This window comes from Ranitomeya variabilis, chromosome 2 (genome assembly GCF_051348905.1).
Source record: "Ranitomeya variabilis isolate aRanVar5 chromosome 2, aRanVar5.hap1, whole genome shotgun sequence".
Taxonomy (NCBI): domain Eukaryota; kingdom Metazoa; phylum Chordata; class Amphibia; order Anura; family Dendrobatidae; genus Ranitomeya; species Ranitomeya variabilis.
The window spans coordinates 780577401-781154116 of NC_135233.1; the positions used below are offsets into that span (position 1 = coordinate 780577401).

Here is a 576716-nt window from a genome sequence, read left to right on the forward strand (position 1 = left end):
GGGGACTGATTTGGGGAGGTTGGTTGCATACTACGTCACTGACACCCCTCCCCAATCTGCTAATAATGGTAACGTTAACCCCGATGATGATGATGGGAGATCGCATGTGTTACCTGACCATGCTTTATCTTGTAATGATGCATCTGATAACCATTTTTTCCCTAGGATTGATGGTGAATATGTTGTACCTGTGCCAACTGAACCTGATAATGATGTTTCTGTGAAAGTTGATGTGTCCATAGGTACAGGAGTGCTCAGCCACGTCGCTCTGCGGAGTGAGACGGCCGAGGAACCCCTAGCAGGGGCAAGTGTCGGTGCTACCGGAAATGGGGAGATACATGGGACCGTGAGGAAGGTGATGCCATGCAATTGACCAGTGCCACCGAGGAAGGTAACTGGCCCATAAGTAGCAATGCTCCTGAGGTAATGGGGGTGGATGGGGAGGTAGAGCCCATAGCAGCGTCGGCTGATGGGTCTGTAGAAACCCCCGGGGAGACAGCCTACGTAGCTGCTGTCACCCGCAGTCAGAGTGCCCGGAATGCAGATAACAGTCTGCCTTTCGGACCCTCCTCAGTCATCACTGTGACTGAACCAGAGGTGGACCCAGAGCAGGTCTATGAGGGTTCCCGTGGGGAAGGGACCCTGACGTCGCTTCTGGCTTCCCCTAGCCAGGAGTTTCAGGCCGCTCTGCACACAGATGCGAGCCTAGAGAGTTTGAGACAACTCGCCGGGTCGCCATTCTCAGAGACTGATAAGGAGAAGGTGTTCTGGGAAGGAGGAAGGTTGTACCGGGAGACAGTACCCGGAGAATCACAAAAGGAGTGGTTGAGGGAAAGACAGCTTGTCGTCCCACAGCAGTTCCGGGGTGAGTTGTTACAGATTGCCCATGAAATCCCGCTAGCTGGACACTTGGGGATCAGCAAAACTAAGGCCCGGCTGTCTCAACACTTCTATTGGCCTAAGATGGGGACAGATGTGTCAAACTACTGCCGCTCCTGTGTCACCTGTCAAAGAGTGGGGAAGGCGGGGCCTGCTATTAAGGCTCCCCTGATCCCTTTGCCAGTGATAGAGGAGCCTTTCCAGAGGATCGCGGTGGACATTGTGGGCCCGCTGGCTGTCCCCAGCAGCTCTGGAAAGCACCCCTAGGTGCAGTACCTAATCTAACCTGCGGGTAAAGGGGGCGCCAGAGAGCTGCAAGTGTTAAGTGGAACTGTAAGCGGGAAACATAAATCCCTGCAATTCATGGTATATTGAAGAGCAGTGGGATACCTAGAATAAGCCCCTGCTGTAAACTAAGAGGTCAATAGCCTTGTGTGTGTTTTTTTTATCACAGTGTGGCAGTGGAGGGATAACTAAGATAAGCCCCCCTGCACATGTGATAGCCGTCTGTTGGCCTAAACTCACCCCGATCCGTGACGTAGGGGTGACGGTCACGGTGTGGATCCCTGACACATTGGTGGAAGCGGCTAAGGGATCGTGAAAGCAGGGTAACAGCGTTATTCCTCCCTGTATCTGCAAGGTAACAGCGTTATTCCACCCTGTATCTGCAGGGTAACAGCGTTATTCCTCCCTGTATCTGCAGGGTAACAGCGTTATTCCTCCCCGTATTTGCAGGGTTACAGCGTTATTCCTCCCCGTAGCTGCAGGGTAACAGCGTTATTCCTCCCCGTATCTGCTGGGAAACAGCGTTATTCCTCCCCGTATCTGCTGGGTAACAGCGTTATTCCTCCCCGTATCTGCAGGGAACAGCGTTATTCCTCCCCGTATCTGCAGGGTAACAGCATTATTCCTCCCCGTATCTGCTGGGTAACAGCGTTATTCCTCCCCGTATCTTCTGGTTAACAGCGTTATTCCTCCCGTGTATCTGCTGGGTAAGAGCGTTATTCCTCCCTGTATCTTCTGGGTAACAGCGTTATTCCTCCCGTATCTGCTGGCTAACAGCGTTATTCCTCCCTGTATCTTCTGGGTAACAGCGTTATTCCTCCCGTATCTGAACGGTAACAGTGTTATTCCTCCCCGTATCTGCAGGGTAACAGCGTTATTCCTCCCCGTATCTGCAGGGTAACAGCGTTATTCCTCCCGTATCTGCAGGGTAACAGCGTTATTCCTCCCCGTATCTGCAGGGTAACAGCGTTATTCCACCCTGTATCTGCAGGGTAACAGCGATATTCCTCCCCGTATCTGCTGGGTAACAGCGTTATTCCTCCCCGTATTTGCAGGGTAACAGCGTTATTCCTCTCCGTATTTGCAGGTTAACAGCGTTATTCCTCCCCGTATCTGCAGGGTAACAGCGTTATTCCTCCCGTATCTGCAGGGTAACAGCGTTATTCCTCCCCGTATCTGCTGGGAAACAGCGTTATTCCTCCCCGTATCTGCTGGGAAACAGCGTTATTCCTCCCCGTATCTGCTGGGTAACAGCGTTATTCCTCCCCGTATCTGCAGGGTAACAGCGTTATTCCTCCCCGTATCTGCAGGGTAACAGCATTATTCCTCCCCGTATCTGCAGGGTAACAGCGTTATTCCTCCCCGTATCTGCAGGGTAACAGCGTTATTCCTCCCCGTATCTTCTGGTTAACAGCGTTATTCCACCCTGTATCTGCTGGGTAACAGCGTTATTCCTCCCCGTATCTGCTGGGTAACAGCGTTATTCCTCCCCGTATTTGCAGGGTAACAGCGTTATTCCTCTCCGTACTTGCAGGGTAACAGCGTTATTCCTCCCCGTATCTGCAGGGTAACAGCGTTATTCCTCCCGTATCTAAAGGGTAACAGCTTTATTCCTCCCCGTATCTGCAGGGTAACAGCGTTATTCCACCCCGTATCTGCAGGGTAACAGCGTTATTCCTCCCCATATCTGCAGGGTAACAGCATTATTTCTTCCCGTATCTGCAGGGTAACAGCGTTATTCCTCCAGTATCTGCAGGGTAACAGCGTTATTCCTCCCCGTATCTGCAGGGTAACAGCGTTATTCCTCCCCGTATCTGCAGGGAAACAACGTTATTCCACCCCGTATCTGCAGGGTAACAGCGTTATTCCTCCCCATATCTGCAGGGTAACAGCATTATTTCTTCCCGTATCTGCAGGGTAACAGCGTTATTCCTCCAGTATCTGCAGGGTAACAGCGTTATTCCTCCCCATATCTGCAGGGTAACAGCGTTATTCCTCCCCGTAGCTGCAGGGAAACAGCGTTATTCCTCCCCGTATCTGCTGGGAAACAGCGTTATTCCTCCCCGTATCTGCTGGGAAACAGCGTTATTCCTCCCCGTATCTGCTGGGTAACAGCGTTATTCCTCCCCGTATCTGCAGGGTAACAGCGTTATTCCTCCCCGTATCTGCAGGGTAACAGCGTTATTCCTCCCCGTATCTGCAGGGTAACAGCGTTATTCCTCCCCGTATCTGCTGGGTAAGAGCGTTATTCCTCCCGTATCTTCTGGGTAACAGCGTTATTCCTCCCGTATCTGCTGGGTAACAGCGTTATTCCTCCCGTATCTGCTGGGTAACAGCGTTATTCCTCCCTGTATCTTCTGGGTAACAGCCTTATTCCTCCCGTATCTGCACGGTAACAGCGTTATTCCTCCCCATATCTACAGGGTAACAGCGTTATTCCTCCCCGTATCTGCAGGGTAACAGCGTTATTCCTCCCGTATCTGCAGGGTAACAGCGTTATTCCTCCCCGTATCTGCAGGGTAACAGCGTTATTCCACCCTGTATCTGCTGGGTAACAGCGTTATTCCTCCCCGTATTTGCAGGTTAACAGCGTTATTCCTCCCCGTATATGCAGGGTAACAGCGTTATTCCTCCCGTATCTGCAGGGTAACAGCGTTATTCCTCCCCGTATCTGCAGGGTAACAGCGTTATTCCTCCCCATATCTGCAGGGTAACAGCATTATTTCTTCCCGTATCTGCAGGGTAACAGCGTTATTCCTCCAGTATCTGCAGGGTAACAGCGTTATTCCTCCCCATATCTGCAGGGTAACAGCGTTATTCCTCCCCGTAGCTGCAGGGAAACAGCGTTATTCCTCCCCGTATCTGCTGGGAAACAGCGTTATTCCTCCCCGTATCTGCTGGGAAACAGCGTTATTCCTCCCCGTATCTGCTGGGTAACAGCGTTATTCCTCCCCGTATCTGCAGGGTAACAGCGTTATTCCTCCCCGTATCTGCAGGGTAACAGCGTTATTCCTCCCCGTATCTGCAGGGTAACAGCGTTATTCCTCCCCGTATCTGCTGGGTAAGAGCGTTATTCCTCCCGTATCTTCTGGGTAACAGCGTTATTCCTCCCGTATCTGCTGGGTAACAGCGTTATTCCTCCCGTATCTGCTGGGTAACAGCGTTATTCCTCCCTGTATCTTCTGGGTAACAGCCTTATTCCTCCCGTATCTGCACGGTAACAGCGTTATTCCTCCCCATATCTACAGGGTAACAGCGTTATTCCTCCCCGTATCTGCAGGGTAACAGCGTTATTCCTCCCGTATCTGCAGGGTAACAGCGTTATTCCTCCCCGTATCTGCAGGGTAACAGCGTTATTCCACCCTGTATCTGCTGGGTAACAGCGTTATTCCTCCCCGTATTTGCAGGTTAACAGCGTTATTCCTCCCCGTATATGCAGGGTAACAGCGTTATTCCTCCCGTATCTGCAGGGTAACAGCGTTATTCCTCCCCGTATCTGCAGGGTAACAGCGTTATTCCTCCCTGTATCTTCTGGGTAACAGCGTTATTCCTCCCGTATCTTCTGGGTAACAGCGTTATTCCTCCCGTATCTGCTGGGTAACAGCGTTATTCCTCCCTGTATCTTCTGGGTAACAGCGTTATTCCTCCCCGTATCTTCTGGGTAACAGCGTTATTCCACCCTGTATCTGCAGGGTAACAGCGTTATTCCTCCCCGTATTTGCAGGGTAACAGCGTTATTCCTCTCCGTATTTGCAGGGTAACAGCGTTATTCCTCCCCGTGTCTGCAGGGTAACAGCGTTATTCCTCCCCGTATCTGCAGGGTAACAGCGTTATTCCTCCCGTATCTGCAGGGTAACAGCGTTATTCCTCCCCGTATTTGCAGGGTAACAGCGTTATTCCTCCCCGTGTCTGCAGGGTAACAGCGTTATTCCTCCCCGGATTCGCAGGGTAACAGCGTTATTCCGCCCTGTATCTGCAGGGTAACAGCGTTATTCCTCCCCGTATCTGCAGGGTAACAGCGTTATTCCTCCCGTATCTGCAGGGTAACAGCGTTATTCCTCCCCGTATCTGCAGGGTAACAGCGTTATTCCGCCCTGTATCTGCAGGGTAACAGCGTTATTCCTCCCCGTATCTGCAGGGTAACAGCGTTATTCCGCCCTGTATCTGCAGGGTAACAGCGTTATTCCTCCCCGTATGTGCAGGGTAACAGCGTTATTCCACCCTGTATCTGCAGGGTAACAGCGTTATTCCTCCCGTATCTGCAGGGTAACAGCGTTATTCCTGGTGAGAGTACACGCTACGGACATTGCAGTGCTATACAGCGGCCGTACTGCTGCACTTGATACCTATACCGCTGTATAACGAGGCACTGGCTTTACAGTCAGGGACTCGAGAAATAACATTAGAAAACAGAACTTTGTGCAAAACCAGAGCCGGCCTGCCCATCACTAGCGTCATCCCCCACTTAGGGAGGTGGGTGACTAGAACCCGGCGTACCTGAGCCGCTCCACCAGGCCACCTCATACCCCACCCACATGCACTGACTGCTGTTTGTACACTGACTGTACAGCGGCACGGGACGGGAGCGCTATTTGTAAGGCCCCGCCTCTTCCCGTGACGTCATGCCGCTCAGGAGAAGCTCCACCCACAAGGCCTACGGCTTCCAGCCAATCACCTCTCCCCGCTCTTCTTCTTGCTTACAGGAAGCCCGTGACTTCCGTGTCCCTATTGGTAGTTACGCGGAGACGAGCGATTGGCTGTTCCTCAACTACAGTGGGCGGGAACGCGAGCGGCAGGGATGTGTTGTCTTGGTTACCTGTCCCGCGCCGGTTATGTTGTGTCGCCCGGTGTTCCTGACGTGAAGTGACGCGGGCCTCAAGTGACGCGGGCCTCTTCTGTGAGGCTTCCCGCTCTACTTCTTCACGGTTGGTCGTATGGTGGAGCTGTTCCTGACCGCAGTGTAATATCTGCACAGAGGAGCCATGTCTCACCGGCTGTCTAAGGAGGAGTTGGATGAGCAGTTTGAACAGTTCTTAAAGGAGGTACCTCACAAGGAGCTGCACTGTCCCGGGGCACTAGGACCCTGGGCACTGGCCGCTGCCTCACCCATCTCACAACGTGACGGCATATGTCAGCTACAACAACTGCCAATGGTGCATGTGGTGCCGGCTTCTGCCCTTCCACAGCTACCTGCCATTATATATTACTAGATTGTGGCCCGATTCTAACGCATCGGGTATTCTAGAATATGCATGTCCCCGTAGTATATGGACAATGATGATTTCAGAATTCGCGGCAGACTGTGCCCGTCGCTGATTGGTCGAGGCAACCTTTATGACATAATTGTCGCCATGGCAACCATTATGACATCTACGTCGATACTGTGCCCGTCGCTGATTGGTCGAGGCGAATTCGCGGCAGAATGTGCCTGTCGCTGATTGGTCGAGGCAACCTTTATGACATCATCGTCGCCATGCTGTGCCCGTCGCTGATTGGTCGAGGCAACCTTTATGACATCATCATCGCCATGCTGTGCCCGTCGCTAGAATATGCATGTCCCCGTAGTATATGGACAATGATGATTCCAGAATTCGCGGCAGACTGTGCCCGTCGCTGATTGGTCGAGGCAACCTTTATGACATCATCGTCGCCATGGCAACCATTATGACATCTACGTCGATACTGTGCCCGGCGCTGATTGGTTGAGGCCTGGCGGCCTCGACCAATCAGAGACGCGGGATTTCCAGGACAGACAGACAGACGGGAAAACCCTTAGACAATTATATATATAGATAGATACTGTTATTACACGGCCACAGGATAGGTCATCAGTGGCATGTTAGTGGGGGCTCCACACCAGGGACCACCACAGATCAGCCCCCAGCTCTGAATACAGTGTAGAGGCCATTATTCTGCTCTGCAGCTCCGCTCCTAATGAAACGAATGGGGCTGATCTGCAGCACCCTGGGACACGGAGCTGTGCCGGATCTGGACGCTGTGGACCACTTACACATGTCCATACCGCTCTGTACTGGATGCCTAATATATCCCCCTGACCTTGCTGGACCAGATATGATCCACTACACTAAATATCACTTAATTTTAAATGTATTTTTTTCTATTATTAATAATATAACAGTATATTTGTACTGACCTACATACCGGGCACTTTGTAAGTTTGCATACATAGGTATGTGTTATATTATGAGCATACATCCGTGCTATACATGTTTGTAAGATGAAACTTGTAGTGTGTATGTATGCTGAAAATCTAGCACATAGACAAACAGTGGTGAAACTAGAGTGCAATACTTGGGGCCCCACCAGCATGTTGTAGCATTTTAGAACCTTTCACGTGCGTATTTGCCGCAATGTCCCCCAGCCTGTCTCTTCCTGGTATAATGTCCCCCATTCTGGGTCCCTTCCTGGTATGTCACCCTTCCTGTTCCCCTACCTAATATAATGTCCCTATCCTGGGCCCCTTTATAGTATAACGTCCTCCATCCTGGGCCCACAATTTGACCCTCCTGGCCTCTTTGTGAATAAATGTCCCTCATGCTGGGCTCCTTTCTGGTATAATGCCCCCTTCATGACCTCTTCCTGTAATAATGCCCCCTCAATCCCGGTCCCAATCCTATAGCAATGTCTCCGATCCAGGTCACCTTCCTGGTTTAATGTTCATTAAAATGTCCTCTTTTTTTTCTCCACTTTTTTTTTTTTTTTAAGGAAACAAATGTTTATTCTTATTCTCTCTCGCTGCCACGATGTATTGGATCTTGTATAGCCGATGCAAAGGCCGACTGATGACCCTGGCATGTCGGCATGGGCAGTGCAAGACGTCACTGCCATGAGCCACCCATGACGGGCCACACGGATGTCATTTTCCAGCCTCTGATTAGCCGGTGCAGGGAACCGGCAGATCTCTGCACCACAGTACGTTTCATCTGAATGTGCATCCAAGGACGCACATCCAGGTGAAATAGGCGTTGCTGGCAGGCCCCCTCCCACACTGGGCCCATTGTAGTCGTACCCTCTGACTGCAATCGTTACGCTTCTTGATATGGAATGTTTTAATCTTTCTAGTTGCTGTGTGCGTCATGTCCTCTTGCATGCAAATATAGTTATAATGCATGTTTGGATTTTTTTTTCTGTTAGCCATTTCATTATTTGCATGTTTTAGTCTCTTTCAGATGACTCGTTTGATAATAACAAAAAATCAATTGTTCTTGAAAATCTTGGAAAGCCGAAAGTTAAAGAAGCAAACAAGAAAAACAAGAAAGATGCTTCTCCATGGTGGTTGACTGAAGATGACTCTGGTGATGGAGGTATGAAAAACAAGCTTGTCTGGAGACCTCTTGCTGGTTGAAGAACCTAGGAAGTTTTCAAAAATGTAACACTATCATTTTGAAAAGGCTGAAAGCATGTTCAATATCTTTAGACTTTAAGGAAAAAGAGTTACCGTATTGTAATACATTTCCTGCATGTAGTTAGTCAGTGAGAACCAGGATTATTAACTGTCTGAGGATAGAATCTGTGCTGGTCACATAGACACAGCTGTATACAAGTACAGCACCAGAGCTGTATGTCATGTCACATAAGAGTTCATTGTTATCCTTGTATGTAAACAATAAGAGTCCACTGTTGGGCAATGTCTGTACAATTTTTTTATATGATAATCTCTCACTGATAGAACAGTGATAATCTGCAGGTTAATAGCGCTCTGAAGCCGTGCCGCCACCACACAGAGAGCTCTGCTGCTGTAGGAAGTAAACTTTATTGCTGCAGGCATCTTTTGGCTTTCAGTCATAGAGGTGTAGCATCCATCACCATTCTGTACATAGTGTACCAATGCATTGCTGAGCCAGCTGTAAGTCAGTGCCCAGGTTTGTGGTTACAGCCGTCTCACTTTGTACTATGACTGAAGCTGCGCCTTTGTGACTGAAAGCTGGAGGCGACCAGAAGGAAAAATGTTGATTTTTCCCTGTGTCCCACGACAGCACCACCTGAGAGGGCATCCGCAAATCAAGGACAGGAAGCCTTCTGAATAAAATAGCAGTACCTCTGCCCCGCATCAGTTTGTTTCCCTGTACTTGAGGGAACCTTAAAGGGAACCTGTCACCCCCCCAGGCGTTTTTAACTAAAAGAGCCACCTTGTGCAGCTGTAATGCTGCATTCTGACAAGGTGGCTCTTTTAGTTCTGGGTACTGTAACTGCCGAAATAATCAGTTTTATAATTTGTCCAAAATACCTTGTCTTCAGTCAAGGAGGCAGGCCTTTCCCCCTTGCTTTAGACGCCACACAGCCGTCACTCACATCTTGGCGCCGGGCGCCGCCTCCTCCTCGCCGCTGTTTTGAAATGATGCGGCGCCTGCGCTCTTTTCTCCTGCCTTATTCAGCTGAGGTGATGAAAACTAAATCTCCGAACACTAACAAATACTCGGAGAACTCCCGAGCGTGCTGGGGAAAACCCGTGCAACAAGTATATTCGCTCATCACCGGTAGAGACTTCTTTTTCAAATGTCTTTGGCCGCCTCGTTGGCCCGGGCATCCGCAGGGCTCCCTGTATTGGTGTGCCCTGCTGTCGAGTGCGCCGGAGACACTGGTCGCCTGTGTCTGTGCGTGCATGGGACACACTGATAACTAGTGGATTTGAATCGGCACACCACGATGATGAGAGCACCGTAAAAAAAATAATGTGGCCACAAAGAGCCAGGTCTGCGCATATGCAGGGCGTGCCTGATTGGGCTCCCTATTGCGAGCGTTCCGGAGGAGTCTGATGCTGAAGTGGGATTAGTCCAGAGGAAGTGCTGGAGTTGTGGCTGTGGCTGGTCCCTCATTTAAGCTGAAGTCTGTCCTTCAAAGAGCTAGTTTGCTCTGGTTCTCCCTCCCCTGGTGTGACAGCAGCAGCATCAAAGAGACTGCAGCTGCTGCATCAGTGGCAAAAGTGGCAGTAAGACCAGCGAGAAGAGCAGATTGTGAATCCATCACCTGCTTGGGAGAAAAATCATGCAGCCTCTGATTCCGGTACCATAGATTGAACGCCAGAGTGGTGAGTGAGCTACGTGAAAGTTCACCATGGTAATTAGGTCATCTTTCTGTGTGTTTATTTACTAGAAAAGGCCTAAGAAGTGTAGCGTCAAACTCAAAAATCAGGAGTGTGCTCTGTGCAGACATAAGTTGCCCGGTTCATACCAGAAATTACTCTGCCCAGAATGTATACAGAAAACCATCTGTAAATTCCCTCAGCTTCTCCATGGATTTAACCCCTTTCTGACATTGGACGTACTATCCCGTCGAGGTGGGGTGGGCCCGTATGACCACCGACGGGATAGTACGTCCAGCGCGATCGGCAGCGCTCACAGGGGGAACGCGGCCGATCGCGGCCGGGTGTCAGCTGACTATCGCAGCTGACATCCGGCACTATGTGCCAGGAGCGGTCACGGACCGCCCCCGGCACATTAACCCCCGGCACACCGCGATCAAACATGATCGCAGTGTGCCGGCGGTACAGGGAAGCATCGCGCAGGGAGGGAGCTCCCTGCGGGCTTCCCTGAGACCGCCGGAGCAACGCGACTCTTACCTCCTCCTCGCTGCAGGTGCCCGGATCCAAGATGGCCGCGGCATCCGGGTCCTGCAGGGATGGAGGTGGCTTACCGAGTGCCTGCTCAGAGCAGGCGCTTGGTAAGCCTGCAGTGCTGTAAGTCAGATCGGTGATCTGACAGAGTGCTATGCAAACTGTCAGATCAGCGATCTGTGATGTCCCCTCCTGGGGCAAAGTAAAAAAAAAAAATTTCCACATGTGTTAAAAAAAAAAAAAAAATATTCCTAAATAAAGAAAAATATATATATATTATTCCCATAAATACATTTCTTTAAATAATAAAAAAATACAATAAAAGTACACATATTTAGTATCGCCGCGTCCGAAACGACCCCACCTATAAAACTATATCACTAGTTAACCCCTTCAGTGAACACCGTAGGAAAAAAAAAAAAGAAACGAGGCAAAAAACGCTTTATTATCATACCGCGGAACAAAAAGTGGAATAACACGCGATCAAACAGACGGATATAAATAACCATGGTACCGCTGAAAACATCATCTTTTCCCGCAAAAAACGAGGCGCTATACTGTGTCATCAAAGAAAAAATAAAAAAGTTATAGTCCTCAGAATAAAGCGATGCCAAAATAATTATTTATTCTATAAAATAGTTTTTATCGTATAAAAGCGCCAAAACATAAAAAAGATATAAATGAGGTATCACTGTAATCGTACTGACCCGAAGAATAAAACTGCTTTATCAATTTTACCAAACGTGTAACGGTATAAACGCCTCCCCCAAAAGAAATTCATAAATAGCTGTTTTTTTGTCATTCTGCCTCACAAAAATCGAAATAAAAAGCGATCAAAAACTGTCACGTGTCCGAAAATGTTACCAATAAAAACGTCAACTCGTCCCGCAAAAAACAAGACCGCACATGACTCTGTGGGCCAAAATATGGAAAAATTATAGGTCTCAAAATGTGGAGACGCAAAAACGTTTTTGCTATAAAAAGCGTCTTTTAGTGTGTGACGGCTGTCAATCATAAAAATCCGCTATAAAAAATGCTATAAAAGTAAATCAAAATCCCCTTCATCACCCCCTTAGTTAGGGAAAAATAATAAAATTTAAAAAATGTATTTATTTCCAATTAGAGTTAGGGCTAGGGTTAGGGCTAGGGTTAGGGTTGGAGCTAAAGTTAGGGTTGGGGCTAAAGTTAGGGTTGGGGCTAAAGTTAGGGTTAGGGTTGGGGCTAAAGTTAGGGTTAGGGTTTGGATTACATTTACGGTTGGGATTAGGGTTGGGATTAGAGTTAGGGGTGTGTCAGGGTTAGGGGTGTGGTTAGGGTTACCATTGGGATTAGGGTTAGGCGTGTGTTTGGATTAGGGTTTCAGTTAGAATTGGGGAGTTTCCACTGTTTAGGCACATCAGGGGCTCTCCAAACGCGACATGGCGTCCGATCTCAATTCCAGCCAATTCTGCATTGAAAATTTAAAACAGTGCTCCTTCCCTTTCGAGCTTTCCCGTGCGCCCAAACAGGGGTTAACCCCAACATATGGGGCATCAGCGTACTCGGGACAAATTGGACAACAACTTTTGGGGTCCAAGTTCTCTTGTTACCCTTGGGAAAATATAAATTTGGGGGGCTAAAAATCATTTTTGTGGGGAAAAAAGATTTTTTATTTTCACGGCTCTGCGTTGTAAACTGTAGTGAAACACTTGGGGGTTCAAAGTTCTCACAACACATCTAGATAAGTTCCTTGGGAGGTCTAGTTTCCAATATGGGGTCACTTTTGGGGGTTTCTACTGTTTGGGTACATCAGGGGCTCTGCAAATGCAATGTGACGCCTGCAGACCAATCCATCTAAGTCTGCATTCCAAATGGCGCTCCTTCCCTTCCGAGCTCTGCCATGCGCCCAAACAGTAGTTCCCCCCCGCATATGGGGTATCAGCATACTCAGAACAAATTGGACAACAACTTTTGGGGTCCAATTTCTCCTGTTACCCTTGGGAAAATACAAAACTGGGGGCGAAAAGATAATTTTTGTGAAAAAATATGATTTTTAATTTTTACGGCTCTGCATTTATAAACTTCTGTGAAGCACTTGGTGGGTCAAAGTGCTCACCACACATCTAGATAAGTTCCTTAGGGGGTCTGCTTTCCAAAATGGTGTCACTTGTGGGGGTTTCAATGTTTAGGCACATCAGGGGCTCTCCAAACGCGACATGGCATCCAGTCAATTTTGCATTGAAAAGTCAAATGGCGCTCCTTTCCTTCCGAGCTCTGCCATGCGCCCAAACAGTGGTTTACCCCCACATATGGGGTATCAGCGTACTCAGCACAAATTGTACAACAACTTTTGGGGTCCATTTTCTCCTTTTACCCTTGGTAAAATAAAACACATTGGAGCTGAAATAAATTTTGTGTAAAAAAAAAAAAAAAAAAAAAAAAAAAAAATTAAATGTTAATTTTTATTTAACCATTCCAAAAATTCCTGTGAAACACCTGAAGGGTTAATAAATTTCTTGAATGTGGTTTTGAGCACCTTGAGGGGTTCAGTTTTTAGAATGGTGTCACACTTGGGTATTTTCTATCATATAGACTCCTCAAAATGACTTCAAATGAGATGTGGTCCCTAAAAAAAAAATGGTGTTGTAAAAATGAGAAATTGCTGGTCAACTTTTAACCCTTATAACTCCCTAACAAAAAAAAATTTTGGTTCCCAAATTGTGCTGATGTAAAGTAGACTTGTGGGAAATTTTACCTATTAAGTATTTTGTGTGACAAATCTCTGTGATTTAAGGCATAAAAATTCAAAGTTGGAAAATTGCGAAATTTTCAAAATTTTCGCCAAATTTCCATTTTTTTCACAAATAAACGCAAGTTATATCGAAGAAATTTTACCACTATCATGAAGTACAATATGTCACGAGAAAACAGTGTCAGAATCGCCAAGATCCGTTGAAGCGTTCCAGAGTTATAACCTCACAAAGGGACAGTGGTCAGAATTGTAAAAATTGGCCCGGTCATTAACGTGCAAACAACCCTTGGGGGTAAAGGGGTTAAAATCCGTAATCGGGGCAGAAGTTAAGGATTCCGTTAAGTCCCTTATTCAGAAGGAAGTTGGTAAAAGGAAGAAAGTCTATGCGACAATTGACTGATTCAGATGAACCTATAAGATCAGAAGATAAAATTAGATCTAACTCTTCTTCCTCATCCTCCAATGGTTGTACAGGTGATAGACCGTGTTTTCCCATAGAAAACACTGATAAGTTAGTTAAAGCATTGAGAGTTACCATGGGCGTCTTGGATACTAAAACCCTTTGATCAATTCAAGATGGCGTGTTTGGCAGATCAGAGCAGAAGATGCATGTGTCCCATTAATTACAAGATCCAGATGCTCATTAACCCTTTGATTAAGCAAAATCAGCCATATCAAAGAAAATCCCTAAAATAGATGTAGCTGTGGCCAAATCATCCAGAAAGTCTATTTTGCCGATTTGGGCATTCTAAAGGACCCCCTGGATAGGAAGGCAGATGGATATTTGAAGCAGACCTGGAAGTCCTCGGCGGGGGCACTAAAGCCAACTTGTACGGCTAGATCTATGATGGTCTGGTTGCACCAACTAGCGGATCAGATTTAAGATAATGTCCCTAGAGAAAAGATGCTGGCTAATTTCCTGTTGATGCAAGAAGCAGCTATTTTTCTTGCAGAGGCTTTAGCAGACTCAGCGAGGCTGGCAGCTTTAGCAGGACTCTGTAATGCTGCCCGTAGAGCACTGTGGCTCAAAAGCTGAAAAGGAGACGTTCAATCCCTTGTGATGGGGAATTTCTCTTTGGATGATCTCATGATCTCTTAGACAAGGCCAGGGATAAAATAAAGGTTTCATGTTTGGAGGCCCCTCCTCAGAACCAAGAAAATCTTCCCAGTGACTGGTTTTCCCAGGTAGGAGGCAGGCTTTCTCTCTTTCTTCCTACATGTGAGAAAATTTCATCCAGTGACTAGATCCTTGAGATTGTGGAAGCAGGCTTAAGATGGGAATTCAGGACTGTTCCCCTGCAGACCCTCAGAGTAACATCTCTTGGAAGTTCTCGTGAGGAACAGATAGCCCTGGAGGCAGAAGTTCTCAACAGAGAAATGAGTCCTCACAGAAGAGCCAGTGTAAAGGCCCCGTCTCACATAGCGAGATCGCTAGCGAGATCGCTGCTGAGTCACAAGTTTTGTGACGCAACAGCGACCTCAGTAGCGATCTCGCTATGTGTGACACGTACCAACGAACAGGCCCCTGCTGCGAGATCGCTGGTCGTGTCGGAATGGCCTGGACCGTTTTTTGGTCGTTGAGGTCCCGCTGACATCGCTGAATCGGTGTGTGTGACACGGATCCAGCGATGTCTTCACTGGTAACCAGGGTAAACATCGGGTTACTAAGTGCAGGGCCGCGCTTAGTAACCCGATGTTTACCCTGGTTACCAAAAAAAACAAACAGTACATACTCACCATCTGATGTCCGTCAGGTCCCTTGCCGTCTGCTTCCTGCTCTGACTGAGATCCGGCCGTACAGTGAGAGCACAGCACAGCAGTGACGTCACCGCTGCGCTCTGCTCTCACTGTACGGCGGCACTCAGTCAGAGCAGGAAGTAGACGGCAAGGGACCTGACGGACACCGAAAGGCGAGTATGTACTGTTTTGTTTTTTTTGGTAACCAGGGTAAACATCGGGTTACTAAGCGCGGCCCTGCACTTAGTAACCCGATGTTTACCCTGGTTACCCGGGTGCTGCAGGGGGACTTCGGCATCGTTGAAGACAGTTTCAACGATGCCGAAGTCGTTCCCCTGATCGTTGGTCGCTGGAGAGAGCTGTCTGTGTGACAGCTCCCCAGCGACCACACAACGACTTACCAACGATCACGGCCAGGTCGTATCGCTGGTCGTGATCGTTGGTAAATCGCTATGTGAGACGGGGCCTTAACATCAAGGAAGGGGGTTTTATTCCCCCCTCTTGATAAAGAAACCAGATGGCACCTTCTGGACTATAGTGAATCTGAAGGTTAAACAAATACAGACCCTTCAAGATGGAGTCCATAAAATCAGCTATAAAGAATATGCTATTTTCCGGTTGCTGCATGAGTGTGTTAGACCTTAAAGACGCTTATTGCAATATTCCAATCCATATGGAAGATCAAACCTTTCTGAGAGTGGCCTTGCCTCTTATCAAGGAAGTCGGGCATTTCCAGTTCAGAGCCTAAGCCTTCGGTCTGTCCATGGCTCCGAGGGTATTTATGAAAATCTTAGTGGAACTGACGGCGCATCCGTACCCCTAGCTAGATTGATTAGGGAAGCCATTAGGTTAGCCTATTCCTCTAGTAATTTGTCAGGTCCAGAGAACTTGAAAGCTCATTCCACTTGGGCTGTCACTTCTTGGACAGAGGAACGCAGAGGTGTTTATCGACCACATAAGTTAGGCAGCGACACAGTTCTCTGCTTCGACCTTCTATAAACATGAAATTCTAGATCTATCCTCCTCTGCTGATCTACTCTTTGGGAGAATGGTTTTACAAGCTGTGATCCCTCCCTAAGTTGGATTTTGTTTTATAAAAATCTCTTAAGTGATGCTGTCATGGGAGAAAGGGAAAAATCTTACCGGTAATGGGATTTTTCAGAGCCCATGATGGCACCCTTATATTCCCCACCTTCTATCATTGGTTGTTGTGCACTTTTTTGTTTGGGTGTGTAGTTTGGAAGTTGTGGTGTTTGTTTGGTTTTGGTTTGTACATATAAGTGTCCAGAGGTCCTCCTTCTCTGTAACCCAACTAATACGGGGGAGAGGTACTGCCCTTTTATTCAGTAAGTTTCCTGTTCTTGATGGGTGGATACCCTCTCTTAGGTGGTGCTGTCATGGGCTCTGGAAAAATCCTATTATCAGTAAGATTTTCAGCCCTTTAGCCCAGCTTTCATTGCAGCCGCACAGCTTCAGAATGTATTAACCTGCAGATTAACCAGGAATTAGCACTTCAATAAAGTTTTTTGACATCACCGATTCCTTTTAATGCCCCATGACGGATATATTCTTCAAGGAGCTGGTCAGGATGTATGGAGCAGGCTCAGAAAGCTGCATTAAATAGCCAACGTTGGTCTCTAACACAGTGGCTGGAACTGATCTCTGTCTGCTGCAGTTAACCATTTTAATGGCGCTGTCAATTTTTATAGCATCACCTATATGGTGCACCTTTTTTAAGTGAGATTTTAATAAAGGGGTTTTTAACACATATGTTGTTTTTAATGTATATATATGTATTATTTAGGGGGTTAGTCAATTTTTCCATAAGGTATGCTCTAGGTATGAAACTTTTCTGTTGTTCTTATGCAAAGGCTCCTGTATAGAACTTCAAATAGGTTAGCAAAAAAATCCTATTAAATAAAGGTGAGTGAAGGAGCCCTAAAACTTGCTTAAACATAAAAGCCCCACGACCCCTCATTCCCCACCACCAGTCAGGTATGGCTTAGCAAAAATACTTCTAATAGCATTTCTGCCTTTTGTGTGTGGGAGCTGAACTCGTTCTATTTTTCTTTATTTTCAGTCCTTTGTTTCTGTTCATCTTTCTGTTTATCTTTGTATTTACCTGACTGTTGTGCTTGTTCTCTTTCCTTGTTTCTTTTTCTGTTGTGTCTTTTTTTTTTTCTTTAAGTACAACAATCCAGATCATATTTAAAACAGAGGAAGCAAAAGAGCCAGGGGATATCAGACAAACATAATTCTGAATTGGATCATAGTAAGAAACCTGTCTCAACCTTCCATACCGGTATTGCTTTTGTCGTGCTAGTTCAGTTGAATATTCTATTTGTATTGTACAGTTTTTCTGTTTGACACATTTTTATATAACCACGTCTCGCCATGCATGGCAATATTTTCTTGTTGGTTGCCATGTTCTATCCTTATAATGCTTACTGTCAGTGCACTCTCTTACTGGCTCATCACTCCTCATTAGAGTCAGATAGGGAGCGCACTGCCACTGTTAGTTGAAAAGAATATCGCACAGTGACAAGGGAGCTTGTGCTGAGCATATGTTGGAATTGACAACCGATGCACGTTCATTAGAGCAGACACTAGCCCCGCCCCTGAAATTGACGTCAGTGAGTCAGTAGAGCAGCCTCTGCCCCTTGTTGATGTCCTGTTTGGCTATCCCAGCATGCACTAGGGATTCTCAAAGAAGATGTCATAAAAACAGAAGTAGGTTAAAAAAACAGAATAGAGAGGGGAATGGTACGTACGTTTTAATAAATTTAATAGCTTTTCTAATATACTTTATTACATTAAATAGACATTTGGAATTTAAATCAGTGTTAGTTTTCGGACTATTCCTCCAACCTGGCCACATCAAGGAATAGTGGCTGCAGAGCTGATTATAATATAGTTTTTATTTTTTCATTTCTGCTTTCCATTGTGAAGTTATTAGCTTGTAAAGTTTAGGGTATAATTTGTGTAAAAGAGCCATTCTCAATTTATTAAATTGCTTTAGTTAGGCAACTTTCACACTAGTCCGTTGGTACGGGCCGTCGCAAACCGTCGGCCTGACGTACCGACGGACAGTGTGTTACTAGTGTAGCTCAACGTGGGCAGCGGATGCAGTTTTACAACGCCCATTGTGAGTTCCGGGGAGGAGGGGGCGGAATTTCTGGCGCGCATGCGCGGTCGAAAATGGCTCGACGCACAAAAAAAGTTACATGGAATGTTTTTTTGTGCCGACGGTCCGCCAAAACACGACGCATCCGTTGCACGACGGATGCGACGTGTGGCAATCTGTCGCAATGCGTCGCTAATGAAAGACTATGGGGGCAACTTTGCCAAAACGACGCATTGCGACGTGCGTCGAACGATGCTAGTGTGAAAGTAGCCTTAGCTAGATATCGTGAAAATGAGCAAGTTTGCAATTACGTTGCTTTCGCTTCTTCTATCTGCGAGCATTTTCCTGCAATATGAGCTTCTATCTGTCATAGTGCACAGCTCACTTCCATGGAGCTCGGCCATGAGTGCACAGAAGGTACATTCTAGGAGAAAGGTTAACGGCTAACATCACAATAAACTCTCTTCAGCCCATTTATTGCTGTACAGCAGTTATCTGCTTACGCCAATTTCCCTCCATTTCAGCTTCTGAGCCTGCAGCTTTCAGAGCAGGTCTTCAAGTCAACGTTGCTGTCCTCAGCTTTGTTCTTGTTCAAATGCCATGTTATTTCTATATGTAAATATTGTGATTAGAGTGTATACTCCAGAACAAACCAGAATTTCTGCTGAGCTTTATAGTTCTATTTATACTACAGCTCAGCTCACCAAAACTATCACTCAAGGAGGAGTGCCCACCCTGCCATAAACCTGGAAGTAAGGAGACTGCATCACTCTGAGTTACTCAAGAGGCAACTTGAGAATTTCCCTTTAAGTCCAAGGGTCTGTTACCAGAAATCTTTCACTGGGTGTGCACTGCTTTCCTTGCATGAGATTGACCAAACATAAGCAGGTAGCAATAGACGGGGGTGGGGAGGGAGATCATGCAGCTACAATAGCTTAGAGCAGATTTTTCAGTATGACACTTTTAATGACAGACTATGTGGTCTCACTGCATTGTTGTATGTGATTACAGAGTACTGTGATTAGAGCTGCGTGTAGTATGATTGCATACACTTTAAAGCTTTCACGTCATGGTTGCCAGTGTGGGGGAGGAGTGTACACCTGAGCTGACTGCACTGTCACATGAGAGCTGCATAGGTGTTTGTAATGTGGCATAGCTCAGCTCTGCTGTACTGCTCTTTCTACCACAGTGACTGCTATGAGAAGAAAGTTTTTATGTGTATGTAATCACACCTCTTCTGGCACTTTGTAATGACACACAGCTCTGCCCCAAGATCAGTGAGATCAGACTGTCATTACATGCCTCACAAAGGAGAAAACCTGCTCTATGGTACTATGGGGACATGTCCCCCCCCCCCCCCCTCCCCCAGTATGTTGCTGCCTGCTTTTGATCGGTCAAACTCATGAAGAAGTAGACTCGCCCATAGAAAAATCTCTGGTAATGCCCCCTTGGACTTCACATGACTTTTCTCGGTCCCCCATGACAGCACTACGGAGAGAGGGGATCTGCCCTTCAGGGACAGGAAACCTACAGATAAAAGGGCGGTACCTCTCCCTCGCATCAGTTGGTTTCCTGTCCCTGACGGGGAACCTCTTTTCGGCAGTACCTGACACGAAGACGCCGTTTCCAAAGGACCGGACAGTCGGGTTCCGGCAGCGAGGAGGCTCCTGCCGCGGCTCGTCCGGCACCCGAAGCCGCCACCGCTGGAACCGACGGGTTCTTCAGGGTGTGCGGGGCAGAGGCCGCCGCCAGACTCCGAGGGAGGAAGGGGCGCTGGTCACCCGGAGCTCCGGTGCCGGCTGCTGCACGCTCCGGGTGAAGAAAGATGGCCGCCGCTCCGGAAATGCGGCGTTAACTTCCGGGTCATCTCCGCGCGCATGCGCGGTACTCTCTCCTCTCCCTGGGATGTGCGCAGGACCGGAAGTGAGGCAGAACGCCGGGGGTGGCGCCGAATTCAAAAAGGGAGATGGTGCACACATAGTTGTCGCACTATCTCCGTTTAACCATGGAGGACAGCGATCCACAGCAGCTGCAGCCCAGACAGCAGCACCATAAGAAAGGGGACCCAAAGAGCTCCAGAAGAAGTGAATCAAGCAGTCGGTCCACACAGCGCAGCAGATCTGCTGCAGGGACTAACTCTCCTCCTCAAGAAGCTCCACTGCCAGACCCGGGCCCGCCTCCAGAATCGGTACCTGCCTCCACATCCGGATGGTGAGTGATCTCCGTGAAAGTGTACATTTTTTTATAATAGGGCTCCCTCTTCTCCCTTACTAGGGTAAAAAGAGCCTGGAGAAAAAGAAAAATAGGGTCTGTCCCACCTGTAACAAAGCTTTGGAGAAAAAAGCTTTGTAAATCTTGCATTCAGCGATTATTATGTGAAGAGACCCCTGACTTCGCATCTGAACTAAAAACTATAATTAGATCTGAAGTTCAGAGTGCCCTGTTATCTTCCAAAAAAGGGAAGGAAAAGGTGAAGGAGACGGTATATTCTCACTCTGTCTGATCCTCGTCTGAGGACGCGGACTCTGACGATTCCAAATCCTCCCTATCTTCCTCCGATGAAGATTCGGGCCATCATTGCTTCCCACTAGAGGAAGTGGACGCTTTAGTTAAAACCGTCAGAGCCACTATGGGGGGTTGAGGATCCCAGACCCGATAAAACGGCTCAAGATATTATGTTCGGAGGTCTGGGACAAAAAAAGCGGAGAACTTTTCCGTTAAATCCCAATGTCCAGACACTGATCAAAAAAGAATGGGAAAAACCGGACAGTTGGAACTCTTCAGTACCCTCGCTTAAAAGAAAGTATCCCTTCGATGATGAGGCGTCCACTTCTTGGGACAAGGCACCCAAATTGGATGTGGCAGTGGCCAAAGCCTCGAAAAAATTCGCGCTCCCGTTTGAGGATATGGGTACCCTCAAAGACCCCTTAGACAAGAAAGCGGATACCTTTCTTAAAGGGGCTTGGGAATCGGCTGGGGGTAGCTTGAGACCTGCAGTTGCAGCGACCTGCACCTCCAGATCTTTGATGGTGTGGGTTGACCCGCTGGAAAGCCAGATCAAGGACGGGTCACCCAGAAGTAAATTGCTGGACTCAATCCCTGCAATTAGGGCAGCAGCAGCAGCATTCCTAGCGGACTCCTCAGCGGACTCAGTACGTTTAACATCCAAGGCCGCTGCCCTCTCCAACGCAGCCAGAAGGACCCTATGGCTTAAGAGCTGGCCAGGGGATCTCCAAACAAAGTTGAAATTGTGTTCTATCCCATGTGAGGGAAATTTCTTGTTTGGGGAAACCCTGGATGACATCCTCCAGAAAGCAGCAGACAAAAAGAAGGGGTTTCCAAACCTGGGGCCAGCCCCATTTAAACAGTCCTTTCGGAACCGTAAATTTTTTCGTCGGAGACCTCCCAGAGAACAGAATAAATGGGAAGAAGGGAGAAGACGAGATAGAGGTTACCTCTTTGGCAACACCTCCCGTGATAAAAAACCCTCCAAATGACATTTTCCCTACGGTGGGGGGAAGGCTCACCTCATTTCTTCCTGCCTGGGAAAAAATATCCAACAACACCTGGATTTTAAGACTAATACAATCTGGTCTAAAAATAGATTTCTTTTCTTCCCCCCCCCCCCCCCCCCCCCCCCCGAAATTATGTAGTGACAAAGACGAGGTCTTCGGCAGCAGAACAAGCGGCATTAGAGAAAGAAATTATTTCCCTACTGCAGAAAGCTGTAATTCAGGAGATCCCTCCTCAAGAAATGGAGGAAGGGTTCTTTTCCCCTCTCTTTCTAGTACCGAAACCCGACGGGTCTTTTCGGACGATTATAAACTTGAAAAATCTAAACAACTATGTAAGAAATCACAAGTTCAAAATGGAAACAATAAAAACTACAATAAAAATTCTCTTCCCAAATTGCTACATGGTTGTGATAGACCTAACCGACGCATATTACCATGTGCCCATCCACGAACATTCTCAAAAATTTCTCAGGATGGCGGTGTCCATAAAGGGAAAAATAAGAAACTTCCAGTACAGGGCCCTCCCGTTCGGGATTTCTATTGCTCCGCGGATATTCACAAAAATAGTAGCGGAGATGATGGCCCACATAAGGGAACAAAACATTATCATAGTCCCTTACTTGGACGATTTTCTTATTGCCAGCGACTCGGCTCAAAGTTGCAGAGAACAGAGAGACCGAGTAATGACTATTCTAACGGACTTGGGTTGGCTCATAAATATAAAAAAATCAAAATTGGAACCCTCTCAAGTGCAGGAGTTCCTAGGGCTGACGTTAGACTCCCAGGTTCAAGAATGCCGACTCCCGGGCCCCAAAAAAGACAAAATATTAACCATGATAGCACAAACACTGCAAAACCCCTCCATGACTCTAAGGAGGGCAATGTCACTGCTGGGGTCCATATCTTCATGCCTGCCGGCGATACCCTTTGCACAATTCCACACAAGGGAGCTTCAGTGGCACATACTAGAATGGCAGGTAATATTAAAAAACAATTTGGAAAGCAGGGTCATTCTAAATTCCTCCGTTATTCATTCCCTTCTCTGGTGGGGAAAGAACCAGAATATCTCAAAAGGGATTCCTTGGGTACCAAAAATATCTCGGGTGATAACAACCGATGCAAGTCCCAAGGGGTGGGGGGCCCACATGGCAGACAAAGTGGCTCAGGGCAACTGGTCAATTCAGGAACTGTCAGCATCCTCAAATCAAAAAGTACTCTGGGCGGTACATCATGCGCTTCTATCATTCCTTACCTACATTCGGGGACATCATGTCCGAATTCTCTCGGACAATATAGTGACAGTAGCCTACATAAATCACCAGGGAGGAACAAGGTCTCGGTCACTGATGAATTCCTCCGCCAAAATTTTCAGCCTTGCAGAAACAAATCTACTATTCCTTTCTGCACTGCATATTCAAGGTTCAAAAAACGAGAAAGCAGATTACTTGAGTCGAACCCAGTTGAAACAAGGCGAATGGTCCCTGAATCAGTCTGTCTACAACCAGATCACGAGGATGTGGGGAACCCCAACAATAGATTTGTTCGCCAATTACAAAAACAAAAAAGTAAGCAAACTTTGTTCTCTAAGCCCGGAAGGGAATCCTCAGGCTCTGGATGCCTTTCTGATTCCATGGACACACAAACTGACATACGCTTTTCCACCAACCATTCTGATTACGGCAGTCATTCGGAAAGTCAGAGAGGACAAAACAAAAATGATCCTTATTGCCCCATTCTGGCCCAAAAGGACATGGTTTTCTTGGCTAAGGATGCTATCGGTCTCAGACCATGGGTTCTACCGAATTTGCCAGACCTACTACAGCAAGGACCGATCTTCCACCCACAGGAGACGAACTTGCATTTGACAGCCTGGTTTTTGAACGGGAACTATTAAAAAAAAGAGGCTTCTCAGACAACTTGGTCACAACATTATTAAAATGTAGAAAACCTATTACTACTAAGATATATGGGAAAACATGGAAAAAATTCTTGTCTGTATCCAAAGTTAAAATCCAGGAGGGACCCTCAATTAATAAAATACTTGAGTTCCTACAAAAAGGTCTGGAACAGGGGTTAGCGGTTAGTACTCTTAAAGTACAGATAGCAGCCCTGGGTGCACTCTATAACTAGAATATTGCAGCCAACCCATGGATAATAAGATTCATTAAAGCGGTAACAAGAGCAAAACCTGTAGTTACCCAAAAAATGGCCCCATGGGACTGAAATCTAGTACTCTCGGCATTATCTGGTCGTCCGTTTGAACCAATAGACATGATTCCCATTAAAATACTATCTCTTAAGACCATTCTTCTAGTAGCCTTAACATCTGCGCGCAGGATAAGCGACATTCAAGCCCTGTCCTCTAACCCCCCCTTTACAAAAATCATGGATGATAGAGTCACTCTAAGACCTGACCCGGCCTATTTGCCAAAAGTGGCGACAAAATTCCATAGGTCACAGGAAATATCCCTGCCGTCCTTCTGCCCGAACCCTAGAAATGAGAAAGAGCAGAACTTCCATAATCTAGACGTCAGAAGATGCCTAGTCCAATACCTAGATTCCACCAGGGAGTATAGGAAGGAAGGCTCTCTGTTTGTCTGTTTTCAGGGTCCCAGAAAAGGATTCCGGGCATCTAAAGGTACCTTGGCAAGGTGGATAAAAGAGGCAATAGCGTTGGCATATTCATCCACGGGGAATGCGATCCCGGACGGTATAAGAGCGCATTCCACAAGAGCAGTAGCTACCTCATGGGCTGAGAGGTCAGAGGTATCAATAGAACAGATCTGTAAGGCGGCCACCTGGTCATCACCGTCAACCTTTTTTAGGCACTATAGATTAAATCTAGCCTCTGTGTCTGACCTGACCTTCGGTCGAAGGGTTCTTGAGGCGGTGGTCCCTCCCTAAGCTTAGTCTCTGCAATTCTTTCCGTAGTGCTGTCATGGGGGACCGAGAAAGTCATACTTACTCACCGATAACGGTGTTTCTCGGAGCCCATGACAGCACTCGCTTATTCCCTCCCATCACGAGTGCGGTGAGCACCTTTAATTACATATGATTTATATAGTTATATATTATAATTTAGGCACGGGGTTCCTTTTTTTAAGAAATGTTATAATATGGTATTTTCTCTGTTGTAAACTAACCTGGAGGTCCTCCGATGCTCTGTAAACCAACTGATGCGAGGGAGAGGTACCGCCCTTTTATCTGTAGGTTTCCTGTCTCTGAAGGGCGGATCCCCTCTCTCCATAGTGCTGTCATGGGCTCCGAGAAACACCGTTATCGGTGAGTAACTATGACTTTTACCTAAACTTTATAAGCTAATATCTCTGCAAAAGAGATGAGAAATAAAAAAACAAACATTTTTCTCAGTGCTGCATCTGCTTTTCCATGATGTGGCAACCTTAACATGTTCAGACTGGTGAAAGGTCCTCTTTGAAGAACACTTCCATCAAAGTTTTTATCCTCTTAAAAGCGATCTTGTCAGCAGGATTTTGCTAAGTACGGTAAACTACAGACACTGCCAGGTTGGCACCAGTTATGCTGATTACACTGATACTTGTATCCTTTAATATGTATTGGGTAAACTAGCGATTATGTAATACTATTCCTACCTCGTTCCTGGTCTGTCTGCAGACAGTTTGGAATAATGCTATTATAGCTTTACTGAAAATTTCTGATCTATCTGGTCTGCAGTATATAGCTGGGACAGGTTCCAGCATGTTATTTTATATCAATCACATAGTACATTTCAGTATGGTTTGCACCTTGAATATTAATCTTCACACTCTGAAGTATTAATCATGATGTGCGTTGCATTGTTGTATTTGTTGAGGCTATAGGAATTATTCACACTATAATTAATAGGTGACCTCCAATATATTCATATGTTCCTCGTATAGCCTCATAATATTTATTTTTTTATAACCCTTCTCCAGCCAAACTCTTAGGCTATGTGCACACGTTGCAGATTTGCCTGCGGATTTTTCTGCACTAAATCTGCAGCTCTTTGCAGAAAATGCAGATGCGGTTTTGATGCGTTTTTTGTATGCGTTTTTGAAAAAAAAAAGATGTATTATTGAGCAAAAAAAAGATTTGTGATGTCATGTCTTGTCCAACCTTCTCATTTACATTTGTCCAACCCACACTCCATTACACACATAGACAGACAGATAGACAGACAGATGGAATGAGATAGATAGATGTAGATAGATATATGGATAGTTAGGCTACTTTCACACATCAGGTTTTTGCCGTCAGGCATAATCCGTTGAGTTTTTTAAAAAAACGGATCCGTTTTTTTTTTCTCGCCGGATCCGTTTTTTTCTCATAGAGTTGTATTCGTGCCGGATTGCGCCTGATGGCCACACGTTTCATCTGTTTTTTGCCGGATCTGTCAAAAGAAACTGTTTCCGGCGGACGGAGAAAATGTACAGAGGAAAGTTTTTTTCTGGTCGGTGAAAAAACGCGCAGCGACGGATCCGGCGAAAAACGTATGAAACTGAGATGTGAAATGTTGAATCCGGCCTCCGAATCCGGTTTCTCATGCATTTTTTCCATTGAAATCATGCACATTTTCCGTTCTCTCTCTCGCTCTCTAAAAAAACAGCCGGATCAGTTGCATCAGTTATTCACTATTTGCAACGTATCCGGTTTTTCAAAAATTTGCTCAATCCTGCCTGACGGAAACAAACTGATGTGTGAATGTAGCCTAACTATCCATATATCTATCTACATCTATCCATCAGGCACGATCCGGCGAATTTTTGAAAAAACGGATCTGTTGCAAATAGTGAAAAACTGATGCAGCTGATCCCTTTTTTTTTTTTAGAGAGAGAGAATGGAAAATGTACATGATTTCAATGGAAAAATGCATGAAAAACTGGATTTGGAGGCAGCGCGTTATGCCGCGGTGTAACGTAGTCTGTTTAACGGACTGCCATAGCGCAATGTGAACCCAGCATTACTAAAAGAGCCACCTTGTCCAAATGCAGCATTAGTGCTGCACAAGGTGGCTCTTTTACTTACAAATGCCTGGGGGGCTGACAGGTTCCCTTTAATCAGTATAACACTGCCAACCTGACAGTGAATGTAGTTTAGTTTGCAAAATCCTGCTGACAGGTTCACTTTAATATATTGCAATCATCATATTTCCTTTTTCTCCTACGCCTCATTGGGGGACACAGGACCATGGGGTGTATGCTTGCTGCCACTAGGAGGACACTAAGTAGACAGAAAAATTAACTCCTCCTCTGCAGTATACACCCCTTCACTGGATACAATTTCAACCAGTTCTTGCTTAGTGTCTTAGGAGGCACTTGGGTCTTTTTTCCCAGACCCCAACTTTATTTATTTTGATTTTTGATTTTTTAATTTTATGTAAATTTTTAATTTTTTATTTAACGGAGTGAAGGGGGCGACGGGTCCTTTTTTCATAGGGTCCGCTCTCCCCCGAACCAACAACAGGCGAGCACGGCGAGTATACCTCCCCGTCCCTCTCCTGCGACGTATGGCGCACATAAAGTTTACGCCAGGGCAACGGTTCCTATACGGTCCCGCTTTCCCCCAATCCCCTCCAGGACCCTGCATTACAGCAATGTAATTTGGAGAAGAATGCAGTCCGGAGGGGATGTTGTGCCGCAGCCCCCTCTGCTACTGCAGTGTGATGCATCAGGGGCCTCTCCATCCCCATCCAGGGTGCATGGATTGAGTGCACATCCTCACAGGAGCGTCCGCAGGCCTGTGAGAACCGGGACAAGGGGCTGTAAGTACCTTCAGGGGACCCCCCCCTGCTCCTCCTTAGCGGTAGCGTTGCGGTCCGGGTCCCCAGGGAGAGGCACCGCCGACCGGGGGTCGGTGGTGCTCGGCGGCGCTACGTCGCGGCCGCCGCCGCACATCGTCGGCAGGCCTTAAAATTTAGTCCCCGGCTTCTTCAGCCGGAGTAGGCCGCAGGGGAAAAATCTCCTCCCACGGCCGTAGCTCCGCCCCCTACACCGGCGCTTCTCGTCTGGGACGAGAAGCGCTCTCCAAATCTCGGAGGACATATTCTCACTCTCTCTCTGTACGGAGCCCACGCTTCTGCAGCGCTCCAAGGAGAATTACTGGAAAAGAACCGCCAATCTTTCTCTGGGGACACAGAAAGGACCGTGGGTAAGCTGCTTCAAGAAAGCTTAACCCCTTCTCTGCGCATACTGCCCGCTCTGTCCCCAAGGCACTATGTCTCAATCCAAGGAGACAAAAAAGGGTAACAAGAAGCACACAGTGTTTTTCACTGTATGTGCCACTTGCAATGCGGCCCTGCCCCGAGCCCACACTAGCCCTTTGTGTGTAGACTGCGTCTCACCCTCTGTGCAGCCGCCCCTTGCCGACGCCGGTACCGTCGCCGACGCCGCTCCCGTCGACCCGGTAGAGCCTAGCCCCCCTGAGTGGGCAACCTCTCTGTCACGATCTGTGGCTTCCCTAGCCAGGGCAATTGACTCCCTCCGGGGCCCCCCTCCAGGTCGGACCATGGAGGATTCAGACGACGATATGGATTCGTCTACCAGCAGGGGGCGTAACCGGTCACTTTCCACCCGGGGCTCTAGAAAACGTGTTCACGTTTCATCCCCTGACCATCAGCTAGCGGGCCCTTCAGTACCCGCAAGCTCTGCTTCCCGGTCCCCTTCTCCTAAATCGGATGACTCTGAATATGAGTCCGACATTTCCTACGTTCAGGACCCCCCCTCCTCCCAGGAGTCTCTCGACTCTCTCATTGAGGCGGTAAATCAGACCCTGAAGGTGACTGAGGACTCCGCATCGGAACCCGAACACGCGGTGTCTTTCAAAAAAACTAAACGGGTTAAAAAGGTTTTTGTCACTCACCCTCACTTCAAGGAGGTTGTACAAAAACATAGGGATCGCCCAGATAAACGCTTCATAGGACAAAAATTCATAGAGGCCAAATACCCCTTTTCTCGGGAATTAGTCAAAGACTGGCTACAGTCTCCCTCGGTGGACCCTGCTGTGTCACACCTTGCGTCCAAGACCATCCTGTCTCTTTCGGACGGTTCCTCCGTTAAGAACCCCTCCGATCGCCAGATTGATTATCTGGCTCGTTCCGCCTTCGAGGCCACAGGAGCGTCTCTCTTCCCATCCTTCGCCGCTTCCTGGGTGGCTAAGGCTATGGTCTCTTGGACTGAGACTCTTTCCTCTAACATCCAAGCCAGTGATTTACCTCCAGAAGCCAGCATCCTGGTTAACCAGATAGCGCAGGCCGGAGACTTCATAGTCAACGCCTCTATGGACGCAGCTAATTGCGCTGCACAGGCAGCCGCCAATGCAATCTCCATCAGGAGAGCCCTATGGCTCAGGGATTGGCGAGCAGATTCGGCTTCTAAACGTTCTCTAACTGCCCTGCCTTACCAGGCTGGTCGGTTATTTGGAGAAAAATTGGACCAAATGATCTCGGATGCTACCGGAGGGAAAAGTAAATTTCTCCCCCAGCAAAAGCCTACCCGGCCCTTTCGGTACCAGCAGCAACCTCCATTTCGGCCGTTTCGGCCCAATACCAACTGGTCTTCCTCATCTCCTACCCCCGCATCAGGACGAGGTTCGCGCGGTGGCCGAGGCACCCAGGTCTCTTACAGACCTAATCGTAACTGGAGACCCAGGCCTAAACCTCCCGGATCTAAGGGATCCGCATCCCAGGGATCCTCCGCCCAATGACTCCTTGCACCATCCGGTGGACTCCGACAAAGTAGGCGGACGTCTACTTTTGTTCCATCAAACCTGGCTCTCAGTCGTTTCCGACGAGTGGGTCAGAGATCTGGTGTCCACCGGATACAAAATAGAATTTTCCTCCCTCCCCCCTACACGCTTCTTCCAATCTTGCCCTCAAAGGTCAAAGACTACAGCGTTTCTCCAGGCAATACGGGCACTACAAAGGGACGGAGTCATCATTCCGGTCCCCCTAGAACAAAGATTCAAGGGTTTCTATTCGAATCTGTTCGTGGTCCCAAAGAAGGACGGATCACTTCGTCCGATCCTAGACCTGAAGCTACTAAACAGATTCATAAAAATCAGACACTTCAGGATGGAATCCCTCCGTTCTGTGGTCGCGTCTATGGAAAAGGGAGAATTCCTGGCATCCATAGACATCAAGGATGCCTACTTGCACATACCAATTTTCCCTCCGCATCAGCAGTTCCTTCGCTTCGCCTTTTGCGGGGAACACTTCCAATTTGTGGCCTTGCCCTTCGGTCTCGCCACCGCCCCCAGAGTTTTCACGAAGGTCATGGCGGCTGCCATGGCCATTCTTCATTCCAGGGGAGTGGTGGTAATTCCGTACTTGGACGACCTACTGATAAAGGGTCCTTCCTACCCGGCGTGCGAAGAGTCCGTCGTTCTCACGGTGGATACTCTTTCTCGTCTGGGATGGAAGATAAATTTCGGAAAATCTTCTCCAATTCCGGCTCAACAAATCTCCTTCCTGGGGATGATACTAGACACTTCCCGCGGTCTGGTCATACTCCCTCAAGACAAGGTTTTGGCCTTGCAGCAGGGAGCCCAGCGTCTTTCTCGCCCAGTATCCCACTCCATTCGCGCCAGCATGCGAGTTCTCGGGCAGATGGTAGCGGCCATGGAAGCGGTCCCATTTGCGCAGTTTCACCTCCGTCCCCTGCAACATGCACTATTGTCGGCTTGGGACGGCAACCCGTCCTCCCTCGATCGCCGATTCATCCTGTCCCCTCGGGTCAGGAAGACCCTAAGGTGGTGGACGCTGAAGTTCTCCCTAACTCAGGGAAGGTCCTTTCTCCCAGTACGGTGGCTGGTGGTGACCACCGATGCCAGTCTCATAGGCTGGGGAGCGGTCTTCAACCATCACACAGCCCAGGGGCGGTGGTCCGCTCAAGAGTCTCGCCTTGCCATCAATATCCTCGAGATTCGAGCTATCAGGCTAGCATTGTACCAGTTTCACCGTCTTCTGGCAGGTCATCCAGTCAGAATCCAGTCCGACAACGCCACGGCCGTGGCGTATATCAACCGTCAGGGCGGAACCCGCAGCAGGACGGCCATGCTCGAGGTGTCTCACATCCTCCATTGGGCGGAGTCGAACCATTCGACCATCTCGGCGATCCACATTCCAGGTGTGGAAAATTGGGCGGCGGACTTCCTCAGCCGCCAGGGCATCGCCTCCGGAGAGTGGTCCCTCCACCCGGAGGTCTTCCAGCAGATTTGCCATCGCTGGGGGACCCCGGATGTGGATCTCATGGCTTCCAGGATGAACAACAAGGTTCCTCAGTTCCTTGCTCGGTCCCTCGACCCACGGGCCCTCGGAGTAGACGCCCTGGTCCTGCCTTGGCGCCAATTCCGACTCCCGTACATTTTTCCTCCTCTTCCCCTACTACCGAGGGTCATCAAAAAGATCAGGACAGAGGGGGTACCAGTGATTCTCGTCGCGCCAGACTGGCCGCGTCGGGCATGGTACGCCGAAATGGTTCAGCTGGTAATCGACGTCCCTTGGCGTCTTCCAGATCGCGCGGATCTTCTTTCACAGGGCCCAATTTACCATCAGAACTCAAGGGCCCTGTCTTTGACGGCCTGGCTGTTGAGTCCTGGATTCTAGGCCAAGCGGGTTTCTCTCCCAGGGTGTCCTCCACCATGATCAGAGCTAGGAAACCTGTTTCCATGCGTAGTTATCACCGTACCTGGCGAATTTTTTTCTCATGGTGCGAGGCACAGGGACGGTCTCCTCTAGTATTTTCTGTTCCTTCCATACTGGAGTTTCTTCAGTCCGGACTAGAGTCGGGACTTGCCCTTAGCTCCCTAAAGGGTCAGGTTTCGGCATTGTCAGTTCTTTTCCAGCGGAAGATTGCCAATAGGTTGCCGGTGAAAACTTTTTTCCAGGGAGTCTCCCGTGTGGCGCCTCCCTACAAGTCACCCTTAGATCCGTGGGATCTCAACTTAGTTCTCGGAGCTCTTCAGGAGGCTCCCTTCGAACCGCTGCAGGACGTTTCCTTAACCTTCCTTTCTTGGAAGGTAGTCTTCCTGGTAGCCGTCACGTCCATCAGACGGGTCTCGGAGTTGGCTGCGCTCTCCTGCCGCCCTCCCTTTCTAATTTTTCATCCGGACAAGGCGGTATTGAGGACCTCTCCCACCTTTTTGCCCAAGGTCGTCTCCTCTTTCCACCTCAATGAGGAGATTGTTTTACCTTCGTTCTGCCCGACACCTGTCCATCGCATCGAAAAGGCTCTACACACTCTTGATGTGGTGAGAGCTCTTCGTCGGAACGTCTCGAGGACGGCTCCCTTTCGTACGTCAGACGTCCTGTTCGTACTTCCAGAGGGGCCCAGGAGGGGTTCTCCTGCTTCAAAAGCCACTCTGGCAAAATGGATTCGGTCAGCCATTCAAGAATCCTATCGTGTCAAGGGTGTGCCTATCCCAGCTGGGATCAAGGCTCATTCTACTCGGTCGGTGGGCGCCTCGTGGGCCATTCGGCATCAGGCGTCGGCACAGCAGGTCTGCAAGGCTGCGACGTGGTCCAGTTTGCACACTTTTACCAAGCATTACCACATTCATTCTATTTCTTCTGCAGACGCCGCCCTTGGCAGGCGCATTCTGCAAGCGGCAGTTCCTTAAGCCGTAAGCCAGTGGTACATGGGGTATTAGCATATTGCTCCCCACCCAGGGACTGCTTTTGTACGTCCCATGGTCCTGTGTCCCCCAATGAGGCGTAGGAGAAAAGGAGATTTTTGTTTACTTACCGTAAAATCTTTTTCTCCGAGCCATTCATTGGGGGACACAGCACCCACCCTGTTAGCCTGTTTTGGCTTGTTGTTACTTCTTTGGTTTTGACATAGTTGTCTTTGTTCATGCTCCTACTGCTTTACTACCGAACTGGTTGAAATTGTATCCAGTGAAGGGGTGTATACTGCAGAGGAGGAGTTAATTTTTCTGTCTACTTAGTGTCCTCCTAGTGGCAGCAAGCATACACCCCATGGTCCTGTGTCCCCCAATGAATGGCTCGGAGAAAAAGATTTTACGGTAAGTAAACAAAAATCTCCTTTTCACGGTAAATTCATATTCCTGCCATCATAGCTTAGTTGACTTGGTCTCCTAGAACCCAGCAGCTCGTTCTCCTTCTTTACACCTAGTGTTCACGTGATCACTGGGCCCGGAAGAGGAAGCACTGTCAGTGCTTCCTATTCTGCATGCACATCACATGTTCAGCATTGTGTTTACAGCATTCAGTAAGAGAAATATGGCAATAAACTCTCTGATGTCTGTTTGGGGATTCCAGCTGTGTCTGACATATAGTTGAAATTCCATGCAGCAATATTTTAGAATGGTCTGTCTGCATGTAGTTACACCGCAGCTTTATGCCAGTGATTATTGTACATTTCAGTCAGTTTGCGACCACAACAGCATCAAAATCACCTTTATTAGAAAATGGCTATCTATTAAAGGGAATCTGTCACCCCAAAAATCGTATGGAATAAGGCCACCGGCATCAGGGGCTTATCTACAGCATTCTGGAATGCTGTAGATAATCCCCCGATGTAACCGGAAAGGTAAGAAAAACAAGTTAGATTATACTAACCCGGGGGCGGTCTCGCTGCGGTCCAGTCCGATGGGCGTCGTGGTCCGGTCCGGGGCCTCCCATCTTCTTACGATGACGTCCTCTTCTTGTCTTCCTGCTGCGGCTCCGGCGCAGGCGTACTTTGTCTGTCCTGTTGAGGGAAGAGCAAAGTACTGCAGTGCGCTGGGCCTCTCTGACCTTTCCCGGCGCCTGCGCACTGCAGTACTTTGCTGTGCCCTCAACAGGACAGATAAAGTACACCTGCGCCGGAGCCGCAGCAGGAAGACAAGAAGAGGACGTGATCGTATGAAGATACGAGGCGCCGGACCTGGACCGCGACGCAGCAGGACCGCCCCTGGATGAGTATAATATAACCTCTTTTATTCATCTTTCAGGATACATCGGGGGCTTATCTACAGCATTAGAGAATGCTGTAGATAAGCCCGTGATGCCGGTGGCCTTATCTAATATACGATTTTTGGGGTGACAGATTCCCTTTAAATGTGAGTTGCAGACTTAATTTTTTTTCCGTTTAATAACTTATCCCGTAATCCTATTTTCTCCCACCTTTTTCCTAATGTCTCCAAACGCCCCTTTCTTAACCATACAATAGAACAGAATCCCTGTAGACCATCTCTTAACAGGACACTGGATAAATGCATGAAATTGGATCAATATTACAAATCTAAGCAGACATGTTGTTTTGATGAACAAGATGAATCCCTGTCTTCTGACAGTCCAGAAAGTCCTGATGGTAAAATATCAGTTTATGTATGCTGTTTGGTCATGAGGTCTTGTGATGAAATGCCTTGATCAAATGTTTCCATCTACCCTAAAGGAGTATTGTTGTAGATGTACAGTATATTTGTGATACGTATTGCCATGTGGTGTAAAATTGAGTCACGAACAGTAATTCTGACAAGGAGTATTACAATTGTTTTTCTCCTTTTGAAGTCCAGCCATCTGAGCAGTTTTGACTGGAGTGAACAATTTGGTTTTCAAAGGTTGAAAAACATTGAGCTGTATCCCCATTGTTCTCTGGGTTTTTGCTACCTTGTCTGAGAGTCACATGATGTAGGCACAGAGACCATGATTCCTGCAATGTATCACTTACTTTACTTGTTGCTACAGTTTGGATACAATATTTGTTGTATCTGCTGCAGCTATGCCAGCATGCAGCCCAGCACTGCCATCAGGCTCTTTGCCTCAACATCATATTGCTGTCAGATTACATAACAAAAACCTGGTGACAGATTCCCTTTAACCCCTTACCGATAACCACCATACATACATGGTGCAAGTCGGAAGCAGCTGTATGGAGTGGGCTCGGGTCATGGCTGCCCCATACACAGCAGATAATGGGTGTAACACAGCCATTACCTGTTTCTAACAGATGAGCTTGGAGCGGAGCTCTGCCCACAACTGCTACCTTGTTAAATGCCGATGTCAAGCTGTTACAGTGGCATTAAGTGTGATGGCATGGGTGCACGTCATTCTATGCGCCCATCAGCCCCAAGCCCCGTGACCCGATTGGGGGATACTGATAAGTTGGTATGACAGCCAGAGGTCTTTTAAAGATCTCCATACCGGTCATCGTGGAGCTTCTGTGAAGCACAGTATCTGGCTGGGTTTCAAACGAGAGTGTGATTTTTCTTTATACAGTAATACTGTGGTATCACTGTATAGTACAAGTGATCAAATGATCACCGATTCAAGTCCCTTTAGGGAACTAATACATACAGAAAAATATAATGTTAGTAAAATGAAAATGCATACATGTTGTTTGGCCATTTCCAGAAAGGATTAATAATATTCAATTGATGGAAAAATAGAAAACAAGTTTTATAAACATCTGGATTTATTCAGTATAGTGTATGAGCACTACACGCAAAAATTCCCACACTTGCATGATTTGGCATGTTATCAGAAAGCTTATTAGCCCCTTTCTGACATTGGACGTACTATCCCGTCGAGGTGGGGTGGGCCCATATGACCACCGACGGGATAGTACGTCCAGCGCGATCGGCCGCGCTCACAGGGCTCGCAGCTGACATCCGGCACTATGTGGCAGGAGCAGTCACGGACCGCCCCCTGCACATTAACCCCCGACACACTGCGATCAAACATGATCGCAGTGTACCGGCGGTACAGGGAAGCATCGCGCAGGGAGGGGGCTCCCTGCGTGCTTCCCTGAGACCCCCGGAGCAACGCGATGTGATCAGTCTCTTACCTCTTCCTCCCTGCAGCAGGCCCGGATCCAAGATGGCCGCGGCATCTGGGTCCTGCAGGGAGGTGGCTTCACTGCGCCTGCTCAGAGCAGGCGCCCGGAAGCCTCCAGGAGCTGTGCATGTCAGATCGCCGATCTGACACAGTGCACAGCAAAGTGTCAGATCGGCGATCTTACACTATAACATGATGCCCCCCTGGGGCAATGTTGTAGTGTAAAAAAAAAAAAAATTCACATGTGTAAAAAAAAAAATAAAAAAAAATTCCAAAAACAAATTCCCCCCAAAAAATATATTGTTCCTATAAATACATTTCTTTATCTAAATTTAAAAAAAGCGATAAAAGTACACATCTTTAGTATCGCCGCGTCCGTAACGACCCGACCTATAAAACTGTCCCACTAGTTAACCCCTTCAGTGAACACCGCAAAAAAAAAAAAAAAAAAAAACGAGGCAAAAAACAACGCTTTATTATCATACCGCCAAACAAAAAGTGGAATAACACACAATCAAAAAGACGGATATAAATAACCATGGTACCGCTGAAAACGTCATCTTGTCCCGCAAAAAACGAGCCACCATACAGCATCATGAAAGAAAAAAGAAAAAAATTATAGTCCTCAGAATAAAGCGATGCAAAAATAATTCTTTTTTCTATAAAATAGTTTTTATCGTATAAAAGCACCAAAACATAAAAAAATGATATAAATGAGGTATCACTGTAATCGTACTGACCCGAAGAATAAAACTGCTTTATCAATTTTACCAAACGTGGAATGGTATAAACGCCTCCCCCAAAAGAAATTCATGAATAGCTGGTTTTTGGTCATTCTACATCACAAAAATCGAAATAAAAAGCGATCAAAAAATGTCACGTGCCCGAAAATGTTACCAATAAAAATGTCAACTCGTCCTGCAAAAAACAAGATTTCACATGACTCTGTGGACCAAAATATGGAAAAATTATAGCTCTCAAAATGTGGTAACGCAAAAAATATTTTTTGCAATAAAAAGCGTCTTTCAGTGTGTGACGGCTGGCAATCATAAAAATCCGCTAAAAAACCCGCTATAAAAGTAAATCAAACCCCCCTTCATCACCCCCTTAGTTAGCAAAAAATAAAAAAATAAAAAAAAATTATTTATTTCTATTTTCCCATTAGGGCTAGTGTTAGGGCTAAGGTTAGGGTTAGGGCTAGGATTAGGGTTAAGGCTACAGTTAGGGTTGGGGCTAAATTTAGGGTTAGGGTTGGGGCTAAAGTTAGGGTTAGGGTTTGGATTACATTTACGGTTGGGATTAGGGTTAGGGGTGTGTCAGGGTTAGGGGTGTGGTTAGGGTTACCGTTGGGATTAGGGTTAGGATGTGTTTGGATTAGGGTTTCAGTTATAATTGGGGGGTTTCCACTGTTTAGGCACATCAGGGGCTCTCCAAACGCGACATGGCGTCCGATCTCAATTCCAGCCAATTCTGCGTTGAAAAAGTAAAACAGTGCTCCTTCCCTTCCGAGCTCTCCCGTGCGCCCAAACAGGGGTTTACCCCAACATATGGGGTATCAACGTACTCAGGACAAATTGGACAACAACTTTTGGAGTCCAATTTCTTCTGTTACCCTTGGGAAAATACAAAACTGGGGGCTAAAAAATAATTTTTGTGGAAACAAATTTTTTTTATTTTCACGGCTCTGCGTTATAAACTGTAGTGAAACACTTGGGGGTTCAAAGTTCTCAAAACACATCTAGAGAAGTTCCTTGGGGGGTGTAGTTTGCAATATGGGGTCACTTGTGGGGGGTTTCTACTGTTTAGGTACATTAGGGGCTCTGCAAACGCAATGTGACGCCTGCAGACCAATCCATCTAAGTCTGCATTCCAAATGACGCTCCTTCCCTTCCGAGCTCTGCCATGCGCTCAAACGGTGGTTCCCCCCCACATATGGGGTATCAGCGTACTCAGGAGAAATTGGACAACAACTTTTGGGGTCCAATTTCAACTGTTACCCTTGGAAAAATACAAAACTGGGGGCTAAAAAATAATTTTTGTGGAAAAAAAAAGGATTTTTTATTTTCACGGCTCTGCGTTATAAACTGTAGTGAAACACTTGAGGGTTCACAGCTCTCACAACACATCAAGATGAGTTCCTTAGGGGGTCTACTTTCCAAAATGGTGTCACTTGTGGGGGTTTCAATGTTTAGGCACATCAGTGGCTCTCCAAACGCAACATGGCGTCCCATCTCAATTCCAGTCAATTTTGCATTGAAAAGTCAAATGGCGCTCCTTCGCTTCCGAGCTCTGCCATGCGCCCAAACAGTGGTTTACCCCCACATATGGGGTATCGGCGTACTCAGGACAAATTGTACAACAAGTTTTGGGGTCCATTTTCTCCTGTTACCCTTGATAAAATAAAACAAATTGGAGCTGAAGTAAATTTTTTGTGAAAAAAAGTTAAATGTTCATTTTTATTTAAACATTCCAAAAATTCCTGTGAAACACCTGAAGGGTTAATAAACTTCTTGAATGTGGTTTTGAGAACCTTGAGGGGTGCAGTTTTTAGAATGGTGTCACACTTGGTTATTTTCTATCATATAGACCCCTCAAAATGACTTCAAATGAGATATGGTCCCTAAAAAAAATGGTGTTGTAAAAATGAGAAATTGCTGGTCAAATTTAACCCTTATAACTCCCTAACAAAAAAAAATTTTGGTTCCAAAATTGTGCTGATGTAAAGTAAACATGTGGTAAATGTTACTTATTAAGTATTTTGTGTGACATATCTCTGTGATTTAATTGCATAAAAATTCAAAGTTGGAAAATGGCGAAATTTTCATTTTTTTCACCAAATTTCTGTTTTTTTCACAAATAAATGCAGGTAATATCAAACAAATTTTACCACTATCATGAAGTACAATATGTCACGAGAAAACAATTTAAGAATCATCAGGATCCGTTGAAGCGTTCCAGAGTTATAACCTCATAAAGGGACAGTGGTCAGAATTGTGAAAATTGGCCTGGTCATTAACGTGCAAACCACCCTTGGGTGTAAAGGGGTTAATGGTTGTCTGAAGAATGGGCTAAATCAATATAAGTGCGTTCCGGATGCGCTGCAGGCCATGGTAACATGTTTAGGGCACGCGGGCTGCTCATAGTGGCATGATCAACATGTGACATGGCATTGTTGTGTTGTAAAATGTCCACTGGGACATTATGGAGAACTGGCCATACTACTGGTTCCACCACCAAATCAATGTAACGCCGATGTATTGTTCAATATGCCAGCCCACACCTAATCCGGGGAGTAGTACAGTTGTGACATTTCCTCTTCATGGTGTTGCCCACGTGGTTTTCAAATCAATTTCTGGCTATCATTGCCTCCAAGATAAAAGTGGGGCTCATTGCTGAAAGGAAATAGACCTCCATTCCCATCTTGCCCTGCACCACTATATTGTTTCAAAGGGTTGACCTCAGATCAATGGAACACCTGTAACTGAACTTCTGGCTTGTAGCCCAATGTTGTGTAATCTCCTCCGGATGATTTGTGTAGTCTAATTTCTCTTGCGGTACAGAATTAATCTTGTAGTCGTGGGTACGGCCATTTCTCCAAAGAGTCACAAGTAATATGGCAATACCAGGCTGCTTATTGCTCTTGTTACTGTGAACAGCCTGCAAGGCCTAAATGGGCTTTTTTTTGTCTGCAGCGTCTCCAGACTTTTCTCCAATCTAGCGCGTCTGGGCCATCATTAGTCGGCTATTGCAAATGGAGCTGCCATTAGCAGATCTTCCTGATTTTCCTACCCAATGGCATTTAGCTTGGCAGAGCATTCCTCAGACAACAATTATTAACCTTACTGATAACATGCCAAGGTGTATAAGTGCATGTATGTGTGCAGATGGCGCTCATACTTGATACTGCATAATCTGAGATGTTTTTAAAATTTTATTTCCATTTTTTTCATCATTCATATGTTGCTATCATGTCTGTTGATCCTGTGATTTCTATATATCCATGACTTTTCCTTCTTGGTGTTGCAATTTCAATATTAAGGAGTGTAAATTTGATATAAAATGATGCCAACATAAAGTACGGTAGACATATGGGAAAATGATGTCCTTTTGGTCACTGTGCTGTTTGTTTTTAGGACGGTGCAGCAGACCGTGCAGAGAGTCACAGACAAAAAAAAAACCACCCTACTTATACTATGAGATCTAGATTTATCTGCAATCTGTCGCAATGGAGGATTGATGCCAAAGCATCCATTCATACAGTGGCCACAAACTTTGTGAGCAGCTTGCCTTAAATGGTTTGAATCCATGCTCTCTACTCTTCTGAGATTCCCTGTATAACCTCTGAGAAGATTCACAATGTTCTCTTAAATGAAGCCCCACATTGATATGTCCCTCCAATATATAATAATAGTTGAGGTCCAGCAAAAAATGGTGCCCTTCCTTATGCGTGTATTGAGGCGGTATGAAGCCCTGGTGGCCCCAACGACAAGAAGGGTGAGATGCAACTGCTTTTCACTGCCACTGAAGCACAATCTCAGGACTTGTTTGTGCAATAACCAGAGCATTTAAGTTAAATGCATACATCTAAATTGTACATTATTTGCCCTTCTTTAGACCTTGTGAGGACAAGCCGCAGTTTTTTAAAGTCTCAAAGTACATCACAGCCCATTGAGGAAGTAGAAGAAGAGGAGCATGTTGAGGAGATGCAGAAATCCATTGATCCTCTGATCACATCAATAGAAAAGGACAGTTTGGAGATTGACGGTGAGTACACAGGAGGTTCCCCTGTGGATTTAGCAGGTTTCTTAACATACTTTCAGCAAATGTAGAATAGGCAAAGAATAGGAAATTCATTTTAGCCATAACTATTGGAACCCCCTCAATACCTCTAATCTTGCTATATAAGTGATATTTACTGTCATACTGTGAAATGAATGAGAACTTGAGAAGGTAGAATTTATTCATCTACTATATGCTCCTTAGATGTCAAGTATCTGATAAGTCTTCTCAGGCTCTCGCCTAAACTCTCAGGCAGCTGCCTTGTTCCTTTTTTTCTTGAGTATTTTCTCTCAGTCCATGATGTTCGGGACAACTCGGGTTCTGCTTGAATCCTGCAGCGGAGTAGTCTTTGTCCTATTTTGTGTTGCTGTTAGAGTATGTTTTTATACCGACTCTGCAGTTACTCAGGATGTCACGGCTCTGCTGTAATGGAGGCAGACGCATCACCTGCTACCTAGTAGAGGATCACAGGCCTTCTATGGAATAGCAATTTCAAGTAAAAGTTACTGGGGTAAAATATCTATGACTTCGGACAGGACTGGTGTTTTCATTTTGTTTGACTATATCAGTTATTTGTTTCCATATTTCATCACTACTGCTTTGTATTTCTGCTCTGAGATTTATTAAAAGGATTGTCCACTATCGAGAAATGGGGGAGTGGCAGTGATAAAACAAACAAGCCAAGGATATTAGTCTACTGAGCCAGGACTGCTTCGTCCAGATCAGATGGTATATGATAACTGCAGTGGTCTCATAAGACCCCTCCACTGTAAGGGGAAGCCAGGAAATCCGCATGAGATAGCGGTATTAATATGGAGAAGCTGCAGGGATTCAGTAGTTTGAGTGTGTTTTATTATTTTATTTTAGCAACCAGATGGGCCTATTTGTTAGCGAGCATGTATTGTAATGTGTCATTAGAAAATAACCTATTATTTGAATCAAGTTTTTTTATTAAACTTATTGTTAAATGTAATTTTCTTTTAATTTGGCATTGTTTGGTTTTTTTTTGTGCCATATTTTCTTTATTAACAATAAATATTAAAAATTTTGAGAGTTTTCACTTTGGCCAATGGCGCTTTTTTTAGATGCAAACTTCATGTTTCAAGAAATGCACATGTACATTAGCACCAATGTCCAGACTCTGACCCTATTTGTATCTAGTGATTGTGTGCAAATGTCCTTATGAAGGGAGAAGGAGCAGGGTGAGCTGTCACATCAGCTGTGTATAAGGAAACTGCTGTCAAATCTTCCTGAAAAGACAGGACTTACTAGTCTAAAGGCCCCGTCTCACTAAGCGATTTACCAACGATCACGACCAGCGATATGACCTGGCCGTGATCGTTGGTAAGTCGCTGTGTGGTCGCTGGGGAGCTGTCACACAGACAGCTCTCCCCAGCGACCAACGATCAGGGGAACGACTTCGGCATCGTTGAAACTGTCTTCAACGATGCCGAAGTACCCCTGCAGCACCCGGGTAACCAGGGTAAACATCGGGTTACTAAGCGCAGGGCCGCGCTTAGTAACCCGATGTTTACCCTGGTTACCAAAAAAAACAAACACTACATACTCGCCTTTCGGTGTCCAGGTCCCTTGCCGTCTGCTTCCTGCTCTGACTGAGCCGCCGTACACTGAGAGCAGAGCGCAGCGGTGACGTCACTGCTGTGCTCTCACTTCTCACTGTACGGCCGGCAGTCAGTGAGAGCAGGAAGCAGACGGCAAGGGACCTGACGGACATCAGAAGGCGAGTATGTACTGTTTGTTTTTTTTTACATTTACGCTGGTAACCAGGGTAAACATCGGGTTACTAAGCGCGGCCCTGCGCTTAGTAACCCGATGTTTACCCTGGTTACCAGTGAAGACATCGCTGGATCGGTGTCACACACACCGATTCAGCAATGTCAGCGGGGCCTCAACGACCAAAAAAAGGTCCAGGCCATTCCGACACGACCAGCGATCTCGCAGCAGGGGCCTGATCGCTGGTACGTGTCACACATAGCGAGATCGCTATGGAGGTCGCTGTTGCGTCACAAAACTTGTGACTCAGCAGCGATCTCGCTAGCGATCTCGCTATGTGAGACGGGGCCTTTAAGAAAACCCAATGGCCACTATGAGAATTACAAGATAACTATTGTTTTCATAAAGATCTTGATAAGCCAAAATGAAAACGTATATTCTAGGCCGCCTTAAGATGTCTTTGCATGCAAAAGGAAAAAAAATCCCAATACGAGTGTCGTCAGTGTTTGGTTAGTATATTTTTTTTTTTACCATCAGTGTTTTTCACATTTGGATAAATAAATAACTTACAAAGCTTCTCCTATCCTTTGCAATGTTAATCACGGACTGCACATTGAAGCCATCTATTTGCAGTCTGTGATTTTCGTAGATTTGTATTCATACTTTTCATCTGTGATGATGGTAAAAAAAAAAGGAACTTGTCACCCCGAATTTTGCACAGTTACATGGTCTGCAAAAAAGCACAGTCATGTTAACAGTCCCGTAAACTATAATAGGTAAATGCTCTATACGTAAAAATCCTGGAAAGAACATGAACGTGAAACACGGTAGTCAGGACTTAAGCAATAGGTCATTTTCTGAGGATACATTCCCTTTAAAATAATCAGGCTGAAGACGTTCAGTTTTACAGTATGCTGGAGTAAGTTTGTCTTTCCATGACAATGTCCTCCTTAAAGGATCGTTGTTTGCCTTTGATCAGGCTCTTTGTAACAAAGTATCAGGACATGCATCAATGTTTTTAGCCCAATGTCTGATGAAAGCTTAAGGTACCTTCACACTAAACGATATCGCTAGCGATCCGTGACGTTGCAGCGATCGTTGAGTTTGACACGCAGCAGCGATCAGGATCCTGCTGTGATATCACTGGTCGTTGAACAAAGTCCAGAACTTTATTTGGTCGTCAGATCGCCGTGTATCGTCGTGTTTGACACCAAAAGCAACGATACCAGCGATGTTTTACACTGGTAACCAGGGTAAACATCGGGTTACTAAGCGCAGGGCCGCGCTTAGTAACCCGATGTTTACCCTGGTTACCAGTGTAAAATGTAAAAAAAACAAACAGTACATATTCATCCTTCGCGTCCCCCGGCGTCCGCTTCCCACACTGACTGAGCGCCGTAAAGTGAAAGTGAAAGTACAGCACAGCGGTGACGTCACCGCTCTGCTGTTAGGGCCGGCGCTCAGTAAGTGCAGGAAGCGGACGCCGGGGGACGCGAATGTAAGTATGTACTGTTTGTTTTTTTTACATTTTACGCTGGTAACCAGGGTAAACATCGGGTTACTAAGCGCGGCCCTGCGCTTAGTAACCCGATGTTTGCCCAGGTTACCTGGGGACTTCGGCATCTTTGGTCGCTGGAGAGCTGTCTGTGTGACAGCTCTCCAGCGATCAAACAGCGACGCTGCAGCGATCGGCATCGTTGTCGCTATCGCTGCAGCGTCGCTTAATGTGAAGGTACCTTTACTTTAGCTGGTCCTTCAACGCACACCAGCTATAGAAACCGAAGCGGCAGCATGCAGCGGAGAGGCGGGAAGACATCAAAGGTGAGTATAGGACTATTTTTTATTTTAATTCTTATTTTTGGACCAATTATATGGTGCCCAGTCCGTGGAGGAGAGTCTCCTCTCCTCCACCCTGGGTACCAACCGCACATAATCTGCTTACTTCCCGCATGGTGTGCACAGCCCCGTGCGAGAAGTAAGCAGATCAATGCACTCCTAGGTGTGCGGAATCCCCTGCAATTCCGCATTTTAATGAACATGTTGCTTTTTTTTCCGCGATGCGATTTTTTCGCGGAAAAAAAGGCTACATTTGCACAAAAAATGCGGAATACACTGAAAATAATGGGAGGCATATGTTAGCGTTTTTTCGCGTTTTTATCACGTTTTTATAGCGAAAAAAACGCGAAAAATACTGAACGTGTGCACATGGCCTCAGTATCCTCTTCTGCAGCCAGGCCTTATTGCCGGACATCAGCCCTGCCCACCAGGTTTTACCCTCGGCTGTTCAGAGGCACTTTCCAGCGTGGCGTCCGAGCAGTTCCCACTGCACCACCACTATTTAAAGCGGATGGTACATGGAGGCGGACGGTTCCTCTCCTCCTCCCTGCTAAAGGGACGATGGATTGAGGTTTTCTCTATCTCTGCACCGTCCAAACAGCAGCGACAGCAGTGGATCCCTTCTTCATGACCTGAACAGAGCTGCATACTCTGCCTTGCGGCAGATTGCTAGGTAAGTGCTGGGTTGAGCGGCTGGAGGGCTCTGCGTAACCGGCGGTTTTTTGTTTTTTTTTCGCCCTCTTTCCCTTTTTTTCCAAGCGGCGGGTCTTTTACCCTTCTTTCTCACTCGGCGCTGGCCGGCACCTAAAATTTAGCCCCCGGCTTCAGCTTCGCAACCCGGAGTCTCCGCCCATGCTAGGCCGCGCGTCAAGGCTCCGCCCCCCCTATTCAGGCGCTTCTCGCTCAGGACGAGAACACCCCATATTCTCGGGGGCCATGTTCATCTCCCTGCCGCTTCCAGACACGAGCTGTGTACATCCGGAAGCGGCTGCTGCTCGGTCCCGGCGGTGTTTTCAGCGCTGGAGAATCTAATCCAACGCTGACGGGATTCAGGAACCAGGTAAGGAGACGCCACTCCATCCCTCCCCCCGCTCTCCTTTCCCCACACCCCCCTCCGACAGCAGAGGTGGATAATGATTAAAAAAACTTCAACCATTATACAGGCTACCTAAGGCACACGACCGGCATAAACGCATTTAGTATTCCCTGGTCCTAGAGCTAGTCTTAAAGGCTCCCGACCAGCCACCCCGGTCTTAGTTTCACGACCAGCATCCCCTGGTCTTAAGGGTACATGACAAGCATTCTCTGCTTCTTAAGTCTCTGACCAACCAGAAGCCGGTCACCTTTCCCAGAATACTTCGTTCAAGTGAGCTCAGGAGCCCGCCGCCGATCCCGGCTCTTCCCACAGTACCTAGTTCCCCACAAGGGGCTTCACCTCTGGAGTAATCCTTGAAAAATGCCATATGACCAGCATGCCCTGGTCTTAAAGGCACGTGACCGGTATGCCCTGGTCTTACGCACATGGCCAGTATGCCCTGGTCTTAAAGGCACGTGACCAGTATGCCCTGGTCTTAAAGGCACGTGACCAGTATGCCCTGGTCTTAAAGGCATGTGACCAGTATACGTTGATCTTACGTACATGACCAGTATGCCCTGGTCTTAAAGGCACATGTCCAGTATGCCCTGGTCTTAAAGGTACATGACCAGTATGCCCTGGTCTTAAAGGTACATGACCAGTATGCCCTGGTCTTAAAGGTACATGACCAGTATGCCCTGGTCTTAAAGGTACATGACCAGTATGCCCTGGTCTTAAAGGCACATGTCCAGTATGCCCTGGTCTTAAAGGTACATGACCAGTATGCCCTGGTCTTAAAGGTACATGACCAGTATGCCCTGGTCTTAAAGGCACATGTCCAGTATGCCCTGGTCTTAAAGGTACATGACCAGTATGCCCTGGTCTTAAAGGTACATGACCAGTATGCCCTGGTCTTAAAGGCCCATGACCAGTATTCCCTGGTCTTAAAGGCCCATGACCAGTATGCCCTGGTTCTTAAAGGCACACGACCATTTAAAGGCACATAAAGAGTATGCCCCCCTAAAGGCACAAGACCAGTATTCCCTGGTCTTAAAGGTGCACGACCAGTTTTCCCTAGTCTTAAGGGCGCATGACCAGTATTCACTGGTCTTAAGGGCACATGTTCAATCCGAAGCTGGTCACTCTAACTGAGCTCTGGAGCCTTCCGCCGCTGATCTCAGTTGTCTCAGAATACCTAGTCCCCCTCAGTGGACTTTGTCACTAACCGCAACCCATGGTTTCTCTGACCAAGAGATTGAATCCCTCTGCGAACCCTCTGTGGCTCGGAGTGTTCACAGGACCGATATGCATGGCCCCTCTCCTACAATGGGAGCCATCGGCTAATAGGGGCCGCAAGTATTCTAGAGAAATGTACAGGCGTCTAGAAAACGGAAGTTTTCATTTCCTGATCTCTCCCCTATGCTTTGTTGAGAACGCTCTGAATATGGATCAGATATTGCCTTGGATTGCCAGAGCTTCAGAAAGAGAGGGACTCGCCTTTTTATATCATCAACAAATTGACGAGCGATTCCCTGGACAGAAGTCTCTGCGTGGGATGCCATACCTGTTCTGATTTTTTAAGGGCGACGGGTCCTTTAAAGGGCACCGATCCCTCCCACACACATTCACCATCAACAGACAAGCACATGCAGTGTCGCCTCCATATATCCTCTTCCGCATCCAGCCTATCGCCAGACAACCTGCCCTGGCGTCCGAGCACCCCCCTTTGTATCACCACTATTTAGCGGCTGATGCACGTAAGCGGACGATTCCTCCCTGTTAAGGGGATGGTGGATTGAGGTTTCCTAATTTTCTACTCTGCACGACGACGGCAAGAGACAGTTTTTTTCCTGACCTGCTGGATGCAGCCCCGCATTCTGCCACTTGGCAGACTAACCGGGTTGAATTTCTTGTGGTATACCTACCAGTGTCCCTGCCCGATGTATCATCATTTAAAATTCCACAGACGGTCGGATAGCAAATCTGGTTCGTCCCGTCTTGTGTTTTCGGGTTCAGCGCTCTACCCTTCCTTAGCCGCCACATGGATTACTGGACCAATAGCCGCCTGGTCAGAGACCTTGCCCACTTCGATTCACACAAGTAACCTTTCCCCGAAGACAGTACAGCTGGCCAATCAAATCCTCTGAGAGGGAGACTAACAAGGGTTCGTATCTTTTATACAGACCCAACCAGCAGTGGAAGCGTTGTCCAGGTCAGTATAGATCTAAGGGATCTTGGTTCCAAAAAGGGGGAATGAAAAGTAAAACTGATCCTGGACCTCAAACTTCTAACAGCCTTTGACAAGGTCCTCCTTTTTCAAATGCAGTTCCTCCGCTCAGCCATTACTTCAACAGAAAAATGTGGCGTTTTCTGGCATCCATCGACATTCGGGATTTTTACCCTTTTTTCAAGTCACGACCTTGCCCTTCGGCCTGGCTACCGCACCAGAGTGGTCGCAAGGGTCATGGCGGTTGTCACGTGCCTCTTGCACCCTAGCAGCATGGTCGTCCTGCCCTATTTGGTCGCCTTTCTAGCCACTCTTCCAGGACTACGCTGAGTCTTCTATATCACTTGCAATACCCTCTCACTTGGGCTAGCTGCTAAACTTAGACAAGTTTTTCCTCATTCCCAGCCCAGCAGATCCCTTTTGAGGATGATCCTGCACAAGAAGGATGGTAATCCTCTCTCGAGTCAAGGTCGTGGCCCTTCAACAGGGAGCTCATGCACTTGGTCACTCATTCCCTTGGTTCATTCAATTCGCTAGGAGGGTTCTGGGGAAAAAGACGACAATGGAAGCAGTTTTCTTTCGCTCCGCTTGTTTTCAGCAAGTCAATCAGGCTTTCAACGGGCAGTCTCTGAGCTCCTTCCTCATCCAGAGCCTTCTCCTGGTCCAACGGTTATTAGGGAATACCAATGCCAGTCTTCCTCTCCCGATCATTGCTCTGGGGATCCGAACGGAACTGCTAATCCTACAGCAGGTCCACTGCCTTCGGGCGGGTCAACCATCTGTCTTCAATTGAATAATGCCACAGCTGGGCCATACGTCAACCATCTAGCAGGTACTCACAGTCAAGCGCCTTGGCCGAGGTACCTCGCTCTCTCTGATGGGCCGAGATCTATCACTCGGTGATCTCAACAGTACATATCCCTGGAGTAGAACACTGGGTGGCAGACATATACAGCCGTCGGGGTTTCTCCTCAAGTGAGTGGGAACTTCACTCGGAAGTCTTCCATCAGATCTGCCTTCACTGGAGTACTCCAGATGCAGGCCGGACGGCGTCCTAATGGAACACCAATGTACTCCAGTTCATGGTTTGTCCTCGAGATCCAAGACCATCGCAGTGATTCTCTGTTCTTCCATGGTACCAATTTCCATATCCCCTCTTTCACTGCTTCTGAGATCTTGTTGGATACAGGAAGAGCCCCAGTGTTCCTGGGAGACCCGCACTGACAATGTCAGGTTCTCTCGCTTGCCATACTAGTATTTTTCCATCTTATTGCGACAAAACTGCAAATATGGAATTTCTAGCAGGGAGTCCTCACCTGTAGTTCTTCCCTACCGCGTACTGTTAGATCTGTGGGACCTTAATGGTCCTGGGGATCTTACAGTAGACTCCTTTTTTGATCCAGTCAGACTTTACTATCAGGGAAGGTCGCCCCCTTTTTTCCTCTGCGTTCCTGTCTTCCTGATGAGTCTTCAGAGCTCGCCGCTCCGTTCTTTCAGACTTTTTTTCCTTATTACCATCAAGGCAATTTCGCCCTCAGGCCATCTCCTTCCCTTGTTAGCAAGGTGGTATTGTATTCCCACTGTCGCAGTGGCATCGTCCTTCTCTCATCTCTTTCGGCTCCAGTCCACAAAACGGAATGGGTTCTCCATAATCTGGAAGAAGTGAGTGCTTCGAGTGCGTACATATCGTGGACGACGTCCTCCCGAAGGTTGGACACTTTACTTGGACTTCTCCATGGTAAGACGGCTTCCGGACAGTCACAGGAAGGGTTTAGCCGTTTTCATCAGCCGTGTTAGCCTGGTGGATTCTTTTCATCATCCCGGAGTCCTTCCATGCTAGATGTCAGCCTATCTCCCTGTCTGAGGGCTCTAGACACCAGACGTCGGCAAACACGGCCGCAAGCTTGCTAATTCCTCCAGTCCGCATGCATTCTTGAAGCACTATAATTCCCACACTTCCACAGATGACAGTCTTGGCAGGCGGACTCTGCAGGCCGCGGTGACGCACTTGTAAGTTGCAGTTACACCGGCCTGATCTGATGTTGTCCCCACCCAGGGACTGCTTTGGGACGTCCCACGGTCTATGTCCCCCAATGAGGCGAAGGAGAAATAGGGATTTTTGTGTACTCACCGTAAAATCCTTTTCTCCGAGCCATTCATTGGGAGACACAGCTCCCTCCCTATTATTAGTTTGTGCTTGTTTTATAATTTTACATGCTATACTCTCATATGTAATGTGGCATGTTATACGCTCATATGTTATTAATCTCCTACTGCTTTTGCACCGAACTGGTTAGCTGTGAGTCAGCAGGAGGGTGTATACTGCAGGGGAGGAGCTAACTTTCTTTGTTTTCACTTAGTGTCAGCCTCCTAGTGGCAGCAGCATACACCCAGGGTCTGTGTCCCCCAATGAATGGCTCGGAGAAAAGGATTTTACGGTGAGTACACAAAAATCCCTATTTTTTATACTATGATTGCTATGGTTTGGTCTTTTACTAGGTAGAATCGCCTAGCAAACTGCTTTATTCTCCCCGTAGGGATTTATGCCTAAATAAAGCACATGGAATTTACCTTTCCAAAAATAGACACTTTCACTGAAACCTTTCCCTATGTCTTTCTTTAAAAATGAGACTAACATAAAAAAGAAAAGTAAAATGCGAATATAACATAAACTATGTGTTTTAGAATCCGTTGTGGCTTCTGGACCAAATCAGATATTTCATGGAGTGGGACTTGATACTTTGGAAGAACAAGAGGAAAAGGAAAGATTTTTTGCAAGACTTGAAAAAGGGGCTTCATCTACCATTGACTATTCTAAATTAATTAAGGAACTGGATTCTACTGATTCCACACAACGTACAGCCTATATGCGGTGAGGTCTTTATTTCTTGTCCACTTTCATCCTGTTGTGTATTGCAAGCGTAAAAAAGGTTCCATCTAGGTCAGAGTTTCCCAGACTCCTGTCCTCATGCCTCCAACAGGTTATGATTCCAGAATTTCCATAAGGTTGCACAGATGAGAGAATTCCGGATGTCTAGATGATGCTGCCACCACTTATACATTTGTAAGGAATTCCTGAAAACATAACATGCCGGGGGCCGTGATGACGAGAGTTTGGGAAACAGTGATCTTGATAGCCCCCTCTCTACATGCAGCATGTCATGTACTGCTACTACCGATCACAAATGTATGGCACAACCACTAAAATTCCATCCACACATATTTGTACATGGTCCTCAACCAAGAACTGACGGGACTGAAGTCCAGCTCTACAGCATTCTTATTTGTATGATTTGATTTGTTAGCAGTGCATTTATAATGGTAGCGGTTTATTGATTTCACATGTGTTTTTAGATTTCTTTTTACTTTTGTAACTCTTTAGTTGCTCACTACTCTTAGATGACCCAGTAAAATAATTAAAGAAGTGAATATTCTGAGGGTGTCATGTGGCAAATGCTTGTAGGCTAGCCCTGTCCCGATGTGTGTAAATTACAATAAAATAGTTTTTTATATTATGTATTATATTTTCTTTTCTTTTGTAGTGATAACGATCGTGTTCCAGAAGATGAGGACGAGCATAAAGATGAAAGTAAAGATTTGTCAGGTAAATTCGGTAGTAATGTGGTGTTATGGGCACATTTTTCCTTCTGAAGTTGGCCCAACTCCGTAGACATGCCTAAACACCATACACATGTGCACTCAGCATATGTCGCTGTCTAGATCCTTTTTTGTAAAACACGTACAGAAACATTTGATAACCACTCAACAGTACAGTACATAATGAATGTATTTTTTACAAATTGCCAGTAAATTATAGTGAAGACTTTGAAGATGAACTCGAAGCCAACTCTCATTTGGTCAGAAAATCAGAAGAAGAAAATGATAATCCTATGGAGTCTCCAAATCAGGTGAGATTATCGCTTTTATTTTTTCAGTTGTATGCTTCTACATAGATATACATCATAATGTGTAAATGTGACGATTACAATCCAGCCCACATACTTGTGACATAAAACCAATTTGCTGCTTCCACTTGTCAGTTTTCTTGTCCATAGAGAAAACTAAAGGCGCAAAATGTAAAGTATATTTTAGCAACATTTGCAGGGATTTTTTTTTATTTTCATACAACTCTTCTCAATTGCTACTGTGTAGTTTTTTAATAACAAAAAATGTCTTTACTCGCCCATCCCAGGTCCAGCTGTGCTCTCTGTCTGTTTATTTTGTCTGCAGTGTTGACCTCATTTTGAAAGTGCCGCAGCCAATAAGTGGGCTCGGAGGCTCTGTCTGAGCAGATGTCAAACGCTGCTCAGAGCCGCGCACTGATTGATTGCAGCATTGTCAATGTGATATCAGAGCTGTAATCAATAATAGACACCGAGAGAAGCGGCGGAGACTCAACACTGGAGTCAGAGTGAGCAAAGCAATGTTTGGGTTTTTTAAGGCCACGTTCATTATTTGGTCATGCAGACTATTCCTTGCCCTGCAACAAACAGACAGACTTCTCATCTTGAAGAAGCTTACAAATCTGAGGTCCAATAAAGACTCCTTCCTTTATCTTTGCTTCACTCAACCTTGGAAATGTATTAATGAGATACTTGAATGCTTTTGTATTTTTATCCATTGCCTTTATAAAGTTCTCCATTAGGCATAATTTGATATGCAATGGTTGTAACAAAATCTTATGTGGGTTAACAAGTTCTGGATGGCCATTTTTTCTTTAATCACTGACTGAAGTGAATGTTGGAGAGGCCAGTCTCTTTTATTGTAGTGATATTCTCGTGCGTGACTATCCTACTTACACAGAAAGCATGGAAATCATTAAAAAGGGGATTTTAATCACAATTACAAAGTAAATAGTCAAGTGACCCTGTTTAGAAAATGAGGGTAAGGTAGAGGTTTAGTGCAAAAACATAAGCCAGAACATATACAGGAAAACATGCACCTGAAAACCAATTAGATAGGATAAAAAGTAATTTTTATTATGGCAAAAAATAAGTTAAAAATAGAACACAGTGTATAGAGGGTGATAACAGAGATCGGTCATAAAACAAGAGGCACCACAGCTATAAACAGGTAATACTCAGAGCAGACATGATAGACAGGTATTTGAAGAAGGGACAATTGTGGATAAGGTGTAACTGAATATTCACATTAGTAAAAAGCTGGTAAGTAAATCTCAAGGAGTTAAAAAAAAACAGCACACCTAATAGTAAAGATTGTAAAGGAATCCTAAATAAGACCCGTTCAGAGCACGGTTTACCTGCAGCTGTGGCGCGCGTTTCGGCTGCAGTGCCGTCTCCTGGGGGAGTCATAATATGCTAAAAAAGTATAAAGACTTTATTCATATTACAAAAAATTACAAAGAAATGTACAATATAAAATGTTCTTTTTATGGGTACAATGTGAATAAATCCATAGGTGATATAAGAGGCCGGAAAATTGGTCAGGTAAAAAAATTGGAAAAGGATCCCTGTTCGGCATCTGTGTCAAATGATACTCTTAGATTCAGTAATGCTTCGTACATAGTAAAAAAAAAAAAAAGGCAATGGTCTACAGGAGGTGCACTGGACACCTGATTATCATATGGTGCCAATAGGTATATGCTGCATATCACACGTAGTGTTCCTTTTTTTTTTTTTTTTTCCCTGACCAATTCTCTGACCAACTTTTTTGGTTAATGCAAGATATATAAAAGCACCTTTAAAGGGAATCTGTCAGTAGGATTAATCCTTCTAGGACTTCAATATAGGCACACAGATCCTAGGAAGCTGAATAAAATGATGCCTTAATATCTGTGATCTGATGTCTTATTCCAGAGATATCTACCGTTTTCTCACTTATGTAACTGACCAGGCTATGGGCCGGACACTGATCTACATGAGAACCTGCCTCCAGAGCTTATTGTACATAAAATGGGGCATTGTGAACCAAGCAATGACTGACTCTTTGCTCCCGTAACCACACACAGCTATGCAGTGAGATCAGAGTTAACAGCAGAAATTAGCCAAAAAAACAGAACAAAATTAGAATTAAAACTGACAGTATTTGACCTCTTGGCAGGTTCTATTTAAGGTAGTAAAAAAATGTGAATTTCCATTATTGCATTCTCCATACTTTGTACTCTGCATTTACTGTAATTCACTATAGAAGTGAAAGCCATAAAATTATTCTTTCTAAATCTCATATTGCTATATAATGAAAATATTTCTTTATTTTAAGAACAATGAAGAACAAAACCATGGAATGCTTGCTAAAGGTGAGTCAAAAACCATGAATAAGATAATAAGTATATAAGTCTGAGTTTATCATATGTCTTAAAAGCATATCGCGCATGCGTATCGCATAGACTGACATTCTCCCACACCCGCCCAGTCACCCCAATAATGGCCATAATAACCCCCAAGACAGTTGTTTTAATCTCAAAAATAAATATTCAATTTTTGGGATATGCAAATTATGTTGACTGGTTGAGGGGGTGTATCTCCAGTAAGAGCTATCTTGCCTTACTTGCTGTAAATGTTCATTGAGGGTGTTATTGATGTCTTTTTGACTCCGTGTCTTCTCTTCTGCGCATGAAACATTGCGCATGTGAAACAAGATGTGCTTGATGGGAGAAAAATCTGGAGACTCTACAGGCCAGATATGCTGCTCACATTAGCACCAGAAACATGCAACATAGTGGAAAATTGCTTCTGGAACATTCCCTCTTGAAAGCTTCTTCATTCTATTTCCCACATGGACCAATCTCTGGTATCATTGCATCCAAGACAAATACTTGACTCCTCACTGAAGAAGATATACTTCCTTTCCAGCTTCCATTGCTATCTTGCTCTGCACCATGATAGCCGTTGAGTGCATTGGCGTGAGTTCAATGTGGAAAAATTATAAGACATTTGAAGAATATGGGAGATTGTTGTCATTGTCACATGAAGTACACAACCAGTACTTGGCAGAAATTCTTGCAGGTCCTTAAATGTTGCTTTAGGCCTCTCAGCAGCCTCCCAGACCAATTATCATCTTTTCTCACCAATTTTTGAGTGATGTCCAGTTATAGGTAATTTTACTCGTGTCAAATTAAAGCTATTTTTTTATACTCTTCTGACTGACAACTGTGAACCACGAGATCCCTTTGCTGTGTTGTAAGCTGTTTACAGAGCATGACTGTTGCTGTAAAATGCAACTAAGGAAGTTACAGGAAAATACAACTAGAACAGCTAACATTTATATAGTGTTTATCTGAATCACTATAAATGATGGTAGCAGTGTGCTGACTAATATTTTATAAGAGTTTAAATGTAACTGGCTAATTCTGAACACAACCACATCTTCTAAGAGGGTGTTCACGCTTATGTAAACTTATTTTACTCTTGTTATTCTCCCCTCTCAAAAGGATTTAAGTTTGCTTCCAAATTGATTTATACAGATTATGGGTGACATTAAGGGGGGAATAAGTTCTGAAAGGATTCGTCTCGATGTAATTTTTTTACATGACAAAATCGTGGCATTGTGTGTAGGCTTTTTATATCGTGTGTGTGTGTGTGTGTGTGTGTGTGTGTGTGTGTGTGTGTGTGTGGATATATACAGGTCCTTCTCAAAAAATTAGCATATAGTGTTAAATTTCATTATTTACCATAATGTAATGATTACAATTAAACTTTCATATACTATAGATTCATTATCCACCAACTGAAATTTGTCAGGTCTTTTATTGTTTTAATACTGATGATTTTGGCATACAACTCCTGATAACCCAAAAAACCTGTCTCAATAAATTAGCATATTTCACCCGACCAATCAAATAAAAGTGTTTTTTAATACCAAACAAAAAACCATCAAATAATAATGTTCAGTTATGCACTCAATACTTGGTCGGGAATCCTTTGGCAGAAATGACTGCTTCAATGTGGCGTGGCATGGAGGCAATCAGCCTGTGACACTGCTGAGATGTTATGGAGGCCCAGGATGCTTCAATAGCGGCCTTAAGCTCATCCAGAGTGTTGGGTCTTGCGTCTCTCAACTTTCTCTTCACAATATCCCACAGATTCTCTATGGGGTTCAGGTCAGGAGAGTTGGCAGGCCAATTGAGCACAGTAATACCATGGTCAGTAAACCATTTACCAGTGGTTTTGGCACTGTGAGCAGGTGCCAGGTCGTGCTGAAAAATGAAATCTTCATCTCCATAAAGCATTTCAGCCGATGGAAGCATGAAGTGCTCCAAAATCTCCTGATAGCTAGCTGCATTGACCCTGCCCTTGATGAAACACAGTGGACCAACACCAGCAGCTGACATGGCACCCCACACCATCACTGACTGTGGGTACTTGACACTGGACTTCAGGCATTTTGGCATTTCCTTCTCCCCAGTCTTCCTCCAGACTCTGGCACCTTGATTTCCGAATGACATGCAAAATTTGCTTTCATCAGAAAAAAGTACTTGGGACCACTTAGCAACAGTCCAGTGCTGCTTCTCTGTAGCCCAGGTCAGGCGCTTCTGCCGCTGTTTATGGTTCAAAAGTGGCTTTACCTGGGGAATGCGGCACCTGTAGCCCATTTCCTGCACACGCCTGTGCACGGTGGCTCTGGATGTTTCCACACCAGACTCAGTCCACTGCTTCCTCAGGTTCCGGTCACCTCTTCTCGTTGTACAGCGTTTTCTGCCACATTTTTTCCTTCCAACAGACTTACCATTGAGGTGCCTTGATACAGCACTCTGGGAACAGCCTATTTGTTGAGAAATTTCTTTCTGGGTCTTACCCTCTTGCTTGAGGGTGTCAATGATGGCCTTCTTGACATCTGTCAGGTCGCTAGTCTTACCCATGATGGGGGTTTTGAGTAATGAACCAGGCAGGGAGTTTTTAAAAGCCTCAGGTATCTTTTGCATGTGTTTAGAGTTAATTAGTTGATTCAGAAGATTAGGGTAATAGGTCATTTAGAGAACCTTTTCTTGATATGCTAATTTATTGAGACAGGTTTTTTGGGTTATCAGGAGTTGTATGCCAAAATCATCAGTATTAAAACAATAAAAGACCTGACAAATTTCAGTTGGTGGATAATGAATCTATAGTATATGAAAGTTTAATTGTAATCATTACATTATGGTAAATAATGACATTTAACACTATATGCTAATTTTTTGAGAAGGACCTGTATAGCATGTATATACAGTACATATCAGTTTTCAACTTCCTGTTGATTAGTCTTGGAAACAGAGACTGTTCCATAGTCCTAAAATGTTGGCTCAAGCATTTCAGCAGAAAGTTAGATGCATAAATGTAGCAAGAGGAAAAGAAACATCAAGGTAATAGTGTTAAAAAAGACGGACATTTTTCTTTTGCTGTAAGATTCATAGGTTTTACAACAAAGCAATCTTCAAACTAATCTTTATTTCCTCTAGTTTTGCTGATTGATTCAATGGATTCAACAATTGACACTCAAAAGATTTTGCAGCAAACTCAAGATGATGCTGAATCCGCTTTGCCTCAAGGAACCAATGAAGCTATAGGCACGGGTGGGTACTATCCTTTTTAAATGAGAGATTTATGGTCCTTCTTGGCTACAAACTGCATTGATTTTCTCATCTTGTTTTAATTGATATTGTTAAGTCACCATTTCCATTTTGGAAATCCATGAAACAGATAAATATGTAAGTGCATTTCTATGATTTATTTCATAGTTGTTCTCACATCTGTGGAAGCAATGCTGTTTCTTGTTCTGCTATGAGAACAGAGAAATAGAATTCATACAGATGATGGATCTGTCACCTGGCTACACAAGACTCCTGACCATCCCCAATTTTTCACTGTCTCTATGTCTTCTAGTAAAAAGAATGGAATATATAATAGAGGTTTAACTCCAATGCATAATTGTGTAAACTAAAAAAGTAGTTATTTGTTCAGTAAATGAAAAGACAAAAATGTAAAAAAAAACAAAAAACCTCTACACAGTAGCTGGGTTGTATTTTTTTGCTCACGGCACCATCGACGTAGCCAGTTGTTCACCTGTAGAATCCTGTTCAGTTTCCTTGGTCCATGTCCATCCACTGGGAGGATAGATGAGAAGATGGCCCAGTTCCTTCACTTTCCGGCCTAGCAAAGTCTCTGCATGTACACTTTGAAGACCTAGGCCGGAAAGTGAAAGAACTGGGAGTGCAGGTCGTCTTCTCATCCATCCTCCCAGTGGATGGACATGAACCAAGGAGATTGAACAGGATTCTACAGGTGAACAACTGGCTACGTCGATGGTGCCGTGAGCAACGTTTTGGATTTCTTGACCATGGAGTGAATTACCTATATTATGGCCTACTTGCAAAAACTGGAAAAAAACATATTTGGTAGAATAGGAAAAAATACGCAGCTAATGAATTCTTTTGAGAACCTTGCTAATAGAAGTGGAAATGCAGACCATAAAAAAAACTCTGAATGAAAATAGAGGAGCAAGAGAAACCGACTACAAACTAAAACGTGTCAGTACAAATGTACAGTTCATGGGAAACAAAAAGAATTGGAGCTGCTAACACAGGAAGAGGTATGATGTTATAGGCATAACTGAAACTTGGTGGGATGATGCACAGGAATGGAATACAAACCTTGAAGGCTACAACTTATTAATTAGAAACAGGTTTAACAAGAAGGGAGGAGGTGTTTTATTGTAAAAAACATATCTACAAGGAGATTCTAGCTTCAGAGACTGGTAGCTCTGTAGAATCTGTTTGGGTAAGAATACAAGGAGAGAAGAATAGAAAGGACACTATTGTAAGTGTGTTCTATAGGGCACCTGGACAGACTGAAAATATGGGTTCTCAAAAAACGTACAACACTATGTTGTACGTTTTTGAGAACCCATATCTTCATTCCTATATATTTTTTTTTTTAAGTGAGGAAAATGTCTTAAGTTTGGAAATAAGAAAATTTTGTTTGTGTTGCCATTTTCCGAGACATAACCTTTTTATTTTACCTTCAATAGAGCTGTTTATGGGCTTGATTTTTTTTGTATGGCAAACTGACATTTTCATGGATCAGCTGAATAAATTTTATATTATGAAAGATCAGAATTTGAGTAATGTGTCAATACTAAATATGTTTAATTTATTTATTTTTTTTAATTCTTTGTTTTGTTATGGGGGGAAATCGGTTGATTTGAGTTTGAATATTTGTTTAACTTTTTAAAAAACTTTTTATTTCTTTTTATTTATCACTTTTATTTTTTATACTCCCTGTGCGAATTGAACCTGGGATCATCAGATTGATTATGCTATATACGGCAAAAAACAGTTTTACACTACATATTGAAAATTGCCCTCATCCAACAGCTGAACTGAAAAGGCAACGATGGAGGCCTTCAGCAAGTCCTCGGCTGTCAAGTCATTTAAAGGGACTCTGTAAGGACAGAATGACTGTTCACATCAAGTACATGCACTAGGTGCTTCACAGCGGGGCCAATCGTTTATGTACACCTTCTCACCTGCTAGGTTTCCATCTATCTTCGCCTTTTTGTATTAAGCCAGAGGTGGCAATCAAAGAAGGGTGGGTTGTAGATAGATGGAAATCAAGCAGGTGGGAAGGTGTATTTAAATGTTTGGCTTAAGCTGTGAAGCACAGATCGCCAGGACTTAGTTTGAACAGTCATTCTGTGCTGATGGGGTCCTTTTAAATGCTACTTTCTGAAACTGACAGCGGCATCTACGTGGTTAACAGCTGTGGTCTAAACTTTGCTGCCACCTTGGCTGTTAGACACAGATACTGACTTTGTAATATAACTGGTAGTGATAAGCGAATATACTCGTTACTTGAGATTTCCCTAGCATGCTCAGGGGTCCTCCGAGTATTTTTTAGTGCTCGCAGATTTAGTTTTTCTTGCCGCAGCTGAATGATTTACATCTGTTAGCCAGCATAAGTACATGTGGGGGTTGCCTGGTTGCTAGGGCATCCCCACATGTACTTCTGCTGGCTAACAGATGTAAATCATTCAGCTGCGGCGATGAAAACCAAATCTCCAAGCACTAAAAAATTCTCGGAGGACACCCGAGCGTGCTTGGAAAATCTCGAGTTACGAGTATATTCGCTCATCACTAATAGCTGGTCATCGGCTGCATGTGGAGGGCGCTCAGCTCCTGAGCCCCCTCGATGTGCATTCAGTGCAGCAAAGACATGCAAAGAGGTTAAGTAACAAGAGCAGCCCCTCTTGAATTTATTCTTTAAGGCCAAATTAGACTTGGTCTTTGAAAATAGGTTGGCCAAGAAGTGGACAACCCCTTTAGGCTAGTTTCACATTTGCGTTTAAAAACGCAGCGTTTAAAACGCAAACGCAGGTGGTGAAAAAAACGCATGTAAACGCGTGCAAACGCTGCGTTTTTTAGACGCATGCTTTTTCTCATGCGTCATGTCTCATGCGTTGAAACACATGCTGAGAAGTGTGTGACAGCTGCCAATCATCAAAATCATCTAGAAAACCCTCTATAAATAGAAATAGCTAGGGTTAGGGGTAGGGTTAGGGTTAGGATCCCTAGGGTTAGGGATAGGGTTAGGGTTAGGATTAGGGTTGAGCGAAACAGATCGGCCAATTTCAAAAGTCGCCGATTTTTGGCAAAGTCGGGTTTCATGAAACCCAACCCGATCTCACTGTGGGATCAGGTCGGCGGTCGGCGATCTTCGCTCCAAAGTCGGGTTTCATTTTATATATATATATATATATATATATATATATATATATATATATATATATATATATATATATATATACAGTATAATCATCGAGAGAGATAGATATATAGATATATATATATATATATATATATATATTTTTTTTTTACTTCAGCTCGATATAGCAGAAAAGCCGGTACTTCAATTGCCGGCTTTTCATTTCTCCTGCCTAAACCCGACATGATATGAGACATGGTTTACATACAGTACCATGTCATATCCCCCTTTTTTTTGCATATTCCACACTATTAATGTTAGTAGTGTGTATGTGCAACATTTTGGCTGTATCTATTAAATTTAAGGGTTAAAGCGCACCTATTGTAAGGAGACATTAAGCCAGATTAATAATGGAGAGGCGTCAATTATGACACCTATCCATTATTAATCCAATTGTATGAAATGGTTAAAAAAAACACACACACAATATTGCAAAGTATTTTAATGAAATAAACACACAGGTTGTTGTAATATTTTATTCTCTTAATCCAGCTGAAGACCCTCGTTCTGTAACAAATTAAAAATAATAAACCAACAATATACATACCTTCCGTAGATCTGTAACGTCCCACGATGTAAATCCATCTGAAGGGGTTAAAATATTTTACAGGCAGGAGCTCTGCTATAATGCAGCTGTGCTCGTGCCTGTAAAACCCCGGGGAATGAAGGTAATGTAGGTCAATGACCTGTAGTTATCTTCATTCGCGGTGATGCGCCCTCTGCTGGATGTCCTCATATGACCTCGAGCCTTACAGGCAGGATCCCTAGGGTTAGGGTTAGGATCCTTAGGGTTAGGGTTAGGATCCCTAGGGTTAGGGGTAGGGTTAGGGTTAGGGTTTGGATCCCTTTATCACCTTGATGGTGGGGGGTGGCTTATGGGTTAGGGTTAGGATCCCTTTATCACCTTGATGGTGGGGGGTGGCTTATGGGTTAGGGGTAGGGTTAGGGTTTGGATCCCTTTATCACCTTGATGGTGGGGGGTGGCTTATGGGTTAGGGTTAGGGTTTGGATCCCTTTATCACCTTGATGGTGGGGGGTGGCTTATGGGTTAGGGGTAGGGTTAGGGTTTGGATCCCTTTATCACCTTGATGGTGGGGGGTGGCTTATGGGTTAGGGGTAGGGTTAGGGTTTGGATCCCTTTATCACCTTGATGGTGGGGGGTGGCTTATGGGTTAGGGGTAGGGTTAGGGTTTGGATCCCTTTATCACCTTGATGGTGGGGGGTGGCTTATGGGTTAGGGGTAGGGTTTGGATCCCTTTATCACCTTGATGGTGGGGGGTGGCTTATGGGTTAGGGGTAGGGTTAGGGTTTGGATCCCTTTATCACCTTGATGGTGGGGGGTGGCTTATGGGTTAGGGGTAGGGTTAGGGTTTGGATCCCTTTATCACCTTGATGGTGGGGGGTGGCTTATGGGTTAGGGGTAGGGTTAAGGTTTGGATCCCTTTATCACCTGGATGGTGGGGGGTGGCTTATCAGTGTGTATTCTTGTTTTTTTTCTATTGAAACGCATGCGTTTAAAACGCAACCAAACGCATGTGCTTAAAAACGCATGCGTTTACATAGACAGCAATACTTTTTATGCCGCAAAAAAAGCATGCGTTTTTTTGCGGCAAAAAAACGCCTCTAGAAATTACTACATGTTGCATTTCTGCAACCAAACGCAAGCATAGAAACGACGCATGCGTCGTCAAACGCGGCAAAACGCATACAAAAAAAAGCATGCGTTTTTAATGTTCAATATAGGAAAAAAACGCATGTGTTTTTTGGCGCTAAAACGCAGCGGCAAAAAACCCAAATGTGAAACCAGCCTTAGTCACCCCACAAGTAAAATAATAACAGCTGCACTCTAGGGACACATTCAGGATGGAGTATAGAAGTCCATGACAACTCTCTCTCTCTCTCTCTCTCGCTCTCTCTCTCTCTCTCTCGCTCTTCTCTCTCTCTCTCTCGCTCTTCTCTCTCTCTCTCGCTCTTCTCTCTCTCGTTCTTCTCTCTCTCTCGCTCTTCTCTCTCTCTCGCTCTTCTCTCTCTCTCGCTCTTCTCTCTCTCGCTCTTCTCTCTCTCTCGCTCTTCTCTCTCTCTCGCTCTTCTCTCTCTCTCGCTCTTCTCTCTCTCTCGCTCTTCTCTCTCTCTCGCTCTTCTCTCTCTCTCTCGCTCTTCTCTCTCTCTCTCGCTCTTCTCTCTCTCTCTCGCTCTTCTCTCTCTCTCTCTTCTCTCTCTCTCTCGCTCTTCTCTCTCTCTCTCGCTCTTCTCTCTCTCTCGCTCTTCTCTCTCTCTCGCTCTTCTCTCTCTCTCGCTCTTCTCTCTCTCTCGCTCTTCTCTCTCTCTCGCTCTTCTCTCTCTCTCGCTCTTCTCTCTCTCTCTCGCTCTTCTCTCTCTCTCTCGCTCTTCTCTCTCTCTCTCGCTCTTCTCTCTCTCTCTCTTCTCTCTCTCTCTCGCTCTTCTCTCTCTCTCTCGCTCTTCTCTCTCTCTCTCGCTCTTCTCTCTCTCTCGCTCTTCTCTCTCTCTCGCTCTTCTCTCTCTCTCGCTCTTCTCTCTCTCTCGCTCTTCTCTCTCTCTCGCTCTTCTCTCTCTCTCGCTCTTCTCTCTCTCTCGCTCTTCTCTCTCTCGCTCTTTTACTCTCTCTCTCTCTCTCTCTCTCTTTTACTCTCGCTCTTCTCCCGGAACTCTGAACACTAAAATGGACTTCCAGGAGAAGTCCATGTTCGGAGTTCAACACCGGACACTAAAGTTCGGCTTCACTCATCATTAGCTCTAAAAACAGGATTGGATCCCAATGGAAGAAAGGTTCCAAAACCTATTTTTGGAGCTAAATCTGCAATACCAAAAAAGAATCATAAAAGTAGTTTCACACAGATTTTTTTTTTTTTCCTAAAGAAAAAGAGAGAAAAAATAATTAACTCTCAAATATATTTACATCATTGTTTTTTGTTTTTTTTTAATCTAAAGCCAGAAGTGGAACATCAAGAAGAATAACTTTTATGTAACCAGGCATTGGGGCCACTATTTATCACAATGTGTCTTCTCATCCACTTGTTTTGCCTTGATACGTCAATGCAAAAGCCGATTTAAAAGCAGCAAGCTTTTTTATTCTATAATTGATTTTAATTTGGTTTTTCTTCTTTTCTTTATTTTGAAGGTATTTCCAACCAGTACACAAACAGTGACATGGAAGCTCTGCATCAAGCATACCAAAACCTTGACATTTCAAATAAAGGCACAGATGACCAGATTAATTATCTTAAAGTTACAGACAACACAATTCCACCCTATGAGCATGGTATGGAGTCAAAGGAAAATAGCATGAGCAGAGGGCCTGCTGGTGATTCAGGTGACAATCATTTTTAATGTATCATTTAAAATCAATAGTTTTATTTGTATCAAAGCAGGAAGGGTTCACACAGGACTTTCTTCACAGCAGCCACATACACGTTCTCTTAGGCTACTTTCACACTGGCGTCGTGCACTGCACGTCGCAATGCGTAGTTGTGGAGAAAAAACGCATCCTGCAAAGTTGTCTGCAGGATGCGTTTTTCCCCATAGACTAACATTACCGACGCAGTGCCACACGTTGCAACCGTCATGCGACGGTTGCGTCATGTTTTGGCGCACCGCCGCCACAAAAAAAGTAACTTTTTTTGTGCGTCGGGACCGCCATTTTCAACCGCGCATGCGTGGCCGAAACTCCTCCCCCTCCTCCCCGTACCTTACAAAGAAGCAGCGAAAGCGTCTTAAGACTGCTTCCGCTGCCAACGTCAGGCATTTTCTTCACAGTATGCGTCGGTACGTCGGGCCGACGCAGCGAGACGGCCCTGTACCGACGCTAGTGTGAAAGCAGCCTTTCATGCTTTGATGCTTTCAATAGAGAGCGTGCAATGCTTTATTTCTCCTGAGATGGCACTGCAGGCAACATGAACACTTGCCACATACTTTGCTGGACACAAAAGCAGTAACATTTATAGTACCGGCATGACTTTTACAGGGGCTATAAAAATCTAGTTGTTTAATTGGAGACCCTTTTAAAATGGAATTGTTCCACTAAATACAGTGCAATAGATCAGCTAAGGCTACTTTCACACATCAGTTTTTTGCCGTCAGGCACAGTCTGGCAAATTGTGAAAAAAACGGATCCGTCGCAAATTGTGAAAAACTGATGTGATGGAACCTTTTTTGCCTGATCCGGGGAGGAGAGAGATAGAGATGTATGATTTGTTAAAAAAAAAAAAAAACCCGGAATCCGTCACCGGATTCCATCATTTGACGGAACTGGCACCATAGGATTCCATTATAGCAAACAACGGACAGCGACGGATCCATCTCTGTCTGTCTGTCTTTTTTCGTCGGACACAAAAAACATTCCTATGTCCGTTTTCTCCGGCCACCGGAAAACAAATTTTCGACGGATCTGGCGAAAAACTGATGAGGCCATCCATCGCTAATACAAGTCTATGAGAAAAAAACGGATCCGTTGGCAACTCTTGACGGATTCGTTTTTTTTTCAAAATTCACCAGATTGTGCCTGACGGCAAAAAACTGATGTGTGAAAGCAGCCTTAGCTGATAGTAAAGCAACCTGTTTCTAAAGCTATGTTAACAAGAGTTTTCATTCAAAGACCGACCATTTTTTTCAATTGGAAAAGCTTTTTATGCACCGTATAAAGAATTACATGTTTTCATCCAAATCCAATGGGAAAAAAAAAAACAACAAAACATTTCGAATGAATAATGTAACAGAATGAATAGCATTATGTAATAAATAACCCAAACAAGACCTATGTTATATATGCACTACAAAGAGTGACCTAGTATAGAACACACTAAATGGTATGCCTCGGGGTGATCCTCGACTCTGCCCTCTCTTTCAAGCCACACATCCAAACCCTTGCCTCCTCCTGCAGTCTCAAACTCAAAAATATTTCCCGGATCCGCGCATTCCTTGACCTTGACACCACAAAAACACTAGTGTATGCCCTTATCTCCCGCCTTGACTACTGCAGCCTCCTACTCTGGCCTCCCCTCTAGCAGTCTGGCACCACTCCAACCCATCCTACACTCTGCTGCCTGACTAATCTACCTGTCTCCCTGCTATTCCCCAGCCTCTACCCTATGCCAAGCACTTCACTGGCTTCCTATCATCCAGATACTCCAGTTCAAAACCCTTACAACAACATACAAAGCCATCCACAACCAGTCTCCTCCATACATCTGTGACATGATCTCCCGTTATCTACCTACACGCAACCTCCAATCCTCTCAATGATCTCCTTCTCTACTCCCCTCTTATCTCTTCCTCCCATAACCGCATCCAAGACTTCTCCCGTGCTTCCTCCATACTCTGGAACTCTCTACCCCAACACATCAGACTCTCACCTACCATAGAAACCTTCAAAAAGAACCTGAAGACCCACCTCTTCCGACAAGCCTACAACCTGCAGTGATCCTCAACCTACTGAACCACCATACGGCCAGCTCTACCCTCTCCTAGTGTATCCTCAACCATCCCCTGCAGACTGTGAGCCCTCGCGGGCAGGGTCCTCCCTCCTTCTGTACCTGTGTGCCTTGTTTTTTGCTCATGTTTAATGTATTTGTCTATATTTGCCCACTTTTCACATGTAAAGAGCCATGGAATAAATGGCGCTATAAAAATGCATAATAATAATAATAGTATGGTATCAGCATTTAGGTAAAGCAAAAAATAGAGTAGCTCACTGTCATCGGACAGGTCATCATTGTCTGATCAGCTGTTATCAGTGTTGTCGTCGGCCGGATGTACTCACTTGCGGAGCTTGGTACAGCATATCTGCCTCCTATTCAAATCAATAAGAAGCGGATATGTAGTTCCCTGCGGCGACCACTACCAGAAAACAGCCAGCTCCACAAGTGAGTACTGGTGGCCAAAGTTGACAATAATAAAAGCTGATCGTCGGGTGTGCAGGGTGTCGGACCCCGGCTGATCAGATATTGTAGGTCAAAAAGTAGTGGACAACCTCTTTCAGGAAAGGAAAAAGGGAGAAGCACTATGTCATCTAGAACTTGTGCATAGCAGTAGTCATAATAGCAATGTAGACAGTATTAGGGTATGTGCCCACGTTGCGGATTCTGCTGCGGATTTTTCCGCAGCAGAATCGAAAAATCCGCAGTGCAAAACCACTGCGGATTTTCCTGCGGTTTCTTCTGCGGATTCCTCTGCGGGTTTTCAACAGCACTTTCCTATTGGTGCAGGTTGAAAACCGCTGCGGATTCTGCAGAAAGAAGTGACATGCTGCGGAAAATAATCCGCTGCGTTTCCACGTGGAATTTTCCGCAGCATGTGCACAGCGGGTTTTTTTTCCCATAGGTTTACATGCTACTGTAAACTTTGGGAAAACTGCTGCGGATCCGCAGCGTCAAATCCGCTGCGGATCCGCAGCAGAATCCGCAGCGTGTGCACGTAGCCTCAAGGTAAATAACACACTTGATACAGCAGTGAGAGAGCAAAGAAATAGACAACTATATAGCATAATAGTTATCTATAGACATTGAAGGCAGTAGTGTAAGACACTGGGGAGAGACAGACTAGGAGGAGGGCGCTCAAGTGCCTTTTTAAAAATGTATTCAGGGAAAAAATAAAACTCCACAACATGGAAGATTTCCCTTAGAAATTAATATGAAGCGTTTTTGAGGAGGATTTTGGAGTAGATCGGCTGCAGAAAACATTGTTGAGCATAGTTTGATAGTAACCATCAGCACAGAAGATAAGTAATGCATCGTTTGATATAGTTACATAGTTACCTTTTTATGTAGATTAGTTATTTCCACTGTAAAATGTGTTATAAAGCAATGACAGCTGATCTTGTTGTGCCGCAGAAATGTCTACAGTGGACGAGTTAATGCAGCGTATTCGAGAAGAAGACCGCTTTAATGCGTCAAGGTATGCCATGATTAATTTGCCATTGAAAACATATTGGATCCCTTTTTATTAGTTTTTCTACCAATTGATTGATTTGCTTTTTAATATGCTCCTTAGCGTAATCATGAACACGGACAAGGGGATGCTTCCACTAACACCACAGCTGCCAGGACATGATCCACAAGAGTCATTCCAATTAGATGAAGCTTCACAGAACTTGCATGATTGGAATGGTGAAAAACCAAAACCGAGTAATGTTTTTCCCGCTCTTACATTTAACAAGAAAAATATAATAAACACGGATCAAAAGGATCAGAAAAAGCAAGAACAGCCTAAAATCGCCATGGAGAAAAGTAATTCAGAAATGTTTGCAGTGTATTCCAGCGACCGAAGTGGCCATGTAAGATTGATGCTACAGGCTTTAAATATTGCTCATATTTTTCGTATTCAGTGTTGTAAAGAAATGTTAGAATAAAGCAAAGGGTTGTAGCTACTAGGACATGTCATGACGCCTTCAACCTTGGCTCAAAGCGCTTATATGTGAAATCTGCATTTGGATTACAGATATTGTCCAGGTTGAAATGAAAAGTCGAATTGTGTCATTGTGATGCCCCTGTATTGCCTGTTTGGGTGGGTGGTCATGTGACTGCATATATGCAATTTGCATGCTTTCTGTCTCCCTTTGAGTAGACTCATGCCGCTTCTCTCAATGCTTTTGTACTTGAATAAGCCAAGTGAGCCTACTCAGCACGTGTCCGCAAGTGGGCATATCGCATACATCAAATAGGTTCCCAGATAAATACACCTCCATTAAAGCATAGTAGTTATTAGATGTGCTTTAGAAAGTTTTTCAGACATGTGCTGCTCAGATGGAACCATGCCACTCAATGCAGAGACCATGTGTGAGTCTGCTGGGAGCAGCTGGTCAGGGCGCTTTCTGGATCTTTTTTATAAAGAGGGTTTTTTTTCCTTGAGTTGCAGAGGGATTTTCTGTGGCCCATGGACAAGTGTTTTGCGAGTTATCGTTATTATAACTCGACAAATGGACCTCACATTTCATCAGCGAACCATGTGATGTCCAATATCCTTTTGTTGTCCTTCTCAAACGACTGGAACCAATAACCGAATCTGACTCTCTTTTTCATATCACTTACTTTGAGTTCTTGAATGACGTTGACACGATATGCATGTTAAATAAGATCTTCCAGTCTCCTGTGCTAGGAATCTCGGTTGTTTAGTAGGCGACTGCCCCCAATGATGATGCATCCACTTCAATTGCATCCTATGACCTTTTTCGGACAGCCTCCGCCATGAGAAGGGATCAATGATTCCCTTGTTTTCATTCCATGCTCTAAATAACTTTCTTTGAACGCCATATTGTTTCCTAAATTCACTCTGACATCACTTAAACAAACTCGTGACCCAATATCTTCACACCATGAAAATGTAGCTCTTGATACTATATGCCATCATCCTTATGGGAACTAAAGTGACTGAGTAAAGGGATATGGGGGTATACATCCAGATGTCTGGTATATCTGCCTCTTACCTCTGATGTGGGGGTATTCTGGTTTGTTCAAAGCTCCATATACTAAGGAACTCCTTGTACATTGTTCTGTTCAGATTGCTTTGTCCTAGTGAGAGTTAATACGGGATATTCAGGGGTCTCTTTTGAGTTAATCTCCTTGTATATATGTTTATTGAGCCCAGATGTTGTCATAAAGACTAGTGATGAGCGAATATACTCGTTACTCGAGATTTCCCGAGCACCCTCTGGTGTCCTCTGAGTATTTTTTTAGTGCTCGGAGCTTTAGTTTTTAGCGCCGCAGCTGAATGATTTACATCTGTTAGCCAGCATAAGTACATGTGGGGGTTGCCTGGTTGCTAGGGGATCCCCACATGTACTTATGCTGGCTAACAGATGTAAATCATTCAGCTGCAGCGCTAAAAACTAAAACTCCAAGCACTAAAAAATACTCGGAGGACACCCGAGCGTGCTCGGGAAATCTCGAGTAACGAGTATATTCGCTCATCACTAATAAAGACCCCTTCTACTTTGCTGACCTTCTGATCCTCCATTGTAAGGAACATGTTTATAGTGAGTGTGTGTTTACAGTGGGTGAAATAAGTTTTGTACAAGTCAGCGATTTTCTAAGTAAATATATTTCTAGCCTTTGTTGGTGATAACCTCTTCAGTGCACCTCCTGTATGGAGAAACTAGCCGCATACATTGCTCAGGTGTGATTTTAGCCCATTCTTCCACACAAATGATCTTCAAATCCTGAAGGCTCTGTGGGCTCCTTCTAAGAACTCTGAGCTTTAGTTCCTTCCATAAATTTGCTATTGGATTCAGGTCATGTGATTGTCTGGGCCATTCTAGCAGCTTTATTTTCTTTCTCTGTAACCAGTTGAGTTTCTTTGGCTGTCTGTTTGGGATTTTTCTCTTGCTGAAATGTGCACCCTCGTTTCATCTTAAACATTCTGATAGATGGCAGCAGATGGCAGTCTCTGTACATTGTTCATACTTTCTTCAATTACCGTATATACTCGAGTATAAGCCAACCCGAGTATAAGCCGACCCCCCTAATTTTGCCACAAAAAACTGGGAAAACTTAATGACTCGAGTATAAGCCTAGGGTGGAAAATGCAGCAGCTACTTGTAAATGTCAAAAATAAAAAGATACCAATAAAAGTAAAATTAATTGAGACATCAGTAGGTTAAGTGTTTTTGAATATCCATATTGAATCAGGAGCCCCATATAATGCTCCATACAGTTCATGATGGGCCCCATATAATGCTCCATACAAAATATGCCCCATATAATTCTCCATACAGTTTGGTGGGCCCCATAAGATGCCCCATAGAATGCTGCTCAAATGCTGATTATGGCCCCATAAGATGCTCCATAGAGACATTTGCCCCATATAATGCTGCACAAATGCTGATTATGGCCCCATGAGATGCTCCATACAGATATTTGCCCCATACAATGCTGCACATGGCCCCATAAGATGCTCCATAGAGATATTTGCCCCATATAATGCTGCACAAACGTTGATTATGGCCCCATAAGATGCTCCATAGAAACATTTGCCCCATATAACGCTGCACATGGCCCCATAAGATGCTCCATAGAGATATTTGCCCCATATGCTGTTGCTGCGATAAAAACATCACATACTCACCTCGTCGCTCAGGCACCCGGCACTTGCTATACTTACCTTTCCCGTTCCACCGCTGGGCGCCGCTGTGTCTTCTTAGTCTTCTGTGTATTATTAGACAGCTGCCGCTCCCCCTCCCCTGCCGACCCCTGGGAATGACTCGAGTATAAGCCGAGAGGGGCAATTTCAGCCTAAAAAAATGCGCTGAAATTCTCGGCTTATACTCGAGGATATACGGTATATAAAGTTTGCCGGTATCATATGCTGAAAAACATCCCCACACAATTTCCCCCTTCCAAATTTCACTGTTGGTATGGTGTTTTTTGGGTGATATGCAGTGCCTTTTGGCATCCAAACAGTTCTATTTTGGTCTCATCTGACCAGACTATATTGTCCCAGTATTTCCAATGCTTGTCTAAATGTTACTTCAACTTAAACTTCAACTTAGAGTCAACTTTAAATGCGTTTGAACTTGCTATTTGTTCAGCAATGAAGTCTTGCTTGGTGAGCTTGCATACAGGCCATGGAAGTCTTTTTGTAGCACTCCACAAGTGGTCTTTGGCTCTTGGACAACTCTTCTGATAATTCTTTTAACTCCTCTGTCTGAAATTTTGCAGGGAGCTCCTGGTTGTGGCTGGTTTCTAGTGAAATAATTTTCTTTCCACTTCTGCATCATGGCCCCAACAGTGCTCACTGGACCCTTCAGTAGCTTATAATTCTTCTGTAACCAATGCCATCAGTATGTTTTGCAACAATAAGGTTGTGAAGGTCTTCAGACAGCTTACTGGTCTTACCCATCATGAGATGTTTCTTGTGTGGCACCTTGGTAATGAGATACCTTTTTATAGGCCAGCAGTTGAACCAGCTGGTATTACTTTTCACTTAGGCTACTTTCACACTGGCGTTAACTGCATTACGTCGCAATGCGTCGTTTTGCCGAAAAAACGCATCCTGCAAAAGTGCTTGCAGGATGTGTTTTTTCTGCATTGACTAACATTAGCGACGCATTTGCGACGCAATGACACACGTCGCAACCGTCGTGCGACGGTTGCGCCGTGCTGTGGCGGACCGTCGGGAGCAAAAAACGTTACATGTAACTTTTTTGTTCCCGACGGTCCGCTTTTTCCAACCGCGCATGCGCGGCCGGAACTCCGCCCCCACCTCCCCGCACTTCCCCGCACCTCACAATGGGGCAGCGGATGCGCTGGAAAAATGCATCCGCTGCCCCCGTTGTGCGGCGGAGACAACGCTAGCGTCGGGAACCTCGGCCCGACGCACCGCGACGGGCCGAGCCCGACGCTAGTGTGAAAGTAGCCTAAGTGGCAGGATTGCCTTCTAAATACTGATACATTTTAGCTGTTGTCATCACTTGCAATTGCTTTCTTCATTTGTTCCATATTTTTTCCTGTGTGATTTCTCATTATTACACATAACTTAATTTAGGGACATCTATGGTTTAATTTCTTTGCGTGGATTGGATGGGCTATTTCCGACATCGGTGAGAATTTCATGTCATAAGCACTTTGAGAATTATATTTATTTAGATAATTGGTGGCGTGATCACTAATAATTTCACCCGCCGTATATGTGTATGTATATATTAGTGCAAGCTATGGACAGTAGGGAGCGAAAAAAGAAACCAACAGATTTGGAACAGTTGCTTCAGAATAACATCTTTAAAGGGAAGGTGCCTTGAGTTTTATTTTTGTAATAATAATTATTGATTGTTTAGTCAATTTTTCATGCAAAATTAAATGCACTGGTTTAATTTTTTTTTTTTTCACTTGTTTTTTTTTTTTTCATGGCTGAGATTTCTATTTGCTGGTGTGTAAGTGTCAGAGCACGACATTTGCACACCTCAATTATGGCTGCCTCTGTACATAGGAAATGCTGTGGGCGACTGACCACATCTTAGGCTACTTTCACACTGGCGTCGTTTGGCCTCCGTCGCAATGCGTCGTTTTGGGAAAAAAGCGCATCCTGCAAATGTGCCTATAGACTTGTATTGCCGACGGATCGCGACGTATGGCCATACGTCGCGTCCGTCGTGCACTGGATGCGTCGTGTTTTGGCGGACCGTTGTATTGAAAAAACGTTTAAGGGAACGTTTTTTCGTACCTCGGATCCTGCATTTCCTACCGCGCATGCGCAGCCGGAACTCCGCCCCCTCCTCTCCTGGACTTTACAATGAGCAGTGGATGCGTTGAAAAACTGCATCCGCTGCCCACGTTGTGCTGAATTTTCACAACGTCCGTCGGTACGTCGCGCCGACGCTTAGCGACGGCCCCGTACCGACGGAAGTGTGAAAAGCCTTACTCTGTGGCTGCCTCCTGCTGTGACCTGGGCTGTAGCATTTGTATCTAACCCCAGCGTTCGATACAGTGAGCAGCACCAACTGACTGTCCTCGCTGACATTGTCCACATCAAAGTAGCACTTTGTAGTCACCAAAAAAAATCGCTCTGCACTGTGATCTTAAAGTTCATCCTCTCTCTTCCCATTTAAAAATGCCAGAGAGGAAGAGTGACATCACACATATGAGCAGATCCCACCTAACTTAACTGCAGTCGTAATGCAAGTTATAGTTGTACACTAGTTTTCATGGGAAATTTCAGCAGCTGCTCCCCTAGAGTATAAAATTGGACAATATCAAAACTTTAACTATTTTTCATTTTTTACTCTATTAAGAATAAATGTTAATAATTTTTTTTAAATAAAAATTTCCATTTTAGTTTGGTCTATCACACATTCTTTTCTATCAATACCTGCAAGTAAAACACACCTTTTGCTCTCAAAATATACTATCACCTATAATAATTTGTGGTCACTCAGTCAAGGGACGCTATCGCCTCTTCAAACTTTAGTAAAGGGCTAATTACATGTATCTATAAATAACCATTATTGATTCAGACCCAGACAAATACAATGGAGGTTACATGTAAATGGAAGCAGAGCTGGGAGATGTTTCCTTGGAACAAGGGAGAGAGATCCTTGAACTACTCCCAAGGTTTTCTCCTTGTCAGGGTATGTGCACACGTCCGGATTTCTTGCAGAAATTTCCTGAAGAAAACCGGAAATTTTCTGCAAGAAATCCGCATTTTTTTTTTTGCGTTTTTTTTTCCGGTAATTAGCTTGCAGAATGCTAAAGTTTTCCAAGCGATCTGTAGCATCGCTTGGAAAACTGACTGACAAGTTGGTCACACTTACTGTTACATACTGTTTGACAAGTGTGACCAACTTTTTACTATAGATGGTGCTTATGCAGCATCTATAGTAAAAGATAGAATGTTTAAAAATAATAAAAAATAAAAAAATGGTTATACTCACCCTCTGCAGACAGCCGATCTCAGCGGCGTCCGTTCCTATAGATGCCGGTGTGGTTCAGGACCTTCGATGACGTCGCGGCTTGTGATTGGTCGCGTGAGTCACATGAGCGGTCACGCGACCAATCACAAGACAGCGACGTCATCGAAGGTCCTGAACCACACCGGCATCTATAGGAACGGAAGAGAAAGCATGCACCGGAGAGGCTGGAACACTTCGGGGGCCATCAGAGGGTGAGTATATCACTATTTTTTATTTTAATTTTTTTTTTTTTTACCAATTATATGGTGCCCAGTCCGTGGAGGAGAGTCTCCTCTCCTCCACCCTGGGTACCAACCGCACATAATCTGCTTACTTCCCGCATGGTGTGCACAGCCCTGTGCGGGAAGTAAGCAGATCAATGCACTCCTAGGTGTGCGGAATCCCCGCAATTCCGCATTTTTAATGAACATGTTGCTTTTTTTTCCGCGATGCGATTTTTTCGCGGAGAAAAATGCAACATTTGCACAAAAAATGCGGAATACCCTGTAAATAATAGGAGGCATATGTTAGCGTTTTTTTCGTGTTTTTATCACGTTTTTATAGCGCAAAAACGCGAAAAATCCTGAACGTGTGCACATGGCCTCAATCCCATACATTTGTGATAGTTTATCTTATCCACAGGGTGTACAGAGCCCCTAGTTTCCTTTTCAAAATAGGTGTCCACCTAAACGCAAATTGCCATAAGACTGGTCACCTAATGTACATGTGTGAGTGCTTTTCCATAAAAGCCTTTTTAAGGGAAGTATTGGGTCTTGTGGGGAGAGTATTTGAGGTGATACTGGAACCAGAGCCCTGAAATATACTGGGTCTTTAGGAGGAAAATATAGACGTACATTCTCCAATGGCTCTGGGCATCGAGGATTCTTTTTCAGGCAGGTAAACTGCTGGCATGTCATTGGCTAGATCCGATCCTTCCAACCTTCCCAGAATTAAAGAATGCAATGAATAATATTATATTTATGGTGAAGAGAGTGTATTCATAGAGAAACGCGATGCATAAATATGAGTCAATGTGGAGACCCTTGTAGGATACTCCCGATTTGGCTTCCTAAATACTAATAGTTCTAGGATGTAATAAGAGAAGCATAGAGTCTAGATCATGTGAAGTAATTATCCCCCTCTACTGCTCCTTGGTCAGATCTCATCTGGAATACTGTGTACAATTCTGGGCACCACATTTTTTAAAAGACATCGAAAAAAAGGAGCAAGTTCAGAGAAGAGCTACCAGGATGGTGAGCGAGTATGCTCGTTTTTCGAGATTTCCGTTCACGAAGATTTAGTTTGTGTCACCTCAGCTGCATGATTTGCGGCTGCTAGACAGCCTGAATACATGTGGGGGTTGCCTGTTTGTTAGGGAATCCCCACATGTATTCAGGCTGTCTAGCAACCGCAAATCATTCAGCTGCGGCGAGACAAACTAAATCTCCGAGCACGTCAAAATGCTCGGAAATCTTGAGTAATGAGCATACTCGCTCATAACTAGTAATAACTCAAGAACCCTTCAACAAAGCTCATTGATTTTTAGACTGTATTTTCATGACACATTGTAGGTTGTTAATAATAAATTTCAATGTCAATATTTTCTGAGTTCTGATATTTTTATAAATAAAATGTCAAAAATTTCTTAACATTAGCAATTTTCAAACTTTGAATGATTATCCCTTTAATCCAGACAGTCATACCACATAAAATACCGTATATACTCGAGTATAAGCCGACCCGAGTATAATCCGACCACCCTAATTTTGCCACAAAAAAACTGGGAAAACTTAATGACTCGAGTATAAGCCTAGGGTGGGAAATGCAGCAGCTACCGGTAAATGTAAAAAGTAAAAATAGATACCAATAAAAGTAAAATTAATTGAGACATCAGTAGGTTAAGTGTTTTTGAATATCCATATTGAATCAGGAGCCCCATATAATGCTCCATAAAGTTTATGATGGCCCCATAAGATGCTCCATATTAAAATATGCCCCATATAATCCTGCATAAAGGTTAATAATGGCCCCAATATGATGCTCCATAGACACATTTGCCCAATATAATGCTGCACAAATGTTGATTATGGCCCCATAAGATGCTCCATAAAGATATTTGCCCCATATAGTGCTGCACAAACGTTATGGCGCATAAGATACAGCATACAGACATTTGCCTCATATAATGCTGCACAAACGTTAATTATGGCCCCATAAGATGCTCCATAAAGATATTTGCCCTATATAGTGCTGCACAAACGTTAATTATGGCCCCATAAGATACTCCATATAGACACTTGCCCCATACAGTGCTGCACAAACGTTATGGCCCCATAAGATGCTCCATACAGACACTTGCCCCATATAGTGCTGCACAAACGTTATGGCCCCATAAGATGCTCCATACAGACACTTGCCCCATTTGCTGTTACTGCGATAAAAAAAAAGAAATCACATACTCACCTCTCCGTCGCTCAGGCCCCCGGCACTTTCAATATTCACCTGACTTCGTTCCGGCGCCGCTCCATCTTCAGCGTCTTCTGCACTGACGTTCAGGCAGAGGGCGCGCACTAACCATGTCATCGCGCCCTCTGACCTAAGCGTCACTGCAGAAGACACTGAAGACGGAGCAGTGCCGGAACGGGGAGCAGGTGAATATCGCACAGCGCTCCCCCTCCCCATTATACTCACCTGCTCCTGGCGCGGTCCCTGCAGGTCCCTAGTTCCCTGGCACCGCAGCTTCCTGCACTGAGCGGTCACCGTTACCGCTCATTACAGTGATGAATATGCGGCTCCATCCCTATGGGAGGTGGAGCCGCATATTCATTACTGTAAGGAGCGGTACCATGTGACCGCTCAGTACAGGAAGAAGCTGCCGGCGCCGGGGAAGCAGGGACCTGCAGGGACCGCGCCAGGAGTAGGTGAGTATAATTAGACAGCCCCCGCTCCCCCTCCCCTGCCGACCCCTGGGTATGACTCGAGTATAAGCCGAGAGGGGGACTTTCAGCCCCAAAAAATGGGCTGAAAATCTCGGCTTATACTCGAGTATATATACGGTAGTCATTAAATAACATTTCCCTCATGTCCGCTTTACATCAGCACCATTTTTAAAATATCTTTTTATTTTGTTAGGATCCTAGAAAGTTTAAAACTGTAGCAGCAATTTTTCATTTTTTTTCAGGGAAGTTTACAAAACTTACGTTTTACCACCGAAATTTTTACAACATTTGAACATGACGCTATAGCCGGCAGACTCTAAAGCCGTTATTTGGCTGTGAATTGCCATGACAAACACCAGGACCACACAATCATGATTTCAGGATGCCGATAGGGTTAAAGAGGAAGCCTTCACACTCTGTTAGCCATTTAGATGCCATTGTCACTTTTGACAGGAGCATCTAAGGGGTTAAAAAGCCATGGTTGGTGCCAACACCAATCAATGCTGATACAGCAAGGTGACAGCTATAGTATACAGCCGACAGCTGCTGCATTTTCACTAGTTGGGATGCTATTGTCTGTTGTTGTTGATTGTTTTGTGAGTCTCTTTCCTTATTGTGGCTACCTCCATGAATCATTTGGCGAATCCGTCGAAAATTGTTTGTCCGGCGGCCGGAAACAACGGACAAAGTAACATTTTTTTGTGTACATCGAAAAAACGTTTGCTCGAATGGAAGCCTATGGGCACCGTATCCGTCAAATGATGGAATCCGGCGACGGATTCCGTTTTTTTCAACTGAGCATGCTCCTATTTCGCCAGATCCGCTAGTATATCAGTCGAAAAAACTAATCCGTCGTATCAGTTTTTCACAATCTGCGACGGATCCTTCGAGCAAACTGATTGTGACTGACTGCAAAAAACTGATGTGTGAAAGGGGCCTTAGTTTACTGGGTGAAGCAGTTGTGATGGGATCATGAGTTTTCTGTTTCAGATTTAGCTGTTCTCAGAAAGCCAACTCTTCCTACACCACTGATTAGCAGCTTTCTACGTACATTGTATATTGATAGTAATGCGTGGTGGTGGCTGAGTTGGACCATGGGACATGTAGGCAGCTAGTCCAGCAGTGATTATCTCCTGAAGATGAAACACTGTATTGAAACAGCACACAGCCTAATAAGTGACACATTGCTGAAATTAGAGTCTCAGCCCCTACATCATGCTGTTCTCAGGTTACACACCATTACCTGCTGACCGCTTCCCTTTAGGCCTTAAGTCAAGACTCTAAAGCTAATATCTGATATGTATATACTGGTTTAAGCCAAGCATTTATTGACATTCTGTGCTATGATGTACATACTAATTATTGTCAACATAAACATAATTTAGGATCATAATATACAGCTACAGTGGGGAAAAAAAGTATTTAGTCAGCCACCATTTGTGCAAGTTCTCACACTTAAAAAGATGAGAGAGGCCTGTCATTGACATCATAGGTAGACCACAACTATGCAAGTCAAAATGAGAAAACAAGTCCAGTTATCCACTTATAGCGTCTGCACAGTATCAGCAGCAGTCGGGGGCTTCCAGCAGCTGCCGTGCGGTTATGTGTGCACCTTCATTAAGGTAATGAATATTCACCTCTCTCCACTCCCATAGGCTTGGAGAGAGATGAATATTCATTCCCCTAATGAGCGGGGACACTTGATCGATTTTTTTTTTTTTTTTTTTTTTTTAATTTTATGCCTTTCTCATGGGGGCCATATATACAAGGATAGGGATAAGGAACCATGCATACAAGGATGGGAATAAGGAGCCATGCATACAACGATGGGAATAAGGAGCCATGCATACTAGGACAGGGATAAGGAGCCATGCAGACAAGGATGGGAATAAGGAGCCATGCATACAAGGATGGGGATAACGAACCATGCGTACCAGGATGGGGATGAGTAACCATGCATACCTGAATCGGGATTAGGGGACCCGGCTTATACTCGAGTCAATAAGTTTTCCCAGTTTTTCAAGGCAAAATTAGGTGCCTCGGCTTATACACGGGTCGGCCTATACACGAGTATATACAGTACTTCCTCCGGGAATGTTGTCTGTCGTGCTGTGATTTGTTTGGTATCTTTTATTCATGATAATTGTGAATGCATTCGTTTCTTGAAATTGCAAGTAAAATGTTTTTTCACATAGGCTGACACTCCTAGAAGTTATCCTGCTGTAAGTACAGCTACTTCAGGCCTGATTCATAACAAGCACTCAAACAAGATGGTCAGCAGTCCTCAGTCTTATCTAAAAAGAGTACAAAACCCACATTTTTCTCATGTGAAGAGCTCTGGCTACGGAAAGCTTAGCATACAAATGAAGCGGACTTCTGATGATGACAGCTTAAAGTCCAAAGAATTGCATACGGACATGAAATGGAAGTCACCTACATCTCAGAAATCAAAAGGTATTGATAATTTCATTAAATGTAACTATACATTAGACTCCTGTTTTTACTACTCCAATAGAAATTATTCAGAGCTGCATTGTGTATGCAAATCAAAGTCCTTGCCCCACTTGTGTAGGTAAGGGCTCATACTCAATTGCGCGAAACTCGGATGAGTCTTGCATGTTAATACCAGGCGCTGCTGCCGGCACTCTGATCGGAGCGTGCGGCCGCATAGCAATACATGCAGCCGAACGCTCCGCTCCTCTGTGCCAGGTGTAGTGCCGGGTATTGCTGTGCGAGACTCATCCGAGTTTCGCCCAAGTGAGTATGAGCCCTAAGGAGGAGTTCGGGACTCGGGACCCTAGAACAAATAATCGGTGGGGAGCCCAGCAATATAATGAATTTCATCTAATTTGTGAAGAATCCATAATTTTCTCTAATCCCCTCCACGACAGCACACAGGAGGTTGCCTCCCCATCCTAATTAGGGACAGGAAACAAGAGGTTTAAATAGCCCTTCCCCTAATCCCCAGTGTTTTCCTTTCCCTAAAAGGATGAAGAGGTTTTTCGTATGTGCTCCTGGATGGGCCGGCGACATCCTAGAGGGTTACCTTTAGCCTGGCAGCCTGGGTCGATCGTCCCGGACCTTCCTCCTTGAAGCTGCTCCTGCCGCTGGCAGGACCGCACCATCCTCCAGCGCCCCTGGCAATACTGGATGGATAGTCGGAAGCTGGGGGCCTCCCGTAGCCCCCCAGCTTCATGACTCGCTCTCCCCCTCGCGCCTGTGTGCCGGCGGTGGCTCCTGCTTTCCCCGGCATTCCGGGGCATACAGAGGAAATTACATACATCGCAAGGACTGAGAGCGCGACGTCACTTCCGCCCTGCGTTTCACAGTGGAACGCACTGCCATTTTGGCATGAAATTTTTTTTTTTTTTTTTTGCTTCTCAACCCGGAAGGCGCCAGGAAACATCCTATCACAGAGGGGAAGAGATCTCATCCTATTGGGTGAGGGAAAAGTGCTGAATCTCGGTTCCTATAAGGCCGGGATCACACATGCGAGAAATCCGTCCGAGTCTCGCATGGTAATATCCGGCATTGCCGCCATCACTCAGGAGCGGAGAGTGCGGCTGCATAGCAATACATGCGGCCGCACGCTCCGCTCCTGAGTGACAGCGGCAATGCCGGGTATTACCATGCGAGACTCAGACGTATTTCTCGCATGTGTGATCCCGGCCTAAAAGACTCCATAATGTAGGACTGAGGTCTGAATGATGGATGTGTCTTCCCTGAGAGCTGTATCTGCAGAGCCCAGTGCAAACCCAAAAACTCTCTTCCTGTTACAAGAAAGTCTTGTGTCAGCTATGCACAGAAAAAATTGTCCGGGAGGAACAACCATCCCTGATGGATGAAGTAAGATGGATGGTGCGACTGGAGATTCAGTCTTCCCTGGCTACCTTTTCCCAGTCATTTTCGGGGGTGTCCCACAGTCTCAAAAGAGAGGAAATATACCCCTGCAGACATCTCGGACTCAGAAGCTGAATCATCAGTCTCTGGGGATTGGAGAGAAGAAAGCGAATTTACTCCAAGTCAGACAGAGGACGATAAGAAACAGTTTTTTTCCTCAGAAGATATGGAGGAACTGCTGTCAGTGGTCAGGAAGACGATGGGGGTTGAGGAGGAGAAACAATCCCGCTCAGTCCAAGACTATTTATTTGGTAGTCTGAAGTCAAAAAGAAAGATGGTCCTATCCATGACAACATCCAAAATTTAATCCTAGATGAATGAGAATTTCCAGAAAGAAAGTTAAACATTCCAAACGAGATGAGCGATCACTTCCCATTGGATGAAGACACCTCAAAGTGTTGGACTGAAGTTCCCAAGGTAGATATCCAGGTGGCGAGGGTTGCCAAAATAACTGTTACCCTTTGAAGACTCCTCACAACTCGAAGACCCTCTTGACCGCAAGATGGACAGCTTACTGAGGAAGTCCTGGGAGGCATCAGCAGCTTCCTTAAAAACAAACGTTGCATCTGCCTGTGTCACGAGAACCCTGTTTCTCTGGCTCCCAACAACTGGAGGACCATATTAGGAATAGTAATTCCCAAGGGAAGATCTTCTAACATCTTTACCTCTCCTTCAGGAGGCGGCGGGCTTTCTGGCAGACGCCTCTGCTGAGTCAGTTTGCATTACAGCAAGGACAGCGGTACTCTCCAGCACTACCCGGAGAGCCCTGTGATTAAAGATGTGGAGCGGAGATATTCTATCCAAATCCAAGCTATGCTCTATTCCGTTCAAGGGAGAATATGTGTTTGGCTCTGCACTGGACGAATTACTAGAGAAACTAACCGAAAAGAAGAAAAATCTTCTGGAACCAAAACCGCCCATGAAAAAGCCTTTTCCAGTTCACCACCTGACAGCACCATTGGAGGATGTCCTTCTTACCCTCAGTGGGACAGGAACAATAAGCGGTTAAAAGGACCCTCCCCACTCCACCCACCAGTGTTTTTCCTGTCCCACTGCGGATAGGAACGGCAAGCGTCTCCTCCGACGGTGCTGTGCAGATGGTTGGGATCGGGGAGCCCAGCCTTTCCCTTCCCTGCCACAAGACATCTGCGGCTGATACCTGCTATGGGGGGGTCCCTCAGCCTCCCCAGTGTAGGTCGGGTCCGCTTCCTCCGTATAGAGGGCTCTCAGTCCGGGTGCCTGCCTGCCGGGGAGTCAGGGCGGTGGTCGCTTCCAGCACGCGACAAGCTCCAGCGTGCGGCCACAGCTTCACCAGGGACTGCTTCCAAGCGTCCACTTCTGGGTCCAGCGGCCACATCACTTCCGGCCGCAACGGCCGCGTCACTTCCGGTCGCGGCCAGCGTGGGAGAATGGCGCCGGCCTCAGTGAGGAGTACGGCGTGGTCAACCGCAGCGGCGGTAAGGAGGGCAGGATCAACCAGGTAAAATCTATATAAACTTACTAAGGGGGTCTTTATGCCGCCGGCCATCCTGACAAAGGAGCACCCGGCTATACGGCTGAAATTGTCCTTACTATGGAGGAGACAGCCAGACCTGAGGGGACTGACCAGCTTCAGGGGCACGTGAGTGGGCTATATTAAGCCATACCACAAAGCTCACCCCTCCCCCTGCTCCCCTACCTACGTAGTATTCCATATGTATTTCTATCCTAGGCAGAGCCTCCCATTCCCACATCCGAAAGGAAAAAATCTGGGAAAAGTAAATGCCCAATATGTGCCACTAAGTTTCCGGAAAATTGGCGGAAGCCATTATGCAAATCATGCACATCCAAGATTGTGGGGGATGAACAAACTGCGTTGCTATCCAGTATGAGGACAATGATTCGGCAAGAGGTTCAGGCATCCATCTCAAGCTTGAATCTTCCCCAAACAAGTCAGTCAGAACCACAAACCTCACGGAAGAGGCCAAGGGAGTCTAGCCCCTCTTCCGAAGGAGAGGTTTCGGAAGATTCTGACCAGGAAGAAAGAGACGGATCATTGGGCAGAGGGAAGAGATATCTCTTCTCTGCGGCAGACACAGATGAGCTTCTGTATGCTGTACGTAACACCATGCAGTTACAGGACACGCCAGAGGAGACCTCGATCCAGGATGAGATGTTTGGCGGATTACATGCCCAGGTCACAAAGGTTTTTCCCGTCAACAACCACATCCGTTCCATGATTCTGGAGGAATGGCAGGAAGCGGAGAAGAGACTAGTGGTACCCAGAGACTTCAGACTCCATTTTCCTTATAATCCAGAGGACATTAAAGTGTGGGATGAAGTTCCCAAGATTGATGTTCCATTAGCAAAAGTGGCGAAGAAGACCTCAATCCCATTTGAGGACTCCTCCGCATTGAAGGATCCTATGGATCGCAAAGCAGATGGTCTGCTCAGGAGAACTTGGGAGTCCTCCGCAGCAATAATACGGGCCAATATAGCTGCAACATCGGTAGCCCGGTCAATGCATCTATGGATAGACGATTTGGAGGAACATCTCAAAGCTAAGACTTCCAGAGATGTTATTCTCAAATCCCTGCCGTTGCTTAAACTGGCTACAGGCTTTATGGCAGATGCTTCTGCTGAATCTGTACGCTTCGCTGCCAGAAGCGAGTCTTTATCCAACACGGCCAGAAGAGCCATCTGGCTAAAGACCTGGTCGGGGGATATCCAGTCAAAAAATAAGTTGTGCGGAATCCCATTCTCGGAATAAAGTATTTGGGCCTATTCTGGATGACATTCTAGAAAAGGCCTCAGATAAAAAGAAAGGCTTCCCTGAGGAAAATACAAAAAAGTACCAGCCCTTTCGTAGATCCCGACCTAGTCAGAAGACAGACTACAGGGGGAAAGGGAAGACTGGGAGGTGGTCTTATCCCAAGGGTGGAAAGGGTAGAGACTCCATCTTCCCAAGTGCAGGTACAGGAAAGCCAAATAAATGACATCAAGGTGGGTGGTCGGTTACAAAAATTTCTAGGGGGTTGGCAGAAAGTATCCCAAAATCCTTGGATTCTGCAGGTAATTGCTAAGGGGTACAAACTAGAGTTCTCCAGCAGTCCCCCAGAAAGATTTGTTGTAACCCGACCCTGTCCGCTCTCAGACTCCTCTATGTGGACAAACATCCAGGAGTTGATAGAATTAGAGGCGATAACTCCAGTACCCATCTCAGAATGAGGCAAGGGCCATTACTCCCATTTATTTTCAATAAAAAAAAACCGTCGGGAGACTCCCGGACGATCATAAATTTAAAACCACTAAACAGATGGGTCCGGTACAAAAGATTCAGGATGGAATCTATAAGGTCCGCAACGCCTCTCATAGACAAGGACATGGTGATGTGCACCCTAGACCTAAGCAATGCATACTATCATGTCCCGATACATGCTTCCTATCAAAAATTCCTGAGATTTGCCCTAATGAACAGGGGAGTATTATATCACTTCCAGTTCAGATGTCTCCCCTTCGGGCTTGCTTCGGCGCCCAGGATATTCACCAAACTGATGTCAGAAGTTGTGGCCTATCTAAGAAACCAGAATGTGACCATAGTACCATATCTGAACGACTTTCTGATAATGGCGAGATCAGAGAAACTTCTCATAATAGACTGCAGCTTCACACTTTCCATCCTACAGGATCTAGGGTGGATTGTGAATTGGAAGAAATCATGCCTGGTCCCAGACTCCAGAATGAAATTTTTGGGGGTCATACTCAACTCCAATGTCAGAACATCTTTTTTACCAGAAGACAGACAGGAGGCCTTAATCAGGCACATACACCAATTCAGGAGAAGTACACCCTCCATAAGAGAGGCAATGAGGATTCTCGGCTTTATGACAGCATGCATACCCTGTGTGAAATGGAGTCAATTCCACTTGCGGGAGTTACAGAGGCAGGTCTTGGAACAGGAAACAGAGTTCCCTAGACAAAAAGATGATTGTGTCTCTGTCAGTGAAGAGATCCCTAACCTGGTGGACCACACTTGAGAGAGGGAGTTCCATGGATACTCGATCCCTGTGTTACGGTTACCACAGATGCCAGTCAATACGGATGGGGCGGTCATATAGAAAGGACATACTATCAGGGAGAATGGACTCCTCAAGATTGCCGCAAGATCATCAAATTTCAGGGAGCTGTATGCGATCTGGAAGGTGTTGTACCAGGCCCAGTCGCAAGTCAGGGGCAGACATGTAAGGATACTGTCCGACAATGTCACAGCAGTGGCATTTCTAAGACACCAAGGAGGTCCGAAGCATCCACCGCTGCAACACCTAGCAGACCAGATTTTCAGATGGGCAGAGAAATCTGTCAAATCCATCTCGGCAGTTCACCTGGAAGGCGCCAAGAATCAAGTAGCAGATTTCTTGAGCAGAACGTCTGTACATCCCGGAGAATGGGAACTGAACCCAGAAGTATTCAGCAGTCTGTGCCAGAAATGGGGAACACCTCAGGTGGATCTTTTTGCCACAAGGTCAAATACAAAGACCAGATCATTTTTCTCGCTCAATCCTTTAGACGGAGCCACTGCAGTAGACGCCTTGTCTCAGTATTGGGGAGAAGGTCTCCTGTACGCATTTCCGCCTCTTCCTCTGATACCGAAGACACTCAGGAAGATACGAGACGAGAGAGCAACCGTAATCCTGGTGGTTCCTTTTTGGCCAAAAAGGAGCTGGTTCTCTCTACTATCCCGAATGTCAACAGAAAGACCAATCCTATTACCGAACAGGCAGGACCTTCTACTTCAGGGTCCGGTGTTCCACAAGAACCCAGATTCTCTTCACCTATCTGCTTGGATCTAGCAGACCATCGATGGATAAAGAGATTCATGTCAGCTGCGTCCAGAATCCGTCCAAAGAAATCCAACATGGTCCCATCTTGGGATTTGAACATAGTGCTGAAAGGTCTAACTATAGCACCATTTGAACCGATAGACCAGATCCAGATAGACAAATTATCCTGGAAAGCGGCACTCCTCGTAGCCATTACAACTGCAAGAAGGGTGGGCAAGATTCAAGCTCTATCCATCAGAGAGCCTTATCTAAGAATCATGGACAATAGATAATATTCCGTCTAGACCCATCTTTTTTGTGCCAAAAGTATCGTCTGACTTCCACAGGCCCCAAGAAATAATTCTACCCTCTTTCTATGACAATCCAAAAGACGAGAGAGAAACAGGATTCCACTCTCTAGACTTTCGGCGGACAGTTCTCTCCTCCTTGGAGGAAAGATCAGAATCTCTTCATTCAGTATGGTGGACCAAACGAAAGAAACAAGGCCTCCAAGAGCTCACTAGCAAACAGGATCAAAAAAACAATCAGGGACACTTACAGAAATCAGGATCTATCTCCTCCTGAATCTTTGAAAGCCCACTCCACTAGAGCTGTCTCCGTCTCCTGGGCAGAAAGGGCCAATGCGTCCATCGAGCAGATTTGCAAAGCGGCTACCTGGTCCTGGGTCCATACCATCACTAGACACTGTAGATTAGATCTAATGTCAATAAGAGATCTTTGGCAGGAAAGTCCTGCAAGCTGTTGTCCCCCCCCAACCATTAATCTTTGGTATTTTCCTGTGTGCTGTCGTGGAGGGGATTAGAGAAAATAGAATTACACTTACCGGTAATTGGTTTTTAAGACCCTCTACGACAGCACGGGTAATTACCCCCAATAAATTATGTTCATTTGGTTCTTTCGTGTAAATAAATTAATCAATCATTTACTCCTTGTGGTCCTTGGAAAACACTGGGGATTAGGGGAAGGGGAGGGCTATTTAAACCTCTTGTTTCCTGTCCCTAATTAGGATGGGGAGGCAACCTCCTGTGTGCTGTCGTGGAGGGTCTTAGAAACCCAATTACAGGTAAGTGTAATTCTATTTTTTTTATTGTGGAAAACACCATTAAAAAGGATCAGTCACTAGATTCATGCTCCTGTGAAGTTTGGCTGCCATGTTTGCCTCTGCAATGCCGCTGCATTTCAGAGAAAATATCGATTGGAAACTATAGGGATAGACATGACTAGTCCACACAGCCCCTGGCACATTTCTACATCCCCTAGTCCAGTTGATTAACAGGTCTCTCCCTATTTACAGACATGGGAGAGACCTGTCAATCAACTGGAGCAGGGCAGGGACTAATCAGGTTTCTCCCCCTAGTCTATGGCTAGCTTTACAAATGTTTTTCTCTGATACAAACATACCCAGTCGCAATCACCCAGCCAGACCGAGAGTCATGCTGCCTGTAATTCGGGCAGCATGTTTCTAGTCACAGGTTGCCTTTAATTATTGGTGAGCTACTTTTTTGTTTTCGTTTAGCAAATTAGTTTTTCTCTCTCTTAGGTGTGTTGTCTGCTACGTCTGCTACTAAATCTATACGGTTTGCAGAAAATGCAAGCAGCTTTCCAAAGGACAAAATGGAGCATCAAGAGACTGCTGCTGAAGTCAATATTGGAGACGCTAAAGACTATGAAAAGGTGTGGTTAATCATTAGTTTTGAAATTTGCAAAGTCTGCTCGTACTTAACTGGGTTGCTGCATCAGGACCCAACGAATTGATGTCCTACAGAGGGTATTTGGTAACCTCCTGTCTCACTGCTTTCACTTGAAGACATAACCATGAAATAGCTTAAATACAGTGGGGGAAATAAGTATTTGATCCCTTGCTGATGTTGTAAGTTTGCCCACTGACAAAGACATGAACAGTCTATAATTTTAACATTGAGAGAGAGAATATCAAAAATAAAATCCAGAAAATCACATTGTATAAATTTATATTAATTTATTTGCATTTTGCAGAGAGAAATAAGTATTTGATCCCCTACCAGCCATTAAGAGTTCTGGCTCCTACAGACCAGTTAGACGCTCCTAGTCAACTCGTTACCTGCATTAAAGACAGCTGTTTTACATAGTCACCTTTATAAAAGATTCCTGTCCACAGACTCAATTAGTCAGACTTTAACCTATACAACATGGGCAAGACCAAAGAGCTTTATAAGGATGTCGGGGACAAGATCATAGACCTGCACAAAGCTGGAATGGGCTACAAAACCATAAGTAAGACACTGGGTGAGAAGGAGACAACTGTTGGTGCAATAGTAAGAAAATGGAAGAAATTCAAAATGTCTGTCAGTCGATATCAATCTGGGGCACCATTCAAAATCTCACCTCATGGGTTATCCTTGATCATGAGGAAGGTGAGAGATCAGCCTAAAACTACACGGCGGGAACTTGTTAATGATCTCAAGGCAGCTGGGACCACAGTGACCAAGAAAACCATTGGTAACACATTACGCCATAAAGGTTTAAAATCCCGAAGTGCCCGTAAGGTCCCCCTGCTCAAGAAGGCACATGTGCAGGCCCGTCTGACGTTTTCCATTGAACACCTGGATGATTCTGTGGGTGATTGGGAGAAGGTGCTGTGGTCAGATGAGACAAAAATTGGGGTCTTTGGCATTAACTCAACTCACTGTGTTTGGAGGAAGAGAAATGATGCCTATGACCCAAAGAACACTGTCCCCACTGTCAAGCATGGAGATGGAAAGACTATGTTTTGGAGTTGTTTCTGTGCTAAGGACACAGGACTACTTCACCGCATCAATGGTAGAATGGCTGGAGCCATGTACCATAAAATACTGAGTGACAACCTCTGCGAGGACATTAAAAATGGGTCGTGGCTGGGTCTTCCAGCAAGACAATGACCCAAAACATACAGCCAAGGCAACAAAGGAGTGGCTCAAAAAGAAGTACATTAGGCTTCTTTCACCCTTCCGTTTTCAGCTAACCGTCACAATGCGTTGTTTTGTGAAAAAAACGCATCCTGCAAAGTTGCCCGCAGGATGCGTTTTCTTCACATAGACTTGTATTTCCGACGCATCGCGACGTATGGACATACTTCGTGCACTGGATGCGTCGGTATTTGGCTGGCCGTCGTATTGAAAAACCGTTCAAGGGAATGTTTTTTCGTACGTCCTATCCTGCATTTTTAATGCGCATGCCCGGCCGGAAATACCCCCACCCCCCCCTTCTCCTCCTTGGGAGTCACGTCACTCACTATTTCACACACTTCCGTCGGTACGTCGCGCTGACGCTTCGTGACGGCCCATTACCGACGGAAGTGTGAAAGAAGCCTTAAGGTTATGAAGTGGCCTAGCCAGTCTCCAGACTTTAATCCCGTAGAAAACTTATGGAGGGAGATGAACCTCCAAGTTGCCAAGCGACAACCTCAAAATCTTAATGATTTAGAGATGATCTGCAAAGAGGAGTGGAACAAAATTCCTCCTACCTCATCATCAACTATAAAAAAACATCTGAATGCTGTGCTTGCCAACAAGGGTTTTGCCACCACGTATTAAGTCTTGTTTGCCAGAGGGATCAAATACTTATTTCTCACTGCAAAATGTAATTACATTAATATAATTTACACAATGTGCTTTTCTGGATTTTATTTTTGATATTCTGTCTCTCAATGTTAATATAAACCTACCCTTAAAATTATAGACTGTTCATGTCTTTGTCAGTGGGCAAACTTACAAAATCAGCAAGGGATCAAATACTTATTTCCCCCACTGTATATGTAGATATAGCCGTAATTTACTTCAATACTTTAACACATAAATTAAGTTAAAAGGTTTCTATGATTTAAAGGGAACCTGTCACCCCCAAAATCGAAGGTGAGCTAAGCCCACTGGCATAAGCCCCCGATGTATCCTGAAAGATGAGAAAAAGAGGTTAGATTATACTCACCCAGGAGCGTTCCCCGCTGCGGTCCGGTCCGATGGGCGTCGCGGTCCGGTCCAGCACCTCCCATCTTCTTACGATGACGTCCTCTTCTTGTCTTCACGCTGCTGCTCCGGCGCAGGCGTACTTTGTCTGCCCTGTTGAGGGCAGAGCAAAGTACTGCAGTGCGCAGGCGTCGGGAAAGGTCAGAGAGGCCCAGCGCCTGCGCACTGCAGTACTTTGCTCTGCCCTCAACAGGGCAGACAAAGTACGCCTGCGCCGGAGCCGCAGCGTGAAGACAAGAAGAGGACGTCATCGTAAGAAGAAGGGAGGCCCCGGACCGCGATACCCATTGGATCGGACCGCCCGCCCAGGTGAGTATAATCTAACCTCTTTTTCTCATCTTTCAGGATACATCAGGGGCTTATCTACAGCATTCCAGAATGCTGCAGATAAGCCCCTGATGGCGGTGGGCTTAGCTCACCTTCGATTTTGGGGGTGACAGGTTCACTTTAAAGGGAATCTGTCAGCAGGTTTTTGCTACCTCATCCGAGAGCAGCAAAGAGAAGCTAAATCAAACAATGGATCACTTAGATTACTGGGAGCAGCCGTTCTCACACAATCACAGCTTTTAGATTTATAAATGCAGAGCTGAGAAAGCTGCCCCCTCGCACACCATGCTCTACGTTTACAATGTCTATAGACAGTAAGGTGCTCATCAGGGCTGTGGAGTCGGTAAGCCAAACCTCCGACGACTCAATTTCCCTGACTCTGACCCCACAGCACTGCCTCACTACTGAGCATGTACATAAAGTGCAGCACAAATTCATCTCAACCAAAAGCCGAGAGCCTTAGATCAGGAACAGAAATTTCTAGGACATTTCATAACTTTCCCAAATTCTTCTAAAAACATTTACAGCACATCCTGTATTGTACCCAATTTATTATAAAATTTAGGTGTTGGTGTTGGCCCATATTATTCCAACACTGACTCAAACTCCATGACTCCTGACTCCACAACCCTGGTGCTCATTACATGAGGGGGCATTGCTGGACCAGAAGGCATGTGCTGTTGTGTCCAGCAATGATAAGCTCCTGGTGCTAAAACAATCTTTTGCAAACCAACAGCAACAGGGAGCTTGATAAGAGAGGCATTGCTGAAATCTGTGTTTTAACCCCTACAGTATGCTCTCTTCAGATTACATAGGTAAATCTTCTTACAGATTCCCTTTAAGCCCCCATACCCATTAAATAGCTGTAGACAGAATGCTCATTTAGTCGACCGCTATCTTTCCTGAGTCCAGCATACACACGAATACTCGGCTCTGACGAGTTCTGCTTTTTCCTCCTATGAGAGACCTGCTGCCAGACATCTAGCAGTGGTGAGAAAACTTGGGCCAGCATCTTCCTGGAGTCTGCTTGACACATTTTCATTAAAATGGTAAAACCTTTTTATTTTCTTAAAAGTACATGCTTGAGAAAATACTTCTTATTTTTTTTTAGTCTGTCAAGTGAGATTTTAAATATTGAAGACCTGTTTTTAGAATGGATAGGCCATGAATATTTAATTGTTGGGAGTCTGACCCATATTAACCCCCACCGATTTATGGAACTGTAAAACCCATTGCATGCCCTTCATTGATTATACGCCAGAGTGCTCAGTCCTTGCAGTTGGCTATGCCTAGTATTCCCCTTATTCAAGTCCCAGGTACAGCTGCCTCATCATATTGGACCGCTGTGCCCGTGTAGACAATGAAAGAGACATGTCACTTAAATCTGTGGCTAGGTGATGGGCCGTAGAATCTCTTATGAGCCCATCTTGGTGTGGGTCACGTAATACGTTGACACTTTATTTTATTTATTTTACTCATTTATATACAATTAGGTCCATATATATTTGGACAGAGACCACATTTTTCTAATTTTGGTTATAGACATTACCACAATGAATTTTAACCAAAACAATTCAGATGCAGTTGAAGTTCAGACTTTCAGCTTTCATTTGAGGGTATCCACATTAAAATTGGATGAAGGGTTTAGGAGTTTCAGCTCCTTAACATGTGCCACCCTGTTTTTAAAGGGACCAAAAGTAATTGGACAGATTCAATAATTTTAAATGAAATGTTCATTTTTAATACTTGGTTGAAAACCCTTTGTTGGCAATGACTGCCTGAAGTCTTGAACTCATGGCCATCACCAGACGCTGTGTTTCCTCCTTTTTGATGCTCTGCCAGGCCTTCACTGCGGTGGTTTTCAGTTGCTGTTTGTTTATGGGCCTTTCTGTCTGAAGTTTAGTCTTTAACAAGTGAAATGCTGCTCAATTGGGTTGGGATCAGGTGACTGACTTGGCCATTCAAGAATATTCCACTTCTTTGCTTTAATTAACTCCTGGGTTGCTTTGGCTTTATGTTTTGGGTCATTGTCCATCTGTAGTATGAAATGACGACCAATCAGTTTGGCTGCATTTGGCTGGATCTGAGCACACAGTATGTCTCTGAATACCTCAGAATTCATTCGGCTGCTTCTGTCCTGTGTCACATCATCAATAAACACTAGTGACCCAGTGCCACTGGCAGCCATGCATGCCCAAGCCATCACACTGCCTCCGCCGTGTTTTACAGGTGATGTGGTATGCTTTGGATCATGAGCTGTACCACGCCTTCGCCATACTTTTCTCTTGCCATCATTCTGGTAGAGGTTGATCTTTGTTTCATCTGTCCAAAGAATGTTCTTCCAGAACTGTGCTGGCTTTTTTTAGATGTTTTTTTAGCAAAGTCCAGTCTAGCCTTTTTATTCTTGATGCTTATGAGTGTCTTGCACCGTGCAGTGAGCCCTCTGTATTTACTTTCATGCAGTCTTCTCTTTATGGTAGATTTGGATATTGATACGCCTGTCTTCTGGAGAGTGTTCTTCACTTGGTTGGCTGTTGTGAAGGGGTTTCTCTTCACCATGGAGATTATTCTGCGATCATCCACCACTGTTGTCTTCTGTGGGCGCCCAGGTCTTTTTGCATTGTTGAGTTCACCAGTGCTTTCTTTCTTTCTCAGGATGTACCAAACTGTAGATTTTGCCACTCCTAATATTGTAGCAATTTCTCGGATGGGTTTTTTCTGTTTTCGCAGCTTAAGGATAGTTTGCTTCACCTGCATGGAGAGCTCCTTTGACCGCATGTTTACTTCACAGCAAAACCTTCCAAATGCAAGCACCACACCTCAAATCACCTCCAGGCCTTTTATCTGCTTAATTAAGAATGACATAACGAAGGGATTGCCCACACCTGTCCATGAAATAGCCTTGGAGTCAATTGTCCAATTACTTTTGGTCCCTTTAAAAACAGGGTGGCACATGTTAAGTAGCTGAAACTCCTTAACCCTTCATCCAATTTTAATGTGGATACCCTCAAATGAAAGCTGAAAGTCTGAACTTCAACTGCATCTGAATTGTTTTGTTTAAAATTCATTGTGGTAATGTCCATAACCAAAATTAGAAAAATGTTGTCTCTGTCCAAATATATATGGACCTAACTGTAGCTCCATTCCACAGCGATTTACAAACATTATTCGGACTTCACTGTCCTCTGCACTGACTGTTGATGCTTTATAGCACCTTTGTAGTGCAGTGATGTGCATTTGTGCTAGAAAGCATCAGTAGAGTTGGGAGAAGGCAAGCACAAATTTGGTCTTATCCAGTAAATTATAATATAATGTAGGATGTCAGGGAAATGCTCACATTCTGGTGTTTTGAATCCCACAACTGCGGTAACCGGCAAATTCAGCTGCTGCAGCACTCCCAGGAAAGAGACGGCTGTCGTAGAGAAGAAGGTTAGGAGGATGGGAGTGTTGATCTGCACTAGCTGTGGGATTCCAAATAGATCCAACAGGAGTAAATCAAAAGAAATTTTAAAAGTGGTTTATTCTCAAAAATTCCTCTGGCTTTATGTCTGTTGGATCCCTTTGGCATCTCCCATCTAGTGCATATCACCACTCTCATCCTCTTAACCTCCTTAACTAGAAAGCATCAGTCAATGGGCATAGGACGTCCCACTGAGTGGGCATAGGACGTCCCACTGAGTGGGCATAGGACGTCCCACTGAGTGGGCAGAGGACGGTGAAGTCTATCATCTCGGCTTGCATGCTCAGACACCATGTCAATCATTTAAGAGCAACTCCACCCCATCAGGAGCTAAGTGATGTGCTCTTTTCATTCCGTCTGTATCAGGTGCCCAGGTGAGGGGTGGATTGGACATAAAAGACAGGAGATAGTGCCTGCATGTCAACAAAATATTACATGACTCACACCAAAATGCACACTCATAGCAGAAGCGTAGGTAATTTTGTGTATAACTGTGGCTGCGTCCGTCGCATGCACACTACTATGTTGGTGGTGAAGTACATTACTTCAATGAAATGGCGCCCGAGTCAGTGCGTGTGCATACCGCGTAGAATGAGTTCAATAACTAGTGACCATATATTAGACAAGCGATTTGTTATGAACAGTTAAGACATATGAAAGGGGGTCAAATATTAGTGGAAAACTCATTTGAACTAATAGCGTTAACATTTCTTATTATGCAGTTGAATGTTCCTGGTGGTCCTAAGAAAAGAACTTCAGAATTCCATGAAGCAGATGTTGGTGTCAGTGATCTGACCATTCTTCAGAGACTCCAGAATGTTGAAGACAAGTTAAATGCAGGACATGGGCAGACAGTGACTTTCCTAGAAGGCTCTTTAAAAAAGGATCATAAACATGCACATGAAATAGAAGAGATGAAAATAAATTATGAAAAGGAAATTGAAGAGCTAAAACGAGACAACTTCATTCTTCAAACAAAGGTTGGTTGTAGAGCATTGGAAAAGTGGCTGGTCATTCTATTCAGTTTAGACTTTGTTCACATCGTGATCAGAGGTTATATTCGAGCTAAGCACCTCACATAGCCACATTCCAACACCTCGCTGACTTTACACATCATATCGAACATGCCACGTTCCATCAGCTTGTGAAAAGCAAGTGTATTTTCACCAAAGGATCAACCACTGCATAACCATGTTCAATTCCGCCTGCTAGCAGAGTTATAGCATAGGTAATTGAGCGCAGTCAGTATTTAAGGTGGCGCAATTAACTTCTTATATGCATAGTCAAAAGCAACCACTGTAGTTAGGGATATTAGCAGAGGGAGGTGGCTCCCGCTCACTCCATGGGCTTCCAATACGATCACAGGGTGCTGGTTGCTGATTTGGTTTTAGGTATTTAAAGGGAATTTGTCATGTAAAAAAGTTATTTACCTTTAGAAATAGGGATAATCTGCAGGTAAGTAGCGTTAAAATGCTGCCTGCTACTGAAAGCACAGCTACTGATACAAAATGAACTATCCTTCTTGGAGCTGCTTGCTTTCAGTCATGGTGATGTGCTTGGATCTGTTACGGTACAGTTACTATCCTGTGAACGGTGGCTGTAATTGCTGTTCGGCGCTTTAATTGACAGCTTGCGCTGCCCATGTGTGCATTTGACAGGTTCTCTTTAAAAAAGGAAATACAAAAAAAGAAGAAAAATTAAATTTTTAAATACAATAGAGTTTAATATAAAAAAGCACGTCCAAAAAAGACACACATCATATCAGAGTCTCCGTAATAACAAGTAAAAAAATAATCTATCATTTATACTGCCAGGTGAATATCGCATAAAAACAAAAAACTACAACAGAATTACCATTTTTATATTCATCTCTCCTCCTATAAAATGAAGCAAAAACATTCGGATATATCAAAGTGGTTCCACTAAAAACTACAGCTTGTTACATAACAAAAAACAACCCTCGTAAAACTCCGTAGGCAGAAAAATAAAGTTATTGCTCTCAGAATATGATGCAAAAAATAACAGTTGTGTTTTTCTTCCTCTCAAAACGTGATATTCTTCTACAAAAGTAGTAGAACAGAAACATTATAAATTGAGTATCACTATAATCATACCTACCCGTACTATAAAGTGGGTGCAAACACCTTCTGATGGTTTGGGTGGACAATTTGACGCCTTAGTCTTGGCCATTTCTCTAATCTGTCTGTACAGATGTTCACCTCTGTGCACCTCTTGCTGTCATTTCAGTACTTTGTATGATATGAAGTACCACGGCACAAATGTGCAGCAAAAATGTCTGTGCAGGATCAGGCCAACGTTTCGGGCCTCAGACCTTGCTTACATCCCACAAAATATATAGGTAATATTAGGTATATGTGCTATATACCTTAGGCTCGGTGAACCCTATGTGCTGTATGGAGAAAGCAGAAAAATCCAGCTCACAGATGAAATCCAAAAGTCTTGACAAAGAGCGAATTGCGTCAAAAGATGCCTGTATTCTCTCTTTTTATGAACACACAATTTTAATCTTTGCCTCATGTACAGTACCTTGGATAATAAAATGTACTTTTTTGGATTTCATCTGTGAGCTGGATTTTTCTGCTTTCTCCATTGGATGTTGCACCCTGCTCAGGTGCTATCCATGCTCCAAAAGTGTGGAATTGCAGGTGGTGAGCTGGATTTTCTTCTGTGACTATGTGCTGTATACCTCAGGCTTGGTATACCCTATGTCCTTTATAACTCAGGCTCAGTATCTCCTATGTGATGTATAGCTCAGGCTCAGTGTCTCCAGCAGTCAGAGTGTCACGACTCTGTTGTCGGGTGTCCCTGGACCAACGGCTCCTTCCCTGTCCCTAACGTTAGGGGCGTCCTAGCTCGCCCTGTTCCCCGGATTACTTATTATGGTGAAGATGCCAGGGCCATATACCTTGCTTTAGCTATTAAACTCATGAATCCGCCCTCAGTCTGTACCCTTCCCTCACCCTGGGAAGAGGGGAGCAGTAGTGTACTGTAATACACCAACCAGACTAACAAGGTAATATGAACAGGGGTAATGAAAAGTACCAAACATACAAATACAGTCACACATGCAACAGAGGAATGCATCGGGGTGTGCAGGATGAGGTTGAACCAAAGTAGGAGAAGAAAGAGAATTATCATACACTCAAAACCTAACAACAGTCACAGATATATCCACCCAAAGCCTTCTCCTATAACAACTAACAACAACCTCCAGCCATTCAGCAAAAGCTACTCTGACAATGAGTGCTAGCCAGGGCCCAGATTATATAGGAGATGGGAGTGGCTAACGACATGCAGCTGAGAGCCTTAATGTAATAATTATAGGGGATAACTCAGGAGACTGTTTGCGTGGAACAAGACAACTACAGGACACAGTTTTATAAGTGGTAAAGTATATTATCACACGGTGATTCAAACAGGTGCAGAGAGAAACTCAAGTCCACAACACTTGGTGCAAATATCAAATGCAGCTCAGCAGTCTATAGGAAACTTTAGAGGAAAATGCAATCACGCAGAAAGTCTATGAAGCACAGTTATTCTTGAGGATACTTGACACGAATAAATCCTTGTCTTAGTCCAAACACAGATAGATAAGCTTATAAGGCAGTTCAAATAATATCTTAGCTCAACCAGGGAGGCCTGGTTAATAGTCTCAGGTTTTTGCAGAGGAGCAAACAGCTTACATGTCCAGCAAATACAGATGGAAGTAAACATGAGCAGCAGATGAAGGAGGATTACTGGAACTGGTGCATGCAGCAGGAACTCAGAGCAGAGTAGCAGGATCACCACACAGGTTCACAGGAGCAGGTATATAGCCAGGGAGTCACCAGAGTCAGGAGCTGGATGCAAGGCAGAATACTCTAGCACAGACTGAAGGCTGGGGTGGAGTTTTATAGCAGGAAGACAGTGCACATGAGACCAAAGACGCCATCTTGGAAAAGGGCAGTAATGTACAAAAGGTAAAAAATGTTCAGAGTCCTGACACTTAACTCAGGAAAGCTTCTAGAAGATTTCAACTGAGCAGATTAACCCCTGCACTGCTAAAAGAAACTTGCACCATTTAATATAAAGGTGAAGTGCTTCTAATCAGTGCAGAGGTAGGAGAAATCAGATGCTGTGGTCTTCTGGCTCTTTTCTGTCGCTGTACACCTGTGACACAAGGTGTATCATGTGTTTTACCCAATTACTTCTTCCTGCTGCATGTTTTATTTAGGGGAAGATGCTATTTCTAATTACTGAGCTGGATCTTTCCGATCTCCTATGTATCTTTTAGGTATTATTATTTTCCTCTTTTGACATTTTTAGTTGCCATGTTTTGCATAATAATTTCACTGTTTTGATGCTGAAATTATTTTGCTCAGTCATGCTTTTGATTTTTAGGCCATGTTCACACTTTGCGGTTTTTACCGCGGAACCGTGGCGATTTTGATGCTGCGGGTCCGCAGCAGTTTCCATAGCGTTTCCATTTACATGTAAACCCTATGGAAACCGCAAACCGCTGTGCACATGCTGCGGGAAAAACCGCGCAGAAACGCAGCGGTTTAAAACCCGCAGCATGTCACTTCTTTGTGCAGAATCGCTGCGATTCTGCACCCATAGGAATGCATTGAACCGCTTACTTCCCGCATGGCGCTGTGCCCACGTTGCGGGAAGTAAGCGGTTAATGTGCGGGTGGTACCCGGGGTGGAGGAGAGGAGACTCTCCTCCGGGCCCTGGGAACCATATTTGGGGTAAAAAAAAAGAATAAAAATAAAAAATCATGTTATACTCACCTCTCAGCACTGCACGCGGCCGTCCGGTCTCAGTTGCTGTGCGAACAGGACCTGCGGTGACGTCGCGGTCACATGACCGTGATGACGCCCGGGTCACATGACCGTGACGTCACGAAGGTCCTTCTCGGCACAGCATCTATGGAACCGGAGCGCCGCGTGCAGCGCCGAGGAGATCCGGACATCGGAGGGTGAGTATAACCAATTTTTATTATTTTTAACATTACTATTGATGCTGTATATTGCTGCATATGCAGCATCAATAGTATAGGAGTAATCCCGCAGCGGAAACAGCGGAACAAACCGCGATAAATCTGCAGGGATAACCGCAGCGGTTTTGCCCTGCAGATTTATCAATTCCGCTGCGGGAGAACCCGCAGAGGGACGCCGCAAAGTGTGAACGTGGCCTTAGTCACTTTTCTATAGGTAGTCTTGCGACATCCTACAAATGGCCAATAAAAAGAAAAGTTGAGGCAGAGTGTCAATCTTTTCAAGATAAAACCATTATTTTCTCAAACAAGTCCTCTTGTACTGCCAGGCATGGCTTCGAGTCACAGCAGTTCTTCTCACGTATCAAACTCGGCAGTGGTTGCACAAACGAAAATGGCAAGTTGCGCTGTATTTGTTACGTCTGTTGTCTCATCACAAGCCAGAGAAAAAAATTGGATATCTCCTGCTGAATCTGAGTATTTTTTCAATGTCTTTAGGACCATCCACAATTTGCATAGTTTTAGGCTCTCCCTCAAAACACATTTGTTCAGAGCGGCCTATCATGTTCCCTAATCAGTTATTTTGTTTATGTGTAGCCCATTCACTACTTCCATCTATCCCCCATCCCCTGAAGATGGCTGGACCATCATTGTAAATACATCATTGTAAATACACACCTGTACTTTGTATCTCCCCCACCTCATTGTAGATTGTAAGCTCTCACGAGCAGGGTCGTCTTATTGTGCTTTAATTATTGTGTTGTTAACGTTGTTACTTATGACTGTTGTGTTTGAATCTGTTAAACTGTAAAGAGCTGCGGAATATGTTGCTGCTATATAAAGATTATTATTATTATTATTAATGTCTTGGGGTAAGTCAGTAATGCTGTCTGAGATGGTACTCCGAGACAAACTAACACTCTGAAACAAATTTATTTTGTCTGGCGCCAACAATCTCCACAGCAGCCACCTTTCCCTCTTTTGCAAACTCTCCGTCTACATAAGGTCTCAGCTTCTTTGCAATTAGCTCGCTCACTACATAGCTTGTCTCAATAACGTTGTCTGTTACTACGAGGCCAAGTAAACAGGCTTGTTGTGATTCCAAACTCCGCTTTAGCGCATTGATTTTATCCAGACGCATGTGACCTTGCAATGCATTGAGTTTTACATGTTTAGTACTGTAATGACGCTCAAGGCTGGCTTTTTTCATTACTGCTAATGCATCACCACAAACCAGGCACACAGGTTTGCCTTTGACTTCAACAGAAAACTTGTTTTATCGCCCTAGCATTTACCGTAGTGGCCAAACAGTTCAATTTTAGCCTCAACTGACCATAGAACTTTCCTCCATACATTTGCGGAGTCCCCCTCAAGTCTATTGGAAAACCCAAAGCAAGCCTTACAATTTTTGTGTGTAAGTAAAGTTTTTACTCTGTCGCCTCATTGGGGGACACAGGACCATGGGTGTTATGCTGCTGTCCACTAGGAGGCGACACTATGCATAATCTGAAAAAGATTAACTGTGGCTCCTCCTGTGCAGTATACACCCCTGGACGGCATCAGCCTTCTCCAGTTTTTGCTTAGTGTCGCAAAGGAGGCACACCTAAAGATTTTTACTCCGTTTCCCGTTTTCCGCCGGGATTACAGATGAAGAAAAGAGGGTCTCCTGTGAGACTCCCGGCATGGCTCCTTCCTCGGCCCTCTATTATGGGGTGCCCAGTTGAAGTTGAGATGGCTATTCCCCATGCTGCTCCTTCCCCAGCCCCTCGGGTGTTGGTTCGAAGTCGAGACCCCCCTCCTTCCCCAATTCCTTTTGGTTTCTGGGTTGAGGTCGAGGCGAGGATAAAGGCCCCTGAAGGTGTGACAAAAGCACCCTCCCTATCCCCCTCTGGGGGTATTAGGTTGAAACACCTCAGGTAGGGCCTGTACAGGCAGCATCCTACAGCTCCCAGCAATGGGCCAGCATACTGCGCCTGCATCCAGGGACCCCAGCCCAGCTGCGGGCTCCTGTTGAGGCCGGGGGGAGTGCAGGCAGGCATGGCACATACAGACACAGGGCTCCCTGCGTCCCTGTCTCTGCGGCAGCACCAGCTCTATACTGCCTCAGGGGGACCCCAGCCGGGCTCCCCCTTCCGCTTATAGCCCCACCGCCATCCTGCCTTCAAATCCGGAGGGGTCCGGTTCAGATCCGACCCCCTCCCAGACTTTCGAGCCGGCCTGGAGCCCTTCTGGGCCTCAGGCATCTAATTTAGGCCCCGGCTTCGGCCTAGCTGAAGCAGCAGCCTCCTCTCCGCCCCCCGGCCCGCCACCCGGATGACAAATATGACACTCTACAGTGTCATACAAGGGGCGGATCGAGACAGAAAGGGCGGGTTTTTTATAGCCTTGCCGCCTTTTTCCAGCTCTCCGCCCCCTTCTCCTCCTCTCTCCTCTGTCTCTGCAGCCATTTTCGGCTGCAGATTAACCCTGCATCTCCCGGTCTGCAGGACCAGGACCAGGCAGCCAGTCTCCGGGGGGCACAGGACTGTGGATTTTCGGCGCTGGACCTCGGGGCACACTGGTGGGGTAAGATCACAGCTGGGTTATCTTTACTCAGCTGTGAATCCATATTACCTATAAGGCTCCCCTGTAGGTTCTCTACCCCTGTAAGGTCCATCTGCTGGCAGCACTTCTGCACTCTGTGCACTATGCCGGGCTCAAGGTCTAAGAGAACCAGGCAGAACTGCTATTATGCATTCTGCACAGCCTGCGGGACCGCTCTCCCCAGTAGTAGCACGTACCCGCATTGTCAGAACTGTATACAAACTACTGTGTCACAGCCTCAAGAAGCCCCTGCCAATGCCTCGGTGTCTAATGCCACACCGGAATGGGCTACTCAGATATCGCAATCTATGACGCAGTCTATAGATAACCTAACTTCCACATTTCTTCAGGCTCTGCAGGGTCATGCCCCGGCTATGACCGTTACCCAGCAAAGGGAGAGCTTGACTCAGGAACAAGATGACCCTGGCACATCCCACGTCTAGGTCACGACGCAAGCGGATCCATAGATCAAGTCCATCTGCGTCATCCCATAGCACACGGTCATCCCCCTCTAGGGAGAGACACCGTTGCTCCAGGTGATCTAGACCGTCCCATTCCAGGGACAGACAATGCAGATCTCCGCAATCCCCAACCAGAGAAGGCCTCCTCCCCAGCTCACCCAGCAGGGGACGCCTCAGTGATACACAGGATTCGGAAGGCATCTGTGACGCTGACTCAGACAGAGAAACGAGGGGTCCCTGATCCCAATCCCTCCTAGCAATACAGCGCTAGTTGAGGACATAATATCGTCCATCCATCGGGTGCTGGACATTTCTGATCCGCCACCAGAGGCCCCAGAACATCAGATTTCCTTTGAAGGACCTCTGAAGCCGCCTAAGGTTTTCTCTAACCATCCAGAGTTTAAGGCGATCCTTAAAAAAACAGCTCTCACAGCCTGAGAAAAAATTCGCTAATCGCAAATATCTGGAGGCGAGGTACCCCTTCCCACAGAAGGACACCAAGGAATGGACAGATCCACCTGAAGTGGATCCCCCAGTCTCCAGGCTAGCAGCACAGAAAGGGGAGTCCCCTCCTTTCACTGCCAGATAGCTCAACCCTAAGGGACGCAGCAGACCGGCAGGTAGAACGCATGGCTCGTTCAATTTTCGAGGCAGCAGGGGCATCCCTGGCTCCCGCGTTCGCCTCAGTTTGGGCTGCCAAGGCCATCCTGGCCTGGGCAAACAATTTACAAGCCTTCCAAGCATCCGCTCCTGAACTGTCGGACCAAGCGGTTCAAATTGCTGTTGTAGCAGATTACATGCTCCATGCAGCTCTGGATTCAGCAAGGGGAGTCGCGGGGATAGCATCAAACGCCATCAGGTTTCGGCGTATCCTCTGGCTACGGGAATGGAAAGCGGACGCAGCCTCAAAGAAGTCCCTCACGCACCTCCCCTACCTCAGTGGGAGATTTTTCGGTGAACAGTTGGACACTATGATATCCAACGCCACAGGGGGTAAGAGTACTTCTCTTCCCCAACTGAAACCTAAACGCACTTACAAGAAGCGTAACCAAACTCGATTCCGATCCTTTCGGAATTCCTCCGGCTGGCCCGTCTCACGTCCAGTACAAAATCGTAACCGTTCCCCACGCAGGGACAACTGACGATCGACGCAAAGGTCGGACAAGACCTGGCAGTCAAAAGCAGGCCAGTCTAAGCCCAGAGGAGGAAAATCTCAGACTTTCTCCTCCTCATGACTCACGGACTCCGGAAGACACCACACCAGTAGGCGGCCGACTTTTGCTCTTTCATTAAGTCTGGCTGCCTATTACAGAAGACAGGTGGGTCACGGAACTAGTGTCTTCCGGATACAAAATAGACTTCACCTCCAACCCACCGGACCGGTTCTTCCTCTCTGTCCCCCCAAAACCGCCAGCCAAGGCTCGAGCCTACCACCAAGCGGTCTCCTCGCTTTGTCAATCAGGAGTCATAGTACCGGTACCCACGACCGACCGCTTCCGAGGGTTCTACTCCAATCTGTTCGTAGTTCCCAAGAAAGGAGGCAGCGTAGGCCCATACTAGTACGGGTCCGTCATTTCCGCATGGAGTCCCTTCGGTCCATCATTGCGTCCATGGAGAAGGGAGAATATCTCGCCTCCATAGACATACAAGACGCATACCTGCATATACCCATTGCACCTGCCCATCAGAGGTTTCTCAGGTTCGCAATAGGCCAGGACCACTACCAATTCGTGGCTCTCCCCTTTGGACTCGCCACGGCTCCCAGAGTGTTCACCAAGGTCATGGCAGCCACCATGGACGTCCTGCACTCCAGAGGCATAGTAGTCGTTCCATACCTGGACGATCTACTCATCAAGGCTCCCACCTTCAAGGACTGCGAGCTCAGCGTCTCAATCACAACCGATACTCTCAGTCGCATGGGCTGGTTAATCAACCTACAAAAGTCATCACCAACCCCGAGTCAGTCCCTGACCTTCCTGGGAATGTTATTCAACACCTCCAGGGGTCTAGTGCTCCTTCCCAAGGACAAGGCACTGGCTCTCCGACTTGTAGTTCGCACCCTCCTCCACAAACCCCCTCGATCTCTCCGGTTTGCCATGAGAGTCCTCGGCAAGATGGCAGCGGCAATAGAAGCTGTCCCATTTGCCGAGTTTCACCTCAGACCTCTCCAACTAGCCATTCTCAAGTCCTGGGACAGGAATCCCTTTTCTCTCGACAGGGAGTTCCAGCTAACGTCGTCAACCAGGAGGTCCCTGCACTGGTGGCTCAAGCCAACCTCGCTAGCAAAGGGGAAATCCTTTCTCTCAGGTCAATGGAAGGTCCTGACCACCGACGCGAGCCTGACGGGTTGGGGTGCGGTGCACCTACACCACAGGGCAAGTGGTCCCCAGCGGAAGCGACCATGCCCATCAACATCCTGGAAATTCGTGCCATCCTACTGGCATTGAGGGCCTTCCATCACTTACTGGCAGCCTCTCACATCAGGATACAGTCGGACAATGCCACGGCTGTGGCATATGTGAATCATCAAGGGGGGACCCACAGTACCCAGGCGATGCGGGAAGTGTCACATATCCTCCGCTGGGCGGAGGACACAGGGTCGGTTCTTTCGGCGGTCCACATTCCGGTTGTGGACAACTGGGAAGCAGACTTCCTCAGCTGACAAGGAATAGACTCGGGAGAGTGGTCTCTCCATCCCGAAATTTTTCAACAGGTCTGTCTCCGCTGGGGGACCCCGGATGTGGACCTAATGGCATCCCATTTCAATGCCAAGGTCTCCAACTTCATTGCCAGAACACACGATCCGCGGTCGCTCGGAGCAGACGCTCTGGTTCAGGACTGGACCCAGTTCCAGCTTCTGTACATTTTTCCACCTCTCCCCCTGATATCCAGAGTGGTGAGGAAGATCAAACAAGAGGGAGTTCCAACCATCCTCATTGCACCGGACTGGCCCAGACGCACATGGTACGCCGACATCGTACAACTCACAGCAGACGCCCCTTGGCGTCTCCCCGACCGCCACGATCTTCTATCACAAGGGCCGTTCTACCACCAGAACTCAGGGGCTCTCAATTTGACGGCGTGGCCCTTGAGACCTGGGTTCTAACCCAGGCAGGGCTCTCGGCAGATGTCATTGGAACCATGATCAGAGCACGGAAACCAGCCTCTGCCAAGATTTATTACCATACCTGGAAAGCTTTCTTTACCTGGTGCGAATCTCATGGCTAGATCCCACTCCCTTATTCCATACCCAAAGTACTTGGTTTTCTCCAATCGGGTCTGGAGGCCAGGCTGTCATTGGGCTCGCTTAAGAGCCAGGTGTCAGCCCTCTCAGTGCTTTTCCAAAAGCGCATTGCTACCAAGCCGCAAGTAAGGACTTTCCTTCAGGGGGTTTCCCGATTGGTTCCCCCCTACAGACGACCACTAGAAGCGTGGGACCTCAACCTAGTCCTGACAGCATTGCAGGAACCACCCTTCGAACCTCTTAAGGAGGTCCCGCTCCGCCTTCTTTCCCAGAAGGTGGTTTTCCTGGTGCAATCACCTCGCTACGCAGGGTGTCTGAACTGACAGCACTCTCCGGCAGACGGCCTTTCCTGGCATTTCACCAGGACAAGGTAGTTCTTCGTACGGTCCCATCCTTCCTCCCGAAGGTTGTGTCCGACTTCCACCTCAATGAGGAAATTTCACTACCATCCCTTTGTCCGGTTCCGGTTCATAGAGTGGAGAAGGTTCTGCATACGCTTGACCTTGTCAGGGCTTTGCGTATATACGTGTCTAGGACTGCGTCCTTCCGGAGGTCTGATTCCCTTTTCCTCCTTCCGGAAGGCGGCCACAAGGGTATGCCAGCTTCCAAAGCTACTCTTGCCAGGTGGATCAAATCCACCATACAAGAGGCGTACCGCCTTAAGAATTCTCCTCTTCCAGCCGGTATTACGGCACACTCTACACGGGCGGTAGGGGCCTCCTGGGCCATTCGGCACCAGGCTTCGGCACAACAAGTGTGTAAGGCGGCCACTTGGACTAGCTTACACACGTTTACTAAACACTACAGGGTTCATACCCAGTCCTCAGCGGACGCGAGCCTGGGTAGACGTGTCCTGCAGGCGGCGGTGCCCTAAGTGTACGGGCCTGTCTGCACAATATTCGTCCATTGCTTCCCACCCAGGGACTGCTTTAGGACGTCCCATGGTCCTGTGTCCCCCAATGAGGCGACAGAGTAAAGGAGATTTTTGTGTACTCACCGTAAAATCTCTTTCTCTTAGCCTCTAATTGGGGGACACAGCTCCCACCCTGTTGCCCTTTCCGGGCTGTTGTAACTGTTGTTCTCATATTGTTTCTTGAGCCCGTACATAGTTGCCTTCTTACAGGCATAATTATGTTATTCATGTTACGTTCCTCCTACTGCTTTTGCACAAAACTGGAGAAGGCTGATGCCGTCCAGGGGTGTATACTGCACAGGAGGAGCCACAGTTAATCTTTTTCAGATTATGCATAGTGTCGCCTCCTAGTGGACAGCAGCATAACACCCATGGTCCTGTGTCCCCCAATTAGAGGCTAAGAGAAAGATTTTACGGTGAGTACACAAAAATCTCCTTTTTTCTGTCCACTCCTCTATAAAAGTCGCCTATTTGGAGTGTACAGCTTATTGTGGTCGTATGGACAGATTGTCAGTGTCTGCTTGGGAACTCTGCACCTTGCCTTTGGTCTCTGTGCTATCTCTTTGATTAACCCCTTTTTGACCTCGGGCGGGATAATACGTCCAAGGTCAGAACCCCCGCTTTGATGTGGGCTCTGGCGGTGAACCGCGTCAAAGCCGGGACATGTCAGCTGTTTTGTACAGCTGACATGTGCCCGCAATAGCGGTGGGTGGAATCGCGATCCACCCGCCGCTATTAACTAGTTAAATGGCGCTGTCAAACGCTGACAGCGGCATTTAACTAGCGCTTTCAGCCGACCGGAAATGCGCGCATCGCTGACCCCATCACGTGATCGGGGGTCAGCGATGCATTGGCATGACAGCCAGAGGTCTATTGTGGTCAGCGCTCATAGCAATGCTACATCTATGCATCGCTCCTATGTAGCAGAGCCGATCGGGCTATGCCAGCTTCTAGCCTCCTATGGAGGCAAAAGTAAAAAAAAAAATGTTTAAAAAATTTAAAAAAAATATAAAAGTTTAAATCACCCCCCCTTTCGCCCCATTCAAAATAAAACAATAAAAAAAAATCAAATATACACATATTTGGTATCGCAGCGTTCAAAATCGCCCGATCAATAAAAAAAGGATTAACCTGATCGCTGAACGACGTAGCAAGAAAAATTTGAAACTCCAGAACTATGTTTTTTTTTGTCGCCGCGACATTGCATTAAAATGCAATAACGGGCGATCAAAAGAACGTATTCGCACCAAAATGGTATCATTAAGAACATCAGCTCAGCACGCAAAAAATAAGCCCTCACCCAACCCCAAATCACTAAAAGTGGATACGCTATGGGTAACTGAAAATTTAGCTTTTTTATTATTTTTTTTTACCACTTGGACAAAAAATAACCTGGACATGTTTGGTGTCTATGAACTCGTAATGACCTGAGGAATCACAATGGCAGGTCAGGTTTAGCATTTAGTGAACCTATCAAAAAAGCCAAACAAAAAACAAGTGTGGGATTGCACTTTTTTTGCAATTTCACCGCACTTGGACTTTTTTCCCGTTTTCTAGTACACGACATGCTAAAACCAATGATGTCGTTCAAAAGTACAGTTTGTCCCGCAAAAAGTCCTCACCTGGCCATATTGACGGAAAAATAAAAAAGTTATGGCTCTGGGAAGGAGGGGAGCGAAACCGCAAAACAAAAAAAAGCTGGGGTCATGAAGGGGTTAATGCCCTCCTTGCACAGGTTGAAAATTTTGGTGGGAGTCCCTCTGTTGGCAGGTTTGTTGTGGTGGCATCTTCTTTCCATTTTATGGTAATGGATTTGATGGACCTTCTGGGGTAATCGGCGATTGGCATATTTTTTTTATTTACTTCCCAACAACTTTATCCCTGACTTGTTTGAAGAATCTCCTTGGTCTTCATGGTGTCGTTTGGTTAGTGATAACTCTTGCTTGATGGTGTTGCAGCCTCTGTGGCCTTTCAGAAAAGGTGTGTATATACTGACAGCCCATGTGACACTTAGAGTGCACACAGGGAGACTTTCTTTCACTAAGCATGTTACTTATGAAGGTAAATGTTTGCACCAGAAATGTTTAGGGGCTTCATAGCAAAAGGGGTGAGTTTATAGGCACATGCCAATTTTTCGTTTTTTTGATCCCATAAATTTAGTTTATGGCAATATTTTTCTCACTATAGTCACCATCTTAGACTGTTTGGTGCTGATGCATCACACACATCGGTTTACAAAAATATTTAAACACAGGTTGTAATATAACAAAATAGGTAAAAAGTTTAAATAGTTTCGCTAGTCACTGAGGCATCCATAATCTATTCCAGTCAAAATTGGTCTTCAGAAGTTAAAGGGAACCTGTCACCGGGTTTGGCCGATACGAGTTACGGCCACTGATCCGACCTGCAAGAGACGAAAAATACATTTTATTCCGGTCCGGTCCGATGAGTGTCGCAGTTCCTGGTCCGGCACCACCCATCTTCTTACGATGTCGCCTTCCTGCTTGCTTCACGGGCTCCTGCGCAGGCGTACTTATCTGCCCTCAAATTTTTGCAGTGCGTAGGCGCTGGGCCTCTCTGACCTTTCTCGGTGCCTCAACAGTCTAGTATGCCTGCGCAGGAGCGTGATGCCGGGAACCCGTGTGGATGACGCAGGGAAGCGTCATCCACATGAAGCAAGCAGGAGGGCGGCATCGCAAGAAGATGGGAGGTGCCGGACCAGGACCTGCGACACCCATCGGACCGCCCCGCAGGTGAGTACGATAAAAGTTATTTTTCTTCTCTTGCAGGTCGGATCGGGGTTTATATACAGCATTATACAAAAGGTCCTGAAAGGTGGTGGACGTAACTCATATCGGCCAAACCTGGTGACAGGTTCCTTTTAACCCCTTAGTGACAGAGCCAATTTGGTACTTAATGACCGAGCCAATTTTTACAATTCTGACCACTGTCACTTTAAGAGGTTATAACTCTGGAACGCTTTATCGGATCCCGCTGATTCTGAGATAGTTTTTTTGTGACATATTGTACTTCAAGTTAGTGGTAACATTTCTTCGATATTACTTGCGATTATTTATGAAAAAAACGGAAATATGGCGAAAATTTTTAACATTTTGCAATTTTCAAACTTTGTATTTTTATGCCCTTAAATCAGAGAGATATGTCACGAAAAATAGTTAATAAATAACATTTTCCACATGTCTACTTTACATCAGCACAATTTTGGAAACAAAATTTTTTTTTGTTAGGGAGTTATAAGGGTTAAAAGTTGACCAGCAATTTCTCATTTTTACAACACCATGTTTTTTTTAGGGACCACATCACCTTTGAAGTCATTTTGAGGGGTCTATATGATAGAAAATAACCAAGTGTGACACCATTCTAAAAACTGCACCCCTCAAGCTGCTCAAAACCACATTCAAGAAGTTTATTAACCCTTTACGTACTTCACAGGAACTGAAACAAAGTGGAAGAAAAAAATGAACATTTAACTTTTTTTTGCAAACATTTTAATTCAGAACCATTTTTTTTAATTTTCAGAAGTGTAAAAACAAAAATTTAACCACAAATTTTGTTGTGCAATTTCTCCTGAGTACGCCGAAACCCCATATGTGGAGGTAAACCGCTGTTTGGGCGCACCACAGAGCTTGGAAGAGAAGGAGTGCCGTTTGACTGTTTCAATGCAGAATTGGCTGGAATTGAGATCGGACGCCATGTCGCGTTTGGAGAGCCCCTGATGTGCCTAAACAGTGGAAACCCCCCACAAGTGACACCATTTTGGAAACTAGACCCCTTAAGGAACTTATCTAGATGTGTGGTGAGCACTTTGAACCCCCAAGTGCTTCACAGAAGTTTATAACGTAGAGCCGTGAAAATAAAAAATCGCATTTGTTTTCACAAAAATGATTTTTTCACCCACAAATTCTTATTTTCACAAGGGTAACAGGAGAAATTACACCACAAAAGTTGTTGTGCAATTTCTCCTGAGTATGTCGATACCCCATATGTGGGGGTAAACCACTGTTTGGGCGCACCGCAGAGCTTGGAAGAGAAGGAGTGTCGTTTTACTTTTTCAATGTAGAATTGGCTGGAATTGAGATCGGACGCCATGTCACGTTTGGAGAGCCCCTGTTGTGCCTAAACAGTGGAAACCCCCCACAAGTGACACCATTTTGGAAACTAGACCCCTTAAGGAACTTATCTAGATGTGTGGTGAGCACTTTAAACCCCCAGGTGCTTCACAGAAGTTTATAACGTAGAGCCGTGAAAATAAAAAAATCGCATTTTTTCTACAAAAATGATTTTTTGCCTCCAAATTTTTATTTTACCAAGGGTAACAGGAGAAAATGGACCCCAGAAGTTGTTGTACAATTTGTCCTGAGTACGCCGACACCCCATATGTGGGGGTAAACCACTGTTTGGGCGCATGGCTGAGCTCGGAAGCAAAGGAGCGCCATTTGACTTTTCAATGCAAAATTGACTGGAATTGAGATCGGACGCCATGTCGCGTTTGGAGAGCCCCTGATGTGCCTAAACAGTAGAAACCCCCCAAAAGCGACCCTATTTTGGAAACTAGACCCCCCATGGAACTTATCTAGATGTGTAGTGAGAACTTCGAATGCCCAAGTGCATCACAGAAGTTTATAAAGCAGAGTCGTGAAAATAAAAAAAAATTTTTTTTTAACAAAAAAGATTTTTTAGCCCCCAAGTTTTTATTTTCACAAGGGTAACAAGAGAAATTGGACCCCAAAAGTTGTTGTCCAATTTGTCCTGAATATGCTGGTACCCCATATGTGGGGGTAAACCACTGTTTGGGCGCATGGCTGAGCTTGGAAGGGAAGGAGCGCCGTTTTGGAATGCAGACTTTGATAGAATTGTCTGTGGGTGTTATGTTGCGTTTGCAGAGCCCCTGATGTACCTAAACAGTGGAAACCCCCCACAAGTGACCAAATTTTGGAAACTGGACCCCCTAAGGAACTTATCTAGATATGTGGTGGGAACTTTGAATGCTCAAGTGCTTCACAGAAGTTTATTATGCAGAGTAGTGAAAATAAAAAAATATTTATTTTTCCCACAAAAAAGATTTTTAGCCCCAAGTTTTTATTTTCACAAGGGTAACAGGAGAAATTGGACCCCAAAAGTTGTTGTCCAATTTATCCCGAGTACGCTGATGCCCCATATGTGGGGGTAAACCACTGTTTGGGCGCACGGCAGAGTTCAGAAGGGAGGGAGCACCATTTGACTTTTTTAGCACAAAATTGGCTGTCGTATTTGGAGACCCCCTGATGTACCTAAACAGTGGAAACCCCCCAATTCTAACGCCAACCCTAACTCCAACACACCCCTAACCCTAATCTCAACACGATCCATAATCCTAATCACAACCCTAACGATAATCACAACCCTAACCCCAAAACAGCCCTAATCTCAACCCTAACCATAACCCTAAATCCAACACACCCCTAACCCTAATCTCAAACCTAACCTCAAACCTAACCCTAATCCCAATACACCCCTAACCCTAATCCCAACCTTAACCCTAATCCCAACCTTAACCCTAATCCCAACCCTAACCCTAATCCCAACCCTAATCCCAAACGTAACCCTAATCCCAACCCTAATCCCAAACGTAACCCTAATACCAACCCTAATCCAAACCCTAACCTTAATCCCAACTCTAACCCTAACTTTAGCCCCAACCCTAACCATAACTTTAGCCCCAACCCTAACCCTAATTTTAGCCCTAACCCTAACTTTAGCCCCAACCCTAACCCTAAGGCTATTTTCACACTTGCGTCGTGTGGCATCCGTCGCAATCCGTCGTTTTGGACAAAAAACGGATCCTGCAAATGTGCCCACAGGATGCCTTTTTTGCCCATAGACTTGTATTACCGACGGATGGCCACACGTCGCGTCCATCGTGCACTGGATCCGTTGTGTTTTGGTGGACCGTCGTCACAAAAAAAGTTCAATGTAACCTTTTTTTTGTACGTCGCGTCCACCATTTCCACGCATGCGTGGCCGTAACTCTGCCCCCTCCTCCCCAGGACATAGACTGGACAGCGGATGCGTTGAAAAACTGCATCCGCTGCCCACGTTGTGCACAATTTTCACAACGTGTGTCGGTACGTCGGGCCAACGCATTGCGACCGCCCCATACCGACGCAAGTGTTAAAGAAGCCTAAGGCTACTTTCACACTAGCGTCGTACTCGGCCCATCGCAGTGTGTCTGGCCGACGTACCGACGCTAGCGTTGTAAGCGCCGCACAACGGTTGCAGCGGATGCTGTTTTTTCAACGCATCCGCTGCCTCATTGTGAGGTGCGGGGAGGCGGGGGCGGAGTTCCGGCCGCGCATGCGCGGTCGGAAATGGCAGACACGTCGCACAAAAAAAGTTACATGTAGCGTTTTTTTGTGCTGACGGTCCGCCAAAGCACGACGCATCCGTCGCACGACGGATGCGACGTGTGGCAATCCATCGCAATGTGTCGCATGCGCCCGCCATTTTCTTTCCCGAGGAAGAAGCCGGCCGGCAAGAGGAGACGCAGGAGGACCCAGGGACATCGGGTGAATATGATAGGGTCCCCGAATCCCCCTATTTCTCTGTCCTCTGATGTGCGATCACATCAGAGGACGGAGAATTAGAGATCGCTTTTTTTTTTTTTTTTTTTTTGCGGTCGCCGGTTAACAGTCAATTACCGGCGATCGCAAAACAGGGGTCGGTAAAAACCGACCCCGATCATGTTCTTTGGGGTCTCGGCTACCCCCGGCAGCTGAGACCCCAAAGATCTTCCGGGCGGCGGGCGCACTGCGCATGCACCCGCCATTTTTTCCCGGAAAAAAGATGGCGGCGCCCATCGGGAGCCACGAGGAGCACCAGGGGAGATAGGTGAGTATTAGGGGGCTATTGGGTGCCATCGGGGACACTATTTCTCTGTCCTCCGATGTGCGATCACATCGGAGGACAGAGAAATTAAATGGCAAATCGTGTTTGTTTTTTGTTGTGACCGCCGGTAAACGGTTAATTACCGGCGATCGCAACTCGGGGGTCGGTAAAACCCCCCCGAATCATGTTCTCTGGGGTCTCGGCTACCCTCGGCAACCGAGACCCCAGAGAAAATCCGACTCTGGGGGGCGCTATTCACTTTTTCCACAGCGCCGTTAATCATTAATCCAATACTAAAAAAGGGTTAATAAAACACGCACACATTAGGAAAAAGTATTTTAATATTCTTCATTTCACCATACTTACCATACTTCAGCGCCTGCAAAAAACTTAAAATAATAAACCGTATACTCCTTGTCCACCGTAGTCCAATTAATAACGAGTGTCCCACGACAATCTCCCCTATAGAACAGTGACATCGAGTGATGTCACTGCTCTATAGGACCCTCAGTGACACACTGACAGGAGACAATGGCTCCTGCAGTGCATCACTGAGAGGTTACTATAGTTCACTGGTCTCACTTTATGGCAAAAAGCTGCGTGGGAACTTTCTCATATAGCAATGCCATAAAGTGAGACTAGGGACTATTTTCTCACGGGCGTAGGAATACATTGTGGGGAATACATTGTGGAAGGATACCTTCCTCCCCTCATTGTGTTCCTGGAGCCCCTGGAGAGTGGTTGCATCAGCTGATGCTCCTGCTCTCCACGGGAGATCGTCGAGGGACACTCATTTTAATTGGATTTCTGCGGATCAGGGAGTATAGTGTTTGTTTATTATTTTAATATTTTTTACAGATGACAATGGCTTCGGGATCAAAGTGACAAGTGATGGTGAGTATGTACTCTGTTACATGTACTGTATGTATGTATGTATGTACTGTATGTAGTATGTATGTACTGTATGCCACATGTCGCATGATGTCACATGTTGCATGTTGTCGCATGCTGCATGTCTTCGCATGGCGCATGTCGTCGCATGCTGCATGTCGGCGCATTCTGCATGTTGTCGCATGGCGCATGTCGTCGCATGCTGCATGTCGTCACATGGCGCATGTTGTCGCATGCTGCATGTCATCGCATGGCACATGTCGCATGCTGCATGTCGTCGCATGCTGCATGTCGTCGCATGGCGCATGTTGTCGCATGCTGCATGTCGTCGCATGGCGCATGCTGCATGTCATTGCATGCTGCATGTCGTTGCATGCTGCATGTCGTTGCATGCTGCATGTCGTCGCATGCTGCATGGCGCATGTTGTCGCATTCTGCATGTCGTCGCATGGCGCATGTTGTAGCATGTTCTGTATGTGTTCTATGTATGTATGTACTGTATATGTGTGTTTTTTGTTTTTTTTTACATTCAACACATTAGCCGGATGATGGGACTACTACTGTCCCATCATTGGCTAATTGTCACTCACTGTCACTGTAGCAGGCAGAGCCCGATGGGACTTGTAGTCCCATCGGACATGCCTGCACACAGAGACAACGCCACCACCACCGCACAGCCACACTCCAGCACCTTCGGCGGCACCTTCAGCACCACGCAGACCCCCGCCGTCGCAGCGGCTGCCGCCCCGCGGGGCTGGCCGCCGACGCACCGGCCGCCACGGCACCGGCCGCCGCCGCCGCACATCTCGGCCAGCAGATCCCAGCACCACAGACACCAGCACAGCCCCGCCCGCCCCCAGCACAGCCCCGCAGGCAGCCCACAGTCCCGCCCACAGCCCAGTCACTCTTGAGTGACTGCTGACTGTGCGGCTGGAACACGCCTGTTACTGACGTCACGTCAATTTCCAGAGTCTGGAAATTGACGTGACGTCGGCGGAAATAAGCGGTGGCTGCAGCCTGGGGGTCACGTGACCCGGACTCAGCCACCAGCATAGCGCCGCTCACAGGCGAAAAAGGCAACGCAAGGTATTTACACAATTCATCAGGGGCCCCGGGGGGATACATTGGGGGGATAATTGAAAGTAGTGGACAACCCCTTTAAATACATGGAAAGCCCCCAGTAGAGCAGATGCATTGCTCCAAAGGCGGGATTTGCCTTTCCTATTTTTCTTTGATTCTTGTAGAACAGAGTTATCTTTTTGTGACTATTACCTTTATCGGGCGATTGTCAGAATTGGCAGCCTTGTCCTCTAAATCCCCTTTCACATTTTTCCCACCAGGACAAGGTAATTCTCTCTTAAAAACACTCATCTTTGCCTAAAGTAGTATCTGGATTACACCAAAATGAGGCTATTGTGATACCCTCCTTTTGGTATTTTCCTTTGCATCCCAGGAAAATATCCCTTCATAAATTGGGCACAGTCCACTCATGGCAAATCTGCCTGATTCAAACTGCCTCATGCTGGTGGTCAGACTCCTTTTATATTCTTCCAAAGGGGTTCAGACAGGGTCTGTCAAGATCTTAAGCTACAACAGCCCATCAGATGCAGTCAGCTGTAAAATAGGCCTACCCCTTGAGGGTCAAAGTGGCAACGTACCATGCGACAGCTTATTCTACATAGACAGTGGGGATGTCCACTGTGCAAAGCCACTATGTGGTTAACACTTTTGCCACATTACAGGGTGCATGCTTATGCATCTGCTTACACAGCTCTAGGATACAAGATTGCATTGTTCACTAGACTTATTCCAACCCTGTGTCCCCCAAAGGCACAGACAAGTACCGGTACATTTAGCTTTTTATTACTTAGAATCAAGTGTCTTTTGTCAGACCGCTCGTTGCCAACGCAATGGCTTTGATATTTTTCCTACAACTTTGAGCATTTTTATAGTCATTGTTTATTGCCGTGCTTCTGTAACTGTGAGGCAATCTCTATTGATGAAGCACGGAAGGAGAAATGGTTTTCAAAGATGTGATCATATTCTGCACAATGGATGAAGCAGTCAATTCTATTTTGTATATTTTAATATTATACCAGACTCATGAGACAAAAAAAGGAAAATTGCTAGAGCTTTTTATTTTTATGAAGGGCAACAAATGGCAAGGCTTTTAGGTATTATTATTATGTCTGGTGAGGCCCCAGTATAAAAAGTTTGTTTTAACTGTGTTCCTTAATGACCTATAACGAAAATCTACATTATTGTTGGGTGCTAGTCAAACCGTCACCACGATATTGGGAGACATATTGAGCTGTATGTTTTTAAGTACCTTTTTTTTAGAAGACCTGTAGAATTTATTGGATGTACAAATCAGTTTGTTCACCCATTAATTTATCTCTAGCTACCCTGATTAAGTTTATGCTGTAGAAAATAACTACCATCTTATCAACCAGTCAAGATCTTATAATTTTAAGGGCTTCTTTTGAACATAGAGCTTCATAAAAAGCCCACAATAAGATCTTACTGGCCAATGGATGTCCTGTATGACACCCCCAATTTATACAGATGTAATGGAGCTCCAGAGGTTTGAGGACATAATGCACTTTATTCATTACAGCGATAATTAGTTACTTCATTAAAACAGAAACACATGAGCCGTGCACACGGTGAACAAGCCTGTAGGGACATTGTTCACACCACCAAGAAACTGAAACACAAAAAAAGCACAGTAAAACCAAAAATACTCTGTTGCAAAAAATATCAGTAAACATCAAGTGCTAGTAAAAAGATGGGAAAACACAGGGTATTTGGTTACTTCATTAGTAGCTCTAGCCATGATTTGCTCCATAAAATAAAGCCTCTAATTACCCACTTGAAAATGTTCTCTGTTCCAATCTCTAGTCATATTCAGATGAAGATTACATTTTCATTTTCTCAATGTCTTCCAAGCAAATTGGCTAGGTTCAGCATGAAGGTTTCTAAAATACGTGAAAGTGGTATCGGCTATGCCTTTAGGGCAGTGTTCCCCAACTCCGGTCCTCAAGAGCCACCAACAGGTCATGTTTTCAGGATTTCCTTAGTATTGCACAGGTGATAATTGCATCACCTGGACATGCAAGCATTCAATGACCTGGGCAATACTAAGGAAATCCTCAAAACATGACCTGTTGGTGGCTCTTGAGGACCGGAGTTGGGGAACACTGCTTTAGGGTATAGAAACCTCCAGTATCACCCTACCCCATGCCTAAAACTAGTGACTCGAGAGTTTGGAACTTTATGTACCCATTACTAGAAAAGGGGTATGGCTTGTATAAAAGCTGTCAGTATATACCCCATTGCAAGTGCCTTGCAAAAATTCTTTTTCATTATAAATCAAAGCTAACAAGTCCTCCCAAAGCTCCTTTAGAATTAAATTGTGTTAAAGGGGTTGTTCAGGTTCGGGTCAAAAATGTGCAGTCACTTTATGAGACTGCAGAATGCCGAATCGTGACAGCTTGCCCTGTCCCAATATCCCGATGCCAGCAGGCGGTCACATTGCTGCCCGTGTGCAATCTGCATATATACAGTCACATTCCTTTTTAGTCTAATCCAGGATCTCTCAATTCACTTCTATAGAAAGAAGCTGAAGGTGTCCAGTCAGTACATGACTGCAGTTATGCATGTCACGTACATGTGGTTGCGTTACCGCTCGTTCGCATTTGGAATATTGGGAAATCATGATCGCATTACCATTGCATGCTGTCACAATTGGCAGTCTGGAGTAACATAAAGTGAGTGCATACTTTTGCCCCGAGTCTAGACAGCCCCTTTAACCTCGATCCTGGGAGATGAGAGTAACTCTGTGGGACAAATGCCATCATATCCAAGCCATACTGTGTACAGCAGTACAACAATAAGGCTACGTTCACATTTGCGTTGTGCGCCGCAGCGTCAGCGCCGCAGCGCACAACGCAAACAAAAACGCGGCAAAACGCACGCTAAAACTCTGCGTTTTGCGCCGCATGCGTCCTTTTTGGCCGAAAGTTGGACGCAAAAAAAATGCAACTTGAAGCGTTTCTTGCGTCCAACGCTTGCGGCCATGCGGCGCAAAACGCAGCACAATGCATGTCCATGCGCCCCCTAAGGGATGCGTTGACTTTGCTGACCACGTGTTGCAATTCTATTTTGTTGCCAAAATACAGTGCAACTTGTGACCAAAAGCAAATAAACAAAACCTGATCCCAAAATTGCTTGAATGTGCAAAAGATTTCTGGAGTTATTCCCTGAAATTTTCACACACAACAGAATTAAGAAAAGTGTCGGTGTCATTAAGGAGTTAATGGGTTGCTCATTTTCCTGCTGCTAGCTGGCTGACTGGTGGTTATAGGAATGGAAAACACCATGATAAATTAGTGTCCTCTTACAGTGGCCTCCGCTACATCCCAAGTTTGTGTCCCTCCGTATGATAAAAAAGCTTTTAGCAATTAGTAGCAAAAATCCAATTTTTCATGTGCCTTTTCTGTGATCAATTGATCAATCATGTAAAAGTGTAGTTTGTGTTTCACCGTGACCTTTAAGTCTTTCATTTTTATTCAGTTACATGCAGGGGAAGAAAAAATCAAGAAAAGGAGCCATCTGTTCGGAGATCAAAATATCCCTGTATCAGAAGAAAAAATGCAGCAAATAAGACAGGAAATAGTGGAACAAGAGACTCTTCTTCATGGCTACCAGCAGGTACTGTATTTAGCTTCACAGTAAGTCCTCATTCAGACATCTGGGAGTCACTTACGTGTTCTCAGACAGAACACTTACCCATTATAGTCTATGGGGCTGTTCACAGAACTGTATTTTTTGCGGACTGTGTGTCCGCAAAACAATCTGGGAGACCTGTCCGGTTTTTATTGCAGTCACGTATGAAAATTCCCCTTACTAGCCTATGGTGCTGTGAAAGTCACGCACAGTGTATGTGTGGGATCAGTGTGCTGTCTGTGATTCAGGAAAGAAATATATCTTGGTACCGTGTTAGCCAGTAGATAGACTAATATTTAGAATTGAGAGTCCTCAGTGGTTGATACCTTTTAATGGCTAACTGAAAAGATGGTAACAAATCGCAAGCTTTTGAGACTACATACGTCTCTTCATCAGGCAAAGACTAAAACAAATTCTGAAGAATCACATATTTATGCACAACATAGCACAGAAAAAAAAAAAAAAAGAGGGGAAAAAAAACCATGGATAAGCCAGGTGACATGAAGCAGAATTACCATGGGTGATAAACAGTTATGTCCATAAATATTGGGCCAATTCTTAGATAAGGATTGTTTTATTGTCCTGTGATTAGGGTCTCTGTTGTGATGACCCCACATGGTCTGATGGGCAAGTTCCTTAGTTGATGTAAAAAGACATAAATCCGTGTGACACATTCATTCCTGCAGTTAGAGTGTCAAAGGTCGTCATCAGTTTATACTCCCAGACTCTCCTGTCTTTCTGCGAAAGAAGTTGAAGTTACCTTTTAGTACAAGTAATTTCATGTCCATAATGTTATGATTTGGGAGACAGAAATGTATTGCCACAGGTAGATCCATTCTTTTTTCTCTTATTGTATGGCGGTGAGAGTTCATCCTTGTTCTTGCCCCCCCTTGTTTCTTGACCCCCAGTTGGACATTTAGTACAAATAATTAGGTACACCACATTAGAAGTGACGCAGCTGAAAGTACCTGGTATCTTGTAGTCCTGATGTGAATTGGGGATCTTTATCTTGTCCGTGGTCATTATAAATGGACAGGTTTTACATTTTTTCTGGTTGCAAGGAAAGGTACCTGCAGCTGTTGGAGAGGACAGGGAGCTCTTGACAATGATGCTTCTTAGATTTGGGGGCTGCCTAAAACACAGTAGTGGGGGGTCTGGAAAAATGGATTGTAATCGGGCATTTTTTTGTAGTAAAGGTTGTAATTTCCGTGCAGCTCCCCTTAGCACCTCCAGATTTGGATTGTAGGTAACTACTAGAGGTACCCGGTTATTTTCTTCTTTAGTTTTGTAATGTAATGTTGTAACCTGTTCAGAAGTTCGAGGCATTTAGGTGGTAAAAATACACATCTTCATTTCTGTCATGCCACTTTGCATTAATTCCTGAAAAGCACTTGAAGGGTTAATAAACTACCTGACTGCAGTTTTCAATATGTCAGGGGGTGCTGTTTTTAAAATGGATTCACTTTGGGGTTTTTCCCAATATGTGGGACCCCTAAAGGCAGTTCAAGCATGGATAGGTCCCTAAAAAAATACATTTTGTAAATTTCGTTGAAAAAAATGAAAAATTGCTGCTACGTTTTTAAACCTCCTAAAATGCTAACTAAATAAAATAACATTTTATAATTGGTGCTGATGTAAAGCCGACATGTCGGAAATGTTATTTATTAATGGTTTGCTGTGGTATGATTATCTGGATTAAAGGGATAATCATTCAATGTTTGAAAATTGCTAATTTTTTTGACATTTTTCTCAAATTTGTGATATGTTTTATAAATAAACACAATACATATCGACCTAAATTTACCATTATCAAAAAGTATAATGTGTCACGAAAAAACAATCTCAAAATCACTAGGATTTGTTGAAGCATTCCAGAGTTATTGCCACATATAGCGACACTGGTCAGATTTCAAAAACTTGGCTCCGTCTCTAAGGGGTTAAGCTATGTGCACACAGACAAAGGACAAACTTGCTAAAGATTTTCAGTGAAGATTTTGTACCCCCCCCCCCCCAAAAAAAAAAAAAAAAAAAAAGGGCAAACTATTTTTAACGGAAACAAAATGGGCTTTCCAAATATTATTGACATGATGCATAAAACGTGGTGGGAACATTAGAGGTTTCTGCAGATTTTCACATTTTAGCATGCTCTATTTTGCAGTGGGAACGTTGGTGGGTTTCAATCTTGAGCTCTGCTTCACAATCTGCAGTGATTATGTAGCAATTGTTTTTGTTTGCAAATTTACAAAACCATTTTTTGGGGACCACCTCACATTTGAAATTACTTTGATGGTTTTATGTGATACAAAATACTCAAAAGTGACACCGTTCTAAACAATGCACCCATAAAACTGCTCAAAAACACATTCAAGAAGTTTATTAACCCTTCAGGTGCTTCACAGGAATTCAAGCAATGTGAAAGGAAAAAATCACAATTTTACTTTTTCCCTCAAAGATAAGACTTTAGCCCTAAATGTTGCATTTCACAAGGGTAACAGGAGAAAATGCACCTTAATTTGTTGTGCAATTTCTCCTGAGTACGCCGATACCCCCTATGTGGTGGAAAACTACTGTTTGGGCGCAGGGCTCAGAAGGGAAGGAGCACCATTTGACTTTTGGAACGCAAAATTGGCTGGAATCGATAGCGGATGTAAGTGCCCCATTTTGGAAGCTACACCTCTCACGAAACTTATTTAGACATGTGAGCATCTGGACTCCCCAGGTACTTCATTTTTTTAACATTGACCTGTGAAAATAAACCATCACATTTTTACCATAAAAATGTTGCTTTAGCCCCAAACGTTTTATTTTCACAAGGCTAACAGGAGAAAATGGAACCTAAAACTTGTTGTATAGGGAGTACGCCGATACCAAATATGTGGTGGAAAATTATTGTTTGGGTGCACAGAAGGGAAAGAGCATCATTTGACTTTTGGAATGCAAAATTGTCTGGTATCGATAGCATATGCCATGTCGTGTTTGCGGAGCCCCTGATGTGCCTTAACTGTGGAAAGTTGTGCGGAGTACATCATCAGAATATGTCTTAACAGGATAAATGTTGTCTTAAAGGGAATCTGTCACCCCCAAAATGGGAGGTGAGCTAAGCCCACCGGCATCAGGGGCTTATCTACAGCATTCTGTAATGCTGTAGATAAGCCCCCGATGTATCCTGAAAGATGAGAAGAGGTTAGATTATACTCACCCAGGGGCGGTCCCCGCTGCGGTCCGGTCCGATGGGTGACACTGTCCGGTCCGGGGTCTCCCATCTTCATAGGATAACGTCCTCTTCTTGTCTTCACGCTGCGGCAGCGGCGCAGGTGTACTTTGTCTGCCCTGTTGAGGACAGAGCAAAGTACTGCAGTGCGCAGGCGCTGGGCCTCTCTGACCTTTCCCGGCGCCTGCGAACTCTGCAGTACTTTACTCTGCCCTCAACAGGGCAGACAAAGTACGCCTGCACCGGAGCTGTGGCATGAAGACAAGAAGAGGACGTGATCGTAAGAAGATGGGAGGCCCCAGACCGCAACACCCACCGCAGTGGGACCGCCCCTGGGTGAGTATAATCTAACCTCTTTTTCTCATCTTTCAGGATACATCGAGGGCTTATTTACAGCATTCCAGAATGCTGTAGATAAGCCCCTGATGCCGGTGGGCTTAGCTCAACTTCCATTTTGGGGGTGACAGGTTCCCTTTAACATGTTGTCTTAACAGGATAAAAACAATGTTTAACAATTCATGGATGTGTGGTACACTATGAAGCAATCCTTAATGCGAAGGCCATTTCTCAGCAGGTTTCACAATGATATATTGTGTCCACTCGTATTCCTCTTTTGGAGCACACTTTGCACCTTTTTTGTGTTTTTCCCTTCCTCGGTAGTTTGGGTAACCTCACCGGGAAAATGTTGACCTGGCACATTACGGGCGCCATCAGTTTCAGATGTACTGGGACACCCCTTCCTGACTGCCAAACTTGCAGCCTGGATGACTATCTTCTGAAACTGAGGGAAGGTCCCCATATTGCCTGCACATCGAAACGGCACAAAAGCATGGTACAGTGCCCACCTGTACAATGCGCACGGCCAACTTTTTATACTATACTTTTGCTTTTCACATGGCACTGTATGGTTTGAGGAACTGATCTGAGAGATCTACACCCCCATGATCTTATTATAATTCAAGATACAATCTGCCTGTGGGTTTTCTGTTGTGCTTCCTCGGACAGTGAAAAGGGAGATGTTGTAACAGTGTATAGTGGTCAAGATAAGGACTTCTTGTCCTTATACTTGACCACCAGCATGTTGTCGCTGCATTGGGCTCTGCTTTCGCCCTTTCTTAGCAGTTTCCCAATTAACGGCTTAAGGAGGCCTCTCTCATTTTTTTCGCACTGTGCCACATGCAATTGTATCTTTTGCAGAGAATGTCTTAAAGAGTGGGATGCTGGTGTAAAAGTTATCTTATGTAGAGGTGATAATCTTTATCCAACAGTGGGTGCAGCAATTCCCACACAATGTTCCCACTCACCCCCCATGACAGGGTGGTCAATCTGGATGTCCTTCCGTTCATAGACCCTATATCTGTGGGTGTACCCTGCGGTACTTTCGCACAGCTTGTACAGTTTAATTCTGTACCTGGCCCTCTTACTGGGCAAGTATTGTCGAAATTTTAGCCTCCCTTTGAAATGAACCAGAGTTTCATCAGCAGAAAATGTGGGGACATCTGTATTGAAGTGTTCAACTACTGGCCAAATTTTATATACCGTATATACTCGAGTATAAGCCGAGATTTTCATCCCATTTTTTTTAGGCTGAAAGTGCCCCTCGGCTTATACTTGAGTCATTGTCCCAGGGGGTCGGCCGGGGAGCGGCAGCTGTCACATCATACTCGCCCTCCCGGCGTGGTCCCTGGCAGCTTCTCCGATGCAATGATCTCCGGCAGCTTGTCCCGGTGTTCAGCGGTCACTGGTACCGCTCATTAAAGTAATGAATATGTGCTCTGCCCCTATGGGAGTGGAGTCGCATCCATATTCATTACTTTAATGAGCGGTACCACGTGACCGCTGAACACAGGAAGACCTGCTGGCTGCCGGACCGTGCTGGGAGGGTGAGCATTGCGTGATATTCACCTGTCCCCGTTCCACCGCCGTGCGCCGCTCTGTCTTACGCATCCTCTGGCTGTGACGTTCAGGTCAGAGGGCGCGATGACGTGTTTAGTGCGCGCCCTCTGCCTGAACGTCACAGCCAGAGGACCCGGAAGACACGGCGGCGCGCAGCGGTGGAACGGGGACAGGTGAATATTGCAAGTGCCTGGGGCCTGAGTGACGAGAGGAGAGAACGAGAATGCCATAATCCACCTTTATGCAGCATTATATGGGGCACATTTTCTATGGAGCATCTTATGGGGCCATAATCAACCTTTATGCAGCATTATGTGGGGCACATTTTCTATGGAGCATCTTATGGGGCCATAATCAACCTTTGTGCAGCATTATATGGGGCGTATTTTGTATGGAACATCTTATGGGGCCCATCATAAACTTTATGGAGCATTATAGGGGGTGTATTTTGTATGGAGCATTATATGGGGCTCCTGATTCAATATGGATATTCAAAAACACTTAACCTACTGATGTCTCAATTAATTTTAATTTTATTGGTATCTATTTTTATTTTTGAAATTTACCTGTAGCTGCTGCATTTCCCACCCTAGGCTTATACTCGAGTCATTCAGTTTTCCCATTTTTTTTGTGGCAAAATTAGGGTCTTGGCTTATACTCGGGTCGGCTTATACTCGAGTATATACGGTAGATGATCAAAGTTAGAATTGTCATAGGGAGGACACTGCGCATTATCATTGTAATGGAAACATTTTTTTGATGTCTTCAAATCGTGTCCTTGTCATGGTCATACAGAATACCAATGTTCTGTAGAGAATATCAGTACTCCAGTATTGACAAAGCTCTGGTTTTCTGACTATGCCCACATGCAGCACAATTCCCCAAAATGTCATAATTTCTGCTGCATTTAAAGAGGTCCACCTGGCTTATGAAGACGTTGGGATTTTGGATGAAAAATTGATGGGCATATACATTTGTCTGGGCTACGATAACATTTATTATATTCTCACTGAGGAAGACTTTGGAAAAGTAAATTTTAGTGAGCTGACCATGAATTACGGAATAAAAGCCTGATCAGTTTCAGTGGGTGGAGTCCATTTGGGATAAGTTGCTGAAGGGTTTGCCTCAGTCCTAGGGCGCCTTGCTGGGGTCCCTCCTCACTACATGAGGAGGAAGAAAAAAAAAAGGAATGTTGGATCTTCCTCACTGCCTGAATCCATGTCGGAGGGAAGGAAAGTGTATGCCTCCTCTGCTGAATAGCGCCATCTTGACGAATGGGCCATTTTTTGTATTCTTCTAATCAGTGGGGATGTGTGTGTAAGTGGTGCTGTTACACGTTTATTGTGTGAGGTGTGTAAAGGGTATTTATATTAAATTTACTATAGGCAGTAGAGAAAAAAAAGTCTAAAGGAAAAATTGAGAAAAAAAATTAGAAGAGCAGAAAAATCAGTAGACGGGGAAAAAACTTTTGTATGAAAAAATTACTGTGATGTTCACTGCACTAGTTTCTGCAAGAGAAAAACGCACATCACTAACACTTTGACGTACGCTCCCCTAATGCACTAGATAAGGAGTTACTCGGGGCTCACTATTCTTTTTTTCTGCAAATGAAAAACAGACGTCTCTAACACTGCAACATGCAATCCCCTAATGCGCTAACTCAATGCTAACTATTATTTTTCTGCAAATGTAAAACTGACGTCTCTAACTTTGCAACGTCCGCTCCCCTTATGCGTTACCTCCCTACCTATAAAGCCACGTAATACTAACAACTATGATTTTTTTTTTCTATAAAAATATCAGACATCACTTACACATCCGCTATAGACATGACGTATAGAAAAAAGAAGACACTTGACTGATCAGCAGCAATACTGATCAGAGCACTGTGACCTCGGGAAGCATACTCACTAAAAATTGAGCACGAATATTCAGCGCAAAATGAAGTTGGTGTGTGCACGCATGATGCGCACACTTAAAAATGCACCAGAAAAAAATGTGCCAAAAATGCTACTTCGGGGTGGGGGACAAGGGTGATCTGTAACAGGGATTTGGGAACTGCTGGCTCTGCTGCTTGATCACAGATCGGTCACACACATCGCAGGAGGATCGCACTAGCCACCATCGAATTTTCTCTCTTTTAGGCAGCACACAGGGGATATAAAACCACTCTGCATCCCAGATCTGAGGTAAAGATTGCGTGCAGAGCAACAATCGTCATTTTAAATCAGCCCTTTTGGCGCCGATTGATCAGCCAATCGACACAAAAAGGGTTTACAAACAGCGGTGACTTCATGATCACCGTATCCATGTTGACTGCTGTCATTGATGCTGTCTCAGACACCACCAATACCAGCATGTCACGTTGTTTTTTTTGTTTTTACAACTTTATTGTAATACGCTGCGATTGACTGGTCACAATTGATTGGCCAGTCACAGCAATCGCCGACTCGGGAGGGTGTGGAAGACCATATTGCCACCCTTGGAGACATGTAGGCATCAGAGGCAGCAGACCAAAAAGAGCAAATGGGGGCACCACGGTCGGTGGGACTCAAACCTAGGCCCAAAGACCACTATATAACATATAAAGAGAAAAAAAGTAGGCCTAACAAAAACGGGAGTCACCACCATGTAAATAACAGGATAACAGCTTTATTCCACAAATATGCAAAAGACAGAACATTTTTAAAAACATTAAAAACAAAGGGATGTGACATATCCCTGTGCAAACGAAAGGCCCATAATACGGCCACAGCACCGCATCACTCTCAAAGGGGTATTAATTACACATGCCCAAAATGATACATAGCCTGTCCTACAGGATCATGTAATGGCTGAGAAAAATAGCTGAAGATAACCAGCTCCCTAAATGCTTACTGTCACTAAGATGCAGAAATAAAGTGCATACCTAGTGGTGATATGCAATCTGGAGAAAGAAGAAAATGCACACAATTTTAAACATAATTAAATGACCAGACTTGGACAGCATGCTATAGGTTGACATGGATAAAATACCCACCAGAAGAGGGAGAACCATGACCTGGAGCACAAGGGCAAATGCAATAGCCCAAAGATACCGCAAAGTGCTTACACGGGCATGTGTACCCTGAAGGAGGTGTGGGCAGCAGACACCCAACGCGTGTCGCCACACAGCGGTGGCTTCGTCAGGGGTGATGTCTGCATGCCCTGCCTTCAGCTTAAATACAAGTCATAAAATGACTTACCGATATGCAGCTGTGTGGGCGGCCAGATGGGCCGCATGGAGCAGCAGTAATGGCGTTTGTTTACCTGCCGGGCCCGGCATATAGTTACTGCGCATGCGCCGGCGTCCCAGAGCGGAAGTATGAGCTCCGCTCCTGGTTGCCATGGCAACGCATACACAGTGGTAAAGAGCGCTTGCGCTAAGGAACTGAAGTAGAAGACAAATACTAAAAGAGCAGCAGGGGCCTGCTTGGAGTATTAGCGTAATAATTGGCAGCGGAAGAACCTTGCCACTATTGGGCAGACTGATAATCGCCATGAATATACTTATAATGAACATGATAAATGATAGATAAAGAAAGGAGAACAGTATATGAACCCCACCAGTGGACAAAGGGAGTGCCCCAGGATGAAAATACAGACCCTACAACCCCCTATAGGGGAAGAAAAGGGGGGGGGGGAAGGGGGGGAGGAGGAGGAGAGAAAGGGGGGCCACACTGTACACTTAGTGGGCAGGAGGCACAAAAATAACACAATATGCCCTAAAATACAGATATAAGAAAGCACAGACAGGGCTATCAGATGCCCATTAATAACAACCACTAAAGACAATACTAAAGACAAAATTAATTAGAAGGCTAAACTCAGAACAAAAATAAACATATATAAACATGCTGTTAAACAGGGTGAAACAAAATGGGAGCCAAATACATGGATTCAGCCATGCTGAAGATATACTAACAAAACTATACACACAGCTAATAGTCCATTTCATTGTTTATAGAAGCCGGTAAATAGCAGATCTTCATTAATGCCGAGTGGAATGACACAATTCAGGTCAAAAATCCACTTGGATTCCCGTCTTAGAAGTTCAAGGGTAATATTTCCACCCCTCATGTTCATATTTACTAGTTCGAGTCCTAAAATCTTCGTGCCAGCCCACTGTGAGTTGTGTTGAGCCAAATAATGCGCCGCCACTGATGTAAGGGTTTTCCCCTTTGACTTGTCCTTTTGTGCTGTAGAGATATTGGAGAAATGTTGCTGCGTACGTCTCCTAAGTTCCTGTGTGGTTTGGCCCACGTAGACCTTAGGGCAGGGGCACACCAACGCGTAAACCAAATTCCGTGTCCTGCAATTAAAGTAGGTCTTAGTGGGCGTCTGTGAAGACAAAAAAGGCACCATCACTTTTTCATCACGACTGGTGAAGGGGCAGATGCTGCAGTTACCACACGGAAAGGTACCCCTAAGTCTAACCCCTCTACCAAGCCTAGTGACCGGCCGCTGAAAATGACTGTGGCTCAATTGGTCCCTGAGACTTCTGGCCCTCCTGGCCACCAGATTAGGTTGGGGGGCAATATGAGGGAGGAGTTTCGACTCGCTCTGTAAAATACTCCAATACTTGGACAGGATCCCTCGTAGGTCTTGCCACTGGTTATTAAAAGCTGTAATTATACCCAGCGGCTTGTCACTGGTCCTGTACCTGCCCTGTAACAGGTCATCCCTCTTGCTGTTATTGGCAGTCATGTAGGCCCGGGAGATGATCCGCCTGGGGTAACCCCTCTCCCGGAAACGTGCAGTGAGCTCGCGGGAATGTCTGGTAAGCTCCTCGTGCTCACTGCAATTCCTCCTAATCCTTAGGAATTGACCCTTGGGGATACCATTTTTCAAATGCAAGGGGTGGAAGCTATCAAAGTGGAGGAGGCTATTCGTAGCCGTTGGCTTTCGATAAAGGGTTGTCTGGATATGTTGTCCCCTCACCTGTAATTTTAGATCCAAAAAGTCAATTTCCGTCTGGGAGTAGTGTGAAGAGAGATGGATATTCCAAGGGTTATCATTTAGAACGCTCACAAATTCTTTGCATAACTCCAGAGTGCCTGTCCAAATAAACACAACGTCGTCAATATAACGCGACCACTTCATGACATACTCTGAGAAAAGTTCCAAACCATAGACCCTTGTAGCCTCCCACCAACCCAAGGCCAAGTTGGCGTAAGAAGGGGCACACCGAGCTCCCATGGCAGTCCCCCTTACCTGCCTGTAGTAGACACGATCGAACACGAAATAGTTTTGATCCAACACAAAATGCAAAAGGTCCAAAATGAACGAATCATGTCCTCTATCTCCCGTAGTCTTCAGGTCCAGAAAATACGATACAGCACCTATACCCCAATCATGTCCAATACACGTGTACAGAGACTCAACGTCAAGCGTGACAAGCCAAGCCCCTGACGGAATCTCAAGGTCCTGAAGTTGTAAAATAAGAGATGTAGCATCCTTGACATATGACTTGAGGGACAAAACTATAGGCTGAAGAAAAAAATCAATATAAGTACATGGCTTTTCAAGCAACCCACCAATCCCAGAGACTATGGGCCTACCGGGAGGAGCCTGTAGGGACTTGTGCACCTTGGGAAGCATGTACAAGGTGGGAGTCCTGGGATATTGGTTGTTTAAAAAATCCCTTTCACGTTTATTGATGATACTACGTGTAAATGCAGCCTCCAGTAGGCGATTCAGCTTGGCCTGAAAAACACAAGTGGGATCCGAGGGAAGCACTTGATAACAATCTGTGTTGCCCAATTGGCGCCTGGCTTCTTGGATATAAAGATCAACCGGCCAGATGACCAAGTTGCCCCCCTTATCTGGTTCGCGGATAACAAAGTCCCGGTTGGAACCCAATTTAGCCAAAATAACCTGGTCCTGTTGACTAATATTCCTCCCCCTCGTACTATCCAATTTGAGATCGTGTACCTCTTTACACACGGCGTTGAAGAAACTCTGTACCGCCGGGAACAAAGTGAACGGGGGAGTAGCTTGTGAGGGAAGCCTTCCAGTGAACTTTCTTCTGGGCTGGCACTCCTCTCCCTCATCCAGAAGCTCTAAAAGATCCCTCAAGACGAGTCGGTCAGCAATGGGCAGTTCATCTAGAGCAGAGGGACGATGGTACAAAAGTTTAAAGGTGAGCTGCCTGCAGAATAAATACACATCCTTGATAAACATAAATTTATCAAGCCCACTGGTAGGGCAAAAGGAGAGCCCCTTTTCTAACAGACTCCTTTCACGTTCAGAAAGGACATAATCAGATAGATTAATAATGCGCAGCTTACCAGTGGTGCAGGGCGGATCTAATATTAGCGTCTCCTGGTCTGTCGCGTCTCCCTCCTGTGTCTGGGCGACCATACTTTGCGATTCCGGACACGTCTCTGTTGGAATGTGTCTCCTCCTCCGGCCCCTCCTCCTGCGCCTTCGACGTTGCTCGGCTCGGATGATAAAAAACCATCGCTGGAGGGTATGTCCGACTCGCTAGCTATATTACTTTCCGCCTGCTCAGGCCCATTGCCAAACCTCTTATTTCCTTTATGTGACCATTTATAAGCACGGCCATTCCTGAAATCCATCTGGTCCCTTTTAAACTTTTGTCTCTTCTTAGTGGTAATTTCTTTTTCAAAGCTATCTAGGGTGCTCTTTAGCTGACCCTGGAATGGTTCCACCATTGACTTGTGGTCAAAACCATCTAATTTGCCCTCTAGTACCTGTATTTTGTCTTTCAACGACCTCATCCATATTGACTGCTGTCATTGATGCTGTCTCAGACACCACCAATACCAGCATGTCACGTTGTTTTTTTTGTTTTTACAACTTTATTGTAATACGCTGCGATTGGCTGGTCACAATTGATTGGCCAGTCACAGCAATCGCCGACTCGGGAGGGTGTGGAAGACCATATTGCCACCCTTGGAGACTTGTAGGCATCAGAGGCAGCAGGCATCTTAATTTGCTGCATCATGCAGCGTACAAGTATAGCGGTTTGCGGGAACGCACTTCTGGAGGTACATGTATGGCGTAAGTCGTAAAGGGGTCAATATAGATGTTAGAAAACAAATCACACATGGACATAAAAAATGGACACACGGATACACACAGATTAAAATCGTCCAAGTTGTCTGGATGAATCTTAGACTATTTTTTTATACAATCATCTGGAGCTGGCCTGAAATGGAGTAAAAAAATAGCAGCTGTACGTGCAACTCAATCCGAGATATCACAGGTTAAGGCTCGCTCTCACCTGGGTATAAATCAAATTATCATGCTGAGAGTGGTGATGTTAGTAAAGTTACTGCAATTCAGTGGCTGTAACCTTGCTCATGTCACCGCTCATCACAGCAGCCGGGTTCTCGTGCTGCACGGAATGATACCCGGCAATGGCTGCCTCTCCAGTCTATGGAGCTACGTTCTCTGAACAAGGCTGCATAGGCTAGATAAAGCAGATGGGAATTGTCGTAGGACCTCAATATTAAGTATTATTGCTGACCCCTGTGGATTATTTTGGGGGTAATAAATGGGTAAAGGGGTATATGTCAAGGAGTGCTTTTGACTTTTCGGTGTGTGTCTTTTAACTGCAGGGTTAGTATTGGGGATGTCTGATAGACACCTCTCCATTACTTACCCCTGGGCTTGATGTCATCGGATATTAGACATTAACCCCAAAACCATTACCCTGTTTGCCACCATACCAGGGCAATCAAAAAGAGACGAAGCTCTGGGGGTCAGCTGAGGACTGGCCATTTCTGGGGTGGATGAGGACTTGTCTTATTAGGCTGTGAAGGGGCCAATGTCCATGGCCTTTCCCAGCCTATTAATATCAGCCCGCAGCCTTGGTTGGTTATTAAGAATAGGGTGGAACCTCACATCTTTTTTTTTTTTTTTTTTTGGGGGGGGGACCACCTTTTTAATAACTGGTAGAGGCTTAGCAGACAGCTGTGAGGTGATAGTAATAGACTGGGAAGCTCCATGTTTATTGGCCTCTTCCCGGTTTTCCCATATTACCAGTTCTGCCTGTCTCATTTAAAGGAGATTTCCCGTGAAGAAAGTTAATTTTAAAGTTAATTTTAATCAATACATCTTGGAATAATAATTTCTACAACTAGATATGTTTTAATATTTTTTTTCATGTGCTGAAATAATGTTATAAATGTGCCCCTGCTGTGCACTGTGTAATGGCTATGTCTGACGGTACAGGGACGTGGTCTGATCATAGCACATCTCCTGGAGTGGGAGCTGATTGTATTCTGAGCTAAAGCATCTCCCTGCCTGTTTTTTAAAAAATGCTTACTTAAAAAAAGAATTATTTGCGATCCCTTGCTGTAATGTCTGTATACTTTTTTGTATCCTTCCCTTGCAAGGAGATATGATATTATCAGACCATGTTCATGTGTGGTCAGACACAGCCATTACACAGTACACAGCACAGGCACATTTATAAGATTATCTCTGCACAGGAACATTTTATTTAAACACATCCAATTGTGGAAACTATTGTTATTCCAAGATCTATTGGTTAAAATGAATTTGGTTTTTGTGACAATGCCTTCAACCCCAAAGGTGGTTTGCACGTTAATGACCGGGCCAATTTTTACAATTCTGACCACTGTCACTTTATGAGGTAATAACTCTGGAAATCTTCAACAGATCCTGGTGATTCTGAGATTGTTTCTTCGTGACATGTTGTACTTTATGATAGTGATAACATTTCTTTGGTATGACTTGCGTTTATTTGTGAAAAAAACAGAAATTTGATGAAAATGTGAAAAATTTCACAATTTTCCAACGAATTTTCATGCCCTTAAATCACAGAGATATGTCACACAAAATAGTTAATAAATAACATTTCCCACATGTCTACTTTACGTCAGCACAATTTTGGAAGAAATTTTTTTTTGTTAGGAAGTTATAAGGGTTAAAAGTTGACCAGTGATTTTTCATTTTTCCAGGAAAATTTACAAAACCATTTTTTTAGGGACCACATCACATTTGAAGTCACTTTGAGGGGTCTATATGAAAGAAAATACCCAAAAGTGACACCATTCTAAAAACTGCACCCCTCAAGGTTCTCAAGACCACAGTCAAAAAGTTTAATAATTAATAATTCTTTAGGTGCTTCACAGGAAGTTTTTGAAAAAAAATAAACATTTAACTTTTTTTTTCACAAAAAATTGACATCAGGTCCACATTTGTTATTTTGACAAGGGAAACAGGAAAAAAGGACCCTAAAATATGTTGTGTAATTTCTCCTGAGCATGCCGATACCCCGTATGAGGGAGAAAACCATTTTTGGGCACACAGTAGAGCTCAGAAAAGGAGTGACATTTAATTTTTGAATGCAAAATTTGCTGCAACAATTGGCGGACGACATGTCTCGTTTGGAGAGTCCCTGATGTGCCTAAACAACTAAAATCCCCCAAAAGTGACAACATTTTGGAAACTAGACCCCTCAGGGAAGTGATCTAAATGTGTGGTGAGCACATTGCACCCTCACGTGCTTCACAGAAGTTTATAACATTAAGCCGTAAAAATTAAAAAATCAAATTTTCCCCACAAATGTTTTTAGCACAAAATGTAAAATTTAAGGGTAGCAGGAGAAATTGTTACATACAATTTGTTGTGCAATTTCTCCTGAGTACGCCGATGCCCAATATGAGGGAGAAAACTACTGTGTGGGCGCACGGCAGAGCTCAGAAGGAAAGGAGCGTCATTTGACTTTTTGAATGTAAAATTGTCTAGAATCATCTGGGGACATCATGTCACATTTGGGGAACCCCTGATGTGCCTAAACAATGGAAACCCCCCTCAAGTGACCCTTTTTGGAAACTAGACCCCTCAAGGAATGTACTTAGATGTGTGAGGAGCACCTTGAACCCCCCATTGAGCCGTGAAAATAAAAAAAAATCACATTTTCCCCACAAAAATTTTATTTTGCTCCCAAATTTTGCATTTTCATAAGGGTAACAGGAGAAATTTCACCATTCAGTTTGTTGTGCAATTTCACCTGAGTATGCCGATACCCAGAGGCGTAGCTAGGGTTTCAACTTAGGGGGGGCGAAACATCTGAGTGGGCCCCTAACCAGCTAAGGCTACTTTCACACTAGCGTCGCAGTGCGTCTGGCCGACGTACCGACGCATACTGTGAAATAGAAACACAATGGGGGCAGCGGATGCAGTTTTTCAACGCATCCGCTGCCCTATTGTAATGTCTGGGGAGGAAGGAGCGGAGTTCAGGCCGCACATGCGCGGTTGGAAATGGCGGACACGATGCACAAAAAAACGTTACATGTAACGTTTTTTTGTGCCGACGGTCCGCCAAAACACGACGGATCCGTCGCACGACGGATGCGACATGGGGCAATGCGTCGCTAATGCAAGTGTATGGAGAAAATGACGCATTGCGACGTCCGTCGTACGACGCTAGTGTGAAAGTAGCCTAACCCTGATAACAACTACGGTTGCACACTCTAATTGTGAATATAGTGGAACCTCAGAATATGACCGCTCTGTTATTGAAAATAAATCTATATACAAAAATGAACATTGATTTTACCGCCATATTGTGACCATACACAACTTTGATGGTCGCAATACTATGAGTGCCCCTATAACAATACAGTAATGCTTAAGTGCCCACTTTACACTTAATGTCCCCTAAGTTCCCTCATGTACTGCTCCATTGTACACAGTATAGTGAGCTCAAAGGTCCCATATACACAGTATGGTGATTCTATAACTCCCCTGTACACCGTATGATGTTCCCACTGCTCCCCTCTACACAGTATGAGCCCAATGCTCCCCTATACACAGTATAATGCTGACAGAACTCCACTACAGAAAGTGTAATGCCCCCCAGAGCTCCCCTATATACAGTGTAATGTAATGGGTCAACAGCCCCCATGTGCACAACATGCCTTCACAGTTCCCTATACACAGTACGGTGGGTCCACAGCTCCCTTATAAACAATACTGTATAATGGGACTGCAGCTTCCATCAAACAGTATGATGTCCCTCACAGTTCCCCTGTACACAGTATGATGGGGCCACAGCTTATACACAGTGTGATGGGCCCGCAGCTCCCTTATACACAGTATGATGGGCCCACAGCTCCCTTATACACAGTATGATGGGCCCACAGCTCCCTTATACACAGTATGATGGGCCCACAGCTCCCTTATACACAGTATGATGGGCCCGCAGCTCCCTTATACACAGTATGATGGGCCCGCAGCTCCCTTATACACAGTATGATGGGCCCACAGCTCCCTTATACACAGTATGATGGGCCCGCAGCTCCGTTATACACAGTATGATGGGCCCGCAGCTCCCTTATACACAGTATGATGAGCCCGCAGCTCCCCTATACACAGTATGATGGGCCCACAGCTCCCTTATACACAGTATGATGGGCCCACAGCTCCCTTATACACAGTATGATGGGCCCGCAGCTCCCTTATACACAGTATGATGGGCCCGCAGCTCCCTTATACACAGTATGATGGGCCCGCAGCTCCCTTATACACAGTATGATGGACCCGCAGCTCCGTTATACACAGTATGATGGGCCCGCAGCTCCCTTATACACAGTATGATTGGCTCGCAGCTCCCTTATACACAGTATGATGAGCCCGCAGCTCCCTTATACACAGTATGATTGGCCCGCAGCTCCCTTATACACAGTATGATGAGCCCGCAGCTCCCTTATACACAGTATGATGGGCCCGCAGCTCCCTTATACACAGTATGATGGGCCCGCAGCTCCCTTATACACAGTATGATGGGCCCGCAGCTCCCTTATACACAGTATGATGGGCCCGCAGCTCCCTTATACACAGTATGATGGGCCCGCAGCTCCCTGTCATGATTTGGCAGTCTGCAGTCACATAAAGTGACTGCAGACATTTATTCCCAGCCTTTATCAACTTTATAGTACTAAATTGCTTATTATTAAAGCACCACTCTAGCAGGGTTTTTTTTCCACTGATGGAGAAGTGTTTTAAGCGCAAGTCCCCGGTCACTTACTCATCCTCCGGCGTATTCACTATTTTGTGGCACTGCTGCAGTCCCACGGCTCAAACTTGTGAGTGCAGCTTCTGACTGGCCAGAAGTGAGAAGCTATGTCACAAGTGCTCAATGTAAGACTATGAGGCTATGTGCCCACGTTGCGGATTCGTGTGCGGATTATTCCGCACCGTTTTTGCAAAATCCACAGGTAAAACATGCTGCATTTTACCTGTGGATTTACTGAGGATTTCCTGCGTTTTTTGTGAGGATTTCACCTGCGGTTTTACACCTGCGGATTACTATACAGGAGCAGGTGTAAAACACTGCGGAATCCGCACAAAGAATTGACATGCTGTGAAAAATACAAAGCAGCGTTTCCGTGTGGTATTTTCCGCACCATGTGCACTGCGGATTTGGTTTTCCATAGGTTTACATGGTACTGTACACCGCATGGAAAACTGCTGTGAATCCGCAGCGGCTAATCCACAACGTGTGCACATAGCCTGAGTGTGAGAAAGAGGCCAGAACGAGGCTCCCATAGACTCACACTGATTAGTGACCTCTGCGCTGCTCCATGAAACACTGAAGCCTCGGACAGGTCACAAACTGCAGGAGACGGAGCCGATCGGAGACTAAAACAGATGAAGACGCCAGAATGTGAGTATCAGACAGGGGGCAGGGGACTTGGATTTTCAGCACCGCTCCAGCAGTGAAATAAAAAATAATGCTGGAGTGGTGCTGTAAATGTGATGCAGCTCTTGGTTACTGTATGCGGCTCCTTATACTAATACTCAAAGACTTAGGTGGTACGTATCAAAAGCCCCCTACGCCCCATCTCCAGCCTCCCCAGACAGCAAATATTACATGATGGAGCACATATAATATCATAACAAAACATTATAATATTCAGCCCCCAGTGACCTGTCCCCCCTCCCCCACTTCAGCCCCAATACCCCCATCAACTCACATCCACCCCCTCAGTGCCCTGTCCCACCTCACCCACCTTCAGCCCCCACAACACCCCCATGGTCTCACATTTACCCCCTAGTGCCCTGTCTCCCCTCCCCCACAATACCCCAATCGTCTCACATTTACCCCCCAGTGACTTCTCCCCTCCCCCACTTCAGTACCCAATACCCCCATCATCTCACATCCACCCCCTCAGTACCCTGTCCCCCTCACCTGCTTTCAGCGCCCACAATACCCCAATGGTCTCACATTCACATCACAGTGACATACCTGAATTTAATAAACCTAAAATGTTCCATCCCCAGCACTTACTGATAAAGTTTGCAGGCAGGACCAGGAAGTGTCTAAGTGAAATGCAGGGTGGGCACTAGGACCCAGCGTGCCTGAGCCAATCCCAGCGTGCACAGAGTGAAGAAAACTGCAGACGGGGAAAAGCTTCATGATCAGGTCAGGCAGGCGAAACCATTCACTGCAGGAGGGAGACTGCAGCCGGCCACTGTGCTAATAGCCAGGTTGCAGAGTCTCCGTCAGATAGGAGCAGACATTATACTGCTCTCCTCCTATGCGGTGTTCTGACTCCTCACAGAAGTGGCCCTGGCTCCCGGTGGGCCCCTTCATTTGACAGGGCCCGGGGCGATGGCCCCCTCTGCCCCCCCAGTAGCTACGCTACTGCCGATACCCCATATATCAGAGAATACTACTTTTGAGGCACAGTGCAAAGCTCATAAGGGAAGAGGCACCATATTGGACTTCAGATTTTACTGGAATGGTTTGAGGGTGTCATGTCACATTGGCAGAGTCCCGAGGTGCCAGAACAACAGAAACCCCCCCCTATATGTGAACTAATTTTACAAACTACACTCCCCAATGAATTCATCTAGTGGTGCAGTGATCATATTGACAGCACATTTTATACACATTCACAGAATTTTATACCACTGAGCGGTGAAGAAATAATAAATTACATTTTTAACACTAAAATGTTGTATTAGCCCCAAGTTTTTAATATTTCTGAGGGCTAATAGGATTTTTTTTTTTTTTTTTACAACAAACTGATGTCATTTTTTTCCTGAGTGCGCCAATACTCTATATGTAATCGGGAAATATTTTTCAGGCACAGCATAAAGCTCAGAAGGCAAGGAGCGCCAGATTTTACTGTTATGGTTTGCAGGTGCCATGACCCACTGGAAGAGCCCATGAGGTGCCAGAACAGCAGAACCCTACCCCCATAAGTGACCCCATTTTACAAGCTACACCTCTCAATGAATTCATCTAGGGGTGCAGTGATAATATTGACACCACAGGTGTGTCACAGAATTTTATACCATTGGGCAGTGAAGAAAAAATAGCTACATTTTTACCACCAAAATTTAGTTTTAACCCCAGATTCTACATTTTCACACAAGAAGTGGGTAAAAATCGGACCAAAATTTGTCCCACAATTTCTACTGAACGTGGCAATACCCCATATGTGGCTGTATAGTACTCTATAGTACTATATTTGCCTTTTGGAGTGCAGATTTTCCTAGAAAGTTTGCAGACTTAATATACAGCGCCCCAAATTGCTAGAAATGCGGAATCCCCCTCAAGTGACTCCATTTTGGAAACTATACCCCTTTTGAGAATTTATCTACAGGTGTAGTGACAATTTTGACTCCATGGGTATTTTCCAGAAACAAGCAGCAATGAATGTTGCCAAGTGAAAATTGCAAACTGCCGTTGTAGTGAACAGTACTCTGTAGTGACCAGTACTCTATAGTGACCAGTACGTTATGCCCAACCCGTTCTTCTGGAGGCATGCATCCGTAAGTTAGGTGGGCTCTCATCGCTTCAGAAATGCCGAACGTAGACACAATATATGGTTTAGGTACACTATGGGGCTCATAAGGGAGGGGGCATTTGGATTTGAGAGCAGAGAATTTCCTGAAGTTCTTTGGCGGGTGAGGAGCCATTTCGCTTTTCCAGAACCTTTGTACTGCCAGTAACGTGGAAGCCCCCTATATTTATGTTAACAGATGACAGACCTGAGTAAGGACTTGCTTTTTTTTGTGTATTGAGTCCAGGGCTGTGGAGTCTGAGTCGTGGAGTCGGAGTTAGTTTTGGTTGGAGTCTGAGTCAGTAGAATTGTACCGACTCCGACTCCAGCTTTAAAAAAAATGTATTAATATTTCATAATTGAACTTTCATATGAATTTTATAAATGTTACTCAAATATATATGTTCTATAATCAAACTATGAACAACAGTGATAAGCAGTTCTGCTGGGGATAGAGGCATTTCTTACTTCTTGTGTGTCACTGTTCTCCACTGCCCTTATCTAATCTTATACTTGGTTAACCTCATGCTGCCCCAACCCCCCTACTTACAATGTATGAAACTGAAAGTGAAAATGTGTTGCAAATTCTTAGTAGTAAAGCTCCTCCTCTAGAGTAGATGTTTACTAGGTGTGCGTCTTCCAAGCATCTCACAGCTGCTACTCAGAAGAGGAAGACTGTAAGAAGTATTATCCTTTCAACAAACTTTGCATCAGTTAACTGTGAGTACATGAGGAATAACAGCATTACTGACCACTATATCAGTTGTACGACCTGGCAATAATTTTGTACAATTGTTTTTAGGAAAAACAATTGTCATTTGGATTGTGAATGCAGAATTAAAAACCTGAGAATGTCAAAGAAGTGTCACATTAAATCAGCTGTATTTGAACATTTCACCATCACTCAAGATAGAAAACATTATGTCTGTCAGTGTATGACAAATGATCCAGATGAAAACAAATGCTGTGAAGCCAAGATCAGTGCATATTCAGGCAAAGATAAAAATGCTCCTACCAGAGCTTCAAATCTAAAGAGACATTTACAGCGCTTTCATCCAGAAGAACTGAAAGCAGTGGATGAGAAAGACTGCATCCAAACCAATGAACCAGTGCCCAGCTCTTCCAGCCAAACAAAGGAGCAGAGAACTTTGCAGCCATCAGTTGCAAGATATTTTGTCAGTGACAAAGTTACTGTGACAATGACAGTAGATACATTTAAAAAACAGATCATAGAGCTTGTTAAAATTAGTAATTGAAGAAGCTTTTAAAGAAAAGGAAGAACTTAAAAAAACTCTCAAGGGACGCTTTCTGTTTCTTAAAATGGATGCCTGCACACGTCACAGAGTGAACTATTTTGCCATCAATGTCCGATTTGTTTGTGACAAAAATGAAATAGTTACCAAGACATTGGCAGTAAAAGACACCAAAGCTCATCACACCAGTAAGTTTCTCCAGGTCTTGGTGGAAAAGGTTCTGCAAGACTATGAACTTAAAAAAGAGAAAGTTCTTTCTGTCGTAACTGACAATGCTTCAAATATGATAAGTACTATTAAGCTAATGAATGAGAGTAATGATGGTGACCAGCAGCTAGAAGAACATTCTGGGTCCACAGACACAGAAATGTTCGAAATAGAGGAACACAGTATTGTAACTGAGGAGCAAACTGAAGTTCCTTCAGATGAACAGCAACATGATAGTTTAGCTGATCTTGTTGAAACTGTCAATACATTCTTTCTCTATCCCCATGATGGCACCACGGAGAGAGGGGTCCGCCCCCAGGGACAGGAAACCTACAGGTGAAAAAGGGCGTACCTCTCTCCCACATCAGTTGGTTTCCTGTCCCTGACGGGGAACCTACAGCACGTACCTGAAGGATTCTTCGTGGGATTCCAGGGGCTGATGCAGTCGACTTTCTAACAGGGGGCGCCCTGTTACGGCTGGGTCAAGCGGTTTTTTCCCCTTTTTTCTCCCTTTCCTGAAGCACCACCACAGAGGTCGGCGGGCCTCATGGGTGAGTGGAGGAAGGCAGTGAAAGGATCCAGTCTGCCTTCCACGAAAAAAAAAAAAAAAAAGGGGGGAGGAGCGGGTGACGGCGGTCACCGGAGGACTCTTGATAGTAATATGGGGGTAGCGGCGGCTATCTTACCATAAAAGCCCAAGTAAGAACGGGCCAGAGGACGCCGGCGTCATTACCACTAAATCGGTGTGGGCGTCGGGAAAGGAGCGCTGGTGTGCTCACCGGCGCCATCACCGCAAAAACGCAGCGCTAGTGCGCGCGCGCCGGCGTCCCAGTATATTCATTCCCTCATGTGAGGCCGACGAATCAGAGAACCGGAAGTTGGGCGGGCGCATGCGCAAACCGTCACTTCCGGTCTCGCCGGCACAAATGCAATAAAAGAACGCCAGCATATGGAAAAGGGTGGCAAATTCAAACTCCAAGTGCACCAGACAGTGCGGAGGCCACCATGAGCGAAAGCGAGCAGCAGGTTATGCAGGAAGCTGTCCAGCGATCTCCTGAGCAGGCACAAGTGCAGCGGCATCTACACCCACAGCAGCAGCGCAAAGGAAACTCTTCCTCTGTACAGCGCAGCAGCAGCGGACGATCAGAGTCTCAACGCAGTCGGGGGTCTGCAAAAACCACACGGCCGGCGACGATTCCAGCGGATACAGTCCCCAGGCCCGAGACGGTATCTCTGATCCACAGGGGGTGAGTGATCTACGTGAAAGTGCTGAGTTTAATATAGGGCTCTTTTTGTTCTAGGGGAGAAAAAGTACAGCCAAAACTAAGCACAAAGAATGTGCCATATGTTCAGACGGGCTGCCTTCCTCCTGGGAGAAGAGACTATGCAGCGTCTGTATAAAAAAGACAATTCAGGAGGAAACCCCATCATTTGCATCCGAATTAAAGTCATTAATAAAAAGCCAGGTGGAAAGTGCCATTAAAGGCATTAAAGCCACAAAGAAAAAACATAGGAAAACACCTGAGTCCCCTGTGTCTAGTGCGGACGAGTCAGAAAGTGAACTATCTGACTCAAATAATTCGTCAGCCTCTGATACCTCTTCATTATCCTCTGAGGGAGGCCGCAGTTGCTTCCCTATCGAGGAAACAGACGCTTTAGTGAAAGCGGTCAGAGCAACAATGGGGCTAGTGGAGGAGCGACCTAAAAGAACAGCGCAGGACATAATGTTCAGCGGTCTGGAACAAAAAAGAAAAAGAGCATTTCCAGTAAATGAGAAAATTCACTCTCTAATTAAAAGAGAGTGGAAAAAACCAGACAAAAAAGCTCTCCTCACCCCTAAAAGAAAATACCCGTTTGATGACCCAGCCTGCTCGTCCTGGAGTAAGGCACCAAAATTAGATGTGGCCATAGCAAAGGCCTCAAAAAAGTTTGCCCTACCTTTTGAGGACATGGGTACCTTAAAAGATCCGATGGACAAAAAAGCCGAGGTTTTCCTAAAAAACTCCTGGGAAGCGGCAGGAGGTGGGCTTAAACCAGCTGTCGCGGCCACCTGCACGGCTCGCGCGCTAATGGTGTGGCTCGAGCACTTGGATTCCCAATTAAAGGGAAAAATCTCAAGAGACACAATTCAAAAATCGGTGTCCGTAATGAAAGGTGCAGCAGCCTTTTTGGCGGATGCATCTGTAGATTCGGCCAGACTAGCAGCCAGGGCTGCCGCCTTTTCGAACGCCGCAAGACGTGCCCTGTGGCTGAAATGTTGGCCAGGGGACCTTCAGACAAAAACAAAACTGTGTTCAATACCCTGTGAGGGTGAATTCTTGTTCGGCGCAACGCTAGATGACATCCTCGAGAAAGCCGAGGACAAGAAAAAGTCTTTCCCTGGTTTCCCCAACCAATCGTACAGACGTTCCTTTCGGAATAAAAAATTTATGCGGAGAAAACCTCCGAAAGGGAACAAAGAAACATGGGAGGAAAAAAGAAATAAAACCAGAGGGTTCCTATTCAACAAACCCACTCCCGACAACAAGAAAACTCAATGAAGGTGTCCCCCAGGTTGGCGGGAGACTGACAGGGTTTCTCCCAGCCTGGGAAAAAATTTCAAGCAGTCCCTGGATACTAGGCATAGTACGAGAAGGGCTCAAGCTAAAGTTCCGCATTCCCCCCAACAACCTCTTCATGGTGACACCACAGAGACAGTCTCAAGAACAGTCGGCTCTTCAGGAAGAGATTCTAGGCCTAGTCCAGAAGGAAGTCCTACAGGAAGTCCCTCACCAGGAAAGAGGCATGGGCTTCTACTCTCCCCTCTTCCTCCGAAAGAAGCCAGATGGATCATACAGGACAATAATAAATCTCAAAAAGTTAAACAGTTTTCTCGAGATCCCACACTTCAAAATGGAGACAATAAAATCTTGCGTAAAAATACTCTTTCCCAGGTGTTTCATGACTGTTCTAGACCTACGAGATGCATACTATCATGTACCGATCCACAAGGATCATCAGAAGTACCTCCGGCTAGCAGTGAATATCCAGGGGGAGGTGAAACATCAGTTTCGGGCCCTCCCTTTTGGGTTAGCTATCGCACCCCGGGTATTCACGAAACTAATGTCGGAAGTGATGGCTCATATACGAGAACAGAATATCCTGATAGTTCCCTACCTGGACGACCTCCTTGTAGCAGGGACATCATTCCATCACTGCAAACAGCAGTTGGATTTGGTTATGACTTCTCTGTCAAGCCTAGGTTGGCTGTTGAACCTTACCAAATCCAAAATAGTCCCATCACAGGTACAGGAGTACTTGGGGATAGTCCTCGACTCAACCACACAAACGTGTTATCTTCCTCAGGGGAAGATTCAAAAAATGACACAGGCAGCGGTACAGTTGTCAACATCCCCGGTCACCACACTCAGGAAAGCCATGTCCCTGCTGGGCTCCATGACATCCTGTATCCCGGCAGTGCAGTGGGCACAGTGCCATTCCCGGGACTTACAATGGGAGACTTTAAGTTCAAGCCTGTGTCTGGGAGGAAATTTAGACGGGCAGTTAAGCATATCACCAACTACGATACACTCCCTACAGTGGTGGGCGGACCCGATAAATCTTACCAAGGGGGTCCCCTGGTCACTACCAACAGAAAAAATCCTAACGACGGATGCAAGCCCCTGGGGGTGGGGTGCTCATATAGACGGTCAGGTGACACAAGGGAACTGGAGCAAAAATCAAGAGCTAACCTCATCAAATATGAAAGAACTGCTAGCGGTAAAACTCGCCCTAATACACTTTCTAAATATCATCCGCTCCCACCACGTAAAAGTCTTCTCGGACAATCAGGTAGTGGTAGCATACCTAAACCACCAAGGGGGCACCAGGTCACAAACACTGATGGAAGAAACCCGATCCATCTTCTACATTGCAGAACACAATCTGAAGTCCCTGACGGCCCTTTACATAAAGGGTTCAGAAAACCAGACCGCAGACTTCCTCAGCAGAACACGCTTGAAACAGGGGGAGTGGGAGCTGAAACAGTCGGTATTCAACCAAATAGTGAAGCGTTGGGGAGAGCCAGAAATAGACCTATTCGCGGACTATCAGAACCGGAAAGTGAGGAAGTTCTGCTCAATCGACCCCCGGGGAGGGCCAGTAGCTCTGGACGCTCTCACAGTCCCCTGGAACTATCGCCTCTCCTACGCGTTCCCTCCAATATCCCTCATTCCCCTAGTCTTGAGGAAAATTCGGGAGGAGGGGGCAACAGTGATAATCATAGCTCCATTCTGGCCTCGCAGAATATGGTTTTCTTGGCTGAGAAAGATGTCCTTAGACAGTCCGTGGGTTCTACCAGACACGCAAAATCTGTTATCCCAGGGCCCAGTGTGTCACCCCAATGTAAAAAGCCTACATATGACAGCCTGGCTTTTGAAAGGAAGCTATTAAGCAGCAAAGGGTTTTCATCCAATCTGGTGTCCACATTACTACAGAGTAGGAAACCCGTAACCACCAAAATATATGGCAAAGTGTGGAAAAAATTTATGTCTGTATCGGGAGCTGACCCAGGGGGGGAAATCCCAATAGATAAAATTCTCGAATTCCTGCAAAAGGGTTTGGAAAAAGGGCTAGCTACAAGTACTCTAAAGGTTCAGGTAGCAGCCTTGGGAGCGCTGTATAATTATGATCTAGCCAGAAACCGATGGATCGTGAGATTCATCAAAGCCTCGGGTAGATCAAGACCGGTTCCTTTGCATAATGCCCCTCCATGGGATCTAAACCTTGTTCTAAACGCACTAACCAAATCTCCTTTTGAGCCCTTGGCAGACGCACCCCTAAAGATTCTGTCTTTAAAAACAACACTCTTAGTGGCCCTAACCTCAGCCCGTCGCGTTAGTGACATACAAGCATTGTCCGCGGGCCCTCCCTTCACTCAAATTCTCGAGGACAGTCATTCTAAAAACAGACCCGGCTTACCTCCCAAAAGTCGCGTCTCAATTTCACAGGACACAAGAGGTCTCCCTGCCCTCATTCTGTCCCAACCCCAAGAATGAGGGAGAAAAAGCACTACATACCCTTGATGTTAGGAGGTGCCTACTCCAATACTTGTCAGCCACTAGGGAGTGCAGGAAGGATAGGGCTCTGTTTGTCTGCTTCCAGGGTCCACGGAAGGGACAGAAAGCGGCAAAAGCTACGCTAGCGAGGTGGATAAGAGATGCCATCGCCCTATCCTACTCTTCCAGCGGAGCGGGCGCTTCAATACAACAGATATGTAGAGCGGCCACTTGGTCTTCCCAGTCTACATTTTTTAAACACTACCGCTTAGACTTGACCTCCTCTGATCTCACCTTTGGTCGAAGGGTTCTAGAGGCAGTGGTCCCTCCCTAAAAAGGTTACAATCTATGTAAATCTCTCCGTGGTGCCATCATGGGGATAGAGAAAATCGTAGTTACTTACCGATAACGGTATTTCTCTGATCCCATGATGGCACCCGTATATTCCCTCCCTTTTCACACACAGGTGTGCACACTATAATGTATAGTTAGTTACCCTTAGTCACGGTGCCTCTGTTAAGTAAAAATGGTTAAGTTTAATTTGTGTAAATATCAAATTGCAGCTGAAGTTCTGTATAAGGCTCTGTTAACCAACTGATGTGGGAGAGAGGTACGCCCTTTTTCACCTGTAGGTTTCCTGTCCCTGGGGGCGGACCCCTCTCTCCGTGGTGCCATCATGGGATCAGAGAAATACCGTTATCGGTAAGTAACTACGATTTTCATTCATCACATGCGCTGTGTTGTGCATACGCTACAGCTGGCTATAAGAGACAGTTTGCAAGAAAGACATGCTGCTGCACTGATTGGCAAGGTGAGAAAATTGGCTACTGTTGCCAGAACCCCTAAAGTTGACTCAATTTTGAAGAGACGTGCTGGAAAAGGGGCAATTATTGATCAAGCCACAGGCAGTACTTACTTAATGATTCAGCGCTTGGTTGAACTGAAAACCTTTCTTGTAGACATGGCTAACCCTCAACTGACGCTAAATGAAAGTCAGTGGAATCCGGTGACTGAGCTGGAAGAATTGCTAGAGCACCCATTTACAGTGACTAAGAAAATACCTGGAGTTAAGTCCTCTGCTTGTAATTTTTTAACCCCTTCCCGACCCATGACGCCTATGTGGCGTCATGGAATGATCGCGTCCCTGCAGATCGGGTGAAGGGGTTAACTCCTATTTTACCCGATCTGCAGGGAGAGGGGGAGTGGTACTTCAGCCCAGGGGGGGTGGCTTCACCCCCCCGTGGCTACGATCGCTCTGATTGGCTGTTGAAAGTGAAACTGCCAATCAGAGCGATTTGTAATATTTCACCTAAAAAACTGGTGAAATATTACAATCCAGCCATGGCTGATGCTGCAATACCATCGGCCATGGCTGGAAAACCTGAAGTGACCCCCCCCCACCCCACCGATCGCCCCCCCAGTGCTCCGTTATGGGGTCCGGTCCCCTCCGTCCTGTGCTCCGCTCCCCCGTCCTCCTGCCCGCTCCCCCCCTGCTCATATGTCACCCCCCGGTGCTCCGACGCCCCCCCGTGCCCCGATCTACCCCCCCCCCCCCCTTATACTTACCGAGGCTCCCGGTGTCGGTCCGTCTCCTCGCTGGGCGCCGCCATCTTCCAAAATGGCGGGCGCATGCTCAGTGGATCGGCAGCGGATCGGCCGCGGATCCGCAGCGGATCGGCCGCGGATCCGCAGCGGATCGGCCGCGGATCCGCAGCGGATCGGCCACGGATCCGCAGCGGATCGGCCACGGATCCGCAGCGGATCCGCAGCGGATCGGCCGCGGATCCGCAGCGGATCGGCCGCGGATCCGCCGCGGATTGGCCGCGGATCCGCAGCGGATTGGCCGCGGATCCGCAGCGGATTGGCCGCTGCGAATTCAAAGCAGTTTTCCATCAGGTTTACAGTACCATGTACACCTAAGGAAAACCAAATCCGCTGTGCCCATGGTGCGGAAAATTCCGTGCAGAAACGCTGCATTGTATTTTCCGCAGCATGTCAATTCTTTGTGCGGATTCCGCAGCGTTTTACACCTGTTCCTCAATAGGAATCCGCAGGTGAAATCCGCACAAAAAAACACTGGAAATCTGCTGTAAATCCGCAGGCAAAACGCAGTGCCTTTGACCTGCAGATTTTTCAAAAATCGTGCGGAAAAATCTCACACGAATCCGCAACGTGGGCACATAGCCTTAGGGTTAGGGTTGGAATTAGAGTTAGGGTTGGAATTAGGGCTAGGGTTTGAAATAGGGTTAAGATTAGGCTTGTGGTTAGGGTTACGGATAGGGTTAGGGGTGTGTTGGGGTTACAGTTGTGGTTAGGGTTGGGATTAGGGTTACGGTTGGGATTAGGGTTAGGATTAGGGTTGGAATTAGGGTTACGGTTGTGTTGCGGTTAGGGTTGTGGTTAGGGGTGTGTTGGGGTTAGGGTTGTGATTGGGGTTATGGCTACAGTTGGGATTAGGATTAGGGGTGTGTTGGGGTTAGTGTTGAAGTTAGAATTGAGGGGTTTCCACTGTTTAGGCACATCAGGGGTCTCCAAACGCAACATGGCGCCACCATTGATTCCAGTCAATCTTGCGTTCAAAAAGTCAAATGGTGCTCCCGCCCTTCCAAGCCCCGACGTGCGCCCAAACAGTGGTTCACCCCCACATTTGGGGTACCAGCGTACTCAGGACAAACTGGGCAACAACTGTTGGGGTCCAATTTCTCCTGTTACCCTTGCAAAAATAAAAAATTACTTGCTAAAACATAATTTTTGAGGAAAGAACAATTATTTTTTATTTTCACGGCTCTGTGTTATAAACTTCTGTGAAGCACTTGGGGGTTGAAAGTGCTCACCACACATCTAGATAAGTTCCTTCGGGGGTCTAGTTTCCAAAATGGGGTCACTTGTGGGGTGTTTCTACTGTTTAGGCACATCAGGGGCTCTGCAAATGCAATGTGACGCCCGCAGACCATTCCATCAAAGTCTGCATTTCAAATGTCACTACTTCCCTTCCGAGCCCGGACGTGTGCCCAAACAGTGGTTTACCCCCACATATGGGGTATCAGCGTACTCACAACAAACTGGGCAACAAATATTGGGGTCCAAATTCTCCTGTTACCCTTGTGAAAATAAAAAATTGCTTGCTAAAACATCTTTTTTGAGGAAAGAAAAATGATTTTTTATTTTCACGGCTCTGCGTTGTAAACTTCTGTGAAGCACTTGGGGGTTGAACGTGCTCACCACACATCTAGATAAGTTCCTTGGGGGGTCTAGTTTCCAAAATGGGGTCACTTGTGGGGGGTTTCTACTGTTTAGGCATATCAGGGGCTCTGCAAACGTAACATGATGCCCGCAGACCATTCCATCAAAGTCTGCATTCCAAAACGTCACTACTTCCCTTCCGAGCCCCGACATGTGCCCAAACAGTGGTTTACCCCCACATATGGGGTATCAGCGTACTCAGGAGAAACTGGACAACAACTTTTGGGGTCCAATTTCTCCTGTTACTCTTGCAAAAATAAAAAATTCTGGGCTAAAAAAATATTTTTGAGGAAAGGAAAATGATTTTTTATTTTCACGGCTCTGCGTTATAAACTTCTGTGAAGCACTTGGGGGTTCAAAGTGCTCACCACACATCTAGATAAGTTCCTTTGGGGGTCTAGTTTCCAAAATGGAGTCACTTGTGGGGAGTTCCTACTGTTTAGGCACATCAGGGACTCTGCAAACGCAACCTGATGCCCGCAGAGCATTCCATCAAAGTCTGCATTTCAAAACGTCACTACTTCCCTTCCGAACCCCGACGTGTGCCAAAACAGTGGTTTACCCCCACATATGGGGTATCAGCGTACTCAGGAGAAACTGGACAACAACTTTTGGGGTCCAATTTCTCCTGTTACCCTTGGGAAAATAAAAAATTGTGGGCTAAAAAATCATTTTTGAGAAAAATTATTTTTTATTTTCATGGCTCTGCGTTATAAACTTCTGTGAAGCACTTGGGGGTTCAAAGTGCTCACCACACATCTAGATTAGTTCCTTGGGAGGTCTAGTTTCCAAAATGGGGTCACTTGTGCGGGAGCTCCAATGTTTAGGCACACAGGGGCTCTCCAAACGCGACATGGTGTCCGCTAATGATTGGAGCTAATTTTCCATTCAAAAAGTCAAATGGCACGCCTCCCCTTCCGAGCCTTGCCGTGCACCCAAACAGTGGTTTACCCCCACATATGAGGTATCGGCATACTCAGGAGAAATTGCCCAACAAATTTTAGGATCCATTTTATCCTGTTGCCCATGTGAAAATGAAAGAATTGAGGCTAAAAAATTTGTGTGTGAAAAAAAAGTACTTTTTCATTTTTGCGGATCAATTTGTGAAACACCTGGGGGTTTAAAGTGCTCACTATACCTCTAGATGAGTTCCTTGGGGGGTCTAGTTTCCAAAATGGGGTCACTTGTGGAGGAGCTCCAATGTTTAGGCACACAGGGGCTTTCCAAACGCGACATGGTGTCCGCTAACGATGGAGATAATTTTTCATTCAAAAAGTCAAATGGCGCTCCTTCCCTTCCAAGCCTTAACATGTGCCCAAACAGTGGTTTACCCCCACATGTGAGGTATTGGTGTACTCAGGAGAAATTGCCCAACAAAATTTAGGATCCATTTTATCCTGTTGCCCATGTGAAAATGAAAAAATTGAGGCTAAAATAATTTTTTTGTGAAAAAAAAGTACTTTTTCATTTTTACGGATCAATTTGTGAAGCACCTGGGGGTTTAAAGTGCTCACTATACTTCTAGATAAGTTCCTTGGGGGGTCTAGTTTCCAAAATGTGGTCACTTGTGGGGGAGCTCCAATGTTTAGGCACACGGGGGCTCTCCAAACGCGACATGGTGTCCGCTAAAGATTGGAGCCAATTTTTCATTCAAAAAGTCAAATGGCGCTCCTTCCCTTCCGAGCCCTGCCGTGCGCCCAAACAGTGGTTTACCCCCACATATGAGGTATCAGCGTACTCAGGACAAATTGGACAACAACGTTCGTGGTCCAGTTTCTCCTTTTACCCTTGGGAAAATAAAAAATTGTTGCTAAAAGATCATTTTTGTGACTAAAAAGTTAAATGTTCATTTTTTCCTTCCATGTTGCTTCTGCTGCTGTGAAACGCCTGAAGGGTTAATAAACTTCTTGAATGTGGTTTTGAGCACCTTGAGGGGTGCAGTTTTTAGAATGGTGTCACTTTTTGGTATTTTCAGCCATATAGAACCTCAAACTGACTTCAAATGTGAGGTGGTCCCTAAAAAAAATGGTTTTGTAAATTTTGTTGTAAAAATGAGAAATCACTGGTCAAATTTTAACCCTTATAACTTCCTAGCAAAAAAAAAATTTGTTTCCAAAATTGTGCTGATGTAAAGTAGACATGTGGGAAATGTTATTTATTAACTATTTTGTGTCACATAACTCTCTGGTTTAACAGAATAAAAATTCAAAATGTGAAAATTGCAAAATTTTCAAAATTTTTGCCAAATTTCCGTTTTTTTCACAAATAAACTCAGAAATTATCGACCTAAATTTACCACTAACATGAAGCCCAATATGTCACGAAAAAACAATCTCAGAATCGCTAGGATCCGTTGAAGCGTTCCTGAGTTATTACCTCATAAAGGGACACTGGTCAGAATTGCAAAAAACGGCAAGGTCATGAAGGGGTTAAAGGAGTGGAAGAACCTGATGTTTCGCCTGTCCCAAAGAGGAGGGTTAATTGCAAGTGGCATTGCTACATCAATGAAACGGAGAGAGGAGCTACTATTACAAAATAACATTCTTTTGGCAGCTGTTTATGCAGACCCAATGCATCGGATTCTTCTAGATGATCAACAGCTAACTAAAGGAAAAGAAGCTCTGTTTGAAATAGCAGTAAGGATGGAAGGGTTGCAGAACAGTCAGGAGAAACAAGAAAAATTTGGTCGTCCTGCCACATCTTAACCCTCATCAACTAATGAAGAATTTAATTTAGAAAAATATTTGGATCACAAGGACCGTGCAAAACGTTCCCGCATAGAAGAAGAGTCATCCCCATCAAAGAACACAGCCAGTACATTTCAGCAGAATTTTTCATATGCACTAAAAGAAATTGAGAAATTTGACCGTTCATCAAAAATAACAGTGCAACAAGCGATTCCTCTGTATCCTGACATTGTCAGAGATGTTGCCCGAGTGGATACTGCTTTGCCACCAACCCAAGTTAGTGTAGAGAGGTTGTTCTCTGCTCTCAAAATAATTAGATCAGATTTGAGGGCATCCATGAAGGAGGATCTGACAGAGGCAATACTTTTTCTAAGGACAAATTTATAGATTTCTTCTTATTAACTTCATAACAGTGTTTATTGCATATTTACTTACAAGAGTTTAGAAAAGTTTATAAAAGTTATTTGCTATATTTTAATTGTATTCTAATAAATATAGTTTTTGCTCTAAGTGGTCTGATTACTTATATGATGGTGAGAAACTGAATAAGCACGATGTTAATATTTTACAACCGTAAATTTATTGTTACGAATTGGCCATTTATGAAGGAGTCGGAGTCGGATCCTGACAAAATCCAGGAGTCGGAGTCGCAACTGTGGCTTACTGACTCCACAGCCCTGATTGAGTCGAAGCTTTTATTGGGAACATTTTACATAACATTTTGAATCACAGTTACCCAGAGATCTACGCTGACCACTTACTTTGGAGTTTCCATCTAAATCTCTGAGTGACGTGATTCAGATGACGTGATTCAGATGAAATCCCCGAGGGATCCATTCACTATAATGAGGCAGCAGAGTTACTCTGCACTCCATCTGGTATCTGTTCAGTGTTGTCCTTCTTTTCACAAGTGCACATACACTTCCGTTCAAAAGTTTAGGATCACCCAAACAATTTTCTGTTTTTCCATGAAAACTCATACTTTTATTAATCAAATGAGTTGGCAAATGAATTGAAAATCTAGTCCAGACATTGACAAGGTTCGAAAAAAAGATTTTTATTTGAAATAATAATTTTCTCCTTCAAACTTTGCTTTCATCAAAGAATGCTCCCTTTGCAGCAATTACAGCATTGCAGACCTTTGGCATTCTAGCAGTTAATTTGCTAAGGTAATCTGGAGAAATTTCACCCCATGCTTCCAGAAGCCACTCTCACAAGTTGGTTTGACTTGATGGGCACTTTTTGCGTACCATACAGTCAAGCTTCTCCCACAGCAGCTCAATGGGGTTGAGATCTGGTGACTGCTCTGGCCACTCCATTATAGATAGAATACCAGCTGCCTGCTTCTTCCCTAAATAGTTCTTGCATAATTTGGAGGTGTGCTTTGGGTCATTGTCCTGTTGTAGGATGAAATTGGCTCCAATCAAGCTCTGTCCAGAGAGTATGGCATGGCATTGCAAAATGGAGTGATAGCCTTCCTTATTCAAAATCCCTTTTACCTTGTACAAATCTCCCACTTTACCAGCACCAAAGCAACGCCAGACCATCACATTACCTCCACCATGCTTGACAGATGGCGTCAGGCACTCTTCCTGCATCTTTTCAGTTGTTCTTCGTCTCACAAATGTTCTTCTGTGTGATCCAAACACCTCAAATTTGGATTCGTCTGTCTATAACACTTTTTTCCAATCTTCCTCTGTCCAATGTCTGTGTTCTTTTGCCCATATTAATCTTTTCCTTTTATTAGCCAGTCTCAGATATGGCTTTTTCTTTGCCACTCTGCCCTGAAGGTCAGCATCCCGGAGTCGCCTCTTCACTGTAGACGTTGACACTGGCGTTTTGTGTGTACTATTTAATGAAGCTGCCAGTTGAGGACCTGTGAGGCGTCGATTTCTCAAACTACAGACTCTAATGTACTTGTCTTGTTGCTCAGTTGTGCAGCGGGGCCTCCCACTTCTCTTTCTACTCTGGTTAGAGCCTGTTTGTGCTCTCCTCTGAAGGGAGTAGTACAGTTTCTTGGCAATTTCTCGCATGGAATAGCCTTCATTTCTAAGAACGAGAATAGCCTGCCGAGTTTCACATGAAAGTTCTTTTTCTCTGGCCATTTTGAGAGTTTAATGGAACCAACAAATGTAATGCTCCAGATTCTCAACTAGTTCAAAGGAAGGTCAGGTTTATAGGTTCTCTAATCAGCCAAACTGTTTTCAGCTGTGCTAACATACTTGCACAAGTGTTTTCAACGGTATTCAAACCATCCATTAGCCTTCTTACCCAGTTAGCAAACTCACAACGAAAATTATATGTATATAGAGGGAAATTGACCAGTATAACAAAAAGAAAAAAAAACCCTGATAAAATCCAATACTTTATTAAATAACCAACACAAAACAAAAAATGCCCTATCTAATAGGTCAGCTACAATGTACAGGGAGGATTATCAATCCCTAAATAACCCCTGCAACAAGTATATCAGGTTAGAAAGTGTTAATAACACACGTGGTATATAGTGTTGAGCGATACTTTCCGATATCGGAAAGTATCGGAATCGGAAAGTATCGGCCGATACCGTCACAGTATCGGAATCCAATCCGATACCGATACCCGATCCCAATGCAAGTCAATGGGACGAAAATATCGGAATTAAAATAAACCCTTTATACACTTGTAGGTTCATTCTACATGAAGGAAAACAACTAAGAATAATGTAGGATGTATTGGGGGACGTGGCGGAGACATTAAAGGCACAGAGGTTTAGCCCAATCTAATAGAATAGCAGGATTTTTTTTTTTTTTTTATGACGTTCGGCGTTAGAAAGAATTTGACTATGTTATTTTTTTTTTTTATGTCAGATATTGATGTTTCACTACTTCCACGCCCTTCACCTTCTTTTTTACTTCTCCCACGCTTTCTTCTTCATTATCCTCATCATCAGCTTCTTTGACATCAACTTCTTCACCTTCTTCATCTTCTTCTTCATCTTCTACCTATTATTTTTTGGGTTACATTGTTCATATTCTTTTTATTTTACTATTATCTTCATCATATTCTACTTCTTCATCATATTCTTATTTGTGACAGGCATTCCCGTAGTTGTTATCTATAAAAGTTTGAAGATTACACCTTCCGTTCTGCCTGTCACAAAACAGTTACATTTGTCCGCGTTCAGTTTGGCCTGCAGCATCAGGCTTTATCCAGGGGCACCACGAGGAGGAACGGACTCACCCCCATACACTGCTTAGTCTTCTTCTGCTTATAATTTACATAATATTTTTTGCTCTGATATTTTGTGTTATGCTTAATGTCCTTCTGCTCTTTGTTCTGCAGCCTCTTGTTCTTCTGCTTCTCGGTCTTCCAGGTCGTCGTCGTCTCCAGGGTCGTCGTCTCCGGGGTCGTCGTCATCGGGGTCGTCTCCGGGGTCGTCGTCATCGGGGTGGTCTTCAGGGTCATCGTCTCCAGGGTCGTCGTCATCACGGTGGTTGTCGTCTCTGGTGTCGTCGTCATCTTAGGGGTGGTCTTCCGGGTCATCGTGTTTAGTCTCTTGAACTTGGAAATGCAGCAGAAGGTACAAGAAGGCTGAGAGAATGCCGAGAACCAGCTGATGGAACTGGAGCTCAGATGGCTACCCGAAGGTCCAAGAGCCAATGGAACGACCGAGGACCAGCTGACGTTACTGGAACCCGGTTACTAAGCAGGAGGTACCCGTGCTGAAAGCACTACCAAGGACCACCTGACGTTGGTGGAACTCAGATACCCAGAGGGAGGCACCTAAGCCAAAGGCTCTGCCCGGAACCAGCTGACGGTACTGGAACCAGGATGGGGAGCAGAAGGTACAAGAGCAAAAGACACTGCCGAGAACCAGCTGACGGTGCTGGAACCCGGATGGGTAGCCGAAGGTCCAAGAGCCAATGGAACTACCGAGGACCAGCTGACGTTACTGGAACCCGGTTACTAAGCAGGAGGTACCCGTGCCTGAAAGCACTACCAAGGACCACCTGACGTTGGTGGAACTCGGATACCAAAGGGAGGCACCTAAGCCAAAGGCTCTGCCCGGAACCAGCTGACGGTACTGGAACCAGGATGGGGAGCAGAAGGTACAAGAGCAAGTGTCTGCGTGGCTTTTGCAGGACACGATGCCGGCTGCACAGCAGGGGAACAGCTGGCGGTGCTGAACCCCACTGACACATTGGCTGGTGTTTTTCTCTGTGCAGCTAGCACATCTGGGCCCCAACTGGCGGTGTGTTAGAGCCCAGGGACAGCAGGAGAAGGAGGAGGAGCAGGAGCAGGGGGAGGGGAGTGTAGGCCGAAGCCTGCACTGGCGGCAGCTTTGGGTGTGTTGTGTCTGCGTGGCGGTCGCAGGACACGTTGCCGGCTACACAGCAGGGGAACAGCTGGCGGTGCTGGACCCCACTGACACATTGGCGAGGTGTTTGGCTCTGTGCAGCCAGCACTTCCGGACAGCAACGAGCGGTGTTGTAGCCCGGGCTCTGCAGGGGGAGCAGAGTGTAGGCCGAAGCCTACTTGAACCAATTTCAAAGGTAACCTTTAACCCCCCCTCAGGGGTTACAAAGTAGAAGAGCCACAGCTTATGCAGCAGTAGTGCTGCGCAAGTCAAAGGTTGCTCTTGTAATTTTTCTCCTTGCACACGCTGAATGGAACACGTATAACATTTAGCCCTTTATACAGTCAAACTGTGTAATGGAGGCGAGAGTTCCCTTTGTAATGAGACGCAGCACAGATGTCAAGAATCCCACCTTGGTGCTGGGTGCAGCCTCCTGAGCGTTGTTATTTGCTGTACAGGAGTCTGCGCTGTCGTGTTATCCCCTGGCCTAGCGCCGTTAGCGCTGCCCATCTTCTGACATCATTTAATGTCGGCCGTTGCGGTTCGCGATGACCATGAATCCCAGCCCCGCAGTGTCTTAACATTGTTAAAACACTGCGGGGCTGGGATTCAGGGCCTGGCGCAGCACATATGTTCGCCTCTCACACGCGGGTCCTTACACCCGCTTCAGACTGTGCGGCGTCATCTGATCCCTTATCGCATGCCACGGCCATGAAGCCGCACAGTCTGAAGAAGGCGGAAGGAGAGGAGGGACAGGCGAACTGATGCACTGATCCTGCCCATCAATCACACCCTCGCAGTCCCAATAAATAAGACACCGAGGGGCGTTGTGTGGGTCAGGGCGGCCGCAGAGGCGCAGCCAGCCAAACAATGATGCCAGAAGACGGGCAGCGCTACCAAGGGGGTTGCAGCGTGTCATTACAAAGGAAAGTCACACCCCCGGGACGGTTAAATGGTCACACAGAGGACACATTTCAGACGTGTTTTCAGTTCCACATGTGCGAGGAGAATACGTTTATGAGCCACCTTGCACACATGCAGCATTACCGCTGTACAAGGTGGCTGGATAACGTAAAAACGCCTGGGGGAGGGGGGACAGGTTCCCTTCAATTTCAGTTCTTGTGTCTGCGTGGCTTTTGCAGGACACGTTGCCGGCTGCACAGCAGGGGAACAGCTGGCGGTGCTGGACCCCACTGACACATTGGCTGGTGTTTTTCTCTGTGCAGCTAGCACATCTGGGCAAAAACTGGCGGTGTGTTAGAGCCCAGGGACAGCAGGAGGAGGAGCAGGAGGAGGAGGAGCAGGGGGAGGGGAGTGTAGGCCGAAGCCTGCACAGGCGGCAGCTTTGGGTGTGTTGTGTCTGCGTGGCTTTTGCAGGACACGTTGCCGGCTACACAGCAGGGGAACAGCTGGCGGTGCTGGACCCCACTGACACATTGGCGAGGTGTTTGGCTCTGTGCAGCCAGCACTTCCGGACAGCAACTAGCGTTGTTGGAGCCCGGGCTCTGCAGGGGGAGCAGAGTGTAGGCCGAAGCCTAATTGAACCGATTTCAAAAGTCACCTTTAACCCCCCCTCAGGGGTTACAAAGTAGAAGAGCCACAGCTTATGCAGCAGTAGTGCTGCGCAAGTCAAAGGTTGCTCTTGTAATTTTTCTCCTTGCACACGCTGAATGGAACACGTATAACATTTAGCCCTTTATACAGTCAAACTGTGTAATGGAGGCGAGAGTTCCCTTTGTAATGAGACGCAGCACAGATGTCAAGAATCCCACCTTGGTGCTGGGTGCAGCCTCCTGAGCGTTGTTATTTGCTGTACAGGAGTCTGCGCTGTCGTGTTATCCCCTGGCCTAGCGCCGTTAGCGCTGCCCATCTTCTGACATCATTTAATGTCGGCCGTTGCGGTTCGCGATGACCATGAATCCCAGCCCCGCAGTGTCTTAACATTGTTAAAACACTGCGGGGCTGGGATTCAGGGCCTGGCGCAGCACATATGTTCGCCTCTCACACGCGGGTCCTTACACCCGCTTCAGACTGTGCGGCGTCATCTGATCCCTTATCGCATGCCACGGCCATGAAGCCGCACAGTCTGAAGAAGGCGGAAGGAGAGGAGGGACAGGCGAACTGATGCACTGATCCTGCCCATCAATCACACCCTCGCAGTCCCAATAAATAAGACACCGAGGGGCGTTGTGTGGGTCAGGGCGGCCGCAGAGGCGCAGCCAGCCAAACAATGATGCCAGAAGACGGGCAGCGCTACCAAGGGGGTTGCAGCGTGTCATTACAAAGGAAAGTCACACCCCCGGGACGGTTAAATGGTCACACAGAGGACACATTTCAGACGTGTTTTCAGTTCCACATGTGCGAGGAGAATACGTTTATGAGCCACCTTGCACACATGCAGCATTACCGCTGTACAAGGTGGCTGGATAACGTAAAAACGCCTGGGGGAGGGGGGACAGGTTCCCTTCAATTTCAGTTCTTGTGTCTGCGTGGCTTTTGCAGGACACGTTGCCGGCTGCACAGCAGGGGAACAGCTGGCGGTGCTGGACCCCACTGACACATTGGCTGGTGTTTTTCTCTGTGCAGCTAGCACATCTGGGCAAAAACTGGCGGTGTGTTAGAGCCCAGGGACAGCAGGAGGAGGAGCAGGAGGAGGAGGAGCAGGGGGAGGGGAGTGTAGGCCGAAGCCTGCACAGGCGGCAGCTTTGGGTGTGTTGTGTCTGCGTGGCTTTTGCAGGACACGTTGCCGGCTACACAGCAGGGGAACAGCTGGCGGTGCTGGACCCCACTGACACATTGGCGAGGTGTTTGGCTCTGTGCAGCCAGCACTTCCGGACAGCAACTAGCGTTGTTGGAGCCCGGGCTCTGCAGGGGGAGCAGAGTGTAGGCCGAAGCCTAATTGAACCGATTTCAAAAGTCACCTTTAACCCCCCCTCAGGGGTTACAAAGTAGAAGAGCCACAGCTTATGCAGCAGTAGTGCTGCGCAAGTCAAAGGTTGCTCTTGTAATTTTTCTCCTTGCACACGCTGAATGGAACACGTATAACATTTAGCCCTTTATACAGTCAAACTGTGTAATGGAGGCGAGAGTTCCCTTTGTAATGAGACGCAGCACAGATGTCAAGAATCCCACCTTGGTGCTGGGTGCAGCCTCCTGAGCGTTGTTATTTGCTGTACAGGAGTCTGCGCTGTCGTGTTATCCCCTGGCCTAGCGCCGTTAGCGCTGCCCATCTTCTGACATCATTTAATGTCGGCCGTTGCGGTTCGCGATGACCATGAATCCCAGCCCCGCAGTGTCTTAACATTGTTAAAACACTGCGGGGCTGGGATTCAGGGCCTGGCGCAGCACATATGTTCGCCTCTCACACGCGGGTCCTTACACCCGCTTCAGACTGTGCGGCGTCATCTGATCCCTTATCGCATGCCACGGCCATGAAGCCGCACAGTCTGAAGAAGGCGGAAGGAGAGGAGGGACAGGCGAACTGATGCACTGATCCTGCCCATCAATCACACCCTCGCAGTCCCAATAAATAAGACACCGAGGGGCGTTGTGTGGGTCAGGGCGGCCGCAGAGGCGCAGCCAGCCAAACAATGATGCCAGAAGACGGGCAGCGCTACCAAGGGGGTTGCAGCGTGTCATTACAAAGGAAAGTCACACCCCCGGGACGGTTAAATGGTCACACAGAGGACACATTTCAGACGTGTTTTCAGTTCCACATGTGCGAGGAGAATACGTTTATGAGCCACCTTGCACACATGCAGCATTACCGCTGTACAAGGTGGCTGGATAACGTAAAAACGCCTGGGGGAGGGGGGACAGGTTCCCTTCAATTTCAGTTCTTGTGTCTGCGTGGCTTTTGCAGGACACGTTGCCGGCTGCACAGCAGGGGAACAGCTGGCGGTGCTGGACCCCACTGACACATTGGCTGGTGTTTTTCTCTGTGCAGCTAGCACATCTGGGCAAAAACTGGCGGTGTGTTAGAGCCCAGGGACAGCAGGAGGAGGAGCAGGAGGAGGAGGAGCAGGGGGAGGGGAGTGTAGGCCGAAGCCTGCACAGGCGGCAGCTTTGGGTGTGTTGTGTCTGCGTGGCTTTTGCAGGACACGTTGCCGGCTACACAGCAGGGGAACAGCTGGCGGTGCTGGACCCCACTGACACATTGGCGAGGTGTTTGGCTCTGTGCAGCCAGCACTTCCGGACAGCAACTAGCGTTGTTGGAGCCCGGGCTCTGCAGGGGGAGCAGAGTGTAGGCCGAAGCCTAATTGAACCGATTTCAAAAGTCACCTTTAACCCCCCCTCAGGGGTTACAAAGTAGAAGAGCCACAGCTTATGCAGCAGTAGTGCTGCGCAAGTCAAAGGTTGCTCTTGTAATTTTTCTCCTTGCACACGCTGAATGGAACACGTATAACATTTAGCCCTTTATACAGTCAAACTGTGTAATGGAGGCGAGAGTTCCCTTTGTAATGAGACGCAGCACAGATGTCAAGAATCCCACCTTGGTGCTGGGTGCAGCCTCCTGAGCGTTGTTATTTGCTGTACAGGAGTCTGCGCTGTCGTGTTATCCCCTGGCCTAGCGCCGTTAGCGCTGCCCATCTTCTGACATCATTTAATGTCGGCCGTTGCGGTTCGCGATGACCATGAATCCCAGCCCCGCAGTGTCTTAACATTGTTAAAACACTGCGGGGCTGGGATTCAGGGCCTGGCGCAGCACATATGTTCGCCTCTCACACGCGGGTCCTTACACCCGCTTCAGACTGTGCGGCGTCATCTGATCCCTTATCGCATGCCACGGCCATGAAGCCGCACAGTCTGAAGAAGGCGGAAGGAGAGGAGGGACAGGCGAACTGATGCACTGATCCTGCCCATCAATCACACCCTCGCAGTCCCAATAAATAAGACACCGAGGGGCGTTGTGTGGGTCAGGGCGGCCGCAGAGGCGCAGCCAGCCAAACAATGATGCCAGAAGACGGGCAGCGCTACCAAGGGGGTTGCAGCGTGTCATTACAAAGGAAAGTCACACCCCCGGGACGGTTAAATGGTCACACAGAGGACACATTTCAGACGTGTTTTCAGTTCCACATGTGCGAGGAGAATACGTTTATGAGCCACCTTGCACACATGCAGCATTACCGCTGTACAAGGTGGCTGGATAACGTAAAAACGCCTGGGGGAGGGGGGACAGGTTCCCTTCAATTTCAGTTCTTGTGTCTGCGTGGCTTTTGCAGGACACGTTGCCGGCTGCACAGCAGGGGAACAGCTGGCGGTGCTGGACCCCACTGACACATTGGCTGGTGTTTTTCTCTGTGCAGCTAGCACATCTGGGCAAAAACTGGCGGTGTGTTAGAGCCCAGGGACAGCAGGAGGAGGAGCAGGAGGAGGAGGAGCAGGGGGAGGGGAGTGTAGGCCGAAGCCTGCACAGGCGGCAGCTTTGGGTGTGTTGTGTCTGCGTGGCTTTTGCAGGACACGTTGCCGGCTACACAGCAGGGGAACAGCTGGCGGTGCTGGACCCCACTGACACATTGGCGAGGTGTTTGGCTCTGTGCAGCCAGCACTTCCGGACAGCAACTAGCGTTGTTGGAGCCCGGGCTCTGCAGGGGGAGCAGAGTGTAGGCCGAAGCCTAATTGAACCGATTTCAAAAGTCACCTTTAACCCCCCCTCAGGGGTTACAAAGTAGAAGAGCCACAGCTTATGCAGCAGTAGTGCTGCGCAAGTCAAAGGTTGCTCTTGTAATTTTTCTCCTTGCACACGCTGAATGGAACACGTATAACATTTAGCCCTTTATACAGTCAAACTGTGTAATGGAGGCGAGAGTTCCCTTTGTAATGAGACGCAGCACAGATGTCAAGAATCCCACCTTGGTGCTGGGTGCAGCCTCCTGAGCGTTGTTATTTGCTGTACAGGAGTCTGCGCTGTCGTGTTATCCCCTGGCCTAGCGCCGTTAGCGCTGCCCATCTTCTGACATCATTTAATGTCGGCCGTTGCGGTTCGCGATGACCATGAATCCCAGCCCCGCAGTGTCTTAACATTGTTAAAACACTGCGGGGCTGGGATTCAGGGCCTGGCGCAGCACATATGTTCGCCTCTCACACGCGGGTCCTTACACCCGCTTCAGACTGTGCGGCGTCATCTGATCCCTTATCGCATGCCACGGCCATGAAGCCGCACAGTCTGAAGAAGGCGGAAGGAGAGGAGGGACAGGCGAACTGATGCACTGATCCTGCCCATCAATCACACCCTCGCAGTCCCAATAAATAAGACACCGAGGGGCGTTGTGTGGGTCAGGGCGGCCGCAGAGGCGCAGCCAGCCAAACAATGATGCCAGAAGACGGGCAGCGCTACCAAGGGGGTTGCAGCGTGTCATTACAAAGGAAAGTCACACCCCCGGGACGGTTAAATGGTCACACAGAGGACACATTTCAGACGTGTTTTCAGTTCCACATGTGCGAGGAGAATACGTTTATGAGCCACCTTGCACACATGCAGCATTACCGCTGTACAAGGTGGCTGGATAACGTAAAAACGCCTGGGGGAGGGGGGACAGGTTCCCTTCAATTTCAGTTCTTGTGTCTGCGTGGCTTTTGCAGGACACGTTGCCGGCTGCACAGCAGGGGAACAGCTGGCGGTGCTGGACCCCACTGACACATTGGCTGGTGTTTTTCTCTGTGCAGCTAGCACATCTGGGCAAAAACTGGCGGTGTGTTAGAGCCCAGGGACAGCAGGAGGAGGAGGAGGAGGAGCAGGGGGAGGGGAGTGTAGGCCGAAGCCTGCACAGGCGGCAGCTTTGGGTGTGTTGTGTCTGCGTGGCTTTTGCAGGACACGTTGCCGGCTACACAGCAGGGGAACAGCTGGCGGTGCTGGACCCCACTGACACATTGGCGAGGTGTTTGGCTCTGTGCAGCCAGCACTTCCGGACAGCAACTAGCGTTGTTGGAGCCCGGGCTCTGCAGGGGGAGCAGAGTGTAGGCCGAAGCCTAATTGAACCGATTTCAAAAGTCACCTTTAACCCCCCCTCAGGGGTTACAAAGTAGAAGAGCCACAGCTTATGCAGCAGTAGTGCTGCGCAAGTCAAAGGTTGCTCTTGTAATTTTTCTCCTTGCACACGCTGAATGGAACACGTATAACATTTAGCCCTTTATACAGTCAAACTGTGTAATGGAGGCGAGAGTTCCCTTTGTAATGAGACGCAGCACAGATGTCAAGAATCCCACCTTGGTGCTGGGTGCAGCCTCCTGAGCGTTGTTATTTGCTGTACAGGAGTCTGCGCTGTCGTGTTATCCCCTGGCCTAGCGCCGTTAGCGCTGCCCATCTTCTGACATCATTTAATGTCGGCCGTTGCGGTTCGCGATGACCATGAATCCCAGCCCCGCAGTGTCTTAACATTGTTAAAACACTGCGGGGCTGGGATTCAGGGCCTGGCGCAGCACATATGTTCGCCTCTCACACGCGGGTCCTTACACCCGCTTCAGACTGTGCGGCGTCATCTGATCCCTTATCGCATGCCACGGCCATGAAGCCGCACAGTCTGAAGAAGGCGGAAGGAGAGGAGGGACAGGCGAACTGATGCACTGATCCTGCCCATCAATCACACCCTCGCAGTCCCAATAAATAAGACACCGAGGGGCGTTGTGTGGGTCAGGGCGGCCGCAGAGGCGCAGCCAGCCAAACAATGATGCCAGAAGACGGGCAGCGCTACCAAGGAGCTTGTTGCGTGTGTCAATACAAAGTCAAATCACACCTGAGGGACGTTTTAATGGTCACAGAGGACACATTTTAGACGTGTTCACTTCAACATGGGCAAGGAGAATAAGTTTCTGAGCCACCTTGAACACATGCAGCATTACTGCTGTTCAAGGTAGCTGTAAAACATAGAAACACCTGGGGGAGGGGGGACAGGTTCCCTTCAATTTCAGTTCTTGTGTCTGCGTGGCGGTCGCAGGACACGTTGCCGGCTACACAGCAGGGGAACAGCTGGCGGTGCTGAACCCCACTGACACATTGGCTGGTGTTTTTCTCTGTGCAGCTAGCACATCTGGGCAAAAACTGGCGGTGTTAGAGCCCAGGGTCAGCAGGAGGAGCAGGGGGAGCGGAGTGTAGGCCGAAGCCTGCACTCGAGCAAGTTGAAAGGAAACCTTTAACACCCCCCCCCCCAGGCGTTTGTAGCTGAAAGAGCCATTGTGTACAGCACTAATGCTGGAAAAGGTAAACTTAGCTCTTTTAATTATGGTCCTTGTACATGCGGAACCAAACATTTATGAAATGTGTCTCCTCACAGCGTTAAACCGTCCGGTAGGTGGAACTTTCCTTTGTCGTGTGACGCAGCACAGCCATCATTTTTACCCCCTTGGTGCCGTGCGCCCACTCCTCAGCGTTGTTTGAATCTGTCCCGGAGCCTGCGCTGTTAGGTTAGCCCTTGGCCATGCACACATGTTGCGCTGCCCGTCTTCTGACCTCATTTGGTGTCAGGCTGGCTGCGCCTGTGCGGGTGCGCTGGCCGAGATCCCGCCTCGCAGTGTCGTCTAATGTAATCCCACCGCGGGCCTGTGATCCGTGCCCGTGCGCAGTGCATATCCTGTCCTCTCACTCCCCTCCCTACGGCTTTTTCAGACTGTGCGTTGTCACGGCCGTGGCATGCTATTAGGGACCAGCTGACATCGCACAGTCTGAAGAAGCCGTAGGGAGGGGAGTGAGAGGAGAGGATATGCACTGCGCACGGGCACGGATCACAGGCCCGCGGTGGGATTACATTAGACGACATTGCGAGGCGGGATCTCGACCAGCGCACCCGCACAGGCGCAGCCAGCCTGACACCAAATGAGGTCAGAAGACGGGCAGCGCAACATGTGTGCATGGCCAAGGGCTAACCTAACAGCGCAGGCTCCGGGACAGATTCAAACAACGCTGAGGAGTGGGCGCACGGCGCCAAGGGGGTAAAAATGATGGCTGTGCTGCGTCACACGACAAAGGAAAGTTCCACCTACCGGACGGTTTAACGCTGTGTGGGGACACATTTCATAAGTGTTAGGTTCAGCATGTGCAAGGAGCATCACGAAAAGAGGCACTTTTTCCCTTTGCATTATTACTGCTGCACAAGGTGGCTCCTTCAGTAACAAACGCCTGGGGGGGGGGGGGGTCAGGTTCCCTTACATTTAACTTGTTGTGTCTGCGTGGCGGTCGCAGTACACGTTGCCGTATACACAGCAGGGGAACAGCTGGCGGTGCTGAACCCCACTAACACATTGGCGAGGTGTTTGGCTCTGTGCGTACAGCACTTCTGGACGGCAACTAGCGGTGTTGGAGCCCAGGGACAGGTGGAGGAGGAGGAGGTTGGAGGAGGTTGGAGGAGGTAGGAGGGATTGCCACACACACAGCAGGGGAACAGCTGACGTTACTGAACCCCAATAACAGAGGAGGGACTGTTGACTGTGCGTACAGCACTTCTGGACGGCAACTGGCGGTGTTGGAGCCCAGGGACAGGTGGAGGAGGTAGGAGGAGGTAGGAGGGATTGCCACACACACAGCAGGGGAACAGCTGACGTTACTGAACCCCAATAACAGAGGAGGGACTGTTGACTGTGCGTACAGCACTTCTGGACGGCAACTGGCGGTGTTGGAGCCCAGGGACAGGTGGAGGAGGAGGAGGTAGGAGGAGGTTGGAGGAGGTAGGAGGGATTGCCACACACACAGCAGGGGAACAGCTGACGTTACTGAACCCCAATAACAGAGGAGCGACTGTTGACTGTGCGTACAGCACTTCTGGACGGCAACTGGCGGTGTTGGAGCCCAGGGACAGGTGGAGGAGGAGGAGGTTGGAGGAGGTTGGAGGAGGTAGGAGGGATTGCCACACACACAGCAGGGGAACAGCTGACGTTACTGAACCCCAATAACAGAGGAGGGACTGTTGACTGTGCGTACAGCACTTCTGGACGGCAACTGGCGGTGTTGGAGCCCAGGGACAGGTGGAGGAGGAAGGAGGAGGTAGGAGGGATTGCCACACACACAGCAGGGGAACAGCTGACGTTACTGAACCCCAATAACAGAGGAGGGACTGTTGACTGTGCGTACAGCACTTCTGGACGGCAACTAGCGGTGTTGGAGCCCAGGGACAGGTGGAGGAGGAGGAGGTTGGAGGAGGTTGGAGGAGGTAGGAGGGATTGCCACACACACAGCAGGGGAACAGCTGACGTTACTGAACCCCAATAACAGAGGAGGGACTGTTGACTGTGCGTACAGCACTTCTGGACGGCAACTGGCGGTGTTGGAGCCCAGGGACAGGTGGAGGAGGAGGAGGTAGGAGGAGGTTGGAGGAGGTAGGAGGGATTGCCACACACACAGCAGGGGAACAGCTGACGTTACTGAACCCCAATAACAGAGGAGCGACTGTTGACTGTGCGTACAGCACTTCTGGACGGCAACTGGCGGTGTTGGAGCCCAGGGACAGGTGGAGGAGGAAGGAGGAGGTAGGAGGGATTGCCACACACACAGCAGGGGAACAGCTGACGTTACTGAACCCCAATAACAGAGGAGGGACTGTTGACTGTGCGTACAGCACTTCTGGACGGCAACTGGCGGTGTTGGAGCCCAGGGACAGGTGGAGGAGGAGGAGGTAGGAGGAGGTAGGAGGGATTGCCACACACACAGCAGGGGAACAGCTGACGTTACTGAACCCCAATAACAGAGGAGGGACTGTTGACTGTGCGTACAGCACTTCTGGACGGCAACTGGCGGTGTTGGAGCCCAGGGACAGGTGGAGGAGGAGGTAGGAGGAGGTTGGAGGAGGTAGGAGGGATTGCCACACACACAGCAGGGGAACAGCTGACGTTACTGAACCCCAATAACAGAGGAGGGACTGTTGACTGTGCGTACAGCACTTCTGGACGGCAACTGGCGGTGTTGGAGCCCAGGGACAGGTGGAGGAGGAGGAGGTAGGAGGAGGTTGGAGGAGGTAGGAGGGATTGCCACACACACAGCAGGGGAACAGCTGACGTTACTGAACCCCAATAACAGAGGAGCGACTGTTGACTGTGCGTACAGCACTTCTGGACGGCAACTGGCGGTGTTGGAGCCCAGGGACAGGTGGAGGAGGAAGGAGGAGGTAGGAGGGATTGCCACACACACAGCAGGGGAACAGCTGACGTTACTGAACCCCAATAACAGAGGAGGGACTGTTGACTGTGCGTACAGCACTTCTGGACGGCAACTGGCGGTGTTGGAGCCCAGGGACAGGTGGAGGAGGAGGAGGTAGGAGGAGGTAGGAGGGATTGCCACACACACAGCAGGGGAACAGCTGACGTTACTGAACCCCAATAACAGAGGAGGGACTGTTGACTGTGCGTACAGCACTTCTGGACGGCAACTGGCGGTGTTGGAGCCCAGGGACAGGTGGAGGAGGAGGTAGGAGGAGGTTGGAGGAGGTAGGAGGGATTGCCACACACACAGCAGGGGAACAGCTGACGTTACTGAACCCCAATAACAGAGGAGGGACTGTTGACTGTGCGTACAGCACTTCTGGACGGCAACTGGCGGTGTTGGAGCCCAGGGACAGGTGGAGGAGGAGGAGGTAGGAGGAGGTTGGAGGAGGTAGGAGGGATTGCCACACACACAGCAGGGGAACAGCTGACGTTACTGAACCCCAATAACAGAGGAGCGACTGTTGACTGTGCGTACAGCACTTCTGGACGGCAACTAGCGGTGTTGGAGCCCAGGGACAGGTGGAGGAGGAGGAGTTTGGATGAGGTTGGAGGAGGTTGGAGGGATTGCCACACACACAGCAGGGGAACAGCTGACGTTACTGAACCCCAATAACAGAGGAGGGACTGTTGACTGTGCGTACAGCACTTCTGGACGGCAACTGGCGGTGTTGGAGCCCAGGGACAGGTGGAGGAGGAGGTAGGAGGAGGTTGGAGGAGGTAGGAGGGATTGCCACACACACAGCAGGGGAACAGCTGACGTTACTGAACCCCAATAACAGAGGAGGGACTGTTGACTGTGCGTACAGCACTTCTGGACGGCAACTGGCGGTGTTGGAGCCCAGGGACAGGTGGAGGAGGAGGAGGTAGGAGGAGGTTGGAGGAGGTAGGAGGGATTGCCACACACACAGCAGGGGAACAGCTGACGTTACTGAACCCCAATAACAGAGGAGCGACTGTTGACTGTGCGTACAGCACTTCTGGACGGCAACTAGCGGTGTTGGAGCCCAGGGACAGGTGGAGGAGGAGGAGTTTGGATGAGGTTGGAGGAGGTTGGAGGGATTGCCACACACACAGCAGGGGAACAGCTGACGTTACTGAACCCCAATAACAGAGGAGCGACTGTTGACTGTGCGTACAGCACTACCAGGCAACAACTAGCGGTGTTGGAGCCCAGGGACAGCAGTAGAAGCAGAGGAACACAATGTAGGCCGAAGCCTGATTGGAGAAAGGGAACCTTTAACCCCCCCCCCCAAGGCATTTGTAGCTGAAAGAGCCAGCTTGTGCAGCTCAAAAGATGCAAAAGGAAAAGGTGGCTCTTTTAATTATGCTCCTTGCAAGCACAGAACTAAACACTTATAAAATGTGTCCCCTGAAACCGTGAAACTGTCCCGGAGGTGGGACTTTCCTTCGTAATATGACGCAGCACAGCTGTCATTCCTACCCCCTCGGCGCCGTGCCCCGGCTCCTCATCGTTGTTTGATTCCGTCCCGGAGCCTGCGCTGTTAGGTTATCCCTTGGCCAGGCACACTTAGCGCTGCCCATCTTCTGACATCATTTGGTGTCAGGCTGGCTGCGCTTGTGCGGCCGCGCTGTCCGAGAGCCCGCCTCGCAGTGTGGTCTAATGTAATCCCACCGCGGGCCTGGGATCAGTGGCCATGCGCAGTGCATATCCTCGCCTCTCGCTCCCCTCCCTACGGCTTTTTCAGACTGTGCGCTGCCACGGCCGTGGCATGCTATTACGGATCAGCTGGCACCGCACAGTCTGAAGAAGCCGTAGGGAGTGGAGCGAGAGGCGAGGATATGCACTGCGCATGGCCACTGATCCCAGGCCCGCGGTGGGATTACATTAGACCACACTGCGAGGCGGGCTCTCGGACAGCGCGGCCGCACAGGCGCAGCCAGCCTGACACCAAATGATGTCAGAAGATGGGCAGCGCTAAGTGTGCCTGGCCAAGGGATAACATAACAGCGCAGGCTCCGGGACGGAATCAAACAACGATGAGGAGCCGGGGCACGGCGCCGAGGGGGTAGGAATGACAGCTGTGCTGCGTCATATTACGAAGGAAAGTCCCACCTCCGGGACGGTTTTACGGTATCAGTGGACACATTTTATAAGTGTTAAGTTCTGCGTGTGCAAGGAGCATAATGAAAATAGCTACCTTTTCCTTGTGCAGCATTACTGCTGCACAAGGTGGCTCTTTCAGTAACAAACGCCTTGGGGGGGGGGGGGACAGGTTCCCTTACATTTCAGTTGTGTCAGCGTGGCGGTCGCAGGACACATTGCCGGCTACACAGCTGGGGATCAGCTGACGTTACTGAAACCCAATAACACTGGGTCGTATGTTTTGACTGTGCAGATGGCACTTCTGAGCCTCAACTGGCGTTGTTGGAGCCCAGGAATGTAAGTTCAGGTGGTTGAAAGATGAACACAACAGGAGACCTGGATAACGTATACAGTGACCTAATTATTTAATCAGGAGGAGGAGTGGCAAATTCCTGCGAGATCCAGGCCTTGTTCATTTTCAGGAAAGTAAGCCGGTCAACGTTATCGGAGGATAGTCGCATGCGACGGTCAGTTAGTACACCACCTGCAGCACTAAAGACACGTTCCGATAATACACTGGCCGCAGGGCAAGACAGCACCTCCAATGCATACTGGCTTAGCTCTGGCCATGTATCCAGCTTTGAGACCCAAAACTTGAAAGGGGAAGAGCCGTCTGGGAGTACAGCAAGAGGGCAAGACATGTAGTCTGTCACCATCTGACGGAACCGTTGCCTCCTGCTGACTGGAGCCGTCTGTGATGGTGTAGACTTTTGTGGGGGGCACACAAAACTGTGCCACAGTTGGGCCATACTGGTCTTGCCTTGGGCAGAGGCACTGCTTCTGCTCCCTCTTTGTGCAGAGCCTCCACCACTGCCTGGACGCACTGAGCTGCTTTGGAATGCACTAGCAGCACTTCTCTCAGTTGGAATGGAGAAGATGATGGAACTGACCAGTGTGTCTTGGTACTCCCGCATTTTTCGCTCCCGGTTCAACGGTGTGATGAGGCTTTCTACGTTGTCCCGGTAGCGAGGATCGAGGAGGGTGAACACCCAGTAATCAGACATGTTGAGAATGTGGTCGATGCGGCGGTCGTTTCTCAGGCACTGCAGCATGTAATCCACCATGTGCTGCAGACTGCCAACTGCCCAAGAAACGCTGTCCCCAGCTGGAGGCGTGATCTCTGCCCGCTCGTCATCACCCCACCCTCGCTGTACACACTGAGTACTGGACAATTGTGTAACTCCCTCCTCTGGACGGATGTCTTCCTCCTCCATTGACTCCTCCTCATCCTCCTCACAAACTGTCCCCTGCCTACGCGTTTGTGAGGAACCACGTGGCGCTGACTGTCCAGAAGATGATGGAAGTGGTGAATCCTCATCCTCCACCTCTTCCACAACATCATCCCTTAGCGCTTGCAGTGATTTTTCAAGCAGGCAGATAAGGGGGACAGTCATGCTGACTAGTGCATCATCTGCACTCGCCATCCGCGTGGAATAATCGAAGGGACGCAAAACCTGGCAGACATCCTTCATAGTGGCCCACTCTGTGGTTGTGAAGTCTGTACGGCGCTGACTGCGACTTTTGTGCGCCTGATACAGCTGGTACTCCATTACAGCTTGCTGCTGCTCACACAACCGCTCCAACATATGTAACGTGGAATTCCACCTGGTAGGTAGGTCACATATGATGCGATGTTCCGGCAGGCGGTGTCGGCGCTGCAGAGCCGCAATGCGCGCTTTTGCCGTGCTGGAACGCCGCAAGTGAGCACACTCTAGGCGGACCTTGTGCAGCAGTGCATCAAGATCCGGATAGTCCCTCAAAAAACTCTGCACGACCAAATTGAGCACATGTGCCAGACATGGGATGTGAGTGAGGTTGCCGAGGCCCAGGGCTGCCACCAGATTTCGGCCATTATCACACACTACCATGCCTGGCTGGAGATTCGCTGGCTCAAACCACACATCGCTCTCCTGCTTGATGGCATTCCAGAGCTCCTGCGCTGTGTGGCTACGATTCCCCAAAAAAATTAATTTCAAGACGGCCTGTTGACGTTTGGCCACGGCTGTGCTCATGTCGGTCGTAACAGGTACACGTTCATCACGGGTCCATGTGGAGGTGGACTGTGACGGCTCCTGCAGCGATGATTCTGAGGAACTGGTGTAAGAGGAGGAGTCAATGCGTACAGAATGGATTCCTGCAATCCTTGGAGTGGGCAGGACACGTCCTGCGCCACTCGCACGGTCTGTACCCGGCTCAACTACATTAACCCAATGGGCAGTGAGGGAAAGGTATCGCCCCTGTCCATGTTGACTGGTCCACGCATCGGTGGTGAGGTGGACCTTGCTACTGACGGCGTTCAGTAGCGCGTGTTTTATGTGTCCCTCCACATGCTTGTGCAGGGCAGGGACGGCTTGCCTGCTGAAGTAAAAGCGGCTGGGCACACTGTACTGTGGGACTGCCAATGACATCAAGTCACGGAAGCTGTCAGTCTCCACCAGCCTGAATGACAGCATTTCCAGTGACAGAAGTTTGGCAATGCCTGCAGTCAGAGCCTGTGCTCGTGGGTGGTTTGACGAGAAAGGCCGCCTTTTCTCCCATGCCTGTACTACCGATGGCTGTAGACTGGGCTGGGAGTGTGTGGTTGACTGGGAAAGTGGTGCTGCGGGTGGAATTACAGCGGGTCTCTGGACAACAGGGCCAGAGGTTCTTCCACGGCGATCCTGGGAGGAAGCCGAACCAGCTGCGTGTGAGCTAGAGGAAGAGGCAACACGAGCTGAAGAGGTGGTAGCTGCCGCTGTTGGTTGGCCTAGCTCTTCAGTGTGTTTGTCTAACTCCGCCGGGTGCCTGTTGCGCACATGTTTCCACATGTTGGAGGTATTGAGGTTGGCGACTTTTTGACCTCTTTTGATTTTTTGATGACACACCTTGCATCTGACATAGCAAATGTCATCTGCAACTGTGTCAAAAAAGGACCAGGCACTGCAAGTCTTGGGAGCCCCCCTTTTGACTTTTGGAAGAGACATGCTCCTTACGGGTGCCAAAGCGGAGGCTGCAGGATCCGCAGTCTTCCCCCTCCCTCTCCCTCTTTGGACCGTACGGGGAATCTCTTCCTCAGAGCTGCTCCCACCACCTTCCTGTCCCTGACGCCAAGATGGGTCAAGGACCTCGTCATCCACACTACCCTCTGCCCCCAACTGCTCCTCCCGGGTAGTCTCAGCAGCAGAGCACGCACCAGTAAGTGGCACCTGAGTGTCATCATCAGCTGATGCGGCCTGCGATGTGGTGAACGGAGCCACTGGCCCACCCGCCTCTTCAGAGGAAGACAGAAAAAGCTGTTGGGCATCACTGCACCCTGCCTCTTCTTCCATTTCTCCAATGCTGCTTGGCTGGCCCCCTGTTTCCAAGCCAAGAGATTCAGAGAACAGAAGTAGAGACGGCTCCTGTCCTGGGCTCTCTGTCTGCCTGGGCAATTTGGCAGGTGGTGAAGAGACAGATGGCTGCTCTCCAGTGCTCTGTGTCTGAGAGGATGTGGCACTAATGGAAGTTGATGCATTAGCTGCCATCCATCCCACAACGGCTTCAATTTGGTCTTCACGCAGCAGCGGTGTACGGCGCTCGGCGACAAAGCTGCGCATGAACGACTGTTCCCTCGTGAAAGTGGGTGCTGATGAGTCACCGGTGCCCGCAGCGGGCACAGAATCCCCACGTCCCCTCCCTGCTCCGCGCCCACGCCCACGTGCCTTACTCACTGCCTTCTTCATCGTGGTTGACTGATAAAGAAAAGCAGAAAAGTACTAACGGCTTTGTGTGCTTATTCCTGAAAAACTCCTCCTAACAGGTATAAGAAACACTAATTAGCTAAAGTGTGGACTAGACTTTAATATGAGTTAATGTGGCCTACACAAATGTAAAGTGGTGTAACTGGTGTGTTTGGTGAACTTTATTATTTATTTCTTTTTTGGGGGCTGAACTGACAACGGATAGAGCTGCAGTCACACGGAGACCGTGCAGACAGACGTTAACGGCGCTGTAAGGCCCAAAAACCCTCCTCTACTTTATCCTATGTAGTGTTTTTCCACAAATTAGCTGGAGACGGGTGGAAAGACACTAATAGGATTTTTTTAAATTAATTAGCAGCAGACTACAGTACTTGAAAAAAAATTAAAATTGATTTGGCGGTATGACGCAGTTAACAACCCTGAGCTGGAGACAACCAAGCTACGGCTGCTCACAGACTACAGGGCGAGCTGCAGTCACACGGAGACCGTGCAGACAGCCGTAAACGGCGCTGCAAGGCCCAAAAACCCTCCTCTACTTTATCCTATGTAGTGTTTTTCCACAAATTAGCTGGAGACGGGTGGAAAGACACTAATAGGATTTTTTTAAATTAATTAGCAGCAGACTACAGTACTTGAAAAAAAATTAAAATTGATTTGGCGGTATGACGCAGTGAACAACCCTGAGCTGGAGACAACCAGGCTATAGCTGCTCACAGACTACAGGGCGAGCTGCAGTCACACGGAGACCGTGCAGACAGCCGTAAACGGCGCTGCAAGGCCCAAAAACCCTCCTCTACTTTATCCTATGTAGTGTTTTTCCACAAATTAGCTGGAGACGGGTGGAAAGACACTAATAGGATTTTTTTAAATTAATTAACAGCAGACTACAGTACTTGAAAAAAAATTAAAATTGATTTGGCGGTATGACGCAGTGAACAACCCTGAGCTGGAGACAACCAAGCTACGGCTGCTCACAGACTACAGGGCGAGCTGCAGTCACACGGAGACCGTGCAGACAGCCGTAAACGGCGCTGCAAGGCCCAAAAACCCTCCTCTACTTTATCCTATGTAGTGTTTTTCCACAAATTAGATGGAGACGGGTGGAAAGACACTAATAGGAATTATTTGAAAAAATGTGCAGCAGCCTGCACTACTTCAAAAAAAAAAAAAAAAAAGGACAGTATGAGGCAATGAACCACCCTCCCTGAACTGAATACAACCAGCTATGGATGGCCTATGTGGCTGCACTCAGACTAGAGAGTGGGCTGCACTCACACACACACACACAGAGAGACCTTGCAGATCGCTGTGAAAACAGCGCTACAAGGCAAAAGCAAGGTGAATAGTAGGTGAACACAGCGGTTGCTAAATTAGCCTTTGGAAAGCACAAAGAAGCAAATCGCTATCTCTAAACTGTCCCTCAGTCAGCAAACAGCGTCCTGTCACTAACTGAATTCACAGCAGAGTGATCGCAAAATGGCGCCAGCGACTTTTAAACTGCATCATGACATCATTTCAGCAGCCAATCACAGCCTTGCCAGTACTTTCATGCCCTCCATGCTAAACAGGATGTGCCCACACTTGGAATCTTTCTCATTGGCTGAATTTCTGAATTTTGAATCATGGAACTTCCGATTCCGGTATCCGATACGCGCCAAGTATCGGAATCCCGGTATCGGAATTCCGATACCGCTAGTATCGGCCGATACCCGATACTTGCGGTATCGGAATGCTCAACACTAGTGGTATATACTAAAACTAAAAGGGTGTACAGAAAAATATATAAGGTATCCCTACGGGCTAGGAATCAGTCCTAAAGATAAGACTACCTAGATGCGGAGGTTGGCACCCTTAAAGAAAACGAGAAATGGCGCCCCCGCTCGTACGATGACTTTCCCTGGTCTCCTGGCTACTCCCTATAAGGGATAGAATGTGAAACAGAATGCCAGATGGCTGTAGATAACTTGTACAGATAGATATGTGTAGTATCCCTTAAACAGCGTCACAGGCCCTCCCTTCCAATGTGCTGTGAGGCCCAAGAATAGAATTAATTATATACACACACATCCACCATTTGAAATGGAGGGCAACAAAAGGACAAGCCAGAAAAAAAAGAAAAAACCAGGGGAAAAAATACCAACGCTGAGGACACCATCTAGATACAACCTGATTATAACTGACCAACAATAAAAAACATGCAAAGGTACATATGCCACATAATTGCTCAGATGGTACCACACACAGCTGGAACAGATACTTTGCAGACCCTCATAGTGCACAATAGAAGTTCATGTATAAGTACAAAATGAGATAATACTCATCTGCTATAGACCGCAAATAGTCCAGATGTGATAGCTCAGATTGATGATTTAATGGTGAGGGATATCTCACCACTCCTCTCGACGCGTTTCCCCCATGTGTTTGGGTTCATCAGGAGAGATTTAGATAAACATATGGCAGTGTAGATAGTAAGGAAAAAGGGCTGCGATAGTTACCTGAACGTACCTCCCATATATACACGCTCCTTCACACGCACTTCCTGTTTAACGAAGTGCTATGTAGTTACCAAGATGGAGCAGACACATACCTCGAAGAGCACAATGTTGAATTACACTGGCCGCCATATTTATGGAGCGCAAAACTGCCCCCATACTGTGACCAGTGTGCTGGCATGCTCTAGCGGCGCGCCAAGCGATAGCTAAGGACGGCGCATGCGCTAATTCTAAAAGGCTAGTGACGGCAACGGTAACTGGAGCGCACGTACAGCCGAACAGTCCCACAGGGGGGAGGAGCGCAGCAGGATGACCAATTATAACGCTAACCTGACCACATAGCCAGACTAGCGCCGTGAACAGTCACCCAAAACTGGTACGCACGCATATGTGATAATGAAGGTGGCAGAATGTGCCAAAATCACCAAAACTGGGCAAGAACACACATTGCCACCAGTAATAAACGGTGGATAGCATAATATGATACATACACTAAATTATATAATGCTGACACATTTAAAATAAGAGCATTAGCTCATAATAGCACCAACCCCTATGAGACAAGCATGGAGGAAATATAACCCGCACAAAATGTGTATAGGTAGACAAAGAGTGATGAAAAAACTATAAATAGATAATAGAACATGCCAGGCAATAGCCCGGGCTAAGGAGGTCTGGCCAGTGATAATGGGAAACTGACCTACAAAAAACAACAATAATTTTGCTGTTCATTCAGACCATCCGGTACAAGGGTCCACAGCCTGAAGATCCATTGACATTCTTTTTGTAAAAGTAATTTGTCCAAATTACCACCTCGTGGGTTACGTCGCACCACTTCAAGGACGCAGAAGGAGATAGATCTAGTATCATTAGAATGGGTCAATCTGACATGCTTGGCCAGTGGCGTATCACGTTGATGTTTTATATCGCCGAGATGCTCGCCAACGCGTCTCCGTAATTCTCTCTTGGTTTTGCCAATATAATTAAGAGGGCACAGGCATGTAGCCATGTATACCACTCCTTCAGACTTACAATTGGCAAAGTCCCTCATACAATAGATCCTGGCCGACATGGTACTCTTAAAGGTTTTTTCTTTTCTCACCCACGGACAGAATTTACAGTCACCACATTTGAAGGTGCCACAGGGCTTCCGATCTAGCCATGTGCCTGGTGGTTTAGGTCTGTCATAGAAACTATGAACCAATCTATCTTTTAACGATCTGCCCTTCTTGTATGTGATTTTTGGGGTGAGTGGGACAAAATCCTTAAGATCGGGGTCAGCTCTCAGAATCCCCCAGTGTTTTTTTAAAATACTCTGTACCACATTAGACTTATTGTCAAACATGCCAATGATCCTTGGGACCTCAGAGACATCAGTTTTAGGTGATGGATGAAGTAAATCACGACGGGCACAACCAGCCGCATATCTCCATGCCCCATCCAGCACTCTACCCGGGTACCCCCTCTGGCTGAACCTACGTTTAAGGTCATAGGCCTGTGTAGTAAATTCTTGGTTGTCGGAACAATTTCTCCTAATACGCAGAAATTGACCTTTAGGGATACCCTTACGCAGGGATCCTGGATGGAAACTATCCCATCTGAGGAGACCATTGGTGGACGTGGGTTTTCTGAAGGTTCTGGTGGAAATCCCACCCCTATGATTTTTCTGAATATTAAGGTCAAGAAAATTGATAGACTCCTCATGTATTTCTGAAGTGAATCTCATATTGATTTCATTATCATTGATACATAAGATGAACCGATTAAATTCATCCACAGTGCCTGTCCATAAAATGAACACATCGTCGATGAATCTCGACCAAAATAAAATCTTCGGGAACCACCAGGCCTCATCCACAAAAATAATGGTCTCCTCCCACCAGCCCAGGAAGAGGTTAGCATACGATGGGGCACAGGGGCTCCCCATCGCCGTCCCCCTGAGCTGGTGGTAGGTCCTCCCATAAAACAGGAAGTAGTTGTGGTTCAAGATGTATGTCATAAGTTCAACAACCAACTTGTTATGCGGGGTACACTGATTAGCACGGGTATTAAGAAAAAATTCCATCCCCCTGATGCCTGCCTCATGTGGAATATTGCTATATAGTGCTTCCACATCAATGGACGCAAGATAAGTGTCCGTCCCAATGTCCATGTCCTCAAGTTTAGTAAGTAAATCCATAGTATCCCTCAAATATGAGGGTAATGAGGTCACAAATGAACGTAAAATACGATCAACATAGATCCCCACATTTTGACCCAAAGAGTCAACACCGGACACAATGGGGCGCCCTCTGAGTGGAGCAATCCCCTTATGTATTTTGGGAAGACAATAAAAGGCAGGCACCAGGGGAAGAGATGGGGAAAGAAAATCAAATTCATCCTTAGTAAGCAACCCACAGTCTAGACCCTTGGCCAGGATATCCGTGAGAATGTCAGTGTAGAGCAAGGTAGGATCCCTATTGAGGATTTCATATGTTTTTCTGTCATCCAATATCAACTGGCACATAGTCATATATTGGTCATGATTCATCAGGACCATGTTACCCCCCTTATCGGAGGGCTTGATGACAATCTCTTTATTGTTTTCTAATTCAATTAAGGCCAGTGTCTCAGATTCAGTGAGATTGGATGGTGGATCCCACCTAATATCTTTGGGGTTAATCCTCAACAATTCCTCCTCTACCACTTTAAGAAAAATGTCTACAGAGTCCAACCCACCAGCCGGGGGCGCTCTAGTACTCTTCCGTTTAAGTGACGTAAAGGGGCCCAAGCCAACATTATGTTCATTCTCACTAAGCAGGTCAGTCAAGATATTAACAGTCTCAAGGTCTTCAACTGGAATGCCCATAGTCTCACATCTTTCCCTATCTTTCTGAAGATGAAACTTATGCCACTTAAGTTTACGTGCAAAAAGATTAACGTCCTTGACCCAACCAAATGCATCATATCTAGTTGTGGGTACGAAATTAAGGCCCTTAATTAATATATTGTATTCATCGTATGACAATTTATAGTTGCTCAAATTAACAATTTGTCCTGACCCCACAGGATTTAGGTCATTCTGTTTCTTAATGGGTATCCCAGTGGGGTCCTTTGCTCCAAAAAAGAGGAGGCAGATGAGGAGGGTAAAAGAGATGGGGGTATAGGTACTGTTGTCCCTGATGGTATTCCACCTGTTATAGTGGTTAAGGTGTTCACATGAGACCCTGTCTGTAACCGCATATCCCCTGTTGGTCCCATAGGGGCATCCAGATGCGTATTGTAATTCTGCCATCTGCGTCTTTGTCCTCTACCTCGTGTTCTCCCCCTCTGTCTCCACCTCCCTCTAGAGTTGGACCGCTCCCTATCAGAGTTATCCGTTTCTGATGATGAAATGTCAATACGATGTTCTCGTTGAGAGTTCAAAAAATTATACGCCCTATTCTCTTTAAATTCCGTAAAATCTCTCGTAAATTGAAAATGTTTCCTATCCTTAATATTTGTCTGGAATTTCTCAATGGAGGTTTGCAACAGAGATTCCCTCCTTGTAAATTCGGGATCGGATTTAAATACCAGCGTTTTGTCTATAAGTTCTCCCAACACCTTTCTTGTACGTTCAAAATTAATTTTTTCCTCTTCAATTAAAATTGTCATGAACCTACATGAAGATGCTATAGATTCCTTTTCCCAAGCTTGCATAAGCTGAGGGTTAACCAGTCTTGGTGAAGGGGAGAGATTAATTCTTAGACCACTAGGTACAATATTATTTTTCAAATAATTCTCAAGGGCCTTTATTTCCCAGAATGATTTAATATTATTTTTATAACCCACAAATAGTTCATTGAACAAATTCTTAATGGATAACGAGCTGCTATTCCTTGACGGACCACAGTCTGTGGAAAAAGCTAGATTTGCATCCTCCACCCATTGGTCAGTATTAATGGGCCCAGATAAAAAGCCAGCCATATATATACCAAAAACAGAAAAAAAGCTCGCAAGTTAGCAAACACAAAGTATCATAAGAACACTGGAGTGATGGTTATTGGAAATGGGCCTCTATACACCTATGAAGATATTGCATTACAAACCAGACGTTTGCAGCTAGAATAGTCATTTACCACATTAACAATGTATAGGGTGTATTTGTGAATCATTTAATGTTAGCTTCATTGGAAGAAACTGTGCTTTTCATTCAAAAATAAGGAAATTTCTAAGTGATCCTAAGCTTTTGAACGGTAGTGTAACTGTGGCCAACAGCACTTTTATGCAATCCTAAAAAGACGGACACCGCCGGATCACAGGCCAGACTGCTTCCACAGTGCCTCCATCTGCCTCATTATAGGTAATCTTCCACCAGAGGTTCCGTCTGAATCACTTATTTCAGAGATTTACACGGAAACCCTGATGCAAGCCCAGAGCCCAGGATAAATGTGCGCCGAGCCTTACTGTGATCTTTGGGAAGCAGAATGAAAAAAATCAACAGCAGGTGATGAATTGGTTTTTATTTTTTTTATGCCATTCCTCGTGCGGAATAAGTGATTACACAACTTTATTCTTCGGGTCGGTGCGATTATAGCGATACCAGATTTATATCAGGATTTTACATTTGGCTGGTGTCACACACTAAAAGACGCTTTTTATTGCAAAAAATAGTTTTTGTATCACCATATTTTGAGAGCTATAATTTTTCCATATTTGGGCCCACAGAGTCATCTGAGGACTTGTTTTTTGCAGGACGCGTTGACGTTCTTATTGGTACCATGTTCGGGCATATGACATTGTTTGATCGCTTTCTGTTCCAATTTTTGGAAGGCAGAAAGTAAAAAAAAACAAAAAACAATTAACGATTTTTCTTTTTTGGGGGGGCAGGGGCGCTGTTATGGTGTTCCGTTTGTGGTAAAATTGATAAGGTAGTTTCATTCTTCGGGTCAGCACGATTACAGCAATACCTCATTTATATTGTTTTTTAATGTTTTGGCGCTTTTACACAATAAAAAGTATTTTATAGACAAAATAATTATTTTTGCATCTCTTTATTCTGAGAGCTGTAACTTGTTTTTATTTTTTTCACTGATGATGCTGTATGGCAGCTTGTTTTATTGCCGGACAAGATGACTTTTTCAGTGGTACCATGTTTATTTATATCCGTCTTTTTGATTGCGTTTTATTCCACCTTTTGTTCAGCGGTATGATGATAAAGCATTGTTTTTTGCATTGTTTTTTTATTTTTTAATGAAGTTTCATAAAGTGGTTAACTAATGGGACAGTTTTATAGGTTGAGTAGTTGCGGATGCAGCAATACCAAATATGTGTTCTTTTATTGTTTATATGTTTTTTTTCATTCAAACATTTATTTATAGATGCAATATCTTATGATTTTTTTTATTTTTTTGTTTTAAATATTACTAGAATTCTTTAAAAAAAAAAAAGTTTTTTTTAAACTTTTTTACTTAGTCCCACTATGGGACAATCATTTTTTGCAGGCTGATCGTTTCTACAGCATGGGGAAAAATGGGGTCACTTGAGGTGGGGCTCTGTATATGGAGTCCTCAAACTATTCTAGGAAAATCTGTTCTCCAAAAGTCAAATAGCACTCCGTCCCTCCCAAGCTCCGTCGTGTGGGCAAACAGTACTGTACATATGGGATACTGTCACATTCAGAGGAAATTGTAAAACAAATTTTTGGACCATTTTTAACTATTACCTCTTGTAAAAATAGAAATTCTTGGGTTAAAACAATATTTTAGTGGAAAAAAATGTATTTTTTTTTTCTCCATCGCTCAATAGTATATTATTTTGTGAATCACCTGTGATGTCAATTTGCTCATCGCACCCCTACATGAAATAATTGATGGGTGTAGGTTGTAAAGTGGGGTCAATTACGGACATTTCTATTGTTCTTCCTCTGCCAATGTGACATGGCAATCACAAACTATTCCTGCAAAAGCTGCACTCCAATACCGCGCTTCTTTCTTTTGATTTGTTATCTAGAGAAAAAAAACGTGTTATCATGCTAGATTTTCTGTGAATGTAGTAAATATGATAAAACTAAGGCCTCTTTCACACTTCAGTTGTTTGGCGTCAGTCACCTCCGACATCGTGACGGATCGACGGATCCGTCAAAATTGTTGGGAAAACGGTTCCGACGGATCCGTTTTTTTGACGGATCAGTTATACTGATCCGTCACAAAAACGGAACCGTCACGACCGTTTTCCCATCCGTTGGATCCGTTTTTTGACTGATCCGTTTTTTAGAAGGGGAGGATCTCAATGTGATTGGCTACTGGAAACTACTGGAAAACTATATATACTGTGTATTTACATCACATCTTTGAAAGGGTTTATTAGAGAAAGTGGCAGCGATGGAGCAAGTACTGGCAAACATAGCGAAGATATGTGCGGATTTTACTTTTGAGGCAAATCAGTTGGCAGTCATCGTTCGGGACAAGGAGGAGGAAAGACTGCGCATCCTGCGGCAGCGGCGGAAGAGAAGGCTGTGGATCCATCCCATCACAGCCCAACGCATGACCCGTGGTGTTTATTCAACACTTTACCTTGAACTGAGGGAAAACCCTCAGAAGTTCTTCAACTATGTGAGGATGAAGGCTGAAAATTTTGAAATTTTATTGGGCCATGTGGAAGATTCTATACGGAGACGAGACACCCAGTTTCTCCATATCACCAGCGGAGCGTCTCATGGTGACTATTCGGTAAGTTATTTTTTTTTTTAATTATTCTCATTCATCAGACTTATAACTGTAATGATGTTTTTTGAAGTTTTTATTAATTATTGTCTTTTCGTTTTGTTAACAGATTCCTTGCAACTGGAGAGTCGTTCTCATCGCTACATTTTCAATTTAGGCTTGGGATATCCACCATTTCCGGGATCATCAGAGATACCTGCCGGGCACTGTGGGAGTGCCTACAAGCGGAATACATTCCAGAGCCATCACAGGAGAGGTGGCTGGAGATTGCCCAAAATTTTCTACAAATATGCCAGTTCCCAAATTGTGTCGGCGCAGTTGATGGGAAACATATAAGGATCGTCAAACCTTCTGGCTCTGGATCAGAATTCTACAATTATAAGAAATATTTTTCAATTGTTTTGATGGCCATAGCCGACGCACACTGTAAGTTCATCGCTGTGGATATCGGTGCGTATGGACGCGCAAATGACTCACAGATTTTTAAAAGTTCACCAATGGGGCGTCGGTTGTATGGAGAGACATTTGATTTTCCGCCCCCTAGACCTCTCCCTGGAACCACCGGTCCACCTTTACCATTTGTTTGCGTTGGTGATGACGCTTTCCAGCTTTCCCCACATTTGCTTAAACCCTTTGGAAGTAGTGGACTGACCCAGAGGAAGAAAATTTTCAATTACCGTTTAACCAGAGCACGCAGAGTAGTGGAATGTGCTTTTGGCATCCTAACTGCCAAATGGAGAGTGCTACTGACTGCCATTAAACTGCAGACTGAAACTGTCGATGATGTGGTGAAGGCCTGCGTGGTACTTCACAATTTTGTTTTATCAAAAGAACATGTTTCCCTGGAGGATAATGTTTCAGAAAGCACCTTGCCGGACTACCACAACACAACTTTTCGCAGTCCTGTAGCAGTCTCCAGAATGCGGGACAATTTTGCAGACTATTTCATGTCTCCTGCAGGATCAGTTGACTGGCAGTATCAAATGGTTTAAAAAAAATGTTTTTCAAACTTGTAAAAATACCATTTTTTTGTTTGGTTAACCTTGCTGTATTTTGTATGTTTTGTACCAGTACCCTTTAAACATTTTGTAATGTTTACTATTACCATAACCTTGGTGGTTTTAATACAGTTTAAAAAAAAAAAAAAAACGACAATAAAATTGTTTTTAAACCACAAAAAGTTTTATTTATTTACATACAGTTTTTAAAGGTTCTCATAATTTGGGGTGGAGATAGTAGCGGAGGGGCTGACAGGGCAGGCCACGTCGATAGGGGGGGACAGGACATCACGGGGAGGAACAGAAGTGGAATGGCTGGTGAAAACATGAGGTTGGGAAGGGAGTTGAGGTACAGATGTGGTCTGTGGGAGGTATGGTGAAGGTGTTGGTGGGGGTGGGAACGGTGAAGTTAAAGGGGAAGAATGGAAAGGGGAAGGTAGGAACTGGGAAATACTGAGGGGGGAAGAAAGGTATGGCGAAGGAGTAGGATGGACGGGAGGAGGATGGACGGGAGAAGGATGGACGGGAGGAGGACGGACGGGAGGATAGACGGCGACTTGAGAGGGGAAAGGTGTTGAAACATGAAGGGTGGGTGGAGGGGCTTGGGACATCGCCTGCGCTAGAGCAGTGTGGCAGCCTTGCATCACATGCATCTGCAGGTCAGGAGTTAGATTCTCCATGTGCCTGAGGACTGACTGAAAAAAGCAGTGTCTTGGTGACTGGTTTGCATCTGACTGCAGCCTATCCAGACGACTGCCGAGTTCCAATATGCATTTGTGAAGCATATTGTACCCAGCAGACGTTTGCTCACCCAAAAGCTCGATGGCATTCTGGAAGGCTGCATTCAAATGCAAAAATTCAGGCGCATAGCTCCTTTCCTGACCTCTCTGGCGCTGCCGTCCTGACCCCAAAGGTGGTCTAGATGTTGCGGCAGTGTCAGAGGGGTGGGGTAAAGGGAACTCCATCTCATCACCTGCAGCTTCAAGTGACGAAGTCCACCCTGCTGCTCCAGCGCTGGTGGATGGGGCCGAGGGATCACACAAAAGGGAAGGTGCAGACACAGAAGGGTCGACGTGGTCCCCGGTGGCGGACCCCTGAGGGATCGCTCCAGAGGGGTGCAACTCTGATGCAGGCTCCCGAGTGCTGCTGACAGTACTGTTAAAGAAGAAACAAACAAAAAAATTAGTATCTTGATATTACAATTGCCCTTGCTGCCAAAAAAAAATTAGAAGGTTACACATTTTAACAGTTTGACTGAAAACTTGTGGTGTTGAATATTTACCTTCTGCTCAGCAGCGTCGACCGGAGGAACGACAGGGCTCTGGAATGCTTATACCTGCTCCTGCGTCCTCTAGATCCACTCGGGGCCTGCATCTCCTTATTGAACTCCCTCTTAAAGCGATCCCTCAGTGACCGCCACCGCACGATTACCCTGTTACCTGGAAAGAGAAATCAAAAAAAGGTTACTATACAACACATTAAATCATGCTAACACACGTTAATGAACTGTGAATACTTACGTGCTAGATCCTGGGCCCCAGCATTGAGTTCCTCCCAGTTATCAATGACAGCATTGCAGACTTCCTCCCATAGCCGTCGGGTGACGTACTGGTCAGCATGGCGGCGGTCCGACATCTTCCATAGCGGCTCCCGACTTTGGACCGCTTGGATGAGGGTGTCCACGTCTATGCCCTCGTCCTCTTCCTCATCCTGTTCGGGAGCACGCTGTGAAGCCTTTTAACAAAAAAAAAAAAAGAATAAAAAGGGAAAGATTATAACACATGAATTTTACAGTTTGCTAAACACCAAACCAAAAAAGGAACTTACTCTTCGGTGACTGCCGCGCCTAGCATTCCGACGGCTATGGTAGGTGCTCTGAGGAACTCTACGTCGAGCCCCGGATTGTGAAGACTAATAAAAATAAATAAGAAATAAATTATGTGCTTGGATGGAAGCATATGTACTGTGTGTGTGCTGTGCTGAATGTTTGTGTTGAGTGTAGTGTGTTTTATGTGAGGATCTGTATCTGCAAAACTTACACTATGCGCTCCCGCTCCTCTCATTTCTCCACCCTGCCTGTCTCCTTCATGAAGCTGCTCCTCTGCTGCTGCTGCTGCTGCTGCTCCTCCTCCATCTTCTTCCTGTGAAAACAGAATAAATACATATAGGGTTCAAAAACATTACCAGAGATGTACCAAAAAAAATTTAGGAATAAAAAAAAAAAAAAACCTCAGGTGGCTGACGATGTGAGGGGGGGCTCTCAGATGAAGACATTCTGCCTGAGTCTGTCTTGGTCCCTAGAATCTGCAAGTATAAAGAGAGTTCTAAGCTACTATACAAAAGGATAGACGCAGCTTTTCGGGACTTTATACTTACATGTTTTCAAAACTTTGGGGGGTCTGCCTGCGTCGTCTTGGTCCCTAGAATCTGCAAGTATAAAGACAGTTCTAAGCTACTATAAAGTGGCGTAACTACAAAGTTATGGGCCCCAGTGCGAACTTCCAAATGGGGCCCCCCCGCCAAAATATTTTCCACCCAAATCCACATCCTGCCCCATCCATCTCCACATTCTGCCCATCCGACTCCACATTCTGCCCATCCGACTCCGCATTCTGCCCATCCATCTCCACATTCTGCCCCTCTCTCCACATCTCACCAGAACAGCAGGAACCAGAAATCTGCTGCTGGTTGATACCAGATAAACACGAGCTGCACACAACCAGGAATGAGCTGCTGAGAGCTGAAGGACCTGATGTGACCTCATTGTCATGTGATCAGGAGGCGGAGCTGATAAATGCTGAAAGCCCTATGATAGTGATGACGTCACCACAGGATCTTCAGCTCTTTCTTTCAGAGACAGTTTCAACCTTATAAAAAAAATTCCCTCATTCAAAGTTAAAATACCAATACCCAAAAGATAATAATTATTTTTACCCTAGTTATAACCAGATAACATTTTGTATACCAAAGGTTTGCATTCTGCATTTAGATATAGAACCTCAAACACCTTTATTGAATGTAGACCAGTTTTAAATTTATCTTGAAATCATACTACGGACAGTTTTGTGTAATTTTTATTCCAAATTTTTTTTTTATTTTTTTTTTGTTTGGACAGTAGGAGCTACACTGCTCTTTATTTGAAATACCAGTACAGTATGTTAATGTATGAAAAATCACCAAAAAAATGCAGAACACATCACACAGCATTTACAAACACACACACACACACACACGTCACAGCACAGCCATTAAAAATACCAGCACAGTATGAAAAATAAAACACATGTCAGGCAGGCAGGCGGTCTGGCACACATCACACGGCATACACACACACGTCACAGCACAGCCATTAAAAATACCAGCACAGTATGAAAAATAAAACACATGTCAGGCAGGCATACACACACACGCTGGATGGCAGTACTCACATAGCAGTCTCTGGCAGGGTCTCTCTTGCTGGCAGGATGTCTCTTGCTGGCAGGATGTCTCTTGCTGGAGGGATCTCTCTTGCTGGAGGGATCTCTCTTGCTGGAGGGATCTCTCTTGCTGGCAGGATGTCTCTTGCTGGCAGGATCTCTCTTGCTGGCAGGATGTCTCTTGCTGGGATCTCTCTCGCTGGCAGGATGTCTCTTGCTGGCGGGATCTCTCTTGCTGGCGGGATCTGTATTCTCTCTTGCTGGCAGGATCTGTGTTCTCTCTTCATGGCACATTGAAAAATGAGGCTCACCTGTCCTGTTTATATAGTTTTGGGGTTGTCTAGGAAAAGTATCAACTTTTTGGAGCATGCTCAGTTGAAAAAAACGGATTGGGGCGACGGATCCGCCAAAAAACGGATCGTGACGGATCCGTCGTCCTTAGGCGCCCATTCTATAAAATAACGGACGCGACGGATCCGTCGCGGACCGTTAATTAGGCGGCGACAAAAAACGTTACAAAGTCCGTCGATGTCTAGACAACGTCCGCCAAATTTCGACGGATCCGTCGCATGACGGATAGAACGGATGACCATCCGTCACAATCCGTCGTTAATGCAAGTCTATGGGGAAAAAAACGGATCCGTCGAAAATAAAAACGGATCCGTTATTTGAGGAAAATGGCGGTTTTAGACTGACGCCAAAAAACTGAAGTGTGAAAGAGGCCTTAACTGAATAACAGCTTTCTTCTTCCCTGACTTTCCTGTCCATCTTTCCAGGAAAATGAAAGACTCTATAATCAAGTCAAAGACCTCCAAGTTAAGAACAAACAGAATGAGCAGCAAATGTTTCAGGAAAACGAGGCATTAAGAGCCGAGCTTATTTCATTAAGGTGAGTTGACAGAATGTATGTAATAATAAGTGCAGCATAATGAGTAATGCATATTATCCACTGCCAGTTCTACTCCTGTGCCACTCACAAGCAATCTTTAAAAGCTTTTTTCAGCAGATAAATCACAGCATGGTGGATGCAATCAAAGGAAACATTGGCTAATCATATAAACCCCTTGATATACAGCCATTTTTTTTTATTGTTACATTTTTTCCAATAAAATATATTATTTCTTTACAGAGGGAACATTTACATTTCTTTATTTTATATTTACATTTTCCCAGATTATATTTACATGTACAGTTTGGTCCAGAAAAATTTGGACAATGACTGAATCTTTGTGATTTGGGCTCTGCGTGCCACTATTTGTACGGCGCCACTTGGAAGCAGGTGTATGGCCCATTTGTGTGACCTGCCTCTAACAATCACAGGTAGAGCGAAGTTAACCTGTTAAATGCTACTGTCAAACTCTGACAGAGGCATTTACCACGAGCCATGATCATGTTTTGCATTGACTGCAAGAGGACTGCTGAAAATCTACGTGCTTGTCATTAAGGAGCTCCTTTAAAACCCTGCCGAGGTCCAGGATGTAGAGGGGCCCATGATTTTCGCTATATATAGCAATGCCGTGATTTTTGCTTTATATATATATATATATATCAGTGCTCTGGCATAGCTGTACATAGCACAAGAGATCAGATGATCGCAGCTTCTAGTCCCCACTAACAAGAACAGTGAAAAGTTTTAAAAATTAAAAAAATAAACCCATGAGTTCAAATCACCCATTAAAAATAAATCTAATAAAAAAATACACGTGTTATCGCCACGTTCAGAAAATTGTGATCTGTCAAAATATAATTACCCGATATGTAAATATTGTAAAAGAAAAAAAATCAAAAATACAAAATTTATGTTTTTGTTTTTTTGTTGCTGCAACACCGCTGTAACAAGCAATCAAAACATCATATCTATCCCTAATGGTATCAATTAAAATACTGTCATGCCTGCAAAAATTAAGCATGCACACAGCTTCATTGACCAAAAATGAAAAAGTTATGGGTCTCAGAAAATGGTGACACAACCCCCAAAATTTTTCTTTACAAACATCAGATTTATTTTCACCACTAAAATAATTAAAAAAAACCCGAACATGTTTGGTATCGCAGAAATCATACTGACGAGCACAATCAAATTGCAAAGTCATTTTTACCCCAAAAGTACACCGTAAAAACAGTTCCCCAAATAAACAATGTCAGAGTTGCATTTCTTTGTCACAATTTTTTACTTTTTCTTTGAATTTATTCCAGTTTTCCAGTACACTGTGGTAAAATGAATGGTATCATTTAAAAGTCCAACTCGTCCTGCAATATGTCTATGTGGACAAAAAAGTTAAAAAACTAAAAAATAAAGTATGGCGCTGTTAAGGAAAAAAAAAAACGGAAATTGGCTGCGTTGTGAATGGGGTAAAATGAAACAACTGAGCTGCAATTGAAATATAGGCTTTAAGGATTTTTTAGGAATTGCAATTTTTCTACAAAGCCTTCTCATCTCAGGGGCTTAAAAATAATTATAAAAATAATAAAATGTTCATTTTTAATACTTTGTAGAGAATCCTTTGCAGGCTATTACTGCCTGATGTCTGGAAGCCATGGATAATGAGAGAAAGGAAAAGCAATGCAGAAATGAGTGCACACCTCTAAATACAAAAACTATATTTTATTGACACAGTAAAGGTCCAAGATTAAAATTAAAACCATAATCTCCTCAGTAGTATAAGATATTGTAGACTAATATACATATATGAAGGTTTAGGCACTTGAGTAATGAAAATATATAATGCCTCAAATACATATATAAGTTAATACAGCCAGGTTTGAATCTGTGTAGTTTTACAGAGTAATACATCAATGTTAGTGTCCTAAACAAGAGCCCAATCGAGAAAAATGTTAATAAAATAACCACAGTAAATATTATGTAACCAGACAGAAAAACAGTCCCTGTATTACCAGTAGTAGGTATTAAATATCCTTAGGTGTGTCAACCGTGTGCTGAATCCGTGCCATATGTAACGGTGCATGGGAAGCAGCAGTACAGTGGCGCTGTTCCCCCGGCGTCGGGGTTATTCTTCCCTGCTCTGCCGGCAATCAGTGCGAGCAGGAGAGAACATTGAGAGTTATATTCAACTGATAACAGCGAGAGCAGGTGGCGGCTGATAGGACTATTACTCCCATCAGCCTACACCTGCTAACGCTATTAACAGTGAGAGCAGGCGGCAACTGATGGGCATATTTATCAGCCGGCTCTATAAATACATTTAAAAAAAAAAGAGTGGGTTCCCCTGTATTTTTGATAACCAGCCAGGAAACCCACAGCTGTCAGCATGGCTGGTCATCAAGAATATAGGGGTCCCCATGCTTATTTAAATAATTGAAAAAAACTGTGTTGGGTCCCCTGCATTTTTGACCACTAGCCTTGCTAAAGCAGACAGCTGGAAGCTGATATTCTCAGGCTGGTAAGGGTCTATGGATATTGACCCCCAAACCCAGCCTAAAAATAGCAGCCTGCAGCCGCCCAGAAAGGGCATATCTATTAGAAGTGGGGTTCATATTTGTGGGGTTGGTGTCACCTTTGTATTGTCTGGTGACATCAAGCCCACAGAGTAGTAACGGAGAGGCATCTATAAGACACCTATTCATTTCTATTTGAAAAAACTGACCGTCACATCCAAACATAGATCAAGTGTGAACAGGTGCTGAACCTTAGAGTCACCAACTCCTATACAGTCAAGCAAAAAAGGCAGCACACTGCAGCGCTAACACATGCAAAAATGAAACACAGAAATTGAACTGCATTACTGCACTAAAAATATGAAAAATGAGAGCGTTTAGCGCATAAAAAAGGCCAATTTTATGTGTACCTGGTAGCCACTTTACGGCATCTCTCTTATACCAGGTCCTGCGCTATCCTTCCTCGCTGAGAATAAACGTCTCCATGTGAATGGGCACCTATGAAAACCTCTCATGAGACTAACATTCTCTTTCTCTGTGGAGGGGTACTGGACCTGATGCAATTAAGACACTTGTGACTAGGAGGCGGAGTGCTCGGTCAGAAGGCTAGACAATACATTTGAAAAAACTGACCGTCACATCCAAACATAGATCAGGTGTGAACAGGTGCTGAACCTTAGAGTCACCAACTCCTATACAGTCAAGCAAAAAAGGCAGCACACTGCAGCGCTAACACATGCAAAAATGAAACACAGAAATTGAACTGCATTACTGCACTAAAAATATGAAAAATGAGAGCGTTTAGCGCATAAAAAAGGCCAATTTTATGTGTACCTGGTAGCCACTTTACGGCATCTCTCTTATACCAGGTCCTGCGCTATCCTTCCTCGCTGAGAATAAACGTCTCCATGTGAATGGGCACCTATGAAAACCTCTCATGAGACTAACATTCTCTTTCTCTGTGGAGGGGTACTGGACCTGATGCAATTAAGACACTTGTGACTAGGAGGCGGAGTGCTCGGTCAGAAGGCTAGACAATACATTTGAAAAAACTGACCGTCACATCCAAACATAGATCAAGTGTGAACAGGTGCTGAACCTTAGAGTCACCAACTCCTATACAGTCAAGCAAAAAAGGCAGCACACTGCAGCGCTAACACATGCAAAAATGAAACACAGAAATTGAACTGCATTACTGCACTAAAAATATGAAAAATGAGAGCGTTTAGCGCATAAAAAAGGCCAATTTTATGTGTACCTGGTAGCCACTTTACGGCATCTCTCTTATACCAGGTCCTGCGCTATCCTTCCTCGCTGAGAATAAACGTCTCCATGTGAATGGGCACCTATGAAAACCTCTCATGAGACTAACATTCTCTTTCTCTGTGGAGGGGTACTGGACCTGATGCAATTAAGACACTTGTGACTAGGAGGCGGAGTGCTCGGTCAGAAGGCTAGACAATACATTTGAAAAAACTGACCGTCACATCCAAACATAGATCAAGTGTGAACAGGTGCTGAACCTTAGAGTCACCAACTCCTATACAGTCAAGCAAAAAAGGCAGCACACTGCAGCGCTAACACATGCAAAAATGAAACACAGAAATTGAACTGCATTACTGCACTAAAAATATGAAAAATGAGAGCGTTTAGCGCATAAAAAAGGCCAATTTTATGTGTACCTGGTAGCCACTTTACGGCATCTCTCTTATACCAGGTCCTGCGAGTAGTGTAGCGTCGGGACCATTCGTCAAACTCATTTTGACAGGTGGACACGCCCCTATCAAGCTGTATCAAAGTGTGTAACCCCTCCCCCCCCCTGCCAGCTGTCCTCCTTGGCTTCTAACAGCAGCTGTGTGGCAGCTCCCCCTCCCTTTTTATATAGTTTAATTTGTTACAACATGTCTGTTATCTCCGTAATTGTTTTATATTAGAGTTTTATATTTATATGGGTATTTATAATGCGCGCATTATGTATGCGGGCATGTTACAACATGAATATTATCCCCGGGGCATGTTACAACATGCCCCTGGGCATGTTACAACATGAGTGTTACCCCCGTAATTGATTTATATTAGAGTTTTATATTTATATGGGGATTTATAATGGGCGCATTATGTGTGCGACCATATTACAACAAGCGCAGGTATGAATCGTGGTGTTTATACGTTTATAAAAAAAGCAAAAGCCGGGGTATTGTAAAAGTAAAAGATATTTATTGTAAATAAACACATCTCAGTATAAAAGCACTCGCGTTAAATAGCACGTTTGGTTATACAGCAACAAACTCTTACCGAATAATGTGATTATTTATCCACTATAAGTTGTGATTCATTATCACTGAACACATTCTAACTGCAGAAACTCTGGCTGTCTAGTTAATGGCCAGGGCATTTAAGTAAGGAATACTGTCTCCTACTTAATTACCCTAACAGCTGCGATCACGGTGCTTGGAAAATGACTGCGTATGATTCAAACCATTGTTTGTGGGGCTCCCCACAGCTGTTTCTCCGGTACCCCAAATAACGGCGCAAGCAGAGTTTGGCTAAAAATAGTTTACTGTGTGAAGTAAGGTGTGCTAGAATTCTCACTAGCCGAGAAAACACAGAATTTGCTAGCAGCTGTCACACAAAGCATCTGTAACCTTGAACGTCCTCTAAGAATTTAAACAACTAGTTAGATCAGTGAAGACAAGTGCAGGGGGTAGATATACAATACAATGCAATAGACTTTATTAAAGTATGTATCAGACAGGCGTGATATTTACTAAGCCAGCTGAAATGAATTTGCCTCTGTAATCAGAGCAGTGTATTTTATACACAGTGTTCACATATAGTGAATAGTGCTTCTATATGTATTTGTGCTGAGAGTGCATTCTGCAACCAGAGCAATACTGCTAGCTATCAGTATGAAACTTTCAGACAAGTACAGGATATTCTGGACATATTATGTATAATTATTAGTTAATTGTTCACTAAAACGATCATTTCTGACAGAACAATGTCAAATTTTGACAAAGACAATTCAATAATATAAAAATTCTTACAGAATATAAAAAGCAAAAACATTAAATATGTATGTACACATGCATGATTTAGCTTAAAAGACATATTATGTATAATTATTAGTTAATTCTTCACTAAAATGACACAAAATTGTGTTTTATAATACACCATGCTGTTTATTCATTATATGTTGTATTAAATAGAGTCTAACTATCACATTACATGTCTTGCTGTACCAGTATGTATCAGACTGCAATGGCACATCACACTGCTTGCTGTAGTGAATAGAGCTTCTATATGTATTTGTGCTGAGAGTGCATTCTGCAACCAGAGCGATACTGCTAGCTATCACTGTGAAACTTTCAGACAAGCACAGTATATTCTGGACATATTATGTATAATTATTAGTTAATTTTTTCACTAAAATTATAATCTCTGCCCGAACAGCGGATTAAACTTGAAAATTTTGACAAAAACTATCCTATATTAATGTGCGTATTTTTATTACACTCACCCCAGGTCATATTATGTATAATTATTAGTTAATTGTTCACTAAAATGATAATTTCTGCCCGAACAGCGGGTTAAACTTGAAAATTTTGACAAAAACTATCCTATATTATGGCTCGTATTTTTATTACACTCATCCCCAAATGAGCCATTGCTAATTTGATGACACAATTTTTAGCATTTCAACACTATACATTAACTAAATGCTAGAGCTTATGTTACAGTATTTTATCTGTTTATTTTATAGCATTTTATCTGTTTATTTTATAGCATATTAGATTTTCACATTATTTGTAGCTGTTTGTGCGGCTGCCTCTGTAAGCCGCATTTTTCCGCCGACAGGCCATAAAGATGTGACCGCAGCTCGCTGAGCGTTACCACTGCACTCACCTCTCTTTGCTGTTTCTGAATGTACACTATTCTTACCCATAGACAGTTTTCATTTAAAAATATGAATATTATTGAATATAATGTATTACCTATGTTACAGTATTTTATTTTCCCGGTGTTACATTTGTTTTGCTGTCTGTTTTACCACTTCAATGCTATACATTAACTAAATGCTAGAGTTTCTGTAACAGAAACTAGGGACCAGTGTTTTGACAGGGTATAAAGCGGTTGTTTTATACATGACAGGTATATGAATATAAAAAGTAAAAATCATCACATGTACAATTAACATACACCATTACACTTCTTATAAAATAGAGTATATTATGTATATTCTGTGTTTCTGCCCGATTATTTGATTATTTGATTTATACCTCACTGTATGGGATTATTATGTATAGATATGAATATTACTGAATAGCCTCATATCTCCCCGGCCGTAATAGGCTCTAATGCTATAACATCCCACCTCTGCTTGCTGTCTCAGATCTCAACCACAGTAATAGAGTCTGGTGGTATAACCGGTCACCTCAGTTTCTGTAGGGGGAGCGGGGTGTGTTTCTACAGTATTATTCTGTTGTGAGCTTGAAGTCTGGGCACTATAACTGCTAACAGCTGCTAAGATTTTCTGTGGTGCAGATACAAGCACTCAACTTGCTAGCAGCTGTTAAAATGTATCTGTACTGACCACTAACTAGATGTCAGGTTGTGTGATATAGTTTAATTTGTTAATACAGTGAATATTATCCCAGTAATTGTTTTATATTAGATGTTTATATGATATATTAAGATTAGTCTTGCTTGACAAGCCAGTGTTCTGACATTTTCATAAACCTATAGCCCCAATAATATTTATTTGGACTGCAGATAATTAATTAAAAGCGCATAAAGCGTGTTAAATAGACAGTACACCAAAATCACAGCGAATCAAAATGTATTAAATTGATTACTGATACGCTTCCAACAAATTGATAATAATATCAAAAGTGTACCAACAATATTTATTCTCTTTTATTGACATCGGATATCGTAGCGCCTGTGCCGTCTATTTGCACACAATCATTTTGAAACCGTGTTTTGCTGACCTTAAACATTTTGTATAACAGATGTGTTTCTCCGGATTTTTCTAGCGCAGCTCGCTGGGCGTTACCACTGCACTCACCTCTCTTTGCTGTTTCTGAATGTACACTATTCTTACCCATAGACAGCTTTCCTTTAAAAAATACGAATATTATTGAATATAATGTTTTACATATGTCACAGTATTTTATTTTCCTGGTGTTACTTTAATAATAATAATGATAATAATAATAATAATAATCATACACCGCAAAATTGTGTCAATATTGAACGACTATGAAATTTTCCATAAAAATCTTCTTGGTTAGCCCAAGACACGTAAGAAACAAATGCAGGACTTTTACAACCGCCACAGACACGTATATTATTCCATCATTCTTTAATTCAACATTATTTTATCACACATTAATTTCACAGATGTCTGTGCCATCTATTTGCACACAACCATTTTGAAGCCGTGTTTTGCAGACCTTAAACATTTGTATAACAGCTGTGTTTCTCATGATTTTTCTAGCGCAGCTCGCTGAGCGTTACCACTGCACTCATTTCTCTTTGCTGCTTCTGAATGTACACTATTCCCAACCATGGACAGTTTTCCTTTAAAAAATATGCGTATTATTGAATATAATGTTTTACATATGTTACAGTATTTTATTTTATTAATAGTTACTTTTAACTATTCTTTTAGAGTGCCTAGTAGATTTATATTCTTTGCCTGATATATTTCTACACAAAGCTTCAAACTATTTTGTAATTTATAATGTATCACAGTAGTTTCATATGAAGTTACATCTTAGGCCCCATTCAGACTATTGTAATATCTGTAGCTTAAAATAGAGCCAAATAGCTACTTTCAAATCCGGACATACACCACTGATTTTAATGGGGTCTAAGGGGGTTCTATCATGGTTTCCACATAATAGTTATGGAAAGAATAATGCTACAGAATTGGTCGCTCCGGTTATAAAACAAAAATGATGAAAATTATCCATGATGTTAATGTGAAAAAGGCTTATGCCGTGGGTTTATGGATCTCTACAATAAACACCATGTGTAGAAATTTGGCTCTAGAACTTGTTGGATTAGTGAATATAATAACGTTTGTCATATTTTATAACATGCAGCTAATGATTCCTGCTTTCAACTTGTATGTAACTGGATTAAAATAAAGAATAATGACCTAGCTGATTTGGGTGATATTGTAAAACCATTTATTGTTTCTACTACTTGGCAATTGTTACATTCAGTTATTTTTATTTATTTATTTATTTTTATTTTTATTTATTTATTTATTTATTTTTCCATGGAATTTGTTAGTCATTACAATTATTTTTGCTCCCAAGATAGGCTATTAGAGCCACCAAGCTACATAAGTGTGCAGGCTCCTGAATATTACAATTACAAAACATTCAAAGTTTGTTTCTCCACTTTTTGCAGATAATAAATCTTAATTTCTTTATAATCTGACTTTTAGTTATAGTTTGTCGCCGTTCTTTGGCGTTCTATGTATACCGTAAATTTTGCTTCCTTTCAGTGAATGATATAAGACAGATTATTTTTATTCAAAAAACATCTAACTTATGTATACTTTTAAAGCTTTGTTACATTTCTAACCGGTCTTCACCATGCTGTGTAACATAAATACATGCGGCCTTGTAGTGATTTAATATAGTGCACCAAACATGATATGGTTTTTGGTTTCTCTGAACTGACGCAAACAAAACATATAAGGTAGTACGGCACAAGACGTGAGACACAACACATGCAACACACACAACAAACACACACAACAAACACACACAACACATACAGCAAACACACACAACATACAGAACACACACAACACATACAACACAAACAACAAACATACACACACACAACATACAGAACACACACAACACATGCAACACACACACACAACAAACACACACAACACATACAACACACACAACAAACATACACACACACAACATACAGAACACAGGCAACACACACAACAAACACACACAACAAACACACACAACACATACAGCAAACACACACAACATACAGAACACACACAACACATACAACACAAACAACAAACATACACACACACAACATACAGAACACACACAACACATGCAACACACACACACACAACAAACACACACAACACATACAACACACACAACAAACATACACACACAACATACAGAACACATGCAACACACACAAACAAACACACACAACACATACAGCAAACACACACAACATACAGAACACACACAACACATACAACACAAACAACAAACATACACACACACAACATACAGAACACACACAACACATGCAACACACACACACACACACAACAAACACACACAACACATACAACACACACAACAAACATACACACACAACATACAGAACACACACAACACATACAGCAAACACACACAACATACAGAACACACACAACACATACAACACAAACAACAAACATACACACACACAACATACAGAACACACACAACACATACAACACACACACACACAACAAACACACACAACACATACAACACACACACAACAAACATACACACACACACAACATACAGAACACACACAACACATGCAACACACACACAACAAACACACACAACAAAACACACACACAACAAACACACACAACAAAACACACACACAACAAACACACACAACACATACAACACACACAACAAACATACACACACACAACATACAGAACACACACAACACATGCAACACACACACAACATACAGAACACACACAACACATGCAACACACACACAACAAACACACACAACAAACACACACAACACATACAGCACCTTTCGACAATTCTCACCTCTCTTTACAGAGCCACAAACTTATAATGGCAAAATGTTGATGCCTCCATCAGCACAAAGCTGGATTTTTGCATTACTTCACAGTGAATGATGAGTTCAGGAGGTAAAGGTGGAGGAGAAGTGGCCATGAGTGCAGAAGTATTATTTCTATAAAGATTGAGCTGCGGGCACGCTCACGGCTTGTGCCGTACTACCTTATATGTTTTGTTTGCGTCAGTTCAGAGAAACCAAAAACCATATCATGTTTGGTGCACTATATTAAATCACTACAAGGCCGCATGTATTTATGTTACACAGCATGGTGAAGACCGGTTAGAAATGTAACAAAGCTTTAAAAGTATACATAAGTTAGATGTTTTTTGAATAAAAATAATCTGTCTTATATCATTCACTGAAAGGAAGCAAAATTTACGGTATACATAGAACGCCAAAGAACGGCGACAAACTATAACTAAAAGTCAGATTATAAAGAAATTAAGATTTATTATCTGCAAAAAGTGGAGAAACAAACTTTGAATGTTTTGTAATTGTAATATTCAGGAGCCTGCACACTTATGTAGCTTGGTGGCTCTAATAGCCTATCTTGGGAGCAAAAATAATTGTAATGACTAACAAATTCCATGGAAAAATAAATAAATAAATAAATAAAAATAAAAATAAATAAATAAATAAAAATAACTGAATGTAACAATTGCCAAGTAGTAGAAACAATAAATGGTTTTACAATATCACCCAAATCAGCTAGGTCATTATTCTTTATTTTAATCCAGTTACATACAAGTTGAAAGCAGGAATCATTAGCTGCATGTTATAAAATATGACAAACGTTATTATATTCACTAATCCAACAAGTTCTAGAGCCAAATTTCTACACATGGTGTTTATTGTAGAGATCCATAAACCCACGGCATAAGCCTTTTTCACATTAACATCATGGATAATTTTCATCATTTTTGTTTTATAACCGGAGCGACCAATTCTGTAGCATTATTCTTTCCATAACTATTATGTGGAAACCATGATAGAACCCCCTTAGACCCCATTAAAATCAGTGGTGTATGTCCGGATTTGAAAGTAGCTATTTGGCTCTATTTTAAGCTACAGATATTACAATAGTCTGAATGGGGCCTAAGATGTAACTTCATATGAAACTACTGTGATACATTATAAATTACAAAATAGTTTGAAGCTTTGTGTAGAAATATATCAGGCAAAGAATATAAATCTACTAGGCACTCTAAAAGAATAGTTAAAAGTAACTATTAATAAAATAAAATACTGTAACATATGTAAAACATTATATTCAATAATACGCATATTTTTTAAAGGAAAACTGTCCATGGTTGGGAATAGTGTACATTCAGAAGCAGCAAAGAGAAATGAGTGCAGTGGTAACGCTCAGCGAGCTGCGCTAGAAAAATCATGAGAAACACAGCTGTTATACAAATGTTTAAGGTCTGCAAAACACGGCTTCAAAATGGTTGTGTGCAAATAGATGGCACAGACATCTGTGAAATTAATGTGTGATAAAATAATGTTGAATTAAAGAATGATGGAATAATATACGTGTCTGTGGCGGTTGTAAAAGTCCTGCATTTGTTTCTTACGTGTCTTGGGCTAACCAAGAAGATTTTTATGGAAAATTTCATAGTCGTTCAATATTGACACAATTTTGCGGTGTATGATTATTATTATTATTATTATCATTATTATTATTAAAGTAACACCAGGAAAATAAAATACTGTGACATATGTAAAACATTATATTCAATAATATTCGTATTTTTTAAAGGAAAGCTGTCTATGGGTAAGAATAGTGTACATTCAGAAACAGCAAAGAGAGGTGAGTGCAGTGGTAACGCCCAGCGAGCTGCGCTAGAAAAATCCGGAGAAACACATCTGTTATACAAAATGTTTAAGGTCAGCAAAACACGGTTTCAAAATGATTGTGTGCAAATAGACGGCACAGGCGCTACGATATCCGATGTCAATAAAAGAGAATAAATATTGTTGGTACACTTTTGATATTATTATCAATTTGTTGGAAGCGTATCAGTAATCAATTTAATACATTTTGATTCGCTGTGATTTTGGTGTACTGTCTATTTAACACGCTTTATGCGCTTTTAATTAATTATCTGCAGTCCAAATAAATATTATTGGGGCTATAGGTTTATGAAAATGTCAGAACACTGGCTTGTCAAGCAAGACTAATCTTAATATATCATATAAACATCTAATATAAAACAATTACTGGGATAATATTCACTGTATTAACAAATTAAACTATATCACACAACCTGACATCTAGTTAGTGGTCAGTACAGATACATTTTAACAGCTGCTAGCAAGTTGAGTGCTTGTATCTGCACCACAGAAAATCTTAGCAGCTGTTAGCAGTTATAGTGCCCAGACTTCAAGCTCACAACAGAATAATACTGTAGAAACACACCCCGCTCCCCCTACAGAAACTGAGGTGACCGGTTATACCACCAGACTCTATTACTGTGGTTGAGATCTGAGACAGCAAGCAGAGGTGGGATGTTATAGCATTAGAGCCTATTACGGCCGGGGAGATATGAGGCTATTCAGTAATATTCATATCTATACATAATAATCCCATACAGTGAGGTATAAATCAAATAATCAAATAATCGGGCAGAAACACAGAATATACATAATATACTCTATTTTATAAGAAGTGTAATGGTGTATGTTAATTGTACATGTGATGATTTTTACTTTTTATATTCATATACCTGTCATGTATAAAACAACCGCTTTATACCCTGTCAAAACACTGGTCCCTAGTTTCTGTTACAGAAACTCTAGCATTTAGTTAATGTATAGCATTGAAGTGGTAAAACAGACAGCAAAACAAATGTAACACCGGGAAAATAAAATACTGTAACATAGGTAATACATTATATTCAATAATATTCATATTTTTAAATGAAAACTGTCTATGGGTAAGAATAGTGTACATTCAGAAACAGCAAAGAGAGGTGAGTGCAGTGGTAACGCTCAGCGAGCTGCGGCTACGGTCACATCTTTATGGCCTGTCGGCGGAAAAATGCGGCTTACAGAGGCAGCCGCACAAACAGCTACAAATAATGTGAAAATCTAATATGCTATAAAATAAACAGATAAAATGCTATAAAATAAACAGATAAAATACTGTAACATAAGCTCTAGCATTTAGTTAATGTATAGTGTTGAAATGCTAAAAATTGTGTCATCAAATTAGCAATGGCTCATTTGGGGATGAGTGTAATAAAAATACGAGCCATAATATAGGATAGTTTTTGTCAAAATTTTCAAGTTTAACCCGCTGTTCGGGCAGAAATTATCATTTTAGTGAACAATTAACTAATAATTATACATAATATGACCTGGGGTGAGTGTAATAAAAATACGCACATTAATATAGGATAGTTTTTGTCAAAATTTTCAAGTTTAATCCGCTGTTCGGGCAGAGATTATAATTTTAGTGAAAAAATTAACTAATAATTATACATAATATGTCCAGAATATACTGTGCTTGTCTGAAAGTTTCACAGTGATAGCTAGCAGTATCGCTCTGGTTGCAGAATGCACTCTCAGCACAAATACATATAGAAGCTCTATTCACTACAGCAAGCAGTGTGATGTGCCATTGCAGTCTGATACATACTGGTACAGCAAGACATGTAATGTGATAGTTAGACTCTATTTAATACAACATATAATGAATAAACAGCATGGTGTATTATAAAACACAATTTTGTGTCATTTTAGTGAAGAATTAACTAATAATTATACATAATATGTCTTTTAAGCTAAATCATGCATGTGTACATACATATTTAATGTTTTTGCTTTTTATATTCTGTAAGAATTTTTATATTATTGAATTGTCTTTGTCAAAATTTGACATTGTTCTGTCAGAAATGATCGTTTTAGTGAACAATTAACTAATAATTATACATAATATGTCCAGAATATCCTGTACTTGTCTGAAAGTTTCATACTGATAGCTAGCAGTATTGCTCTGGTTGCAGAATGCACTCTCAGCACAAATACATATAGAAGCACTATTCACTATATGTGAACACTGTGTATAAAATACACTGCTCTGATTACAGAGGCAAATTCATTTCAGCTGGCTTAGTAAATATCACGCCTGTCTGATACATACTTTAATAAAGTCTATTGCATTGTATTGTATATCTACCCCCTGCACTTGTCTTCACTGATCTAACTAGTTGTTTAAATTCTTAGAGGACGTTCAAGGTTACAGATGCTTTGTGTGACAGCTGCTAGCAAATTCTGTGTTTTCTCGGCTAGTGAGAATTCTAGCACACCTTACTTCACACAGTAAACTATTTTTAGCCAAACTCTGCTTGCGCCGTTATTTGGGGTACCGGAGAAACAGCTGTGGGGAGCCCCACAAACAATGGTTTGAATCATACGCAGTCATTTTCCAAGCACCGTGATCGCAGCTGTTAGGGTAATTAAGTAGGAGACAGTATTCCTTACTTAAATGCCCTGGCCATTAACTAGACAGCCAGAGTTTCTGCAGTTAGAATGTGTTCAGTGATAATGAATCACAACTTATAGTGGATAAATAATCACATTATTCGGTAAGAGTTTGTTGCTGTATAACCAAACGTGCTATTTAACGCGAGTGCTTTTATACTGAGATGTGTTTATTTACAATAAATATCTTTTACTTTTACAATACCCCGGCTTTTGCTTTTTTTATAAACGTATAAACACCACGATTCATACCTGCGCTTGTTGTAATATGGTCGCACACATAATGCGCCCATTATAAATCCCCATATAAATATAAAACTCTAATATAAATCAATTACGGGGGTAACACTCATGTTGTAACATGCCCAGGGGCATGTTGTAACATGCCCCGGGGATAATATTCATGTTGTAACATGCCCGCATACATAATGCGCGCATTATAAATACCCATATAAATATAAAACTCTAATATAAAACAATTACGGAGATAACAGACATGTTGTAACAAATTAAACTATATAAAAAGGGAGGGGGAGCTGCCACACAGCTGCTGTTAGAAGCCAAGGAGGACAGCTGGCAGGGGGGGGAGGGGTTACACACTTTGATACAGCTTGATAGGGGCGTGTCCACCTGTCAAATTGAGTTTGACGAATGGTCCCGACGCTACACTACTCCTGCGCTATCCTTCCTCGCTGAGAATAAACGTCTCCATGTGAAACTTAACTGAACTGGAATTGTTTTGTAAAGAGGAATGGTCAAAAATACCTTCATCCAGGATCCAGGAACTCATTAAAAGCTACAGGAAGCGACTAGAGGCTGTTATTTTTGCAAAAGGAGGATCTACTAAATATTAATGTCACTTTTCTGGTGAGGTGCCCATACTTATGCACCTGTCAAATTTTGTTTGAATGCAGATTGCACATTTTCTGTTAGTACAATAAACCTCATTTCAAGGCAGAAACATTACTGTGTCCAACAGTTATTAGATATATGAAACTGAAATAGCTGTTGCAAAAAAGCAATTTTTATAAAACATTAAGCTTAAGATTAATAGGGGTGCCCAAACTTTTTCATATAACTGTATATATATAATCATACAGAGCTAGATAGCATAAAAGCCAGTAATTCAATTGCCGGCTTTTGCTATCTCCTTATCAAACCCGACAGGATATGAGACATGGTTTACATACAGTAAACCATTTCATATCCCTTATTTTTTTTTTCCAAGTGTATCTGCAAAATTTGGGAGCTGTAGGTGTTAAAATAAAGGGTTAAATCACAGAAAAAAACTGGAGTGGGCTCCCGCGCAATTTTCTCCGCCAGATTGGGAAAGCCAGTGACTGAGGGCAGATATTAATATATTAATAGCCTAGAGAGGGACCGTGGCTGTTGCCCCCCCCCCCCTCGCTAAAAACATCTGCCCCCAGCCACCCCAGAAAAGGCACATCTGTAAGATGCGCCTATTCTGGCACTTAGTCACTCTCTTCCCACTCGCCTGTAGCGGTGGGACATGGGGTAATAAAGGGTTAATGTCACCTTGCTAATGTAAGGTGACATTAAGCCAGGTTAATAATGGAGAGGTGTCAATAAAACACCTATCCATTATTAATCCAATATTAACCCCTTCCCGACCTTTGACGCCACGTAGGCGTCATGAAAGTCGGTGCCAATCTGACCTGTGACGCCTATGTGGCGTCATGGAATGATCGCGTCCCTGCAGAGCGGGTGAAAGGGTTAACTCCAATTTCACCCGATCTGCAGGGACAGGGGGAGTGGTACTTCAGACCACCCCCCCGTGGCTACGATCGCTCTGATTGGCTGTTGAAAGTGAAACAGCCAATCAGAGCGATTTGTAATATTTCACCTAAAAAACTGGTGAAATATTACAATCCAGCCATGGCCGATGCTGCAATATCATCGGCCATGGCTGGAAACACTTATGTGACCCCCACCCCACCGATCGCCCCCCCAAGCCACCGATCTGTGCTCCGCTCCCACGTCCTCCTGTCCGCTCCCCCCGTGCACCTATGCCACCCCCCCCCCCCCCCGTGCTCCGGCGCCCCCCCCCCCGTGCCCCGATCTCCCCCCCTTATACTTACCGAGGCTCCCGGTGTGCTTCCGTCTTCTCCATGGGCGCCGCCATCTTCCAAAATGGCGGGCGCATGCGCAGTGCGCCCGCCGAATCTGCCGGCCGGCAAATTCGTTGCAAGTACATTTTGATCGCTGTGATAGGTTCTATCACAGCGATCGAAATAAAAAAAATAATAAATAACCCCCCCTTTATCACCCCCATAGGTAGGGACAATAATAAAATAAAGAAAATATTTTTTTTCTTTTTCCACTAGGGTTAGGGTTAGAACTAGGGTTAGAACTAGGGGTAGGGTTAGGGGGTAGGGGTAGGGGTAGGGTTAGGGTTATGGCATGTGCACACAGTGCGGATTTGGCTGCGGATCCACCGTGGATCCGCAGCGGATTGGCCGCGGATCCGCAGCGGATTGGCCACGGATCCACAGCGGATTGGCCACGGATCCGCAGCGGATTGGCCGCTGCGAATTCGTAGCAGTTTTCCATCAGGTTTACAGTACCATGTACACCTATGGAAAACCAAATCCGCTGTGCCCATGGTGCGGAAAATTCCGTGCAGAAACGCTGCGTTGTATTTTCCGCAGCATGTCAATTCTTTGTGCGGATTCCGCAGCGTTTTACACCTGTTCCTCAATAGGAATCCGCAGGTGAAATCCGCACAAAAAAAACCACTGGAAATCCGCTGTAAATCCGCAGGTAAAACGCAGTGCCTTTTACCTGCAGATTTTTCAAAAATCGTGCGGAAAAATCTCACACGAATCTGCAACGTGGGCACATAGCCTTAGGGTTAGGGTTGGAATTAGAGTTAGGGTTGGAATTAGGGCTAGGGTTGGAAATAGTGTTAAGATTAGGCTTGTGGTTAGGGCTACGGATAGGGTTAGGGGTGTGTTGGGGTTACGGTTGTGGTTAGGGTTGGGGTTAGGGTTGGGATTAGGGTTAGGGTTAGGGTTGGAATTAGGGTTACGGGTGTGTTTGGGTTAGCGTTGTGGTTAGGGGTGTGTTGGGGTTAGGGTTGTGATTAGGGTTATGGCTACAGTTGGGATTAGGATTAGGGGTGTGTTGGGGTTAGTGTTGAAGTTAGAATTGAGGGGTTTCCACTGTTTAGGCACATCAGGGGTCTCCAAACGCAACATGGCGCCACCATTGATTCCAGCCAATCTTGCGTTCAAAAAGTCAAATGGTGCTCCCTCCCTTCCAAGCCCCGACGTGCGCCCAAACAGTGGTTTACCCCCACATATGGGGTACCAGCGTACTCAGGACAAACTGGGCAACAACTGTTGGGGTCCAATTTCTCCTGTTACCCTTGCAAAAATAAAAAATTACTTGCTAAAACATAATTTTTTGAGGAAAGAACAATTATTTTTTATTTTCACGGCTCTGCGTTGTAAACTTCTGTGAAGCACTTGGGGGTTGAACGTGCTCACCACACATCTAGATAAGTTCCTTGGGGGGTCTAGTTTCCAAAATGGGGTCACTTGTGGGGGGTTTCTACTGTTTAGGCATATCGGGGGCTCTGCAAACGTAACATGATGCCCGCAGACCATTCCATCAAAGTCTGCATTCCAAAACGTCACTACTTCCCTTCCGAGCCCCGGCATGTGCCCAATCAGTGGTTTACCCCCACATATGGGATATCAGCGTACTCAGGAGAAACTGGACAACAACTTTTGGGGTCCAATTTCTCCTGTTACCCTTGCAAAAATAAAAAATTCTGGGCTAAAAAAATATTTTTGAGGAAAGGAAACACATTTATTATTTTCACGGCTCTGCGTTATAAACTTCTGTGAAGCACTTGGGGGTTCAAAGTGCTCATCACACATCTAGATAAGTTCCCTTGGAGGTCTAGTTTCCAAAATGGAGTCACTTGTGGGGAGTTCCTACTGTTTAGGCACATCAGGGGCTCTGCAAACGCAACCTGACGCCCGCAGAGCATTCCATCAAAGTCTGCATTTCAAAACGTCACTACTTCCCTTCCGAACCCCGGCATGTGCTCAAACAGTGGTTTACCCCCACATATGGGGTATCAGCGTACTCAGGAGAAACTGGACAACAACATTTGGGGTCCAATTTCTCCAATTACCCTTAGGAAAATAAAAAATTCTGGGCTAAAAATCATTTTTGAGGAAAGAAAAATTATTTTTTATTTTCACGGCTCTGCGCTATAAACTTCTGTGAAGCACCTGGGGGTTATAAGTGCTCACTATGCATCTAGATAAGTTCCTTGGGGGGTCTAGTTTCCAAAATGGGGTCACTTGTAGGGGAGCTCCAATGTTTAGGCACACAGGGGCTCTCCAAACGCGACATGGTGTCCGCTAACGATTGGAGCTAATTTTCCATTCAAAAAGTCAAATGGCACGCCTCCCCTTCCGAGCCTTGCCGTGCACCCAAACAGTGGTTTACCCCCACATATGAGGTATCAGCGTACTCAGGAGAAATTGCCCAACAAATTTTAGGATCCATTTTATCCTGTTGCCCATGTGAAAATGAAAAAATTGAGGCTAAAAGAAATTTTGTGTGAAAAAAAAAGTACTTTTTCATTTTTACGGATCAATTTGTGAAGCACCTGAGGGTTTAAAGTGCTCACTATGCTTCTAGATAAGTTCCTTGGGGGGGTCTAGTTTCCAAAATGGGGTCACTTGTGGGGGAGCTCCAATGTTTAGGCACACGGGTGCTCTCCAAACGCGACATGATGTCCGCTAAAGATTGGAGCCAATTTTTCATTCAAAAAGTCAAATGGCGCTCCTTCCCTTCCGAGCCCTGCCGGGCACCCAAACAGTGGTTTACCCCCACATATGAGGTATCGGCGTACTCAGGAGAAACTGGACAACAACTTTTGTGGTCCAATTTCTCCTGTTACCCTTGCAAAAATAAAAAATTCTGGGCTAAAAAAATATTTTTGAGGAAAGGAAACAGATTTATTATTTTCACGGCTCTGCGTTTGAAACCCCAAGTGCTTCACAGAAGTTTATAAGTGCTCATCACACATCTAGATAAGTTCCCTTGGGGGTCTAGTTTCCAAAATGGAGTCATTTGTGGGGAGCTCCTACTGTTTAGGCACATCAGGGGCTCTGCAAACGCAACCTGACGCCCGCAGAGCATTCCATCAAAGTCTGCATTTCAAAACGTCACTACTTCCCTTCCGAACCCCGGCATGTGCCCAAACAGTGGTTTACCCCCACATATGGGGTATCAGCGTACTCAGGAGAAACTGGACAACAACTTTTGGGGTCCAATTTCTCCTGTTACCCTTGGGAAAATAAAAAATTGTGGGCTAAAAAATCATTTTTGAGAAAAGAAAAATTATTTTTTATTTTCATGGCTCTGCGTTATAAACTTCTGTGATTTGTTTGATTATTATGCGGTTTCTCAGTCCATAGTGAGCCCCAATAGTCCTACATTTAGTGGTGCCCTCCGCTCTCCTAAATTCATAAACTTCTGTGAAGCACTTGGGGGTTCAAAGTGCTCACCACACATCTAGATTAGTTCCTTGGGAGGTCTAGTTTCTAAAATGGGGTTACTTGTGCGGGAGCTCCAATGTTTAGGCACACAGGGGCTCTTCAAACGCGACATGGTGTCCGCTAATGATTGGAGCTAATTTTCCATTCAAAAAGCCAGATGGCATGCCTTCCCTTCCGAGCCCTGCCGTGCGCCCAAACAGTGGTTTACCCCCACATATGGGGTATCATCGTACTCAGGACAAACTGGACAACAACATTTGGGGTCCAATTTCTCCTATTACCCTTGGGAAAATAAAAAATTCTGGGCTAAAAATCATTTTTGAGGAAAGAAAAATTATTTTTTATTTTCACGGCTCTGCGTTATAAACTTCTGTGAAGCACCTGGGGGTTATAAGTGCTCACTATGCATCTAGATAAGTTCCTTGGGGGGTCTAGTTTCCAAAATGGGGTCACTTGTAGGGGAGCTCCAATGTTTAGGCACACAGGGGCTCTCCAAACGCGACATGGTGTCCGCTAACGATTGGAGCTAATTTTCCATTCAAAAAGTCAAATGGCACGCCTCCCCTTCCGAGCCTTGCCGTGCACCCAAACAGTGGTTTACCCCCACATATGAGGTATCGGCATACTCAGGAGAAATTGCCCAACAAATTTTATCCATTTTATCCTGTTGCCCATGTGAAAATGAAAAAATTGAGGCTAAAAAAAATTTTGTGTGAAAAAAAAAGTACTTTTTCATTTTTACGGATCAATTTGTGAAGCACCTGAGGGTTTAAAGTGCTCACTATGCTTCTAGATAAGTTCCTTGGGGGGTCTAGTTTCCAAAATGGGGTCACTTGTGGGGGAGCTCCAATGTTTAGGCACACGGGGGCTCTCCAAACGCGACATGGTGTCCGCTAAAGATTGGAGCCAATTTTTCATTCAAAAAGTCAAATGGCGCTCCTTCCCTTCCGAGCCCTGCCGGGCACCCAAACAGTGGTTTACCCCCACATATGAGGTATCAACGTACTCAGGACAAATTGGACAACAACGTCCTCCTTTTACCCTTGGGAAAATAAAAAAATTGTTGCTAAAAGATCATTTTTGTGACTAAAAATTTAAATGTTCATTTTTTACTTCCATGTTGCTTCTGCTGCTGTGAAACACCTGAAGGGTTAATAAACTTCTTGAATGTGGTTTTGAGCAAAATTTTTGCCAAATTTCCGTTTTTTTCACAAATAAACTCAGAAATTATCGACCTAAATTTACCACTAACATGAAGCCCAATATGTCACGAAAAAAAAATCTCAGAATCGCTAGGATCCGTTGAAGCGTTCCTGAGTTATTACCTCATAAAGGGACACTGGTCAGAATTGCAAAAAACGGCAAGGTCATTAAGGCCAAAATAGGCTGGGTCATGAAGGGGTTAATAAAGGGTTAAAAAACACACATTAATAAAAAAGTATTTTAATAAAATAAAGACACATGGGGTTGTAAACACTTTATTATACACTCAATCCAAATGACGACCATTGTCCTCTGAAAAAAAGGTAAAAAAACAAACAACAATATCCTATACCTCTCCACCGGTACAGTCATGTCCCACGATGTAAATCCATCAGAAGGGGTTAAATAATTTTACAACCAGGAGCCTGCTAATGCAGCTGTCGCCACTGGCTGTAAAAACTGGGGAATGAATGGAATGCAGGGGAACGTAGCTACCTAGACTTGCGGTGCTGCGCCCCCTGCTATGCCGGCGAGAAAATCTCGCCGTACGGATGCCATACGGATGATACTCGGATAATTTTTGGAGAAAAAAAATCGCATCCTCGCGTTGAATACGGATCACTGTTAAGGAACTTTTCTGCGTATCTCGGCCATAGAAAACGGACCGTATTTTCCTACGCTAGGTGTGACGCCTGCCTTATACTCACCTAACGCCCATTCCATTGAATTCCTCGTCTCCTGTAATAAAGCAAAAATAAAAAACAATAATATCCCTCCGTTCTGTCCCATGCCATAATGCATGTCTGGGGTTAAATAGCTTTCAATCTGGAAGGTGCCAAGATGCGACTGTCCAGACTGAAAACCACTGATGAATGAGCTGCTGCAAGCACAGCATCAGTGAGCAGCGGTGATCTCATCGAAGTTACCGCTGATCACTGAAGCTGCGTTCCCAGCAGTGCTGAACTGCGGTGACCTCAGCACTGTGAGAAAGTCAGTGAGTTCACTGCAGTTCAACTCAGTGAGTTCACCGCAGATGTCATCCATGTGTGTTCAGTGTGCACAAGTGCAGGACAGTTTTACTTATACATATGTGGTCAAAGTTGTTGGTACCCCTCGTTTAATGACAGAAAAATCCACAATGGTCCATGAAATAACTTTAATCTGACAAAAGTAATAATAAATAAAAGATCCATGAAAATGAACAACTGAAAGTCAGACATTGCTTTTCTTGTATTTAAGAAAACAGCCACACTCAGATCTTGGATTTTTGAATGCATAACAAGAGCAAAAAGTTTATTCAAGTTACCACAGTATTAGGGCAATTTAGAGAAGGTCTCCGTAGTAGGTTTAAGGTAGGTAACGTTTCGACCCCGGGGGGGGTCTTTATCAAACCTCACTTGAGAGGAAATGGAAATATGGAGCTGTAGTAGAGAAGGAATCTAAAAGGTTTCCCAGTATGGGCTATAATGAATACACATAGGGATCCGGTATGGCACGGAGGGGATATGTCCCTGAGAATGCTGGGAAGACTGTCGCGGTGTCTTGTGGTGACATTGTTTTTCAACCATGCTTCCATAGAATTAAAAAAAATAAATAAAATAAAACTCATGAAATAGGCCTGGACAGAAATGATAGTACCCCTAAAAATAATTAGACAAAAGTGACATGTTAAATCAAGGTGTGTCTACTAACAAGCATCACAGGTGTCTACAATCTTGGAATCCGTGAGTGGGCCTGTATATTAGGGCTTCAAATACTCACTGTGCTGTTTGGTGACATGGTGTGTATCACACTCAACATGGACCAGAGGAAGCGAAGGAAAGAGTTGTCTCAGGAGATTTATAAAGAAAATTATAGACAAACATGTTAAAGGTAAAAGTTATAAGACCAACTCCAAGCAGCTTGATGTTCCTGTGACTACAGTTGCACATATTATTCAGAAATTTAAGATTCATGGGACTGTAGCCAACCTCCCTGGACGTGGACGCAGGAGGAAAATTGATGACAAGTCAAAGAGACGGATAATTAGAATGGTAGCAAAAGAGCCCAGAAAAACTTCTAAACAGATTAAAGGTGAAGTTCAAGCTCAAGGAACATCAGTGTCTGATCACACCATCCGTCGTTGTATGAGCCAAAGTTGACTTCATGGGAGACTACCAAGGAGGACACCACTGTTGATCAAAAAAAAATCATAAAAAAGCCAGACTGGAATTTGCCAAACTACATGTTGACAAGCCACAAAGCTTCTGGTAGAATGTCCTATAGACAGATGAGACAAAAATGGAACTTTTTGGCAAGGCACATCAGCTCTATGTTCACAGACGGAAAATTGAAGCATATCAAAAAAAGAACACAGTCCCTCCCTACTGTGAAACATGGAGGAGGCTCTGTTCTGTTCTGGGGCTGCTTTGCTGCATCTGGCACAGGGTGTCTAGAATCTGTGCAAGGTACAATGAAATCTCAAGACTATCAAGAGATTCTAGAGATAAATGTGCTGCCCAGTGTCAAATAGCTTGGTCTCAGTCGCACGTTATCGGTCTTACAACACGATAATGACCCAAAACACACAGCTAAAAACACCCAAGAATGGCTAAGAGGAAAACATTGGACTATTCTGAATTGGCTTTCTATGAGCCCTGACCTAAATCCTATTGAGCATCTTTGGAAGGAGCTGAAACATGCCGTCTGGAAAAGGCAACCTTCAAACACGAGACAACTGAAGCAGTTTGCTCTTGAGAAGTGGGCCAAAATATCTGTCAAGAGGTGCAGAAGTCTCATTGACGGTTGCAGGAATTGTTTGATTGCAGTGATTGCCTCAAAAGGTTGTGCAACAAAATATTAAGTTAAGGGGTACCATCATTTCTGTCCAGACCGATTTCATGAGTTTTATTTTTTTTTTTATTCTGTGGAAGCATGGTTGAAAAGCAATGTCTGGCTTTCATTTGTTCCTTTTCATATATTTTTTATTATTTGTCAGATTCAAGTTATTTCCGTGTCCATTGTGGGTTTTTCTGTCATTAAACGAGGGGTGCCAACAATTTTGACAACGTGTGTATAGTGTAACATCGGCATGTCTATTAAGTAGTGAATGAATAAATGAATGAATATACAATAAGTACCAGATCCATAGAAGCAGGAATCTACCACACAAGACAAGACCCAAGGTGCAAAGAAACCTCAGAAACAGTCCAACACATCTTGGCAGGATGAAAAATGCAAGCAGGAACAGCATATACCGAATGCCACAACCCAGTAGCAGGAATTGTATACAGAAACATCTGCACAGCATATGGGCTAAGTCCCCCTAAGACCAGGTGTGAGACCCCAGAGAAAGTGGTGGAGAATGAAAGGGCTAAAATCATGTGGGACTTCAAGATCCAGATGGATTAGCAGGTGTTGGCTAACCAACCAGACATTGTGATAGTAGACTAGGATCAGAAGACTGCAATGAATAGATGTGGCAGTGCCAAGTGACAGCAACGTTAGAAAGAAGGAATATGAGAAGCTGGAGAAATGCCAGGGCCACAAAGGAGAACTGGAGAAGATGTGGAAGGTGAAGGCAACAGTGATTCCAGTGGTGATAAGAGCTTTTTGAGCAGTGACCCCTAAGTTGGAAAAATGGCTACAACAGATCCCATGAGCAACATCTGAACTCTCGGTCCAGAAAAGCGCAATGCTGGGGACAACTAAGATCCTGCGCAGAACCCTCAGACTCCCAGGCCTCTTGTAGAGGACCCGAGAATGAGAAAGGACAAAAAAAAGTCCACCCTCATTGGAGGTTGAGAAGGAAGGTTTTCTTTATGTATATATGTGGTGAAGAGTCAGACAACATACATGTTTTGGCTTTCAGAGTATTGGAATGTACATAGGATGCAAAGATAACTGAGGCGTGGGATAATAAAATACATTATTAGATTACATCTGCCCTGGATTTCATAGGCTTTCCAGCTTGTGGTGCTGTGGCTTAGTTGGTTAAAGCCCCTGTCTAGTAAACAGGAGATCCTGAGTTCGAATCTCAGCAGTGCCTTGTTTTCATCGTCTCAAAAAGAAACTTAAAAATGGGAATTTCACTTGCGTAAAACCTCAAATTTACCTTGGCTACGTTTCTACTGAGTGCAATTGTGAGATTAAGAATTTCTTCTGTTTAAGTGCCAAAAAGGAAGAAAGATGGCATCAAGCATGACAACTTAAAACCAGTGGATTTTATTTTGAAATTCCTCCTCTTTACGCATCTGACTCTCTAAGCAGGTGTATCACACCTTTTTGTCCTTTGGCTTAGTTGGTCAAAGCGCCTGTTTAGTAAACAGAAAATCTTGATTTTGAACGTCAGCACTGATAGTGCTGCGGCCACCGGCATCAGGGGCTTATCTACAGTATTCTGTAATGCTGTAGATAAGCCCCCGATGTAACCTGAAAGATGAGAAATAAAGCTTACATTATACTCACCCAGGGGCGGTCCCACTACGGTCCGGGTCTGATGGGCGTCGCGGTCCAGTCCGGGGCCTCCCATCTTCTTACGATAACGTCCTCTTCTTGTCTTCACGCCGCGGCTGCTGCTCTGGCGTACTTTATCTGCAGTGCACAGGCGCCGGCTTCTCTGACCTTTCCCTGCACACTGCAGTACTTTGCTCTGCCCTCAACAGGGCAGACAAAGTACGCCTGCGCCGAAGCCGCGGCAAGAAGACAAGAAGAGGACATCATCGTATGAAGATAGGAGGTGCCGGACCGGACCGCGACGCCCATTGGACCCGACCCGCAGTGGGACCGCCCCTGGGTGAGTATAATATAACCTTTATTTCTCATCTTTCAGGTTACATCGGGGGCTTATCTACAGCATTACAGAATGCTGTAGATAAGCCCCTGATGCCGATAGCCGCAGCTCATATACGATTTTTCGGGTGACAGAATCCCTTTAAGTTTTCATCGCCTCAGCATCATGATTTACAGCTATTAGCCTGCTTGATTACATGTGGGGATTACCTAGCAACCAGTCAACCCCCACATGTACTCAGCCTGGCTAATAGCTGTAAATCATTCAGCTGCCGTGATGAAAACTAAATCTCCGAACACTAACAAATACTCGGAGGTCACCCGAGCGTGCTCGGGAAAACCCGAGCAACAAGTACACCCGCTCATCACTAGTCATCATATTAAACATTTTTATTTTTTTCACAAAGTATGTTGCTTAAGCCACAAATTTTCCCTTTTTAAAGAGGTAACATAAAAAAGTGGACCATAAAGTTTGTTCTTCACTTCTGAGCGTGGCAATACCCCACATGTAGTCAAAAAGCTCTGTTTGAACACATGGCAGGGCTCGGAAGGGAAGGAGCACCATTTGAATTTTGTAGCACAAACTTGTCTGAAATAGATTGCGGACACCATGTCACATTTGCAGGGCCCCCAAGGCACCAAAACAGAAAACTTCCACAAGACAGACAAAATACAGTTAGTCCTCGGGTTACAACGGTCTCGAGTTACAGCGTTTCGTGGTTACAACGCTTTATATGAGGCCTCGTTCCGACTTACACGGTTTGCGTCGTAAGTCGAACTACATGCAACTACGTGCAGTGGCAGAAGAATAGAGTCCAGTACTGTACACTGTACCCGGTTACACGAGGAAAATGAGTCTCCTGCACGCCATAACACCCTAATTATGTAGGGTACTGTGTTAGGATAGGTGTTTGGATAGGCTAAGTGTTTGCAGTACTGTACTGTTATTATGGTACAATACTGTATGAATGTATGGTCCGACTTACATCGAAATTCGGTTTACGACGCCGTGTAAGAACGGATCAACGTCGTAAGTCGAGGACTACCTGTATATAGTCATGGCCGAAAGTGTTTCTCACCCTTGAAATTGTTCCAGAAAATGAAGCATTTCCTTTGTGTGTATACAGTGCCTTGCGAAAGTATTCGGCCCCCTGGAACTTTTCAACCTTTTCCCACATATCAAACATCAAACATAAAGATACCAAATGTACATTTTTGGTGAAGAATCAACAACAAGTGAAACACAATTGTGAAGTTGAACGAGATTTATTGGTTATTTTTAGTGATGAACGAGTATACTCGTTGCTCGAGATTTCTCGAGCATGCTCGAGGGGTCTCCGAGTATTTGTAAGTGCTCGGAGATTTAGTTTTTGTTGACGCAGCTGAATGATTTACAGCTGCTAGCCAGCATAAGTACATGTGGGGGTTGCCTGGTTGCTAGGGAATCACCACATGTAATCAAGCTGGCTAAGAGATGTAAATCATTCAGCTGCGGCGATGAAAACTAAATCTCCGAGCACTAAAAAATACTCGGAGGTGACCCGAGCGTGCTCAGGAAATCTCGAGTAACGAGTATACTCGCTCATCACTAGTTATTTTAAATTTTTGTGGAAATTCAAAAACTGAAAAGTGGGGCGTGCAATATTATTCAGCCCCTTTAGCTTAATATTTTGTTGCGCCACCTTTTGCTGCGTGTCTTTTTTTTTTTTTTGTAAGCTAAACAAACCAAACTATTCCAACCTCATCACTTGTAAAAATCTAATTGACTGCCTTTGAACTGTTTAATTGCCCTATATACTTTTTAAAATCTGAATCTCAAAACTGGATCCCATATTCAAGATGTGGCTTTGAGTAATTTGTAGAGGTGTAGTAGTACAGTTGGATTACAGGATGTTGTTTCTCTTTTTTACACACCCTAAAATCTTGTTTGCTTTTGCAGCCGCTGCAGACATTGAGTACTGCTATTTTGCTTATTTGTAACTAGACTACCCATGTCCTTCTCCTGTTCTGTAATTCTTAAAATATTCCCATAACGTTGCACAGTAAAACTAACAACATATTTTTGCTAATTGCACATTGGCACGTATTCCTAAATTTCCTTTGACTAAACTCTTTCTCAGCAGTAAAGGTGTTATATTATAGTATTTATGATAGATCATGACCTATACCTTTTTTGCATTTGTAGGGAAAAGTTGAATAGTATCACACCACGCAATCAATATGCAGACAATGAATTGGACCACAATACCAGGAGTCATAATGATTTGGCTACTGAGCTGCGTGCTGTTCAGGTAATTAAATCTGAAGCAGGCAAACGTGGCTCTATGATAATGCAATGAAAAGTATGTAACAGATTGGGGCCTTACACTTTTTTTGTCTGTAATTTTCCCCCTTTCTCCTACCCCAGCCACTGGTAACGTTTCAAATACTTCTTGTGTACTGGAATATTTTCCGTTACATTAATGCATCTAGCATTGCTTATTAATAGATAATGACCATTTTTATTCTATTTTTATATGAAATATATCCATGTTTATTCAGCCAACATTAGATTTTATAATACTGATGTTATAGTGCCTTGAAAAATGTATTTATACTGTGTGCGTTTTAAATTTTTTTCACGTTACACCCATAAACTTAAATGTATTTTAATGGTATTTTATACGATAAACAAACACAACGTAGCAAGTATTTGTGAAATCTAAAGGAGATGACGCATGGTTTTCTAATTATTTTAAAAATATAAATCTGAAAATTGTAATGTGCATTTGTGTTCAGCCCCCTGTAGTTTGATTCCCCTAAATAAAATCCGGTGTGACCAATTGCTTCCAGAAGTCAAATAATTAGTAAACTGAGTCTATTTGTTTGTAATTTATTCGCAGTATAGCAACAGCTGTTGTATAAAGGCCTCAGAGGGTTCTTTTTTAGAACCTTAGGGATCAAACAGCATCATGAAGACCAAGGAACACACCAGACAGGTCAAGGATAAAGTTGTGGAGAATAAAAAATTAGGATTAGGTTATAAGAAAAAAAAAATTAGCCCATGCTCTGGACATATCCTGGAGCACTGTTCAATCCATCATCCAAAATGGAAGAAGTATGCCACAACTGCAAACCTACGAAGACATGGCCGTCCACTTAAATTTACATCCCAAGCAAGGAGAAAACTAATAGAAGAAGCCAAGAGGCTCATGGTCACTCTTAAGGAGATGCAGATAGCCACAGCTTAGGTGCAATAATCTGTCAACAGGACACAGTCATATTTTCCACAAATCTGGCCTTTATGGAAGAGCGGCAATAAGAAAGCCATTTTTGAAAGCAAGCCATAAGATGTCCCGTTTGCAGTTTTCAAAAAGCCATATAGTGGACTCAGCTAATATATGTGAAAGAAGGTGTTCTGGTCAGATGAGACCAAAGTAAAACTTTTTGAGTTAAATGCCAAATACGGTGTGTAGGGAAAACTAACACTGCACGACACCTTGATGATACAATCCCCACCTACAAACAATAAAAAGTTGTTAGAAGCAGCAAAAGACTTGAGACTGGGGTGTAGGTTCACTTTCCAGCAGGACAGCAACCCTAAACACATTGCCAGAACTAGAATGGAAGGGTTTAGATCAAAGCATATTCATGTGAACATAGAACAACTCAGCACAGACGGCGACAACCATGGCACACGCTGCAAACACGTTTCCTGCAGCGGTGCTCCAGGTGCGCCGAATGTCTGTGGAGAAAATCTAATCTACCCGAAGATTTCATCCATTATAAGTTCATTCTTAAAACATACAACTCTGCCCTTCACCTCTCCAAACAAACCTATTTCAACACCCTCATCACCTCACTGTCAAATAACCCTAAACATCTCTTTGACACTTTTCAGTCCCTACTCAACCCAAGAGAGCACGCTCCAACCACGGATCTCCGCGCTGACGATCTGGCCAATTACTTCAAAGAAAAAATTGACCACATTCGACAGGAAATCATCTCCCAATCTCTTCATACCATGCACTGTCCTCCCTCCCCCACTGCATCTAGTTCACTCTCTGCCTTTGAACCAGTTACAGAAGAAGAAGTAATTAGGCTCCTTGCATCTTCTCGCCCAACCACTTGCACCAGTGCCCATTCCGTCACACCTCCTCCAGTCCCTTTCCCCGGCTGTCACCTCTTACCTAACAAAAATATTCAACCTTTTTCTCACTTCCGGTATTTTTCCCTCCTCATTTAAGCATGCCATCATACATCCATTACTTAAAAAACCCTCCCTCGACCAAAACTGTGCCGCTAATTATAGACCTGTCTCTAACCTTCCCTTCATCTCCAAACTCCTGGAACGCCTGGTCCACTCCCGTCTTACCCGCTATCTCTCAGATAACTCTCTTCTCGACCCTCTTCCATCTGGCTTCCGCTCTTTACACTCTACTGAAACTGCCCTCACTAAAGTCTCTAATGACCAACTAACAGCTAAATCTAATGGTCATTACTCCATGCTAATTCTCTTGGATCTCTCCGCAGCATTCGATACTGTGGATCATCAGCTCCTCCTCACTGTGCTCCGCTCCATCGGCCTCAAGGACACCGTTCTCTCCTGGTTCTCCTATCTCTCTGACCGATCCTTCACTGTATGTTTTGCTGGTTCCTCCTCCTCTCACCTTCCCCTTACTGTTGGGGTTCCTCAAGGATCAGTCCTAGGCCCCCTCCTCTTCTCTTTGTATACTGCCCCTATTGGACAAACAATCAGTAGATTTGGTTTCCAGTACCATCTCTATGCTGACGACACCCAATTATACACCTCTTCTCCTGTTATCACGCTGACCTTTTTAGAAAACACCAGTGATTGTCTTACCGCTGGCTCTAACATCATGTCCTCCCTCTATCTGAAACTGAACCTGTCAAAAACTGATCTCCTCGTGTTCTCTCCCTCTACTAACCTACCTTTGCTTGACATTGCCATCTCCGTGTGCGGTTCCACCATTACTCCAAAGCAACATGCCCGCTGCCTTGGGGTCATCCTTGATTCCGAGCTTTTATTCACCCCCCAGATCCGATCACTGGCTCGCTCTTCTTATCTGCATCTCAAAAACATTTCTAGAATTCGCCCTTTTCTTACTTTCGACTCTGCAAAAACTCTTACTGTTTCACTTATTCATTCTCGTCTGGACTATTGTAACTCTCTACTAATCGGCCTCCCTCTTACCAAACTCTCCCCGCTCCAATCTGTCCTGAATGCTGCAGCCAGGATCATATTCCTCACCAACCGTTAAACCGATGCCTCTACCTTGTGCCAGTCATTACACTGGCTACCCATCCACTCCAGAATCCAGTACAAAACTACTACCCTCATACACAAAACACTCCATGGCTCAGCACCACCCTACATCTCCTCTCTGGTCTCAGTCTACCACCCTACCCGTGCCCTCCGCTCCGCTAATGACCTCAGGTTAGCATCCTCAATACTCAGAACCTCCCACTCCCGTCTCCAAGACTTTACACGTGCTGCGCCGATTCTTTGGAATGCACTACCCAGGTTAATACGATTAATCCCCAATCCCCACAGTTTTAAGCGTGCCCTAAAAACTCATTTGTTCAGATTGGCCTACCGCCTCAACGCATTAACCTAACTATCCCTGTGTGGCCTATTAAAAAAAAATTAAAAAAAACAGGTTCCTCGCATCATGTTCTCATACACTTTATGCAGTTAATAGCACTCTGTGTCGGTACTGCTACACACTTAGGCAGTTAACTGGTTCATGCAGCTTTACGTGAACACCCGAGCCTTACACTGTGGCTGGTCCAAATAATTAAAGCAATTGTTACCATCCACCTCTCGTGTCTCCCCTTTTCCTCATAGTTTGTATACTTGCGAGCAGGGCCCTCATTCCTCCTGGTATCTATTTTGAACTGTGATTTCTGTTATGCTGTAATGTCTATTGTCTGTACAAGTCCCCTCTATAATTTGTAAAGCGCTGCGGAATATGTTGGCGCTATATAAATAAAAATTATTATTATTATTATTATTATTATGTGTGGAATGGCCAGTCACAATACAGACCGAAATCCCAATGAGAATCTGTGGCAAGACGTGAAAATTGCTCCTCCCAGATTCTCTCCACTCAAACTCACTGAGTTTCAGCTAGTTTGCAAAGAAGAATGGACAAAATTTCAGCCTCTAGATGTGCAGAGTTGGTAGAGACGTACCCCAAAAATCTGGCAGCAGTAATTACAGTGAAAGGTGGTCCTACAAAGTATTAACTCGGGGGAGCTGAATACAAATGCACATCACAATTTTCAGATTAATATTTCTCCTTCTCCTCATTGGGGGACACAGCCCGTGGGTGTATGCTGCTGCCACTAGGAGGCTGACGCTAAGTGATACAAAGAAAGTGATCTCCTCCCCTGCAGAATACACCCTCCTGCTGGCTCTCAGCTAACCAGTTCGGGTCTGGTTCAGACCCCAACGTTTTTATTTTTTTTTTACTTTTCTTTAAATTTTTTGTTTTTGAATTAACGGAGCGACGGATCCTTTCAAGGTTCCAGCAGAGTTGGTAGAGACGTACCCCAAAAATCTGGCAGCAGTAATTACAGTGAAAGGTGGTCCTACAAAGTATTAACTCGGGGGAGCTGAATACAAATGCACATCACAATTTTCAGATTAATATTTCTCCTTCTCCTCATTGGGGGACACAGCCCGTGGGTGTATGCTGCTGCCACTAGGAGGCTGACGCTAAGTGATACAAAGAAAGTGATCTCCTCCCCTGCAGAATACACCCTCCTGCTGGCTCTCAGCTAACCAGTTCGGGTCTGGTTCAGACCCCAACGTTTTTATTTTTTTTTTACTTTTCTTTAAATTTTTTGTTTTTGAATTAACGGAGCGACGGATCCTTTCAAGGTTCCAATCTCCCCCGAATCATCAACAGGCGAGAACGCAGAGAGTTCCTCCACGTACCCTCTCCTGCGACGTGGGAAGCCATGCCTGAGCTCACGTCAGGGGCGACGGTTCCTTCACGGTCCCGATCTCCCCACACCAGCAGCAGGCGAGCACATGGAGTGTCACCTCCATGTATCCTCTCCTGGATCCAGGCCTACAGCCAGACAACTGGCCCTGTCCACCCGGCGGCTGAACTCCGTGGATGTACGGAGGCACCCTCTCTATGGTGTCCGAGCAGCCCCCCCCCCCCCCCGTCCCACCACGGTTAAAGCGGATGGCACAAGGAGGCGGACGGTTCCTCTCCACCTCCCTAACAAAGGGATGATGGATTGAGGTTAATCCCTCTATCCCTGCACCGTCCACGCTGCAATACCTGAAGAACAGTAGAGTGTGCGCGTTTTCCTCGGCTCTGAAACTCGGTCATATGCGGCGGCTCCATGTCAGGACACGCATCCATGGTGAGTGGATCCAGTCAGCGATGGGCCTCTGCAACCCTCCGGCCAGCTGCAAAAATTTAGCCCCCGGCTTCGGCCGATGTGTAGGCCGCATCCCAGGAGCTGCGCCCACAGGTGCGCTAAGGTGGGTCTGCCCACTTTTTCTGGCACTTCTTCCCTGGCACGGGAGCGATCGTTTCCCTCGGCAACGCTGGTATTGCTCACGCCGGCTGCACAAATTTAGGCCCCGGCTTGGGCCTATTCATGGAAGTCACGAGGCTCTGCCCACATCACGTCTGTGGCTCCGCCCCCAAATTGGCGCCTCTCGCTCTCTGCGAGACTTTACCACCTCTGCAACTCCCGGTGGCCATCTTGGTCCACCCTGCCAGCACACACACACAGGGGCTATGGTTTTGTATTAAAGGGGCACAACGACTCTCCATCCAGGTAAGGAAGTACTGCTCTCTTCCCCTGCATCTTCCCCCTGTACTTAATGTGACCAGTATCTCCTGCCTTGACCTGTATTCCCTGGTCTTAAAGGCACATGACCAGTATTACCTGGTATTAAAGGCGCATGACCAGTATTCCCTGGTCTTAAAGGCACATGACCAATATTCCTGGTCTTAAAGGCACATGACCAGTATTACCTGGTCTTAACCCCTTTCTGCCAGTGGACGTACTATTCCGTCCATGTGGGGTGGGCTCTACTTCCCAAGGACGGAATAGTACGTCCAGCGCGATCTATCGCAGCTGACATCCAGCACTATGTGCCAGGAGCGGTCACGGACTGCCCCCGGCACATTAACCCCCGGCACACTGCGATCAAACATGATCGCAGTGTTTCGGCGGTACAGGGAAGCATCGCGCAGGGAGGGGGCTCCCTGCGGGCTTCCGTGAGACGATCGGTACAAGGCGATGTGCTCACCTTGTACCGAGTGCCTCCTCCCTGCAAGCCCCGGATCCAAAATGGCCACGGGGCTGCATCCGGGTCCCGCTCAGAGCAGGCGCCGGGAAGCCTCCCTGCTGTGCTGTGTGATCGCCGACCTGCCACAGTGCACAGCAAAGTGTCAGATCGGCGATCTGTCACTTTACTGTGATGCCCCCCCCCCGGGGCAAAGTGAAAATGTAAAAAAAAAAAAAAATACATGTGTAAAAAAAAAAAAAAAAATCCTAAATAAATAATAATGAAAAATATATATTATTTTAATTGTTCCAATAAATACAGTCCTTTAGCTAAATAAAAATAAAAAAATTATAAAAGTACACATATTTAGTATCGCTGCGTCCGTAACGACCCGACCTATAAAACTGTCCCACTAGTTAACCCCTTCAGTGAACACCGTAAAAAAAAAAAGGCACAAAACAACGCTTTATTATCATACCGCCGAACAAAAAATGGAATAACATGCGATCAAAAAGACGGATATAAATAACCATGGTACAGCTGAAAACGTCATCTTGTCCCGCAAAAAGCGGGCCCCCATACAGCATCATCAGCGAAAAAATAAAAAAGTTATAGTCCTCAGAATAAAGCGATGCAAAAATAATTATTTTTTCTATCAAATAGTTTTTATCGTATAAAAGCGCCAAAACATAAAAAAATTATATAAATGAGGTATCGCTGTAATCGTACTGACCCGAAGAATAAAACTGCTTTATCCATTTTACCAAACGCGGAACGGTATAAACGCCCCCCCAAAAAGAAATTCATCAACAGCTGGTTTTTGGTCATTCTGCCTCACAAAAATCGGAATAAAAAGCGATCAAAAAATGTCACGTGCCCAAAAATGTTACCAGTAAAAACGTCAACTCGTTCCGCAAAAAACAAGACCTCACATGACTCTGTGGACCAAAATATGGAAAAATTATAGCACTCAAAATGTGGTAACGCAAAAAACATTTTTTGCAACAAAAAGCGTCTTTTACCGTGTGACGGCTGCCAATCATAAAAATCCGGTAGAAAACTCGCTATACATAGTAAATCAAACCCCCCCACCCCCTTCATCACCCCTTAGTTACGAAAAATTTAAAAAATGTATTTATTTCCATTTTCCCATTAGGGTTAGGGTTAGGGTTGGGGCTAGGGTTAGGGATGGGGCTAGGGTTAGGGCTACAGTTAGGGTTGGGGCTAAAGTTAGGGTTAGGGTTTGGATTACATTTACAGTTGGGAAGAGGGTTGGGATTAGGGTTAGGGGTGTGTCAGGGTTAGGTGTGTGGTTAGGTTTACAGTTGAGATTAGGGTTAGGTGTGTGTTTGGATTAGGGTTTCAGTTAGAATTGGGGGGTTTCCACTGTTTAGGCACATCAGGGGCTCTCCAAATGCGACATTGCGTCCGATCTCAATTCCAGCCAATTCTGCGTTGAAAAAGTAAAACAGTGTTCCTTCCCTTCCGAGCTCTCCCTTGCGCACAAACAGGGGTTTACCCCAACATATGGGGTATCAGCGTACTCAGGACACATTGGACAACAACTTTTGGGGTCCAATTTCTCCTGTTACTCTTGGGAAAATACAAAACTGGGGGCTAAAAAATAATTTTTCTGTAAAAAAAAAAATATATATATATACATATTTTTTATTTTCACAGCTCTGCGTTATAAACTGTAGTGAAACACTTGGGGGTTCAAAGTTCTCAAAACACATCTTGGGGGGTCTAGTTTCCAATATGGGGTCAATTATGGGGGGTTACTACTGTTTAGTTACATCAGGGGCTCTGCAAATGCAAAGTGATGCCTTTTTGTAGTATACCAACACAAAATACATTTAAGTTTATGGGTGTAGTGTGATAAAATGTGGAAAAGGTCAAAGGGTATGAATATTTATTCAAGGTACTTTATGTAAAGCTGGGTTTCATCTGCACTGTCACTTCAGTTTTTCTGTGCCATCATAAGGGCAGAATGCTGAATATGCCAGAAAGCCAGATCAGTTACAAAATAGACACCATTATCTTATAGTAGATCATATCTTGGTTTCTTGGGCTGCAGGCTGTTCTGTTTTTGTTCTTCCTGCTGATGCAATCTGCAACAAAGCATTTAACACAGATATGAACTGAGCCTAATAGCTCTACATTTACTGATTTTCTCACATTATGTAGTTGGTATGGATATTAATGGGTACATTCCTTATTTCTACTTTTCTTTTGTTTTCCAACAGAAGAGAGAGGACAGTTTGCTAGAAGATATAGCTAGATACAAGAAGGATAAACAGGCATTAGAAGTAGACCTGTTACAGATGAAGAAAGAGCGTGATCTCCTGCGAGGCCAGTTAGCCAACATTTCAGGTAAAACATAGAATCATAGAAAGTTAGAGTTGGAAGAGACCTCAATGGACATAGTGTCCAACCACCTGCTCACTGCAGGACTCTCTAAACCATCTCAGAAAGATCTCTGTCCAGCCTGTTTGTAGTCTTCCATTGAAGCCGAACTCACCACTTCTCATGGCAGCCTGTTCCACTCATTGATCACTCACTGTCAAAAAGTTTCTTTCTAATATCTAATCTGTGTCTCCTCCCATTCAGTTTCATTCCACTGCTTCTCGTGTTTCCATGTGCAAATAAGAATAAGGATGATCCCTCTACACTGTGTCATTCCTTCAGATATTTGTAGACAGCTATTAAGTCTCCTCTTAGCCTTCTTTTTTGCAATTTAAACATTCCCAGATCCTTTAACCGTTCCTCGTAGGACATACTTTGCAGTCCGCTCACCATCCTGGTAGCCCTTCTCTGAACCAGTTTTTCAATGTAATTTTTAAAATGTGGTGCCCAGAACATTTTAAATAGACATTTAAGAATTTGTTCACCATCTTTGCTGGACGAAAACTCATATTTCATATATATATACAGCTTACTTCCACATGTACATGAAAAACGAACCTCACTAATCTACTGTTGTGCATTCTGCAGGCCTCTTTACAGGATTCGGAATGCCATGTTCTGAGCTGGTATACCAGTGCAGTTAATGGGGGTTCTACTCTATCTGATCATTGATGAATTAACCCCATTCCTGACATGGATACTTTGTTTTTGCTCTTTTGTTTTTCAAGTTGTACTTTTGAATGACACCATCCATTTTATCATGTGACTCACTGGAAAACAGGAAGAAAATAAAAAGTGCAGCAAAATTGCAGAAAAAAAAAAATTCTGAAATGTGTTTTGTATTTTTTTTTTTACTTACTGTACAGCGTTCATTTTTACTGTAAAAAAAAATTAACGTGTCAGCATTTTCCATACTCATAACATTTTACAATTTCTTGTTTTTTGGCACCCTTAGCTGACATTTGTATTGATACTACCGTATATACTCGAGTATAAGCCGACCCCCCAAATTTTGCCACAAAAAACTGGGAAAACTTATTGACTCGAGTATAAGCCTAGGGTGGAAAATGCAGCAGCTACCGGTAAATTTCAAAAGTAAAAATAAATACCAATAAAAGTAAAATTAATTGAGACATCAGTAGGTTACGGGTTATTGAATATCCATATTGAATCAGGAGCCCCATATAATGTTCCATACAGATCATGAAGGGCCCCATAAGATGCTCCATACAAAATACGCCCCATATAATCCTGCACAAAGGTTAATAATGGCCCCATAAGATGCTCCATAGACACATTTGCCCCATACAATGCTGCATAAAGGTTGATGGCCCCATAAGATGCTCCACACATTATGGCCCCATGAGATGCTCCACACATTAGGGGCCACATGAGATGCTCCACAGATTAGGGGCCACATGAGATGCTCCACACATCATGCCCCATAAGATGCTCCTCATATTATGCCCCATAAGATGCTCCACACATTTGCCCCATTTGCTGGTGCTGCGATTAAAATTAAAAAAAATCACATACTCACCTCTCTTCGCTCAGGCCCCCGACACTTGCGATAGTCACCTTCCACGTTCCATCGCTGCGCGCTGCTCTGTCTTCCATCCTCTGCACTGACTGTTCAGGCAGAGGGCGGCGCGCACACTAATCGCGTCATCGCGCCCTCTGACCTGAGCAGTCACTGCCAGAGGACGGAAGACAGAGCAGCGTGCAGCGATGGAACGGGGGACAGGTGACTATCGCGCAATGCTCCCCCTCCCCTGATATACTCACCTGCTCCCGGCGCGGTCCCTGGCAGCGTCTCACTGTCAGATGGTCTCCGGGAGCCGGCGGCATCAGCGGTCACGTACCGCACATTACAGTCATGAATATGCGTGCATATTCATGACTTTAATGAGCGGTACCACGTGACCACTGAAGACAGGAAGAGCTGCCCGGAGACCATCGGAGATGCAGGGACAGCGCCAGGAACAGGTGAGTATATCACAGCCGCCGCTCCCCCTCACCCGCCGACCCCACACCGACACTGACTCGAGTATAAGCCGAGAGGGTCACTTTCAGCCCAAAAAAGTGGGCTGAAAATCTCGGCTTATACTCGAGTATATACGGTATTTTGGGGTGGCTATAATATTTTGATCGCTTATTGCATTTTTTTCAGAGTGTTATGGATGCTGAAAAATCAAAATTTTTGGCTTTTTAATTTTAGGCCTATTCTGTACTTAATGATTGATATCCACACTCTATTCAGTCTGTGACAATTTGTATTTGCTCATAGATGATAAATCATATGAAATCAAGATCATGGAAGAGACTTACAAGAAGGACATAGCCCGACTGAATAAAAGATTACAGTGGTTTGCAGAAAACCAAGATATACTGGACAAAGATGCTGGGCGACTTAAAGATGCGTATGAACAAATAGAAAATCTGAAGACACAGGTATTTAATGTCATTATATTTTGCCAACAGGGCCGTTCCCAATGAATATTACTATTTGCCAGTTTATTTTCGTTAACACGAACCAACTGGCGGCAGTTAGCAAGTGGCTGTTCAGCGGTCAATACAAAACCTGTTGAGACAGTCAGACCGCTGTACGGATGCTTACTGAGTGACCTGTAATAGATCGCTTAGTATACATAGGCTGCCTGCTTGTTCTTAGTAGCGTGAGTCCTGTTAACACAGGAGAATGCACCGCTGAGAACAGTGATCTTCTGTGCAGCATAAAAGATCATTTCACCCAACGAACCAAAGGCAGCCTGTTTACACTGTAGTGTTATCAGCAAATGAGCGTTTTACAAATGTTCATTCAATCGTTTCAGTCTTGCAATTGTAAATAACACGTGAATAAACAATTCACCTTGTACCGTTGCTGTTCCTAAGAACATTGCTGTCCCTTGTGTTAAGCAGCGATCTAGAATTGGCCATGAATGAAAAGTCAGTCATTAAGCCTGTCATGTCCATTCTAGTAACCTGCAGATATGAGGTTAATCTGCAGTTTAATAGCTTCCTAAAGCCGTATGGTCACTGCACTGAAAGCCCGACTGACGGGAGGAAATGAACTGATGGGCCGTTACAGCCGTTGCTCACTATGTATCGAGCGGTGTGACTGAAAGCCCGAGGCTGCCAAGTGAAATAAACTTAATTTAATCTCGACAGGCGGGCGTTAAGTGCCGCGCCAGCATGGCCTTAGAATGCTGTTGACCTGCAGATTAACCCTATATCTGCAGATCAGTAGGTTTTTGGGTTTTTTTACATTGCAGGTTCCCTTTCGAGAGGAATCTGTCAGCAGAGACCATGATTGCAGTGAAGTATCACTTAGTTTACTTGGTCCAGCAGTTGTGGTAGAATTACACTTTTCTCTACTTCCGATCTAGCAGAGCTGGGAATGCTGAGCTGCATGTAATTTCACCCACACCACTTATTGGCAGCTTTCTGTGTATACTGTATATTGGCAGAAAGCTGCCAATCAACGGTGGGGGTATGGTAGGACTATAAAGGGAGGTCATGGGGCATCACTGCAGATGGATTTGGGATTAACTGAATCATGCAGGGAGAATATGCAAAGAACAAAAGAGAAAGATCATGCTATACAAAATAATTTTATTAATGCAGACTACTAATAACAATTAAAAGTCAAACACATGACTGCACACACAACCACCAAAATATAGCGATGGGCCCTGTCTAACAGTTAGTGCATGGTAAAATGACTTATACACAAGATTTGATTTGAGACCCAGACTATCTAATTGTATTGTATATAGGAAATGAGTAAATGGCAGGTTCTAATGTGATGAACCAAAAAGGTAAGTATACAAGCCGAATTAAATCACCATGCGCAACAAGGCATTAATCTCAATATTGGCGCTGCCCTGTGGCTAGTGACCAAAAGTCTCTGCAGAATAGCAACAGAACCTAAATCACAAAGAGCATCAAAGTATAAATAAGACATGGGCATAAGTAGTAATATTTGTTGCCCAGAATCAAGGTAACAATATAAGCATAAGGTGCAAAGTGAACAAATTATAAGGTGCTGGTAGTGCAATAAAGCCTCTGTAGTAAATGAAGAGCCATTGATACCTATGCCTACAGAGCAGAGATGCCAGTGGTGCTGGACCAACAGTTGTTTAGATTCTTATACTTATTTTCAATTTTTGCAAGGTTGAAAAGCTCCGACATGATGCTGGGTATCAATCTGTCCAACAGCAAAATCGTGTAAAAGACAGAGCTGCAGATGCAAAACGTATTCAGGATCTTGAGCGGCAGGTAGGGTTTCATTACGGCTAACAAGAAGCCGTGCTTTCCTGTGTAACGCAATCATTTTGTTTGTTTGTACAGTTATATAGCCAGAGTTATTGGTTTTTATAAGTGTTTGCTGTTTTAAGAGAGCACTAACTGGCACTTCTGGCAACCCTTTATTGCCACTTATATAGTAATCACAGTGGGCTTTATATCCAAGGTGAATTGGAAAAGAATTTAATTCTAAAAAATAACCTTGAAGTCACTACTTAATGGATAGTTCTTGCTTTCTGTGTATTTCCTTCAATGTCTGATTTTTGTCTACCTTTTGGATATGTCCCCCCGCTAAGAGAGCGCTTTGAGTGCTGATTGCAGACTGGCTAAGTGGTTTTCCAGCTTATCAGCCATTCTTTCCAGCATGGTTCCTGAGCACTGATCAAGGGATTTATAGAACAGAAATATAGAATAAGTTACCCTCCACTACACCAAGCCTCTTTAAAGCACTTATGACATTGTGGGTTCCCTACAAATGGGAATTAATTTTTGGGGGTTGCACTGAAGTAATCAAGTTGGGAATTGCTGATGAGTAAAACTCTTCTGGTGAGATGTACTTATAACAGCCTACAAACAATCCACAGGGTAGCTGATAAGTGTCCACCTCTTGGACCCCCACTGATCACGAGAATGGGGATTCTGTTTGTCCCATTTGAATGGAGCACTGCGATTTCATTTAGGGTACCGTCACACAGTGCCATTTTCATCGCTACGACGGCACGATCCGTGACGTCGCAGCGTCGTATGATTATCGCTCCAGCGTCGTAGACTGCGGTCACACTTTGCAATCACGGCGCTGGAGCGATGCCGAAGTTCCCGGGTAACCAGGGTAAACATCGGGTTACTAAGCGCAGGGCCGCGCTTAGTAACCCGATGTTTACCCTGGTTACCAGCGTAAGCGTAAAAAAAACAAACAGTACATACTCACATTCCGGGGTCTGTCCCCCGGCGTTCTGCTTCTCTGCACTGTGTAAGCACCATAGCCGGAAAGCAGAGCGGTGACGTCACCGCTGTGCTTGCTTTCCGGCCGGCAGGCGCTCACAGTGCAGAGAAGCTGAGACGCCGGAGGACAGACACCGGAATGTGAGTATGTACTGTTTGTTTTTTTTTACGTTTACGCTGGTAACCAGGGTAAACATCGGGTTACTAAGCGCGGCCCTGCACTTAGTTACCCGATGTTTACCCTGGTTACAAGCGAACACATCGCTGGATCGCTGTCACACACAACGATCCAGCGATGTCAGCGGGTGATCAAGCGACGAAAGAAAGTTCCAAACGATCTGCTACGACGTACGATTCTCAGCGTGATGTCTTAGCGTCAACTGGAGTGCAGCGCTCAGCTATCTCCCTCAGACTAATAGACTTTGAATGGCGCAGCAGTGCACACATGCTTCACTATTGTCCCATGAAAATAGACTCTGGAATTATACATTAATCACCGATTCTACGCGGTCTGGAAATTAGGTGTTTTTAATTCTATTGTTTACTGCTTGTTTCCTAGGTTCTCAGCCACTGCTACAGTCTATCAGATGTGACCGGTCTTCAATGCAAGGAGCGCAGTGCTTACAATCACTTTATAGAACTAGGACTTGAAAGAGCTGTCCTGTAGCTGGCCAGATTGTTGGATCAGTGCCCTGCACTCCTCAAATTCTGCAGAGGAAGGGCTTGCAGCATCTGAGAAGTTGCAGTTTGGACGAGCTTCTCAGTAATGCTACTGATCTGAACAGTCAATCGTCAGGAGCGGACCCTACCAGGCAGCAAGTGGAGTAGTGCGCTGCTGAATCGCTATGTTGAGAACAAAGTTTTAACTTCTCATTATACTTACAATTCTTAAATATAAAGAATTTGGAGAACATGGAGTGTTTTAAAGATAGGACAGCAACATCACCAGGAGTCTGTTTTTGTTTTTGCCATCTTACATGTTTTAAAATTCTGTTTAATATCATCTAATTTTGTGATTTGAAACAGGTTAAAGAAATGGAAGCAATTATTAAGAGAAGACACCCCAACTCCATACCTGCACTCATGTTTGCTGCTGCAGCAGTGTCTGAAACTGATGAGCCTTCAAAAAGTAGTACCGTGGCCTACTTTGAGAGAAGGATACAAAAATTAGAAAGTGACATTGAAGGCAAAGATGAAGATGCTAAGAAAACTCTGCGCAGCATGGAGCAGAACTTTCAAAAAGTCAAGGTGACTTTTCATGTCATTACAAATTTCTGTAATCTTTCAGAAATATCGCTTTGCATTTATAAAACAATGTTGTTTTCTCAGTTTCCTCTTTGGGGAACACTGGAACCATGATTGTTCGCTGCTGCAAGAAGCTTCTCCTATGCATGCTACACCCACCTACTAGCACTAGGTTGAACCAATTTAGCTTCCAAATAGATACACATCCTTTGTTCTTCAGATCTATTTTTTGGTTTATACAGTGCTAAAACTGACCATTTTTTATCTCTAGATTTGGAAAAAGAGTGGGTTAGGACACTCTGGCTGTCCATTTGTGTGCAGAGGGAACAGTGCTGAACTAGTCATACTGTCTCCCCTCTCTTCGAATGGCAGGACCAGGACAGCTGTGCCTAAATTGCCTCCAGCTCCACAGGTATATGGTTCCTGCCCCATACTCTTGTTCTGCCACTTCCCAGAGTGTGGTGCGTTGCAGTGAGTGAAGATTTTTATATAGTTGAAGACCAGACTACAGGACAAGGCCAGTATGTTTCTCCCTTGCAACGTACTCACGCAGCACTCCCTCCCTCTGCAGTGGGGCAGGTGTGTTGCAGCAAAATGACCGCAACTTGTGAATGCAGCCATAGAGGTTGGCTTCCTCACATCAATGAAAAGCACGCTTTGTCATAATTGTGACCAGAGTAATGGAAACAACTGGAAAGACTTTTTCAGAGCCCAAACATTCTGCTAATTAATCCTATTCCTACCCTTGTGGATGCAGCAACTTTTAAGGGTCTGACTGACACACATGAGTTCATAGTGAAGTCTGCCCTTGAGTCGGCTGGCTTTGCCTTATGTCCATCTCTCTTTTACCCGTGCCCAGGAGTTTTCCCTTATAGCTGTTCGGTTTGCGCACACTGGTATGTAGCTTTGGTTGAACTTATTAGGCTTTACCAAATGTTTTCTTCTTCAGACTACTGGCAACATAGTCACACTCCTCAGGGTCCTTGACTGTCAGAATGGAATACAGATGCAGCCTCTAAACATACCTGACAGGTTTGCCATCTTGGGAATTTGTCTATTTGTTACCAGACTAGCTGTCTGAGGCAACAATGAACAATAGTCCTATTCTTTTATAATCAGGTACGCCATTTTCCAGCCAGTATCCTCACCGTTCTTTTTCAAACTGAGAATCTTGTGTCTTACAGTAAATGTTTATCAAGGCCATAGAACACACCAGTGTCGGTCTTTTTTTGCTGGAAGGCTTCCATTTTTCGAGCTATGAGAACATCTTCATGAAGCCTCCTGGCATCTATGAAGTCAGTCTGGAGAGATATGCTTCCAATTTGGTATTATCAAGTCCTCCACATGATCAGCTGCCTATTAGGTTGACTTCGCTTCTAGAATGTCTTGCTCGATGTAGCTGAGGTTATCTGGATCAGATAAGCCCCATTCTCTGTATTGTAGATAGCTCAGACATGGAGAATTTTATTACTAATCATATTACTTTCACTGAGGAGTAATTTAGGGGTCCCCAACCTGTGGCTCACTGGCTAATGATATGTGGCTCTTGGCAGCCTGCCAGCTTTGTGCAGTAGCACCAGATCTCTCAGACAATTATGAAGAGAATGTCTCCACATGGTGACTTTTGTATGTAGCTCTGCAAAGAAGAGCAGATTAGGATGGGCGTATACTGATGGGAAACGAGGAATACATTTGATAAACTGGAGTTAGGATGATGATGCTAGTTATAGGAATGCTTGAAGTTGCATGCAATAGTGTGGGGAATGTGCATGATGTGAGAATATTGAAACAGTAAAATGTGAAGTTCTAGATGTAAGAATGCTGCCTATAAGGGAGGATCACAATGTTTCGGTGTGCTTTCTGTGACAAAGCTTTGGCTGTCATTACACTGGCACTGTGGATCCCTTGGTGTCACTATGGTGTGAGTCCTACTAAATGTGGCTCTCGACTATATATCAGAGCGGAATGTGCTACTTAGGTGAGAAAGGTTGGTGACCACTAGAGTAATTGATCATGTTCCTCTTTGGGTGGATTCCCAAGTTTTTATTAAGACTGACCTGTGCTTTCCCCAAAAAAATGGAGCGGTCTTTGGACATTAAACGTCTTCTTAATAGGTTTGTCTGGCTTCATTAATTTTTAAGCATGGACTTTCTCCACTCAGTCATAGCTTCCATAGCCTGGCAATTTCCTGTCCTTATCAGACATCCAGGGTGTCTACCTACATATCATCCTCCACAGAATATTCCTTAGCCTGTGGTTCAGGCGCACATTTTTAGTTCTTGCTCACTCTCTGTGTATTCACAAAGGTCATGACTGTGGTCATGGCCTGTCGCACACAGTGTAGCATAGACGAAGTACAACACGAAGGAACGAGGGGAAAGGGAACCAAACACTAGGGAAGGGTGGAGTGGAGATCTCTAGACAGATCTAACGTCAACCTGTCTGTCCTATTGTCCCTATATAGGATCCGCACCTATCGCTGACCAGGATACCTAATCCCTGCCTGACCCTGGCAATGTGATAAGCTCTGCACAAGGAAGGACAGAATGAGCGCTAGCCAGTCCTCATTACTTCTAAAGACAATTGGGATAGACAAACAAAACAAGGGAACACTTAGCTTTAAAAGACTCAAAAAGAAAAACGGATGTCCTCCAAACACCAGCGAGGACGCTAGCAGACTGCTAAAGCTCCAAGCATCAACAGAGAAGTGCAAATTGAAAATATCACCCGCGCTTGCCTACAGTAAGCAGGAAGTATATCAACACTCAGGTCCAGGTGTGGCCATTAGCACCAGGAGAGGTGGACAGTGGGACCTAGCATCAGAAGGATCAGGCAGAATTCTGCAAAGCAAACTGCTGAGACCTTCTGCAGACAGATGCAGTGCAACGGTCTTCAGCCTCTAACACATCTGTGACAGTACCCCCCTTCTACGAGTGGTCTCCGGACACTCAATACCAGGTTTCTCAGGATAAGAGGTGAGGAATGAATGAACCAGCATGGGGGCGTTCACTTCTGATGCAGAAACCCACATCCATTTCTCTGGACCATAATCCCTCCAATGCACCAAGTATTGTAGGGAACAATGTCGGAATGCGAGAATCTACAATCCTTGAAATTTGAAACTCTAGGTACCGATCAACCATAATTGGAGGAAACGATAGGGGTGAGGGCTCAAGGGGCTCCACATATCTCTTGAGCAAAGACCTGTGAAGAAGGTTGTAGACTTTAAGAACCTGAGGTAGCTCAAGACGAATTGCTGCTGGACCAATGACGGTGGTTATCTTATAGGGACCAATGAATTTAGGTTCCAACTTCCAGGAAGGAACCCTCAACCTGAAATTCCTGCTACACAACCACACAAAGTCATTCACATTTAGGTCCGAACCTGGCATGCATTTACTGATAGTTATACATTTATACCTATGTCCCCTGACCCTGTTAGGAACAGGTAGTGGCGAAACAGGACTAGATGGATAGGTATGCAGTACCTTAGAAAGTGCACAAAAACTACAGGAAGCCACTTGTTCAACCACATCCCGATGCAACTCTGGCACCAAAAACGACTAGAGAAGGTCCGCGGTCGCCTTACAACCTGGGTAGCCAGCAAGTACAGAGTTATGAAATTCTCTAGTTACCTTGCGGCGCAATTTAGACTGCACAAATAACCTCCCAGCCCCCCCCGGTTATTGTACAAGGCCGAGATGCCTACCTTTCTCTGCAAAATTGGGGCAGGGTCCTCAAAGTCGGACAAAAATGCTGGTAAGGACCCTGTAGATACAGCAGAAGGGAAACGTTTAGGTGGTTACCATGACAGTAATCTCCCCACTTTACAATCTCTCTGTATTGCCAATCCACAGTTGGATTATGCTTCACCAACCAGGGCAAGACCCCACCTTCAGTCTTATGTTATGAACAATTTGTGTCAGAGTTCTCTGTGCAAGTGGTGCCAAGTTGATGGCGCAAATAGGAATAGATTTAGCCAAGTAAGAGCAGACAAATACCATGAGTACTAGCAAACTCAGCATCTACCATACTGAAGCCAGCTCCGCTGTCCACAAACACAGAAAATTTTTCAGAACTGCTCTCTAGCATCACCTCTGCTGTCAGGACAAAATGAGAATTGCAGGTTGAAGACGAACACACCCCTTGATTATCAAGTTCAAGGCTCCCAAGGGTTAATCAAGTCTCTTTTTGCTTTTTTAATTGCAGGACATGCCCCCAATAAAATGTCCCGTCTTCCCACAAAAAAAACGAAAAAAAAAAAAAAATCGGGGAAAACATGCTACGTGAATGCACCTCCCAACTGCATGGGTTCCTCTAACTCCTCAAGTATAGGTTCACCCCTGGATCTTTCCTCCAACACCGGGATCTTGTCTCGGAAAGAGGGTTCAGAAGCAGGTGGTCTTACCCACCTGTCCCTCAGGCATCTATCCACCCAAATAGCCAGAGACATGACAGCCTCCAGTGACGCAGGAGTCTTATACACTAATTTAACCTTTCACTGAGGCCCTGTAGGAATTGGCTTCTGACAGCCAGGTCATTCCATTTGGTATCAGTAGACCACCTGCGGAATTCAGAGCTATGCGTCTCTACTGAATTATTCCCTTGCTGAATGCAACGCAGCCTGGACTCAGACAAAGAAATACAGTCAGGATCATCATAGATAAGGGCTAGGGCCCTGAAAAACTCCTACACAGACTACAAACACACGGAGAAAATGCCCAGGACTGAGGTTCTCCCTGCAACAGTGAAATAACAACTCCTACTCATTTCTCCTCATCTCCAAGAGCAGTAAAGACGTAGCTTAAAGTACAATTTGCATGTCTCTTTAAACACTGGGAAGGACAGGATGAGAGCTAGTCATCTGGGATAGACAAACGAAACAAGTCAACACTTAGCTTGAGTAGATGTAGCGCCCCAGGGTCCTGGTCGTTGCAGTAATGTTGTTCTCCTCTAGGGGGGGAGTGATGTTACGTCTAAAGGCAATAAAGGAGATCTCTTTGCCAGGTATCACAAACCATACAACACACTTCACACTCCAGTCCACCAGGGGGAGCTATGCTCCTATTTATTAGGGCACTTTTCACAATTAGGTAAAACTGGTGGTCTGGATAGGAAGTTAGTCAGTCAGAAGCTGGCTGAGCTTCACTCAGTCAGTTCCTGTCAGGCAGACAGAGAGGAAGGAGGAACATCGAGCAGTTGCCGACAGGGTGGTCCCTGACAGGGGTGGGATCCTGTCAGAGGCCTAGACAGAAGGTCACGGAGCTGCGCCTGCCCCACGTGCGGTATCCGGAACACTGAGGGAGCAACAGTCTCTATGCCTTGCTCCAGAGACTGGCAGGACAGCTAATTACACGTTACAATTATAGTTAGAGCTAGATAATTGAAAATTACAAAAAAAAAAAAAAGGTTGCACTCTATCGTGCCAAATCATGTCGAATATGAAATACATGAAATATGAATAGCAAAATGGCTTTTTGAGCATTAGGAAAAATATTTGAGACGCTTTGCACAGAATTTGGCCAAATAGTTTGAGCCCATCAACCATCGTCAAGGTGGTCTCCTTAATCTGATTGGTCCCTGACCTCCCTGTCCAAATGTGAACACTTTCCGAAGGCTAATGTCTGTATACATGGGTGAATGTGGACACCTTTCCCGGTAAAGCCTATATATATGGGTTGGCCGGAACCAAGTGTGATTAGATGTAATTAAAAGCCACATGGTGAAGGGAGGAGTGCTCAGTCAGTAAGCTAACATAGAAATGACAGAAAAACGACTGGCACAACCAAACTAGTGTGAATAGGTGCATAACAGGAGCAGCTACCGCCATATGCAATACACAAAAAAAGGTTGCATTCTATCGTGCAAAGCATGTCAAATATGAAATACATGAAATATGAATAGCAAAATGGCTTTTTGAACATTAGGAAACATATTTGAGACGCTTTGAAAATTAGCCTGGGTTTGATGCACCAGGTGTGACAACAAGTTTAGTATTATTTAGGCTACGTTCACATTTGCGTTGTGCGCCGCAACGCACAACGCAAACAAAAACGCAGCAAACCGTATGCACAACGCTGCGTTTTGCGCCGCATGCGTCCTTTTTTTCATTGATTTTGGACGCAGCAAAAATGCAACTTGCTGCGTCCTCTGCGCCCGGACGCGGGCGCCGCAGGGACGCATGCGGCGCAAAACGCAAGTGCGACGCATGTCCATGCGCCCCCATGTTAAATATGACGCAAATATCACGCAAATGTGAACGTAGCCTTATATAGCCTTCAATATAAGGTAATAATATGTTATGCTATGTATACAGACATCAGAAAAAAAAAGTGACTGATGTATCATATAGCGAAGAGGAAAAAATTTGTTCTCCAAGTTACAGATGTATATGTCCAAAGGTGCTGGGCTACATTATCATCCCTTAGAAGAACAGACCAATGTTTTCTAAGAACATGAAGTATTTCTGTCCATCCGGATTTAAAAGATGTAATGAATCTGACTGGTTGGTCAATACTGGTAGAAAGTTTTTTTCTTTGTCTGGATTAAGAGTTGATTTCGATGAAATAGTTTAGATCTCATAAAACCTGCTTTAATAATTTGATCTCGCTGTTTGACATTATGGGTGAGAATATTGGCTTATTGCTCAAATTTAGAGTTGTCTGAGTATATTCTTTGCAAGCACAGGAATTGACCCAAGGGGGGGATAGATTTTTTTAATATGATGGTTTTGTGATAGGGTGGCATACAGAAGTGTGTTAGTAGCAGTTGACGTACAGAACACATTGATAGGGGCAAAGCCCTCCTCATTTCTTTCAACAAGGACATCAAGAAACGCAACCTGCTCCTTACTATAATTCCAGGTGCATTGAATGTTACGTTGGTTGACTTTCACTCTATTGAATAAATTGTTGGGACATGCAGTTCGTATTCAGACAGACATTGCCACAGCAGTTGCATAATCTACCATATGGATAGAACTCGCATGTGACCAGCCATGGAAGAAGTCACCCGGATACTCCAATGAGCGAAGAACTGAATTTCTGCAATTTCGGCAGTCCACATTCCTTTTATAGATTACTGGGCTAACGACTTCCTCAGTAGAGAGCAGCTGTGCGCAAGAACAGTGGTCCTTTTATCCCCTGATCCTCTCCCAAATACTATATGTGTATGTTGGGGCACCTTGGGTGTCGAACTGTTCACATCCAAGATGATTCAGTTCCTTTCTATCTGTCCAGACTCCTCATCTTCTAGCTAATGCCTCCGATGCTCTGGCGATCTTCATCTTATCCATTCGGCGTGTTCCTTATCCATTCGGTTTAATCTCCTTCCTTTAAGCGGCTTTGGCTCTTGCATTTTTAGAGTCATGTCTCATGCTTGTCAGTTCTATTTTTAAGGTCTCTTTCCTCCAATTCTAAGGTCATTGTATTTGTTTAAGAGGCCTGTTCTTTCTGCCATACTGTGCTTTTTCAGAACCTCAGCGTGGTACCAAACATTGTCTGGTACCATCTGCATTTTATATCCTAAGGTAGACCTAAGCAACATCTGGCCCTCTAGCTGTTCCTGTCCGGCCCGCAGACCGAGACAGTTGACACTCTGGTCACACCATGTCCTACGCCTCCCATTGTCCATTCTGCGCCTCCCGCTGTCACTGCTCTGTGCATCATGTTGTATATAGGAATATAGGAGGCGATTTGAAAGCTCATGCTGTATATAGAATTCTATGTGGGTGCTCATGCTGTATATAGGAGGCTATGTGAGGGCTCACACTGTATAAAGGAAGCTATCTAGAGGCTCACGCTGTGTATAGGAGTCTATGTGGGGGCTCACACTGTATATAGTAGGCTGTGTGGGGGCTATCATGATATGAGGCTAAGTGAGGGATACGCTGTATGTAACAGGCTATGTGGGGTTCACGCTGTACTTGGGAGGTTATGTGGGAGCTCTCAGGATATATAGGGGAATATCCGCATACTTAATTCTGTTCAATATTAAGTTATATAATTAATACTAATATAAATAATTAAATTAATATGTTAGTATTAATATTGAGCAGAATTAGCTCAGTCCATTGGTTAGGCCCTTCACAATAATAACTGTCTCGTGGCCCCTCGGGAAAATTAACTGCCCACCTCTGCGATAAGGGAAACCTCTCTGCAGTTGTTTTCCTTGCCACAGTCACATCCATCAAGGGCAGCTTTTTCAAGTCGCTCTCCATTTTTCATCCTGGTCCTGGACTAAAATCCCTTATTCTTTTCTTCTTATTGTAGAAATTGTCCTTCCTTTTGACCTATCCTATCTCAGAGAATATTCTCTCCTCTGCCAATTGTTTCCAGAGCCTTTTGTTGGTACCTGTCTGTTTCCTGTTCAGGTATTCTGACTTTTCTTCCTTATCTATCCCGCAAGGATCCCTTTTAAAATCCCTGCTCCAATCACCCTTGTGGTAGGTAACCCTGGGTGCAGGGCAAAAGGGTTTAGCTCAAGTTTTTTGAACACTACATAGTGCTAATTTTTGCATATGTAAATGAGGATATTTTTAGGAATTTTATACAGGCTGATGTGGTTAATTCGCCCTCCTTATAGCTTGATCCTTTTTTTGTTATATATATATTTTAAAAATGACATAAAGCGACTGCTTTAGGATGTCCCTTGGTCCCTGTATACTCCATCGAAGCGTACAAGAAATTTTTCTTATATTTTCTTGTAGGTGGGTGTAGCCTGCATGGGAAGAGCCAACTTTTTCTTTGTTTTTAGTATTAACCTCTTGTTGGCAGAAGTCAACAGCCATGGTTCCTGTGTTCCTCAATGAAGGCTACAAGATATTTTACAGTGAGTACAAATAATCCTCTTTTTAATGTGGCAGTGTTCGAAATGGTAATATTCATACATTTCTAACACCAGTTTCTTCAAAAAGTCTTAGGTCTCAGTTGTTTGTAGGTAGTTTTCAGGAATAGGGTGAAGATTAAATCCACAACTTACCTTTTTGGGCATAAGGATGTCAAAGGGGCCCCCAATCTGGAACCAAGTGCTGCTATGGCCAGGTCAGGAATCCGCTCCGAATTATATTGTCTCCATGAATTATCACATTTTTAACTAAAGCAAAGAATAGGTTCCTTCAGCGTTAACAACTAGTTGCTGACCCTTTCAATAAGAAGTAAGTGACTTACCAATAAGTATCATCATTCATGTTTCCTCGTGCACTCATTTGAAAAACCAATTTTTAACCAACCAGGATTTTATAGATAGGAGCAGTGGTGGTCAGAAGAGAAATTTGCAATGTGCAAGGCTTTTATATTTATTAGAAATGCAAGTTTGTGACGTTAACAAAAATGACCATATGCCCCCAAAACAACTACATTCTCCTTATTGTCCTGTTTAAGGAACTAGGAGGATTATAGGATCAGATATTCTCTGAGTTGACCTTCTTGATGCTTTTCTTTCTGAACACTGCCTCCATTTTTAGATTTCAACACATCTGAATCACATCAACTAAATATTTGCTCCAACTGGTTGTACTGAGTTTTTGACCCCATGGACAGCCCTGAAGACTTTGTTATTGTTGTCAAAATACAAAATAGTTTGCAATAGTTTGTAAACTGATACATTACATTTGCCGGCAGGGGTCATTCTTTTAGTCACTCTTACTTCCATTAAGCTTTTGAAATAGAATTTAGGTGCTTCCCACAAAATCAGAATATCATCAAAAAGTTAAAGGGGTTGTCCACTACTTTCAATTAACCCCCCAATGTATCCCCCCGGGGCCCCTGATGAATTGTGTAATTACCTTCCGTTGCCGTTTTCGCCTGTGAGCGGCGCTATTCCGGCGGCTGAGTCCGGGTCACGTGACCCCCAGGCTGCAGCCGCCGCTTATTTCCGCCGACGTCACGTCAATTTCCAGACTCTGGAAATTGACGTGACGTCAGTAGCAGGCGTGACCCGGCCTCACAGTCAGCAGTCACTCATCAAGAGTGACTGGGCTGTGGGCAGGGCTGCTGGCTGCAGGCCTGTGCTGGGGGCGGGCGGGGCTAGGTAGGGATGTGCGGGCGGGGCTAGGCAGGGATTTTATGTGCGGGCGCCGGTGCTGTGCGGTCCGGCGCAGTGCGGGCCTGCGCTGTGCGGTCCGGTGCTGTGCGGGCCGGCGCTCTGCGGTCCGGCGCCGGTGCTCTGCGGTATGTCCTGGGGGGGTGGTCTTTGGGGGGGGGGTGTGTCTCTGTGTGCAGGCATCGTCCGATGGGACTACAAGTCCCATCGGGCTCTCCCTGCTACAGTGACAGTGAGTGACACATTAGCCAATGATGGGACAGTAGTAGTCCCATCATCCGGCTAATGTGTTGAATGTAAGAAAAAATAAATAAATAAATACACATATACAGTACATACATACATACATACATACAACACACACCATGTGACAACATGCACCATGCGATATGCGAAAACATGCAACATACGACATGCACCATGCGACAACATGCACCATGCGACGACATGTACCATGCAATGACATGCACCATGCGACGACATGCACTATGCGACGACATGCAGCAAGCGACGGCATGCATCATGCGACGACATGCACCATGCGACGGCATGCACCGTGCGACGACATGCACCATGCGACGACATGCACAATGCGACAACATGCACCATGCGACGACATGCACCATGCGACGACATGCACCATGCGACGACATGCATCATGCGACGACATGCACCATGCGGGAGACATGCGCCATGCGACGACATGCGCCATGCGTCGACATGCACCATGCGTCGACATGTGACATGCACCATGCTACGACATGCACCATGCGACGACATGCGACATGTACCATGCGACAACATGCACCATGCGGCGACATGCGACATGCACCATCTGGCAGACATGCACCATGCGGCAGACATGCACCATGCGGCGACATGCACCATGGGACGACATGCACCATGCGTCGACATTCACCATGCGACGACATGCACCATGCGACACCATGCACCATGCGATGACATGCAACATGCGACATGAAACATGCCACATACAGTACGTACATACATACAACATACAACAGACATACAGTACATGTAACATACAGTATATACTCACCATCACTTGTCACTTTGTTCCCCGAAGCCATTGTCATCTGTAAAAAATATTAAAATAATAAACAACCAATATACTCCCTGATCCGCAGAAATCCAATTAAAACGAGTGTCCCTCGACGATCTCCCGTGGAGAGCAGGAGCATCTGCTGATGCGACTGCTCTCCAGGGGCTCCAGGAACACAATGAGGGGAGGAAGGTATCCTTCCACAATGTATTCCCCACAATGTATTCCTACGCCCCTGTGAGAAAATAGTCCCTAGTCTCACTTTATGCCAATGCTGTTGAGAAATTTTCACAGGCAGCAATTGCCATAAAGTGAGATTTGTCCTAAGGTAACCTCTCAGTGATGCACTGCAGGAGCCATTGTCTCCTGTCAGTGTGTCACTGAGGGTCCTATAGAGCAGTGACATCACCCGATGTCACTGTTCTATAGGGGAGATCGTCGTGGGACACTCGTTATTAATTGGACTACGGCGGACAGGTAGTATACGGTTTATTATTTTACGTTTTTTGCAGGCTCTGAAATATGGTAAGTATGGTTAAATGAAGAATATTAAAATACTTTTTTCCTAATGTGTGTGTGTTTTATTAACCCTTTATTAATATTGGATTAGTAATGGATAGGCGTCTTATTGACGCCTCTCCATTATTAACCCGGCTTAATGTCACCTTACAATAGCAAGGTGACATTAACCCCTTATTACCCCATATCCCACCGCTACACGGGAGTGAGAAGAGAGGGGCTAAGTGCCGGAATTGGCGCATCTTACAGATGCACCATTTCTGGGGCGGCTGCGGACTGGTATTTGTAGCCGGGGGGGACCAATATCCATGGCCCCTCTCTAGGCTATGAATATCAGCCGGCAGCTGTCTGCGTAGCCTTTCTGGCTATAAAATATAGGGGGACCCCACGTCTTTTTTGGGGGGGGTCCCCCTATTTTAATAGCCAGTAAAGGCTACGCAGACAGCTGCGGGCTGATATTCATAGCAGGCTACAAATATTGGCCCCCGGCCGTCGGCTTTCCCCCTCTGGCACAGAAAATTGCGCGGGAGCCCACGCCTTTTTTTTTTTTTTAAATTACATAAACATATTGATTATTAACCCCTTTCTGCCAGCTGACGGAATAGTACGTCAGCTGGCAGTATCCCCCACTTTGAGGTGGGCTTCGCGGTGAGCCCACTTCAAAGCCGCAACATGTCAGCTGTTTTCAATACAAAAATAAAAAATGTACTTGATCGCTAAACGGCATAGCGAGAAAAAAAAATCAAAAGCCAAAATTATGTTTTTTTGGTCGCCGCGACATTGCATTAAAATGCAATAATGGGCGATCAAAAGAATGTATCTGCACAAATGTGGTATCATTAAAAACGTCAGCTCGGCACGCAAAAAATTAGCCCTCACCCGACACGATATCTCAGAAAATATAGACGCTACAGGTATCAGAAAATGGCGCAATTATTTTATTTCTTTTTAGCAAAGTTTTGAAATTTTTTTTTACCACTTAGATAAAAAATAACCTAGACATGTTTGGTGTCTATGAACTCGTAATGACCTGGAGAATCATAATGGCAGGTCAGTTTTATGCTGTATTCACACGTTGCAGATTTGGGTGCAGAATTGTCTGCACAAAATCTGCATCTCCTTGCAGAAAACGCAGCTGCGTGTTTTGGATGCATTTTTTTCAGGTTTTTTTATGTTTTTGCGCGGTTTTGATGCGGCTTTTTTGTGTGGTTTTGATGCTGTTCTTGGTGCGGTTTTTGGTGTGGTTTTTGTGTGGTTTTGATTCAGGGTTTTGGTGCTTTTTTATGCAGTTTTTGGTGAAGATTTGATGCAGTATTTGGTGCGGTTTTGATGCAGTTTTTGGTGCGGTTATGATCAGGGTGGATTGATTTAAATCACGCCGATTTAAATCATGATTTAAATCACGATTTAAATCAAAAGATTTTTTTCTATTTAAATCGGATCGATTTAAATCATGATTTTAATCATGATTTAAATCACTGATTTAAATCAAAAGGTTTTTTTTAATATAAATCACGATTAAAATGAGAAGTGAGAGCAGTGCGCATGTGCGCCCATAGTTACACGGACGAAACTAGGGGCAACGATCTAACGCCAGGGTGAGGGGGGGACCCCAAAGTAAGTAAAAATCTTTTTTGTTTTACTATATGGCAATAGGTAGGTGTTTAAAAGCAGCATGTCTTAATTGTATAAACTATTAATAGCCTCCACATTTTGTTCATACTGCCCCTTTAATTCCACACTTCTAGCTTGGTTTCACTTTTGGTTTAGTTTCTTTTTCCATTCAGTTGACATGCCCAAACTTGTTGGATAGTCAGCATCCTACAGAAACCTCTGGAAGAGCATGGCATTGTGAATGTTACACATATACAGCCTTTATTCTACTGAGTTAAACAACTCAGCTTTATCTCATGATGGAAGAACCTTTGGATGGTAAAATATTTTCCTCAAAAAGCAGTTTATTGAAAAAAATCCGATTTAAATCAAAAAAATCCGATTTAAATCAAAAAAATCCGATTTTTTTGATTTTTTTAAAAAAACATTGATTTTTATCCACCCTGGTTATGATGCAGTTTTTGGTGCAGTTTTTGCGCGCTTTTGATGCATTTTAAAAAAATTTTGGTGCGGTTTTTGCGTGTTTTTTGTTGATTTCTTTGTATGCGTTTTTGAAAGCTAAAGATGTATTATTGAACATTATTGAGTGATGTCATTTCTGTCCAACCTCCTCTTTTACATTTGTCCAACCCACACTCAATTACACACAGATAGATAGACATATAGATGATAGATGAAATGGATAGACAGAGCTACATATAGATAGATCTATAGATGCATACATCTATCTATTCCTATATCTATCTATAGATATATGTGGATAGATATATCTATTGATAGATGTATGGATAGTGTAGGGTGCGTGTCCACTGTCAGGATTACATCCGAATTAGCTGCAGATTGGATGCTGCGTACTTGTAGTCCCATTGGATGATCCCCGAACAGTCCCACACACACCTGAACAGTCCCGCACAGCGTCACACACACCCGAACAGTCCCGCACACACCCGAACAGTCCCGCACAGCGCCACACACATCCAAACAGTTCCCCACAAACATCCGAACAGCCCGCAGACCCCGCACACACCTGAACAGTCCCGCACAGCGCCGCACACATCCGAACAGCCCGCAGACCCAGCACACACATACACGCACACCGTCACTGCCCACATTCCGCCCGGCGCCCACACACTTCCCTCCTCCCGAACTGCAGCGTTTCTCGGACCCACATCCGCATCTAAACTGCAGCTCTTTTTTACATCTGCGGTTTTGCTGCGGATGTGCCCGACTCCATAAAAGTCTTTGGGTGCAGAAATGCTGCAGTTCGGCACAAAAGAAGTGACATGCTGAATAGAAAAAAAAGCTGCGTTTCGGTGCGGCCTTTTCTGCAGCATGTGCACAACAAGTCTGCGGCTCCCATAGACTTACATTGGTTGTTGTGCTCTACACTGCGGATTTGATGCAATTCTGTGCAGCAAAAAACCCTGCGGATCTGCAATCAAATCCACAACGTGTGCACAGCCTTAGCATTTAGTGAACCTAGCAAAAAAGCCAAGCAAAAAACAAGTGTCGGATTGCACTTTTTTTGCAATTTCATTGCACTTTGCCTTATTTTGCACATTTTCTGTTACACGACATGCTAAAACCAATGGTGTCGTTCAAAAGTAGAACTTGTCCCGCTAAAAATAAGCCCTCGCATGGCCGTATTGATGGAAAAATTATGGCTCTGCAAAGAAGGGGAGCGATAAACGAAAACAAAAAAGCTCCAGGGGTGAAGGAGTTTAGAAACATGGATATGGACATACAGTGCCTACAAGTAGTATTCAACCCCCTGCAGATTTAGCAGGTTTACACATTTGGAATTAACTTGGCATTGTGACATTTGGACTGTAGATCAGCCTGGAAGTGTGAAATGCACTGCAGCAAAAAAGAATGTTATTTCTTTGTTTATTTTTTATTTTTTAAATTGTGAAAAGTCTTTTCAGAGGGTCATTTATTATTCAACCCCTCAACCCACCAGAATTCTGTTTGGTTCCCCTAAAGTATTAAGAAGTAGTTCAGGCACAAAGAACAATGAGCTTCACATGTTGGGATTAATTATCTCTTTTTCCAGCCTTTTCTGACTATTTAAGACCCTCCACAAACTTGTGAACAGCACTCAAACATGGTCAACATGGGAAAGACAAAGGAGCATTCCAAGGCCATCAGACACAAGATCGTGGAGGGTCACAAGGCTGGCAAGGGGTACAAAACCCTTTCCAAGGAGTTGGGCCTACCTGTCTCCACTGTTGGGAGCATCATCCGGAAGTGGAAGGCTTATGGAACTACTGTTAGCCTTCCACGGCCTGGACAGCCTTTGAAAGTTTCCTCCCGTGCCGAGGCCAGGCTTGTCCGAAGAGTCAAGGCTAACCCAAGGACAGCAAGGAAGGAGCTCCGGGAAGATCTCATGGCAGTGGGGACATTGGTTTCAGTCAATACCATAAGTAATGTACTCCACCGCAATGGTCTCCGTTCCAGACGAGCCCGTAAGGTACCTTTACTTTCAAAGCGTCATGTCAAGGCTCGTCTACAGTTTGCTCATGATCACTTGGAAGACTCTGAGACTGACTGGTTCAAGGTTCTCTGGTCTGATGAGACCAAGATCGAGATCTTTGGTGCCAACCACACACGTGACGTTTGGAGACTGGATGGCACTGCATACGACCCCAAGAATACCATCCCTACAGTCAAGCATGGTGGTGGCAGCATCATGCTGTGGGGCTGTTTCTCAGCCAAGGGGCCTGGCCATCTGGTCCGCATCCATGGGAAGATGGATAGCACGGCCTACCTGGAGATTTTGGCCAAGAACCTCCGCTCCTCCATCAAGGATCTTAAGATGGGTCGTCATTTCATCTTCCAACAAGACAACGACCCAAAGCACACAGCCAAGAAAACCAAGGCCTGGTTCAAGAGGCAAAAAATCAAGGTGTTGCAGTGGCCTAGTCAGTCTCCTGACCTTAACCCAATTGAAAACTTGTGGAAGGAGCTCAAGATTAAAGTCCACATGAGACACCCAAAGAACCTAGATAACTTGGAGAAGATCTGCATGGAGGAGTGGGCCAAGATAACTCCAGAGACCTGTGCCGGCCTGATCAGGTCTTATAAAAGACGATTATTAGCTGTAATTGCAAACAAAGGTTATTCCACAAAATATTAAACCTAGGGGTTGAATAATAATTGACCCACACTTTTATGTTTAAAATGTATAAAAATTTAACTGAGCAACAAAACTTTTTGGTTTGTAAGATTTATGCATCTGTTAATAAATCCTGCTCTTGTTTGAAGTTTGAAGGCTCTAACTTATTTGCATCTTATTAAACCTGCTAAATCTGCAGGGGGTTGAATACTACTTTTAGGCACTGTATCTATGGAAATAGACATACACTGTGTTCCAAATTATTATGCAAATAATATTTCTTCATATTTTCTCTAAATTACCTATCTGAATTGCAGTCATTGTTATTTTCCAGTCATCTACTATTCTAGTATAATTGCAATGTTTTGGAAAAAACTGCCTATGAAAACAGTATCTTTAAAAAAAAAAATAAACACTCAAAATGCATGTTCCAAATTATTATGCACAGCAGAGTTTTCAACCTTTTTTTTTTTTATTTTGATCAAAAAAATTGTCATTTGTGAAGTTATAAGCATTATCAGCTTATTACAAAATGAAATCAAACAGTTTTCAAGTGAATACTTTATTCTAGGTGATGTTACATTTGCACATAGGACCTCTTGTTCGGAAGAAGCTTCTGAACTCTCTCGTCCATTGAATTTGTCAGTTTTTGGATGGTTTCTGCTTCAATTGTTTTGCATGTGGACAGAATACCCTCCCAGAGCTGTTGCTTAGATGTGAACTGCCTTCTGCCATCATAGACACTCCTTTTGATGATGCTCCAGAGGTTCTCAATGGGGTTGAGGTCAGGGGGAGATGGTGGCCACACCATAAGTTTGTCCTCTTTCATGCCCATAGCAGCCAGAGATGCAGATGTGTTTTTTGCAGCATGAGACGGTGCATTATCATGCATGAAAATGATCTTGCTGCGGAAAGCATGGTTCTTCCTCTTGAACCATGGCAGGAAGTGTTGTTTTAGAAACTCCACATAGATTATGGAGTTCATCTTTACCCCTTCAGGGATCATAAAGGGGCCGACAATCTCTCTCCCCATGATTCCAGCCCAAAACATTACTCCACCTCCTCCTTGTTGGCGCCTTAGCCGTGTTTTCATGGGGTGTCCATCCTCCACTCCATCCATCTGGACCATCGAGCGTTGCACGGCACTCATCGGTGAACAAAACAGTTTGGAAGTCAGTCTTCATGTATCGTTTGGCCCACTGGAGCCGTTTCTGCTTGTTGCAGTGGATAGAGGTGGTCGACAGGATGGCTTACGCACAGCTGCAAACCTCTGAAGGACCCTGCATCTTGTTGTTGTGGGGACGTTGGAGGCACCAGCAGCTGAAAAACTTGTCTGCTGCTATGACAAGGCATTTTTGCAGCTGCTCTTTTAACCTTACGCAATTGCCTGTTGGAAAGAGTCCTCAATTTTTCCTTATCAGCATGCACACGTGTGTGCTGGGAATCAGCCACATACTTCTTGATTGTGCGATGATCACGATGAAGTGTCTTGGCAATGTTGATTGTAGTCATGCCTTGACCTAAATACTCCACAATTTGTTGCTTCTCAGCAGCCGACATCCTTTTTCTTTCCCATTTTGGCAAAAAATGTAGGCTGCTTAATAATGTGGAACAGCCTTCTTAAGTAGTCTTGCCTTTATTTGGACACACCTGCCAAACTCATTTGCACAGGTATCTGCAATTGCTTTCAGTGATATAAAGAGCCCTGACACACATCACCATCAATGAGTTTAAATGACAAACAAAAAAATACTAACTTTATCACTCCTAAACTCTATGTGCATAATAATTTGGAATACAGTGTATATATATAGATATATCTGTATGTATGTATCTATCTATCTGTCTATCTATCCCATATCTATCTGTCTATCTATATATCCATCTGTCTATCTCATATCTATCTGTGTGTAATGGAATGTGGGTTGGATAAATGTAAAAGAGGAGGTTGGACAGAAATGACATCACAAATCTTTTTGAAGCTAGAGGAGGGAGGGGTTTGGGTGTGTTTTGGAGTGGGTGTGGTAGGTTCGTGCTTAGTAGCAGTGCAATGCATCATGGAACTTGTAGTATTAGAGCACAATAACTCAGGAGAAAGGAAGTTGTCGATTAACCCCATGAGAGCTGGATCCAGCACTGAAAATGTTCAGCTACAGCATGATAAAAGGTAATATTGCTAAAATAAAGACAGTGGATGTTTTCAGTGGCACATAATAGCAAGATTTATGGAAAAAAAAAAAAAAGTTTATTGTAGTGGACAACTTCTTTAATTTATTTCAGTTCAATACAAAAAGTGAAACTCCATATTTTAAAGAGTCATTACAAAGAGAGTGATGTCTTTCAAGTGTTTATTTCAGTTAATGTTGATTATGGCTTACAGCCATTAAAAACCCAAAAGTCACTATCTCAGTAAATTAGAACACTTTGTAACACCAGAAATGTTGGCCTACTGCAACGTCTGTTCAGTAAATACACTCAATACTTGGTCCGGGCTCCTTTTGCATCAATTACTGCATCAGTGCGGCGTGGCATGGAAGCGATCATTCTCTATGGGGTTAGGGTTAGGCGAGTTTGCTGGCCAATCAAGCAAAGTGATACTTCACCCTAAACCTCAAGCAGCTTGGATTGTGTGCCTCTCCACTCTTCCTCCACACTTTGGAACCTTAATTTCCAAATGAAATGCAAAATTTACTTTCATCTGAAAACAACACTATGGACCACTGAGCAACAGTCCAGTTCTTTTTCTCCTTGGCCAAGCTAAGACGCTTCTGGTGTTGTCTATTGGTCATGAGTGACTTGACACAAGGAATGTGAAACTTGTAGCCCATGTCCACTCTTTGTGAATCTAACCCAAATTTTTGAATGGCCTTTTCTTAATAATCCTTTCAAGGCTGCGTTTATCCCGGTTGCTTGTGCACCTTTTTCTACCACACTTTTTCCTTCCACTCAACTTTCCATTAATATGCTTGGATGCAACACTCTGTAAACAGCTAGCTTCTTTAGCAATGACCTTTTGTGGCTTACCCTCCTTGTGAAGTATGTCAATGACTGCCTTCTGGACATCTGTCAAGTCAGCAGTCTTCCTCATGATTGTGGAGCCTATTGAAACAGACTAAGGAAGCCTTTGCAGGTGTTTTTTGTTAATTCTAATTTACTGAGATAATGACTTTTGGGTTTTTCATTGGTTGTAAGCAATAATCATCAACAGTAACAGAAATAAACATTTGAATTAGATCACTCTGTTTGTATTGACTCTATATAATGAGTTTCACTTTTTGTATTGAACAACTGAAATAAATTAACTTTTTGATGATATTCTAATTTTATGAGAAACAGCTGTACATTTCCAATGTCTCAATTTTCTTTCATTTCTGTTTAGATACAGTATGAGAGAAGAATAAATGAACTTGAGGAACTACTTGCTCGAGAACCACTAAATGAACCACAAAAGAATATGAACAACATGGTAAAAGTTAAAGCCCTTGAGCAGGAACTTTCTATATGCAAGGATGCTCATCACTCCACCGTAATGAATTTTCAAAAAGAAATAGACACGCTTAAAGCAAAGAACTTGTTGCTTAAAAATGGAAATATCAAGTCACGTAATAATGAGGAGGAGGAGAATACTGATCAAGCAAGAATAACAAGACTGAACCAGGAACTTGTTTCTAAAAGTAAGGAGATACAAGAACTTTCCAAAACTGTGGAACGGCTTCAAAAGGAAAGGATGGTGATGCTCACTTTGAAACCCCATTCAAGCACAGTCAGCAGCAGAAATAAGCACTCTGGTCCGACTGCTGGTGATTTACCTCCTGCCTGTGAAAGCATAACAGAGAAGGAAGCTTTTCCTCTCGTATTGGATGAAAAATTATATCAGCTAGATACGTTTACAGATTTTAACATTTCTGACCTGCAACAACAAAATAAGAGACTAAAAGCTGAAGTAGTCAGATTATCAGAGCAAATGAACCAACAAGATACACAATATAAAACGTCTCTAGTTAATGCAGAGTATGCCCTAAAAAGGTCAGTACTTTCCATTCTTGGTATTTGAATGGTTGTCTCCACAAAATGTACTTCTGTGCTGTAAAAACAAGGGGATAAAACTTAAAGGCTTTTGTGTGTAAATTGGAAAAGACTATAAAATACATACAACTTGGTCTTATTAGAAAACACTCCTAAATCAGGGGTACCCAACCTTTATTTGATCCAAGGGCCATGTTGTCATTCTTGACCAATCCAGGGGACGCACTAAAAATTAAGTTGATATTACCTTCTGTGACCCTTTTATAGCTTAATGAAAGGATATACCATAAATTTCTATAGGCACAAATTCTCCTTACAGGACTCTTACCTCCACCACTCAGCACTCTACAGCTTTGTTCCCACAATGAGTTTCCGCGGACCTTTTGTCGCTTCATATTTTCGTTGCATCAAAAATGCAGCATCTTCCAGTTCCAGCAAAGTGGATGGGATTTATAGAAATCTCACACCCTCTGTGCTTTTTTTAACCAACATAAACTGACCTGTATTTCAAATCCGCAACATGTCAATTTCGCTTTCAAGGACGCTGTTTTATGTGCAGATTTTTCCTCATAGAATTGCATTAGATGCGAAAGAAAATGCAAGTTACAAACACACATAATACATACACGACTGTATAAATAAGGTTTTGTGAAAGCCAAATTCTAGAAAGTAGCTTTATTTAAAATACAATTAAAGTATGACATACCTAAAAGAGCCAAAAGTGCTATGAAAACACATGTGAAGAATACTACTCAAAAATGCAATAAAAAACACAAGTAACCTAATTCATCTAGTAGATGCAGAAGTGATACAGAAAATATGCAGCACCAAATACTCATTGTGGGAATGTAGCCTCATGCTATGTTCACACTGAGTTTTTTGACAATGATTTTGAAACAGATTCTGCTTCTAAACCCACATCAAAACCTCTGAATAAATTGGAAAAGCTCCTATAGTACATGCGGTGCTGTTTTTTCACATTATTTTGAACATTTCCCAGTTAAACTAATAGGAAGCTTATTCAAAGAGTATTTGAAGAACTTTTTATATGGATTTGCACGGATGGCCACCTGTGTAATTCACATACTTCTTTCTGGAATGTCAAACATGTTAATAGACCCCATTCTACTTACCGTATTTTTCGGACTATAAGACGCACCGGACTATAAGGCGCACCCAGGTTTTAGAGGTGGAAAATAGGGAAAAAAATATTTGAAGCAAAAAAAATGTGGTAAAATATTTAATAACATAAATAACATACTATTATATGTGGTGTTATTATATATAATAGTACGTTATTATGTTGGAAGCTGCGGGACCAGTGTGGTGTCAGTGAAGTACGATATGAAGACGCTGGAGGGTGAGTATAAGGGCTTCTTTCCACATGCGAGGCACACGTCCGTATCTCGCATGTGGAAACCAAGCTCTGGCGCCGGCACTTTGGAGCGGAGCTGTGCAGCTCCATGTGTTCCTATGCGGCCGCACGCTCCGCTCTGGAGTGCCGGCTCCACAGCTTGGTTTCCACATGCGAGATACGGACGTGTGCCTCGCATGTGGAAATGAGCCCTAAGAATGGGGGCACAGGGCTTATAGTGAAAGCACCACTCCAGCACTGCAAAATAACACTGGAGTGCTGCTTTAAAATCCCATGGGAGAACTATAACTCCCAGCATGTCCTGCAGATCCTATGACATGCTGGGAGTTATAGTTCATCAAAGGAGTGGCAGAGTGCTTTATTGTGTTTTGTAAAGACTGACCTCTTAATTGTGGCAGCCAGCCACACTGTTGTGAGGTAAAAGCTGGAGCATCCCATGGCTGCACACACACAGAGCCCTCCCTGTTGTTGATGCCTTTCCACAGCGCAGGACATAAGAGGAAGCTGCAGATTCTAGGTGGGAGTCTGAAGGACCTGTGATGATGTCAGAAGAGGGAGGGCTCTGAGCTGCCATGTGATGCTCCAGCCCGCCCACTTCTGACATCACACAGGTCCTCCCTGTGCACAAGACAGCTCAGCGTCCAGCACAAGCAGGTAGACAGCGATCTCCTGGCCTCTGCTGCTGCCTCCTCCTCCCCCGGACACACAGATTCTCCCCAGAATCAGTGCTGGGGAACTGTGTGTCCCTGCTTAAGTGCAGCATTCATTTGCTGCTCACCGCTCAGCTGATCGGTAGGCGGGGAGCCGCTAATGAATATTCACTGCACTTAATCAGCGGGGCCATGTGGTTTCCCCAGCAGCTGATTCCGGGCAGCGGGGACATCCTGAAGTGGGATAACAGTGCGATCCCACTCGCTGCTGCCCCCCTCCCCACATGCTATATCCGTACTATAAGACGCACCCACACTTTCCTCCCAAATTTGGAGGAAAAAAAGTGCGTCTTATAGTCCGAAAAATACGGTATGTATGAGGCATCCAGAGATGTCCACACCATTAGTACTTGCCAGTCCCTGCTCGCTACTCTTCTGTGTGTGGCTGAACACATATAGTTAACCTGTCAATCATTTTTCTGTCCATATGGTTGGGGGCCACACAGAATGAGATTGAGAGCCGCAGATTTTGCACCACTGCTGTAAATGAATGAATCTGTGCAAATTATTATATACCGTATTTTTCAGACTATAAGACGCACCTAGGTTTTAGAGGAGGAAAATAGAAAAAATGTGGTCAGTTCTGTACTAATGTCCCCAATCTAAGTATACATATACTCATACTGGTATGCATGGCCCCCTCATCTATGCATGGCCCACTTATCCCCATACTGGTATGCATGGCCCCTCATTCCCATCCTGGTATACATTGCATCCTCATCTCTATCCTGGTACGCATGGCCCCCTCATTCCTATCTTGATATGCATGGTTCCCTCATCCCAGTCCTGGTATACATGGTCCCCTCATAACCATCATGGTATTCATGGCCCCTTCAGCCCTATCCTTGTATGCATGCCACCCCTCATCCTTATCCAGGTATACATGGCCCCCTCATCCCTATCCTGGTATGCATGGCCCCCTTCATTCCCTTCCTGGTATACATTGCAGCCTGATCTCTATCCTGGTATGCAGGCCATCCCCATTCTGGTATGCATGACTGCTCATCCCTATCCCGATATACATGACCCCCTCATCCCCATCCTGGTATGCATGGCCCCCTCATCCTTATACTGATATGCATGGCCCCCTCATCCCCATACTAGTATGCATAGCCCCCTCATCCCCATCCTGGTATACGTGGCCACCCTCATTCCCACATGGCCCCCCTCATTCCCATCCTGGTATACATTGCACCCTCATCCCTATCCTGGTATGCAGGCCCTCCCCATCCCTATCCTGGTATGCGTGGCCCCCATCCTCATCGTGGTATACATTACCCCCATCAGAAAAACATAAAAAAAAATAAACCATTCTACTTGCCTTACCTGCACTCCCTTGCAGCGTCCTATTGTGATACCAGCAGCTGAGTTATGCTTGTATTCAGTGCATGTCAGTGACATCATGCCCTGCTTATAAGCCAAGGACAGCTGCCAGAATACTGACTGCTCCCCACGCCCGGGACTATGGGTGTGGGAGCAGTGAATATTAATTTCTCTTTAATGGCAAGTACTCTGTTAGCCGTAACCGCTGGCTTTCTGCAGCTGCTGGGCAATAATGAGTGCCTGCTACTAAAGAAAATTAATATTCACTGCTCTCCACTCCCAAGGTCGGGTTGAGCAGTGAATATTCATTCTCTTCAATAGCGGGTACATGTGATCGCCCAACAGCTGCAGGAGCCTGCAGCTGATAGTGTACCCGCTACTAAACAATGAATATTCACTGCTCTCCACTCCCATAGTCCCTTCCACCTGAAGCACTGGCTTCTGTGCATAGAGGGGTGAGGTACTATGGGCGTGGAAAGCAGTGAATATTCATTTTTCTTTAATGGGGTTAGCCGCTGGAGCTGGCTCCTGCCTTCTGTGACCCGCTATTCCGCTGCTCCCCACCTTCCCATCCAGAGCCACAGCAAGTACATCCGGACTATAAGACTCACCCCCCATTTATCTCCAAATAAAAATGTTAGGCTTGTCTAACCCCTTAGTTGTTGCAGTCAGTAGTAACCATAAGCTACCTTTAGACTGTCACTCATTATGTTGCTAGAATGCTGAAAGCCTGTCTTCCAGTCTTTAAATAACATTGGTGCTAGTTCTTCACTTCCTCCAAATTATATGTGAAGTCCTGCATCTGCATACTTATACCCACCACATGCAATGAACCTTGCCCTCTACTTCTCACTGGCTTCCCAGAGCTGTGTCTACAATGTGAATTTTTTCAGAAGTGGAAGGCAAGGTCCTGCACATGTGCTGGGTAATCGTCAGCTTTCAGGATTTCAGTTAATCGTAATTTGTGGAACAGTCTGTCAGTTAAACCAGAGTAGATATGGTAAGTTCAGAGAAGCTGATGAACATTAAAAGTCAAGCTGACTCTATTTTGCTTATTAATATGCAACAATGAAAATTTGAGGACCAAGAATTGGTCTGGCTGGCAAATTTTAGCCAGAGGTTGAAGAGACTAGCACATGGCACCAGCCCATAAATTGTGGTCTGTGTTTAACCTGTTTAATTCTGGCTGTCACATAAAAGTGACAAGACTACACCAGGAATTGCTTTCTAATTTGCAGTACCTTATACGTGATTTAGCTGTTATTAAAATCTGACTATGTAAATATGTTACTAGAACAAAGCATGCTACAAAGATATGGAACTATAACTGAGCTTACTATGTAGATATGGTATCTGAACCAAACTTGCTGCATAGATATAGCATCTGAACCAAGCTTTCTAAATAGATACGGCATTTGAATCAATATTGCTACATGGATGCAGTAGAAGCATCAAGCTTATTACATAGGTGCAGTACCAAGGTTATTACATACAACAGGTGAAATAAGTATTGAACACATCACTAATTTTCTAAGTAAATCTATTTATAAAGGTGCTATTGACATGAAATTGTCACCAGATGCCACTAACAACCCATCCAATCCACACGGGCAAAGCAAGCTATAGATGTCCATAAATTATGTGTAATAATGACAAATGACACCAGAAAAAGGATTGAACACACTTACATACACTTATTTAATACTTTTAACAAAATTCTTTGTTGGTGATGATAGCTTCAAGATGCCTCTTGTAAGGAGAAACTAGCCACATGCATTGCTCAGTTGTGTTTTTGGCCTATTCTTCCATGGGTTCCTTCTATCAACTCTGAACTTTAGTTCCTTCCATACATTTTTTTATTGCATTCAGGTCAGGTGATTGGCTGCGCCATTCTAACAGATTTATTTTCTTTCTCTGAAAGCAATTGAGAGTTTCCTTGACTGTGTGTTTGGAATCATTGTCTTGTTGAAATGCCCACCCTCGTTTCATCTTCATCCTTGTAGATGGCAGCAGACTTTTATCAAGAATGTCTCAGTACATTTGTCCATTCATCCTTCCTTCGAACATATGAAGTTTGCCAGGGCTGTATGCTGTTTTCAGGCCACATCATGATGTTCCCACCTCCAAACTTCACTGTTGGTATGGTGTTTTTGGGGTGATATATAGTGCCTTTTGAGGCCATGCCTTTTGGCCTCAAAGCATAGTGTGTATTATGGCATCCAAAGAGTTACATTTTGGTCTCATCTGACCAGACTATATTCTCCTAGTATTTAACAGGCTTGTCTAAATGTTGTTGAACAAACTTTACATGCACTTGAACATACTTTTTGTTCAGCAGTGGTGTCTTGCACGGTGAGCGTGCATACACACTATCGAGGTTGAAAGCATTACTTATTGTTTTCTTTGAAACAATTTTACTTGCTGATTCCAAGTCTTTCTGTAGCTTTCCACATGTGGTCCTTGGCTCTGGGACAACTCTACTGATAATTCTTTAAACTCCTCTGTTTGAAATCTTGCAGGAAGCACCTTGTTGTGGCCAGTTTATGGTGAAATTGATGTTCTTTCCACATCTGAATTATGGTCCCGAGTCCCGACAGTGCTCGCTGGAGCCTTCAGTAGTTTAGAATTTCTTCTGTAGCCAATGCTATCAGTATATTTTGCATCAATAAGGTTGCGACGATCTTGATACAGCTTGCTGGTTTTACCCATCATGAGATGTTTCATTTGTGGAACCCTGGTAATGAGACACCTTTTTATAGGCTATCAGTTGAACCGGCTGATATTATTTTTCAGTAAGTGGCAGGATTGCTTTCTTCTAATTACTGATACATTTCAGCCGGTGTCATGACTTTCCATGGCTTCTTGCATCTCTCTTCATGTAGAACAGGGGTGGGGAACCTCAGACCCCAACGCCATTTACGGCCCTCGATGACCTTTTTATCAAGCCCCCCTGGCAGATTCTCATAGACCGCATTCTTGCACAGGGAGGTGTATTTTGGTTACATCTAGCTCATTAATTTCTTCTTGCTCTGTTAGCACACACACCCACAGTGTTCACTACTGAACACTGAAGGGCATGCAATGAAAGATTACGTCCTGAAACCAGTGCCACAGTCATTATGCACTTTGTGGGCGGAATCTTTTCCTCCCCCGAAGGATGGTATAAATATCCAAATGGCCCTTGGCAGAAAAAAACATTCCCCACCCCTGATGTAGAAGAAAGATCCAGCATCAAGTCTTCCATAAAATTTCTAATTTCATATGTGGAAAAACTCCAAAAAGAACAAATCGCAACCGCACACTACCACCACCACCACTTAATATTAAAATACAAGGCAAACTCGTTTTGAATGTGTCCTTAATCATTGCACATTCAAAAGTGAACAGACAGGGTGTTATGTGATATTCTGGAACTGACACATTTTTGCTTGCAACCAATCACAACTCTGCTAAATGAATATTCATGTGAAATTATATATACACTCACCGGCCACTTTATTAGGTACACCTGTCCAACTTCTTGTTAACACTTAATTTCTAATCAGCCAATCACATGGCGGCAACTCAGTGCATTTAGGCATGTAGACATGGTCAAGACAATCTCCTGCAGTTCAAACCGAGCATCAGTATGGGGAAGAAAGGTGATTTGAGTGCCTTTGAACGTGGCATGGTTGTTGGTGCCAGAAGGGCTGGTCTGAGTATTTCAGAAACTGCTGATCTACTGGGATTTTCACGCACAACCATCTCTAGGGTTTACAGAGAATGGTCCGAAAAAGAAAAAAAATCCAGTGAGCGGCAGTTCTGTGGGCGGAAATGCCTTGTTGATGCCAGAGGTCAGAGGAGAATGGGCAGACTGGTTCGAGCTGATAGAAAGGCAACAGTGACTCAAATCGCCACCCGTTACAACCAAGGTAGGCCTAAGAGCATCTCTGAACGCACAGTGCGTCGAACTTTGAGGCAGATGGGCTACAGCAGCAGAAGACCACACCGGGTACCACTCCTTTCAGCTAAGAACAGGAAACTGAGGCTACAATTTGTACAAGCTCATCGAAATTGGACAGTAGAAGATTGGAAAAACGTTGCTTGGTCTGATGAGTCTCGATTTCTGCTGCGACATTCGGATGGTAGGGTCAGAATTTGGCGTAAACAACATGAAAGCATGGATCCATCCTGCCTTGTATGGAGCATCTTTGGGATGTGCAGCCGACAAATCTGCGGCAACTGTGTGATGCCATCATGTCAATATGGACCAAAATCTCTGAGGAATGCTTCCAGCACCTTGTTGAATCTATGCCACGAAGAATTGAGGCAGTTCTGAAGGCAAAAGGGGGTCCAACCCGTTACTAGCATGGTGTACCTAATAAAGTGGCCGGTGAGTGTATATGTGTATATATATATATATATATATATATATATATATATATATATATATATATATATAGTCTTAGTTACTCACCGGTTAACGGTGTTTTTCGGAGTCCATGACAGCACTACAGAGAGAGGGGATCCGCCCTTCAGGAACAGGAAACCTACAGATACATAAGGGCGGCACCTCTCCCACGCATCAGTTGGTTTACAGAGCACAAGAGGACCACCAAGGTTAATAGCATACATAATAAACAATGATACAATAACTAACTATTCACTACCCGTGAATTATATAAATAAAGGAAGAGGTGTACACCCAGAACTTAAGAAGACGGGAGGGTATGTACAGGTGCTGTCATGGACTCCGAAAAACACCGTTAACCGGTGAGTAACTAAGACTTTATCGGTCGTCCATGACAGCACTACGGAGAGAATTACAGAGAGTAACTAACTAGGGAGGGACTACAGCTTGCAGCACCCTTACACCAAAGGAAAGGTCAGAAGAGGCACCCAAGTTCAATCTATAGTGGTTATAGAATGTGTTTGGGGAAGACCAAGTAGCAGCCTTACAAATTTGGTCGATCGACACCTCCAATCTTTCCGCCCACGAAGCCGCCATAGCTCTAGTGGAATGCGCTTTCAGACCTTCAGGCGCCGGCTTGCCCTTTGAGATGTATGCCAGCGAGATAGCCTCCCTGATCCATCTAGCTAAAGTAGATTTTGATGCCCTGTGACCCTTCCTACTACCCTGATAGGACACGAATAGGGCGTTATCTATCTTCCAGGGATCAGTTACTGCCAGATATTCCAGGATACATCTTTTTACATCTAAAGTGTGTAGCTTCCTTTCCTTATCGTTAGTAGGATTGGGGAGGAAAGATGGAAGAACTATTTCCTGTGTTCTGTGGAACCTGGACACTACTTTAGGAAGATATGCTGGATCAGGGGATAGTATCACTCTATCATCTCTAAGCTGCATGTAAGAGGGAACCCTGGATAATGCTTGGATGTCGCCTATCCTACGCGCTGATGTTAGGGCCACCAGGAAGGCTACTTTAACCCCTTAAGCCCGTATGACGTACTATCCCGTCGAGGTGGGGTGGGCCTTAATTCCCGGTGACGGGATAGTACGTCATACGCGATCGGCCGCGCTCACGGGGGGAGCGCGGCCGATCGCGGCCGGGTGTCGGCTGCATATCGCAGCTGACATCCAGCACTATGTGCCAGGAGCGGTCACGGACCGCCCCCGGCACATTAACCCCCGGCACACCGCGATCAAACATGATCGCGGTGTACCGGCGGTACAGGGAAGCATCGCGCAGGGAGGGGGCTCCCTGCGGGCTTCCCTGAGACGATCGGTACAAGGTGATGTACTCACCTCGTACCGAACGTCTTCTCCCTGCAGGCCCCGGATCCAAAATGGCCGAGGGGCTGTATCCGGGTCCTGCAGGGAGCACTTCCGGGTCGGAGCAGGCTGCAGATGAAAGCTGCAGCCTGCTCCGATGAAAGTATGATCGCGGATCTGATAGAGTGCTGTGCACACTATCAGATCTGCGATCTGTGATGTCCCCCCCTGGGACAAAGTAAAAAAGTAAAAAAAAAAATTTCCACATGTGTAAAAAAAAAAAAAAAAAAAAATTCCTAAATAAATAATAATAAAAAAAAAAATATTATTCCCATAAATACATTTCTTTATCTAAAAAAAACAAACAAAAACAATAAAAGTACACATATTTAGTATCGCCGCGTCCGTAACGACCCAACCTATAAAACTGGCCCACTAGTTAACCCCTTCAGTAAACACCGTAAGAAAAAAAAAAAAAAAACGAGGCAAAAAACAACGCTTTATTACCATACCGCCGAACAAAAAGTGGAATAACACGCGATCAAAAAGACGGATATAAATAACCATGGTACCACTGAAAACGTCATCTTGTCCCGCAAAAAACGAGCCGCCATACAGCATCATCAGCAAAAAAATTAAAAAGTTATAGTCCTCAGAATAAAGCGATGCCAAAATAATTATTTTTTCTATAAAATAGTTTTTATCGTATAAAAGCGTCAAAACATAAAAAAATGATATAAATGAGGTATCGCTGTAATCGTACTGACCCGAAGAATAAAACTGCTTTATCAATTTTACCAAACGCGGAACGGTATAAACGCCTCCCCCAAAAGAAATTCATGAATAGCTGGTTTTTGGTCTTTCTGCCTCACAAAAATCGGAATAAAAAGCGATCAAAAACTGTCACGTGTCCGAAAATGTTACCAATAAAAACGTCAACTCGTCCCGCAAAAAACAAGACCTCACATGACTCTGTGGACCAAAATGTGGAAAAATTATAGGTCTCAAAATGTGGAGACGCAAAAACTTTTTTGCTATAAAAAGCGTCTTTTAGTCTGGTTTCACACTTGCGTTTTTATCTGCATGCGTTTTTTAAAAAAAACGCATGTGTGAAAAAATGCATGTAAACGCGGTAAAACGCATGCGTTTTTATAGAAAAACACAAGAAAACAAGAAAAAAACAAAAAACCCTAACCCTACCCCTAACCTGAAATACGTGGCACTGAAATACGTGGCACTGAAATATACGTTTATATACGTATATACGTATATAAGTGCCACGATATTTCAGTGGCCACGTATTTAAGTGCCACGTATTTAAGTGCCACGTATTTAAGTGCCACGTATTTAAGTGCCACGTATTTCAGTGCCACGTATTTCAGTGCCACGTATTTCAGTGCCACGTATTTCAGTGCCACGTATTTCAGTGCCACGTATTTACGTGCCACGTATTTACGTGCCACGTATTTACGTGCCACGTATTTACGTGCCACGTATTTACGTGCCACGTATTTTTCAGTGCCTGAAATACGTGGCACTGAAATTCGTGGCACTGAAATTCGTGGCACTGAAATATCGTGGCACTGAAATATCGTGGCACTGAAGTATTTACGTGCCACGTATTTTTCAGTGCCTGAAATACGTGGCACTGAAATACGTGGCACTGAAATACGTGGCACTGAAATATCGTGGCACTGAAATACGTGGCACTGAAATACGTGGCACTGAAATACGTGGCACTTAAATACGTGGCTCTTAAATACGTGGCACTTATATACGTGGCACTTATGACTGTCAGAAAATGTTCAGTAAACGGTTAGGGGTGAGGTTAGGGGTAGGGTTTCAGGTAGAATTGGGGAGCTTCCACTGTTCAGGCACATCAGGGGCTCTCCAAACGCGACATGGCGTCCAATCTCAATTCCAGCCAATTCTGCGTTGAAAAAGTAAAACAGTGCTCCTTCCCTTCCGAGCTCTCCCGTGCGTCCAAAAAGGGGTTTACCCCAACATATGGGGTATCAGCGTACTAGGGACAAATTGAACAACAACTTCTGGGGTCCAAGTTCTCTTGTTATCCTTGGGAAAATAAAAATTTGGGGGGCTAAAAATCATTTTTGTGGGAAAAAAAATATGTTTTATTTTCACGGCTCTGCGTTGTAAACTGTAGTGAAACACTTGGGGGTTCAAAGTTCTCACAACACATCTAGATAAGTTCCTTGGGAGGTCTACTTTCCAATATGGGGTCACTTGTGGGGGGTTTGTACTGTTTGGGTACATCAGGGGCTCTGCAAATGCAACGTGACGCCTGCAGACCAATCCATTTAAGTCTGCATTCCAAATGGCGCTCCTTCCCTTCCGAGCTCTGTCATGCGCCCAAACAGTGGTTCCCCCCCACATAGGGGGTATCAGCGTACTCAGGACAAATTGGACAACAACTTTTAGGGTCCAATTTATCCTGATACCCTTGTGAAAATACAAAACTGGGGGCTAAATTTCATTTTTGTGAAAAAAAAAATAAATAATATTTTCACGGCTCTGCGTTATAAACTGTAGTGAAACACTTGGGGGTTCAAAGTTCTCACAACACATCTAGATAAGTTCCTTGGGGGGTCTAGTTTCCAATATGGGGTCACTTGTGGGGGGTTTGTACTGTTTGGGTACATCAGGGGCTCTGCAAATGCAACGTGACGCCTGCAGACCAATCCATTTAAGTCTGCATTCCAAATGGCGCTCCTTCACTTCCGAGCTCTGTCATGCGCCCAAACAGTGGTCCCCCCCCACAAATGGGGTATCAGCGTACTCCAGACAAATTGGACAACAACTTTTGGGGTCCAATTTATCCTGATACCCTTGTGAAAATACAAAACTTGGGGGCTAAAAAATCATTTTTGTGAAAAAAAAAAATATTTTTATTTTCACGGCTCTGCGTTATAAACTGTAGTGAAACACTTGGGGGTTCAAAGCTCTCAAAACACATCTAGATAAGTTCCTTAGGGGGTCTACTTTCCAAAATGGTGTCACTTGTGGGGGGGTTTAATGTTTAGGCACATCAGGGGCTCTCCAAACGCAACATGGCATCCCATCTTAATTCCAGTCAATTTTGCATTGAAAAGTAAAATAGCGCTTCTTCCCTTCTGAGCTCTGCTATGCACCCAAACAATGGTTTACACCCACATATTGGGTATCAGCGTACTCAGGACAAATTGTACAACAACTTTTGTGGTCTAATTTCTTCTCTTACCCTTGGGGAAATAAAAAAATGGGGGTGAAAAGATCATTTTTGTGAAAAAATATGATTTTTTATTTTTACGGCTCTGCATTATAAACTTCTGTGAAGCACTTGTTGGGTCAAAGTGCTCAACACACATCTAGATAAGTTCCTTAAGGGGTCTACTTTCCAAAATGGTGTCACTCGTGGGGGGTTTCAATGTTTAGGCACATTAGGGGCTCTCCAAACGCAACATGGCGTCCCATCTCAATTCCAGTCAATTTTGCATTGAAAAGTCAAATGGCGCTCCTTCCCTTCTGAGCTCTGCCCTGCGCCCAAACAATGGTTTACACCCACATATGGGGTATCAGTGTACTCAGGACAAATTGCACAACAATTTTTGGGGTCCAATTTCTTCTCTCACCCTTGGGAAAATAAAAAATTGGGGGTGAAAAGATCATTTTTGTGAAAAAATATGATTTTTTATTTTTACGGCTTTGCATTATAAACTTCTGTAAAGCACTTGTTGGGTCAAAGTGCTCACCACACATCTAGATAAGTTCCTTAGGGGGTCTACTTTCCAAAATGGTGTCACTTGTTAGGGGTTTCAATGTTTAGGCACATCAGGGGCTCTCCAAATGCAACATGGCGTCCCATCTCAATTCCAGTCAATTTTGCATTGAAAAGTCAAATGGCGCTCCTTTGCTTCCAAGCTCTGCCATGCGCCCAAACTGTGGTTTACCCCCACATATGGGGTATCAGCGTACTCAGGACAAATTGTACAACAACTTTTGGGGTCTATTTTCTCCTGTTACCCTTGGTAAAATAAAACAAATTGGAGCTGAAATAAATTTTGTGTGAAAAAAAGTTAAATGTTCATTTTTATTTAAACATTCCAAAAATTCCTGTGAAACACCTGAAGGGTTAATAAACTTCTTGAAAGTGGTTTTGAGTACCTTGAGGGGTGCAGTTTTTAGAATGGTGTCACACTTGGGTATTTTCTATCATATAGACCCGTCAAAATGACTTCAAATGAGATGTGGTCCCTAAAAAAAAATGGTGTTGTAAAAATGAGAAATTGCTGGTCAACTTTTAACCCTTATAACTCCGTCACAAAAAAAAATTTTGGTTCCAAAATTGTGCTGATGTAAAGTAGACATGTGGAAAATGTTATTTATTAAGTATTTTGTGTGACATATGTCTGTGATTTAAGGGCATAAAAATTCAAAGTTGGAAAATTGCGAAATTTTCCAAATTTTCGCCAAATATTCGTTTTTTTCACAAATAAACGCAAGTTATATCGAACAAATTTTACCACTAACATGAAGTACAATATGTCACGAGAAAACAATGTCAGAATCGCCAAGATCCGTTGAAGCGTTCCAGAGTTATAACCTCATAAAGGGACAGTGGTCAGAATTGTAAAAATTGGCCTGGTCATTAACGTGCAAACCACCCTCGGGGCTTAAGGGGTTAAGGGATAATTTTTTAATAGAGGCTGATGCAATTGGCTCAAATGGGGCCTCTGTCATGGCTGAGAGGAGTAGGTTCAGGTCCCATGGCATGACCCTATTCTTCACCATTGGCCTAGACCGTTTTGTCGCTCTGATGAATCTGCTGACCCAGTGATTCTCAGCAATGTTGCAGCCAAAGAGAGCCCCTAAGGCTGATACCTGCACTTTAAGTGTATTTGGGGGATAACCCCATATCCAACCCCTTCTGTAAGAATTCTAAAATCTGGTCTATTGGTATTGACTGACCAGCTATTACCCCCGAGTTTTGAAGGAACTTCTTCCAGATCCTAACATAAATCTTTGTGGTGATTATTTTTCTGCTCTTCAGCAGAGTGTTAATGAGGCCCGGAGAGAACCCCCTATCCTTTAACAGCGCCCGCTCAAAATCCACGCCGTCAGATGAAGGCCAACCGCCCGAGGATGGTAGACTGGGCCCTGGGATAGGAGATCCGGGATGTCTGGCAAGACCCATGGGTCGGATATCGACATAGCCCTCAGGCATGGAAACCACGTCCTTCTGGGCCAGAAGGGGGCAATTATTATTACTGTGGCTTTGTCCTTCCTGATTTTCCTCACCACCAGAGGAAGTAGAGACAGGGGAGGAAAGGCGTAGGCTAGCCTGAAGTTCCAGTCTATGAGGAGGGCGTCTACTGACAGAGGATTTTCTCTGGGGTTGAGAGAGCAGAATTGTGCCACTTTCCTGTTTTCTTTTGTGGCAAACAGGTCTACCTCTGGTTGACCCCATCTTTCCACGATGAGGTTGAAGATGGAGTCGTTCAGGGACCACTCTCCCTGCCTCAATGTGTTGCGGCTTAAGAAATCCGCCGTAGTGTTTTCTGCCCCTCTTATGTGAAGAGCCGTCAATGAGAGAAGATGTTGCTCTGCTAGATGGAATAGACGATCTGCTACGCACATTAGGGATTTGGAACGAGTCCCGCCTTGGTGATTTATGTATGCCACGGCGACCCGATTGTCCGAGAATACCCGCACGTGGTGGCCCTGTAGATAGACAAGGAGTGATTTAACTGCTTGTTCCACAGCCGTTAACTCCTTTAGGTTGGAAGACATTTCTATCTGATCCCGATCCCAAAGCCCCTGGACCAACGTATCCCCCATGTGAGCCCCCCATCCAGAAGGGCTAGCGTCCGAGGTGACTATACGAGTTACATTATATTCCCAGGGGACCCCTGTGGACAGGTTCTCTTGGTCTAGCCACCATCCGAGGGACATAATAGCGTCTTGGGATAGGGTCATCAGGCTCTCCAGACATCCCCCCAACCTTTTTTGTTGTAACAGCACCTCGCCCTGAAGTATCCTCGTATGATACTGGGCCCATCGGACCGCTGGAATACAGGACGAGAGAGAGCCCAACAGAGACATGGCTCTTCTAAGGGACATGGTGGGGTTTTTAGAGGCATTCAGCACCTGAAGGTGCAGGCGATCAATTTTCTCTTCAGGCAAACGGCATTCCTGAACCTGGGAATCCAGGGTCAGGCCTAAAAATCGCTGCACCGTCATGGGCTGTAAGCGTGATTTTTTAACATTTAACATCCACCCCAGACGCTCCAGAGCAGACATCACTTTATGTAACTGTTCCAGACAGTGATCTGCCGTTTTACCTACGATAAGGAGATCGTCCAGGTAGGGGATTATTAGAATGTTGGACTCATGCAGGTGTGCCATAACTTCCGCCATAACTTTGGTAAACACTCGAGGGGCGACCGATATACCAAAGGGGAGGGCCCTATACTGGAAGTGTCTGATTACCCCATCCAACTTTACCGCCACCCTCAGGTATCGTTGGTGACCTGCATAAATAGGGATATGGTAATAGGCATCCTTCAAATCCAATACTACCATAAAGCAGTTTTTAAACAGCAGCTTTATTGCGGTGTTAATAGTTTCCATCTTAAATGATTGGACGGTCAGGAAATTATTAAGAGCCCTAAGGTTAATAATTGTTCTGAAGGAGCCATCAGGTTTACTTATTAGGAATAGAGGAGAGTAGAATCCTCTACCCTGTTCTCCTTCCGGAACCTCTGACAGGACATTCTTATTGAGCAGGTCGTGAACTTCTGCTTCCAGGGCCGCCTGTTCTGCTGGATAGGACCTGAGTGGGGTAACTCTGAAGAAGTTCTGAGGGATGGAAGAGAACTCTAGCCGCAGACCCGTAGCTATTAACCCCAGCTTTCTCCAGCAGTTCGTCTAGGACTGGACCAAACAGGTATTCCCCTTCGCATGGGATAGAGCACAGATGGGATCTGGATTGAAGGTCACCCGGCCAACATTTCAGCCATAGGGCCCTGCGTGCTGCGTTTGATAGTCCGGCCGCCCTAGCCGCCATTCTTGCCGAATCCGCAGATGCGTCCGCGAGAAAGGCAGCGGCATTCTGAATTGTTGGCAGGAATTTCAACATAGAATCTCTGGAAACACCGCCTTCCAACTTAGACCCTAGCTGATCCAGCCAGACCATCATCGATCTGGCTGCACATGTTGCGGCTACAGCAGGTCTCAGGGCACCCGCCGACATCTCCCATGTCCCTTTAAGGAATGAGTCAGCCTTCTTATCGAGAGGATCCTTTAGGGAAGCCATGTCGTCGAAGGGGATAGATGATTTTTTAGACGCCTTAGACACCGCTGCGTCCAATTTCGGCGCCTTATCCCATGTATTCACCATGGGGTCCTCAAAGGGTATCTGCGTTTAAAGGCAGGTGGAAAAGAGCCTTTCTTCTCTGGTTTTTTCCATTCCCTTTTGATGAGGTTCTGGACCTTGTCATTGAGCGGAAAAGACCTATGTTTTTTAGGGTCTAGACCGCCAAACATTAGGTCCTGTGTAGAGAGTTCTGGCCTTTCATCAGCCACACCCATGGTGGATCTAACTGATTTAATTAGTTTGTCCATTTGGTCCAATGGGAAACAGAACCAGTTAGACTCCTCTTCCGAAGAGGACGCTGAGGAGACAGAGGCATCTGACTCATTCTCCCTACTAGGGCCAGCGGACGAATCCGAATCTGAGGCGCTAGGCTCCCTTCTTCTTTTGGAAGGCTCCCGGGACAGGGATTTCAGGGAATCTTTCACCTCCTTCCTGATAATCTCCCTAAGGTTTGATGTGAAATCAGGAGACTCTTCCGCCACCTATGGGAGCGGAGAAAAAGGCTATGTAATTTATCTGGCGCTACCGCTATCAGAGTCCCCATCAATTTATTTCCTACCGTCTGCCGTACACACGACTGACAAAGTCTCTTAGGGTAGGCGTCTGGCAAAGGGCAAGCGCATAGCGCGCACTCCTTGTTTTTTGTTTTACCAGCGCTTTTTTTCCCCTACGGAAATAAACATAGGAAAAGACTGCATCAGGGTACATTCACGAAGATCTCTTACCCAGGCAGTAGCGGTAGGTACCGGATTACTGGGGGGTCGGTCCAGATCCTTCTGTTTATATCTGCGACCGGGCTGGTTACTGCGTCCGCGGGCCTTCGGCTGGGGGTTCGCATGGGACTTCTCCGAGGATCTGTCCTGCTCCTGCTCCAGCAGACCGACGGCAGCTTCCGGCTCATCCATAGCTGCAGATGGGCTCACAAGCAGCCCTGCAGCGTTATGCTCGGCTATATATAGCCCACCCCTGAATATGGAACATGTGCAGGTGTGTGGCCAGAATCTTTTCCTCCACCTGCAAATCCGTGCCCACCCCCGCCTCCGACCGCCCCACCCCCGCCCCCGCCGCATGCAGGACAGTGGTGATTTTGCAAAAAAACCGGCCGGCGTCCAACTTCCGGTTTTAGCCCCGCCCCCTGCGCGTCACTTCCGGTATCGGCCTGAGGGCTCAGGAACGCACCCGGAAGCCGGGGACAGCGTCACCGGACCCCCTAGCCGCCCGCCGCTACACCACCGCCGCCAGTGGCCGCAGCACAGCGGCGGAAGCGGCAGAAGCCGGCGCCCGACCCCCGGCCTGCCGACAAAAAAAGGAGCTCACAGGGCGCCGCACCACACCGCACTGCACCGACGGGGACTAGAGGCGGGGAAGACCGAGGCCCAGGAGGGTGAGCGGACCCCGGGGGGGGGCATACTCACCTCGCTGACCACTGGAGATGGACCTCCTCCGGACGTCGCTCCACCCTGCACCGCTCACTGTCGTGGAGTCCTACCCGGACCCACCGTGGCGCTTCCAGGGACCCGCACTGCCCGAGGTAGGAGACCCCCTCGCTACCTGGGTCGGACAGCCGGCCTGGGTATTGATAGGAGAAACAAAGTCGTATCTGCAGGGAATCCTGTCCTCCAGGAACAGGAAACCAACTGATGCGTGGGAGAGGTGCCGCCCTTATGTATCTGTAGGTTTCCTGTTCCTGAAGGGCGGATCCCCTCTCTCCGTAGTGCTGTCATGGACGACCGATAAATATATATATATACAATTCAAAAAAGCAGGCAGCACCCCATATCCTTTGAATAATGTGCAGGATTTATTCAAACCCACTTGTCTGGGCAACGTTTCGGATCTAAATGAGCCTTTCTCAAGCCTTGAGAAAGGCTCATTTAGATCCGAAATGTTGCCCAGACAAGTGGGTTTGAATAAATCCTGCACATTATTCAAAGGATATGGAGTGCTGCCTGCATTTTTTGAATTGTATGGACTTGGGACAATCAGTGGACAGGTTGTCTGGAGGCTTTGCACCCGAAGATAAGTAAAGGATTTGTGCTGTTCCTATTTTTCTTAATATGTGTGTGTGTATGTGTATATATATATATATATATATATATATATATATATATATATATATATATATATATATATATATATATATACAAAGAATTGAAATATTCATAATGATATATAAGGTTTTGTCTAATCTTAATACCTAAAGGTAATCTAGTTTTCACAGTTTACAGCCACCAAGTTTCACGGTCAATCAGTGTGCCCTTATAATCTTTACCCCTGAATGGTTATTTAGTCTTTTCAAGCGCTTTCTCTTTCTTCATGTGTTCAATACTTTTTCTCTGTGCCCTTTCTCATTACAACACATAACATAATTTATGGAAGTCTATAGTTTGATTTCTGTGTGGATTGGATGGGATGTTACAGACATCTGGTGAGAATTTCATGTCAATACCAGCTTTAGAAAAATGTTTACTTTGAAAATTGGTGACATGTTCAATATGTATTTCATCCACTGTAGATGCAGTGCCAGTACCAAGTATACTACATAGATTCAGTACCAGGAGCAATCTTTTGACATGGATACTGTAACAGAATAAAACTTACTATGCAGATAGAATAACAAAAGCAAGCTCAATGCAAAGATATTTGAAAAATGTTGGAAAAACAAAGTGTGTTGCTTAAAAATGTCATGTTGTCTATATACAGTTATATGAAAAAGTTTGGGCACCCCTATTAATCTTAAGCTTAATGTTTTATAAAAATTGTGTTTTTTTGCAACAGCTATTTCAGTTTCATATATCTAATAACTGTTGGACACAGTAATGTTTCTGCCTTGAAATGAGGTTTATTGTACTAACAGAAAATGTGCAATCTGCATTCAAACAAAATTTGACAGGTGCATAAGTATGGGCACCCTTATCATTTTCTTGTTTTAAATACTCCTACCTACTTTTTACTGACTTACTAAAGCACTTTTTTGGGTTTTCTATCCTCATTGAGCTTTGAACTTCATAGCCAGGTGTATGCAATCATGAGAAAAGCTACTTAAAGTGGCCACTTGCAAGTTGTTCTCCTGTTTGAATCTCCTCTGAAGAGTGGCATCATGGGCTCCTCAAAACAACTGTCAAATGATCTGAAAACAAAGATTATTCAACATAGTTGTTCAGGGGAAGGATACAAAAAGCTGTCTCAGAGATTTAACCTGTCAATTTCCACTGTGAGGAACATAGTAAGGAAATGGAAGAACACAGGTACAGCTCTTGTTAAGGCCAGAAGTGGCAGGCCAAGAAAAACATCAGAAAGGCAGAGAAGAAGAATGGTGAGATCAGTCAAGGACAATCCTCAGACCACCTCCAGAGAGCTGCAGCATCAACTTGCTGCAAATGGTGTCACCGTGCATCGGTCAACTATAACTATATAACTATATAAGTGTTTTCTGACATCTGTATTCATTGAGGCGCCAGAAGCAAAATATTACCGCTTCTCCACATCTATTCATTTTTACAATGTAGTCACTTAATTCATCTTATTCCATAAGCTTGATATTGTATTATTTTCTACTTTATTCCAATTTTTGTTTTCTTATATATATCTGTCTTTTATCTTTAATTCTTAAGCTTTTGAACAAATTAACTCCTTTTCATAGACTGATGATCTAATGAAAACGAATTATGGTAATTTTTCAATTAAATGCAATTATTTACTTTTTCTGCGATATAAAATTAATTCTGTGAAAACGTAGGAAAGGTTAGTTGTAAAATGTGCGTATGTTATTTGTTTTAGTTTTGGACTTTGATAATATCCATTCCTTTTTATGTTGATTTGTAGATCAAAAGAAGAGGCAGCTCAACAGGTGGCTTCACTTAGACAGTCGCACCAGAGAGAGATGGAAAAGCTAATTTGTCAGCAGGCATTAGAACATTCTTCATCTAGGGTGGCTGAGCTAAGTAGTACACTTTCAACTCAAGAGGTAATGTACCGTAGTTTCCTAATGTGCTGTTTTTGTTTAGTTTTTTTGTTTGTTTTTGTCACATCAGGCATTTTTTCTTTTTCTATTGATTTTAGATGTTAAATTTCGAGGGGTTTTTTTTCAGACAAGCATTTTAATAATTGGCAAGTTGATTTTCTGTCCTACTCGCTGAAAAATAACACTTTAATGAACAAAAATACACACACGCGATGTGCAATATAGATGTATTTTTTCATTTAAATCAATATGAAGTTTATTCAAAGAATATTTTAAGCAGGATCGACTCCAAATTCCAAGTTAAAAAAGCTGTGAATATACCTAAAAATTATAATAATAATAATAATAATCTCTTTATTTATATAGAGCCAACATATTCCGCAGCATGTTACAGTTTTTGCACATTATCATCGCTGTCCCCGATGGGGTTCACAATCTAAATTCCCTATCAGCGTGTCTTTGGAATGTGGGAGGAAACCGGAGAACCCGGAGGAAACCCACGCCGACACGGGGAGAACATACAAACTCCTTGCAGATGTTGTCCAAGGTGGGATTAGAACCCAGGACTCCAGCGCTGCAAACTGCCAATATAAGTCCAAAAGAGACTTGGTCCACACATGAGAAACAATTTTCGATGCAGCTGTCATACTTTGCCTTCACGTTACACGTAGTATTTTTCACATATTATGCTGTGGTTTTTACCCTATACATTACATTTAAACAGTTAAATGTGGAGTGATAATCTGTCACCTAGTTCCCTGCATATTTTTACTGCTACTTGAGGATGGGTTTTTAAATACGCAAACATTCACCCTTTGTATAGTACTGTATATTACCAGAAATTTGCAGTTAGCAGTCTGCACCACAAATCCATTACAATTCTTCAAGGTGTGACCTGGACCGAAAGGTTTTAATTATTCCCAAATGCTTTTGTCTCTAGGGGTTAACAAAAAACACCGGGTTAAATATTTGCAGAAAACCTATAAATTTGCCCTTGGAGCTCAAGTCACTAAACACTAAATACTGGAGTAGTAACCTTACATCTTTTCTTTCTCCCTGATTACATATTACCATTTTAAAAAATCATCTAGAGGTGAGCGAATCGAATCAAAAGACCGCATTCCAGCAGCCACCTCTGTGGTTTGTGGCCGCCCGATGGTAGCCTTCTGTCTGGATCTCTGGTGCCGCTTTTTGATTTTTAAGCTTAGCGCTACATCCTCATCATTGCAAGACCAGGATCCTGTGAACTGATTTGCTTATTAACCTGAGCAGTGGTTTTCCCCCTTCACTTTTTTATCGTGGAGTCCGACAAACCATAACTTTTAATGTCTTTGTTGATGTATCCATATGAAGACTTGTTTTTTGGGGGGAGATTTTAATTTGTCAGTTTCAACGTTTTTGAGTATATACCCAGTTGGATCTAATACATTGTAGTATATGGCAGACCCAGAGCCCATATTTAGGCCTCATGTTGCCAAAGCAACCCATTGCCACCCCATAATTGCTTTGCAAAGGTTGCCGATGACCTGTAAAATTGGCTGGATGTTACACCCAACTCTTGTTGTGGTTACTCTTGTGCTTCTGCCTTCTTTGGGATGTAACTGTTCGTCCTGATACAGTAACTGGCAGTTAAGGTAATAGAGTTAGGGTATGTGTCCACGGGCCGGATTACATCCGGAATAGCTGCGGATTGAACGCTGTGCACAACCGCAGCGTTCAACCCGCAGCGTCCAGATGTTACAGCATAGTGAAGGTGATTTTATGAAATCCCTTCTCCATTATGCGTGCGAACACGTATCCGGCAGCCCTGTATTTACGGACATGCTGCGCGTCTTTTTAGAACACAGCATGTCTGTTTACCTTGCGGCAACGCTTCGTCTCCACAAGGTAAATAACGGTCCTATGTATAGGGTGCGGAGATTCCGGATGTGTGCAATGATCACATCCGGAATCACTGCACGTACAGAAGGGGGCGGCACTTTGGGCGGAGAGGGTTTTCCGCTTTGTCCAAAGCGCCAACAGTCTGGACCGTGGACACACACCCTTACTTCCTGTGGCAGGAAGGGTTTCATGCATAAAATGTTTCATTCCATAATATAAAACATTGCTTACATTTTTTCTTAAAGATCCTCACAAAGCACCTCCAAAAGCAAGTTGTTGAGCTACAGAAGGACAGAGAGACCCTGGCTGTTTTACGAATCAGAGAAGATGCTCTACAGAAGGAGGTACCTTTATTAAAATCAGCAGTATTTTAATTTAAAGAAAAAGCAAACATTTTATAGCTGCACAAAAAGAATGTAAAGACCAAAGCCAATTACTACCAGATGAAAATTAAAAAAAAAATACAGATGCTAAGAATGTTGTCCAGCCCTCAATTGGTTTTCTAAAAAATAACCTCTCAGAATGCAATAAAAAAATTTACTAACAAGCCAACACAGCTCCTATACCAGTACTGCCCTGCGCTTTCTGTCCTTTCCAGATGTGCTTGTGATTGCTGTAGCCAGTCACTGGTAACAGTGTCTCATTTGTAATCTTTGTAGTCATTGATTGGTTACAAAGATAAAATGTCTTTCACGACCGAGCAGAAAGTAAAGTGCCAGTGTGTGTACTTTCTGTTTTGTCAAAACTGACATATGACCACTGCAGCCAATCAAAGGCTATAGGTGTGGGGGCCTATATTATGTATTAACATGTCAAGACATAGGCAAGACTCCCAGGCAGTGAACAGCTATATGCATGCATTTTGCATGCTTCTTCTGTATGGTAAAATGTTCTTGCAGTCAGAACCCTGTGCACTAATTTGGCCCAAGGCAATCTTTTTGCAAACCTTCTCATGCAATCCCCACTGTTTAGCTCACACTGGTTCTGAGATTGTTATCCCTCTCAAAGGCATCTAAATCCTGCCACTTCCGTTCCTTCTGATGATGTGGAAGTCACAGCTGCAGGAGGGTCCCATAAACAGCTACGGTCCTACGTTCTAGGCAGATATCCGCATCCCCTGTCTTGTCAAACTCTCTTTCCTCCAGTCCACTCAGACATCTCATATAGAGATGAACACCTCTCATCCTCCATTCAGATTCAGATTTTGATGAGGACCAGTCCAAACTCTCCTCTCTGGTCGACTGCTTTATTGTGGTACTCAAGAATCCTTCATTGTCACCAACAAGGACGTCTTTCTCCCAAAGGGGAGTTTCCTTTCGACACCCTCAACCAAGCCCCCAAAGTGTTTCCCCCACAGTAAGAATTTTAGGAAGAACAAACAAAAGAATAGAATTTAAAAAACAAGAGTTTTGCAAAACATCTAGATGTTTGCCTTTCTGGAGGACTCATTGCAAAAATGGTCTTCCTCGCTGGCATCATCTTCTTCAGGTCTCCAAATCCACTTCGGTAAAGTCCATCTTGGCACAAAGGGCATCCCCCACCCATCATGGGTGAGATGGGACATCTTCTCTTCAGAAAATATCTGGTTGTTCAAGATTCCTGGATATGAAGCTACAAAATGAAATTTTCTTACATGTCCCAAGCCATTTTTTTCACCCTGTTTCATACCATCCCAACTCTTTTGGAGAAGGCGGCAATAGTTTCAGTCAGACTGCTTCTATGGTTTTTATACAAACCTTTTTGTCTGCAAAAACGATGGGTTAGTGTGCTGAGTTTTAGACCTCAGATGGCTCAACTGCTATGTCTGTTGTTAAATATTTCTAGATTTAATCCTTTAGGACAGTTAGTGCACCCCTTTGAACAGAAAGAGCTCTCTTCTCCTTAGATATCAAGGATGCATTCCTACACACACCGTCTGCCAGACTCGTCAACATTTCCCCAACTTTTCTAACAGTCCCAGGTACTACCAATTTATGGTACAAAAAAACAACTTGGCTACAGCCACAATGGCCTTAACAAAGTTCCTTGTGATTTCATGAGCCCAGTTTCACACTCACCCCCTCAGTGAGCAATTCTGATGTTGTAAAACAAGTCTAAATATTATCTAGCTCAGACTACACTCCTTCACCTATCAGTCAGTCACTTTCTTCAGTGGTGGGTCCACTATTGATACCTTCATGAATGGGTAGAACAAGCAATCTGGTTACCTCCAGAGTTCTGACTTCAAATTAGATCTCCTCTGTTGGGGTTCTGTTATCCACTCGAACTTACTTGCACTTCATTTAAAATTATATCTGTTGAAGCTGTTTTTCTCAGCAAATCACGCAGACATGCTTAACCCCTTTCTGACATTAGACGTACTATCCCGTCGAGGTGGGGTGGGCCCGTATGACCACCGACGGGATAGTACGTCATACGCGATCGGCCGCGCTCACGGGGGGAGCGCGACCGATCGCGGCCGGGTGTCAGCTGCATATCGCAGCTGACATCCGGCACTATGTCACGGACCGCCCCCGGCACATTAACCCCCGGCACACCGCGATCAAACATGATCGCGGTGTACCGGCGGTATAGGGAAGCATCGCGCAGGGAGGGGGCTCCCTGCGGGCTTCCCTGAGACCCCCGGAGCAACGCGATGTGATCGCGTTGCTCCGAGGGTCTCCTACCTCCCTCCTCGCCGCAGGTCCCGGATCCAAGATGGCCTCGGCATCCGGGTCCTGCAGGGAGGGAGGTGGCTTACCGAGTGCCTGCTCAGAGCAGGCACTGGTAAGCCTGCAGCCCTGCACAGCAGATCGCAGATCTGACAGAGTGCTGTGCACACTGTCAGATCACGGATCTGTAATGTCCCCCCCTGGGACAAAGTAAAAAAGTAAAAAAAAAATTCTCCACGTGTGTAAAAAAAAAAAAAAAAAATCCTAAATAAATAAAAAAAAAAAATATTTATTATTCCCATAAATACATTTCTTTAGCTAAATAAAAAACAAACAAACAATAAAAGTACACATATTTAGTATCGCCGCGTCCGTAACGACCCAACCTATAAAACTGCCCCACTAGTTAACCCCTTCAGTAAACACCGTAAGAAAAAAAAAATAAAAACGAGGCAAAAAACAACGCTTTATTATCATACCGCCGAACAAAAAGTGGAATAACACGCAATCAAAAAGACTGATATAAATAACCATGGTACCGCTGAAAACGTCATCTTGTCCCGCAAAAAACGAGATGCCATACAGCATCATCAGCAAAAAAATAAAAAAGTTATAGTCCTGAGAATAAAGCGATACCAAAATAATTATTTTTTCTATAAAATAGTTTTTATCGTATAAAAGCGCCAAAACATAAAAAAAAATGATATAAATGAGATATCGCTGTAATCGTACTGACCCGACGAATAAAACTGCTTTATCAATTTTACCAAACGCGGAACGGTATAAACGCCTCCCCCAAAAGAAATTCATGAATAGCTGGTTTTTGATCACTCTGCCTCACAAAAATCGGAATAAAAAGCGATCAAAAAATGTCACGTGTCCGAAAATGTTACCAATAAAAACGTCAACTCGTCCCGCAAAAAACAAGATCTCACATGACTCTGTTGACTCAAATATGGAAAAAGTATAGCTCTCAAAATGTGGTAACGCAAAAAATATTTTTTGCAATGAAAAGCGTCTTTCAGTGTGTGACGCCTGGCAATCATAAAAATCCGCTAAAAAACCTGCTATAAAAGTAAATCAAACCCCCCTTCATCACCCCCTTAGTTAGGGAAAAATAAAAAAATTAAAAAATGTATTTATTTCCATTTTCCCGTTAGGGTTAGGGTTAGGGCTAGAGTTAGGACTAGAGTTAGGGCTAGGGTTAGGGTGAGGGCAAGGGTTAGGGTTAGGGCTAGGGTTGGGGCTAGGGTTAGGGCTAGGGTTAGGGTTGGGGCTAGGGTTAGGGTTAGGGCTAGGGTTGGGGCTAGGGTTAGGGCTAGGGTTGGGGCTAGGGTTAGGGCTAGGGTTAGGGCTAGGGTTAGGGCTAGTGTTACGGCTAGTGTTACGGCTAGTGTTAGGGCTAGTGATAGGGCTAGGGTTATTGCTAGGGTTAGGGCTAGGGTTGGGGCTACAGTTAGGGTTGGGGCTAAAGATAGGGTTAGGGTTTGGATTACATTTACGGTTGGGAATAGGGTTGGGTGTGTCTGGGTTAGAAGAGTGGTTAGGGTTACTGTTGGGATTAGGGTAAGGGGTGTGTTTGGATTAGGGTTTCAGTTATAATTGGGGGGTTTCCACTGGTTAGGCACATCAGGGGCTCTCCAAACGGGACATGGCATCCGATCTGAATTCCAGCCAATTCTGCGTTGAAAAAGGAAAACAGTGCTCCTTCCCTTCAGAGCTCTCCCGTGTGCCCAAACAGGGGTTTACCCCAACATATGGGGTACCAGCGTACTCAGGACAAATTGGACATCATCTTTTGGGGTCCAATTTCTCCTGCTACCCTTGGGAAAATACAAAACTGGGGGCCAAAAAATAAGTTTTGTGGGAAAAAAAAGATTTTTTATTTTCACGGCTCTGCGTTGTAAACTGTAGTGAAACACTTGGGGGTTCAAAGTTCTCACAACACATCTAGATAAGTTCCTTGGGGGGGTCTAGTTTCCGATATGGGGTCACTTGTGGGGGTTTGTACTGTTTGGGTACATCAGGGGCTCTGCAAATGCAACGTGACGTCTGCAGACCAATCCATTTAAGTCTGCATTCCAAATGGCGCTCCTTCCCTTCCGAGCTCTGTCATGCGCCCAAACAGTGGTTCCCCACCACATATGGGGTATCAGCGTACTCAGGACAAATTGGACAACAACTTTTGGGGTCCAATTTATCCTGATCCCTTGTGAAAATACAAAACTGGGCTAAAAAATCATTTTTGTGAAAAAAAAAAAAGAATTTTTATTTTCACAGCTCTGCGTTATAAACTGTAGTGAAACAATTGGGGGTTCAAAGCTCTCAAAACACATCTAGATAAGTTCCTTAGGGGGTCTACTTTCCAAAATGGTGTCACTTGTGGGGGTTTTTAATGTTTAGGCACATCAAGGGCTCTCCAAACGCAACATGGCATCCCATCTTAATTCCAGTCAATTTTGCATTGAAAAGTAAAATAGCGCTCCTTCCCTTCCGAGCTCTGCTATGCGCCCAAACAGTGGTTTACCCCCACATATGGGGTATCAGCGTACTCAGGACAAATTGCACAACAATTTTTGGGGTCCAATTTCTTCTCTTACCCTTGGGAAAATAAAAAATTGGGGGCGAAAAGATCATTTTTGTGAAAAAATATGATTTTTTATTTTTACGGCTCTGCATTATAAACTTCTGTGAAGCACTTGTTGGGTCAAAGTGCTCACCACACATCTAGATAAGTTCCTTAGGGGGTCTATTTTCCAAAATGGTGTCACTTGTGGGGGGTTTCAATGTTTAGGCACATCAGGGGCTCTCCAAATGCAACATGGCGTCCCATCTCAATTCCAGTCAATTTTTTCATTGAAAAGTCAAATGGCGCTCCTTTCCTTCCGAGCTCTGCCATGCGCCCAAACAGTGGTTTACCCCCACATATGGGGTATCAGCGTACTCAGGACAAATTGTACAACAAATTTTGGGGTCTATTTTTTCCTGTTACCCTTGGTAAAATAAAACAAATTGGAGCTGAAATAAATTTTGTGTGAAAAAAAGTTAAATGTTCATTTTTATTTAAACATTCCAAAAATTCCTGTAAAACACCTGAAGGGTTAATAAACTTCTTGAAAGTGGTTTTGAGTACCTTGAGGGGTGCAGTTTTTAGAATGGTGTCACACTTGGGTATTTTCTATCATATAGACCCCTCAAAATGACTTCAAATGAGATGTGGTCCCTAAAAAAAAATGGTGTTGTAAAAATGAGAAATTGCTGGTCAACTTTTAACCCTTATAACTCCGTCACAAAAAAAAATTTTGGTTCCAAAATTGTGCTGATGTAAAGTAGACATGTGGGAAATGTTACTCATTAAGTATTTTGCGTGACATATGTCTGTGATTTAAGGGCATAAAAATTCAAAGTTGGAAAATTGCGAAATTTTCAAAATTTTCGCCAATTATTTGTTTTTTTCACAAATAAACGCAAGTTATATCGAAGAAATTTTACCACTATCATGAAGTACAATATGTCACGAGAAAACAGTGTCAGAATCGCCAAGATCCGTTGAAGCGTTCCAGAGTTATAACCTCATAAAGGGACAGTGGTCAGAATTGTAAAAATTGGCCCGGTCATTAACGTGCAAACCACCCTTGGGGGTGAAGGGGTTAAGGCAAGAAAACTTTCCTGGACTCTGATTTACCACCATATATAAAATAACTTTTTCTGTTGGTATGAAAACCAATATTTGCATTTCAACCTTTTCTGGCTAATTTCCTCCTTTCAGGATGGCCTGGTCTTGGGCCAAAATCTAATCATTAGAGACAGATCTCGACCCCCTCCATTTTATTACATGTCTCTAACTTAGCTTTACACACCTTCTTACAAAGAGATGTTTCTTATCATAAATCCAAAGCACCATAGGATCTCAATTTAAGTACAGCAGTCTTTCTTCCTTTTTTTTTTTTTTTTTTTTTTTTTTTAAGTCTTTTTTTCTAGTTTCGCCTCAGTATCTGTATGCGCCCATTCTTTTCAAAAATCTGTTGTTGGTGGCCATTACATCCACCTGCTGAGTGTCAGAAGAGGCAGCTCTGTTCTGTAAGTCCGCTTTTACATTTTTTTCATCAGGACATGATAGTCCTTCACCCTATATCTTCATTTTTACCCCAAATGGTATCCACATATTGTGCTGTAATTTTTTCCCCTCATCTTCTCATTTCAGTGAAAAGTCACCTCATATTCGGAACGTGTTTCACACATTGCACATTTATTTATCTCAAACCTGCTCCTTCCGACCTCTTTTTTTTTTTTTTTTTTTTTTTCCCCTGTATTTCACTTTTAGAGGGTCACTGGCAGAGTCTTGCGATATCAAAAGTTACCATCGCCTGTCGTATCCAGTCAGTTATAAATGTGGTCTACCTTTCAATGAGTAAAGTGCCACGCCTCCGTATCACGGCGTATTCTACCTCAGCGGATGTGGTGTTTAGGCTTTTCATCACAAAGCCTCGGGCTTCTAAGTGTTTAAAGCAGACATTGATCATGACGTTACACTTTTCTCAAATTTTATAGGATGCACATTTTTGCATCTGCTGACCCATCTCTAGGTGACAGAGGTTTGCAGTACTGTTCACTAGTCTGGACCATCCTCTCATTAATGATCCACGTTTATGGACTGTTTTGGAATGTTCCACAGTCTTATGTCCACCCAAGACATGCATGCAAAAAAATAGCTTTTTGTTACTAACCAGTAAAAATCTTTCTAGTTCTGTCTATTGCAGTACACAGCACCCACCAAATATCATTCTTATTTCTACAGTTGTATCACTTGCTCTATAGGACGTTTCTTGTTTCTGAGGTTCTTTTATGGTTATTGTTCATTGTGTTTCATGCATGTGCTCTTTAATAAGTTGTTGCTTGTCCTACTGAGGAAAAAAGAATTGGATGACACTTAGGCTATTGGCACCTTGGGAAAAAAAAGGAATTTAGTGACCATAATACTTGTTCCCTACTGTCAAGATGTGCTGCTCTGAAGTAAGGGAAAGGGGACCTGCAACTGTCCGAGGGGTACTATTGAAGGTAGAGAGGTCTGGGTCTCCAACCTTACTATGCTTCAGAATGCACGCTGAAGCTATTCCCTCCCCCAATCAGAGAGGTATGGGATTGATATGAAATGGATAACACAAACTGGAAAGACAGGGATAACAGACTGGGATGAAAGGAAACTGCAATCATACAAAAACGCCCATGAAACAGCGAAGTGGAAAACAAGGGAACAACAGTAGGAGCAGCCAACCAAATGGGAGAGGATAAGGAAATACACACACAACCAAAACCATGCAGATAACTCCAAGAGAAAACACAGACTGTCACAAAAAAGAGCTACTCCTTCACAACCAAACTGGGTAGTCACCAGCAGGTAACAGAGAGGTTTAACCCCTTCCCGACCTGTGACGCAGCATATGCGTCATGAAAGTCGGTGCCAATCCGACCTGTGATGCAGCGTATGCGTCATGGCGGAATCGCCTTCCTGCGGGTAAGGTGAATGGGTTAACTGAAATTTCACGTGACCTGCAGGAACAGGGGGACTTGTACTTTAGTCCGGGGGGGTGGCTTTGCCCCCCTCAATGGCTACGATTGCTCTGGTGACCACTTTGTCACCACCATCCATATCCGATTGGAGCTAGCGTCCATGTGACGCTATCTCCATTCAGATGTGGAGGGGCGGAGTAAACCATGGCTACCTCGCTGTCCAGCTTCATGCCGTCCGTGGAAGCTGAACAGAGAGGTGCCTGCTTGCTGCCCTGCCACCTACTCACTGCCCCCATCTTCGCCACCGCCAGCTACTCCCCTCTGCTCCCCTCCGCTCCCCCCGCTGTCCGCTCCCTTCCCCCTACCCGCTGATCTGCCCCCTGCCCTGCTGATCTCCCCGCTGATCTGCCCCACTGATCTACACGCTGATCTTCCCCCTGTCCCTCTGATCTCCCCCTGTCCCTCTGATCTCCCCCCTGCCCCTCTGATCTCCCCCCCTGCCCCGTTGATCGCCCCCTGCCCCAGTGATCACCCCCCCCCTGCCCCTGTGATCACCCCCTCCCGCCCCAGTTTTCCCATTAGGGTTAGAGTTGGGCTAAAGTTAGGGTTGGGGCTAAAATTAAGGTTAGAGTTGGGGCTAAAGTTAGAGCTGGGGCTAAAGTTAGGGTTGGGCTTAGGGTTAGGGGTGTGTTAGGGTTAGGTTTGTGGTTAGGGTTGGGATTAGGGTTAGCGGTGTGTTGGTGTTAGGGTTGGAGTTAGAATTGGGGGGTTTCCACTGTTTAGAAACATTAGAGGCTCTCCAAATGCGACATGACACCCACGGACAATTCCATCAAAGTCTGCATTCTAAAACGTCACTACTTCCCTTCCGAGCCCCGACGTGTGCCCAAACAGTGGTTCCCCCCACATATGGGGTGCCATCGTACTCAGAACAAAGTGGACAACAACTTTTGGGGTCCAATTTCTCCTGTTACCCTTGTGAAAATAAAAAATTGCGGGCTAAAAAATCATTTTTGAGGGAAAAAAATTATTTTTTATTTTCTCGGCTCTGTGTTATAAACTTCTGTGAAGCACTTGGGGGTACAAAGTGCTCACCACACATCTAGATAAGTTCCTTGGGAGGTCTTGTTTCGAAAATGGGGTCATTTGTGGGGGAGCTCCACTGTAAGTACTTTTTTTCATTTTTACCGATCAATTTGTGAAGCACCTTGGGGGTTCAAAGTGCTCACTATGCATCCAGATAAGTTCCTTGGGGGGTCTAGTTTCCAAAATGGGGTCACTTGTGGGGGACCTCCAATGTTTAGGCACACCGGGGCTCTCCAAACACGACATGGTGTCTGCTAACGATTGGAGCTAATTATTCATTAAAAAAGTAAAATGGCGCTCCTTCCCTTCCGAGCCCTGCCGTGCGCCCAAACAGTGGTTCCCCCCCACATATGGGGTATCGGCGTACTCAGGACAAATTGTACAATAACTTTTGGGGTCCACTTTCTTGTTTTACCCTTGGGAAAATAAAGGAATTGTTGCTAAAAGATCAGTTTTGTGACTAAAAAGTTAAATGTTCATTTTTTCCTTCCAAGTTGCTTCTGCAGCTGTGAAACACCTGACAAGTAAATAAACTTCTTGAATTTGGTTTTGAGCACCTTGAGGGGTGCAGTTTCTAGAATCGTATCACTTTTGGGTATTTTCAGCCATATAAACCCCTCAAACTGACTTCAAATGTGAGGTGGTCCCTAAAAAAAATGGTTTTGTAAATTTTGTTGTAAAAATGAGAAATTGCTGGTCAACTTTTAACCCTTATAACTTCCTAACAAAAAAATATTTTGTTTCCAAAATTGTGCTGATGTAAAGTAGACATGTGGGTAATGTTATTTATTAACCATTTTGTGTCACATAACTCTCTGGTGTAACAGAATAAAAATTAAAAATGTTAAAATTGCGGAATTTTCAACATTTTAGCCAAATTTACAATTTTTTCACAAATAAATGCAAAATTATAGACCTAAATTTACCACTAACATGAAGCCCAGTATGTCACAGAAAAACACAGTCTCAGAACCGCTAGGACCCGTTGAAGCGTTCCTGAGTTATTACCTCATAAAGGGACACTGGTCAGAATTGCAAAAAATGGCCAGGTCATTAAGGTCAAAATAGGCTGGGTCATGAATGGGTTAAATAGAGTGATGGGATAGGCGAAATAGCAGATGGAAAGCGCCTGCCATAAGAAAAGACAAAGGGTAATCAGCACTCGGACGGATCTCGAGTGGCTCAGCGGATAGAGATGCCGGCAGACAAACATAAGACTGCCGGATTGAATTTTGAGGCATGGCAGCTAGTGCCTAATTGTTCTGAGCTGCGCTGGTAACGTTCGTCCTTGCATTCAAATTTTAAAAGGGAAAGAAAAACACAAAGCAAATAGATTTGCCACCCGAAAACATTAAGGCTGTGCGCACACGTTCAGGATTTTTGCGGGTTTTTTCACGTGTTTTCGCTATCTAAACGCGAAAAAAACGCATACATTAAGCACCCTATTATTAGAATGCAATCCGCAATTTTTGTGCACATGTTGCATTTTTTCGCGCGGCAGAATCGCATTCCAGAAAAAAATGCATCATGTTCATTCTTTGGGGATTCCGCACACATAGGAATGCATTGATCCGCTTACTGTCCGCATGTGGCTATGCCCACCATGCGGGAAGTAAGTGGATCATGTGTGGTTGGAACCCAGGGTGGAGGAGAGGAGGCTCTCCTCCAGGCCCTGGGAACCATATAATTGTGAAAAAAAAAAAGAATTAAAATAAAAAATCATAATATTCTCACCTTCTGGCGTCCCCGGCAGTCTTCCCGCTCCTTGCGATGCTCCCGTTCCCAATAAAGTATTGCGAAAATGACCTATGATGACGTAGCGGTCTCACGAGACTTCTACTTCATCTGGGGTCATTGTTGCAATGCATTATTGGGAACGGGAGCATCGCAAGGAGCGGGAAAACTGCCGGGGACGCCAGAAGGTGAGAATATTATGATTTATTTTTTTTTTTTATTATTATTATTTTTAATGTTCTATCTTTTTACTATTGATGATGCATAGGCAGCATCAATAGTAAAAAGTTGGTCACACTTGTCAAACACTATGTTTGACAAGTGTGACCAACCTGTCAATCAGTTTTCCAAGCTATGCTACAGATCGCTTGGAAAACGCTAGCATTCTGCAAGCTAAAACGTGTTTTGTGGGACTACGCATGCCAATTCTGCATGCGATATACCCGCGGCAATTCTGCAACGTGTGCACTTAGCCTAAACCAAACTGGTTAAAATATATAACTGCTGGGGAGGTGCAAACACCCAAACTATAGTGTTCCCCAATGGATGCTAGAGAAGTGTTTTATCATAACAAGCCTTTTAAGTAACAAAATACCCTTTTTTTATTTCTAGCATTCTGTGAGTTTTTTTCCGGCTTGGGAACATCTTTAAGATGTTATTGAATGGTTTTCTTTACATTGTACTCCAATGTTTAGATCCGATCTTTTACAGAGGTAATTGTAATAGTACATATCTCTTATGATATGAAAGAAAACTCCTTATCTAAACTGTGTTAAATCACTGTGTGGCAATTGCCATTATTTTCACTGCTGATTTTCACTTGCAGCATCTGAGTCAGTCCTTGCAATACTCTGAAATCAATTCAGCGTACTCTTAACCTCTTTAGAATTTGTCCTTGCACAGCATATATACAAGCCTGTATGAGGTAGTAAAGCATCGAGGAGAGACCGCAGCTATTCCATAATTTTTTGATTATTGAACATACTTTCTCTACTAAAAACTATGAAGTACTGCAAGGTAGTGTGTGAACACTGCAGGTATTGTATATAGAAATGTGTGTGTTTTGCTCATCAGCGTTCAGCTACACTGTGCGATTATCATGAACAATCTTTCCAGAAACACTTGTTTCATGATAATCATAAAATCTAAACAGGCTGCTAATCAGATGTACGAGCAAATGCTTGTTCATCAGGTGTAATGTTCTTTTTGCCTGCATACAAGATTGCTGAGAACAAAGGCAACCTATGCACACTGACTAACATATTAGTGATCACTCATTGGGCACCTGAAGTGCAGTCTGCATGTGTAAGCAGGCTAATAAATGGCTGCCAATCAGCAAAGTAGATGAGCGGGGGTTTAGAGCTGCTTGTCCTTAGGCATACTTGCACCTTTACACAAGGCATTTGCTTGGAAATGTCAGATTTTACAGATAATACAGACATTTGTACACACAGCACAGAAAATCTGTTCCAGTACCTTTAGCCACAATCCCATGCTGTGCATAGAGGATCTCCGCTTCTACATGTTGAGGAGCAGATTCACTACCTGAAAATGATGAGGGACTGCCATTGGCAAAGCAATGTGGCCAGCAAAATGAGGAGGCACTGCTTTCTGAGGTAGCTTTCTGGTTTTAATGTATTGCGCATAGAGTGGAACCATTTTTTAAAGCCTTCAAGTTAGGTCAGGTCCAGTGAGACGTCCGGCCTTATAGTCCAAAAACTCCAATTCTTTTCAGGTGACAGATGGTTATCTGCTTCAATATAAATCATTGTTATAACCATCATTATATATTATCCAGGGGTTATGAGTTGTGTTAATTGAAAAATGAAAGGAGGAATATGTACAATATACAGAGCTCTTGTGCTCCTTTGAAAGACAATCTCCTTTAGCTTTAATGTATTCTTTCTACAAACCTCTCCATAATTACTCTCTTTTCCCCTCTCTCTAAAAGATGGCAAAACTGCTGGGTGAACTAAAGATGGCCAAAGAATGTCACAGTCCAGAAATGAAGCACTTTTTAACACTTGAATGTAAAATCAAACAGATGGAAATCCGGCATTCACAAAGGGAGCAAGAACTCCAACAGGTAGAGTAGCAGCCCCTTTACAATCTGCCAGCCAAGCATCATTAATATTTATGCATCGTCTTTTACAAGACAAGCTCTAATCAGCTCACCTTATCCTATCATTCCCTAAAGGCCATGTAATACATCTTTTACTCAATAGATAATAATAACAAGCCCTGAAAGCTGTTGACGTGTCTCATTTGATGAGTAAGCAGTGAATTCTGGAGTGATTTAACACCTAACAGGAACGGTTTGATTATGCCATTAATCTCAAATTGCCAATTACTTAGAATTCATTGAGCACATTCTGGTGTTACTTAAGCACAGAAACAGTGGGCTTAAATAGAAAGTGCATCTGTCCATGTTGTAAAATATCTGATGTGTGTACATACCCTTAATATGCATTCAGGATGTTTGAAACAGTAATGTTATCCTGCCCCCAAAATGAAAGCTGCATTATATATGCTGATTTTTTGCCACTTAAGAACAGACATTTTCCCATCCAGGTATATAAACAAGTTGGCATCATCACCTACAAGAAGTTCAGATTGGATGCTTTTAGTGCTAAAGTGTCCACCACTTTATCACTGATGACTTTCCTTCGGATAAGTCATGAATGTCTGATCGGTTGGGGTCCGACACCTGGCCACCCCCGCTGATCAGCTGCTCTGAGTCGACGGCTGCCGGAAGGAAGTACTTAATTACGGAGCTGCTCTGTCTTCTGATAGTGGTCGCGCCCGGGTATTGCACATTCGCCTCCTATCAGGAGACATAGTAGCTCCGCAATTGAGCATTTCCAGCCGACCAACACTGAGAACTACTGATCGGCGGGGAATCCAGGTATCAGACCCCGATCAATCAGACATTGATGACCTATCCTAAGGATAGATAATCAATGATAAAGTAGTGGACAACCTCTTTAAATCAACTGATGTAGAATTTAACAGGATATATGCATAAATCTGTGACATTTTGCATTTTTTATATTCCAGACATACACACGAACACACACACACACACACACACACACACATGGTCGTATGTTGTTCTTTCCCTATCTCACTTTTCCTGTAGCCAATATTGCAAGAAATTTAGATGTGTTTTTTTTACACCTATTTGCAGATAATTGATCAAACGCGTCACGTTGCTGAAGCTACACAAGTTAAGGAAATTGAGAAATGGAGGAGGCTTGTGCAACAAAAAAACATGGAACTCGAGAAGTTTAGAACTGAGTTAGATGCAATATTAGATGTTCTCCGAATGTTACAGAAGCAGGGTGTTGTCATACCTACATCAGCATCTGAAGCATCAGAATTATACTGACAAGTATGACTTATTAAAAATGCAATGCATCCTATAATTTATTGTTGAAAGATAACATGTATACATTTGTATTTTGTCTATAAAGATTTTTTTTGCTTAATTTTCCTTTCTTTATATATATTATATGGCACATATAAAGAACAAATTTGCACAAAAAAAGAACAGAGTAACATTAAATAATTATTGCTTTATTACATCATTGGTAAAAACATAACTGTAACAAAAGGGATAATCAGGTGGTGAAAACTGCCAATAGTCGAACCACAGGTCTGGGCAATTAGTTACAAAAAAATGCCATATATCCACCCCAAACATCTAGTCTGTATAAATCCAAAGTGGAAACTATGTTATCATAAGAATCAAATAGAGCCATGGAAACGGCATTCATATGTATAGAAAAGATGGAGGAGCAGAGAAGAAATAACCAGTATAAAGTATTACCTCAAACCTGCGGTGCCATGACCCCTACGTGCGTTTCGGCTAGTGTGCCTTCTTCCAGGGGAGATTATATATAATTATATTATACTAGATGGTGGCCCGATTCTAACGCATTGGGTATTCTAGAATGCACAGCCACGTAGAATATAACACAGCCCACGTAGTCTATAGCACAGCCACGTAGTATATAACACAGCCCAAGCAGTATATAACACATAACCTTCCTCCATACATTTGAGGAATCTCCTACTTTTTTTGGTAAACTCAAAATGAGCATTCCAATTTTTTTGTGTAAGTAAAGACTTTTTATTCGATCACCCATGACAGCACCACGAGAGGTGATCCGCCCTTCAAGGTCATGAAGATTACAGGCTAAAAGGACGGCACTTCTCCCACGCATCAGTTGGTTTCCTGTCCTTGACGGATGAACTTCTTACAGGCGTACCTGAAGATCCGAAGACTGAGTATAATTTTACCGGGCCTGGTCTGTCGATTTAGTCAGCGGTATTTTCCCTGCCTCGGCCGGAGCGGGGTTCCTGGGAGCTCCACTGTGGGTCCAAAGGGACCTTCACAATTGTGTGCTGGCGCATAGAGCAGCATCCCGAATGAAGACGGGTGGCTCATAGGGCACTGGCACGTGCCTTGGAAGCGAGTACAAATGTGCAGTGCTTCATTGGAAGCCCAGAAGAGATACACTGGCTGGCAGGAGTTTGCTGGGAGTCCGTGGCATGCCCAGATGACGAGGCTGTGGCGTGCTTGTATGACTTGCTAGATGAGTCCAGGGACCCCCCTGGATAGATTAGAGACATCCAGCCACCAAAGGAGGGACTGCATTGATGTTGGGGATAGCATCAACCTTCCTTCTAGGTGTGCTTTAAGGGAAATGTCAAACAGAAATCAGTCCCAGGAGCGCTGAAGGAAACATACTGTATGTAGTTTACCACAACGAGTTTCGACGGTAAACACCGTCTTCTTCAGGTGGGAGTTTTTTTGCTTTAAGGGAAATGTCATTTCTTAACACTTCCCACTGCAAGGCTCTAGAATGGAACGGGGCCCACAGGACTGCCAGAATACACAAAGATAGATAACCTAAAAGGGAGATAGTGCTTCTAAGGAACATAATGGGGAATTCCAGGGCCCTTATCACATGGCCTCAAATCTTGTCTATTTTAGAAATAGAGAAATGACACTCCCGCACCTCTGAGTCCAACAGAAGCCCCTTCTTGAATGGAAGCATACTCAAGAATTTATTAAAGCCCTTCAAATTAATTATTATCAGAAAAGAGATGTCTGTTTTTTAATAAGAGAAAAACCCCTTCCTTCTTTCTGACGCGGGAACTTTTAATAGGACAGCCTTCTGTACCAGCTCTGAGACTTCAGCCTCTAGGGCACGTTGATATACTGTTAAATATTAATTATTAAATGAATTATTCTTATTCTCAATTCTGTACTGAGCACATTGCTTCTAGCTGACATTACAAAGCTATTTCTGTGTGTGTAGCTCAGAGTATAAGTCAACACCATATAAAGGGGAACACGTGGTCTGTGGGACACATTTATAAACGTCTTTTAGGAGGGTGTGGGGGCTTTTGTCACGTGGGGGCTGTCACCTCCTGCCTTCATCATCATTCTCCATGGACATCAGACAAGTCACACAAGGAAGAAACAGTTGGTAGCCATAATGATTTCAGATTTCACACAGACCGACGGCTTTTACCATTCAGAACTTTGGGAAAGATGAGTAACAAGCGCTGACATTTACACATGGACAATCTGTTCGTAACTATTTCATCTATTTTTATGTTTTGCTGCAATTTGGTTTTTCTGTGGACAATTCAATAAACCACAACATTTTTATGAGAATATCATGACATTTTTCTTTTAGAATAACGCACCTGGTAAAGTCCTGATTAAATAAATGTGCGAAAATAAGCATATTTAACATATACTGACAAAGACTGGGAGGGCATTACCACAAACCTTCTCTGCGAGTTTGATTGGAACTAAAATTTTAGACCAGATTTTATCAGGCCCGAGAAAACAACTGCTTCCTGATATTTTTTCCCAGGCAGGGAAGAAGGACGAAAGCCTGCCCCCCACCTGGGCTGTCAGCCATTGGCCTGGCTTATTGGAGTACTGGGAGGAGGTTCTGAACATGAAGCCTCTACTTTTCCTTCTCTGGTCTTCCCATTTGTTTTGATCTCTGGAGGCCTTCCTTTGGGCGAACCTTCTTTTTCGAAAGGATCGCTTGTAGGCTTGGATGGAAAAGTTAGGAAATTCCTTTTTAGCGTCGCCAGCCCTTAAACAAGTATTCCCCCTTACATGGAATGGCTCACATCTTTGTTCTAGTCTGGATATCCATTAGCCAGCATTTTTACCATAAGGTCCTACAGGCTGCATTCAATTTTGTCCCTGACTTGTTTGGAAATCTCCTTGGTCTTCATGGTGTTGTTTGGTTACTGGTTCCTCTTGCCTTTGTGGCCTTTCAGAAAAGGTGTGTGTATACTGACAGACCATGTGACATTTAGATTGCACACAGGTGGACTTCCTTTTAGTAAGCATGTGTCTTATGAAGGTAGTTGTTTGCACCAGAAATTTTTAGGGGCTTAAAAGCAAAAGGGGTGAATGCATATGCATATGCCAATTTTTAGTTACTTGATCCCAGAAATTTAATTTATGTCTATTTCCTCACTTCACTTAACCAACTTAGACTATTTAGTGCTTATGCATCACACAAATCGGATTACAAAAATATTTAAATACCGGTTGTAAAGTAACAAAATAGCTAAAACTCAAAGAGGGTGAATACTATTGCAAGCCACTGTATGTGAAAAATGCAGGATACAAGATATATACAGTGCCTTTTGTTAAAGTATTCGGCCCCCTGGAACTTTTCAACCTTTTCCCACATATCATGCTTCAAACATAAAGCAAATGTAAATTTTTGGTGAAGAATCAACAGTAAGTGCAACACAATTGTGAAGTTGAACGAAATTTATTGATTTTAAATTTTTGTGGAAATTCAAAAACTGAAAAGTGGGGCGTGCAATATTATTCGGCTCCTTTAACTTAATACTTTGTTGCACCACCTTTTGCTGTGATTACAGCCAGCTGCAAGTCACTTGGGGTATGTCTCTATCAGTTTTGTACCTCGAGAGACTGAAATTCTTGCCCATTCTTCCTTGGCAAACAGCTCGAGCTCAGTGAGGTTTGATGGAGATCGTTTGTAAACAGCAGTTTTCAGCTCTTTCCACAGATTCTTGATTGGATTGAGGTCTGGACTTTGACATGGCCATTCTAACACCTGGATACGTTTATTTGTGAACCATTCCATTGTAGATTTTGCTTTATGTTTGGGATCATTGTCTTGTTGGAAGACAAATCTCCATCCCAGTCTCAGGTCTTTTGCAGACTCCTACAGGTTTTCTTCAAGAAACGTCCTGTATTTGGCTCATCCATCTTTCCATCAATTTTAACCATCTTCCCTGTCCCTGCTGAAGAAAAGCAGACCCAAACCATGATGCTGTCACAACCATGTTTGACAGTGGGCATGGTGTGTTCAGGGTGATGAGCTGTGTTGCCTTTACGCCAAACATATCGTTTGGCAATGTGGCCAAAAAGTTCGATTTTGGTTTCATCAGACCAGAGCACCTTCTTCCACATGTTTGGTGTGTCTCCCAGGTGGCTTGTTGCAACCTTTAAACAACACTTTTTATGGATATCTTTGAGAAATGGCTTTCTTCTTGCTACTCTTCCATAAAGGCCAGATTTGTGCAGTGTATGACTGATTGTTGTCCTATGGCCAGACTTTCCACCTCAGCTGTAGATCTCTGCAGTTCATTCAGAGTGATCATGGGCCTCTTGGCTGCATCTCTGAGCAGTCTTCTCCTTGTTTGAGATGATAGCTTAGAGGGACGGCCGGGTCTTGGTAGATTTGCAGTGGTATGATACTCTTTCCATTTCAATATGATCACTTGCGCAGTGCTCCTTGGGATGTTTAAAGTTTTGGAAATCATTTTGTATCTTAATCCAGCTTTAAACTTCTTCACAACAGTATCACGGACGTGCCTGTTGTGATCCTTGGTCTTCATGATGCTCTCTGTGCTTCAAACAGAACCCTGAGACTATCGCAGAGCAGGTGCATTTATACGGAGACTTGATTACACACAGGTGGATTATATTTATCATCATTAGGCATTTAGGACAACATTGGATCATTCAGAGATCCACAATGAACTTCTGGAGTGAGTTTGCTGCACTGAAAGTAAAAGGGGCCGAATAATATTGCACGCCCCACTTTTCAGTTTTTGAATTTACACAAAAATTTATAATAACCATTAAATTTCGCTCAACTTCACAATTGTGTTCCACTTGTTGTTGATTCTTCACCAAAAAATTACATTTAGTATCTTTATATTTGAAGCATGATATGTGGAAAAAGGTTGAAAAGTTCCAGGGGGCTGAATACTTTCGCAAGGCACTATAATAGCCAAAAATAGTGTTATTCCTCAGTACAAATGGCAAGCTTATCTGAAAACATACCCAAAATGACATGTACACTTTACGGTTCATTAGCACTCTTAAAAATAAAAATTCAAGGCATTGTCACCTCCAGTGAACAGTTATGGTGAAATATTCTGCCCATTGAGACAAAGGTTTGTTATTTTAAAATTTGGACAGCTGCACGTCTCCTTTGGCATTAGCTTAGTTTAGACAAATGAGTAAATCTCGATTGGAAAGAAATGAGATCTTTGTTTATGACAACATACCTGTATTCGGAGGCCTAAAGGTTGAAGAAGGGAGATCAATGAAGGCACAGAATTATGTAAAAGAAGAATGTCTCAAGAGGTATAACAAGTTCATACTTTATTGAGCGTAATGTCAGCTGGAATGCTACTTGAGCAACCTTGTAGATGAGAAAAATGTTTTTGTTCTAGAGATTCAAGAAGTGGCAGTCATGAGAAGAGTTACTAGTAGAATATCTAAACAGCATTAGATAATTAAAATCTGTCCATTCTACACAGAATATATACTGACAGCTTGGTAATACCATTATTTGAATACCTTCCATTATAGATGGCTGGCTGTTTTTGTAAAACATATTAACCCCTTCATGACCTTGGGATATTCCGTTTTTCCGTGTTCGTTTTTCACTCCCCTCCTTCCCAGAGCCATAACTTTTTTATTTTTCTGTCAATATGGACATGTGAGGGCTTATTTTTTGCAGGACAAGTTGCACTTTTCAACGACATCATTGGTTTTACCATGAAGTGTACTAGAAAACGGGAAAAAAAATTCCAAGTGCGGTGAAATTGCAAAAAAAAGTGCAATCCCATGTGTGTTTTTTGTTTGGCTTTTTTGCTAGGTTCACTAAATGCTAAAACTGACCTGCCATTATGATTCTCCAGGTCATTACGAGTTCATAGACACCAAACATGTCTAGGTTATTTTTTATCTAAGTGGTGAAAAAAATTTCCAGACTTTGCTAAAAAAAAAAAAAAAAAAAATTGCGTTATTTTCCAATACCCATAGCGTCTCCATTTTTTGTGCTCTGGAGTCAGGTGAAGGCTTATTTTTTGCGTGCCGAGCTGATGTTTTTAGTGATACCATTTTGGTGCAGATACATTCTTTTGATGACCCGTTATTGCATTTTAATGCAATGTCGCAGCGACCAAAATGTAATTTTGGCGTTTCAAATTTGTTTCTTGCTACGCCGTTTAGCGATCAGGTTAATCCTTTTTTTATTGATAGATCAGGCGATTCTGAACGCGGCGATACCAAATATGTGTATATTTGATTTTTTTTTTATTGTTTTATTTTGAATGGGGCGAAAGGGGGGTGATTTAAACTTTTATATTTTTTTTATTCCGTTCATATTTTTTTAAACATTTTTTTTTTACTTTTGCCATGCTTCAATAGCCTCCATGGGAGGCTAAAAGCTGACATAACTGGATCGGCTCTGCTACATAGCAGCGATCATCAGATCGCTCCTATGCAGCTGAATTACAGGCTTGCTATGAGTGCCGACCACAGGGTGGCGCTCACAGCAAACCGGCATCAGTAACCATAGAGGTCTCAAGGACTTCTATGGTTACTGTCCTGATGCATCGCTGACCCCCGATCATGTGACGGGGGTCGGCGATACGCGCATTTCCGGCCGTGCAGCCGGAAGCCATAGTTAAATGACACTGTCAGCGTTTGACAGCGGCATTAAACTAGTTAATAGCGGCAGGTGGATCACGATTCCACTCGCCGCTATTGCGCGCACATGTCAGCTGACATGTCGCGGCTTTGATGTGAGCTCAGCGCCGGAGCCCACATCAAAGCAGCGGATCTGACCTCAGGCGTACTATAGTACGTCCGAGGTCAGAAAGGAGTTAAAGGTAATAGTAGTATAAAATAAGTACATGCTCTTGACTCAACCAGAAAACCGTTATTGGGTTGTTGCCACTAAGGCTTTGTTTCCACTGCCCGGATTCCTTCAGTATTTGCTGCAGATTGGGCGCTGCATACATCCGCAGCATCCAGATGTTACAGTATAGCAGAGGGGATTTTATGAAATCCCGTCTCCACTATGCGTGCAGGGCCGCATCCGGCGGCCCTGTGTTACCGGACATGCGTCACGTCTTTCCAGACCGCAGCATGTCTTATTTATCTTGCTGAAGATGCTCCCTCTCTGCAAAATAAATAACACAGTCTATGAATACGATGCGGTGATTCCGCATGTGTTAAATGAACACATCCAGAATCACCGCGTGTACAACAAGGGGAGGCGCTTTGGGCGGAGCAGGGTATCCGCTGCGTTCAAAGTGCAGGGATTCCTAACAGTGAAAACATAGCCTAAAAAAATCATGTGCTTACCTTCACAGTAAAATGAAACCTCAAACCTTATATGCTGCAATGGGCAAAACCTCTGTTTTTAAATGTGTGTTTCATTGTATTCACATATACACAGCACAGCATTTCTCAGACAATCATTAAGAACCTCATTGATAGCATACCAAGGAGTGTAAGTGCATGTTTTTCAGCAAGTAGCCCTCATACTCTATTCTGAATAAATCGAGATGTTTTGAAAATGTGGTGTTTTTTTTTCATCACTTTCATATCAATAATATGTGTTTATCAGTCCTGTGATTTCTATAATTCTATGGCTTTTCATCTTGGTGCTGCAGTTACAATGTTGAGAGTATATTAAGGTATGTTCACATTGCATTTTTATCACACATTAGTGGCTCAGTTGGGACTTCTGTCAGAAGTCCTGAAAAATTGGATTTGGGAGGAACCCCCAATAGAACTGTTGACTTTAATGTAGTGGTAGAATAAGTTATTTTGTGCTCTGCCTGTCCTCCATTTCAGCGGTGTCAGCATTGTGGTGATAAACACAAAGCATGCCGTACTGCTCTTTTGTGCCTACCTTAAGAAGGCAAATACTGACAATGCGAGAGGCCAGAAAGTGACCCCTTCTGCCTCATAAGTCAATGACCCAAACGGGAATTGAGTCCAAATCCTGGTTTTCATGGTAGGAACCAAAGATGTGTGTCAAAAATGCAATTTTAACCTGACGTTAATTGTAAAATGCAAAAGCACAAAACATAAAGTCAAGTAAAATATCAAAAACTACAAATTAGTGCATTTATTTTCATAGAGTACAGAAAGTTTTTTTTTCAGTAGCATTTTAACATAGAATGCAGATTTCCCAGCGCTAAACAAGTACAGAGGATAAAAATAAATCATATCAAGAAGAATCACTTCAGAACTTTTTCCATTTTTAATTTCACCCTTAATCTTTACAAATCCATTGAGAAGCAAAGTAAAATAATTTAGAGGGAAATATTAAAATAACACAACTGAAAAAATGTGGTTGCATAAGTGTGAAACACCCTCTTAGGCCAGTCTCACACGTCCAGATAATTCTGGTACCGGAAAAATCGGTACCGGAATTATCCGTGTCCGTGTGCCCGTGCATTTCTGTGGCACATCAGTGTGGCACACGGGTGCCGCCCGTGTGCCGACTGGGTACCACACGCACCGTGCAGGAGACAGCGCTAGAGATGAGCGCTGTCCTCCCCACGTGGTGCTGAACCCGCCATTCATATCTTCTCTGCAGCAGCGTTTGCTGTAGAGAAGATATGAATAATCCTTTTTTTTTTGTTTCTGGTGTTTAACATAAAGATCCCTGTCCCCACCCCCCTCCCACCCCCTGTGCGCCCGCCCGCTGTAATTAAAATACTCACCCGCCTCCCTCGCAGTGTCCTGTCCTGACCGCACCTTCTACTGTATGAGCGGTCATGTGGGGCCACCGATTACAGTCATGAATATGCGGCTCCACCTCCCATAGGGGTGGAGCCGCATATTCATTTCTGTAATGGGCGGCCCCACGTGACCGCATACAGGAGAAGCTGCGGCCAGGACAGGACACTGCGAGGGAGGCGGGTGAGTATTTTAATATCAGCGGGCGGGCGCACGGGGGGTGGGGACAGGGATCTTTATGTTAAACACGAGAAACAAACAAAAAAAAAAGGATTATTCATATCTTCTCTACAGCAAACGCTGCTGCAGAGAAGATATGAATGGCGGCTTGTAATGTAACATTGTGAAGACTGTTATTAATAAGTGGCTTAAATTTGGCACAACATTATATTACTAAGACCTGGACAAAAAAAATTGATAAAAAGATTAGCGGAAAATTGGTCCAGGAGGCTGCCACGAAGTCTACAGCAACACTAAAAGGGCAGCAGAAATGTCTGGTAAGTACTGGTTGTGTCCTGTATGTGACAACAATCCCCTGTATTCTTCATCTGTCCTGTGCGGTAGGGTGGCAAGAAAGAAGTCTTTTCTTACAGATGAAAAACATCCAAGCAGCAGCGTAATATATTGGAGCTGTTTTTCAGTAAATGGAACTGAGGTTTTAGTTAAGGCAGAAGGAATTATGAACAGTTCCAAAGTCGATGTCTTATCAAAACCTTCAGGAGTCTACTAAAAAGCAAAAAATAAATAAGAATTTTACCTTTCAGCACAACAGCCCTAAGCATATCTCCGAATCAAGAAAAGAATGGCTTTGCCAGAAGACTACGGTTTTGGAATGACCCACCGGAGGCCATACTTGAATCCAATTGAAAGTCTGTTGGTTTACCTAAAGAGGGCGCTGTACACAGGAAATGCCCTTGCAATCTGACAGTTATGGAGTGCTATAATTCTAGATTTGTCATCCTGATAGACTTCTATCCAAAAAGACTGAATGCTCTCATAAATTCAAATGGTATTTCAACAAGGTACTAGTTTAAGGGTGTTCATATGTGGCAACCACATTATTTTAGTTTTTTAAATTCTTTTTGGGCAGAAAAATAAAAATAGTTTTATTTTTCTTTTGAATTTTACAGATTGGGTGAAATTAAAGGTGGAAAAAGTTCTGAAATGATTTTTCTTGATAAGATTTTTTTACATGGCAAAAAACTGGCATTTTAAGACAGGTGTTTAGATTTTTTTTTTTATAACCGCTGTGCTTCAAGATTGATATTGGAATAAATTTGGTCATTTCATAAGGTTATGCTGGTTTGAACAAGCTGGTTTATTTTCTAAAATAATTGGTGGGTCATAAGTGAGGAGATCCTCATCAGCTGAAGATGAGTTTTGGTCTGTGTTCACAAAGTTTGGAATGTTGAATTTCGCTAGAGCATTAGGATCCTCTTCAACTACACAATTTCTGACAGTCTGGTGAATAATAATTCCATTGTCTGTTGATCTGTCAGTTGACTTTGCTCTGTCTGAGTGATCAACCTCATTAATGAAGCAATGAAAAAGCGACTTAGATTCTTCTGCTCCTTGCTGGATGAAGATTCTATCACCTTTTAACCTTCTACCAAAGTCTGCTTCAAAACTTTTCATTTGGAATCTCTTTTCAGATGGATCTATATTTCTAATATTTAACAGGGGACAAAAGTTAAGATATTTGTTAGTTTTGTATATTTGCAAATAATAGTATATTTCAAATTTACAGTACAATGTTCAATTATTTCTAGTCACAGTACTAAACATCCATATTTAAGATTTTTACAGAGACACTAATGCATTGAATGCTGTACACTGACGAGCAAAAGGGTAACAATATTTTGAACTTTGAATTTCAGGCTCCATATCTCACCATCCACTACTGCTTCGAACATGAAACTATCATCGTTTTATAGACAATCATCTTGGCTATCTCATACAGAAATTTGACTTGAAACTATTTAGCATGTGATTAGTTATGCAGATTCTTGTCATGTCACTACATTGCTGCCTGAGTCCTTCTGGACATGCTCGCAATCAGATTCAAGCATGCCTATATCGAATCTAATCTCGGGTCTCTTCTACACATTCCCAAAGTTGGTACTTACTGGTCGACTCACTTATGTATACAGTTTTTCTCTAGTGACCTTCCACGATAGTCACCTTGGAGGATGTCTCCCCGCCCTAAAGGGGGGGGCAGGAGCACAAAGAGGTTAAATAACCCTCCCCTTCCTGCTAACTCCAGTGTTTTTCCTGTCCCCCCAGTGGGGCATGAAGAGGTCCTTCAGGTACTGTCGTGGCCGGTGAACAGAGCACCTGGAATCTCTTACCGCCAGGCAGCCGAGGTCGGGCGGTGATCCTCCTCCATGTGGTGCGCTCCGTCTCCATCCTGGTGGTGGACTCGGGCCCTCCTTCCTGCCCCTCCCGCGCCTCTGCAGCAAAGCGGGGCGGTGACGTGCTGCCGGGGTCCTCCCTGAGCTCCCCGGCGTCCTCCCTCTCCAGCGTCTGTGGAGTTCCGGGTTCACGCGGCCGGATGTGAAGTCATTGTACTTCCGGTTCGCGGCCTGGAGCTCTGCACTGGAACGCACGCTGTGCCAGGCGTTCCACGAGGTCGGGGGCCACCGGGGGGAATCGCCGACCGGATAGGGTCGTTCAAGCCTCCCTATGGACCGAAGGGGGAGGAGCACGCAATATCGCTGGGAGACCACGGTACCTATATATCCTGGTCTGGGCCTCCAGGTAAGCGCTATCCCCCTGTCTCTCTGTGACTATGCAGCTGACCATGGACGGCGACAAACCCTCTGCTTCATCTGCAGATCCCAGCGTTCACCCTCCTGCCGTGAGTAGAAGGGCTGGTCCCTTTACTGTTCTGACATGTTGAAGGGTTATTTAGTATACCTCTCTCTTTTAGGGAGAAAAGGTGTCCTCCCCAAAGAATAAACCTAGCCGCAAGTGTGGTGTTTGTGGCTCCCGGCTACCGTACGCCTATAAGAAGACCCTATGTCAACCCTGTACGGATGACATAATACGTACTGAACAGCCCTCCCTCCTGGACAGCATAGAAAGCCTGATTAAACAGGAGGTACAATCCTCCATGGCGGCCTTCTCCCAACCTCAAGTATCCTATTCTCCCCCCTAAAAAGAGGAAGATGGCCCTAGTTAATACTGGTTCTGACTCGGGTGAGGTCAATTCTTCTGAGTTGGGAGATGATTGGGAGAATGAGGGCTCCACATCCACCCCTAAAGCAGATGGAAAAAAATACTATTTTTCCTCTGAAGATATGGATGAGCTAGTCTCCATAGTAAGGAGCACCATGGGGGTTGAGGAGATAGAGGAAAAACATTCCGTACAGGGTACTCCCAGAGAGGAAATCCTGGATTCCCTTCCCCTTCTACAAAAGGCTTTGGGATTCTTAGCGGATGCTTCGGGAGAGTCCGTTCGTGTGGCCGCACGGTCCCTAGTCCTCTCAAATTCAGCCAGGAGAGCTCTGGCTGAAATCTGGGGGAGGCGATATTACCTCTAAGACAAAACTTTGTGCCATCCCCTTTCAGGGTCACCATGTGTTCGGGCCAATACTGGATGATATCCTGGATAAGGCTTCTGATAGGAAGAAATCGCTTCCTGAACAAAAAGTTACAAGAAAGCGTTTTTTTCGTTTCCCCCCGGGACCAGTCCTCTCAGAAGGATTTCAGGGGAAAAGGAAAAATGGGTCGCTACCCAAAAGGGGGTAGAGGCAGGAACATCCTTGTGCCTCAGCAGCAGCAGACTCAGGACAAACAGTGACTCTTCTGTCGGGGGCCGGCTCTCACGGTTTCTCACCCAATGGCGGTCCATATCCACGAACCAGTGGATCCTGCACACGATACAATTCGGACTCAACCCCGGAACAACCCCCAGACCTTCTCGATTCCTTTCTCCTTCAAATCCAGGAACTTCTGCGAGAGAAAGTGATCTCCCATGTACCCCAGCAGGATGTAGGCAGAGGTCATTATTCTCGCCTTTTCCTCATAAGGAGACCCTCTGGGAAATGCAGGCTTATCATAAATCTGAAACCCTTGAACCAGGTCATCAAATATCGAAGGTTTAAGATGGAGTCAGTCAAAACCGCAATCCCGCTAATTGGACAAGACTGGGTGATGGCAACGATAGACCTGAGGGACGCCTATTATCACGTTCCAATCCTTCCGGATCACAGGAAGTTCCTCAGGTTCGCAATCTCCCACAACCGCAAGATCTCTCACTACCAATTCAAAGTAATTCCCTTCGGAGTATCCTCGGCCCCGAGAGTATTCTCAAAAATCATGAGGGAAACAGTCATCTTCCTTCATCAGGGAATCTGCCTGGTCCCTTACCTAGACAATCTTCTTATCATGGCTCCTTCAATGTCGCAGCTGAATCAGGACGTATTAAAAACTCTGGATATTCTCCAGTCCCTGGGCTGGATCCCGAATCTCCTAAAGTCGGACCTACAGCCTACCACGAGGAAGAAATTCCTGGGGATTCTCCTGGATTCAGAGAAAAGGATGTCCTTCCTTCCCGAAGACCGTCAGCACGACCTTTGCCAGAGAATCTCACGATTCAAGCAACAAAGATCCCCAACTCTGAGGGAATCCATGTCTATTCTAGGGTCCCTAACTTCGTGCATTCAAGCAGTATCCTGCGCCCAGGCACACACTCGGACCCTCCAGACTCACGTTCTCCTACATTCTCGGAGGTATCAGAACACCCTGTCCAGGAGAAACCCTCTTCCCGGACATGTGAAAGCAGCCCTGTCGTGGTGGCTAAAAGGCCGAAACCTTCGGCGAGGGGTAAGCTGGGACCAGCTCCCTCTGAAAGTGCTCCACACAGATGCCAGCCGAAGAGGTTGGGGTGCTGTAGTGGATCAATCCTATTTTCAGGGCCTATGGCCCACAGACATTAGTTCCAGATCTGTTATGATCCGGTGACCTTGGAGCCGCATGAAACTTTCTCTGGAGTGGGTGGAAACTGTACTGACCGTAGATCCTGAACTAACACCGCAACTAGAAGTAGCCCTGGGGTGAGCCTAACAAACCCTAGACACCTCGACACAGCCGGTGGACTAAATACCCCTATAGATGGAAATAGGAATACTACCTTGCTTCAGAGAAGACCCCCAAAGGATAGGCAGCCCCCCACAAATATTGACTGTGAGTAGGAGAAGAAAAGACATACGCAGGCAGAAAACAAGATTTAGCAAAAGAGGCCACTCTAGCTAAACAGGAAAGGATAGGACAGAATACTAGGCGGTCAGTATTAAAACCCTTCACAAAATATCCACAGCAGATAATACAAAAACTTCCACAATCTAACTAAAGACGTGGAGTGACTATCTGCAACCCCAGAGAATCCAACACAGACTGAGAAAATACTGACACAATCTAAGCTGGACAAAAAAACACAAAAGAATAGCACTGAATTATGAAGCACACAGCATGTGTGCCAAAGAAACAAAACCAGACACTTATCTTTGCTGATTTGGCAGAAAGGCAGGAGGAACCAGGCAGAGGTCCAACACCTCCCAACAACAATTGACAACTGGCAAGGACTAATGAATCCTGCACGCCTAAATACCACAGTCAGAACTGCAATCAGCAGATACACCTGACCAGGACTGCAACTCAGGGACAACTGCATTACCACCTACAACCACCGGAGGGAGCCCAAAAGCAGAATTCACAACAGTACCCCCCCCTTGAGGAGGGGTCACCGAACCCTCACCAGAGCCCCCAGGCCGATCAGGACGAGCCAGATGAAAAGCATGAACCAAATCAGCAGCATGGACATCAGAGGCAAAAACCCAAGAATTATCCTCCTGGCCATAACCCTTCCATTTGACAAGATACTGAAGCCTCCGCCTCGAAAAACGAGAATCCAAAATCTTCTCAACCATATACTCCAACTCCCCATCAACCAACACAGGGGCTGGAGGATCAACAGAGGGAACAACGGGTACCACATATTTCCGCAATAAAGATCTATGGAAGACATTATGGATAGCAAAAGAGGCCGGAAGCGCCAATCGAAAAGACACCGGATTAATAATCCCAGAAATTCTATAAGGACCAATAAACCGAGGCTTAAACTTAGGAGAAGAAACCTTCATAGGAACATGACGGGAAGACAACCAGACCAGATCCCCAACCTGAAGCCAGGAACCAACACACCGACGACGGTTAGCAAAACGTTGAGCCTCCTCCTGAGACAACACCAAATTGTCCACCACATGAGCCCAAATCTGCAACCTGTCAACCACCGAATCCACACCAGGATAGTCAGAAGGCTCAACCTGCCCAGAAGAAAAACGAGGATGAAAACCAAAATTACAAAAGAAAGGCGAAACCAAAGTAGCTGAACTAGCCCGATTATTAAGGGCAAACTCGGCCAATGGCAAAAAGGCCACCCAATCATCCTGATCAGCAGACACAAAGCATCTCAAATAGGTCTCCAAAGTCTGATTAGTTCGTTCGGTCTGGCCATTTGTCTGAGGATGAAATGCAGAAGAAAAAGACAAATCAATGCCCAGCTTAGCACAAAAGGCCCGCCAAAACCTAGAAACAAACTGGGAACCTCTGTCGGACACAATATTCTCCGGAATACCATGCAAACGAACCACATGCTGAAAAAACAACGAAACCAAATCAGAAGAAGAAGGCAATTTAGGCAAAGGCACCAAATGAACCATCTTAGAAAACCGGTCACAAACAACCCAGATAACCGACATCCTCTGGGAAACCGGAAGATCAGAAATAAAATCCATAGAAATATGCGTCCATGGCCTCTCAGGGACCGGCAATGGCAAAAGTAACCCACTAGCACGGGAACAACAAGGCTTGGCCCGCGCACAAGTCCCACAGGACTGCACAAAAGAACGCACATCACGTGACAAGGAAGGCCACCAAAAGGACCTACCAACCAAATCTCTGGTACCAAAAATACCAGGATGACCAGCCAACACAGAACAGTGAACCTCAGAAATCACTCTACTAGTCCATCTGTCAGGAACAAACAATTTCCCCACAGGACAGCGGTCAGGTCTGTCAGCCTGAATTTCCTGAAGAACCTGCCGTAAATCAGGGGAAATAGCAGAAAGGACCACCCCTTCTTTCAGAATGCCGACCGGTTCAAGGACCTCAGGAGAATCAGGCAAAAAACTCCTAGAAAGGGCATCAGCCTTAATATTCTTAGAACCCGGAAGATACGAAACCACGAAATCAAAACGGGAAAAAAGCAAGGACCATCGAGCCTGTCTAGGACTCAGCCGTTTGGCAGACTCGAGGTAAATCAGATTCTTTTGATCGGTCAGGATCACAATACGGTGCTTAGCTCCCTCAAGCCAATGTCGCCACTCCTCAAACGCCCACTTCATAGCCAACAACTCCCGATTGCCGACATCATAATTGCGTTCAGCAGGCGAAAACTTGCGGGAGAAGAAGGCACACGGTTTCATCAAGGAACCAACAGAATCCCTCTGAGACAAAACGGCCCCTGCCCCAATCTAAGAGGCGTCAATCTCAACCTGAAACAGAAGAGAAACATCCGGTTGGCGCAACACCGGAGCAGAAGTAAATCGGTGTTTAAACTCCTGAAAGGCAGAGACAGCCGCAGAGGACCAATTTGCCACATCAGCGTCTTTCTTCGTCAAATCGGTCAAGGGTTTAACCACGCTGGAGAAATTAGCAATGAAACGGCGATAAAAATTTGCAAAACCCAAAAATTTCTGAAGTCTCTTCACGGATGTGGGTTGAATCCAATCATAAATGGCCTGAACCTTAACCGGATCCATCTCCATAGATGAGGGAGAAAAAATGAAGCCCAAAAAAGAAACCTTCTGCACCCCAAAGAGGCACTTGGACCCCTTCACAAACAAAGCATTGTCACGAAGGATCTGAAATACCATCCTGACCTGTTCCACATGAGACTCCCAATCATCGGAAAAAATCAAAATATCGTCCAAATATACAATCAAGAATTTATCAATATAAGTCCAGAAGATATCATGCATGAAGGATTGAAAAACCGATGGAGCATTAGTGAGCCCGAATGGCATCACAAGGTATTCAAAATGGCCTTCGGGCGTATTAAATGCAGTTTTCCATTCATCACCCTGTTTAATACGAACAAGATTATATGCCCCCCGAAGGTCAATCTTAGTAAACCAACTAGCCCCCTTAATCCTAGCAAACAAATCAGAAAGCAAAGGTAAAGGGTATTGAAACTTGACCGTGATCTTATTCAAGAGGCGATAATCAATACAAGGTCTCAAGGAGCCATCCTTCTTAGCAACAAAAAAAAATCCCGCTCCCAACGGTGAAGAAGATGGCCGAATATGCCCTTTCTCTAAAGACTCCTTAAAATTACTCCGCATGGCGGTATGTTCAGGCACAGACAGGTTGAAAAGTCGGCCCTTAGGAAACTTACTACCTGGAATCAAGTCAATCGCACAATCACAGTCCCTGTGCGGTGGAAGGGAACTGGACTTGGGCTCATCGAATACATCCTGAAAATCAGACAAAAACTCTGGAATTTCAGAAGAGGAAGAAGAGGAGATTGACATCAAAGGAACATCATTATGAACCCCCTGACAACCCCAACTAGTCACAGACATAGACTTCCAATCCAACACAGGATTATGTACCTGCAACCACGGAAAACCCAGCACGATAACATCATGCAAATTATGCAACACCAGAAATCGACAATCTTCCTGATGGGCTGGCGCCATGTGCATGGTCACCTGTGTCCAAAACTGAGGCTTATTTTTAGCCAAAGGTGTAGCATCAATCCCCCTTAAAGGAATAGGGTTCTGCAAAGGCTGCAAGGGAAAATCACAACGCCTGGCATTCTCAAAATCCATTAAGTTTAACCTTTGTCCGTCTGAGTAGGTACAATTGTAACTAACGTACGTGTAGATAACAGCAACCCGCACTGCCTGCTCGCTCGAGCCGAACTCTGAGTTGTGAACTCCAAATTAACAACTTCTTACTGACTGCTGCCTTGTCAGCCTTAGATCTTGGGTGCCATGGCCAGAAAGCTGCTTTCACAACGATAAAACAGTAGAAATAAAGGCCGCACTCACCAATCTCTTTGCAGATGACTTTATTAAACATCCATCTTCACGGCACGGGGGTGTGTATTACAGGATGTGTGAGAGCCGAACGACGGCCGTTTCGCACCGACCAGGTGCTTCTACGGGTTCATTGAATGGACGGACGTGACGCCCTAAGTAAGGTGCATGTGTCATGCACCTCCCTCTGCGCCGCGCCGTCCATTCACGGCACAGAACATAAAAACATATAAAATCATGTGTTATTAATTAAAAACAAGGTGAAAAAAATTACCCTAGTACTTAAGCATGCATCAATATTTTATGTATATATATATATATGTGTACATTTTGTGCGTATATACCTAACTGCTCACCATAATTTGGCTCTATACTATCCCGTTCTGATTACTATTAACTCAAACTACCACTACCTAAGTTGACAACCTAATTTTCTATGCTTCTCTTAGCCCACTATTGTGAATATGCTCAAAGCTCCTACGGGAATATAGAGAGACATGTCTTAGATACAAAGCCAAGTGGGAGGAGCATAGACCGAATTGAATCCATTCTCAGTCCTCGTTCGGTGTAGCCGTGTAAAATATGTCCCTAATCTGCTCTCTAAAGGGCCACTTGTCCTATCGCACTACGTGTTCTCAGACCTTCGTGGCGGTTATCTACCATCTATAAAAAGACGGACATGTCAACTTTATCGTTGAGTCCAGCCGGACCCATTGCTCCTGTGCGTATAATCCAGGATGCTTCTCGCCTTAATAGCATATTGCCCCGATCCCCCCCTCCTTTGGGTAATCTGACCTGCTCAATACCAGCAAAGGTCAGAATCCCTGTATTACTTTCATGGGTATCACGGACATGATCAATTAACCTTGGCGATCCTTTTCCCGTAATGACCGACCTACAGTGCTCCCTGATGCGTACGTACAGGCATCTAATCGTTTTGCCGATATAATAACGTCCACACGGACACCAGAGGACATAAACTACGTACTTAGTCTGACAAGTGATCAAATCCTGAACTGCATGCTCAACCGGTCCAATGTGTAACAATTTATCTATAGTATGTTGTTTACATAGGGTACAGTGCCCGCATCGATAATTACCTCGAGGTGTACTGTTTTCTAACCAGCTGTTAGGTTTGTCTTCTGTGACCCGATTCTGTACTAGTACATCCCTAATCCTTGTACTCCTTCTGTTGGAGATAAGGGGACCTCTAGCTACCACCTCTGTGAGTTCCCTATCTCTCTCCAATAGATGCCAATTATTTCTAATCGCGGTTCTAATCTGTCTGTCCATTGGACCGTACTGGAAGCAGAAGGTGAATCTTTTACCTTTTGTCTTTCCTTCACGATTCGTGTAACCGGATCGCGTTTCCATCTTTCTCTGTGCGTCTCGCCATACCTGATCCGGGTATCCCCTGCATTTTAATCTCTCCCCTAATTCTTTTGATTGCCGAACAAATCCTTCATTAGTATTATTAGTCCTTTTGGTTCTTACCAGTTGTCCATACGGAAGACTGCGTTTGGTGTGATATGGGTGATAGCTGTCAAAGTGCAACAGTGCATTTGTGGCCACAGATTTTCGATATACCGACGTATTGATCACCCCATCCATTATGTCTATGCTGACATCGAGAAAATCCAGATGGAATCCCCCAAAAGTGGAGGTGAAAGCCATGCCCATGTCATTGTTATTCAATGATACGACAAACTGCCCAAAGCTTTCCTCTGACCCGACCCATACTATGAACATGTCATCAATATAGCGTACATACATTTTTATATTATTAAAAAACTCATTTCTAGTAGAATATATGTACCGCTCCTCAAACAAACCCAGATACAGATTTGCAAAGGTACATGCTGCCGGAGTCCCCATGGCAGTGCCAACCACCTGTAGGTACCAGAGGTCCAAGAACGTAAATGCATTATGAGTCAAAATGAATCTTAGACTATTGCAAATAAAATCAACTACCCCCGTACTTTTATGCGTGGTATTCAAAATTTGGCGTACTGCATCTACCCCTTGCTCTTGCGGGATGCGCGTATACAAGCTTGTCACATCTATTGATGCCAAGCTGAAACTCGATTGCCATGTGAACTGTTTTATTTGTTCCAAAAACGCACCCGTATCCTTAATGTATGCAGGGATATGTATCAACAGTGGTCTAAGTAGCCAATCTATGTACTTTGAGAGTGGCTCTGTGAGGGACCCCACCCCCGACACTATGGGTCGTCCGGGCGGGTCCCTCACAGATCTGGTCGGTACAGAAGAAGATTCAGGAAACGTATCACACATCAGAGGAGGGACTATGTTACTACTGAATCTGATTCGAGTCAAAGCAGCAGCCTCAGTGAGTTCACTAGAAGGCCAAGGAATATTGGAAGTACAAGATGCGGGGTTCCCTTTAGGCGGAGGCGGACGCGCCGAGGAGGCAAGAAGAGGAGGATTTGTCCAGGACCGCAAACGGAAACAAGTCTCGTGGAGGCAGAAGCATTAAGAGAACTTCATGAATCTCATGTGCTGAATTTGACTGACCATACATTAAATAACGCGCATTTATCATTACTGGCAAAGGGTCTCAACTATTGCATTCCTAATGATTTTGATTTCACTGAATTTAGGATAGATTTGTTTAAATCCATACGCAAAATTCATTTGTTTAAACATTTTTTTAAAACACCAGAATCTCAAATTAAATTGGAAGGTGAGCGTCCATGCACAATAGGACCATTGGGATTTATGGCAGGTGCAGGGTTGGAAGTACTAGCAGACATCCAGAATGATGCGGAGTTATTATTGAGCATCACAGATGATACACCATACATCCCACCAGATTCCTCTAGGTCCGAGGGTCCATTTAGAGGGGGGATAGCTTCCAGATACATGCCCCCAATATCACCTGGGAACGCCATCGATTTATTTGAAACGCAGGTACTTAGAGACGTAGAGGCCCTCATTTACCCCAAAGCCCCATCCAATCTCACATCGGAAGAGCACAAGGCGCTAAAACAAATTAAAGAATGGAAGGACACCATAATCCGTCCCGCAGACAAGGGGGGCAAAACGGTACTTATCCCCAAGGAGATTTATATTAAAGAAGCCCTAAGACAGTTGGGGGACAGCACAACTTACGTTAGATTGTCCAAAGACCCTACTAACAAATTCATGAACGAATTACGTTCACTGTTAAGACGGACGGTAGAGACAGGATTCCTTTCATCTAAGGTTGCGGAGAAACTGCTGCCGGAGTCCCCTAGGAAACCACATTGGTACCATGTCCCCAAAATCCACAAATCTGTGAGGGACCCGCCCGGACGACCCATAGTGTCGGGGGTGGGGTCCCTCACAGAGCCACTCTCAAAGTACATAGATTGGCTACTTAGACCACTGTTGATACATATCCCTGCATACATTAAGGATACGGGTGCGTTTTTGGAACAAATAAAACAGTTCACATGGCAATCGAGTTTCAGCTTGGCATCAATAGATGTGACAAGCTTGTATACGCGCATCCCGCAAGAGCAAGGGGTAGATGCAGTACGCCAAATTTTGAATACCACGCATAAAAGTACGGGGGTAGTTGATTTTATTTGCAATAGTCTAAGATTCATTTTGACTCAATGCATTTACGTTCTTGGACCTCTGGTACCTACAGGTGGTTGGCACTGCCATGGGGACTCCGGCAGCATGTACCTTTGCAAATCTGTATCTGGGTTTGTTTGAGGAGCGGTACATATATTCTACTAGAAATGAGTTTTTAAAAAATATAAAAATGTATGTACTCTATATTGATGACATGTTCATAGTATGGGACGGGTCAGAGGAAAGCTTTGGGCAGTTTGTCGTATCATTGAATAACAATGACATGGGCATGGCTTTCACCTCCACTTTTGGGGGATTCCATCTGGATTTTCTCGATGTCAGCATAGACATAATGGATGGGGTGATCAATACGTCGGTATATCGAAAATCTGTGGCCACAAATGCACTGTTGCACTTTGACAGCTATCACCCATATCACACCAAACGCAGTCTTCCGTATGGACAACTGGTAAGAACCAAAAGGACTAATAATACTAATGAAGGATTTGTTCGGCAATCAAAAGAATTAGGGGAGAGATTAAAATGCAGGGGATACCCGGATCAGGTATGGCGAGACGCACAGAGAAAGATGGAAACGCGATCCGGTTACACGAATCGTGAAGGAAAGACAAAAGGTAAAAGATTCACCTTCTGCTTCCAGTACGGTCCAATGGACAGACAGATTAGAACCGCGATTAGAAATAATTGGCATCTATTGGAGAGAGATAGGGAACTCACAGAGGTGGTAGCTAGAGGTCCCCTTATCTCCAACAGAAGGAGTACAAGGATTAGGGATGTACTAGTACAGAATCGGGTCACAGAAGACAAACCTAACAGCTGGTTAGAAAACAGTACACCTCGAGGTAATTATCGATGCGGGCACTGTACCCTATGTAAACAACATACTATAGATAAATTGTTACACATTGGACTGGTTGAGCATGCAGTTCAGGATTTGATCACTTGTCAGACTAAGTACGTAGTTTATGTCCTCTGGTGTCCGTGTGGACGTTATTATATCGGCAAAACGATTAGATGCCTGTACGTACGCATCAGGGAGCACTGTAGGTCGGTCATTACGGGAAAAGGATCGCCAAGGTTAATTGATCATGTCCGTGATACCCATGAAAGTAATACAGGGATTCTGACCTTTGCTGGTATTGAGCAGGTCAGATTACCCAAAGGAGGGGGGGATCGGGGCAATATGCTATTAAGGCGAGAAGCATCCTGGATTATACGCACAGGAGCAATGGGTCCGGCTGGACTCAACGATAAAGTTGACATGTCCGTCTTTTTATAGATGGTAGATAACCGCCACGAAGGTCTGAGAACACGTAGTGCGATAGGACAAGTGGCCCTTTAGAGAGCAGATTAGGGACATATTTTACACGGCTACACCGAACGAGGACTGAGAATGGATTAAATTCGGTCTATGCTCCTCCCACTTGGCTTTGTTTCTAAGACATGTCTCTCTATATTCCCGTAGGAGCTTTGAGCATATTCACAATAGTGGGCTAAGAGAAGCATAGAAAATTAGGTTGTCAACTTAGGTAGTGGTAGTTTGAGTTAATAGTAATCAGAACGGGATAGTATAGAGCCAAATTATGGTGAGCAGTTAGGTATATACGCACAAAATGTACACATATATATATACATAAAATATTGATGCATGCTTAAGTACTAGGGTAATTTTTTTCACCTTGTTTTTAATTAATAACACATGATTTTATATGTTTTTATGTTCTGTGCCGTGAATGGACGGCGCGGCGCAGAGGGAGGTGCATGACACATGCACCTTACTTAGGGCGTCACGTCCGTCCATTCAATGAACCCGTAGAAGCACCTGGTCGGTGCGAAACGGCCGTCGTTCGGCTCTCACACATCCTGTAATACACACCCCCGTGCCGTGAAGATGGATGTTTCATAAAGTCATCTGCAAAGAGATCGGTGAGTGCGGCCTTTATTTCTACTGTTTTACAATTGTAACTATTCCGTTTTAAAATTGCAATAACTTTTTTTTTCGAAAAGCCGTAGAGGGCTGAAATTTCGTGACATCACTGAAGTTTTGGTCCAGAATATATTGGCCAAATTTCAATAAAATATCTCCACCCCCTTCCGAGGTAAGGGGTTGAGATATTTTTACAAAATTATGCAGCCTGACGAAGGTTAAGGCGGCGCCTGAATCCACAAACGCCATGACAGAAAATGATGACAATGAGCAGATCAAGGACACCGATAACAGAAATTTAGGTTGTACAGTACTGATGGTAAATGAACTAGCGATCCTTTGTCCGCTTAGGGCAGACTGAAATGACATGAGAAGCGTCGCCACAATAATAACACAACCTATTCTGACGTCTGAATCCTTGTCGTTCCGTTCTAGACAGAATCCTATCACACTGCATTGGCTCAGGACTCTGCTCTGAGGACAACGCCACAGCGCGCACAGTTCTGCGCTCCCGCAAGCGCCGATCAATCTGAATGGCCAGAGACATAGAATCACTCAGACCGGAAGGCGTGGGAAACCCCACCATAACATCTTTAACGGATTCAGAAAGACCCTTTCTGAAAATTGCCGCCAAAGCATCATCATTCCATTTAGTCAACACAGACCATTTTCTAAATTTCTGACAATACAATTCTGCCGCCTCTTGACCCTCAGACAGGGCCAACAAGGTCTTCTCCGCTTGATCCACAGAATTTGGTTCATCATATAATAATCCTAAAGCCTGAAAAAAGGAGTCTACATTAAGCAAAGCAGGATTCCCAGATTCCAGGGAAAATGCCCAATCCTGTGGATCACCACGCAGCAGGGAGATGACGATTTTAACCTGCTGAATGGAATCACCGGAGGATCGAAGTCTCAGAGCAAAAAACAGTTTACAATTGTTTTTAAAACTCAAAAATTTGGACCTGTCACCAAAAAACAAATCAGGAGTAGGAATCTTCGGCTCTGAAACAGGAGTCTGAACAATATAATCAGAAATACCCTGTATCCTAGCAGCAAGCTGGTCTACACGAGAAGCTAATTCCTGAACATCCATGCTAGCACAAGACTCCTCAGCCACCCATAGATAAAGAGGGAAAAAAAGGCAAAACACTGCAGAAAAAAAAATGGCTCAACACCTTTCTTCCCTTCTGAGATGCATTTAACTCATTATGGGCCAGTTGTACTGTTATGATCCGGTGACCTTGGAGCCGCATGAAACTTTCTCTGGAGTGGGTGGAAACTACTGACCGCAGATCCTGAACTAACACCGCAACTAGAAGTAGCCGTGGGGTGTGCCTAACAAACCCTAGACACCTCGACACAGCCGGAGGACTAAATACCCCTATAGATGGAAATAGGAATACTACCTTGCCTCAGAGAAGACCCCCAAAGGATAGGCAGACCCCCACGAATATTGACTGTGAGTAGGAGAAGAAAAGACATACGCAGGCAGAAAACAAGATTTAGCAAAAGAGGCCACTCTAGCTAAATAGGAAAGGATAGGACAGAATACTAGGCGGTCAGTATTAAAACCCTTCACAAAATATCCACAGCAGATAATACAAAAACTTCCACAATCTAACTAAAGACGTGGAGTGACTATCTGCAACCCCAGAGAATCCAACACAGACTGAGAAAATACTGACATAATCTAAGCTGGACAAGAAAACACAAAAGAATAGCACTGAATTATGAAGCACACAGCATGTGTGCCAAAATAACAAAACCAGACACTTATCTTTGCTGATTTGGCAGAAAGGCAGGAGGAACCAGGCAGAGGTCCAACACCTCCCAACAACAATTGACAACTGGCAAGGACTAATGAATCCTGCACGCCTAAATACCCCAGTCAGAACTGCAATCAGCAGATACACCTGACCAGGACTGCAACTCAGGGACAACTGCATTACCACCTACAACCACCGGAGGGAGCCCAAAAGCAGAATTCACAACACAGATCCTCCAATCTGAGGGAACTAAAGGCAGTAGAGGAAGCGCTGCTAGCTGCCTCACCTCTAATCCAAGGCCATCATATTTGTGTCTACTCCGACAACGTGATGACTGTGGCTTATCTTCGTCACCAGGGGGGCACAAAGTATACCAGTCTGAAACTAGTGGCAGCTCAGCTATTTATCTGGTCGGAGAAACACCTCCTTTCAATCTCTGCGGTTCATCTGATGGGTTCGGACAACACCAAAGCGGATTTCCTCAGCAAGAAAGACGTGCATCCTGGAGAATGGTGCTTGAATCAGGAGGTTTTCCTATCCTTAACCTCGAGATGGGGAACCCCGGAGGTTGACTTGTTTGTGAATTCCCAAAACGCAGTCAGAAACATATTTCTCCCTCAGCCCTGTGCAGGGTGCTCTGGGAATGGATGCTCTCATTCATCCATGGACCTTCAACTTGGCTTACGCCTTTCTGCCAATTCTGATGTTGTCAAAGACACTGCAGAAAATCCGGTCAGACAGAGTCACAACAATCCCCCCATTGTGGCCAGGACGGAGCTGGTACAGCACCTTGAGGGGAATGACCAAGGAAGGTCCCATTCTTCTTCCTCAAAGATCCGATCTCCTCTTCCAAGGTCCCCTCCTTTATCTGGATCTCAAAAAATTGAATCTAGCTGCCTGGCTACTGAAACCAACATTCTAAAAGCCAGAGGTCTCTCATATAGGGTTATCCAAACTCTCCAAAAGAGTGGGAAACCGGTGACTAACGCCATCTATAACAAAGTATGGAAGAAATTCTCTTCCTGGTGTCTTCCCAGTGTCCCGGATCCCTTCCACCCCAACATCTCTCAAATCCTGGACTTCCTCCAGAAGAGTTTAGATCTTGGACTTTCCCGGAGTACTCTGAAAGTTCAGGTATCTGCCCTCAGTTCCTATTTTGACCAGGATCTAACTGGCCACCGCTGGATCAAACGATTCATAACTTCAGCTAGTAGACTACGCCCTAGTCTCCCTAGTCGGATCCCTCCTTGGGATCTAAATTTAGTACTCAATAGTTTAACTCAACCACCCTTTGAGCCCTTGTCTTCTCTACCCCTTAAAATCCTAACACTTAAAACGGTGTTCCTAGTCGCTATTACCACAGCTAGGCGCGTAGGAGAATTGCAGGCCTTGTCAATTCAAGAACCTTTTCTATCCATAAATTCTGACAGCATAATCCTACGTCTAGATCCTGCCTTTATGCCCAAGGTCGTTTCAGATTTTCATAGGGGTCAGGATGTGGTTTTGCCCTCATTTTGTCCAAACCCTTCCATACCCTGGATGTCCGCAGGGTAGTTCTCCATTACCTGGAGCAGTCCAAATCTTGGAGGGTCGACCAGAATCTTTTTATCCAATTCCCAGGACAAAATAAAGGGAAGAAGGCGGCTAAAAGCACGATTGCAAGTTGGATAAAACAAGCCATCTGCCTTGCATATTTGGCCAAAGATCTCCCTCCGCCGATCTCTCTGAAGGCCCATTCTACCCGGTCGGTCTCCACGTCATGGGCAGGAAGAAGAAACACCTCATCAGAGCAGATATGCAGAGCCGCCACATGGTCTTCTGTTCATACCTTCACCAGACATTACAGGCTGAATTTCGACAGGGATCTGACCTTCGGCAGACGTGTTCTACATGCTGTGGTCCCTCCCTAAAGAAATTAACGTTGGTATATCTCCAAGGTGACTGTCGTGGAAGGTGACTAGAGAAAATAGAATTAGTCTTACCGGTAATTCGGTTTCTAGGAACCTACCACGACAGCACTAATTTCCCTCCCTATCTGATATTTCTCTGGATGATTCCTGCACTTTAGTGGTAACTATTCACGCTACTATGTCCAGAAAAAACACTGGAGTTAGCAGGAAGGGGAGGGTTATTTAACCTCTTTGTGTTCCTGACCCCCATTAGGGCGGGGAGACATCCTTCAAGGTGACGGTCGTGGAAGGTTCCTAGAAACCGAATTACCGGTAAGACTAATTCTATTTTTCTTCCACTCTTCCCAAAATTGTTCAATTGGGTTGAGGTCTGGGGACTGTGGGAGACAATCCAGCACCTCCATTTCATTATCATTGAACCATTTCTTTGCCAATCTCAACATATGCTTGGGGTTGTTGTCCTGCTGGAACACTTTTCAAAGTACATGAGTGTACGAAGTTAACTTGTCCTGTAGGATACTCACATATACAGTGGGGGAAATAAGTTTTGCTGATTTTGTAGGTTTGCCCACTGACAAAAAACAGTCTATAATTTTAAGGGTAGGTTAATTTTAACATTGAGAGATAGAATATCAAAATAAAATCCATAAAATCACATTGTATAAATTATATAAATTTATTTGCATTTTGCAGTGAGAAAGAAGTATTTGATCCCTCTGGCAAACAAGACTTAGTACTTGGCAAAACCCTTGTTGGCAATCATAGCAGTCAAACTTTTTTTGTAGTTGGTGATGAAGTTTGAACACATGTCGGGGAATTTTGGTCCTCTTTGCAGATCATCTCTAAATCATAAAGATTTTGAGGCTGTCGCAAGGGATCAAATACTTATTTCCCTCACGGTAGCTCAGCATTGACATCTCTATCGATCTTCATCAAATACCAATGTCTTTGGCTGTGAAATAATCCCATATCATCAGGCTTCCTCCATCGAACTTGACAGTTCCTTTAATTTATCGATCAGTTAACCCCTTTTCCCCTTGTTTCTCCCAAACCCATTTGCACTCATCAGGGCCTAGTCTATTGACTTTCGTCTCATCGCTCCAAATCGCCAGTTTCCAATCTTCTACTGTCCTCTTTTTGTACTTCTTTGCAAACATGAGCTGTTACTTCTTAAGACGATATTGAAATCAAGGCTTCTTCACTTTTTTTCAGGCCACCATTCCAAACTAGTTTAACATGCGTCACACTGTGCTTGCATGGACATCTGTAATCTCGCTATTATGAAACATACGAGCCACTTCCAATGCCTTGTTTGTCACGCCAGAACTGATAGATCTTGTGATGAGCTGTCTTGTTGACATTTATGTATGAGATAGCCAAAATGATATTCTATAAAATGATGATAGTGTCAGTAGTGGATGGTGAGTTATGGATCCTGAAAGTCAAAAGTTCAAAACAGTGTTACCCATTTGCTCATCAGTATATACACTGCTCAAAAAAATAAAGGGAACACTAAAATTCCACATCCTAGATATCACTGAATGAAATATTCCAGTTGCAAATCTTTATTCATTCCATAGTGGAATGCGTTGAGATGCGTACACAGGACGCGGCCACTCAGGTATTTACCTGCAAATCTCTGATGATCCACTTCCTCACTATTTTTACACCGTGTGTGGTATTGAATCGGCTGAATTTAATGCTGTAGCACTCTGCACTTTTTTTGCAAGTTATCTGCACACAAATCCTTTTTGCACATTTTGCACTTTTGAGCTCTACACTGCTGAAATACTAAGGCTTAAAGTAGGGTCTCTTATTATTAATTTTTATTGGGTTTGCTGTTTTATATTTATTTATATCACGCTTGCACTTTGTTCATTTGAGTTTTTATATATAAATCGTGAGGTTTTGGGAATACTTATATGGCCGGTATATTATATGGTATTATCCTCTTGTCCTGTGTCCTATATATTTTATTGATTTTAAATTTTCTTAAATTTATGTAACAAGTATGGAGTTATTGTGATATTGAATAAAGTATTTACTTTTATACACTTTCTTGTCTTGGTGCTCTCTGGTGATCCATATTAAGGTGTCTGGGTTGTTAGTCTCTTTAGTAGCGTGCAGTGTCAGCCGGAGCCTTCCTGCAGCTGTCGGCAGTCATGTGTGTCGCTACTAAAGGGAATGATTATTCACCGCATTCCACGCCCATGGGCGTGGAATGCGGTGAATATTCATTTCTCTTAAGTAGCGGCACACTTGACTGGCTGCTGATACTGTGCGCGCTACTGAAGAGCAATGAATATTCACTGATCTACGCACACACAGTCCTGGTGTGCACAGCAGTGAACATTCCAGCAGCTGCCCTTCTGCTTGCAAGCAGCGCATGACATCCCTGCCATGCACTGCTTACAAGCATAAAGCAGCTGCTGGCAACAGAACAAGATGTTGCGAGGGAGCGCCGGGAAGGTAAGTGTAATGGTTTGGATTTTTTTTAATGTTTTCTAATGGATGTGACCAATCATGCCAGGATTAGGATGGGGCCCCTGCATACCAGGATGGGGATAAAGGGGGACCATTGTTACCAGGCTAGAGGTAAGGGGGACATGCATACCAGGATAGGGATGAGGAAACATGCATACCAGGATAGGGATGAGGGATCCAGCATATCAGGATCGGGATGAGGAGCTATGTATATCAGATAAGGATGTGGAGCCATGTATACCAGGATGGGGATGAGGAGCCATGCATACCAGAATAGGGCTGAGGGGGCCATGCATACCAGGATGGGGCTGAGGGAGCCATGCATACCATGATGGGGATGAGGGAGCCATGCATACCAGGATGGGGATGAGGGAGCCATGCATACCAGGATGGGGATGAGGGAGCCATGCATACCAGGATGGGGATGAGGGAGCCATGCTTACCAGGATAGGGATGTGGAGCCCTGTATACCAGGATGGGGAATGCGGGTCATGCAAACCAGGATAGGGATGAGGGGCCATGCATACCAGAATAAGGATGAGGGGGTCGTGTGTATCAGGATGGGGATGAGGGGACCATGTATACTAGGATAGGGAATATTAAGTACAGAATTTACCACATTTTTTGCTTCAATTTTTTTTCCTAATTTCCTCCTCTAAATCTTAGGTGCATCTTATGGTCCGGTTCGTCTTATGGTCCGAAAAATACAATATCTATGTCCTGTAAATTGCAAAGTGTGACTTCCATGGATTAGTATTGGTTTGTTTAGCACAACTCACAATTGCTTGATCGGATTTAGATCTGGGTAACTTGTTGTTTAAGCCAACATTTTGAACATTTAGTCATGTTCAGCAAACCAATCCTGAAATATTTATGCAGCATGACAGAAGGCATTATCCTTAGGAAAGCAAAGAGGCAGTACCTCTGAGTACGCCTCAGTGTGGTCTACTGTTCCTGGAAGAGACCGACAGACTGCAACAGCCTCCTCCTATACAAAAGTTGCCATCCCAAATCTACCAAAGACAGCCTCCCTAGATAACAGTTTAAAAGGGTGACCAGAATTGTCTCCAACCCCCTAATTAGAGAAACCAGACTACAGGAGATGGCCGACAGATTCAGAGCCCGAAACTATCCAATAGAACTTAATGCGGAATCCGTCAAAGCTTTAAATGAGACTGATGATACCACCTGTTATGGTTCTCAATGGCAAGAGAACATAGCCCAGCAAACATAAGAACTAGCTCTTGGAAGGATGGAAACTAAACTGACCATGAACTAAACCTGCCACACAACTAACAGTAGCCGGGTAGCGTAGCCTGCGTTTAATCCCTAGACGCCCAGCGCCGGCCGGAGGACTAACTAATCCTGGCAGAGGAAAATATAGTCCTGGCTCACCTCTAGAGAAATTTCCCCGAAAGGCAGACAGAGGCCCCCACAAATATTGGCGGTGATTTTAGATGAAATGACAAACGTAATATGAAAATAGGTTTAGCAAAATTGAGGTCCGCTTACTAGATAGCAGGAAGACAGAAAGAGCACTTTCATGGTCAGCTGAAAACCCTATCAAAACACATCCTGAAATTACTTTAAGACTCTAGTATTAACTCATAACATCAGAGTGGCAATTTCAGATCACAAGAGCTTTCCAGACACAGAAACGAAACTACAGCTGTGAACTGGAACAAAATGCAAAAACAAACAAGGACTAAAGTCCAACTTAGCTGGGAGTTGTCTAGCAGCAGGAACATGCACAGAAAGGCTTCTGATTACAATGTTGACCGGCATGGAAGTGACAGAGGAGCAAGGCTAAATAGCGACTCCCACATCCTGATGGAAACAGGTGAACAGAGAGGATGATGCACACCAGTTCAATTCCACCAGTGGCCACCGGGGGAGCCCAAAATCCAATTTCACAACAGTACCCCCCCCTCAAGGAGGGGGCACCGAACCCTCACCAGAACCACCAGGGCGATCAGGATGAGCCCTATGAAAGGCACGGACCAAATCGGAGGCATGAACATCAGAGGCAGTCACCCAAGAATTATCCTCCTGACCGTATCCCTTCCATTTGACCAGATACTGGAGTCTCCGTCTGGAAACACGGGAGTCCAAGATTTTTTCCACAACGTACTCCAACTCGCCCTCAACCAACACCGGAGCAGGAGGCTCAACGGAAGGCACAACCGGTACCTCATACCTGCGCAATAATGACCGATGAAAAACATTATGAATAGAAAAAGATGCAGGGAGGTCCAAACGGAAGGACACAGGGTTAAGAATCTCCAATATCTTGTACGGGCCGATGAACCGAGGCTTAAACTTGGGAGAAGAAACCCTCATAGGGACAAAACGAGAAGACAACCACACCAAGTCCCCAACACAAAGCCGAGGACCAACTCGACGCCGGCGGTTGGCAAAAAGCTGAGTCTTCTCCTGGGACAACTTCAAATTGTCCACTACCTGCCCCCAAATCTGATGCAACCTCTCCACCACAGCATCCACTCCAGGACAATCCGAAGATTCCACCTGACCAGAAGAAAATCGAGGATGAAACCCCGAATTACAGAAAAAGGGAGACACCAAGGTGGCAGAGCTGGCCCGATTATTGAGGGCAAACTCCGCTAAAGGCAAAAAAGCAACCCAATCATCCTGATCTGCAGACACAAAACACCTCAAATATGTCTCCAAGGTCTGATTCGTCCGCTCGGTCTGGCCATTAGTCTGAGGATGGAAAGCAGACGAGAAAGACAAATCTATGCCCATCCTAGCACAGAATGCTCGCCAAAATCTAGACACGAATTGGGTACCTCTGTCAGAAACGATATTCTCCGGAATACCATGCAAACGGACCACATTTTGAAAAAACAGAGGAAGCAACTCGGAAGAAGAAGGCAACTTAGGCAGGGGAACCAAATGGACCATCTTAGAGAAACGATCACACACCACCCAGATGACAGACATCTTCTGAGAAACAGGAAGATCCGAAATAAAATCCATCGAGATGTGCGTCCAGGGCCTCTTCGGGATAGGCAAGGGCAACAACAATCCACTAGCCCGAGAACAACAAGGCTTGGCCCGAGCACAAACGTCACAAGACTGCACGAAGCCTCGCACATCTCGAGACAGGGAAGGCCACCAGAAGGACCTTGCCACCAAATCCCTGGTACCAAAGATTCCAGGATGACCTGCCAACGCAGAAGAATGAACCTCAGAAATGACTTTACTGGTCCAATCATCAGGAACAAACAGTCTACCAGGTGGGCAACGATCAGGTCTATCCGCCTGAAACTCCTGCAAGGCCCGCCGCAGGTCTGGAGAAACGGCAGACAATATCACTCCATCCTTAAGGATACCTGTAGGTTCAGAATTACCAGGGGAGTCAGGCTCAAAACTCCTAGAAAGGGCATCCGCCTTAACATTCTTAGAACCCGGCAGGTAGGACACCACAAAATTAAACCGAGAGAAAAACAACGACCAGCGCGCCTGTCTAGGATTCAGGCGTCTGGCGGACTCAAGATAAATTAGATTTTTGTGGTCAGTCAATACCACCACCTGATGTCTAGCCCCCCCTCAAGCCAATGACGCCACTCCTCAAAAGCCCACTTCATGGCCAAAAGCTCCCGATTCCCAACATCATAATTCCGCTCGGCGGGCGAAAATTTACGCGAGAAAAAAGCACAAGGTCTCATCACGGAGCAATCGGAACTTCTCTGCGACAAAACCGCCCCAGCTCCGATTTCAGAAGCGTCGACCTCAACCTGAAAAGGAAGAGCAACATCAGGCTGACGCAACACAGGGGCGGAAGAAAAGCGGCGCTTAAGCTCCCGAAAGGCCTCCACAGCAGCAGGGGACCAATCAGCAACATCAGCACCCTTCTTAGTCAAATCAGTCAATGGTTTAACAACATCAGAAAAACCAGCAATAAATCGACGATAAAAGTTAGCAAAGCCCAAAAATTTCTGAAGACTCTTAAGAGAAGAGGGTTGCGTCCAATCACAAATAGCCTGAACCTTGACAGGATCCATCTCGATGGAAGAGGGGGAAAAAATATATCCCAAAAAGGAAATCTTTTGAACCCCAAAAACGCACTTAGAACCCTTCACACACAAGGAATTAGACCGCAAAACCTGAAAAACCCTCCTGACCTGCTGGACATGAGAGTCCCAGTCATCCGAAAAAATCAAAATATCATCCAGATACACAATCATAAATTTATCCAAATAATCACGGAAAATGTCATGCATAAAGGACTGAAAGACTGAAGGGGCATTTGAAAGACCAAAAGGCATCACCAAATACTCAAAGTGGCCCTCGGGCGTATTAAATGCGGTTTTCCACTCATCCCCCTGCTTAATTCGCACCAAATTATACGCCCCACGGAGATCTATCTTAGAGAACCACTTGGCCCCCTTTATGCGAGCAAACAAATCAGTCAGCAGTGGCAACGGATATTGATATTTAACCGTGATTTTATTCAAAAGCCGATAATCAATGCACGGCCTTAAAGAGCCATCTTTCTTAGCCACAAAGAAAAAACCGGCTCCTAAGGGAGATGACGAAGGACGAATATGTCCCTTTTCCAAGGACTCCTTTATATATTCTCGCATAGCAGCATGTTCAGGCACAGACAGATTAAATAAACGACCCTTAGGGTATTTACTACCCGGAATCAAATCTATGGCACAATCGCACTCCCGGTGCGGAGGTAATGAACCAAGCTTAGGTTCTTCAAAAACGTCACGATATTCAGTCAAGAATTCAGGAATCTCAGAGGGAATAGATGATGAAATGGAAACCACAGGTACGTCCCCATGCGTCCCCTTACATCCCCAGCTTAACACAGACATAGCTTTCCAGTCAAGGACTGGGTTATGAGATTGCAGCCATGGCAATCCAAGCACCAACACATCATGTAGGTTATACAGCACAAGAAAGCGAATAATCTCCTGGTGATCCGGATTAATCCGCATAGTTACTTGTGTCCAGTATTGTGGTTTATTGCTAGCCAATGGGGTGGAGTCAATCCCCTTCAGGGGTATAGGAGTTTCAAGAGGCTCCAAATCATACCCACAGCGTTTGGCAAAGGACCAATCCATAAGACTCAAAGCGGCGCCAGAGTCGACATAGGCATCCGCGGTAATAGATGATAAAGAACAAATCAGGGTCACAGATAGAATAAACTTAGACTGTAAAGTGCCAATTGAAACAGACTTATCAAGCTTCTTAGTACGCTTAGAGCATGCTGATATAACATGAGTTGAATCACCGCAATAGAAGCACAACCCATTTTTTCGTCTAAAATTCTGCCGTTCACTTCTGGACAGAATTCTATCACATTGCATATTCTCTGGCGTCTTCTCAGTAGACACCGCCAAATGGTGCACAGGTTTGCGCTCCCGCAGACGCCTATCGATCTGGATAGCCATTGTCATGGACTCATTCAGACCCGCAGGCACAGGGAACCCCACCATAACATCCTTAATGGCATCAGAGAGACCCTCTCTGAAATTCGCCGCCAGGGCGCACTCATTCCACTGAGTAAGCACAGCCCATTTACGGAATTTCTGGCAGTATATTTCAGCTTCGTCTTGCCCCTGAGATAGGGACATCAAGGCCTTTTCCGCCTGAAGTTCTAACTGAGGTTCCTCATAAAGCAACCCCAAGGCCAGAAAAAACGCATCCACATTGAGCAACGCAGGATCCCCTGGAGCCAATGCAAAAGCCCAATCCTGAGGGTCGCCCCGGAGCAAGGAAATCACAATCCTGACCTGCTGAGCAGGATCTCCAGCAGAGCGAGATTTCAGGGACAAAAACAACTTGCAATTATTTTTGAAATTTTGAAAGCAAGATCTATTCCCCGAGAAAAATTCAGGCAAAGGAATTCTAGGTTCAGATATAGGAACATGAACAACAAAATCTTGTAAATTTTGAACTTTCGTGGTGAGATTATTCAAACCTGCAGCTAAACTCTGAATATCCATTTTAAACAGGTGAACACAGAGCAATTCCAGGATTAGAAGGAGAGAGAGAGAGAAAGGCTGCAATATAGGCAGACTTGCAAGAGATTCAATTACAAGCACACTCAGAACTGAAGGGAAAAAAAAAAAAAAATCTTCAGCAGACTTCTCTTTTCTCTCCTTTCTCTGTCAATTAATTTAACCCTTTTTGGCCGGTCAAACTGTTATGGTTCTCAATGGCAAGAGAACATAGCCCAGCAAACATAAGAACTAGCTCTTGGAAGGATGGAAACTAAACTGACCATGAACTAAACCTGCCACACAACTAACAGTAGCCGGGTAGCGTAGCCTGCGTTTAATCCCTAGACGCCCAGCGCCGGCCGGAGGACTAACTAATCCTGGCAGAGGAAAATATAGTCCTGGCTCACCTCTAGAGAAATTTCCCCGAAAGGCAGACAGAGGCCCCCACAAATATTGGCGGTGATTTTAGATGAAATGACAAACGTAATATGAAAATAGGTTTAGCAAAATTGAGGTCCGCTTACTAGATAGCAGGAAGACAGAAAGAGCACTTTCATGGTCAGCTGAAAACCCTATCAAAACACATCCTGAAATTACTTTAAGACTCTAGTATTAACTCATAACATCAGAGTGGCAATTTCAGATCACAAGAGCTTTCCAGACACAGAAACGAAACTACAGCTGTGAACTGGAACAAAATGCAAAAACAAACAAGGACTAAAGTCCAACTTAGCTGGGAGTTGTCTAGCAGCAGGAACATGCACAGAAAGGCTTCTGATTACAATGTTGACCGGCATGGAAGTGACAGAGGAGCAAGGCTAAATAGCGACTCCCACATCCTGATGGAAACAGGTGAACAGAGAGGATGATGCACACCAGTTCAATTCCACCAGTGGCCACCGGGGGAGCCCAAAATCCAATTTCACAACAACCACCATAACCACACAAAAAATATCCTAGACTCCCATTTGTCCAAACCCACCATCCCACCATACGCAAGGTCCATAACCTAATTCGGGGACATTGCCCTCTTCTAAGGCCTACCCTAACGTCCAAATTTTTAAAAACCCACCACTGATGTGCATAAGACGACCACAAAACATATATGACAAAATAGTTAGGGCTGACCTAGGATCATAGAAATCAACTTTTCCTAGGCATTGTCTGGGCAAAGGAGGACAAGAACATTCCCATGTTTTAGCTGCATGAGCTGTTCAAACATAATCAAGGGTAACGAGGTAGTATATCCTCGTACCGGTAAAACATACCCCATTAAGGACTACTGTACCTACGAGTCCAATTTTGTAGTCTACATTATTAAGTGCCCATGTGGATTACTATACGTGGGGGAAACAACCCAGGCCATTAGAGACTGCATCTGTAGCCATAAATCCACGATCAGATGCAAAATATGGCTACCCCTACCAGCACACTTTAAAGAAGCAAGACACAACGTAGCCCAACTTAAGTTTCAAGTTATAGAAAGGGTCCACAGACCCAGAAGGGGTGGTAATCACGTCCAACTGTTAAAACTGCGTGGAACATTTTGGATCTTCTCTGGGCAGCACGGTGGCGCAGTGGTTAGCACAGCAGCTTTGCAGCACTGGAGTCCTGGGTTCAAACTCCACCAGGGACAACATCTGCAAAGAGTTTATATGTTCTCTCCGTGTTTGCGTGGGTTTCCTCCGGGTTCTCCGGTTTCCTCCCACATTCCAAAGACATACTGATAGGGAATTTAGATTGTGAACCCCATCGGGGACAGCGATGATAATGTGTGTAAAGCGCTGCGGAATATGTTAGCACTATATAAAAAAAATAATGATAATATAAAAATCTACACCCTCAAAACCCTCCACCCAAGAGGTTTAAACCGAGATATTGATTGGCTTATGTAACCAAATTCCTTTTTTTCCTAGGTAAATTGACTAATTGCACACTTAGTCTGGGCATTTAGCATGCCCGAGATGCTAAGATTAATACACCCCCCTCCCCCCTAAGTTCTCCATAAGTCACACATCCCTACTCATTTTTCATTTCGATTATCCTTTATTTTTATTTTTTTATTTATTTTTTTCATCCCTTTTTTAAATTAGTTTATTAAACATCAAAAAACAGAGAACAATAAGACGTTGCTTGCAACCATGCCAGTACAAATGTATAGCCCAAGTCATATCAGTACATAGCTTTGTACATAGACCTAGTCTCAGAAAACTTAAAATAATACAGTATATCCAAAGGACCTGTAATAAAACTCTAAAACTGTCTTGCTGCCAAAACCAATTCCATTTTGATTGTGTTTAAATGTTGAAACGAGACACGAACCAATGTAGAATTCTACCATTTATTGTAATGAGGCTAGGCTATCTGTCACGTGATGACATGGTGAGGTATGATGAGTTCCATATATCCCAGATCTTGTCAAATTTTCCCATACAGCCCCTATTCTGGTATAATGTATGTTCATAAGGTATAACTGAATTCACCAGATCAATCCAGGCCCTAAGGGATGGGTGATTGTTTCCCATCCAGCGCAAAGCTATTATTTTCTTTGCCAGAAAAAGCGTTTCTCTCAAAAAAATTTGAACATGGTGTCCCCACGTCTTTTCTTCTTCCAGTACCCCGAATAAACATATTAATGGATTCAAAGGAATGGAGCTATGTACAAGGGAGGTTAGTAACGATGTCACCTCACTCCAAAAGGATTGAATAACTGGACATCCCCAGACCATATGTAAAAAGTCTGCTTCCCCTGTATGGCATCTCAGACATTCTGAAGAATTAGTCCAACCCATTTTAAATAGTCGTGAGGAGGTTAAATATGATTGATGTATTATATATAGTTGGATCATTTTATTGTTGGCCGAGGAGGACACCCTAGATGGGGATTCATGAAATGTCTCCCAGTCCTCATCTTGAAGATCAGGAACTAGGAGTTTCCATTTTTCTTTAACCAGCAATGCTGCCGAATCCGCACTCACGGACAGCATATGAGTGTACAATGTGGATATAAGACCCCGGGCCCCTGTGATTTAAGGATCCCTATTAATGGGAAGGATGATATTGTTAGCACGGTATTTACTCTGCGCATGTACGATTGTATTGCTGATCTGAGCTGCAGATAACAAAAGAATTGGGGCCTTGGGATATCATACTTAGTCTGTAACTGTTCGAAAGACATTAAGACGCCCTGCTCATATAAATGGAAACAACACCGCATGAGGTCCAGAATTGAGTAGATGGGTGGTTCAGTAGCTCCGGGAAGTACATATTATTCAATAATGGCATTTTGGCTATAATACCTTCAAAATGAATGGCCCTTTTCACCTGTTTCCAAACCAACCTCGCTAATCGGAGAAGTGGTAATAATTTAGAGGTATTGGGTCTATCAATTTCCAAAAAGCCTAACGGGCAATCAAGCTTCGCAGCGTGGGCCAGATGACTCTCCGAATTTGGTAAATGACCCCCAGGCATCCATTTACCCAGAGCGCTAAGTTGTCCGGCCAATTAATACAGGAAAAAGTCAGGTAACGCTACACCTCCCACTTGCTTGGATCTATGTAAGGTAGATAATTTAAGTTTAGGCCTGGCTTTCCCCCATATAAAGGATGAGATTAAAGAATTTAGATTTGAGAAAAAGGATCTGGGAACAGGAACTGCACTGTGCTGAAGGGAATAATTGAGCTTCGGAAGTAATATCATCTTGATCAAATTTATGAGACCAGAAACAGACAAAGGTAATTTACTTCACACCGCAAATTTATGCTTAACTAGATCCAATAACAGGAGAACATTAAATTGTAGGTCAAATCTACTGTATTTGGGTATAATTATCCCTAAATATTTAAAGTGGGACACCACTGGCAATAAGGATAACTCATTAAGATTATCTCCTGAAACATGGGAGAGAGGCATCAAGGCGGATTTGTACCAATTTATATACAATCCCGAGCATTTACTAAATCTATGGTGGTAATCACATGCGGCAGTGTCTCCTCTACGTCATCCATGAATATTACCATATCATCGGCGTATAAGCCAATAACCTCCACGCGGTCTGCTATCTCAATACCTTTAATGGATGGAGTGGATCTCATACGTATTGCTAGTGCTTCAATCACGAGAGCAAAAAGGGCCAGTGAAAGGGGGCAACCCTGTCTGGTTCCCTTTTTAGGGAAAATGTCTCTGACATGGAGCTATTAATAATTATCTGGGCTTTAGGTTTCATATATATTGCACTAATCCATTTTTGAAATTTGGGGCCAAATCGGTATCTCTGTAAACATGCGGACAGGAAGGGCCATTCAAGGGAATCAAACGCCTTGGCCGCATCCAGCGAGGCCAAAGACCATCTATTCTCCAATACCAGTGAGCTATATTGGGCTACCGACTGGACCCTCCCAATATTAATGGACGTATTTTTACCTGGCATGATTCCGGTCTGGTCTGGGTGTATTATGTCTAGTATTACCGTATTTAACCTAGTGGCTAATATTTTAGTGAAAATTTTATAATCTACATTTACCAATGAGATAGGGTGATATGATCCACATTCCAGGGGGTCCTTACCTCCCTTTTTTAAAACTATAATATTTGCTTCATAATAGGAGTCTTGCAAAGAACCTCCCCTCCAAATCCCTTGAAACACCTTCAAAAGACACGGTGCTAAAATATCCCGGTATTGTCTATACATTTCTATGGGGAACCCGTCTGGGCCTGGTGTCTTCCCAGAAGCCATATCCGCTATAGCCGCATTAATTTCTTCCAGAGTGAAGTCTGCATCTAAAAAAGCTTGTGTAGGACTCAACGTAGGAAACTCAATGTCTGATAAATAGTCTAAACAACCTGGTGTATCGAGGTCCCCCTGAGAGCGATACAGCTCTTTATAATAAAAAAAAGTATATCATTTGTGGAGGTCACTATTGCACCATCTGGTTTCCGGATTTTAAGTATAGTATTAGATGCATTGTGTTGTCGTACCATGAATGCTAGTAGTTTACTCGATTGATTCCCTAACTCAAAATATGCTTGTCGAGTAAAAAAGAGTTTACGTTTAGACTAAGTATCTACATATTGAGTATATAATCTATCGGAAAGCAACCATTCAGCCCTATTCTCACTGGTTTGGCTAGTAATATAGGCCGCTTCTGAGTCTCTCAGTCATCTCTCCATCTCATCATCTTCCCCTGAGGTCATACATTTAATGTAGGAAATTGTAGAGGTCAAGCATCCTCTCAGGTACGCCTTAAGAGCATCCCAAAACATATTTATATTCTGTGGCTCCGGGTCAGATGTTATGAAACAGTCTAGATGGTCTATAGTTCTATCAGCTTTAGCCAGAATGGATTTAGTTTCCAGATCGCATTATGTCTTGTCTGACCAAAGTTGAGCTTAAGTATTACCGGACTATGGTCTGAAATGCCCATTTCCATGTTCTATCTCCCCCACCCACATCGCCAAGTTACTAGAGCCAAAAATATAATCCAAGCGGGATAGAGTGAGTCTAATGGACGAGTGGCAGGTGTATTCTTTTACATCAGGATGACGTATTCTCCACAGATCTATCCACCCACTACCCTCCATGAATGTGGACAAACGAGATAGGGAGGAAGCCACCCCCAAAGCCTCACCATCCAACCTGAGCCTATCAAGGCCCTCGTCCAGAATCAAATTGAAGTCTCCCATGCATAAGATATATGCATCTGGATAATTTAGAGCAAAACTCAGTGCCTTTTTTATAATGGACATATTAGCAGGAGGGGGGGTTGTATATACATATTATAACATAGTCTTTCAAATTTATCCACACATGTACAAAGATAAAACGGCCCTCAGGATCTCCCCAACCTCCCATCTAACATCCTTGTGAATTATTAGAGACCCACCTAGAATAACTAGTATGGAATGTATGTACCGACCATTGTACCCACGGTTTTTGTACATAGCGGGCCGAATCTCTGGTCAAGGGTGTTTTAACTAGGGTTACAATATGAGGATGGTGACGTCTTATTTGAGAAAATACTTTACCTCTTTTTTGGGGTGATCCAAGACCTCACATTCCAGGTCAAACATGTAAGATCATATGCCATACCTCTTCATCCACATATAATATACATTGTCTCGCCAATCACATTTTTGGTATACAATGGAAAAAACATGGCAGCAATTCCTATATAACCAATACCTAACAATACTAAAACAAGATAAAGCAAAATACGCTTCAAGAGGGAGCAAAGTTTCTTGCTCCTATCGCTGTCCAAAAAAAAAGAGGGTACCATCTCTGAAAACAGAGTCTGGTATAGTTGTTTTCTTGGACCTTGGCGGAAAGAGCTCTTATCATTGAAAAATAGAAGAAAAAATAAAAGGAGAAGAAAACCCAGTGAGAAAGTTCTATTTCCGGAGTATCTATATGTAAAGACGGCAGGTGATTTAGGATTTTTCGCCCCCATTCGCTCCCACATGAGATCGCATCCAATCTTCAGCTTCTGTTTGGGTCGTAAAGAAAGAGGAAGAGCCCTTGTAAACAATCTTGAGACGGGCTGGATAGATCTCCATGAATTGGGCACGCTGTTTCTGCAACTCCATAGAGAAATCCGGGAATATTGATATAGTGGCATTATTAAATTTAATGTGGCTTTTTTGTCTTGCCTTACGGAGCACTGCATCTCTATCCCTGCAATTCAAAAGGCGTGCCAAAAAGGGTCTCGGTGGGGCACCCGAGGAAGAGGTTTTGTTGGCACTCTTGAGCCCTTTCCACAGAGAATGTAGAGGAGAATTCGTCTCCTAAAGTATCTTTGAGCCAACTCTCTAGGAATTGTTCTGGTTGCTGACCCTCTGAGCGTTCTGGTAGCCCAATAATACGGATATTATTCCGACGTAGTCTATTTTCCAGGTCGTCCGCCTTTTGCTTCCAGGCATTATAGAGCCAGCCATTTGTGTCAATTTAGTTTCTATGGGCACAGAGTTGTCTTCCAGGCGAGTTACCCGGGACTCCACCTCCGTGATGCGGCCCCTCATAGATTACATGTCTTGTCGTAGGCATCACACCTCAGAGTGCACCTCTATTTTCCCAGTTAAGGATGTCCTGGTTAGTGATATAGCCTGTATTAACTGCTCAGATGCTTGTTTCAAAGTTAGATCCTCCAGATCTCCATCCTCCTCGCTATCGAAAGCATGTTTTTTTGGCTGACTAGCGGTCTTAGCCCCAGGTGTATTTATTCGACGGCAGGTTATCAGGGGGGTCAGGTCGTGCATATTTTCTCAACTTTTCAGTTACACCCGAGGTTCTTGGACGGTGCATAGTTAATGTTTTGTGAGATAAGGTCCAAGCACTGTTGCACTATAATTAAATACAGTCACTACTTAGTGCAGCAATGTGTTGCAGAGCAAATAAGTCTGTTTTAAGTATCCGCACAGCCTACAGAAGGTCCTTTTGGAGGAAGCAGCATGTGGCACCAAGGATTTATTGCAGTTGCTGCACTTATTACCTTGGAGGGAGGTGCAGGTCAGGGGGACAAAGCCAAGATAAATAAAGCTCAGTGTCTATCCTGAAATGTAGGGTCCTCCTCCAGACAATGTTGGTATGCGATGAATTTGTCTATATATCAGTTGTAGCGCCCCCACTGCCGCAGGGCCGAGGGGTACCCGGTACCGGGCCTCTGAGTATCTGCTCTGGGGTTGTCACGGTGGCTAGACCCGGCCCGTGGCCCTGCTGAGGGGCGTACAGTAGGAGGAGTGGATGTGGATAGTAGTGGTGGTGCGGTGCAGTAAATAACGAGGACACCAGGTTGCAGTCTCTTTACTGAAGATCTCTGGGTCCTCAGTCCGGAATACGGTTAACCAGGCTGCGCAAGTCCGGCCGATCCAATGGCACCTCCAGAGTTCTCTTTGCAGGTGGAAATCTGTGCCTTCCTGCTAGCGCTATGTGTTGTGGTCCTTCCCTGCTGTGCTTACGGAAAGTCCCCACAACTGTTGTGTCTGTTTCTCGTGTTCCCTCACAACAACTCGATTAGATGATGTTCTGCTAATCCTCCGTCCCTCCCGGTGTTATGGTTGGGACGCACCCGTATGACGGGTAGGCTCGGAGCTCTTCCGGGACCCTAGAGTCGCCCCTCTCCACAGGTTGCCCCCTATGTCTGCATAGGTGATTTAGGTGAGACAGCCCGCCTGTGACTGACTGTCCTGCCGTTGGTTTGAAGTATTGCTTGGAGCTAAATATATGAATACTTCCTTGGCGTTCCGGCCGCCGGTTGTGCGCCTCAGTAGGATGTTGCCTCGGTCTTACAGCACGACTCCTACTGGTATTCTCCTTCTTGCTTTGATCTCGTTTCTCACTCAGCACAATATATCTCGCTTCTGATCCTTTCTTAGGGCACCGCCGCTATGCTGAGCAGGCACGGTCCCGTGACGTTCTTTCTTGTAGCCAGGCCTCTGTCAGGGTCCCAAACCTGACAGGGACCCTACCGAATCTTCCCCCACAACACCCTCTGCCACCAGGTGTTGTCTGGTTCCAACCCAGTCAGCTTTCTGCCTAACTTCCTGCCTGACCCCCAGTTTACCCACACGGTGAGGAGTGGCCTAATAAATAGCACCCTTAGCTCCCCCTGGAGGCCCGACTGTGAAATGTATTGGTGTATGTGATACCTGGTCAGATGAACTCCTTCGGTGCCATCAGACGTACCATAGCCCCCCTTAGCGGCGGAGCCACAGTACTGCAACGACCAGGACTCTGGGGCGCTGCACAATCTGTGTGGTGCTCGGTAGGTCAGCCACCCATCAGACACTACAGTGTCTGCAGTTATATTCTGAATGGCGGGAACGGAGGTATATCTGTTTGGGAGCAGACGCTTGAACTATCAGGCGTTATACTGTATTAAGGATGGGAGGAGCGCAGGGTCCGTTTCTCAGGGCTCACACAGCGCAATCCCCCTTTCGTACCGTGTCCAGCTAACTCCCCTTGAGCCGAGTGCCGCCGCTCCACACCCTTCACCGCCGGCGCACGTGGCAAGAAAGATGGCTGCCGTCTCCTTCAAGGCCAGTCCTCCGTCCTGGCTTCCCCGGCGCTCACCCAGCCGGAGCTGCACCGAACACCTCCTCTGAAGCCGGGCACCTCCAGGTACCCAGGGGAATACAGCGGCAGCAGAAGGAACCCTCCTGGGTGAGTATATCGCAGGATTTTAAGCAGGATCATGGGAGCTCCAGCCAGACACGTCCTCTCTGCTCGGTTACATAGCCACGCCCCTATTTTTTCATCCTTGTTCCCCCCTCCCCCTTTTTTTTCTTTTTCATTTCATTTTATAGTTTGGACTCATACTTTAGATATTCTTTTACTACTGTATTCATTTACTTACTGGTTGCAATATCCTCTCGTTTTTTTGCTGTATTTTATTATAATATATATGTATTTAACATTGTTCCCTTAAACTACATATTTGTGTATTTCATATTGCTCCAATTCTTCTCTCTCTATAACTCTGTGCCATACAGATTGCATTGCGCTGGTTGCAATATGATTAGATCACTGTATATCCCCATGTCAACATATTCAAGCTCACACTACTTGAGACGCTCTGCTTCTACTGAGCATGCGCTTTTGTATCCCCACAGCAACATTTAGACACTACTGCACTGCCTCCTGGGACTTACAGCCTCGACACATGCCCTGGCGTCTTACATCATTTCCAGTCACATGACCAGCCAGGTCCTTATATAAGCAGCACCACCCGTGCTATAGCAGCTGCTCCTTCTGCTCAGACATATTTGTGTCAGCATCTCCCAGTTAGCCACCAACGCTGGCTCCTGCACCAACTCCAGGGAAACTGCCTGATCTGCAGGCCCAGCTGCGCCACCTACGGACGTGAGCCCACCTTTACCTCTAAGATAAGTTGCCCTATACTCGCACAGGCTCTTACAACACTTTTTTTTCCTCAGCAGTTGTTTCCAAACCCTCTTTTAGCTATAAATCCTCCTTGCCTGTATATATATATCTCAGCATTTCTACTGTATCACCAACATCGACCAGCACAGTAACTCCATTCAAACACGGACGTGTGTTTATTTCAAAACCAAATACCAATGTATGTGAACTTAGTTATATTGCTATATTCATAATCCTATATGTGCACACTTGCCCTGACTCACTACATCTTTATGTTACAGCTTATTGCCTGTCAGTGCACACTGTATGCATTCCTATCATGGCGTCTTTTGGACCCCAGTGCAAAAATTTTTTCCCTCAGTGTGGTAAATACCTATTCTAAGTGTCCCTGTGTTTTCTTTATAATAGTAGGACAATTTCCCAGACCATATAATCTGTACTATATATAAAATACAAGCTTGAATCTGGTAAACACTACTATATGCTTTTTTATATCATCCTGGCAGCACCTTACCCAATGTATGTTTTTACTTACTCTCCTGCAGCATGAGCTCTCTTGCTTCATGTGCCTGATATGCATACCTTCTCTTACTGTCCTCTATCATCCCCAACAGGATTGTAGGTATACACCCTCATATTTATCTACCTCAACGATACTACATGTTCAAATTCTAGAAAAGAACGTACGAAAGGGTATGTCTACTTGATTTGTTGTCTCAATTATGCCTCTACTACATTCCATCTCATGGAACTATTTTGCCTTTCCTAGATAACCCTAGTCCTGCATACTTCATGTTCCTTCACGATATGCCTCATACCTACACTCATATATCTAGGTGTATTTCTTGGACCATCCTGATGAGTGTTTGATTTTGCATACATGTTTATTTTGAAATATTTATTGTATTTTTCATTTTTTTCAGCGACATTGTGATCAAGGCTATTGATTGGCCGAAACGTTAATTTTTTCCTGTCGCCTCACTCTTCACCAATAAATTATTCACTTGAAGCAAACCTCCTGTACGAGTGCAGTGATTATATATTTTATTAGTGGTCTGGTGTTTGGTGTGTTGTGGCATTGGTGTAGTGTTGTGCTTGTGGGTTGGGGTATGTGTGCTGTCTGTGTGATGTTTGTATGGTGTTTGTGAAATGGTTGTGTGTGGTGGTGCGGCCCCTTTAGCAGCAACTCTTTGGCGCTGTCGCTATAATCCGTCCCTCAGGAGAACTTTGTGGTGAAGTAAAACATGATTTATTCAGTGCATCCAGTTCAACATGAACGTTTTCGGTCCCAACATAGGACCTTCATCAGACAGGATTTTTGAACACTGGAATGCACGGCGTGTCTGAATGGGCCCACAAGTGGTTCCAATATCAGACAGGGTCCAGGAGGTGTAGTGCTTCTCCAGGAGGGCTCCCTGTAGTACGGCACCTTCGCAACGCAGCAGCACAAGCGCTCCCTGCCACAGCGAGTATCTCGCCTTGTCTACAACGCCTCCTCATTCTTCTACTCAAGGCTGCACTACACCTCCTGGACCCTGTCTGATATTGGAACCACTTGTGGGCCCATTCAGACACGCCGTGCATTCCAGTGTTCAAAAATCCTGTCTGATGAAGGTCCTATGTTGGGACCGAAAACGTTCATGTTGAACTGGATGCACTGAATAAATCATGTTTTACTTCACCACAAAGTTCTCCTGAGTGCCAAGTATATTACTACTTATATACCACGGGTTGGATACCTAACTTGAGCACCTCCCGAATACCCAGAGTGCCGTGCTTTGCTACGCTATAATCCGTCCCTGTCAGTCACAACTGTTGTTTTCCCCTCAGCACTTTTACTTTCACCTTCACATTTCTCCATTATATGTATAGGGCCTAACTTCAGGGGCCCCAATCTCATGACGGGGGGATGCTAGCGAGAAATAACATGTGCAGTATTCTGCTCCTGTGGGTGGAAAGGGGCATGCCAAATTTCACCCAAATCGGGCAAGAACTGTGGATTTGTATAGAGCAGGCTACTGCAGATTTTGAGTTTTATATATAGAGATTCTAATTTACTGAGATGACTTTTGGGTTTTCATTGGCTCTAAGCAATAATCATCAACATTAGCAGAAATAAACACTTGAAATAGATTACTCTGTAATGACTCTGTATAATATCCAAGTTTCACTTTTTGTATTGAAGAACTGAAATACTGAAATAAATTAACTTTTTGCTGATATTCTAATTTTTTGAGAAGCACCTGTATGTTTGGCACCAAACAAACACAGCTCATCACCCCATGAACACTATCTCAACAATGAAACATGGTGGTTGCAGCATCATGCAGTGGGTATGTTTTACGGCAGCAGAGACAGGGAAAATGGTTCGAGTCGAGGGGTAAGTGGATGGTGCGTTATACAGGGATATTCTTGAGCAATACCTGTTTCAGTCTGTCAGTTATTTAAAGGGAACCTATCACCCCGTTTTTTTCGGTATGAGATAAAAATACTGTTAAATAGGGCCTGAGCTGTGCATTACAATGGTGTAGTTTGTGGACCCCGATTCCCCACCTATGCTGCCGAAATACGTTACCAAAGTAGTCGTTTTCGCCTGTCAATCAGGCTGGTCAGGTCGGATGGGCGTGGTTTCTTCCCCCAGATATTGCGTAGTTTTCCGTTGGTGGCGTAGTGGTGTGCGCATGTCCAAGGTCCCGAATCCTGCACAGGGGTGTGAAAATAGCAGCGATGTCCGTTATTCCATTGGTGATCGGTGGGCGCGGCCATCTTGCTTTGGCCGCGCGTGCGCAGAAGCGGCGCTCTGCTGGCCGCGGCTTCAGGAAAATGGCCGCGGGATGCCGCGCGTGCGCAGATAGATATCGCGGCGGCCATTTTCCTGAAGCCGCGGCCAGCAGAGCGCCGCTTCTGCGCACGCGCGGCCAAAGCAAGATGGCCGCGCCCACCGATCACCAATGGAATAACGGACATCGCTGCTATTTTCACACCCCTGTGCAGGATTCGGGACCTTGGACATGCGCACACCACTACGCCACCAACGGAAAACTACGCAATATCTGGGGGAAGAAACCACGCCCATCCGACCTGACCAGCCTGATTGACAGGCGAAAACGACTACTTTGGTAACGTATTTCGGCAGCATAGGTGGGGAATCGGGGTCCACAAACTACACTATTGTAATGCACAGCTCAGGCCCTATTTAACAGTATTTTTATCTCATACCGAAAAAAACGGGGTGATAGGTTCCCTTTAAGACTGGGACCTAGGCTCACCTTCCAACAAGATAATGACCCAAAGCATACTGCTAAAGCAACACTCAAGTGGTTTAAGGGGAAGTATGCAAATCTTTTGGAGTTGCCTAGTCAAAGCCCAGACCTTAATCCAATTGAGAATCTGCGGTCAGACTTGAAGATTCTCATTCACCAGAGGAAAACCTCTAACCTGAAGGAGCTGGAGCAGTTTTGCATTGAGGAATGGGTAAAAATCCCAGTGGCAAGATATGGAAAGCTCAGAGATTTATCCAAAGCGACTTGCAGCTGTAATTGCTGCAAAAGGAGGCTCTACAGTGTACTGACTTGTGTGGGGTGAAGAGTTATGCACACAGAAGTTTTCAGTTATTTTGTCCCATTTGTTTGCTTCACAAAAGTGGAGCCTGCTATGTGTTTCCTTCTGTCCAAAAACAATTTCAGAAAATATTGTGTGGCCGTTAATAGGATCGGGGATTTTTTTTAGAACTAAACAATATGTATTTTAACGCATTTAAGATTACATGTTAAAGTATAAGACACAAACAACCCAACCAAGTATAAGAAAAGAGTTTAGAGAGATTTAGCTCTTGGCAAAATGGAAAAACTGTTCCAAAGCTTCTGAATAGATTGTAGAGCTACAGAAAATAGTAGGATGTATATAAAAGATGCCATTGACCTTAGCTCCAAGACTGTAATAATGCATTGTCTCAGATTTTAATAGAACGATTCACTATTTTTTTATCGCATTATTGCACATCTCTTCTGCCATTAACATAAGTCACAATGCTTTTTTTTTTAAGTGGTTTTCCATCAAAAACAGAATTGTTGGCATAGAGACCTATCGGCATAAAATATGCTCTCTAAATATAACAATAAGGCTGGGTATCTTTGGCCATGATGCAGTTCACACAGTCAAGGATCGCTTTGTGCATGTGCTACATGGCAGAGTCATGCACTTAAAATGGGTTGTATTTTGACTTTTATAATATATGATAATATTGCAAGAAGCAGTCTCCAGTTAGAACTAGATGGATTGTTTGCAACTTATATGTCACGCACAGTGCGGGAAGACTAAGTGCAACACTAGGGGCAGGAAGACTAAACGCTAGGGAAAGGGAATGGAGATCCCTAGGCAGACCTAATAGCACCATGCTTCCCCTACCATACCTATATTGGTTCCACTCCAATCGCCGAGCAGGAACCTAACCCTTGTATATCCCTAGAGCTAGGCCCAGAATAGGGAAGGGGGATGAGCACTGGTCAGACCCCACTGTACACTAAGGACAAGAAGGGAGACAAACAAGGGGGAAGCAACTCAGCTTGAGCAGACTGAGAGGTAACACCAAACATCTTCCAACAGCACCAGAGAGGAAGTAAGCCGACTGCTATAGGTCCAGGCCTTCACATGGGAAAATGTGAATATCACCGGCGACTCCCTGAAGCAGACTGAGAGTCTATAAACACCCAGGTCCAGGTGTGTCGGTCCAGGTGTGTCAATTAGAGCCAGAAGGAGGTTGCCACCACGTCCAAAGGTCAGAAAGATTAAGAAGGCATCTTCAATGCCAAACACAGAGGCCTTCTGCAGCCAGATGCAGAGCAACTGTCTGTAGCATCTGAGATACCCGTGACATTAGAGCAGCAGTATATCACAATATTTGGCCGCGCTCCCTCTTGTGGCCAAAGTCACCATCTAACCCCACGCTAAAATGTCTGTACGCAGAGCAATGTTGCACCTAGGACTAGGCAATTTGCCTAATACGACAGTATAAATTCTATGATACCGTTATTTTTTCTGGGACCTTTTATCGTTTCCTGACATATGACATATGCTTAGATCATTTTGGGAAGGACTTTACGCTAATTGACCTACATGTACGTCATGGTTTTTCAGTGAGAAGAGGAGCCATGCTTTCTTGATGACAGTAGGAGTCTGGCTGGAACTATCATCCGAAAACAGAAAATTAGCTAATGCTGCCAACTTTACTACTTCAACGATGCAGATACTAAAATGTTCAAACATATTGAAGAAAAGCTCTTTACACCGTAAAAAAAATCCTTTAGTATGTACTGTAAAAAATCCTTTAGTATGTTAAAAAATAAAAGTAAAACATGGACATATATACTAACTAGAATTGCCATGTGCAAAATGACCTAATCAATGACATAATACATTACTTAATCTATACGAATAACTATAAGTATAAATTCTATAGCTGAAATACTATTTATGTACTCCTCTCTTCATGCAAAATGTCGTCACACAGCTCTTGAGAAAATAAAACCAAAAAAATTACCCTCAGAGTATAGTTGCATAAAAGGAATTCTTTGTATTTTTATTATGTAAAAAGTAGTGAAACATAAGAACTTTATGAATTTAGTTTCACCTAAATCATACTGACCCAGGGACTAAAGTCAACACGTCATTAATATCAGACATGAAAAAGCAAAACCTAAAAAACAATGGTGAAATTGCACCTTGAAATAAAACATTATTTCTCTTGAAATGCATGCAAAATGATGGAAAAGTTTGGGCAACCCTGGTCAAATTTACTGTTATTGTGAACAGTTAAGCAAGTTGAAGATGCAATGATTCCAAAAAGCTTTAACCCCTTCATGATCGAAGCTTTTTTCAGTTTTGTGTTTTCGTTTTTCGCTCGCCTCCTTCCCAGAGCCATAACTTTTATTTTTCTGTCAATATGGTAAAGTGAGGGCTTATTTTTTGCTGGAAGAGTTGTACTTTTGAACGGCACCATTGGTTTTCCCATGTCATGTACTAGAAAATGAGAAAAAAATCTCAAGTGCTGTGAAATTGCAAAAAAAAATGCAGTCTCACACTTGTCTTTTGTTTGGCATTTTGCTAGGTTCACTAAATGTTAAAACTGACCTATCAGTATGATTTTCCAGGTCATTACGAGTTCATAGACACCAGACATGCTTGGGATCTTTTTTTTATCTAAGTAGTGAAAAAAAATTCCAAACTTTGTTAAAAAAAAAAAATCGTGCAATTTTCCAATACCCGTAGTGTCTCCATTTTTCGCGATCTTGGGTTGGGTGAGGGCTTATATTTTGCATGCTGAGCTGATATTTTTAATGATACCATTTTGGTGCAGATACGATCTTTTGATTGCCCATTATTGCATTTTAATGCAATGTTACGGCGACCAAAAAAAGTAATTCTGGCATTTTGACTTTTTTTCTCGCTACGCCATTTAGTGATCAGGTTAATTCTTTTTTTTATTGATAGATTGGGCAATTCTGAAGGTGGCGATATCAAATATGTTAATAGGGCGAAAGGGGATAATTTGAACTTTTATATTGGACAGATAGTAGTAGATTTGCTGACTTGCTGTGAGTGTCGAACACTGCGTGGCGCTCACAGCAATCCAGGTGACCTCAGGTTGTCATGCCGACACACCGGTGACCCGCGATCACGTGATGCAGGTCACTGGTGTGTGTATTTCCGGCGCGATTGCCAGAAGCACCATTTAAATGTCACAGTTTCACAGCGGCATTTAACTAGTTAATAGCCAAGGGTGTATCGCGATTCCACCTTCGGGTATTGCGGGCACATGTCAGCTGTTCAAAACAGCTGACATGTCCTGGGAAAGATGTGGGCTCACCGCCGAAGCACACATCAAAGGGAGGGAATCCGACATCAGCATACTATTACGCCCGATGTCAGAAAAGGGTTAAGATAAAATGCTGTGTTATCATATTGCTCCCCCATCCTAATGAGCCAGATATGATAGGACTCCGATCATCCTTCACTTATCGGTGACAGTCCACAGAATGTCTTTAAGCACAGACATGAATGTAAGACGTCTCAACTTCATGAGAAAACTTTGTATTACCTGGTTTCTTCTATGTTTTACCTGCAAATAAACTCCACACATAATTGACGAGAACCGACTCTTATCCATTGCGTCCACACATGGCGTCCTCCGCATCCCATGGATTCTAGATTAAATCTGACCAAATGTTGATGGCATGGTACTCAATCCATTGAACCTGGCACAGCTCCTGTAGTTGCCGTTTCTTGTTGAGGTTATGCATCCACTCTGATCCTCTTCCCAAGGCAGACTTGCATCCGAAACCTGCTGTGTATCTCTCACCAATGGTCTGCTTTTCTGTGTATATGCCTCCCTGGCTGTGGAGCCCTGGATGTTGTCTGAGAACACCAGTCCCCAGCAGCTCCTCTGGATAAACCGTGCTAGCCAAAACTGCATGGACCAGGGCATGTCCGACCAAACACCTGCTCTCCTTTTACCGTGGACGTATTACTACTCACGGTGCAGGTAAAACAGTGTGGCAATACTTTATTGAGCCACAAAACAGGAAAATAACACATAAAATAGTCCAAGCAAAATACCCAAATGGTGCAAAATTACCTTTCCGCTGACTCGCTGGGATAAGAGTAGCCGGACTTCAGACCTTCCAGGGTCGATTACCCCACGTATGCCATGCACAGAGAGGAGGTAATGACAAGCTTAGAAAACTGACAGTCAATTTAGGTACAAGGCTAGATGACTGGGAGGTCACACCTGGCTTCTCTGAACATCTCCATGGATCCAGGTGACCGGTGGGTCCCATTCCTGGCTTTCCAAAGTGTATCCATGTGTCTCAGGTGATCGGCGGGTCCACATTTTTATTATTTATTTTATTATTTATTTTTATTATTATTTAGTTATAGTCAATTGAGCAGATCTGTATTCTTTCAGCCGGGGCTGTGGTCCCCTAAGCTGACACCCTGTAGAATGTAAAATCTGTGTTCCTCGTGATGGAGCCATGATGTCTTGGCTGCTGTCTTGTAAAGAGTCTCTGGTTCTCTGGATGTCTGGTTCTTTTGGATTTATAGATATATCTCACAGGCGTATATCGCCTTTTTATAGTTAACAACTGACTTTCAAGGCTGCATTCATAGGTCAAGAGGGAGATGTTATGAGATTGACTCTCGTTGTTTGACTTTTTAATCAGTTTGGATAGTTTATTACTCCTGTTTTGCAAGTCAACAAGCTAGCTGTCCTGGACAATGTGTAATCAGCATATCCGTAAACATCATTGTTCAATGACCCTGTATCACTGTCTTACAAAGATAGCAGACAATAAGTTGTAGAAGCTGATATAAAATGCAAACATTAGCTGTTTATCCATTTGCAGGAATATCAATTTAGCCTACAAGAAGAGTCAACGTTTTAGACTCTTGACCAACAAGAAAGAAACACATAAATTCAACCGTCAACATATAGGTAACAGTCAATGACTCCTGACTTACTGAAAATAGATGTCGGGTTAATTAAGATAAAATGCTGTGTCGTCACAATGAGAATGCTATTTTCCAGGGTTTTTTGTTTTGTTTTTTTAGTTTTTCCTACACTTCTTCCCAGAGCCGTAATTTTTAACTTTTCCATCCACAAAGCCATATGGGGGCTTGCTTTTTCTGCAATAAGTTGTGCTTTTGAATAACACCATTTATTTTATCATGCACTGGAAAGCAGGAAAAAAATTTCAAGTGCGTTGAATTGGTACAAAAAATAGAATTCCACAAATGTTTTTTGGAGGGGGTGGGTTGACTTACCATGTTCATTATATAGTAAAACTGACCTGGAAATATGATTCTCCAGGTCAGTACAATTATGCAGATACCATACCAAACGTGTTTTTTCTCATATAATTGGTGAAAAGAATTTCAAATATTTGCAAAAAAATTTTTGCTTGCGTCGCGATTTTTCGAGATTCATAATATTTTCAATTTTCAGATGAAGTGCTTTGTCAGAGCTTATTTTTTTGTGCCCTGAGCTCACAATTTTGCTGATACCATTTTGGGGTAAGTACAATGTTTTGATCACCTGTTACTGCATTTTATTATATTCAGAGAATGAATAATTAATTTGATTAGATTAGTTGTGTGAAAGTTTTATAGTCCCAATATCCAAGTAAGATCAGAGGCCTGGTGTCCTCACTGTCTCTGGTGAGATTCCTCAGATTCTGTAGTAAGCCATAAATCACAGATTTAGTCCTGTGCGGTGGGAATCAAAGACTGTAATAAGTTTGTATTCTCAAAAACCCAAACCCTTCCATGCTTTTGTGTTTTAAAGTTGAATTTTAATATGACAACTTTCATACTGTTTATGTTGTATCCTGGACCACAGAAATATTTGGCCACCAGTAAATGTTTTTTGTATTTCCATTTGTACCTTTTTCTCGGTGCTGTAGAAAACATGTATAAGGTGATTCCATAGTCTCTCTGAAGTTCTGTAGCAGAGGTGTTGTGAATAATGAGTATTGTAGGTGTTCCGATTAAGATTCTTTAAGCTCACTCCTTTAGGTATTAAAGGGAATCTGTCACCCCAAAATTCGCCTATAATCTAAGGCCACTGGCATCATGGGCTTATCTACAGCATTCTGTAATGCTGTAGATAAGCCCCTGATGTATCCTGAAAGAGAAGAAAAACAAGTTAAATTATACTCACCCAGGGGCGGTCCCGGTGCTGTCCGGTCCGATGGGCTTCGCAGTCCGGGTCCAGCGCCTCCCAATTTCATATGATGACGTCCTCTTCTTTGCTTCTTACCGCGGCTCCTGCACAGGCATACTTTACGACCGTCGTCTGTCTCGTTCCTGCACACCCCTGCTCCCCTCACAAGCCCTAGCCGTCTTTGTGCCACATCCGAACAATGGATCGTTTTGTACAATAAAGAAGTGAAGAATCGTGGGTGAGTGCTGCATTTTTTTTTTCTTAGAATTTTTGCTTGCACTGCTAATCACATATGCATAGCACCTCCCAAATCTTCCACGGGCTGCAGTTCCCTCTTAGCTGAAGGAAGGATCCTGTATTAGAAAACGAACAATTAGAAAATATTTGTTCCTCCAGTGCCAGTGTACTACTCAACTTTTATGATCAACTTTCAAGACTGTTATTCTTAACACTTGAGCACGAAGGAAATAGCAATATAAAGGACACATCATGTCTCTTTCCTCCATGCAAATGGAAGGAATGGAGGATCAGGCTAATGAGGGAGAAGCTCCAGGTGGCTTACAGGCGGGCAGAGAGGGAGCAGGAGATTTTTTCACGGAGTGCAACCACAAAGATGAACTGGAATTGATAAGTACTAAAACATTAGAGTCAAAAATTCATACCCTGGCAGAAAAAGAGATCCGCCTGTACTGGACCATCAAGTAATTAAAATCCTATGTGGACTGTAATGGAGTGCCAAGAGGTCTGCGCGTTTTTAAAGAGATTTCGCAATTTAAAGAGGTTCCTGGTTTCCAGAACGCATGGGAAAAAATACACTTGCAGTGTTCACAGAACTTGCTCCAACTAGTACTCTCGTACAATGAAAAAGATTACAGCCTAATATGTGAACAACTAGAAAAATCCAAAAGCGAATTAAAAATCCGAATTGGAGAAAATGCCTTTAAAACTTTTGATAAAAAATTGGAAAAAAGACTTGTGATTATTCAATTGGAAACTAAAGAAAAGAAAAAAGAGAAATTCTTAAGGGACAAACGGGATTTCGAAACCGGTCAAGTATTCTCGTGGAATAAAAATATTCCAAAAAAATCTTTTTCCAGAAATCGTTCCAAAAAAATCGGAAAAAAATATCAGGTGATGCGGGATGGATGGGTTACAGACTCTGACTCTAGCGCAACGGAAGAATTCCAGGAGGAGGTATCCGCTCCAAAAAATGCAACATCAAGTTCCCAAATTCAGGGGAGTCAGGGAACCCCTTTAGAAGGAAGAAAATCCGGCGGGGGAGAAGAAAGAAGCGGCCTCAAAAAACGGAAACAAGTCTCCTGGAGACGCTAAATGCAGATAACGCGTCCAACCGCATCGATGAATCCTTGCAAGTCATAAACTTATCAAAAAAACTTTTGACAGAAGATCATTTAAAGGTCTTATCACGTGGACTGAACTTTTGCTTGCCAGAATCATTTGACTTGGGGGAATTTAGAATTGAATTATATAAAAGTATTCGGAAATTACATCTTTATAAATTGTTTTGTAAAAACAGAGAATCTACCCCCATATCGGTCACGACGGATACACCAGCTACAATTAGCCAGTTAGGCTTCATGGCATACCCCGGGATTGATCAGAAGGATAGAGAGATTGCCAATTTATTAGCAGATCTTGGTAATAACGATGAAAATACATCAGAAAATATAGAAATAGAGGAGGAATCATTAGTAACCTCTCCTTTTACAGGAGGAGTGAAATCACGATGGATGCCCCCCATTTCCCCAGGCAATAACATAGATCTGTTCGAGGATTTAGTTGTATAGGATAGGGTTGAGCGACTTTCATTTTTTTAAGATCGAGTCGGGTTTTGTGAAACCCGACTTTGTCCAGAGTCGAGTCGAGTGCAGTCGGCCGATTATCTCTGAAAGTCGGGGATCGACCGAAACACGAAACCCAATGCAAGTCAATGGGGAAGCATAGTCGGCAGTGAGTGGAGGCCAGGAAAACACCTACAGTGCCCATTTTAATGCCAAAAACATCCATTCTTGTTTCTGAAGCTTGTCAATCTTAATTAACTTTATAATAATAGTTGGGCATTGGAAATTGGGGGTCATTTGGCAAAAGTTGTGGGGGGAGTAGGGCTGGCTCAAGTTTTTCGTGGGCCAAGGAAACGCGGACTACGTCACGGCGGTGGAGCAGGGAGAGGTAAGTATTTCAACGTTGCAAGTGCTGTGATCCTGAGCAAGCAGGGGGGGCCCACTCGTTCGCATTGGCACTGGCACAGGGCCCCTCAAAGTACGGCGGTGTGTTTGCATGGCGAGGGCGCCTCCCACCAGCAGCGACACTTTTGCGTACTCTGAGGGGCCCTGTGCCAGTGACGTCGCCAACGAGTATGCCCCCCCCACCTGATGAAGGAACCTGCACTTTCATCTGCACCTTCCTCTTTGTCCCTGTGTAAGGTGGTATAACATGCGGGAAGGGGAACCTTACTTTCAGCAGGGTCAGATTCTGGCTGTGTAGAGTGCAAGGGGAATGTAGTGGTCTAGGTCAATGTACCAGCAGACTCATCTAGCAGTGGCTGGGCAATGGGCAGGATGAAGAGGAAACAGATATAGGGCCAAAGAATAAAGTAGGCTAAATGCAGTTCAAAATTGGTAACAGGACTAAACAGGCGGCATTGCTTTGTTCAGTGGAGTAGCAAACCCAAGAGCAGCAGACACTGTTTCAAGGGCCCAACCACACTAGTAGGCCAAATGCAGTTTAATATCTGATAGTATAGGCCGAAAGCCAGAAGGTAGAAGCTCAGCTTTATTCAGTTGAGGACAACACCAGGCAGGGGCAGACACCGTTAGTAGGCCGGAACCACCAATTTTTTAAAAAACAGCAGTTAATCAGAGCCAGAAGGTAGAAGCTCAGCTTTATTCAGTTGAGGACAACACCAGGCAGGGGCAGACACCGTTAGTAGGCCGGAACCACCAATTTTTAAAAAAACAGCAGTTAATCAGAGCCAGAAGGTAGAAGCTCAGCTTTATTCAGTTGAGGACAACACCAGGCAGGGGCAGACACCGTTAGTAGGCCGGAACCACCAATTTTTTAAAAAACAGCAGTTAATCAGAGCCAGAAGGTAGAAGCTCAGCTTTATTCAGTTGAGGACAACACCAGGCAGGGGCAGACACCGTTAGTAGGCCGGAACCACCAATTTTTAAAAAAACAGCAGTTAATCAGAGCCAGAAGGTAGAAGCTCAGCTTTATTCAGTTGAGGACAACACCAGGCAGGGGCAGACACCGTTAGTAGGCCGGAACCACCAATTTTTTAAAAAACAGCAGTTAATCAGAGCCAGAAGGTAGAAGCTCAGCTTTATTCAGTTGAGGGCAACACCAGGGAGGGGGAGACACCGTTAGTAGGCCGGAACCACCAATTTTTTAAAAAACAGCAGTTAATCAGAGCCAGAAGGTAGAAGCTCAGCTTTATTCAGTTGAGGACAACACCAGGCAGGGGCAGACACCGTTAGTAGGCCGGAACCACCAATTTTTTAAAAAACAGCAGTTAATCAGAGCCAGAAGGTAGAAGCTCAGCTTTATTCAGTTGAGGGCAACACCAGGGAGGGGCAGACACCGTTAGTAGGCCGGAACCACCAATTTTTAAAAAAACAGCAGTTAATCAGAGCCAGAAGGTAGAAGCTCAGCTTTATTCAGTTGAGGACAACACCAGGCAGGGGCAGACACCGTTAGTAGGCCGGAACCACCAATTTTTTAAAAAACAGCAGTTAATCAGAGCCAGAAGGTAGAAGCTCAGCTTTATTCAGTTGAGGGCAACACCAGGGAGGGGCAGACACCGTTAGTAGGCCAGAACCACCAATTTTTTAAAAAACAGCAGTTAATCAGAGCCAGAAGGTAGAAGCTCAGCTTTATTCAGTTGAGGGCAACACCAGGGAGGGGCAGACACCGTTAGTAGGCCGGAACCACCAATTTTTAAAAAAACAGCAGTTAATCAGAGCCAGAAGGTAGAAGCTCAGCTTTATTCAGTTGAGGGCAACACCAGGGAGGGGCAGACACCGTTAGTAGGCCGGAACCACCAATTTAAAAAAAAAACAGCAGTTAATCAGAGCCAGAAGGTAGAAGCTCAGCTTTATTCAGTTGAGGACAACACCAGGCAGGGGCAGACACCGTTAGTAGGCCGGAACCACCAATTTTTTAAAAAACAGCAGTTAATCAGAGCCAGAAGGTAGAAGCTCAGCTTTAATCAGTTGAGGGCAACACCAGGGAGGGGCAGACACCGTTAGTAGGCCGGAACCACCAATTTTTAAAAAAACAGCAGTTAATCAGAGCCAGAAGGTAGAAGCTCAGCTTTATTCAGTTAAGGGCAACACCAGGGAGGGGCAGACAGCGTTCGTAGGCCGGAACCACCAATTTTTAAAAAAACAGCAGTTAATCAGAGCCAGAAGGTAGAAGCTCAGCGTTATTCAGTTGAGGACAACACCAGGGAGGGGCAGACACCGTTATTAGGCCGGAACCACCAATTTTAAAAAAAACAGCAGTTAATCAGAGCCAGAAGGTAGAAGCTCAGCTTTATTCAGTTGAGGGCAACTCCAGGGAGGGGCAGACACCGTTAGTAGGCCGGAACCACCAATTTAAAAAAAAACAGCAGTTAATCAGAGCCAGAAGGTAGAAGCTCAGCTTTATTCAGTTGAGGACAAACACCAGGGAGCAGCAAACAGAGGTATTAGGCTCCATCCAGCAATAAAAAAAAAAAAAAACTTAATCAGAGCCAGAAGGTAGAAGCTCAGCTTTATTCAGTTGAGGACAACACCAGGCAGGGGCAGACACTGTTAGTAGGCCGGAACCACCAATTTTTTAAAAAACAGCCGTTAATCAGAGCCAGAAGGTAGAAGCTCAGCTTTATTCAGTTGAGGACAACACCAGGCAGGGGCAGACACCGTTAGTAGGCCGGAACCACCAATTTTTTAAAAAACAGCAGTTAATCAGAGCCAGAAGGTAGAAGCTCAGCTTTATTCAGTTGAGGGCAACACCAGGGAGGGGCAGACACCGTTAGTAGGCCGGAACCACCAATTTTTTAAAAAACAGCAGTTAATAAGAGCCAGAAGGTAGAAGCTCAGCTTTATTCAGTTGAGGACAACACCAGGGAGGGGCAGACACTGTTAGTAGGCCGGAACCACAAATTTTTTAAAAAACAGCAGTTAATCAGAGCCAGAAGGTAGAAGCTCAGCTTTATTCAGTTGAGGGCAACACCAGGGAGGGGCAGACACCGTTAGTAGGCCGGAACCACCAATTTTTTAAAAAACAGCAGTTAATAAGAGCCAGAAGGTAGAAGCTCAGCTTTATTCAGTTGAGGACAACACCAGGGAGGGGCAGACACCGTTAGTAGGCCGGAACCACCAATTTTTTAAAAAACAGCAGTTAATCAGAGCCAGAAGGTAGAAGCTCAGCTTTATTCAGTTGAGGGCAACACCAGGGAGGGGCAGACACCGTTAGTAGGCCGGAACCACCAATTTTTTAAAAAACAGCAGTTAATCAGAGCCAGAAGGTAGAAGCTCAGCTTTATTCAGTTGAGGACAACACCAGGCAGGGGCAGACACCGTTAGTAGGCTGGAACCACCAATTTTTAAAAAAACAGCAGTTAATCAGAGCCAGAAGGTAGAAGCTCAGCTTTATTCAGTTGAGGACAACACCAGGCAGGGGCAGACACCGTTAGTAGGCCGGAACCACCAATTTTTAAAAAAACAGCAGTTAATCAGAGCCAGAAGGTAGAAGCTCAGCTGTATTCAGTTGAGGACAACTTGAATTAGGGACTGCAGACAGACTTAGCAGGCTGTCCCCTGTGTGGACCATGCATCCAATACATTAACCCATTGCGCCACAAAGGACACGTAACCTTCCGTGGCCATGCCTACAGGTCCATGTGTCTGTTGTCAGGTGTACCTTTGGACTCACAGATTGACTGAATGCAAGGACAATGCGGTCTTTAACATGCTGGTGGAGGGGTGGGATGGCATTTCTCGCAAAAGAATTGTCAACTGGGTAGCTCATAGCGTGGTACAGCGTAGTCCATCATGGCTTTATTAATATTAAAAAAAATAAAAAAATAGGCTCTATGCACTGTAAATTAGGTTCCAGGGGTACACGGGCAGCAGTGGTCTGGTCAGTGGAGGCCTAGTGGAAGGAGGGACCGCAGACAGGCTTCGAAGGCCTAACATTATAAAATGGGCTGGCTGTAGGCACTTTATAATTGGTTCCAGGGGTACACGGGCAGCAGTGGTCTGGTCAGTGGAGGCCTAGTGGAAGGAGGGACCGCAGACAGGCTTCGAAGGCCTAACATAATAAAATGGGCTGGCTGTAGGCACTGTAAAATAGGTTCCAGGGGTACACGGGCAGCAGTGGTCTGGTCAGTGGAGGCCTAGTGGAAGGAGGGACCGCAGACAGGCTTCGAAGGCCTAACACAATAAAATGGGCTGGCTGTAGGCACTTTATAATTGTTTCCAAGGGTACACGGGCAGCAGTGGTCTGGTCAGTGGAGGCCTAGTGGAAGGAGGGACCGCAGACAGGCTTCGGAGGCCTAACATAATAAAATGGGCTGGCTGTAGGCACTGTAAAATAGGTTCCAGGGGTACACGGGCAGCAGTGGTCTGGTCAGTGGAGGCCTAGTGGAAGGAGGGACCGCAGACAGGCTTCGAAGGCCTAACATAATAAAATGGGCTGGCTGTAGGCACTGTAAAATAGGTTCCAGGGGTACACGGGCAGCAGTGGTCTGGTCAGTGGAGGCCTAGTGGAAGGAGGGACCGCAGACAGGCTTCGAAGGCCTAACATAATAAAATGGGCTGGCTGTAGGCACTTTATAATTGTTTCCAGGGGTACACGGGCAGCAGTGGTCTGGTCAACGGAGGCCGATTGTAATGAGTGTCTGCCAGTTAGTAGTCAAAAACAACAATTAAATGTGAATGTCTCGCATTAAAAAAAAACAAAAACACTAAAGGGTGCAATCATTAGGTTCAGGGGTGGGATCCTCTGCGTTGTTTCAGACCTACTAATTTAGCGCAAAGTATTTACTGTGGTAAATAGAGGACACTGCCCCTGACTATGTTAAGTACCATCATACATGTCAACACAATGGTATTGTCAGTGGCAGGTATGGAAGGATGTCAGCGCATAGACTAAACATTGGTGGAAGTGTGAGAGATAACTGTGGAAGTGGTAGAGCAATGTTTGACCTGGGGGTGGGTGAACTCTCTTGTGGCCGGCGGTACAGGCCCAGGGCCCCTCATGTTACAACAGTGTGTCTGACGTTGGGTGCGCACCACCACCGCCAGAGACACTTTATTGTACTATGAGAGACCCAGTAGCAATGCCGTCGACCAAAAGCAAGTACACCCACCTCTTCAGACAAACAGCAGTCTCACGGGTGCTTGCGCCAAGTCGCGATACCACGGCCCCGTGTGGGGAGTTTGGCCATTTAGGGAGGTGTAAACATGTCGTATGCTGGACAATCAGCTGCAGAAAATTAGACATTAGAAAAGTAATTCACAGTAGTCCACAGGCAAGAGCTTTTCATAGGAAAGCTAGGTGTCGGCCGGGCAAGGTGGGGCAAAAGATTTCGAAATCCAGCTGTGGTTCATTTTAATGAATGTTAGATCGTCAACATTTTGGGTAGCCAGACGAGTCCTTTTTTCGGTTAATATTGAACCTGCAGCACTGAATACTCTTTCTGATAGGACACTTGCTGCCGGGCAAGCAAGCTCCTGCAATGCATATTCTGCCAATTCTGGCCAGGTGTCTAATTTTGATGCCCAGTAATCAAATGGGAATGACGGTTGAGGGATAACATCGATAAGGGATGAAAAATAGTTAGTAACCATACTGGACAAATGTTGTCGCCTGTCACTTTCAATTGATGCAGCAGTACCTGTCCTGTCTGCGGTCATAGCAAAATCACTCCACAACCTGGTCAGAATACCCCTCTGTCCAACGCCACTTCTGATGTGTGCACCCCTAACACTCCTAGTCTGCTGGCCCCTGGAGCTCGTGTGAGAACGATCACGTGCGCTGTGTGCTGGGAATGCCTGAAGCAAACGGTCAACAAGAGTTGATTGTTTGGTTGCTAATATTAGTTCCAAGTTCTCATGTGGCATAATATTTTGCAATTTGCCTTTATAGCGTGGATCAAGGAGGCAGGCCAACCAGTAATCGTCATCGTTCATCATTTTCGTAATGCGTGTGTCCCTTTTTAGGATACGTAAGGCATAATCCGCCATGTGGGCCAAAGTTCCAGTTGTCAAATCTCCGGTTGTGATTGGTTGAGGGGCAGTTTCAGGCAAATCTACGTCCCTTGTGTCCCTCAAAAAACCAGAACCCGGCCTTGCCACGCAACCAATTTCCAGTGCCCCCGGGAAAGCTTCCTCATTAAAAATATACTCATCCCCATCATCCTCCTCGTCCTCCACCTCCTCTTCGCCCGCTAACTCGTCCTGTACACTGCCCTGACCAGACAATGGCTGACTGTCATCAAGGCTTTCCTCTTCCTCTGGTGCAGACGCCTGATCCTTTATGTGCGTCAAACTTTGCATCAGCAGACACATTAGGGGGATGCTCATGCTTATTATGGTGTTGTCTGCACTAACCAGCCGTGTGCATTCCTCAAAACACTGAAGGACTTGACACATGTCTTGTATCTTCGACCACTGCACACCAGACAACTCCATGTCTGCCATCCTACTGCCTGCCCGTGTATGTGTATCCTCCCACAAAAACATAACAGCCCGCCTCTGTTGGCACAGTCTCTGAAGCATGTGCAGTGTTGAGTTCCACCTTGTTGCAACGTCTATGATTAGGCGATGCTGGGGAAGGTTCAAAGACCGCTGACAGGTCTGCATACGGCTGGAGTGTACAGGCGAACGTCGGATATGTGAGCAAAGTCCACGCACTTTGAGGAGCAGGTCGGAGAACCCAGGATAAGTTTTCAATAAGCACTGCACCACCAGGTTTAAGGTGTGAGCCAGGCAAGGAATGTGTTTCAGTTGGGAAAGGGAGATGGCAGCCATGAAATTCCTTCCGTTATCACTCACTACCTTGCCTGCCTCAAGATCTACTGTGCCCAGCCACGACTGCGTTTCTTGTTGCAAGAACTCAGACAGAACTTCCGCGGTGTGTCTGTTGTCGCCCAAACACTTCATAGCCAATACAGCCTGCTGACGCTTGCCAGTAGCTGGCCCATAATGGGACCACTGGTGTGCAACAGTGTCATCTGCCGATGGAGTGGTTGGCCGACTGCGGTCTGTGGAAGAGCTGTAGCTTCTGCAGGAGGACGAGGAGGAGGGGGTGCGAACGCCTACAGCCAACTGTTTCCTAGACCGTGGGCTAGGCACAACTGTCCCGAAATTGACGTCCCCTGTGGACCCTGCATCCACCACATTCACCCAGTGTGCCGTGATGGACACATAACGTCCCTGGCCATGCCTACTGGTCCATGCATCTGTAGTCAGGTGCACCTTTGTACTCACAGATTGCCTGAGTGCATGGACGATGCGCTGTTTAACATGCTGGTGCAGGGCTGGGATGGCTTTTCTGGAAAAAAAGTGTCGACTGGGTAGCTCGTATCGTGGTTCAGCGTACTCCATCAGGGCTTTGAAAGCTTCGCTTTCAACTAACCGGTAGGGCATCATCTCTAACGAGATTAGTCTAGCTATGTGGGCGTTAAAACCCTGTGTACGCGGATGCGAGGATAAGTACTTCCTTTTTCTAACCAGAGTCTCATGTAGTGTGAGCTGGACTGGAGAGCTGGAGATCTTGGAAATTTCGGGTGTGCCAGTGGACATGGCAGACTGAGAGACGGTTGGAGACGGTATTGTTTCCGCCGGTGCCCTAGATGCAATATTTCCTCCTACAAAACTGGTGATTCCCTGACTGCTTTTGGCTGGCAAAGAAACCTGCACAGATACTGCCGGTGGTGCGGAAAATGGTGGCCTTACAGTGACGGAAGGGATGTTGCGTTGCTGACTAGCTTCATTGGCCGAGGGTGCTACAACCTTAAGGGACATTTGGTAGTTAGTCCAGGCTTGAAAATGCATGGTGGTTAAGTGTCTATGCATGCAACTAGTATTGAGACTTTTCAGATTCTGACCTCTGCTTAAGCTAGTTGAACATTTTTGACAGATGACTTTGCGCTGATCAATTGGATGTTGTTTAAAAAAATGCCAGACTGCACTCTTCCTAGCATCGGATCCCTTTTCAGGGATTGCAGACTGAGCTTTAACCGGATGGCCACGCTGTCCTCCAACAGGTTTTGGCTTTGACACGCGTTTTGGGCCAGATACGGGCCCGGCAGATGGAACCTGTTGCGATGTTGATGCCTGCTGCGGCCCCTCCTCCACCTCCGCTTCTGAACTACTGCCGCCTGCACCCTGTTCCCCCAATGGCTGCCAATCGGGGTCAACAACTGGGTCATCTATTACCTCCTCTTCGAGCTTGTGTGCAACTTCGTCTGTGTCACTGTGTCGGTCGGTGGTATAGCGTTCGTGGCGGGGCAACATAGTCTCATCAGGGTCTGATTGTGGATCAGTACCCTGAGAGGGCAATGTGGTGGTCTGAGTCAAAGGAGCAGCATAGTACTCTGGCTGTGGCTGTGCATCAGTGCACTCCATGTCAGAATCTACTTGTAATGGGCATGGCCTGTTAAGTGTTTCACTTTCTAAGCCAGGGACGGTATGTGTAAAGAGCTCCATGGAGTAACCCGTTGTGTCGCCTGCTGCATCCTTCTCTCTTGTTGTAGTTTTTGCTGAAGAGGACAAGGAAGCGACTTGTCCCTGATTGTGAACATCCACAAGTGACGCGCTGCTTTTACATTTACCAGTTTCAGAAGAGGAGGCAAAAGAGCTAGAGGCTGAGTCTGCAATGTAAGCCAAAACTTGCTGTTGCTGCTCCGCCTTTAAAAGCGGTTTTCGTACTCCCAGAAAAGAGAGCGTTCGAGGCCTTATGTAGCCAGACGACGAAACTGGCTCCACAGCTCCAGACTTAGGTGGAATATTTTTATCCCCACGACCACCTGATGCTCCACTACCACTACCATCATTACCAGCTGACAATGAACGCCCACGGCCACGACGACCTCTTGCACCAGACTTCCTCATTGTTTTAAAAACTTAACCAAAGTAACTTTATTTGTTGCTGTCAAACAACTTACACGGTGAGCTATAACTTCAGTATGATTTCAATATCCCTTAACAGGTTGGTGAGCCCACAAGGAAAATCAGGCACAATGTTACACACTCTGTTTTCTGTGGCACCAAATCACAGAGATGCCACACACGCAGGACTGTCACTCAAGCACAAATGTCAATATTAATCTCCCACTGTTTTCTTTTTTTTTCTTTTTCAGGGAGACTTTAGAAACCAAATAATAAAAAATAAATAGGCTTTCTATGGCCCACTGAGTGAGAGATGGCACACACAGGAGTCAGGAGTGGCACACAAGCAGAAAGGGCAATATTAATCTCCCACTGTTTTCTTTTTTTTTTCTTTTTCAGGGAGACTTTAGAAACAAAATAATAAAAAATAAATAGGCTTTCTATGGCCCACTGAGTGAGAGATGGCACACATAGGAGTCAGGAGTGGCACACAAGCAGAAAGGGCAATATTAATCTCCCACTGATTGATGTAGTGATTTTTTTCAGGTAGATTTTAGAACCCAAATCAAGCAAAAAAATTAATAGGCTTTCTATGGCCCACTGAGTGAGAGATGGCACACACAGGAGTCAGGAGTGGCACACAAGCAGAAAGGGCAATATTAATCTCCCACTGTTTTATTTTTTTTTTCTTTTTCAGGGAGACTTTAGAAACCAAATGATAAAAAATAAATAGGCTTTCTATGGCCCACTGAGTGAGAGATGGCACACACAGGAGTCAGGAGTGGCACACAAGCAGAAAGGGCAATATTAATCTCCCACTGTTTTCTTTTTTTTTCTTTTTCAGGTAGATTTTAGAACCCAAATCAAGCAAAAAAATTAATAGGCTTTCTATGGCCCACTGAGTGAGAGATGGCACACACAGGAGTCAGGAGTGGCACACAAGCCCTGACTGAGGCCAATATTTTTCTCCCACTGATTGATGTAGTGGTTTTTTTTCAGGTAGATTTTAGAACCCAAATCAAGCAAAAAAATTAATAGGCTTTCTATGGCCCACTGAGTGAGAGATGGCACACACAGGAGTCAGGAGTGGCACACAAGCCCTGACTGAGGCCAATATTTTTCTCCCACTGATTGATGTAGTGATTTTTTTCAGGTAGATTTTAGAACCCAAATCAAGCAAAAAAAATTAATAGGCTTTCTATGGCCCACTGAGTGAGAGATGGCACACACAGGAGTCAGGAGTGGCACACAAGCCCTGACTGAGGCCAATATTTTTCTCCCACTGATTGATGTAGTGATTTTTTTCAGGTAGATTTTAGAACCCAAATCAAGCAAAAAAATTAATAGGCTTTCTATGGCCCACTGAGTGAGAGATGGCACACACAGGAGTCAGGAGTGGCACACAAGCAGAAAGGGCAATATTAATCTCCCACTGTTTTCTTTTTTTTTTCTTTTTCAGGAGACTTTAGAAACCAAATAATAAAAAATAAATAGGCTTTCTATGGCCCACTGAGTGAGAGATGGCACACACAGGAGTCAGGAGTGGCACACAAGCAGAAAGGGCAATATTAATCTCCCACTGTTTTATTTTTTTTTTCTTTTTCAGGGAGACTTTAGAAACCAAATAATAAAAAATAAATAGGCTTTCTATGGCCCACTGAGTGAGAGATGGCACACACAGGAGTCAGGAGTGGCACACAAGCAGAAAGGGCAATATTAATCTCCCACTGTTTTCTTTTTTTTTTCTTTTTCAGGGAGACTTTAGAAACAAAATAATAAAAAATAAATAGGCTTTTTATGGCCCACTGAGTGAGAGATGGCACACACAGGAGTCAGGAGTGACACACAAGCAGAAAGGGCAATATTAATCTCCCACTGTTTTCTTTTTTTTTTCTTTTTCAGGTAGATTTTAGAACCCAAATCAAGCAAAAAAATTAATAGGCTTTCTATGGCCCACTGAGTGAGAGATGGCACACACAGGAGTCAGGAGTGGCACACAAGCCCTGACTGAGGCCAATATTTTTCTCCCACTGATTGATGTAGTGTTTTTTTTTCAGGTAGATTTTAGAACCCAAATCAAGCAAAAAAATTAATAGGCTTTCTATGGCCCACTGAGTGAGAGATGGCACACACAGGAGTCAGGAGTGGCACACAAGCCCTGACTGAGGCCAATATTTTTCTCCCACTGATTGATGTAGTGATTTTTTTTCAGGTAGATTTTAGAACCCAAATCAAGCAAAAAAATTAATAGGCTTTCTATGGCCCACTGAGTGAGAGATGGCACACACAGGAGTCAGGAGTGGCACACAAGCCCTGACTGAGGCCAATATTTTTCTCCCACTGATTGATGTAGTGTTTTTTTTTCAGGTAGATTTTAGAACCCAAATCAAGCAAAAAAATGAATAGGCTTTCTATGGCCCACTGAGTGAGAGATGGCACACACAGGAGTCAGGAGTGGCACACAAGCAGAAAGGGCAATATTAATCTCCCACTGATTGATGTAGTGATTTTTTTTCAGGTAGATTTTAGAACCCAAATCAAGCAAAAAAATTAATAGGCTTTCTATGGCCCACTGAGTGAGAGATGGCACACACAGGAGTCAGGAGTGGCACACAAGCAGAAAGGGCAATATTAATCTCCCACTGTTTTCTTTTTTTTTTCTTTTTCAGGGAGACTTTAGAAACCAAATAATAAAAAATAAATAGGCTTTCTATGGCCCACTGAGTGAGAGATGGCACACACAGGAGTCAGGAGTGGCACACAAGCAGAAAGGGCAATATTAATCTCCCACTGTTTTCTTTTTTTTTTCTTTTTCAGGGAGACTTTAGAAACAAAATAATAAAAAATAAATAGGCTTTCTATGGCCCACTGAGTGAGAGATGGCACACACAGGAGTCAGGAGTGGCACACAAGCCCTGACTGAGGCCAATATTTTTCTCCCACTGATTGATGTAGTGATTTTTTTTCAGGTAGATTTTAGAACCCAAATCAAGCAAAAAAATGAATAGGCTTTCTATGGCCCACTGAGTGAGAGATGGCACACACAGGAGTCAGGAGTGGCACACAAGCAGAAAGGGCAATATTAATCTCCCACTGTTTTCTTTTTTTTTTCTTTTTCAGGAGACTTTAGAAACCAAATAATAAAAAATAAATAGGCTTTCTATGGCCCACTGAGTGAGAGATGGCACACACAGGAGTCAGGAGTGGCACACAAGCAGAAAGGGCAATATTAATCTCCCACTGATTGATGTAGTGATTTTTTTTCAGGTAGATTTTAGAACCCAAATCAAGCAAAAAAATTAATAGGCTTTCTATGGCCCACTGAGTGAGAGATGGCACACACAGGAGTCAGGAGTGGCACACAAGCAGAAAGGGCAATATTAATCTCCCACTGATTGATGTAGTGATTTTTTTTCAGGTAGATTTTAGAACCCAAATCAAGCAAAAAAATTAATAGGCTTTCTATGGCCCACTGAGTGAGAGATGGCACACACAGGGATGGCACTCTAGCAGAAATGCCAATCTTAATCTCCCACAAAAAAAAAAAAAAAAAACTGTCCTACAATTACTATCTCCCTGCAGTAATCTCAGCCAGGTATGGCAGGCAGCAATAAGGAGTGGACTGATGCACAAATTAAATAAAAAGTGTGGACAAACAAAGAAGATAGCTGTGCAGAAAGGAAGGAACAAGAGGATATGTGCTTTGAAAAAAGCAGTTGGTTTGCACAGTGGCGTACACACAGCAATACAGCTATCAGGGAGCCTTCTAGGGCAGCCCAATGAGCTACAGCGCTGAGAGAAAAAAAAAAATGTAGCTTCCACTGTCCCTGCACACCGAAGGTGGTGTTGGACAGTGGAAATCGCTACAGCACAAGCGGTTTGGTGGTTAATGGACCCTGCCTAACGCTCTCCCTGCTTCTAATGAAGCGGCAGCAACCTCTCCCTAAGCTCAGAGCAGCAGCAGTGAGATGGCGGTCGGCGGGAACGCCCCTTTATAGCCCCTGTGACGCCGCAGACGGCAAGCCAATCACTGCAATGCCCTTCTCTAAGATGGTGGGGACCAGGACCTATGTGATCACGCTGCCCACACTCTGCGTTCACCTTCATTGGCTGAGAAATGGCGCTTTTCGCGTCATTGAAACGCGACTTTGGCGCAAAAGTCGCGTACCGCATGGCCGATGCAACGCTGGGATCGGCTCGGTTTCATGAGACGCCGACTTTGCCAAAAGTCGGCGACTTTTGAAAATGAACGACCCGTTTCACTCAACCCTAGTAAAGGATATAGAAGCGGTTCTCTATACACAACCTCAAAAAAATATGTCTATGTCGGAACAAAAAGCTTTGAAGGAGATACAAAAGTGGGATGACGTCATAATTAGAAAAGCAGACAAAGGGGGCAATCTAGTTATTCTAGATAGAACATACTATATAGAAGAAGCGCTATCTCAGCTAAATGATTTAAATACATATCAGCCCTTGGAAAAAAATCCAACAAATAACATTAAAGACAAATTAAGGTCCCTGTTACGAAGGTATGTGGAAAAAGGGACTATTTCTAAAAAACGGGCGGAAAAATTAATACCTGAATTCCCCAGCTATCCAAATTGGTATAGCATCCCAAAGATCCACAAAAATGCAGAAAAACCTCCAGGACGACCTATAGTCTCCGGAATAAATTCAATAACGGAACCTTTGTCGCAATTTCTAGATTGGCTGTTGAAACCCCTATTATGGGAAATACCTTCATTTGTAAAAGATTCAGGAGATTTTCTCTTGGTTTTAAAGAATTTTGTATGGCAGCCCACGTTTGCTTTAACATCCATAGACATTGTTAATTTATATACGAGAATTCCGCAACAGAAGGGTATAGAATCAATTCATCGTATCTTATCAAATACAGATAAAGATCAGGATTTCATATCCTTTATAACTGATAGTCTAGATTTTGTTTTATCGAACAACACGTTTAAATTTTTGGAAAAATGGTACCGCCAAAGGGTTGGTACCGCAATGGGTACTCCGGTGGCATGTGTCTATGCAAACCTGTTTTTAGCAGCGTTTGAGGAGAAGCATGTCACCGGACCCCAAAACCCTTATTTAAAACATATTCGCCTTTTTTTACGTTTTGCTGACGATATTTTTATAATTTGGGATGGGGAGGAGCAAATTTTCAATCAGTTCGTTAGATTCCTAAATGAGAATAACGATGAAAACATGAAATTTACATCGGTCTTTGGGGGTACGGAATTGGAATTCCTAGATGTAAAAGTGGAAATAAAAGAGGGGTCTATATTGACTAGCGTTCATAGAAAAACAACAGCTACTAATAGTGTTTTACACTTTAACAGCGCACACCCCAGCCACACAAAACGTAGTATTCCGTTTAGCCAGATGGTAAGAATAAGAAAGATTAACAACAGCGATGAGATGTACAGAAAACAAATAGAGGAACTAAAAATGCGTTTTAGAAAAAGAGGATATCCAGAATATTTGTTAAATGAGGCTGACATACGGGCAACAGCATTGTCCCAAATAGATCTTTTAAAAAAGGGAAATAAAAAACAAAACAGGAAAAATGATGGAACAAAAAAACGCAAGTTCCCATTTATATTCAAGCATAGCCCGCTGGATAATCAAATACATGCGGCAATACGCAAAAATTGGCACATCCTGCAAAAAGATACAGATTTTATAAAAACCACCCCTTTATTCTCGTATAAACGTTCAAATAATATAGGTGACTTAGTGGTAAAAAATCGTATAGAAAAATGTAATACAAATTGGATTGAAAGATCCGCACCACCAGGCAATCATAAGTGCGGAAATTGCAGCATGTGTCCTCTCCATTTAACAGATAATCCATTAAAGATAGGTACACATATCCACACAGTAAAAAGACTTCATAACATGTAAAAGTAAATTCATTGTTTATGCTATTTTTTGCCCTTGTAGTCGATTTTATATAGGCAAAACAATAAGGCCACTCATGGTGCGATTCCGTGAGCATTATAACTCAATCCTCACGGGCAAAGGGAGAGTACGCCTAGTGAAACATATACATGAATGCCACGGCGGCGGCCCCAATGTATTGAAATTTGCCGGACTAGAATTGGTTAATCCACCAAAACAAGGTGGTGATCACAATAGATTACTTTTACAAAGGGAAGCCAGATGGATCCTTAGAACAAATGCCCAGGGCCCTTGGGGATTGAATGAAAAACTCGATTTGTCAGTGTTCATCTAAGCGGTTTGCGCTTCTGTAGTATGCAATACGAGTAGAGTGTTGTTTTTAATTGTAACTATATTTGTATTTGTAAAATTAGTGAAATGTCTAAATCCTATAAAAGGAAATGACATCACTAGCACACTTCACATGGACCCGTAGAAGCGCAAGTCGCGAAACGGCCGTCGTCTGTCTCGTTCCTGCACACCCCTGCTCCCCTCACAAGCCCTAGCCGTCTTTGTGCCACATCCGAACAATGGATCGTTTTGTACAATAAAGAAGTGAAGAATCGTGGGTGAGTGCTGCATTTTTTTTCTTAGAATTTTTACAGGCATACTTTATCTGCCCTGTTGAGGGAAGAGCAAAGTACTGCTGTGCGCAGCCGCTGGGCCTCTCTGACCTTTTCCGGCGCCTGCGCACTGCAGTACTTTGCTCTGCCCTCAACAGGGCACATAAAGTACGCCTGCGCAGGAGCTGTGGCAGGAAGAAAAGAAGAGGATGTCATCGTATGAAGATGGGAGGCGCTGGACCTGGACCACGACACCCATCGGACCAGACTGCACCAGGACCACCCCTGGGTGAATATAATATAACTTGTTTTTCTTCTTTCAGGTTACATCGGGGGTTTATCAACAGCATTACAGAATGCTGTAGATAAGCCCCTGATGCCGGTGGCCTTAGCTTATAGGCAAATTTTGGGGTGACAGATTCTCATTAAATGTTCCTTGCATCTGGTTAAAAAGATGTCACTATGCCAGTTTCTTCAGAAGATCTTTTAGTTTCATAAATGTTCCATAAAAAAAATAATTCTGGGGTTTTGATTTTTTTCTTAGTATGCCATTTACAGATTAAATTATTTTATATTTTGATAGACCGGACTTTGCGACATGCGCCGTACTAGTACAGCGCATGTCGCTTCTCTCCCGTTGATGTGGGTTCTGACGGTGAACTCACATCTTTCCCAACACGTCAGCTGTTTTGAACAGCTGACATGTGCCCGGAACAGACGAGGGTGCAATTTTTATCCACCCGTGGCTGTTAAGGCTACTTTCACACTTATCCGTCGGTACGGACCCGTCGCAATGCGTCGGGCCGACGGACGCTGTGAATAACTGCAAGACGTGGGCAGAGGATGCAGTTTTACAACACATCCGTTGCCCATTCTGCAGTCCGGGGAGGAGGGGACAGAGTTTCGGCCGCGCATGCGCGGTTGAAAATGGCGGACGCGACGCTCAAAAAAAGTTACATGGAACATTTTTTATGCCGACGGTCCGCCAAAACACGACGCATCCGTCGCACGACGGATGCGACGTGTGGCAATCCGTTGCAATGCGTCGCTAATGCAAGTCTATGGAGAAAAAATGCATCCTGCGGGCAACTTTGCAGGATGCATTTTTTCTCCAAAACGAAGCATTGTGACGTACGTCACACAACGCAAGTGTGAAAGTAACCTTACCCGTTAAATGCCGCTGTCAAACTCTGACAGCGGCATTTAACAAGCGCTTCTGGCCATCAGGCCAGAAATCTGCCCATCGGTGACCCCCTCACGTGATCGCGGGTGACCGAAGGGTTGGCATGATAACCAGAGGACTCCTGGATACCTCTATGGTTGTCAATGCCGGCTTACTGTGAGCGCCGCTAGGTGGTCGACGCTCATAGTAAGTGAGGTATTCTCATGCCAAAAGTTTAAAAATTAAAAAAAAAAAGGTTTTAAAAAAATAAAAGTCTCTGTTAAGGCCCCTTGGGGCTAAAGTCTGTAGTTCGTGTATCCAGAAGGCCTCTCTCTTTTTCAGGAGGCCTATCCTATCACCCCCTCTACGTAATGGTGACACCTGTTCAATCACCTGAAATCTTAACTGGGCGATTGTATGGCCCTGCGTAATAAAATGATAGGGGATGGGTAATAGGGTGTTTTTTCACCTTATCGTAGATTTGTGCTTGGAGATCCTCTGTTTGATAGGTTGGGTTGTCTCTCCAACATAGTATAGTCCGCAAGGACACTTGATTATATAGATCACATATGTTGAATCACACGTGAAAAAACCTTTGATGGGATATTCTTTTCCATTATGTGGATGGTATAGGGTTGTGCCTCTTTGTATGTTGTTGCATTGTATTCATTGCAGGCATGGAAATGTGCCTGTCCTTGGATTGGAAAGGAAGCGTTGTCTGGGTATAGGTTGTGAACTCCCTATGTCTGCTCTCACCAATTTGTCACGTATATTCCGTGGTCTACGGAAGCAAGGGAGGAAAGGTTCAACAAATTCCTTGACCCCTGGGTGTCCTGTACCTAGAATGTGCCAGTGGCGTCTAATGGACTTGTGGAGTAGGTACGCTAGGGGATGGTAGTTGTGAATGAAGGGGATGCGGTATTTAGTATCTCTTTCTTTGTTAGGTGAAGGATTTATCGTGGTCACATCAAGAGTAGGCATCCCACATGAGGAAGGCATCAGGTCAATGAGGTTACTTTTGACCTCTAATTTAGACCCTGATGAGGTCAATCTTTGTTGTGAGCTATTGTCCCTAGTACTCACCAGAAACCTCACAATGAGAGCTACTTTTCATCACTCTGGAATAGCAGATCACGTATTTAGTTCTCCAGGGCACTATCTCACTACGCATGCCCGCAGTGGAACGCACGACCCCTCCCACAGCAGTACTAGTGGAACGCAATAGAGCCAAACCCACATTGCTAGGTCTCTTCCGGCCCAGCACTTCCGGTAGCGCGTCTCTGTGTGCGGTTATTAAACGGCAGCAGCGAGCGTACCTCACCACATCGAGGACAAGCGGTGGACACCGCGTCCAGGATAGAGATACGTTAGGTAAGCCAGGCACCATACCGCTCACGGGGCACTTCCCCAGTCGGCGAGTCCGAGGCACTTATAGCCATGTCATTTTACCCCACAGTGCCGGACTCATGCACAGACCATAGTTACCACTACCAGACGTACAGAGGGGTATGTTCTTTTCTATTCCATTTCCAGTATATGCTACCACATGCATTGAGATTCTAAAATATTATATACATATTTACTAAAACTCCGCTCACCAGATAGACTCTCTGAGAGAGGGTAGATCCTTCTTCTTTTCCTTAATATGCAACAAGCGATAGATCCTTAGTCCTACGGTCACTATATAATAGCCTTCTATACACCACTAGTGCATGACTTTTAGTAAGTTTCTTCACTAAACTGCACTGCATAAGAGACTGATGTACTCAGTAGAATGCCACTTCCAAAGCAGTTATCATTATTATGTTGTTTTCTACATTAGACCATTGTTTATTTACTGTATATACTTCATTTACTTTGTTATCATTTTTGTTTAGTACATTGAAGAAGGTCTATGACCGAAACGTCTGTATGTACTCTCTTTATTAAACCACATAAGCATTTGATCACGTGTGTGCCAAGTTACTTTACACTATAAACTCGCAATGACCTGGAGAAACATAATGCAGGTCAGATTAGCATTTGGTGAACATGGTAAAAACATTTTTTTAGGTAAACGTTGTGGAATTGCACTTTTTTTGCAATTTCACAGCACTTAGAATTTTTTTCCCGTTTTTGAGTACACAATATGGTAAAACCAATGGTGTCTTTCAAACGTACAACTTGTTTCGCAAAAAAAAAAACCTTCACATGGCCATACTGATGGAAAAATAAAAAAGTTATGCTCTGGGAAGAAGGGGAGCGAAAAACAAATGCAAAAACGAAAAAGGGCTTTGTCTCAAAGGGGTTAAAAATGCATCAATACCAAGTGTTAGGGTTGGCGGAATGCACCGAGTATATATATATGTATTAATAGGTGCGTTAGCAACCCGGGGTCCACAGTTCAGGAGAGAAACCTGCTGCTGGCAAATGGCGGCGCTATATGGCGGTATAAGCGAACTCTAGCGGCTTATTTCAGGAAAGGCCCTGAATACACACATACAGGGCCTGAGCATGTGAACCCCGACCTCCAATAAGAGGTCCTCCCGTGGGCATGCTCAGTGTGTGCAAAGCAGGACTTAGTCCCAGAAAAGCCTGCACACCGCTGACCAGTCCTGACTGCAAAAGCAGAACCTGGAAAGGCAGCAGTAACCCTTTGCACAGAACCAGACTGAGTGAGACGCGGGAACTCGACTCTTAACATTACCCCCCTCCTAGGGCCCCCCCTTGAGCCTCGCTACACTCAAAGGCTGCAATGAGCAGCGGAGCCCGAATGTGCTCGACAGGTTCCCAGGTTCTATCCTCTAGGCCGTGACCCTTCCAGTCCACCAGATAATATTTCTTGCCACGTACCACCTTGCACCCCACGATAGAGTTCACCTCAAACTCATCCGTGGACGAACCCGATGTCCCGGCAGATGACTCGGAAAACCGGGACAAATAGACAGGCTTTAAAAGGGAAACGTGAAAGGTGTCGGTGATACCAAGGCGCGGAGGAACAGCCAAACGGTAGACCACAGGGTTGACCTGTTCCAGAACCTTGAAAGGGCCTATGTAGCGAGGCGCAAACTTAGTGGACTCAACTCGCAGCCTGATGTTACAGGCGGAGAGCCACACTAAGTCGCCAGGAGCAAAGGTCGGAATGAGGCGCCAGTGTGCATCAGCAGAGACCCTCATTCTCTCCTTGGAGACCCGGATGGCATCCTGTGTGTGGTCACAAATGTCACGTGCCTCCACCGCCCAGTCTGCCACCCTAGAATCGGTGGATGACACGGGCATGGGCACAGGAACACGCGGATGCTGGCCGTAATTAAGGAGAAAAGGAGTCTGCCTGGTAGAGTCACCTACGGCGTTGTTCAAAGCAAATTCCGCCCAAGGTAGCAAAGATGCCCAGTCATCCTGCCTGGCGGAGACAAAATGTCGTAAGTATGTGACCAGAGTGTGGTTGGCCCTCTCTACCAACCCATTCATCTCGGGATGGTATGCAGAAGAGAGATTCAGCTCAATGCTGAGTAAACGACAGAGTTCTCTCCAGAACCCAGACGCAAACTGAGGACCCTAATAACTGACAATTTTGTCAGGCATGCCATGTAAACGGAAAACATGTATGACGAACAACGCCGCTAAAGCCAGTGCAGAAGGTAACCGTGGAAGCGGAACCAAGTGCACCATCTTAAAAAAATGGTCGGTGACTACCCAGATAACTGTACAGCTACGAGATTTGGGTAAGCCTACCACGAAGTCCATCCCAACCATCTCCCAGGGCCTGTCTGCCACCAGCAGGGGGTAAAGTTGCCCAGCAGGCCGTTGCCAAGGAGACAGATTCTTGGCGCAGGAGACACATTCCCGAATATAGTCCCCGACGTAATGGGCCATATGCGGCCACCAGGAAATCCTCGCCAAGAGCTCAGATGCCCTCTTGGTCCCAAAATGTCCACCCACCCAGGACGAATGAGCCCAAGAGAGAACCTCCGGTCACAAATTAGATGGAACGAAAGTCTTGCCTGGGGGCACAGACTCTAGCGAAACCGGAGCCACAGTTCTCAGGCTCTCTCAAGGGACAATATGCCGAGGCTCCTCCTCCTCTGATGACACTACAGAGCGAGAGAGAGAGCGTCGGCACGAGCGTTCTTCTCCCCAGAAAGAAAATGGAGGGTGAAATGGAACCGGGAGAAGAACAGGGACCATCTAGCCTGGCGAGAATTTAGCCGCTGGGCGGTCTGTAAATACACCCAAGTTCTTGTGGTCTGTGAACACCTGGAAGGGAAAGCGAGCTCCCTCCAGGAGGTGTCTCCACTCTGAGAAAGCCAACTTCATAGCTAACAACTCCCGGTCCCCGATGGAATAATTCCTCTCTGCTGGTGAAAAGGTCTTGGAGAAGAAGAAGCAAAAGTATCCTTTTGGAAGAGGACTGCTCCAGCATAAACGGATGAGGCATCCACCTCCATAATAAATGGCTTATCTACATCAGGGCGGTGTAGGATGGGAGCGCTAGCGAAGTGTGACTTAATTGAGAGAAAGGCCTTGGAGACCTCCTCTGACCACAACTTGGGATTTGCTCCCTTCTTGGTGAGGGCAACCAAGGGAGCTACCAAAGTTGAGAAGTGGGGAATGAACTGGCGATAGTAATTAATGAACCACATAAAGCGCTGCACCGCTTTGAGAGAATGGGGTTCCTGCCAGTCCATCACAGCCTGTAGCTTGGCTGGATCCATAGCCAATCCCTAGACAGAAATGATATAGCCAAGGAAAGGCAAGGACTCCTGCTCAAACACACACTTCTCCAACTTGGCATAGAGGGAGTTAGCCCGAAGGAGGTCAAAGACCTTGCAAACCTCTCTCCGGTGGGAGTCAATATCTGGAGAGTAGATGAGAATATCATCCAGATAAACTACGACCGAGGTGGAAAGCATGTCCCGGAAGATGTCGTTTACAAAGTCTTGGAAAACGGCTGGGGCATTACAGAGCCCGAAGGGCATCACCAGATATTCATAGTGCCCATCCCTGGTGTTAAAAGCCGTCTTCCATTCGTCCCCCTCACGGATGCGAATCAGGTTGTAAGCACCCCGCAGATCTAATTTAGTAAATACCCTTGCTCCCTGTAGCCTATCAAAAAGCTCAGATATCAGGGGTAGTGGGTACTTATTCTTAATGGTGATGGCGTTAAAACCCCTGTAGTCTATGCATGGACGCAGTTCTCCACTCTTCTATACGAAGTAGAACCCAGCCCCTGCAGGTGACACTGACTTCCTAATGAATCCTCTTGCCAGATTCTCTCAGATATACTGTGACATTGCCTCTGTCTCCGGGAGAGACAACGGATAGACTCGACTCCGGGGAGGCTCAGCACAGAGGTGTATCTAGGGTTTCTGGCACCCTGGGCAAGAATTCATTTTGGCGCCCCCCGTCAGCCCCATCATTGCCCTCTCCTCCCCCAACATCCCCATCATTGCCCTCTCCCCGTCAGCCCCATCATTGCCCTCTCCTCCACCATCCTCATCATTGCCTTCTCCTCCACCATCCGCATCATTGCTCTCTCCCTGCCAGCCCCATCATTGCCCTCTCCTCCCCCACCATCCCCATCATTGCTCTCTCCCAGTCAACCCCATCATTGCCCTCTCCTCCTCCACCATCCCCATCATTGCTCTCTCCCCGTCAGCCTCATCATTGCCCTCTCCTCCACCATCCCCATCATTGCTCTCTCCCCATCAGCCCCATCATTGCCCTCTCCTCCTCCACCATCCCCATCATTGCTCTCTCCCAGTCAGCCCCATCATTGCCCTCTCCTCCCCCCCCCACACACACACACCATTCACTTCTCTGCACATTCCCCTGCAGCGCGATACACACACACACACCCAATACTGAGCCACACATTCACATACACACACATTCACATACACACACATTCACATACACACACATTCACATACACACACACACACACACACACACACATTCACATACACACACACATTCACATACACACACACATTCACATACACACACACATTCACACACACATTTACATACACACACACACACACACCTCTCACCTCTCCTCGCGCTCTGCCGCATCTCATCACCTTCCTCTGACACAGCTGGCCGCTGAATGATGACGTCATCCAGTGGCGCATCTGTGTGAGAGGAAGCAGGAAGACAGATCGCTGGGCAACGGAGCTGCAGGAATTTCTCCCTGCCCGCCGCAGCCACTCTGCAGGGGCCCCCCTCCACCTCTGCACACGTTGGGAGCCGGCGCTCTGCAGCTTCTCTGCCAGCTGTCAGCTTGACAGTCGGCACAGAGAACAGCTGACTCCCAGACCGGGGGAGGCAGAATGCAGCCGCCGGGGGAGACACTGCGGACCGCCGAATTAGGCGGCCCGACTGTGCCCCCCTGCCGGCTGTGCCCGGGGCACATGCCCCGGCTGCCCCCGCTAGATACCCCACTGGCTCAGCACCAGGCAAGAGGTCAATATGATAGTCATAGGGGCTGTGAGGCGGAAGGGTCTCCGCAGCCCTTTTGAAGAACACGTCCGCATAGGGCCACTATTGCTTGGGGAGAGGATAGATCTGCGGGTACCTCAGTTGTTGCAACCTGAATGCTTTCCCTCTGACATCTACCCCCACAAGATTCACCCCATCCTAAAATTCTGCCTGTGGACCACTCGATGTGAGGAGAGTGATACCGTAGCCAATGCATCCCTAACAGGACCTCATCAATTCCCTCAGGAATGACGAGCAGAGATATAATCTGATGAGATGGCGACAAGGACAGAGTGAAAGGGATGGTCTGGTGTGTTATCTGTGAGGGCAGTGTCGACCTATTCACCACTCGTACAGTTACTGGTTGAGCTAGCATTACCAGGCGTATTGCGTGGCGTTGGGCGAAGGCAGAATACATAAAATTGCCCTCCACCCCAGAATCCATGCAGCGCTCTACTGAGTGAGTGAATGAGCCTATTGTAATTGTCCCCTTAAAGGACAATTTGGAGGCAAACGTTGCAGTGTCTAGAGTACCTCCACCTACTATCACTAGATGCTGATGTTTCCTTGACCGCTGTGAACATCTGGTGGCAAGATGTCCTGACTGCTGGCAAACATGGCAGACCTTGAGTGCACGAGCGGTCCGGGACTTAGATCCTGCTCGTGACACTTCCATGGCCTCATGTGACTCAGGGACGAGGACTGGAAATTCCAAAGGTTTGACGAAGGTGGGAGCCAGCCCAAACCTCTGCCTACACTGGGCCCACTCTAACCTCCGCTCATGAAAACTGAGGTCAATACGGGTAGACACAGCTATTAACTCCTCCAGTGTGGCAGGAATCTCCCTTGATGCCAGAGCGTCCTTCACGTGGTCAGCCAGCCCCCTCCAAAATATAGGGATAAGGGCTTTATCCGACCACTCCAGCTCAGATGCTAGGGTGCGGAAGTGGACGGCAAAATGGCTGACCAAGGATGAACCCTGAGTCAATGGCAACAGTTGGAGCGCTGTATCATGGGTGACTTGAGGCCCTAAAAAGACCTGTTTCAGAGTGCTCATGAACAGCGGAGCACTCTGCACCACTTGATCGCCACGCTCCCACAGCGGCGTAGCCCACTCCAACGCCCTGTCCGACAGGAGAGACACAATAAATCCCACCTTTGCCCACTCTGTGGGGAAATGTGGGCCAGGAGCTCGAGGTGTATAGAGCACTGGCTCACGAAACCCCTACAAGATTTACTATCACCAGAAATTTTTTCTGGCAGCAGGAGGCGAGATAGAGTCAGAACAGGGGTGACCGTGGACAAGGGGCTGCAGCCACGCTAGCAGCCTGAACAGCAACTGTGGTAACATCTACAGCTGAGGTTGTGCGCTCGAGAGCCGCCAACCTACCCTCCAGCTGCTGGATGTACTGCAAGGATTGCTGTTTGTCCTCCATTTACTAGCCAGACCCTGGCGCTAGTATTATGTTAGGGTTGGCGGAACACACTGAGTATATTGTATGTGTTAATAGGTGTGTTCGCAACCCGGGGTCCACTGTGCAGGAGAGGAACCTGCTGCTGGCAAATGGCGGCACTATATGGCAGTATAAGCGAACTCGCTAGAAACAAGATGCTGTGCCCTGTTAACCTCACAGGGGTACACAGCTACCAAACAGAGCAAAACTTGGTCATGCAGTCAGTGAAACAGACAAACAACTCCTCACTGGAGCTGCCGGTATTCTAGCGGCTTATTTCAGGAAAGGCCCTGAATACACACATACAAACTCCTCACCGGCGGTGCCAGTATTCTAGGAGCTTATTTCAGCCAAACCCTAACCACATCCAGACATGACCACACTGGCGCTGAGCTCATAGACTTTGGTTTGACACTAGTGCTTGGCCATGCGAACCTTTTATAGCTGTAGCGGACAAGGACCTTCCAGTGGTCCAATAGGATCTGCTACAGGGCCTGAGCATGTGACCCACGACCTCCAATGAGAGGTCCTCCCATGGGCATGCTCAGTGTGTGTGCAAATGAGGACTTAGTCCCAGAAACGCCTGCACACTGCTGACCAGTGCTGGCTACAAAATCAGAACCTGGAAAGGCAGCAGTAACCTTTTGCACAGTATCAGGCTGAGCGAGACGCTGGGACCGACGTCTCCGCTGAGCAGGCTCCACTGCTGCTGAAGCAGAATGGGAGACCGCAGCAGACATGGCTCGAGATTCCCCCTGTGCAGCGGCGGGAACTCGACTCCTAACACCAAGTATGTGTATTTTTTACTTTCTTTTAATTGCTTTATTTTTAATGCAGCAAAAGGGGAGCGATTTGAACTTTTGTATTTTTTTTATTGTCAGAATTTGAAAACACTTTTTTTCACTTTTCACTGTATTTGTTACTCCCTTTTGAGGACTTGAACTTGCGATCATCCGATCGCTTGTATTATACATAACAGTGCATTAGCTATAGTACATCTCAAGTACCAGCTACCAATAATCATTACGGACTTTCACTCACAGATCCCCTCCATGAGGTGTTGTCTGGAAAAACCATGGCCCAATCTACTTGCGGATCCCACAATATCTAAATACATAATAACTATAATTATAAAATAAATGATAAATTGAGAGAAGCCATTATTCCAATGACCTTAAAACTTTCTCCCCCTCATCGTCGCTGTTTGTCTTGTGGTATATGTGTAGCATGTACACATATTGAATACACTGACTGGTTTTAATGATTCTATGTGATCTAAACAGTTCAATATTCAACATAAAACCTCATGCAAAACTAAAGCGGTTACATATTATGCTAGATGCCCCTCCTCAAAAATGTACGTAGTTTTTACTATTCGGCAATTCAAAATTAGAGTCTGCCAACATGTCAATGGAATCGATGCAGCAAAAGATGTAGATGACAAATATAGACTTAAAGGGAATCTGTCACCCCATTTTTGGCCTATAAGCTGTGGCCACCGCCAGCAGGGGCTTATCTTATTCTGTAATGCTGTAGATAAGCCCCCAATGTAACCTGAAAGATAAGAAAAACAAGTTAGATTATACTCACCCAGGGGTGGTCCCGGTACAGTCCGATGGGCGTTGCGGCGTCCGGCGCCTCCCATCTTCATACGATGACGTCCTCTTCTTTGCTTCCTGTCGCGGTGCCTGCACAGGCGTACTTTGTCTGCCCTGTTGAGGGCAGAGCAAAATACTGCTGTGCGCAGGCACCAGGAAAGGTCAGAGAGGCCTGGCACCTGCGCACTGCAGGCGGATTGCGATTCTTCCTGCGCCTATTGCAGGCACATACAGTTAGGTCCATATATATTTGGACAGAGACAACATTTTTCTAATTTTGGTTATAGACATTACCACAATAAATTTTAAACAAAACAATTCAGATGCAGTTGAAGTTCAGACATTCAGCTTTCATTTGAGGGTATCCACATTAAAATTGGATGAAGGGTTTAGGAGTTACAGCTCCTTAACATGTGCCACCCTGAATTTTAAAGGGACCAAAAGTAATTGGACAGATTAAATAATTTTAAATAAAATGTTCATTTCTAGTACTTGGTTGAAAGTCCTTTGTTGGCAATGACTGCCTGAAATCTTGAACTCATGGACATCACCAGACCCTGTGTTTCCTCCTTTTTGATGCTCTGCCAGGCCTTCACTGCGGTGGTTTTCAGTTGCTGTTTGTTTGTGGGCCTTTCTGTCTGAAGTTTAGTCTTTAACGAGTGAAATGCATGCTCAATTGGGTTGAGATCAGGTGACTGACTTGGCCATTCAAGAATATTCCACTTCTTTGCTTTAATAAACTCCTGGGTCGCTTTGGCTTTATGTTTTTGGTCATTGTCCATCTGTAGCATGAAATGACGACAATCAGTTTTGCTGCATTTGGCTGGAAATGAGCACAAAGTTTGTCTCTGAATACCTCAGAATTCATTCAGCTGCTTCTGTCCTGTGTCACATCATCAATAAACACTAGTGACCCAGTGCCACTGGCAGCCATGCATGCCCAAGCCATCACACTGCCTCTGCCGTGTTTTACAGATGATGTGGTAAGCTTTGGATCATGAGCTCTACCACGCCTTCACCATACTTTTCTCTTTCCATAATTCTGGTAGAGGTTGATCTTGGTTTCATCTGTCCAAAGAATGTTCTTCCAGGACTGTGCTGGCTTTTTTAGATGTTTTTTAGCAAAGTCCAGTCTAGCCTTTTTATTCTTGATGCTTATGAGTTGCTTGCACCAGGCAGTGAACCCTCTGTATTTACTTTCATGCAGTCTTCTCTTTATGGCGGATTTGGATATTGATACGCCTACCTCCTGGAGAGTGTTGTTCACTTGGTTGGCTGTTGTGAAGGGGTTTCTCTTCACCATGGAGATTATTCTGCGATCATCCACCACTGTTGTCTTCCGTGGGTGCCCCGGTCTTTTTGCATTGATGAGTTCACCAGTGCTTTCTTTCTTTCTTTCTCAGGATGTATGAAACTGTAGATTTTGCCACTCCTAATATTGTAGCAATTTCTCGGATGGGTTTTTTCTGTTTTCGCAGCTTAAGGATGGCGTGTTTCACCTGAATGGAGAGCTCCTTTGACAGCATGTTTACTTCACAGCAAAACCTTCCAAATGCAAGCACCACACCTGAAATCAACTCCAGGCCTTTTATCTGCTTAATTGAGAATGACATAACGAAGGGATTGCCCACACCTGTCCATGAAATAGCCTTGGAGTCAATTGTCCAATTACTTTAGGTCCTTTTAAAAACAGGGTGGCACATGTTAAGGAGCTGAAACTCCTAAACCCTTCATCAAATTTTAATGTGGATACTCTCAAATGAAAGCTGAAAGTCTGAACTTCAACTGCTTTCTGAATTATTTTGTTTAAAATTCATTGTGGTAATGTCTATAACCAAAATTAGAAAAATGTTGTCTCTGTCCAAATATATATGGACCTAACTGTATCAGCTGTTCAAAACAGCTGACATGTCCTGGCTTTGATGAGGGCTCACCGCCGTAGCCCACATCAAAGCGGGGTTCTGCCATCGGGTGTACTATTCCAATGGCAAAAAGGGGTTAAACTCTATCATAATTGTGATTCATCATTTTAAAGTGAGGGTTATCGATAGAACTGTTCAATATATGAGGCGGTAACATCAGCAAAAAATTGGCACACTGGGAATCTAAGTGGATATGGACGTTTAATAATGTACGTTACCTAGGACTCAACAAAAATATTTGCTTCGCCTCATTTCTCTGACCACCTTCGTCATCCCTGATACATTTGCATAATTTTATTATTTTTAGTGTGTGCAGTCTGTTAACTTCTTTATATTTTTGTAGTCATTTGTAGTATATCCATGGAACAAATCCACTTGCTGACTATGTTTGGATATCACATGTACTCGATACCTATTCTAGTAAACGCAGTATTCTGGAATCCTCCAATGTCTGTGAAGTGACTTAATAGCATTGCTATTCTTTCAAAGCATTAGTCTGACTAACCATGTTCAGATATTTTTCTTTTATGTTGCATTCTTTTTACTGAGATTATGTAATTCTGAATTTATTTCTATGATTTGCCATACTATATATTGTCACCCATTCTCATTGAAGCAGTCAATGACCAGACGCAGACATCTTTAGTAATTCCCTATTTTTGTATTTTCTGAACACTGTACATCACAATGTTATTATTGTTATGATTGTTATGGTGCATTTATTTTTTTTACTAACCTATATACCAGATTACTATTATATAGATTTGCAATTATGGTATTCTTATGCATTCTATTTGTCATATTTTCACTTTTTATCATTTATTTTTTTATCTTTTCATGTGTCAATTTTTCCTGGTCACATGATCATGCACATTTATATTTGACTTAATCACCATACACCATTATTTACTTATTTTATTGTTTCGACCATCCCTTTATTTGTATGTCCCCCATTTTTTTAGTTCTTGATCAATAAAACAGTTTTTGGCAACATTTGTCTTACTGACTGTATAAAGTTATTTTTGTTGACCATTTGTATTTCTTTTGCTAATACAGTGGGGCAAAAAAGTATTTAGTCAGTCAGCAATAGTGCAAGTTCCACCACTTAAAAAGATGAGAGGCGTCTGTAATTTACATCATAGGTAGACCTCAACTATGGGAGACAAACTGAGAAAAAAAATCCAGAAAATCACATTGTCTGGTTTTTTTATCATTTTATTTGCATTTTATGGTGGAAAATAAGTATTTGGTCAGAAACAAACAATCAAGATTTCAGGCTCTCACAGACCTGTAACTTCTTCTTTAAGAGTCTCCTCTTTCCTCCACTCATTACCTGTAGTAATGGCACCTGTTTAAACTTGTTATCAGTATAAAAAGACACCTGTGCACACCCTCAAACAGTCTGACTCCAAACTCCACTATGGTGAAGACCAAAGAGCTGTCAAAGGACACCAGAAACAAAATTGTAGCCCTGCACCAGGCTGGGAAGACTGAATCTGCAATAGCCAACCAGCTTGGAGTGAAGAAATCAACAGTGGGAGCAATAATTAGAAAATGGAAGACATACAAGACCACTGATAATCTCCCTCGATCTGGGGCTCCACGCAAAATCTCACCCCGTAGGGTCAGAATGATCACAAGAACGGTGAGCAAAAATCCCAGAACCACGCGGGGGGACCTAGTGAATGAACTGCAGAGAGCTGGGACCAATGTAACAAGGCCTACCATAAGTAACACACTACGCCACCATGGACTCAGATCCTGCAGTGCCAGACGTGTCCCACTGCTTAAGCCAGTACATGTCCAGGCCCGTCTGAAGTTTGCTAGAGAGCATTTGGATGATCCAGAGGAGTTTTGGGAGAATGTCCTATGGTCTGATGAAACCAAACTGGAACTGTTTGGTAGAAACACAACTTGTCGTGTTTGGAGGAAAAAGAATACTGAGTTGCATCCATCAAACACCATACCTACTGTAAAGCATGGTGGTGGAAACATCATGCTTTGGGGCTGTTTCTCTGCAAAGGGGCCAGGACGACTGATCCGGGTACATGAAAGAATGAATGGGGCCATGTATCGTGAGATTTTGAGTGCAAACCTCCTTCCATCAGCAAGGGCATTGAAGTTGAAACGTGGCTGGGTCTTTCAACATGACAATGATCCAAAGCACACCGCCAGGGCAACGAAGGAGTGGCTTCGTAAGAAGCATTTCAAGGTCCTGGAATGGCCTAGCCAGTCTCCAGATCTCAACACTATAGAAAACCTTTGGAGGGAGTTGAAAGTCCGTGTTGCCAAGCGAAAAGCCAAAAACATCACTGCTCTAGAGGAGATCTGCATGGAGGAATGGGCCAAAATACCAACAACAGTGTGTGGCAAACTTGAAGACTTACAGAAAACGTTTGACCTCTGTCATTGCCAACAAAAGCTATATTACAAAGTATTGAGATGAAATTTTGTTTCTGACCAAATACTTATTTTCCACCATAAAATGCAAATAAAATGATAAAAAAACAGACAATGTGATTTTCTGGATTTTTTTTTTTCTCAGTTTGTCTCCCATAGTTGAGGTCTACCTATGATGTAAATTACAGACGCCTCATCTTTTTAAGTGGTGGAACTTGCACTATTGCTGACTGACTAAATACTTTTTTGCCCCACTGTATGTCTTTTGGCCAAAATCCATTTGTCACTTGCATATATCTTCATTGTTCCTCATATACAGTTATTTGTACATTTACAAGCTCATATTTATGTGCATATATATTTTGTCAACTCATTGATATATCTTTCTTTTCTTTTAGCATCAGCGGAAAAATAAAAAAGTTATAGCTCTCAGCAGGGCCGTATTTAGAGTTTGTGCTGCCTCCCCATTGGTATGACTAAGGGCTCATACTCACATGCAAGAAACTCGGATGAGTGTCGCATGTCAATACCCGGCACTGAGATCGGAGCTTGTGGCCGCATAGCAGTACATGCTCCGCTCCTGAGTGCCGGGTATTGATGTGCGACACTCATCCGAGAATCTCGCATGTGAGTATGAGCCGTAATGCAGACACTGTCGGCAGTGACTTAGGCTACTTTCACATCAGCGATTTTTGCCATTCAGGGCACACATACATGCAGATCCGCACACATACATGCAGATCCGCACACACACATACAGCTACACACACAGTTACGCACACACATAGCTCCGCACACACACAGCTCTGCGCACACACACACATACAGCTCCGCTGCCCGCACACACACACACACACATACAGCTCTGCACACACACAGCTCCTTACACACATACAGCTCTGCGCGCACGCACACACATACAGCTCCGCTGCCCGCACACACACACACACATACATACAGCCCCACACACATACAGCTCCGCACACACAGCACCGCACAGACACACATACATACAGTTCTGCACACACACACACACACACACACACACACACATACGATACAGCCACACACACACACCAGAACTGGCAATGTTTGCTCCCAGGACCCAGATAGAGTAAGTGGGGGTGTATTATACCCCACCCCCACCACTCACTCTCTGGGTCTGTCTGCCGGGAGCAAACATCAAACATTAAGGGCTGCTGACTGTGTTTTCATGGCCCCTCTAGCCTCAGGCACTACAGGCAGAAATGAGGCTGAGGAATGTGAGGGAAGGGGTGAGGACCGTGAGGTGAGTCACAGACAGGGCAGTGCAGCAGGCAGCGCACGGGCAGGAGCCAGGAGGGAGATCATTACAGACAGAGACAGTGTACACTACTTACTGTGTATGTACTGCTCTACTGTCTGTGAGTCCTCCAGGCCAGCAATGTGAATCCAGGACACGACCCAGGGTCAGGACACAGGGCGCCTCCGCTCCACCTCAGCAGTCAGTCACAGTCACATTCCGGCCGGGCACCAGTGAGGCTGTGAGCAGGGGCATCACTGTGTTTCAGCAGGGGGAGTAGGGAGAGTCGGCACCAGCACCACGTGTTCTGGCTGCCGCTCTGACGCCCCGTCTTCAGGAAGGGACGCACAGCCAGAGCCAGGACTAGTGTAAAAAAAAAAAATCAAACAAAACCTTGCTCAGGTGCCGCCCCCCCCGCTTGTTACCGCCCGATGCACGTGACCTCAAGTGCCTAGTGGCTCTCAGAATAAAGCGATGCAAAAATAATTATTTTTTCTATAAAATAGTTTTTATTGTGTAAAAGCATCAAAGCATAAAAAATGATATCAATATGGTATCGTTGTAATCGTACTGACCAGAAGAATAAAGTTGCCTTATCAATTTTACAATACAAGGAACGGAATAAAAAAAATTGCTGTTTTTTGTTTAAGCTGCCTCCCAAAAATCAGAATAGAAAGCGATCAAAAAATGTTTTGTGCCTGAAAATGATGCCAACAAAAACATCAACTCATCCCCCAAAAAACAAGCTCTCACATGACTGTCAGCATAAATATGAAAAAATTATATCTCTTAAAATATGGAGATGCAAAAACTTGTTTTTGCAAAAAAAAGCGTCTTTTAGTGTGTGACAGCAGCCAAACGTAAAAAAATATAAATCTGGTATCACTTTAATTGCACCAACCTGAAGAATAAAGTCGTCTAATTGCTTATACCGCAAAATAAATAAACCAATTCTTCACCGACTATGGATTTGTTAATTCTGCCTCCTAAAGATTGCAGTAAGGCTTGGCTTACATTTATCCTGCGCTCTACACTCAGCGCTTACACCAATGTTTCCATGTAAGTGTCTGAAATATGTGACATAGAACACAGGACATAGTGCGCGGGCACATGCACAGTAATGCAAATTTGAGGTGACAGGTTCCCTTTAAAGTTTCATTTGAGGTTTCCGGGCCTCGCAGCTGCCAGGAGAGACCCGGTGGCTTTGAACTCTGGTAAAACGTTACCTGAGTTCAAGACACCAGGTCTCTTGATATCTCCAGTGCCGGACTGTTGAATGCCGGAGTGTTGAGTGCTGGACTCGCGGCCGTTCATCCATCCAGCACTGGAACTTGCAAAGCAAGAGAAACGGCTGCTATGAACCCAGGTGACCTTACTGTTCTTGTTGACAATTGAAAAAGTAATTGAAAAAAAAGAACGTGTGGGGGTTCCCTGTAACTTTCATAATCAGCAGAGGTAAAGAGATAATATTCATAAAGGTTCCCAGGCTATTAATATGAGCTCACAGCTTTATCCTTTCTTAGTTAATAAAATGGGAGATTCCCCCTAAAAAAAAAAAAGATGTAGGGTCCCTGTGTATTTAATAACCAGGAAAGGATAGGCAGACACCTGCGGGTTGATACCTGTGGGATATTGGCCCCTCCAAGATTAAAAACATTAGCTCTCAGGTGCCCCAGAAATGGTGCATCCGTAAGATGCGCCAAATCTGGTACTTAGCCTCCCTCTTCCCACTTTCCCTTTGGTTGAAAGTGGGATGATAGTTGGGGGGTTGATATCACCTTTGTATTGTCAGGTGGCATCAAGCACAGATGCTTCAAATTAAATCTGAAAACCCACCTCTTCAAAGAAGCTTACAGCCTGTAATGACCACACAGCCACCTCAACACCATTGGAGCTACTGCAACCCTCGGCCTACTGTCTCCTTCCCCATAATCCTGTAGAATGTAAGCCCGCAAGGGCAGGGTCCTCTTCCCTCTGTACCAGTCTGTCATTGTTAGTTTGTTTACTGTAAGTGATATTTGTATTTTGATGTAACCCTTTCTCATGTACAGCACCATGGAATTAATGGTGCTATGTAAATAAATAATAGTAATAATAATAATGTTTGTAATGAATATGTATCTATAATACACACCCATTACTAACTCCATAGTCATATTTTATATATAAAAAAAAAAATACACAGAGAATAAAGTCCTTTAGTTGAAAGAATTACATCTGTGGGCTTCTATTTTTAGGTGGGGGACAATATTCATGGCCCCTTACCAGCCTGAGAATAACAGCCCCCAGCTATCAAAAAAAACAGGAACCCTCTATTCTTGATAACCAGCCTTGTTGACAGCGAAGGGTTGCAGTCCCTGTTAGGTTTGCCTGGCTAGTTATCAAAAATACAGGGGACCCCACGTCTATTTTTTTTTTGTTCAATTATTTGTTTATAGTACAATTTGTGGGTCAATTGATGCCACTTTTCCTGATGTCTGCCAACAATTTTAGCTGTTTTAACAGCTTTTTGGTCCCACTGAAGGTTGTTGTTTGGTTTTGCCTCCCATTGAAGTGGGGTTCAGGTATGTTCAGCAAACTAAGGGACGTTCGTAGATCCAAACCGAACCTTGAAAGGTTTGCTCATCTCTAGTTATAACCACATAAAATAACACTGATCAGAATTGTAAAATTTGGCCTGGTTATGAAGGTGAAAACATGCTTGGGAGGTGAAGGGGTTAAAATAGAAATTATGATGCTAAATAATATGACATAATTTCTGCAATATATTGAAAAGTACTTACTCTTGGTGTGGAGCTCCTGTCTTAGCCAACAAGGTCAAAACAAAAAACATAAAAATAACAAAGACAGCTAGACCGACCCAGAATCCAATCACAATAGAATCTGTAAAGAGAAATAAAGTAAAGTACCGGTAAATGTAAAGTCCAAAACAATTGATTTTATATTTTAATGTATGTATGTGGTTCTACAACATCAACTGGCCATACATGTTTTTCATAGATCTGTTAAATCTATTCAAAGTTAGTACACAAATAACCAAAATGTTCAGTTTTTTAATGTCCCATTTTTCAATGGCTTTTGGACATTTGAGGTTTTGAGACATTTTTGGGAAAATATGGTTACTATAAGAACAGTCACTGGATTATGCTTACTTCAGCATATACGTCTCTTGTGAGAAAAGCACAATTTAGGGCTGTGTTCACATGTTCCGGTCAAACTGTGGCTCAGAACCGCAGCAGCTTAGTGCCGCTATGGTTTTTCCACTGTTTGCCTGCACAATCACATAATATTGCAGGGAAACAAGCTGTCTCACCTGTAATACCTCATGGCCAATCGTAATGGACCCACCATTTTGTAGTGTTTCCCAGCCAGATGAAATTATTGCTGTGGCTGTCCTTCCTCTGTTACACCAGAAACACACTAGTGTATCATATCCGATTTGAGAACATCGGATGAGATATGCTAATGACACTTGGCTCCTGCTCTATGCTCTGATCCTCTTGCATGAAAGGATCTCAGAACAGGTACAGAGGAGACAGAGAAAGCAAATTCTTCATCTCCTTTTGTTGGCGGCGTCCTCGGGAATCACACTGCATTTGGGTGATATCCAAGTGCAGTGCGATGTTTCACAAACATCCATAGACATATATGCAATCCGATTCATGGATGTAATCACAGCATGCAGCAATTGTTTTCGCATGCCGACAACAATAGATTTTTCATATTGGTTCATTTTGATCACTGTGATAGACCCTATCACAGTGATCAAAATAAAAAAAAGTAAACTAAACCCCTTTTTATCAAAATAATAAAATAGAAAAATGTATTTTTTTTCCATTAGAGTTAGGGTTGGGGATAGAGTTAGGGTTAAATCTAGGGCTGGGCTAGGGTTAGAGCTAAAGTTGGGGCTAGGGTTAGAGCTAGGATTAGGGTTGAGGCTACGGTTATTGTTTGGGATAGGGTTGGGGTTAGAGCTAGGGTTAGAGTTAGGGCTAGGGTTAAGGTTGGGGATAGAGTTAGGGTTAAGGCTAGGGTTGGGGTTAGGGTTGGGATTAGGGGTGTTTTGGGGTTAGGGCTGTGTTAGGGTTAGGGTTTCTTGTATGTGGAAAATACAAACATCTGAGAGAGGCCTTATGCCATAGTGAAGCAGCATAATCTGTGATGGAAGTTGAGGAGGCTACACAGCAATGAAGAAGGACTTACCATGGTGATGAAGAAAGGCTTAACCCCTTTACAACCTTGGACATATAGGTACGTCCAAAGTTGCCTCCCTCCCTATGATACAGACTCCGGCGATTTACCCCCAACTTTTCCAGCACGTCAGCTGTGGAAACCCCTGTGGTTGTCATTGCCGAACTGCTAAGAGTGCTGCCATGCGGACGGAGCTCATAGCATATGATCATTTTTGCTGCACACAGTCGGACTGAAGCCCTGCTTTCTGTAGCATAAGGCTGCTTTCACACTAGCGTCGGCCCGGGGCCGTCGCTATGCGTCGGCCTGACATGCCGACGCGCGTTGTGAAAATAATGCCCGACGTGTGCAGTGGAAGCAGTCTTACAACGCTTCCGCTGCCCCATTGTAAGGTCCAGGGAGGAGGGGGCGGAGTTTCGGCCGCGCCTGCGCGGTCGAAAATGGCGGACACGACGAGCAAAAAAACGTTACATGTACCTTTTTTTCTGCCGACGGTCCGCCAAAACACAACGCAATCGTGGCACGACGGTTGCGACGTGTGGCCATACGTTGCAATGCGTCGCTAATGTTAGTCTATGGGGAAAAAATGCATCCTGCAGACAACTTTGCAGGATGCGTTTTTTCTCCTAAACGACGCATTGCGACGTACAGCCAACAACGCTAGTGTGAAAGTAGCCTAAGCGATCATATTTTTGCAACTTTTAGTCTCCCACAGAGACTATTGAAGGCAGTGAAAAGTAGAAAAAGTTTTCAAAAATATCAAAAAATATATAAAATCACCCCCCTTTTGCCCCATTCAAAATAAAACAATTAAAAAATTACACATATTTGATATTGCCGCATTCAGAATCTCTCAATCTATCAATATGTAAGAAGACTTAATCTGATCGGTAAACGGCATAACAAAAAATAAAAAACACCAGAATTACTTTTTTTGTCACTGCAACATGGCATTAGAATGCAACAACGAGCGATCAAAAGATTGTATCTACATCAAAATGGTATCAATCTTGGCGTGCAAAAATTAAGCCCTCACACAGCCGCAGATCACAAAAAATGGAGACGCTACGGGTCTCAGAAAATGGTGAATTTTTTTTTTTTTTTTTTTACAAACTTTAGATTTTTTTCACTACTTAAATAGAAAAGAACATGTTTGGTATCTACGAACTCCTAATGACCTGGAGAATCATAATGGCAGGTCAGTTTTAGCATTTAAACAAGGTAAAAACAATGTGTAGAATTGCACTTTTTTTGCAATTTCACCACACTTTGATTTTTTTTCCTGTTTTCCAGTACACTCTATGGTAAAACAAATGGTGTCGTTTAAAAGTACAACTCGTCATTAGTGATGACGAGCAGCATGATTTGCGGCTACTAGACAGCTTGATTACATGTGGGGATTCCCTAGCAACCAGGCAACCCCCACATGTACTCAGCCTGGCTACTAGCAGTAAATCATTCAGCTGCCGTGATGAAAACTAAATCTCCGAACACTAACAAATACTCGGAGGTCACCCGAGCAATGAGTACACTCGCTCATCACTACTCGTCATGCAAAAAAACAAGCCCTCACATGGCCATAGTGACGTAAAAATAAAAATAGTTATGGCTCTGGGAAGAAGGGGAGAAAAAAACAAAAGCGTGAAAATGGAAAAACCCAAGGGGAACAAGAGGTTAACAATGATTTAGGATGAAGTTACATGGTGACGTGTTACGCAACAGCAACTCTCAGACAAGTTACCCTGTAGTGTTGTTGAAGGGAGCTGGGTTGTCTGTCCTTGTAGGGCGTACTTACATAGTGCTGTGAATGTTTTCTGAGCTAGTAGTATAGGTGTTACCAATAGGCTGTAAGCTGGCATGGGAAACAACATGTGTCTGTATGACGGGCACATTATACAAGCATTACCCATATGCATTTCTAAATTTCAAATGCTAAGCAGCCATCCCCCATGGATGATTTGTGTTCGAGTTATTCATCAGTATTTTGTACCTGTGCTGCCTCTGCCCGCTGTATCTTGCAGTGCATTTGTGTTGTGACTAGGTATTGGAGTGTGCAGCTGTTTTTTTTTTGTGTGTTTTTGGTTTGGTATACTTGTAAAATATATTCTCCAGTGGGACGACAGCACTTCATATTAGCAAACAAACAACATTGTTTTCAAATAGGAAAACCATGTTGCCGTTTATACCGCTGCGTTTTTTCTAACTTGCTTTACAAATCTGCTTTAATAAGTGACATGTAAAGCAATTTCTGCAGTTTGTGGCGGCATGAAGGGTAACCTAACTGGTGCTAATGTTTAGGTGACAAGTGGCACATCTGTGACACCACAGATTCTGGAGCCAATACCCTTTTTTTGTTTGTTTTATGTTTGCAGGTGAATATTATGCTAATGACCCTTGGTCCAGCTCTGCTGCGAGCAGCAGCCGAGTGTAATACTACTGTGCTCCGATTCTCTCACGACAGTATCACAGCATAGGTGCTGAGGAGACGGAGAAAGTAATTTCTTAATTTCTCCATATCCTCCATTACCTATCTCGGTGTGTCTCGGACTGCAATTGGGTGATATCCGAGTGCAGTCTGATGTTTCACTCCCACTCATAGACTTGTATTGGTGTGAGTAAGCTGAGATTACGGCAAATTGGAATGAGAAAATAAAAACAGATCTGAGCTGCCCCATAGAATAACACTGGGCAGAGTGCTATGCCTCGCACTCAGCCGTGTTACACGGTAGTGTGACTCCGGCCTTAGTTTGGAGTCCTTTATTGTGGTACAATAACATAACATAAATCCCACTCTACTGATACCACATTTCTCTGATCTGTGCTTCTGAATTACTGTTTTTTTATTATAGCACCAATTATAGTAGCAACCAACTGTAATATATAAAAGGATAATATCTCTTTTACAACTTATTAATGATGACTGTTGCTAGTACAGTACGGGTATTTAGCAAATACAAGAACATTGAGAATAAAATGGAGACTCATCCATAATGTGGAAAAAAAAGTCAGTTTGTTGCTATTGGCTACAGAATTTTTATTACATGTAGTTCACATAGTCCATGCTCCAAGCAGAACATCTTGATGCTAAAATAAGCTAAATATAAGCATATTAACCCCTTAAGCCCCAAAGGGTGGTTTGCACGTTAATGACCGGGCCAATTTTTACAATTCTGACCACTGTCCCTTTATGAGGTTATAACTCTGGAACGCTTCAACGGATCTTGGCGATTCAGACATTGTTTTCTCGTGAGATACTGTACTTCATGTTAGTGGTAAAATTTATTCGATATAACTTGTGTTTATTTGTGAAAAAAATGGAAATTTGGCAAAAATTTTGAAAATGTCACAATTTTCCAACTTTGAATTTTTATGCCCTTAAATCACAGAGTTATGTCACGCAAAATACTTAATAAGTAACATTTGCCACATGTCTACTTTACATCAGCACAATTTTGGAACCAACATTTTTTTTTTGTTAGGGAGTTATAAGGGTTAAAAGTTGACCAGCAATTTCTCATTTTTACACCACCATTTTTTTTAGGGACCACATCTCATTTGAAGTCATTTTGAGGGGTCTATATGATAGAAAATAACCAAGTGTGACACCATTCTAAAAACTGCACCCCTCAAGATGCTCAAAACCACATTCAAGAAGTTTATTAACCCTTCAGGTGTTTCACAGGAATTTTTGGAATGTTTAAATAAAAATGAACATTTAACTTTTTTTCACACAAAATTTATTTCAGCTCCAATTTGTTTTATTTTACCAAGGGTAACAGGAGAAAATGGACCCCAAAAGATGTTGTACAATTTGTCCTGAGTACGCCGATACCCCATATGTGGGGGTAAACCACTTTTTGGGCACATGACAGAGCTCGGAAGCGAAGGAGCGCCATTTGACTTTTCAATGCAAAATTGACTGGAATTGAGATGGGACGCCATGTTGCGTTTGGAGAGCCCCTGATATGCCTAAACATTGAAACCCCCCACAAGTGACACCATTTTTGAAAGTAGACCCCTTAAGGAACTTATCTAGATGTGTGGTGAGCACTTTGACCCACCAAGTGCTTCACAGAAGTTTATAATGCAGACCCGTAAAAATAAAAAATCATATTTTTTCACAAAAATGATCTTTTCGCCCCCAATTTTTTATTTTCCGAAGGGTAAGAGAAGAAATTGGACCCCAAAAATTGTTGTGCAATTTGTCCTGAGTACTCTGATACCCCATATGTGGGTGTAAACCATTGTTTGGGTGCATGGCAGAGCTCGGAAGGGAAGGAGCGCCATTTGACTTTTCAATGCAAAATTGACTGGAATTGAGATGGGACGCCATGTTGCGTTTGGAGAGCCCCTGATGTGCCTAAACATTGAAACCCCCCACAAGTGACACCATTTTGGAAAGTAGACCCCTTAAGGAACTTATCTAGATGTGTGGTGAGCACTTTGACCCAACAAGTGCTTCACAGAAGTTTATAATGCAGAGCCGTAAAAATAAAAAATCATATTTTTTCACAAAAACGATCTTTTCGCCCCCAATTTTTTATTTTCCCAAGGGTAAGAGAAGAAATTAGACCACAAAAGTTGTTGCTCAATTTGTCCTGAGTACAACGATACCCCATATGTGGGGGTAAACCACTGTTTGGGCGCATAGCAGAGCTCGGAAGGGAAGGAGCGCCATTTGACTTTTCAATGCAAAATTGACTGGAATTGAGATGGGACACCATGTCGCGTTTGGAGAGCCCCTGATGTGCCTAAACATTAAAAACCCCCACAAGTGACACCATTTTGGAAAGTAGACCCCCTAAGGAACTTATCTTGATGTGTTTTGAGAGCTTTGAACCCCCAAGTGTTTCACTACAGTTTATAACGCAGAGCCGTGAAACTAAAAATGCTTTTTTTTTTCAGAAAAATGATTTTTTTAGCCCCCAGTTTTATATTTTCACAAGGGTAACAGGATAAATTGGACCCCAAAAGTTGTTGTCCAATTTGTCCTGAGTACGCTGATACCCCATATGTGGGGGGGAACCACTGTTTGGGCGCATGGCAGAGCTCGGAAAGGAAGGAGCGCCATTTGGAATGCAGACTTAGATGGATTGGTCTGCAGGCGTCATGTTGCATTTGCAGAGCCCCTGATGTACCCAAACAGTATAAACCCCCCATAAGTGACCCCATATTGGAAACTAGACCTCCCAAGGAACTTATCTAGATGTGTTGTGAGAACTTTGAACCCCCAAGTGTTTCACTACAGTTTACAACGCAGTGCTGTGAAAATAAAAAATCCTTTTTTTCCCACAAAAATGATTTTTAGCCCCCCAAATTTTTATTTTCCCAGAGATAACAAGAGAACTTGGACCCCAAAATTTGTTGTCCAATTTGTCCCGAGTACGCTGATGCCCCATATGTTGGGGTAAACCCCTGTTTGGGCGCACGGGAGAGCTCGGAAGGGAAGGAGCACTGTTTTACTTTTTCAACCCAGAATTGTCTGGAATTGAGATCGGACGCCATGTCGCGTTTGGAGAGCCCCTGATGTGCCTAAACAGTGGAAACTCCCCAATTCTACCTGAAACTAATCCAAACACACCCCTAGCCCTAATCCCAACTGTAACCCTAACCACACCCCTAACCCTGACACACCCCTAATTCTAATCTCAACCCTAATCCCAACCGTAAATGTAATCCAAACCCTAACCCTAACTTTATCCCCAACCCTAACTTTATCCCCAACCCTAACTTTAGCCCCAACCCTATCCCTAACTTTAGCCCCACCCTAACTGTAGCTCCAACCCTAGCCCCAACCCTAACCCTAGCCCTAACCCTAACCCTAGCCCTAACCCTAGCCCTAACCCTAACCCTAGCCCTAACCCTAGCCCTAACCCTAGCCCTAACCTTAGCCCTAACCCTAGCCCTAACCCTAACCCTAACCCTAGCCCTAACCCTAGCCCTAATGGGAAAATGGAAATAAATACATTTTTTTAATTTTATTATTTTTCCCTAACTAAGGGGGTGATGAAGGGGGGTTTGATTTACTTTTATAGCGTTTTTTATATCGGATTTTTATGATTGGCAGCTGTCACACACTAAAAGACGCTTTTTATAGCAAAAAAGTTTTTGCGTCTCCATATTTTGAGACCTATAATTTTTCCGTATTTTGGTCCACAGAGTCATGTGAGGTCTTGTTTTTTGCGGGATGAGTTGACGTTATTATTGGTAACATTTTCGGACATGTGACAGTTTTTGATCATTTTTTATTCCGATTTTTGTGAGGCAGAATGTCCAAAAACCAGCTATTCATGAATTTCTTTTGGGGGAGGCGTTTATACCGTTCCACGTTTGGTAAAATTGATAAAGCAGTTTTATTCGTCGGGTCAGTACGATTACAGCGATATCTCATTTATATCATTTTTTTATGTTTTGGCGCTTTTATACGATAAAAACTATTTTATAGAAAAAATAATTATTTTGGCATCGCTTTATTCTGAGGACTATAACTTTTTTATTTTTTTGGTTATGATGCTATATGGTGGCTCGTTTTTTGTGGGACAAGATGACGTTTTCAGCGGTACCGTGGTTATTTATATCCATCTTTTTGATCGCGTGTTATTTCACTTTTTGTTCGGCAGTATGATAATAAAGCGTTGTTTTTTGGCTTGTTTTTTTTCTTTTTTCTTACGGTGTTCACTGAAGGGGTTAACTAGTGGGACAGTTTTATAGGTTGGGTCATTACGGACGCGGCGATACTAACTATGTGTACTTTTATTGTTTTTTTTTTTTTTTTAGATAAAGAAATGTATTTATGGGAATAATATATTTTTTTTTCTTCTTTATTTAGGAATTTTTTTTTAACTTTTTTTTTACACATGTGGAAATTTTTTTTTTAACTTTTTTACTTTGTCCCAGGGGGGGACATCACAGATCGCCGATCTGATAGTGTGCACAGCACTCTATCAGATCGGCGCTCTCACTCACATCGCTGCAGGCTGCAGCTTTCATCTGCAGCCTGCTCCGGACCCGGAAGTACTCCCTGCAGGACCCGGATGCAGCCCCGCGGCCATTTTGGATCCGGGGCCTGCAGGGAGGAGACGCTCGGTACAAGGTGAGTACATTCCCTTGTACCGATCGTCTCAGGGAAGCCCGCAGGGAGCCCCCTCCCTGCGCGATGCTTCCCTGTACCTTCGGTACACCGCGATCATGTTTGATCGCGGTGTTCCGGGGGGTTAATGTGCTGGGGGGCGGTCCGTGACCGCTCCTGGCACATAGTGCCGGATGTCAGCTGCGATAGGCAGCTGACACCCGGCCGCGATCGGCCGCGCTCCCCCCGTGAGCGCGGCCGATCGGCTATGACGTACTATCCCGTCACTGGGAATTAAGTCCCAGGTCACCTTGACGGGATAGTACGTCATATGGGATTAAGGGGTTAAGGATGATTTTTATTTGTAGAAGAGAGATTCAGAAAGATCTTTAGAAAGTGAGAAAATATGTGAAAAAAAAACTTGTATTGACCTAGCCTTCCCTTTACAAGTTAATGAAATTCAAGGGAAAAGAAAGTGGTCACTGGGGAGCGATGAGAGGGTCACAGTTAAAATTGAAAGCAAAGGGTCCACCGCAGCTCCAGCCGTTAACCTTCTAGGAGGATACAAAATGCAGTAAAGAATAGTAATAACGGTCCTAGGAGCGCTGGAAATGAGACCAAAACAAGGATTTTAGTGTTGAACCACAGCGCATTTCAACGGTTAAACCGTCTTCATCAGGTGGAAGTTTTACAAGTTAATGAGCACAAAGGGATTCTCCAGGAATAGGAAACAAAAATGAATAAAGAAAATGGATTGAATCATTTTCTGAATATCTCTAATTAGCACATGTCTTAAGGGTTTCTTCAATACATTTACAGAGTTCAAACCCGAAATGTGTAGGAAAATGTTCTTGCAGTGAAAATTCCCATTTAATACTGCTGATGATACTAAGGGCGATGAGGTAAGAGGATGTTCACACTGCTGTTCACCCTGTAGATCTACAAGAGCTGTCAGGGGTGCTGAGGTAAGAAGAGGCTGCTCATACTGCTCTACGCCATGTCTGATCTAATACTGGAGATGCCAGTGGTTGAAGTAAAAAGAGACCGCTCACACTGCTGTCCACCTTGTCTGATCTAACACTGGAGATATCGAGGGTGCTGAGTAAGGCCAGTGTCACACTTGCGAGTACAATGCGAGAAACTCGCGCATCAATACCCGGCTCTGCCGCTGGCACTTGGGACCGGAATGTGCGGCTGCATGTATTTCTATGCATCTGAATGCTCCGGTCCCGAGTGCCGGGTATTGATGCGAGAGACTCATGCGAGTTTCTCGCATTGCACTCGCAAGTGTGACCCCGGCCTAAAGAAGAGTCTACCCACAGTACTGTCAACTCTCTGTCTGATCTAGTACTAGAGATACCAGGATTGCTGAAGTAAGAGACTACCGATACTACAGTCCACCATGACTTTCTAATCTAATACTGAATATAACAGGATTGCTGAGGTAGGTAAGAAGAGGCAGCCCACACTATGGTCCACCATGACTTTCTAATCTAACACTGGAGATACAAGGGTTGCTAAGGTAAGAAAATGCTTCTCACATTGGTGTCGACAATGACTTTATCTAGTACTGGAGTGCTGAGGTAAGAGGCTGCTCACACTGCTGTTTACCCTGTCTGAATGCTGAGTTGTTGTTGTGACTTGGAGATAACCTATACTTTGTGCTGTTTAGTTTTATCCAGGCCACAACTGTTCAACATTCAGAATGGCACAGTAGATAGAAGTATGAGCAGCCTCTTCTTACAGTATCTTCTGTTTTAAATCCGAATATTTAATGGGCGTATATCTTCCCACACATGGCGTGACAAGGTAGAGTTTTGACTAAACATGCTTCTTGGCACCTATGGTAACATTCTAGGACAGGTCAGTGTAACAGGACAGCAGTCATTTTATTTTTCTTTGCTGATAGCCTCCTTAGACAAATTTGGTTATGTAATTAACACCTTCCTGACATTCACATTGTATTTACAGCACTTGTCGGGTGCAGATGTATGGAGTGAGATCAGGAGCTGAGCTGTGTTACACAGCCGGCATCTGCCTGTAACAGTAGTGATCAGAACTAAACAGCTAAGATTGCTGCTATCAACCCCTTAAATACCACTAATAATCTCTGACAGCAAAATGGGCTAGGTTCCCACAATGAGCATTTGCTGTGCTTTTGATGCTGGGTATTTTGCTGTGGCACAAAAACACAGCAATTTACAGCTCCAGCAAAGTGGATGTCATTTATAGGAATTTCAGGCCCACTTTGCTCTTTTCTACTCAGTGTAAAGTGACCTGCAGAGCGATTCAAATTTGATCGATCGCAGCATTTAGCAGGCATGCAGAGGGAGAAAGCCCCCTCTGCTGTCCGGTCGGTGCCCCCACGATGGTATCACGAGGGACCGATCATTGATTTGGTCACCCGATGTCGTCGTGAGCTAGCAAACTTGGTGCACCACACTTATAGCATGGTGCAGCAAGTCTGTTTGTCGGTGCAGTGCTGACAGTTTGTGAAGCATAACAAAGTTCACCCTTTGCTATGCTTTACAAGCGATCCGACTGCAAAAAGTGAAAGTCCCATAGTGGGAAAAGTAAAAAAAGTGAAAAGAATCTTATAAAAATATATATTAAAAAAATCCCCAAATAATAATAAAATATATAGACTGTATATATGCTGTACCCATGCAAAACTATCTCACTAGTTAACCCCTTCAGTGAACAGCACAAAAAATAAATAAAAAAACGAAGCTTCATCATTATACCGGCGAACAAAAAGTTGAATAAAACATGATCCAAAAGATGAATGTAAATCAATATGGTATCTCTGAAAGCGACATCCTGTCCCACAAAAATCAAGAGACTATTCAGTTCCATCAGCGTAATAATAAAAAAGCTATAGCTTTCACAATAAAGCGATGCAAAAATATATATTTAAAAAAAATGATTTTTATTGTGTAAAAGCGCCAAAATATAAAAAAACTATATAAATGTGGTATCGCTGTAATCGTACTGACCTGACGAATAAAGCTGCCTTATCAATTTTACCACACGCAGAACAACATAAAAAATCAGAATAGAAAGTGATAAAAAAAAGTCATATGTCCAAAAATAATACCAATAAAAACATCAACTTGTCCTGCAAAAAAACAAGCCATAACAGGACTCTGTGGGCCAAAATAAGGAAAAATTATAGCTACCAAAATATAGTGATGCAACAGCTAGTTCTGGCAAAAAAGTGTCATTTAGTGTGTGACAGCAGCCAAACAAAAAAAATATATAAATCTGGTATTGCTGTAATCACACAATCCCGAAGAATAGTCACCTAATCACTAAGGAACAGCGTAAAAAATTAATAAAACCAATTCTTCACCTGCTATTGATTTGTTCATTCTGCCTCTCAAAGATCACAGCTATAATTATAATTTATCATTCACCCTGGGTTTCTGGGTAAATTTCTGAAATATTTGATTCAGATGGAACCCTCGGCGGAAGATTCCCTATAATGAGACAGATGGAGACACTGTGAATGCAGTCTGGCCTGTGATCTGGCAGTGTCTATCATTTTAGGCATGCATAAAAGCGCAGTCCTCAACAGTTTTATGTACTTCTGAAAAAAAAGGACATCACTGAACAGAGGTAACTCTACTGCCTCATTATAGTGAATAGATCCTTCAGGGGTTTCATCTGAATCACTTCACTCGGAGATTTTGATGGGAACCCCAAAGTAAGTACTCAGCATAGAACACAGGTGATGTGATCCGAAACATGTAAAATATTCCCAATAAAAGCTTCAATTCACAAAAAAGTCCACAATCAGGTCTGTCATCTGTACTGGTCACTACAACGGCAGTTTGCGATTTTCACTCAGCAATATCCACTGCTGCTTGTTTCTGGAAAACACTCATAGTGAAAATTATCACTACACCTGTAGATAAATTCCCAAAGGGATATAATTTCCAAAATTGGGTCACTTGAGGGAGGATTCTGCTGTTCTAGCACTTAGGGGCTCTATACATGGAGTCCGCAAACTATTCTAGGAAAATCTGCATTCCATCCCTTCAGCGCCTCGCCATGTGGCTAAGCAGTACTGTGCAGCCATGGAGGTTGTTGGGGGTTTTCACTGTTTAGGCACATCAGGGGCTCTCCAAATGTGAAATGTTACCTGCAGACCATTCCATCAAAGTATGAATTCTAAAACCGCACTCCTTCCTTTCTGACCTCTGCTGTGCCCCCAAACAGTAGTTTTTCCCCACATACTCAGGAGAAATTGAACAACAAATTTTGGGGTCCATTTTCTCAGGTGGATGCTCAGGCAGCGCAGGGCTGCGTATATAACAAAAAGGCCATGGCCCGGTCCTTTAAGGCAGGAGATCGGGTGTTGGTTTTGGTGCTCACAACTAGGGTTGAGCGACTTTTGCTTTTTTAGGATCGAGTCAGGTCTCGTGAAACCCGACTGTCTCGAAAGTCGGATCGTGTGAAATCGGCCGATTATTGTGAAAAGTCGGGGGCCAACCGAAACACGAAACCCAATGCAGGTCAATGGGGATTTTTTTTTTCTCTCTCTCTCTCTCTCTCTCTCTCTCTCTCTCTCTCTCTCTCTCTCTCTCTCTCTCTCCGTCCCAGCAAAGTTTGTGTTTCACTGTGCAAATCGCTATATCCCAAACATTAAATTGGCGGTTTTACCCCGTGACGCCGCACAAAGCAAGCCGGAACCTATGTCATCACGCTGCCCACACTCCTTCATTGGCTGAAAAAATGGCGGGGAAAGCGTCATATGAAACGCGACTTTGGCGCAAAGATCGCCGACCGCATGGCCGATCCCACAGTGGGATCGGGTCGGGTTTCATGAAACCCGACTTTGCTGAAAGTCGGCGACTTTGGAAAATGTCCAATCCGTTTCGCTCAACCCTACTCACAACTGAAAGTAAGCTTATGGCCAAGTTGCAAGGGCAGTATGAAGTTTGGGAAAAAGTGGGGGAAAAACTACCGAGTTTACCAGCCCGGGAAAAGGAAATCCGAACAGTTGTATCACGTTAATTTGTTGAAAGCGTGGAAGGACCAGGAGTGTATGCTTATGGAGGTGACTCTCGACTTGTCATCTGGGGACCCTCTAATGTCGGTCTGGACGGAGGTAGAGGTAAAGATAGACACCCTCTCGAAACAGCAGTGGTGAGAGGTGTGGAAATTGGTACAGAATATGTCATCCAGCATTGTCACCGAGTCTCATGTTAGGGTACGAATGAAATGGTACCATGTGCCCGAGGCCCGGTGACAAGCCATCGCATATCAGGTAAAATAAATGCTCCAACTGGTAGTAATCAAGGAATCTCGGAGTGACTGGGGTAGCCCAATTGTGCTAATCCTGAAGCCGGATGGATTATTACGATTCTGTAATGACTTCTGCAAATTAAATGAGGTGTTGAGATTCGACCTTTATCTAATGCCTCGGGTGCACGAGCTGATCGAGCGACTGGGTCAGGCCCAGTACTTTACCATGCTAGATCTGACCAAGGGTTATTGGCAGGTGCCTCTTATGGAGTTGGCAAAGGCCGCCTTCATAACTCTGGAGGGTCTGTACCACTATGTTCATCATTTGCGATGTACCGCAGGCTTCCACGGAATTTTCACCCTTTGAGCTAATGTATGGCAGGCATCCTAGGGGTCTGTTGGATGTAGCCAAAGAGACGTCGGAGAAGGAACCTATGCCACATAAGAGTGTCATTGAGCACGTGGCCAATATGCAGGACCGAATTGCAGCGGTCATGCCTTTTGTACTACATGGGGCCCCAGCCACATTCCAGAGGCTGATGGACATAGTGCTGGAACCCCATCAGAAGTATGCATCACTGTACTTGGATGACATCATCTTTAGTACTGACTGGCATACGCACTTGTCCCAGGTGCAAACGGTAGATTAGCTCAGAACCACGGGCTTAATGGTGAATCACAAGAAATGTGTGGTAGGGCTCATGGAATCCCGGTACTTGGGTTATGTGATTGGCCGTGGGGTTATCAAACACCAAATAAATAAAATCAAGGCCATTCAGAACTGGCCCCGACCTGTTACTACCAAACAGGTGAGAGCGTTTCTCGGGATCGTTGGGTATTACCGGAGGTTTATACCTAATTTTTCAGGGAGAACAACATCCCTTACCGATCTCCTCAAGGGAAAGAAGTCAGTCATGATTCAGTGGAACCCCCAGGTGGAGCAAGTGTACCAATCCATGAAGGTGGCACTGTCCGGACAACCCGTCCTCATTAGCTTCAACTTTCACAAACGCTTCATCGTACAGACAGATGCCTCTAATGTGGGCCTAGGAGCGGTCTTGTCACAGGAGGTGACATAGGGTATGGATCACGAACCGTAATCTGGTTTAACTCCCTGAAATCCAGACACGGGCGTAGTCCGCCATCTTTCTTCTTAACGAAGAAGAACCCCGCTGCCACTGGCGAGGACGAAGGCCTGATGTGCCCTTTGCTCAAACTCTCAGCAATGTAGTCTTTTAAAGCTTGCCTCTCAGGACCAGAGATGTTAAACATCCTAGCTTTCAGCAATTTGGCCCCTGGTTTAAACCTAATAGTACAGTCATAGGGTCGATATGGTGGCAATTCTGAGCAACCCTTCTCAGAGAACACATCTGCGAAATCCAGCAGTGACTCAGGAATGCTAGGAGTCACAGCGGACACACGTGGCCAGGCAATTCTCCTGGCAGAATCCGCTCCACTAAATTATGTCCTGAGTTTTCCAGTCAATCACTGGGTTGTGCATAGACAACCATGGAAAACCCAGAACCATTTGTGCAGGAAGATTACTGAGCACCCTACATGTAACTTGCTCAGAATGTAGGACCCCAATGTGGAGTTTAACCTCAGCCACAAACTCAGTAATCTCCCCCTGTGGGAGTGGAGTAGCATTGATGGTGACCACCCGGATAGGATGAGGCAGTTTTTCGACTGTGAACCCGGCCGTGCGCGCAAACTCCTCATCAATGAGATTAGTGGCCGACCCACTATCCACAAAAACAGTGATTGGCAGCTCTCTGCCAGCGACCATAACTCTGGCAGGGAGCCTACATTGAGAGACCACCATGGAGGATATGCATAAGCTCAGATTGGTCTCCTCCACACCCTCTGAGCTTAGTAGGTTTCCGCCGTTGCGCTTTTCTTAGAAAACAGAGGACAATTATTTATATAATGCCCTTTTTTACCACAGCAAAAACAGGCTCCCTGCTTCCTGAGTGAGGGGGCTCGATGATGTGACACCCCTGCGATTTCAATAGGCTCTGTGGGCTCACCTGCAGCAACCTCACGTGCACCTACGCCCTCCCCCATAAGCGGCGTCTCTTGCACCCCCTGATGCAAACGGCGATCAATGCGGACAACAAGACTGTTGTGATTTTGCTTTTTGCTCCCTCTAGTGGTCATTAGTAATTTGACTCTGGAGCTTCTGTCTTTTCCTATATCCTCACCTGGGCCGTTAGTTCAGGGGCGTTGCTATATAAGCTCCCTGGACCTTCAGTTCTATGCCTGGCATCGTTGAAATCAGAGCTAATCTGTTGTGCTCTTGTCCTATGATCCTGGTTCCTGTATTTCAAGCTAAGTCTGCTTCCTTGCTTTTTGCTTTTGTTTTGTTTGGTATTTTTGTCCAGCTTGTTCCAATCTGTATCCTGACCTTTGCTGGAAGCTCTAGGGGGCTGGTGTTCTCCCCCCGGACCGTTAGACGGTTCGGGGGTTCTTGAATCTCCAGCGTGGATTTTTATAGGGTTTTTGTTGACCAGATAAGTTATCTTGCTATATTCTGCTATTAGTAAGCTGGCCTCTCTTTGCTGAACCTGGTTCATTTCTGTGTTTGTCATTTCCTCTTACCTCACCGTTATTATTTGTGGGGGGCTTGTATCTTGCTTTGGGGTCCCTTTCTCTGGAGGCAAGAGAGGTCTTTGTTTTCTTCTCCTAGGGGTAGTTAGATTCTCCGGCTGGCGCAAGTCATCTAGCGATCCGTAGGCATGATCCCCGGCTACTTCTAGTGTTGGCGTTAGGAGTAGCTATTTGGTCAACCCAGTTACCACAGCCCTATGAGCTGGATTTTTGAATCTCGCAGACTTACACGTTCCTCTGAGACCCTGTCCACTGGGGTCATAACAGTATGCCAGGCCAGTATTAAATGTTTAATGCATTGCAGAAGTGGGATTATAAGAAAGAAAATTTTGAGGGTTTTTTTTCCCTCTCTCTTTTTTTTTTTTTTTTCTTTTCCCCTTTACCTCAGAGTGGCTTAAGCTTGCTGCAGACATGAATGTCCAGACCTTGATTACAAGTGTGGACCAGCTTGCCGCTCGTGTGCAGGGTATACAAGATTATGTTACCAGAAATCCTAGGTCTGAACCCAAGATTCCGATTCCTGAACTGTTTTCAGGAGACCGATTTAAGTTTAGGAATTTCAGGAATAATTGTAAATTGTTTTTGTCCCTGAAACCTTGTTCGTCTGGAGACTCTGCTCAACAAGTAAAAATTGTTATTTCATTCTTACGGGGTGACCCTCAAGATTGGGCTTTTTCGTTGGCGCCAGGAGATCCGGCATTGGCTGATATTGATGCGTTTTTTCTGGCGCTCGGTTTACTTTATGAGGAACCCAATCTTGAGATTCAGGCAGAGAAAGCCTTGCTGGCTATGTCTCAGGGCCAGGACGAAGCTGAGGTGTATTGCCAAAAATTTCGGAAATGGTCCGTGCTGACACATTGGAACGAGTGTGCACTGGCCGCTAATTTTAGAAATGGCCTTTCTGAGGCCATTAAGAATGTTATGGTGGGTTTTCCCATTCCCACAGGTCTGAATGATACCATGTCCCTGGCTATTCAAATTGACCGGCGGTTGCGGGAGCGCAAAACCGCAAATTCCCTCATGTTGTTGTCTGAACAGACACCTGATGTGATGCAATGTGATAGAAAAACCGCAAATTCCCTCATGGTGTTGTCTGAACGGACACCTGATTTGATGCAATGTGATAGAATCCTGACTAGAAATGAGAGGAAAATTCATAGACGCCGGAATGGCTTGTGCTACTACTGTGGTGATTCTACACATGTTATCTCAGCATGCTCTAAACGTATATCTAAGGTTGTTTGTCCTGTCACCGTTGGTAATTTGCATCCTAAGTTTATTCTGTCTGTAACTTTGATTTGCTCACTGTCATCTTATCCTGTCATGGCGTTTGTAGATTCAGGTGCTGCCCTGAGTCTTATGGATCTCTCATTTGCTAAGCGCTGTGGTTTTATTCTTGAACCATTAGAAAATCCTATCCCTCTTAGGGGTATTGATGCTACGCCATTAGCAGAAAATAAACCGCAGTATTGGACACAGGTTACCATGTGCATGACTCCTGAACACCGCGAGGTGATACGTTTTCTCGTTCTACATAAAATGCATGATTTGGTTGTTTTGGGGCTGCCATGGTTACAGACCCATAATCCAGTCCTTGACTGGAAGGCTATGTCAGTGTCTAGTTGGGGCTGTCGTGGTATTCATGAGGATTCCCTGCCTGTGTCTATTGCTTCTTCTACGCCTTCGGAAGTTCCGGAGTATTTGTCTGACTATCAGGATGTCTTTAGCGAGTCCAGGTCAAGTGCATTGCCTCCTCATAGGGAATGTGACTGTGCAATAGATTTGATTCCAGGCAGTAAATTTCCTAAGGGAAGACTGTTTAATCTGTCGATACCTGAACATACCGCTATGCGTTCATATATCAAGGAGTCTCTGGAGAAAGGACACATCCGTCCGTCTTCTTCCCCTCTTGGTGCGGGATTCTTTTTTGTGGCTAAAAAGGACGGATCTTTGAGGCCTTGTATTGACTATCGGCTTTTAAATAAGATCACTGTCAAATTTCAGTATCCTTTGCCGCTGTTGTCTGACTTGTTTGCCCGGATTAAAGGTGCCAAGTGGTTTACCAAGATAGACCTTCGTGGTGCGTACAACCTTGTGCGCATTAAGCAAGGGGATGAATGGAAAACCGCATTCAATACGCCCGAAGGTCATTTTGAGTACTTGGTGATGCCTTTTGGGCTCTCTAATGCCCCTTCAGTTTTTCAGTCCTTTATGCATGACATTTTCCGGAACTATCTGGATAAATTTTTGATCGTTTATCTGGATGATATTCTGGTTTTTTCTGATAATTGGGACTCGCATGTGGAGCAGGTCAGGATGGTCTTTAAAATTTTGCGTGAAAATTCTTTGTTTGTCAAGGGCTCAAAGTGTCTTTTTGGTGTACAGAAGGTTCCCTTTTTGGGGTTCATTTTTTCCCCTTCTGCTGTGGAGATGGACCCAGTCAAGGTCCGAGCTATTCTTGATTGGACTCAGCCCTCGTCAGTTAAGAGTCTTCAGAAGTTCTTGGGTTTCGCTAACTTCTACCGTCGTTTTATCGCTAACTTTTCTAGCATTGTGAAACCTTTGACGGATATGACCAAGAAGGGCTCCGATGTGGTTAATTGGGCTCCTGCTGCCGTGGAGGCTTTCCAGGAGTTGAAACGTCGGTTTACTTCGGCGCCTGTTTTGTGCCAGCCTGATGTCTCGCTTCCCTTTCAGGTTGAGGTGGATGCTTCAGAGATTGGAGCAGGGGCCGTTTTGTCGCAGAGAGGCCCTGGTTGCTCTGTTATGAGACCTTGCGCCTTTTTCTCTAGGAAGTTTTCGCCTGCGGAGCGAAATTATGATGTGGGCAATCGGGAGTTGTTGGCCATGAAATGGGCATTTGAGGAGTGGCGTCATTGGCTCGAGGGTGCTAAGCATCGTGTGGTGGTCTTGACTGATCACAAAAATCTGATGTATCTCGAGTCTGCTAAACGCCTGAATCCTAGACAGGCCCGCTGGTCATTGTTTTTCTCCCGTTTTGACTTTGTTGTCTCGTATTTACCAGGTTCAAAAAATGTGAAGGCCGATGCTCTTTCCAGGAGCTTTGTGCCTGATGCTCCTGGAGTCGCTGAACCTGTTGGTATTCTTAAGGATGGTATTATCTTGTCAGCTATTTCTCCAGATCTGCGACGTGTGTTGCAGAGATTTCAGGCTGATAGGCCTGATTCTTGTCCACCTGACAGACTGTTTGTGCCTGATAAGTGGACCAGCAGAGTCATTTCCGAGGTTCATTCCTCGGTGTTGGCAGGTCACCCAGGAATTTTTGGCACCAGAGATCTGGTGGCCAGATCCTTTTGGTGGCCTTCCTTGTCTAGGGATGTGCGGTCATTTGTACAGTCCTGTGGGACTTGTGCTCGAGCTAAGCCTTGCTGTTCTCGTGCCAGCGGGTTGCTCTTGCCCTTGCCTGTCCCTAAGAGACCTTGGACACATATCTCCATGGATTTCATTTCTGATCTTCCGGTGTCTCAAGGCATGTCTGTTATCTGGGTGATATGTGATCGCTTCTCCAAGATGGTCCATTTGGTTCCTTTGCCTAAGCTGCCTTCCTCTTCCGATCTGGTTCCTGTGTTTTTCCAGAACGTGGTTCGTTTGCACGGCATCCCTGAGAATATTGTGTCAGACAGAGGATCCCAGTTCGTTTCCAGATTCTGGCGATCCTTTTGTAGTAGGATGGGCATTGACTTGTCGTTTTCGTCTGCTTTCCATCCTCAGACTAATGGACAGACGGAGCAAACTAATCAGACTTTGGAGGCTTATTTGAGGTGTTTTGTCTCTGCTGATCAGGACGATTGGGTGACCTTCTTGCCGTTGGCTGAGTTTGCCCTTAATAATCGGGCTAGTTCCGCCACCTTGGTTTCGCCATTTTTCTGCAACTCTGGTTTCCACCCTCGTTTTTCTTCGGGTCATGTGGAACCTTCTGACTGCCCTGGGGTGGATTCTGTGGTGGATAGGTTGCAGCGGATCTGGAATCTTGTGGTGGACAACTTGAAGTTGTCACAGGAGAGGGCTCAGCGCTTTGCAAACCGCCGCCGCGGTGTGGGTCCCCGACTACGTGTTGGGGATTTGGTGTGGCTTTCTTCCCGCTTTGTTCCTATGAAGGTTTCCTCTCCCAAATTTAAACCTCGTTTTATTGGTCCTTACAAGATATTGGAAATCCTTAATCCTGTATCCTTTCGCCTGGATCTTCCTGTGTCGTTTGCTATCCACAACGTGTTTCATAGGTCCTTGTTGCGGCGGTACGTTGTGCCTGTGGTTCCTTCTGCTGAGCCTCCTGCTCCGGTGTTGGTCGAGGGCGAGTTGGAGTACGTGGTGGAGAAGATCTGGGATTCTCGTCTCTCCAGGCGGAGGCTTCAGTACCTGGTCAAGTGGAAGGGCTATGGTCAGGAAGATAATTCCTGGGTGGTCGCCTCTGATGTTCATGCGGCCGATTTAGTTCGTGCCTTTCACGCCGCTCGTCCTGATCGCCCTGGTGGTTGTGGTGAGGGTTCGGTGACCCCTCACTAAGGGGGGGGTACTGTTGTGATTTTGCTTTTTGCTCCCTCTAGTGGTCATTAGTGATTTGACTCTGGAGCTTCTGTCTTTTCCTATATCCTCACCTGGGCCGTTAGTTCAGGGGCGTTGCTATATAAGCTCCCTGGACCTTCAGTTCTATGCCTGGCATCGTTGAAATCAGAGCTAATCTGTTGTGCTCTTGTCCTATGATCCTGGTTCCTGTATTTCAAGCTAAGTCTGCTTCCTTGCTTTTTGCTTTTGTTTTGTTTGGTATTTTTGTCCAGCTTGTTCCAATCTGTATCCTGACCTTTGCTGGAAGCTCTAGGGGGCTGGTGTTCTCCCCCCGGACCGTTAGACGGTTCGGGGGTTCTTGAATCTCCAGCGTGGATTTTTATAGGGTTTTTGTTGACCAGATAAGTTATCTTGCTATATTCTGCTATTAGTAAGCTGGCCTCTCTTTGCTGAACCTGGTTCATTTCTGTGTTTGTCATTTCCTCTTACCTCACCGTTATTATTTGTGGGGGGCTTGTATCTTGCTTTGGGGTCCCTTTCTCTGGAGGCAAGAGAGGTCTTTGTTTTCTTCTCCTAGGGGTAGTTAGATTCTCCGGCTGGCGCAAGTCATCTAGCGATCCGTAGGCATGATCCCCGGCTACTTCTAGTGTTGGCGTTAGGAGTAGCTATTTGGTCAACCCAGTTACCACAGCCCTATGAGCTGGATTTTTGAATCTCGCAGACTTACACGTTCCTCTGAGACCCTGTCCACTGGGGTCATAACAAAGACTCATGGCAGACTCTAGAGAAGCAGGAGTCTCATACATCAGGAGGGCTTGTTTAACCCTTCTCGAAACCCCATGTACAAACTGACTCCGCAGCGCAGGGTCATTCCATTGTGTGTCCACTGCCCAGCGGCGAAATTCAGAACAGTAATCCTCCGCCATTCGCTCCCCCTGGCAGAGAGCGCGTATTTTAGATTCTGCTAGAGCCAATCTGTCAGGATCATCATATATGAGTCCAAGAGCAGAAAAAAAAACTCCACTGAGTTAAATGCAGCTGAATCAGATGGTAATGAAAATGCCCATGCTTGGGGGTCTCCGTTCAGTAATGACAATACCAGGCCCACACGCTGAGCCTCATTACCTGAGGAAACCGGGTGCATACGAAAATATAATTTGCAAGCTTCACCAAAAACAACAAATTTACTGCGATCCCCAGCAAACCTCTCAGGTAAAGGGATCTTTGGCTCAGCAACTCTACCTGCAGTTTCAGCTTGCACATTAGATACTACAAGACCCTGTTGCTGAACTGCCCCCCTTCAACTCAGTGACCTGTAAGGACAACGCCTCAAACTGGCGGGTTATGGAAGTCATGGGATCCATGGCATCCAAAATTTATTTAGGCCGATTATAATGTCACGGGGGTACTGGGTAGACTACAGCTGATTACCCGGGCCCCTGTGATATCCCTCAGACTAGGGAAAACCCTATCTGTCCCTCTCCCAGACTTTACACTGATGGTGTGCTTGTCTGGGCCGCCAGGCCTGACCCTGACTCCTGTTTCAGCCCTATGCTGAAACCTCCACCCACCACCCAGTGATTAGACCACACACCAACCTTCACAGAAAGCACAGACAGGGAAAACTAAAAAAAGCACCACGCACACAGGAAAACACTATAATGTGCACAGGGCAAAACAAACACAAATATAGGAAGGAGAAATATGACAAAGGATAATACACCACCAGATACGATATTTCTTCTCCTAGACCACCACTCCAGACCGAGATCACCAGGCACAAGATACAAGCTATAATCGGCGACACCCAAAGTCCAGAATGGCTATTTAAAGGCCACGGGCGTGACCAAGCCTCCAACCAGATTACCAGCTAGATTAACCCCGGACAACCTGGATAAAATCTAGCTGGCGCCACTGAGCGTATAGTGGACGAATGTGGAATTACCGCTGTCTGTCGGACGCCCTAGTGTGAATAGCATCCGACATGACAGTGGGCCATTTATATGGATAGACCTGGGTGGACCATTTATAAAGTTGGATCCAAAATAGCCGACTTCAAAATGGCCACCTTGGTCACCACCCATCTTGAAAAGCTTTCCCCCTCCCATATTATAATGTGCCACAAACAGGAAGTTGATATCGCAAACCATTCCCATTTTATTTAGGTGTATCCATATACATGGCCCACCCTGTATTATATAGAGTCATTACAACCAGTGATCTATTTTAAGTGTTTATTTCTGTTTATGTTGATGATTATGGCTTACAGCCAATGAAAACCCAAAAGTCATAATCTCAGTAAATCAGATTAATTAACAAAAAACATCTGCAAAGGCTTCCTAAGCATTTAAAAAGGTCCCTTAGTCTGTTTCAGTAAGCTCCACAATCATGGAGAAGACTGCTGACTTGACAGATGTCCAGAAGGCAGTTATTGACACAATCCACAAGGAGGGTAAGCCACAAAAGGTCATTGCTAAAAAAACTGGCTATTCAGAGTGCCGTATCCAAGCATATTAGTGGAAAGTTGAGTGAAAGGAAAAAGTGTGGCAGAAAAAGGTGCATAAGCAACTGAGATAACCGCAGCCTTGAAAGGATTGTTAAGAAAAGTGCAATTTAGCAATTTTTCCTCCCCGATGTCATGAGACTCATTAGTGTTACAAGGTCTCAGGTTTCAATGGGAAGCAGGTGTCTAAATTGTGGTGTTATCGCTCTCACACTCAAACTTGTCACTGGAAGTTTAACATGGCGCCTCATGGCAAAGGATCCTCTGAGGATCTGAAAAAGGTTGTTGCCCTACATAAAGATGGCCTAGGCTTAACGAAGATTGCCATCACCCTGACACTGAGCTGCAGCATATTGGCCAGGATCATACATCACCATTTAACAAAACCGGTTCCACTCAGAACTGGCCTTACCATGGTCAAAGAAAGAAGTTGATAGCACATGCTCAACGTCATATCCATCTTGAAAATACAGTACAGACCAAAAGTTTGGACACACCTTCTCATTTAAAGATTTTTCTGTATTTTCATGACTATGAAAATTGTACATTCACACTGAAGGCATCAAAACTATGAATTAACACATGTTTAATTATATACTTAACAAAAAAGTGTGAAACAACTAAAAATATGTCTTATATTCTAGATTCTTCAAAGTAGCCACCTTTTGCTTTGATGACTGCTTTGCACACTTTTGGCATTCTCTTGATGAGCCTCAAGAGGTAGTCACCGGAAATGGTCTTCCAACAATCTTGAAGGAGTTCCCAGAGATGCTTAGCACTTGTTGGTCCTTTTGCCTTCACTCTGTGGTCCAGCTCACCCCAAACCATCTTGATTGGGTTCAGGTCTGGTGACTGTGGAGGCCAGGTCATCTGGCGTAGCACCCCATCACTCTCCTTCTTGGTCAAATAGCCCTTACACAGCCTGGAGGTGTGTTTGGGGTCATTGTCCTGTTGAAAAATAAATGATGGTCCAACTAAATGCAAACTGGATGGAATAGCATGCCGCTGCAAGATGCTGTGGTATCCATGCTGGTTCAGTATGCCTTCAATTTTGAATAAATCCCCAACAGTGTCACCAGCAAAGCACCCCCACACCATCACACCTCCTCCATGCTTCACAGTGGGAACCAGGAATGTAGAGTCCATCCATTCACCTTTTCTGCATCGCACAAAGACACGGTGGTTGGAACCAAAGATCTCAAATTTGGACTCATCAGACCAAAGAACAGATTTCCACTGGTCTAATGCCCACTCCTTGTGTTCTTTAGCCCAAGCAAGTCTCTTCTGCTTGTTGCCTGTCCTTATCAGTGGTTTCCTAGCAGCTATTTTACCATGAAGGCCTGCAGCACAAAGTCTCCTCTTAACAGTTGTTGTAGAGATGTGTCTGCTGCTAGAACTCTGTGTAGCATTGACCTGGTCTCTAATCTGAGCTGTTGTTAACCTGTGATTTCTGAGGCTGGTGACTCAGATAAACTTATCCTCAGAAGCAGAGGTGACTCTTGGTCTTCCTTTCCTGGGGCGGTCCTCATGTGAGTCAGTTTCTTTGTAGCGCTTGATGGTTTTTGCCACTCCACTTGGGGATACTTTTTCAAAGTTTTCCCTAGTTTTCGGACTGACTGACCTTCTTTTCTTAAAGTAATGATGGCCACTCGTTTTTCTTAACTTAGCTGCTTCTTTCTTGCCATAATACAAATTCTAACAGCCTATTCAGTAGGACTATCAGCTGTGTATTCACCATACTTCTGCACAACACAACTGATGGTCCCAACCCCATTTATAAGGCAAGAAATCCCACTTATTAAACCCAACAGGGCACACCTGTGAGGTGAAAAACATTCCTGGTGACTAGCTCTTGAAGCTCATCAAGAGAATGCCAAGAGTGTGCAAAGCAGTCATCAAAGCAAAAGGTGGCTACTTTGAAGAACCTAGAATATAAGACATTTTGTTAAGTATATAATTCCACATATGTTAATTCATAGTTTTGATGCCTTCAGTGTGAATGTACAATTTTCATAGTCATGAAAATACAGAAAAATCTTTAAATGAGAAGGTGTGTCCAAACTTTTGGTCTGTACTGTAAATGTAAGAGTGCTACCAGCATTGCTACAGAGATTAAAGGGGTGGTGAGGTCAGCCAGTCGGTGCTCAGACCATACGCTGCTCACTGCATCAAATTGGTCTGCATGGTTGTCGTCCCAGAAGGAAGCTTCTTCTAAAGATGATCCACAAGAAAATTCACCATCAGTTAGCTGAAGACAAGCAGACTTAAGGACATGGCTTACTGAAACCATGTCCTGTGGTCTGATGAGACCAATATAAGCTTATTTGGTTCAGATGGTGTCAAGCGTGTGTGGCAGCAACCAGGTGAGTACAAAGACAAGTGCAGGGTTGGACTGGAGCATCGGGACACCGGATGATTCACTGGGCCCCACTGGTTTCAACTGAATATGCCTCCCCTCTCAACTTGGAGGCTTTCTTGCCCTGTCTGTTTTAACTGTTTTTATAAGTAAATTCCTTTCTAAATTTGAATACTAATAAAATATACTTGTTTTAATCCTGTTTGGATTCACTTCTTGTCAGTTGGGATGAATCCCCATCTGACCTAGTTTGTTTATGTACTTCGAAGTGCCCAACATCTATGAACCTTTGCATAAAACGGAGAAAATTGAGTCAAAAAATACCAATTTTTTTTATTATTAAAGATCAAAAACATATGTAAATAATTACAAACAATTACTACATGGGTTTCTTATAAGTGAATCAATGAAAAATCCATGGGTGTAATGAATGGCCAAAGAAAAGGTCAGGAAAAGGAAATTGCAAGCAAAGACAGTAAGACTGCAGGTATTGGATTTACCATGTGATGGATACATGTGCTTGAAAGTATGTAACAGGCATAAAGTGCAAAAGTTCTATTCAAGTCACAGCACCGTCAATATATTGATCACTATATAGCTCAGTGTGCCTGCCATTCCTACGTTAGTATGACATTGTTGAGGGAGGATCTAAATTGATCCTTCACGGTTAACTCAGTGATTTCCAAATTAATCTACAGGGCGTTGCCCGCAACTGAAAATGACCAGACTGAGACGTGTGCCTCTGTATGGGGGATCGAGCAGATCTCTGGCCCCCGTTTTATTGTGTATCGCTTTTCATAATCATAGAAATTATACTTTAACCAATCAGCATTAAGAACACGCTCACAGTTCTTAACCTATAAGAATGCAGGAAAAACTTAACCCATGAGAATAAAGAAAAACAGGAAACTACATATATGGTCATATCTTCTTGGCATAGTATGTGTTTTTCTAACAGGTGCCTCAGTCTTGTATAGCGATACACCCCCGAATGTATTATCTGGCTCGAGTCAGAAGACTCAAGGTCTTTATACCAATTATGAACCATAGCCTAGTTGCATACCAGGCTTGTGAACAACAAGATAAAGTTACTTCATGGCAGCTATAACCTTTTACCTAATTAAATAACAGAATTTATCTTTAACAACAAGAAAATGGAGTCAAAAATCTTTCTTAATTTGTCCCTTCACAACATCAGTACAAAAGGGGAATAATTACCTATCAGCATTGAAGATTTCAGCCTAGACCTCGGCCATGTACCCTGATGCGCGTTTCGCATGCAAATAGTCTCGCTACCTCAGGGGGCGTTGCCTAAGTTCAATCTCAGTCCCGTGTTTCTAGTAAGCCGTTCTGGTCATATGACAGCTCGGTTGCCCATCAATGATATGCTAAAGTGCACACACTGCACGTCCCGTAGTCATGCCAACCCACACTGCAGAGTGGGCATCCCAAACTCGATCACGTAAGCCGGCGCCTAGCTCCTCACCTCGCTGAAACAAGCAGGACGGCAGTCCGGAGGTGGGCAGGAAGAGAACACAGGACATGGTGCATGAAAAAGGTACTATTAAATGCAATATACCAGCGAGGGCTAGAAATAACAAAATATATGTGCACAATAAATCTTTAAAATAAACTTGCTCAATGAACAATGTGTGAACAAGGTGATAAAGTACATGGTGCCAGTATTAAGAATATTACAAATCCATAATAATAAATAATAACAAAGAATAATAATGTATACTAGTGAAAAGTAATCCACCCATGTATAAGCCAAAAATGTATCAAAAAATTGAACAGATACACTTATTATTAATCTAAAATAATAAACACATGCGAAGAGGATAGGAAAAAGGGGGGCATAGTAGGGCAACAATGTCCAATCCAATATAGGGACATAATTACAAAGGGAAACAATATACAACCTAAGATATATCAGTGTTCCCCATGGTTAATGGAACATTGGGAACTTATTAAAAATAATGGAAATGAGGCCAAAAAATGTTTTCACACATTGTCCCTTCACAATGAAATATAATTGCCTCACCCGCTGTTATACTATTCAAATAGCTCATATGTCAATCCCCCAGTCCATTAACCATGTTGATCTATTCAAAATGTTTCCACATAAACAAAGTAATCCAAATTACTTGAGATGGTATTAGATTGGAAAGTCACAAGAATTTTTTTTTTCTTTTGTATCCAGAAAATTCTACTGTTCTTCAATAATAATAATAATGTATGTTGCCACGTATATGATTTTCTGGTAAAAATCTCTTATATGATAGTCCAATCCTCCTGTCATGTGGATATGAGCAAGATGTTTCAAGCTAAGTAAAGTAAATAATAAAATAATTAAAAACAAAAAAACTGAAAACATCCATTAAAATAACTGGAAGGTGAGTGGTGAAGACAATGAAAAGAGGAAAAAAGATTAATTAAACAAGGGGATAAAGCCATATAAGGAATTTCACAAAAAGGAGGAAAATCCTTGTGTTTTGTTGAGCCCTATGGGGGTCATAGTGCCCAATGTGGTAATCCATCTGCATTCTTTCTGAGCAAGAAGGCGTTTGATGTCACCCCCCCGATACCACATTGGACATGTTCAATGCCCCTTACCAAAAGAGACCCAGGGTTACATTTATGATGTTGATTAAAATGGCGTGGTATCGTTTTAAGTTGTAATATATCAGTCTCTGTTTCCGCCGCCATGTCTTGTACATGTTCCTGCGTTCGTTTACCCAGGCATCTCAATGTCAAGCCAATATAGATTTTGGGAAACTGCATTTTTTGTAATATGTAACCTGAGTTGTGTTACAGGTAATATGTTGTTTAATGGAAAAACTCCTTCTCCCATCAGCTGATTGAAAGTCAGTAGCACGACAGATATTTTTGCAGGAAATACAGTTCCCACAAGGGAAGCATCCTGAAGGAGGGCCCATTGAGCCAAAGACATTTTTAGTAACTGAAGGGATATAATGACTGGACACCAACATGTCACTCAGATACCTACTTCTTCTTGATGTCATCATAGGGTATTCAGTTAAACACTTGGAAAGTATAGGGTCAGTCATCAAAACACTTAAATGTTTGTGGAGACAGCTATTCATTGTGGCCCACTCCCCATTGTATGTTGAAATAAAATGAATTACTTCATCCTTAGTACCTTTTTTCTTATGTGGACGTAGAAGAGCATCACGTGATCGAGATTTGGCCTTGAGGCAACCCTTTTTAATGCATCTGTTACTGTATCCACTTGCCCTAAATCTTCCATGAAGATCAGATGCCTGAACTTCAAATTTGGATTCAGAGGAGCAGATCCACCTCATCCTGAGATGTTGACCAACCGGGATGGCCCTAATGGTGCTATAGGGATGGCCCGACCAAGCCCACACGAAATGCTTCATACATGATGTCCCCAAGTGGAGATTATGGGTAAGAGCAGCTTCTAGCATGGTTCACAGTGATTTTGTTCCCTTAAAGTGATAGGCACGTTCATTTTACTTTGGTTACATGAATAGCTTGTGGTGACTTTTTCTCCCACCATCTCATTTTTTGCTGCACCTTTATTTGATTTACCATTATTTCTATTACATTTTGGTGGGTAGCATGAGATGGTGGGTGTCTTTGTCTCCATTGAGTTTCATAGTTATATGGGAACAATCATTGATTATATGCACTGGCACTTTTAATCATTCTGTTGCTACTTTCTGCTCTTTCCTACCACTATAATTTAGGTGGACCCTTTGTGGTACATCTGTGATATCATTCATCTAACTTTGTCTTTGACTTGATTATTACTATATTCTTGTTGTGCTTTACATGTTTTTAGAATACATTTTGATACTATTTTATTTTTGGGATGTTTTTTGCTCTTTTTTCCTTTTGGTATGGTCATTCTTTTCTTTATTTGGCTGGAACATATTTTAACATGTCAATCAAAGTTTTATTCATCCTTTCACACAGTCCATTGCATTGGGGATGGTACGCAGTTGTGCGGTTTCTTGCAGCCATGGAGTGCACACAGTTTTTGGAATAACTCAAATGCGGGACCTTGATCTGTCAGGATCTGCTTGGGGTGTCCATGAGGCCTTACAAAATGTTTCCAAAATACTATGGCAGTGGTCCAGACAGTCTGATCTCTGATAGGCACAGCCACAATGAATTTAGTATAGTGATCGATAATGGTCAGAGCATAGAGATATCCAGTACGACTGGGTTGCAATTTCACATGGTCAAGGGCAACAAGCTCCAGAGGATGGTGAGTTTCAATGGGATGCAGCGGGACTCTTTGTTCCATACCTTCTTGGCTACTTAGAGTACATGAAACACATTCTCTGCACCATTTTCCAATGTCTTGGCGCATTCCTATCCAATAGAAGCATTCCCGGATGGTCATCTCAGTCTTTTGGCAGCCAAAGTGTCCTGATTGGTTGTGATAGGTCTCTAGGATGAGGCTGGCATCTTGTCTGGGCATGACTACTTGAACCACTCTTTTGTGAGTGTGGGGGTTCACGGTGCATCGAACAAGCACTCCTTTGTGGAACTGCAGATGTTTTTTCTGTCACCATAATTGACACGAGTTCTGGATCAGATTGTTTATGGCCCACGGGCAGTTTGAGGGTCTAGATTCTAGCAACTTCCGTAGGATTCTGAAAGTTCTGCTCTCCTTCTGGATTTCAGCCCAATCGTGACTCATGACTCACCGTGGATTTGAGGCTAGGTTTGGAAACTGGGTTCCTTTTGACTCTCCGCACATTCTGTTCAGCAACATAGGAATAGAAGGTAGGCATTTCTACTTCTTCCCACTTGTCTTCGTCATAACAGTGTGTTTCAGTTGTGAACAATCTGGACAGGGCATCAGCATTGGCATTTGATCGCCCTGCTTGGTACTTTAGGATAAATTGGCAGTTAGCCAAGCGAGAAGCCCAACTCTGCTCAAGGGCTCCAAGTTTAGCAGTCTGTAACTGGAATAATGGGTTATTGTCAGTGAAAGTGATGAAGGCGGTTGCAGCCAAGTAATACTTACATTTTTCAGTGATGGCCCACACTAATGCAAGAAATTACAACTTAAACGAACTGTAGTTCGGATCATTTTTCTCGGTTGGCCGGAGGGATCTGCTGGCATAAGCTATAACTTTTTCTTTGTGAGCTAGCACTGCACATAGTCCCAGGTAGCTGGCATCTGTATACAGGTGGAAGGGGATATTGCAGTCTGGGTAGGCAACAATTGGGGCTTCAGTTAACTTCCTCTTAAGTTCTTGGAAGGACTATTCTAGCTCTGGAGTCCATTCAATAGAGGGGCTTTTGTACGTCTTCCAGCACGGTTGTCCTTTTAGGACGTCTTGGAAGGGGGCAGCAATTTGAGTGAAGTTTTTGATGAATCTTCTGTAGTAGCTAGCAAATCCGAGGAATCCGCGAACTTCTTAAATGGTAGTTGGGATAGGCCAATCTTTTACCACAGCAATATTCTCAAGATCTGGAATAACTCCTTCTGCACTAACTACATGCCCTAGATATTGAACCTTGGATTTTAGACGATGGCAGTTGGATGGTTTGACTTTCAGGCCATGCTCGACTAGAACTTCAAAGACCTCAGCAAGATGCTGGAGATGTTCCTCGTAGGTTTTGGAACAGATGATTACATCTAAATACAGTAGCAGTTTCAAAATTCTTTTGACCCAAGCAGCATTCCATGAGTCTCTGGAAGGTTCCCGGAGCATTGCACAGGCCGAATGACATGCAGTTAAAATCAAATAAACCCATGGAGGTAGTGAATGCGGTCTTCTCTTGGTCCTCTGTGGTCATTGGTACTTACCAGTATCCGTATGGTGAGATCTAGGGTGGAGAAATAGACTGCTTATTTCATGGCAGTCAATGCTTCTTCTATTTCTGATGATCTTTTTAATCATAGACCTGAGACAGGGGCAAGGGGGCATCCTCTATGTCTGAAGGAAAGAAGGTTTAAGCATAATAACAGACGCAGATTCTTTACTGTAAGAGCAGTGAGACTATGGAAATCTCTGCCGTATGATGTTGTAATAAGTGATTCATTACTAAAATTTAAGAGGGGACTGGATACCTTTCTTGAAAAGTATAATGTTACAGGTTATATATACTAGATTCCATGATAGGGTGTTGATCCAGAGAACTAGTCTGATTGCTGCATGTGGAGTCGGGAAGGAATTTTTTTCCCCAATGTGGAGCTTACTCTTTGCCACACGGGTATTTTTTGCCTTCCTCTGGATCAACATGTTAGGGCATGTTAGGTTAGGCTATGGGTTGAACTAGATGGACTTAAAGTCTTCCTTCAACCTTAATAATTATGTTACTGTTACTATCTTTGTGGGTAATGTTGTCCAGTTTGTGATAACACAAAAACGAATACTCCCATCCTTTTTTACAAGAACAATTGGCGCAGCCAAGGACTGTGACTGTCCTTAATCACATCAGCATTCTTCATTTCTTGTATTATCTTCTTTATTGGCTGATACATGGATGGAGGTATAGGTCTGTACTTTTCATTGATTGGAAGATGGGAACCAGTGGGAATGGGGTGCTCGATTGTACGGACTCTTTCGAAGTCAAAGGCAAACTTGCTGAATATATGCTGATATTCGTTGGCAACTCTAAGTACTTCATCTTTTTGCTTGATGGGGGTCTCTTCAGTGTCTATGTCGAGTTCGTGCCACCACTCCTTTTCAGCTTCTGCACTTAGGGAAGCTTTCTGTTGTGAATTCCGTTCTCGAACTCCCTCCTGTGGTCATGAATGGTACTTCTGTGAGTTCTGTCCGTGGACTCCCTCTGGTGGCTGTGAGTGGAGCTGCTGGTTCTGAGATTCCTTCTCCAGCTGCCCTCGCTTAGGGCTAGGCTGGATTCTCTATTTAACTCCACTCAGATCGTTATTCCTTGCCAGCTGTCAATGTTCTAGTACTGGTTCAGATCTCTCCTGGATCTTTCTGAGGACCTGTCTACTCCAGCACAAGCTAATTTCCTGCTTGTTCATTTGTTACATATGGTTTTTCTTGCTAAGTTCTAGTCCAGCTTGCTATCATGAAACTACCTGGTTAGCTGGAAGCTCTGCGGGTGCAGAGTGGCACCACCGCATCGTGAGTCGGTGCGGGGGTATTTTTTGCACACTCTGCGTGGTTTTTGTAGCTTTTTGTGTTGACCGCAAAGATCCCTTTTCTATCCTCAATCTGTTTAGTTAGACTGGCCTCTCTTTGCTAAAACCTATTTCATCCTGTGTGTGTGATTTCCTCTTATCTCACAGTCAATACTTGTGGGGGGCTGCTTTTACCTTTGGGGAAATTTCTCTGAGGCAAGTAAGGCTTTGTTTCCTTTCTTTAGGGGTAGTTAGCTCTTAGGCTGTGAAGAGGCGTCTAGGCAGAGTCAGGCATGCTCCACGGCTGTTTCTAGTTGTGTTGATAGGAGTAGGGTTTGCGGTCAGCAGAGTTCCCATTTCCCCAGAGCTCGTCCTGATTCTGTGTTTAACTATCAGGTCATTCCTGGTGCACCTAACCACCAGGTCCATAACAGGTTTCACTTGGATAGAGCATTGGGATTCTTGAAGGATATCCTGAAAATTGAGTCTACTCAATTTTGTTACCGTGGTATATTTATGCAGGGTCACAGTTTGGTCCCCACAATTTATTAGACATATGGATATGACTGTATCATCTTTGTGTTCATTTGGTTCAACTAGAACTTCATAGTCCTGACCCTTTAGACCCATCTTGGTTTTGCGGCACACCATAATTTCTGTACGCAGTTTCAGGATTACAGGACTGGAGTCCATTATCCTTGCAGGGCCGATCTCCCCTCTTGAATTAGTGAATTTCTGACTAATGAGAATGCGGAGTGTCTTCTGAATGGTTCTCTTCTTCGTGGGGGACGCGGCACTAAGAGCGCAAGTCATGCCTTCAATCTGTCAAAACAATTTTGTAGTACATACATCCCTAAAACTACATGGGGGAATTCATCTTCTCCCGTATCAATTACAATAATGACTTGCTCAGGTAGGTCCGTTCTGCCAATTTTAAAAGTAGCTATCCAGTAGCCTACTTTAACAGGTTGTCCGTTACTAGCTATAATGTTGAGGTCAGCCAAAATAATTTTTGTTAGGTGATCTGTTTTCCAGTAACTTATTGCGGTAGCTGAATTGGGGTGACTTGCGATCCAGTGTCTAATAGTGCTGGGAAAGAAATACCATCTATTGTGATCGGAATGATGGGGCGATAGACTATATGTTTCAGGCCCCAGTCAGGATCATCTGGACCTAGGCATTGTTCTCCTGAGGGTCAGTTCTTGGCCTCAGGAAATTCCAGTTTAAAGACCGACATTCCCTTTCTATGTGATCACTACGGTTGCATCTGCGGCAAATCGGTCAACCTAAGGAATCAAATCTGTCGGTAGGTTTGCTACCTGTCTAGTAGTAGGACTGTAGGGTGGCACATTCTGCATAAAACGAGGACAGTTTTCTTGACTGGAGCTGGATGCTTCAACTCCTTTACTTTGCATAGAAGTGCAAGACTTTTGGTTAATTCTGCAATTTGACTATGTATCTCTTCAGTAGAGCCTTCTACCTCTTGGGGAGCACACTGAACAACAACAGGTTTGGCAGGGGCAAACACAGCACTTTCTTGGTCGTATAACCCTTTATGCCTTGTACTCAATATTTTTATGAAACTTTCTTTAAAATCCAGAAAATTACTATCATGGTGTTGTAGTGCCAGCATTCTCAATTGTAACCTGGTTGTATCAGACATTACTACCAAGGAAGGTGACGGGCACAAGGGGGCATTCTTTGCGTCTGGAGGAGAGAAGGTTTTTCCACCAACATAGAAGAGGATTCTTTACTGTTAGGGCAGTGAGAATCTGGAATTGCTTGCCTGAGGAGGTGGTGATGGCGAACTCAGTCGAGGGGTTCAAGAGAGGCCTGGATGTCTTCCTGGAGCAGAACAATATTGTATCATACAATTATTAGGTTCTGTAGAAGGACGTAGATCTGGGGATTTATTATGATGGAATATAGGCTGAACTGGATGGACAAATGTCTTTTTTCGGCCTTACTAACTATGTTACTATGTTACTATGTTACTATGTTACTAGAGTTGAGCGACTTTCATTTTTTTAAGATCGAGTCGGGTTTTGTGAAACCCGATTTTGTCCAGAGTCGAGTCGAGTGCAGTCGGCCGATTATCGCTAAAAGTCGGGGATCGACCGAAACACGAAACCCAATGCAAGTCAATGGGGAAGCATAGTCGGCAGTGAGTGGAGGCCAGGAAAACACCTACAGTGCCCATTTTAATGCCAAAAACATCCATTCTTGTTTCTGAAGCTTGTCAATCTTAATTAACTTTATAATAATAGTTGGGCATAGGGAATTGGGGGTCATTTGGCAAAAGTTGTGGGGGGAGTAGGGCCGGCTCAAGTTTTTCGTGGGCCCAGGAAATGCGGACTACGTCACGGCGGTGTTGCAGGGAAAGGTAAGTATTTCAACGTTGCAAGTGCTGTGATCCTGAGCAAGCAGGGGGGGCCCACTCGTTCGCATTGGCACTGGCACAGGGCCCCTCAAAGTACAGCGATGTGTGTTTGCATGGCGGGGGCGCCTCCCCAGCGACACTTTTGCGTACTCTGAGGGGCCCTGTGCCAGTGACGTCGCCAACGAGTATGCCCCCCCACCTGATGAAGGAACCTGCACTTTCATCTGCACCTTCCTCTCTGTCCCTGTGTAAGGTGGTATAACATGCGGGAAGGGGAACCTTACTTTCAGCAGGGTCAGATTCTGGCTGTGTAGAGTATAAGGGGAATGTAGTGGTCTAGGTCAATGTACCAGCAGACTCATCTAGCAGTGGCTGGGCAATGGGCAGGATGAGGAGGAAACAGATATAGGGCCAAAGAATAAAGTAGGCTAAATGCAGTTCAAAATTGGTAACAGGACTAAACAGGCGGCATTGCTTTGTTCAGTGGAGTAGCAAACCCAAGAGCAGCAGACACTGTTTCAAGGGCATAACCACACTAGTAGGCCAAATGCAGTTTAATATCTGATAGTATAGGGCGAAAGCCAGAATGTGGAAGCTCAGCTTTGTTCAGTTGAGGACAACACCAGGCAGGGGCAGACAGACACCTTTAGTAGGCCGGAACAGCCAATTGCATTTTTAAAAATGGTAATTTGGAACTGAAGGTAGAAGCTCAGCTTTATTCAGTTGAGGACAACACCAGGCAGGGGCAGACATTCACCTTTAGTAGGCCGGAACAGCCAATTGCATTTTTAAAAATGGTAATTTGGAACAGAAGGTTGAGGCTCAGCTTTATTCAGTTGAGGACAACACCAGGCAGGGGCAGACAGACACCTTTAGTAGGCCGGAACAGCCAATTTTTAAAAAAAACAGCAGTTAGTAAGAGGCAGAAGGTAGAAGCTCAGCTTTATTCAGTTGAGGACAACACCAGGCAGGGGCAGACAGACACCTTTAGTAGGCCGGAACAGCCAATGGCATTTTTAAAAATGGTAATTTGGAACTGAAGGTTGAAGCTCAGCTTTATTCAGTTGAGGACAACACCAGGCAGGGGCAGACATTCACCTTTAGTAGGCCGGAACAGCCAATTGCATTTTTAAAAATGGTAATTTGGAACAGAAGGTTGAGGCTCAGCTTTATTCAGTTGAGGACAACACCAGGCAGGGGCAGACAGACACCTTTAGTAGGCCGGAACAGCCAATTGCATTTTTAAAAATGGTAATTTGGAACAGAAGGTTGAAGCTCAGCTTTATTCAGTTGAGGACAACACCAGGCAGGGGCAGACAGACACCTTTAGTAGGCCGGAACAGCCAATGGCATTTTTAAAAATGGTAATTTGGAACTGAAGGTTGAAGCTCAGCTTTATTCAGTTGAGGACAACACCAGGCAGGGGCAGACATTCACCTTTAGTAGGCCGGAACAGCCAATTGCATTTTTAAAAATGGTAATTTGGAACAGAAGGTTGAGGCTCAGCTTTATTCAGTTGAGGACAACACCAGGCAGGGGCAGACAGACACCTTTAGTAGGCCGGAACAGCCAATTGCATTTTTAAAAATGGTAATTTGGAACAGAAGGTAGAAGCTCAGCTTTATTCAGTTGAGGACAACACCAGGCAGGGGCAGACAGACACCTTTAGTAGGCCGGAACAGCCAATGGCATTTTTAAAAATGGTAATTTGGAACTGAAGGTTGAAGCTCAGCTTTATTCAGTTGAGGACAACACCAGGCAGGGGCAGACATTCACCTTTAGTAGGCCGGAACAGCCAATTGCATTTTTAAAAATGGTAATTTGGAACAGAAGGTTGAGGCTCAGCTTTATTCAGTTGAGGACAACACCAGGCAGGGGCAGACAGACACCTTTAGTAGGCCGGAACAGCCAATTGCATTTTTAAAAATGGTAATTTGGAACAGAAGGTTGAAGCTCAGCTTTATTCAGTTGAGGACAACACCAGGCAGGGGCAGACAGACACCTTTAGTAGGCCGGAACAGCCAATTTTTTAAAAAAACAGCAGTTAGTAAGAGGCAGAAGGTAGAAGCTCAGCTTTATTCAGTTGAGGACAACACCAGGCAGGGGCAGACAGACACCTTTAGTAGGCCGGAACAGCCAATGGCATTTTTAAAAATGGTAATTTGGAACTGAAGGTTGAAGCTCAGCTTTATTCAGTTGAGGACAACACCAGGCAGGGGCAGACATTCACCTTTAGTAGGCCGGAACAGCCAATTGCATTTTTAAAAATGGTAATTTGGAACAGAAGGTTGAGGCTCAGCTTTATTCAGTTGAGGACAACACCAGGCAGGGGCAGACATTCACCTTTAGTAGGCCGGAACAGCCAATTGCATTTTTAAAAATGGTAATTTGGAACAGAAGGTTGAGGCTCAGCTTTATTCAGTTGAGGACAACACCAGGCAGGGGCAGACAGACACCTTTAGTAGGCCGGAACAGCCAATGGCATTTTTAAAAATGGTAATTTGGAACTGAAGGTTGAAGCTCAGCTTTATTCAGTTGAGGACAACACCAGGCAGGGGCAGACATTCACCTTTAGTAGGCCGGAACAGCCAATTGCATTTTTAAAAATGGTAATTTGGAACAGAAGGTTGAGGCTCAGCTTTATTCAGTTGAGGACAACACCAGGCAGGGGCAGACAGACACCTTTAGTAGGCCGGAACAGCCAATTGCATTTTTAAAAATGGTAATTTGGAACAGAAGGTTGAAGCTCAGCTTTATTCAGTTGAGGACAACACCAGGCAGGGGCAGACAGACACCTTTAGTAGGCCGGAACAGCCAATTTTTTAAAAAAACAGCAGTTAGTAAGAGGCAGAAGGTAGAAGCTCAGCTTTATTCAGTTGAGGACAACACCAGGCAGGGGCAGACAGACACCTTTAGTAGGCCGGAACAGCCAATGGCATTTTTAAAAATGGTAATTTGGAACTGAAGGTAGAAGCTCAGCTTTATTCAGTTGAGGACAACACCAGGCAGGGGCAGACATTCACCTTTAGTAGGCCGGAACAGCCAATTGCATTTTTAAAAATGGTAATTTGGAACAGAAGGTTGAGGCTCAGCTTTATTCAGTTGAGGACAACACCAGGCAGGGGCAGACAGACACCTTTAGTAGGCCGGAACAGCCAATTGCATTTTTAAAAATGGTAATTTGGAACAGAAGGTTGAAGCTCAGCTTTATTCAGTTGAGGACAACACCAGGCAGGTTCAGACAGACACCTTTAGTAGGCCGGAACAGCCAATTGCTTTTTTAAAAATGGTAATTTGGAACTGAAGGTTGAAGCTCAGCTTTATTCAGTTGCAGCTTCTTGGCAATAATATAAAGAAGACGAGACAGGACAACACTCGTTGGATGCCATATCTGTGTTTTCACTGGAAAAAAAACTGTCAGTTAACTACTTGTAGGAGAAAGTTTTTGTAGCTGGAGGCCACTTTTTGTATTGTACCAGTTTTCTGTTGTATGTTTGGAACTGAAGGTTGAAGCTCAGCTTTATTCAGTTGAGGACAACACCAGGCAGGGGCAGACACCTTTAGAAGGACGGAACAGCCAATTTTTTTAAAAACAGCAGTTAATCAGAGCCAGAAGGTAGAAGCTCAGCTTTATTCAGTTGAGGACAACTTGAACTAGGGACTGCAGACAGACTTTGCAGGCTGTCCCCTGTGTGGACCATGCATCCAATACATTAACCCATTTAGCCACAAAGGACACGTAACCTTCCGTGGCCAGGCCTACAGGTCCATGTGTCTGTTGTCAGGTATACCTTTGGACTGACAAATTGACAGAATGCAAGGACAATGCGGTCTTTAACATGCAGGTGGAGGGGTGGGATGGCTTTTCTCGCAAAAGAATTGTCAACTGGGTAGCTCATAGCGTGGTATATCGTAGTTCATCCTGGCTTTATTAATATTAAATTAAATAAAAAAATAGGCTCTAGGCACTTTATTATTGGTTCCAGGGGTACACGGGCAGCAGTGGTCAGGTGAGTGGAGGCCTAGTGGAAGGAGGGACCTTAGACAGGCTTCGAAGGCCTAACATAATAAAATGGGCTGGCGGTAGGCACTTTATTATTGGTTCCAGGGGTACACGGGCAGCAGTGGTCTGGTCAGTGGAGGCCTAGTGGAAGGAGGGACCGCAGACAGGCTTCAAAGGCCTAACATAATAAAATGGGCTGGCTGTAGGCACTTTATTATTGGTTCCAGGGGTACACGGGCAGCAGTGGTCAGGTGAGTGGAGGCCTAGTGGAAGGAGGGACCGCAGACAGGCTTCGAAGGCCTAACACAATAAAATGGGCTGGCTGTAGGCACTTTAAAATTGGTTCCAGGGGTACACGGGCAGCAGTGGTCTGGTCAGTGGAGGCCTAGTGGAAGGAGGGACCGCAGACAGGCTTCGAAGGCCTAACACAATAAAATGGGCTGGCTGTAGGCATTTTAAAATTGGTTCCAGGGGTACACGGGCAGCAGTGGTCTGGTCAGTGGAGGCCTAGTGGAAGGAGGGACCGCAGACAGGCTTCGAAGGCCTAAAATAACAAACAATAGGCTCATGGCAGTTTTACAGCGGTTACATGGATACACGGGCAGCTTGGTGGTGAGTGGAGGAGTATTTAAAGTAGGGACCGCAGACAGGCTATCAAAGGCCTAAAATAACAAACAATAGGCTCATGGCAGCTTTACAGCGGTTACATGGATACACAGGCAGCTTGGTGGTGAGTGGAGGAGTATTTAAAGTAGGGACCGCAGACAGGCTATCAAAGGCCTAAAATAACAAACAATAGGCTCATGGCAGCTTTACAGCGGTTACATGGATACACAGGCAGCTTGGTGGTGAGTGGAGGAGTATTTAAAGTAGGGACCGCAGACAGGCTATCAAAGGCCTAAAATAACAAACAATAGGCTCATGGCAGCTTTACAGCGGTTACATGGATACACAGGCAGCTTGGTGATGAGTGGAGGAGTATTTAAAGTAGGGACCGCAGACAGGCTATCAAAGGCCTAAAATAACAAACAATAGGCTCATGGCAGTTTTACAGCGGTTACATGGATACACGGGCAGGCAGCTTGGTGGTGAGTGGAGGAGTATTTAAAGTAGGGACCGCAGACAGGCTATCAAAGGCCTAAAATAACAAACAATAGGCTCATGGCAGCTTTACAGCGGTTACATGGATACACAGGCAGCTTGGTGGTGAGTGGAGGAGTATTTAAAGTAGGGACCGCAGACAGGCTATCAAAGGCCTAAAATAACAAACAATAGGCTCATGGCAGCTTTACAGCGGTTACATGGATACACAGGCAGCTTGGTGGTGAGTGGAGGAGTATTTAAAGTAGGGACTGCAGACAGGCTATCAAAGGCCTAAAATAACAAACAATAGGCTCATGGCAGCTTTACAGCGGTTACATGGATACACAGGCAGCTTGGTGATGAGTGGAGGAGTATTTAAAGTAGGGACCGCAGACAGGCTATCAAAGGCCTAAAATAACAAACAATAGGCTCATGGCAGCTTTACAGCGGTTACATGGATACACAGGCAGCTTGGTGGTGAGTGGAGGAGTATTTAAAGTAGGGACCGCAGACAGGCTATCAAAGGCCTAAAATAACAAACAATAGGCTCATGGCAGCTTTACAGCGGTTACATGGATACACAGGCAGCTTGGTGGTGAGTGGAGGAGTATTTAAAGTAGGGACCGCAGACAGGCTATCAAAGGCCTAAAATAACAAACAATAGGCTCATGGCAGCTTTACAGCGGTTACATGGATACACAGGCAGCTTGGTGGTGAGTGGAGGAGTATTTAAAGTAGGGACCGCAGACAGGCTATCAAAGGCCTAAAATAACAAACAATAGGCTCATGGCAGTTTTACAGCGGTTACATGGATACACGGGCAGGCAGCTTGGTGGTGAGTGGAGGAGTATTTAAAGTAGGGACCGCAGACAGGCTATCAAAGGCCTAAAATAACAAACAATAGGCTCATGGCAGTTTTACAGCGGTTACATGGATACACGGGCAGGCAGCTTGGTGGTGAGTGGAGGAGTATTTAAAGTAGGGACCGCAGACAGGCTATCAAAGGCCTAAAATAACAAACAATAGGCTCATGGCAGCTTTACAGCGGTTACATGGATACACAGGCAGCTTGGTGGTGAGTGGAGGAGTATTTAAAGTAGGGACCGCAGACAGGCTATCAAAGGCCTAAAATAACAAACAATAGGCTCATGGCAGCTTTACAGCGGTTACATGGATACACAGGCAGCTTGGTGGTGAGTGGAGGAGTATTTAAAGTAGGGACCGCAGACAGGCTATCAAAGGCCTAAAATAACAAACAATAGGCTCATGGCAGCTTTACAGCGGTTACATGGATACACAGGCAGCTTGGTGGTGAGTGGAGGAGTAGTGCAAGGAGTGTCTGTCCCAGTACTCCCAAAATATAAATAGATGTTAATGTCTCGCAAAACAACCAAAACAAAAAAAACGGTGGCATACTTAGGTACAGGGGTGGGCTCATCTACTGAGTTTCTGACATAGTAATTTGGCAGTAACTATTTAATGGTGCCAATATAGGACACAGACACAGACTACTTTAAGTTGCATCATAGATGTCTACAAATTTGTATTGTCAGTGCCAGACATTGAATGATGTCAGCGAATAGACTAAAGATTGGTGGAGCTGTGCGACATAATTTTGCACGTGGTAGAGCACATTTTGAGCTGGGGTAGGGGGGAACTCTCTTGAGGCCGGCGGGACCGCCCCAGGGCCCCTCATGTTACAACGGTGTGTCTGACGTTGGGTGCGCACCACCACCGCCAGAGACACTACATTGTACTATGAGGGACCCAGTAGCAATGCCGTCAACCAAAAGCGAGCACACCCACCTCTTCAGACAAACAGCAGTCTCACGGGTGCTTGCGCCAAGTCGCGATACCACGGCCCCGTGTGGGGAGTTTTGCCATTTAGGGAGGTGTAAACATGTCGTATGCTGTACAATCAGCTGCAGCAAATTAGACATTAGAAAAGTAATTCACAGGCAAGAGCTTTTCATAGGAAAGCTAGGTGTCGGCCGGGCAAGGTGGGGCAAAAGATTTCGAAATCCAGTTGTGGTTCATTTTAATGAATGTTAGATCGTCAACATTTTGGGTAGCCAGACGAGTCCTTTTTTCGGTTAATATTGAACCTGCAGCACTGAATACTCTTTCTGATAGGACACTTGCTGCCGGGCAAGCAAGCTCCTGCAATGCATATTCTGCCAATTCTGGCCAGGTGTCTAATTTGGAGGCCCAGTAATCAAATGGGAATGACGGTTGAGGGAGAACATCGATAAGGGATGAAAAATAGTTAGTAACCATACTGGACAAATGTTGTCTCCTGTCACTTTCAATTGATGCAGCAGTACCTGTCCTGTCTGCGGTCATAGCAAAATCACTCCACAACCTGGTCAGAAAACCCCTCTGTCCAACGCCACTTCTGATGTGTGCACCCCTAACACTCCTAGTCTGCTGCCCCCTGGAGCTCGTGTGAGAACGATCACGTGCGCTGTGTGCTGGGAATGCCTGAAGCAAACGGTCAACAAGAGTTGATTGTTTGGTTGCTAATATTAGTTCCAAGTTCTCATGTGGCATAATATTTTGCAATTTGCCTTTATAGCGTGGATCAAGGAGGCAGGCCAACCAGTAATCGTCATCGTTCATCATTTTCGTAATGCGTGTGTCCCTTTTTAGGATACGTAAGGCATAATCCGCCATGTGGGCCAAAGTTCCAGTTGTCAAATCTCCGGTTGTGATTGGTTGAGGGGCAGTTGCAGGCAAATCTACGTCACTTGTGTCCCTCAAAAAACCAGAACCCGGCCGTGACACGCAACCAATTTCCTGTGCCCCCGGGAAAGGTTCGGCATTAAAAATATACTCATCCCCATCATCCTCCTCGTCCTCCACCTCCTCTTCGCCCGCTACCTCGTCCTGTACACTGCCCTGACCAGACAATGGCTGACTGTCATCAAGGCTTTCCTCTTCCTCTGGTGCAGACGCCTGCTCCTTTATGTGCGTCAAACTTTGCATCAGCAGACGCATTAGGGGGATGCTCATGCTTATTACGGCGTTGTCTGCACTAACCAGCCGTGTGCATTCCTCAAAACACTGAAGGACTTGACACATGTCTTGTATCTTAGACCACTGCACACCTGACAACTCCATGTCTGCCATCCTACTGCCTGCCCGTGTATCCTCCCACAAATAAATAACAGCACGCCACTGTTCGCACAGTCTCTGAAGCATGTGCAGTGTTGAGTTCCACCTTGTTGCAACGTCTATGATGAGGCGATGCTGGGGAAGGTTCAAAGACCGCTGATAGGTCTGCATACGGCTGGCGTGTACAGGCGAACGTCGGATATGTGAGCAAAGTGCACGCACTTTGAGGAGCAGGTCGGAGAACCCAGGATAAGTTTTCAATAAGCACTGCACCACCAGGTTTAAGGTGTGAGCCAGGCAAGGAATGTGTTTCAGTTGGGAAAGGGAGATGGCAGCCATGAAATTCCTTCCGTTATCACTCACTACCTTGCCTGCCTCAAGATCTACTGTGCCCAGCCACGACTGCGTTTCTTGTTGCAAGAACTCGGACAGAACTTCCGCGGTGTGTCTGTTGTCGCCCAAACACTTCATAGCCAATACAGCCTGCTGACGCTTGGCAGTAGCTGGCCCATAATGGGACAACTGGTGTGCAACAGTGTCATCTGCCGATGGAGTGGTTGGCAGACTGCGTTCTGTGGAAGAGCTGTAGCTTCTGCAGGAGGACGAGGAGGAGGAGGGGGTGCGAACGCCTACAGCCAACTGTTTCCTAGACCGTGGGCTAGGCACAACTGTCCCTAAATTGATGTCGCCTGTGGACCCTGCATCCACCACATTCACCCAGTGTGCCGTGATGGACACATAACGTCCCTGGCCATGCCTACTGGTCCATGCATCTGTAGTCAGGTGCACCTTTGTACTCACAGATTGCCTGAGTGCATGGACGATGCGCTGTTTAACATGCTGGTGCAGGGCTGGGATGGCTTTTCTGGAAAAAAAGTGTCGACTGGGTAGCTCGTATCGTGGTTCAGCGTACTCCATCAGGGCTTTGAAAGCTTCGCTTTCAACTAACCGGTAGGGCATCATCTCTAACGAGATTAGTCTAGCTATGTGGGCGTTAAAACCCTGTGTACGCGGATGCGAGGATAAGTACTTCCTTTTTCTAACCAGAGTCTCATGTAGGGTGAGCTGGACTGGAGAGCTGGAGATCGTGGAACTTTCGGGTGTGCCGGTGTACATGGCAGACTGAGAGACGGTTGGAGACGGTATTGTTTCCGCCGGTGCCCTAGATGCAATATTTCCTCCTACAAAACTGGTGGTTCCCTGACCCTGACTGCTTTTGGCTGGCAAAGAAACCTGCACAGATACTGCCGGTGGTGCGGAAAATGGTGGCCTTACAGTGACGGAAGGGATGTTGCGTTGCTGACTAGCTTCATTGGCCGAGGGTGCTACAACCTTAAGGGACGTTTGGTAGTTAGTCCAGGCTTGAAAATGCATGGTGGTTAAGTGTCTATGCATGCAACTAGTATTTAGACTTTTCAGATTCTGACCTCTGCTTAAGCTAGTTGAACATTTTTGACAGATGACTTTGCGCTGATCAGTTGGATGTTGTTTAAAAAAATGCCAGACTGCACTCTTCCTAGACTCGGATCCCTTTTCAGGGATTGCAGACTGAGCTTTAACCGGATGGCCACGCTGTCCTCCAACAGGTTTTGGCTTTGACACGCGTTTTGGGCCAGATACGGGCCCGGCAGATGGAACCTGTTGCGATGTTGATGCCTGCTGCGGCCCCTCCTCCACCTCCGCTTCTGAACTACTGCCACCTGCACCCTGTTCCCCCAATGGCTGCCAATCGGGGTCAATAACTGGGTCATCTATTACCTCCTCTTCGAGCTCGTGTGCAACTTCGTCTGTGTCACTGTGTCGGTCGGTGGTATAGCGTTCGTGGCGGGGCAACATAGTCTCATCAGGGTCTGATTGTGGATCTGTACCCTGAGAGGGCAATGTGGTGGTCTGAGTCAAAGGAGCAGCATAGTACTCTGGCTGTGGCTGTGCATCAGTGCACTCCATGTCAGAATATACTTGTAATGGGCATGGCCTGTTAAATGTTTCACTTTCTAAGCCAGGGACGGTATGTGTAAAGAGCTCCATGGAGTGACCCGTTGTGTCGCCTGCTGCATCCTTCTCTCTTGTTGTAGTTTTTGCTGAGGAGGACAAGGAAGCGACTTGTCCCTGACCGTGAACATCCACAAGCGACGCGCTGCTTTTACATTTACCAGTTTCGGAAGAGGAGGCAAAAGAGCTAGAGGCTGAGTCTGCAATGTAAGCCAAAACTTGCTGTTGCTGCTCCGCCTTTAAAAGCGGTTTTCCTACTCCCAGAAAAGAGAGCGTTCGAGGCCTTGTGTAGCCTGACGACGAAACTGGCTCCACAGCTCCAGACTTAGGTGGAATATTTTTATCCCCACGACCACCTGATGCTCCACTACCACTACCATCATTACCAGCTGACAATGAACGCTCACGACGACCTCTTGCACCAGACTTCCTCATTGTTTTAAAATCTTAACCAAAGTAACTTTATTTGTTGCTGTCAAACAACTTACACGGTGAGCTATAACTTCAGTATGATTTCAATATCCCTTAACAGGTTGGTGAGACCACAAGGAAAATCAGGCACAATGTTACACACTCTGTTTTCTGTGGCACAAAATCACAGAGATGACACACACGCAGGACTGTCACTCAAGCACTAATGTCAATATTAATCTCCCACCTAATTTTTTTTTTTTTTTTTTTCAGGGAGACTTTAGAAACCAAATAATATTAAAAAAACCAAAAAAATAAATAGCCTTTCTATGGCCCACTGAATGAGAGAGGTGGCACACCCAGGAGTCAAGACTGGCACACAAGCTGAAAGGGCAATATTACTCTCCCACTGTTTTTTTTTTTTTTTTTTTTTTTTTCAGGGAGACTTTAGAAACCAAATAATAAGAAAAAAAATAAATAAATAAATAGGCTTTCTATAGCCCACTGAATGAGAGATAGCACACACAGCAGTGGCACACAAGCCCTGACTGAGGCCAATATTTTTCTCCCACTGATTGATGTAGTGTTTTTGTGTTGAGGTAGATTTTAGAACACAAATCAAGGAAAAAAAAAAAATGCTTTCTATGGCCCACTGAATGAGAGAGGTGGCACACCCAGGAGTCAAGACTGGCACACAAGCTGAAAGGGCAATATTACTCTCCCACTGTTTTTTTATGTATTTTTTGTTTTTTAAGGGAGACTTTAGAATCCCAATAATATTTAAAAAAAAAAATAAATAGGCTTTCTATGGCCCACTGAATGAGAGAGGTGGCACACCCAGGAGTCAAGACTGGCACACAAGCTGAAAGGGCAATATTACTCTCCCACTGTTTTTTTATGTATTTTTTGTTTTTTAAGGGAGACTTTAGAAACCCAATAATATTAAAAAAAATAAATAAATAGGCTTTCTATGGCCCACTGAATGAGAGAGGTGGCACACCCAGGAGTCAAGACTGGCACACAAGCTGAAAGGGCAATATTACTCTCCCACTGTTTTTTTTAAGTTTTTTTTTTATTATTTTCAGGGAGACTTTAGAAACCAAATAATATTAAAAAAACCAAAAAAATAAATAGCCTTTCTATGGCCCACTGAATGAGAGAGAGGTGGCACACCCAGGAGTCAAGACTGGCACACAAGCTGAAAGGGCAATATTACTCTCCCACTGTTTTTTTTTTTTTTTTTTTTTTTCAGGGAGACTTTAGAAACCAAATAATAAGAAAAAAAATAAATAAATAGGCTTTCTATAGCCCACTGAATGAGAGATAGCACACACAGCAGTGGCACACAAGCCCTGACTGAGGCCAATATTTTTCTACCACTGATTGATGTAGTGTTTTTGTGTTGAGGTAGATTTTAGAACACAAATCAAGGAAAAAAAAAAAAATGCTTTCTATGGCCCACTGAATGAGAGAGGTGGCACACCCAGGAGTCAAGACTGGCACACAAGCTGAAAGGGCAATATTACTCTCCCACTGTTTTTTTATGTATTTTTTGTTTTTTAAGGGAGACTTTAGAAACCCAATAATATTTAAAAAAATAAATAAATAGGCTTTCTATGGCCCACTGAATGAGAGAGGTGGCACACCCAGGAGTCAAGACTGGCACACAAGCTGAAAGGGCAATATTACTCTCCCACTGTTTTTTTATGTATTTTTTGTTTTTTAAGGGAGACTTTAGAAACCCAATAATATTTTAAAAAAAAAATAAATAGGCTTTCTATGGCCCACTGAATGAGAGAGGTGGCACACCCAGGAGTCAAGACTGGCACACAAGCTGAAAGGGCAATATTACTCTCCCACTGTTTTTTTAAGTTTTTTTTTTTTATTTTCAGGGAGACTTTAGAAACCAAATAATATTAAAAAAACCAAAAAAATAAATAGGCTTTCTATGGCCCACTGAATGAGAGAGAGGTGGCACACCCAGGAGTCAAGACTGGCACACAAGCTGAAAGGGCAATATTACTCTCCCACTGTTTTTTTTTTTTTTTTTTCAGGGAGACTTTAGAAACCAAATAATAAGAAAAAAAATAAATAAATAAATAGGCTTTCTATAGCCCACTGAATGAGAGATAGCACACACAGCAGTGGCACACAAGCCCTGACTGAGGCCAATATTTTTCTACCACTGATTGATGTAGTGTTTTTGTGTTGAGGTAGAATTTAGAACACAAATCACGGAAAAAATAAATAGGCTTTCTATGGCCCACTCAGTGAGAGATGGCACACACAGGGATGGCACTGTAGCAGAAATGCCAATCTTAATCTCCCACAAAAAAAAAAAAAAACAGGGACTGTCCTACAATTACTATCTCCCTGCAGTAATCTAAGCCAGGTATGGCAGGCAGCAATAGGAGTGGACTGATGCACAAATTAAATAAAAAGTGTGGACAAACAAAAAAGATAGCTGTGCAGAAAGGAACAAGAGGATATGTGCTTTGAAAAAAGCAGTTGGTTTGCACAGTGGCGTACACACAGCAATACAGCTATCACGGAGCCTTCTAGGGCAGCCCAATGAGCTACAACGCTGAGGAAAAAAAAAAAAAAAATAGCTTCCACTGTTCCTGCACACCGAAGGTGGTGTTGGACAGTGGAAATCGCTACAGCACAAGCGGTTTGGTGGTTAGTGGACCCTGCCTAACGCTCTCCCTGCTTCTGACGAAGCGGCAGCAACCTGTCCCTAAGCTCAGATCAGCAGCAGTAAGATGGCGGTCGGCGGGAACGCCCCTTTATAGCCCCTGTGACGCCGCAGACAGCAAGCCAATCACTGCAATGCCCTTCTCTAAGATGGTGGGGACCAGGATCTATGTCATCACGCTGCCCACACTCTGCGTTCACCTTCATTGGCTGAGAAATGGCGCTTTTCGCGTCATTGAAACGCGACTTTGGCGCGAAAGTCGCGTACCGCATGGCCGACAAGCACAGGGGTCGGATCGGGTTTCATGAGACGCCGACTTAGCCAAAAGTCGGCGACTTTTGAAAATGATCGACCCGTTTCGCTCAACCCTAGACATTACTGCTTCAAGTTGTTCCTTTAAAATTTTATCAGCATTAACAGCTTCAGCGGGATCAGCTTGATTAAGGCCATACCAGGCTTATTGTAAGCTGAGGGCAAAATCTTTTAAAGATTCATGGGTCTGTTGTCTTTTCCCGAAGACTCTCATCTTTAACTAACTATGGGTTTTGGTTTCAAATATAACTCCTAACCTGTCTAGTATCTGCTCAGGAGTGTTCTTTATACTGGGAGGCCAAGACTTAACTTCCCTTAGTGCTGCGACCCCTATCCAACCAATCAATATCTCAGTTTTTTGTGCAGGGCTCACTGGGTACAGTCTGAACATTGCCTGTATTTTCTCTTTAAAGTCTTTTAATGTGTGAGGTTCTCCACTGTAGCTGGGGAGCTAGGGTGCCCCAAAATAATAAGGCATTGTTAATGGCATGGCTTGAGCCGTAGGAGTGGATGGGCTAGTCACTTCACTCTCCTCTTCTGAAGACATGTTTATAACACTGTATGTATACTGCAGTAATTCCAATTACCTTTCTGGCAGCTGTATGTCTCTCCCCTTTTTTTTTTTTTAAGGTACAACGGAGAAAATGTCAACTTCAGTTGCTTATGCCTGCAGGGCACCGACTTAATATACAAGATATCTGCGCAACAACTAAGAAAAGCACAGTTTAAATCACAGGGTATTTTAGTCAAATGAGATCACAGTTCTCAATAAAGCAGCCAATGGGAGGTGTACAGTCCAACAACAGCTGTGGTGTAGTACAAATTCTTTACAGCAGTAAAGACTGACACTTTCTGAGGTAATTTTCTCTTCAACTTCCCTCAATATCAGCATTTATTTACTTAGTCTTCAATAAATATAAGGCACAGAGGATTCATCCTGTTCATGATGCAAATTCTTGTGGTGTATGGCTGAGGGTTGTACACCTGACAGGGTATAATGTATCTTAACCCCTTAGTGACAGAGCCAATTTGGTACTTAACGACTGAGCCAATTTTTACAATTCTGACCACTGTCACTTTATGAGGTTATAACTCTGGAACGCTTTAACAGATCCCGCTGATTCTGAGACTGTTTTTTCGTGACATATTGTACTTCATGTTAGTGGTAATATTTCTTCGATATTACTTGCAATTATCTATGAAAAAATGGAAATATGGCAAAAAAAATTAAAATTTTGCAATTTTCAAAATTGAATTTTTATGCCCTTAAATCAAAGAGATATGTCACACAAAATAGTTAATAAATAACATTTCCCACATATCTACTTTACATTAGCACAATTTTGGAAACAAAGTTTTTTTTTTGTTATGAAGTTATAAGGGTTAAAAGTTGACAAGCGATTTCTTATTTTTACAGCAAAATTTACAAAATCATTTTTTTTAGGGACCATCTCACATTTAAAGTCACTTTGAGGGGTGTACATTCAAAAAGTTTATTAACTCTTTACGTGCTTGACAGGAACTGAAACAATGTGGAAGGAAAAAATGAACATTTAACTTTTTTTGCAAACATTTTACTTCAGAACCAATTTTTTTATTTTCACAAGTGTAAAAAGAGAAAATTAACCGCAAAATTAGTTGAGCAATTTCTCCTGAATATGCCAATACCCCGTATGTGGGGGTAAACCACTGTTTGGGCGCACGGCAGGGCTTGGAAGAGAAGGAGCACCGTTTGACTTTTTCAATGCAGAATTGGCTGGAATTGAGATCGGACGCCATGTCACATTTGGAGGGCCCCTGATGTGCCTAAACAGTGGAAACCCCCCCATAAGTGACCGCATTTTGGAAACTAGACCCCCCCAAGGAACTTATCTAGATGTGTGGTGAGCACTTTGAACCCCCAAGTGCTTCACAGAAGTTTATAATGCAGAGTCGTGAAAATAAAAAATATTTTTTTTTTCCACAAAAATGATTTTTTTTTTATTTTCCCAAGGGTAACAGGAGAAATTGGACCCCAAAAGTTGTCCAATTTGTCCTGAGTACGCTGATACCCCATGTGTGGGGGGACCACTGTTTGGGCACACATCAGGGCTCAGAAGGGAAGTAGTGACGTTTTAAAATGCAGACTTTGATGGAATGGTCTGCGGGTGTCATGTTGCATTTTCAGAGCCCCTGATGTACCTAAACAGTAGAAAGCCCCCACAAGTGACCCCATTTTTGAAACTAGACCCCCCAAGGAACTTATCTAGATATGTGGTGAGCATTTTGAATGCCCAAGTGCTTCACAAAAGTTTGACGCAGAGCCGTGAAAATAAAAAAATCATTTTTTTTCCACAAAAATCATTTTTTTAGCCAATTTTTTTTTATTTTCGCAAGGATAACAGGAGAAACTGTACCCCAAAAGTTGTTGTCCAATTAGTCCTGAGTACGCTGATGCCCCATATGTGGGGGTAAACCACTGTTTGGGTGCACAGCAGAGCTCAGAAGGGAGGGAGCACCATTTGACTTTTTAAGCACAAAATTGGCTGTCGTGTTTGGAGATGTACCTAAACAGTGGAAACCCCCCAATTCTAATTCCAACCCTAACTCCAACACACCCCTAACCCTAATCCCAACCCGACCCATAATCCTAATCACAACCCTAACCATAACCCTAATCACAACCCTAACCCCTAAACACCCCTAACCCTAATCCCAACCCAAACCATAACACTAATCAAAACCCTAAGCCCAACACACCCCAATCCTAACCTCAACCCTAACCTCAAACCTAACCCTAATCCCAACCCTAATCCCAATACACCCCTAACACTAATCCCTAACCTTAACCCTAATCCCAAACCTAACCCTAATCCAAAACCTAACCCTAATGACAACCCTAACCCTAATCCCAACCCTAACCCTAATCTCAACTCTAACCCTAACTTTAACCCCAACCCTAACTTTAGCCCCAACCCTAACCCTAGCTCCAAACCTAACCCTAACTTTAGCCCAACTCAGTTTAGCCCAACTGTAACCCTAATTGGAAAATGGAAATACATACTTTTTTTTAATTATTTTTTCCTAACTAAGTGGGTGATAAAGGGGGGGTATTTATTTATTTTTTTTTATTTTGATCACTGTGATAGGATCTATCATAGTGACCAAAATGAAACAAGAGGATAAATCTTCCTCTGCCGGCTGGCAGATCATGGCGGGCGCTCGCCATTTTCTTACCGGAGGAAGAAGCCGGAGGCCAGGAGGGGACGCAGGAGGACCCAGGGACACCGGTAAGTATGACAGGGTCCCCGATCCCCCTATTTCTCTGTCGATCACATCAGAGGACAGAGAATGACTGACATATCGCATTTTTTTGCGGTTGCCGGTAAACGGTTAATTACTGGCGATCGCAAAACGGGTTGGTAAAAACCGACCCGATCATGTTCTTTGGGGTCTGTGCTACACCCGGAAGCTGAGACCCCAAAGATCTGCCGGGTGCCAGCCGGCAGGCGCACTGCGCATGCACCCGCCATTTTTTTGCCGGAAGATGGCTGCGCCCATGGGGAACCACGAGGAGCACTGTGGGACACGGGTAAGTATCGGGGGGAAATCAGGGACCCCATTTCTCTGTCCTCTGATGTGCGATCACATCAGAGGACAGAGACATTAAATGGCAAATTGCGTTTTTTGCGGTCGCCGGTAAACTGTTAATTACCAGCGATCGTAACCCAGGGGTCAGTAATTTGCCTGGTGTAGCTGAGACCCCAGAGAAAATCCAACTCTGGGGGGCGCTATACACTTTTACCACAGCACCGTTAATTAACAGCACTATGGTTTAAGTACCCTTAACTACCGCCGTTAAAAGGCATATCGGCGGTCGTTAAGGGGTTAAGGTGGCCAAGCTTTCTGTCAGAAGAGTCTTTCCTTCTCAAATTACACACACACCAGAAACTTCACAATACAATGTTTGCACAGTAACTGCCTCTAATCAGATTATGATGGTGGTAGTAGTTGGTGCATTTGAACCCCAGTCATGAAGCAGCGGTAAGAATTTAATACAGAAGTGTTTTTACTGAAGATAAAGGGGCAAATTATTGTTTACAAACAACAGGGAACTGAGGTACAGGATTACACTCACAATTGATGATTGCTGTGTACCTGCAGACAGGCAGATCTTAGTAACCTCTGGTTTTATTCAGTCTGAATATTTCTTCTACAGCACTGTGCTCAGTTTCTGCCCTGAGGTAATTCTTCCTCCTGGAGGTGCAATGGTAGTCTTCTTCCTATGAAGACTATTAACTCCCCTTATCGTGTCAGCCCCCTTTTTAAGCAAAGCAGGCAGGGAGAAGGTAGGTAATTCCTTCACCTGCAAAATGGCTTCCTCTTCTCAAGATGTCTGACCACCAACTGCCACTTCAAATTAAAAACTCTCTCACATGGGGGCGTGGCCTAGCGGGCAATGTGAGCAGATGTGCGCCGGATCTCTCTCCCTGCACCACTATTAATTATATACTTTGGCGGCGCTGCCGAACGCTTAAACCGGCCAAGTGTGTGCCGGAAGACCTGGTGAGCAGAGGGACATCGGTGGTGCTGGACAGCCGAGTGCCGTGCCCATGAATGCCCCACCGTAAACATCCGGCGCCTGCAGAGGGCGCGAGGATCCAAGATGGCACCGTGGCAGAGGAGGAGGCGGTAAAGGCAAGTGCTGCTTACCGCAGGAAGCTGGAGGTCATTGCAAAACTGGAGCGCTTTGCAAGGACCAAGGAAGCCGGTAAATTGCAACCGGAGGCTGAGGGTGAGGGGCCTGGAGAGTTGGGAGACCCGGAGGAGTAATTGTGAGGTGGTCGTGTGGCGCTGAGTGCTTTGGTGGTGCGGGGGTCCCCGGAGAGGCAGAAGGCTGCACACGTGAGTGGCGCCCTGAGGTCTGCAGAAATGGCTGCTCAGTCTGGCTTTGCTGTAACTGCGGAGTTGACAGATATGGAGGAACCCACCTTGAAGGACATTTTTGCTTTGTTGATGCACTGTAAATCCACTCTAGCTGCACTGAATCTGCGTGTAGATGATTTAAAGGTGGAGATGATGTCCCTTAATTCTGCCATGCATAAAGTGGAGAAAAGAGTGGAGGAGGTGGAAGAACGTGTGGGCAGTGTGGAGGATCAAACTACCGAACTGTTAAAGAGGGAAAAGAAGTATATTCAACGTATTGCAGAACTTGAATTTAAAACGGATGATTTGGAAAACCATTCCTGCAGGAACAATTTGAGAATAATTGGTGTGCCAGAAAAGGTGGAAGGGAGCAATCCCACTGATTATATTGAGTCATGGCTGAAAAATTCAGTGGGTGGCGGTAGCCTATCTGAACAATTTGCAGTAGAAAGGGCGCATAGAATTCCCACCAGACCTTTGCCGCCGGGATCGGCCCCGAGAACTATCCTGGCCAAAATTTTGAATTACCGGGACAGAGAAACTTTGTTGAGAAAGGCCAGGGGTAGTGATGGCCTTACCATTGACGGAAATTGGGTCTCCATTTATCCAGATTATTCTGCTGTAGTCCAAAAACTCAGGATGCAGTTTGGGGAGGTCAAGAGGAGACTGAGAGAACTGGACTTGAGATACTCCATGATCTACCCAGCTAAACTCAGGGTAGTGGCATTGGATCGGGTGCATTTCTTCCAAAATCTGGAGGCCACGAAGTGGTTGGACCTCAAGGCGAAACATATTCGAGCTGAACGGACCCATTGAAGAGTTAGAGATCTGGGGGAGCCTGAGGTTATTTATATGTATCGAAGCCATGATGGGTGATAATGTTAAAATCTTAAGTTGGAATGTCAGGGGTTTTGCAAACGCTACTAAGCGTGCAGCGTTATTTCAATACTTTCTGAAACCGAGACCCTCAGTGATATGCTTATGGGAAACTCACCTAGTGGCGGACAAAGTTGCTTTGTTACAAAAGAGATGGGTGAGAAAGGCGTATCATTCGACGTTCTCAACTTATGCTAGAGGAGTATCAGTATTGATTCATACCAGTACCCCGTTCGAAGAGATTGAAGTTAAAACTGACGGGGAAGGTCAATTTGTGTTTTTAGTATGTAAGATTTTTAATAGATTACTCTGTATTGTCTCATTATTAGTGTTGAGCGATACCGTCCGATACTTGAAAGTATCGGTATCGGAAAGTATCGGCCGATACCGGCAAAGTATCGGATCCAATCCGATACCGATACCCGATACCAATACAAGTCAATGGGACTCAAGTATCGGACGGTATTCCTGATGGTTCCCAGGGTCTGAAGGAGAGGAAACTCTCCTTCAGGCCCTGGGATCCATATAAATGTGTAAAAGAAAGAATTAAAATAAAAAATATCGCTATACTCACCTGTCCGACGCAGCCTGGACCTCAGCGAGGGAACCGGCAGCGTTGTTTGTTTAAAATTCGCGCTTTTACTTGGTTACGTGAAGTCCCGGCTTGTGATTGGTCAGGGCGGCCATGTTGCCGGGACGCGGACCAATCACAGCAAGCCGTGACGAAATTACGTCACGGCTTGCTGTGATTGGTCCGCGTCCCGGCAACATGGCCGCCATTAACCAATCACAAGCCGTGACGTCACGGGAGGCTGGACACGCGCGCTTTTTAAAAAGCGCGCGTGTCCAGCCTCCCGTGACGTCCCGGCTTATGATTGGTCACGGCGCCATGTTGCCGGGACGCGGACCAATCACAGCAAGCCGTGACGAAATTACGTCACGGCTTGCTGTGATTGGTCCGCGTCCCGGCAACATGGCCGCCATTAACCAATCACAAGCCGTGACGTCACGGGAGGCTGGACACGCGCGCTTTTTAAAATGGGCGCGTGTCCAGCCTCCTGTGACGTCCCGGCTTGTGATTGGTTGCGTCTCCCATGTGACTGCAACGCAACCAATCACAACGCCGGAACGTAATTTTAAAATCCTGAAGGACCTGAAATTACGTCACGGCTTGCTGTGATTGGTTGCGTCCCGGTCACATGGGCGGCACGCAACCAATCACAAGCTGGGACTCACGTAAAGGAAAGAAAAGCGCGTATTTTAAACAAAGAACGCTGCCGCTTCCCTCGGTAAGGTGCAGGCTGCGTCGGAGAGGTGAGTATAGCAATATTTTTTATTTTAATTCTCTCTTTTACACATTTTTACATTAATGTTGTTTCGATACCGATACCCGATATCACAAAAATATCGGATCTCGGTATCGGAATTCCGATACAGCAAGTATCGGCCGATACCCGATACTTGCAGTATCGGAATGCTCAACACTACTCATTATATATTCCACTGCCGTACTCTGGGAAAAAGATTCTGGAGATTCTGGAGCTCATGGGTAATTGGGAAGGGGTCCCTCTCCTAGTCGTGGGGGATGTAAATAATATAATTAATGATCATTGGGACAAGAGTAAACGCATTGCAGAGGGGAGACGGAAACTGTACTTCCTTTGGCAGTTACCTAAGGGAGATAGGACTGATAGACTTCTGGCGGGTACGCAATGTTGATGAATATACTTATTCATGTTATTCGACAACTTATGGCTCTATGTCTCGCATTGATGTTGCTTTAGGTAATGAAGGAATGAATAAATTAATACATGAGGTAGAATATAGACCTAGAGTATTATCAGATCATAGTCCGGTTTTGGTATACCTTAAGTTAGTTGAACAGGATAGAACAAGGGGGTTGGGATGGAAATTACACCCTTTCTGGCTAAAGATTTTGGATATGGAGAAGGTTGGGGCAGAACTGGTGGAGTTTTTCAGGATCAACAAGGGAAGTGCTGAGAGTCATGTAATATGGGACACTATGAAGGCGTACCTGAGAGGTATCTTATTTCGAGAAATCTCTAGACATAAGACTAGGTCTAAAATCCAGGATGCGGCGGTGTTGGAGGAATTGAAGGCAGCGGAAGAGGCAATGAGTACTTAGTGTACAAGGGACACACAAAAACGTATGAGGGTATCTCAGACAGAGGCAAACCAGTTGCATTTGCGTAAGGCAGATAGAATGAGAGCAAAAAGAAACATTTTATTTGGAAGCGGAAAAGGCGGGACATTTACTCTCAGTGGTGGCGTCCACGCAGCGTGATTCTTCCCATGTTTACTCTATTAAAACAGAGGAAGGGAATGTGGTTACCCAGGGAGCACACATATTAGAAGTTTTTCGAAAATTCTATAGTGAGTTATACTCCTCTAGGGTGGAAAAGGGAAAAGAGGAAATGATTAGCTACTTAGATGGGATTGACTTGCCAAGGCTAAGTGTGGAGGAATGTGAATGGTTGGATAAACCACTTGGGGAGGAAGAATTAAGGGCGGCTCTGTCGGGTATGGCGGGGGGTGGAGCTCCGGGGACTGACGGTATTCCTGCTGAAGTCTATAAAATTTTTCAAGATGAATTAGTGCCTAAATTGGAAGGGGTATTCAACAAATCGCTGGAGAAGGGGGTGTTACCTCCGTCTATGAGGGAGGCTATTTTTGTGGTTATCCCTAAAGCTGATAGGGATCCACTGTTGCCGGAGTCTTACCAACCCATTTCACTTTTAACGGCTGACATTAAGATTCTTGCTAAAGTTCTGGCAAACAGGCTGACCGAAGTGATTGATAAATTGATTCATTCAGACCAGTCAGGCTTTATGCCCAATAAATCAACAGCACTCAATTTGAGGAGGTTATTTTTAAATATGCAAATTCCTTCTGATAATGCTGGCAAGAGGGCCGTGGTCTCTTTGGATGCCTATAAGGCCTTTGACTGTGTAGAATGGAATTACTTGTGGTCGGTGCTGGAACGGTTGGGTTTTGGCCCAAAATTTATTTCTTGGGTAAGGTTACTGTACTCTGATCCAACGGCAAAAATTAGAGTTAATAATAATTTGTCGGAGAGTTTCTCTCTGTTTAGGGGTACCAGGCAGGGATGTCCGCTGTCCCCGCTGCTCTTTGCTCTTGCTGTTGAACCGTTGGCTGCCAAAATAAGAGCTGCACATGAGGTGAGAGGATTTATGTATGGTTTGAAACAGGATAAAGTGGCCTTGTATGCCGATGATATTTTGTTGTTCCTGGAGGACTCGGAGGGGACCCTTCACAATGCGGTGGCTATTATTGAGGAATTTGGGAGGTACTCAGGTCTCACGATTAATTGGGATAAATCTTGTATGATGTTGATTGACGGGGACAATATAGGGAATCACGGGGGGAATCCACCTTCCAGATTAAAGGTTGTTCATAAATTCAAATATTTGGGGATTCAGGTTGCTTTCCCTTTAACTAGTTTTGAGGAATTAAATTTAAGTCCGCTTCTACAGAAGATTTGCACTAAAATTTTGGCATGGAATAAACTATACTTGTCGGTAGTGGGTAGGGTGAATCTTATAAAGATGGTTGTAATGCCACAACTTCTTTATGTGTTACATAATTCTCCCATTTGGATTCCACAGTGTAGATTTTGCAAGATTAGGTCTTTGTTTGGCGATTTAATTTGGGGGGGTAAGTGTCCTAGGTTTAAACAGGAGACACTTCAAAGGCCCAAGGTAGAAGGCGGGTTGGCACTCCCTAATCCCTGGCTATACTTTTTAGCGTCACAGTGCCAGCATTTCAAGGGGTGGGGGGAAGATTCAGGGAAGGTGCAAGTACTCAACTGCTTGAACTTTTTATTTAACGCAAAGACATTGAGTAAGGGTCTGGAAGGGGGTCATTTTCAGAAATTGGGTACTCAATATTGTACCATTACATTAAGCCATAAGGTATGGGACACAGTTAAGATTATTAGGGGTGTGAGAAACCTTACTAGATACTCGCCGATCTGGGGTAATTTGTATTTATCAGAATTTGGGCGGTTAAAGGGTTTTCGCACTTGGAAAGAGGCTGGTATTAGTAGGATTGGGCAGTTGGTGTCTCAGGGTAAATTTAGGACTTTTGAGGACCTTCAGGAGGAATTTCAATTACCATGGGCTGAATTATATCAATATGGTTGAATCTCTCATGCATATCTGGCACAATGTAAAAGGAGCCCCATAGTGTTGCAAGTAGATCTTATGCTGGACTTTATCCTTAAAAACAGTGGTACGAAGGGTGCGATCTCAGGGATATATGAGTATCTTCTTTTTTATTTTCTGGATAAACACCCTATTAAGGCTCGAGGTAAATGGGAAGCCGAATTGGGCGCAATTGATAATGACACATGGGAATCAATTTTGGAGTACGTGCCTAGGATTTCTATGAGTGAGCCGGGAAGGTTGTCGCAACTATTTGTAATTCATAGAGCCTATAGAACACCCGATATGTTATTCAAAGCTGGGATGAGGCCGGACTCGCAGTGTCCTAGGTGTTCACAATCTGAGGCAGGTATTCTCTATATGATGTGGCTGTGTCCTCGATTGTTCTCTTTTTGGATAGTGGTGTTAAATAGAATTGAGTTAGTATATAATTGCACTGTCCCTAGGGACCCCTTGGTTTGTATATTGGGATATGTAGAGGAGATTGCAATTGATAATACACTTAAAATTGTTATTGATAGGTTGCTATTTATTGCAAGAAAATTAATTGCCAAATTTTGGATTAGGGATGAGCTTCCGACGAGGAGAGACTTTTTGGTGTAGGGGGACCATATTATTTCATTAGAGAGAAGTATATACACTAAAAGACAGAAGCTGGACCTTTTCTTTAAGCTGTGGCAACCATGGATCAATTTGCGCTAAGGGTCTGGGTCCGTTATTGGGGTGCTCTAAGGTATTGCGGGTAGATTTGAGTATTATTACGTTCTATTTACTAGATGGTGGAAACTGGTTGGCTCTTGGTGGATCTCTGAGGGTGGTAGGGAGGAGGGGATGGGATGGGTCTGGGTTGTTATATGAAAAATGTTACTAAAGTTGTACACAAACTGTAATGAATATCATTTGTATTATTATGATTGTTTAATAAAAATGTTTCTGATAAAAAAAAAAAAACTCTCTCCCATGACTTGGCTCATCCCCCTTCTATGTGACTGTAGAGCTGCAGTCATTGGCTGACTGCCCTGAGGCATTTTTCCAGAACCTTCTGCATATTAAAACAGAGCTGGGTCACCTGATCAAGCCTGTGAGATTAACCCTTTTTGTGCTGCCTGTCAGCAGGTCTCACAATGTATTTAAAATGCACAGGCCACATAAATATTCACAGCATTTATATGAAAACACACTATATATCCAGTATCCCATAGAAATAGTCACTTTGTGGGATACCACACATGTACATATAGGCAAATTTAGGGGGAAAAAGTTAATGCGGGGCTTCTTTAAGTGGACTGTTTTGTTTTATTTTTTACAATGAATAATGGATTGCTATATATGAATGAATTCTATAATGACAACATCTAACTTCCAAACCACAAACTTTTTCTTCCATGTATCTTGGCAGTATTGTTTCTTCAGTTACATCTATATATATAATTGTCTAAGGGTTTTTCCGTCTGTCTGTCTGTCTGTCTGTCTGTCTTTCTGTCTGTCTGTCTGTCTGTCTGTCTGTCCTGGAAATCCCGCGTCTCTGATTGGTCGAGGCCGCCAGGCCTCGACCAATCAGCGACAGGCACAGCATGGCGACGATGATGTCATAAAGGTTGCTTCGACCAATCAGCGACTGGCACAGTCTGCCGCGAATTCACCTCGACCAATCAGCGATGGGCACAGTATCGATAATGGTTGCCATGGCGATGATGATGTCATAAAGGTTGCCTCGACCAATCAGCAACGGGCACTGTCTGCCGTGAATTCTGGAATCATCATTGTCCATATACTACGGGGACATGCATATTCTAGAATACCCGATGCGTTAGAATCGGGCCACAATCTAGTCTATATATATAATTGTCTAAGGGTTTTTCTGTCTGTCTGTCTGTCCTGGAAATCCCGCGTCTCTGATTGGTCGAGGCCGCCAGGCCTTGACCAATCAGCGACGGGCACAGCATGGCGACGATGATGTCATAAAGGTTGCCTCGACCAATCAGCGACGGGCACAGTCTGCTGCAAATTCGCCTCGACCAATCAGCGACGGGCACAGTATCGACGTAGATGTCATAATGGTTGCCATGGCGACGACGATGTCATAAAGGTTGCCTCGACCAATCAGTGACGGGCACAGTCTGCCGCGAATTCTGGAATCATCATTGTCCATATACTACGGGGACATGCATATTCTAGAATACCCGATGCATTAGAATCGGGCCACAGTCTAGTCTACTATATAATTGTCTAAGGGTCACTTCCGTTTTTCTGTCTGTCCTTCTGTGTCTGTCTGTCACGGAAATCCCCAGTCGCTGACTGGTCGCGGCAAAACAGCCACGACCAATCAGCGACAGGCACAGTCCGGCGGCAAAATGGCCGCTCCTTACCCCCCGCAGTCAGTGCCCGCTCCATACTCCCCTCCAGTAAGCGCTCACACAGGGTTAATGGCAGCGTTAATGGACCGCGTTATGCCACGGTGTAACGCACTCCGCTAACGCTGCTATTAACCCTGTGTGACCAACTTTTTACTATTGATGCTGCCTATGCAGCATCAATAGTAAAAAGATCTATTGTTAAAAATAATTAAAAAATAAAAAATCATTATATACTCACCGTCCGTCGGCCCCTCGGATTCAGAACAGGCCTTTCCCACTCCTCGCGATGCTCCGGTGACCGCTGACTGGAGTGTGCGAGGAGCATTGGTAAACGCTTCTCCTGGATCCGGGGGCCAACGGAAGGTGAGTATATAACTATTTTTTATTTTAATTCTTTTTTTAACAGGGATATGATGCCCACATTGCTATATACTACATGGGTTGTGCAATTTACTACATGGGCTGTGGAATATACTACGTGGGCTGTGTAATATAATATGTGGGCTGTGCAATATACTACGTGGGCTGTGCAATATACTACGTGGCTGAGCAATATACTACGTGGGCTGTGCAATATACTACGTGGCTGTGCAATATACTACGTGGCTGTGCTATATACTACGTGGGCTGTGCTATATACTACGTGGGCTGTTATACACTACGTGGGCTGTGTTATACACTACGTGGGCTGTTATATACTACGTGGGCTGTGTTATATACTGCATGTGTGGGCTGTTATATACTACGTGAGCCGTGTTATATGCTATGTGGGCTGTTATACACTCCGTGGGCTGTGCTATATACTACGTGGCTGTGCTATATACTCCGTGGGCTGTGTTATATACTACGTGGCTGTGCTATATACTCTGTTGGCTGTGCTATATACTCTGTTGGCTGTGCTATATACTACGTGGCTGTGCTATATACTACATGGCTGTGCTATATACTACGTGGCTGTGCAATATACTACATGGGCTGTGCAACATACTACATGGCTGGGCAATATACTACATGGCTGTGCTATATACTAAGTGGGCTGTGCTATATACTATGTGGGCTGTGTTATACACTATGTGGGCTGTGTTATATACTGCATGCGTGGGCTGTTATATACTACGTGAGCTGTGTTATATGCTATGTGGGCTGTTATACACTCCGTGGGCTGTGCTATATACTACGTGGCTGTGCTATATACTACGTGGGCTGTGTTATATACTACATGGCTGTGTTATATACTACATGGCTGTGCTATATACTCCATGGGCTGTGCTATATACTATGTGGCTGTGCTATTTACTATGTGGCTGTGCTATATACTATGTGGCTGTGCAATATACTACGTGGCTGTGCTATGTACTACATGGCTGTGCTATTTACTACGTGGGCTGTTATATACTATGTGGCTGTGGTATATACTACGTGGCCGGCCGCAAACAATCAGCGACAGGCGCAGTCCGGCCACGAATTGGCGCGGGATTTGAACCACGCTTCGCTAATTGGTCGCGGCCAGCCGAATCCTGTGTATTCAATGTATTATTCTAAAATCTTCATAAATAAACTACATGCATATTGTAGAATACCTGATGCGTTAGAATCGGGCTACCATCTAGTAATCTATAAGTAGTAAAGTAACTAGCAGGAGTAAACTTGTTTCTTTTATTGTATCTTTGTACTGTTAGTGCATTTGAGTTTGTTACTGCCTACATGGATTTTCCAGGTTCTAGACAAATTTCTCTAGTCCCTCTGTCACTGCAGATCACAGAATCGCAATCATGTGCTATACACACACTGTCATGATTCCTCTCTACTCCCAGTGTAGTGAACTCAAATATACAATTTGCATAGTTGCAGTCACATCCCAGCTAGAGTCTCAGGTACTTATCTCAGTAGAACATTGAGAGAAGTAGATGAGAATCTACTCCAGTGATCTTTTTCCTGAAGTGGCTTCACTGGTAGTTGTGCTGTTGCTTTCTGCAGTGGCATAGGATACACCTATGTGTTTTCCTTTGATTTTACACTGCAATGTAGAGTGGCTTTGGTGAAAAATGAGTGTATCACGTCTCCTAACCTATTCAGTTTCCAAACGCTGAAGTAGATAACAGAGGTAAAAAAACCCACTAAACACATGCACAGCACAAGCACACATATCCTAAGGCTATGTTCGCAAGCAGCGTTTTTGCAGTGTATTTTTTTTAGCTTTGTGTTTTTATGCAAATTAAATGCTGCTTTTTACAGTAACAGCAAAAGCTACAAGATTTCTGAAATCTCATGTACACGCAGCTTGTTTTTATTCCTGACTGAATTTGAAACCTACAGCATATCAATTCTTCATTTTTTCCATGTTTTTTCACCCATAGAAAGCAATGAGAAAGTAAAAAATGCTGCAAAAAATGCAACAGTGTTTTTGCGGCATTTTTGAGGCGTATAGGTGAATAAAACAAATTTTATTAAACATGCACTTTAGGCAAAGCACACTTGTAATCTGCACTCAAAAACGCCAGTAAAATGCTGAAAAATGTTTTTTTTTTTTTACTGCAGAGAGAGAGATTTTGGATGCAGGAAAAAAATAGCCGCAAAAATGCTGCATGAGAACATAGCCTAAGGATCGTTTTGATACAATATCTGTGATGGAGGCTTGATGATCTTACTGCTTCTAAGTACGGTAGTTAGTTTGGTTCTAGTACTATTTCTGTGTAATGACCATCAGATCTTTGGCGAGGTTGTTTCTGTCTAAAGTCTTGATTTATTAAGCCCCCCTTAATAGTGAATTTTATATTGTAAACACAATAAGGATGGGCCACTGCTGTGTGCTTGCCCCACATGCCAAAATTTGCCAGCCAGCCCCTGGACATAGGAGCCAGCGCTGGGGGCATAGAGGCCTGGGACATGAGACCAAGGGCATGGGCTCAGGGTCATGGGACCAGGGACAAAAGGGGCCAGCACCAGTGTCATGGGACCAGCACCGGGGACATAAGAGTCAGCACCAGGGACATAAGGGCCCAAGATGGGGGAACATAGGAGCATTATTCATTAAAGGGGCCAGGCTAATTACTGTATGGAGACCAAAATGAGGAACCTGCATTATTAGTTTATGGTGGCAAGTTGGGGACATAATTACTGTAGAAGCCAATTAGGGAACATTGCTACTGTAATATATTTTTTTCTTTAAAATACTGTTTTCCATAGGGACACAAAAGGGAGGTCCTGTTACTGTGCAGGGCGGCACTAAGTTGCCTTTTTCTTCATCTGGCACAGTGTATAAGTTGAGGAATAAGGCTACTTTCACACTAGCGTCGGGCTCGGCCCGTCGCGGTGCGTCGGGCCGAGGTTCCCGAAGCTAGCGTTGTCTCCGCCGCACAACGGGGGCAGCGGATGCATTTTTCCAGCGCATCCGCTGCCCCATTGTGAGGTGCGGGGAAGTGCGGGGAAGTGCGGGGAGGTGGGGGCGGAAAAAGCGGACCGTCGTGAGCAAAAAACGTTACATGTAGCGTTTTTTTGTCCCGACGGTCCGCCACAACACGGCGCAACCGTCACACGACTGTTGCGACGTGTGTCAATCCGTCGCAATACGTCGCTTAATGTAAGTCTATGGGGAAAAAACGCATCCTGCAAGCACTTTTGCAGGATGCGTTTTTTCGGCAAAACGACGCATTGTGGCGGATTGCAGTTAACGCTAGTGTGAAAGTAGCCTAAGTGGGGAATGTGCTCTAGAAGCTATTAGCTATTGATAACTGTGTTATTTATTGCAGAGGTGAGTCCTGCTTGGAAGAAGTGATGACTGTCTCTGCCAGCTGAAGAAAAGCGAAGATGAAGGTCTTCACCTAGATAAATCACTAGTAAGTCAGTATGTTACCTGTTTATAATGTAACAGGTAATCAATGTATTACCTGTACACTTACACTATATACAGAGCTCCTATGTATAACGTAACTGGTGATCACTGTATTACCTGTACACTATATACAGAGCCCCTGTGTATATTGTCATTGGTGAGTCATTGTATTACCTGTACCCTTACACTATACTATATACAGAGCTCCTGTGTATAATATAGCCATTGGTAATAACAGTGTTGTTAGCATTGTGGTTTTTTATTAATGATCAGTATTCTAGTATTAGGTCCCTATGTGGTGATAATATGTGGTCTGATCATGGTGTGGTGGTATTTATCCCTGTATGCAGGGGCGGACTGGCCCGGGTTGCAGGCATGCATATGCCCCCCGGGCCGGTGCCTGAGCAGCTGCACAGGGCCGCTGGAGGACCGGCAGCGATTTTAATATATAGAGCATCTCGCCAGCCGGCCCTTTAAATCTTGTCAGTCAGGTCCTGTGTGCGCGCATTGCCCGCGCTGAGAAGTGCCGCGGCGGCCCGCGTTAGTGCACGAGCACGGCCGCATTGCTAGTTCCTGCGCGTGCTCGTCTGCTGCCTGTGCCAGCGCGGGCAAGCAGGAGACCACGCGCGCACATGGAGAGATTTGAAAAGTCCGGCGCGCATAGAGGGCGCCTCCACCTGACTGTGTGTCTGACGCTGGCCGGCCTGTACCAGCGTCAGAGAAGACTGTTCTCCTCACCAATGCCTGGGATCCTCTCCTCTTCACCGCCTATGCTGGACAGGACCCGACCCACTTAAGCTCTTCATCCTCCCGACCTCCCCCCACATCTCAGGGACCTGGGTGAGTCCCAAGATGAATTTTTTTAATGTATATACAGCAGTTGCACCTATATAATGTGTATAGATTGCTATATATACATTATATACGTGATGCTGCTGTGTATAATCACTATACCACCTATATGATGTATGTATAGCAGTCTATATCTTATATAGGTGACACTGCTACTGATGAGTATATACCTTATATAGGAGACACTGCGGGGTGTGTGTATGTATATATATATATATATATATATATATATATATATATGTACATGTATACACAGCAGTATCACCTATATAACGTATATACATCAGTAGCAGTATTGCCTATATAAGATATAGACTGCTATACGTACATTATATAGGTGGTATAGTGATTATATACAGCAGTATCACCTATATAATGTGTATAGGCTGCTATATATACATTATATAGGTGATACTGCTGTATATACTCACTATACCACCTATATAATGTACGTATAGGAGTCTATATCTTAAATAGGTGAGACAGCTACTGATGTGTATATACCTTATATAGGTGACACTGCGGGGGTGTGTGTATATATCACACCACTGTATACACAGCAGTATCACCTATATAACGTATACACACATCAGTAGCAGTATTGCCCATATAAGATACAGACTGCTATGCATACATTATATAGGTGATACTGGCTGCTACTCCTGTATATAATCACAGTATCACCTATATAATGTATATACGGCAGTCTATATACATTATATAGGCAATACTGCTACTGATGTGTATATACACGTTATATAGGTGATACTGCTGAGTATATACTGTATCGTTATATAGGCGATACTGGTGTGTATATATACACACACACACGTACATATATACACAGCAGTATCACCTATATATAATGTATATACACACCAGTAGCAGCATTTCCTATATAATCTATATAGACTGCTGTATATTCACTATATAGGTGATACTATCATACACAGCAGTAGCAGTATCGCCTATATAATATGTATCCAACATTTGCAGTATCACCTGTATAATGTTGACTACTGCATATACGTTATATAGGTGATACTGCTGTGTAGAGACGCACTATATATCTGTGTGTGTGTGTGTGTGTATATATATATATATATATATATATATATATATATATATATATATATATATAGCAGTTTCACCTAAATAATGTGTGTACAGCAGTCACAGTATCACATACAATATATAGGTGATACTACAACTATGCACATCAGTCGCAGTATCAACTATATATTGTATATACAGTAGTTTCAATGTGATATATATTCAGCAGTCGCGGTGTCTCTTATGTGATGTATGCATCATAATGTATGCATCATAATATAGTATAATGGTGTCTTAATTATAATATATTGAGAGAGAGGGAGAGATGTTTATATAGTGTGGTGCTATGTACATAGTGTGGAATTCACACTATATATACACTGCTGCCACATCTCTACACTATATAATATATACACCGCTCTATATTCCTTAACACGATATATAATATGCAGCTGTGTATATAATAGATTGTAGTATACTGTATATACTCGTGTATAAGCCGAGGTTTTCAGCATATTTTTTTTAGTGCTGAAAACGCCCCCCTCGGCTTATACACGAGTCATTGTCACAGAAAGATGGAGGGGGAGCAGCGGGTCACAGAGGCAGGAGCCGGCGGCTGAGGCTAAAGTCTGTGCCGCTGCTAAAGAGAAATGAATATTCACTGCGCTGGCAGTGAATATTCATTTCTCTTACAGTGTGCACAGCCACAGCCGCCGGCTTCCAGCACACATACTACTTACCTTCCCTGCGCGCCCTCACTGAATCTCGTTCCGGGGCCAGCAGCTCTTCAGGCCGAGCGATCACGTGTCCTCCACTCATTAAAGTAATGAGTATTCACCCCTCTCCACTCCCATAGGTGTGGGTAAATATTCATTACCTTAATGAGTGGGGGACATGTGATCGCCCAGCCATAGGAGCTGCTGGCACCAGAACGAGATGCTGCGAGGGCATGCAGGGAAGGTAAGTAGGAAGTGTTTTTTTTTTGTTTGTTTTTTTTTTATAGGAACCATGCATACAAGGATGGGGGTAAGGAGCCATGCATACAAGGACGGGGATAAGGAGCTATGCATACAAAGACAGGGATAAGGAGCCATGCACACAAGGACAGCGGAGCCATGCAGACAAGGATGGGGATGAGGAGCTATGCATACAAGGACAGGGATAAGGAGCTATGCATACAAGGACAGGGATAAGGAGCTATGCATACAAGGACAGGGATAAGGAGCTATGCATACAAGGACAGGGATAAGGAGCCAGGCATACAAGGATGGGGATGAGGAGCCATGCAAACAAGGATGGGGATGTGGGGACAATGTATACCCGGCTTATACTCGAGTCAATAAGTTTTCACAGTTTTTTGTGCCAAAATTAGGTGCCTCGGCTTATACTCAAGTACATACGGTATATTGGGAGCTGTGTATACTTCTACTGTCCTGCATAAATGGTGTAATTCTCAGCATCTATTCTTACTATGTATGTGTGTATATCTATATATCTATCTATCATTCCAATTAATTGTGAGAAAACTAGCGGACTCTTTATTAGTCCATGTGGCAACGTTTCAGATCCATAACTGAACATTTCTCTGATATGGAAGTGAAATGTTGCCACATGGGCTAATAAAGTGTATAAAAAAAAAAATCGGTTCCATTTTCTTCCACAACAGTGGTATGATTTTCTTCTCACATCCGATGCCATATTCTACTGTGATTCCACCCTAATGAGTACCTGTATTAAGCCCACTTTCACACTATCAGTATTTGGTCAGTATTTTACATCAGTATTTGTAGCCAAAACCAGGAGTGGAACAATCAGAGGGAAAGTATAATAGAAACATATGCACCACTTCTGCATTTATCACCCACTCCTGGTTTTGGCTACAAATACGGATAAAAAATACTGACCAAATACTGAACATGTGGCCTTATTCTGTATATATACACTGCACAGTACCACTCCTCCTGTATATATACACTGCACAGTACCACTCCTCCTGTCCTGTATATATACACTGCACAGCACCACTCCTCCTGTATATATACACTGCACAGTACCACTCCTCCTGTATATATACACTGCACAGTACCACTCCTCCTGTATATATACACTGCACAGTACCACTCCTCCTGTCCTGTATATATACACTGCACAGTACCACCTCTCCTGTCCTGTATATATACACTGCATGGTGCCATTTCTCCTGTTCGGTTGTCAGAGAGGCGACATTGGTCTTTGGGAAGGTCAATACTGGTTTATTATTTTCAGTTTTTTTATAGGAAAATTTTAAAAAATATTGGAAAATCCATTTAAATGGATTATCCCAAGTAATCTCCTATGCCGAGATCTTGGAATCGCCGGGGTCCAACCGCTGAGACCCCCATGATCCCGAGAGCTGGAGCTCTAAAGAGCACCATGCAAATGGACCTGTGGTCGATCATGCGCACTTCGGCGCCATTCACATGTGGCTCTTCAAATAACTCCTTTAAGAGGATTGTTGAAGGGCAGAACAAAGTATAGCAAAATTCACTGTTAGGGGGTGGGAAGTGTTTGAGTATGTGGACTGGTGGGGTTTTTTGTGGCAGGGCTGCTTTTTTGTCCCTGTCCGGCTGTGTGTGTGACTATACAGTGGGGCTGTGCGTGAGTGTGATTTTACAGTGGGGCTGTGCGTGTGTGTCACTATACAGTGGGGCTGTGCGTGTGTGTCACTATACAGTGGGGCTGTGCGTGTGTGTCACTATACAGTGGGGCTGTGCGTGTGTGTCACTATACAGTGGGGCTGTGCGTGTATGTCACTATACAGTGGGGCTGTGCGTGTCAATTTTACAGTGGGGCTGTGCGTGTGTGTGTCATATTATATATTGCAGTCACAAGACCACTTGTTCCCAGCGCAGGCACCGGATAATCCTCACAGCGCACAGTGCGCACGATATGAGGATTCACACATAGTGACTAGACATGTAGCTTAAGATCCGACAACCCCTTTAAGGATGGGCCGCTACTCATGGGCCACTGCTGTGTGCTTGCCCCCCAGGCTAAAATTTGCCAGCCAGCCCCTGCCTGTATGTGGTATTATTTGGTCACTATGTGGTCTGGTCACGGTGTGGTGGTATTTCTCCCTTGTATGTGGAATTTTTTGGTAGCTATATGCTGGTAATATGTGGTCTGGTCACAGTGTGACACTATTTCTCCATTGTACAGTATGTGGTATGGTATTCAGTCACTCTGTGCTGGTAATATGTGGTCTCTTCACGGTGTGGCATTATTTCTACCTTGTATGTGGTATTATTTTATCACTATATGTTGGTAATATGTGGAGTGGTCACGGTGGGAAAGTATTTCTCCCCTGTATGTGGTATTATTGATCTTGGAATAGTGTATTGTGTTGTGTATGGCTGTCAATTGTTCTCTCTAATATTAATTAAGAGAAGATTCTTTATTTCCATTAGTGATTAAATACTTAAAACAAGATGCACTTATTGGGGTTCTTCAGTGAAAGCAAGTAATCACCTCTCCAGTGGATAAATGATAACTTTTTGATCGGTGGGGATCTGACTGCTGGGACCCACAACGATCAGCAGAAGGTTGAGCTTTTATCCCCATTAGACTGGAGCGGAATGTGTGACTTGACCACTGATCCATGCATATTCCCTCAGTGGCTGTGAAAACTGGGTGTGTTTTTCTCAAAGCCCCAAAGAGAATGAATGTAGCTGCAGCCAGATATCCCACCTGCTGCTCCATTTTAAAATGGGGTTAAAAGTGTCCTGTCAGGGATAAAACTTCCCAGTTCTTCCGATCGGTGCGGTTTCCAATGGTAGGAACCAAACGATCAATAATCACCTACCCTGTGGAGCCCATTGATTGACGTGTTTTAACCAAAGAAGCCCTTTAATGCAAACTACCATAATTGTACATACTAGTATGTTTAGTGTGTTTTACAGTCAATGCTTGACTATAACAGTGATAACAGGTATTTACTTATAGCTGTAGGGTGGGCCCCTAGTGTCAATTCCTCCTGTGGGCCCTAGACACCCCAGTCCGATACTGGACAAGTGTGTCAAGCATGGTGGTGGGAGTGTCATAGTTTGGAGCTGTCGACTCTGGGGAGTTCATCGAGGGAACCATGAATGCCAACATGTATTGTGACATACTGAAGCAGAGCACAATCCCCTCCCTTCGGAAACCGAACCACAGGGCAGTATTCCAATGTGATAATGACCCCAAACACACCTACAAGATTACCTCTGCCTTGCTAAAGAAACTTAGGGTAAAGGTACTGGAATGGCATTGCTCCAGAGCTAAACCGTATTGAGCTTCTGTGGGGCATCCTCAGAAGGAAGGTGGAGGAGCGCAAGGTCTCCAACATCCGTGAAGTCGTCATGGAGTAGTGGAAGATAAGGTAGTGCTAGAAAATAATGGTGACCACACAAAACATTGACACATTAGGCACAATTAGGCCATTTTTGTTTAGGTGGTGTACTCACTTTAGTTGCAAGCGGTTTAGACATTAATAGTTGTATGTTGAGTTATTTAGAAGGCACACCAAATTTACACTATTATACAACTTGTACACTGACTGCTTTACATTGTATCAAAGGGTCATATCTTAAGTGTTGACCCATGACAAGATAGCATAAAATATTTACAACAGTGTGAGGGGTGTATTCGCTTTTGTGTTATGCTGTATATAAAAAAGACTGAACCCTCATTTCAATCTGTGCAGCACATAATAATAGTATATATTTCATTCAGCTTGTTCAAAGAGTGCAAATTCAAAGAAGCTTTATTGGCAGGACAAAATAAACATTAGTCTTGCCAAAGCATGAGTACAATCGGGAATAGGGATAGGGTCTGTGGGGGTGATGGGTAGGGACTTTAAGAAGGATGGATGAAGCACAGGGTGGGGGCTATGGAAGTCCATGGTATATCATTGTTGTCTTTCTCACAGCCCATGGCAGGTGCTCACATGCAGCACTGCTATCTCCAATGTACTCTCTTCTTCAGCCAGTAGGATATATGTTTTCTCTACTACCTTCATGGAGTTGAAATCTGGGAAGAGATCGGACAGTCTCCTGAAGTTAGTGTCCCTCACTGCTGAGTGTTTGGTGCATTGTAGCAGGAAGTGGGTCTCATCCTCCAGTGCCTCCAGGTCACAATGTGGGCAGTCTGTCCTCCCTGGGCATGTAGGTCTCTCTGTGCCAGCCAACCTCGATAGCCAGATTGTGGGCACGGAGTCTATACTGGCTCAGGATCTAGCACTCTCTGGGGTCAGTGAGTTTATTCAGATATACAGCCAGTCTGTAGTCTCTCTGTACACTCCGGTACATGGTCAGTTTCTGTGAGATGCTAATATCGTTCTTCCAGTCACTGACATACCTCTCCTGGCCCTCGTCTACCATCTTTCTGATTCTGGCTTTAGTTAGCCTACTGTGATTGGTGTTTCGGTCAGGTTGGCTTTGGTTGAGCTATTCTGGGATTCCTAATTTGTGTGGACTACCTATAGTATATGTAGCATGGTTTATGGTGATGGGAGCTTGGATTGCTACTCTGTAAGTGAAGGACAGCACCTTCTTCAGGACTGCTAGCTGCAGTGGGAATCTGCCGAGCTCAGCCCGACAGGCACTGCTGGTGGTGCTCCGATGGACTTGCAGAGTGATGCTTACAGGATTCCAGGTGGATTATTTCTGTTGGGCTGGAATCCCTCCATCACAAGTCTCGGTATGAATGGGGGCCCCAGACTTCACTGCCTACAGGAGGATTGCGGTAATGCTGGCATTGAAGATTTTTAGCCAGACTCTCACGGGTGGCTTCAGGTGGTAGAGTCTCCTTCGGATGGCATAGAAGATTTTATAGGCCTTGTCCTTCAGGGTCCCTATGACTTGCTTGAAGCTCCCTGACTGGTGAATTTCCAGGCACAGGTAGGTGTATTTGTCGATTCCGATAAGGGCACATTTGTTTAGCATAAATGAAAGGTGCTGGCCCGATCATGGCTTCTCCTCTGAAACACCATGATGTTGGTTTTCTTTAGGTTGATCTGTAGTGTCCATGTAGAGCTGAATATCTCCGAAATTTTCAGGTGTTCTTGGAAGCTTTTTTCAGTTGATGACAGTAGCAGTAGGTCATCTGCATACAGCAAGAATTTCACCTGGGCATCATGGAGTGCGAAATCTGGTGCTGTTGAAAGATTCCAGAGTGGTGGCCAGCTCACTGATGTAGATATTGAAGAGCGTTGGACTTAGGGTGCAGCCCTGTCTAACTCTGCGGCTCTGCTGGAAATCAGCTGTTCTTCTACCATTCACAATCACGCTGCAGCGGTACTCGGTGTAGGAGTTTTTGATGACTGCTCTCCAGCAGTTTCAGTAACAGGCCTGGGTGCTTTAGTCAAAGGCCTTTCTATAATCCACAAACAAGCGTTTATCTTCCTATGCATTGTGTTGTAGACGTGGCTCTGAATGAGGCTGTGTAGAGTGTAGCTGTGGTCGGTAGTGTGGTGGTTTAACATGAACCCTGTTTGGCTTTTACTGAGGACGATGTGCTCGGTGAGGAAACTAAAGATCCTCTTGTTTAGGATGCTGTTGAACAGTTTTCCCAGGTTGCTGCTGACACATATGCCTCTGTAGATGACAGGGTCGTACTTGTCCCCACTCTTGTGAATAGGTGTGATAAGGCCTTGGTTCCAGGTAGGAGGGAAGTAGCCAGCAAACAGCACATTATTGAACAGTTTAACTATTGCTGCCTGTATTTCTGGTGGGCTGTATTTCAGCATTTCTGGTGGGATTCCATCAGGGAATCCATGTTGGTCTGCAAAAAAGAAACCTCACAAAAATTACAAAAAACAGAGTTGGATTACTCCTCCCTTGCCTGTTCCACCCATGCCACCATGTCCACCTCTTCCTCCATTTGGACCTATGCCTCATGGTCCTGGATAGCTAATTTTAGTCTTGTGAAATCTACGTTGTTTTATCTAATTTCCATTAAAAAAAAAAATTAAAAACCCAAAAAGGTGAAAAAAAATTATTGGATTACTTCTTATTTGCCTCTTCCACCTCTTCCTCCACTTGCACCTATGCTTCATGGTTATAAATTGCTAGTTTTAGTTTTGTAAATTCTAGCTTGTTTCATGTCAGCTCCATAAAAAAAGAAAAAAACAATGAAAAAATACAAAAAAAAACTGTGTTGGATTACTCCTCACTAGACGTTATATATTTTACTCAGTTATATAGCGCCATTAATTCCACAGTGCTTTACAGGCATTATTGGTACTATCCCCATTGGGGCTCACAATCTTATTTACCTATCAGTATGTCTTAGGAGTGTGGAAAGAAACTGGAGAAAACCCACACAAACATGGGGAGAAGATACAAACTCCTTGCCGATGTTGTCCTTGGTTGGATTTGAACCCAGGACTGCAAAGCTGCAGTGCTAACCACTGAGCAACTGTGCTGCCCTGCCTCTTCCACCTATAACTTGGATCAGTTCCTCCTGGTTCAAGATTGTTATTTTTTAATTCTGCTCTGCTTAGCATAGGGACAGGATGCAGCTATAGTAAGAGACAGTATTAGGATTTGCGTGTGCACAGGTTTTCAAAAACACTCTCTGTGTGTACTCTGTACCATGCGTAACCAAATGTTTTTATAATCTTCAATTGTGTTGCTGAGAGTGATGTGGGTCTAAACATATTTTTCTACTCTTATGCAACAATGTCTGTGCTAATACTGTGCCAAAGCAGCTATGTGTATTCTTTAACCCATATTTGTGGGATAACTGTGCCAAAAGCCACTGTGGGTATTCTTTAACATATATATGTTGACACTAGCTGCTTCCAGCCAGCTAACGCTCAGCACGCTCATTGCTATCTAATTAACGCTGCTGGTGATTAAACTAAAGTAAATAATGACAACATTCAATAGCGCTCACGCAGGTGGCAAATTAACTTAAAATGAAGTTAATAATAATAATAATCATTAAAAATCTGAATAATACTAATAACCAATCCTACGATTTAGTCGATATTGTTGTTGTCGATCAGCTACTGCATTGTTGTCTGGATTTTCCTGCGGCCTGTGAGATGGACCTGGTGACTCTTCTTGGCTCATTTTGTTTGGGAGAATGCGGATGCAATTAAATGTATGTTTACCTTGGCTGAAGTGGTTGAATTACATAGAAAGGAAGTGCTGCGTGTGGTAATGTGTGCGGACGGAGCCTCGTTTGGTAATGTGTGGGGACGGAGCCTCGTGTGGTAATGTGGGGGGACGGAGCCTCGTGTGGTAATGTGGGGGAATGGAGCCTCGTGTGGTAATGTGTGGGGACAGAGGCTCGTGTGGTAATGTGTGGGGGCGGAGCCTCGTGTGGTAATGTGGGGGAATGGAGCCTCGTGTGGTAATGTGTGGGGACAGAGGCTCGTGTGGTAATGTGTGGGGGCGGAGCCTCGTGTGGTAATGTGTGGGGACGGAGCCTCGTGTGGTAATGTGTGGGGACGGAGCCTCGTGTGGTAATGTGGGGGGACGGAGCCTCGTGTGGTAATGTGGGGGAATGGAGCCTCCTGTGGTAATGTGTGAGGACAGAGCCTCGTGTGGTAATGTGGGGGAACGGAGCCTCGTGTGGTAATGTGTGGGGACAGAGCCTCATGTGGTAATGTGTGGGGACGCAGCCTCATATGGTAATGTGTGAGGACAGAGCCTCATGTGGTAATGTGTGGGGATGCAGCCTCGTATGGTAATGTGTGGGGACAGAGCCTTGTGTGGTAATGTTGGAGGGACGGAGCCTCGTGTGGTAATGTGTGGAGACGGAGCCTTGTGTGGTAATGTGTGGAGACGGAGCCTCGTGTGGTAATGTGTGGGGACGGAGCCTCGTGTGGTAATGTGTGGGGACTGAGCCTCATGTGGTAATGTGGGGGGGTGGGATTATGTGGGGTAATGTGGTGGGGGGCGGGATTGTGTGGTGATGTGGTGGGGGGCGGGATTATGTGTGGTAATGTGGTGGGGGGATTATGTGTGGTGATGTGGTGGGGGCGGGATTATGTGTGGTGATGTGGTGGGGGGCGGGATTATGTGTGGTAATGTGGTGGGGGGGCGGGATTATGTGTGGTGATGTGGTGGGGGGTGGGATTTTGTGTGGTGATGTGGTGGGGGGTGGGATTATGTGTGGTGATGTGTTGGGGGGCGGGATTGTGTGGGGTGATGTGGTGGGGGGTGGGATTGTGTGCGGTGATGTGGTGGGGGCGGGATTGTGTGTGGTGATGTGGTGGGGGGCGGGATTGTGTGTGGTAATGTGTGGGGACGGAGCCTCATGTGGTAATGTTGGGGGGACGGAGCCTCATGTTGTAATGTGTGGAGATGGAGCCTCGTGTGGTAATGTGTTGAGACGGAGCCTCGTGTGGTAATGCGTGGGGACGGAGCCTCGTGTGTTAATGTGTGGGGACGGAGCCTCGTGTGGTAATGTGGGGGGGCGGGATTATGTGTGGTAATGTGGTGGGGGGCGGGATTATGTGTGGTAATGTGGTGGGGGGGCAGGATTATGTGTGGTAATGTGGTGGGGGGCGGGATTGTGTGTGGTAATGTGGTGGGGCAGAGCTACTGTGCAGGGGATGGGATTAGCGAGTAATCACGATGTCTCATATATATATAGATACTGTGCCTTAAATCTGCTGTATATACTCTGCAACCCTGCTTGTGGGGGTACTATGCCCCATTGTCTGGGTGTGAAATTGTTAATCAGCTTCTCTGGGGAAATGTGGAAACATGCTCTGTGGGTGAAATTTGTTATTAGCTTCTGTGGGGGTACTGTGCCCAAAAACATCTGTGTTATCTGTAGCATACTCTGTAGTAAGTGTGCCTAAAAATAATTTTACTGTATCTTTTGTGGCTGTGCTTAATTCTCATTTAAGGATTTAACTACTCATTCAAATTGTCATGGATGGCTATTATTTTTCCTTACATCAACTGCTGACTCAGTTGAGAAGTGGTTAACATGCTTGACTGTTGCCATCCTTGGATGTGGTACACGTTTATCAGGCTGCCTCTCCGGAATAGAACCTTATTCTCAGTTACCTGTGTGTACTCTGCAACCCCTCCTGTGGGGATAATGTGCTCCATTGTCTAGGTGGAAATTTTTAATCAGCTTCTCTGTGAAAACATGTTCCATGGGTAAAATTTGTTATCAGCTTCCATGAGTAAAATGTGGAAACATGCTCTGTGGGTGAAATTTTCAATTGGACAGCCAGTAGCAAACTTCATGGTGGATCATCAGCTCGATCCAATATTATACTACCAGCTTTTCATCGGCGGCATTTGTAATGTACGCTACTGAAGCTGACACTTTGGAGCTGTGGGAGTACTGTGCCCCATGATCTGTGGGTGAAATTTGTAAGCTGCTTCTGTAGGGGTACTGTGCCCCATGTTCTGTGAGTGAAATTTTTAACTGGATTGGTGGCAGCAAGCCTCATTCTCTGTTTGTACTCACTTTTGTTGCCAGTGGTTTAGACATTAATGGCTGTGTGTTCAGTTTTTTAGAGGGCACACCAAATTTACACTGTTATACAAGCTGTACACTATTTTACATTGTATCAAATTGTCAAATATTCAGTGTTGTCCCATGAAAAGTCCATATAAAAGAAAAAGATGAGGGTGGCACTCACTGTCCTGTAAAATCCGTAATTTATTCAGTCAATTAAAACATCTTCAGCAGGGGAATAATGTGTGGGATAAACTGATGACGGCCGTTTCAAGCAATTGCGCTTCTACAGGTCCCATGAAAAGATATAATAAAATATTTACAAAAATGTAAGGGGTGAACTAATTTTTGTGCTATACTGTATATACTGATGATAGCACATGCCACTGTCACTACTATTTCCATTTATTGACAGAAAAAAGAAATACGATCCATCACTTTGTTTAGAGAGGTAAAATCTTCCAGTCTTTATTATGAGTCTTAGAAGATTATACAGACAGACATGGATGTTAGTGCTGATTCTTTAACCCCTTCCTGACATCCGACGTACTATCCCGTCGAGGTGGGGTGGGCCCGTATGACCGCCGACGGGATAGTACGTCCAGCGCGATCGGCGGCGCTCACGCGTTGCTGCGAGGGTCTTACCTCCCTCCCTGCCTGCTCCAGACCCGGATCCAAGATGGCCGCGGATCCGGGTCCTGCAGGGAGGGAGGTGGCTTCACAGAAGCCTGCTCAGAGCAGGCACTGTGAAGCAGCCTGCACTTCTCGCAGATCGGTGATCTGTCAGAGTGCTATGCAAACTGGCAGATCACCGATCTGTATTGTCCCCCCCTGGGGCAAAGTAAAAAAGTTAAAAAAAATTTTTCCAAATGTGTAAAAAAAAAAAAATAAATTCCAAAATAATGAAAAAAAAATAAAAAAAATATTCCCATAAATACATTTCTTTATCTAAATAAATAAAAAAAAACAATAAAAGTACACATATTTAGTATCGCCGCGTCCGTAACGACCCGACCTATAAAACTGGCCCACTAGTTAACCCCTTCAGTAAACACCGTAAGAAAAAAAAAAAAAAAAACGAGGCAAAAAACAACGCTTTATTATCATACCGCCGAACAAAAAGTGGAATAACACACGATCAAAAAGACAGATATAAATAACCATGGTACCGCTGAAAGCGTCATCTTGTCCCGCAAATAACGAGCCGCCATACAGCATGATCAGCAAAAAAATAAAAAAGTTATAGTCCTGAGAATAAAGCGATGCAAAAATAATTATTTTTTCCATAAAATAGTTTTTATCGTATAAAAGCGCCAAAACATAAAAAAATAATATAAATGAGGTATCGCTGTAATCGTACTGACCCGACGAATAAAACTGCTTTATCAATTTTACCAAACGCGGAACAGTATAAACGCCTCTCCCAAAAGAAATTCATGAATAGCTGGTTTTTGGTCATTCTGCCTCACAAAAATCGGAATAAAAAGCGATCAAAAAATGTGACGTGCCCAAAAAGTTACCAATAAAAACGTCAACTCGTCCCACAAAAAACAAGACCTCACATGACTCTGTGGACCAAAATATGGAAAATTTATAGCTCTCAAAATGTGGTAACGCAAAAAATATTTTTTGCAATAAAAAGCGTCTTTCAGTGTGTGACGGCTGCCAATCATAAAAATCAGCTAAAAAACTCGCTATAAAAGTAAATCAAACCCCCCTTCATCACCCCCTTAGTTAGGGAAAAATAAAAAAAATGTATTTATTTCCATTTTCCCATTAGGGTTAGGGTTAGGGCTAGGGTTGGGGCTAGGGTTAAGGCTACAGTTAGGGTTGGGGCTAAAGTTAGGGTTAGGGTTGGGGCTAAAGTTACGGTTAGGGTTTAGATTACATTTACGGTTGGGAATAGGGTTGGGATTAGGGTTAGGGGTGTGTCAGGGTTAGAGGTGTGGTTAGGGTTACTGTTGGGATTAGGGTTAGGGGTGTGCTTGGATTAGGGTTTCAGTTATAATTGGGGGGTTTGCACTGTTTCGGCACATCAGGGGCTCTCCAAACGCGACATGGCGTCCGATCTCAATTCCAGCCAATTCTGCGTTGAAAAAGTAAAACAGTGCTCCTTCCCTTCCGAGCTCTCCCGTGTGCCCAAACAGGGGTTTACCCCAACATATGGGGTATCAGCGTACTCAGGACAAATAGGACAACAACCTTTGGGGTCCAATTTCTCCTGTTACCCCTGGGAAAATACAAAACTGGGGGCTAAAAAATAATTTTTGTGGGAAAAAAAAGGATTTTTTATTTTCACGGCTCTGCGTTATAAACTGTAGTGAAACACTTGGGGGTTCAAAGTTCTTACAACACATCTAGATAAGTTCCTTGGGGGGTCTAGTTTCCAAAATGGGGTCACTTGTGAGGGGCTTCTACTGTTTAGGTACATTAGGGGCTCTGCAAATGCAATGTGACGCCTGCAGACCATTCCATCTAAGTCTGCATTCCAAATGGCGCTCCTTCCCTTCCGAGCCCTCCCATGCATCCAAACGGTGGTTCCCCCCACATATGGGGTATCAGCGCACTCAAGACAAATTGGACAACAACTTTTGGGGTCCAATTTCTCCTGTTACCCTCGGGAAAATACAAAACTGGGGGTTGAAAAATAATTTTTGTGGGAAAAAAGTTTTGTTTTATTTTTACGGCTCTGCATTATAAACTTCTGTGAAGCCCTTGGTGGGTCAAAGCACTCACCACACATCTAGATAAGTTCCTTAGGGGATCTACTTTCCAACATGGTGTCACTTGTGGGGGGTTTCTACTGTTTAGGTACATTAGGGGCTCTGCAAACGCAATGTGACGCCTGCAGACCATTCCATCTAAGTCTGCATTCCAAATGGCGCTCCTTCACTTCCGAGCCCTTCCATGCATCCAAACGGTGGTTCCCCCCCACATATGGGGTATCAGCGCACTCAGGACAAATTGGACAACAAATTTTGTGGTCCAATTTCTCCTGTTACCCTCGGGAAAATACAAAACTGGGGGCTGAAAAATAATTTTTGTGGGAAAAAATGTTTGTTTTATTTTTACGGCTCTGCATTATTAACTTCTGTGAAGCCCTTGGTGGGTCAAAGCGCTCAAAACACATCTAGATAAGTTCCTTAGGGGGTCTACTTTCCAAAATGGTGTCACTTGTGGGGGGTTTCAATGTTTAGGCGCATCAGTGGCTCTCCAAACGCAACATGGCGTCCCATCTCAATTCCTGTCAATTTTGCATTGAAAAGTCAAACGGTGCTACTTCCCTTCCGAGCTCTCCCATGCGCCCAAACAGTGGTTTACCCCCACAGATGGGGTATCAGCGTACTCAGGACAAATTGTACAACAACTTTTGGGGTCCAATTTCTTCTCTTACCCTTGGGAAAATATAAAATTGGGGGTGAAAAGATAATTTTTGTGAAAAAATATGATTTTTTATTTTTACGGTTCTGCATTATAAACTTCTGTGAAGCACTTGGTGGGTCAAAGTGCTCACCACACCTCTAGATAAGTTCCTTAGGGGGTCTACTTTCCAAAATGGTGTCACTTGTGGGGGGTTTCAATGTTTACGCACATCAGGGGCTCTACAAACGCAACATGACGTCCCATCTCAATTCCTGTCAATTTTGCATTGAAAAGTCAAACGGCGCTCCTTCCCTTCCGAGGTCTCCCATGCGCCCAAACAGTGGTTTATCCCCACATATGGGGTATCAGCGTACTCAGGACAAATTGTACAACAACTTTTGGGGTCCAATTTCTTCTCTTACCCTTGGGAAAATAAAACAAATTGGAGCTGAAATAAATTTTTTGTGAAAAAAAGTTAAATGTTCATTTTTATTTAAACATTCCAAAAATTCCTGTGAAGCACCAGAAGGGTTAATAAACTTCTTGAATGTGGTTTTGAGCACCTTGAGGGGTGCAGTTTTTAGAATGGTGTCACACTTGGGTATTTTCTATCATATAGACCCCTCAAAATGACTTCAAATGAGATGTGGTCCCTAAAAAAAAATGGTGTTGTAAAAATGAGAAATTGCTGGTCAACTTTTAACCCTTATAACTCCCTAACAAAAAAAAATTTTGGTTCCAAAATTGTGCTGATGTAAAGTAGACATGTGGGAAATGTTACTTATTAAGTATTTTGTGTGACATATCTCTGTGATTTAAGGGCATAAAAATTCAAAGTTGGAAAATTGCAAAATTTTCAAAATTTTCCATTTTTTTTGCAAATAAACGCAGGTAATATCAAAGAAATTTTACCACTATCATGAAGTACAATATGTCATGAGAAAACAATGTCAGAATCGCCAAGATCCGTTGAAGCGTTCCAGAGTTATAACCTCATAAAGGGACAGTGGTCAGAATTGTAAAAATTGGCCCGGTCATTAACGTGCAAACCACCCTTGGGGGTGAAGGGGTTAAAAACAGACAAAATCTGTTCTTAATTCTAGCTACCAAAAAGCAACATTTGAAAGGCATATACATTTACCCAATCAAAAACAATTGTTAAAATCCCACATGAGTGAATAAGTAAAATCTATGACGATGAACATTTAGTTTCTTTATTTCTTAACCAGAGGACAAATGCACCATATACAATATATTTTTAATTAATCATGCAGGTAAAAAATCTTAGATGCTTACCGGTAATGAGATTTTACAGAGCCCATGACAACACCACCTGAGAGATGGGAATCCACCCATCAAGTACAGGAAACCTACTGAATAAAAAGGGAGTACCGCTCCTCCGCATCAGTTTGGGTTTCAAAGCATGAGATGACCTCCAGACAATAACATAACCATCACCAAATATATTTTTCTTAACGCCCCTAAAAGTGGACACCACTAGTGACAAAGCGGGGGAGGGAATATAAGGGTGCTGTCATGGGCTCTCTAAAATCCTGTTACCAGTAAGTAACTAAGATTTTTTCCCTTCTCCCATGACAGTATCATCTGAGAGATTTATATAGATGAAGCACCCTAGGGAGGGATCACCGATTGTAAAACCTTCTTCCCAAAGGATAGGTCAACAGAGGAAGACAGCTTAAGACGATAGTGTTTATAAAAGGTGGAAGGGGAAGACCATGTAGTCGCCGATAGTGGATCTGGCTTTTCCTCCTCTCTGTGTCCCAATAGGTGTTTTAACGACTCCTGGACATCAGATCTAATAATGGCCTTCAGGTCCATAGCAAACACGGGGGTTTCCTCCAAAACAGTCTGATGTATGCAATCTGGGCAAAGTCTCTTACTATAAGTGCTGGGTAAATCCCCCCTGCATAAAGCATCCTCCTTATTGCTCTGTTTCGAACTACGTTTCAGAGGCTTTCCCTAGTAAAAGAATACACAGAGAAAGGGGGGCCTGTTTTAATATGGTGCACTTTCACGTAGATCACTCACTATTCAGCTGATCAATCTACGGTACCGGAGACGGAGGCTGAGTTGGTCCAGAAGAACGTCTCCCCCTGGAGGTGGGCTCGTGACCTGCCTTGCTTTTCAGGCTGCTGCTGCTGCTGCGGTGGATGCTGCTGTCCATCCATGATCAGAAGGATGCAAGAAATGCCACCATATTCCTGGGCATATCCCCTTTAATACCGCATGGCCCAGGTCACCTCCACCTGGCTCCGTACTTCTGGTATTCGAATCCGGCGTGCTGTGGGCAGGGATCCTCAGTAGCACTGTGCATGTGCAGTCCTGGATGGCCGCTGAAGTCCCCGGCGCGCTATGTCATTGGGATGTCCTGTGTCCCACACGTGCGCAGTCCCGGGCGGCCTCGCTTTCCGCTGCACTCGTCACCAGGGCATGCTGGCTCAATCCAGTGTACCTGGCACGTGCGCAAAGCCGGAAGCGAGTCCCTCGTGTCAGCCAGAGACATTGATCTAAGCGGTCTCTGCCTGCACAGCATTGCACCAACCTCCTGGCCGGTGTTACCTCACCCGCGGAAGGCATCCCTCGTCCTGGTCACCCTCCTGGGTAAGTGAAGTACCGTTTTTCTCTGCAGGTTCCCACAACGACAGGAAACCAAACTGATGGCGCTGAGAGGTATTGCCTTCTTATTCAGTAGGTTTCCAGTCCTTGACTGGGAGGATACCCTCACTCAGGTGGTGCTGTCATGGGAGAAGGAAAAAAAAGTTTTTAACATGTAGTAATTTTAATTTAGCAGATAGTCATTTAATAATCTACCGTAACATGACATCTTGTTCTTGGAAATACCAGTAGGCCTCCCTACTAAATAACATACATTGGTGGTCTCCACCTCTCATAGGATGACTCACCCTTTCAATACCAATCATGGAAAAACCTGGTTTTCCCTTTATGAACCTCTGTAAAATGGTGCGATACTGCAGAGACATTGCAACATTTGCTACTGATGTCAAAAGGATGTCTCCTAAGCCTAATTTTTAGTGGGCCAGTTGTACAATGCACATATTAATAATAATTTTTATTTCTATAGCGCCAACATATTCCGCAGCACTTTACATTTTATAAGGCACTTATACAGACAATAAGGACATTACAGAATAACACATAACTCAGATATCAAAAGGATTGAGGGCCCTGCACGCAAGCTTACAATCTAAGAGGAAATAGGGGAAACACGAAAGGTGGATGGTAAAAAGTGCTTGTGTTTGAATGATCCTGCCATAATATACTAAATTGAGTATTCACATAACGCTGCTTGAACCAGTCACCAGCCTGTGTATGTACAAGTACAGACACAGAGGGCTAGTAAGTGCATGGAAGGTGTGTGAAAAGATGCTATGAGGGTCCTTTTTTGAAGAAAATGTTGTCTGGGCAAAACAGGGATAGTTAGATAAGTTAGGTGATTGGATACGCCAGTCTAAAGAAATGTGATTTTAGGCCATGCTTCAAACTGTGGATACTGGGAATTAATTGAATTGTCCTAGGTTGTGCATCTCAAATAATTGGGGCAGGACATGAGAAGTCTTGGAGACGGGAATTGGAGGTTCAGCTTATTGAGGATGTTAGTCTTAGGTCTTTAGCACAATAGCGTATAGGGTGGTAGACTTGGATGAGGGGTAGTTGTAGGGTGGTGCTGAACCGTGGAGCGATTGTGGCTGAGAGTGATAAGTTTATACTGGACTCTGTAGCAGATCGACAACCAGGAGACTAGTTGGTGACTTCTCCCGACCACTGCCCTGGATTGATGGTCTCTGCCTACGTGTGTATAGCCCAAGACTTATCAATTCACGGAAGAGAGCAGGGAGACGCCCTCAAGGACCCTCCTGGCCAACTAGTCTACAGCGCAAAAAAATATAACAAGATAAGGTCCTCCAGACAGCGCACATAATATAAATAACCAATTTTATTCACATGTTTGCCCAGTGTTAGTGTTTTTTTGTTTCTTGAATGGTCTGTCAACATCTCCGCAATTTTAATGTTTTTTGTGCCAATAAAATTGGTTATTTACACTCACCGGCCACTTTATTAGGTACACCATGCTAGTAACGGGTTGGACCCCCTTTTGCCTTCAGAACTGCCTCAATTCTTCGTGGCATAGATTCAACAAGGTGCTGGAAGCATTCCTCAGAGATTTTGGTCCATATTGACATGATGGCATCACACAGTTGCCGCAGATTTGTCGGCTGCACATCCCAAAGATGCTCCATACAAGGCAGGATGGATCCATGCTTTCATGTTGTTTACGCCAAATTCTGACCCTACCATCCGAATGTCGCAGCAGAAATCGAGACTCATCAGACCAAGCAACGTTTTTCCAATCTTCTACTGTCCAATTTCGATGAGCTTGTACAAATTGTAGCCTCAGTTTCCTGTTCTTAGCTGAAAGGAGTGGTACCCGGTGTGGTCTTCTGCTGCTGTAGCCCATCTGCCTCAAAGTTTGACGCACTGTGCGTTCAGAGATGCTCTTAGGCCTACCTTGGTTGTAACGGGTGGCGATTTGAGTCATTGTTGCCTTTCTATCAGCTCGAACCAGTCTGCCCATTCTCCTCTGACCTCTGGCATCAACAAGGCATTTCCGCCCACAGAACTGCCGCTCACTGGATTTTTTTTCTTTTTCGGACCATTCTCTGTAAACCCTAGAGATGGTTGTGCATGAAAATCCCAGTAGATCAGCAGTTTCTGAAATACTCAGACCAGCCCTTCTGGCACCAACAACCATGCCACGTTCAAAGGCACTCAAATCACCTTTCTTCCCCATACTGATGCTCGGTTTGAACTGCAGGAGATTGTCTTGACCATGTCTACATGCCTAAATGCACTGAGTTGCCGCCATGTGATTGGCTGATTAGAAATTAAGTGTTAACAAGAAGTTGGACAGGTGTACCTAATAAAGTGGCCGGTGAGTGTATATTATGTGCTGCTGTCTGGGGGACATTTTTCATTATAGGTTTTAACTTCAACCTTGGTCCTCCGTGTTATTTTGTAGGGCATCTTTAGGCTCTTTAGTCTACAGAGCAGCTCGGTCCTCAGCGGCTTTTTAAATATATTTTTCTCTGAAATTTTGAAACATTTCATAGTTGAACATTCGTGATTGAAATGCTGCAGCCAGTTCCTGATACAAGCTTCTGGTGGATAGGGCAGCATGTTTCAACCATCAGGTTCACTTTAAAATCCCTCTGTTCCTGAGAACAGAGAGGAGCTTCAATAACAGCAAATTGCATAGCCACTTCTTTTTACAAGATCTCTGCACTTTACACATTAAAGGGAACCTGTCACCCCCCCCCCCCCCCAGGCGTTTGTAACTAAATTAGCCACCTTGTGCAGCACTAATGCTGCATTCTGACAAGGTGGCTCTTTTAGTTCTTGTTCCAGGCAGTGCTGAAATAATCATTTTTGAAATTTGTCCCTCATACCTTGAAATCGTCCCGGGGGCAGGTCTTTCCCCCCTAACACAGATGCCTCACAGCTGTAACTCATGGCCTCTGCGAGCCAGGCGCTGCCTCTTCTTCCTTCATTAGCGTTCCCGGCCCCTGCGCTGTTATTTTTTTTCGGGCTTGCGCAGTTGCGCTGCCTTTCGAACTTACAGCGCAGGTGCCGGGAACGCTAAGGCAGAGAAGGTGGCGCCTGGCGTGCAGAGGCCATGAGTGATGGCTGGGGGGCGTCTGTGTTAGGGGGGAAAGACCTGCCCCCGGGACGATTTCAAGGTATGAGGGACAAATTTCAAAAACTATTCTTTCAGCAGTGCCTGGAACAAGAACTAAAAGAGCCTGGGGGTGACAGGTTCCCTTTAAAGAAAAAGTTAATAACTCATTACTTGTGCTCTCGGATTCACTTTAAACTGACCAAAGACTTAAAACAGCTGTCTTCTTCAGATCTCCAGAAACATGTTGTTTAGCTGAGGACAACCTCTTAGTGCAATGTAGAAATGGAAATTTGCTTAGTTACTTTTGTATAATGTAAAAATTCAAAAAGCTAAAAATCAATACTTACACTTGTGTGCTTTTAGTCCTTCAAATGAAACTGGTGCATAATCATAATATTCATATTCCCACCTGTAGTTGGGGTTAGATGGTTCTTTATTAGCTGTCCTGCTAGTATTTACACTTTGTCCAGACATATCTTATCTGTGAAGACAAGAAAAATCAAATGTTCATTCTTGATTACTTGAATTTGAAGAATTATTAGCAAAATCATCCATATTCAGATTCCACCATCCATAGGTTCTACCATCTTCTAAGGTTGTCTAATAATTATCTTGCTGATGGATCATGGTTGTTGCAAATAAATGCAAGTCAGTTAACTTACTTACTGCATGCCACGTTTAGGACAATTAGTCCCACTATTTTTACAGTACTGGGTCTGATGTTTATTACACTAGGTTGAGGTAAAGCAGTGTCAGGACTGGAACCCGGTAACTCCTGTGCACCAGGCCACAGCTCTTCTCTGTGACCTATTCAGCTTCCTGAACAGCTTGTTGCTAAATCAGCTAACTGTACTTGTCCTTTCTGTTCAGCTCCATCCTGTGTTTTCCTGATTGGCTCATTTTGTGCTTCCTGTTTGGTCACACTATTTAAACCCGGCCTGGTACTTTCTGCATTATGAGATCATTTATGTAGCAGCCTTTAGTCAAACGCGCTCACCTGCTGCTGCTCCATACCTTACTGCTGTTTCCCCATATACCGACCTCTTGCTATCGACTGATTACACTCACCTGCTGCTGCTCCATACCTTGCTGCTGTTTCCCCATATATCGACCTCTGGCTATCCTCTATGTTACCCACTGGCCACTGCTGTTTCATACCATACTGCTGTTTCTCGTGTAACAGCCTTTGTCTTCCCTACTGACTATGTGACCTGCCAGTCCTCCAATACCATACTGCTGTTTCCCGTACTGACTTGCTTCCTTCCTTTAACAAAACTACCTGTCTCTGCTCCCCCTAGTGGTTGCAATAGTAAAAACTTCAATCCAGTGTAGTAGCCTCACTATTATACATAGTGCTTAAAGATAATCTATAAGCATGATTTTGTAAGGTAAAGTAAATAAATGGCTGTAATGGCACTGTAATACTAAATTGATACTTTAGGTGAGTTCTTTTTTAATCAGCATTTGAAGTTTTTTGCTAATTAGATTTTAGTACACAGGAGCAGGAATGTACAATGGTTCTTTTCCCTCATCTGTTATTCCCTGCCACTCAGCCTTTCTCCAGTCTGTGATTGACCTGCTTCCTCTGTTTGAAATCTCAGCAGTGACCTGTCATTCAAAGACCGGAGGCAGACAGAAGGGCAAGGAATCACAGACAGGGTGGAAAAGACCCAGTGCATAGTTCAGGCCCTGTCCACCAAAATCTAATTTGCAGAAAGCTTCAAGTGTTGATTAATCCCTTCACGATCTTCGACGTTTCTATACTTCATGGTCGGGAACTGGTCCAGGACCAATAATCTACAGTTACATCATGGCGATCATGCAGGCACCGTGTCTTTGGTGACCAAATGAAGGTGCCTGCTGTATATAAGGCTGTACCCCCATAAATGGAGTAGAAATGATGAAACATTGGGGCTTTTCCCCCATGGCTATGGCATGCAAACACATTGAGGCCATTCACAAATTTTTGCATTTCCACGATAATGCAGTGTCCATCCTGAGATGACCCCATTTTTGACTGACTTTTCAAAATTCAGCTGGTCATTGATCACTTCAGCAACAAATTTGCTATGGTGTACATTCCCCAAAGGGATATCTTCGCAGACATGTGCCTAATGCACATCAATGTGAGGCTTAAATTCCGTCAATAAGTACCGGTAAGGTACGAAATAAAACTGTACAAAAGGACCTTTTACATTCAAAGATGAGAGTCAACTGATTAGATTGGGTGTTTTTTTTCCCCAGAGATTGTTATCTTGTTAATTAATAAGGCTGTTTAAGTCTCCAGTACACATACCTTGGGATATCAAAGCCTTTAGAGAAGTTTCAATGTACAGTTTAACATATAAAAAAAGGACTGAACTCTCGGGGAGGAGGACAGATACAGGAGTGATTGGAGAAGTGACATACAGAGACAGCCTGATGATTTCTACCTTGAGAATGTAATGTATGAAATATGTGATACACATGTATTTATTTTACTTTATTGCTCATGTGTTATTTGAGTGACTGTTGAGTGCCAATGTGATGAAGGGCCACAAAATTTCCCATCCATGTACAGGAGCTGATATTCCCATACAAGGTTTTCATACATGTGATTCAAAGTAAGTAGTCTATGCCATTAAATACCCTTGTGGCAAAATTTACATTGGAGAGACGACACAAGCTGTGAAGGATCGTATATCACAACATAAGTTGGATATACGTTGTGGATGGGATATTCTACCCATTCCACATCATTTTCATATCGCAGGTCACACAATTGCCCAGCTCAGATTTCTAGTATTAGAGCAGGTTTATCCAAACAGGAGAGGGGGTAACCAGATTAGATGAATCAAGTTGAGAGAAGCATTTTGGATTCATTATTTTCAGAGTATGGAACCAAAGGGATTTAACAGGGAATATGATATTATGAATTTGTAAACTTTTTTTCCTTAAATGTGTTTCTCCCCTCTCTTCTAGTTCTCAAAATTTCACACATGATTCACACACCAGAGGGGTATGGAGATCTTTTACATACCGTATTTTTCGGACTATAAGATGCACCGGACCATAAGACGCACACCAAATTTTCATAAGGAAAATAGGGGGAAAAAAATGTGTCAAATGGGGTCCGTCTTAGAGTCTGAATTCAGCTTACCAGGGAAGGGATAGGCACAGGTGGAGGAGTGGTCACAGGGGTCGTTCGGTGGGCCAGGCTGGTGCAGTGCCCTCCAGGAAATCCAATTCCAAGCTGGTGCGGTGGTGGCGACTCTGTGCTGGGGCAGGGGCTCTGTGCTGGGGCAGGGGGACTGTGCTCTGGTGCAGGGGCTGTGCTTCAGAGCAGTGGCAGTGGCTCTCTGTGCTCCATGGGTGGCTCCACCGCATTTCGTCAAAGCCCGAATGCCTCTGCCCATCCGTTGCTGCCATGTTGTGGTGGCCTCCAGGAACATTGCCTCCGGGAACATGGCCACTGGGCCAGGCTCTGTGGAGTGGTGGTGGCGGGCTGTGCTTCAGGGCAGTGGCAACAGCTCTCTGTGCTCCATGGGGGGCTCTGCCATCATTTTGTCAAAGCCTGGAGGCCCCCGCACATCCGTTGCTGCCATGTTGCGGTGGGCCTCCGGGCTTTGACGACATTTTTAAATTGCTCAGATGTAGATGTACTTCGTTTTGTGTTAAACTAGTTATATCAGGTTATGAATTTAGATTTTTTTTTCCTTATTGAATGATCCCTGTAGCAGACAATTCATTGGTGAAAACTGATGAAAAGTGCATGTTTAATATTTCAGCCTTTTCTTTGTTCTCTGCAATTATCTTGTTACTAGATGGTGGCCCGATTCTAACGCATCGGGTATTCTAGAATATGCATGTCCACGTAGTATATTGCCCAGCCACGTAGTATATTGCCCAGCCACGGAGTATATTGCACAGCCCACGTAGTATATTGCCCAGTGACGTAGTATACTGCCCAGTGACGTAGTATACAGCACAGAGCCACGTAGTATATTGCACAGCGATGTAGTATACAGCACAGAGCCACGTAGTATATTGCCCAGCCACGTAGTATATTGGCCAGTCACGTAGTATATAGCCCAGCCACGTAGTATAATGCCCAGCCACGTAGTATATTGCCCAGCCACGTAGTATATTGCCCAGCAACGTAGTATATTGCCCAGCCACGTAGTATATTGCCCAGCCACGTATGTCACAGGTTTAAAAATAAAAAATAAACATATACTCACCTTCCGAGGGCCCCTTGTAGTCCAGCTTCCGGTCCCAGGGTTGGTATGAGCGCAGGACCTGTGATGACATCGCGGTTCTGTCACGTGACCGTGACGTCATGGCAGGTCCTTCTTGCGCAGGTGCACAGGACCTGTGATGACGTTGCGGTCACATGACCGTGACGTCATGGCAGGTCCTTGTCGCATACCATCCTTGCCACCGAATCCTGCCGCTTGCATGGATCGGTCACCGGGGCATCGCGAGGAGCGGGAAAGGTGGCGGAAGGTGAGTATATAATGATTTTTTATTTTTTTTATTATTTTTAACATTAGATGTTTTTACTATTGACGCTGCATAGGCGGCATCAATAGTAAAAACTTGGTCACACAGGGTTAATAGCAGCGGTAACGGAGTGAGTTACCCGCGCATAACGCAGTCCATTACCGCTGGCATTAACCTTGTGTGAGCGGTGACTGCGGGGAGTATGGAGCGGGCGCCGGGCACTGACTGCAGGGGAGTAGGGAGGAACTAATCGGACTGTAGCCGTTGCTGATTGGTCGCGGCAGCCATGACAGGCAGCTGGCGAGACCAATCAGCGAATTAATTTCCGTGACAGACAGAAGGACAGACAGAAAGACGGAAGTACCCCTTAGACAATTATATAGTAGATTGCATCTTTTAAGGAGCCAATACCATCTGTTTACTTTTCTGGCATTGATGTATTTATAAATATTTTGGGGATTTATTTCAATGTCATTGGTGATTTGTTTCTCTGTAGATACCTTTGCTAGCTTGATTTCTTTTTTACATTTTTTATTTAGATCTTTATACTCCTGAAATGCTATTTCGGTATTCTCGGCTTTCAAGATTTTGAATGACCTTTGTTTTTTGTCTTATTAAACTGTGTACTGTCTTATTTATCCATAATGGTTTCTTTTCATTCCTCAACATTTCATTACCAGCAGTTTTCTGCAGTATTTCCTAAAAAGATTTTTGCAGTAGTATTTCCTAAAAAATGTCCCAGTTACGTTCGGTATGCCCAGTTACCCTGATGTGGTCCCAGTCTACACGATTAAGCTCTTCCCTTAATGTGTTGAAATCAGCTTTCCTAAAGTTCCAGGTTTTGGCATTTTCCCTTTTGAATGTTTGATTGAAAATTAAATCTGTCTATCCAACCAGGGCCGGTTTTAGGCAAAGTGGGGCCCTAGGCAAAAGATTAAAATGGGGGAGGGCGCATGCGCGGACCTTGGTAGCGGCGGATATGTCGCACTGAGCTCCGCTTCCCGACCGATCCCACACAGCCCTAATTAGCCACCAGAGAGCAACAAACTCACCGCCACCGGACCACTCATATACCCGGGAACGGCGCGGCTGGTAATGCCGAAGAAGGGGAACGCATCCCAGCCTGCAGGCCGCTCCATCACAGACCTCCTTCTGAGCGGTAACGTACCTAAGATGGCCGCCGCGACTGCACCGCTCCCAGCTACGACACTGCAGTCAGGGGAGACGGCAGACCAGGGGGAACCTACCCCAAATATGGAGGCTATGATCTCCACAGCAGCACTCACAAAATCCCTGCAGGAGCCTTTCAAGGCTGAGTTATCCTCAGCTATGCAGGGTATCGCCTCACAGCTCCAAGACATCATGCAACGCACAAATAATTTAGAAGAAAAAATGGAGACTATGACAGATGCCATAGAGGAGGACCACGAGACACTTAAGCACCATACAGACCGCATCAACGACCTGGAACTTCGCTGTGAAGACTACGAAAACAGGTCCCGCAGGAGTAACCTAAGACTGAGAGGCCTCCCTGAACATATTGTTGCCCTCAAAGAAACAGTGACCGCTCTCTTTACAGCTCTCCTGCCTGATACAGACCCTTCCCTCCTCCATATCACCAGAATCCACAGGGCCCTGGGTAAACCTCGCTCCACTGACATGCCCAGAGATGTGATTTTGAAACTGCATTATGAGGAAACAAGGGACCTGATCCTGTTGGCAGCCAGAGACCACCCTAACCTGCCTAACCTACCAAACTCTGTACATATATACGCAGATATTGCCACGGCCACACTGGCCAGAAGGAGATCCCTCAGACCCATCACGGCTTCTCTCCAGAAGGCTCAAATTAAGTACCGTTGGGGTTTCCCCTTTGCCTTGATCTTTACTGCAAATTCTCAATCATTTATCTGCCGATCCCTAGAAGAGGGAAAACAAGCGCTGACTAAAGCAGGAATACCAATCAGTGCAGACATCACCTCCCTTCCCCAGAGAAAACCTAGACCAATAAGGGAATGGAAGGACTCACCCAGAACAAGGAGTCAAAATGCAAGAATCACCTGACGTGGCCCTCCGATAGCGAAGCCGAGAAAAAAAAAACAAAAAAACCACACCTGCTGAGACCACCTCCATTGCAAAAGAAGACCTTCCCCTTGACCGAACTTGTGTTGCGTACTGCTCCCTGAATCCGGATGAGTATTTTATCATTATGTGCCTGGCTTTCTTCTCATAGGGTTACCAAACCCATCTGAATCCTTCTTATATCCTTTCTCCCACCTCTCCCAGCCTATCCCATCATTTGCTCCCTACCCCCTGTTCCTTATACTCCCCCCAACCTCCTTACTTATCTCCCCCCCCTTTCCCCCCCCCCTTTTTTTTTTTTCTCTTTCTTTTCCTCTACTATACCAAGGGTTGGGACTTTTGGGATTTCGACATGCTGCCCAAAACTGGCGACTCCTGGTTTGCTACCTAATATGGGAACCCAGATCGCCATACTTGTTGGACTTAGAGTCCTTCTGAAAATTTTGTTTATTCTATTTGTTGTTGTCTTCCCCCCGTCTGTCTCTCACCCATTGTTCCCTTACATTTATAGATGCTCTATCTGCAGTTTGACTGGATGCTGCGACGAAGTGAACCTAGAATTGATTGTAGCCTATAACCTCATATCCATTAGCAATATCCACATACTTCAATATGTGTAGGGTCCTCTCCCACAATGTCCGGGGATTTAATTCGCCACTAAAGCGCAAAAAGGCTTTTGTTGATTACAAGAAACACAAGCCTGATATAATTTGCTTGCAGGAGACCCACTTCACCACCTCTTCATACCCTAAATACTTTGACTCTCAATATTCACAACATTATTTGTCGTCGTGGGACCGTAAGAGAAGAGGCGTGGCCATTTTTATTAAAAATAGCTTCCCATTTTGTCACTCTAGCACATATCAAGACCCTGAGGGTAGATTCATCATCTTACTTGGCTCATCCCAGGGCCTTAACATTTGTATCGTTAATAGTTACTCCCCCGCAACTGCCCAGACTCAAACCTTCCAACTTATCTTGTCTAAACTCGCCTCACTCACATACCACCACCTTGTTTGGTGTGGAGACTTTAACCTCACTATAAACCCGTCACTAGATAGCAATTTTCTGAAACGATCTGACATAACAAAAACGGATAGGAGAAAAATACTTCAGCTGATGGAGAGCCATGTCGCGGACGTATGGAGAGAGGTGAATGGCCCCATAAGAGGATACACTTACTACTCCCCAGCACAAAAAACCTACTCGAGAATTGACCTCCACCTAGCCTCTGCCACAACACTCCCCTCAGTCCTTTTTTCCCGACATATTCCATCAGCATGGTCGGATCATGATGTCGTCCTATCAATGTTTATGTTTGACACTATCTCCTCTAAACTATTCAAATGGAGGCTAAATGAATCCCTCCTTACTGACCCCTCCACCCTAACTGACATAAAAAAAGATTTGAATATTTACTTTGAAACCAATTCCACTGGTGACGTCTCACCCGGCATAGTGTGGATGGCACACAAAAAATTCATAACAGGATCATTGATCAAAATTGCCTCTACTAAAAAGAAGCAAAGATCAGAGCAACAGTTACAACTAGAAAACAAGCTGTCTAGATTAGAACAAGCAAACCAATCCGCCTCGTCACCATATTTAGTCAAACAGATCCACGACACTAAATTGAAATTAAATACACTTCTAACACATAAAACGGAAAAAGCATTGACGTGGACCAGGTCGTCCTTCTACAAACACGCTAACAAACCTAGCAATATGCTAGCCCGTAAACTCAGAAGTAAACAGCTTATGAATAATATTCCCTTTATCAAAGACTTGACAGGTCAAACCACAGCCAACCCGGAGTCTATTTACAGCACGTTTCATAAATATTACCAATCCCTTTACACTTCCCCCCAACTTCCCTCACCACAGCGTCTACAGTCCTTTTTGGAAACTTTGAAATTGCCTAAGATATCTGCTTCCGCTATTGATCGTCTCCAAACACACATCACCACAGAGGAAATATCATCTACAATTAAGAATCTCAAAAAAAACAAAACTCCTGGCCCTGATGGCCTTACAGCTTTATATTACAAAAAATTCGGTGACATACTTACACCCTACATTCAACATTTCTGCAATGCTCTTTTAAACGGGAACCAGATGCCGCCTGAATTCTACACCGCGTACGTAACAATAATCCCAAAACCAAAGAGAGACCATCTCTATCCCAAGAATTATAGGCCCATTTCTCTATTGAATATTGACCTAAAAATTTTTACGTCTATTATGACTGCCAGACTCAATACAACCCTACCATCATTGATTCACCGTGACCAAGTGGGATTTATACCTAAAAGGCAGGGCCCGGATAACATCAGAAGGAACCTGAATCTCATACACTCAGCAAATCATTACAAACGGCCCCTTTTGATGCTGGCTCTCGACATTGAAAAAGCTTTCGATTCAATCTCTTGGACATTTATTTGAAGTTCTGGCAAAATTTGGTATCCCAGCAGGTATTATATCTAGCCTTAGATTACTATATGATAGCCCCATGGCCTATCTAAAACTACCCTCTAACCAACCTGCGCCTATCAAAATTCAGCGGGGTACAAGACAGGGCTGCCCGCTGTCACCAGCCTTGTTTGCCCTGGCTATGGAACCCTTGGCCGAAGCCATTCGAATTAACCCCAATATTCAGGGCCCTCAGGATCTGGGTGATCATTATAAAACAAGTCTTTTCGCAGATGACCTACTTCTGACCCTTACCAACCCAATTGTTTCACTCCCAAATTTTTTTACTGTTCTCCACGAATTTGAACTCATATCAGGCCTTAAGATCAACGTCGACAAATCTGAGGCTCTATTTATTAATACCCCAAAAGACACCCAAACTAACATAGTTTCCCAATTTAAATTCACTAGAAAAGAACATTACCTGACCTACTTAGGAATTAACCTGACCTCCCACAGGTCGGCTCTATTTAAATGGAACTACCTCCCACTAATAAAAAACCTCCAATCAGACTTCGCTAGATGGTCCTCGATGACATTATCTTGGCTGGGCAGATTACACGCCATTAAAATGGTTACCCTCCCAAAATTTCTATACCTTTTTCGATCTCTACCTATTCCGCTACCACCCAAGACATTACATGAAATCCATACCATAGTTTCGAGATTTCTGTGGCAGGGCAAGAGACCTCGGATTCGACAGAAAACCTTATTTATACACAGAAGATTGGGGGGTTTATCCTTACCCAATTTTTTATTATACTATAAGTCGGCCCAGCTGGCCCAACTAATTAATGTCTGTACCAATAGAGATAACCGGCCTAGATGGATCGACTTGGAAACCTCTTTCATGGCCCCTCTCTCGCTATCAGGCCTACTCTGGTCCTTGCAAAAACTCCCAAAGAGTCTTCATGTAACGGCGCCGTTCTCATTTCACTCCCTGATCATCTGGCGGAAAGAGAGGTTCAAACATGATCTGCAATCTAAAGCATCCATATTGACCAACCTCTTCCACAACCCTGATTTTATACCGGGACTAGATCCCCGCCCCTTCTCCTGGTGGACCTCTAACGGCATGACCACCCTGAAACATTTTTGCACGCCCTTCCACACCCTACTTACCCAACAAGAGTTTATCCAAAAACTTACACCCCCACCTGAGGAGACATTGCGCACATGTCAAATCTTCCACTTTGCTAGACAGATCTTACAATCTAGGGTGCCCCTGTGCCCTACAAATTTCGAACAAAAATGTTTGAATGACCCACTAGGCAGGGGATCCATCTCCCTTATCTATGCCTCCCTAAATAACACTCAAGGTGACAGAAAGCTCCCCTTTATGGAACGTTGGGAGACAGATTTGGATATATCAATGTCCCTTGAGGAATGGAGGAAAAATTGCATTACACTTTCCAAAGGAAGCTGCCAGTCTTCGTTAGTTGAGACATCCATTAAACTCCTGCATAGGACATATCAAGTCCCGAGCAAATTACATGCAATCTACCCGAATGTTTCAGACCGTTGCTTCAGGGGATGTGGGGCTCAGGGAAACCTTAAACACATTTGGTGGGAATGCCCGGTGGTCTCGGCATTGTGGCGAAAAGTTCAGTCAGTTGTGACAAAAATGTATGGTGGGATGGTACCCCTGGACCCGGCTGTTTTCCTCCTGGGAGCTAGGGTACCTGGTTTTTCTGCTAAACTCCACAACCTAGTCTCCCAACTTTCTATGGCTGCGAAACTTCACATCGCATCGAGATGGAGGACTGTTTCTTTATCAATGTCACTGGTCGTCGACAGAATGAACACCATTCTACTCTACGAAAGAATCCAAGCCACGAGAGAAGACACTTGGGACATCTTCTATCAGACTTGGCGACCCTGGATAGAACTGGACACTAATGTAAATCTGGGGCAGACTTTAATACTATCCTTGTGATGGCTACCCAAATTGTTTGCACTCGCTCATGACATTCAGTATAAAATACCTAATTGACCCTCCTTCATGTCCTCTCCTCCCCTGTCCTTGTCTTGTTGTCTATGAATGTTTATCTCTGTACTTTCCAGTCGTTGATCGACTATTGTTTACCTCCCGAATTTTAAATTGCATTTTATTCCCTTGCACGGGAAAAAGTTGTAGTTACTCTTTTGTTCAGAAAAATAAAAATTTATTGAAACTAAAAGATTAAAATGGGGCCCCTAACATATTGCACATCACACAGGAGCATTTCTGTAGTATTTACCGTATATACTCGAGTATAATCCGAGATTTTCAGCCCAAATTTTTGGGCTGAAAGTGCCCCTCTCGGCTTATACTCGAGTCACGGTCTGTGGCAGGGTCGGCGGGTGAGTGGGAGAGAGCGCTGAGGCATACTTACCTAGTCCCGGCGATCCTGACGCTCCCCCTGCCCGTCACACTGTCTTCGGGTGCCGCAGCTCTTCCCCTGTACAGCGGTCACGTGGGACCGCTCAGAGAAATGAATATTCATTTCTCTAATCAGCGGTGCCGGTGACCGCTGATAGAGGAAGAGGCTGCGGCACCTGGAGACCAGCTGTCCGGGGGAAGGAGCGGGACGCCGGGAGCAGGTAAGTATCGCATATTTACCTGTCCACGATCCACACGCCGGGCGCCGCTCCGTCTTCCCGGCGTCTCTCCGCTCTGACTGTTCAGGTCAGAGGGCGCGATGACGCATATAGTGTGCGTGCCGCCCTCTGCCTGATCAGTCAGTGCGGAGAGACACCGGGACCGGACGCTGGGGAGCTGCAAGCAAGAGAGGTGAGTATGTGTTTTGTTTTTTTTATTGCAGCAGCAGCGTTATATATGGCACAGATTTATGTGGAGCATCTATGGGGCCAAACTGAACGGTGCAGAGCATTGTATATGGGGCAGCTTTATATGGAGCATCTATGGGGCCATACTGAACGGTGCAGAGCATTATATATGGCACAGCTTTATATGGAGCATCTATGGGGCCATAATGAACGGTGCAGAGCATATAGGGCACAGCTTTATAAGGAGCATCTATGGGGGCAAACTGAACAGTGCAGAGCATACAGGGAACAGATTTATAATGAGCATCTATGGGGCCAAACTGAACGGTGCAGAGCATATAGGGCACAGCTTTATAAGGAGCATCTATGGGGCCAAACTGAACGGTGCAGAGCATATAGGGAACAGATTTATAATGAGCATCTATGGGGCCAAACTGAACAGTGCAGAGCATACAGGGAACAGATTTATAATGAGCATCTATGGGGCCAAACTGAACGGTGCAGAGCATATAGGGAACAGCTATATAAGGAGCATCTATGGGGCCAAACTGAACGGTGCAGAGCATATATGGCACAGCTTTATAATGAGCATCTATGGGGCCAAACTGAACGGTGCAGAGCATTATATATGGCACAGCTTTATATGGAGCATCTATGGGGCCATACTGAATGGTGCAGAGCATTATATATGGCACAGCTTTATATGGAGCATCTATGGGGCCATACTGAACGGTGCAGAGCATTATATATGGCACAGCTTTATAAGGAGCATCTATGGGGCCAAGCTGAACGGTGCAGAGCATATATGGCACAGCTTTATATGGAGCATCTATAGGGCCATAATGAACGGTGCAGAGCATTGTATATGGGGCACAGCTTTATATGGAGCATCTATGGGGCCATAATGAACGGTGCAGAGCATTCTATATGGCACAGCTATATATGGATAATATATGGGGCAATAATCAATGGTATGGAGCATTATATATGGCACAGCTTTATATGGAGCATCTATGGGGCAATAATGAATGGTATGGAGCATCTATTTTTATTTTTGAAATTCACCGGTAGCTGCTGCATTTTCCACCCTAGGCTTATACTCGAGTCAATAAGTTTTCCCAGTTTTTTGTGGCAAAATTAGGTGGGTCGGCTTATACTTATACGGTACTTGCACTGAGTTCAGGCCACTAAACGAGTGTGATCAACAATATTGAAGTCGTTCGACACTTGTTTCCTGGAACAATCACTATTAGATCAATCTGTCCCCATACAGTATCATGTTATCAGCAGCACATCTACAGTTTACACCTGCGATGTGCTGCTGAGAACAATGATTTCTGTTCCAGCATAAACAATCCAATCACTCAATGAGTATGCAGGATTTTGCTTGTTTAGAATAATGCACCCCATAATCCTCCATATAGTATATTGTGCACCACAGTCCTCCGTATTGTAGAATGTACACCCCATAGTCCTCCATATAATGTAATGTGCCCCATAGTCCCCCACACCAAAAAGTCTTACATAGCAAATAGATAATGGCTGCACTCAAGTTTATTGTGCTAAAGCAAGGAAATGTGCAATACATGAAATGTGGCTTGTGAAATTTCACAAGCCATTATGCTGTTCACATTTCATGTATTGCACATTTCCTTGCTTTAGCACAATAAACTTGAGTGCAGCCATTATCTATTTGCTATGTAAGACTTTTTGGTTATGCACCAGTTCAGACTAGATGGCTGTTCAGTCAGTTTTTCTATATTTACTATGTATTGCTTTTTCTGACTTGAACGCCCCGCCCTTCACCATGCTGTGATTTTAATTACATCCAAACACAGTTGGATCTAACTTCCTCTATAAATGCAGGCTTTACCATTTTATTAGCCATAGGTAAGTGTTCACACTAGGCAGACAGGTTAGTTACCCATTCGATCTGAGATTACCTTGACGTTTGGTGAATGGGCTCACAACTTTTGGCCAAAATTTGTGCTAAAAATCTCATGTGTTTTTTCATAAATTTCACAAGCCATTATGCTGTTCACATTTCATGTATTGCACATTTCCTTGCTTTAGCACAATAAACTTGAGTGCAGCCATTATCTATTTGCTATGTAAGACTTTTTGGTTATGCACCAGTTCAGACTAGATGGCTGTTCAGTCAGTTTTTCTATATTTACCCCACAGAATATAATGCAGCCACCCCACAGAATATAATGTAGCCCCCTCAAGAGTATAATGCAGCCCCACCATACAATATAATGTAACCCCTCCATAGAATATAATGCAGCCCCCCTCATATAGTATAATGCAGCCCCTCCATATAATATATGGTAACCCCTCATAGAGTATAATGCAGCCCCCCACAGAATATAATGCAGCCCCTCCATAGAATATAATGAAGCCCCCATATATTATAATTAGCCCCTCCATAGAACACAATGTAGCCCTCCTCATATAGTTTAATGCAACCCCCCATAATATAATGTAGCCCCCATAGAGTATAATGTAGCCCCCTCATAGAGTATAATGTAGCCCCCCATAGAATATAAAACAACCCACCTCCCCATAGAATATAATGTAGCCCCATCAAAGAGTATGACGCAATCCCCCTCATAGAATATAATACAGCCCCCCCATAGAATATAAAAAATAAAAATCCTCACCTCTCCTCATTCCCCACGCTGCTCCAGGCTTAGTTCCGGTCTCAGCGGCGACACACAGTGGGTGCGCAATGAAGTGACATCAGCTGCCTGGTCTGCCTGCTACTAATGCCAGCCCTGTATCCAACCCACAATATGTTGAACCCGAGCACACAGCAGACAACACACTGTTCGTGCATTCATGGTCTCGGCGGCAGATGACCCTATCTGTCTGCTTAATTATAGAGTCCCCTACCACCAACATCTCTCTGGCCTTTGCTGCACTCCTATTTCCCTCCTTCCTACAGCAGTCATTTTCCTGGTTTGTCTCTGTTCTATTTGTGTATCTATGTGTGTTGTTTTAGATACTTTGTAATACCATGCCTGATGAAGAGCCCTAAGGCTACATGCCCACGATCAGGAAAAGCATAGTTTTGGATGCAGCCTATTTTCACTGCGTTCTAACTTATCACACTTGTGTTTAGGTACATGTTATGACATTCTATTGCTTAAAATACGCAGCGGAGTCTCCTCTCCAGGAATTAACAAGCTGCGGCTCAGAAACCCGCACCGCGGGTGAGTTTACGTAGCGTTAAATCGCATAGTGGGCATGGGATTTCTTTAAGAGTATGTGCACACGTTGCGGAATCTTGTACGGATTTTATGCGGATTTACAGCAGTTTTTGCGTAGTTTTTGTGCGGATTTCACCTGCGGATTCCTATTATGGAGCAGGTGTAAACCGCTGCGGAATCCGCACAAAGAATTGACATGCTGCGGAATATACAAGGCGTTCCCGCGCATTTTTTTTCCACATCATGTGCACTGCGGATTTTGTTTTCCATAGGTTTACATGGTACTGTAAACTCATAGAAAACTGCTGCGAATCCGCAGCAAAATCTGCAACGTGTGCATATACCCTAAATCCCATCCACGTGCTTGGAATGTAGAACGCAGCATTTTGGACACAAAAATACACTACATCCCAAACGCTACTGTTCCCGATCATGGGCATGTAGCCTAAGTAGTCTTGAAAGCTTGCTTTGTAACTTAACTTATTTTATTTTTGTTAGCCATTTAAAGTTATCATAACCATATAGTACATTAACACTGCAGATATGGGGAAGAGGTGCACAAGAAAAATCAATATCATTAACTTTTTTTATTACATGCTCTTAGTGTAGGTTCCCACGACTGATTTCTCCACATCTGAGAACAATAGACTGATTATTCCGATTAGACTCTGATCAGACTGGTATCAGTTTTTTTTTAGTACATGGATAGAAAAAAAAACATTCCTCCACCTTCTCCTTTTTGTCAGCCTATGAATTTTTTTTTCACAGACCAACAGACTTGCATTGCTGATTTTGATCCAATCCCTTGGATTAAAATAAGACATGTCTGGGATTTTTTCCATGGACCACTGGGCCTCATAGACTATCATAGGGATGAGTGCTATCTGTGAAAACTATGGATTAGAATTCGTCCGCGAAAAATTGATCTTGTGCACAAACCCTTAGTGGCTTGTCTCTGCCCTGTTGTCTCCTTGTCCTTTTCTGTGTTTAGAGCTTTCTGAATGTAAAGCAATGTAGAATATGATGCCTTTATACAAACTTATTAACACATATTCTAGTCTTTCACCCACTTACAAAAAAAGGGGAAAAACAACCAAACATATCATGTCCAGAGCCTAAGATGTTAGTAATCACGAATAAACCGCATTGTCTAAGCATTCATGTATGCTCCCACTTACAATAGTATCCATAGACACCACTGCAGAGTGGTCCATGTCATGTACTCTTGGCACTAGGTGTCCATACAGTTTACCAGAGAAAGTGTCAATGATAATAATAATAATAATAATAATAATAATAATACATAATAAAATAAATAATATAATAATAATACAGTTCAAAGCTTTATAAATTAAAGTATTAATGTGGAACTAACTGAAGACAATTCCATACTTTTGGCAATAAATCTTGGGGAATCAGCTTCATTCCAAGCTCTTATACATTTAATGTAACAATTAGACAGAACACATTCATTAAGTGCTACCTGAGTATAAGAAGAGTCGGGCACAAAGCAGCTTTCAGTCAGGGAAGGACAGCACAAGACTGTACAGTACTCACCGTCCGGTGCAGCCACAGCACGAGAATTTCTCCTCACACTTCTGCGGCTCCTGCTACCACGCTGTGCTAAAATGAAGACGCGTGCGCAGTGTGTATCTTGCGAATTCATAGGCTGTAGTTAGAAACTCAGAGCAGCAGGTGGCGCTGTTTGCACATAAGTGCTGAGCTGAGTGATGGATTCAATGCTATTTTCTCTTAGCGCAATGTAGCAGAGCGGACACAGAAATATCTTGATGGATGTATGCAAATTGCCTCTTAAAAGAAGAGGAACTTCAACTCTAGTGCTTGGAATCGGTAGAAGCAAAGGAGTTGCCTGTTCCTTTGAAGAAAGTGTGCAGTCACTTTATGTGAGGGGCAGACACAGAAAGCAAACGACCCCTGTGAAAAAGTTGTGCATGCCCCCTCACTCCTCCTTTCCCCCCTTAAAGAGATTTTCCATTTTCCTTTTTTGTTCTTTTCGACTTGCGGTCGGGAAAAATAATACAATTGGAATTACTCATCTTCACCTGGTCCAGTGATGTCTCTCTGTTACTGCTCCGTCTATGTTCACAGGCTGCAGCGGTAATGTCACGCTTGGCCATACCTCCCAACTTTTGAAGAACAGAAAGAGGGACAAATTAGTGCACCGCAGAAGATTTTGGCCACGCTCCTGGCTACTCCCCAATCCACACTCATCTACCATTTCTTTCTGCCCTGTCAGAAGTTGTCAGAGGAGCAGAGGTAGTGAGTAGTGATGAGCGAGTGTACTCGTTGCTCGTGATCTCCGAGTGTTTGTTAGTGTTCGGAGATTACGTTTTCATCACCACAGCTGAATGATTTACGGCTACTAGCCAGGCTGAGTACATGTGGGGGTTGCCTGGTTGCTAGGGAATCCTCACGTGTACTCAAGCTGTCTAATAGCTGTAAATCATTCAGCTGCGGCAATGAAAACTAAATCTCCGAACACTAACAAATACTTGTAGGACCCCCGAGCGTGCTCAGGAAAAGCGGAGCAACAAGTATACTCGCTCATCACTAAACTAGTGAGGGAAATTCAGCAGACGCATGAGACTGCAGGGCATGGACCCAAATGTGGGACTGTCCACTGTATCCAGGACAGATGGGACTAGAGATGAGTGGCTCGATTCAAAGGTCTCTGGTCCAGCATGCAGGAGAGTGCAACATGGCAGCTTGATTGGAGGCCGTGAATCTCTTACCTTCCGGCATTCCCGGCGCGGCTTTTGATCACCCAGGACTAGTGCGACATCCAGAGGTGTATCTAGCCTTTCCTGCACCCGGGGCAAAAGATCAGTTTGGCGCCCCCCCCAAAAAAAAAACCTCCCCCATTTGAACCTTAACTCTATTGAAACTGTATGACCAAGCCAAGGTACAAACGTTATGGCCCCATAAGATGCTCCATACAGACACTTGCCCCATCTAGTGCTGCAGAAACGTTATGGCCCCATAAGATGCTCCATACAGACACTTGCCCCATATAGTGCTGCACAAACGTTATGGCCCCATAAGATGCTCTATACAGACACTTGCCCCGTTATAGTGCTGCACAAATGTTATGGCCCCATAAGATGCTCTATATAGACACTTGCCCCCTTATAGTGCTGCAAAAACGTTATGGCCCCATAAGATGCTCCATACAGACACTTGCCCCGTTATAGTGCTGCAGAAACGTTATGGCCCCATAAGATGCTCCATACAGACACTTGACCCATATAGTGCTGCACAAACGTTATGGCCCCATAAGATGCCCCATACAGACACTTGCCCCATTTGCTGTTGCTGCGATAAAAAAAATCACATACCTCTCCGTCGCTCAGGCCCCCGGCAGTTTCAATATTCACCTGCTCCTCGTTCCAGGCGCCGCTCCATCTTCAGCACTGACGTTCAGACAGAGGGCGCGCACTAACTACGTCACCACGTCCTCTGACCTCAGCGTCACTGCTGAAGATGGAGCGGTGCCATAATGAGGAGCAGGTGAATATCGTGCAGTGCAGCGCTCCCCTCCCCGTTATACTCACCTGCTCCTGGTGCGGTGCAGTCCCTGCTTCCCCGGCGCCGGCAGCTTCTTCCTGTACTGAGCGGTCACCGTTACCGCTCATTACAGTAATGAATATGCTGCTCCACCCCTATGGGAGGTGGAGCCGCATATTCATTACTGTAATGAGCGGTAACGGTGACCACCCAGTACAGGTCCAGGACGAGGAGCCTCCTTGGACCGCCGCATCATCAAGCGGCCCCCGCTGGCGCCCCCCTGTCGGTTGCGCCCGGGGCACATGCCCCGGCTGCCCCCCCTGGATACGCCACTAGCGATGTCACCTGTGCATCCTGCTCTTCTTTAGTTGTGACCTGTGGATTATTTTTTGCTCATTTATTCACAGTCAGAGCAGCTAGAACTTTCTCATCTGTATGTAGCTTCACTATATCACTTCTGGCTTTTTGGTGTCTGTAAGGCCATGTTCACATGTTGCAGAAATACTGTGTTTTAGTTTAACAAACAGACAATCCTTTAAGGTGTTGCAGCTGTCGAAAAGCCATGAGACATGCAGCCACGGCAACTTGAAAGTAGTATTAGAACACTGAAGATACTCTATTGGAACTCGAGCATGTACAGATAACACCTTACCAGAGCATGTTCGCTCATCACTAGTCGGCACGTGACCGCATGTATGCAACACACATATTGTCATGTGACTGACCACTCACATCAGCAACACCGGGTAATCCTGTGTGTGCACTGTTAGGATTCAGATGTTTGGAGCCACATAGAATGACTGCAGACTTTAATCAGACCGGACATCCGCTTTTAAAGAGAATCTGACAGCTGATACTTGTTGCCTAATCTGTGGGCATTATAATGTATTAGGCACTGGCTGTATGACCTCATCCAGGTGTGTTTGACTCTGAAAGGCAGCGGTCTTTCAGAAAAAAATAACCACTATAGACCAAGTCGCTGTACACTAGTTGGACAGATGGGTCCCCGCTGGCTTCTCCCTGCCCACTGGCAGTCACTGACAGATCTCTTCCTATACGTGCACTGTAGACAGAGATCTGTCAATCCAGAGCAGTGTGCGGGAAGAAGCCAAAATGGCCCCACCTATCCAACTAATCTCCAGTGTGCTCTTGGTCCCAGGCAGCTGTTAAAGGGAACCTGTCACCCCCAAAATCGATGGTGAGGTAAGCTCACCGGCATCAGGGGCTTATCTACAGCATTCTGTAATGCTGTAGAAAAGCCCCTGATGTTACCTAAAAGAGGAGAAAAAGACGTTAGATTATACTCATCCAGGGGCGGTCACGCTGCGGTCCAGTCAAATGGGTGTCTCAGGTCTACTCTGGCACCTCCTATCTTCATTCCATGATGTCCTCTTCTGGTCTTCACGCCACGGCTCCGGCGCAGGCATACTTTGCCTGCCCTGTTGAGGGCAGAGCAAAGTACTGCAGTGCGCAGGCGCCGGGCCTCTCTGACCTTTCCGGCGCCTGCGCACTGCAGTACTTTGCTCAGCCCTCAACAGGGCAGACAAAGTACGCCTGCGCCGGAGCCGCGGCGTGAAGACCAGAAGAGGACGTCATGGAATGAAGATGGGAGGCGCTGTACCGGACCTGAGACGCCCATCGGTGCGGGACCCCCCCTGGGTGAGTATAATCTAACGTCTTTTTCTCCTCTTTCAGGTAACATTGGCGGCTTATCTGCAGCATTACAGAATGCTGTAGATAAGCCCCTGATGACGGTGAGCTTACCTCACCATCGATTTTGGGGGTGACAGTTTCCCTTTAAGTATGTTTATCTCAGAATTGCCTGAAGCATTTCAATATCAGATATACCTGACAGAGATCTAATAAAGCCAGTGCCTGATACATGCTGGCCAATCCGTGGTCAACATGTATCAACAGATAGGTTACCTTTAAAATGAATATCAACCCTTTAGCCTCGGCATAGGAATGTCTGCGAGTTAGGCCGGTTTCACACGTCCTGATATTTCCAGTACCGGAAAAAACGGTACCGGACATATCCGTATACATGTGTCTGTGTGTACTACGCGCGGCACATGTGTGGCAACCGTGTGCCATATCAGTACCACATGTACAGCCGCCGGGGAAGAAAAGCTACAGTAAGCACTGTTCCCCGGTGGCAAGTGCTGAAGCCAGCTCTCATCATTCTCCCCTGCTCTGCCGGCGAGCAGAGGAGAGTGATGAGAGATATATTAGAGTCCGAACAACAGCAGGTGGGAGGTTTGGGACTCTTATCTTACCCCCATCATCTGACACCTGCTGCCACTAATAACAGAAACAGTAGGTGCGGATGATCGGGGTATTCCACAGCCGCTGGCTGTGATTGTTCGGAAGTAAATGAATGAAAAATCCCACGTGGGTTCCCCACTATTTTATTGAACCAACCAGACAAAGCCCACAACTGGGGGCTGAAACCCCCAGCTATCAGCTTCTGGGTCCTCACTCTGTTTTTTTAATTATTTAAATAAATAATTTTAAAAAATGGCATGGCTCCCCCCCTTTTTGGCTCCCCCCCCTTTTTGACAACTAGACATACTAAAGCTCACAGCTGGGGGCTGCTATTCCCAGGCTGGTAAGGGGTCATTGATATAGCCCCCCCAACCTAAAAACAGTAGCCTGCATCTGCCCAGAAATTGTGCATCTATTAGATGTGCCTTTTCTGGCACTTTGCCCGACTCTTCCCACTTGCCCTGTAGCAGTGGCAAGTCTGGTAATATTTGTGGGGTTGATGTCACCTTTTGGGCGACATCAAGCCCATGGCTTAGTAATGGAGAGGCATCTATAAGACACCTATCCATTACTAATCCTATAGCTCATTCACCAGTGCTTTTCAGCCGGGATGGTCGCACCGTCCTGGTTGAAAACTATTTAGCCCCCAGACATGGATTACAGTGTGGGACACAATGATGGACAGGCATGTTATATTGTTGGTTTATTATTTTTCCTTTCTTACAGGAGATCGAGGGCGTCAGGGAATTAGGTCTGGCAGTAATTATGGTTTAATTTAGAACATTTAAGGAGTCTGTTTTTTTTTTTTCAAATAAAGGACTTTATTCTGGCCGTGTCTTTATTTAACATGACAATTCTAGGATTAGTAATGGATAGGTGTCTTATAGAAGCCTCTCCATTATTAAGCCGTGGGCTTGATGTCACCTGAAAGGTAACATCAACCCCACAAATAATAATACCCCAGTTGCTACCTCTACAGGGCAAGTGGGAAGGGCAAAGTGCCAGAAAAGGCACATCTAATAGATGCACCCTTTCTGGGCAGCTGTGGGCTGCTGTTTTTAGGTTGGGGGGCCTATATCAATGGCCCTTTACCAGCCTGAGAATAGCAACCCCCAGCTGTGAGCTTTAGCAAGGCTGGTTGTCAAAAATGGGGACCCCACGCTGTTTTTTTAAAATTATTTATTTAAATTAAAAAAACAGCTTAGGGACCCCTATATTCTTGATAACTAACCTTGCAGAAGCTGACAGATGGGGGTTGCAGAACCAGCTATGAGTTTTGTCTGGTTGGTTCAAGAAAATAGGGGGGAATGCACGTGGGGTTTTTCATTCATTTATTTCCGAACAATCGCAGCCAGTGGCTGTGGAATGCCCCCATCCTCCACTCCTGCTGTCACAGTTATAAGCGGCAGCAGGTGTCAGATGATGGGAGTAACAGTCCCAAATGCCCCACCTGCTGTCGTTCGTACTTTAATATAATGCTTATCATTCTCCTTTGCTCGCCGGCAGAGCAGGGGAGAATGATGAGAGCTGGCTTCAGCACCAACTTACTGTAGCGCTTCTTCCCCGGCGCCCGTCCGTGTTATACTGATGCATCACACGGATGGCATCCGTGTGCTGTGCGTGTTTACACAGACCCATTAACTTGAATGGGTCCGTGTGATCCGTGCAGCTGCACAAAAACAGACATGTCTACGTGTGTGTCACTCAGACACACAGTCCATGAAAAAACACAGATATGTGCTCAGACCCATTCATTTGAATGGGTCTACGTGGGTTAGTGTCTCCGGTACGTGTGAAAACTGTCACCACACATACCGGAGGCACTGATGTGTGAAGCTGGTCTTGTAGTGCAGCTAATCGAATGTCCCTTCATTCCTGCATTGCTTGCTGCAAGAGCTTTTCCTCAGAAAACTGCACTTTTCTCTGCAGACATGACTGCTTTATTAGACTAAACAGAATTCAGTGGAAGCCATTTATGAAAAGAGGTAGGTGGCCGTTAATATGGAAAAGTAGTGTTGAAGAAAATGTGAAAATAGCTCATGATGTGTTCCATAGTTTTGTAAAGGCTACTTTTCACGGTGAATACTTGTGAGTTTTTGATGTTGTGGATTTTGTTCAACTATTAACTAATATAGGTTACTTTTTTTTTCTTTTCATTGAACGGTGCAGAGCATTATATATGGCATAGCTTTATATGGAGCATCTATGGGGCCATAATGAACGGTGCAGAGCATATAGGGCACAGCTTTATAAGGAGCATCTATGGGGGCAAACTGAACAGTGCAGAGCATACAGGGAACAGATTTATAATGAGCATCTATGGGGCCAAACTGAACAGTGCAGAGCATACAGGGAACAGATTTATAATGAGCATCTATGGGGCCAAACTGAGCGGTGCAGAGCATATAGGGCACAGCTTTATAAGGAGCATCTATGGGGCCAAACTGAACGGTGCAGAGCATATAGGGAACAGCTTTATAATGAGCATCTATGGGGCCAAACTGAACGGTGCAGAGCATTATATATGGCACAGCTTTATATGGAGCATCTATGGGGCCATACTGAACGGTGCAGAGCATTATATATGGCACAGCTTTATATGGAGCATCTATGGGGCCATACTGAACGGTGAAGAGCATTATATATGGCACAGCTTTATAAGGAGCATCTATGGGGCCAAGCTGAACGGTGCAGAGCATATATGGCACAGCTTTATATGGAGCATCTATAGGGCCATAATGAACGGTGCAGAGCATTGTATATGGGGCACAGCTTTATATGGAGCATCTATGGGGCCATAATGAACGGTGCAGAGCATTCTATATGGCACAGCTATATATGGATAATATATGGGGCAATAATCAATGGTATGGAGCATTATATATGGCACAGCTTTATATGGAGCATCTATGGGGCAATAATGAATGGTATGGAGCATCTATTTTTATTTTTGAAATTCACCGGTAGCTGCTGCATTTTCCACCCTAGGCTTATACTCGAGTCAATAAGTTTTCCCAGTTTTTTGTGGCAAAATTAGGGGGGTCGGCTTATACTTATACTTATACGGTACTTGCACTGAGTTCAGGCCACTAAACGAGTGTGATCAACAATATTGAAGTCGCTCGACACTTGTTTCCTGGAACAATCACTATTAGATCAATCTGTCCCCATACAGTATCATGTTATCAGCAGCACATCTACAGTTTACACCTGCGATGTGCTGCTGAGAACAATGATTTCTGTTCCAGCATAAACAATCCAATCACTCAATGAGTATGCAGGATTTTGCTTGTTTAGAATAATGCACCCCATAATCCTCCATATAGTATATTGTGCACCACAGTCCTCCGTATTGTAGAATGTACACCCCATAGTCCTCCATATAATGTAATGTGCCCCATAGTCCCCCACACCAAAAAGTCTTACATAGCAAATAGATAATGGCTGCACTCAAGTTTATTGTGCTAAAGCAAGGAAATGTGCAATACATGAAATGTGGCTTGTGAAATTTCACAAGCCATTATGCTGTTCACATTTCATGTATTGCACATTTCCTTGCTTTAGCACAATAAACTTGAGTGCAGCCATTATCTATTTGCTATGTAAGACTTTTTGGTTATGCACCAGTTCAGACTAGATGGCTGTTCAGTCAGTTTTTCTATATTTACTATGTATTGCTTTTTCTGACTTGAACGCCCCGCCCTTCACCATGCTGTGATTTTAATTACATCCAAACACAGTTGGTTCTAACCTCCTCTATAAATGCAGGCTTTACCATTTTATTAGCCATAGGTAAGTGTTCACACTAGGCAGACAGGTTAGTTACCCATTCGATCTGAGATTACCTTGACGTTTGGTGAATGGGCTCACAACTTTTGGCTAAAATTTGTGCTAAAAATCTCATGTGTTTTTTCATAAATTTCACAAGCCATTATGCTGTTCACATTTCATGTATTGCACATTTCCTTGCTTTAGCACAATAAACTTGAGTGCAGCCATTATCTATTTGCTATGTAAGACTTTTTGGTTATGCACCAGTTCAGACTAGAAGGCTGTTCAGTCAGTTTTTCTATATTTACCCCACAGAATATAATGCAGCCACCCCACAGAATATAATGTAGCCCCCTCAAGAGTATAATGCAGCCCCACCATACAATATAATGTAACCCCTCCATAGAATTTAATGCAGCCCCCCTCATATAGTATAATGCAGCCCCTCCATATAATATATGGTAACCCCTCATAGAGTATAATGCAGCCCCCCACAGAATATAATGCAGCCCCTCCATAGAATATAATGAAGCCCCCATATATTATAATTAGCCCCTCCATAGAACACAATGTAGCCCTCCTCATATAGTTTAATGCAACCCCCCATAATATAATGTAGCCCCCATAGAGTATAATGTAGCCCCATCATAGAGTATAATGTAGCCCCCCATAGAATATAAAACAACCCACCTCCCCATAGAATATAATGTAGCCCCATCAAAGAGTATGACGCAATCCCCCTCATAGAATATAATACAGCCCCCCCATAGAATATAAAAAATAAAAATCCTCACCTCTCCTCATTCCCCACGCTGCTCCAGGCTTAGTTCCGGTCTCAGCGGCGACACACAGTGGGTGCGCAATGAAGTGACATCATTGCGCACCTGAAGTGTCAGAGGCAGAGGGGAATGATGGGAGAGGGAGCGTCATCTGAAGCTCTCTCCTCCATCATTGTTTTGAACTGTTCCGGCATCACAGAAGCCGGCATAGTTGAATGCTGCGGTGGCGGGGGGGGGAGACGGCCGCCCTGACTCACGGGCCCCATGGCGGCTATGTGATGTGCCTCTATTAGTGGCACGCCACTGGCTGGGGTCCCCTGGGGGAGCGGGGGCCCTAGGCAGCTGCCTGGTCTGCCTGCTACTAATGCCAGCCCTGTATCCAACCCACAATATGTTGAACCCGAGCACACAGCAGACAACACACTGTTCGTGCATTCATGGTCTCGGCGGCAGATGACCCTATCTGTCTGCTTAATTATAGAGTCCCCTACCACCAACATCTCTCTGGCCTTTGCTGCACTCCTATTTCCCTCCTTCCTACAGCAGTCATTTTCCTGGTTTGTCTCTGTTCTATTTGTGTATCTATGTGTGTTGTTTTAGATACTTTGTAATACCATGCCTGATGAAGAGCCCTAAGGCTACATGCCCACGATCAGGAAAAGCATAGTTTTGGATGCAGCCTATTTTCACTGCGTTCTAACTTATCACACTTGTGTTTAGGTACATGTTATGACATTCTATTGCTTAAAATACGCAGCGGAGTCTCCTCTCCAGGAATTAACAAGCTGCGGCTCAGAAACCCGCACCGCGGGTGAGTTTACATAGCGTTAAATAGCATAGTGGGCATGGGATTTCTTTAAGAGTATGTGCACACGTTGCGGAATCTTGTACGGATTTTATGCGGATTTACAGCAGTTTTTGCGTAGTTTTTGTGCGGATTTCACCTGCGGATTCCTATTATGGAGCAGGTGTAAACCGCTGCGGAATCCGCACAAAGAATTGACATGCTGCGGAATATACAAGGCGTTCCCGCGCATTTTTTTTCCACATCATGTGCACTGCGGATTTTGTTTTCCATAGGTTTACATGGTACTGTAAACTCATGGAAAACTGCTGCGAATCCGCAGCAAAATCTGCAACGTGTGCATATACCCTAAATCCCATCCACGTGCTTGTAATGTAGAACGCAGCATTTTGGACACAAAAATACACTACATCCCAAACGCTACTGTTCCCGATCATGGGCATGTAGCCTAAGTAGTCTTGAAAGCTTGCTTTGTAACTTAACTTATTTTATTTTTGTTAGCCATTTAAAGTTATCATAACCATATAGTACATTAACACTGCAGATATGGGGAAGAGGTGCACAAGAAAAATCAATATCATTAACTTTTTTTATTACATGCTCTTAGTGTAGGTTCCCACGACTGATTTCTCCACATCTGAGAACAATAGACTGATTATTCCGATTAGACTCTGATCAGACTGGTATCAGTTTTTTTTTAGTACATGGATAGAAAAAAAAACATTCCTCCACCTTCTCCTTTTTGTCAGCCTATGAATTTTTTTTTCACAGACCAACAGACTTGCATTGTTGATTTTGATCCAATCCCTTGGATTAAAATAATATGTCTGGGATTTTTTCCATGGACCACTGGGCCTCATAGACTATCATAGGGATGAGTGCTATCTGTGAAAACTATGGATTAGAATTCGTCCGAGAAAAATCGATCTTGTGCACAAACCCTTAGTGGCTTGTCTCTGCCCTTTTGTCTCCTTGTCCTTTTCTGTGTTTAGAGCTTTCTGAATGTAAAGCAATGTAGAATATGATGCCTTTATACAAACTTATTAACACATATTCTAGTCTTTCACCCACTTACAAAAAAAGGGGAAAAACAACCAAACATATCATGTCCAGAGCCTAAGATGTTAGTAATCACGAATAAACCGCATTGTCTAAGCATTCATGTATGCTCCCACTTACAATAGTATCCATAGACACCACTGCAGAGTGGTCCATGTCATGTACTCTTGGCACTAGGTGTCCATACAGTTTACCAGAGAAAGTGTCAATGATAATAATAATAATAATAATAATAATAATACATAATAAAATAAATAATATAATAATAATACAGTTCAAAGCTTTATAAATTAAAGTATTAATGTGGAACTAACTGAAGACAATTCCATACTTTTGGCAATAAATCTTGGGGAACCAGCTTCATTCCAAGCTCTTATACATTTAATGTCACAATTAGACAGAACACATTCATTAAGTGCTACCTGAGTATAAGAAGAGTCGGGCACAAAGCAGCTTTCAGTCAGGGAAGGACAGCACAAGACTGTACAGTACTCACCGTCCGGTGCAGCCACAGCACGAGAATTTCTCCTCACACTTCTGCGGCTCCTGCTACCACGCTGTGCTAAAATGAAGACGCGTGCGCAGTGTGTATCTTGCGAATTCATAGGCTGTAGTTAGAAACTCAGAGCAGCAGGTGGCGCTGTTTGCACATAAGTGCTGAGCTGAGTGATGGATTCAATGCTATTTTCTCTTATCACAATGTAGCAGAGCGGACACAGAAATATCTTGATGGATGTATGCAAATTGCCTCTTAAAAGAAGAGGAACTTCAACTCTAGTGCTTGGAATCGGTAGAAGCAAAGGAGTTGCCTGTTCCTTTGAAGAAAGTGTGCAGTCACTTTATGTGAGGGGCAGACACAGAAAGCAAACGACCCCTGTGAAAAAGTTGTGCATGCCCCCTCACTCCTCCTTTCCCCCCTTAAAGAGATTTTCCATTTTCCTTTTTTTTGTTCTTTTCGACTTGCGGTCGGGAAAAATAATACAATTGGAATTACTCATCTTCACCTGGTCCAGTGATGTCTCTCTGTTACTGCTCCGTCTATGTTCACAGGCTGCAGCGGTAATGTCACGCTTGGCCATACCTCCCAACTTTTGAAGAACAGAAAGAGGGACAAATTAGTGCACCGCAGAAGATTTTGGCCACGCTCCTGGCTACTCCCCAATCCACACTCATCTACCATTTCTTTCTGCCCTGTCAGAAGTTGTCAGAGGAGCAGAGGTAGTGAGTAGTGATGAGCGAGTGTACTCGTTGCTCGTGATCTCCGAGTGTTTGTTAGTGTTCGGAGATTACGTTTTCATCACCACAGCTGAATGATTTACGGCTACTAGCCAGGCTGAGTACATGTGGGGGTTGCCTGGTTGCTAGGGAATCCTCACGTGTACTCAAGCTGTCTAATAGCTGTAAATCATTCAGCTGCGGCAATGAAAACTAAATCTCCGAACACTAACAAATACTTGTAGGACCCCCGAGCGTGCTCAGGAAAAGCGGAGCAACAAGTATACTCGCTCATCACTAAACTAGTGAGGGAAATTCAGCAGACGCATGAGACTGCAGGGCATGGACCCAAATGTGGGACTGTCCACTGTATCCAGGACAGATGGGACTAGAGATGAGTGGCTCAATTCAAAGGTCTCTGGTCCAGCATGCAGGAGAGTGCAACATGGCAGCTTGATTGGAGGCCATGAATCTCTTACCTTCCGGCATTCCCGGCGCGGCTTTTGATCACCCAGGACTAGTGCGACATCCAGAGGTGTATCTAGCCTTTCCTGCACCAGGGGCAAAAGATCAGTTTGGCGCCCCCCCAAAAAAAACCTCCCCCATTTGAACCTTAACTCTATTGAAACTGTATGACCAAGCCAAGGTACAAACGTTATGGCCCCATAAGATGCTCCATACAGACACTTGCCCCATCTAGTGCTGCAGAAACGTTATGGCCCCATAAGATGCTCCATACAGACACTTGCCCCGTTATAGTGCTGCACAAATGTTATGGCCAGATAAGATGCTCTATACAGACACTTGCCCCATATAATGCTGCACAAACGTTATGGCCCCATAAGATGCTCCATACAGACACTTGCCCCGTTATAGTGCTGCACAAATGTTATGGCCAGATAAGATGCTCTATACAGACACTTGCCCCATATAATGCTGCACAAACGTTATGGCCCCATAAGATGCTCCATACAGACACTTGCCCCATATAGTGCTGCACAAACGTTATGGCCCCATAAGATGCTCTATACAGACACTTGCCCCATATAGTGCTGCACAAACGTTATGGCCCCATAAGATGCTCTATACAGACACTTGCCCCATATAATGCTGCACAAACGTTATGGCCCCATAAGATGCTCTATACAGACACTTGCCCCATATAATGCTGCACAAACGTTATGGCCCCATAAGATGCTCTATACAGACACTTGCCCCATATAATGCTGCACAAACGTTATGGCCCCATAAGATGCCCCATACAGACACTTGCCCCATATAGTGCTGCACAAACGTTATGGCCCCATAAGATGCTCTATACAGACACTTGCCCCATATAATGCTGCACAAACGTTATGGCCCCATAAGATGCTCTATACAGACACTTGCCCCATATAATGCTGCACAAACATTATGGCCCCATAAGATGCTCCATACAGACACTTGCCCCATATAGTGCTGCACAAACGTTATGGCCCCATAAGATGCTCCATACAGACACTTGCCCCATATAATGCTGCACAAACGTTATGGCCCCATAAGATGCTCTATACAGACACTTGCCCCATATAATGCTGCACAAACGTTATGGCCTCATAAGATGCTCTATACAGACACTTGCCCCATATAATGCTGCACAAACGTTATGGCCCCATAAGATGCTCTATACAGACACTTGCCCCATATAATGCTGCACAAACGTTATGGCCTCATAAGATGCTCTATACAGACATTTGCCCCATATAATGCTGCACAAACGTTATGGCCCCATAAGATGCTCTATACAGACACTTGCCCCATATAATGCTGCACAAACGTTATGGCCCCATAAGATGCTCCATACAGACACTTGCCCCATATAGTGCTGCACAAACGTTATGGCCCCATAAGATGCTCTATACAGACACTTGCCCCATATGATGCTGCACAAACGTTATGGCCCCATAAGATGCTCTATACAGACACTTGCCCCATATAATGCTGCACAAACGTTATGGCCTCATAAGATGCTCTATACAGACACTTGCCCCATATAATGCTGCACAAACGTTATGGCCCCATACGATGCTCTATACAGACACTTGCCCCATATAATGCTGCACAAACGTTATGGCCCCACAAGATGCTCTATACAGACACTTGCCCCATATAATGCTGCACAAACGTTATGGTCCCATAAGATGCTCCATACAGACACTTGCCCCATATAGTGCTGCACAAACGTTATGGCCCCACAAGATGCTCTATACAGACACTTGCCCCATATAATGCTGCACAAACGTTATGGCCCCATAAGATGCTCCATACAGACACTTGCCCCATATAGTGCTGCACAAACGTTATGGCCCCATAAGATGCTCTATACAGACACTTGCCCCATATAATGCTGCACAAACGTTATGGCCCCATAAGATGCTCTATACAGACACTTGCCCCATATAATGCTGCACAAACGTTATGGCCCCATAAGATGCTCCATACAGACACTTGCCCCGTTATAGTGCTGTACAAACGTTATGGCCCCATAAGATGCTCTATACAGACACTTGCCCCATCTAGTGCTGCACAAACGTTATGGCCCCATAAGATGCTCTATACAGACACTTGCCCCATATAGTGCTGCACAAACGTTATGGCCCCATAAGATGCTCTATACAGACACTTGCCCCATATAATGCTGCACAAACGTTATGGCCCCATAAGATGCTCTATACAGACACTTGCCCCGTTATAGTGCTGCACAAATGTTATGGCCCCATAAGATGCTCTATATAGACACTTGCCCCCTTATAGTGCTGCAAAAACGTTATGGCCCCATAAGATGCTCCATGCAGACACTTGCCCCGTTATAGTGCTGCACAAACGTTATGGCCCCATAAGATGCTCCATACAGACACTTGCCCCATATAGTGCTGCACAAACGTTATGGCCCCATAACATGCCCCATACAGACACTTGCCCCATTTGCTGTTGCTGCGATAAAAAAAAAAATCACATACTCACTTCTCCGTCGCTCAGGCCCCCGGCACTTTCAATATTCACCTGCTCCTCGTTCCAGGCGCCGCTCCATCTTCAGCACTGACGTTCAGACAGAGGGCGCGCACTAACTACGTCACCATGTCCTCTGACCTCAGCGTCACTGCTGAAGATGGAGCGGTGCCGGAATGAGGAGCAGGTGAATATCATGCAGTGCAGCGCTCCCCTCCCCGTTATACTCACCTGCTCCTGGCGCGGTGCAGTCCCTGCTTCCCCGGCGCCGGCAGCTTCTTCCTGTACTGAGCGGTCACCGTTACCGCTCATTACAGTAATGAATATGCGGCTCCACCCCTATGGGAGGTGGAGCCGCATATTCATTACTGTAATGAGCGGTAACGGTGACCGCTCAGTACAGGTCCAGGACGAGGAGCCTCCTTGGACCGCCGCATCATCAAGCGGCCCCCGCTGGCGCCCCCCTGTCGGTTGCGCCCGGGGCACATGCCCCGGCTGCCCCCCCTGGATACGCCACTAGCGACGTCACCTGTGCATCCTGCTCTTCTTTAGTTGTGACCTGTGGATTATTTTTTGCTCATTTATTCACAGAGCAGCTAGAACTTTCTCATCTGTATGTAGCTTCACTATATCACTTCTGGCTTTTTGGTGTCTGTAAGGCCGTGTTCACATGTTGCAGAAATACTGTGTTTTAGTTTAACAAACAGACAATCCTTTAAGGTGTTGCAGCTGTCGAAAAGCCATGAGACATGCAGCCACGGCAACTTGAAAGTAGTATTAGAACACTGAAGATACTCTATTGGCACTCGAGCATGTACAGATAACACCTTACCAGAGCATGTTCGCTCATCACTAGTCGGCACGTGACCGCATGTATGCAACACACATATTGTCATGTGACTGACCACTCACATCAGCAACACCGGGTAATCCTGTGTGTGCACTGTTAGGATTCAGATGTTTGGAGCCATATAGAATGACTGCAGACTTTAATCAGACCGGACATCCGCTTTTAAAGAGAATCTGACAGCTGATACTTGTTGCCTAATCTGTGGGCATTATAATATATTAGGCACTGGCTGTATGACCTCATCCAGGTGTGTTTGACTCTGAAAGGCAGCGGTCTTTCAGAAAAAAATAACCACTATAGACCAAGTCGCTGTACACTAGTAGGACAGACGGGTCCCCGCTGGCTTCTCCCTGCCCACTGGCAGTCACTGACAGATCTCTTCCTATACGTGCACTGTAGACCGAGATCTGTCAATCCAGAGCAGTGTGCGGGAAGAAGCCAAAATGGCCCCACCTATCCAACTAGTCTCCAGTGTGCTCTTGGTCCCAGGCAGCTGTTAAAGGGAACCTGTCACCCCCAAAATCGATGGTGAGGTAAGCTCACCGGCATCAGGGGCTTATCTACAGCATTCTGTAATGCTGTAGATAAGCCCCCGATGTTACCTAAAAGAGGAGAAAAAGACGTTAGATTATACTCATCCAGGGGCGGTCACGCTGCGGTCCAGTCAAATGGGTGTCTCAGGTCTGCTCTGGCACCTCCTATCTTCATTCCATGATGTCCTCTTCTGGTCTTCACGCCACGGCTCCGGCGCAGGCATACTTTGCCTGCCCTGTTGAGGGCAGAGCAAAGTACTGCAGTGCGCAGGCGCCGGGCCTCTCTGACCTTTCCGGCGCCTGCGCACTGCAGTACTTTGCTCAGCCCTCAACAGGGCAGACAAAGTACGCCTGCGCCGGAGCCGCGGCGTGAAGACCAGAAGAGGACGTCATGGAATGAAGATGGGAGGCGCTGTACCGGACCTGAGACGCCCATCGGTGCGGGACCCCCCCTGGGTGAGTATAATCTAAAGTCTTTTTCTCCTCTTTCAGGTAACATTGGCGGCTTATCTACAGCATTACAGAATGCTGTAGATAAGCCCCTGATGACGGTGAGCTTACCTCACCATCGATTTTGGGGGTGACAGTTTCCCTTTAAGTATGTTTATCTCAGAATTGCCTGAAGCATTTCAATATCAGATATACCTGACAGAGATCTAATAAAGCCAGTGCCTGATACATGTGCAGCGCCCCAGAGTCCTGGTCGTTGCAGTACTGTAGCTCCGCCGCTAAGGGGGGCTATGGTACGTCTGATGGCACTGAAGGAGTCCATCTGACCAGGTATCACAGCCACCAATACACTTCACAGTCTGGCCTCCAGGGGGAGCTAAGGGTTCTATTTATTAGGCCACTCCTCACAATCTGGTAAAACTGGGGGTTAGGCAGGAAGTTAGAAGAGAAAGCTGACTGGGTTGGAACCAGGCAACACCTTGTGGCAGAGGGTGTTGTAGGGGAAGATTCGGAGGGGTCCCTGTCAGGGGTGGGATCCTGACAGAGGCCTAGCAACCAGAGAGAACGTTACGGGGCCGCGCCTGCACGATATAGCGGCGGTACCCTAAGAAAGGACTAGAAGCGAGGTTTATTGTGCTGAGTGAGAAACGAGATCAACGCAACAAGGAGAATACCAGTAGGAGTCTGTAAGACGAGGCAACATCCTATTGAGGCGCATAACCGGTGGCCGGAACGCCGAGGAAGTATAGAGCTCCAAGCCAAACTTCAAACCTACGGCAGGACAGTCAGTTATAGGCGGGCTGTCTCACCCAAGTGACCTAGGAAGACACAGGGGGGTAACAACAGGAGTGGGGCGACGCTAGAGTCCCGGAAGAGCTCCGAGCCTCCCCGTCATACGGGTGCGTCCTAAGCATAAGATCTGGGGGACGTAGAAGAACATCAGAATCGAGTTGTGAGGGAACACGAGAAACAGACACAACATTTGTGAGGACTATCCTGTGGTGCTCAGCAGGGAAGGACTACAACACACAAGCGCTAGCAGGTAGGCACAGATTTCCACCTGCAAAGGGAACTCTGGATGTGCCATCGGACCGACCAGGCTTGCGCAGCCTGGTTAACCGTATTCCGGATTGAGGACCTTGAAGCCTTCAGTAAAGAGGTAAAGAGACTGCAACCTGGTGTCCTCGTTATTTACTGCACCGCACTACCACCACCATCCACACCTATTATTTGGGTGCCCCTCAGCAGGGTCACGGACCGGGTCTAGCCACCGTGACAACCCCAGGACAGAGACTCAGAGGCCCGGTACCGGGTACCCCTCGGCCCTGCGACAGTGGGGGCGCTGCACATGCTGGCCAATCCGTGGTCAACATGTATCAACAGATAGGTTACCTTTAAAATGAATATCAACCCTTTTAGCCTCGGCATAGGAATGTCCGCGAGTTAGGCCGGTTTCACACGTCCTGATATTTCCAGTACCGGAAAAAACGGTATCGGACATATCCGTATACATGTGTCTGTGTGTACTACGCGCGGCACATGTGTGGCAACCGTGTGCCACATCAGTACCACATGTACAGCCGCCGGGGAAGAAAAGCTACAGTAAGCACTGTTCCCCGGTGGCAGGTGCTGAAGCCAGCTCTCATCATTCTCCCCTGCTCTGCCGGCGAGCAGAGGAGAGTGATGAGAGATATATTAGAGTCCGAACAACAGCAGGTGGGAGGTTTGGGACTCTTACCCCCATAATCTGACACCTGCTGCCACTAATAAGGCTATGTTCACACGGTGCGGTTTTTGCTGCGGATCCGCAGCGGAATTGCACTGCGGATCCGCAGCAGTTTTCCATGTAGGTTACAGTACAATGTAACCCAATGGAAAAAAGGACCCGCTGTGCCGACGATCCTTTTTTCCACAGGCAAATCCGCAGCGGTTTTGCCTGCAGAAAAAAGAAGTACCATGTCAATTCTTTCTGCAGATTCCGCTGCGGGTTTCCAGCAGCACCAATAGGAAACTGCATTTGGAAACCCGCAGTGGAATCCGCAGAAGAAAAAGGATCAAAAACCGCAGCTAAAATCAGCGCTGAATTTAGCTGCGGTTTTTCAAAACAGGACCTGAAAAATTAAGGATGAAAAAAAGGAACGTGTGAACGTAGCCTTACAGAAACAGTAGGTGCGGATGATCGGGGTATTCCACAGCCGCTGGCTGTGATTGTTCGGAAATAAATGAATGAAAAATCCCACGTGGGTTCCCCACTATTTTATTGAACCAACCAGACAAAGCCCACAGCTGGGGGCTGCAACCCCCAGCTATCAGCTTCTGGGTCCTCACTCTGTTTTTTTAATTATTTAAATAATTTAAAAAAATGGCATGGCTCCCCCCCTTTTTGGCTCCCCCCCCCTTTTTGACAACTAGACATACTAAAGCTCACAGCTGGGGGCTGCTATTCCCAGGCTGGTAAGGGGTCATTGATATAGCCCCCCCAACCTAAAAACAGTAGCCTGCATCTGCCCAGAAATTGTGCATCTATTAGATGTGCCTTTTCTGGCACTTTGCCCGACTCTTCCCACTTGCCCTGTAGCAGTGGCAAGTCTGGTAATATTTGTGGGGTTGATATCACCTTTTGGGCGACATCAAGCCCATGGCTTAGTAATGGAGAGGCATCTATAAGACACCTATCCATTACTAATCCTATAGCTCATTCACCAGTGCTTTTCAGCCGGGATGGTCGCACCGTCCTGGTTGAAAACTATTTAGCCCCCAGACATGGATTACAGTGTGGGACACAATGATGGACAGGCATGTTATATTGTTGGTTTATTATTTTTCTTTTCTTACAGGAGATCGAGGGTGTCAGGGAACTAGGTCTGGCAGTAATTATGGTTTAATTTAGAACATTTAAGGAGTCTGTTTTTTTTTTTCAAATAAAGGACTTTATTCTGGCCGTGTCTTTATTTAACATGACAATTATAGGATTAGTAATGGATAGAAGCCTCTCCATTATTAAGCCGTGGGGCAAGTGGGAAGGGCAAAGCGCCAGAAAAGGCACATCTAATAGATGCACCCTTTCTGGGCAGCTGTGGGCTGCTGTTTTTAGGTTGGGGGGCCTATATCAATGGCCCTTTACCAGCCTGAGAATAGCAGCCCCCAGCTGTGAGCTTTAGCAAGGCTGGTTGTCAAAAATGGGGACCCCACGCTGTTTTTTTTAAATTATTTATTTAAATTAAAAAAACAGCTTAGGGACCCCTATATTCTTGATAACCAACCTTGCAGAAGCCGACAGATGGGGGTTGCAGAACCAGCTATGAGTTTTGTCTGGTTGGTTCAAGAAAATAGGGGGGGAATGCACGTGGGGTTTTTCATTCATTTATTTCCGAACAATCGCAGCCAGTGGCTGTGGAATACCCCCATCCTCCACTCCTGCTGTCACAGTTATAAGCGGCAGCTGGTGTCAGATGATGGGAGTAACAGTCCCAAATGCCCCACCTGCTGTCGTTCGTACTTTAATATAATGCTTATCATTCTCCTTTGCTCGCCGGCAGAGCAGGGGAGAATGATGAGAGCTGGCTTCAGCACCAACTTACTGTAGCGCTTCTTCCCCGGCGCCCGTCCGTGTTATACTGATGCATCACACGGATGGCATCCGTGTGCTGTGCGTGTTTACACAGACCCATTAACTTGAATGGGTCCGTGTGATCCGTGCAGCTGCACAAAAACAGACATGTCTACGTGTGTGTCACTCAGACACACAGTCCATGAAAAAACACAGATATGTGCTCAGACCCATTCATTTGAATGGGTCTACGTGGGTTAGTGTCTCCGGTACGTGTGAAAACTGTCACCACACATACCGGAGGCACTGATGTGTGAAGCTGGTCTTGTAGTGCAGCTAATCGAATGTCCCTTCATTCCTGCATTGCTTGCTGCAAGAGCTTTTCCTCAGAAAACTGCACTTTTCTCTGCAGACATGACTGCTTTATTAGACTAAACAGAATTCAGTGGAAGCCATTTATGAAAAGAGGTAGGTGGCCGTTAATATGGAAAAGTAGTGTTGAAGAAAATGTGAAAATAGCTCATGATGTGTTCCATAGTTTTGTAAAGGCTACTTTTCACGGTGAATACTTGTGAGTTTTTGATGTTGTGGATTTTGTTCAACTATTAACTAATATAGGTTACTTTTTTTTTCTTTTCATGTTTGAGTGCGTTTTTATTGTGTTTTTGACACTGCATTTATATTAGAAAATTAATTAAAAGTTCATGTATGATAGACACTGATTCAGACATTGGGCAACAAACATGTGATACTGTCTGCTGAGCCATGTATCTAATCATTTCCTGTGTGGTACTTTCTGCTGAGCTGTGTACCTCATCACCTCTTCTGTGGTACTGCATGCTGAGCCATGTATCTAATCCTTTTCTATGCAATACTCTCTGCTGAGCTGTGTATCTAATCTTCTTCTGTGTGATACTGTTTGTTGAACTGTTGTTTTTAGAAATGACACTATGTTCATATATTAGCTCCAATAATCTGTTGCTTAACCCCTTTACCCCAAAGTCTGTTTTCACCTTCATGCCAAGCCAATTTTTTCAATTCTGACCACTGTCACTTTGAGGTAATAACTCTGGAACGCTTTAATGGATCCCACTGATTCTGAGACTGTTTTTTGTGACGTTTTGTACTTCACGATAGTGGTAAAATTTCTTTAACATGACTTACGTTTATGAAAAAATTGGAATTTTGGAGAAAATTTGGCAATTTTCAAACTTTAAATTTTTATGCCCCTAAATCAGAGAGATATGTCCCTCAAAATAGCTAAAAATAACATTTCCTACATGTCTACTTTACATCAGCAGAATTTTTGAAACACAATTTTTTTGTTAGGAAGTTAGATGGGTTAAGAGTTGACCAGCGATTTCTCATAAATACAACAAAATGTACAAAACCGTATTTTTAGGAACCACATCACATTTTAGTTGACTTTGAGGGGACAGAAAATACTGAAAAGTAACACCATTCTAAAAACTGCACCCCTCAAGGTGCTCAAAACCACATTCAAGAAGTTTATTCTTCAGGAGTTTCACAGGAATTAGTCCAATGAGGAAGAAAAAAATAAACATTTAACTTTTTTTTCACAAAAAATTTCCTTTAGGCCTCAAAGATCAGTAAGGAAGGAGCGCCATGTTACAGTGCAGATTATGCTGCACTGGTTTAAGGGTGTCATGTCACATTGGCAGAGCCTCTGAGGTGCCAGCAGAACCTCCCTGTAAGTGACCCAATTTTACAAACTACAGTGCCTTGCGAAAGTATTTGGCCCCCTGGAACTTTTCAACCTTTTCCCACATATCATGCTTCAAACATAAAGATACCAAATGTAAATTTTTGGTGAAGAATCAACAACAAGTGGAACACAATTGTGAAGTTGAACGAAATTTATTGGTTATTTTAAATTTTTGTGGAAATTCAAAAACTGAAAAGTGGGGCGTGCAATATTATTCGGCCCCTTTAACTTAATACTTTGTTGCGCCACCTTTTGCTGCGATTACAGCTGCAAGTCACTTGGGGCATGTCTCTATCAGTTTTGTACATCGAGAGACTGAAATTCTTGCCCATTCTTCCTTGGCAAACAGCTTGAGCTCAGTGAGGTTTGATGGAGATCGTTTGTGAACAGCAGTTTTAAGCTCTTTCCACAGATTCTCGATTGGATTGAGATCTGGACTTTGACTTGGCCATTCTAACACCTGGATACATTTATTTGTGAACCATTCCATTGTAGATTTTGCTTTATGTTTGGGATCATTGTCTTGTTGGAAGACAAATCTCCATCCCAGTCTCAGGTCTTTTGCAGACTCCAACAGGTTTTCTTCAAGAATGGTCCTGTATTTGGCTCCATCCATCTTCCCATCAATTTTAACCATCTTCCCTGTCCCTGTGGAAGAAAAGCAGGCTCAAACCATGATGCTGCCACCACGTTTGACAGTGGGGATGGTGTGTTCAGGGTGATGAGCTGTGTTGCCTTTATGCAAAACATATCATTTGGTATTGTTGCCAAAAAGATCGATTTTGGTTTCATCTGACCAAAGCACCTTCCTCCACATGTTTGGTGTGTCTCCCAGGTGGCTTGTTGCAAACGTTAAACGACACTTTTTATGGGTATCTTTGAGAAATGTCTTTCTTCTTGCTACTCTTCCATAAAGGCCAGATTTGTGCAGTGTACGACTGATTGTTGTCCTATGGACAAACTGTCCCACCTCAGCTGTAGATCTCTGCAGTTCATCCAGAGTGATCATGGGCCTCTTGGCTGCATCTCTGATCAGTCTTCTCCTTGTTTGAGAGGAAAGTGGATGGACGGCCGGGTCTTGGTAGATTTGCAATGGTATGATACTCCTTCCATTTCAGTCACAGAATATAGTGTCCTGTCCAGTATGTGCAATTGAACAGATCATAAGTTTCTTTCTGGGAGGAGATAAGAGATGGTGTCTCCTCACACGTGAAGCCTTCTGGATAATCTCGGCATACAAACAACTAATGGTCTAAATAAACGTAGTGAAATCATGTTCCATTATTGAAACCGAGTTTTTATGTAAAAGTTTTTTTGTATAATTGTTTTTATAAACCTTTCCCTAATTATTTCTATTTGTAATTTTAGATACGTGCACTTAGGACCTACAGGTCCTTCTCAAAAAATTAGCATATAGTGTTAAATTTCATTATTTACCATAATGTAATGATTACAATTAAACTTTCATATATTATAGATTCATTATCCACCAACTGAAATTTGTCAGGTCTTTTATTGTTTTAATACTGATGATTTTGGCCTACAACTCCTGATAACCCAAAAAACCTGTCTCAATAAATTAGCATATCAAGAAAAGGTTCTCTAAACGACCTATTACCCTAATCTTCTGAATCAACTAATTAACTCTAAACACATGCAAAAGATACCTGAGGCTTTTAAAAACTCCCTGCCTGGTTCATTACTCAAAACCCCCATCATGGGTAAGACTAGCGACCTGACAGATGTCAAGAAGGCCATCATTGACACCCTCAAGCAAGAGGGTAAGACCCAGAAAGAAATTTCTCAACAAATAGGCTGTTCCCAGAGTGCTGTATCAAGGCACCTCAATGGTAAGTCTGTTGGAAGGAAACAATGTGGCAGAAAATGCTGTACAACGAGAAGAGGTGACCGGACCCTGAGGAAGATTGTGGAGAAGGACCGATTCCAGACCTTGGGGAACCTGAGGAAGCAGTGGACTGAGTCTGGTGTGGAAACATCCAGAGCCACCGTGCACAGGCGTGTGCAGGAAATGGGCTACAGGTGCCGCATTCCCCAGGTAAAGCCACTTTTGAACCATAAACAGCGGCAGAAGCGCCTGACCTGGGCTACAGAGAAGCAGCACTGGACTGTTGCTAAGTGGTCCCAAGTACTTTTTTCTGATGAAAGCAAATTTTGCATGTCATTCGGAAATCAAGGTGCCAGAGTCTGGAGGAAGACTGGGGAGAAGGAAATGCCAAAATGCCTGAAGTCCAGTGTCAAGTACCCAGTCAGTGATGGTGTGGGGTGCCATGTCAGCTGCTGGTGTTGGTCCACTGTGTTTCATCAAGGGCAGGGTCAATGCAGCTAGCTATCAGGAGATTTTGGAGCACTTCATGCTTCCTGGCACCTGCTCACAGTGCCAAAACCACTGGTAAATGGTTTACTGACCATGGTATTACTGTGCTCAATTGGCCTGCCAACTCTCCTGACCTGAACCCCATAGAGAATCTGTGGGATATTGTGAAGAGAAAGTTGAGAGACGCAAGACCCAACACTCTGGATGAGCTTAAGGCCGCTATTGAAGCATCCTGGGCCTCCATAACATCTCAGCAGTGTCACAGGCTGATTGCCTCCATGCCACGCCGCATTGAAGCAGTCATTTCTGCCAAAGGATTCCCGACCAAGTATTGAGTGCATAACTGAACATTATTATTTGATGGTTTTTTTGTTTGTTATTAAAAAACACTTTTATTTGATTGGACGGTTGAAATATGCTAATTTATTGAGACAGGTTTTTTGGGTTATCAGGAGTTGTAGGCCAAAATCATCAGTATTAAAACAATAAAAGACCTGACAAATTTCAGTTGGTGGATAATGAATCTATAATATATGAAAGTTTAATTGTAATCATTACATTATGGTAAATAATGAAATTTAACACTATATGCTAATTTTTTGAGAAGGACCTGTATATGGTTTCACAAGACAGGTTGATTTATTTCACAATTTAAAGCATTGCAGTTTTTGGAGAATATTAGCTATATCACTATATCGCTGCTCCCATTCGCTTCCAAACTCCTGGAGCAGCACGTTCACGCTGAGCTTTCCTCCCACCTCATCTATCTTGCTCTTTGACAATCTACAATCTGGTTTCCTTCCCCATCATTCCACTGAGACTGCCCTAACCAAAATGACTAAAGACCTACTTACAGCCAAAGCTAATGGACAATACTCTATACTCCTCCTTCTAGACATATCCTCTGCTTTTGACACAGGCGACCACTGCCTCCTACTACAGATCCTCTCTTCCTTTGGCATCAAAGACCTAGCCCTATCCTGGATATTCTCATACCTTTCCAACCACACATTCAGCTTTTCCTACTCCCACACTACCTCCTCATCTCACCCTCACTCTGTTGGAGTCCCCCAAGGCTCTGTTCTAGGACCCCTACTCTTCTCAATTTATACACTTGGACTGGGACAACTCATAAAGTCCCATGGATTCCAGTACCACCTTTATGCTGATGACACTCAGATCTACCTCTCTGGCCCATACGTTACCTCTCTGCTGTCCAAAATCCCGGAGTGTCTACCAGCCATATCCTCCTTCTTCTCCTTTCGCTTCCTCAAACTCAATGTAGACAAATCTGAACTCATCATCTTTCCTCCATCTCACAGATCTTCCTTACCTGATCTATCGCAATAAATGACATCACACGTGTAGGGGATGTGATATTTATATTGTTCCTTTTTCTCCCCAACCCATTAGTATATATTGTATTTCATTAATGTGTTCATACACAGTGGTACTGCTACACTTAAAGTGTATTACCACTGTGTATATGAGCACTGCTACACCTTATGTGTATTGCTTTGTCTAATGAATAATATGTTTTGCCATGTATTTGAACACTGTTTGTTAGGGAAGGCAAGTGCCCCAGGTCAGGATAGTGTTAGGTGAGTAGAACCCCAGTTGGCCACTAGAAGGGAGCATCATAGAGAATAGTTAGCATAGGAGGGGCACAGTGTTGTGAATTTGCTTTTTGCTCCCTCTAGTGGTTACTAGTTTTTTGACTCTGGTTTTTCTGTCATTCCTTTTATCCGCACCTGGGTCGTTAGTTAGGGGTGTTGCTATATAAGCTCCCTAGACCTTCAGTTCAATGCCTGGCAACGTAGTTATCAGAGCTAGTCTGCTGTGCTCTTGTCTACTGATCCTGGTTCCAGTTATATCAGCTAAGTCTGCCTTTTGCTTTTTGCTATTTGTTTTGGTTTTGTATTTTTGTCCAGCTTGTTCCAAATCTATATCCTGACCTTTGCTGGAAGCTCTAGGGGGCTGGTGTTCTCCCCCCGGACCGTTAGACGGTTCGGGGGTTCTTGAATTTCCAGTGTGGATTTTGATAGGGTTTTTGTTGACCATATAAGTTACCTTTCTTTATTCTGCTATCAGTAAGCGGGCCTCTCTGTGCTAAACCTGGTTCATTTCTGTGTTTGTCATTTCCTCTTACCTCACCGTTATTATTTGTGGGGGGCTTCTATCCAGCTTTGGGGTCCCCTTCTCTGGAGGCAAGAAAGGTCTTTTGTTTTCCTCTACTAGGGGTAGCTAGATTCTCCGGCTGGAGCGTGTCATCTAGAATCAACGTAGGAATGATCCCCGGCTACTTCTAGTGTTGGCGTTAGGAGTAGATATATGGTCAACCCAGTTACCACTGCCCTATGAGCTGGATTTTTGTATTCTGCAGACTTCCACGTACCTCTGAGACCCTCGCCATTGGGGTCATAACAGTTTGCCAGGCCAGTATTAAATGTTTATCTGGATGATATTTTGGTTTTTTCTGATGATTGGGATTCGCATGTGGAGCAGGTCAGGTTGGTCTTTAAAATTTTGCGTGAAAATTCTTTGTTTGTCAAGGGCTCAAAGTGTCTCTTTGGTGTACAGAAGGTTCCCTTTTTGGGGTTCATTTTTTCCCCTTCTGCTGTGGAGATGGACCCAGTCAAGGTCCGAGCTATTCTTGATTGGACTCAGCCTTCGTCGGTTAAGAGTCTTCAGAAGTTCTTGGGTTTCGCTAACTTCTACCGTCGTTTTATCGCTAATTTTTCTAGCATTGTGAAACCGTTGACGGATATGACCAAGAAGGGCTCCGATGTAGCTAACTGGGCTCCTGCTGCCGTGGAGGCTTTCCAGGAGTTGAAGCGCCGGTTTACTTCGGCGCCTGTTTTGTGCCAGCCCGATGTCTCACTTCCCTTTCAGGTTGAGGTGGATGCTTCAGAGATTGGAGCAGGGGCCGTTTTGTCGCAGAGAGGCCCTGGTTGCTCTGTTATGAAACCTTGTGCCTTTTTCTCCAGGAAGTTTTCGCCTGCCGAGCGAAATTATGATGTGGGCAATCGGGAGTTGTTGGCTATGAAATGGGCATTTGAGGAGTGGCGTCATTGGCTCGAGGGTGCTAAGCATCGTGTGGTGGTCTTGACTGATCACAAAAATCTGATGTATCTCGAGTCTGCTAAACGCCTTAATCCGAGACAGGCCCGCTGGTCATTGTTTTTCTCCCGCTTTGATTTTGTTGTCTCGTATTTACCAGGTTCAAAGAATGTGAAGGCCGATGCTCTTTCTAGGAGCTTTGTGCCTGATGCTCCTGGAGTCGCTGATCCTGTTGGTATTCTTAAAGATGGAGTTATCTTGTCAGCTATTTCTCCGGATCTGCGACGTGTGTTGCAGAGATTTCAGGCTGATAGGCCTGAGTCTTGTCCACCTGACAGACTGTTTGTCCCGGATAAATGGACCAGCAGAGTCATTTCCGAGGTTCATTCCTCGGTGTTGGCAGGTCACCCGGGAATTTTTGGCACCAGAGATCTGGTGGCCAGGTCCTTTTGGTGGCCTTCCTTGTCAAGGGATGTGCGGTCATTTGTGCAGTCCTGTGGGACTTGTGCTCGAGCTAAGCCTTGCTGTTCTCGTGTCAGCGGTTTGCTCTTGCCCTTGCCTGTCCCGAAGAGACCTTGGACACATATCTCCATGGATTTCATTTCTGATCTTCCGCTATCTCAGGGCATGTCCGTTATCTGGGTGATATGTGATCGCTTCTCCAAGATGGTCCATTTGGTTCCTTTGCCTAAGCTGCCTTCCTCTTCCGATCTGGTTCCTGTGTTTTTCCAGAACGTGGTTCGTTTGCACGGCATCCCTGAGAATATTGTGTCAGACAGAGGATCCCAGTTCGTTTCTAGGTTCTGGCGATCCTTTTGTAGTAGGATGGGCATTGATTTGTCGTTTTCGTCTGCTTTCCATCCTCAGACTAATGGACAGACGGAGCGAACCAATCAGACTTTGGAGGCTTATTTGAGGTGTTTTGTCTCTGCTGATCAGGACGATTGGGTGACATTCTTGCCGTTGGCTGAGTTTGCCCTTAATAATCGGGCTAGTTCCGCCACCTTGGTTTCGCCTTTTTTCTGCAACTCTGGTTTCCATCCTCGCTTTTCTTCGGGTCATGTGGAGCCTTCTGACTGTCCTGGGGTGGATTCTGTGGTAGATAGGTTGCAGCGGATCTGGAATCATGTGGTGGACAACTTGAAGTTGTCACAGGAGAGGGCTCAGCGCTTTGCCAACCGCCGCCGCGGTGTGGGTCCCCGACTACGCGTTGGGGATTTGGTATGGCTTTCTTCCCGCTTTGTTCCTATGAAGGTCTCCTCTCCCAAATTTAAACCTCGTTTTATTGGGCCTTACAAGATATTGGAAATCCTTAATCCTGTATCTTTTCGTCTGGATCTTCCTGTGTCGTTTGCTATTCACAATGTATTTCATAGGTCCTTGTTGCGGCGGTACATTGTGCCTGTAGTTCCTTCTGCTGAGCCTCCTGCTCCGGTGTTGGTTGAGGGCGAGTTGGAGTACGTGGTGGAGAAGATCTTGGATTCTCGCCTCTCCAGGCGGAGGCTTCAGTACCTGGTCAAGTGGAAGGGCTATGGTCAGGAGGATAATTCCTGGGTGGTCGCCTCTGATGTTCATGCGGCCGATTTAGTTCGTGCCTTTCATGCCGCTCATCCTGATCGCCCTGGTGGTCGTGGTGAGGGTCCGGTGACCCCTCACTAAGGGGGGGGTACTGTTGTGAATTTGCTTTTTGCTCCCTCTAGTGGTTACTAGTTTTTTGACTCTGGTTTTTCTGTCATTCCTTTTATCCGCACCTGGGTCGTTAGTTAGGGGTGTTGCTATATAAGCTCCCTAGACCTTCAGTTCAATGCCTGGCAACGTAGTTATCAGAGCTAGTCTGCTGTGCTCTTGTCTACTGATCCTGGTTCCAGTTATATCAGCTAAGTCTGCCTTTTGCTTTTTGCTATTTGTTTTGGTTTTGTATTTTTGTCCAGCTTGTTCCAAATCTATATCCTGACCTTTGCTGGAAGCTCTAGGGGGCTGGTGTTCTCCCCCCGGACCGTTAGACGGTTCGGGGGTTCTTGAATTTCCAGTGTGGATTTTGATAGGGTTTTTGTTGACCATATAAGTTACCTTTCTTTATTCTGCTATCAGTAAGCGGGCCTCTCTGTGCTAAACCTGGTTCATTTCTGTGTTTGTCATTTCCTCTTACCTCACCGTTATTATTTGTGGGGGGCTTCTATCCAGCTTTGGGGTCCCCTTCTCTGGAGGCAAGAAAGGTCTTTTGTTTTCCTCTACTAGGGGTAGCTAGATTCTCCGGCTGGAGCGTGTCATCTAGAATCAACGTAGGAATGATCCCCGGCTACTTCTAGTGTTGGCGTTAGGAGTAGATATATGGTCAACCCAGTTACCACTGCCCTATGAGCTGGATTTTTGTATTCTGCAGACTTCCACGTACCTCTGAGACCCTCGCCATTGGGGTCATAACAGCACAGTGGGAATAAGATAGTGAGGGTTTCCTGTTTGAGTTCAGTTGGGGCCAGGGAGCCCATGTGGGAAATAGGGCTGGCTATTCCAGGGCAACACCGTGCCCCACAACATATAACAGGAGTGTGAGCCCAGCTAACAGGATCCAGGTGCCAGTTAGAGCACAAGAGCAGCAGCATTGACGATGCAGAATTAGTGGGTCTGCAGTTATAATCAGAAGGAAAAGCTAAGCAGACCGAGACCAGGTCACATGAAATGTGGCAGATTTTTGCGTGGGCAGCTATTTTCTGATTCGGGGCAAAACGGTGGAGAACCCCCCACAGGAGGCAAGAATACACGACAGTGAGTACGTTAAGGGAATATCTTGGTACATTTGTCCATTCATGCTTCCTTCAATTACATAAAGTTTGCCAGTGCTGTATGCTGAAAAACAGCCCCACACCATGATGTTCCCACCTCCAAACTTCACTGTGGATATGGTGTCTTTGTGGAGATATGAAGTGCTGTTTGGCCTCCAAACATGGTGTGTATTATGGCATTTAAAGAGTTCAATTTTGGTCTCATCTGACCAGGCTATATTCTCATATAATTTCACAGGCATGTCTAAATGTTGCTGAGCAAATCTTAAACGTGGTTGAACATGCTATTTTGTTCAGCAGTGGAGTCTTGTGTGGTGGGCGTGCATACAGGTCATGAAGTGCATTACTTATAGTTTTCTTTGAAACAATTGCACATGCTAATTTCAGGTCTTCCTGTGGCTTTCCACAGGTGGTCCTTGGCTCTTGGACAACTCTTTTGATAATTCTTTTCAATCCTCTATCTGGACTCTTGCAGGGAGCATCTGGTTATGGTGAATTATGTTCTTTCCACTTTCATATTATGGCCCCAACAGTGGTCACTGGAACCTTCAGTAGTTTAGATATTCTTCTGTAACAAATGCCATTAGTATGTTTTGCAACAATAAGGTTGTGAAGGTTTTGAAACAGCTCATTGGTTTTGCCCAAAATGAGATGTTTCTTGTGTGGCACCTTGGTAATGAGACACCTTTTTATAGGCCAGCAGATGAACCAGCTGATATTATTTTTCACTAAGTGGTAGGATTGCTATCTAACTAATGATATATTTCAGCTGGTGTCATGACTTTCCATGGCTTTTTGCACATCTCTTTCTTCATGTGTTCAATACTTTTTCCATGTATCATTTCTCATTATTACACATAGCTTAAGTTATTGCCATTTATGGTCTGATTTATTTACCTATGTGAATTGTATGGGTTTTTACCGACATCTGATGACAATCTCATGCCAATAACACCTTTAGAAACATATTTACTTAGAAAATTGGTGACGTGTTCAATACTTATTTCACCCGCTATATATTGCAAAATTTCTTATTTTCACATGTACTTTCAATTCATGAAATAAAACTTAAAGGTGAAAATTGGGTCAGTTGCTATGGGGTTATAGCACATAATGTGCTTCTTTCCTATAAGGTTTGTACATCTAATAGTTTACGTTCATGAAGCTTTAGACAAAAGACAATTCTTGTATTCTGCTATCAATTTAATTTGAATAAAAAAGCATTTTCAATATGAAATCATTCACATGTAAAAATGATATTCACATGTAAAAGTGCGCTTCTATGCAAAGCACTGGCAGTAGGACTATACTTGAGGTCATTTACTGTAGAGGAATACTATTTTCTTAGCGTATTAGTGCAGTGCAAATATGGATTGAATTCAATTGGGAAATGCATTACAGTCTTAAACTAATTCCAAATTAATCTTACATTTACTTGCAAATCCAAATAGCTCTTCCCTGCCACATATACCCAGCTACTCCCTAAACCTCAGGCCAGTCAGAGAGCTTATGTATACAAATATCAAAAGACTGACAGTCCCCACATGATAGGTCCCAGCAACGAGAATCGCCTTATTGTGGCTGCTTGGTACACAATACAATACAATACAATATTATTGTATATTAGTTAGAGGGGAACTGTCAAGTGCTTTATAGTATAAAAAACAAACAATTACAGCGCTGAGTAGAGTAATATTAGAGCATCTCAAGCATTTTGCCTTGATGAGAAAAAAAGCATATGCAAATGAGGTGGTAAGTACACCGAGCGTGGTCTAATTCCAGCAACTGCACCTATTCTCCAATTAGGGTGACGCCACAGAGGTTTGATTGATGTCTGTTTAGCACCACTAAATTGAAGGAATTTTTTTAACATTATGAAATATATTTTTTTTATTTAAGAATTGCATAGATACAAATAAGTAAATATCTAAAATATGTAACCTGTAGAATGACTTCAGGTACTTGAATTGCACTGTATATACAGTATATATGTAATATATATTTTTCATATTTTGTCATTATTCTACCCATATAATACGACCTATCTCACTTTGTCCATTATTCATTCAACTATATATGGTGTTGCTAAAATACGGTACTTCCATATTCATTTCTGGGAATGTTTGCTATAAAACATTTCCTTTTGCTTTATGTAGTGTCATGATTAAGAACTCTGCAGGTATTTGAAACATGTATACCCAGTATACAGTATATATGTTTTTACTCCACTATTTTTAACCCCTTAATAAATGACACCTATACTCTGCACAAATTAATTGAAAACAAAGAAATCATTTTGAGGAGGAGAATAAAAATAACAAAACTAAAATTGCACCAGTGTTAACACCCTCTTATAATTTGGGTTGTGGTTGTGTGCAGAATTAGTCAATCACATTTAGGCCGGCCTCACACTAGCGAGTTTTACGGACGTATGAGCGCATAAACTACGTCCGTAAAATACGCATAACACACGGCCCAATGATTCTCTATGTCCCAGCTCCTATCAGCCGTATTTTACTGATCCGTATTATACGGTCTTGTACGGCCGTACAAAATCGCAGCATGCTGAGTTTGTCACCGTATTGCGCAAAAAAATCGCCAATGAAAGTCTATGGGGGCGAGAAAAATACAGATTACACACGGACCAGCAGTGTGACCTGCGAGAAATACGCACTGGTGTTAGAGAGAAAAGCCGGTAATTCAATTGCCGGCTTTTCATTTATTTCTCCTTCCCAAACCCGACAGGATATGAGACATGGTTTACATACAGTAAACCATCTCCTATCCCTTTTTTTTTTGCATATTCCACACTACTAATGTTAGTAGTGTGTATGTGCAAAATGTTGGCGCTGTAGCTGCTAAAATAAAGGGTTAAATGGCGGAAAAAATTGGCGTGGGCACCCGCGCAATTTTCTCCGCCAGAGTGGTAAAGCCAGTGACTGAGGACAGATATTAATAGCCTAGAGAGGGTCCATGGTTATTGGCCCCCCCTGGCTACAAACATCTGCCCCCAGCCACCCCAGAAAAGGCACATCTAGAAGATGCACCTCTTCTGGCACTTGGCCACTCTCTTCCCACTCCCATGTAGTGGTGGGATATGGGGTAATGAAGGGTTAATGTCACCTTGCTATTGTAAGGTGACATTAAGCCAGATTAATAATGGAGAGGCGTCAATTATGACACCTATCCATTATTAATCCAATAGTACGAAATGGTTAATAAAACACACACACATTATTTACAAGTATTTTGTATATATGTTTTAACGAACGTTTGAGCACATAAATCCATTAGATGTCGGTTTTGCAAGCCTGCGAGAAAATATCGCAGTACGGATGCCATACGGATTACATACGGAGGATGCCATGCGCAAAATACACTGACACACCGTGCCTACGGATGACATACGAATCACTATTTTGGGGACCGTATTTACATACGCTGAGTGTGAGGCCGGCCTTAGGTTGGAATCACATTAGCAGAATTATGCAGATTCTTGTCATATCACTGCATTTTTACTTTTTTGCTCCTTGTGGTGAAAAAAATCTTTATCTTCCTGAATACTACAAATTACAACCTGTTGTCACTAGTGATGAGTGAGTATGCTCGTTACTCGAGTTTTCCATGCCCGGGTGTTCTCCGAGTATTTTGGGGGTGCTCCTAGTTTGTTTGAGTCCCCACAGCTGCATGATTTGCTAGACAACCTGAACCCATGCAGGGATTGCCTGGTTGTTAGGGAATCCCCACATGTATTCAGGTTGTCTAGCAGCCGCAAATCATGCAGCTGCGGGGACTCAAACATAATCTATGAGCATGCCCAAGATACTCGGAGAATACCCGAGCATGCTCAGAAAACTCAAGTAACGAGCACACTCGCTGATCACTAGTTCTCACATTCCCTAATAGAATTAGGTTAGTTCCCAAGTGAAAGGTCATTGGTTTAAATCGAGGAGCAGCAATGAAAACAATGTCCCGAGAAAGGAGAAACCGCATCATCCAGATCATGGATTGTGGTCTCTTGGCAAAGAAAATTGCCAAACTGCATCATGTATGTGAGTGCCATGACAGTTGGAAAATGAAGTCCGTCGATCCATTCATAAGCACAAAGGTGGGCATCCAGGGAAAATACTCAAGCTACTTACCAGGTAGCGGTGTTTTTCAGGAGCCCATGACAGCACTAACGAGAGAGGGGATCCGCCCTTCAGGGACAGGAAACCTACAGAGATAAAAGGGCGGCACCTCTCTCCCACATCAGTTGGATTACAGAGGATGAGAGGACCTCCTTAGTTAGTAGCACATAAATAATTAACACATTTCACCTTGTGACTAAACTTAAAAAATGTATATAAATAAGTGGTGATAAGCCATGCCAGCATAAAGGGAGGGAATATAGGAGTGCTGTCATGGGCTCCTGAAAAACACCGCTACCTGGTAAGTAGGTTGAGTATTTATTCAGTCGCCATGACAGCACTAACGAGAGAATTACAGAGAAAAGAGTATTAGGGAGGGACTACTGCTTCCAGCACCCTTCTACCAAATGTGAGATCGTTGGAGCCACCAAGATCTAATCTATAATTTTTAAAGAAAGTAGATGGAGATGACCATGTGGCCGCCTTATATATATCCTCAATCGACACCTCCGATCTCTCTGCTCAGGAAGTTGCCATGGCTCGAGTGGAATGAGCTCTTACGCCTTCTGGGATTTCTAGACCACATGCTGAATAAGCCAAAGAAATTGCATTTCTAATCCATCTACCTAAGGTGTTTTTAGACACTCTAAACCCTTTCCTAACCCCCTGAAAGGATATAAATAAAGAATTATCTTTTTTCCATGGGTCTGTTAAAGATATATACCTAAGTAGACATCTTTTGACATCCAATGAATGGAGTTTGACTTCTTTTTGATTTTAAGGATTAGGACAAAAAGTCGGGAGATTTATTTCCTGTAGTCTGTGGAACTTTGACGCTACCTTCGGAAGATAAAGGGGATCAGTTCTTAATACTACCCTATCATCTCTGAACTGAATGTATGGAGGCTGTCTAGAGAGGGCCTGTAAGTCACTAACTCTTCTTGCCGATGTGAGAGCGACTAAAAGAGCTGTTTTCAAGGACAGAACTTTTACAGTGACAGATTCTAAAGGCTCAAAGGGGGCTTCCGTCAAAGCTGTAAGAACCAAGTTTAAGTCCCATGGGGCTGTTTTGATAAATCTAGCAATCCAATAATTGTTAGCTAAATTACAATTGTATAGAGCCCCTAAAGCTGACACATGGACTCTCAGGGTACTTGTAGCAAGTCCCATCTCTAGACCTCTCTGCAGGAATTCCAGAATTTTAGTAATACTGATCTTTTGCCCCATCACTGATCCTGAAACAGCCATAAATTTTTTCCAGACTCTAACATAAATATTCGTCGTGGAAACTTTCCTGCTTTTTAATAGAGTATTAATAAGACCCTGTGAAAAACCCCTTTTTCTTAGTAATGACCCTTCAAATCCCACGCCGTCAGATGTAAATTGGACACTCGTGGATGGAGAATTGGACCCTGTGAGAGGAGGTCTGGGAGTTCTGGGAGAATCCAAGGGAAATGGACATTTTCCTCAGCCACGGAAACCACGGCCTCCTGGGCCAGAATGGCGCTATCAGGATTACTCGAGCTCTGTCCTCCCGAATCTTCCTTAGCACAATCGGGATCAAGTTCAATGGGGGAAAGGCGTAAGCTATATTGAAATGCCATGGGATTAGGAGGGCATCCACCGCATACGGATTGTCTCTGGGGTTTAGGGAGCAAAACCGATGACATTTTTTGTTCTCTTTGTTGGCGAAGAGGTCTATCTCTGGACATCCCCAGAGAAGGGTGATCTGGTCGAAGATGGTCTGATTGAGAACCCAATCTCCTTGTCCGAGTTTTCTACGACTTAGGTAGTCGGCCATGATGTTGTGTTTTCCTTTTATATGAAGCGCCGTGAGTGACAGTAGATGAGTTTCGGCTATCTGCAAGATACGACCCGCCACATCCATTAAAGATCTGGACCGGGTACCCCCCGATGGTTAATGTACGCTACAGTTACCTGATTGTCTGAAAATAGCCTGACGTGATGGCCCTGTAAGGACATAAGGAAATGGCTCAGAGCTCGTTCTACTGCCAACAACTCTTTAAGGTTAGAGGACAAACTTTGTTCAGAACGTGATCAAACCACCTGGACCCACATATCCCCCATATGTGCTCCCCATCCCCTGGGGCTAGCATCTGTCGTCACCACTCGAGAAATATGGTTTATCCAGGGAACACCTGTACGCAGGTTTGGGGTGTGTAACCACCAACATAGGGACTGAATAGAGGCATTAGACAAGGAAAAGGTACTATCCAGGTAGCCTTCTAACTGGCGAGTATTGTACAATACATCCCACTGTAGAACTCTGGTGTGGAATTGGGCCCAAAGAACCGCCAGGATACACGACGTGAGTGAACCCAAGAGTGACATCGCTCCTCTCAATGTTACCAATGGATTATCAACCACTTTGAGAATTTGCCGTTGAATCTTTTCTACCTTTGTATCAGGTAAACGGCATTCCTGTAACCCTGAGTCTAATATGAGACCCAGGAAATCTTGAACCTTTAGAGGTTGTAATCGCGATTTTTTAAAATTAATTATGCAACCCAACCTTTGTAAGGCTACAATTACTTTATCTAGTTGGGCCGAGCATTGAGATTTTGAGTTCCCTATTATCAACAGGTCATCCAAATATGGAACTACAAGAATATCCTGTTCATGAAGATGTGCCATGACCTCCACCATTATCTTTGTGAACACGCAAGGAGCCACTGCAATACCAAAGGGGAATGCCTTGTATTGTAAGTGTTTAACCGTCCCGCCTAGAAAGACTGCTACTCTTAAATACCGCTGGTGGTCTGCGTGTATAGGGACATGATAGTAGGTGTCTTTAAGATTTAAGATGACCATAAAACACTTGTCAAACAATAGCTTTATTGCTGTTTTGATCGACTCCATTTTAAATGATTGGACCCATAAAAACTTATTCAGGCCCTTAAGGTTGATAATGGTGTGAAACGAATTGTCTGGTTTTTGAATCAAGAAGAGGGGGGGATAAAGTCCCTTACCCCTTTGAACTTCAGGAACCTCCACCAATACGCCCTTTCGCTGGAGTTCCTGGACCTCAGACTCTAATGCCAGTTGTTCTGCAGAAGAAGAACGCACAGGTGTTATTAGAAATTTGTCAATAGGAGTGTTCTGAAAGTCAAATTTTAGTCCCGATTTAATGATGTTCAGGACCCATGGGCTACTAGAAATGTTACGCCAAGCCGGATAGAAGGCCAAAAGCCTGCCCCCCACCCGGTCCAGCAGTCATTGTGGCTTTCTGTTGTCCCAAAAGGAGTTAAACATGTAGCCTCTCCCTTTCTTCCTATTGGCATCATATCTGGGTTTTTCCTTATTTGACCATGATTGGTCAAACCATCTCCTGTTAGTGCCCCATCTGTAAGAGGGTCTACCCAGGTAGGGGAAACGTTTCTTACTATCTCCCGCTTTTTCTAATAACTCATCCAGAACAGGACCGAATAAGTGTGTCCCTTCACACGGAATACTGCATAACTTTGATCTGGCTTGCATGTCCCCCTGCCAACACTTAAGCCAGATGGCTCTACGGGCCGAATTAGAAAGTGTCACCGATCTGGCTGCTAATTTACCCGAATCTGCTGATGCATCAGCCAGATAAGCAGCAGCCCCCTGAATCATAGAGAGGGAGAATAATATTTTGTTTCTTGGGGTCTAAGGCTAGGTTCAGATTGCGTTAGGGCAATCGGTTTAGCGCTAGCGGATTGCGCTAACGCAATGTCTTTTTAGGGGTCACATTAAACGTCCCCGCTAGCGCAGATCCCCGATCTGCCAGAGCGGGGAACGGACCTCGGGGCACGCCGCGGACGCTGCAAGCAGCGTCCGAGGCGCGCCACAAAAGAACGGCACATCGCTAGCGTGTGCCGAAAATGGCACACGCTAGCAATGCGCTTTAACATTGCTGGCAATGGGAGCGCTAACGGACGCGTTGCACGGCGTTAATTTCGCCGTGCAATGCGGTCTGTTAGCGCTCACACTAAAATGCAATGAGAACCTAGCCTTATTCTTAAGCTGATCTTCCAGGCTGTCTAGTCACACCATCATAGAGCGTGCTGTACAGGTGGCTGCGTTTGACGGTCTGAGAGCCCCTGCTGAAGTTTCCCAAGCTCCCTTGAGAAACACATCCGCTCTCCTGTCTAGTGGGTCCTTTAAAGTTCCCAGATCCTCAAACGGTAGTGAAGATTTCTTGGAAGCCTTAGCCACGGCTGCATCAAGTTTCGGAGCTTTATCCCGTGTCGCTGATGCTGTCTCTTCGAACGGATACTTTCTCTTAAACGATGGAGGAAGAGAACCTTTCCTTTCCAGTTTTTTCCATTCTCTAGTGATTAGTGAGCTTACTTTCTCTACTACCGGAAAACATCTGCGGGATTTACGGTCTAATCCTTTGAACATCACATCCTGCATAGATTTTTCTGATGGAGTTTGTTCAATTCCTATCGTGTTATTTACAGCCTTGACGAGGCGGTCTATCCGGTCAAAGGAAAAACATGAATGACCGTACTCCGTCTCTGAGGAAGATGATGACGATTGAGAAGCCTCTGATTTCGACTCCCCTAAGTCACTGTCCTCAAATGAACTTGGGGATCCAGGATCTATTCCTCTAGACCCTCTACTATGAGATGGGGATCTTGTTGAACCCCTAATCTCTTGCCTGACCATCTGCCTTAGGCTGGCAGCGAAATCTGGCGTCTCCTCTGTTATTAACCGTTGAATACACGGTCCACATAATTTCTTTATGTAATCATCCGGGAGAGGAATACCACATTCCGCACATTCCTTGTGCCTAGATTTAGAGGACCGCTTTTTTCCCTGATAGATACGGAGAGAGGGAATATAAGGGGAGACACATATCACTAAGTGAACTTTCTCGTCGATCACTTACCCCTATAATGACTGAGTGGTACCGTAGATTGCGGGGGGACCCTCTCAACCATTGTAACATCTTTATGGCTTGAGGATTTTCCGGCTTTAGAAGTTTGTTCAGCTCTATCACCTCCAGGACGACTACTGCCACTAGAACGTTGCTGGGTGCTCGCTGCTTGGGGCTTCTCCAGGGGTTGACACTGTTGCTCAGATTGCAACGGTTCCTGCTCCTGAGACTCCATTGAAAAATGGATACGAAGCATGTGGTAGCCCAAACTGAATGATTAAGTAGCCGGCCCCTTTAGGTACCTCCCTCGGATGGGGGTCAGCAGGCCAATCCTGGTGAACTGCCTGGTACACAATATATGGGAGGCCCCTCCCCCACGAGACCCCACCGCCGATGGTACCAACTCCGCCTGCCGAGCCAAGTGCTGCCCCTATCCAGCCTCTCCCGTGATGGAAACCGCTCAGCGCCCAGTTCCCAGCGTGATTCCAAAGGGTGCCCCCATATTTGCCGGCGCGACCATACTGCACATGCGCTACTCGTCATCGCCCGCTGCTGCTCTAGGCCCCCCCCTTCTCGTGTGTCACTTCCGGTGCACCACGCTGCTTTCTGAGCGCCGAACGCAGCGCTCGTGCTAGAGGGGAATGCCTGCGCCGCCTGTCACCGCCACGCAGCCACCCACCAGAGGGGAACGCTGTTTGCCCCCAATATACAGGCCCCGGCTAAAGAGGAGCACTGGCGCCACTTGCCACACTATGCAACCCTGCAGCAGAGGGGAACACCGGCGCCACCTGTCACCGCCACACAGCCACCCACCAGAGGGGAACGCGGGCGCTGTTTGCCCCCGATATACCTGGCTAGAGGGGAGCACCTGACACCACCGTTGATACATGGTCCCGGAAGATAGGGCCTCCCACATAGTACTCACCCGTGCCTGCGGCAATGGGACACTGAAAGAGACAGCACTCCCCCTGAAGGCTGCTCCTGCTCTGCTGCTGCCTACCCCCACAGCCCTCTGTGGTGCGGCACTTCCAGAACCTCGATCAGCACCGAGGAAGGGGAACTCCCGCCTCCAGGTTCGGTGTGTCGAATCTGGGTCTAAATCTTCTTTCTTCACCTTCTTCAAAACAGGTATGTCTGTAGGGTCCCCTGTCAGGGACAGGAAACCAACTGATGCGGGAGAGAGGTGCAGCCCTTTTATCTCTGTAGGTTTCCTGTCCCTGAAGGGCGGATCCCCTCTCTCGTTAGTGCTGTCAAGGCGACTGAATAAATATCAATATTCATCTCTACTAAAAATAATAGACATCTATGAAAATCAATAAAACTTTAAATCCAATGGTAATCTATTTTTGTTGTCAAGAATAGAAAATAATAAAATAACTGGATACATATATTATACTAGATTGTGGCCCGATTCTAATGCATCGGGTATTCTAGAATATGCATGTCCCCGTAGTATATGGACAATGATGATTCCAGAATTCGCAGCAGACTGTGACCGGCGCTGATTGGTCGAGGCAACCTTTATGACATCATCATCGCCATGGCAACCATTATGACATCTACGTCGATACTGTGCCCGTCGCTGATTGGTCGAGGCGAATTCGCGGCAGACTGTGCCCGTCGCTGATTGGTCGAGGCAACCTTTATGACATCATCGTCGCCATGCTGTGCCTGTCGCTGATTGGTCGAGGCCTGGCGGCCTCGACCAATCTGAGACACGGGATTTCCAGGACAGACAGAAAAACCCTTAGACAATTATATATATAGTTGTACCTGTGTGTCATCTCCCCTGTATATAGTATATACCTGTATGTCATCTCCTCCTGTATATAGTATATACCTGTGTGTCATCTTCCCTGTATATAGTATATATGTGTGTGTGTCATCTCCCCTGTATATAGTATATACCTGTGTCATCTCCCCTGTATATAGTATATACCTGTGTGTCATCTTCCCTGTATATAGTATACTAGACTGTGGCCCGATTCTAACGCATTGGGTATTCTAGAATATGCATGTCCCCGTAGAATATGTACAATGATGATTCCAGAATTCGCGGCAGACTGTGCCCGTCGCTGATTGGTCGAGGCAACCTTTATGACCTCATCGTCGCCATGGCAACCATTATGACATCTACGTCGATACTGTGCCCGTCGCTGATTGGTCGAGGCGAATTCGCGGCAGACTGTGCCCGTCGCTGATTGGTCGAGGCAACCTTTATGACATCATCGTCACCATGGCAACCATTATGACATCTACGTCGATACTGTGCCCGTCGCTGATTGGTCGAGGCGAATTCGCGGCAGACTGTGCCCGTCGCTGATTGGTCGAGGCAACCTTTATGACATCATCGTCACCATGGCAACCATTATGACATCTACATCGATACTGTGCCCGTCGCTGATTGGTCGAGGCGAATTCGTGGCAGACTGTGCCCGTCGCTGATTGGTCGAGGCAACCTTTATGACATCATCGTTGCCATGGCAACCATTATGACATCTACGTTGATACTGTGCCCGTCGCTGATTGGTCGAGGCGAATTCGCGGCAGACTGTGCCCCTCGCTGATTGGTCGAGGCAACCTTTATGACATCATCGTCACCATGGCAACCATTATGACATCTACGTCGATACTGTGCCCGTCGCTGATTGGTCGAGGCAACCTTTATGACATTATCGTCACCATGGCAACCATTATGACATCTACGTCGATACTGTGCCTGTCGCTGATTGGTCGAGGCCTGGCGGCCTCGACCAATCAGAGACACGGGATTTCCATTATGACATCATCATCGCCATGCTGTGCCCGTCGCTGATTGGTTGAGGCCTGGCGGCCTCAGCCAATCAGAGACGTGGGATTTCTACGTCGATACTGTGCCCATCGCTGATTGGTCGAGGCCCAGGCGGCCTCGACCAATCAGCGAATGAATAAACGGGACAGACAGACAGAAAAACCCTTAGACAATTATATATATAGATTAGGTATTTGGATTAGTTATTGATGTAATTTTTAACCCCTTCATGACGGAGCCTCTGCTCAGTTGCCGTGGCTGTTTATTTTGGTTCATTGTTATGCTGGAAGACCCATCCACGACGCAATGTTTTTACTAAAGGAAGGAGGTTGTTGGCCAAAAGCTCGCGATACATGATCCCATCCTTCCTCCCTTCAATACAGTGCAGTCATCTTGTCCCCTTTGCAGAAAAGCAACCCCAACGTATGATGTTTCCCCCACCATGCTTCACTGTTGGAAAAGTGTTCTTGGGGTTATACTCACTTTTCCTTCTACAAACATGGCAAGTGGAGTTGATACCAAAAATTTGTATTTCGGTCTCATCTGACCACATGACTTTCTCCTATGCTGTTCTCCCAGATGGTCCCTGGTGTACTTCAAACGGGACTGGACATGTGCTCGAATGAAAAGGGGGACCTTGTGTGCCATGCAGGATTTTAATCCATGATGGCCCAGTGGGTTACTAATGTAATGCTTCAGGTCATTGACCAGGTCCTCCCGTGCAGTTCTGGGCTGATTTTTGACCTTTCTAGGAATCATCCTTACCCCACGAAGCAAGATCTTGCATGGAGCCCAAGACCGAGGATGACTGACAGTCATCTTGTGTTCCTTCCTTTTTCTAATAATTGTACCAACAGTTGTTGACTTATCACCAAGCTGCTTGCCTATTGTCCTGTAACCCATCCCAGCCTTGTGCAAGGATTTTGGCCCATGTGTCTCTAGACAGCTCTTTGGTCTTGACTATGGTGGAGAGGTTGGGGTGGGATGGATTGTGAGGACAGGTTCAAACATGTGCAATTAATACAGGTAATGAGTGCAGAGTAGGAGGTCTTCTAGAAGAAAAAACAACAGGTCTGGCAGAGCCAGAATTCTGGTTGGTAGGTGATCAAATACTTGTTTCATGTAATAAAATGCAACTTAATTATTTAAAAATTATACAATGTGTTTTTTTATTTTTAGATTCTGTCTCTCACAGTTGAAGTGTACCTATGATAAATATTACAGACCTCTCCATTCTTTGTAGGTGGTGTGATGCAGTGACCCCTGTGGCAGCTAGGGGGCGCTGTGTGTGCTCCTTGGGATATGCATGGAGGCATATTTGTTGTTATAATGGTGGTGAAACAGTGACTGGCAGTGTTGTGAATGACCGATATGTGTCGCAGAGGGAGTCTTCGTGGTAAGTCTGTTGCAATGTTGTTGTTCTGGGACCTGTAGTCCCTCAAGAGTGTGTATAGTTAGTAAGGGAGACTTACTAGGCTAGTTATGTGAGATGAGTGGGACAAACCAGCCACACATCCACACTCCCACCCAGGGGAGTGGTTAAGGTTATATAATGTGTTGTCTTGTGTGGTTTCTGTATTGGATTTCCTGGGTGTAGGAGTCCTGCGGAGCAGATGTCAGTGTGTTGGATTTCCTGGGAGTAGGAATCCTGAATAGCACATGGTGGGACTTTGCTACTGGTGGCCTGGGTATTGGACTGTCCCAGCTGGGGATGGACGTCCTGAATAGTACCTGGACTGGCCACCTGTGTGATCCTGTGTAACCTGGGAGTTGGGAGGTCCTGGGAGTAGGACCGATCCCTGAACAGCACGAGGTGAGGATAGGGATCTGCAGAGCCAGTGACAGCTACTGTGTGGGGAAGCTACAGTCCTTTGGTGGGTCTGGACTGACTAATGTGTGCCGGCCAGGCAAGTTGGTGATCCCTGTGAGGCAGCTTACCCGGAAGAGGACTGACAAGGAGTCAGCAGGTGGAGCAGGAGCTTCCGTCAGGTACCTATACAGACTGTTGGTGCTTGTGGTGTTCTATGAACTGTGTGGTCTCCCACGGCAACAGAACGGAGTGAGGTTCAGCGTGTTTAGAGACTGCGACCCAGAGTCATATGTGCTGTATGTGACTTGGGACATTGGTGAACTGTTCGGCATACGGACACCCATGGTAACTGGGCGAAGTGAGAGGTCCAGCATGTTTAGTGTCCGTGAGTCAAAGCCGTAAATTAAGTGTTTAAGATAAAGCTGCAAGTTAATATCACCAGTTGGTGCCTGTTGTGTTTCATGAAATGTATATAATGAACTGTGCGTAACCCGGTTTATGACACTTTAATAAACCGCATGGACTGGTTTGTGTTCAAAAATCGTGCCTGACTACATTAATCCCGTGCCAATCGAGTGTCCCCCAATACACTCAGTAAGAGCAATCTTACAGTGGACAAACTTGCTAAATTGGCAGTGTATCAAATACTTATTTTGCCCTCTGTTGTTAAAACATATTAAGGGGTAGTAGCTGTTCACTTTTAATTAATAATGATTAACCTGTCAGCAAACTGACAACAATAGAGATTGAAACAGCAGAGTACTGCTGTGCCCATTTAGGATTTCCTCAGTACAGAGGTGAAAAGATTTGTGTCAGCCTATCATCTGGAATCTGGAATTTTAACCAGCACTTTAAAGATAGAATTAGTGCCTATAATTTTTTTTAGAGATAATTAATAAAGGCTATAACATAAGGAGTAAGTTAAATGTGAAGTGTGATCTTAATTCCTTAGTAGATCTTGTTCTAGTATCTTTATTTCTTAATGATTTCTTAATAATTATGCAGTGATTTTGGTGCCATTGATGTCTGACCGGTTTTATATTAAGGTTATAGTGCTGATTAAGAATATAAGTGGATAGTGCCTCCCAGCGTCGGAAATTCTCTGGGGTCTCAGCCTAGAGAACATGATTTGTTCATGGAATAACGGCGATCGCAAAAAAAAAGTCAGATTTCCCATTTAATTTCTCCTCTGATATGATCTAGCACATCAGAGAAGAGAAATGGGGTCCCCGGAGCCCCCCCGGTACCTCCGATCTCCCTGGACCCTCCTGCATCCCCCGATGCTGTCCCCCATCCGTCGACGTCCGGCAACAATAGGAAATTTTTCCTATTGGTTCAATTTGATCACTGTGATACACCTTATCACAGTGATCAAAATAAAAAAATAGTAGATTAAACCCTCCTATATCACACACTTAGTTAGGTAAAAGTAATACAATTAAAAAAAATATTTATTTCCATTTTTCCGTTAGGTTGGGCTATGGTTAGGGTCGGGGCTAGGTTAGGGTTGGGCTAGGGTCAGGGTTGGGGCTACAGTTAGAGTTGTTATAGGGTTAGGGTTGGGCTACGGTTGGAGCTATGGTTAGGGTTATGGTTGAGATTACGGTTAGGGTTGGGATTATAGTTAGGGGCATGATAGGATTAGGGGTGTGTTGGGGTTAGGGTTGAAGTTAGAATTGGGGGGTTCCACTGTTTAGAGAAAAAATGATTACATTTCAGCTCACCACTGTGATGGCCGTTTAAAACGCTCCAGCACGGATGCAGTTCAGTCCAAACTAACCACAGCTGTATCCAAACAAGGAGACATTTTCCAGCGAGCGTTGGAGGCACAGTAGTAGACGTTTTTGAAAAAACTTCTTGATATTTAATGAATCAAAATGTTACATATAGAGACAAAAAATTCACCCTTCACCCCCTAAAACTACGCATTTCGGCAGATGCCTTTATCAAGTTGTTTTGATTCATTAAATATCAAGAAGTTTTTTGCAAAAACATCTACTACTGTTCCTCCAATGCTCCCTGGAAAAACTCTCCTTCTTTGGTTCCACTGTTTAGGCACATCAGGGGGTCTCCAAACGCGACATGGCGCCCACCGTTGATTCCAGCCAATTTTGGTTTCAAAAAGTCAAAAGGTGCTCCATCCCTTCTGAGCCCTGCCATGCACCCAAACAGTGGCTTTCCCCCACATACAGGTTATGGGCATACTCAGGAGAAATTGGACAAATTTTGTGGTTCCAAAGAAAAATTTTTGTGAAAAAAAGTAAAATGTTCATTTTTTCCTTCCACATTGCTTTAGTTCTCATGAAGCACCTGAAAGGTTAGAAACTTCTTGAATGTGGTTTTGCGCACCTTGACGGGTTTTTAGAATGGTGTCACTTTTGGGTATATTCTGTTATATTGACCCCCAAAACTCACTTCAAATGTGAAGTGGTCCCTAAAAAAAATGGTTTTGGAAGTTTTTTGGAAAAATGAGAAACCGCTGGTCAACTTTTAACCCTTATAATGTCTTAACAAAAAAAAATAGTTTCCAAAATTGTACGGATGTAAAGTTGACATGTAGGAAATTTTATGTATTAACTATTTTGTGTGACACCACTCTCTGATGTAAGGGTACAAAAACTAAGTTTGAAAATTGCAAAATTTTCAAAATTTTTGCCAAATTTGTTTTTTTTTTTCATAAACGCAAGTTATATTAATGAAATTTTACCACTAATATGAAGCAGAATATGTCACGAAAAAACAATCCCAGAATAAGTGGGATACGTTGAAGTGTACCAGAGCTATAACTTCATAAAGTGACACTGGTCAGAATTGTAAAAATTGGCTTGGTCATTAAGTACCAAATTGGCTTTGTCAGTAAGGGGTTAAAGTAATGTACAGACAAGGTGTCTGTTATTTACCATCTCGTAATCAAATCGTTACCTGCATTAAATACAGCTGTCTTATATAGTCACCTTTATAAAAGACTCCTGTCCACAGACTCAATTAATCAGCCAGACTCTATCCCAGTGTTTCTCAACTCCATTCCTCAAGACCCACCAACAGGTCATGTTTTCAAGATTTCCTTAGTATTGGATGGGTGATGGAATTAATGCTTGAGCAGGTGATGAAATTATCATCTGTGCAATACTAAGGATATCTTGAAAACTTGACCTGTTGGTGGGTCTTAAGGACTGGAGTTGAGAAACACTGCTCTAACCTCTACAACATGGGCAAGACCAAAGAGCTTTATAAGAATGTCAGGGGCAAGATAATAGACCTGCACAAAGCTGGAATGGGCTACAAAACCATAAGTAAGATGCTGGGCGAGAAGGAGACAAATGTTGGTGCAATAGTTTCAAAATGGAAGAATAACAAAACAAATGTCAGACTGCTGTGCTTGCCAACAAGGGTTTTGCCACCAAGTATTAAGTCTTGTTTGCCAGAGGGATCAAATGCTTATTTGTCACTGCAAAATGCAAATACATTTGTATAATTTATACACTGATTTTCTGGATTTTATTTTTGATATTCTATCTTTCAATGTTAAAAATTAACCTACCTTTAAAATTATAGACTGTTCATGTCTTTGTCAGTGGGCAAACTTACAAAATCAACAAGGGATCAAATACTTATTTCCTACACTATAAATTGCATTTAATTATAAAAAAATATTGAAACATTTAAAACAAATTTTGCAATTTTCAATTTTTTTTTTTATTTCTATGCCCTTAAACCAGATAGTTATATGACACAAACTAGTTAATAAATAACATTTCCCACATGTCTACTTTATATTCGCATCATTTTTTAAACATTATTTCTTTGGTGGTAGGAAGTAAGAAGGTTTCAAAGTCAATCAGCAATTTGTTTATTTTGCCAACAAATTTACAACTAACTTAATTTTTTTTAGGGACTGTATCCCATTTTAAGTGACTTTGAGGGACCTAAGTGATAGAAAAAATTCCCAAAAGTGACACCATTTTAAAAACTACACTGCTCAAAATGACATTCAAAAAGTTGATTAACCCTTTAGGTGCTTCACAGAAATGAAAGCAATGTGGAAGGAAAAAATATTGTTTAAACCCCAAATTTAGCATTTTCAAAAGGGAAAGAGGAGAAAATTAATCATAAAATTTGCTGTGCAATTTTTCCTGAGTACATGATAACCCGTATGTGATGAAAAACTACTGGTGCACGGCAGGGCTCGGAAGGGAAGCAGCATCATTCAACTTTCATTCAGCGCAAAGTTGACTGGAACCGATAGCGGACGCCATGTCGTGTTTGCAGAGCCCCTGATGTGCCTAAACAGTGGAAATCCCTGACAAGTGACCCCATTTGGAAACTACAACCCTCAAGGAACTTATGTTTGTTTGTTTTTTACTTAGTCATTCTATGGGACTTCAACTTTTATCACTCTGATAACTAATACAATGCATTGCAATGAACCCGCAATATAACGCATCAGAGCTGTCAGTGTTACACTGGCAAAACGCCTTTTAGACCATGCTCCTGTCATTGTCTAACAAAACATTGTAGCAGTCAGTCAAGGAAGTAATTATTTGTCCTCAAACCATTGGGGCCCCCTAGTGGCATTAAAATGGTTAAACCACAAAAGGCTTCAACCAAAACAATTGCATCTTTTAAGTTATTATAGTAAACACGCAGTGGTCGGAGCAAGACTTCAGCTTATAGGGTCAGTAGTTGTTAGTCAATTAGCGGCTAATTTGTTTAATTGAAGATTTCATATTTTCTTCTAGTGCAAATAGATGGAAATACTCTTGTGATTGTGCTGCTGAGGGCTTAAAGGGAACCTGTCACCACGTTTTTGGAAGATGGGATAAAAATAGCGTTAAATAGGGGCAGAGGTGGGCGTTACATTAGTGTGTTTGTTATGCGTTTATTACCCACCTAAGTTGCCGAAATACCTTTGCAAAGTCTCCGTTTTCGCCTGTCAATCAGGCTGGTCTGGTCAAAAGGGCGTTGTCTTCCCCCAGATTTTGCGTAGTTTTCCGTTGGTGGCGTAGTGGTGTGCGCATGCCCAAGGTCCCGAATCCACTGCCAGGGGATTTAAAAGAGCGCGCTGTTCGTTATTTCCTTGGTGATCGGTGGGCGCGGCCATCTTCCTTTGGCCGCGCGTGCGCAGAAGCGGCGCTCTGCTGGCCGCGGCTTCAGGAAAATGGCCGCCGCGATATCCATCTGCGCACGTGCGGCATCCCGCAGCCATTTTCCTGAAGCCGCGGCCAGCAGAGCGCCGCTTCTGCGCACGCGCGGCCAAAGGAAGATGGCCACGCCCACCGATCACCAATGAAATCACGAACAGCGCGCTTTTTTAAATCCCCTGGCAGATGATTCGGGACCTTGGGCATGCGCACACCACTACGCCACCAACGGAAAACTACGCAAAATCTGGGGGAAGACAAGACGCCCTTTTGACCAGACCAGCCTGATTGACAGGCGAAAACGGAGACTTTGCAAAGGTATTTCGGCAACTTAGGTGGGTAATAAACGCATAACAAACACACTAATGTAATGCCCACCTCTGCCCCTATTTAACGCTATTTTTATCCCATCTTCCAAAAACGTGGTGACAGGTTCCCTTTAAGGGAAAACAGATTGATTTTACTTTAATTCTATATTTCAGCAAATAAGTACTTCCTTAACTCATTATTATACAGCTCTATATGAACTTCATATGGCACTTCTTTTTCATTTACTTGTTCATAGGCAGGGCCAGTGTCAGCACCTCGTCGTACCCAGGCAAGTGCCGGGGCCCTGGCAAGACAGGGGGGCCCATTCAGGGCCGGCGTTAGGGGCAGGCAGCTGCCAGTGCCCCTGCTCCCCCAGGGGCCCTCAGCTAGAGGCACATCACGCAGCCGCTATGGGGACCCTGTGAGGCAGGGGGGCCCGCCTGTCACAAGCGACCAACTCCCCCGCCACCGCATTGAACAATACCGGCGTCTGCCAGTAAAGTTCAAAGCAAATGATGGAGGAGAGAGCTTCACCTGACCTGATGCTCCCTCTCCCATCATTCCCCACTCTGACACTGCCGCTGCGGGTGCGCGATGACGTCATCGCGCACTCGCTGTGTATCAGGCAGTGCAGCGGCAGCCGCCGAGACCGGAGCAGGGAGCAGCGCGGGCACGTTGAAAGGTGAGGAGTGTTCTTTTTTTTTGTAACTATAACAGTGAGTACTGGACTATGGGGCCATTCTTGGGGGCAGGGGGGCTGTGCTGTATACTACATGTCTGTGCTATATACTACATGGCTGTTCTATATACTACGTGGGCCGTGTTACATACTATGTGGCTGTGCTATATACTATATGGGCTGTGCTATATACTACATGGCTGTTCTATATACTACGTGGGCCGTGTTATATACTATGTGGCTGTGCTATATACTATATGGGGTGTTATATGGTACGTGGGCTGTGCTATGTACTACATGACTGTTATATACTACGTGGGCTGTGTTATATACTACATGGCTGTGTTATATGCTACGTGGGCTGTGTTATATACTACATGGCTGTTATATGCTACGTGGGCTGTGTTATATACTACATGGCTGTGTTATATGCAATCATGAATCGTGGTATGTGTTAAAGGGGGGGGGGGCCTACTGAGACTCTTTCGCCCGGGGCCCTCAAAAACCTGGAGCCGGCCCTGTTCATAGGCACCATTTTATTCATTTTATTTCAGGGATTAGCACTGCAGCCTTGCACCCCTGGGGTCCTGCGTTCAAACCACACCAAGGACAACATCTGCAAGGAGTTTGTATGTTCTCCCCGCATTTCCGTGGGTAACTTCCGATTTCCTTCCACACTCCAAAGACATACTGATAGGGAATCTAGATTGTGAGGCCCAATGGGGACAGTGTTGCTAATGTCTGTAAAGTGTTGTGTTATATAAGCATGTAAAATAAATAAACTTTCAAGCAGGGTTGCCAACTTGATTTTTTACTATTTCTGGATAGCTAATAAAAAAAATTACAGACAGTTAATAATTTTTACGGACAAAACCATAATAAATACATTTATATGTGATAAATGTCTATACTGTTGTCTATTTTGATATGAAGACATCAGCTGCATTCACAGAGAATTGTTAAAAGTAAATACAGTCATAACAATACGTAAAAGTTTCTTAAGCCTCAAAGCAATCACACAGATGTATTCTTTTTTTTACAACCTGTCTTGGAATTATAGATAGTTGGCAACTCTGCTTACAAGGATTTAAAAATCTATTCACAAAGGATATAAGATACAAAAAATACAACACAAGGCTGCTTTATTTTGATAGCAGTGTTCCATTTTGAATAATCGAACTGTGCATTGATAGTACCCAAAGTTTATTTATTATATAGGATATTTACAGTAAAAATTTTTTATATATTCTGTTTCAAATAAAACACCAAACACAAAAGATACTTGAAACTGTATATTTTCCTGAAGAAAGTATAGGCAAAAAGGTGTCAACTTTATTCATCCTTGTTGTGATGATCATTGTGCATAGTAAATGGTATCAAAGATATATAAATATTTCTATCAGCAGCTGATCACAAATGGATCAATGAGAACAGTTACTCTGTGAACACAAAAATATCTTCTTTGTTAAAGCCAAGATCTTCTAGGAACCTACAAAAAATAAATGACAAGAAACATGCTAAATAAATTTTGTAATTTTCAGGTTTTAAATCCATAAATGTCTACAGTGTGTCCTTAAAGTCATGGTGCACTTTTGACCAGTCACCGGAAAGCAACAAAAATCGATAGAAATGTGAAATCTGCTCCAAATAAAATAACTCCCCAGTTTCATACCCATTCAGTGCAGTTCGAAGTGGGCTCCATTTATTGCCCTACACACATCCACACGATAGTCAAGTTCTTGCCACACATGGGTAAGGACGTCTGGTGTAACAGAGATCCAGATCTCACAATTTGCACTGACGAGGGCCAGTACCCCAAAACACAGTGTCTGCAAACTGAAATTCTGGTTTTGACTTTTATCCCAAGTCATGTGACAAGGCTTGTTAAACGGTCATCATTGACTTTTAGGATCGCTACTTCCTATAAGTGGCACTAGAATTCTAGCCCTCTTCCTCTCTGAAGAGACAATTTGCATAAAAATCTACAAAATACATGATTTGGATGAAACCCCCAAGGTATACAATCACTATTGAGGTAGCAGAGAAACTCTGGACCCTCTGGCTTCTGTTTAGTGGCATCCAGCTTTTCAGAGGTGCACAACACTGTGGCTGACCGTGCTTTTATGCATGCCTAAAAAGACGGGCATCACCGGATCACAGGCCAGATAGCATTCACAGTGCCTGTATCTGCCTCATTATAGGGAATCTCCCATTTGGGGGATCTATCTGAATCACATATTTCATAGATTTACCTGGAAATCCCGATGTAAGCGCTCAGTGTTGGAAGCCAGATAAATGTGAGCCAAACATTACTGCGATCTTTGGGGGGCAGAGTGAACAAATCATCAATAGGTGAATAATTGCTTTTATTTATTTTTTTATGCCATTCCTCGTGCGGTATAAGTGACTAGACTAATTTACAGTTGGGGTTGGTGCGATTACCAGATTTATATAGATTTTTCATATTTGGCTGATATGAGACACTAAAAGACGCTTTTGTTTTTTACAAAATAAAGTTTTTACGTCACCATACTTTGAGAGCTATAATTTTTCTATATTTCTGCAGACAGAGTCATGTGAGGGCTTGTTTTTTGAGTGTCGAGTTGACGTTTTTAGTGGTTCAATTTTTGGGAACATAACATTTTTTGATTGCTTTTTATACTGATTTTTGGGAGGCAGAATGAACAAAAACCAGCAGTTAGGATTTTTTTTTTTAATGCCGTTCACCGTGTGGTAAAAGTGATAAGGCATCTTTATTCAACGGGTCAGTATCATTACCATATTTATATATTTTGATATATCTATATATTTTGATATATCCATTTTGTCCTTTTCACACAATAAAAACAATTTAATAGAATTTTTTTTTTGTTGTTGCTATATTCTGAGAGCTGTAGATTTTTTTTATTTCTCCAGTGGATGACGGAGCTGTATGCAGGCTTCTGTTTTGCGGGACAAGATGCCGCTTTCAGCAATACCATTTTTATTTATAATCTTTTTGATCGTTTTCTATTCCACTGGTTTTCCAGCCGTATGATGAAAAAGCATAGTTTTTTGCCACTTTTTTTTTGTTTTACGGAATTGACTGTAGGGGATATAACAATTTTATAGATTTTGTCATTCTGGATGTAGCTATACCAAATGTGTGACCTTTTTTGCTTATTTTTATTTTCACCTAAACGTATATTTATTTGTGTAATATTTTATTTTCTGTGTTTTTTTTAAATAATGTTTTCAATTCTCTTCATTTTCTCTCATTTTTTTTTTTAAACTTAATCCCTCTATGAGGCATTAACTTTTATTAGTCTCATCACTGGTCTCATGCATTGTAATGCACCATCACTGCAATGCATAAGAAAAGTGATATTACACAGGTAGATCTTGACTGACAGACACTGCCTATGGCACAGTTATTCTCCCACATAAAACAAGTTGCCATAAAGCTTTTAGTTTTTACTGTGTAAAAGCGCCAAAACATAAATAAGATGTAAATGGAGTATCGCTGTAATCGTACTGACCCAAAGAATTAAGCTGTATTTTCAATTTTACAGGAACAGTAAAGGAAAACCCCCCAAAACAATTCCTGAAATGCTGCTTTTTGTTCATTCTAGGTCCCAAAAATCGTAATTGGAAGCGATCAAAAAATGTAATGTGCTCGAAAAACATCAACTCGTCCTGCAAAAAATAAGTCATAACATGACTATGTTGGATGAAATATGGAAAAATTATAGCTGTCTAAATATGGTGATGCAAAAACTAGTTATTGCAATTAAAAGCATTTTTTAGTGTGTGACAGCAACCAAACATAAAAACCTGATATAAATCTGGTATCGCTGTAATTGCACCGACTCAAAAAATAAAGTCGTCTGATCACTTATACCGAACGAGGAACGACGTAAAAAATAATTTAAACCAATTCTTCACCTGCTGTTGATTTGTTCATTATACCTCCAAAAGATCGCAGTAAGGCTTCACTCACATTGATCCTGCACTCTGCGCTGAGCGCTTACACTGGAGTTTCCAGGTAAATATCTGAAAAAAGTGATTCAGACGAACCCCTGGCAGAAGATTCCCTATAAAGAGGCAGATGAAGTCACTGTGAACGCCACAGGACCTGTGATCCGGCCATTTCCATCTTGGTAGGCATGCATAAAAGCTCAGTTGACCACAATGCCTCCAAAAGATCGCAGTAAGGCTCGGCTCACATTGATCCTGCACTCTGTGCTGAGCGCTTACACTGGAGTTTCCAGGTAAACATCTGAAAAAAATTATTCAGACGGAACCTCCAGCAGAAGATTCCCTATAATGAGGCAGATGGAGTCACTGTGAACGCCATAGAACCTGTAATTCGGCCATTTCCATCTTGGTAGGCATGCGTAAAAGCTCGGTTGACCACAATTTTGAGTACTTCTGAAAAGGACAAAAGAGGCGAAACAGAGTCCAGAGTAACTCTGCTGCCTCCTTATAGTGAATGGATCCTTCGGGGGTTTCATCTGAATCATGTCACTGAGATATTATGTAAAATGTTCCCAATAAAAGCTTCAACTCAATCCACAAAAAAACAAGTCTCCACTCAGATACATTATCTGTTAACAGAAATATAGGGGGCTTCTACAGTATATTACTGGTAGCACAAAGGCTATGGAAAAGCGTAATGACTCCTCAACCTCAAAAGAAATTCTGCAAATTCTGAGCTCCCAAATCCAAATGCCCCCCTCCCTTCTGAGCCCCATTGCATCTAAACCACATTTAGCGCCCACATGATTGGTATTTCTGTAGTGATGAGAGCTTGCCTAATTTATGGGTCCGTGTCTCTAGAAGCGCGAGCTGGGTATAATGTACTGGTCACTACAACGTACTGGTCTAATGTACTGGTCACTTCATAATATTGGTTACTACAGTGGCAGTTTGGACTTTTCACTCAGCAACATCCACTACTGCTTGTTTCTGGAAAACACCCATGGAGTCAAAATCGTCACTACACCGGTAAATAAATTCCCAAAGGGCTAAAAAACATTTTTGTGGGAAAAATGTGATTTTTTTATTCTCACGGCTCAACGTTATAAACTTCTGTGAAGCATCAGAGGTTTCAAGGTGCCCAAATGGTGTCACTTGAGGGGATTTTTCACTGTTTAGGTACATCAGGGGCTCTCCAAACATGAGATGGCATCTACTAATTATGCCAGCAAATTTTACATTCAAAAAGTCGAATATCTCTTTTTCCCTTCCGAGCCCTGCTGTGCGCCCAAACAGTGGTTTTCACCCACATATGGGCTACCGGCATGCCCATGAGAAATTGCACAACAAATTGTATGGTGAAATTTATCCTGTTACCCTCCTTAAAATGCAAATTTTGGAGCTAAAAAACGTTTATGTGGGAAAAATTAGATTTTTTTTTATTTTCACGACTCAACATTATAAACTTCTGTGAGGCACCTGGGGGTTCAAAGTGCATAATCAACATCTAGATAAGTTCCCCAGGTGTCATTTGTGGGGGGTTTCCACTGTTTAGGTACATCAGGGGCTTAACAATCATGACATGAAGTCCACTAATTGTGCCAGCAAATTTTACATTGAAAAAGTCAAATGGTATTCCTTCCCTTCTGAGCCCTACCATGCACCCAAACAGTGGTTTTCCCACACATATTGGGTATCGGCATGCTCAGCAGCTGCAGTACTACTGGGGAATGACTAGGAATGGTAACTCATGGCTACCTGCACCTCAAACCTGACTCCACCAGCAGGAGCTCCAGTGAACACCAGGTAGAAGCTTAGCTGGGCCTCTCCTAGGTAAGCCTGGCCCAATGACACAGAGGGTCCACGAATCACCTGCACAACCTTAAAAAAAATGTAAAGGCTGTTGTCAACTCTTCCTGTTCATTTTCAACCAAAAAATGCATTGGCACTTTTATATATCTAACTGAATATTTTTTATTTAAAAGGGAAAATATAGCATAAAAATGATGAGAAATATTTAGATTTAAATTCAGAAAATACCAGCAGGTTGTTTATCAAAAAATGCAATATTCGAATATGTGCAAAAGTGCTACGGTTTATTTTTAGAGGAATATAACTTATAAAATTATAGGCTGATAAAAGGTGAGGTGATTGTTGCATTAGCCAGTCGGCAAATGAATTACCGTAGGTGTTGCTAGGATGGTTCTGTGTGTATAAAAGCAGAAAACCATCTAGAGATTTAGAGGGAGAAAGCTTGTTTTTATCATTCAGAGATCCATACAGTCTAAAAATGCTATTTTGACAGGCTATGTACATTTTATAGCTAATGGTTTATATTCAAAATCTTTATAAAGTAAATAGGAAACCAGAGCTTTGATAGTGTAGTGTTTTCATATGTCTTTTTGTTATGTTTTTTATTTTTACTGTATGTTGAAGAAAGGAACATAAGTGGCATTTACACTAATTATATTTTGTAGTATATAAATGTTTCTACAGGGTGGGCCATTTATATGGATACACCTGGGTGGGCCATTTATGAAGTTGCATCCAAAATGGCCGACTTCAAAATGGCCGACATGGTCACACCCATCTTGAAAAGCTTTCCCCCTCCCATATACTAATGTGCCACAAACAGGAAGTTGATATCATCAACCATTCCCATTTTATTTAGGTTTATACAAATACATGGCCCACCCAGGTTTATCCTTATAAATGGGTGGCCCACCCTGTATATTAATCCCTTCACCCCCGGGCCATTTTCAATTTTTTTGTTTTTCTCTCCCTTTCTTCCCAGAGCCATAACTTTTTTATTTTTCCGTCAATATGGCCATGTGAGGGTTTCTTTTTTGAAGGACGAGTTGTACATATGAATGACACCATTGATTTTACCATAAAATGAACAAGAAAATGGGGAAAAAAATTCCAAGTTCAGTAAAATTGCAAAAAAAGTGCAATGCCACAATTTTTACCTTGCTCATTAGATGCTAAAACCGACCTGCCATTATGATTCTCTAGGTCATTACAAGTTTGCAGATACCAAACACATGTAGGTTCTTTTTATCTACCGTATTTTTCAGATTAGAAGTCACACTTTTTTTCCCCCAAATTTGGGGGGAAAATGGGGGTGCATCTTATAATGTGGATATACCTTACCGATACCATTGCTGCAGGCTGGGATGAAGGGGTGACCAGTGGTGTTGCATGGGTGTCCGGCTGTGCTGTGGGGGTTTCTGGCCTTTCACAAATAGTCGGCAGAGCCCCACGCAGCACCGGACACCAGCAGAACCACAGGACACCCGAAGCGACGCGCTGCACATCAAAACACCCCCTCATCCCAGCCTGCGGCCTGCAACATCATCTCACTCCTGCCTCCTCCAGAAGCGACCCTGGGACCCTGCTTACCCCCAGTAAGCAATAAGACGCATGGATTATAAGAAGCACAACCATTTTATAAAAAAAATTTTTTTTTTCCTATTTTTCTTCTCAAAATTTGGGGTGCGTCTAATATTATAATCCGGAGCGTCTTAGGGTATGTGCACACGTTGCAGATTTGCCTGTGGAATTTTCTATGCAGATTCTACATCTCTTGGCAGAAAACGCAGGTAAAAATCCACGTGGATTTGATGAGTTTTTGGTGCAATTTTTATGCGGATTTTCATGCGGATTGTATGCGTTTTTGTAGGCTACATAAAGATCTATTATTTAACCCCTTTACCCCCAATGGTGGTTTGCACGTTAATGACCTGGCCAATTTTTACAATTCTGACCACTGTCACTTTATGAGGTTATAACTCTGGAACGCTTCAACGGATGCCGGTGATTCTGACATTGTTTTCTCGTGACATATTGTACTTCATGATAGTGGTAAAATTTCTTTGATAATACCTGTGTTTATTTGTGAAAAAAACGGAAATTTGGCAAAAATTTTGAAGATTTCGCAATTTTCCAACTTTGAATTTTTATGCAATTAAATCACAGTGATATGTCACAAAAAATACTTAATATGTAACATTTCCCATGTGTCTACTTTACATGAGCAAAATTTTGGAACCAAAATTTTATTTTGTTAGGGAGTTATAAGGGTTAAAAGTTGACCAGCAATTTCTCATTTTTACAACACCATTTTTTTTTAGGGACCACATCTCATTTGAAGTCATTTTTAGGGGTCTATATGATAGAAAATAACCAAAAGTGACACCATTCTAAAAACTGCACCCCTCAAGGTGCTCAAAACCACATTCAAGAAGTTTATTAACCCTTCAGGTGTTTCACAGGAATTTTTGGAATGTTTAAATAAAAATGAACATTTAACTTTTTTTCACAAAAAATTTACTTCAGCTCCAATTTGTTTTATTTTACCAAGGGTAACAGGAGAAAATGGACACCAAACCTTGTTGTACAATTTGTCCTGAATACTCCATATGTGGGGGTAAACCACTGTTTGGGCGCATGGCAGAGCTCGGAAGCGAAGGAGCACCATTTGACTTTTCAATGCAAAATTGACTGGAATTGAGATGGGACGCCATGTTGCGTTTGGAGAGCCACTGATGTGCCTAAACATTGAAACCCCCCACAAGTGACACCATTTTGGAAAGTAGACCCCCTAAGGAACTTATCTAGATGTGTGGTGAGCACTTTGACCCATTAAGTGATTCACAGAAGTTTATAATACAGAGCCGTAAAAATAAAAAATTATATTTTTTCACAAAAATGATATTTTCGCCCCCAATTTTTTATTTTCCCAAGGGTAAGAGAAGAAATAGGACAAATTGTACAACAACTTTTGGGGTCCAGAGTACGCCGATACCCCATATGTGGGGGTAAACCAATGTTTGGGCGCAAGGGAGAGCTCAGAAGGGAAGGAGCGCCGTTTGACTTTACAATGCAGAATTGACAGGAATTGAGATGGGACGCCATGTTGTGTTTGGAGAGCCACTGATGTGCCTAAACATTGAAACCCCCCACAAGTGACACCATTTTGGAAAGTAGACCCCCTAAGGAACTTATCTAGATGTGTGGTGAGCACTTTGACCCATTAAGTGATTCACAGAAGTTTATAATGTAGAGCCGTAAAAATAGAAAAAAAAGTTTTTTTCCCACAAAAATTATTTTTTAGCCCCCAGTTTTGTATTTTCCCAAGGGTAACAGGAGAAATTGGACCCCAAAAGTTGTTCTCCAATTTGTCTTGAGTACGTTGATACCCAAAATGTGGGGGGAACCACCGTCTGGGCACATGGCAGAGCTCGGAAGGGAAGGAGCGCCACTTGGAATGCAGACTTAGATGGATTGGTCTGCAGGCGTCACGTTGCATTTGCAGAGCCCCTGATGTAACTAAACAGTAAAAACCCCCAAGTGACCCCATATTGGAAACTAGACCCCCCATGGAACTTATCTAGATGTGCTGTGAGAACTTTGAACACCCAAGTGTTTCACTACAGTTTATAATGCAGAGGCGTGAAAATAAAAAATCCTTTTTTTTCCACAAAAATTATATTTTAGCCCCCAGTTTTATATTTTCCCAAGGGTAACAGGAGAAATTGGACCCCAAAAGTTGTTGTTCAATGTGTCCTGAGTACGCTGATACCCCATATGTTGGGGTAAACCCCTGTATGGGCGCACGGGAGAGCTCGGAAGGGAAGGAGCACTGTTTTAGTTTTTCAACGCAGAATTGGCTGGAATTGAGATCGAACGCAATGTCGCGTTTGGAGAGCCCCTGATGTGCCTAAACAGTGGAAACCCCCCAATTATAACTGAAACCCTAATCCAAACACACCCCTAACCCTAATCTCAACGGTAACCCTAACCACACCCCTAATCCTGACACACCCCGAACCCTAATCCCAACCGTAAATGTAATCCAAACCCTAACTTTAGCCCCAACCCTAACCCTAACTTTAGCCCCAACCCTAACCGTAACTTTAGCCCCAACCCTAACTGTAGCCCTAACCCTAGCCCCAACCCTAACCCTAGCCCTAACCCTAATGGGAAAATGGAAATACATTTTTTAAATTTTTTTACTTTTCCCTAACTAAGGGGGTGATGAAGGGGGGTTTGATTTACTTTTATAGCGGGTTTTTTAGCGGATTTTTATGATTGGCAGCCGTCACACACTAAAAGACGCTTTTTATTGCAAACATTTTTTCCATATTTTGGTCCACAGAGTCATGTGAGGTCTTGTTTTTTGCGGGATGAGTTGACGTTTTTATTGGTAACATTTTCGGGCACGTGACATTTTTTGATCGCTTTTTATTCTGATTTTTGTGAGGCAGAATGACCAAAAACCAGCTATTCATGAATTTCCTTTGGGGGGGGGGGGGCGTATATACCGTTCCGCGTTTGGTAAAATGGATAAAGCAGTTTTATTCTTCGGGTCAGTACGATTACAGCGTTAACTCATTTATATCATTTTTTTTATGTTTTGCGCTTTTATACGATAAAGACTATTTTATAGAAAAAATAATTATTTTTGCATCGCTTTATTCTGAGGAAAATCAAAAGACCATTACCTGGACCCACAAGCCTAGCAAATAAATATATAGCAATATAAAATATATATATATACATTATTATAAAAGGCCACAAAAAAGAAAAATGGTGCTGATATAGAATAAGCCTTTATTATATTAGTATGGCAGCAGCGGCACAGCATTGCGCGTACTTGGAATATATATAAAAGAATTTAAAATGTGTAAAGGATAGACAGGATAAAATTCAATATAGGCAAAAAAAAATAGACAATCCCATAATCTTCTATCAAAAACATATAATGGTGTGCATATTATAAATGCTCATATATGTGTATATGTGATATACAAATGTGGATGGAAGAAGGTGCTAGAATCAATTAAAAAAGATAAACTAAAGTGCATGTGCTAACAATATACTGTATATGCATGTGCTATATAGCAATATACAAAGAAAAGTGGCAAGCAATATGTGCAAATATAAGCAAGGAAAGAAGGGGAGGAACTACACCACACATAGATGTGTCCACTCATGCAATACAAGATTGCCAATGCACACCACTGATTAGAGGATATATGGGAATCATATGGGAGATAAAAGAATGAGTCGTATATATACCTGTCAGTCCTGCGTTCCCAAGTACAGAGTCTCCGCCCACACACTCTTCCTCCTCCCTATCTGCAGCGTTTCTCACACCCAACTCCGCAGCAAAACCACAGATCTTTTTAAACCTGCGGTTTTGCTGAGGATTTGCATGACACAATGGTAGTCAATGGGTGCAGAAACGCTGCAGAAATTGCATGTCCACACCAATTGTCAATTTCCCATTGACTAACATTGCTTGTGCACTACACTGCGGATTGGATGCAATTTCGTATGTCCGAAAACGCTGCGGAAACACATCAAAATCTGTAATGTGTGCACATAGCCTTATAACCTGAAAAATACGGTATGTAGTGAAAAAAAATTCCAAAGTTCGCTAAAAAAATAAAAATAACGGCGCTATTTTCTGACATCTGTAATGTCTCTATTTTTAAGGATATTTGACTGGGTGAGGGCTTATTTTTTGGGAGCCAGTAGCAGGACTAGTTGGCTACGATCTTTTGATCGCCTGCTAATTGTATTTTATTGCCATGATGCAGCGACCAAAAAAACCTTAATTCTGGTATTTTTTATTTTTTTCTGGTTATTCCGTTTACCGATTGGTTTAATTCTTTTTATATTTTGATAGATTGGGAGTTTTTGAATGCGGCAATACCAAATATGTGCATTTTTAATAATGTTTTATTGTTTTATTTTGAATGGGGTAAAAAAGGTGTGACTTAAAGTTTAGCATTTTTGTAATTAAATTTTTTTTTTTTTTTTTTTTACACTTTTTACTTTCTTCACTACACTGTGTTCCAAATTATTATGCACAAAGAGTTTAGGAGTGATAAGGTTAGAATTTTTTTGTTTGTCATTTAAACTCATTGATGGTGATGTGTGTCAGGGCTCTTTATATCACTGAAAGCAATTGCAGATACCTGTGCTAATTAGTTTGGCAGGTGTGTCCAAATAAAGGCAAGACTACTTAAGAAGGCTGTTCCACATTATTAAGCAGCCTACATTTTTTGCCAAAATGGGAAAGAAAAAGGATGTGTCGGCTGCTGAGAAGCAACAAATTGTGGAGTATTTAGGTCAAGGCATGACTACAATCAACATTGCCAAGACACTTCATCGTGATCATCGCACAATCAAGAAGTATGTGGCTGATTCCCAGCACACACGTGTGCATGCTGATAAGGGAAAATTGAGGACTCTTTCCAACAGGCAATTGCGTAAGGTTAAAAGAGCAGCTGCAAAAATGCCTTGTCATAGCAGCAGACAACTTTTTGAAGCTGCTGGTGCCTCCAACGTCCCCAGAACAACAAGATACAGGGTCCTTCAGAGGTTTGCAGCTGTGCGTAAGCCATCCTGTCTACCACCTCTATCCACTGCACACAAGCAGAAATGGCTCCAGTGGGCCAAACGATACATGAAGACTGACTTCCAAACTGTTTTGTTCACCGATGAGTGCCGTGCAACGCCCGATGGTCCAGATGGATGGAGTGGAGGATGGCTGGTTGATGGACACCCCATGAAAACACAGCTAAGGCACCAACAAGGAGGAGGTGGAGTAATGTTTTGGGCTGGAATCATGGGGAGAGAGATTGTCGGCCCCTTTATGATCCCTGAAGGGGTAAAGATGAACTCCATAATCTATGTGGAGTTTCTAAAACAACACTTCCTGCCATGGTTCAAGAGGAAGAACTGTGCTTTCCGCAGCAAGATCATTTTCATGCATGATAATGCACCATCTCATGCTGCAAAAAACACATCTGCATCTCTGGCTGCTATGGGCATAAAAGAGGACAAACTTATGGTGTGGCCACCATCTTCCCCTGACCTCAACCCCATTGAGAACCTCTGGAGCATCATCAAAAGGAGTGTCTATGATGGCGGGAGGCAGTTCACATCTAAGCAACAGCTCTGGGAGGGTATTCTGTCCACATGCAAAACAATTGAAGCAGAAACCATCCAAAAACTGACAAATTCAATGGACGAGAGAGTTCAGAAGCTTCTTTTGAACAAGGGGTCCTACGTGCAAATGTAATATCACCTAGAATAAAGTTTTCACTTGAAAACTGTTTGATTTCATTTTGTAATAAGCTGATAATGCTTATAACTTCACAATTGACCGTTTTTTTGTTCAAAATAAAAAAAAAAGGTTGAAAACTCTGCTGTGCATAATAATTCGGAACATGCATTTTGAGTGTTTTTTTTTTTTTTTTAAAAGATACTGTTTTCATAGGCAGTTTGTTCCAAAACATTGCAATTATACGAGAATAGTAGATGACAGGAAAATAACAATGACTGCAATTCAGATAGGTAATTTGGAGAAAATATGAGGAAATATGATTTGCATAATAATTTGGAACACAGTGTAGTTTACTTCTGAGTAGTGTTGAGCGATACCGTCCGATACTTGAAAGTATCGGTATCGGAAAGTATCGGCCGATACCGGCAAAGTATCGGATCCAATCCGATACCCGATACCAATACAAGTCAATGGGACTCAAGTATCGGACGGTATTCCTGATGGTTCCCAGGGTCTGAAGGAGAGGAAACTCTCCTTCAGGCCCTGGGATCCATATAAATGTGTAAAAGAAAGAATTAAAATAAAAAATATCGCTATACTCACCTGTCCGACGCAGCCTGGACCTCAGCGAGGGAACCGGCAGCGTTGTTTGTTTAAAATTCGCGCTTTTACTTGGTTACGTGAAGTCCCGGCTTGTGATTGGTCAGGGCGGCCATGTTGCCGGGACGCGGACCAATCACAGCAAGCCGTGACGAAATTACGTCACGGCTTGCTGTGATTGGTCCGCGTCCCGGCAACATGGCCGCCATTAACCAATCACAAGCCGTGACGTCACGGGAGGCTGGACACGCGCGCTTTTTAAAAAGCGCGCGTGTCCAGCCTCCAGTGACGTCCCGGCTTATGATTGGTCACGGCGCCATGTTGCCGGGACGCGGACCAATCACAGCAAGCCGTGACGAAATTACATCACGGCTTGCTGTGATTGGTCCGCGTCCCGGCAACATGGCCGCCATTAACCAATCACAAGCCGTGACGTCACGGGAGGCTGGACACGCGCGCTTTTTAAAATGGGCGCGTGTCCAGCCTCCCGTGACGTCCCGGCTTGTGATTGGTTGCGCCGCGGTCAACCAATCACAAGCCGGGAGGCTGGACACGCGCGCATTTTAAAATTTTAAAATGCGCGCGTGTCCAGCCTCCCGGCTTGTGATTGGTTGATCGCGGCGCAACCAATCACAAGCCGGGACGTCACGGGAGGCTGGACACGCGCCCATTTTAAAATGCGCGCGTGTCCAGCCTCCCGTGACGTCACGGCTTGTGATTGGTTGCGTCTCCCATGTGACTGCGACGCAACCAATCACAAAGCCGGGACGTAATTTTAAAATCCTTAAGGACCTGAAATTACGTCACGGCTTGCTGTGATTGGTTGCGTCGCCCATGTGACTGCGACGCAACCAATCACAACGCCGGAACGTAATTTTAAAATCCTGAAGGACCTGAAATTACGTCACGGCTTGCTGTGATTGGTTGCGTCCCGGTCACATGGGCGGCACGCAACCAATCACAAGCCGGGACTCACGTAAAGGAAAGAAAAGCGCGAATTTTAAACAAAGAACGCTGCCGCTTCCCTCGGTAAGGTGCAGGCTGCGTCGGAGAGGTGAGTATAGCAATATTTTTTATTTTAATTCTCTCTTTTACACATTTTTACATTAATGTTGTTTCGATACCGATACCCGATATCACAAAAATATCGGATCTCGGTATCGGAATTCCGATACAGCAAGTATCGGCCGATACCCGATACTTGCAGTACGGAATGCTCAACACTACTTCTGAGATTTCAAGCTGCGATCTTCTGATTGCTTGTGCTACACATAGCAGGGATTCAGCCACGGGGCAGCGCTCAGCAAATTGGCAATGGCAACCAAGGGGGCCTCCTGCACACTGATCATAGGCACCCCGTGATCATGTGACAGGGGCACCGATGGGCGCAGCTTGTGACCCGCTTCTGGCACGATCATGTTGTCAGAGATTGAAAGGGGCATTTAACATATTAACAGCAGCGCGTGGATTGCAATTCCACTTGCTGCTGTTGGGGCACTTTGTGATGTGCTGGAAAAGAAATGCGGGCTCAGCACAAGAGCCCACATCTAAGGGGGAGACACAACATATGATGTATGTATACGTCATATGTCGTAAAGGGGTTAATAACAATGAAAAAAATTGCTTTAAAATACTGGTGCCGTCAGACAGGAAATTGGAGTTCACAGGGAGACACTGAGCACACGCTGCTGTGTGTCTCTGCTGGATAGCAGGCTGTATGGTCGCATCATGCAGCTTGCCATCTAGATGTAGCAGAGTTAGACCCGTCGTGGAACAAATGGATTATCATCTTCTCTGCGGAAAGGTGAGGGATATTGTTGTTTTCTATTTTAATTCTCTTGCAGAAAACAATGGCGTCAGTGGACTGGACTATGTCGTATGTATGGTTTAATTAAGATTTATTAAAGAAGTCTGTCATTCCTTCAATTAAAGGACTTTTTTCTGTGAGTCTGTGTTTGTATACGATATGACTATGGGGATAGTAATTGGGGCGTCTTATTGACACCTCTGCATTACTAACCTCGGGCTTGAGGTCACCTGACAATATAAAGGTGACCAGGGCCGGCGTCAGCACCCGGCGCACCGAGGCAAGTGCCGGGGCCCTGAGCAGGCAGGGGGCCCACTCGCCGTCGGGGCCCTGGCACTTGCGATACTTACCTCTCCCGGTTCCAGCGCTGCAGCGTCTTCCATCCTCTGACTGACGTTCAGGTCAGAGGGCACGATGATGTCACCAGTGCGCGCCCTCTGCCTGAGCAGTCGCAGCACAGAGAGCAGGAAGACGCCGAAGGTGAGGAGACCAGAGCAGAGCAGCGACAAGCAACGAGAGGTGAGTATTTCATTTTTTTTTTTACATTTTTTTTAATATTTGGAGCAATATATGGGGAACATCAAAAGGGGCCCTTATATGGAGCATTATATGGGGCTAATTCTATATCGAGTATCTTATGAAGCCAATTCTATAGGGAGCATTATATGGGGCCAATTTAATATGGAGCATCTTATGGGGCCAATTCAATATGGAGCAGTATATGGGGCCAATAATATATGAAGCATCTTATGAGACTATTTATGGAGCATTTTATATGGCCAATTATTTATGGAGCATTATATGGGGCCCATTATACATGCAGCATCTTATGGGGCCAATTATTTTTGGAGCATTATATGGGCCCATTCTGTATGGAGCATCATATGGGGCCATTCTGTATGGAGCAATATATGGGACTCAGTATACTGTATGGGGCCGATCATATACTGTATGAAGCATTATATGATGCCCATTATATATGGAGCAATAGATGGGGCCCATCATATACTGTATGGAGAATTATATGTGGCTCACTATACTGTATGGAGCATTATATGGGGTCAATTCCGTATGGTCAAATATATGCAGCTCATTCTGTATGCCACTCTGTGGTGCCCATTGTACTGTATGTAGCATTATATGAGGCTCATTATTCTGTTTGGAGCAATATATGGGGCTCATTATTCTGTATAGAGGACTATGTGGTGCCAATTATACTGTATGGAGCACTATATGGGGCCATTATACTGTATGGGGCAATATTTGGGGCTCTTTATTCTGTTTGGAGCAATATATGGGGCTCATTCTGTATAGAGGACTATACTGTCCGGTTTCTGAGCTAATGTAGAATGTACAATAGATATCACTCATGTAATGTAAGAAGTAAGTGAAATATTTGGCATTGTACTATACCTTTATTTCTCTGCCATATCGGTGCTTTATGAATTGTGGTATGTGTTAAAGGAACCCACTGGGACTCTTTTGCCCAGGGCCCATGAAAACCTGGAGCCGGCCCTGAAGGTGACATCAACCCCCCCAACCATCACCCCACTTGCCACCGAAACATGGTAAGTGGGGATAGCGAGGTTAAATTCCTAAATTTGCACATCTTATAGGTGCGCCTTTTCTGGGGCAGCAGAGAGCTGATGTTTTTAGCCTGGGGGTGGCCAGTATCCATGGCCCCTTCCTAGGCTACCAATATCAGCTCACAACTGTCTGCATAGCCTTTGCTAGTTATTAATTATAGGGGGACCCTATGCAATTTTTTTGGGAGGTCCTCCCTTTTAATTGCCAGTGTAAAGGCCAAGTATACAGCTGTGAGCTGATATTAATAGCCTCAGAAGCTCCACGGGTATTATCCCCCTTCCCAGGCTATAAACATCGGCTCCCAGCCATTGACTTTCCCTTTGCTGGTTAAGAAAATTACACGGGAGCCCACGCCATTTTTTTCAGAAAAATAGTCTTTTAATATTAAATATATGTACAGTTAACTGCACACACACGGTACTAATTGCATGTGTCACTGACATCTATATATCTATCTATTCTATGTGTATTTACTGTATGTAATCCATCTATTCTATCCTGTCAGCTCCTGCTGTGATTTTACTGTACATGGCACATGAACTGTTGTTTTTTCAAGGAGATCGGTGTGTAAAAATCGGACAGCACTTGCATGGTCCAAGTGCTGTGTGATTTCTTTTCTCACACCCATTGACGTCTATTGCGGGATGCGATCCTATTTCTGATTAGAATAGCAGCATGCTGCAAGTTTTTTCCAGTCTGATCGTGATCCGAGCTGGGAAAAAAAAAGCAGATGAACACACAATGATAGAATAACATTGGTCTGAATGCAATCTGATTTTTAATCGTACTGCATTCGTCTGATTTCATCGCAAGTGGGAATGAGCTTCACCAGGTATTGTAGTTGGTAGTTAAAAGCAGTAATGTTATGTGATCTGTATTTTATTTTATATAAAATATGGGGCTTCACCAGACTGGCTAAAATAATGCCTGTGCATCACCATACAAACCAAGATAATGTCTGGGCTTCCATGTGTGCAACGTCTATGCTCAAATTAAAAATATCTCTCAATGTTCCATTTTTTAGTTTCCTAAACCCAATATGATAACTGGACCACTCAGAGACTTTAACCTCTTAACCCTGAAGCCTGTTCACCTTTCTGACCAGGCCACTTTTTTCAATTCTGACCAGTGTCACTTTGTGAGGTAATAACTTTTGGAACGCTTCAATGGTTTCTGAGAATTTTTTCGTGACATATTGTACTTCATGATAGTTGTAAAATTTCTTTGATATGACTTACATTTACGGTATTTATGAAAAAATCTGAAATTTGGTGCAAATGTTGAAAATTTTGTAATTTTCAAATTTTTAATTTTTATGCCCTTAAATCAGAGTCATGTCACACAAACTACTTCATAAATAAAATTTTCCACGTGTCTACTTTATATCAGCACAATTTTTAAGTTATAAGGGTTAAAAGTTGACCAGCGATTTCTCATTTTTACAACAAAATTTACAAACCCATCTTTTTAGGGACCACCTCACATTTGAAGTGACATTGAGGGGCCTACATGATAAAAAAAAACAAAGGTAAGGAGCGCAATTTGACTTCTGAATGTAAAATTTGCTGGAATAATTAGCGGACGCCATGTCGTATTTGGAGAGCCCCTGATGTGCCTAAACAGTGGAACCCCCCAAGTGACATTTTGTAAACTAGTCCCCTCAGGGAAATTATCTAGATATGTGGTGAACACCTTGACTCTCCATGTGCTTAACGGAAGTTTAAAACCTAGAGCCCTTTTTTCACAAAGGCAGCAGGAGAAAATGGACCAAAAAATTTGTTGTGCAATTTCTACTAAGTGCACAGAAACCCCATATGTGGGGGAAAACTAATGTTTGGGTGTACAACAGGGCTCAGAAAGGAAGGAGTGACAGTTTGGAACGCAGACTTTGCTGGAATGGTCTGTGGGTGTTATGTCGCATTTGGAGAGCTCCTGATATGCCTAAACAGTGGAAAACCCACACAAGTGACCCTATTTTTAAAAATAGACTCCTCAAGGAATTTATCTAGTTGTGTGCTGAGCACCTTAAACCCACGGGTGCTTTACAGAATTTTACAACATTGATCTATCACAAGGATAGGAGAAAATAGACTCCAAAATTTGTAGTGCACTTGATTGTGAGTACACCGATACCCCGTATGTGGTCGAAAACTAGTTTTGAGGCACAGTTCAAAGCTCAGAAGGGAAGAAACATCATATTGGAGATCAGATTTTGCTGGACTAGTTTGAGGATGCCAAATCACATTGGCAAAAGCTGAATGTAGAAATACCCCATATGTGGCTGTACAGTACTGCTTAGCCATACGGCGATACTCTGGAGGGACACAGTGCTCTTTGCCTCCTGGAGCGCATAGTTTGCTAGAATAACTTGTGGACTTCATGCACAGAGCTCCTAAGTGTTAGAACAGCTGAATACCTCATGTGACCCCATTTTGGAAATTATACCCCTTTGGGAATTTATCTACAGGTGTAGTGACGATTTTGACTCTATGAATGTTTTCCAGAAACAAGCAGCATTGGATGTTGCCGAGTTAAAATTGCAAGCTGCCATTGTAGTGACAGTATGTTGTAGTGACCAGTACATAGCGACCACTACGTTGTAGAGCCCGTACATGGTGCTCAGCTCATGCACCCGTAACTTAGGCAGGCTGTCATCGCTACAGAAATGCCCAGCATGTGGATTCTAAATGTGGATTAGGCACATTGTGGTGCTCAGAAGGGTGGGGGTATTTGAATTTGGGAGCGCAGAGTTTGCTAAATTTGTCTTTTTGAGGGGCGAGAAGCCATTTAGCTTTTCCAGAGCCTTTGTACTACCGGTAACGTGGAAACCCCCTATATTTCCAATAACAGATGACAGACCTGAGTGGGGACTTGCTTTTTTTGTAGATTGATTTGAAGCTTTTATTAGGAACATTTTACATTTTATTTACATAACATTTTAGATCACATTTATCCTGCGTGCTACGCTGAGAACTAACATCATGGTTTCCATTTAAATCTCTGAGTGACATGACTCAGTTGAAACCCGCGAGGGAGCAATCACTATAACGGGGCAGAAGAGTGCCGTATAAGTGATTAGAGGACTTTATTCTTCAGGTCGGTGAAATTACAGTGATACTATATTTCTATAGTTTTTTTTCTGTTTGCCTTCTGTCACACACTAAAAACCTTTTTTTTTGCAAAAACTATTTTTGCATTGCCATCTTTTGCAAGCTCTAATTTTTCCATATTTCAACTGACAGATTCATATGAGGGCTTGTTTTTTTGTGGGAATAGTTGGTTGACATTTTTATTGGTACCATTTTGGGCCAAATGACTTTTTTTTTTTTTTTAATCGTTTTCTATTCCAATTTTTAAAAGGCAGAATGAACAAAAATCTGTAATTCAGGAATAGGTTTTTTTTATGCATGTGGTAAAATTGATCACACAGTTTTATTCCTTAGGTCAGTACGATTACAGGGATACCTCATTTATATCTTTTTTATGTTTTGCTACTTTTACAGAATAAAAACAATTTTAGAGAAAAAATAATTACTTTTGGATTTAGATTTGACTTTTTGATCTTGTTTTACTCCACTTTATGTTCAGTGGTAAGATGATAAAGCATCGGTTTTTGCCTGTTTTATTATGGTGTTCACTAAAGGGGTTAAGTAGCGGAACAGTTTTATAGTGCGGGTCGTTCAAGAAGCAAAGATAACAAATATATGTACTTTTTTCCATAAAAATATTTATTTATGGGTACAATATATTTTATTTTATTTAAAATTTGTGATTTTTTATTTTTACATTTTTTTTTCACTTTCTTTCACTTTTTTCCTTTGTCCCACTATGGGACTTTCACTTTTGCAGTCTGATCGCTTGCAAAGTATAGCAAAGCAGGAGATTTGCTATGCTTTACAAACGGTCAGCGCTGCAATGACAGACAATGCTAGATGATAGTATAAGCATGATTAAGGACGTTTCGGGTCACCATGGCAACGATAGGCCCCTCGCAATGACATTGCAGGGGTGCCGCTCGGAGAGCAGAGGGGGCTCCCTCCCACTGCCTGCCTGCTAAATGCTGAAATCGTTATCGATTGCAGCATTTAGTGGGTTAAAGTGCTGGGAGCGGTGCAGGCACTGCTCTAGCACTGAGTCACTGAGTCAGAATCAGTTGACACCAGGTGGCAATTGCCCGCACACAGCCTCCTGTGCACGGGAGATCGCCATGACATATATATTGCATCGGTTCAGAAGTACTTCCCAACCATGATGTGTATATATACTGCAAATGTCGGGAACGGGATAATGACTATTAAATAAATATAATATCAAGTTATACCAATGGTATTTAATGACTAATGACTAGAATTCTAATATCTTTCTAATATATAATTCATTTAATAACACAAATCCATTACACCCTAAGTATAAGAGCTGAAATTCTTTTGACATGTGAAATTTCTACTTTTTAAATACTCTACCAACATTTACCTTCATGAATAACACGTGAAATTCTGTGGCTTTACATTCCAGCTATACTTGTACGAAAATCACAAAGTACAGAATACTAAATACATATTGCAGCCAAAATGCCCTATGAAGTGGCACAGGACAGTTGATTTCTGCTGCAACATGTTTCTAAAATGATGCTTGAAAGTTTGTGAGCCCTTGACAATGTTTCATATTTTCTATATAAATTTGGAGTAAAACTACATAAAAAAAAAACAAAAGATCATAATACTGTTATTGCTAAAGCCACCAAAACCCAAAGGTGGGTTATTGTACTGCGGTGGAGTGTGTAACTATTGCAGATGGCTAGAAGTTGATTGTGTAGCTCTGGTTATACTGTAGGTAGATATTGAGTGTGGCCACAAAATAACAGCCATCTTCCTTTCCAGTCATCACTAAATGCGTAAACACAACAGACAATTTTTAGCAGTACTAGCAGTACTATATAATAGCACAACAATATAGCAGAAGTGAGCAGAGAAAAGATGATGCAAGTGTAAGTGGGGTTGTTGTAAACATTTTGGGCTACCATAAAAAAACTTTAAAAAACTGATTTCTCAAAGTACCTCAATCCTTGGGCAGCAAAACCAGTTGGACCGCAGACACAAATCAATGCAGAGGAATTATTTTTGCTTCTTGTTAAGACCTCTGAAAGAAGTGAAGATGATATTTGACCTTTATGTCCAACCCATGACTGAGTGGGTTCAGAAAGGATATACTGAGCTTCAAACCTGAAAAACACAGTTAAATTACCTAGTATTGTACTATATAGGTAAAACAGATTTATATATATATATACACATGTTAAATACAGGCGTAGTAAAGTGTAAAAAGTATTATCAGGATGTTGATATCTGAAGATTTTAATAGGTCTGGAAACAGAAGCAGTGAATTACCATAATTCACTGAGGCATAGAGAACCGTTCAGCATTTACAAATGCTTCTCAAAAAATTAGATCATCATCAAAAAGTTAATTCATTTCAGTTCTTCAATACAAAAAATGAAACTCATATCATATAGAGTCATTACAAACAGAGTTATCTATTTCAAGTGTTTATTTCTGTTAATCTTGATGATTAAGGCCGGCCACACACTCAGCGTATCAAAATACAGTCCGTATTTTACGGCCGTAATATGCAGAAAAGTCCCCAAAATAGTGATCCATATGTCATCCGTAGGCAGGGTGTGTCAGCGTATTTTGCGCATGACATCCTCCGTATGTAATCCGTATGGCATCCGTACTGCGATATTTTCTCGCAGGCTTGCAAAACCGACATCTAATGGATTTTTGTGCTCAAATGTTTGTTAAAACATATATACAGAGTATGTATATATATATATATATATATATATATATATATATAATTGAGACACATATATATATATTCTGTATTTATATTTAATTCAGCGCGATATATGTGATAAGCCGGTAATTCAATTGCCGGCTTTCAATTTCTCCTTCCCAAACCCGACATGATATGAGACATGGTTTACATACAGTGAACCATCTCATATCCCCTTTTTTTTTTGCATATTCCACACTACTGTTAGTAGTGTGTATGTGCAAAATTTGGGCGCTGTAGCTTGTAAAATAAAGGGTTAAATGGCGGAAAAAATTGGCGTGGGCTCCCGCGCAATTTTCTCCGCCAGAGCGGTAAAGCCAGTGACTGAGGGCAGATATTAATAGCCTAGACAGGGTCCATGGTTATTGGCCCCCCTGGCTACAAACATCTGCCCCCAGCCACCCCAGAAAAGGCACATCTGGAAGATGCGCCTATTCTGGCACTTGACCACTCTCTTCCCACTCCCATGTAGTGGTGGGATATGGGGTAATGAAGGGTTAATGTCACCTTGCTATTGTAAGGTGACATTAAGCCAGATTAATAATGGAGAGGCGTCAATTATGACACCTATCCATTATTAATCCAATAGTACTAAATGGTTAATAAAACACACACACATTATTACAAAGTATTTTAATGAAATAAAGACACATGTTGTTGTAATATTTTATTAGACTCTTAATCCATCTGAAGACCATTGTCCTGAAACAAAGTTAAAAAAAACAAACAACAATATTCCATACCTTCCGTCGTTATGTCCCACGAAGTAAATCCATCTGAAGGGGTTAAATCATTTTACAGCCAGGAGCTGTGCTAATGCACACGCTCATGCCTGTAAACCCCGGGTACTGAAAGGAAAGCTGGGTGATCTGTAGTTACCTAGAGTCGCGGTGATGCGCCCTCTGCTGGATGTTCTCATGCATTAGCCGTTTTTCCGTGTTCGTTTTTCGCTCCCCTCCTTCCCAGAGCCATACCTTTTTTATTTTTCCGTCAAATTGGCCGTGTGAGGGCTTATTTTTTGTGGGACGAGTTGTAATTTCGAACGACATCATCGGTTTTACCATGTCTTGTACTAGAAAACGGGAAAAAAATTCCAAGTGCGGTGAAATTGCAAAAAAAGTGCAGTCCCACACTTGTTTTTTGCTTGGCTTTTTTGCTAGGTTCACTAAATGCTAAAACTGACCTGCCATTATGATTCTCCAGGTTAGTACGAGTTCATAGACACCTAACATGACTAGGTTATTTTTTATCTAAGTGGTGAAAAAAAAATTCCAAACTTTGCTTAAAAAAAAAAAAAAATTGCGCCATTTTCCGATACTCATAGCGTCTCCATTTTTCATGATCTGGGGTCGATTGAGGGCTTATTTTTTGCGTGCCGAGCTGTCGTTTTTAATTATACCATTTCGGTGCAGATCCGTTCTTTTGATCGCCCGTTATTGCATTTTAATGCAATGTCGCGGCGACCAAAAAAAAGTAATTCTGGCGTTTCCATTTTTTTTCTCGCTCCGCCGTTTAGCGATCAGGTTAATGCTTTTTTTTATTGATAGATCGGGCGATTCTGAACGCAACAAATATGTGTAGGTTTGATTTTTTTTTTTTATTGATTTATTTTGATTGGGGTGAAAGGGGGGTGATTTAAACTTTTATATTTTTTTATTTTTTCACATTTTTTACTTTTTTTTTTTTTTTTTACTTTTGCCATGCTTCTATAGCCTCCATGGGAAGCTAGAAGCAGGCACAACGCGATCGGCTCTGCTACATAGCAGCGATCTGATGTTCGCTGCTATGTAGCAGAAATGCAGGTGTGCTGTGAGCGCCGACCACAGGGTGGCGCTCACAGCTATCCGGGATCAGTAACCATAGAGGTTTCAAGGACCTCTATGGTTACAATGTAGAAGCATCGCCGACCTCCGATCAAGTGACGGGGGTCGGCGATGCGCTCATTTCCGGCCGCCAGCGTCGGTTAAATGCCGCTGTCTGAGTTTGACAGCGGCATTTAACTAGTTAATAGGCGCGGGCAGATCACAATTCTGCCCGCGCCTATTATGGGCACATGTCAGCAGGTTCAAAACAGCTGACATGTCCCGGCTTTGATGCGGGCTCACCGTCGGAGCCCGCATCAAAGCAGGGCTTCTGACCTCGGACGTACTATCCCGTCCGGGGTCAGAAAGGGGTTAAAAAGGTCCCTTCCCACAATCATGGGGAAGATTGCTGACTTGATAGATGTCCAGAAGGCAGTCATTGACACATTCCACAAGGAGGGTAAGCCACAAGAGGTCATTGCTAAAGATGCTGGCTGTTCAAAGAGTGCTGTATCAAAGCAAGCATATTAATGGAAAGTTGAGTGGAAAGAAAAAGTGTGGTAGAGAAAGGTGCACAAGGAACCGGGATAAACGCAGCCTTGAAAGGATTGTTAAGAAAAGGCCATTGAAAAATTTGGGGGAGATTCACAAGGAGTGGACACTGCTGGAGTCATTGCTTCAACAGCCAACACACACACACGTATCCAGTGTTATATACTACGTGGGCTGTGTGATATACTGCGGGGGCTCTGCTATATACTGCGGGGGCTGTGTGATATACTGCGGGGGCTGTGCTATATACTACATGGGCAGTGTTATATACTGCGTGGCCTGTGTTATATACTACGTCGCCTGTGTTATATACTGCGTGGCTGCTATATACTGCATGGGCTGTGTTATATAGTACATGGGCTGAGTTATGTACTGTGTGGCCTGTATTAACGTATCGGGTATTCTAGAATATTTATGTATGTATATAGCAGCCACATAGTATATAGCACAGGCCACGTACTATTTGTCTGCTATATACTACATGCCTCCTATATACTACTTGGCCTGTGCTATATACTATGTGGCTGCTATATACATACATACATATTCTAGAATACCCGATGCGTTAGAATCGGGCCACCATCTTGTAAATGAATAACTGGCGACAGCTTAACATATCCATCTAAGTGGTTAGTCAATTGCATCCACCTTTTTGAAATCACACTGTACATCTATATGAGATATGCTATCCGGTCTTGGTGACTTTTGAAATAATGGTTATTCACTCCACTCTCTTGTTATACCTTTTTACTACACGTTAGTCTTAAGGTACATTAGGGTCTTTAAGGTTAGCTGCCGTGGAGTAGGGGCACCATACCATAGAAACTTAGGGTTCCAACCTCCACTGCAAGGTAGGGCATCCACTAGGGATTTATAGGGCCAAATAGACCACAAACTGTGTTATTCCCTTCTGTTTTCCCTACTGCCCATATACAGTTACGCCCATATATATTTGGACAGAGACAACATTTTTCTAATTTTGGTTATAGACATTACAACAATGAATTTTAAACAAAACAATACAGATGCAGTTGAAGTTCAGACTTTCAGCTTTCATTTGATGGTATCCGCATTAAAATTGGATGAAGGGTTTAGGAGTTTCAGCTCCTTAAAATGTGCCACCCTGTTTTTAAAGGGACCAAAAGTAATTGGACAGATTCAATAATTTTAAATAAAATGTTCATTTTTAGTACTTGGTTGAAAATCCTTTGTTGGCAATGACTGCCTGAAGTCTTGAACTTATGTACATCACCAGACGCTGTGTTTCCTCCTTTTTGATGCTCTGCCAGGCCTTCACTGCGGTCGTTTTCAAATGCTGTTTGTTTGTGGGCCTTTCTGTCTGAAATTTAGTCTTTAACAAGTGAAATGCATGCTCAATTGGGTTGAGATCAGGTGACTTACTTGGCCATTCAAGAATATTCCACTTCTTTGCTTTAATAAACTCCTGGGTTGCTTTGGCTTTATGTTTTGGGTCATTGTCCATCTGTAGTATGAAACGACGACCAATCAGTTTGGCTGCATTTGGCTGGATCTGAGCATACAGTATATCTCTGAATACCTCAAAATTAATTTGGCTGCTTCTGTCCTGTGTGACATCATCAATAAACACTAGTGACCCAGTGCCACTGGCAGCCATGCATGCCCAAGCCATCACACAGCCTCCACCGTGTTTTACAGATGATGTGGTATGCTTTGGATCATGAGCTGTACCACGCCTTTGCCATACTTTTCTCTATCCATTATTCTGGTAGAGGTTGATCTTAGTTTCATCTGTCCAAAGAATGCTCTTCAAGAACTGTGCTGGCTTTTTTGATGTTTTTTAGCAAAGTCCAGTCTAGCCTTTTTATTCTTGATGCTTATGAGTGGCTTGCACCGTGCAGTGAACCATCTGTATTTACTTTCATGCAGTCTTCTCTTTATGGTAGATTTGGATATTGATACACCTACCTCCTGGAGAATGTTGTTCACTTGGTTGGCTGTTGTGAAGGGGTTTCTCTTCACCATGGAGATTATTCTGCGATCATCCACCAATGTTGTCTTCCGTGGGCGCCCAGGTCTTTTTGCATTGATGAGTTCACCAGTGCTTGCTTTCTTTCTTTCACAGGATGTACCACACTGTAGATTTTGCCACTGCTAATATTGTAGCAATTTCTCGGATGGGTTTTTTCTGTTTTCGCAGCTTAAGGATGGCTTGTTTCACCTGAATGGAGAGCTCCTTTGACCACATGTTTACTTCACAGCAAAACCTTCCAAATGCAAGCACCACACCTCAAATCAACTCCAGGCCTTTTATCTGCTTAAGTGAGAATGACATAACGAAGGGATTGCCCACACTTGTCCATGAAATAGCCTTGGAGTCAATTGTCCAATTACCTTTGGTCCCTTTAACCCCTTAATCCCATATGACGTACTATCCCATCGAGGTGGACGTCGACGGGATAGTACGTCATATGCGATCGGCTGCACTCACAGGGGGAGAGAGGCCGATCGCGGCCGGGTGTCAGCTGACATCCGGCACTATGTGCCAGGAGCGGTCACGGACCGCCCCCGGCACACTGCGATCAAACATGATCGCAGTGTTCCGGCGGTATAGGGAAGAATCGCGCAGGGAGGGGGCTCCCTGCGGGCTTCCCTGAGACCCCCGGAGCAACGCGATGTGATCGCGTTGCTCCGAGCGTCTCTTACCTCCTATCCCTGCAGGCCCCGGATCCAAAATGGCCGTGGGGCTGCATCCGGGTCCTGCAGGGATTACTTCCGGGTGCAGAGCAGACGCTGGTAAGACGCTGATCTGACAAGAGTGCTGTGCAAACTGTCAGATCAGCGAGCTGTGATGTTCCCCCCTGGGACAAAGTAAAAAAAAAAAAATTCCACATGTGTAAAAAAAAAAAAATAAATTCCTAAATAAAGAAAAAAAAATATTATTCCCATAAATACATTTCTTTATCTAAATAAAAAAAAAAAAACAATAAAAGTACACATATTTAGTATCGCCGCATCCGTAACGACCCAACCTATAAAACTGTCCCACTAGTTAACCCTTCTATGAACACCGTAAGGAAAAAAAGAGGCAAAAAACAACGCTTTATTATCATACCGCCGAACAAAAAGTGGAATAACACGCGATCAAAAAGACGGATATAAATAACCATGGTACCGCTGAAAACGTCATCTTGTCTCGCAAAAAACGAGCCGCCATACAGCATAATAAGCAAGAAAATAAAAAAGTTATAGTCCTCAGAATAAAGCGATGCCAAAATAATTATTTTTTTTCTATAAAATAGCTTTTATCGTATAAAAGCGCCAAAACATAAAAAAATGATATAAATAAGATATCGCTGTAATCGTACTGACACGAAGAATAAAACTGCTTTATCAATTTTACCAAACGTGGAACGGTATAAACACCTCCCCCAAAAGAAATTCATGAATAGCTGGTTTTTGGTCATTCTGCCTCACAAGAATCGGAATAAAAAGCGATCAAAAACTGTCACGTGTCCGAAAATGTTACGAATAAAAACGTTAACTTGTCCCGCAAAAAACAAGACCTCACATGACTCTGTGGACCAAAATATGGAAAAATTATAGGTCTCAAAATGGGGAGACGCAAAAACTTTTTTGCTATAAAAAGCGTCTTTTAGTGTGTGACAGCTGCCAATCATAAAAATCCGCTATAAAAAAATGCTACAAAAGTAAATCAAACCCCCCTTCATCACCCCCTTAGTTAGGGAAAAATAATAAAATTAAAAAGCTGTATTTATTTCCATTTTCCCCATTAGGGTTAGGGTTGGGGCTAGGGTAGGAGCTAAAGCTAGGGTTAGGGTTGGGGCTAAAGTTGAGGGTTAGGGTTGGGGCTAAAGTTAGGGTTGGGGCTAAAGTTAGGGTTAGGGTTTGGATTACATGTACGGTTGGGATTAGAGTTAGGGGTGTGGTTAGGGTTACCATTGGGATTAGGGTTAGGGGTGTGTTTGGATTAGGGATTCAGGTAGAATTGGGGAGTTTCCACTGTTCAGGCACATCAGGGGCTCTCCAAACGCGACATGGTGTTCGATCTCAATTCCAGCCAATTCTGCGTTGAAAAAGTAAAACCGTGCTCCTTCCCTTCCGAGCTCTCCCGTGCGCCCAAACAGGGGTTTACCCCAACATATGGGGTATCAGCATACTCGAAACAAATTGGACAACTTTTGGGGTCCAAGTTCTCTTGTTATCCTTGGGAAAATAAAAATTTGGGGGGCTAAAAATCATTTTTGTGGGAAAAAAAAGGATTTTTTATTTTCACGGCTCTGCGTTGTAAACTGTAGTGAAACACTTGGGGGTTCAAAGTTCTCACAACACATCTAGATAAGTTCCTTGGGAGGTCTAGTTTCCAATATTGGGTCACTTGTGGGGGGTTTCTACTGTTGGGATACATCAGGGGCTCTGCAAATGCAACGTGACGCCTGCAGACCAATGCATCTAAGTCTGCATTCCAAATGGCGCTCCTTCCCTTCCGAGCTCTGCCATGCGCCCAAACAGTGGTTCCCCCCCACATATGGGGTATCAGCGTACTCAGGACAAATTGGACAACAACTATTGGGGTCCAATTTATCCTGTTACCCTTGTGAAAATACAAAACTGGGGGCTAAAAACTCATTTTTGTGAAAAAAAAAATTTTTTTTATTTTCACGGCTCTGCGTTATAAACTGTAGTGAAACACTTGGGGGTTCAAAGCTCTCAAAACACATCTAGATAAGTTCCTTAGGGGGTCTACTTTCCAAAATGGTGTCACTTGTGGGGGGTTTCAATGTTTAGGCACATCAGGGGCTCTCCAAACGCAACATGGCGTCCCATCTCAATTCCAGTCAATTTTGCATTGAAAAGTAAAATGGCGCTCCTTTCCTTCCAAGCTCTGCCATGCGCCCAAACAGTGGTTTACCCCACATATGGGGTATCAGCGTACTCAGGACAAATTGTACAACAACTTTTGTGGTCCATTTTCTCCTGTTACCCTTGGTAAAATAAAACAAATTGGAGCTGAAATAAATTTTGTGTGAAAAAAAGTTAAATGTTCATTTTTATTTAAACATTCCAAAAATTCCTGTGAAACACCTGAAGGGTTAATAAACTTCTTGAATGTGGTTTTGAGCACCTTGAGGGGTGCAGTTTTTAGAATGGTGTCACACTTGGGTATTTTCTATCATATAGACCCCTCAAAATGACTTCAAATGAGATGTGGTCCCTAAAAAAAATGGTATTGTAAAAATGAGAAATTTCTGGTCAACTTTTAACCCTTATAACTCCCTAACAAAAAAAAAATTGGTTCCAAAATTGTGCTGATGTAAAGTAGACATGTGGGAAATGTTACTTATTAAGTATTTTGCATGACATATCTCTGTGATTTAAGGGCATAAAAATTCAAAGTTGGAAAATTGCGAAATTTTCAACATTTTCGCCAAATTTCCTTTTTTTTTTTTTTTTTTTTTACAAATAAACGCAAGTTATATCGAAGAAATGTTACCACTATCATGAAGTACAATATGTCTCGAGAAAACCATGTCAGAATCGCTAAGGTCTGTTGAAGCTTTCCAGAGTTATAACCTCATAAAGGGACAGTGGTCAGAATTGTAAAAATTGGCCCGGTCATTAACGTGCAAACCACCCTCGGGGCTTAAGGGGTTAAAAACAGGGTGGCACATATTAAGGAGCTGAAACTCCTAAACCCTTCATCCAATTTTAATGTGGATACCCTCAAATGAAAGCTGAAAGTCTGAACTTCAACTGCATCTGAATTGTTTTGTTTAAAATTCATTGTGGTAATGTCTATAACCAAAACTAGAAAAATGTTGTCTCTGTCCAAATATATATGGACGTAACTGTATATATTCTTTGTAATATTGTTTATTGTTTGTCTGTATTTAAAATTTTTTATATTAATTATCCTGGCCTATCAGGAGATATTTTTAGACATCTTTCAAATAAAAGTTACTTTTTATGGGTTCTTTGCTTTTGTTATTTTTTTTGCTGTATGTGGGACTGCACTTTAAAGGTTTTTTGTTTTTTTTGTGATGTCCCAGATTTGCTTGATGTGACAAGTCCAGAGATGCTGCAGGCCATGTGGAAGCACGCTTTAGGCATTGTTCTGCCTAAAAGCTCCTGGGATACCTTGGAGAAAGGACCACAGAACTGTTTCCATTATTCCTTGATGTAGGACCGGTGTAAAGGTCCCACATGAAGGCATATTTATGGCATTGTCACGTGGTCTCCGAACCAATCTCTGGTTATCATTGCATTGTTGGCAAAAGAAGGACTCCTCATTGCTTGCTCTCCACCATGATATCTTTTGAAAGTTGTGGCTTGAGGTCAATTGGACTCTTGCAGCTGGCTCAAAGCCCAAAATGGATCAATAGTAGAAACATTGATCTCTAAAGTGTCCTATAAGTTATTTTCAATAAAACAATGTCAGGCCAAATGTTGGTGGTGTTTTTGTAAGCAGCCTGTGGAGCTTAAAAGTGCTACCTTGGCCTGCAGTGTCTCTAGATTTGTCTCCCATAGAGAAAATCTGGGATGTCATTGGTCAATAATTGATAAAAGAGCTGTCAGCAGCGGATCTTCATGATTTGCGTGCAAAAGCGCATTCAGCATTCCAAATTTTGCTTCCATTTTTTCATCATTTGCGTATCATAAAAGCACCACAACAGCATTTTTTTTTATTGCAGTGCTGTAGTGGTACTACTAATCTAGGTTCCCTGCCCCTAGTCTAATACTTACATATAGTTACATAGATATTAAGGTTGAAGGAAGACTTTAAGTCCATCTAGTTCAACCCATAGCCTAACCTAACATGCCCTAACATGTTGATCCAGAGGAAGGCAAAAAAAAACCATGTGGCAAAGAGTAAGCTCCACCTTGGGGAAAAAAATTCCTTCCCGACTCCACATACGGCAATCAGACTAGTTCCCTGGATCAAAGCCCTATCAAGGAATCTAGTGTATATAACCTGTAACATTATACTTTTCCAGAAAGGTATCCAGTCCCCTCTTAAATTTAAGTAATGAGTCACTCATTACAACATCATACGGCAGAGAGTTTCATAGTCTCACTGCTCTTAGGCCATGTGCACACGTTCAGTATTTTTCGCGTTTTTTTCGCGTTTTTTCGCTATAAAAACGTGATAAAAACGCGAAAAAAACGCTTACATATGCCTCCTATTATTTTAAGTGTATTCCGCATTTTTTGTGCAAATGTAGCCTTTTTTTCCACGAAAAAATCGCATCGCGGAAAAAAAAGCAACATGTTCATTAAAATGCGGAATTGCAGGGGATTCCACACACCTAGGGGTCCATTGATCTGCTTACTTCCCGCACGGGGCTGTGCACACCATGCGGGAAGTAAGCAGATTATGTGCGGTTGGTACCCAGGGTGGAGGAGAGGAGACTCTCCTCCACGCACTGGGCACCATATAAGTGGTCAAAAAATAAGAATTAAAATAAAAAACAGTCCTATACTCACCCTCGATGTCTTCCCGCCTCCACTGCACGCTGCCGTTCGGTTCCTGTAGCTGGTGTGCGGCGAAAGACCTGCCGATGACGTCACTGTCCTGTGATTGGTCGTGAGCGGTCATGTGACCGCTCACGTGACCGTGACGTCACGGAAGGTCCTGTGCGCACAGACCAGCTATAGGAAGAGGAGCCGGACGCCGCTGAGGAGATGTCTGGGTGAGTATAAGCATTTTTTTATTTTTTTTATTATTTTTAAACATTCTATCTTTTACTATAGATGCTGCATAAGCTGCATCTATAGTAAAAAGTTGGTCACACTTGTCAAACGCTATGTTTGACAAGTGTGACCAACCTGTCAGTCAGTTTTCCAAGCGATGCTACAGATCGCTTGGAAAACTTTAGCATTCTGCAAGCTAATTACGCTTGCAGAATGCTAAAAAAACGCGAAAAAAAACGGAAAAAAAACGCAAAAAAAAAAATGCGGATTTCTTGCAGAAAATTTCCGGTTTTCTTCAGGAAATTTCTGCAAGAAATCCTGAACGTGTGCACATACCCTTACAGTAAAGAATCCGCGTCTGTTATTATGCTTAAACCTTCTTTCCTCCAGACGTAGAGGATGCCCCCTTGTCCCTGTCTCAGGTCTATGATTAAAAAGATCATCAGAAAGGTCTTTGTACTGTCCCCTCATATATTTATACATTAAAATAAGATCACCCCTTAGTCTTCGTTTTTCCAAACTAAATAGCCCCAAGTGTAATAACCTATCTTGGTATTGCAGACCCCCCAGTCCTCTAATAACCTTGGTCGCTCTTCTCTGCACCCACTCCAGTTCAGCTATGTCTTTCTTATACACTGGAGAACAGAACTGTACACAGTATTCTAAGTGTGGTCGCACTAGTGACTTGTATAGAGGTAAAATTATGTTCTCCTCATGAGCATCTATGCCTCTTTTAATGCATCCCATTATTTTATTTGCCTTTGTAGCAGCTGCCTGACACTGGCCACTGAATATGAGTTTGTCATCCACCCATACACCCAGGTCTTTTTCATTGACGGTTTTGCCCAGAGTTTTATAATTAAGCACATAGTTATACATCTTATTACTTCTACCCAAGTGCATGACCTTACATTTATCCCCATTAAAGCTCATTTGCCATTTATCAGCCCAAGCTTCTAGTTTACATAAATCATCCTGTAATATAAAATTGTCCTCCCCTGTATTGATTACCCTGCAGAGTTTAATGTCATCTGCAAATATTGAAATTCTACTCTGAATGCCCCCTACAAGGTCATTAATAAATATATTAAAAAGAAGAGGGCCCAATACTGACCCCTGTGGTACCCCACTGCTAACCGCGACCCAGTCCGAGTGTGCTCCATTAATAACCACCCTTTGTTTCCTATCCCTGAGCCAGCTCTTAACCCACTTACACATATTTTCCCCTATCCCCATTATTCTCATTTTATGTAACAACCTTTTGTGTGGCACCGTATCAAAAGCTTTTGAAAAGTCCATATACACTACATCCACTGGGTTCCCTTGGTCCAGTCCGGAACTTACCTCTTCATAGAAGCTGATCAAATTAGTCTGACATGAACGGTCCCTAGTAAACCCGTGCTGATATTGGGTCATGAGGTTATTCCTCTTCAGATACTCCAGTATAGCATCCCTTAGAATGCCCTCCAGGATTTTACCCACAGTAGAGGTTAAGCTTACTGGCCTATAATTACCGAGTTCAGTTTTTGTCCCCTTTTTGAATATTGGCACCACATTTGCTATACGCCAGTCCTGTGGTACAGTCCCTGATATTATGGAGTCTTTAAAGATTAAAAATAATGGTCTATCAATGACTGTACTTAATTCCTGCAGTACTCGGGGGTGTATCCCATCCGGGCCCGGAGATTTGTCAATTTTAGTGATTTTTAGACGCCGCCGTACTTCCTGCTGGGTTAAGCAGGTAACCTTTAATTGGGAATTTTTATCACTAGTCATTTTGTCTGCCATGGGATTTTCTTGTGTAAATACTGATGAAAAAAAGTCATTTAGCATATTGGCTTTTTCCTCATCCTCATCCACCATTTCACCCAGACTATTTTTAAGGGGGCCAACACTATCATTTTTTAGTTTCTTACTATTTATATAGTTAAAGAGTATTTTGGGGTTATTTTTACTCTCTCTGGCAATGAGTCTCTCGGTCTCAATCTTTGCTGTCTTGATTTGCCTTTTACAGAATTTATTTAATTTTTTGTATTTATTTAATGCCTCCTCACTACCTACTTCCTTTAATTCTCTAAATGCTTTCTTTTTGTCACTTATTGCGCCCCTTACAGCTCTATTTAGCCATATTGGTTTCCTCCTATTTCTAGTATGTTTATTCCCATACGGTATATACTGTGCACAGGTCCTATCCAGGATGCTAATAAACGTCTCCCATTTTCTTTGTGTATTTTTATGTCTCAGGATATCGTCCCAGTTAATTGCACCAAGATCATCTCTCATCCGTTGGAAATTTGCCCTCCTGAAGTTTAGTGTCCTTGTTACCCCCTCTACTACACATCTTATTAAAGGATACATGAAAACTTATTATTTTGTGATCACTATTCCCCAAGTGACCCCCAACCCTTATATTTGATATGCGGTCTGGCCTGTTGGTTAATATTAGGTCTAGCAGTGCCCCCCTCCTTGTTGGGTCCTGAACCAGTTGTGAAAGGTAATTGTCTCTCATAGTTGTCAAAAACCGATTACCTTTGCTGGAACTGCAGGTTTCTGTTCCCCAATCTATTTCAGGGTAGTTGAAGTCCCCCATAATAATGACTTCTCCTTGAGTCGCAGCTTCATCTATTTGCTTTATGAGGATATTCTCCATTGCTTCCATTATTTTTGGAGATTTATAACAAACCCCTATCAGTAATTTATTATTTTTTCCCCCTCCCCTTATCTCCACCCACAGGGACTCTACATTTTCATTAAATTCACCTATATTATCAAGCAGGATGGGTTTTAAGGACGATTTTACATATAGACACACAGGGGCTGGCTGGCACTTTTCAGCCTGGGGGGCAATCACAAGGCAGTGGCCCTCGAGTTGCGGTGGCCCTCCTTTTCCCTGCTTACCTCTGGCCATTGCATTAAAGCAGCAGACATAACAGGCTTTAAAAACCCACTGGTACAGAGATATGGGAACAGAACGGAGCTTGCTGCATAGATAAGGGAGCAGAACTAAGCTTACTCCAGAGATATGGGCGCAGAACCGAGCTTACTACAGAGATATGGGAGCAGAACCGAGCTTACTACAGAGATAAGGGAGCAGAACCGAGCTTACTTCAGAGACATGGGAGCAGAACAGAGCTTCCTATAGAGATATAGGAGCAGAACAGAGCTTACTGCAGAGATATGGGAGCAGAACGGAGCTTACTACAGACATATGGGAGCAGAACGGAGCTTACTACAGACATATGGGCGCAGAACGGAGCTTACTACAGAGCAGTATAATATAGTAAAATATATAGATGAATTAGAAATGGCGACACACGCAAACGTCATCTGCATTAGTAATATATGCACCATTACATAATTAGTTGTAGGCTGGGTTCACAAGAGTGAAGTTTACATTCTGTATACGCACCACAATCTCCAGCCTCGCGGAGGGTATCACTCCTGTAAACCCAGCCTGACGGGGACAACCCCTTATAAATGGAAGTGTGCTCCTCTAAACCATGCAATCACTGCCAATCCTCCAACCGTAAGTGGTGAATTTCCAGAGCTGGGAAATGGGATTTCAATATTAGAACACGTCAACTTTAGTTCCCGTCCCTCCTCAAGGAAGTATGGCAGACAGGTGTGATAAGACTATTAGAAAAACTACTGCCACACACACGGCAGTACATACTGGCAGAAGTGTGAGGGCATTAGTGCCTGTGTATGAACATGTCAGAGGCTAGAGAGAAGAAAGCTTGGTCCCTCTTAGCTTCTGGCAATGTTTTACCTCAGCTCACATTTGGGCCATACCATTGTAAAACAGGTAGACACATTTACCCACTGACCCTACTATTCATAAGGAACTGCTGTCTACCCCTTAGTTGCCCACTGTATATAGTCAGTGTGGGGATGTGGGCTACAGAACAACACAGGGCGATGACACTGCTACCTGAACCCTTCAGGTGCCCTACAATATGCAGGGAGTAAAACCAGTACAAAGTATGGCAGCCTCCCTGCAGAGCTGTCCAGGGCCGGACTGGGACAAAAAAGGAGCAATGCCACACAAACCCCACCAGCCCACAGACTACAAAGGTACCTTCACACTCAGCAACTTTACAACGAGAACGACAACGATCCGTGACGTTGCAGCGTCCTGGATAGCGATCTCGTCGTGTTTGACACGCAGCAGCAATCTGGATCCCGCTGTGATATCGCTGGTCGGAGCTAGAAGTCCAGAACTTTATTTGGTCGTCAGGTCGGCGTGTATCGTCATGTTTGACAACAAAAGCAACGATGTCAGCAATGTTTTACATGGAGCTAACGACCTGTGACAACGATAAGTGAGTCACCGTTACGTCACTGGATCGCTCCTGCATCGTTGTGGAGCTGCTGTGTTTGACGTCTCTACAGCAACCTAAACAGCGACGCTGCAGCGATCGGATCGTTGTCTATATCGCTGCAGCGTCGCTGAGTGTGACGGTACCTTAACACTCCCCCCACACCCGATCAGTGGATTTTCCTATACTGTGTTGTGCCCTTCAACGCTCCTCTTAAAGGCGTTATTTGAAGAGCTATGTGTGAATGTCGCCACAGTGCCCACGATTGATCGCTTCTTTAGAGCGCCGGTTCTCGAGATCATGGGGGTCCCAGCGGTCGGACCCCAGCAACTACAAAGTTCTCGGGAAAGGGGATTACTTGGTATAATCGATTTAAATGTGTTTTCCAATATATATATATTTTATTTTCCCATAGTATTCCTGAAAATAATAAACCAATATTAACCCTCCCAAAGACCAATGTCACCTATCCGAGAACAGGACAGGAACAGGATTGGCAGGAGGAGTGGTACTGTGCAGTGTATATATACAGGACAGGAGGAGGGTACTGTGCAGTGTATATACAGGAGGAGTGGTACTGTGCAGTGTATATATACAGGACAGGAGGAGTGGTACTGTGCAGTGTATATAAACAGGAGGAGTGGTACTGTGCAGTGTATATATACAGGACAGGAGGAGGGTACTGTGCAGTGTATATACAGGAGGAGTGGTACTGTGCAGTGTATATATACAGGACAGGAGGAGTGGTACTGTGCAGTGTATATAAACAGGAGGAGTGGTACTGTGCAGTGTATATATACAGGACAGGAGGAGTGGTACTGTGCAGTGTATATATACAGGAGGAGTGGTACTGTGCAGTGTATATATACAGGAGGAGTGGTACTGTGCAGTGTATATATACAGGAGGAGTGGTACTGTGCAGTGTATATATACAGGACAGGAGGAGTGGTACTGTGCAGTGTATATATACAGGACAGGAAGAGTGGTACTGTGCAGTGTACATATACAGGACAGGAGGAGGGTACTGTGCAGTGTATATATACAGGAGGAGTGGTACTGTGCAGTGTATATATACAGGAGGAATGGTACTGTGCAGTGTATATATACAGGAGGAGTGGTACTGTGCAGTGTATATATACAGGACAGGAGGAGTGGTACTATGCAGTGTATATATACAGGACAGGAGGAGGGTACTGTGCAGTGTATATATACAGGAGGAGTGGTACTGTGCAGTGTATATAAACAGGAGGAGTGGTACTGTGCAGTGTATATAAAAAGGAGGAGTGGTACTGTGCAGTGTATATATACAGGACAGGAGGAGTGGTACTGTGCAGTGTATATATACAGGACAGGAGGAGTGGTACTGTGCAGTGTATATATACAGGACAGGAGGAGTGGTACTGTGCAGTGTATATATACAGGACAGGAGGAGTGGTACTGTGCAGTGCATATATACAGGACAGGAGGAGTGGTACTGTGCAGTGCATATATACAGGACAGGAGGAGTGGTACTGTGCAGGGTATATATACAGGACAGGAGGAGTGGTACTGTGCAGTGTATATATACAGATACTTAGATTTACACCACGCAAGCAATATATATATATATATAACGGAGCAGCACCAAATATTTAAGGGCTTGTCCACTACTAGGACAACCCCTAAATGTTCGGCCCCGATAAATTAATAAAGCCTATACTCACCTCCTGTGCCGCGCCGTTCCCACAGTGGCTGTGATGTGGTGTTATGACATGTGATGCCCGGAACCAATCAGTGCTGGTGTCACTGTCTCAGCTCAGCCTGCACTTCCTCTTCATGTTCAGTTTGTCTGAAGGCAGACACAGTGAAACCAGCACTGATTGGTTCCAGGCAACATGTGGCATAACACCACGTAACAGCCACTGTGGGAACGGCGCGGAACGGCGCAGCACGGCGGGTGAGTATAGGCTTTATTAATTTATTGGGGCCGAACATTCAGTTTAAGACGAGGTTGTCCTAGTGGGAGACAATCCCTTTAAGCAGTGGACTCTTTATTAGCCCATATTCTTGGCCATATTCTCGAGTCCACCGCACACACACAGGGAACCGTGGAATTACCGGGGCTCTGGCCTGTCGCAAAATGGCAGCGCCGGACACCCACGCAGCACTGCTGGGCACCGGAGACACCCGCAGCACCGGCCAGCAACCGCCAGGCACCCAGAGACACCCGTCAGCAGCACCGGATATGCACCAGCACAAGACCCCCCACACCATCACGTCGCACATCAGAGACCCCCTCATCCTGGCCTGCAGCATCACCCCACTCCTGCCTCCTCCAGCAACGACCCTGAGACCCCCCTTCACTGCACCCACTACTCCCAGTAAGCAATAAGACGCATGGATTATAAGAAGCATCACCATTTTATTAAAAAATATTTTTTTTTATTATTTGGGGTGCGTCTCATAATCCAGAGCGTCTTATAATCCGAAAAATAAGTGGTGTGCATAATATATATATATATATATATATATATATATATATACATACATATATATATATACACACATAGACACACACACACACACATATATACATATATACATAGACACATAATTACACGCATATGCGCACACACACACACACACATATATATATGTGTATATACATACAAACACATACATACATAGACACACATACATGCATACGCACGCACACACACACATACATAGACACACACATATATATACACATACATACACACATACATAGACACACATATATATATACACATACATACATGCACACACACATATATATATATATATACATACATACATACACATACATACATGCACACACACATACATAGACACACACACTCACTCACACATTATATAGGTGAAACTGCGACTGCGGTACGTACATTATATAGGTGATACCACTGTGTGTAATATACTGCGACCGCTATGTATAGCCCATATAGGCCAGGCGCTCTGTGTGTGTATGTGTATGTGTATATATATATATATATATATATATATATATATATATATATATATATATATATATATATATATATATATATATATATATATATATATATATATATATATATATATATATATACACATATATATATATATATATATACACACACACACACACATATACACTGCGGCTGACCTATATGGGCTATACACAGCGGTCCCAGTATATTACACACAGTGGTATCACCTATATAATGTATGTACCGCAGTTTCACCTATATAATGTATATAGACTGCTGTACATACATTATATAGGTGATACTGCTACTGCGGTATATAATCGCAGTATCACTTATATATTGCATATACAACAGTCAATATACATTAGACAGGTCAAACTGCAAATGCTGCATATACATAAAAAAGTTTTCATCTTGGGTCTCATCTGAGATAGGGGAGGATGAGGAGGGTCCACTGTCCAGCCAGCATCGGAGGTGCGGAGGATGTGGAGCAGATGCAGGCCGGGGATTGGTGAGGAGAGCACTGATCTCTGACACTGGTTCTGGCCAGGGTCAGACACAGTAAGGCTCAGGCATCTCTGCGCGCGGTGGCGGCCTTTTCAAACCTTTGCACAGGGCCTGGTGCGTGCGCTCTCCTGTTTTCCCTCACTGACAAAGGCGGCAGCCATGTACGCAAGCAAGAACGAGGGCTGTGCTCATGTGGGCCGCCACGGCCTTGGTCAGCGCGTTCACCAAGAGAGCACGCACCATGGCCTGTGCAGAGGATTTAGAGGGCCGGCGGCCCATTTTGTAGCTCAGCGTGCTTAGGGGCCCCTTAGCACTCCGGGCCCCGCTGCAACCTCTGTAGTTACGCCCGATAGGGGTATACCATAGGCACAGATACACAGTTATATACACTGGATGATCAATCCTGCACCTGGCCCAGGACATACATGCACTGTTTACATACAGGGCCATGTATATAGCATGTGATGTCCAGTCACCAGGTTCAGGCGTGATCACTCCAGTGCTGGATTCTGCAGTCTCTGGTCACTCTCAGTATAGGGAGATTTATTGCAGGAGACTGAACTTTCCTGCAGTCTGGTGACTCTGGAGCCGATGACCTGGCACTGAGAGGGTGAAAGTTCAGACTCCTGCAATAAATCTGTGAGCATCAGCAGAGCGGCCACTGATACTATAGGGACCGGCCCTGGACTAATCGGGAGGTGAGCAGCAGCGTGCATCTCACCGCACAGCGCTGAATACTCACTGATGTCTGAGCCGTCCACATGCAGATCTCCAGCAGTTACATGCAGCAGTGTTCCCTCTTCCTCAGCAGCCGGCCGGCCGCACACAGGGGGCAGGGGCGTGTCTGCTCCACTGTGAGGCCGCTGTCAGGACATAGAGAACACAGCGCCGGCCACCAGCAGCCCGAATCAGCTGCTTGGTGACCGGCCCGGGGGGCACATGCCCCTTTGCCACCTGGCCCAGTCCGCGCCTGTAGACACACCCCATCCCCTCGCTTATCTGTACGGTCATTTCTGAAAAGGCTATATCCCTGCAAGTTAACAGCCCAGTCATGGCTCTCATCCAGCCATGTTTCAGATATCCCCACCATGTCATAATTATGCTCCAACAACATTAGTTCTAATTCGTCCATTTTGTTGGCGAGGCTTCTGGCATTAGTATACATGCACTTGATGTTCCTCTCTGTACCTCTATTCTTTCTTAAATTACTAACTGTTCTAACCCCACCCCCCATGCCACCACCACCCCCAACTTCCTTATTTGTGCCCAGGTCTCTATCTGCACTATCTTCCCCTCCTATAAATTGAATAACCCCCCCCCCCAATCCCTAGTTTAAACACTTCTCCAACCTTCTAGCCATTTTCTCCCCCAGCACAGCTGCACCTTCCCCATTGAGGTGCAGCCCGTCCCTAGACTAGAGCCTGTAGCCCACTGAGATGTCGGCCCAGTTCTGCAGGAACCCAAACCCCTCCTTCCTACACCAATTCTTGAGCCACTTATTAACCTCCCTAATCTCCCGTTGCCTCTCTGGAATGGCACGTGGTACAGGCAGTATTTCGGAAAATACCACGTTGGAGGTCCTTGCTTTCAGCTTGCAGCCTAATTCCCTGAAATCATCTTTAAGGACCTTCCACCTACCTCTAACTTTGTCATTTGTGCCAATGTGCACCATGACCGCTGGGTCCTCATCAGCCCCTCCCAGTAATCTGTCCACCCGATCAGCGATGTGTCGGACTCGAACGCCAGGTAGGCAGCACACCGTTCGACGATCCCTGTTTTTGTGACAGATTGCCCTATCAGTTCCCCTAATAATTGAGTCCCCCACTACCAGCACCTGTCTGGCCTGCCCTGCTCTCCTATTTCCCTCCTTACTGGAGCAGTCACTCTTCCGGCTTTCAGAGGGCATGCCTGGCTGCAGCAGTGCTACCCCTGTACTGGCACCCCCCTCATCTGCCAACTTAGCAAACTTATTGGGGTGTGCCAGATCAGGACTAGCCTCCCTGGCACTCTTCCCTCTACCCCGCTTTCTAACTGTCACCCAGCTTGCTACTCCATTGTCCTGCAGCTCCATCCTACCATCCCCCCCCTTATCTATCCCATTGAGTGTCTGCTCAGTGAGCAGAAGACTCCTCTCCATATTGTCTATGGATCTCAGTGTTGCCAGCTGCACATTTAGATTCAGAATCTGGGTTTCCAAATGCACAACGTGATCACATCTCGCACAGCAGTATGTACCCTCGACCGGCTGATTAAGGATTGCATACATGTGGCAAGATGTGCACTGGATGGCATTAACAATAGTGGAGCACATTTCCTAATGGGGATTGCACCACACAGAAACGTTAATTAAAAATAAATACAAAGTATTAATAAAAAACAGACAGCAATTCCTCCCTTGGAAACTCCCTGATTCCAAAGTCACTGAATCACAAGTCACACTTACCGCCGTTCACACTTACACTCAGGTCACACTCAGCTCGTTCACACTCGCTATGCTGAAGATTTATAGATTTTTTTTTCTCTATTTCCCCTCAACAGCAATCCACCTTGCTGTTCAACTGCACTTCCAAAAAGGACTTGAGCTCCAAACAGCTGCCCCTTATAAACCCTTAATTATGAGCCCCCACCCTAAGTTAACCCCTTGTGAATATAGCTACTCCCAATTCAGCAACTCACACAAATTCACACAGGTATTTGTTATAGGCCTTCCAAATACCTCCTCACTGAATCACAAGTCACACTTACCGCCGTGCACACTTACGCTCAGGTCACACTCAGCTCGCTCACACTCGCACTCGCTATGCTGGAGATTTAAAGATTTTTTTTCTCTATTTCCCCTCAACAGCAATCCACCTTGCTGTTCAAATGCACTTCCAAAAAGGCAGCTCCCATCTTAAAGGGAACCTGCCACCCCCCCCCCCCACCAATCGTTTCAAACTAAAAGAGCCACCTTGTGGCTCTTTTAGTTCTGGGTGCTGTAACTAGAGAAATAATCTGTTTTTTAATTTGTCAGAGATACCTTGTCTTCAGTCAAGGAGGCCGGCGTTTACCCCCTGCAGCAGACGCCACACAGCCGTCACTCAAATCTTCTTGGCGCCGTGCGCCGCCTCCTCCTCAGCGCTGTTTTGAAAATAGCCGGCACCTGCGCTCTTTTCTCCTGCCTGGTGCTGCCCGTCTTTCCTCATATGCAGTCTCGGTGACTGCGCCTGTGCGGCCGCCCTGCTTGTGAATCCCAGCCCCGCAGTGACTTATGATTTATTCACAGGCGCCGGCTATTTTCAAAACAGCGGCGAGGAGGTGGCGCCCGGCGCCAAGAAGATTTGAGTGACGGCTGTGTGGCCTCTACTGCAGGGGGGAAACACTTGCCTCCTTGACTGAAGACAAGGTATTTCTGACAAATTAAAAAACGGATTATTTCTGCAGTTACAGCACCCAGAACTAAAAGAGCCACCTTGTCAGAATGCAGCATTACTGCTGCACAAGGTGGTTCTTTTAGTTTGAAACGACTGGAGGGGGTGACAGGTTCCCTTTAAGCTGATCCTAGCGCTGCTCTTGTTGATCTTCAGCAGTCTGTGAACTGCCAGATCATTCCAGTATTTGCTGGAGAGATGTGGAAGTTACGACTCAATGTAAAACTATGTGAGCCTTGTTCTGGTTCTCATAGACTTTATATTGAATACTTCCGATCGATACCTCTGACTTCCGGTCATTCAGAAGCTGCAGTTGGAAGAGCTAAAGACGGCTGTACGTATAAGACTATTAACAAAATTGCACACAAAAGCATTAAGCTACTTACTGGTAGCAGCGTTTTTTGGAGGCCCATGACAGCCCCACAAGAGAGAGGGGATCCGCCCTTCAGGAACAGAAAACCTACAGATACAAAAGGGCGGCACCTCTCCCACGTATCAGTTGTATTCCAGAGATTGAGAGGACTATCGCGGTTAGTAGCATACATATATACATACATAATCATGTCAACTCATATATAATTATCCCACCAGATATCACATGTGAAAAAACTCTATATTATTATTATCTCTTATAATTATTTAAGGAAGTGCAACCCCCACGTGAATAGGGAGGGAACTAAGGGTGCTGTCATGGGCCTCCGAAAAATGCTGCTACCAGTAAGTAGCTTAATGCTTTATTCGGACTCCCATGACAGCACCACGAGAGATTTACAGAGATGTAAGCTACCTTAGGGAGGGATTATAGCCTACAGCACCCTTAACCCGGAGGTGAGATCTGAGGAGAACCCCAAGTCCAACCGATAGTGTTAAAAAAGGTGGAAGGGGATTACCATGTGGCCGCCTTACATATCTGTTTGATTGATACTCCAGATCTTTCCGCCCAGGATGTAGCCATGGCCCGGGTGGAATGCGCCCTCAGATTCTGCGGAGCCGGACCCCCACCTGCTGTATAAGCCAGAGAGATAGCCTCCCTAATCCCTCTAGATAGTGTGCATTTCGATACCCTATACCCTTTCCTAGGACCCTGAAAGGATAAGAATAGTGCATTATCTTTTTTCCAAGTATCAGTGACTGAGATATAATGCAGAAGACATCTCCTGACATCTAAGGTATGGAGACTCTTCTTTAGAGTTAGAAGGATTAGGGAGAAATGATGGTACAAAAAAAAAAAAGAATGTCCAGCTTCACCGAATCCGTAAAAAAGTTTTCTTTATTCACATACTATTGAGCATAGAGGATACAGACTTCAGCACAAGCCATATGGGTAAGAATCTCAACGCGTTTCTGGAGACTAAGCTCCCTTAATCATGATGGTAGACATGGCCTAAGGATTACCCTATGCTGCAAGAATTCAGTATATGGGGGAAGCCTGGAAAGTGCTTGAATATCTCCTACCCTACGTGCAGATGTTATTGCTACCAAAAAAGCTGTTTTGAGGGATAGTAGTTTTATTGAGGCTGATTGTAGGGGTTCGAAGGGCTCTTTTGTCAAAGATAAAAGGACTAGATTAAGATCCCACGGAACCGACATACTCTTATGTATGGGCCTAGCTCTACCCAGGGCCTTAATAAACCTCGAAACCCAATAATTGTTGGCAATATTACA

General features: G+C 44.4%; 4 protein-coding genes and 1 non-coding gene across 9 annotated transcripts in view; 2 read left to right on the forward strand and 3 right to left on the reverse strand.

The window, feature by feature from the left end:
• The first annotated feature begins 5919 nt into the window (after nucleotides 1-5919).
• CEP162 (centrosomal protein 162) lies at nucleotides 5920-286406 on the forward strand. Of its 4 annotated transcripts, none has more exons than XM_077289792.1 (27): nucleotides 5931-6206; nucleotides 8345-8489; nucleotides 17395-17478; nucleotides 40234-40383; nucleotides 49956-50142; nucleotides 50813-50874; nucleotides 51078-51178; nucleotides 53490-53526; nucleotides 56665-56778; nucleotides 63105-63296; nucleotides 66811-66874; nucleotides 66971-67253; nucleotides 78493-78751; nucleotides 86558-86691; nucleotides 93507-93764; nucleotides 117336-117473; nucleotides 185549-185661; nucleotides 214245-214350; nucleotides 222569-222695; nucleotides 225016-225179; nucleotides 226902-227006; nucleotides 229002-229223; nucleotides 248952-249598; nucleotides 269917-270058; nucleotides 272182-272280; nucleotides 284870-285004; nucleotides 286106-286406. In XM_077289792.1, the coding sequence occupies exons 1-27, from the start codon at nucleotides 6147-6149 to the stop codon at nucleotides 286304-286306; spliced, it is 4329 nt and encodes a 1442-aa protein (XP_077145907.1). In that variant the 5' UTR covers nucleotides 5931-6146; the 3' UTR covers nucleotides 286307-286406. The 4 variants fall into 4 exon arrangements, with proteins under 4 accessions (XP_077145908.1, XP_077145907.1, XP_077145906.1 ...); XM_077289791.1 differs by having other exon boundaries at nucleotides 5998-6206; nucleotides 17395-17508; XM_077289793.1 differs by lacking the exon at nucleotides 17395-17478 and having other exon boundaries at nucleotides 5920-6206.
• On the reverse strand, nucleotides 181519-183456 carry LOC143807832 (uncharacterized). The gene is made up of 5 exons (XM_077289790.1): nucleotides 183396-183456; nucleotides 183184-183267; nucleotides 182877-183090; nucleotides 182639-182795; nucleotides 181519-182511 (listed from the first exon to the last, which is right to left on the reverse strand). The coding sequence occupies exons 1-5, from the start codon at nucleotides 183417-183419 to the stop codon at nucleotides 181563-181565; spliced, it is 1428 nt and encodes a 475-aa protein (XP_077145905.1). The 5' UTR covers nucleotides 183420-183456; the 3' UTR covers nucleotides 181519-181562.
• TRNAT-AGU (transfer RNA threonine (anticodon AGU)) lies at nucleotides 211243-211316 on the forward strand. Its single transcript has one exon. It is a non-coding gene; the product is annotated as a tRNA-Thr (tRNA).
• An 8918-nt stretch (nucleotides 286407-295324) lies between the features above and the next one.
• On the reverse strand, nucleotides 295325-481126 carry MRAP2 (melanocortin 2 receptor accessory protein 2). The gene is made up of 4 exons (XM_077289800.1): nucleotides 481045-481126; nucleotides 464821-464954; nucleotides 378057-378156; nucleotides 295325-296660 (listed from the first exon to the last, which is right to left on the reverse strand). Exons 2-4 carry the CDS (start codon nucleotides 464945-464947, stop codon nucleotides 296276-296278), a joined length of 612 nt encoding a protein of 203 aa, XP_077145915.1. The 5' UTR covers nucleotides 464948-464954; nucleotides 481045-481126; the 3' UTR covers nucleotides 295325-296275.
• A 50572-nt stretch (nucleotides 481127-531698) lies between these two features.
• Nucleotides 531699-576716, reverse strand: part of CYB5R4 (cytochrome b5 reductase 4) — a 389372-nt gene continuing 344354 nt past the window's right edge. The window contains exons 13-14 of one of the 2 annotated variants that reach the window (XM_077289796.1): nucleotides 553005-553169; nucleotides 531699-532403 (exon numbers count right to left, since the gene is read on the reverse strand). In XM_077289796.1, the coding sequence (XP_077145911.1) occupies nucleotides 532349-532403; nucleotides 553005-553169 (220 nt within the window). In that variant the 3' untranslated portion in view covers nucleotides 531699-532348. The remainder of the gene's footprint in view (nucleotides 532404-553004; nucleotides 553170-576716) is intronic. The other variant, XM_077289795.1, reaches the window with a different exon arrangement.

Bases quoted from the DNA above. Each gene is read 5' to 3' on its own strand.
- MRAP2 (XM_077289800.1), bottom strand. From the start codon at position 464,947: ATGTCTGGACAAAGTGTAAATACTAGCAGGACAGCTAATAAAGAACCA. The intron at 378,157-464,820 runs GTAAGTATTGAT...TTCTCTTTACAG, and splicing joins AGGACTAAAAGCACACAAGT to ATTCTATTGTGATTGGATTC. The intron at 296,661-378,056 runs GTAAGTACTTTT...GTTAAATATTAG, and splicing joins ACAGGAGCTCCACACCAAGA to AAATATAGATCCATCTGAAA.
- CEP162 (XM_077289791.1), top strand. From the start codon at position 6,147: ATGTCTCACCGGCTGTCTAAGGAGGAGTTGGATGAGCAGTTTGAACAG. The intron at 63,297-66,810 runs GTGACAATCATT...GTTGTGCCGCAG, and splicing joins AGGGCCTGCTGGTGATTCAG to AAATGTCTACAGTGGACGAG. The intron at 272,281-284,869 runs GTACCTTTATTA...TCTCTCTAAAAG, and splicing joins AAGATGCTCTACAGAAGGAG to ATGGCAAAACTGCTGGGTGA.
- LOC143807832 (XM_077289790.1), bottom strand. From the start codon at position 183,419: ATGAGAGGAGCGGGAGCGCATAGT. The intron at 183,091-183,183 runs GTAAGTTCCTTT...TTTTGTTAAAAG, and splicing joins GGCGCGGCAGTCACCGAAGA to GCTTCACAGCGTGCTCCCGA. The intron at 182,796-182,876 runs GTAAGTATTCAC...TTCTCTTTCCAG, and splicing joins TGGGGCCCAGGATCTAGCAC to GTAACAGGGTAATCGTGCGG.